This window comes from Boleophthalmus pectinirostris, unplaced genomic scaffold (assembly GCF_026225935.1).
Source record: "Boleophthalmus pectinirostris isolate CB_2022bp ecotype Guang Dong unplaced genomic scaffold, ASM2622593v1 HiC_scaffold_19, whole genome shotgun sequence".
Taxonomy (NCBI): Eukaryota; Metazoa; Chordata; class Actinopteri; order Gobiiformes; family Gobiidae; genus Boleophthalmus; species Boleophthalmus pectinirostris.
The window spans coordinates 32,033,420-32,576,951 of NW_026571140.1; the positions used below are offsets into that span (position 1 = coordinate 32,033,420).

Sequence of the window (543,532 nt, forward strand, 5' to 3'; positions counted from 1 at the left end):
TTGTCGATATTTTCAGACAAAACATGATGCACTCTACATCAAATAATTATTATGATGACGAGTATAGTTTGTGAACGTAAAATGCCATTCTGTTTACTAAGAGATACAAAAGAGATCTGCCCTAAACTTATTGATCGCTCATTTATTTAAGAAAACAAGGTGGCGTGTACCATTTCCAAGTCCAGACAGGCTTTAGGTGTAACAATGTCTAAATGCCTAAATTAAAATGCCACTCAGTGTAAGACAAGAGACAGCTCATTTGTTTGGGCAATCCCAGCGGGAAAAAACAATGGAATACTTTTGGTTAGTCACTGCAACTTCCCATGTTCTAATTATCTTCATTACGTAGATACATAGATAATAGATAAGAAGTGCGTGTGACAGGTTACAGCTGTACTTCCATAACAGTTACCCACCCAGCTACTATAATGTTAAATTACATGATAGTTATGATTAGACTAAAACAAATAAATAACAAAACCTTTATGTTGTTAAAGATCCTATATTACCCAAAACTGACTCTTGTGAGCTTTAAGTCATTTGTGAATGTAGCTACCTCCTCTAAAACAAACCTGGAGTTGTGTTTTGTTTCATTAATCCTGTCTGTTCTATATCTCCAATGCTCAAAATGCTCTGTTCCACTTTGTGATGTCACGTAGTGGTAGTTTTCAAGTTAGCAGCTACTTTTTACCTTTAGGCAAGGCAAGTTTATTTGTATAGCACAATCCGTACACGAAGTAATTCAAAGTGCTTTACAAAATAAGAAAACCATTAAAATCACAAATCAAAACATAAATAATCATCATAAATTTAAAGATTAAAATAAAAAATAAAAAAAAAGAGAGAACAACAGAGACTGGCAGTTTCAGGGAACAGAGTGTTTTCCTTTTGAGAAGAAATCAGCCTAAACATGTAGGGTTTGTGTGTTACAAAAGTGATGAAACAAAATACAACTCCAGGTACTGTATGTTTTTGATGAAGAAACGTTATAACCTAGATCAGAAAATAGCGCAATATGGACCCTTTGCATTAATGTAGTGAGAAAAATTCCTTCCTTGTGTGTAGGTTAAATGTGTAGGTTAAATTGTCCCTTCATTTTGGATGGAATTTTCCATATCAATAACATAGGAGGCTTAGGGTATTAAGTTTTACAACTCAGTGTGATTCCTGTATTTTTGTCCTTTCTTCTCAACTTCCTTTTAACTGATGTAAAACTATGATAAGTGTTTACTACAGGTAGTATCCACACTAAGCCCTAAGAAGAAAACCAGTCATCTGCACTTTAACCTTGAAACTTTTCCAGTCTGGGCATTGCAGTGGGATCTTCCATGAATCATCCCAAAGGCTCGCGAATTCTGAGGAAATCCTATTGCCCCATAAACTCCACACAGGACAACATGTGCAGGGCCTACAGTTTACTTCAGCAATATTAGTGATCAATTCCCCACAACCAAAGGCAATGAACGCTGTTATCTCTAAGCTGTGGAGTTTATGGCCCGGTTAATAGTTAAGCAACGCTATTGTGTCCCAGAGGATGGAGCAAGGACATACGTGAAAACTCTGGTTCAGTTTTCGGAGGGTTGGACCACTGCTTCAACCAATGAGCGGCGTTAAATGTATGCAATGTTCAACCCTGTGATGGAGAGTATAAAGGTGGGCTAAGATGAGAAAACCAGGCCTAAACTTACAAGTATTTGAAATCAATATCTCTTGAAACACTGAATGTCTCAAGACTGAAAGCTGTAGTTTTTTTAAAGTTTTCCCAATGGAGAAATATAAGTCAAACGGAGGAGAGCATGTCAACGCAGCGTATGATCCGACGCTAGATGAGCCTCCAAATTACGAGGAGCCCGCACGCGCAGTTCGACCATCGGTGGTGAGCGCGTTTGGGCACGATACGTTGGACCGGGTGCCCAACATTGATTTCTACAGGAACGCTGGCAGTGTGAGCGGGCACAGGCAGGTCCGACCATCACTACAGGAGCTGCACGATGTGTTTCAGCAGAAGGTAAGAGCATTTTTGGTGATTATTTGTTTTGATGATATCTCTGAATGCAATTGTAACAGCTGTCTGATTTTAGTGATTTGAAACACCTTATTTAATCAAACGAAACCAGGGATTACTCTCACTGCAAAAAAGTTATGTTTAAGTAAGTAAAAATTATTTAAATTAAGAACATTTTACCTTATTTGAGTAAACTGAACTTGACAAGTGAAATTATCTACCAAGCAACTTTAGATTGTTTCTTATTTTAAGCGCAAAGAGGAGCAAGATGTATTTTCATATTTATGTGCAAAAAGTCTTGTTCCACTGGTAGATCATTTTACTTGCCAAATGAAATTTACTCAAATCATGATAAAAGTTTCTTAATTCAAGTCATCTTAACTTGACTAGATCTTAGTTTTTGCAGTGTGTGAACAAATCAGGACAGATTTAAAACCGAAACTGAACCAGAAATAAACAGGACTTCAGTAAAGCAAGGAAGAAACCAGGTCTAGTCAGCGTTTAAACCAAAATTTGGTCAAATCTCGGGCTACAAAAGGACTAATCAGGACTTCTTAAGGACCAAACCAATGAAAATAGGTCTTCCGTGAGGCAAAGAAGAAAACAGGTCTAGATTTGAACTTTTGGACTGAACCAGAACCAGAAATGGACAGAATAAGGACTTCTCCAGGAGCAAACCAGGATTATATTGGAACCAAGGAATAATCTTGGACAATAGGACATCAGTAAAGCGAAGAAGAAACCAGATTTAGATTTTAGATTTTAAATGAACCAGAACCATATGGTGTAATCTTGGACTGGAACCGGTCTATAACAGGACTTCTCAAAGACCTCTCCAAGACCAAATTGTGACCAAGACTAAACCAGTAATAATGTAAGACAATATTAATTAATCAAACAATGGTCTAACTTTGGACTTTGGACCTATCTGTGACTGATGCCGGACTAAAGCTGGACTTGGACTGAACCAGGACTATAATTTAGCTGTAAAAACAAATGCAGGTCTGTGCTTGGTGGTTTATGGTCTGGTAACAGTTATTATTGCTCTGAATGAGTGTCCTAGAGATCACCTTGTGCATAAAGTTTGCCACCGTTTGCTTCTGAATTTGCATAATTGTTTTATTATTCACATGAGCAGAAATGAACATGGGACACTGAAAACATGAATTTCAAATCTGCTCTTTGACTGGAAATAAATGAACAATGAATAATTTCCTTATGCACTCTATACATATACAGCACTTTGTGACCTATGTCTGAGAAAAGCACTCAATAAACTTAACTTTCTCGCAAAACATTGTGAAATGGCCAAATCAGCAGCACTATGGTCTTTATTCAAATAAAATAGTGCGCCTTACAATACAGTGATATGGTATAATACTATAGGAGTTACTGTACGTGCTTTGCAAAGCCACTGTTGTTAGCAGGAAGTCCTTTGTGTTTTTATTACTGTTAATTAAAATCATTTCAAGCCCAATTTCATAGCTTCTTTAAACTGATACTTATAATGTCTGATCTTAACTAAGGTCTACAAATAGATTCAGCACATAAGATAGAAGCACTGAAGACATAACTATTCAAAATTATGTTCAGATTTGAGAATTTATTGTCACAATTAACAACAATTAATTACATTTAGAGCACTAAACAGTAACGTGTGTAGTGCAAACAGAATCAGTGCAGCTCATAAAGTAACTACTACTGAGTTACTATTATTAATGTAACCTAACAGCACTATAATCATATTTAACACATAAAATTAAATAAAAAAGGATGATATCTTATTTAGGAGGTGTTTCGATACCAGAACTTTGACTCTCTTATAAACACAGAACCACATATAGAAAATATTATTACACAAGCTTTGTTTAATAATATGTTTTAATAAAGCACCAATCCCAAAATAGAACCATAAAGATAACATATTTATAGTTTTATTTTCATTGAGCTTTCGATTCCTGTACAATTATGACCCATTTAATCCAGTTTTAAAAGTTCACTATGTTCTTTCTGGTTGGCGGTCCCTCCTGTTGCCATGGTGATGTTATTGCTTTACTTGGAGTGTTTGACAATACGGCATTAAACATACAGTATGATAAAAAACATTGGATTGCATTTTTACGGTGAGTGGGGTCATGTGTCCACAGATCTGACCTGTAACTTGGTCTGCACTTGCTTTTCTCCATGGAGATACAGTAGATAAGTTTAATGCCATACTGTGGAACATTATAGGTAAAGCAATTGCACAGTGCATCCTTAACCTACCTGCGTATTTACTCAGAATCTGTAAAAGTTCTACAAGGTGCCATCAAATTCAACCAATTATCACATGCAACACCTACGCATTTCCAGAAAGTTTCTTGACTTACTTGAGAATTTGAAGACGTTTTATTGGACCCTTATAAAGCTGTTAGTTACAAAACACAAGAGGTCAGAGGTCATGCAGGTTTATAGGCGACGCTAGATGAGTATGTGTCAATTTAACGTGTTGACAACGCTTTAAAAGGCTCGCTAAAGAGTCTATGGAGTTTTATTTTAACCGGCTGACCCAATGATCTTTACACTGTCTACTACACCCAACAGAGCTGTGACTAACATAAACTACAATAAGGAAGGGCAGAGTAGAGGAACGATTGTTTTGATTCACAGTAATTGCAAAAAGTAGATTTATTTATTTATTTATTTTTAGCAATTTTCTTGTAATTTAGGTATGCAAAAAAGTATATATATGAAAAAAAAATGACCAAAATAATGATTTGTTCTGTTTTGTGGGCTTCAGTTTCATGTTAGTAGGCAATATTTTGAGGACTTTTGCCTATTCAAAAAGATAAAATATCGTTAATTTCTATGGCAACGGTGCTAGATTTTCATTACTTGAGTTGAAAACATGGATATATTAACATTTCTGTTTGCTTCTTACTTCCTTTATCAATCAAACATCAAAGTAGCAAACAGAAAAAATATGTATTTATCAAATATACATGATTACACATTACACTGTGGGGAGAGAATTAAAGAATTCCTTGGATGTCATTCCCTGTCCTGCATCCTTTTAATGTCCATTTAAAGGTGCACTGTGTAACTTTTCTGGTGCAGGGTCTGCTCACACTGTAAACCCAAACGTTCAAAATAATTAAATAAATTAAGTTGTGTATACTCAAAGTTTTAGAAACAGACCTACTAACTTAATTATGTGAAGTTGTTGTAACATGTTCTTCTTTTTAAATTATATATATATATATGAACTAGTGAACTATTGTGGGTATAAGTGAGCATAACTCAGAAACATAGATGAGGTACAACTTAGTAGAATTAAGTAATTAAACCCTGGAAATGATAAAATCCTGTTATTTTTATTGTTTCAAATAGGCATAATTTAAAAATAAACTTAATTTATATAGTACATGCTAAAGTATAATACAATTTCAAAGCGCTTTACCAAATAAGTACCAAAATCTATCATTACAAATAAACTGCAATCAATTTGATTTTTTCAATTCATTTTTATTTTTTCCACAGTGTCAAATCATAATCACACAAAGGCACACAACATAATAATTTGATCGAGGAAAACACATGAGATTAGATGTAAATCAAAATAACTGAGTTGCCTTAACAGAAAACTATGAGTCATATTAACTGCAAATATGTGACTTTTAAGTTCCTCATCTTAAAATAATTGAGGGAATCGAATGACTCAATTATTTTAAGTTCTGGTAATTTATTCAGGTTTACAGTGCACAATATGCTATTTAACTTGTCTATTTCCATAAGAACAAACATACCACACCACCAAGCTACAGAGCAGATCTATGGAGAGGTGACCCCACTCATAGTAAGAATGCATATATTTCAATGCAATAAAAACAACAAACAGACAAAGACAAACATATGATGGACCCTCCTCCAGGAAAGTTTAAATAGTATGTTTTCTCTTCATCTTTACAGCAGAATGGGCGTATCTCTGTCCCGGACACAGTGCAGGACGACAGCGAGGGCAGTGACGATGGGACTCCCTGTGAAGACCTGGAGTCCAACCCACCCGTCGACCCCAACGAAGGAGTGGTCAAGTTCGGCTGGATACGAGGAGTCCTGGTGAGGGGGCGTGGCAAAGCTCGTAGCGGGACAATGAACTCTTTGTAATAAATGTCTTGTGTAATTATTGATTAGGATCTTAAAGGGCCGATATTACGCTGCTTTCTGATCTGTTATAATGTTGTTTCCTCATCACAAACAGACCTGGAGTTGTGTTTTGTTTCATTCACACATGTTTAACACACAAATCCTGCATATTTAGACTGAGTTCTTCTCTCAGACTGAGCATTCTGAGCTGTATGAATGAAGCAAAACACAACTACAAGTATGTTTTTGTAACCAGTAACCACATTCTAACATCTCAAGAGTCCATTTTTTGGTGTAAATAGAGTCTGAGAATTAGTGATTGTGGAATTCAGTAGGTTGAATTTTGATTGGACCAAAACAACTTTACAACATTTACTACTGTATATTAAAAGTTCACATTTATTTTTTATGACGTTCTGTTTGAGAGGATGTAATAATATAATTTGATGGGAGAGATACAATTTTGCAGGAAAGACAGTATGTGAAATAAAAAATCCAGATGTTGTTTTCATATAACTGTGCATCTGTACATAATCAGGCCATTTAAATTCGAATATAGTGCGTCTTTTTGGCCACGATAGTGAAAGTCATAACTTTATTTTAGTTTGTGCTGATAAATAAGAGAGTCTTTAAAGGTCCTATATTATGCAAAATTGATTCTAGTGAGCTTAATTACGTTATATCCTCAAAAATATTCATAGAGTTGTGTTTTGTTTCATTCTCACATGTTTGAGTAACCCTTTATCAGTGCTGTGTTCCTACTTGTAATGTCATGAAGTGGTAGTTTTCAGTCTTTAGTTAAGTAGATATTGGCAGCCCCAGAGCTGAAATCATCCAGATAATGTTAGCAAAGGTTTATGGTGTTTAAAACCTCAGTGGAGCACTTCCTGTATTACCACATGACACCAGGAATGAGGAAACAACATTATAACATTGATCAGAAAATAGCGTAATATGGGCCCTTTAAGTTTCCAATCAATACCTAAAACTGCTTTGTTCATTTGCAGTCCATTTTCTAATTAAGTTGGTATTAATTACACAGAAGTAACATGTGTTTTTCTGGGTTTTGTCCAGGTGAGATGCATGCTGAACATCTGGGGTGTGATGCTGTTTATCCGTCTGTCCTGGGTCTTTGGACAGGCTGGATGGGGTGAGTCTGAACTTCACTTTTTGCATTTTCTATGCTGCTGTATGTGTATATCATAATATTCACAATCCAAGGTCGACACACACACTTTTTGGGACCACATCTTAGTTGCAAACTCAGTAATTAGCTTTCTAGTTAGTGTTTAATATCCTTTGTGTGTATTTCAAAAGCACATATGATTATTTTTCTTTATTGAACAATGTATGCTATAATAGGCTATTTGCTGATCTATGTTATAATGTTTCATCATCATAAATATACCTGGAGTTGTGTTTTTCATTCACACATGTTTAACACAGAAATTTTCCATGTTACTGAGTTCTTCTCTCAAAAAGAAAACACTCTGTTCCACATTGTGATGTCACATGATAATACAGAAAGCACTCCACTGTGTTTCTAAACTCCATACAACGTCACTAAAATCAATTGGATTATTTCGGACCTGGAATTACTAATGTCTAGTGAACGAAAGGGAAAAGAAAAGAAGCTGTTAACGTGAAAACTACCTCTTCATGACATCACAAGGTGGAACAGAACATTTTGAGCTGTGGAGATGTGGACAGACTAATAATGCAGGATTACTCAAACATGTGTGAATGAAACAAAACACAACTCCAGGTTTGCTTTAGAGGAGGAAACACCATTATAACATGAATAAAAGTGCACAAGAATAAATTTTACATAATAAATGACCTTTAATAAAATAAAAAAATAAATTGCCAGTTAAACAATTAGATTAGTGGATTACTTTATACCACTGGCTCAAGACTTCTTTGAACTTGGGCCTTATTTAATTTTCTTATTTATAATAGAGCCATTGATAAACAGGATGGCATGATCCAGTATCTAAGATCGATCCATTGATTATCGAAGCCATAACATAGAAGCCATAATTACCTGTTGAGATAAAGGTACGTCAGTCAGTATTAGCAACAATAAAAACAACTAACAATCACCTTTATATAGAAATACTCAGTTTGTCACACAGTTGCAGAAACTGTGTCTGTTTTATAGCTCAAAAATACCTAGAAAAACAGGCATTCTGACTGTGAGTGGGGTCGCCTCTCCATAGATCTGACCTGTAACTTGGTCTGGTTTTGTCTCCATGAAGATAGAAAGGTTTAGTACCATACTGTGAAAAATTTGAGACGAAGCAATAAAACAAAAACTATAACAAAAACACGTTTAACAGATCCTCTACCAGAAAAGTTACACAATGCACTAGGGATGTAACAATAGCCGAAATATCATGATATCGTATCGTCAAAGTCTCACAGTAATATCGGGGGCTGTCACAATATATCGAATTACAAGTTTTTTTGCTTAAATTCATGGTTTTATAGCAGCAACAGCTTAGAAATATCAGGAACTACATATCCCATGATTCATTTGAGCGCAGACAACATGAAGAGGTATGTTTTTTACTTGAATTTTTGGGATTATGACGGAAATAATTCACACCAAAATCTTGTCAGGGTATTTTAAAAGCAAAATAGTGTCCTATCTACAATTCTATTAGATTACTATTCAAAATATCACAATAAATATCGTACCGAGAGATTTGGATATTGTTACATCCCTACAATGCACCTTTAAATGTAAGTTAACTATGTTTTAGTAAAAAGAGTAGTTTTAAACAGTCACATACATTTTTTCGACGGCTCATTGCTATTTTGAGACAGTTTTCCCATTTAGAAACGGAGATTTGAACTGCCATATTTTACTCAGCTATTTACTCGTCTGTTACTTTCCTTTCTATAGCGCTATAGTCTGCTGTATTATCCTCACGAAAGGTCATGGACACAATTAGACTTGTGCTCTGTGCTCGGAGCGGGGCTTTCTCCAGTGAATGACTTTTTCAATTAAAATGCGCTGCTACCGTAGTTTCAGTGACAGTTAAAGAGGTAGAGTCATCGTCCCCCGGTCTCTATACGTGTCTCCATATCTGTGACAATTAAAGAGTTATGTACGCCCCCGGTAATTAGACAAGTTAATTGAACTGAGCTGGGAGTCGGTGGAACGATTTGAAGGAGCCGGGGGTGTTTTCTAGAAAGATTGGAGCAGTTTGTTACTCTGTGTGTGAGAAAGATAACAGTGGTTCATGTGTTGGGGTAGGGTTTAAAAGGCTATTGATCCAAACAGTCTCACAGGCAGCGCGACTAAATGGTGCTTAGCAGATCAGCACAGCACATGAGAGAAGAGAGAAGAAAAAATATGTACTCAATTTCAAAATGCACAAATAAAAGTAAACAATAAAAGTGTTAGTGGGGTTGTAAAGTTAACTAGAGACAAACAATACAATGGGGACAACATACAGACATTACCACCTTTACAATGTCCAATCTTGTCCAAGTCTGAAGTGTCGACCTCTGGGAATACCAGGTGGTGTATTGGGCCGCAGTAGGTTTAGTCTATTGCTGAGTTTCAGACAACCGAAATAACCGAAATATTGTGATATTGTAACGTCAAATGTCTCACAGTAATACCGTGGGGCATCAAAACATATCGAATTACAAGTTCCTTTGCTTAAATGCATTTTTTATAGCAAATGAACATCGAGAACTACATATCCCATGATTCATTTCAGTGCAGACGACATGAAGAAATATGTTTTTCAATTGAATTCTTGGGATTATGACAGAAATAATTCACATCAAAATCTTTTCAAGGTATTTTAAAAGCAGAAAAGTGTCCTATCTGCAATTCTATCTATTCTTTAAAATATTGCAATATATATCGTACCGTGAGATGCATACTGTGATAATATCATACCGAGAGATTTGGATATCGTTACATCCCTACCAATAATATTTAATACAAACCAGGGTAGCTAAAATTCATACTTTTAATATGCTGATTTTTATTGTAATATTGTGAGTTCTACATTGTTTGTTTGTTTGTTTTTACAGTGCTACAAAATTGCAGAATTAACTACTCAACACATGATCAGGTTCAACATTTGTACATTTGACGTTTAGATATTTTATGACAAAGTACAATGTTATCACTAGGGAAAACTGTCTCTTGTTCCCCATTTGGGAGTGTGACATTATCACATGCTGGAATCTAAAAACGACCAATACTGTTGTTGTGTCGTTGTGTTGTTGTGTTCACCCACCTTGCCTAGTATTAATGTGGTGTGTGTTTGTGAACAGCTCTATAAGTCCAATGCAATACAGTGCACACACTAGGGGTGTAACATTATCCAAGTCTCACGATACAATATTGTCACAGTATGAACTTCATGGTACGATATTTATTGCGATATCATGGGGAGGCTCACGATTAGGGATCTAACATTATACAAATCTCTCTGTACAATATTTTCATGATATACATCTCACGGTATGATATTTATTGCAATATTTTGTGGAGGCTGCGAACAAAACTGTGAATATGCTACTTTTTCCTCTTAAAATGCCTTGACTAAAGACTAAATCCAAAGAACTAAGACTTAAAAGTGCTCAAAACTGTTATTTCTTCATGTAGTCTGCACTGAAATGGAGCAAAGGATCATGGTCTATGTAGTTCCCTCTGTCTTTTTTCAACTGTTATTGCACCGTAACTCTTAATTTAAGCAAAGAGACTTGTAATTCGATATATTGTGATGGTCCATGATATTATTGTGAGAACTTTGACGATACAATATCACGATATTTCGGTTATTGTATTGTCCCTAACGCACACATACATTTCCTTCCAATAATTACTATTACATTGTTTTGTTAATGTTTACAGGTTTGATTTCACTGAAGCTATTGTTTGATTTTACAGTACAGTTGCTTCAGACCTACAAATACTTTAGTTCTTTGTTTTATGTATTACGTTCTTTGTATTGTTTCTTATCTGTTAAACATTTATGTTGAATGTTTGTGTTTCAGGATTGGGAATAGTCGTCATTGCTCTGAGTTGTGTCGTCACCACCATCACCGCTCTCTCCATGTCGGCCATTTGTACCAACGGAGTTGTCCGAGGAGGTAAGACGACTGCAGGCTTTAAATCGTAGATCTGATCTCCTCCACATGTTTGACTGAGGCCTTGAAACAGATTTCCTGAAAATAAGCAAGGAAGAAAGAGAGAAGAAGCCGTTTCTGTGGTCATGGTCATTAACCAGTATTCATTTAACACAGTTTTATTGTCAGTCATTTGACTAGAGGTATTTTTGGTTTTATGGTTTCATAAAATATATTTTTGTCTAGTTTCAGTTGTTAAATTGCAATTCTGATTTAGTCCGCCACAGTCGTTGAAAGTTATTTGTCTATTCATTTGTGCTTAATCTTTATCACACTGTTTAGTCATCTATGTTTTATGTTTTCATCTGTGTTATCTTGAATAGTTTTAGTAGTCAACAAAAATATTACATAATATTTATTGATAAATCTATTACTAAATACAGACCCAAACAATATGGCCAATAGCATCAGCCTTATAAAAATAAAATCTAATAAAATAATTTTGGGAGTAGTGAAGTTATCTGACTTGGAATAGCTATTATTACCTTTTCCATATGTGATTTGTTCCAGTTTTATGCAAGAAAGTGTCCCTAGTTTTGACTATTCTGATCCCTGCCAACAGTAAAAGGTGAAATATATTGACATTTATTTCTATTTTAAAATACAGAAAACCATAAGGCAAAAAAGTGCAGTCTGTTACACCGATAAAAGTCCCTCGAAATGATCTACAAGTGAGTCAAGAATGGACAATGTTATACGTGCTCTTTTCTCAGTTTTATTTATTTATACTAACCGTCCCAACTCTGGTGTATCTCAGTTTTTAACTTTGAAAACCTGGTCACCCGTGTGAGAGAGCCTGTGTATTGACCACTGCTTCATAAAGTGTACAAAAACTGGGTTAATCATTTATCGCTGTGTGGTCTTGAGATCAATAACTCAGTGATGGGTTCATTTATCTTCCCTGTGTATAAACATGTATCGAGGTTTGACACTGTGCTGTCGCAGGTGGGGCGTACTACCTCATCTCCAGGAGTTTGGGGCCGGAGTTCGGAGGCTCCATCGGTCTCATTTTCGCCTTTGCCAACGCCGTTGCCGTGGCGATGTACGTGGTGGGCTTCGCTGAAACTGTGGTGGAGCTGCTGCAGGTGAGGAGACAAAACTATTTAGGTTATTTCATTTTCCAAGAGTGTTCCACAGTATGGCATTAGACCAGGGGTGGGCAAACTACGGCCCGGGGTCCATATGCATCACTTTAATCTTTTTAATCCGGCCTGCCTAACTTGAATAATAATAATAATGATAATTTTCAGTGTTTTCAGTAAATAGTAAATACCGTGGGACTTGAAAAACAGATTTTTTTTGTTGTACTGCTTTGTAACGATTTTCAGTGATGGTATATTTTAATAACATGGGGTCTGTTTTCTATATCCCAGGTTATTTTTTTCTCCTATGAGATGGATTACCAAAAAAACTCCATCCATCTACTCCTCGTCTGGCCCTTTTGTCAAATTTTAGGACCCTTTGTGGCCCACGAGTCAAAAAGCTTGCCCACCCCTGCATTAAACCAAACTATCTCGTATTGATCCAATTATAGATGTTTTTATTGCTAAAAAACAAAGAAAAACTTGCATTCTAACCGTGAGCGGGGTCTCCTCTCAATAGATCTGACCTGCTGATGGCCTCACTTGTTTTTCTTTGTAGTGATAAATACTTTCCAGGCCATAATGGGGATATAGCAATAAAAACTCCATGGAGACAAGCAGGAGATGGACCAGAAAAATTACATAATGCGTTTGCAAATAAAGTGGGCAGGTATTACATTATCAGGTTATAGCATTATTTAGAGATGATACATATTACTAGCTCAGTATCTAATGGGAATAAAATCACATCATTGCAAATTTATAAGATTTTAGGCTCTAAATTTTGGAACACATGAAGATATATTTCTTTTAAATCCCCCAAACTTCAATAATATGTTTTTTGTTTTGTTTTTTGTAAATCTGGGTTTTAATACCTAACCATTCAAAAAAAAGTCATCTTCAGAACCACTTTGCCCAGTGTTGTTGTGAATGTTCTGCTACCACAAAGACTTTTCCAATTTTACAATAAAACCGACATTTTTATTAATACATATTTGTTAACATTTTGTCCAGGACAACAATGCGATTATGGTGGACCCCATAAACGACATCAGGATTATCGGTTGTATCACGGTGGTTCTGCTGCTGGGGATCTCTGTGGCCGGGATGGAGTGGGAGGCCAAGGTGAGACTTTGACCTGTTCTAATGGACTGTCAGAGGGGCAAAAGAGGACAGCGCTGCCAGAGGAGGGAGATATATTGAAAAAAAAAATGGGACATGAGTTATAGAAGTATCAGTAATAACAGTTTAATAGTTCATTTTACAACAGCTGGATTACACTCTGGGCAGTGACCAGTTATCCATTATATTTAGACTGAGCAGTTCTTCTCATATATTCATAGCTTTCAATTATATTTTCATTTTTTCATTTTCAAACCTGGAGAAATTACGGTAGAATGTAAACTGTGAAAATGTGAATAAAATAAATGTAATAGAGTAACAGAAAATGACTCCCATTTAAATCATTGCAATTATAAAAGGTTTTAGGCAAAAAATTTTGGAACACACAAAGATTTATTTCTTCTAAATCCCAAAAGAGGACAGTGCTGCCAGAAATACAAATTAGTTCAATCACATTTAGTAGGGATGTAACGATTTCCAAATCTCTCGGTACGATATTTATTGCGATACTTTAGAGAGGCTGATATAATTGTAATTGATAGGACGCTTTTTTTGCTTTTAAAATACCTTGACAAGAGTTTTTAAGTGAATTATTTCTGTCATAATCCCAAGAATTCAAGTAAAAAACATATATCTTCATATTTTCTGTACTGAAATGAATCATGGGATATGTAGTTCTCGATGTTTATTTGCTATTTCTACTATAAAAATGCATTTAAGCAAAGGAACTTGTGATTGGATATATTTTGATGCCCCACGGTATTATTGTGAGACTTTTGACGATACGATATCATGATATTTTGGTTATTGTTACATCCCTAATATTTAGTAATTGACTAAAATTGAGAGGAATCATACATTTACTCTGAGTTTGTTTGATTTTTTTTAAACAGTAAAAGGCAGATGTGAAACCTGTTCAGCCAATCTAATTACAAAATGGTTTTCAAGTTTTTACTATTACTGCTCTAACATTGAAAATTAAATAGTTTCTTTTTGCTTAACAGGCCCAGATCGTCCTCCTTGTTATCTTGTTGGTGGCCATCGTCAACGTGTTTGTGGGAACTTTTATCCCAGCAACTGACTCCAAGAAAGCTCAAGGATTCTTCAACTATAACAGTGAGAATTTACTTCATTAACTGCAAAATAGTACACATTTTACTCGAAACTAAAAAAGTAACCGCCTCTCTATTTGTGGTATTGTTTTACAGTAAAGATATTTATGGAAAACTTCGCACCAGATTTTCGAGGGCCAGAGAATTTCTTCACCGTCTTTTCCATCTTTTTCCCTGCTGCCACTGGGATTCTCGCTGGGGCAAATATTTCTGGAGATTTGAGAGTGAGTTATGTCATTTCACTGAATCATGTGTCATCTGGGGTTTTCTCTCTACTCACAACTTTACAGAGCTGTCGTAACCCTTTGTAACTGAATCCACTGGTCTTCTCAGGCACTACTGGTTGGCAGAAAGCCCAGTGCTTGTATAATGTTTGCATCAGTGGAACTCCAGCAAGCAAGCGTTAAACTTTGACCCTGGAGTAATAAATCTGCTGTTTTATAACTTTAACTTCAGTAATACAAAACAATACAATACAATAATGCAACTTCACTTACAACACAGCAGAACCTATTCAGTGTTTGGTTAGTGCCTGCATGAGATCTAAATTATTTCGCAACAATGTCATGAAGTGTTTTCAATTTAACAGCGACCTTTTGTTATCCTGATTCATCAGCCGGTTTTAATTCATGGAAACTGTCTGACCTCGCAGCATTAGGATTTGTTCGCTCGACAGTAGGCGGGTACTTTTTTTATTTAACCAATCGCTGCTATTTGGTCGTGACGTATGTAATGCGCCAAATCCCGTAGGAAGAAGGGCAATAACATCTTTCCCCTTGATCAAATTCACCAAACATTCTTTTTGTTTCGGCTTTAAATCGTCAATCTCAGGAATTGTTGCCAACACAGAATGTATGGCTTCGTCTACATCCATCTCGGGCCACTTTGTTTACTGTTGTGCTGTACCACAAAAGCGACCAGACAGGCGCTTGAGTTTGATGTCATGGCTTCACAGCTCTTCGCTGATTGGCCGGTGCGCAGTCTACAACTCCCAGGCTTCTTGCAAACCATCTAGTGTATTCTGATTTCTGAACTAGTCGCTGAAGAGAAATTAAATTGAGCAGAGGCACTAGATGGCACCAGCATCTCTAACCTTTTGATTAGTAGGTCTGAAATTATCCAAATGAATCTAGTGAAGGTGTACGGAGTTTAAAAACACTGGTGAAGCACTTTCTGTATGACCACTTTACATCACAAGGTGGAAAAGAGTGTTTTCTGTTTGAGAGAACTCAGCTTAAATATGCAGGGTTTGTGTGTTAAGCATGTGAATAAAACAACTCCCAGTATGTTTTTGATGTGGAAACAACATTATAACAGATCAGAAAATAGCGTAATATGGGCCCTTTAACTAACTCACTATGTCCATAAATCTCCTCTTTGGTCCAACAGCTCTTAATTTAGCATCCTCCTACTCATATATTCGCTATCCCTCCTCTGCACACACTGCCTTTTCAGACTTTATCTCTAAAACATTCAACACAGACGGTCAATGCAGTGTACTCATTTTTAATTCTATCCATTTTGTTACATGTTTTCAGAATAGTGGGAATAATTTGTGTAGTAAACGATTTATTGTATCACTGAGAGATTCACTGAAATTAAATCCAATTTATAATTTGAAAGGTCTCATTGAGTCATATGGGCACAATTAGTTGAGTAACCCATCCTGTTTTTTCTACCTGTCAGTCCCATGGGTTATACTTACACATACATGCTCTGAAATTAATCATATAGTTTACAATAACACTTTAAACAGAATCCTACTTACGAAACATGTATTTAATTACAATTCAGAAACAATTTGTCAGTGCCAATTTGTTTACTTTTCTATATCTGTTTATGTTTTGTCAGTAATTTAAAAATTTTGAACAGTAGAGAGGTTATTCTGAAATAATTATATAAGTAAGATGTCATGTAGCCAACGATGAATTTGCAAAAAATTTAAGCATGTGTTATAGGGATGTAACAATAACCGAAATATCGTGATACCGTATTGTCAAAAGTCTCACAATAATATCGTGGGCTGTCACAATATATCGAATTACAAGTTCCTTTGCTTAAATGCATTGTTTTATAGTAGCACTAACTAATAAACATCGGGAACTACATATCCCATGATTCATTTCAGTGCAGACAACATGAAGAAATATGTTTTTTACTTGAATTCTTGGGATTATGATGGAAATAATTCACACCAAAATCTTGTCAAGGTATTTTAAAAGCAAAAAAGAGTCCCATCTACAATTATATCAGCCTCTTTAAAATATATATCGCAATAAATATTGTACCATGAGATGCATATCGTGATAATTTCGTACTGAGAGATTTGGATATCATTACATCCCTAATGTGTTATAATGTTTTATTTTCTAGGATGCTCAAGCTGCTATCCCTAAAGGTACTTTGTTGGCCATTCTGATCACTGGTATCACCTACTTGGGAGTCGCTCTGGTTGTCTGTAAGTACAATATACTCAGTAACTCTTTATAATAACTACACTTTAATTAGATTTAATAAAGCATGAAGAAATACTTCTCCAAATTGTTTAATAGCAAAGATTCAAATTCATTACTCAAACCTGTGTGAATGAAACAAACCACAGCTCTGGGTATGTTTTTGATGAGGTAACAGCATTATAACATTTCTTAAAGCTAGGGATATAACAGTAATATCATATATCGTATCGTCAAGAGTCTTACAATAATATCGTAAGATGTCACAATATATCGAATTACAAGTTCCTTTGCTTAAGTGCATTTTTTTTATAGTAGCAATAGCTGATAAACATTGGCAACTACATATCCCATGATTCATTTCAGCGCAGAGAACATGAAGTTATGTTTTTTACTTGAATTCTTGGGATTATGACGGTTATAACGCACACCAAAATCTTGTAAGAGTATTTTAAAAGCAAAAAAGCCTCTCCAAAATATTATTGCAATAAATATTTAACTGTGAGATGCATCATGATAATATTGTGTGAATTTTCGATAATATGTGACCTTTAAGGCTAGATACTGCAGTTTTTTGTTTTTTTTAATAAAGTGGTATGATGTACTTTTACTTTTCAAAATATTTGTATATTTCTAAAATTACCCTGTGTTTCCAGCTGCCACAGTGGTGCGAGATGCGACGGGGAACCTGTTTGATAACATCACAGCCGGGTCTATGGATTGCGCCGGCTCCTCTGCTGTCGCCGCCTGTGAGCTCGGATTCAACTTCACCTCCTGCACTGACACTACAAATACGTGCAAATACGGCCTCATGAACAACTTCCAGGTGATTCATTTGTGTGCATTTTTATTTGTTTGTTAATTTGGGTTTCTTTGTATTTTATAACTTTTATATGAATACTATGTTTTTTTACACAATCTGATCAGAAAGAACGGACTTAAAACTGACTTAATTGGAACTAGAACAGGTGAGCATATTTGTGCTGTTAAAGAAGTCCCGCTCAGTTTATTTTACAGTCACAAGGTAGCCAGCACTCTCTCCTTTTTTATTAAACATCCCCTAAATTTGACCATGAACACTCCCATTGATCACAAGTTCCTACAGTTATACTTTATGTTCTCTATGTATTATCGAAATCCTTAATACTGACTGTCTGTGCCCCCGTCTGTGACCAGGTGATGACCATGGTCTCTGGATTCGGTCCCCTGATCATTGCCGGGACTTTCTCTGCTACACTTTCCTCTGCCCTGGCCTCTCTCGTCAGCGCCCCCAAAGTCTTCCAGGTCAATTCACTACACAACTTATTCTTCTTCTACTACTATGTGCATTGTATGTATGAGTATGTGCATTTTTATATTTCAAACTTCATAGTATTTATGACCTAGCTGTGTTCCCAGATAGGAGGTTAACATTTTCAAATCAAATATAGCTTTTACTTAATAAAAGTGAAACGCTGATTTTTTTTTTATTATAAAAACATTTGACATGACGGTCATTTGGTGTTTGGGTTCTCATTTAGATTATCCAGTTATGCCAATTCCTATGATTTGGTTGGTTTAAACCTAAAAACACCTAATACTCTTTTAACTAAATACTACCTAAACCACAGTATTAATCAGTACTAGTGCAGCCTTTGCAGCTCAGTGAGTGACTCTTGGAGGTTTTGAGCTTCACATGACACCTGGTCTGTCCATATACTGAGAAAACAAACGTTTGTATGTGTCCTCTATATGCAGGTTAAGGCACTGGCAGCACAACTACACACAATTTCTTAAACTAAACTATATTATTTATTTATTTAAATCTTATACATGACAGTAGTTACAGTATTAACATCAGGAATCTGAATCATACATACAGTAACTCAAATTTGATTGATTAAATGCCTATTTCCTTTGTAAATGTATAATTCCGATGCCTAATTTGTGCACTGATAACTGGATAACGGGTTATGTTTTATAGACATCTAACTGTACCTCATCTTCGGCTTACCATGGCCCTTATATTTACAAAATTTCTGGTGACCGCAGTTTCATTTTACAAAAAGTAGCTCACAGGAGGAAAAAAGTTGGAGACCCCTGACATTTACATGGTAAAAGATCACACTGTAGGTTTGAGACATATTCACAATACACTGACAAATGTATCTCAAAAGGGAGTAAGAAGAAGGAAAATTATTAACCACTACCATTAACCAATAAATTTAACAATTAACCAATATGTTTCATAGGCTCTGTGCAAAGACAACATCTACAAAATCCTGCACTTTTTCGCCAAAGGACACGGGAAGAACAATGAGCCGATCCGCGGATACATCCTCACCTTCATCATCTCTGTGGCCTTTATTCTCATTGGTCAGTTCAAGTTCGCTGTCATTTTTGGCATTTCCAGTTTTCAGAGCTAATTGTTAAATGTTTTGCATACAGGAAATCTGAACACCATCGCTCCGATCATCTCAAACTTCTTTTTGGCTTCATACGCTCTTATTAACTTCTCCTGCTTTCACGCATCCTGGGCCAAATCTCCAGGTAAGTCAATATTTACTGTACAGTGACAATGTATTTTACAGACACAATAAGTGTTTTTGTACAATATCTAACATTCAGTGACGCCAATGACAGATTATAAGGTTCAGTCTTTGTTCAACAACGTTTAAAAGTACATTGTGTAATTTTTCTGGCAGAGTGTCCGTCAAATGCTTTTCTCTGTGGATTGGTCTTCATGTAGATCAATCCAGACCAAATTACAGGTCAGATCTGTGGAGAGGCAACCCCACTCACACTCAGAATGCCTGTTTTTCTAGGTATTTTTGAGCTATAAATCCTGTATTTGAATAAACGTAAGGTAAAGCTGTTTAATGTCATACTGTGGAACGTTCCAGGCAGAATAATGAGATATCTATAGAAACAAGCAGATGGTGGCAGTTACACAATGCACCTTTAAATGACATTGAGTCTTTGGGAAAATGTGATTATTCATCTTGCTATAAACAAAGGACTATTGTAAAGAATATAAACTCATTTCATTTTATACTCTCCAACTTTTATTGATGCCCAACAGTGACAGAAGTGAATTAAGCGTGACACAGAAGCTTTATGTTACAATAAAAACAATAGTAAAAACTCACGTAAAATGGAAAGGAAAAATAATAAAATTACAATAATATAAGTAAATGAATAACCAGGGGCATCAGGAGCTCAGTTGGTGGAGTTGGCAGAACTGACCCACAGGTTGGCGGTGCGATTCCAGCTCCCACAGATGAATGCTGCTGTTGTGTGTATCAGTTCGCAAAATGTACAGTTTGTGTCCATTGTCTTTTTAAGATTATTCTTTACCAGATAACAGCAATGTTGAATGTGCATACATTTTTCCATGGAATATTGTCGGCTGCTAACAGTACACGAGTAGGGCTCCGTTTGGGAGGTGCACTTGTAGCGATAGTCACGCTTTTTCCGCAGCGACTCATTATAGTAGCAAGTTTAATTGAAGACGAAGCTAAGTAAGTTCCTTTTGAAAACTTTTTCAAAGTTTTGTGCAGCGTCTTCACTCACGCTGCTCAAGTCGTCATCTTCAGGTGCTGGCCCTGTCCTGACGCTTTCCCAGTTTAGGCTCCTGGCTCCACATCACTCTGTTGTAGCCACTGAAATAGCGGCAGGAGTAACCCTGTCGTCATATCACTTAATACAACTCAGAACGTCTAATAACAAAATGTGAACTAAAATGTGTAAAATTATTACAACTGAGTTTGGACAAATATCAGAATAAATTTATATTTTTGTTTATTAAAATAAAATGATAAATATTGTTAGGGACTATTTTGTCTTCCCCAAATATTGGTTGTCCCCACTGTCCCTATGCAAACCTATGCTTTTGCTTGGACAAGACACTTCACCCAAATAACCCCCTAGTGTCTGTGTACAAAGCGTGTGTATGAATGTGTGTGTGAATGGTTGAGTGGTTCCTTGATGTAAAATGCTTTCAGTGCCTTTGTGGTGCAAAAGAGCTATAACCAAAATTTTTTCATTATTAGTATCAAATGAAACCTTCTCTTCTCTTTCTTTTCATTCTCTTCATTTATCATTTATTATTATGTAAATAAAAATGCAGGACAACAACTCAACCTTACGTAACAGATAACCTTATGTCCTGTCAAGCTTTGTTTCATCTTTGCACGGTTTCTCCTCATGACCTCTTGTACATAGATGTATTTGTATTACTATATTTTTATATTTTTACTTATTTGTACATATGCATTTATTTAATTATGCCTTATTTCACACCAATCTTATGATATTTTTGCTACTTATCTTGAATGTATTATTTCCATTTATATTTTTGCTCTTTGTTATTATATTATATTGTGATGTGTGAGCTACTGTGCCCATATAATTTCCCTTGTGGATCAGTAAGGTTTGTCTAAGTTTAAATATTTGTGTTGCAGATCCACAATTGAATGTTTTTGTGCACGTGTTGTTGTTTTTTTCTCATTTTCTTCTTTGTCTTTGCCCCTTCAGGATGGAGACCTGCGTATAAATACTACAACATGTGGCTGTCTCTGCTGGGGGCCATTCTGTGCTGCGTTGTGATGTTTGTCATAAACTGGTGGGCGGCTCTCCTCACCTACGGCATTGAAATCCTGCTCTACATCTATGTCACTGTCAAGAAACCTGGTGAGTTTAAAATGCATTTGTTTGTTTCTGAAGTAACATATAATTTCAACTATTTCTGTTTATTTACCTGTTGCGTCTTGATGTCGTCTGTAGATGTGAACTGGGGCTCTTCGACTCAGGCTGTGACTTTTGTGAGTGCTGTGGGTAACGCCCTCTCTTTGTCTGGAGTGGATGATCATGTCAAGAACTTCAGGTAACATACAATGCTAATATTGTTATTTTTTTTCTCTATACAAACTAGTTTATTTAAAGTACAAACAATTCTTCAAGTGAATATAGAAGACAGCTAATATATCTGAATAGTGCAGCACTTTGGAAACTGTTTTGTATATGAAATGTGCTATATAAATAAAGTGGATTGGATTGGATTGGACAACTGAGGAACAATAACTTTTAGGTGGTTGGCTCAAAAAATACAATTTCAAGCAATAAAAATAAAAATAAAAGATTTACAGTTCTGACTCTTTACCAAATGTCTCTCTTCAGTCACACTGCACTGTTCTGTCCTAAAGTAATAACACTTTAACATAAAAAACAACAAAAAATTAATTTAAATAAGCTGTATAAAGTATCTTTATGGTTCTGTTGTTGTTTTCAGACCTCAGATCTTGGCCCTGACGGCTTCAGTTCGGACCAGACCGGCTCTTCTGGACCTGGCTCACTCATTCACCAAAACCTACGGCCTGTGTGTCACCTGTGAAGTGTTTGTGGTGAGGATTAGACATGAGGATTACACATGAGATATGATAAGATAAATTTCCCTCGGACAATAAAGTTTATTGTCCGAGGGAAATTTGTCTTGGGCTCACGGCCTGCAGCTTAAAACACAGTTACACTCACACAGTACAATCAGACAAACGTCACAAGATACATGTGTCCACTGTTAATGTCCTTTGTCCGTTTGTGCACTGCCCAACCATAAAGTGTCCAAGTTACTGCACTAGCACTATCGCACAAATAATTATTACACCAGCTCTATTGCACAAACAGTTATTTCACCATTGATTAAAGGGACTTAAGTGTGCCTTTGTTGTACAGGTTTGTTCAAGAGAACAACAGAAGTGGACACAAATGAGAGTTTATATCTGTTGCTCTTAAAGTTTTTCACTCAATTGCACAACAGGTGAGAAGGGTTCTCCACAATCCGTCTCGCCTGAGCAAGGACAGTGTTTTTCAAGTTTAGTTTTACATAAACATGCCAGCCATTATAACACAATGACATAGCATAATGATTACACATTAAAGAGTGTAATACAGAGCAGAACAAAAACAAAAACAAAGAAGTGAGGAGTAGCATTTAGAGAGAGAGAGAGAGCGACTTTATTGATCCTGAGGGAAATTCAGGTATTGCAGTTTAACAGATAGGGTCAGCAGATCTTTGTCAGGACAGTTTGAGGAGACGAAGAGCCAGAAGTGTCCCTCCTCTGTGTCCTGCAGCATCACAGCAGCGTCCAGGGAGAACCAGGTCAACACAACAGGAAAGGCCTCACTCTTACTCTGTTTTGGTGTTTCGGTTGGTGGTGAAATGGATAATTCCCCTCTAAGTATTTCCTCTGGAAGGTCTTCTGTCACATTTGTTGCCACATATCCTGTAAAAAGCTCGTACCATCTCAAATGTCCTAACCCATTGCTCAGTAGCTGCTTTTTTAACTTTCCAAATTCCTTCTCTTGTCCCCAAAGTTGATTTATAAGAGTCTAAAATGAGAAGATTCCAGTATAAAAAATCAAGACCTTCTTCAGACCATCTTCAAAACTCTAGCCCCTGTCACCATCTGTCAAAAACTCTCAAAGCTGATTTAACATTTAGTGATCCAATTGTGAATAAATGTCTCATACTGGGCGGTATATTAGATAGTTGGCTGCCTGATCATTTTGAATGCAAATCTATGGATATAATTTTAGTTCAACACAGGCATTTCCTATACTGTTTAAATATCAGATCTTAATTTAAAACTCAATTTGCACATCACACGGATTCAAATGAGTACAGATGTAGAAATGTAAGCGAATATTAAACAGGGGAGACTATGGGGAAAACGCTACCTAACACTGGGGTCAAAGCATGATGTGAATTTAAACCTGTACTGCAATGGGTATGATCTTTTCCTAACACGCAGCATTTCTGTTCAAATCTACTTTATTTATATAGCACATTTTAAAACTGTTCCCAAAGAGACTAGAGATTTATCATGACCAATGCTGATGCTGATGTTTAGATCCACACAAAACGATCCCCATTAACCTCTGCCGATATTTTTGAGACAGTTATTTGCTCCAAATGATCTCATTTAAATTCTGTACAAACTCATCTACAATCTTGTTTTACTACAAACTGGATATAAGAGCAGTGTAGTCATATTTTTGCAGTATCCTCTTTGGACTACAGTGTTCCAACAAAGCTTTATGCATGTTCTTTATGCATATTTAGGCAGCTGGTTGGCCCAAACAAAATATGGGGCTCTTCTGGAGATTTAACTCCAATAGCTGATACACTAAAAAAAAATATCAGCCCAATATATCATTCAATATCTCTAACAGAGACAGATCATAAAGAGCAAAACCATAAAACCATAAAATAGCAATAAATAAGTAAAATAAATTCAAATAAATGAAAGACACAAGGGCCACACAACTCATGCGGCGTTAAAAGTCACAGAATAAAAGTGGGTCTATTTATGTTGAATTTGTGCAGGGCCCGAGATCAGAGGCGCTGGAGGAGATGAACGCTAACATGGCGAAGAACCAGCTGTACCTGAGGAAGGCCAAAAGAAAGGCTTTTTACACCGCTGTGGTCAGTGAGAGCTTCAGAGAGGGAGCGGTCGCACTACTGCAGGTATGTACAATGTAAAGAAGTAAATAGTACTACTTTAGAATACCTCAACACAGGGAAGGGCGTCGAGCAAATAACTGACAGTGAATGAATGAATGAATTTTTTATTTTTTTTTCCATATATATTTTATTTAGTTTTACTCCCATATTGTGGCCTCACGGTCACACAATAATGCACAGGTAATAATGTACAGGTATACAAATGCCACAGTTACCCCCCTTTTCCCCATTCCCAAAGCCCATTCCTTCATCCTCCCTCCAACCCCCACACTTAACAGATGCTGAAAAAAAAAAAAAAACCACACCCAAAAAACAGATAATAATAATAATAATAATAATAATAATAATAATAATAATGGATAAAGTAGTCATAATAATTACATTTGTAACAATACAAAAAACTAAATATATATATATATATACGTACACATGAATGCATACACACGAGCACACACCCATTAGTGTGCAGACCAGACATGCGTACACATGTGTTCATCTCTATGTATGTATATGTGCACGCGTATACACACATGCACATACATAATAAAGATAGACACACGCTCACACTGACACACACAATTACATGACAATTCATTCATTTTAACAATATTAAAGATTCCATGTTATGCTAAATGGAATCTTGTGAGCCATGCTGTTGTGTTTTGTTTCATTCACACATGTTTGAGTAATCCTGCATTCTGTCTGTCTGCATTTCCAAAGCTCAAAATGCACTGTTCCACCATGTGATGTCATGTAGTGGTAGAGTTAACAGCTCCTTTTACCTTTAGATCAGAAATTATCCAAATGATTCTAGTGAAGGTGCATAGATCTTAAAACCACAATGCAGCGCTTCTTAAATATGCAGCATTTGTGTTTTTAACATGTGTGAACGAAACAAAACACAACTCCAGGTATGTTTGTGATGAGGAAACATTATAACATAGATCAGTGAATTATACTATGGGCTCTTTTAAATGAACTTACAACGTGAATAAACCACATTTCCACAAGTATTACATAACAATTACAAAGCTTGACCACTCCTTGCAAAATACTTTATAGATACGGTTATTCTTCACTGTTCCAGAAAAAAAATATGAATTAATTTTCCACAGAAGCTGACCCATTTTTCTTCCTGGTATCTGTTGTCGCTTTATCTCCTGAGCCTCTTAAGGTGTAAAACGCAGAGTTAATGACAAGCAAGAAAACAGTTTTATAACCTGAGCAGATATCACTGTGTGGAGATAAGGCCTCATTGTTAGGGAGAGCTTACTTCAAACAAAACTACAGATTAAGACCTATAATTGATTAACACGGAACTGGAGGAGTCCGTATGGAGAGAGATACGGACATAATTTCTGGTAATGAAGCAGCTTAATGTTCATAGTTCCTAAAACCAGACAGGAATAAAGTGTTATGGTTTTAAATCATTACACCACAGTATATATAACATCATGTACTGTATAACATTCTTAGAAGAGAAAGAGCTTATTGTGAGATTTTCAGAAAAGTTTTCACTAAAAGACAATAACACATATGTTGAAGAATTACAGGTTTCAAGTAGCTGGGATTTGCAAATGCATTTTCCCTGTTTTGCTTTAGTTTCTCTTTATCTTTAGTTTTCATTGCAACTGACTAAACATGCTGTACTTTTTCATACTCCATAAGTATGCACTATTTCTTAATTTATAACACTAAACAGTATAAAAGAAGTGGCACAGACTTTAAAAAAATATGTAACCTGATTTACACTTTCTTAAAAACTTGAAAAATATAACTATTTCAGAGGGGCTTTATTTATTCCACACTTGCCTTGTGCATTCAGAGAATCCTAATTATTCACTGTGGTGAGTTTATAAGCACTTTTCACAACTGTGGCTTGATAGTAAAGCCAACAGCTAGCATGCAAATGTGCACTTCCTGTTATCAAACAATAAAATACTTTTTAATTATATGCAGACAACACACAGCTGACTTATTCTGACCTCAAGCTGCTTATACAATGTACAATAAATGTGTACTGAGCCAAGACATTTTGCTCAAATACGTGTGAAAAATAAGTGCATTGCCTTTAACAGGTTTTTATGTATGAATTTTAGATTTGTTTACAGCATGTCACCCTTTAGGATTCAAATTAGATTTGTGTCATGTCACATCTCAGGCACATGGATCATAGAGTTTGTACAAGAAACATCAACACTAAGACTAGCAGGTTTCCCTTCATCATTACGACTGGATGGAATTGCAAATTATTTCATTTTATTTTGACATTGAATAATTTGAATATGTAGTTAGTAGCTACAAAGTTGTTTCAGGTTCTTTGTGAGCTGTGAGCCTCTTCAATGGGCACGCTCTGTTCATTTCATCAGATCTTTAACACAATTTCACTTGTGGTAGTGTTATTTTTATCACCTGTATGACCTTTAAAATGAATGAACAGCATATTTACTGAAGAACTGGCAGATCATCAGGACACAGATCAACGCACAGACTCAGCACTTGTTACATATTCTTTATATATTTACCCAACAGAAAGTAGTCCTATTACACTCTAGTGCGCAATATTGCCAAACGTAAACAATTTTATTTGGTGATATTGTTTTATTTTAACACAATCTGACCAAAAAGAGCTGACTTAGTTGGAACTAAAACAGGTGAGACGATTTTAAAAAGTCTCTCACATGTAAAATTACAGTAGTTAAATATATTTTCTGTTTTTTACTTGAGTTTTCAGACTATCTTAGAACATTTTTGTCTGTGTTTGCTAATGTGTGCATTATGTCACCATGGTAACTGCTGAACATTCTGCTAATAGAGATGCATGTAGAACAACCCCAGCATGATGCACCTGCAAAGTATGACTATCTTATGCTTATATCAACTCTTGTTCTAAATTTGACTTGCTTTTCACATGGGCTGTCATTACTACAATCCTACATCTGTTTTATTATATATATATTTATTTTGTTTTGTTTTGTTTTATTTTCTTACCAGGCGTCAGGTCTTGGTCGTATGAAGCCGAACACTTTGATGATGGGCTTCAAGACAAACTGGAGGACAGTAGGAGCAGAGGCAGTGCAGAGCTACGTGGGATTACTACAGTGAGTGCACAGAAATATTAGACTTATACTTATCTAAAGAGTGTTTTACTAAATTGTTTATGGAGCAGCTTGTCTTGATTTTAGTCATTTCTTGTGATTGTTTATATTGAGTGTATGTATTTTTTATGTCAATTTCAAGGTGCACAGGGTAATTTTCCATGTTTGTCTCCATGGAGATGTCGATACTTTGGTTTAAATTATCCATAGTATGGCATTAAACAAACTTACATTTATTCAAATATTAATTGTTGGTAAAAAACCTCCATTCTTATTGTGAGTGGGGTCACCTCTCCACAAATCTAACCTGTAATTTGTCTTGCAAGTCTCCATGGAGATTCACAACTTTATGTCCATATTGTGGAACATTCTAAGCACATTTCCATGGAGAAAAGCAGGTGACGGACCCTCCAGGAGACAAGTTACACAGTGCGCCTTTAAATGTAGTCATCTATCAGGAACAAGAAAAAACACAAAGAAAATATTGACCACGCAGAAAAGGAGGAACTATGCACAGTTACTACCTGCTATCTCGACTTGATATAATATAAATTTGCAAGAAAACATGTTAAAGGTGCATTATGTAACTTTTTGGTTACTCTGCCTGGATGAATGTTCCACAGTATGGCATTAAACAGATATATCTTACATTTATTTAATTACAGATGGTTTTATAGCTCAAAAATACCTAGAAAAACTGGCATTCTGACTGTGAGTGGGGTTTCCTCTCCATAGATCTGACCTGTAACTTGGTCTGGTTTGGTCTCCATGATAATCAAAAGGTTTAATGTCATACTGTGACATAGAAATAACACCTCAGTGGAGAAAAGTATTTGACTGGCACCATAAAAGTTACACCATGCTCCTTTAAATGAACTGATATAGACATTTTATTATCTCAGTTAAACACTAGTTGGAGATACAGGAGCATGGGAGGGCATCTGACACTAAGGGAGATAGGAAGATGGGAGGGCATTTGTGAAACTCTTGTAGTTATTTTTGAACATACATTTTTGTAACACGTGGGTTGACTTGTGTGCTTTGCTTTGCAGTGACGCCTTTGATTTTGAATATGGGACTGTGGTGCTGAGGATGGATGAAGGATTAGACGTGGCCCATATTGTGGAAGCAGAAGGTGAGATTTTACGTGCATTTTTATAGATCTTATTATATTAACAATTATAAAAAAATTACATAAAAAGTCTGTCGTCCAAGAATTGTTTTGACAATTTAATAGAAAACAGGAACACTTTAAGATAAGAAAGACTCTGCAGTGTGAATGCCAAAAAAGCATTATACAATTCAAAATATTTTTCTTGGCCAATATGTAATAAAAATGTGTCAACAGAAAGATGTGCGAGAATAATAAATGGCTCTATAAACCAGGACTTAATAAAATGCTGTCTGAGTACTATGGCAAAACAAAACAATCCAGGTAGTCTGAGTTTGTTCACCCAAACTTTATAACTTTGTTTGAATTGTAATATAAGAATCAGACACATTTATCTGGAATAGAAACAAACAGTTTTATATTGAGACACAGCACATAGACTGAAAATATCTTGTGGGTGGGAGCCAAAATGTCTTCACTGTTGCATAAAACAGTGTCCAGGTGACTACCGCTGAAGCATTGTAGAGCCTGCACATGTGTGTCTATGGCAGAATGTTCATCAGTTGCCATGGTGACACAATACACACATAAGCAAATACTGTTAAAACATTTTAAAATAGTCTGAAATTCAAGAAAAAAAATGGAAACTGGATTTAAACAACACATTTTTAGGAGTCAGATCAAGTGACTTTCAAGAAAAAAGTGAACTAATTGAAAAACTGTTGCGACTGTACCGGATAACAGCGATGTAGAAGTTTGTAGCAGATTTCCCTTTGCTTGTTGGAGATGAGATATTTGTGAGGTAATGTACGTACATTTTTCCATGGAATATTGTCAAGTACAATGACTAACAGTGCAAGAGTAGGGCTCCGTTTGGGAGATGCACTTGTGGTGATAGTCGCTCTTTTTCTGCATCGACTCATTATAAGGCAAGTTTAATTGAAGATGAAGCCGAGTAAGTTCCTTTTGAAAAGTTTTTCAAAGTTTGGTGCAGCGTCTTCATTCACACTGCTCAAGCCGACATCTTCAGGCGCGGTCCTGTCCTGCCGCTTCCCCATTTTAGACTCCTGGCTTCACTAATGACATCACTCTGTTGCAGCCAATGAAATAGCGGCAGGAGTAACCCTGTCATCATATCACTGAATACATCTCAGAATGTCTAATAAACAAAATGTGAACTAAAACAAGTTAAATTAATACTATTGAGTTTGGACAAATATCGGAATAAATGTATATTTATGTTTATTAAAATAAAATGGCAAATATTGGTAGGGATTATTTTGTCTTCCCCAAATATTGTTGTGACTTGTCCCCACTGTCTCTACACAAACCTACGCCCTTGACACTTTACGAAAACTTAAGTCTCGGCACCCGTGAATCTCCCTGGGTTCAGACGGGTGTGATTGACAGGTTGATTAGCCAGTCAGAGACAAGCATGGTCAGTCCATATATCAAATATGGCTGAAAGGAGAAAAAAAAAAAAAAAGATCGCAGCAGACTGAAAAACATCACAGACTTCTGCAGAATCATTGAGCAAAGCACTAAACTAACACTTGTTTGTAAATGATAATTATTCAGTGAGCTCCTTTGGTTCACATGTGTCACTGAAAAAACAAATCTTATTACACAATCATATTTAGTTCTGTCTTGAGACATGACGGAGAGTGCGAGGACCAGACTTATATCTCTCTTTATAAAAATACCTAGAGGAATGAGTCTGGATTTGCCAGGCTGGCTGAAACCTTCTCCACAGACTTTACAGAAGTCCTGCACAGGAGGCGTACTGCTGTCTCGACTTAAACCACTCCAATTATAGAAACAATAATAAAGTAGAGATAAGAGGGACACTTTGCTCTGAGCTGTTCACTGTGTTTGCTGCCGATAAGATAAGATGCTCAAATTATTATGTTTTAACTTTGTCTCAGTCCGATAGTAACCCGCTCCTGATATAGACCCCAGATTTATGGTCTATTTAATGGATTAGAATATCATGAGTCATTGCATTTCAGCAGTTCAGTTTATTTATTTGTTTGTTTGTTTAAAATGGTACTACAATTACAACTTCACCTGGACTATTTTAAGATTCCAAGAGTCCTTTAGTCATTTCTTGTGGTCATGTTTAAGTGATTGGATTTTTAGTTCAATTTATTTAGTTCAGTGTATTTAATGCATTTTACCAATCCAATCCAAAATAATGCACTTGATACAGTTTTTTGATTAAAGATGCACTGCGCAACTTTTCTGGTGGAGGGGCTGCTAAAACCAGCTTTTCCCTCATGTACAGTATTTTCATAATTGTGACTAAATATTTTAAATCTTAATAGTTTTCAGTAAATTTGATATGAACATATTTTTTTATACTCAGCTGGGACATAGTCATGCAATTGTTATGAAATACTGAAAACAAAAAATCCCACTTATACTACAGTATAACTGATTAAATAATATAAACTAAAATTATAATACCATGCTAGAGTATTGTAAAACTTAATCTATAACCTATAAATTTCACTTTCTTCTTTTATTAATTGATTTTAAATTACAAAAAAAAACTAAACTAAAACTAATATTTCACTTTCTAATACCAAAATTATGATTTAACTTTTATGAAATAATGTATTGATCAGATGTCCTGGAATTTGAATATCACACGAGTAAATTACAAATGTGTACACTGACACCTGGACACCTCGCTGTTATTATTATTATTTTTATCTTTATTATTCTGCTTGATTTCCTTATCGTATGTTTTATTTCACCATAAATGTTGTTCAGCACTTTGGTAAGCTCTGGCTGTTTCAAATGTGCCTTACAAATAAATCTGATTTGATTAATTTGATAAATTTAATCTCGTAACATTGAAATTCCGATTAAACTTTTATTGAATAATGTATTGATCATGTTTCGACAGATGAGATGTTGAAGGCGGCGAAGGAGCAACAGGCTCTGGAGGACGAGATGACGCCGAACGGAAAAGCCAAAGGATTGTTCAGGAAAAGCAGGAACTCCTCACAGCAGGTGCTCACCACCAGAGGTACAGACACACACACACACACACACAAACACACACACACAAAAGGCTCTGATCAGACGCCGTTTAACTCTAGACACTGTATGCATGTATTTAATCTATCTTTCGTCTAAATATTGTATGTTGATTTAAATCTATACATTTAGATTAACTTGTTTAACGTTTATCTTTTGGGTTTGTAAAAGAGTGTTCAGAAAAATACGTCATAACTAGAGCGGGGTATCATTAAGAAGTTGCTGATACGATACATATCTCGATACAGTGAGCTTTCGATTCAGTACGATTCAATACGATATATTTCAAATCGATTCAATACGGTTCAATAAAAAAATAAAGCCTAACTCAACTAACTGGCTGTGATACTAAAAGTCTTTGTGCAAAATTTATATAAACACACCCATTTTATTCATCAAAACAGCGAAAATGTCATATGTGTTGCATAAAAATGTTTCCTTCCTCTAAACAAGCAACAAAACTGAGCTCTGTAACAAAATAATTTAGTAAAATATACCAAAAAATACTGTTGGTGATATATCTATACAGCAACCGACGATACTGATACTGTATCATCTTATTAAACAATACGATATAGTGATATTTCTATTATTATTTGGATATTTTTGCACACCCCTAATCATAACTGATTCAAAAATAAGGAAGCCCCTAAACAAATTTAAACCACACAAGAATAGTAAATCTGCTTTGTGATCTCTCTGTGTGGGACATATATAAGAAAACAATATAAGAAAAGGAAAAATGAGTCATAAGACAAAAACAAAAGCTTTGGTGTTAATACAGTCTGAAATGTGCAGTAAGTAACTTTCAGGTGAAGGGTCTGCCACCTGCTTGTCTCCATGGAGATGCTTTACTCTATAATATTTGACAATATGGTATTTTATCATTTTAATCATGCGTTTTCACTGTGAGCAAGGTCACCTCTCTACAGATCCGACGTGTAACTTGACAAATGACTCCACGTGTGTGTCTGATGGATAAGTTTAAAGCCGTATTGCGGAACATTACAAGCAAAGCAATGAGTAAACGTTGAAAACACGCAAGTTACATAGTGCAGGTGTAATTTAAACCATTCAAACTCAAATTTACAGAGGGCCAAAATTAAAAACTGGGTCTAAGTCGTGAGACAAACTAAATGTTTATTGAAAAATGTCAACAATATCTGCATGTTTTCTCTTTTCGGGATGTGTAATGTTCTTATTAAAATAAATGTTTAATAAGAATTTAGCTTAAACATTAAATCCAGAACAAGCATAATATAAAATAATAGCAACATTTTAAATAAATAATGTCTCTATAGCCTATCTGTAACCGACGGGCCAGCTTTAGGACATATTTGATTATTCTTGCAGGCCAAATATAATTATATCGTGGGCCAAATTTGACCCTTGTCTGATTTAAACTATTGTCCATTGAGTAAACATTTAGTATGCAATATTCTGACCACAATATTATATTTGAAGTGGCTTTATTTGCCATAAAGATTGTAAAAACCAGTCTAGTCTCCACTATTGATAACAGCCAATTAAATGTGTTTATTTTTCATCCACTTAACACTTTTATCAAACTATAAATAAATTCTCCAGCAGTGAAACTTCTCTCAGCTGCTGTACGCTATAATCGAATCATGCACAAACGCTCAACTTGTCTCCACGGTGTAATCCAATAATATAGGGCTCTGATGCAGTTAGCAGCACATCATTTAAAAAGCAGCCAGTTCACAAGAATACAGATACTTTCTCTTCACCTCACTTGGCGCCACTGCAACTGTATTTAGTATGCAACAAAAATCCTGCGCATTACTATCTTAGAAAGGGCTGATTAGGCTCTTAATGTGGCTAGTTCTCCCATGTAACTGGATAAGCAGTGAAAAAGCAACACCCAGGGAATACTAGTTTTGTTTGAAGTAGCACATTTGCAGATCCAGCTACAAGAACGAAAAACACAAAGAAATTAAGAAAAAACTCCGACATAATTAGGTACGCTGGTCTCTGGAGCACAGCTATCGAATAAAATTTCATTATAGTTGTTAAATGCCCTTTGAGGAGGTTTTGTACAGTTCTTCTAATTAAGTAGTGAGGAAAACATTACAGCCTTCATTTGCAGTCACATGCAGTGAAAATCAAATCTATTATTAGTCAAATATATTTACTGTGTTGCTGGGTTTCAGGTGACAACGTTCTATAGACCAATCATATTTAATGCAGATGGGAGCAGCTGAAATGAATGTTGGTAAAATGCAGATTTCTGTTGTTATATGGTGAGTTCTTGGGTCTAGTCATTAATACAAATGATCAGGTTCACCACAGGATATTTCAGGGGAAGTACAGTGTAATCAATATGGAATCAATAGAATCTGATGATTACACTGCATTGCACTGATGATTTCTATTAAAGGGATAGTCCTGAATTTTGGACATAGGTCCTCATTTCCTAGTGAACCAGAGTGTTGGAGACGTGTGGAGGCACTTTTTAAAATATTCCATCCAGTCCTTGTATTTGCAGAGGTCGCTGGTGCTAGGCTAGTGCATGTCAATGGCCATAGTTATCCTGCCACTAAAAACAGTCTTACTCACTCCACAAAACACCCGAAGCAAATCTATTATTATGCCAGACTGTTGATGTAAATGTCTGTGTCAATAGAATATTTTTTAGAAGTAAAACCAACCTTGCATTTGAAGGATTTATGTCTGAGCAGAAACAGCGAGTTGTACTTCCTGATAGAAAGCTCGGCAGTGGCGGACTGATATCACCTAGCACCTATCTTACCTGCAAAGTTTATATAATGTTTTAATTTTATGTATCTATTTTAGGCAAGTAAAGATTCTTATACAATGGAACATATAACATAAACAAAATCATAATAGAAATGAAAGTAGTGAAAGTAAAATTCTGCTGCTGCTGAGAAAATAGTCCCTCAACATGTGACGATTCATGCAATGCAAGGTTAGTTTTATTTCAAACATTATTCTATCAACACAGACATTTACATCGTAATAATTGTTTTGCTTCGGGTGTTTTGTGGAGTGGGTAAGACTGTTTTAGTGGCAGGATAACTATGGCCATTGACATGCACTAGCAATGTCTACAAATACAAGGACTGGATGGAATATTTAAAAAAGTGTCTCCACACGTCTCCAACACTCTGGCTCACTAGGAAATGAAGTCCTATGTCCAAAACTCTGGACTGTCCCTTTAATGACTAGATCCATTCATTTCTTATATTACAATAAAAATGTGCCTTTTAACAATATTCATTTTAGTTGCCCCCATCTGTATGAAATATTATAGCCTATATAATGTTGTGATATCATCTGAAACCCAGCAATTTCTGACACACACTTGCGTTACCATTAAACATACATTCAAATACTATTTTTATCTCATCTCAAAAAATGGTGAATGCTTGAACAGGTTTCCTCCCGGGTGATTGGAATTCAGCAGCCTGTGACAGAGCAGTGAATATAATATCATATATATATATTTAATCAAATGGGATTACATATGGATATAATGATTGGAAATACACGGGAGGTGGTGAAACTAAATTATTACAACTTTAGGATAACGATGTGGATAGTTAAAGGGACCATATTAGGCTATTTCTGATCTATGTTATAATGTTGTTTCTGAGCTTTGGAGATGTAGACAGACTAATAATAAACCAGGATTGCGTAAACATTTGTGAATGGAACATAACACAACTCCAGGTCTGTTTCCATGAGGTAACAACATTCTACCGTGGCTATAAACTCACAAGAAACTGGGTAATTTATCTTTCCTGACTGTGTTTGTGTAGCCAGACTGAATAAAACTGATGTTAGTGTTTCTCATACGCCTTCTCTCTTCCCTATATACGTGGGTTTTTTTTTTTCCTATTTCCTGATTGTGCCTGTGTTATCTGTCCTCCAGTGTCTGTGTGCGGACCCCCTCCTCCGCAGGTCGCTCAGATGAATGAGAAGCTCGTTCAGGCCAGTAACCTGTTCAAGAAGAAACAGCCCAAAGGAACCATTGACGTGTGGTGGCTGTTTGATGACGGAGGTGAGTTCAATACATAAAGTCATAAATAAAAGCTGTGAGTCTGTGAGCTGTAGCGGTGGTTTCAGCGTGGCACAGAGACATTATGTGATTCAGTGTTTTCCATAGGTTTCTACTATTATTGTATTATTACCTCTATACTGAACAAAAGATACTGATTATAGATTAAAAATGGATACTTCTATACATTTATGATCAGTGGTGGAAGGCAACGAAGCAAAATAGTGAAGTACTGTACTGAAGTAAAATGTGTAGGTATCTGTACTTTACTTAAAGGTTGTATGGAGGATTTTTTTTGTTTCGAATTGTCAATGATAGCATTATAAAGGTGCAGTAGCCTTGTAATTATGATGACCAAAAAAAAGAGAATAAAAATTCATCAACTCTGGACGTGGTGGGGCCAGCTAAACATTTGCCAATAGATAACGACACTGCCTCGTTATCTGTTAGCTGACAGGCTGTCAATCAAACTCCCTACGTTTCTAGTGTAACTGACTTGCCTGCGCGCTGCCGTTACGTGGTTTGCGTACGCCTGTCACGCAGTCCACAGACGCAAGACGCACAGACGCTGTTTACTCCACCAACGCAACAGTTCTTAGCGGCTTTTTTTGACCTATATCTTTCTCGCAGTTAGCACAAAGTTTGTTGCAATGGCAGACAAGAATCCAGGAGCAGTTAGCCGCAAAAGAAAGTCAGTTTTTGAGATTGCTGAAAGAAGAAGACAAGGGGAAAAGCAGCAAAGCCAAACTAAGGTGATTCTTGTAGATTCATTCCAGCGATGGCGCAACTGAAGCAGACGAAGGGTCTAAAGACTGATGTACTGGTCGCCAAATTACTCCTGGACAGGTCACTTCTGCTTATTATGAAAACGTACTTTATTTCCAAGAGCTAGACAAACGTTTTTCAGGACACGAAAGCGATATCCTATGTCTGAAAACATAATTTTCAAGGCAAAGAAAGAGTCCGCTTGCTGCTGCGTGTTGTAGCTAGTTCATTTGCACTGAATCTCCGCGCACCCTTTTCTGCACCCCTTTCCTTCTCCTGCCCCTGCTGCCCGTTCCGCTCTTCCCCCTGCTCCTCACTTCTCCGGGCACGGAATCTCCGCGCACCGCTCCCCTCTCCTCTCTCCTCTCTCCTCTCTCCTCTCTCCCTGCTCCGCTCTTCTCCCTGCTCCTCACTTCTCGTCTGCGCACGAAATGTCCGCGCACCCGCTCTCCCCGCTCCTCACTTCTCCCCCTTGCCTAACCAACACTCTAGTTAGTTGTTTACAAGTCATGTGCAGCGCACCGGCTGTAAACAAACCTGTTTCTGGCGTAGTGAGGAGGCGGGAGGAGGCGTTTCTACGTAGGGAGCTGTAGGGGAGGGGGGGTGGTTTCACACATGCGCAACATTTGAAAAAGGACAAACAGTCGCTGGATTTCTCGTTCCTTGGAAAATCCTCCATACAACCTTTAAGTACATTTTACAGTGGATAATTTTTACTTTTACTTCACTACATTTGAAAGCAGTATTTATACTTTCTACTCTACTATATTTTTGAACTTTACTGAAAATTAAAAGGACTTTTTATATGATTTTAGAAGTTATTTTTACCATGTTTGTGGTAACATCCTAACTAAAGCTTCAGAGTTCAAACTTCGTCTTTCTGCAAACAAAAATAAACACACAAAATTCAAAAAAGTTAAGAAATTGATTTGTATTGTTAACTTGAAAACTACGACTACGTGACTTCACAAGGTTGAACAGAGCATTTTGGTGGAACAGAGCATAAAGGATTACTCAAACATGTAAATGAAACAAAACACAACTCCAGGTATGTTTTTGAGAAGGTAACAACAATGTAACAAGGCTTTATAATATTTAATTGTTTTGTAATATACAGTAGGACCTTTAAAACGAATTATTTTCAATTGTTCTGCAAAAACACAAACACTTAAACACACCATTGTTCAACTCAATTTAGCACTAGCAAAAAAAAAGTTTCTAAAACTAAGATACATAATTGGAATATATTACACCTCCAAATTTATTATTAAAATGAGCTGCGGTGCCTTGGGGGAGATCTGTCAGAGCCCTCATTGATCTTTGGCTGTTTAACATTAGAGCTGTGTTCAATACAGGCCCGTTGCCGCGGGCGACGTCCCTCTGACTGCAGGAGACAAATGCACAGAGACAAATCTTCAGAAGGTTTTCACACAGGTTTAACTCACAGCTCAGATCTCGCCACGAGCCAGAGCACAGCCGCCCCACCGCATGTTTAATTCTGAGGTTTCATTGAATAATTATACGTTAATAATTTATGGACAAAGTATTATTCAAGCATCTTTATAGTTCATAAAGTAAATGATGACTAATGCAAAACAGGGGCATGATTAAAGTCCCACTGTGTAACTTTAGAGCCAAAAGAGTAAAATAAATAGATGTTTTTTTTTTTCTTTTTGGACGTGTTTATTGCACTGAAAAACATAGACATATGACCTCAGCGGGCTTGGGTCTCCATAAAGCCAACTCTTATATATACAGTTTATGTTAATGTAAATGTATTTGGGCTGCTGATGAGTCTTTAGTTTTATTTAAAATGTTGTAAATTAGTTGTTTTATTGTGCGTAATATGCTGATATGCCTTGGCAAGAGCTTCTATGAGGTACTATATTAGAACATTATGAAAATTAGATAATAATGGTGTCTATCTGAACAGGGTAATGTTACTGTATCTCTATTTAAAGGTGCACTGCATAACATTTCTAGTGGAGGGTTCGCCACCTGCTCGTCTCCATGTGGATGTTACTGTTTTATCTAGAATGTCCCACAGTATCTATTAAACGAAGGAGACAAGCATGTTACAGCACTACACTACATTACAATTCAGATCTGTGGAGACTCGCACCTGTTCACAGAAAGAATTACAGTATTTTTGAGCAACAGAAATGTGTAATGAATAAAGATGGATACATGGATATGTTTAATGTCACACCATGGAACATTACAGGCAAAGCAATAACATCTCCATGGAGACGAGCAGGTAGTGGACCCTCCACCAGAAAAATTGCGTGGTGCACCTTTAAGTCAATGTACCAAAGAAGTTAAGATCTGGAGCTCCCATTTGCTCTGCTGTCACCCACTTCCCTGGATGGTTCAAATGCAAATACCTGTTTCTTGGAGTACCTAATCTTCCTAATGCTATACTGTAAATCAGGGGTCACCAAACTTTTTTTTGGGGGGTCACATTATCGCTCCTGACTGTGATGGGGGCTAGGGTCAGGTCAGTCGTATAACAGAATTGTACGACCCTGACGACGCAGATTATATTCTCGAAAACCGCCACACTTTCTTTACATATCAGAGAAACTGCATGGTCTTTACACTGAACAAAAAAAATAATCGGTTGTCCACTGCTCTTTGAAAACTCTCCACTCTCTGTCAACTTTTCGTACTTTAACACGAGACATTTTGCTGTCCGTAACTGCACTACAGAACTCTGCGTGTGCATTGACTGTCACTGTTTGATCTCGAGCTTGTCAGGTGACGAAAATTCTGCAGCAAATGTAAATATGTCATGTAATTATTTAAATATAAATACTTCATATAAATGACATGACCACTTTTGAGGATTGCCTCATAGGGTCAGTTCAAGTGGTGGGGGCAGAGGGGCTTGGGGGTCGGTCAAACTCCTGCTGTAAATCCTTGCACTCTGGTAGACAGTCGAGTTACCGGCGTATATAGTAACAAGTTTTGTGTTTGTTGTGCTGCAGGTTTGACTCTGCTGCTGCCGTACATTTTGACCACCAGAAAGAAGTGGAAGGACAGTAAACTCAGGATCTTCATCGCAGGACAACCTGGACGATGCGAGCAGGACAAAATAGAGTAAGTCACACTTCTACGACCAGTATTTTACATTTAAGTTACTTTCTGAGTACCATGAGATCTTTAATTTCTGGTCTAAACTGGGCTAGAACCTGGTCTAACAGGACTACACCATTGTTACAGTAGTTTTTTTAACAGATCTAAACATAAGGAGGACTAAAGTAGGCTAGAGGTATATAGACTCTAAATAGTCTAAATGAAACATAAACACAGAAGGAGCTTGCATATCACAGAAAGACGCTTTTAGACTACTGAGCATGTGCAAAGCGATTAGATCTGATGTACTATAAAAATGAGCCAACATTGCATTTTAATTGTAACTGTTCTGTGTGTTTTAGGATGAAGTCTTTGTTGCAGAAATTCAGAATAAACTGCAGTGATATTACAGTCATCGACGACCTTCACATCAGCCCCAGATCTGACAGGTGAGGAGAGGATTTACAATTGTTATCGCGCGAATAAATTGCTGTACTATGAAACAATAAAATAACAAACTGTCACTGACAAAATAACACAAGGCAATAAAAGTGTAATCATGATCTCATTCCTGTGACAATATGCAATTTTGGAAAAAAATAAATAAATAAACTTTAGTTACCTCTTTACCATTTATATTATTTACTCTATGTTATGTTATACAGTATTGTGATGTGTCCAAGTATTTTCCCTTGTGGATCAATAACATTAATAAGTCTCAGTCTAAGGAATGATGATACTAAATATTCAGGAATGATGATCAAATACGAAATCATGATCTGGCTCCAAGTAAATTGTTATATTTGTGTGTAAAATCTCTCATTCGTCCAGGTAGAATCCATTGCAAAACGAGAGAATCGATTTGTCAACTGGACCAATGTTTATCTGGTCAAATACGTTTCGCAGCTCATCCAACAAAGCAATGTGGTCTACTTCAGTCAGTGTAGTGAAGACTGCAGTGAGCGCTACACTGGAGAAACACAACAGAAACTTCATAAGAGGATGTACCAACACAGAGGAGAGAGCAATAGTGGACCTCAGTCTGCTGTACATCTTCATCTAAAAGCCACAGGACACTCCTTTGAGGATAGTGAGGTACAAAGAAAAGAACTGGTTGGAGAGGGGAGTTTAAGAGACTATTTTTGTTAAGAAAGAGAATCCTTCCTTGAACAGAAATGGAGGATTCAGGCATCATCAGTCTCCCCTTTATAACTCCATCCTCAAACCTAAATCAAAACAAAGAAAACAACAGGGATAGCAGGTCCAGAGGTGTGAAAGCTTCATTATGGGCCTGAATGATTATGCTGCGATGACCCCACACTTAGTGCAAGATCAATAGGCCTATCTAGCAAACAGAAACTGTAAACAAGTAGGTGTGTTAGTTTCAGAGTAGTTTCATTTATAGTTAGCTCCTCCTTTCATGCAGATATAAGGAAGTGTCCACCAGTGTCTGACCAGAACTGAAGAAGCAGCTCGAACGTATTTGACCAAATTAACTTTTGTCCAGTTGTCAAGATGAATTTCTCTTTTTGCCATAAATTCTAATATAATTTTTCTGACATATTTTCCACCCTTATTTGTTGTGTTAAGTTAATATTTTCTGCTGGTTAGCTAGAGAATAGACAGATACATGTATCCACGCTCATTCTTCTTGTCTAATTCCAGCCTTAAGAAGTTGGATGAGATGATCGCTCCTTTCCGTCTGAAGGAGAACTCTAAAGACTCGGCTCAAGCGGAGGCGCTGCGTAAACAGTTTCCCTGGAAGATCACAGACGAGGAGCTCAGCACATTTGAAGAGAAGGTGAGTACACAGATTATACAGATACTTTGCAGTAACATCAGGCTTGCTGGGGGTGTTCTACATGAATCTCTATTGGGAGAATGCTCATCAGTTACCATGCGGATGCAAAAAACGTTTTAAGATCATATGAAAAACACACAAAATGGAATTAAACAGCACATTCTCAGAAGCCTGTGATCAATACAAACCTTCACCGTTCTGTTTTAGCTTGTGATTGTGATTTTATTTGAGAGGGACTTTTTAACACCACAAATCATCTCACTTGTTGTAGTTCAGGCTAAGTCAGTTCTTTATGGTGAGATTGTGTTAAAACAAAGCTCAGATTAAAGTCTAACTTGAGTCACAGAGCTTCAAACAGAGTAGTGCTTACTGTTAGCATCACACCCCCAGGGAATGTTGATGACATGAGCTGCGAAGTATCAATAATCTGTGGCCTGTTGCTGTGGCCCTGTTGTAATCACATTTATTGATTTAATTTTCATTACAGACCAACCTGCAAGTGCGACTGAATGAACTTCTCCAAGAACACTCCAGATCAGCCAATCTCATCATTGTGTAAGTGAAGCCAACTTGTACTAAAATTAGTTGTAGTAAGAAGCACTACGTGATGTGCCCGGGATCCAGAATACACATTTCTTCAATACTTTATAAAGATGTGAGTCTGGTCCCTGGTGAATCTCTGAGATCAGACTGGTGTGACTGACAGCTGGATTAGTCAGTTTGGGACATGCATGGTCCATCCGTAACTAAACAAAAGGGATATTGTTCTTGATTTGCAAAGTAGTTGTAGTGTTGTGGAACTTTTTTGTAGTACAATTGAGTGAAAATGAAATAAGGCCTTGAGTCAAAAATGTGTTTTTGTTTTGGCAAGAGGGACAACCCAAAAAGAACAATTGAGTGAAGCTCAGAGTGAGATGCTCTCAGACATATTCTTATTTTTTATACTTATACAGAGAAATGCCAAGGCCTTATAACAGATACAAATGAATGCACGGTATGCAGTTACAATTGTTGCTGATTCATAGAACAGTACAGGATCTGATAGTAGTATTAGTATTAGCAGTAGTAGTAGCAGTAGCAGTAGTAGCAGTAGTAGTAGTAGTAGTAGTAGTAGTAGTAGTAGTAGTAGTAGTAGTAGTAGTAGCAGTGGTAGTAGTAGTAGTAGTAGTAGTACTAGTAGCAATAGTAGTAGTACTAGTAGCAATAGTAGCAGTGGAAGTAGTAGTAGTAGTAGTAGTAGTAGTAGTAGTAGTAGTAGTAGTAGTAGTAGTAGTAGTAGTAGTAGTAGTAGTCCAATTAGGTTCATTAGGTCTTTACGTTCACAAATGCAGGTTTGACAAAAGAATCTCTAAATCTGTAGTTGTTCTATTAGCAGTTGTAGTAATAGTAGGCTTAGTAGTAGTAGTAGTAGTAGTAGTAGTAGTAGTAGTGGCATTAGTAGTGTTTGTAAGGAAACCCAATTATTTCTTGTTGAGATATTTCAGTTCTACTAAACTTCTTTCTAAACTTCTTACTTCTATAGTTTTTACAAGGTTTTGTAGTAGTAGTAGTAGTAGTAGTAGTAGTAGTAGTAGTAGTAGTAGTAGTAGTAGTAGTAGTAATAGTAGTAGTAATAGTAGTAAGGAAACCCAGCTTGTTGAGATCTTTCAGTTCTACTAAGTACTTATGTTTTTTACGTAACGTTTTTGGACCCCTTCTGGACTTCTACAGCTTGTACATGGTTTTGTAAAGTAATAATAATGAATGAATAATAATACTTTTTTTTTAAGTAGCGCTTTTCAGGACACTCAAAGATGCTTTTCAAAACACATATTAAAATAGTCAAAACAGCAAAAAGCAAATAGCACAGTAAAGATAAAAACAGTGAATCATATTGACAAAAATTTTGGATGTATTGCAGTTTACTGAGAGTTTTGGAGGATGTGCCCTAGACAATGCTACTGCAGTAATCTAGTCTGTAGGTGATGAAGGTCTGGATCAGGATTTCAGCAGCAGAAGGACAGGGATGAACGGAGCCAGACAGTGTTTTTGAGGTGAAAGAACGCAGACCGGGTTATTTGATTGACGTGTTGTTCGAATGTAAAATTAATGTCAAAGAGAAAACCGAGATTGCAGATGGATGGGGATGGGGAAAGTGTGGTGCGGTCAAAGTTTAATTGGATGGATTTCGAAGTGTTTTTGGGGCCAGTTATAATTATATTGGTAAAGTAATAGTAGTAGCAGTCGTGTATGTAAGAAAACTCGAGAGCATTTCTTGTTGCGATATTTCAAGTCCATTAAAGTAACTATTTTTCATTTTCACCTTTTCATTAGACCCCTTCTGGACTTCTATAGCTTGAAAATGATTCAATCCCTCGCTGCTCTCTCTCTCTTTGCAGGAGCATGCCCATCGCTCGTAAAGGCTCCGTGTCTGATTTCCTGTACATGGCGTGGCTTGACAGTTTGACAAAAGACCTCCCTCCGACTCTGCTGATTAGAGGCAACCACAAGAGCGTGCTCACGTTCTACTCGTGAGCAAACCAAACAAATGGAAGTCCCACTCATACGAAAGGAGACCTGTTTTCAAACTGGACCAGCGGCTTGGGCCAATGTTATTCCATCTTCTGCACACTGCAATGAAACCCACTCACTCGGCTTTTATAAGATATATAGAGCGGTCAGTGTAATATACAAGAACACAGAGCCTGCTGCAAGACCGAAGGAAAATAAGAGTAAGAAAGAAATAAGAACAATATGAAACTATAGATTTGTTGGTGTTTTTTGAGATTCTAAAATGTGATAAGGGGCCTCTCTCAGATGAAGCAGAAGTCCTCATTCTGGTTTCAACTATAGATTATTTTGGTACATAGAGCCTGCTGCAAGATGGAAGGAAAATAAGAAATAAGAAAGAAATAAGAGCAATATTTATCTACAGATTTTTGGGTTGTTTTTTGAGATTTTAAAATGTGATAAAGTGCCTTTCTCAGATGGTTGTTTAAATATTTCACTAGAGAAACCATAAAAGTTGAAACAGATAATTGATTAGTAAAAAGGTCCTTATCTCATTTTTGTCTGACCAAACAAAAAAAAAATTAAAGGTGCACTGTGTCCACAAACTTGATTGCTTTGCCTGAAAGTTTTCACAGTATGGCATTAAATTCATCCATGTTGCATTTATTCAATGACTGGCGCTTTACTGTTCAAAAATACTATAAAAACCATGCATTCCTACAGTGAGTGAGCTCGCCTCTCCACAGATCTGACCTCTAACTTAGCCTGGAAGCATTGTGGGCTCGTCTCCATGGATACAGGTGAGTTTAATGCCAAACTGTGGGACAATTTAGACAAAGCAATAGCATTTCTACTAAGACAAGCAGGTGGCGGACCCTTCACCATAAAGTTGCACAGTGCACTTTTACGAAGGCTGCCTACTGCTTTTTGTGGTCACATGCTGTGAATGTAAAATACATGTAAATAGAAAGAAAGAATTTTTGACAATGATAAATTAAACTATAATCTCTTGGCATTAAAATATATTGTGATTTAACATCTATTTTGTATAAACACATTCAATATTTTAGAAATGTTTACTCATCTCACAGTTTCTCTAGTATACAATTTTCAATAATACAGGTTACTCCCAAGGTCACGTTTGTAAATGATAAATGTATTTTGGCAATTTTTTATGTATATAAATTTGTGATTCAGTGGTTAATTTAAATAAAGTTTGTGATATTCTTAATTGGTGTGGTTAATCTATTAAAGCATGTTATTACACCATTACACAAAACACAAAACAAAACACACAGTTACTTCAAGTCTCATGCCTGCATTTTGGAATTTTCTACTTTTTTTTTCACAAACTGCCACTTAACTGATGTAATACTACTTATATATGGGACATGTACTAGCACCAAACCATGTGATATTAGAAAAACCTGTTCTGTGCACTTTCAAATAAGTACAATAAACAAATAGGGCTTAAAGTGCCTATGACAGGTCAGACTACTCATTTCACTACAACAGTTACGTGAAAAGGGCTCATAGACACGTGAGTCGTTTGGCGTGCTCAGGCTGAACATTTAAATGGATATATGGCTTGATTAATTCAATGTTATCAGGTTAAAAGGAAAGATATAATATCTGAAACACAGAGTGCTTGTCGAGAACAAATTAAGTCCTTGAAACAAGAAGTACGGCACAGAAAAGGGAAGAAGAAAAACTCATTGCCAAACTAAGCATGTCAGAGGAGGAACACCTGTATGCGAAAACTGTCTGCTCAGATAACACGTCTTGATCTTTGTTTCCAGAAAAAACTCCATGATTTTAACACAATATAAAAGATGATATATCGTTAGGATGTTGAGACGGAAGAGAATTTTACCTAGAAATGTAAATCCTTCAGGATTTTTCAGCATTGACATTCAGCAAAAGCACGCTGAGTGGCCTACGTGGATATAAGAGTTGAGTTGCGTGACGCTGAGATAGGCCCTGGACTAATCTATCCAACGACATTTCTGTTAACAGTTGATGGACAGAAACTCATTTATAAATCACCAGATGAAGCAATGAGAGAGCTCTCCAAATGCCTCTCCTCTGTTTTTGGATGAAACACACACTTCTAATACAGAATATCAAGATAAAAGCCTCTTTTCATTTTCCCTTGCATCAAAATGCATTTTTAAACTATTAACTACTACTTTGCTACTTTTTTTCCCTTTTCCCAGTATGAGACTTAAAACAATGGGCCTATTAAGTTAAGAATATAAATGGCCTTGAGACACAGTTGATTTCAAACATGTTCTCATTGGACAAAGGGGATCAGATGCCCTTTCTTGTGGCATTTGTTTTTGTCTCTGCCACTTTTGGCATTGTTTCATTGATTCATTTATTATTTATTTGTGTATTTGTCTCCATACCCTACTCCAAATTCCTGCAGCACTGTAATAGCAGAATGGAATGTAATTTTCAATGGGTATCAAAGTTATTAGTTGGAATGTAAATGAAATTGGTAACAAAATAAAGTGTTACAAAATATTATCAGATCTTAAATCCAACAAATTAAAGAAAATCAATTACACAGTGCCTGGCACCTTTGTACATCTGTTGCAGTTTTGTCCAGAAATTAGGAAGCCTTGGAAGTATGTTCAGGAATTCATCTTTAAATTATTCAATGTGAATGTACTGTTGACACTGTGTCAACTAGGGAACAAAAGAGAATAAGTGAAATCAAAGGAATTACAATATTTGTTTCATTTAGGGTTTCTTTCTGTGAAGCCTATTATTTCAATGAACTGGAAAGTCAGAAAGCCAAACTAGGAGACAGTTGGGTTAAGGAGTACTATATAGACTTAATTTCAATGGAACATGATGTGTCTTTTCTATGTTTGTGTTTATGTGTGTAGAACACAAACACACAGGCTTAATGGACTACATCGGCTCATCATTTACTAAATGAGCCTGAAATACATTTGCTTTAAATATGTGAGTAATGTAGAGCACAGGACTAGTGTTGATATATTTATATACTGTATGTTTCAGTTGTACAGTTAAGAGTGAATTGATTACAATGTACTGTATGTAAATCTCAAATTTTGCTTCTTGGTTGAAAATCATGACATAACACTAGGGAATTCCATAACTGTTACCTAGCAACAATGTAGTACACTGGCCCAAAACCATTCTAATGTGCACAGAAATTATTGTATGATAAATTAAATTATAAGTAAACACATTTATTTTATTATTTATTATCAGAATTCTTTTTCTTGTGTATAAATTGTGTCTTACTTTTGGGTAGAATTCTCTTTAGTGTGGTGTCATTTTTTATTTATTTATTTTTGGGCTATTATCCACAAGTTGTTTCATGATTAGTGTAAAACTAAATTTAGTGGGATAATACCTGTTGTAAATATTAAAGTCAAAATGTGAGAATCATCAGAATTTGTCATACGCACTTATATAACAGATACAAGTGACATAAACAAGTGTCACATTACATTCATTGCAGTGACGCTCGCAGTTAGAGGCTTACATGATGTATTTATGAAACATTTGTTATTAAATACTGCACACGGATCCACGGCACTTGAATGTCCGGTTTTACGTGAATGGAGGAGAGTGTGAGGATACCGAGCGCTCCCCGCTGTCAACTCATGGACTAACATGATTCGTTCATTGCTAAGACTCGGGAATAACCAGCTTTTACCATGCACGTCTCTCTCTGACAGGGCTCCACTTTTCACGGGAAGACTTTTTCACTCGCACATGCAAAATCAAAACAAAGGCAAGAACGAGAAATGTTTATGTAGTTAGCTATGGGATGCGGATGGTGATAAATTAGCCTTTTTCTATGTATTTCAAACGCCATTGCTAGTTTGATGGAGTGACACGTATATTTCTACTTCCTACAATAACGCGGATATAATTTGGGTGATGTTTTATTTTTCAAGTTGCCTATAAGCTCGATAATTTCAATGTTATTGTGTTAGCATGTTAGCACTTTAAAATATCGCGACATCCACGTGTTTGTTATGGTGTAGCTGTAATCTCGCGAGAGTTCATTAATTTATCCGTCTATTTTAAAATTTATTTATTTATTTTTTTTTTTACTCACGTGGCATATTTATATTTATTACAAGAATATGTAACAAACGATCCTTATTTTATTTTTTTTATTGTTTAGCTTTGCTCAAGTTGTCTCGAGTGCGACGTTGATTGCCGTAGTGTTCATAGGAGGAATTTATTCATGCCGCATTTATGGGATCTCGGAAACTTAGAAATCCAACTATTTCGATTCATTAACGATTAATTGTGCAGGCCTAACAAAGAGCTGGACACAGAGGATCATGTGAGAGGATGTATTATTTCTTGTTTGCCAACTACTCGTGAATACTACTTACTTAAGAAGCACTCACAACGTTGCATTGCTAATTATTTTGATAATTATAATATAAAGCTGGATTTGGCTTGAATTTATAATGTATATTTACAAACTAGAACCATCAGTGTAATGAAAAATAAAATCTTTCACTTTGATGTAAAACTCGGAAACTCGGAGTCCAATTATAATGCAATCTTAATATAAACAACGAGTATAATAATATATGTAATAAGTTCTTATAATAGTAGGGTGACCAGACGTCGAATTTGACCTTGGACAGTCCCAGTTTTCAGCCCTGTGTCCCCTGTCCGAGCAGATTTATTCAAAACCAGTGATTTGTCCCAGTTTTATACAAGAAATGTGTCCCAGGTGTCCCTGTTTTTGACCAATTTGATCTAAATCAGGTCTAAACCAGGACTAAATTAAGACTAAACCAGGTCCAGGACTAAAACAAGACGATCACAATTTTTGACTAATCTTACCCTCGCCAACAGTAAAGAGGAGCATACATAAAACAAAACAAAAAATACAGAAATGTTATTTATACCAGTCATTCCAACGCTGATGTGTCCCAGTTTTGAATTTGGATAATCTGGTCATCCTATAGATCCATGTGTTGCGTTCAAGCTCGTTTTTCCGAGTTGGAGAGCGGATGTTTAAGGTTTCCGAGATCACATGAATGCAACATACTTTCACGCGGGAAAGTGTGAAAAAGTGCGGTAGTCGCGCCGAGAAGCTGCAGGAGAAGCTGGGGGTAGAAGCGTGCTTGCATTACGTTTAGTGCTCCTAGTTTCGTAATTTTTAATAGTCCTTTTTTATTTCGTAATTTCCCGGTGTAGTTAACAAACCTGTGCACAATGCCTGCTCTAGACGTGATAGACGCTTCTGCCGTTTCTCCATCAAAGAAAGCGAGGCTGGAGGAGCGGGCTGCAGAAGTGACCCCCGTGCTCAAGTTCGCAAAACTGTCCGAACACGCGACGACACCGACACGAGGATCCGCCAAAGCTGCAGGATACGACCTCTACAGGTTTAATACAGCTTCAAAGTCTTTGTGTTCTTACTGTTTTTGAGATTTCATTGTTTTACCTCATATAATCCACACTAAAGCATTCAAATTATTATTGCTTAATAGTATTGTATTAGGGTATTGTTAAAAAAAAATGCCCTAAAACTTGCATTCTTACTGTAAATAGGTTCACCTTTCCACAGAGCTGACCTAGTTGTGACCTGGTTATGTAGCGCCATCTGGTGGGACCAAAACGTACTTGCATTCATCTTATGTTCTGCAAATGATATGCTTTTTTGTATTTCCAAATACGTGCTAAATGTTCTGTATGTTACATTTGCAAATATGTAAAGTGTTTTGTACAAATATATTTGAATTTGCAGATTTTCATTTTATTTGTGTTCTGTAGATGTTTACCTATTATAATTTGCATGGAGGTATTAATTATTTTTATTTAATGTGGAAATATTTGAGGCTCCGCTTCTTGCATGTGAAATCATACACCTTTTCCCGCAAAATAAAAAAAAAAAAAACTGGCAGTAAGGGTGGGCGATATGCAAAAAAAAAAAAAAAAAATCATATCACAATTTCCATTTTTGTCAATATTCATGTAAACTTCTAAAGCTTTATGCTGTTCCCAAAAGTTCACTCTTCACTGTGATTGGTCTCATAGTCTAAAAATACTCTGAACATAAAGCTGGTAAAAGTAATTATACTTTTTGCCCTGTGGTATTGTCTTAAACATATAGAAGTAACTATTTAATCTGTATTTATTATTTTTTTAATCTCCATATATTGTATTGAATAAATTAACTTATGGGCACTGTTTATATTTGCCAGTCATTCCCTCAGACCAAGATGGAGGCTGAACAGTAGGAGGAGAGAGAAAGGAGAAAATTGTCTATATTGGTCCGTAGATCCAACACAAAAACAAAAAACTGGGAATTACGATATGATGGTTTTACCAAAATAGCATATCCCCACAGGAATGAGATAATGAGCTCAAGATTAGAGTTTATTACTGCATCGCCCAGCCCTATTTGGCAGGTAAATTTAGATTAAAACACAGCCGGGTCCTGCTCGCATGTGTTTTTTTCTTTGTCTTACTGTCGGGCATTTGAATAACCTGTAACTGTGTTTGTTTCCAGCGCGTATGACTACATTGTTGGACCTATGGACAAGGCGATTGTAAAGACAGACATCCAGATAGCAGTTCCACCTGGTCACTACGGTAGAGTGGGTGAGTGATACAGCTTTGCAAATAAGAGTTTAATGACCAACTTACTTCCTGTTAATGTATGACTTTGTTGTGAATGAGATTGCAAGCTTTTCATTGCAATCATAGCACATAAAGCACATAAATATACAAAAGCGTGGTACAAATCCATACACTACAACTTCACAAACCTGATGGAGTAGTTTCTTTAGCAGCTTGCATGGCGATTGTGTTGTGACAGTGCTCTGAAGGGGAGTCACTTAACACAAATATGTTAAATAGACGTTTGCAATTAATATCTCTTAAAATCAATTATTAACATTCTTGTGCACAATTTCTGATTTCACAATATTATTTTTGTCTCTCAGCTCCCAGGTCTGGGCTGGCGGCAAAACACTTCATCGATGTTGGAGGTGAGTTGTTCTCCATTTACCCACATTGTTATTGTTTTTTAAAAGGCTCAAAATGATCAGCTTATTAAATCTGTTTTGTTCTGTAATCATTTGATCAGCTGGTGTTGTAGACGAAGACTACAGAGGAAATGTCGGAGTAGTACTGTTCAACTTCAACAAGGAACCGTTTGAAGGTCAGTGAACACTGCTAATACACACACACACACCTATGGTCTATATCAGGGGTCTCCGAACTTTTGCCCCTGGTGAGCTACTTCTACAAACCAAAAGTGGAAAAGAGCTACTTCTTTTAGGTGTTGCACGAAATTGAACCAATATAAAGCTAACAACTACATTTAGATGCCTACAAACATAAACCTTAAATCAATATCCTCCTGAGACCTGGCCCATTCATTTGTGTCCTTTATAGTGGACATTAAGTTAACCAGTCTTCAATCAATATTTTAAGTATTTTGAGATAGACGTTTAATGGTGGGACAAGGTTCCTCTGCCTAAATAGGGCTGGGGGATTCTAGGATACAATCATGTCCAGGATTTTTTTAAAAAAAACCTCAGTAGGAGCTTGTTTGCGGCTGCACTATGGCAAAAAATAAATACAAAAATAAAAGGGAGTCTAAAAACTTTTTGAGGCGACTGTAGAAGCTTGTCAGAGATGTTGGTCATCAAAAAAGTTGTTTTTGTTATGTTAACTTCACATGGATTTAACACCAAAATGTTCCCGGCGTCCATTACAGAGGACATGTTACAAAATTATAAATAAATAAATCTAAATGTTAAGGTGTTCATTTACTGCCAAACATAGAAAATCACAAAAAATATATATTCCAGGAGGGTATATCAGTGCACAATATTAGACATTTACTATGAAAACAGACATGTGAATAATCAAATTTAAATTATTCAGAGTAATATGTATAAGTCCTACATCCTTTGGCGAGCTACTTGGAATGTGGTAGAAAGCTACAGGTTGGAAATCCGTTGCCTATACAAATACACTTAGTAGTTCTTGGATAAAGCTTGCCCCAAGTTATGCATTTGGACTCCTATTGATGAAAAATGTACTGTAATGTCAGATCAATAACTTCACTATAGGCACTACCGTATTTTTATATTTTCTTAAAAATGTGAAAAACTGATCTAGTTCATTTTAAACCTTTTGCAGCCAGACAAAATGATTCCTCACTTTCCTAACGCAGTTGTATCATCCTAATCATTCACTGTGATTATTTTAAATGCACTTTTCACAATTTTCTGAGGCCAGAGCGGAGTTTTTTGTCGCAATAATGCTACAACAACTTGCATACCAACAAGTTTTTTATAATTTGATGCAGACCTCACACAGCAGTCTCATTTTTGATCCCAAGATTTACTTTTACAATATATTTGTACTGGGGCAAAACAAATTTAACTTTATACATGAAAAATATATCCTTTTTTATACCCCCTTGCCACTTCTGAACCTTCTGCCAAATCTGAACGTATAGTGCATCTGATACTCATTTGTCGTCTATTTTAGTAACTCATATAACTTTGTGTTTATCTTCCACAGTGAAAAAAGGTGACAGAGTGGCCCAGCTGGTCTGTGAGAAAATCTGTTACCCTGATTTAGAGGAGCTAGAGGTAAGAGCTCTGTGTAATATTGATTTATAGTACTTTAGTGTACACTTGTGGCTTTCATTTATGTTCAGTCTTTGTAAAATAACACTGAAAGATGAATAATAATGATTTCTATTGTCTTCTTCCAGACCCTTGATGAAACGGAGCGAGGAGCTGGAGGATTTGGATCCACTGGACGTAATTGAGCTAATCTATTATTAAAATATTAATAAAGGTCAATTTTGTACTTATGGAGTTGATGTCAGTGCTTTTTAATGTCATGAATTAACTTGGTGTTGAATTCCTAGACAATATTACTCAGGAAAAAAAAGATGATTTTAGTCCCCTGATAAAGCCTTTAAATGTGTATAGAAAAATAACAACAATACAGTAAAATTAAGGATAATGATTATTAGACTTTTTATGTTATCTGCATTTTTCAAGTTTGTGGCAGTTCTAGTAATGCTGCTGATTATCCACACGAGGGCAGTGCAAAACCAGATTTGAGTCACGATGAAGCAGCCCCACGCTGGCATAATGTACAGCTTTTGAGTTCTATAAATGCCTACTTTATCTTGTATTAATTTCTGTTAATTGTAGCCTACCTGTGGTCATGTATGGGATGTCAGAGTTTTTATTTTTTTAGACTTATCTCATACTGCAGGATTTTAATCAATCAGCAGTTAAACATGTAAAATCTTAATTTATTTTGAACAATTTAAATTTACTAGTTCACCTACACTTTGAGCCTACATGGCACGGTAAATAAAGCACTAAAATGTTTTGGATTGGACAATTTCGCATTTAGCCAGAGCTGTCCTGGAGCCATCTAAATGTGGTGTGGCTTCCCGTCTAATCACCAACACTGTCACATAAGCATCTTGCCCAAGAGCACAATGGTAGTAGAGCTGAAGGCATTTAGTCATTTACTCGATTAACCAGTTAATGGAGTATTGGTCAAATAATCATTTTATCTAGATTATAAGGGTTTATAGTCACAATAGCAGAAAGGAATGATCTTAATGAGCCTTTTTTTATATATAAATATAGAGTTTGCTAGTACTTTTCTGTATAAATTCTTTTTGCAGTGGTAGACTTATGAGAGCAGTTTGGGTCAAATCATAGATAATGAAAAGTTTTGAGCACTTTTGCCACGCCCCCTTTTTTTTAGTCAACTAACTGATCGATTGTCAGACCAAGCAAGAATTTCTTTGGTCGACTACAACCCTAAATGGCAAAACACACTGATCAGAACTGGGATTAAACTACCAACCATTTAAAAAATAAGACAAATAGACTACTTTACACCATGAACCAGTGTCATATCATATCAAAATTCCATGCTATTATTATTAGTAGTAGTTATGGATGTAGCAATAACCGAAATATCATGATGTTGTATCGTCAAAGTTCTCACAATAATATCGTGGACCATCACAATATATCGACTTACAAGTCTCTTTGCTTAAATTAAGAGTTACGGTGCAGCAGTAACAAAACGAAGACAGGGGGAACTACATAGGCCATGATCCTTTGCTCCATTTCAGTGCAGACTACAAGAAGAAATAACAGTTCTAAGCACTTTTAAGTCTTAGTTCTTTTGATTAAGTCTTGTCTGTACCATTTATTTCTCATATTCACAGTTTTGTTTGCCTCCACAAACTCGCAATAAATATCGTACCATGAGATGTACATCATGAAAATATTGTACCGAGAGATTTGGATATTGTTACATCCCTAATCGTGAGCCTCCCCACCATATCATGAGCTTTCCCAGGAATACCACAATAAATATCGTACCATGAGGTTCATACCATGACAATATCGTATTGTGAGACTTGGATATCGTTACAGCCCAATTAGTATTAGTATTATTTATTATTAAATTCTAAACCACTCATAGATTATAGATAAAAACAACAGTGAATACATTTAGACCAAAAGTATGTTTTATTGTGAATGTACAACTAACCCCACAGACGGGCCGGTGTCAGGCGGGTCTGGGGAAAGGCAGCACTGAATTGTGGGAGATTGTTTGGTCCTTGGTAGACCTCAGTGCATCAATCTCATTCATAAAGATTGTCATCATCCATGTTTGTGTATCTTTGTGTGTGTGCATGTTTACACAGTTTAAAAAGGAAGTAGTTGGTCTTATAAGCACCATTACAAAGCCCTCTATTCAAAAGGACCTCCTTTTAGTTTACAATTCTTCATAGATTAAAAGTGGCATTGAGTATTACAGTATAAACAATTTACATAGAAAGAGCAGATAGGCGATGAAGCTAGCTGTTACGGTTGCTACGACAATGAAAAGTTTTCCTAAATTGGCGAATAATCGGATTGTATTTTGACCACATGTGCATAAAGAACAGTGCATTCATAAGTCTGCATGGCATTGTTGCTAGCACCAGTTAATATGAGCTATTCCTGGTCAGTAGAAGAAGATTGGAAAGCAAGTTTTAAATACGCAGCAGGAGACATTCAAGCTCAATCATGGCTACACCTCAATAGTCCATAGTGCGTTCCTTTCCTCCCCTTTTTTTAAAAACATTTCTACCATTAAATTAATACGCAAAGAAGGCCTACATGTATCCAGGTATGTTCAGTCCATCACGAGAGGAGAGAAAAAAAAATTATTAGACTACTGTGATTCTCAAAACAGGCTGAAAACTCAACCTTGCAGTCCGTATGCCTTTTCAAAAAGTCGCATCGATTCCACATATAACCGCTCAATCGGGCAACCGCTGTTTTTTCGATTTAAAAAAATGCCATAATTTTCAGCTTGATTGCCTCTCGAATCGCTCGTATATGTGGAATCATCTTTGGCGATGTTATGATGCAGTCCTTCTTCACAAAACAAAACAAAAACTATATTATTTAGTCTTTTTTTTTGGTGGAAAGCTCTTCCCTGTCGATGCAAAGCAAAATGTCCCACGAATTTTACGGACATTAACTTTGGCGATTTCGTTTAAAAAAAATGTTTCTTTGGGCTAGCGACTGTTGGCGATTTCTGCATTTCTGTCCCCTTGTAAGGTTAATGCAGGATAATTTGCACTCTCATCTTTAGTCCGTCGCCAAGTTGTCCAGTGAGGTAGTCTTTATCATGGCGATCTTCAAACTCAGCTAGCTCTGTCTTCTTGAACAGAGGAACGCTGCTGATTTGGAGCGTGTAGGCCCCAGGGAAGAGAGACTTTTTCTTGGATAGGTGTAGGAAGCTGATTCCGTCTCGCTGGTTGATCCTGAAAAATCCGTCTTCGTTGCCGTAGTCGATGCTGTAGCGCACGTGGTCGTAAAGGGTGGAGAGCGCGGGGGTGAACTCCAGGATGTGAGCCCTGTTTGTCAAGTCGCTGATATTCAAGTGGAACTGAAGAACGTCGTCCACGTCCACGCTGGCCAAGCTCAACGGCTCGAGCTCTGGTAACTGCAGAGAAGGATATACACAAGTTTAAAGTTTAAAGATGCAAACATATCATATAATAATGTTTATTTTCCAACAGCAACTAAAATTTTTTTGGCTAAATTAATATTCTTCAAATCTCTATACTGTATTTTCCACACTATAGGGCGCTCTGGATTATAAGGTGCACTGTCATTAAATGGTCTATTTTTGAACTTTTTTCACAAATAAACTGCACCGGACTTTAAACGAAACACAATAGTTATATGGGTCAGTCGGACTTTGTTTGGCACGTTCACGGTGACTCTGGGCTTTGTTCAGTTGTGGCGTTAAGTGGTACATTGCACTCGCTTTTTCGGTTCGTTCCTCATCGACGTGGAGTGATGAGTGTGGCTGCGGGTGTTTTTCGCTGTGCGGTCGCTGTCTGCTCCGTGTGTGTTTGCATGCGGCTTTGTAGTTTACTGAAGTCGTGCTGGGACACCCGAGTGGATTCGTGTATAGGGCGCTCTGGATTGTGGGGCACGCAGTCGTTTTTTGATGGGGTTGGAGGCTTATGGTGCGGAAAATACAATATATTATGGTGAATAAATTAGAAATGCACCAATCCAGCTTTTTCAGTTTTGATACTAGTTCTTCTACTCTGTCTTCAAGCATCTGCCAATACCCGACATAAACCAAGACCAGTGCAGAGGTTGAAAACAGCATTTAATTCCTCTAAAGAAAAATAAAATAAAACAAAACAGATCCAACAGTGTCATGTAGATGTTATTTACACGACACAAGGGGCAGATAACATAAGATTTCTCTTCTTTCTGCTTCTTTTCTTTCATTTCTTGTATGTTTGATGTTGTGACACTGTTGATGTCTTTTTATATTTTATGAATGAAATAAATAAACAAATAAACAAATAAATCTCTCCACTAACAACAGAACAGCTTTGTGTAAATAAAAACTCAAACATGCTTTGAGTTTATGTGCCAACTAGGACAACTACGGTAAAATCTTACTACATCAATTTATATGTCCAACAAGGATATCTTCTGAACTGATATTTGGAAGCCGATATCCGATCCAGCACACTTTGACAGTATTGATACCGATATCGGACTGGTGCAACCACAGTTTACGTTTATATCCTGTATAGTTACAGTTAGTTATATAACATGTCGTAAATACAAAGATGAAAAAACTGAGGCACTCAAAAAGTACAAAATAATTAAAAGCCTTTACTACCACATGGAAGATAAATAAGCAAATTTTATCTCAGTTTTTCAGTTTTTTCAACTTTGTATTAGTTTTTCAGTTTTTTCAACTTTGTATTTGAGACTGGTCCCTACACTGAAAAACAGCACCAAAAGGACAATTCTGCACAATCTCTGTATATCTAAGTAGCACTCCTGTCTCCTAAAGTTTTGCATATAACACGTCTTTTTTGCATCACAAAGATCATGTTCATCAGTCATTGCGTCCTTATGCAAGACCCACATAGTATGAATGTGGTGAGAGATTGGTGGTGGTCAGACGTATGTAGTGAATGAATATAAAAATAACAACAGTGGAGCTTTTTGAGTGGCTTTGTCAAGGCTGTAAAGTGGATTCCAAGTGTAGGGCATATTTGTCATTATGGTAAATGGTCACATATTTGTATTGCACTTTTTCATCTTGAAGGTACTCAAAGCTAGCCAGGCTGGAGCCACCTAGAGCCTCCACTCAATTTCATTTCTCTCCAGCGACTAGGTCAGGAATTGGAATACTCTAGACAGTTCACAAAAACCCTGGAAGTGCGAGTTCAGGCACCAGCCAATCAGCAAAGAGCCACATATTCAGTGTTGTCAACCATTCCCGATATTGAGGATTTAAAGCCGGAATAAAGAGAATGTTTAGTGAATTTAATAAAGGGGAAAGACGTTATTGCCCTTCTTCCAACGGGATTTGGGAAAAGCTGCCAGTTAGCCCCATTAGCGGTGCATTATATACGTCACGACCAAATAGCAGCGACTGGTTAAATGAAAAAAAGTACCCGCCTACAGTCAAGCGATCGAATTCTAAGACTGTGAGGTCAGACGGTTTCTATGAAGTGAAACCGGCTGATGAATCAGACTAACTCAACTGTTCACCCTTTCACACAAGCGTTTTGCCCAAGAACACAATGACAGCATTCATCTGTGGGAGCTGGAATTGTATCGGTAACCTGTGAGTCAGTGGATTTGGCAGCTTAATCAATGACTCTACCAACTGAGCTACTGTCGCCCCAAAGCTGTGGGCCTTTACTTAGCCAGACTTTGGACGGGCACAAAGGATAGACTTTTGACTCTGTGGCTTTAATATTTATGTTTATTGTTATTATTGCTTCATTTTTAGGTACAAAACAAAATGTGTATTCGTGTGTATGTGTATATATATCTTGTAGAAGTCATAAGTGGGTGCTGTTTACTAAATGAGCACTAGTTACCTCATTGTCCAGCTGGTCCTCTGTGGAGTTGGTGCTGCGGCGTTGGCGTCCCTTCTTTGGATACCCGTTGATCTTACACTCGTAGCAGGCCTCAGGAGACAGAGAGTTCTCGTCCTCTTCACCCTCCTGTCCCGGAGCGGAGACCCCACCAGAGAGACCCAGCCCAGAGACACAGTGTCTGCAACCAACAGGGGACAGTGTGGTTACTCACTGAAGAATCTACGCGTCATCTCAATGTAAGAAACACTAAGGAACTACTAACTCTAAATAGGCAAATAGGGACCATACTTTCTCTTCAGTGAATTTAGTTTTTTCAACAGTAAGCATTTTTTTCTGAATGTGTTTAACTTTGTATTGGGAATATTTCTTTGGTGGAAAAAGTCTCAAATTGTTGAGCAGGTCTGGTTTCAGTCTGGCTGAATTTTGGTGGAAATACTTCAAAGACATTTTGGGCATAGCAAAGGTAGACTAGTTTATTTAATGTGTGTTACTGAGAAAGCAGGTTTGAACTGAAGTTTGTTTTTGTAGCAGTGTTGTTCAGTAGAATATTGGATACACTTAACCATGTCATCTATACTTTGCTTTTTGTGTGATGTAACCTTTGCATTTACTCATTGAAATACTTGAAAAGTTACTTCTACTTGAGTATTATTTTGTGTTAAAGTTGTGTTCAATCTTTGGATACAATAATAAACATCAATTGCAACTAAATGTGTCACCATTATGGAAAGGACAGATAAATAAACAATTCCTCACAACTACATAAAATAAGAAAGTTAAGGCCCATATTATTCTACTTTCTGATCTGTCTTCTGAAACCTAACTCCGTGTACGCAGTGTAGTGGGGATTTTTAAAGTGGGGGTATGCGATTCATGACATCATCGATGTGATGAACCCCGCCCACTTACCTACCTTTAAAAATAAAAAATAAAAATCAGTGCATAAAGGTGCCAGCCCACTAAAAATCAGTAGTCTTTGATGTTTTTTTTTTAACTCAAAATGATGTGGAATCATGTTATTAACATTAACGCCGTTCATAATCAAATACAGAACATAAATCATAGACTACAACACATGAACCAGGACTAAAACAGGACTGAACCAGGAGGACTAAACTAGGTCTAAACCAGGTCTAAATTAGGACTAAAACCAAAACTGAGCCACGACTGAACCAGGTCTAAACCCTGACTAAACCAGGACTAAATCAGGACTAATCTTGGACTTGACAGAGAGAGAGCCTAGAGGGTGTCCGCAAAGCGAGATCGGGCGATGGCTAAGCTCCGTGGGGCACAGAGCTCTGCGCCGGGCCTTTCGCCTGTGGTCACTTGACAGTCTACATGGGCACACCAGGCCCATCCCGATACTCAGTCCTGGTTCAGTCCTGGTTCCGTCCTGGTTCCCTCATATCTCAGGTCACTATAGGACAGTACTGCAGATATCATGAGCCTATGCAGTTTGTTTTCACCATTGCCAATAGCTCCGGTTTGACATTTAAAGGTTGTATGGAGGATTTTTTTTGTTTCAAATTGTCAATGATAGCATTATAGAGATGCAGTAGCCTTGTAATTATGATGACCAAAAAAAAGAGAATAAAAATTCATCAACTCTGGACGTGGTGGGGCCAGCTAAACATTTGCCAATAGATAACGACACTGCCTCGTTATCTGTTAGCTGACAGGCTGTCAATCAATCTCCCTACGTTTCTAGTGTAACTGACTTGCCTGCGCGCCGCCGGTACGTGGTTTACGTACACCTGTCACGCAGTCCACAGACGCAAGCCGCACAGACGCTGTTTACTCCACCAACGCAACAGTTCTTAGCGGCTTTTTTTGACCTATATCTTCCTCGCAGTTAGCACAAAGTTTGTTGCAATGGCAGACAAGAATCCAGGAGCAGTTAGCCGCAAAAGAAAGTCTGTTTTTGAGATTGCTGAAAGAAGAAGACAAGGGGAAAAGCAGCGAAGCCAAACTAAGGTGATTCTTGAAGATTCATTCCAGCGATGGCGCGACTGAAGCAGACGCAGGGTCTAAAGACTGACGCATTGGTCGCCAAATTACTCCTGGACAGGTCACTTCTGCTTATTATGAAAACGTACTTTATTTCCAAGAGCTAGACAAACGTTTTTCAGGACATGAAAGCGATATCCTATGTCTGAAAACGTAATTTTCAATGCAAAGAAAGAGTCCGCTTGCTGCTGTGTGTTGTAGCTAGTTCATTCGCACTGAATCTCCGCGCAACCTTCTCTGCACCCCTTTCCTGCTCCTCTCCCCGCTGCCCGATCCGCTCTTCCCCCTGCTCCTCACTTCTCCGGGCACGGAATCTCCGGGCACCGCTCCCCTCTCCTCTCCCTGCTCCCTGCTCCGCTCTTCTCCACCTTGCCTAACCAACACTGTAGTTAGTTGTTTACAAGTCATGTGCAGCGCACCGGCTGTAAACAAACCTGTTTCGGGCGTAAGGAGGAGGCGGGAGGAGGCGTTTCTACGTAGGGAGCTGTAGGGGAGGGGGGGTGGTTTCACGCATGCGCAACATTTGAAAAAGGACAAACAGTCGCTGGATTTCTCGTTCCTTGGAAAATCCTCTATACAACCTTTAAGTTGTAGCTATTTTATATTTGTAATTTTTTTAAATCTCGGGAGAAGTGGTTGGACGGTGTACCTCCACGTACCACGCCCACTACACGCCTGTGTGTACGTTTTTGATGAGCTAACAACATTATAACACAGCTAAAAGAGTAAATTTTGCGTAATATAGGACCTTTAAAATGTCAAACAAGTCTTCCACACCCCACTACAACATCTTTACGCTAGGCTTTTATACTGACAGTTTGAATCATCACCATCTCCGCACACTTACCCTTGTCCAGCTCTGAAGAACCCCGTTGGACATCCGCACAGGTAGCCCCCTTCTGTGTTGGAGCAGCCAAACTTGCATGGGTTTGTGGAGGTGGAGCACTCGTTCACGTCGCTGCAGCTTCCAGACATCTGCTCGTAGTTGAAGCCGGTGGGACAGAGGCAACGGAAACTCCCCAAAGTGTTATGGCACGAAGCTCCGCCACAGATTTGCGTATTCAGGCACTCATTCTCATCTGGGACCCAGCGCAGGAAGTAAACAAAGAAGCACGGGTCAATACAGTGAAAGGGCAAAGACAATAGTGGGAAATTCTGTTACTAAAGGAGATTGTTAGAGGAGCTTGGAGTAATGGGTTATTTTAGAGGCAATTAGTCCATAAGTGCATAGAAACAAACAGGAGTGATTATTTTGAATAACCAGCACCTCCCAACAGGTTAATATTATTTTTAAAAGTCATGTATCTGATTTTTCCCATGTATCTGAGCTAAAAATATGTCCGTTGTGTGCTGTCTACATCTAATTAGGATGCTCGAAACGCACAAGTAAGACAGGAATAACTTTGGATCACTGCAAACAATTTAAAATGAGCTAGTTGTTTTTATCATGTTTTTAAAGTCAGTGTACAGCACCTTTAACCTGGGTACAACCTTTAGCTGCTATATGCACATGGTGGATTTTTCTTCACTGCATGTTTTGATCAAATATTCCATTACATTGTTCAGATCATTGTTTCCCAAAGACTCTTAGGTGGGTCGCAAGGGATTTTTTTCGGGTCGCCTTGTCACGATCTGCATGTAGGTCTGCAATATACAGTTCTGACACATGAGAGATACATATATGTGTGAACTGGGATTTTCTGTGCTCACAAAAATGAAGAAACTGAATGCTGTGCTTGAAATGCCTGTTGTGCTCTCCTCCATTTCCTCGGACTGGAACAAGCTACAAAAACGCACCTATCTCCTTAGAAATGTTGAAAAGTTAAGACATGTTTTGTATAATTAATTTCTAATCTTTTTGCAATTATTTTATTGAATATTTTGTTCCAATGCTGGTTCAATTGAATGTTGAAAAGAAAAAGAAATGGGCTACATTTAACGTCCAAATAGGCGACTTATGGATCCTTTTATTGCTGGTTCAAATACTGTTTTTCATTGTTTAAAACTTGAGTAATACTAATTGTTCAGAGAGACACGATCACTCAGTCAAAATAATATAAAATATCCTCATTAATGTTCAATAATGGTCAAATCCACCTTTATTTTGTGATTTAGGAATAATGTCTATTGACTTGGGTCACGAAGGTTTGTAACTTTTAAAATGTGGGTCCCCAGAAAAAAAGTTTGGGAAACACTGGTTTAGATGATTTAAAACAACTAAAGATTACATCAACATCTTGGTCATGGTTAAGGTTCAAGAATATATATGTATTGTCCCTGTAGGAAAGATTGTTGTCTGCATTTGACCTGTTAGGAGCAGAGGGACCCATCTCCAGGTCCTGAGCTAGTCTTAGCCAGGACTACCTTCACTGGATTGTTGTACCTATTGTGCATGTTTTGGGTTGATGGGGGAAACCGGAGTCCCAGGAAGAAACCCACCTTCTTCTTGTGTGGCGAGAGTGACAGCTAGGTTGATGATTTTTTTGAACCAGAACTTGATTGGATGATACAGTTCAGCCAAAAATACTAATTGCACTGTATCTATCATGTCTGTCCATACTTTTACCCTCAGATTAAAATTTTAACTGTATTGACTGCTGATTTTCTTTCGTATTGTGCCTAATGTGACTGGACTCACCCACACACTGGTTCCACTGGTAGTGCTGGAGGTATCCCTGAGGGCAGCTGCAGCGGAAGCCTCCCACCAGATTCTGACATCCGTGCTGACATCTGTGATTCCCGCTGCACTCGTCCATGTCTGAACACACGACACAACACAAGAACTCAATAATGCCTCTGATATTCAGGTGCTTAACATTACAGAAGTCAATCAATCAAATGTAAGTATACTGGAGACAATATATGCCACACAGATGTCTTGAAAAGAGACTTAATTTTGAATTGATAATACATTATTTATATTTTGACTGGACAAATAATGTGGCTAGGGAGAGTTCAATATCAACCAGTAAAAGGGACATTGGGCGGATCGACAAACTGATCCATAAATCTGGTCATGTGATCGATCGGCTGTGAGCTGGAGGCATTTGTCACAGTGACGGACACAAGGACACTGGTCAAACTGCTCTCTATCACGGACACTCCTGCTCACCCACTGGACCAGACTATAGAGGGACAGATAATACTCCCTACAACTGTACAACAACTCACCCTTATGTAACAAATAACCCTATCTTTCTATTTTATTTTTTACAGTACATTTACATTTATATAATTATGCCTTATTTGACACCTGTCTCTTGCTGTCTTTTTTTGCTACTTATTTAGAATTTATCATCACCATTTATATTTTTGCTCTTTGTCATTATATTATATTGTGACGTGTGAGCTACTGTGTCCAAATAATTTCCCTTGTGGATCAATAAAGTTGGTCTAAGTCTAAGTCAATATGGCTGAAGTCAAACCATGAGCAAAAAAAAAAAAAAAACTCTGGTCGTGCAACAGTGGCTCAGTTAAATGACAACAAAAAATCCATCAGATCTGACTTGTGGATAGTGTAGACTGACACGATGTTGTGTGCTTTTTTATCTTATTTTATTTATTTAAAGAGGAGTGAGAGTGAGTTTTGGTGATGGCCAGAAGAGCTAATGGGGAGGGCAGCTGTGTTTGCAAATGTATCAGTGGAAAGTGAATCAGTTATGACTATAAACAAGCTTATAAACCACCAACAACACATTTTAAACTGTATTTGACAGACATTTTAAACTATTTATTCTTATTATTATTATTATTTAAGCTGCTGTTGATCTGGACCTGAGTGCAGTGTTTAATTTTGATGTGTTTTTATACTGAAATGACAAATCAATTCTGATTCTGATTCTGATAAAGTGCAATTTACCGGATCATTAATAGGGATACACTGGTCCAGCCTTTTCAGTTCCAATACCAATTCCGATACTGTGGGTTTAAGTATCTGCTGAGACCTGATACCAACAATTACCAGTGCAGAGACAACATTAATTTCCTTTAAAGTAAACTAAAATAAAACAAAACTCAAATGTGTTATGTAACTAATTTTAATCCCTCAAGTAACTACAGAACATAAATAAATAAAATTTAAAACATCTGGGCCAACTACGACATCTGAACTGATATTTGGAAGCTCATTCAGCAGGTTTCAGTATCGGCTCAGTCCATCCCTAGTCATTATTGTTATTCCTCTTACCTTCACAGCCCTGTCCGTTGGGGTCCAGGGTGAATCCGCGCTGACAGTCACAGTTGAAGCTTCCCGGAGTGTTCTGGCAGACGCCGTTGGATCCGCACAGATTTGGGTCAGAGGCACATTCATTATTATCTATAAAAGAGAAGAGATGGTCGTGAGAGGAGAGAAGGTGCAGAGATCAAACCAATGATGAGATAAAATTATACAGAACGATTACAATTAGTGGAACAGACAGCATCGTCTTCAGTCTATTTTTTGATCTTTTATAAGCTGTTTTAGGAAAAAGGATGGACAATACCTACACAACTCCAAATATTACAAAAATACAAAAATACAATGGTTCAATCAGGAACATTTTCATTTAGCTTTTTGGACAAAAGAAGTTTAGTTCTGGTTTAGTCCTGGTTTAGTCCTGGTCCAGTCCTTGTTCAGTCCTGGTTCAGTCCTGGTTCAGTCCTTGTTTAGTTTTGGTTTAGTCCTGATTTAGTTCTGGTTCAGTCCTGGATCAGTCCGCATTTAGTCCTAGTTTAGTCCTGGTTTAATCCTGGTTTTGTCCTGGTTCAGTCCTGGTTCAGTCCTTGTTTAGTTTTGGTTTAGTCCTGATTTAGTTCTGGTTCAGTCCTGGTTTAGTCCTGGGTCAGTCTTGGTCAGTCCTGGTTTAGTCCTGGTTTGATCCTTGTTCAGTCCACGTTCAGTCTAGGTTCAGTCCTGGTTTAGTAAAGGTTCAGTCCTAGTTAAGTCCTGATTCAGTTCTGGTTCAGTCCTGGTCCAGTCCTGGTCCAGTCCTGGTTCAGTCCGATACAAAATGATCCAATGGGCCAATTAGAAACATTTAGTTGGTTGGCTAGAACAGCTTGTCATCATTGTAATGGCAAACTTTACACTGAGAAAACAACTTTAAAAAAAACTTTTACAAATGACATTCACTCAACTATAAAGTAAAAACAAAAAGAACAAAGCCGGACTGGACTCACCGATGCAGGATGTGTGGTGCTGGGTGAATCCTGGGGGACATTTACAGGTGAAGCCTCCGATCGTGTTCACGCACAGGAACTGACAGTAGTGCTGCTTCGTTGAGCATTCGTCCAGATCTGAAAACAAACAAGTGAAAAATAAGGCGTAAAAAGTCACATCACTTCAAGTCCATTTATTCCAGATTCTCCTGCTGTTGACTTTATGGCAATCAGTGTTCATTTAATGAAATTAGTTATATTTTGTACATTACAGGTGACCAAAATGTTTATTATCTATACTTCCTATTCAGCATTAAAGGTGCACTAGGTAACTTTTTTGGTTGGGGGTCTGTCATCTGCTTGTTTCTATGGATATGTCATTGCTTCGTTTAGAATGTTCCAAACTCACCCTTATATTTATTAAATTGTATACTTTTATAGCTCAGAAATAACAAAAAAAAAAAAAAAGACTGACTGTGAGCGGAGTTGCCTCTCCATAGATCTTACTAGTGACTTGGTCTGGTTTGGTCTCCATGAAATATTCCAGACAAAGCAATAACATCTCCAAGAAGCAAAGTATTAGACAGACCCTCCACCAAAAAAGTTACACAATGCACCTTTAAGAAATCCTTTATTCATAATAGTTTATTAAGAAGGAGTTGGTGTGTGTAGTTAATTCTCCTTACTTAACCCTTAAATAAGTAGCTACTAAATTACTAAGCTGCTTACTAAATAACTAATCATTTTTAATTAGGGATGTAACAATAACCGAAATATCATGATAACGTATCGTCAAAGTTTTCACAATAATATCAAATTACAAGTCTCTTTGCTTAAATTAAGAGTTATGGTGCAGCTATAGCTAAAAAAACAGAGGGAACTACATAGACCATGATCCTTTGCTCCATTTCAGTTCAGACTACATGAAGAAATAACAGTTCTAAGCACTTTCAAGTCTTAGTTCTTTGGATTAAGTCTTGTCATTTTAAGAGGAAAAAGTAGCATATTCACAGTTTTGTTACCCTCTACAAAATATCGTAATAAATATCGTACGATGAGATGTATATTGTGAAAATATTGTACAGAGAGATTTGGATATTATTACATCCCTAATCGTGAGCTTTCCCATGATATCACAATAAATATCGTACCATGAGGTTCATACCGTGACAATATTATTTTGAATGCATTATTTGTCATTTGTGAATTGTTCATTATGAGTTAAGTTTTCATCATACTTTATTGATTTACAAATTACATTCTGATTCATAATAAAACTCTAAATAATATTCGTAGCATAAAATGGCATCAATAAAGGCAAAGATTACAACTCAAATCTACTTCCTGTTTATGTACGACTAAAAATAGCGCTAAAAGACCTATAATTATCACATAGTATGTTTTCACAATCTCGAAGCGTAACTAATCCACGGCATGTTTGTTGAAATGGAACACGTTTTAAATGAAAGATGGTTATACACGCTGAGGTCTTCTCTGTCATTGACTTGTAAACGTCTCTGTGGCAGAACAAAGAGCGAGTGAGGAGAAGCTAAAGTCTTGTGTAAATAAAGATGAAAGCTCGTCTGAAATATGAACAACAGTTGTTTGGACTCACAAACAGGTCGGACACAGAGGGGCTCCAGATGGTCTGTGTCTGTGACCAGTCCAGAGACCAGACCAGACCACAGACCAAACCACAGACAAGACCGCAGACAAGACAAGACCAGAGATCAGACCAGAGACAAGACTAGAAACCAGACAAGAGAAAAGACCTAAGTCCAGACCAGAGACCAGACCAGAGACCAGAACAGAGACCAGTCCAAAGACCAGAACAGAGACCAGTCCAAAGACCAGACAAAGAGACCAGTCCAGAGACCAGACGAGAGACCACACCAGAGACAAGACCAGAGAAAAGACTAGAGACTGGACCAGAGACAAGAGCAGAGTCCAGTCCAGAGTCCAGTCCAGAGACCAGACCAGAGACAAGACCAGAATCCAGTCCAGAACCCAGTCCAGAGACCAGAGCAGAGACAAGACCAGAGATCAGACAAGAGACAAGACTAATGACCAGACCAGAGACCAGTCCAAAGACCAGACCAGAGACCAGTCCAGAGACCAGACGAGAGACCACACCAGAGACAAGACCAGAGAAAAGACTAGAGACTGGACCAGAGACCAGACCAGAGTCCAGTCCAGATTCCAGTCCAGAGACCAGACCAGAGTCCAGTCCAGAACCCAGTCCAGAGACCAGAGCAGAGACAAGACTAGAGACCAGACCAGAGACAAGACCAGTGACCAGACCAGAGAAAAGAAGACCAGAGAAAAGACCAGAGACCAGAGACCAGACTAGAGACCAGTCCAGAGCCCAGACCAAAGACAAGACCAGAGTTCAGTCCAGAGTCCAGTCCAGAGACCAGACCAGAGACCAGACCAGAGACCAGACCAGAGACCAGACTAGAGACCAGTCCAGAGCCCAGACCAGAGACAAGACCAGAGTTCAGTCCAGAGACTAGATTAGAGACCAGGCCTGAGTCTGTCCAAGTATGAATCTTTTGACAAAGATCACAGCCTTTCTGCAAGTTATTATTTATGTGACTATTGAATCAGAATCAGAATCATGAAGCTTTCAAGACTTCATTTCTTGACATTTTGATAATGACTTGCAGATAATGAAAACCCCCAATTCAATGAATGCTTTTAAAATATTTTTAGTATTAAACTAAAACATACATAGATCATTATTTCACATGTTATTAATTATAAACCACAATATTTATGTAAAAGTCTTAATAGAAACAGATCTATTGAGCAGAACTGGGCTATATCATATTCTTGGTGCTAAAGCGTGATCTACATTGGGTGATTGGGGTATTTTTGACAAGTTACACTAGATCTTAACCTTGTGCAACAGAAAGAATAATCGCAATAATTGTAAGCTCACAAACTCACAATCTATCTTAGGCCTTCCTGCTTTTGGGACAGAAATTGGACCAATCACAGAGCAGCTCATAAGCGAACCAAGACAAACATGGCAACATCAACCGTTCCGATAGGTCCTGATCGCTTTCAGGAAGAGCCATGACAGACTGAATGTGAACAGAATGTGCAGAACTCAATTCAGAGAGCTAGATATCAGTCTGGCCTGATGTGGTCAATGAGATCGAGCCCATGCGTCTCCACATGTATAGAGTATTTGTGTGTATTTGTGTGTATGTGTGTCTCGTGTATTTGTATGTTTACCTCTACAGCTCTTGTTGTCCTCCTGCAGGATGTATCCTCGAGGACAGGAGCACTGATATCCTCCCTCTGTGTTCTTACAGATGAAGTTACACGGTTTAGGAGCCTGGATACACTCGTCCACATCTAGAAAGAGGGGGAGGGAAGGAGAGAGAGATAGAGAGAGAGGAAAAAAAAAACAAGTGAGACACAGCTTTGATCTGATGTCCAGACATTCCTCATGAGGACCTGATGATTCAGGCAGAGCTGTGTGGCAGGTCCACCCACAAACTCTGATCTTTGTTTACAAGACACAGGAAAGACACAGGGAGGAACAAACCTTGAAACAGTCCATAAAGTGTAAGTGTCCAGGTCCAACCCTTGCACTGATCCTAGTCCAGTTCGCAGGTGTCTGTGAGGTCCTGGTTTAAGTTAGATGTGTTTGTTTAGTCCTGGTTTATACTTAAAGCAGCCTTGAGTTAATCCAGGTTTAGACTATTATAAATTCAGTCCTGGTGTAGCTCTGGTTTCATTTCATTTCTCTCTGGTGGCTAGGTCAGGAATTGGAATACACTGGACAGTTTGCAAAAACCCTGGATGTGTGAGTTCGGGCACCAGCCAATCAGCGAATACATTCTCTGATGGCAATGATTCCCGAGATTGAGAATTTAAAGCCGGAACAAAGAGAATGTTTGGGGAATTTTATCAACGGGAAAGACGCTATTGTCCTTCTTCCTACGGGATTTGGGAAAAGCTTAATATACCAGTTAGCCTTGTTAGTGGCGCATTACATATGTCATGACCAAATAGCAGTGATTAGTTAAATGAAAAAAAGTACCCGTCTACCGTCAAGCAAATGAATTCTAACACTGCGAGGTCAGATCATTTCTATGAAGTGAAAACGGTTCATGAATCAGGCTAGTTCTGGTTCAGCACTGGTTCACTTCTGGATTGGTCCAGGTTTAGCACTTAAAAAGTGCTTTATAAATAAAGTTTGATTGATTATTAAGTTTGGGCTGAAAAAACTTGAACACCACTGCAGAAAGTGTGACGACTGCTCTGGTACAGGTTTGGAAAGACTCAGGGCTGTGGATATAAAACTTCACTATTGAAATATTTGTTCGTATAATTTTATTCTGTAGAGCAGCTACAGCACTTTAGCTGAGCTTTATAACTGAGCTTTTAGTTATTAGAAATCATATAGTCTAGGGCAGTCATTCCCAAAGTCTGCAGAGCTGTGGTCCCCTATTTATCTGAAAACTGTATGGGCCCCTGTTATAAAAATGTAATGTTTTCCTTTCCAATTTGCATACTAACCGTACATATCATAATGTCTGTGGGCTTTATACTGATACTGACTTATACTTTATACTTTAAAGAGGTAAATGATGCAAATTATGTTAAGTTACTTTAAAACTCTATTTTCTGCTATACTCATGTGGACAAAATTTGGGGACCCCACTGCAATGCCTCTGAGGCCGCGGACCGCACTTTGGGAATCACTGATCTTGGGAAAATCATCAAAAACTATGATCAAAAACTACCTTATATATTTGGCAGAGTTTATCAGCAATCGATTAATCTAGATAAAAATATATACATATATATAGGTACTCGCATTGGCCATGAAAAGAAAAAAAACAAAAAAAAGAAAAACACTGGTCAATTCCTAGTGTTGGTTGAGTCCTGGTTGAGTCCTGGTTGAGTCCTGGTTCAGTCCTGGTTTCTTACCCACACACTGCGTCTCGGTGATGTCTACGGTGTAGCCCGGATTGCAGACGCATCTGTAGGAGCCCCCAGTGTTGAGGCACTGGCCATTCTTGCACAGGTTTCCCATCACTCGACACTCATCAATATCTGAAAAAACAAAACAGCAAACATTACCCCCAAAAGGTTTAGGACTGGAGGAATAAAGCAGTCTACAGTTGGAACAGTTTGTCATAATTTATGGGGCATTTCCGTTGCAGCTTCCAAGTGTCTTAAGGTCGTATTTTTCACCCATTGAAGGATTTATTACTGGTGGTTTGTTTACAGTACACAAACCAAAGATTGGTCAAAAGAATCTGTGTTTTTCCCATCAAGATGACACGATAGAGACCCTATATTATTCATTCTCTTATTTTATTTGTCTGATCTTAATCTTACATTTCCGCGGTATTTCCCAGTGTCAGTGAAAGTCTCTTATTTTGAAATATAGACTTGTAGCGTAATTGTGGATAAACTACTTGATGACTGAAAAAACAGTTACTCAATACTGAATATTAATAGCCGATATTAATATAATTTCTGTCCAAGTTGGAAGTTCGCTGGCAATTTTCTATTTCACAAGATTTATTTTACTAATTCACAAGGTTTTATTCCAAAGGTAGAACTCAGTATTAAATATTGTGGATTTATATTGTAGAATATTATGGTAACAGAGGACACAGAAAGTTAAATCTGAATAATTTTTGTATTATTATTATTTTTTTTTTATGTATTACTATTTTGTTTATTATTTATATACTATTATTTATTTTCCTTTTCTCTGGAAATGGGGGGGAGGGTGATGGGCAGGGGGGTTGGGGGAAGGGAAAATGGTCACATAACATTATTGCATTTTTTTTTTTTTTTACTTCTATGACATCTGCTTTATTTGCACAAAAAAGTAATAAAAAAAAAAAGTTTAAACTGAATTGAAGAAAAATCCTACAAAGTACTATTTTAATCAGCAAAAGAATATATTAAAATTTAAATTAAAAGGATAATATTGTGAATCCACATAATTTTTATCCAGGCAAGATGTGTTGTTTTTTAGCACTGTATTTTCTTTTTTTTAAGTAGTATTTTCTTTTTTAACATAATATTTGTGATATATCTGTACCTCTGCCATCCGTGGTGAACCCAGGACCTTGCGGGCACATCTTCTTGTACTGTGTGGTTCCAGGGAGGGGGCAGAGCTCACAGTTGTTGCCCCAGCCTCTGCCCCCGTCACAGCAGCACTCAGACTTGGTGACCTGGACCCTGTTGCTGGAGGTCATCTGGCACAGTGTGGTCAAAACCTCAGTGAAGCAGAAGCCCTCACGGTTATCTGCGACAGGAGAGAGAAACAACAGGGTTTAGAGGAGGAGGTGTACGCAAGATACTGGGAACAGGTCTGAGTTAACGGTCCTGTATGGATTCTTGAGAGCCATCTTTTCTTTCATTCACACATGTTTGAGTAATCTTAGGCTACGTTCAGACTGCAGCCTGAAGTGACCCAAATCTGATTTTTTTGCCCCTGTGACCTGTATCTGATCTTTTAATGACCGTCTGAATGACACAAATCAGATTTTTTCAAATGGGAACCAGGCCACCTGGATATGTGCTCATAAAACTGATACATATCTGATTTTTTGACATGCGACTTCAGTCTGAACAGCCAGGGCGCATTCATCTCACCTACACGTCAGGCTCGGAGTCTAGTCAATGGAGGTAAAATGAGGTTAGTGAGTTCATTCATATTTGGGGGGGATTGCTGTATTCAGGACAAATTGGAGGGGTCTTATCGGGGCAGTTATTGAAATGATTGCCAAAGACATGGCCGAGCACGGCTACAGGCGGTCCTGGCTCCAATGTCAACAAAAAATAAAGAGGGTGCGAGCCAAATACAAGGAGGCTAAAGACTCAAACAAACGAAGCTGTGGACATGTAAACTATCCATTTTACAAAGAATTGGACCGTATTTTGTGAGACAAGCCCAGCGTTTAGGCAACTTCCTTAAACACTGAGCACTCTCGCTGCGTATGATGTCGCTCTGTCCACCAATGCGCATGCAGGACACTTTTGGGGCATTTAAAGTTCACATTGGCGATCACATACAAGTCGCATTTAATTGGAAATGTGAATGACCTTGCAAAAAAAATGGTATGTCACAAAAAAATCCAAATTGAGCATTAAGCCTTACAATCTGAACGTAGCCTTATTTTATTAGTCTGTCTACATCTCCAAAGCTCAAAATGCTCTGTTCCACCTTGCGATGTCAGGAAGCGGTAGTTTCAAGTAACCATCTAAACTTTTGTTCAGTTGAGATTGGCAATACTAGAGCTGAAATTATCCAAATGATTCTAGTGAAGGTGTGTGGAGTTTTAAAACACAGTGGAGAACTTCCTGCATCACCACATGACATCACAAGGTAGAACAGAGTGTTTTCAGTTTGAGAGAAGAGCTCAGCCTAAATATGCAGGGTTTGTGTGTTAAACATGTGCAAATGAAACAAAAAACAACTCCAGATATGTTTTTGAAGAATTAGGATGCTCAGAATGCATAAAGTAAGTGAAGAATAACTTTGGACCACTGCAAACAAATTAAAATGAACTAGTTCTGTTTTTTAAAAGACTGTGAAAATCCGGTACAGCGCCAGTAAAAAGATTCGTACATCCATAGTATAAACAGGTGACCTATAAATTGTTAAATTACAGTTTTGCCTTAGACTCCACATTGTTCAAGGGTTCGTTATCGTGGATGTGAAGGAGTGAGGGGCCTGCCCTGATACCGAACTAGTCTAAGTCTAAACCAGGTCTAGACGGTCTCAGATAAGTTTAACCACCAAAAGTCTGTGTGGAAAGATAGAGTCTTTAAGTCACAGATTCCACCGACTCAGTGGTGTTTTCACCCAGTTTACCACCTCCTCATATCAGGGCAAAGATAGAGAAGAGTCAGACGGGAAGTGATGTCGGTATGGAAGGTCTCACTGGGTAAAAAGAACTACTTTAACCCCAATAACATAAACCGCTTTTCACACAAAGCCATAAAATCAAATGTCTATTACTATTTTATGTCCATGGAGAACTTATCCACAACTATCAAGGTAAGAAAGACGAAAACATAAAGGCAAACAACGACGAGCATTTGTGAACTACCCCTGAGCAAAACCAATCTTATGGTCATGAATAAAACATAAGTAACTTGTAAACTCAGACTGATTCTACAATTAAAATTTAAAAATCGATTTCATTATGTAGATATTAGCATAGGCAGAGAGATCTGTGCAGTAATCGGTAAACATCTGTAACATTCAAACTGCACAAATCTCTCTGTCTGTGCTGACATCTACATCATGAAATCGATTTTTAATTTTAACTCTAGAAGAACTCAGTCTGAGTTCACAAAATTCTTATTAACGAATTACTTATTACTTATGTTTTATTCATGACCATACGGTTAGTTTTGCTCAGGAGTAGTTCACTAATGCTACTCGTTGTTTGCCTTTATGTTTTCATCTTTCTTACCTTGATAGTTGTGGATAAATTCTTCGTGGACAGAATATGTCTTTTGTCGACAATGTTGGATGAAGATTTGGTGATGTGGCAGATTTATGAAGCTGGTGGAAAATAAGGGACACATTTCCACAGATATTTTGCCATAGAAAAGCATTAGGTCAAGCAAAGAAAAAGGTCTATGCGCCCTCAGAATAACCCCATGCCCACATTTATTTTATTTTTAAAAGTACAGTACGTAACTTTTTGGATGTGGCACATCACCAGCATGATTCCATGAAAATAGAATGCTAAAACCATACTTTATAACAAATTCTCCAGCCAATGCCAATTCATATGTCCTCCACCAGGCCAAATAAGAGCCAGGTTTGTGGAGATGCAAGCCTGCTAAAAAGATACAAAGTGTGGCTTTAAAAGTGGTGAGAAGAATCCTACTCTATCAAATTGTGAATTCTGGTAGTAAATATCAATCAGTGCATTTGTAGCTCTAGATTCCATCAACAGAGAGAGTAGATATGTAAGAAAAACAGTGAAAGAAAAGGGAATTGCATTGAATAAAAATACATGGAAAATCACCTGCATTCATCCAAGTTATCCATGTGGAAATGTAGTTTATAGTATTGTACTCACCGATACACTCTGTCTGTGTGGGGTTGGGGTTGTATCCTTGGTCACATTTACAGCGATAACTTCCCACTGTGTTCTCACAGCGGCCATTTTTACAGATGCCTGGTTTGGCCGTGCACTCGTTCAGGTCTGAAACAACAACAAATATATGATTAAGATTTCCTCGTGGAAACTAATCATTCAGCTGATTCATTTGTTTACAAATGTGGTGTCTGATCAACAGTGTGCTAATATTAAAGGCTCTGTACCTGATTTTTTTTCCCATGTATTTGAGCAAAATATTTATATAACTCTTAGCCCTGGTCTCTGGCAGCTGTGAAAAGTGCTTACAAACTCATTGCGGTGAATTATGAGCATGTTCTAAAAAGGCATAAGGTAAGTGAGGAATAACTTTGGACCACTGGAAGCAGTTTAAAATACACTAGTAAATTTTCATGTTTTTAAGACACTAAAATTTAGGTAAAAATCAGCTTTAAATGATGATAAAATGATGGGCTTGTTCATTATAACTCACCGGTGCAGCCGTCTCCTCCCGGCTGTCTCGTTAATCCTGGAGGACAGATGCACATGTAGGTCCCGATCAGGTTCTTACAGGTCATGCCTCGGCTCCCACAGTCGTCTACACGGTCCTCACACTCGTTCTGATCTAAAACACAAATATACAATGTTATCCAGCGCCACATATTCAACATCAGCTTAGAGATATGATGGCACAGTGGATAAACTCACTTGACATCAGCTCTTAATCCACAAGTGCATAAGTGCGTAGTAATAAAAGTGATTATTGAAGTAAGTTGAAAAGTGGGGAAAAAAATCCAAGAAGAATATGTTTTAGTTTATTACTCTTATGTTAATTAGTCTCGAACTGGGGTTTAAAGAGATTGCATTGCGTTGAGTCGGACGATACAATACATATCATGATATATATGTCACAAATCAATATATCCCGATACTAAAACAATGGATGATGTAAAATGACTATCGATAATTACTTCTAATAATATAGTTATCTACACCTTCTCAGGAACAACACTGTATGAAATTGGTCTTATAATTTTTTTTAAATCATGAGAACAAACACATTTTTGTGACAATTACTATTCTAAAATATTGATTTGGAAGCATTTTGGATCGATTCAAGAATTGTGCAATGAAGTATCACGATATATCACTGAATAGATTTTTTTTCTTACACCCCTACTATCTACTAGCCAGGCTGGCGCCACCTAGTGTCTTCACTCAATTTCATTTCTCTCCGGCGACTAGGTCAGGAATCGGAATACACTGGACGGTTTGCAAGAACCCCGGAGGTTGTAGACCGCGCACCGGCCAATCAGCGAAGAGCTGTGAAGCCATGACGTCAAACTAAGCGGTCGAGATGGATGTAGACGAAGCCATACATTCTGTGTTGGCAATGATTCCCAAGATCGAGGATTTAAAGCCGGAACAAAGTGAATTTTATCAAGGGGAAAGACGTTACTGTCCTTCTTCCCAAGGGATTTGGCACATTACATACATCAAAACCAAATAGCAGCGATTGGTTAAATTAAAAAGTCCCGGCCTACCATCGAGCAAACGAATCATTATGCTGTGAGGTCAAACAGTTTCCACGGAGTGAAACCGGTTGATGAATCAGGCTATCACAATATATCACTGAATTGATTTTTTTCTTACACAACTACTATCTACCCTTGTTAGTGTTTAATCAGTACTGGTATCAGATATTCTGTACCTGGTGTTGCGTTTTAATATATTAAACTTATATTTTGGTGAGTCATCAGGTTGTAATACAGAAGTGCCCCTGTATGTTTTTAAAGTCCATGCAGTTTTAACCAGGCTCTTTCTAAAAGTAGCCTAAAATAATGTACAGTATAGGAAGTTTCTGTGTGTACTGGCATAACGTATTACAACTGGGACCACTTAACATGTAAATAATCCAAGAATAGACCGAGACTAAACCAGGATTAGAACAGGATGAACCAGGACTAGAAGGGAACCAGCCCAAATCTATATCAGGTCTTAAAGCACCCTAAATCCAGTCTAGACATTACAAGCTGGAGCTGGCTGCTAAACCTCAGCGCACGCCATGTTACGTGAATGTAAGTGACGTAACTCGGGCTAATATGAGTCCGTGGTAGAAACGGTGCGATGGCGGTCTGTTTAGAGTGATGTCAAATAAACAATGACTATTCTGACACTGAAGGGTCCCTGCTGCCTGCATACCGCCCCGCAAATACAGCGTTTCCATGGGGACAGTGAGGTCTAAATGAGACACAATCTAAACAGTGGCTGGTCCAAAAAGTGTTTTAAGATAGCAATAGCTCAACGATATCTGTTATGTAACGCTAATGAAGAGCCCTGCTGTATATGTTAGCTACGATTTGTTCCAGGAAGTGCACTGAAGAATCTGTGAGTGGATGTGACAGTATTTCATGGGAATTTGCCCGGAATATTACTCGGTATGGCATTAAAATGAACTATCTCCATGGAGACAAACAGGTGACTCAACCGGGTCAAGTTTCAGTTCAGATTAGTTGAGTAAATGAGCAATAAAAACACCTGTAATCGAATTAATGCAAGATATGTGTAATGACATAGTATAAAACACGCAAAGCAATAACGTCTCCATGGATACAAAGAAATGGCAAAAGTTACATAGTTAACCTTTAATATTGGGCAAGAAATATCGGAAAAGGTAACCAGCAGATTAACCAAATATTAATCATATTGTTGCTAGTAAAACCTATATAACTTCAAAGTAAGGATTATTCAAGTATTTTTATAATTATGTTGTTATATTTATGAATCCTAATTTAAATCATTTATGAGTATTGTTTAATTTACTGACACTATACTGAAACATGTCCAGTGTTTGCAGAACCATGGCAATAACAACATGGAATAGATATAATTTACAGCATCTACTGTCTCCTGTGGTCTGTGACCGCAGTTTTGACCGGTATATTCACTACAGGGTAAATTAATCCGTGTATCATTCGTTCATTCATTTTTTCAATATAAAACCAAAAATAAGAAAATGGAAACATGGAAAAACGATTTTCTTCTTTTTATTTGTCTCCAAAACCAAAATGAAAAAACAGATAATGATTTGTTTTTTTCAGTTTTCGATTTTGTGTTTAAATGAATAATGGAAAAAATGGATAACGGCCATTTCCCATTTCCATGACTTAAACTGCGCTGCATACGGACTGAACCATGACTAAACCAGGACTAAACCAGGACTAAACCGGTCTCAGTCCTGGTCTCAGTCCTGGTCTCAGTCCTGTCTCGTTCTGGTCTCAGTCCCGGTCTGGTTCCGGTCTCAGTCCCAGTCTGGTTCCGGTCTAGTCACAATCTCAGTCCTGGTCTCATTTCTGGTCTCAATTCTGGTCTGGTCCTGGTCTAAGTCCCAGTCTCAGTCCCGGTATGGTCCCGGTCTCAGTCCTGATCACCCGACAGTCTACGTGGGCGCACCTCTGGGCCAGTCCCAACACCCAGTCCTGGTTCAGTCCTGGTTTAGACCTGTTTAGTCCTGGTTACTCCTGGTTTATTTTGAAAAATTAATGAACAAATGATACTCGGATTCAAATTAAACCAACTTCAGACATGTTTTTGAAGTGAAACATTAAAAGATGGGTACAAATTCTCAATACGGACAATTTAGCAGAATATAGGAGCGCCACATAAAGCTGATCACATGGGTATGGTAATGAAAACTGACATTTCCAGATTGGCGAAAAGTCGAATCATATTTTGTCTTACCTCTGCACATCCTCTTGTCCTCCCGCAGGACGTATCCGGTGGGACATTTACACTCATAAGAGCCGATGACGTTGACACAGCGGAAGGCACACAGCAGCGGGTTCTGGGCGCATTCATTGATGTCTACACAGAAATAAAAATTAAAACTTATAATTAATTTTTAGTAAAGATAAAAATAAAGATAACCAAACCAAACTTTCAAGTGTATATGACAGGTTAGACCACTAATTTCTTTCATTAGAATTAAGATTTTACTAAAAATCTTGTCTAAACTCTTTTCAAGTATCATTTTTCTTCCTGGTCAGACATATGAGACGATATGCTTAGAGGCATGTTACCTAGCAACTATAATCTTTGCAAGGGTCAAAAAAAATGCCTAAGTTACTCATTAGTTATTATATGACAAAGAAAAATGAATTGGAACACCTTTATTTTGTTAAATCAGTGTTTAAACTGTCACAAAACACCACTTTTATTCTCTTGCTGTTAACACAGAGTCAGTAGTGGGGACCTCTGTGTCTTTTATTTATTTAATTGATCCTTTTTTTTTTTAATCTATTTTACTTATTTACTGCTATGTTATGATTTTTATGGTTTTTGGTTTTATTTAATTTTACAGTTTTTATTGTTTTGGGACTGGTATGACAAAAGTTTAGCAATTTACCTTTTTGTTGTCTTAATCTATAATCTCTGTGCAGCACTTTGGAAACTGCTTTATTTGTAAAATGTGCTATATAAATAAAGTGGATTTGGATTTGGACAAAAATGCTTCTTTCTGCAAAACAATTCTCTAAGGGTAAAGGATTTTGTTTTAGAACTCACAGCTACTTCCTCTATTTTCCAACTTTTTGTTTTCTACTTTTCTTCCCAAACTGCTACTTAACAGATGTAAAATTAGGATGCATGTTTACCTAGTCATAATTAGAAAAAAAAAAAATGCACTTAAAAACAATGCATTTCTCTTACCTTCACAGGTCATCATGGGGCCAGGCTCGAACCCTTCGTCGCACGCACACTCAAACCCTCCAATCACGTTTGTGCATGTGCCGTTTCCGCAGGGATTACCAACGTCACACTCATTGGTGTCTGTAGAAGAGAGACAAGACAAACTCCTTAACCACAACTATGGGCACCGGTCAATAACAGTAAAGTAATGCATTCCTGTAGTTCCTATGCACTGTGGTTTCCATCAAGGGCTGGGTATCGAAAAACAGTAAAAGAAGCGGTGATTCTCAAAGGTGCATTATGTAGCTTTCCTGGTGGAGGGTCCGTCAAATGCTTTTCTTTGTGGAGATGTTATTGCTTTGTCTGGAATGTTTCACAGTATGATATTAAAGCTTTCTATATTCATGGAGACCAAACCAGACCAAGTTATAGCTAAGATCTGTAAAGAGGCGACCATGCATTGGTCCGAATACCTGTTTTTCTAGGTATTTTTTAGCTACTACCTACATATGAATAAATGGAAGGAAAAACTGTTTAATGCCATACTGTGAAACATTCCAGGTAGAGCAAATGACAAATCCATAGAAACAGGTGACAGGCTCTAAGCAAAAAGTGCACCTTTAACCATAGGGATGGGGCCAAAAGTGAGCACCCACTTAAGGGCAGTAAAATCAGAGGAATACAAAACATTTAACATGAGACTAGGTCCCAAATTACTTTTAAAAAAAAAGGCCCCAAGGTCAAAAAGGTTAAAAGCCCCTGAAGCAGAAGACCAGTAAAGGACCAACAGACTGGTGGTCAATACAGTAATAATTCAAATATGTGTTTATAATAACAGGTTAGACTGAGCCACCAGACCTTTAGTCATTCTTGGACCCTCGATAGGGCACACTAAATGTTTATTACGGCAAGTTACATTCTGCCCCCAAAAATAATTGCAGTAAAAAGTATTGCTTACGGTAAAATAGACCAATTTACTTGGAAACTTGGGAAAAAAAAAAAAAAGGTCTGAGGGCAGCATTGTTTGGACATACCTGATCTATGCACATTTTTTGATGTTGAGTCAGTGCTGAGGGTGTAGAATGCAACACAAACATAATGCAGCTGTGGAAAAGTGCAATGGGTTCTGTGCCAATGTAGTACTTCTAAGTAACAGATGGTCATGACGTAGTAGTTAAATAAAAGAGAAATACTATTACACAACTAAAAAAAACAAATACAAACTCCTTTTACAAAAGCAACATAATAAAAATCTGAGTCATTGTACCAATCCATTTCTGTTAGCTCTGTACAAACAGTATCTGCAGTATTTTGTTTCTCAGAATAAAATATCCCGTTAAGAGTCTTACCCTCACAGATGACCCCGTTGTGGTCCAGGCTGTATCCAATGGGACACTCACAGCGGAACGCTCCGTCTGTGTTTATGCACTGACCGTTCACACACGGGTTATTCAGACACTCATCGATATCTGTGGGAGAAAATGCACACCAGGATAATAAAGTACATATTCAGTACTGCATATTCACTTGTGTACATATACATACCATATACATAACAATATACCGTAAATTCCGGACTATAAGTGACTACTTTTTTCTCACACTTGCGGCTAATAAAACGATGCGGCAAAGATATGGACGGATTCTTTGTTTGGCACATTGTCCATTCATATACACGGTCTATGGTTTATCAATACAGTGGATACACGCAGCCTGAGTGCAGAAAACGCCACTGTCTATGCGGCTCACACATGGATCTAGAGTTCACATGAAGCTGCTACACTAGCTAGCGATACTCTCAGTGCACTCAAATAGTTTATTGCTGTGTGATAAAATACATTATGATGCTAAATGAACATTAGTGAGGGGGATACGTCTTCCTCGTATGAGCAAATGACGAGGACAAACGTTTCAAACTTCAGTAGCCGGACATCCACTCATACTTGATCGCTACAGCTGACCCCACACCCGGGAGAGTCTGAAATCTGCTGAAATCCTCCAAGACACTGACATGATACAGACAGGACAGAGGCTCTTTCTGCAGGAGACATGCGCGGGGAGAGACGGGGGTGATACACCGAGGAAGATGCTCGTTTGATTGTGTTTTGAACAGTTATTTTGTGCTTCATGCACACACCCTCCTCATGGAAAACACACGAAGAAATGCAGATGACGCAGATTTTAAGGTAAAAGCAAGTGATGTGGCTGTGGAAGCAGGAAATCGAGCTGCTGCATGTGAGCTCGACATCAGTGAGTCGATGGTGAGATTCTGGTGACAGCAGCGTGACGAACTGACTCAATGCAAAAAAGACGACAAAAGTTTTCAGAAGCAATAAAAGCAAATGGCCCGAACTTGAAAAACGTTCTTGAAGACGTGGACACCTGTGACTTATATTCAGGTGCAGTCTATATATGTACAAGTTTAAAACTGTGTTAACATTTAGTTGATGCAGCTTATATTCAGGTGCACTCAATAGTTCGGAAAATACGGTACATTTTACTGTTACCAGTCTATAGACCACTGGAAATAAAAACACATTTGAAATAAATTCAGCGTCATGATACATACCTACAGGGTTATCCGGCCCTTGCTGATAGCCCTCATTGGGACACAGCAGAATGTAAGACTCTGAAAAATAACAGAAAACACGTGTTAAAGACAATAAACAGATAAAATGTCATAACAATGTTTCACCTGATTCCTTTGTAAAATAAAAAGAGTACAAATAAAACTAAAATGTGCTGAGGTCAAGCAGTCAGTATTGTATTTCTATATGAAATATCCAGAAGGAAAACACCACACATCTGAAGATCAGTTGAATGTTATAATGTCATGTAATGAAATATATTAAATCCAAAAGCCTAATTCCCATGCTGTACTTTTGTCTGTTTGGTGGGGCAGAGCTCACAAGGGTATCTAAACTATCAGTGTAATTCATCATGATTCAAGTGAGTTATTTAAAGTGACAAGGTGTTATAAAGTGCTGATGCCAAAGTAAAATGTATTAAATTGAAGTTCTTGGCATCAGTTCTGTACCTTTGTCAGCCTTGGTGGGGCAGAGTTCACAGGGGTTGCCCCAGCCCTGTCCGGCCATGGCGGTGCAGCAGCATTCGGCCTTCGACGTGTTCTGGGCCTTTGGAGTCGTACAGCGGCTGTTCTCAAACTTAGTGTAGCAGTAGGCCACGCGCACGTCTAAGGAAATAATATAAGAAAGGAATGAACAAATTATTTTAAAATGGACAAAGAACAGAAACATGACAGGTATAGTGATTATTACAAGTTGAATTTACCACTACATAAAAGAACTTCTGAGGGACACACAAGAAAATAATAAATAAATAAATAAATAAGGAAAATAAATTGTTTTAAAAAGGACAAAGGAGCAATTAATGTTAGCTATACTGACCAATAAAAGTTGAATTTACCAATATATAGACCACGCTACATAAAACAACCTTTAGACAAGAGGAACATTTGCTAGGAGTGGAACTACGAGTGAGCAAAATGTCAACATTTATACTGGGTAATATCATAATTTCTTTTTCTTTTATCAACATCATATACATTGATATTTTTATGCTTATAAAATGTAAATAAAGTCATCTGATTCTTCTAAAACCTCACATTGATTGGTTGAAATCAGAACCTTAGAGAGGCTGACCATCAAAAACAAGCAGCTGTATGCATATTTATTTCGTTATATATTTTACCAAATTTATCAAATATGTTGTATATCATGATTTATCTGACCTTCTATTTTAGTATTTAATAGAAATTTAACTGGTTTTATACTTCAATAAGGCTGAACAATTTGGGAATAAATATCTAATTATGTGTTTTTTTGTTAGTTTGTTTGAGATTGAGATTACATTTGTGTTTTACGTTTTAATAATAATATTCTGTTCAAAGCTCACATTTTAAAGAATTGACAATATTACTGAAATATGAACTGACAAACTATTACAAGAATCACATTTCAGAGCTTCAGAGTTTGTACAGATATAAACTACAGGGTGAGTAGTTTTTATGCAGAATAAGACCGGATATTTGTGATTTGCTAATTACCTCTATTTGATTTTAATTGATTTTAATTCAATTGTGATTAATACTGCAGTCCTGTATCTTCTATCATAATCAAAAACAAGAAGCAAAATGGTACACTCAAAATAGTCCTGCGTTTAAAGGTGCATTGTGTCACTTTTCTGGTCTCCATGGAGATTTTCTTGCTTTGTCTAAGATTTTGTACAATCAATCGATCAAATCAATCAGACTTTATTTATAGAGCATTTTTCATACAAAAATGCAATACAAAGCGCTTTACAGTGATTAAAAAAACCTTTCTATCATCATGGAGACCAAAATAGGCCAAGTTACTGGCCAGATCTGTGGAGAGGCAACCCCGCTCACAATCAGAATGATGGTTTTATAGCCCAGAAATACCTAAAAAAATCTGTAATTAAAAATGTAAGGTAGATTTGTTTAAACATATCCATAGAGACAAGCAGGTGATGGACCACAACTGAAAAGTTACACAGTGCACCTTTAACCTACGCAGTTTCATTTGCTTCCTTTGGTCTGAAATATTAAATATATGAGTCAAAGCAATGTCAGACTTCTTGCTTTCCTGTTATTTTTGCATTGCTGTACAAATAACATACAGTGAAAGCACCATTTCCTGTTTGCGTAAGAACTGACCAAACATCCAGGAAAGCCAAAAAATTACCCTTACCCCAAATTAATCACAGTCACCTTCCAACATTTTCAGAGTAAATAATTATTAAGTATTTTGCACTTCTGGGAGAAAAGTGGTCAACCAGCGTTTCTTTTGCTCTGAAGCCGGTTTTCCCAGCGCGAATTGTCGTAACGAGGACCACATGTTGAGAATAGCCTTCACTAAATACTGTACAAATAATCGGACTTCTTACTGTAGCTTTCCACACCTGGGCCTAGACCCAACACCTGGGCCAAAGCAGGGAAAACCGACCCGTGTTGCGTTTCAGAACTCCATAAAAACTTGATTTCTCAGCTGTTTTTACATCGAGATTTATGGGCAGTGGTCTGGTGAAGGTATATGTACACTCCACCACATGCTTAGTGTGTTTGACTTACTGTCACACAAAAATTAGCTCAAAGCATCTGGTACGAGTCTCGCTGAACTGTGAGGACTTAAAAGAGACACGTGAGGGTGGTTAGCAAGCGAGTAGAGCTGTAGTTGACTAAGGAAGATTTGGCCAACATTTCCTGTGGGTGTGATGCTAACTGGAAGCACTGTTGTGTTAAAAGCTCTGTTACTCAAGTTAGACTTTAATCTGGGCTTTATTTTAACACAATCTGACCACAAAGAACTGACTTGCATGAAACTACAACAGGTGAGATGATTTGTGCGCTTAAAAAACTGTCTGTCACATAGAATTACAGTCACAAACTACAGTTTTTAACTTAATTACTCTAAATTTTTGTTCAAAATCAAACTCCCATGAACACTTGTATTGATCACAGGCTCTTGAAAATGTGTAGTTTCAATCCATTTTGTATTTTTCTCGAGTTTTATCTTAGCACGTTTGTGTAGGGATGTAACAATAACCGAAATATCATGATAGAGTATCGTCAAAAGTCTCACAATAAGTTCCTTTGCTTAAATGTATGGTTTTACAGTTGACTTGAACTCTTGGGATTATGATGGAAATAATTCACACAAAAATCTTGTCAAGGTATTTTAAAAGGAAAAATGTGTCCCATCTACAATTATTTCAGCCTCTCCAAAATAATGCAATAAATATCGAACCGAGAGATGCATATCGTGATCGTGATACTGAGAGATTTGGATATCGTTACATCCCTACTTTTTTGTGTATGTTTGCTAAAGTCTGCACCATGGTAACTGATGAGCATCGCACCGGTAGAGTTACATGTAGAACACCCCCACTTGATCTCACTGCGAAGTATCAATAGATATGCCTGGTGTATAGATTAGTCAACTAAATGAGGATGAGGGGTGATGCTGGCAAAAGCTCTCAAAAGTTTTCAAATATAAGTGACAAGACAGATTTAATTTAAACTCCAGCTATATACTTCATGCATGCTTCCTTCTGCTGTTGTTCCTCTAAATCCGGATAAAATAACTAATCAGCTAATAAAGATTTTACTCAGCTGACACCATTGACTGATTCATTGACTTAACAACTGAAGGTATACAGCCCTATTAGCAAGATAGGCTTTTATCTACATGTGATTGTAGGCCAAGGTTTGTAGGTTTGCAAAGTATTCATTAGATTTATCAGAAATGAATAATGTGAAATAAATCGTCTCTTTAAAGTCTTTGTACCCACCTGAGGAATACAGATAGAAAATATCTTATGGCTAAATCTGGCGCAGAGCATCTTTTCTCATTGACATTAATGTATTCTGTGCCCTGTCTTTGTTTTAAATACATAAATATTGTAAATAAAATAAATAAAACCAGTTCAATATTAAAATCAATACTAAAACTTTAACTTCTTGGGTAAAAAAAAAAACAAGAAGTTAAAGTACATAAGAAGACAAAATTAAATTCTTGGCTCAATACTAAAACTATTATCAAAACTAGATTGTTTTTTTGTGTTGAAAATTTAGTCCAAAAATTGGTATTGGGTATAAAACCTTTTCTTTAATTTTGAAACAGACTTTTGAAATAGGTTTTAGTAGTAGTAACATTGGATATTTTAGTACCAGTTTAGTGCCATCACAACACTTTTTGTTATAAGATTATAATAGAAATAAATAACATACATTTTGAGCCAGAAATCCTTGAGGTCATTCTTATTCCAAAAGGCTTTATTTGTTTATGTTTTATCTTATTAAAATATAATTCATAAACATAAAATTTGACTATAATCCAACTCTGTCTTGACTTGTGTTTTTGTCTTGTGCAAGTGGTATTTGTCAAACGTATTTCTGTGTATCATTAAAGAAAGCTTCCCTCTTAAGATCTCATAGTTAAAATGTTAAATCTAGACACATTTAGACATATATATATATATAGACACATTTCTTTTTAATTCTAAACCCTATAATACCATTTCGATCACGATTCTGCATCACTAAAACTCGTCTTAAACATCTGTCTTATAAAATTTGACTTTACACACATGTTGTCCACTCTCCGCCCAAACCCCTTGTGTTAAACTACTCAATGACCCTTACCTCACGAGAGACAAACCCGTAAATGCTCCAACTCAATGATGTCATGGCATTTCTGAAGAGGCTAACTGGGAAACTCCCTTTGACAACTGTAACACAGACTCGGGACCACCCCCCACCCCTCACCCACTTAAAAGCCGCACACAAACACAACATAAGGATAAGGCAATGGAAAAGCAATCTCCTCTGGGACACTACTGGTCGTATGGAGCCAGCTGGAAGTGTGCGCTGGGCTGCTTAGTCTCCACTCGCACTCACACACAGACTAAACTAATACACTTACACTTACAGTCACACTTCACAACTATACACAGGTTTCAGAATGAAAAGTTAAGACCATTTCCATAGTAAAACGAAATATTGCATCTTTTGAATGGTCAACTGTGCTTTAAATGGCTCCATAAAAGGAAGATGAAACCAAAGAAAAACACTTCATAGTCGCTATTGAGCTAGGGTCATACTTGTACAATTTAGGCAGGATGGACAATTTTGGGAAAATGTCAGATTGCAATTTTTCTAATCAGTATTGCAAATAAAATATTTTTGCAAATCAAGATTAAAGGGGCTATTTTGCACTATTTTATTTATGATCTGTTATAACGTCGTATCCTCATAAAAAACATACGTGGAGTTGTGTTTTGTTTGACACATGTTTAACACATAAACCCTGCATATTTACCCAAAGTTCTCAAATAGAAAACAATCTGTTCCACCTTGTGATGTCATGTGGAAATAGAGGAAGTGCTCCACTGTGTTTTTAAATCTCCTACACCTTCACTAGAATCATTTGGATAATTTCAGCCCTAAAACTGCCAATCTCTAGCCTGATTTATGAGACAATTTCACTTCGCGGAAACCGTCTGACCTCGCAGCGTTAGAATGCATTCGCTCTATAGGCGGTTACTTTTTTCATTTAACCAATAGCTGCCATTTGATCATGACGTATGTAATGCACAGCTAACGGGGCTAACTGGTATATTAAGTTTTTCTCAAATCCTGTAGGAAGAAGGGCAATAACATCTTTCCCCTTTATAAAATTCACTGAATATTCTATTTGTTCTGGCTTTAAATCGTCAATCTTGGGAATCGTTGCCAACACAGAATATGTGGCTCTTCGCTGATTGGCTGGTGCCTGAACTCACACTTCCGGGGTTTTTGCAAACCGTCTAGTGTATTCTGATTACTGACCTAGTCGCTGAAGAGAAATTAAATTGAGCGGAGGCACTAGGTAGCGCCAGCCTGGCCAGCCAATCTCTACTGATCAAAAAGTAAAAGGTAGACTTCAACTTGAAAACTATTCCTTCATGACATCAAAAGGTGGAACAGAGTATTTTAAGTTTTGGAGATGCAGACAGTTTAATAATGCAGGATTACTCAAACATGTGTGAATGAAACAAAACACAACTCCAGTTATGTTTTGAGGAGGTAACAACATTCTATATTATAAGCAATCTGGATATTGCATTGATGGGTAAAAATAGTTTAAATATAAAATAGAATGTAATTTACCAGACCAAACAATAATAATTAATGTAATATTACTATGTAATCTAATATTTAAATAAAAACATTTGTTCATTCAATCTCTGACCATTCAAGACCATTCTTATAGTATTCAGAAAATGTCACATTTTGTCCTATGTCATTGTTTCAGTATTGATACCTGCTCAAATTAATTTTATACTAGTTTTAGTACTGATACAAATTTGGGAACCCTAGAGAGAAAAGGACAGTTAAATTACACCCTAAACCAGAAAACTTAGCAAATTTATACATAATAAGACCTGATGGGGATAAATATTTAGTTTCTGTGACTTGTTTTCATATTAGCTAAATTTGAACTGTGATTGTTCAACTTTCATTCATTCATGTTTACCTAGACACCTTCGGCCGGATGAGGACAGCTTGAATCCATCGGGGCACTCACAGGTGAAGCTGCCCTCAGTGTTGGAGCAGGTCCCAAACAAACACATTTCAGGAGACTGGGAGCACTCGTCAATGTCTGAAACACAACAACAAAAGTAAGTTAAACGTAAAATAAGAAACAATTTGATGATGGAGATGTAGACAGACTCAAAATAAAGTGTTACTGAAATGTGTAAATGAAACAAAACCCTCAAGAAATGTTTTTGAGGAGATATTATTACATTGCTAAAGGCTCCATTTTGCTTTGCATTTTAATAAAAGACCTTTAACAAAAAACTGTGCACAAATACAATTGCAGTCATGCTTGTTTTGACGTGTGGGTGGAAGCATGATAATGATGCTGAGGCAAAATAAACGTTGTAAATCAGAATTTATGAGTCAGGATTTATGATGTATTTTTCCTTGCATACTCTTGTGGTGACATCCAGTTTAGTGCTGTTTGTCCTTGAACATTAACACATTAACATGTTATCACATGCTAACAGTATTAGGTCAAACCCACTGTTAATTGGACCACCTCATGTGATCCGCCCTTCAGTGAATCATTGAAACAAACACGTATCGCCATAGCTACTACAGAGACGTCATCCCATTGTGTCAGAGTTTTGATGAGATAAAGCAGGAGGAGCAGTTCTACAAAACACATGGTTCAGAGGCGCAGCTGGACACTATGAGACAATATGAGATGTTCAATTACATGTTATTTCAGTAAATGTTACAAGCCAATTAGTGAAATAACTAGACCAGGAACTGTAATTATTGAATGTTTCATGTGGTAATCCCAATATATTTTTTATTGTCTAGCTGTATTTTAAATTCTCTCTTTGATATTGGTGGATTTATTATGGAAAGTAAGAGAATTATTAACATAAAACCAGTTTACCATCATACAGGTATCTGATTAAACCACAAGTAAGGCATTGGTTAATTGGAGTAATTTTATTTTAAAGAGGCACTATAAGCAAGCAGGCCCCAGACTGTGCACCGGAAAAGTTACATTCATGTGTTGAAGCTCCATGTGTTTCTGTTTTCTGTTTATAAAGGATATGCTGAGGACTTTTGCCCGTTCAAAATTTATATTAATCACTATCTGCTATGGCTACAGTGCTAGAACTATAACGCCCGTGAATAGACAAGCTGTTGCAATGATATTACATTATGTAGTTGCTTTTGGAATAACTTTTGATTATTTTGTGCAGTCCAAGTTGCAGTCAGTGGCCTCTCTTGTAGCACTGTCCTAGAAAGCGCTGTGAGCTCCTCCCTGATTCTCAGAACAGACTCTGAGGGAGAGGAATGTGTTGAAGTCTGTCGAAAATCTCTCCATCAGTGAATAAACAACCCAAGAGCCCCGGGCTGGTCCCATGTGTGAGCGAGAGAGCCGCTGCCAAAAGGCCAGAGGAGGAATACAAGAATACAGGAGACGAGGAGGAGGCCAAAGGAGGAGAAATGAAACCAAATGTGTGTGAGGTGTTTTGTGATGTTACTGGACAATGGGCCGTAAGTAAGCAGAAATGAGAATTAAAGATATAAAGTACTTTTCAGTGGTTTCAGGGAAGACTGGTAAAGAGAGATCCAAATATATCTATTGTCATATAATCAATACTAGGGATGTAACAATAACCGAAATATTGTGATATCGTATTGTCAAAAGTCTCTCATTAATTTTGTGTGAGTTGTCAAAATATATTGAATCTCAACTGTCTTTGCTTAAATTCTTTGTTATATGCAGAAACAGCTAAAAGAATAACAGGAAACTACATAGACCATGATCCTTTGCTCTGTTTCAGTTCAATTTATACAATGAAATACTTTATTAAGCACTTTTAAATCTTAACTCTTTGGTTTATGACAGAACTTTATGAAGACTTGTCAAGACATTTTTAAAGGAAAAAGTAGTATATTCACAATTTTGTTTGTCTCTACAAAATATTGCAATAACTATTGCATATCGTGAAAATATCGTACAGAGAAATGTGGATATCGTTACATCCCTAATCTTTACAGTTGTAATCCTTTAGTCTTTATTTACTCATTACTTATGAATTGATTATGGTGATTTAGTTGACTACATTTTTTATCATAACTATTTTCTTATTATTAGGATTATATGAACTGCAACAGAGAGGAAAAATCACTCTGAATTTTTCAGGAGTTCAATCTGCCTTTTCACTTACTAATACTAAAATTTTTTTGCATGAGGTCCAAATCATCTTTCTTTTTCCAGTATAATCATAAGAATAGCTTGAATTTAGATTATGATAATCAATACCCTTTACATTGCATTACCCATTTATTCCAAAGGGTGGTAAGCTATATCCATTCACTGCCTTAACAGGGTGGTTTGAGTGTCTTGCCCAAGGATACAACAGTATTCACTTGTCGAAGTTTGAATTAATCAGTGCAATCATCTATTTAATTATTTTTTGTATTTTACTGATATATTAGCAAATGTGAGAATGTGTTTATATTTACTAATTTTACTGATGCAGTTTTGCTCTATCAAAGATTTCATTTTATTTTCTAACAATACAACAATCAGTGTCTGTGGGGATGTCAGTTTTAGTCATTTTATACATCTATAGTATACTGTTTAGTGTACCTTTTGTTTCTTCTAAAATAATTACTTTAAAGTGTTAAAGTAAAATGACTAAGTCTATACCTTCACAGGTCTCCTCGTGGAGGTAGTATCCGATGGGGCAAATGCACCGGTACGATCCGTCCAGGTTCACACATGTGCCAGCTCCACAGGTCCCAGGGTTCACCAGACACTCGTTTATATCTGACACAGGGAAATACACAATTACCTATTTTCATTTTCATAATTTAAAAACAAAAAAACATGCAAAATAAAGTTAAAATGGCAATAAACAACTAAACACTGCCCAAAATCACACTTCAAATAGAGCTGCTAAACTGGGAAGTGCCTGGAGGACTAAAGGGGAGAGTGAAGGGGAAGACGTGGTGTGGTCTGGGTTTATGAGTAAGAATGTGATTGGTCGAACAGGTATCCACACTTCAAACTCCTCCAAGATGCAAAGATACTTAGCTTACTTAGCTGATACTTAAATTACCAAAAAATTACTAGGAACAGTAGACAATGCAATTAAAAAAAAGTTGATTTAGTTGTTTAGTTCCCCTTTAAGAATTTCGTATACCTACCTGTACATGCCCTGCCATCCAGAGAGAGTTCGTATCCATCGTTACAGACACAGAAGTATCCTCCCACTGTGTTCTCACACTGACCGTGTCTGCACAGGCCTCTCTGAGTCGAGCACTCATCCACATCTGAAACAGACACAGGGACATAGGAAAATATATGGTCAATATTTACTATTTTGATGATTATGTCTTCAAACAAAGTAGATACAATGGGCCTCATTCATGAATCTTTCCTTAAAAAATGTTTGTAACTTTCACTTTAAGAAGATGTTAAGAGAACGCCAGAATTCCTTCTTATGTGACAGTTGCGCCTAATTCACTAACACCGAGCTACAAACACCTCCATGCTCATTTACATTTCATTTACACAGAAAATGTATATGTATTTGGTTAGAAACACCCTCTGAACTTCCATATAAGCCCAATATGGGTTTGGCATTATGACGTGTGAAAGCGCGAGGGAGAGAGTGAGGAGAAAGTAATGATGGAGCACATCTACAGACTATGGCTGTTTTACAGATTTCAAATGTCCAAACTCACATGAACACACTCAGTGAGTGTATGTTTAACTCAAAAACTTATTGAAATAAGAGGGAGCTTTTATCGTATTTATCACACTTTCTGTGATCATGATGACCTGAGGTAAAAAGCTAGCCGGGGGGCTGGGGTAGGGGTGCATAGGAGTGCACTCTGGTCATGCAGGGTGAAGGGGGGAGCAGGGATGTTGAGTCCAGTGCGATGACCAGGCGCAGGGCCGTAGTAACAATGTCCCATATGGAGAGCAGTGGGGCTGGGACAGAGTGAGGCTCACTGCAGCCTGTATAAAGTCTGTTAGACCCAATAGACACATGCTCTACAAAACTCCTCATAAATCTTATTGGATCACATAGTCATATTTTTATAGGAAATAATTTAAGAAAATATATAACTTACAAGCATGGAGAAATTAGAATTTTTTGTTGCATTATCAGAGTAATAATATTCTAAAATGGTAGAATTTTTGTTCTTACGCTCCTGATTATTCGTAGGATTTGTTCTTCCAGAAGAACATTTCCAGTTAAGAAAAAGTTTTGTAACTGCCAAAAATGTTCGAAAGAAGGCCTTGAGCACAAATTTGTTTGTAAGAACGTTTCATGAATGTGGCCAAAAATCTGTATCAAATTGAAAGTTATAAAGTTTAAGCTTGCAACTGGCAATTCTTTTGGTGGCCAGACAGTGTGTTTATTGTGTTCTTGTCACTAAACTAAACCTCGTTTTGCCTTGTTTTATTCTTGTCATCAACACAGGTGGAGTTAAAGATATTTGTTTACCCGGGATCATGGCTCTCCAAAATCTGTAATCAACATCTATCATTCAGGACACTTAGTATGGGCCCACAAAGATGGTTTGTCCCAAAGTCTCAAAATATCTGACCCAAACTGCACTCACAATACTACAAGTGTACAGGAGTTCATGCAAAAATAATTATTTATACTAAAAAGTACTGTGCCCCAATGCAAAATGTAACTATTAATGTAAAAGCGGATTAAACACACGATTTACTCCTGAATCTTTAATCAACTAACTCACATATAATTTCCTTTCTGCTGTTGTTTCATGTAAATCCTTAAAGTCTGTTCTTAATGTCTGTTTAAAAAGGACTACAAGCCCTATTCTAGATGATTGCAAGATCACACGAACACATATTGACAAGGCATTAAAGAGTGGTCTTCTATTCATCTTAATAAAAGCACACATACCCACGCAGTCGCTGTTGTGTGAGTTGATGAAGCCGGGGTAACACAGACAGTTGTAGGAGCCCACTGTGTTTTTGCAGGTGCCGTTTCCACACGGCTGTCTCTCACACTCGTCCATGTCTGAGAGGAAAAAAAAAAAAACACATTTACTTTTTAATATTATTTCTCATAAATCTAAAATGTCCAAAGCAAACATATTAATATCAAGGAAGTCAAAATCGGTAAAACTCACCCACACACATGGACTGGTCCCTGGTGGTTTTGAAGCCATTGGGGCAGATGCAGCGGTAACTTCCTAATGTGTCTATGCACTGGCCTGGGTTACATACTCCGGGGTTCTCGTTGCATTCATTACGATCTGGGAAAAGAGAGAGAAAAATATCCAAAAAATGTGAAATCTAAGAATACTTGAAGGAAAATGTGGAGTATATCAATATTCTAGTATTAATATATTCAGTGTTGAGAAGTGACTGAATGTATGTCCTGAAAATACATAATATACTAAATACTAATTTTGAGTAGCTGTATTCCGATACTGTTACTTTTTCATTTGGTAATATATTTTCTAAATCAAAGGAATACATGTCAGTACTTGATCACACAATTTAGGCTTCAAACTCCACAATATTAGTGAGAAAAATAGAAAACATTCCTCTTATAGTGAAATTTGTCCTTCTCTAATGAAATGCTTAAAGGTGCACTGTGGAACTTGTCTGGTAGAGGGTCCTTCACCTGCTTGTCTCCATGGAGATGTTACTGTTTTTGCCTAGAATGTCCCTGTATGGCGTTAAACATATCCATTTTGCATTTACGCAACTATATGTTTAGTTTTTTTTAACCTAAAAACACGCATGCTTGTCCACAGATCTGACATGTAACCTGGCCCTGTGGTGTCACTTGCTGTTAGCCAGGCTGGAGCCACCTAGTACCTCCACTCAATTTCATTTCTCTCCAGCGACTAGGTCAGGAATCAGAATACACTAGACGGTTTGCAAGAACCCCAGAAGTTGTAGACTGAGCACCGGCCAATCAGCAAAGAGCTGTGAAGCCATGACATCAAACTCAAGCGCCTGTCTGTGTCCCTTTTGTGGTACAGCACAACAGTAAACAAAATGGTCGAGATGGACGTAGAGGAAGACATACATTCTGTGTTGTCAACGATTTCCGAGATCGAGTATTTAAAGCCGGAAATAAATTTTATCTAGGGGAAAGATGTTATTACCCTTCTTCCTATGATATTTGGCGCATTACATACATCACGACCAAATAGCAGCGATTGGTGAAATAAAGAAAGTATCCGTCTACTATTGAGCGAACAAATTCTAATGCTGCAAGGTCAGACGGTTTCCACCAAGTGAAACCGGCTCATGAATCAGGCTAACTTGCTGTCTCCATACAGATAAATAAATGTAATGCCATACGGTGGAACATTCCAGGTAATATCACAATGGAGAGAAGAAGGTGATGGACCCTCCACCAGAAAAGTTACACAGAGCACCTTTAACAAACTGTGAAACAAACATAAAGCTGTTTTCAATACTATGTTGTCTCTTTATACTTAATTTATGTGCAGCTCTGAGTAAAAGTATTCTAATACAGTAGTTTGATTGATCCATTTATCAGAATATGTTACAAATACATTGCAGGTATTCAGTATTCTGTAACTAAATACATTTTCAAACTATTCTTCTCATCACTGAATATATCAGTATTGCAATGTACTGACAATTAGCATAAAGAGAATTATCTTTGAATCTCTGAATTATACACGGATTTCAGAATCAGGAATCAGCGATTAACAAAATATTACATGTTCTGAAAGGTCAAATGTCCTCAAAATGGCTCCATATAACAGGCGATGAAACCCATGAGTCATTGCTGTTTTTATCTTCAACATTTTGTATATAAACTAAAGACAAGCTTTTTATTTCATCTTCCTAAAATGTTCATCTTTTGTATACTTCTTAGTTCTGTGAATATATAAACAGAACAATTAATTGATAAAATAATAAAAATGGAGGAACCAATATTGAGGTTACTGAATTATCAGTATGTATTAAATTATTGTAAATGAAATATGAGATCCGAAAAAAGAGAGATTCCACATTACATTCCACGTCGTTCTGACAGCGTGTGAAATATTCTTTGGGATTTTAAGTATCGTGTTCAGCTTTAGTGGTGATAGACATATTTTTTCTGTTTCTTCTCTAATCCTTCTCTTAATCCTGTCATGGACTTCTCTAATTCTCTATAATCTCTCCGTTAAAGGATTTACAGTTTTAAACATGGCATGAACTGAGCAGTGACTCTTGAGTTTTATGTCAAGTACATAGATTTGATCTCTGAAAAGTTCACAAATGAAAGAGTATGCAACTGTGAGCCTGAATTCATACCACTCCAAATATGGTCGTACAGGACGTTGAATTGTTAGGGGCCAATTTATTAAAGATGTTTAAATAAATATAAAAACAAGATAAGATTTTCATTTACTTTTTACACGATTGTTTGTTAAAGGTGCATTGTGTGACTTTTCTGGTGCGGGGTCCATCAGCTGCTTGTTTCTATGGAGATGCTCTGCCTGGAATGTTCCACAGTATGACATTAAACAGCTCTACTTTACACTTACGCAATTACAGGTGATTTTATAGCTCAAAAACATCAAGAAAAACATGTATTCTGACTGTGAGCGAAGTTGTTTCTCCACAGATCTGACCTGTATCTTGGTCTGGTTTGGTCTACATGAAGATAGAATAGATAGGCTTAATACTTGGGATGTAACAATAACACAAATCTCTCTGTACGATACTTTCACGATATACATCTCACAATACGATATTTATTGCAATATTTTTTGTCGAGGGTAACAAAACTATAAAGTAAAAAGTAACAATACGCTACTTTTTCCTCTCAAAATGCCAAAGAACTAAGATTTAAAATTGCTTAGAACTGTTATTTCTTCATGTAGTCTGCCCTGAAACGGAGCAAAGGATCATGGTCTATGTAGTTCCATGTGTTTATTTTAGCTATTGCTGCACCATAACAATGAATTTATGCATAGAAACTTGTAATTCGATATATTGTGATGGTCCACAATATAATTTTGAGACTTTTGACGATACGATATAGCAATATTTTGGTAATTATGACATCCCAATTTAACACCATATTGTGAAACATTCCAGACAAAGTAATAACATCTCTATGCAGAAAAACATTTGATGACCCTTCCACCAATCAAGGTTCACAGTGCACCTATCGTTTTACACCAATCATGAAGCAATTTGCGGAGAAATGTTGAAAATTATGTTGAAAATTACAGCAAGTACAGATTTCTATGTTAGAGATTTCCAAATTGATGCCACTGGGAGAATTTCGTCCAAAAGTTTTTTCACAATTTACACAAAAGAAACTAATTTTTCTGACACTTGACTGACACACTGAACATTATTTCAAAAAAAAAAAAAAAAGTGTTTTCTTGTACTTTTAATTTGTCAAATAAAAATGTCTGTGTACATTAGAGGAGTTTTGGTCGAGAGTACGTCATGGTTGCCAGGTAATGGAAATTCCCTAGTGTGGTGTCATGATTTCCAACCAGTAGTAGTAAAAGTAGAAGTAAAATTTAAAACCTGCAAATTAGCCAAATGGGGGAAAGAACTCGTGAAATTTCATCTTAAATCTTAAATATGATCTTAACTGTGTTTTGGTAAAATGCAGACTTACCCAGACACTGCCCGGTGGGAGTGAAGCGATACCCGGGTTTACACTCGCACCTGAAGCTCCCGGGCATGTTCAGACAGGCGGCGTTTGGCTGGCACACCGGCCCGTTCTGGCACTCATCGATATCTGGGCACCAACAGGAGAGAGAGTCAAAATAGTCAAAATCACAGTTCAAAACAACTTAAAAGTAACACAAAATAAGATTGGAGAGGTTCAATTATAGTGGCGATTTGATTTTTATTGATCCCCTATGGAGATATTATTGCATGTATGGGCTGAATATGAATGGTGATGTCTATATTCGTTAACATGCACTACTGTCACTACTGTCCCAATCAAATAAATAAATAAATGGAAGCACACTTTAACAATATAGCTAACTGAAATGCACTTACATGTATAACAAATGTGTATATCCATAAAACAGTTCAATGCAGATTACAGGAAATAGGTTAAAATTTATATAATAAAATTAACAAAGCAAAAAAATACATAGACCTAGTAATTATGCATAGTGATATTTTTGATAAATGAATCTGCTGTGAGATAAGAGTACTACGACTACTACTGCTTACTACCTACCACTACTACTTACTACTACTTACTACGTACTGCTACTTATACGTTTATATGCTCCTGGTGTAGACGGCTCCTCTGATGGTGCTTTCTCAACTGGTTCACCTGTATTCAGCCTCACATTTTACTATGTGTAGTTTTATGTATTCTATCATGTTAGTATGTGTGTGCGTGTGTGTGCATGTGTGTGTGTCTGGGTTGTTTGGTTGTGTGGTCGGGAAGCTGTGGGGGTTGTTTAGGTGGGTGGGCGGATGGAAATGTGGGATTGTTTTTAATCACTGTAAATCACATTGTGTTACATTTTTGCATGAAAATCGTGTTGTAAATAATTGATTGATCCCTGTTAGATTAATTAGAATGACTAAAATATTATAGTAGTGGCAGGGTGAGTTTTGAGTCTTACCTTCACAGATGAGCAGTTTGTCGTTGTAGATGAAGCCGAGGGGACACTCACACCTGAAGCTGCCGATCATGTTTATGCACACGCCATTTTCACAAACTCCAGGGATCTCTCTGCACTCGTCGATGTCTGAACAAAACACACAGACACAGACACAGAGAGGTTTATCTCGATATACGGCAATACAGTACATTTACAAACACTGACCTTTGACACTGACATACCTTTTGTATCTAAATGATATTTTCTTTATGTTTATTAATTTGAAAACAACATTTGTCTATAGCAGGGTCCTACACACTTTAGGTGCCTCTTTCCTCAATCCATATGAAGTTGTAAATTAAATATTATGTAAGATATATTATAAAAAGTAAAGAATATATACAGTATTTTATATTCAAATCCTCAAAGTAGCCACCCTTATATTATTTAAACTTATATTAAATATTTAGTAACTTTTTTCTTTTCTACATAGTTCCATTTATCCTGCTTTATATATTTGATAAATTCTGTATGTATAAAATGTAGAAAGAAGTAAAAATAAAGAAAAGAAAAAACAATTTATGAGATGGCGTGTCCAAACTTTTCACTGGTAGTGTATTTAAACTTTTACTGCCTATATCTTTATTTGCAGAACTTACATTTACATATGAGTAGTCAAGGCCATTGAAAGAAATTTGGGAGCCCAGGGCAAGAAAAGTTTCCAATTCTGGGCCACTAAGACCCTGGGGCCCGGGACAACAGACCCCTTTGCCCATCCCTGTCGACTCCCCTGATATTAGTAATCTAGTAATTTAAGAAATCTCTCACCAATCACACGTCCAGTTGTGATGTCAATGTAAAACCCAGGTCTTTCACTTCCGCACAGAACAGCAAACTCATCTGAAAGGGTCAAACATTACATTAAATTACAATTAATCTTCTAATGAATCTTTTTTTAATTATTATTATTTTGAATAAATTAAATTAAATTGTTGAATTCTCACTGGTGCTGGGGACAGGACACTCTTCACACGGCTTGTTCCAGGCCCGGCCGATGTTGTAGGAGCAGCAGCACATCTTCTTGGTCATATTGAACGTCAGCTCTCCGTCACATGTGCGGTTGTAAGAATAAAAGTTCCTGTAGCAGTAACTCTTCCTCATGTCTGTGGGTTTCAAAATAAAAGCATAAACACTGTAACAGAGATAATAGTGGTGGTACTCAAACGTTTTATTTATTGCTGGTACTTTTTATTATTTTTGTTTGTGGTTTTGGTTGTGGTAAAGGTTAGGATACTCCTTTAATAGTGTCGGTCTAGGTTTAGGTTCATCCTGGTGCTTGCATTATGAAGCCTGGTGTGGTTAACTCTGGTTAACCACATCAAGCTGCATTACTACAAAGCTGGATCATTATCTAACAGGCTAGATCTGGTAACATGAACTGAACTCACAACCTGCCCTAGACAAGGTTAAGTTCTTGAATAACGTAAGAGGCTATGACCAATCAGAGCAATCAGAGATGAGAATCCATTTGATTTACTGATTTTATATGAGTTACTGTTCACTCTGAAGTGCAGCTCTTCCCTTCTCCATCACTCTAATTGGCTGGCTGGCGCTGACCCCTGAAAACTGATAGATGGAGTGAGGTGTGAAACTGTTTTACAGTTTATTATTTATTACAGTTGTCCCTCACGATAACGTGATTCACCTTTCGTGGCCTCGCTGTTTCGCAGATTTTTTTTGAGCAATTTTTAATTTATGAACGCACATTGTGTTCTTCCCCCTGCATCCTGTTTGGCTAAGCGACTGTAGACACTGACTGTCAATCACTCTCCTTCGTGCCGAGTCTCCTGTACAGTACAGAATGTGTTCAGCTTGCCAAATTTAAATAAATGTTTGATTGCTAGCAGTGTGATGTGACAATGTTGACGAAATGTTCTGCACTGACAAAGGCTCCTGCAGTTGCACCCAAAAGGCAGAGGAAGATGCAACCATTGCACAAAAACTTGGACTTCTGGACATGATGAAGGAAGGTAGAAGTTACGCAACTGTAGGAGCCATTACGGAATAAATTAATCTTCAATTTGTTACATAAAGAAGGAGGAAAATCACAAAAGGACGACAGGAGCAATAAGTTTTAAGAAGGATGCAAAAAGAGTTGTGACTGTCCTGTCTGAGAAAAGTGTATAAAGTGTGTGGTGAGGGGTTTTACAGCTTTAAACCAGATATAATAATTGTAAAAAATAAATCTGACTCCTTCGTGGATTTCGCCTATTGTGGGTTATTTTTAGAACATAACCCCCGTGATAAACAAGGGAGCACTGTACCGCTCATTTCTGGGTCTATCCAGGTAAACGAAATGTATTCAGGAGAAGCTCAGCTAGTTCTGTAGTACAGGCCCCTGGTTTAGTGAAGTTTTAGTCATGGTGTAATCCTATCTTATCATTATTTAGTTAAGTATAATAATTTGTAAATTATAGTAATTATATTGACATGACTGCTAATTTGTGCCAAATGGTCTCTTCAACCAATATAGATCCCTCACGCACCAAGCACATATAATAATAATAATATTATGATATTAATTACAATACATTCCTTTGTTTAAAGTTGGTTCCTTATGCTTGAAGAAGTAGTATTCAGTCTTACCCATGCAATTGTTTCCTCCATTGACCTGCATGTAGTCCACAGGGCAGACGCAGGTGTAGTTCCCAATGGTGTTGTAGCACTGACCTGGGCCACAGATGCCCGAGTTCTCACACTCATCCACATCTGAAAAACAGGGAGGACTTTTTAGAGATGATGCTAAAATATTCAATAATTTATTGAGAACAAAGGTGGAATTTATGTCTGAATCATCTGCATCCAAAACAAGATGTATTTCATATCAAAGAGAGATCTGAGATTGCAACATCGGGGTCGTAAACTATTCAAATATGAGTTGCATCTGTGTTTTTGATTTTGTACATATTATTCATATTTATTTTTATTTTCAGGGAGTCAGACACTGTCATGGGGAAAAACCTATGATTGCAAATGACAACTGAGTATAGTTCAAACTGTGCTGGCCTGAAGTCTGAAGAAAGATTTCCAAATTCACCAGGTATTACTTTGAGATATGGGGCAAATCAGGACGCATGATTTTAGTGTTTCTTCTGAGCTGTTGTGTTTTATTATTCTGTGGGGAGTTTGTCTCTGTTAAAAACACTCTTCTCCTTAAAAGGTACAGTAACTTTTCAGGTTAAGCTCGTATTTGTGGAGATGTTGTTGCTTTGCTTCCAATGCTCCACAGTATGGTTTTGAACTTATCTATGACCATGGGGACAAGCAGGTTAAGTTACAGGTCAGATCTGCAGAGAGGTGTGTTTGCTCACAGTGAGGATGCATGTTTTTCCAGGTATTTTTAGCACTGAAAAAAATTTTAATACTATGAAAACATTGCAGAATAGGCAATAACAAGCAGACACCAAAAAAGCTCCACAGTGCACTTTTAACCAAACACACTAGTGCAGGGGTCACCAAACTTTTTTCTCTGGGGGTCACATTATCGCTCCTGACTGTGATGGGGGCCGGGGTTGGGTCGGCCGTATAACAGAATTGCATGACCATTGACGATGCAGATTATATTCTTTGAAAAATGCCACACTTTCTTTACATATCAGACAAACTGCACTGTCCTTGCACTGAAAAAAAACAAAAACAAAACACTGTTCTTTGAAAACTTGGCACTTTCTGTCAAGTTTTTATACTATAACACTGGTCATATTACTGTCCTTAACTGCACTACAGAACTCTGCACCTGCGTTGACTGTCAATGTTCGATCTTGAGCTTGTCAGGTGACGAGAATTTAGCAGCAAAATACAGTATGCAGATGTGTTATTATTTGCCAAAAAGTCGTTTTTAAAAATAGGCCACGACAACTTTTGAGGATTGCCTCATAAGGCCAGTTCAAGTGGTGGGGGGCAGACGGGCTGGGGGGCTGCTCAAAGGGTTAGTTTGATGACCCCTGCACTAGTGGATGGTCCAATACTTGCTCGTCTCCATGGAAATGAAATTGCTTTGTCCATTTGTAGATTGTTCCACTGTATCGATTAAATCTATCTATCATGAGGGAGACAAGCAGTTTACAGCACGACGCCACATTACAATTCAGATCTGTGGAGAATCGACCCTATACACACAAAGAATTACTGTATTTTTGACAAACAGACACACTCGTAATGAACAAATTCTACCTGCGTATGTTTAATGTCACACCATGTAACATTTTAGACAAAGCAATAACATCTTCATGAAGAGAAGTAGGTGGCAGCAACTTAACTTCCTAAATTTTTTTCATTCTGGCCTCCTGCAGGGCGTCCTTAGCTGTAGTCTAAAACATTCACATTTGGATCACCCCAAGTGCATAGTTTGAATTTGTTAACTGTTTATATGGGACACAGGGGTGTAATATTTTGTTGCATTGTTTTTGTTTGCTGTGCTTCCTTGGTGACTGGATTCAATTTCCTCTTCTCTAAATGCCCCGGGGCAAAAGGAGGAGGGTAATAAGTCATCACAGTGTTCCTGCCTCTGCATTTTCATAATACAAAACATTATCACAAACATATTTTAGGTTTAACATGTGTTTTCGTATGCTCTCTACTAACACACTGACAAGTCCACGTCAAAACAATAGAACAACAATAAACAAGTGGTAGCCATAAACAAAACACAATGAGATAACTCTGATAAATATGTAGACTATGCAAACATAATTAACTACAGCCAAAATAGCAAAGTTATCACAATATCTAACAAAAATCTAGCAAGTTAGGCAAAATTGTGTGTTTTTGTTCATCTTTCTTTTTGTTTTGTGAATGCAGGGAGGTCAACACTTTATTTGCTGATTCTTCATTAGTTATAATAATCAGATTGTAAAAAGGGTAATGGTGATGTCAACTCGGCTTCTTGGTCCAATGTAATTCAGCCTAATTCACAATAATGGCATTTTGGCAAAGTATAACCAAAGCCAGAGTTTTGGACAAGGAGGTTTTAAAATGTCTGATTGCAAAAAAACAAAAAAAAACAAAAAACAACTTGTGTATTGTTCTAGAGGTAACCTTCAGACAGGGAAGGCCATTGGTCAAGTCGTGTTTACCATTTTGGAAAATGGATACCCGCTCTTTATTTAGCATAAACGACAAGCTGTTATGAGCTTTGAACTTTGATGTAGCACCTTAATATTTTATTTACTTAATCTCCGTATCTTGTTTATTTCACAGTGTCACATGTCATCTGTAATGACTGTCTATTGTTTGTTCATGTGGTTGTTTTTATTGTCTCGTGGTGCACTTTGAGCTTTTTGCACATGTTTTTCCAAAGTGTTTTTTTAAACTACAAATGCCAAAAAAGTAACCTGTATTTCCTCCCTCATATCCCTGTATTAAAGACTTGCTCTCTTGTGTGTTTGGCCCCTTACCTTCACAGACCCTGGTATCGGGGTTGAGGGCGTAGCCTCGTGGGCACTCGCACTGGAAGCTCCCAAAGGTGTTGATGCACTGCCCGCCCTGGCACAGCCCGGGCAGCTCCTGGCACTCGTTTATGTCCTCCAGGATCACCGTGATGGGGTTCGGCCGGAAGCCCTCTCCTCCCGGGCATAGAGTCTTGTACTCAGCTGAAACACACATGATGGTTATTTAAAAGAGTGTAGTCGACTAAAGATCGGCCCTGTCAATCAATTAATTGACTAAAAGAAACTGTTCTATGTTATGTCTCTTTGTAAATGCTTTTGTTTTCTGTGTCACCTGTCCAGGGACAACAGATGGAAATTTGGATCTTTGCTATAATCCGTCACAGATGTTCATTAGGGGCGTGCAAAATATGGAAATATCGCTATATCATATCGCTTAATGTGATGATACAGTATCGATATCATGGGCTGCTGTATCGATATATCGCCAAGAGTATTTTTTGGTATATTTTACTAAATTATTTTGTTACAGCGCTACAGTTTTGTTGCTTGTTTAGAGGAAGGAAACTTATTGATGCAACACATTTGACATTTTCACTGTTTTGAGGGCTAAAATTCATTTTCACTTTGCACAAAAAGTAATTTAACAGACTTTTATTATCACAGGCATAATTTTGCCATTATTTTTATAGAACTCGTATTGAATCGATTTGAAATACATCATATCGAGTCGAAAGCTCACTGTATTGAGATATGTATCATACTGGCAACTTCTTATTAATACCCATGCACTTTCCCTATCATATAAATAAATAATTAAGCCTGGTAAAAGCAATCAAAACTATGTATCAGACCCAAAATGCACTTTCAAAACTACAACTGTACGGAAGTTCATGCTGAACCACATTTGAACAGAAATGTAATAGAAAATGGTGTATTTAAATGTAAAAAAGCAGATTCAGCTTATGATTTACTCCCAAATCTTCACCTAACTCACAGCGTATACATTCTCCTATCTGCTGTTGTCCCATATAAATCCTTAAATCTAAATAATAATTAGTCAAATAATACAAGATTTGCTTGATTAAGACTCCATTGATCAAATAATTGACTACAGCCATATTAATATCTAATCTAAAGCTATAACTGTTAGAGGCTGAGGTACCCAATGTTTTTATTCTTGTAAATTTCCTGTTTTCTCTTAGACTATGCGGTAAAATCCTGAACTTTGAAAAGCACCACTCACTGACACAATCGTGCTATCTGAATCTTCTTGTAAAGCTTGTAACTGATCACAAACAAATATCGGAAGAAAGAGCCACATGTGAGCGCTGTGGGGTGAGAAACTGTTGGCCGTGCGTTGGCGGACCACACCTGCTTCACAACTGTGTGGTTCTAGCGACTGCCAAAGGGTTTGTGAGCGCTTGGAAACAGTTTAGGTACACTTAAATGTCTACTTCCTCCTTTCATGGTTTGGAAATCAGAAACCCCAACTTTAAAGGTCCTATAATACAAAAAATTGACTCCTGAATTTTTAGTTATCTTAGAATGTTGTTACCTCCTCAAAAACATACCTGGAGTTGTGTTTTGTTTCATTCACATATTTCATGTTTGAGTAACCATTTATGATTAATCTGTGTGCATCTCCAAAGCTCAAAATGCTCTGTTCCACCTTGTGATGTCATGAAGCAGTAGTTCAGATTGGCATTTCCAGGGCTGAAATTATCCAAATGAATTCTAATGAAGGTGCATGGAGTTTAAAGACATAGTGGAGCACTTCCTGTATTACTACATGACATTAGAAGTTGGAACAGAGTGTTTCCTGTTTGAGAGGAGAACTCCACAGATATAGAGTCTGTGTTAAACAAGTGAATGAAACAAAACACAAGTCCGGGTCTGTTTTTGATGAAGAAACAACATTATCGAAAAGAGAAAAAAGTGTAATTTGGGCCCTTTAAATGCATACAATGACAAATGTATTTTACAACATTCTTCCACTGTGGTGTTTCTGTACAATTGCATCTACCCCCAAATCTGTTATGCATTGCTTCTGGTATGATGAATTGTCTAATTGACTGAAATATAAAAAAAAAGACATAATTTCAACAAAATAAAAGGTATACAGTATTTTCTGATCTATGTTATAATGTTGTTTCTCATCAAAAACATATCTGGAGTTGTGTTTTGTTTCATTCACACAAGTTTAACACACAAACCCTGCATATTTAGGCTGAGTTTTATCTTAGTTATTTTCTCAAAGTGAAAAACAAAAACTTTGTTCCACCTTATGATGTCATGTGGTAATACAGAAAGTGCTCCACTGTGTTTTTAAAGTCCATACATCTTCACAAGATAATAACTGGGATAATTTCAGCCCTGGAATTGCCAATTTCTGCTGAACCAAAATTAAATGATATTTGTTAACTTGAAAACTTCAGCTTCATGACATCACAAGGTGGAACAGAGCATTTTGAGCTTTGGAGATGTAGTCGACTAATAATAAACATGTGTGAATGAAAAAAAAACACAGATATGTTTTTGAGGAGGTAAAACATTATAACATGTTTTAAAGCTCACGAGAGTCAATTGAGTGTAAGATAGGACCTTTTGGGTAAAACAAACAGCCCAAAATTGTTTACATGAAATCAGCTATTATTTGCTATTAGACTAAGGTTTGTAAAACTTTTTTCGCAAATTAAACATTGCTGATTAATGACTTATTTTTGTTTTCCTCATATGGTCAGATGTAATCCAGATTTCTGATGTTTAAAAGCAGCTCTCTAAACCGGATGTTACTGCAGTTTCCAAGAAGTGCCAAGATAAAAAGGTTTGGATCATGTCATAGAGAGAGAGCATCCTGCCCAGACTGGGATGAGTCAGTCTGCACTGTCCTGCTCCATCTGGGGAAAATTACTGAACAGTTTGCAAAAACGTTCTTGTTATTACGAACAATAGAAAAAACTGTTGGTGTAGGATAAAACCAGGCTCTGCATATCCACATAGCGAGGCCATTTTGTTGTATTACTGAACGAAAACATGCAGTTATGGTATGATGTGTAGAAGTAGTTTTGAAGTTAACAGCTACCTTTTACTTTTTGTTCAGTAGAGATTGGTAATTCCACATCTGAAGTAATTCAAATGAGTCTAGTGAAAGTGTATGTAACTTAAAAACAAAGTGATGTACTTGTATATCAACCTAAATATGCAGGAATTGCATGTCAAACATTTGTGAATGAAACAAAGCACAACTATGGGGATGTTTTTGATAAGAAAATAACATTATTAACTGATCTGAATATTATAGCGTGATATGGGCTCTTTAACATTTTGACAAGTATAGATATTTGAGTGTCAACATGTTCTCATTTAAATGTTTCTAAAAAGGTGTAAAATAAGTTTCTAGACAAATACTGAAGCTGTACTGACATGCCATATTTGACGAACTACTGAGGAGGATTCTGAGTTTTAAAGTTGATTTTCTCTGAACTCAGGTCTGGATTGACTTTACCTGTTTTGTCTGTCCGTCCGTTTTGTGTTACACTATTGTGACGTGTCTTTAAGTTACGGCAAAATTATGATAATTATTATTATTGAGTACCGGTAAATATCTTTCATAAGGTTCTGGCTTTTTCCATGTGTTGACTATAGTAAAAAAGTTACAACGGAACGCTATCCCAACCTGAAATTATGCTGATATAACCCATTTAACTATAAAGGTGCACTATGTAATTTTTCTAGTAGAGGGTTTTGCCACCTGCTTGTCTCCATGGAGATGTTAATACTTCGTCTGATCATTAAACGTCTGTATTTCCATGGAAACAAGCAAGGAACGCCACCAGGTCAAGTTGCAATTCATATATGTGGAGAGATGACACTGCTAACAGCTATAATGTATGTGTTTTCTAGGTATGTAATTGAAAAAAGATAGATCTAAGTTTAAACATTTGGACAGACCCCCTTTCCTGAAAAGTTACATAGTGCAGCTTTACTGAATGACTGAAATGTGAAGAGTCCAGTGGTCTTACTGGAGTTGACGGAGGGGCAGGATTCACACGGGTTTCCCCAGCCTCGGCCATGAGAGCAGCAGCAGGAGGCCTTGGCCACGCCCACGCCGATCTCATTGGAGCAGGCGAAGTTATCGGAACCATCACCACGGGAACGGATGTCCAGGAAACAGCTGCCCGACCGAGTATCTGTGAGACAGGTCAGGGAAGGTGGCGTAAAGACAGGATTTTGGATTTAAATCTTTTTAAAAAAATATATTAATTAGTGCTACTTATTATAAACTACCGTATTTTTCGGACTATAAGATGCACTTAAAATCCTTTCATTTTCTCAAAAATCAACAGTGCGCCTTATCATCCGGTGCACCTTATGTATTAATTTTGGTTGTGTTTACTGACCTTGAACCAATTTTATGTGGTACACAGCGCTCAAAAATCTGTTAAAATATTTTAGTACGACTTTGGTAAGATACACTGCTTTATGGATTGTCGGGGCATTGCAGCTACCATAGTCAGGAGCCTCACAGAGTCAGTTAGTCTGACAGAAACTGACCCCATCAGCAGAATGTTGCAGAGTGAGCTGTTTTTTTTCTGTGCTTATAGTTTATGCAAATTAGCCATGTGGTTTTTTTGTTTCATTTCTGTAAAACGTAAACAAATGTGCACAAAACTGCATTAAACATATTATTACTCAATGTATATTTGAGTCCTCCTCGCAGGAAATAAAAGTCCAAACTTAAATTATCCACACACATAATACACATTCATAATACACATTTACAAAGACAGGGAGGAAACGCCAGGCGAGTTACGCCATGATCTGCCAATGGATCGTGGATGGCTGGACTAAGGGATCAATCTCATGTCGTCTGTTTGTTTTGCTTAATGTGCCCTATAATCTGGTGCACCTTATGTATTGTTACGGCCCCAGGCCTTAGTTCTAATATTTCTGCAGAGTTCTCTTGATTCCTGCTGCACGAGCCCTGGTCCGTTATTGGTGGGGCAAGTTGACGCCCACCTCACCTGCAGCCACCTCCCCCTATTTAAGGAGATTGCCAGCACCTGTTCGGGGCTGCTGGCCTTGGTGGCCAGTTTGCCATTTTGGTTTTGTGTTTGTGTGTTAGTCTAGTTCTGTTTTGTGCCTTTTTTGATTTGGTCACTCGATTCTGTTTGTGGGCTTATGTGGTTTAATTTTGGGGAACTTGTGTTTAGTTTAGTGTGTGTCCCTAAGTTTTACCACTCGTTTTTGTGTAAGCCTGCGTGACCCCTTTTCTGGCATAAAACTCTGTTTATTCTGTTGTTCTGTTTCTTAGTTTAGGTTGTTTTCTGTATATTTTTAGTCTTGTGTTAATTTACCTTTACATTCCTGTTAATTAAACATTACTTAATTTATTCCATTTTACATCTTGGTTTTATTTTTGTTACTTCCCTCACCCCAAACGAGCTGGGTCGTAACAGTATGTAAATAGATGAGAGAATTCAACATTATTGATCGATTTTGGACATTTGTGATTCAATGTTTTAAACCTACATTGGATTCGTGCATTTAGAATAAAAGGTAATTATTGATTATTACAATTTTTATCATTAATTACATCAGTAACTATATCACAATTTAACTCTAATAAATCTTAATCTGAATGTGATTTTATAGGAGGTGAATGCTGATACTCACCCACACAGCCGACCCGGGTGGGGTTAAGCTCGAAGTCCGGGGGACAGTTACAGTGGTAGTTTCCAGGGATGTTCACACAGACTCCATTTATACAGATGGTCGGGTCGGCACACTCGTTTATATCTGTGGAAATAGACAAAATACAAACATAATGGCTTATTTTTTGAGCAATTTGGCGGATGGATCTGTAAAATACAAATAATTACAGTAAATCCTTACACTTACACAAAAACAACCAGAAGTGAAATGTAAGCCTATTTGTACATTTTTTAAATTAGAAGTAAATGCTTAATTAACACTAATGTGTGTTTGTATTCATGGGTTTCAGAGCGATCAAAAGTAGTATTCTTTCCATAGCAGTTAACTATTTAGACAAAAATATTATAGTTTTCGAGTGGTCAACAGTAGAAACCTGTACGCTGAAAACGCCGCAAAACAGTGCGTTGCGGGACATATTGTGGGCGCGGGAGGGAGCAGGACTGCACAATGTGGGAGTGGGCAGGTTGGATGATAAACTGCAGTCCCGCAAACTATATATCAGTGTAACATAAAATATACAAATGATTAATGTATACCTATCATACATAATTTGTGCTGGATATTTTATTTGGCATTAATAAAACATTTTAAGCAGCCTAAACTTGCGGACGTGGTCTAGTCTTGCGCACATTTTAGACAATTGCTTTCCGCTTCTCCATGTTTGACAGAGTTTAAGAAAGCGAACATCCTTGTGGGTTTTGCAGGAGGAAGCGGGACAAAATGTCGCAGATGTGGGCTGGAGTGGGAATAAAAATTACAATTCTTGGCGGGCGGGAGCAGGACTGCACAATGCGGACGCGGGTGGAAGTGGGACTCTAGTCATCTCTAGTCAACAGTACTCAAAATGGCACCTATAAACAGGAAGCTGACACCCATATTTAGTTGATTCAATTATATTAACAATCTCTGAGCTAAATAAGATGAGATTTTATCTTTATTAATATGTCCAGAACAGAAAGAGTGTTGCTATGTCACGTATTGCATTATCTAGATGGATGTAAAACAATATATTAATACTGTTTGACTAATTTCACAGATTGTTTTCCGTTCACCTTCTACAGTTTCAAAATAACTCTATGGGAGATTTATTGTTGTTTTGTTTGTTTGTTTGTTTGTTTGTTTTTTGTATCAAAATGTATGATCCAGAAAACTTGAAACTTAACATTTGTTTGGGATTGGCTCCACAAACTCTCCTTATTAATCTTATTGCTTAACGTGCTTTGAACAGTCACATTATTATGACGTTACCTGTGCAGTTTCCTCCACTCCGGTCCAGCTCATATCCAACGTTACATTCACATCTGAAGAGCCCCGGGATGTTTCTACAGCGCCCGTTCACACAGATGTCAGCGAAGGTGCATTCATCGATATCTGAAAAGGAGAAAAATCTAAAATAAGAACAGGAGAGACAGGAGCGGATGTGACAGGGGAGAGGAGGGGTCCAGCTGTGGAGGATTATTGGATCATGGGATCACAGTGGAAATTTGGCTTTGAGCTGCAGAGGTGAAGTCGCTCACCTTTTATAAACTATGACAAGTCTGGGGAAAAATACTGAAACAAAACAAAGAGGGCAAATGAGGTTGTGAAGCAGTCTTATATATCTACTGTAGTAAACTAAACTACTTTAAAATATTACACAAGTAAGAAATAGTGACACCAAATAATTACTTAAAGGGCTGATATTAAACAATATTCTGATCTGTTATAATGTTTCTTCATCAAAAATATACCTGGAGTTATGTTTTGTACAATAAATGCCAAACAATAACAGCGATGTTTTCGTACACTACATCAGTGTTTCCCAATCAGGGCAACTGGGGCCTCATAGGGTAAAAGGGAAACAGTTACTGGACTTATACATACAGACATATATATTATACATAATTTACATCTTTATGAATGTATCTGTTGGAGGGTTTTGGGATAAATATTACTAAATGAGAATTTCTGAATACGGGTGTGTTGGAGAGGAGAGGGAGCAGCCCAAGTACGTAGAGAAAAAGGCCTGATGAAAGCCTAGTGCTGAAACGTTGTAGTAGGTCCTAATAAATCTCACATTTTGCAAGTAAGACGGTGTGCGGGATTTTTCTCTATGTTCCTGTGATAAATTATCCAGAGTGTTTTCTGTTTTTCTTTTTTTTTTTCTGAGAATAAACCTAAATATGCAGGATGTGTGTTAAGCAGTTAAACATGTGGGAATTAGACAAAGCACATCTCCAGGTATCTTTTTGATGAGGAAAAAAACATTATAATGTAAGAAACTGCAGTGCCCAATGGGTCGACATCACTGTAAACATCATCACAACAAAGTCCCAAACGCATTCAGCATCTCCCATGGATAAGGCAGTGGGTGGGGGTTACCAACTCCAGGAGGCACTAAAGGTGCCACTGCAAACGTATTCAAATAAAACATGTGTTCATTAGCAATCAAATTCTTGTATTATTATTATTTTTTATTTATTGTATTTTATAAATAGACAAATACTCCCTAAATAATAATAATAATAATATATAGCATTTTATATCAGTTATTTTGGGGGAATTGGGACTACTACATACAGTACTTTTTTTACATTTGTACTTACATTTACATTTGATAATTATCTGCAAACTGAAGAAATGCAACAGAACAAATACATTATGCTAAACTGACTATTCAGATATACTTTTTTATGGGAAGTGGAATTTCTTCAGAAAGTATTTTTTACAGTTTCTGTCATTTTCATTCATTTATTTCATTCACTTTTTCTCCTTGGCTTTAACTTAGTCTGAGGGTTGATTCTTTACCATTTGTCACTGTTTGTTTTGTGTTCTGTTTTGTTGTTGTTTTAGATATGTTTGGAAACATTTATTTAAGTAGGGCTTTTATAAATATTATGATACATTTTGGTTCTAATACATTTTATAATAATTTAATATAATTTTATGTTCTGTTGTTTTATGATTTCGAGTCTTTGTTTACTGTATTTTCTGGGCTATTAGGGACTCTGGATTATAAGACGCACTGTCATTAAATGGTCTATTTTTGAACTTTCTTCACTAATAAACTGCACTAGACTTTAAATGAAACACAACAACAAACGATGGGTCAGTCGAACTTTGTTTGGCGCCTTCACGGTGACTCTGGGCTTTGTTCAATTGTGACGCGTAGGGAGGGTGCTGTCTGGGACCGCTGGATTGTTGGCGTGTTCGCAGTGACACAGTTGTTCAGTCGTGGCTCAGAGTGGCACATTGGACTCGCTTTTGTGGTTTGTTCCTTCGTTCCGTTCCTCGTCCGTGTGGAGTGATGACTGTGGCTGTGGGTGTGTTTTGATGCGCAGTCGCTGTCTGCTCCGTGTGTGTTTGTGTGTGCTGCGGGTGGTGGGGTTTTGTAGTTTACTGAAGTCATGCTGGGACACCCGAGTGGATTCGTGTATAGGGCGGTCTGGATTGTGGGGCGCGCGGTCGTTTTTTGATGCGGTTAGAGGCTTAAGAGCGTGTCTACCAGCCCGGAAAATACTGTACTCTAACTTAACACGTTGATGTTGCATTTATCTAATTTGTTTAACATCCCTAAAGAAGAGATTGAGCTTTCTAGCATTTTATAACTTTGTGCTCTTATAAGAAACATGTGTCATCCATGCATGTTTACCGTAATTTCTGGACTATAAGCCACTACTTTTTTCTCACACTTTGAACCCTGCGTCTTATACAACAATGAGGATAATATATGGACGGATTATTTGTTTGGCACATTGTCCATTCATATATACGGTCTATGGTTTGGCAGCACAGTGAATACGTGCAGCCTGAGTGCAGAAAGCGCTGCTGTCTGTGCGGTTCATGCTCTTAAAACTCTTACCTTCACAAGCTTTCCCATCCTCAGTGGTGATGAAGCCCATGTCACACTCACACCTGAACCCTCCGGGCATGTTCAGACAGTGCCCGTTCTCACACAGGTTTCCATTCTCCGCACACTCATCGCTGTCTGTTCAACATAAACAACAAAACATCATAAATACACAAAAATACGACGAATAACGGGTTAGACACAAATACAGTAGTGAGTGAGTTCAGACCTGAGCAGAAGAAGCCGTCTCCGGAGAAGCCCTCTTTACAGGCACAGCGGTACGAGCCCAAAGTGTTGATACAGTCTGCGTTGTTGTTGCACATGTGAGTCCCGTTTGAGCACTCGTCCAGATCTAAAGGACAAAATACACAAAGAATATTCAGAAATTGTATACAATGAAAGAGAAACAGAGAGAATATGTTTTTTTCTATGTCGATACTGATCAATTCAAATCCAGAGCAGCCGATGGTTGGTAAGACAAAGTGATGTTTTTGGGTTTGGGGTTATCTGAAGATGGGCCGAGCTCAGTGCCAGAGTTAATGATTATAAAATGTTTTTAAAGACAACTAAAGGATTTTGAGCTGAGAAAAATTTATGATCTAAAAATGTGTAAAAATCGCCACAAAATCCAACGTTTTTGAAAGCTGTAGGCGCCCTGTTAGCTGAACACGAGCAGTTTCTGATTACGTTGTGCTCTTTAAGAAAAATCCTTTCTCGGCTGGTGGGATTTTTTTCGCTGTAGTACCAGTGAGTGGCCACTACGTCAACTGGAGGCAGCTACAAGCAGCAATACCCTATCCAGTTATTTTAATAGATCTATAGTTTGAAATGACAACCAAACCCAATCTATACTTTCCACTGCTCTGCATAATAAAAGTATAATAAGGACAAATATACACCAAAATAAAGCCAGATGCTAAACAGTGGAAATATCAGTTTGATAAAAATGCTCTAATATGGTATGGTATGAGATGATTGTAAATAAAATAAGGATTACACAGGCTAGTCTTGTAAGAAATATAGTAATAAGGGGATTTTACTCTTAATCTTTTTTAATAATTTTATATCATTATTAATCTGTTTTATATATTTTAACACACATGTAAGAATAAATATATATATTATGAAAAGTATTTTGAATCTGTGATGTTTTGATTTTCTTTCACTAGCGGTTTTAAACTAAGACTTAGATACATTTTATTGATCCAGAAATTATTTGGACACAGTATCTCACACATCACAATATCATTTAATAACAAAGAGTAAAAAATATAAAGTGTAATAATCAATTCTACAAAATAGCAAGAGACTGGTGTCAAATAAGGCTTCATTACTTTCTTAATTCTCAATAAATATTTCTTAATTGTACTATTATAAGTTAATGCTCGAGACTGACTGACTGAAATGTAGCATCGAGTCTGTGCCAACTGCTTCTTAGCCCATTTCCAGATTCATGAATGTCTTGCCAAAGGACACAACATTTGAGCTGCAGTGAAGAAGTCATTTCCTTTATAGATCAGCAAAGTTTAAGTTTCAGAAGTCTTTACCTGAGCACTTGAAGCCGTTGCCCACCCATCCCGGGGCACACTGGCACTTGAAGCTGCCCGCTGTGTTGGTGCAGGTGGCGTGTCGATCGCAGTTATGAGCGCCAATCTCACATTCATTTACATCTGTGAAATTAACAGAATTCAACATTATTAGAGGAACAGCAAAAGAACATTTACATCTGCGACTGAAACTTATGTGTCAACTTTTTTGTTATTATAATGGAATATTTTATTGTAAATTATGCCAACTTGGATCCCAGGAAGAAAAATAGGGATCCAGTAAATAAATAAATGAAAATAAATGAAATGAAAATGAAATAACCAGATTCAAAACTATTAGAGGAGCAGCAAAAGATAATGTGATAAATATTATTCTGATTATTCCGGCTATTAGGTTAAGAATCTTGGCTTTTTAATAGATTTTTTGTTATTCTTCTATTGTCTGTTATAGATGGACAATAAAAATATCCTTGCCACTTGCTTAATCGTTTATTTATATTATATGACAACATAAAAATGTATACTTTCAGAGTAGTCAAAGCGGTTAAACTTTTGTCCAACAACAATAAAAAAAAAAAAAGTTGTAAAATGCTAGTGAAAGATAAGTTATGTAAAAACAAACAAAAAAAAAGATACTGAAAAATACTGAATAACTATATTTTCACTGTCTGTGTAATCCCTCAGTTGTCCAGGTAGGAGGATCCATGGCCAAAAAAAAAAAAAGAAGTGTTATAACTCTGAGTATTTAATTAAAATGTCACAAAATATTACAATATCTTGTTTTAAAAGTTGCTGTTTTATACTGTATATATAACACAGGGGTTAGACTGATTTTAAAAGATGTTTTAATAGTTGTGCAGTACTTTCTGTTGCTCAAACACAGAAACATGAACATTCTACTTTCCCCATCCAACTCCGTCTACTGGCCAGACCCCGTTATGTGATTGAGTGACAGGCAGATTAACAAATCACAGTGAAGCGTGAACTCTCAGAAGAAGCAAATATCGCTTCAGTTTCTTCATAGATTCCCTTATAACTTTGTATAATAAAACTGTGACAGAACCTTCAAAGAAAAACAACATACAAGCATTTATTTGCCATATTAACCACCGCCACTCTGTCCTCACGAAAGGATTTGTAAAGCGAGCTATGAGCCAAATAGGATCGTAATATTTTAGGCCTTGATCTGTCTACAGTGTTTCAAGAGTATTTCTGGGCATGTTCTTTACACCCACAGACTAGGCTCCTCTTTTGGCTTTTGTAAACTTCTGCTGCTCAAGTTTAGTCTCCCACCATCACTTATGTTGATGTTGGACATAAAATCTATCTCAAATTTAAAGTCTACAAAGTCTACAAATAAGCATCTCTAAATGGCAAACCCATTAGGAGGATTCTCTGGCATTGGGTAAAATGGAGTGTCTGGAAACAGGAATCTACAGCAGGGGGGTCGAGTATCTGAGTCTGTAATGACTTAGTGAAATCGACAATAATTTCAAATCAAAAATATAGTTTTGTATAGGCCAGAATCAACAGCAGTCATCACGCAGGGCTTCACAGACTCATCGCTTTAAAGATGCACTGTGTAAATTTTCTGGTAGAGGGTCCGCCACCTTCTTGTCTCCATGGAGATGTAATTGCTTTGCCTTGAATGTTATACAGTAAGTAAATAAACTTGGTTAGATCTTTGGAGAAAAAGCCTGCACATAGTAAGAATAAAAACCCTGTAATCATGTGACCGTTTTTGTTTTGGCCACCATATTGACGGTCCTGACGACGGTAGATAGCATTCTAGTAACTTGGCTTGTCTGGGGTCGGGTCATAAATTCCCAGATTTATGGCAGTCAGTGTGCGAAATATGGGTGCCCCCCGGATGAACCCATCACACCCCCTGAACAAGAGCTGCTCCCACTGGGTCAGGACTCTGGTTTGGATCTAGTCTGACTGTAGCGTTTCTCACACTAGGCTAAATGCATTTAATTTTATAAGTTGAATAAACTGATTAGGGCCTTTTCAGTTTAGGCTGTCTGCGGTGTCTTTTTCTTTTTTCACATTTGAGTTTGTATTGCTCAACAATTTGGAGATAGGAACTCCCTAAATATTGACGGGTATTTCGCAAACTGATGGCAGCTCCACTTGTCTCGTCTGTCAGCTTCGACCCGGATCTGACACAACTGAACCTCTGTGTCTTTATCTCTCTGCTAACTACAGCTCTGTGCGCAACACTTTTCCAGCATGTGTCTTAAAGTGAAAATTAATGGAACGACTCGAAAATGTGCTGACTTTACAATGGCGGTCTATTGGCGAAAGTGGATCAGGGCAAGGCCGTGACGTCACATGCAGGGTCTCTATACCTTACTCTTTTTTCCCTTAATAATTTCCTATTCCTAATATGGAAATCCAAATTCGCTCCTATAACTGTGAACCTCGTGAGCTTCATTTCAGTTGAGCAGAAACACTATGAGCGACGTCACACTCGCTTAGTCCACTTCTTTTGTACAGTCTACGAGAGAAACAACATCCCTCTACCTTTAAAGTTACAGAGGGCACCTTGAACCAACAGAAACAGAAACAGTCTTCATTGATCAATAAAAGACCAGCAGGTTAATCATTCAAATGAAATAAGCTGAATGTATAACTGAGCATTTCCTTGTCCTTAGACTCTCTTTCTTGGCAAAGAAAAACTCCAAAAAATCCAGTGGGAGGAAATATCGGCTATTAAAATGAAGGACTATGACAAAAGCAACCTTTTGTGACATTAAAAGGGATTTTCTGGGAAGCATTTGGTATTTTAGTTTAGTCAGAATTACATCAAATAACATCATAAAGGTTTTTAAAGGTTTAGTAGTTCCCTTATTTGACCTCTGCATTTGACTCAACCTTCAATGCTGCGAAGACACATTTTAACCCAATTTATAATACTCAGTTGCAACACAATTTGTATTTATTTTTTTTTATTACATTACAATTTGAATGCTACCGTGACATTTTCTCTTTTTAAATTTATGATGATTAATTATGTTTTGATCTGTTTGTATTGTGATTTTAATGTATTTCTTATTCTGTAAAGTACTTTGAATTACTTTGTGTAAGAATTGTGCTGTACAAATAAACTTGCCTTGCCTCGGAACACCAGCTTCTCAAGAAATATGACTCATCATTTTTGCCCAATCCACATTTAAAGCTTCCATCTGTAATTAGACTGGCAAACCGGCCCCTGTTGTATCTCACATATCACCACTAGATTCTGTCTATGTTACTGCAGTCTGATAATGTGCGCACTTTGGTCTGACAGAAGAAGACCAGGGACCACAGGTGAGTCTGAACAAAAGCCAGGTGGGAAGAGAGGGGTGACAGGTTTCACATCTGCCATCTACTAGTGTGAAACAATGAACAAATGGTAGCTTTAAACCATAGACTCTATAAAGTGAGTGTGACGTCACCCATAGCATTGCCCTACATAACCTACTGTACTGAGATCTGGGGCAATACATATAAGACTAATACAAATCCAATCTTTACTTTGCAAAAAAAAGCAAAAATCGCAATCACATTATCAACTTACAATGAACCAACCAATGGATTATTTATAAACCTTACAACTCCAAATTTTACAATTTAGTCGACCTTTACCACTTGGAAGATCATTACAGAATATGTTCAAAATCCGAAATAGCCAATATGCGCTCAGGGGTACGGCCATGTTTATCAAAAAGAAAATCAAAACAAACATTATGAAATTGTGTATATCTGTTAAAGGGGTGGACCTCTGCAACAACTGTACAGAAAACCTAAAATTGTCCACCACTCTCTTCCATTTTATAAAGAAGTTTAAATGTTTAACTCTGGGCAGATACATTAATTATGATACTTAAGTTTGTGCTGTAGTATTTTGCTGTACTGTTACTGATTTGTTGGTTTCCTCTTGCTGTATTTATGAAGATGAACTGGTGTCAAAGATGATGCTCTGACAAAAGAATAAAGGGCAAAGGCATAACAAGCTCAAGCTTCAGCCTACTCCTTTTTGGTCTGTGTATGATAAACATGATTGTCTGTGAAATAATGTCAGAATATACCTGTGACAGTCAATCAATATAGCATTCAGCATCAGTCAAATGAAGTTCATGAGGCTTGCAGCATATTTGGAGCTGAGTTCCATATTTATTTACAGACAAATTACTGAAATAAAAACACCAGGATCATGTAGAGTGGGTTAATTCGAACATTTACATTTAAAATGATGAGGCTCACAGCAGCTGTTACAGAGAGAAGCGTGAGAATGTAAAGTGAATTGGAGTCAAAATCGATGGAGCTGGAAGCGCCCCCCATGCTCACTTCCGATTTGGAACGCATTGGCAGGTTAGCTATGTCCATCTGTACATTCTATGCTTGAAATTTATGTCTATGCTTGAAAGATTTCCTCATGTGTGTACACTCTTGTTTGCAGTTTTATCTCCTGAGATTTTGTGGAATGTGATCTTGCCCCGTTCCTACTAATTTGAGAAGTATTTTGGCTTTTCATTCCTCGTGTGATGGTGTCTGTGTGACTTGAGGTGCTGAAATGATAGAACATCTTTTTCCACTGTGGTAGTCCAACTGTTGATGTGTTTATCCAGTAATTGTGATTTATTGCAGTAGATACGCCCTCCCCCTGCCCTCCCCCTGCTGTCTGTGAGAAGGTGGTGATTTAAACTGAATTACAGATAAGACGTTGGTTTACGGCTTTCCTTTCGAGACATTTGATCAGGAGGTTAATATGAGACTGTGAGCAAATGAACGCACGTGGATTACAGGCAGACTCTGAGCTCATTTCTTAAGCCCTCTGATTAGGAGACAAACATAAAAAGTCAAGGGGAAATGCAAATAAACTGGTCGCATGCGAGGAGAGTGTCCGTGGTTACAGCTGGTGTCAGGAGACGGACTCAAGATGGGACAGACGAAGGAGGAGAGATGAAACAAAAAAACAAACAAACTGGCAGACGATTTACACTGCCCAGTGTCTCTAATAGTGCTTTTGATTACATTGGCGGGGTTGTAGGTAACTCTGTCTTGTCTGGATATTTTCCAATCCCAAAAGACCCAGTTCATTCCAGAAATTGGGGTCGTGAAACAATTTCAGGAGGTACCCGACTAATATGGGGAACATCTTTTTGCAGAAAGCTTGCAGTAGTAAATGAAGATTCCAATTATTAAGCCCCCAAGGTCATTTATATCTTGCCCTACGTCTCGGTTTTTCATAATAACAATAATAATAATAACATAATTTTGAGATACAATATATCACTGAAGAAGATACAGATGATTAATGATAATAACAAAACTAATTTATGCCACTGACAGAATAACCAAAAAGCAGAATTATGCCCCCCAGAATATTCTAACTGAATAATATAAAAACACAAACTGCAAAAATAAATAGTGAAACGAAACACTTAGTAGTTAGTTTGTGTCTATAATGAGTCATAGACATTTATTTAACCATCAACAGCTCAAATAAAACATAAAAATAACAAAAAGTTTCCCACTGGTAATTAGAAAAAGTAGCCACAATAAATACTGGCCCCCAGAAATGATTGTTCTATCTGAATTGAACGATACGTCGAAGTAGTAATTAACTAAGTAATCAGAAATTTGACATAAGGCTATTTTATCATTTTGCTGGTAGTTTATTTTTTGTGTTTGGGAATTGCAACTGAAAAATGTTGAGAATCACAGCTCTAGTGCAGTTAATAGGAATTTTTGGATGGTTCAGGTTATGGGATGCATAGGGAAATTTGTCCTCTGCATTTGATCCATCCTTCAATATCACTGGGGGCAACATGTCAGAAGTAACCACAGTGCAGAGTCAAAAAGGACCCACCTCCAGATCTTGAGCAGAAGCAGAAGCCTATTATGCAAATTTAAATCCATACTTTTAACAGATGAGGTGTAGATTACTTGTTGTTAATTAACTTGAGTATCTTCTGTCTTATTATTTTTTAATAGTTTGTATTATATTCAGGGTTCCCACTCTTTTCCTTTTTTCTTTTCCAAAACTTTTTAATGACTTAAAGTGAATTTTCCATGACTTTACGGCACCTACATGTGTAGAATTGATCATACTTTTCGGGCTAAATATGAAATGTTAACATTTCCACTCACCTTATGGTTTTGTTTTATAGTTTTTTAACATTCAAAATACTGTTAGTGCATTTATTGTCATCTCTTTCAAACAAAAGGCACATACCTTCAGAAATAATCATAGTAGCCTAATGATAATTTAACAGAATGCTGTAGCTGCGTGAAAGAGATACTAAAATGACTAAAATGACCATGACTTTTCCAAAACTTTCATTCAATTTACAAAACTCCATGACTTTTCCAGGTCTGGCAAATGACATTTTCACTTTCCATGACTGTGGGAACCCTGTATCTTTTAAAAAAAAAAAGCTTTATAAATAAATTTGGTACTTAAATAGCCGGACGAAACTCATTCTGAGAAATGAAAAACATGCAAACTCTACACATAATGGTCCAACTCTGTCCAGGACCTGTTTGAGGTAATACTAAGCTGTTCCATACTTTTTATTGTCTGTTGCTGTTCCATAGGGGCCAGTATGAGAAAGCTTTGGGGGCTACATATGTGAAACATGTAAGCATTTATGCTTTACTTTGCAATTCCACATCTGATTTGACATGGTTTTGGATTGCATCAATATAAAAAATCACTGTACATTTTCTGAACAGCTGGAGTAAATCTGTCTTTAACACACATGGGGAAGTAGCAAATGCGCATACCAACACAATCTCATAAACCCATTTCCTGGTGACAAATAATATCTACATTTTTCACGTGAACGCGCTGAAGGCTTTTCCAAAGAGGGACATGTTTTGTTCTCTCTGGATCGTAAGTGGACATCCTGCCTGTCTGACAAGAATTAGCGTTCTGATTCTTCGGTATTCAGAGTTCAAATACCAGGGCTGTGAATCAGATCTTGAGCAGACTCAGGCTCTCCAAAAACAAGAAATAAACTGTATGCGAGGTTTAATGGGATTTGAATGAGAGTGAGTGAGTGTGCGAGTGACGCTAAGAGGAAATTAACATTACAGGACAGACAAGATCCCAAATGAACTTCCCAAATTACTTCCAATGTCTGGCTACACTAATTGAGATAAATACTTCATGAAATGTGTTGTGGTAACTACGGATTTACCACTAATACTCAGTGGAGGAGTTAGCAATTTGAGGGCCCTATTTGAACTTGAGTTCAGGGCCCTCACTTTAATGCACGGTTTTTGTTTTTTTAATTTATTGTCTGTGTTTCCTAATTTTTCTTGAGACATGCACATCTCTATTTATTTTAATTATGGTTTATTGGAAACTTGTCTAATTAGTTAGGTAGATTACTAGATAACCAGAGCTGAAAGTAGTTTTAGTTTTTTACTAGTACAATTATATTTTTGTTTACATCCATTAGCTATGATTATTATTATTTTTCTTATGATTAGTGTTTAAAAGTAAACTACTCTAATTTAATGTCAAAATCAAATAGCTCCTGAGGCCTTGGCCATTAGTGACACTGAGGGCAGCTGGTTGGGGGCCCCTACAGGTTTGGGGGCCCTAGACAGCTGCCTACTTTTGCCTAATGGTAGCGTCACCTCTGTTACTGTTGCTATGAACACTTAATATTCTACATAATTGTCACCACTCAAAACTACAATGTCACTATATTAAAGGGCCCATTTCACACTCTGATCTGTTATAATGTTGTTTCCTCATCAAAAACATACCTGGAGTTGTGTTGTGTCTCATTCACATGAATCCTGCATATTTAGGCTGACTTCTTCTTGTGACGTCATGTGGTAATACAGGAAGTGCTCCACTGTGTTTTTAAACTCTGTACACCTTGACTAAATTCATTTGGATGTTTTTAGCTTTGGAACTGACAATCTCTACAGAACTAAAGGTAAAAAGTATCTGTTAACTTGAAAAACAGCATTTCATGACATCACAAGGTGAAACAGAGCATTTTGAGCTTTGGAGATGTGGACAGCATTACTCAGACATGTGTGAATGAAACAAAACACAACTCTAGGTATGTTTTTGAGGAGGTTTTTGATAAGGCTTCATCGACTCAATCTCCAATTGACTTTATATTGAAAAATTGTCACTCCTCTCTAAGGGTGTGCAATTAATTGGATTTTGATCGCGATTTCGATTTGTGTCTCAAACAATCTCCAAACTCATACAATCAAGTTGAAATGAGTAAAGCTTAACAAAGCTTATTTTATTTTTTACATATAGAGATTGTAGAACAGCTGGATATATAGTTTGTTTTGAATACATTTATGTTTTTCTATGTCTTATTTAATGTTCAAAGTATATTTAATTTATTTTATGTTTTATACATCGTAAAACAGCTCTAAGGTACATATTTGTGCCCTATATTTATTTTGTATTTGAATATTTGTCATAAATTATCAATAACAAAATGTCCTTTTGTAGTTTTTTGTTGTTGATGCTGAATAAATGCATCGATAACAAAAAAATTATTGTGATTTCAATATTCATAATAATATTTTTTCCCCTCTCTCTGTAACTGCAGCAGTGAGCCTCATCATTTGGTCTTAAAATGTTCGTATTAACCCACATTACATGATCCTGGTGTTTTCATTTCACTATTTTGTCCGTAAGTTTCTAATACGTAACTTGACTCCAAATTATCTCCTATAACTGCTAGCCTCGTGAGCTTCATTTGACTGGAGCTCCCTTTGTCCACTTCTTTATTTATACAGTCTACGCTACAAACATAGTGAATAAATACGACAAATGCAAATGCTCCCATTGCAAGAACTAATGGGTCCCGTCCAGTTGGCCCACAGTTCGCACTCAAAACTATTTCAAACCGTAAAATTTCGGTGTTTACAAGAACAGCTTATCTCAAAATACTATCTGAAACTTTTTTTATTCTTTTCCTGACCAGACACCAATTAATGATGTGTTTTGGCCGCACAGGTAGTGACGTGTTGGGTCCTGTTCCAGCCATCGCGTCATGTTTATCTGACCTCAGTGAACTCAAGACTCCAAACAGACTCCAGCACAGAGATGCATTAGTTTGACAGAGGATACAGTGACATCATGGCCTCCGCTTCTGCTGCTCCCGCTGCTGTTTTCGTCAATTATGTTTAAGTGTGTTTCTGTTCAGCAAAAAGGAAACGGTGACTAATTCCACAAGAGCTTCTGAGGAATCGAAGTTTGTTGCAACATTAGAAGCTTTATATTTTTCATCGTTTCCCAACACTTTCTGCTAATGTTTCAGTTTGCAAAATAGTTTATTGAAAAGTTTAGATTAAAGGTCCCATATTACACTATTTTCTGATCCATGTTATAATGTTGTTTTCTCATCACAAACATACAGGAGTTGTGTTTTGTTTCATTCATGTGTTTCAAGTTCTTCTCTCAAACAAAGTTTCCCACAAGGGTTTTTCACTGATAAAATTTCAAAACTTTTCCATGAGTTTTCCACTTTACGTCATCCTACATGTTTAGAATTGAGCATACTTTTAGGGCTAAATATGAAATGTTAACCCTTTCCACTGACCTTATGGGTTGGTATTATAGTTTTTTACATTCAAAATACTGTCAGTGCATTTATTGTCGTCTCTTTCAACAGGGCACATACGTTCAGAAGAAATCATAAAAGCACAGTGATAACTTAACAGAACGGAAGAAAATTCCATGACTTTTCCAAAACATTCATTAAATTTACAAAATTCCATGACTTTTCCAGGCCTGGCAAATTACATTTTCAATTTCCAGGACTTTTCCAAGATTCCCATGACTGTAGGAACCCTGTCAAATGGAAAACACTTTATTCAACCTTGTGATGTTATGTGGCAATACAGGAAGTGCTCCATTTGGTTTTAAACCTCCATACACCTTCACTGGAATAATTTGGATAATTTCAGCTCTGGAATTGCCAATCTCCACTGAGCTAAAAGGTAAAAAGGAGCTGTTAACTTGAAACTACCACTACATGACATCACAAGTTGGAGCAGAGCATTTTGAGCTTTGGAGATGTAGACACACTAGCAATTAAAAGTTTACTCAAACATGTGTGAATGAAACAAAACAACTCCAGGTCTGTTTTTCATGAGATAACAATGTTCTAACATGACAAAAAGCTCACAAGAGTAAATTTTGTGCAATATTGGACCTTTAAAGCTACATGCTTCTTCTGGGACTTCACACTTCACTGTGATTGATTGATTGGTTATGAGGAATAGCGACAGTTTATCTGTATTTGAACAACTTTCTTACATAAACAGAATGAATTGAGCAAATAAGAGGAATAGAGTCTTAGTTGTGAGACATGAACTTGATTGATCAATTGGCGATCTAGAGTTCAAATCTCTCTCTCTCTCTTTTTCAATAACTTAATTTATTAACGTTTTTCCAAGTATAAGCACCGTTGGGATAATTTAGTTGTAAAAAGACATAGAGCTGAGGAAAGCACACACAAACACACAAAAAGTCAAAAACAACTACCAGATCACCTAGTCACAGTAAACATGACTGGAGAAGAAAGAGGGAAACAGAAATCGATCAGTAAGTAGTGTCAAAATCTTTCTGGAACTGAGGGAAAAATGAACAGATTCAATAAAATAAAATTTTAAAAAGGATTCCAGGTTTTCATAAAGGTTTTCCCAAGTGTACATCTTACTTTTTCCATGTTGACAAAATGTAGAATGTCTCTAATCGAGGCATGGACTGTGAGTGGAGCAGGAGACTTCCATTTGAGAAGAATAAGACGTCAAGCGATAAGAGTACAGGTTCAAGTCTCACCTGTGCACCCAGTGGAGCCTTTGCGGACGGAGTAGCCCATTTCACAGTGGCAGATGAAGGAGCCTTTGGTGTTCTCACAGTTTCCGCTCAGACAGATGTTGGGATTCAGCTCGCACTCATTCACATCTGGACACATCAACAAAACAAGAGAATAATATATGAATGTAGTGCACACAACGTACAGCTGTGGTATGGAGTGATGTTCCCTCGTGTAACCTCATACTTGGTTTTGGTCCATTTAATTTTGTGTTTCATATTTCTTATACAGCCTAATTCTTCAGATTCCCAAGCAGGATCCACGGCCAAATAGTGGTTAAGTCATCTGGACAAATGAAAACATCTTTTACTATTGATTAGGGATGTAACGATATCCAACTCTTATGGTACGATATTTATAGCGATATTTTGTGGAGCTAAATTTCTGAATATGCTACTTTATCCTCTTAAAATGCCTCGACAAGACTTAAATAAAAGAACTAAAATTTAAAGTGCTTAGAACTGCTATTTCTTCATGAAGTTTGCACCAAAACGGAGCAAAGGATCATGGTCGATGTAGTTCCCTCTGTTTTTTTAACTATTGCTGCACCATAACAATGAATTAAAGCAAAGAAACTTGTGATTCAATATATTGTGATGGCCCACGATATTATTGAGAGACTTTTGACGATGCAATATCACGATATTTTGGTTATTGTTACACCCCTACTATTGATACTTTGCAGCTGATGTCGTCAATGTTCCCTGGGGGAGTGACGCTAACTGAAAGCACTGCTCTGTTAAAAGCTCTTTTACACAAGTTAGACTTAACCTGAGCTTTATTTTAACACAATCTGACCAAAAGAGCTGACTTAGTTGAGGTTAAACAAGTCTCTCACACATATAATTCCAGTCACGTGCTGTTTTTCTCAGATTTTTGTTGAAAGTTCAACTCCTCAACAGGAACATGAATGCTCGTTTTGATCACAGGTTCCTGAAAACATGTTGGTTAAATCTATTTTGTATTGTTTCTCAAGTTTTCAGACCATTATTAATCTTTTTTTGTCTGTGTTAGCTAATCTGTGTTTGCCATGGTAACTGCTAAACATCCCACCAACAGAGAAACATTTAGAAAACCCCCATTATTATGTCACTGCAGTGTATCAATAATCAATAGTGATAAGCATTACTTGTCCGTTATCCAAATATCTAACAGTGTAGAAGTTGAAATTGGTTTAATTACAAAAGAAAAGTAACCAGGCCTGAACAAATAATTTGCCAACATAATGTACTTTGTGTAGACCAAACTTTTCCTTGTTTCTGAGTATTGGCTGCTTAAACACGTGAAATAATAGATGCTTTGTGTTTTTATTGGGAAAAATCCATCATAGCAATTAGCTCTGATTTTACAAACAGTCAAATCTGGCTAATAGAATCCACATAAAAACGACCACGGAATAACAGATCCGCTAAAGGCATAAACAGCAGATGTGAGATATTTTATTTGGAAGAACAGTTTTCAGATCTCTTGTTTATTCCACTGATTAGAGCTGGTTAAGTTGTGCCTTACTGCTGGTTTAAACCTTATTATGTCCTGGAATGGTGTATTTATAGTCCTATTTCTGGGTCTGCTCTGCCCGGTAACCAAAAGTAGTCTCTTCTGCCTTATCGCAATCAGATCGAAAATACAATCTGAAGTCATCCAGGTTCCAATCTAGGCTTATTGCAATTGTCTAAGCTTCACGAATACTGCAATTATTTAGTGATAGAATGTCGTTTGTAAACTATAACTAGTTTGTAAAGAAAAAAACATCCTGTCTTTTTACTGAAATGTACCTATAGTTTAGACCTTTACAATATGTACTGTGTTCTGAATACTTACTACTACTACTAATACTTTTACATTGAGTTGCATTATAATAATAATGTAAAAAGGTGACATCGTATTAAAAACTGCTTCATGAGCGTTTCACCGTTTATTAAGCGTTTTCTATCAAATTCTATGAAATTGTGGTAACACTTTAGATAAGGGACCACATATTAACAGCTAGTTAACAGTAAAATGCATAATACATGCTTAATTACATCTTTTTTAGTATTTATAAAGTATTTTCAATGCATTTTTGTCTAAGGCCACATTTTGAGAGTACTGACCAGTTAAGTATTTTCTTTCCATTAAAGTAGTGGGCATTACAATAGATGTTTTTGTGCATACACTGAAATCTTAATAAACATTAATTAAGTATTTGATTAATACCAACTAATAGCTAAGAAACAGCTACTTAGTATATCAATAAGAGTATCATTTGTTAATTCGTTTTTCAATATGAAACCAAAAATAAGAAAGCGACAAAACAACAATTTTCTTCATTATTTGTCTCCTAAACCAAACTGAAAAAATGGATAATGAATCGTTTTTTTATTTTTCAGTTTTGTGTTTAAATGAATAATGGAAAAAATGGATAAAGGCTGTATCCTGTTTCCGTGACTTGCGTGACTGCGATGCCGGACTTTTGCGCCGCATATGGACTGAACCAGGACTGAAACAGGTCTAAAACAGGACTGACAGGTCTAAACTAGAATTGAACCAGGACTAAACCAGGTCTCCCAGTCTGGTCCCAGTCTGGTTCCGGTTTCCTGATCATCCGACAGTCTACAAGGGTGCACGTCTGGGCCAACACTGAGACCGGGACCGGACCAGGACCAGGACCAGGACCAGGACTGAGAGCGGGACTGAGACTGGTTTAGAGCTGGTTTAGACCAGGTTTAGTCCTGTTTTAGTCCTGGTTCAGTCCGGCATTGCAGTTAAAGTCATCGGAACGGGAAAAGTTTTTTCCTTTAAACACAAAATCGAAAAATTAAAAACGAATTGTTATCCCTTTTTTTTTTCATTTTGGTTTTGGAGACAAATAATGAAGAAAACTGTTGTTTTTTCCTGTTCTTATTTTTGTTTTTATATATTTATTTTATATAACGAATTAACGAATGATACACGGATTCATATCAATTACCACTTAGTTAGCGATTAATATGTGGTCCCTAAACTATGCAAATGCAAACAGGCTGTTCATACGCTGCTTTTCTTTCTTGGAATTCTGTCATTGTTTAAAAGAGTTAGGCATTTTAAGTACTTTTTACGTCAGCCTAAACTCTTTCAGTCACGATCCATGGGTTTGTAGTCTATGTTTTGTTTTGCTTTATTTTGTAGTGCTGCAAAATGACCCTATAAAGTACTACTACTACTATCACTAAATAGAGGAAAAATGGAAAAATCGCAAATTTTTCCATCTGAACAAGAGCAGTGTTTCTGTTTTTCTCACTGATTAAGCCTAAATTAGGCCTACATAATCAAATAACATGATGTATTCCTTTGCAACTCAATCTGAAAGTATTCTAAGTATTCAGAATACAATAAAAGTTTAACACTATCTCAAACTGCTTAAAATGTGTATAAATTTCACAATTACTGTATAAACAGTGTGTCTAAGTTACAGAAATAAAGTCTTAAGAGCCCTTTCAGAGCTTGTACTTCACTGTTGACATGTTTTTGTTTTGGAGCAACTTGTAAATGTCACAGATTCCTTTCGGTCTCTCTCAGCGCCTCATATGCTGTAAATCAACAGCAACTTTTAATATTTATTTTTCTCATGAACACTAAGATCTGAGTCACCTCTTTCTCTGAGTCATTTCTTGGGTTACTCACCACCATTATGTTGTTTGGTTTACCAGTGCTCTTGGCTGCTGGTTATAATAAACCATTGTAGTACTTGGGGTGTTGTATTGTGAAATTATCTTTGGAAAACACAGAGGGACCAAAGTTCCACTAACCTCATATCACAGATCTCCTCCTAAACAGTTCATCATTGATTTGCTAAGTGTCAAGAATGGTTTTATGCTTTTCTTTTATACAGAAAATTGCAATAAAAATGTAAAATAAAGTTGAATAGACTGAATGAGGTTTACCCAGGCAGCTCTTCATGTCCTCAGAGGCCATGAAGCCATCGAAGCAGAGACACTGGAAGGTTCCTGGAGTGTTGGAGCACTGGCCTCCGTCACAGATGTCCGGGCTGTCCTCACACTCATCAATGTCTGCACAAGGAGAGCACAATTAAAGTTAGAAAGGTTATAACATGAGAAGAAAAATGAAAGAACAATTTATAGCGTCAAACTTATAGAATAGAGCTGACATCAAGTGTGGTGTAAGGAAAAGTTATCTTACAGTAACCTTTCTAGATCACTTTTTCAGGTGTAATTGCTTTTTACTCAGCATCATTTTATTTGTTGGATTAATAAGAAAATGAAATCATATTCTCATCACACTGGTGCAAATAAAATGAATATACTGTATTTTTCGGACTTTAAGGCACTTAAAATCAACAGTGCGCCTCATAATCCGGTGCTTCTTATGTATTAATTCTGGTTGTGCTTACTGACCTTGAACCGATTTTCTGTGGTACATGGTGCTCAAAAATCTGTCAGAATCGCAGTTTTTTCAGTGCTTATAGTTTATGCAAAATAGCTATGTGGTTTATTCAACCACATTCACATTCATAATACACATTCACCAAGACAGGGACGCAACGCTGGGTGAGTTACATCACAATCTGCCAAAGGATTGTGGATGCCTGGGCTAAAGTATTAGTCTCAAGTGTCACCAGGTGCACCTTGTGTATGAAAATAGACGAGAGATTTCAACATTATTGATATTGCGCTTTATAATCCAGTGCACCTTATAGTCCGAAAAATACGGTACATGCAATCAGTTTAGGAGGTGGAGACACTGACAGGCATATGCTTGTCTTTTTTTTTTACTAAGTTTTTATGAGAATCCATTAAATCCATGTAAAATGGACTATTATCTATTTCTATTATGCAATCAAATAAAATGTCTTTCCCCAGCACATACTGTAAAAGCAGCTTTACGGGTCAAAATTAGACCACTGTGTGCAGTCTGCATCTAATTAAAGAGATGTTTTTAACAGTGCTCTTGCCTCTGAAGTTGTGAAATGCACTTAAAGACTCATAGCGGTGAATAATTACGATGCTAGGAATGCATTAGGAAAGGGAGGAATACTTTTGGAGTGTTACAAACAGTTTAAAATAAACTAGATCTAATTTTCACATTTCACAGCAATAAAAATCAGGTACAGCTCCTGCCCAATTCTGGCAAACTCCGTACATCTTCCTTTAAAAGTGCACAATGTTACTTTGTAGTAGGATCTGCTAGCTGCTTCTCTGATTATATTATGTTGCCTGCAATGTTACACAGTATGGCATTAAATTAATCTATTTAGCTTTTTTTTTTTCATCTCTGGGTTTATAACTGCTCAAAAAAAGAAAAGAAAAGAAAAACGTGCTTTCTTACAGTGAGAGGGGTCACCTCACCATAGATCTAACCTACAGTGGTGTAGTGGGGATTTTTTAAGTGACTGAACCAGGACTAAACCAGGACTAAACCACGACTAAACCAGGACTAAAACAGGGCTAAACCAGGATTGAACCCAAGACTGAACCAAGATTAAACAAAGTCTAAACCAGGACTAAACCAGGACTGAACTAGGATTAAACCAGGAATAAACCAGGACTAAACCAGGACTAAACCAGGCCTAAATCAGAACTAAACCAGGAATAAACCAGGACTAAACCAGGACTAAACCAGGTCTAAATCAGAACTAAACCAGGAATAAACCAGGACTAAACCAGGACTGAACCAGGGTTAAACCAGGAATAAACCAGGACTGAACCAGGACTAAACCAGGATTAAACCAGAACTAAAATAGGATTAAACTAGGACTAAACCAGGATTAAAACAGGACTGAACCAGAGCTTAATCTGGACTGAACCAGGACTAATCTTGAATTTGAGAGAGAGAGAGAGAACCCATGGAGCAGGGGGTCCACAAAGTGCGATTGGGCAACAGCTGCGGGCGTGAAGCTCTGCGCCGGTCCTTTCACCTGCGGGCACCCGATAGTCTATGCCTGTGTACCCCCAGGCTCATCCCAACCCTCATTCCTGGTTTAGACCTGTTTTTAGTCCTGGTTTAGTCCTGTTTTAGTCCTGGTTCAGTCCTGGTCTCTCATGTCTCAGGTCAATATAGGACAGTACTGCAGATATCATGATTCTATGCAGTTTGTTTTCACCATTACCGAAGCTCCGGTTTGACATTTAAGTTGTGGCTATTTTATATTTGTTATTTGTTTTATATCTCACGTCAGGAGAAGTGGGTGGACGGTGTACCCCTGCGTACCACGCCCACTACACCCCTGCTAACCTGTAACTTGGGTTCCCATCTTCTTGTCTCCAGGGCGATAGACAGGTTTAATACCATACTGTGGAATATTCTAACCAAAACAACAGCATCTTCACACAGAAAACTAAATGGCGTACCCTTCACTGAAAAAATATTTCAACTTTAAGACAAAAATGCAAACCACTCAGCCATGTGTGAGTCTGTTAGCTTTACTACACTTTCATCTCATGTAAAACCTGACTGATATTTCAACAATACCATATTTTTGTTACAGAATTGTTTGTTTACTGTTTGTATTGTCTGAAAACATGTCTATCTTGTCCAATAAACCGCTGTGGTAAATCCATTATCCCATTACAAAACAATGTCCTTAAATCTCCCCGTTGACTCAAGACGCAGATGCCTTGGACATGCCGTAAACTCAACACATCACCAAAGCACAAAGGCAAATGTCAAAGTGAACTCATGTAGTGTGTGAATCTACAATCACTTCAGCGCTGAGTCTGTTCATGTGTCTCCACTAATTACAGGAACGAAAACCACATGAAACCAGCTCAAAACATCTCTAAACATAAGCTGTCCAACTTTTCAACACTCTTTCGTCTCATCAGGGGGAGCTATCCGTCTCGAGCGGTGATCTACAGTCTCTAAATGTAATGTAATGTAAATCCAATCTGACTGCATTGTCTCGGAACAGGCTTTGAACGCAGATCATGTGACCAGCGCTCTGTCAACAAGGAATCTTCCCTCAATAATTCTCGGTTGTTCTGCATTACAGGGCTGTCCAGGCTACACTTTATTACAGTGTGGAGCTACATGGCTAACAGTGAAGAAAGCATTTGTATTTCAGTGTTAAAGATGCACTACTTTTCTGGTGTCACTGGGAAAAAAACTATACCTAGGCAAGTTAAAATTACTTAAATTAAGATCATTTTGCTTGATTTGAGTAGATTCAGCTTGACAAGTAAATTCGTATACTATAAATTATTAAAGCTATATTTATAAGATGACGGTCTGAACAGGAGATGCAAAAGTGATGTCGCGTCTTCACTTTTTATTCTGCATTTAGACGAGCACTTTCGGGATGAAATCTGTGTGTATGTTAGGGTGCATCATTTGCCCCAGTGTCAGAAATTCAACTTGTACCCAATTTTAAAATGTGACAATACCAATTAAAAGAAAATCTGTGGAATATTAGCTCAGTTGAATAAGATCTACTGGGTCCACCAAGCCTCTTTAGTTCCATCCTACCAGTGTCCATAAGGCTCTGTTTTTCTCAAATAACTTTAAAAATGTTGCTATTTATATCTCTATCTTCATAATTTCATGAGAGACTTAAAGTTTGTTCTCTTTCTGCAGTGATCATAGACTGTATAAAAAAAGTGGAGTAAGTGAGTGTGACATCACCCATAGCATCCCAATGGCAGGTACGGCTCAGGGTTTGGTAAATCCAAGTTTCCAGAAAGGATAAGGATGTTATTAAAGAAAAACTGATTTTTCAGCTCAGATTTAAGGCTTCCACAGGCACTAAACTTCAGAGGCTTGGTGGACCCAGTACACATCAATAGAATTTCATGAAATTTCTCATGGAAGTTTTCTTTGGCAAGTGTAAAAAAATTATACTAGGTACAGATTGATTTTCAAAAACTTTTCAAAAAGTTGGGCAAATGATGCACCCTAGTGCATACGGTGACACAAAAGTGTGTGGAATTCGATTGGGTATGCATGCCAGGTCTCTGTGTACTGTATGTATGTCATGTAAACATGTACGCGACGTGAGCAGATCTGACCAGGGCATCTTGGGCAGTGTAGACGGAAACGCTACGGTGGAGTGTATTCAACTTTTCCATTCTGGGGGGTGGTTTCAGATTTTTGTGTTTTTAAGCCCCAAAGACGCTGTCACTGTCTAAACAAAATGCACATCTGATAAAATATTTTGTTGTTTTTACCCGCAACCGTTCTCGTGTAAACAGGCCCTTTAGAGACATCCTTAAAATGAAGATTACTCAAATATATGTGAATGAATTAAAACTAACTAAATAATAAGGGCATTATAATATGATTTTGTGGGCTTGGTTCTATAAAGCCCCTTGTGAAAACCAACACAACAGTTATAATATAAATATTTCTTACGTAAAATAAATTCCTAGTTCTTAATACTGTATTTATTTTCTTATTACATTATTTTACCATTTACAACGCCTCTAATATTAATCATCTGAACATAATCGGCCTAATCTGGCTCCCGGTTATTTTGCCAGTGGAGTTTTAGCCAATGACAGCAGCCAACTTACATCCTTCAATAATAAAACAATCCGTACAAGATGGATTCTCATGAGTTAGGAGAAAAAAACAAAAAACTTCACAACAATCTAGTAATTTACATGAGAAATCTTTACTGACCAGTGCAGCTTCGTAGGTCGGGCATCAGGGCATATCCACTGTTACAGCTGCATTCATAGCTCCCCTCCGAGTTTGTGCAGAACGACTCACAGCCTCCGTTTTCAATCGTGCACTCGTCAATATCTGCGAAGAAAACAAAGATTAAAAAAATATTGTTCAGAATGTATTTATATGAAGTAAAAATATATGGATTTGCTGTAGACTTACCCACACACTCGAGTCTGTTTTCCGTGGACTTGTATCCGGTGTCGCAGGTGCACTGGTATCGTCCGATCATGTTCACACACTGTCCGTGTTTACAAAGTCTGTCGCTCAACTCACACTCGTTTATATCTGTGGAAACAAAAGACATTCAAGAGTTTTGTTTTTATTTTAAATAAAACACAAACTACCCCAAATGTTTTGCTTGGACTGGGGAGAAACCAGTCTAATAATCAATTAGTTATAGAAGAATTTGTCTTAAAAATGTTTGTATTATTTATGTATTTATTTATGTATTACATTATTTTTTGAGGTAGTTTTATTTGTTGTTATGTCTTTATTTATTTTATTTATTTTGTTATTAATGTGTTGGGTATACATACACTCAAAATGATCACAAGTATAAATAAAACATTAAAAGATAAAAAAAAAAAAAAGAGGAATTTATCTTGCTCCTATCTATGTCTGCTTGTGTTTGAAATAAAAAGTCAGGAGTAGTTGACTGAATGATTTGCATATACAGTATAAGTGCATATTTTAGGTTCAGTTGTGACATAATATAAAAGATATAGGCAACAAATTTTAAAGTAAAGGGACAATAATCACATAGAAATTGGTTAGTTCAGCTTTAAAGGGCCTGTAACTGATTTGAATGTATTCTTGTCAAAATAAATGCTCTTATTAAAAGTAATTAATTTATTTATTTTACACGTATAACATAACAATAAAAAACATACTAGATGAAAATTAGGTGTCGGAAGAGGCATAAAACTCAAAAGAGCTTATATTAAAGCCTCCCCCTTATGAATACATAAAAAAATTGAACATTATCCCTGTGCATTAATTAAAAAATAAATACATCAAAACACCTTGGATTAATTTAATTAGATTCAAACACGAATTAAAATACAATGAAACATCCACAACTGAAAGATTATCAAACATTACCATGAAATATCAAACATTTCCTTAAATTATTTTTTAAACGGCGCTTCTGATTTGACGTCACTAACCAGATGTGAAAACTGGCTCCACAATTTACAGCCTCTGTATCGTGGGCAAAACTGAGCTCTTGATGTGACACATTTTGGAACATGAAAATTATGATTTAGATGACTTTTGTATGTATGAATCTCTGCATTGGCTTTAAAGTAAAATGTGAAATGTTTGGGGATCGTTGATTTGATCGATCGATTGAATTGTAAAGAAGTTTATACATAAAAATAAAAATTTGATAAATATTAATCTCTTAGATATTAAGAATGTTAAGTTTGATGAATAAATGAATCATGCATTGTATAGTAATTACAACTGATAGCTGCTAAATATGCAAAAAACAAGACTGTAAAATATAGTCTTTTCTTTTTACATAACATTTTTCTCACGTAATAACTACCATTCCGTATCTTTTTCATCCAATCAGACACAGTGTTACTAAAAATCAGGGGAAACCAACTGTCTGACACTATCACAGACACTTGATTCTTTCTCACGGTGCATTTTCCAAGAGCGATAAAAAAAAAACAAATAGCTGTCAGAGATTGGAGAACTGTAAGGGAAAAAAAAAACTACATGACAATATTCCAGTTATTTCTGTGCCACGGCGCAATATCCGAGAAAGGCAGAAAGGACGGCGAGGGCGGGGCTAAAAGTTCAAACTAAAACATATTCCTGACTCATGGTTTAAATCAGGCACTGGCCCTTTAAGAGAGAAAGTGACACACATTTTCCCAGATGTATTTGCTATTAGTAGTCCTTCTCCATAATGACAGTATTAGGACTGAGTAGTGAGCGTGACCATAAACAGTTTAACAGAGCGCCACAGAAACCAGAGGATTACACTATAAACCACTAAATACAGATGGACTACGCTTAAGGGTGATGCTACGGGAGAGGTGTAGCCAAAACTTCACCACAACAAGTATAAACAAAAGATCACCGAGTCAAACTGGGACCAGAGACATTCCTCTTCGTGCTATGAGGAATGCAAGACTTTAAACTTACCCTAGATACACCCATGGGCGCGGTAATATCACCAATAAAACGTATATTAATTGTTTCCCACAGATTATTTATTGAGAAGTAATGTTTCAGTACTTTGGGATTTTTTTTTATTTTTATTATTGTTGAGTTTGTTTTTTAGACTGAGGGAGAAAAGTTAAAATATATGGGAGGGGCAATGAGAAACATTGGTAAAATTCTTACACGATCATAAAAGCAAAGGGTGGATACATTTGGTTGAGATTTGGCAAAATTGTGTTCAGAATTTGTAATATTTGGTATTTTATCTATCTTTTTTTTCTATTTTATCTATCTATCTATCCATCTATCTATCTTTATCTATTTATTATATATATTTTCAATAAATCAATCAATCTATCTATCTATCTATTATAAACATTTTCCATCCAGCCATCTAGATATATATATTTTTTCTTTTCTATTTGATCAATCTATTATATATATATTTTCTATCTATCTATCTATCTATCTATCTATCTATCTATCCACCAATCCATCCATCCATCTATCCATCTATCCATCTATATCTATATATTTTATTTTATTTTCTATCTGATCTATCTATTATATATATGTCCCATCCATCCATCTAGATATACATTTTTTCTTTTATTTTCTATTTGATCTATCTATTATATATATTTTCTATCTATCTACTTCTATCTATCTATTCTTATCTATCCATCTATCTATCCATCTATCTGTCTATCAATCAATCAATCTATCTATCCATCTATCTACCTATCCATCTATTTACTATCTATCTACTTTCTTTCTATCTATCTATCTAGCTATCTTCAATCAATCAATCTATCTATTATATATTTTATCTATCTTTCTTAAGCCCCGTTCACATGTGCAGTCTGACCTGGGAATTTACTTGGATACGAGCATTTTTTAATTGTTGAGTTTGTTTTTTAGACTGAGGGAAAAAAGTTAAAATATATGGGAGGGGCAATGAGAAACATTGGTAAAATTCTTACACGATCATAAAAGCAAAGGGTGGATACATTTGGTTGAGATTTGGCAAAACTCATCATGGGTGTTCAGAATTTGTAATATTTGGTATTTTATCTATCTTTTTTTTTCTATTTTATCTATCTATCTATCTATCTATTATATATATTTCTATCTATTTATTTATCTACCTATCTATCTATCCATCCATCCATTCATTATATATTTTATTTATTTTTATATTTTATTTTCTATCTATCTATCCATCTAGCCATATATTATATATTTTATTTATTTTTCAATTTTATTTTCCATCCATCCATCTATTATATATTTTATTTATTTTTCATTTGATTTTCTATCTATCTATCTATCTATCTAACCTATCCATCCATCTATCTATCTATTATAAATATTCTCTATCAAACTATTATATATATATTTTTTTTTTTCTCGATCCATTAATCCAGCTATCTATTATATATATTTTCTATCTATCTATCCATCCATTATATATTTTATTTATTTTTCTATTTTCTATCTATCTATTATATATTTTATTTATTTTTCTATTTTCTATCTATCCATCTATTATATATTTTATTTATTTTTCTATTTTATTTTCTATCTATCCATCTATCCATCCATTTTTCTATTTTATTTTCTATCTATCTATCTATCTATCTATCCATCTATTATATATTTATTTATTTTTCTATTTTATTTTCTATCTATCTATCTATCTATCTATCTATCTATCTATCCATCTATTATATATTTTATTTATTTTTCTATTTTATTTTCTATCTATCTATCTATTTTCTCTCAATATATCTAGCTACCTTCAATCAATCAATCTATCTCTCCATCTATTTATTATCTATCTATTATATATTTTATCTGTCTTCCTTAAGCTCCTTTCACATGTGCAGTCTGACCTGGGAATTTACTTGGATACGAGCATTTCCTGGATACGCGACACGGTGACGTTCCAGTCTCATTCAGTTTAAATGATTCAGCAGCACTTTGGTGTGTGAGAGAGTGCAGAGACGGACGGATGGAAATTCAAAAAGTGCGAAGAGAGCAGTTTTCAGACACATGTGTGAATTGGGGCTTCAGTTGTAAGATTTGCTATAATATTTTCTTTGCTGTATCCTCCTTACCCAGACATGCAGATCCGTCCGGAGAGATCTCGTGTCCTTCGGGGCACACACACTGGAAACTGCCCTCGGTGTTCACACAGTCTCCACCTCGACACAGCAGGGGGTTCCTCTCACACTCGTCAATGTCTATGAGAAAAGAAAAATATCATTAATTTCCAATAAGCTTTACGAATTAGTACACATTCGAACATTTTAAGTAACACCGTTTAACTCTCTCAAAGTGGCAGATCAACTGGAAATAAAACGTTAAAACCATATTTTGGAACTTTCTCCTTGAGTTTTGTGCCATACTGTGAAATATTATAGCCAAAGAAGCAACATTTCCATGGAGACTAGCAAGCCAAGTATCAGGTTTGTGGATTTGCAAGGTCGCTCACAGTAAGGATGTGTGTTTTTCAAAAATTGTCTCAGTGCAATAAAGACATCCAATATGAAAAACATGCTTTTAGTTTTGATTTGTTTGGGTAAAAAGTCACATGGTGGAGCTTTAGGCAATATCAGTTACCCTAATATCATTATTTGAGTCTATTAGTAGTTCAAATCTTTTTTTTTTTTTTTTTTTTTTTAAGCTTTTCCCTTTAAAGATCAAAACACCAAATTACCTGCAGCTAACTCCATCCTCTGCATCCTTCTCCCAAGTTTTTAGCCCCCATTTATGTCCATCTATAAATGTTTGGTTAGCAGCTCTATCACTAGGGTCTTTCTTCCAATATATTCACTATTTGCACAAGCCCAAAATAGTTCATTCAGACCTCTTAATCTATTTTCCTCAAAATTCTTTAAACTTTTATAGTATAAAACACTGCCTCAAACTTCTCAATTTTTAACACACATTTGCTTTGTAACTGTTAATCTACAATTGGACGCCCAAAAAAGCTAAAATACAGTATATGTCATCTATATTTATAACTCCATTCTCAATAGAAACTGGAAATTCAATCAAGTCCAATTTATCGTATAAGTCAGTCAATCTATCAAACTTATTTGTTATGCCCATTTAAAATCAAGGAAGAAAAACAAAAACAAGACAAATTAAATCATAAGGGACACTGCTTTGTAAGTGGCAAAATCTAATGTGAACAGGAATATTTTTAGCTTAAACTTGTATCTATCTTTGAGAAGTTGTGAAGAGCCATTGCTAACTTACACAAGTGTTCATATTGTTATGCCAGAACACTGTAAACATGAATTATTAGCGGTGTAACGGTGCATGTATTCATGCCAAACTGTTTACAGGACGTTCGGTTCAGTGCAGGGCTGTGCATGAGTGAGTTTGCGCAATTTGTGTGTTCTGCCACTACTTGTGCATCTACATGGAAGGTCTGGCTCTTTAATATTCACGAGGGAACTTGTCCGTGATTGGGGTGGCAGTGTTTCCCGTAGTGCTTTATAGTTTGGGCAGCTGTTTTAACAACATTTGCTCCCCGCCTACGTCTACGTCCCCTCTGAACCACACAAACTACGGTCGTCCCCGAGGTCCTCACTTTTACTTTCGCCAGCACAGAATCTCCCACTGCCCGTCCCCCGCACCCAAAAGTTGTTTTTTCTGGCCAAAAATATGAAGATTGAGTAAAACTTCATGCTGGAACTGTTCGTGCTGCAGTTTACTTTTTGAAAAGTTTTGTTTACTGTTAACAAGGAATTTATTTTTTATAATATTTCATACATTTCTTGCTTATTTAAGAATATTTAATTTAACTTATTACCAAGCAGCACTTTGCATTTATTTTATTTTTCTGTTTCTATAGTGTTAAAACAAATTGTTTTATGGTTTATGGTTTTGTATTTTGTTCCCATACTGTACCCAAAATGAACTGAACTGTGACCTCAAAACCGAGGTATGTACCAAACCATGATTTCTGTGTACCGTTACACCCTTATGAATGACCAAAAGTAAAATGGGGGAGTTTAGAAGCGAAGTCTATGGTGCATTTACACAGCAGTTGCAGTCAGTTAAACCCCCCAGTCGACTACAAGGGCACTTTGTGGTGCATTGTATGTTGCTTGTTTTAAAGGTAAACAGCATAATAAAGCACAATTATCTTATCTGGGGTAAATGGTGCAGTTTTACAGAGTGATTGTGGCGACACTCAGACGGAACATTACCGGTCATTGAACACACCGTGGGGGCTTCAATGACTTCAATAAATCACCGTTAAACTCTGCTTCCTTCTCTGTACAAATGACTGTAAATTTGGGATTACGTCAGCCACTCTAAACAGTGGATTCCTGGCTCGGCGTGTTTGTAGAGGCACCTCATCCACATCTTACGGCCCAAATGGGAGTGGGCTCCGTGGGGTGGGTTTGGGGAGACGAGGGGGGTGGGGTGGTGGTCCGGGTTTCCCCCACGTTTACAAATGTTTATGGACTGGCAAAGCACTGCGCACTTAGATAGATGTGGAGTTTAACAAGCAGCAAAGGGCAGTTTTAAAAGGGACCACTTTCACAGGCATGTAACTAGGAGTTTTAAATAGCAATAGTCCTTCAATACATTTACATCAGTTTAAAGGTGCACTATGGAACTTTGGTGGCTGCCTGTTTCCATGGAGTTATTATTGCTTTGCCTGAAATGTTCCACAGTATGAATTTAACTTTTCTATGTGGCATTTATTTAATCATAGCCAATTTTATTGCTTAAAAACCTATGACCTCTCCACAGATCTGGTGTGTAACTTGGCTCTGGTGGTGCCAACTTTTTGTATTCATGGAGATACAAGTTTAAACAAATTAATACCATCTCCATGGAGACAAGTAGGTGGTGGACCCTCCTTGAGCACCTTTAATAAAGCTTGAGTATTTGGGACTGGGATTTTTCCTAAAGGTGCATTGTGTAACTTTTCTGGTAAAGGGTCCCTCATATGCTTTGTGTTATTGCTTTGTCTGCAATGTTTCATAGTATGGCATTAAACCATTCTGCCTTCATGGAGACCAAACCGAACCAAGTTACAGGTCAGATCTGTGGAGAGGCAACCAGCTCTCAGTCAGAATACCTGTTTTTCTGGCTATAAAACCACCTCTGTTTGACTAAATGTCATGTGTGTCCAGTTGAGTGCGTGGGGTCACCTCTCCTTAGACCTGACCTGTAACTTGTTTACCCTGGTGGCGTCACTTGCATGTCTCCATGGAAATTATATGTTTAATGCCATATTGTGGAACATATAAGCAATAACATCCTCCTGGAGACAAGATGGTAGTGCAAAAGTTACACAGTGCACATTTAAGAAATATCCTACATACCTTAGCTTTATTAAAATCTAAGGTACTGTATCTCCACGGCACCCACAGGACAATTTACAGGTCAGATCTGTGGAGAGGCAACCCCACATACAGAATGTATTCATGTTTTTCCAGGTTTTTGAGCAATAAAAAAAAAAATGAAATAAATGCAAAATAGATCTGTGTGCAAAGACATGTCCAGATCAAATCTGTATTTTTGCCGATAAATGTGATGCAGATTTATTCTTAATTACAAAAACATCCTCTATGATGAATATGCTGTTGATGTTTTCATTTGGTGTTTTTGGTTTCTGAAGTAGGTTATCCAATCAGAACACAGTATGAGCCACATGTTTGGGTAGCCACTTCTACGATTAAAACCAGTTGTAAATAAACCGCCCTAATCTGAACCCTCATCACCAAAACCCACCACTCTGCCCTTTACTACCAAGAAATCTGATTATGTGAGTAAACACGTTATAACTTGATTTGTTGTACACGGTTACATTTGTTGACACGCAAAAATCAAAACCTTAAAGGCGCATTGTTCAATTTTTCCCATGGAGAGTCCCTCAAATGCTTTGTGTTATTGCTTTATCTGGAATGTTTCACAGTATGGCATTCAACCTTTCTATCTTCATGGAGACCAAATGGACAGGTCAGATCTGTGGAGAGGCAACCAGCTCTCAGTCAGGATAATGTATTTTTAGGACTATAGGGTGCACTTAAAATCCTTTAATTTTCTCAAAAATGACAGGGTGCCTTATGTATTAATTCTGGTTGTGTTTACTGACCTCAAACTGATTTTATGTGGTACACGGCGCTCAAAAATCTGTCAAAATGTTTTAGTACGACTTTAGTAAACTATGAAGCAGCACTGCTAGATGGATTGTCGGAGCATTACAGCTACTGTAGTCAGGAGCATCGTGGAGTCTAATAATAATAATCTCTGAGATGTTTCACATGAACCATCTCCAACGCGACATACAATGCACAGAACAGACTCACCATCAGCAGCCCATCCCCTTTAACTACGTGTCCTTTAGTCGGACCGAAGCTGACCGCATCAGAGCACAAGGAGCGAGCAGTTTTTATCAGCGCTTATAGTTTATGCAAATTAGCCATGTGGTTTTAAATTTAAATTCTGTAAAACGTAAAGCTGCATTAAATTACATTATTAACATTACAAATTAACATTATTACTCAATGTATATTTGAGTCCTCCTCGTTGGAAATAAAAAAATCAAACTTAAATTATCCACATTCGCATTCATAATACACGTTCACGAGTTACGCCACGATCTGCCAATGAATCGTAGATGCCTGGGCTAAGGTATCAGTCTCAAGTGTTGTCGTTTGTTTCGCTTAATGCGCCTTAAAACCCGGTGCACCTTATGAATGAAAATAGACGAGAGAATTCAACATTAATGATATTGCGCCTTATAATCCAAAAAATATGGTACCTGTTTTTCTAGCTATAAAACCACCTCTAATTGAATAATGGTAAGGTAGTGCTGTTTAATGTCATACTGTGGAACATTCCAGGAAGAGCGATGTCACATCCATAGAAACAAGCAGGTGATGTACCCCCAACCAAAAAGTTACATAGTGTACCTCTGACTTGTACTTACCCATGCAGTTTTTCATCATCATAAAACCGCTTTCATATCCTTCAAAGCATTCACACTCGAAGTCTCCTGGAGTGTTGACGCATCTGCCCTGACCACAAAGATCCGGAGAAATTCGGCACTCATCAATATCTACAGAGAGAAAAACAACAATGCATTAATATAAAAAATAACTTTGAAATTGCAGTAAAATGTCTGCATCTGGAGAAAGTCTGTTCGAATCATAAAAATCGCTAATGGTTACAAAACACGCCGTAAGCTATTTATTTTCACTGCAATTTTCATTAACAACATTGAAGTCAAGAGTTTGGTATTAAACGCTATAAGAAAAGAAATAAAATATAATTAGACGATGGCAAAGCGAAATTAAAGGCCCTGTATCCGATTTTTTACTATGTATTTGAGAAGAATATGTCTTGTCCCAGTATAATGACATCATCTCTTCACAAACATACCCAAAGTTGCGTTTTATTTCATTCACACATGTTTGACTAACCTTGGTTTATTAGTCTGTCCACATCTCCAAATCTTAAAACGCTCTTTTCCACCTTGTGATGTCATGAAACGGTAGTTTTCAAGTTAGCAGCTACTTTTTAAATTTACTTCAGTAGAAATTGGCAATTCCTGGTCTGAAATCATCCAAATGATTCTAATGAAGGTGTATGGATTTTAAAAACACAATGAGGCACTTCTTGAATTACCACATGACATCACAAGGTGGAACAGAGTGTTTTCAGTTTGAGAGAAGAAACAAAACACAACTCCAGGTATGTTTTTGATGAGGAAACAACAACATCTACAACATACGGGTCCTTTAAGGTCAAAATAACTTAGTTGTGTGCGGTATACATCTAATTAGAAAGTGGATTATTATCTGATAATCAGGAAGTGTGTGTTGGCATGCTAGTTGTTGCTATAGCTTTACTGTCATCGGAAATCTCTGCTCTGGTCTCTGAAAAGTGTTTAAAAACTCATCAGCATGCATACGGCAAGTGAGGATTAACGTTAGACCAATGCACGCGGTTTGAAATGATCTACTTCTATTTTTTTTTTAACGTTTTTTAAGAAATTTTTTTAATTCAAATGGCAAAATAATTACACCCTAAAGAGGTTAAAAGTTCATTGATTTTCTAAATATAACCTACAGCAAAACCATAATTGCCATATTCCAGGTATTTCAGTTACAAGTAAGTCTGCAGATTTCGGTATAGCTTCAATGAGTTTAACCAGACTTAGTGGAGGAGTTCCAATGAGCTCAAAGCCTGGCTCCTATTAGACCCAACCAGCTACGAGGAGGCAATGTCCTTTCCATTTTATTGTAATGGGAGTTGGCCGAAAGAGTCAGAAACCGTGGAGCTGGTTGGGACTGGTTGGACTGAGACAGATGTGGAGTTTGTGCAGCTGACGAGAACTATTACCTGTCTGTAGGTAGCTTTAACTTCAGAATGTGTTGTTTTGAAGTTCAACATTGATATATATATAAAAAGTCGATCTAAAACAGATTTGGGTTGAAGTGCACATGACAGGTTTGCATACTTTTTCACTAAAACAGTTTTACACATAATTATATTTAAAATTATTAGGGATGTAACAATATCCAAATCTCACGATACGATTTACTGTGATATTTTGGAGGGAACTGAATTGTCCATATGCTATTTTTTCCTTTTTAAATACCTTGACCAACATTTAAAAGTGAGTAATAACAGTTATTTTTATTATATAGTAAAGTAAGTAAAGGATCGTGGCCTATACAGTTCCCTTTTTTTTATACTTAAGTGAAAAACCTTGTGATTCGATATATTGTGATGGACCACGATATTATTGTGAGAGTTCTGACGATACGATATCATGATATTTCGGTTATTGTTACATCCCTAAAAATTATATAAAAATATTCCCTTTTTATGTAATATTTTTATTATTTTTATTTTTTATGGTAAAGTTGATAATTTTACTTCTTGGTTGGACACGAGCAGCAGATAAAAAATACACTGAGGTAATTCAAAATAGAAAGAGAGATGTTTGCGTCTAAATGCAAATGCTAATCCTAATTTTGAGGCATACTAAATATTAAAACGACGCCACAAACTGAAGTACTGACACATAAAAATTATTGGGTAGTCTTTATTTTAATTAAACATGCTTTATTGTAACCTTTATCTATTGTTCACTTGTTTTGAAACCACTGACTAAAATGGATGCCTTCAGCTAGTCTTCCTGGGGTATATTAAAAATTGGCACTACATTATAATCATTCAGCCTATTACATTACAAAATAAGATGTCAACATCCTTTGCGGATTTGCACTGTCCTGAACAAATCTACTCCACAGACATTTGGCTGGTGTAAAAAAAAAATTATCATATTTTTTCCCCTTGCATTGATCGATCTGTATCTGATTCACTTCTGTTTTGAGTCAACAAAGAAAAATGGCCTTCAATATTGATTTCATGGAGATAAGACAGAGTTTGAATCACCGCCTTGCATTCCTCTTAAGTACAAGTTCTGCTCAAAACCACATGCGCTCACTACCACAAGATCGGCTCGAGACTTCTGGAGTAAAAAGCCCCGAGATCACTGACGATGCAAAACTATTGGATCCCGATTTGATTAAAAATTGCCTAACTGCAGATCAAATCTTCCATATTTTTCAAAACCCCAAAAGTATCCAGAGTAACTTACTATAATTATTTTTCCATATTTTCCATTATTTTATATATTTATTATATTATGCATACTCTATTTTTTATATATATATACATCAGGTACTGTTGCAGGACAGGAGGAGAGCTTTGTATTGTAAACATGTAAAGTTTTGTATTCTGTCTATTGTACAGTGTTTTACAATCCGTGTATCATTCGTTCATTCGTTTTTCAATATAAACTCAAAAATAAGAAAACGAAAACACAACTGTTTTCTTCATTATCTGTCTCCAAACCCAAAATGAAAAAAAAAACGGATACTGATTCGTTTTTTCATTTTTCAATTATGTGTTTAAATGAATAATGGAAAAAACAGGTAACGGCCATTTCCCATTTCCGTTACTTAAACTGTGATGCCAGACTGAACCAGGTCTAAAACAGCTCTAAACCAGCTCTAAACCAGGTCTAAACTGATCTCAGTCCTAGTCTCAATCTTAGTCTCAGTCCCAGTCTCAGTCCCAGACCTGGTCCTGGACCTAAACCAGGACTAAACCAGGACTAAACCAGAACTGAACCAGGAATAAACCAGGACTGAACCAGGAATGTTGGGACTGGCCTGGACATGCGCCCGCATAGACTGTCGGGTAATCAAGAAATCCAGACCAGACTGGGACCAGACCAGGACTGAGACCAGGACTGAGACCTGGTTTAATCCTCGTTCAGTTCTGGTTTAGAGCTGGTTTAGACCTGTTCAGTCCTGTTTTAGTCCTGGTTTAGTCCGTATGTGGCGCACAAGTCCAGAATCGCAGTTTAAGTCACGGAAACGGGAAACGGCCGTAATCTTTTTTTTCCATTATTCATTTCAACACAAAATCGACAAATGTAAAAACTAACTTCATTAGTACTTCATTTTGGAGACAAATAATGAAGAAAATTGTTGTTTTTTTATTTTCTTATTTTTGGTTTTATATTGAAAAACAAATTAACAAATGATACACAGATTTTTTACTAATGTTTTGTGCTTTTTGGACCCCCTCAAAAAAACGAGTTGGCACATTTCAAGGGGCATTCCAATAAAAAAAATTAATTAAAATAATAAATTAACTAATAATAAAAACTTGGTTGTATTGTATATGTAGAACACTATAGGGTGTAAATGAGCAGTGTAATCTAACTCTAGTCCCTCAGTTCTTACCGGTGCAGTTCCTCTCGTCTGAGTCAAGAGCGTATCCATTGTCACAGCGACATCTGAAGCTGCCGATGGTGTTTCTGCATCTCCCGTTTGAGCAAAGTGTACTGATCATTCTGCACTCATTTATATCTGAAAGAAAGACAGGAGGGAGACAGGGAAGTAAGACAAATTACTAAAGAATTGTGATAATTACATAGAAGACATATAGATATTCTTAATGTAGAACTATTACAACTAATTCATACTCACATTTCATTAAAAACTAAATCAGCCATGTACTTTAACGCAATACTATGTCATATTGATGAGTTTATAATGATAATCATATGTGTTTTTAGTGACTTGCTTGTTTGTAATGTGATTTTAAGGCACCCTTGTTTTGTAAAGCACTTAAACTGAATTATTTTGTGCACAAATATGTGCTACAAAGCCTTTCCTTTCCTTTGCATGGCTCTATGCATGTACTGTGAAGTGTGAACCAGTTTCAGAAGATGCCTAAGAAGCCTGTTGTACAAAATGTGTGTGTTAATTTATATGTCCAGTGTTATGTTATATAATCATGGGCATAAAATTGTATCATAGCACAATACTGAGTAATTACAGCCCTATTATTTCCTCTTGACTCCAGATTTTACCCCTTACCTTTCAAAAATGGCTGCCCGCTGTGAGCAAATCTAAGAAAATGACTACGAAGCCTGTTGTACAAAATAGTTGATGTTAAGTTATATGTTTGTCACATAAAATAACAACATAGCAAAACACTGTGTAATTAGTCACATGTACAGCACTATTATTGCATTGTACCTTTCAAAAATGGCCACCAATTGTGAACAAATATTAGAAAATTACTATTAAGGCTATGTATTGTAAAATAACTTGATGTAAAGTCGTATAATTATCACATAAAATTGTAACACACCAAAACACTAAGTAATTAGTCACATGTACAGCACTATTATTTATTCCTTCTTCTAGATGTGACCCCTTACCTTACAAAAATGGCCGCCCATTGCGAACACATATAACAAATATAAAAAAAGTGACTTTGAAGCCTATTGTACAAAATAAAATGATGTTAGGTTATATAATTGTCAAATAAAACTGTAACATATCAAAACAAAAATAACATATCCAGCACTATTCCTGCCTTGTACCTTTCAAAAATGGCCGTCCGTTGATGAAGTCTCCACGGTGAGAGAAACCGGGGCCTCTAGGGCAGAGCTGGACGTACTGAGGACTGCCTTTCTCCGGACACTCGTCACACTCGGGACCCCAGGCCACGCCCACCGAGCAGCAGCAGGCGTCCACGCGGTGCTTCCCTGGGATGGGGGCCGCGCAGCGCTCGTCGTCGTGGGACAGGTAACAATGCTCGGTCCGCAGGTCTGGAGAAAAAAAGAGAATGGTCTTTATATGATATGACGATGACTAAATTTGAAGCATGATACGTTACTACAGAGAAACATTGCGATAAATGATCATATTGAAACTACTTTATGCCACTGACACAATAACGCAGGATAATCCCAGTGAACCATTTTTAAATAGACAGTAGCACTAAAAGACCTGAGCTGCAATAAAAACATGACAGAATGAAGGTGTAGCAGTCACTTATTCAACCCTCTACAGCTCAGATTTTATTGAATTGCAACTAAAATGACAAAAATCTCCCCATTATTGCAAAGAAACTGTACACATGATAAATACTAAGCCCAAAAATATATTGTTCCAGTTTTCATATGTTTAATCCCACTATGAAAACTAGAAATACATTTGTAGGAAAGATGTTTAGGTAATAATATTCCCCATTGTGGGATAGACAAAGTGTATCTTATGTTATCTTAAGAAGCAACTGATACAATAATACAATGATCGCAGTTGTAGTAATAGGCAGTAACATTGTACGCAGAAGTTTCTTGTACTGAACTGGAAACTGATGTGTTTAGTTTCTATTGAATTTCCCATGGAATAAAGCAGGAAATCAAAAGCCCTTGGTTATTATTCTGGTTAAGAACATGTAAATAAACCAAAACAAAAACACATTACACACACAACAACAGATTACCAATATTAACAAACTAAATAGAGACAGTAAAGAACCATTAGTCACATCGCCTTATTGGCAGCAGCAGCAGTAGTAGAAGTAGTAGTAGTAGTAGTAGTAGTAGTAGTAGTAGTAGTAGTAGTAGTTGTAGTAGTAGTAGGAGTTGCAGTAGCAGTAGTACTAGAAACAGATGTGGTATGAGTGGTACTTGAGAGCACTGAAGTAGCAATGAAAGCAAAGAACAATTAGTCAAAGTAGCCTTAGTGGTAATAATAGTAGTAGTTGTAGCAGTAGTAGTAAAAGTAGCAGGAGCAGTAGTAGTAGTAGTAGTAGTAGTAGTGTAGTAGTAGTAGTCATCATAATTAGCAAAGAAAGTAAAGAACCATCAGTCAAGGTAGCCTTAATGGTAGTAGTAGTAGTAGTAGCAGTAGTAGTAGTAGTAGTAATAATAGAAATAGAAGTAGTAGTAATAGTAGTGGAAGTAGTAGTAGTAGTAGTAGTAGTAGTAGTAGTAGTAGTAGTAGTAGTAGTAGTAGTAGTAGTAGTAGTAGTAGTAGTAGTTGTAGTAATAGTAGTAGTAATAGTAATAGACGCAGTAGAAGTAATAGTAGAAGTAGTTGTAGTAATAGTAGTAGTAGTAGTTGTAGTAGTAGTAGTAGTAGTAGTAGTGGTAGTAATAGTGGTAGCAGTAGTAGAAGTAGTTGTAGTAATAGTAGTAGTAATAGTAGTAGACGCAGTAGAAGTAATAGTAGAAGTAGTTGTAGTAATAGTAGTAGTAGTAGTTGTAGTAATAGTAGTAGTAGCAGCAGTAGTGGTAGTAATAGTGGTAGCAGTAGTAGAAGTAGTTGTAGTAATAGTAGTAGTAATAGTAGTAGACGCAGTAGAAGTAATAGTAGAAGTAGTTGTAGTAATAGTAGTAGTAGTAGTAGTAGTAGTCGTAGTAGTAGTAGTAGTAGTAGTAGTAGTAGCAGTAGTGGTAGTAATACTGGTAGCAGTAGTAGAAGTAGTTATAGTAATAGTAGTAGTAGTAGTAGTAGTAGTAGTAGTAGTAGTAGTAGTAATAGAATTAGAAGTAGTAGTAATAGTAGTGGAAGTAGTTTTAGTAATAGCAGTAGTAGTGTTGTAGTAGTAGTAGTAGTAGTAGTAGTAGTAGTAATAGTAATAATAGAAATAGAAGTAGTAGTAGTAGTAGTAGTAATAGTAGTGGAAGTAGTTTTAGTAATAGTAGTAGTAGTAGAAGTAGTAGTAGTAGTAAAACAGATGGTTCTGGCAGGGTTAAGTACACTAATAATTGAGCGCAGTGGAGTAGCAGTAGTTTGGATTTTCCCATGATAAAAAGTAAAAACAGGAAATCTCACACTTGTTTTGCTAAGATACAACCAAGATTTTCTGGGCACAGAGGGTCACACCCAAAAGTTTGTTGTCGAAAAGTCCAAATTAGAGGGAATTTCTTAGGCATGAAAATTAAATTATAGATGCTTGAATACAGTCTCATGCATCGTTTGAGCAAATAAAACATTGGCCAGAGTTAAGAAAAAGATTAAGACTGGAGCAAATTCAACTCAGATACCCTGTGAAAAGTCATTGTATTATTAAAGGGCCCATTTAACGTTATTTTCTGATTTATGTTATAATGTTGTTTCCTCATCACAAACACACCTGGAGTTGTGTTTTGCTTCATTCACACATGTTTAAAACACAAACCCAGTTCTTCTCTCAAACAGAAAACACTTTTGTTACAGCTCCAGGCCTCCAGTGGGTTGACTTATTTGTGTGTGTTTTAATTTCTTTCTTGCCCCCATGAATTCCTAGCCATCCACTGCTTAGGCTCAATTTAATTTCTCTCCAGCAACTAGGTCAGGAATCGGAATACACTAGATCACAGGTGTCAAACATAAGGCCCGGGGGCCAGATCCGGCCCTCCAAGACCTTTAATGTGACCCTTGGGTGATTTTCTACTAAAATATTTTAATTATATTTTCTATTAAAATATTGGTAATTTTTTGCGGTGCTTAGCATAGCAGCGTCTCCAGCGTCTCTGTGCATGGCCCCTCCCACCAGAGCAGCACAAATTAAGACTTGTCTCTTTCCAAACACTCTTAAAGGACGATCGTTTTGACTGTTGACTGTGACACCCTCATCAGAAAAATGTTCAACATGAGAAAAGTGGAGTCGAGTGCAGGAATTTCCAAGAAAAATTTACTTATTCCTGTTTGCAAACAAGTTCATGTTAAAACATTGTGCTGAAATTGAATTTTTCTTAAAGTTTCAGGTTGTTCATAATATTATAATATTATAATAAGAAAGAGTTCATCAATTAAAGATTAAAGATTTCTGTAATAGATTTGCGTTTCTCTGCACAAATATTTGAACTTATTGTTATTTTTGGGGTTTATATGACATGAGTTTTCTGATCCAGCCCCTTTGGGATCAAAGTAGGGTGGATACGGCCCCCGGACCAAAATGAGTTTGACACCCCTGCACTAGATGGTTCGCAAAAACCCCGGAAGTGCGAGTTCGGGCACCAGCCAATTAGTAAAGAACCATATATTCTGTGTTGGCAATGTGGGTTTATTTTCTCCTTTTGATGCTTCACTGTTATTTGAATCATATCAAAATGTTTCTTGTTATATTTTCTTTTAGTTGCTGGTTGTAGGTGTACATGAACCTGTTAGCCTGATCAATATGTCTGCAAAGTATCCTGCAAAACAAGTTGATCAATATATATGTGAACTTTCTTGCTAAAACGAGCTAATCAATAAGTTAATATTTCAACAAAATGTCATGTATCGAGCTGTCTACTCTGCGGTCATTCAGAGACGCTGGTGACCGGATCCTGTAATCACTCGAATCTAGTTCTGTAAACTGCTTGCGCTAAAATAAAGAGACTTATACGTAGACCTTTCCATCTCCTGGAGTTTTTTTTAAAGTTACTTGTGAGTCACGTCTGGGAAAGCCGACAGCAATGATTCCCGAGATCGAGGATTTAAAGCCGGAACAAAGAGAATGTTTGGTGAACTTTATCAAGGGGAAAGACGTTATTGCCCTTCTTCCTACGGGACTGGGAAAAGTTTAATATACCAGTAAGTCCTGTTAGTGGTGCATTACATATGTCACGACCAAATAGCAGCGATTGGTTAAATGAAAAAAGTACCCGCCCATCGTCAAGCGAACGAATCCTAATGCTGCTAGGTCAGACGGTTTAAACGAAGTAAAACCGGCTGATGAATCAGGCTCATGAATTCCAGCTGTGAGAGCCCTGATCCCAGATTGGTGGGGCACTTCTACACCTGTCCAATCCTGCGTCACCTCCAGCCTCCTCCCCCTCTTTAAGAAGATTGTCTACACCTGTTCGGAGCTGCTGGCCTTTGTAGACAGTAGGGATGGGCATTAGTTGATTAATCGATAATTGATCATTAAGAATTTCATCGATTACGTTCATTTTATTCGACAAACCGAATGTAGGTTGCTGTGCGTTTCGTGACCAAATGGGTCCGTACATGTAGCTCTCTGCACTCAGAAGGAGCGAGCAAACACAAACAGTCGGTCAGCCTGCAACGCGCTGAAGCGCTAATGCACATTTAACGATGACTTCTACAAGAAATTCCACGCTTTCCCTTCCGGTCGGGACAAATGTGAGTCCATGTGCACAGTGTACAAAGCAGCACATATGTTTCAGTGTCCAGTGGGAAAAAGCTTTGCCAGGTGAGAGTAGCTCAATGTCGATGACGAGTCCCCACCTCCCACCCCCCGTACGGTGTCCTGGTTTTGACAAACGCAAATATGGTCACACTAACCTGTATTCCACTGAGTCGTGTCTCATCAGCGCACAAGAGCTGTTTTTTTCCTTTGCTTAATTTATGCAAATTAGCCATGCGGTTTTAAATTTTGTTTTTGTGAGACTTGCGCAAAGCTGCATTAAACACATTATAATTTCAAACGGGCTGATGTGGCTCTAGAGTGGTTACGGTTTATATGTTGTAAAGTTGAATTTATTTATGCAGATTAGTAGTGCAAATAGTAATAATTACAATAATAATAATAATAATAATAATAATGATAAATTTTTATATAAAAAGCATTACTGATTAATTGATAATCGATCGTTAATTCTCCCAACGATCAATTAAGAAAATTTAATCGAATGCCTATCCCTAGTGCCATTTTGTGTTTGTCTGTGTCGCTTTAGTGTCAGTCACTCGTTTGTACTCGTACGTGTTTGACTTTGTTTGTTGTGTTGAGACACTTGTTTAGTTTAGTTCTGGTTTGTGCCTTTTATTTTGTCACTCGATTCTGTTTGTGGGTTTATGTGGTTTTACTTTGGGGCACTTGTGATTTAGTTTTCTCGTGTGTCCCTTATTAATCACTCATTTTTGTGCAGACCTGCATGACCTGTTTTTGTATGTTAATCCTGCTTGTTTTGTTTCTTAGTTTAGGTTTTGTCTGTACATATTTTAGCCTGTTTTGTTAAGTTTACCTTTTACATTCCTGTTAATTAAACATTATTTAATTGAATCCATTTTCCACCTTGGTTTTGTTGCTACTTCCCTGACCACAACGAGCTGGATCGTAATACGTAACAACTCTGTTCCAACTTGTGATGCCATGTGGTAATACAGGAAGTGCTCCACTGTGTTTTTAAACTCAGTAGACCTTCACTAGAATCATTTGGATGATTTCAGACCTGCAATTGCCAAAATCTACCAAACAAAAGTAAAAGCTAGATGTAAACTTGAAAACTACTGATTGGTGACATCACAAGGTGGAACAGACCATAAAGAATGACTCAAACATGTGTGGTTGAAACAAATCACACCTCCAGGTATGTTTCTGAGGAGGTAACAACATTATACCATGGCTAAAAAACTCACGAGAGCCAATTTGGTGTAATATAGGTCAGGTCTAGCCTCAGTAGAGTTAACTATCTCCATTATCACCTTGTTAAGTTAATATCCTCCCATTACTGCACCATTACCAAACTGTAAACTGCATTTTAATAAGAAAACCACCCACCGATGCACATCCTGCCGCTCACGTCCACAGTCATCCCCGGGGGGCACTGGCAGAAGAAGGACCCTTGGGTGTTCACACATTTGCCATTGATGCAAACGCCAGGGAAAATCTGACACTCGTCCACATCTGAAAAAGAAATATTTAATGATTACAGATGAAATTGCACAACATTTTGCCACGGATCTTAGCAAAACATTTAGCATATTTTATTAACATAATTTTAAGATGTACAACGTGTTTTAATAATATATCTGATTTTCTATTTGTTAGCAGATCTGTAACCCAATATGACTTTTATCTTTATTCTGACAGGTACAGCATGTGTTTTATTGTTAATGAGATTTTGTTTTTGAAATGAAATGTATTTTAACATGGGGATGCAAATATATTTGTTGCCAGTGCAAGACATGAGCAAGTTGAGACATTTGCTGGTTTGAATCAGTCTAAAGCAAAACTCTGCTCTGACAGATGAGGTCAGTTTGATGTAAATAAATTCAAGAATAATTGTTAATACTTAAAAGGCGAAAGGGTAGTTTTGCTGTTGGTTTAAATGCTGAACTGTTTTTGTATCATAAGAAAAATGCAAATGGTAAATGGTCACATTTTTATACAGCGCTTCAAGGCACATCAAGGAACCATTCACCCATTCACACACACATTCACACACACATTCACACACACGTTCACATACACGTTCACACACACGTTCACAAACACAGTCACACACCACTGTACACTGCGGGTGAGGTGGGTTAAGTGTCTTGCCTAAGGACACAATGACAGCATTCATCTGTGGGAGCAGGAATTGCACTGCCAACCTGTGGGTCAATGGGTCTAACCGCTCAACCAATGATGTTTATGTCGGATTCGAACCAACAACCTCTGGATCAACTGACTTACTGTACTACTAAATATATAGTGGTAAAATATTAAAGCTTACCTTCACAGTTGTTCCCTCTGACTCTTGCATAGCCTTTTCCACAGATGGGATCTGTAATAAAAATATAAAAACATTACCTTAACACATGTACACATGTATGTATCCAGTGTTGATTTATTTCTTTTCGATGTATGTACCTTTTTCACACTTGGCGCAGGGGCTGCCCCAGGCCTCTCCAAGCGTCGAGCAACAATGGGACTTGAGTGTGGCTCCGTTGATGTTCACCTCACAGCGATTATTGATGATCTTCAGCCAACACGTGCTTTTGGTCGTCTCTGGAAAAAAAACAAAAAACATTGTATTGATGCTTGTCTCCATGGAGATATTACGGCTTTGTCTGAAATGTTCCATGGTATGACATTAAACATATACATCTAGCATTTAGTCATCACAGGTGTTTCTATTGACCCAAAACTCAGCAATTCCTTCTGTGAACAGGGCGACTCTCCACAGATCTGAACTGTAATGTAGTGCTGTAACCTCCTCGTCTCCCTCGTCATAGATTGGTTTAATATATACTGTGGGATTTACTAGACCAAGCAATAGCATTCCCATGGAGACACACAGGTGGCGGACCCTCCAATAGAAATGTTACACAGTGCACTTTTAATTTGAGCTCTGCATAAATGATTTCTTACCTATGCACTCGAGTTTGGTGTTGTCCAGGGTGCTACCCGCAGAACAGAGACAGACGAAGGAGCCCAGACTGTTCATACAGTCTCCATTGATACAGGGGTTGGACGTGCATTCATCCACATCTGAAATAAAAACAAATTATAATTTACACTGTACTTTTTGTTGTTGTGCATATGCATGTGATTTGAGTTGTTTTTATTTGCATATAACAGCTATCTGTGACTTCTAAATACTGTGAGTTTGTTTGGATAATGGAAAAGAACTGGGACTGTGCATGGAAAGTAAATCTAAACTAAATCTGCTGTATTCACAAAAGCGGCTTGTTAACATGTACAGGCCCAAATACATTAAGAAAAAAAGAACTAAAAAAATGACAAAGTCTTGAAATATATTACAAGTAATGAGCCAATTAAAGACATTTACAAAATAAATAGCCAATGATTATCTACAAAAGTAAGGATATGATGTTCAGTATTCTTTTTTCAAGCATGGCAGCCAAAATAATATCCTATAGCACAGGTGTGAAACATACGGCCCGGTGGCCAGATCCGGCCCTCCAAGACCTTTAATCTGGCCCTCGGCAGATTTTCTGCTAAAATATTTTAATTATATTTTTTATTAAAATGTTGGTAATTTTCTGCGATGCTTAGCACAGCAGCATCGCCAGCGCCTCTGTGCGTGGCCCCTCCCACCAGAGCAGCACAAATGAAGACTTGGCTCTTGCCAAACGCTCTTAAAGGACATCAGAAAAATGTCTAAAATGAGAAAAGTGGACGCCGAGTGCAGGATTTTCCAAGAAAAATAGACTTATTCCTATTTGCATACAATTTCATGTTAAAACATTGTGTTGAATTGCATTTTTTTTTTTTTTTTTTTAGTTTCAGGTTGTTCATAATATCATAATATTTTGCAAAAGAAAGATTTCATCAATTAAAAAATATTTCTGTAATAGATTTGAATTTCTCTGCACAAATATTTGAACTTATTGCAATTTTTGTTTTTATATATGCCATGAGTTTTCTGATCCGGCCCCTTTGGGATCAAAGTAGGTTGGATACGGCCCCTGGACCAAAATGAGTTTGACACCCCTGTCCTATAGTATGATTAAAAAATATGTATGGTTGAAATAAATCTGACCTTCACAGACGTCGGTGTTGGGGTCAAAGCGATATCCTTTGGGACACTGACAGGTGAAGCTGCCCGGAGTGTTTCTGCACAGACCGTTCTCACACAGACGCCGGTTCATCAAACACTCGTCAATGTCTGAGGGACAAGGAAAGATTTAAACAGTGTCCTGAAGGATTGTGGGTAAGCATTTGTAATGTCGTTGCAATATAATATACAATGCCATGTACAACAGTGATTATGAAAAACAAAATAACAGTGTATAATAATGGGTGTGTTTTTGAATGCTTCCTGCCCACTCACAATAAAGGCTTTTGAATATTTTGTAAGTAAGTAAGTGCCTGATTTTTTTTTTTTTCTCAATGAACCGCACCCTGCAGCTCCCTGTCTCTACTGTTTACAAAATAACAGTCGTTTATTTCAACAACAACTATATTCTTGAGGCATTTCATAACATAAAACATGACCATGACATATATTCCTTGAAAAAAGCTTCAACTGAAAAGTTATTGTAAGTTTGTTTGTTTTTTATTATGAATTAAAATATGATGTAAATATGACATGAATTTGTTAAAAAGATCATTTTGAGTTGCCGTATTGTACAAAAATAAGCATGATACTCTTTTGAATGATGTCTTCTGTTCATCTCATTACCCATATTGACTCCGTAATAATTCTTACAAACATTGCAGTCATACTCACCTATGCAGTTTTTGCCTGTCAGGTCGACCTCAAAACCTTCATTACAGGTGCATTTATAGGTTCTCATCATGTTCTCACACACTCCATTCTGGCAGAGGTCAGGGTCGAGAGCACACTCATTAATATCTGCAAACAAAAACATGTATTATTATATTGCATTGATTACATTTATTGTATTAACTCAACCAGGATACCCCCACTGAGATCATAAAATGACAGTGTTGTGTAAAAAATGTGGTTGTTTTATTCAAATGACAAACTCTTGTCTTACCTCTCCCATCGCCAGTGATGCCTCCTCCGTTGGGACACAAGGCCAAAAACTCAGCTGCAACAGAAACAGATGGAAAATAATTTATTGAAAAGCATTTGACAAAAAAAAAATCAGCTAAATTATGAAAGTTGTTGTGTATTACTTGCTGTGTCTAAAGTGAAATAAAACTAAGACTTAAGAGAAGTGTGTAAGGTAAATTGGCTTCTTATATGCTGATCTGGTCAAGGAAATGAACCAGAGATCATGTTATTATTATGCAAAACACTAAGACACTAACACATAAATACACTACTTTTTTACATTTCATTTACTATTTAAATTTTTTTATTTGTTACTAATTTCACTAAAATGTAGTTAACATCATTATATTTAAAATTTTACAAAAAAAAAAAAAAATAAAATCTTCCCAGTTTTATTTAATTTTGATGAAGTTTATTATTTTACTTTTACTTTTTGGTTGATTTCAGTGTTACCTAGCAACAATAATGTTGCTAGGTAACAAGCCATAACCTGAGTAAATTACACAAAAGTTATGATTAAATGAATAAAAGGAGATTATAACACCTATATTTAGTTTCATTTATGTTTAAAATGCTATAAAAATGCCTGTCCCTAAATTTTGGATGACATAAAGATGTGTTGATGACATTGGTAGAGGTATTCCTTTTGAAAATCTACCACTACTTCCTGTATTTTTGTACTTTTCTTCTTAAAGTTTTTCCACAAACTACCACTTAACTGTTTAACGGAATAACTATTTACCACAGATACCACCCCACAAAACCCAGTAATAATTAGAAAAACCTCAAACCTGTCATATATACTCTAACCAATATGTTTTAATTTCGACTCGTGTGCAAGAGGGACGTGGGATTGTATTAGTTTGGGTTTTCTCACGAGAGCTCTGTGGCGGGCAGGGCTGGCACGGCTCTCCGTAGGCATACTCTGTGTTGGCACAGCAGCACTCGGACTTGGTCACTGCCCCAAACAGCGGTCTGACACACTGGCCTCGCTTATATCCACCGTAACAGGAGCTGCGCATGTGTGTGTCTGCACCAAAAAGCAAAATCAAAACAGTGTGTGAGAACTGAGGTGAGACATTAAAGAGGAACTAGACCCTAAATCTACTTTTTTTTTGTTACTAAACTGTGAATATGGTGTTTTAAAGAGGATATATAATGCTATTTTCTGTGCTATAATGTTGTTTCCTTATCACAAACATACCTGGAGTTGTGTTTTGTTTCATTCATACATGTTTAACGCACTGTTCCACCTTCTGACATCATGTGGTAATACACGAAATGCTCCACTGTGCTTTTAAACTCCATACACCTTCGCTAGAATCATGGAATTGCAAATCTCTACTGAACTAAAGGTAAAAGTACGCTATTAACTTGAAAACTACCACTACACGATTAGAGGTGTGCAAAAATATTGAAATACTGATATATCGTATCGTTTAATGTGATGTGATACAATATCGATATTGTGGGCTGCTGTATTGATAATATTGTCAAGAATATTTTTTGGTGTATTTTGCTAAATTATTTTGTTACAGTGCTACAGTTTATTATTTTTTCAGAGCACGGAAACTCGTCTAGGTGAAACATTTGACATTTTCACTGTTCTGATGAATAAAATGGGTGTTTTTCATATTAATTATGCACAAGAAGTGGTTTAACAAAGACTTTTAGTATCACAGCCATAATTTAATATTTTTAATTGGACTGTATCGAATCGATTTGAAATATATGTATTGAATCGTAAACTCACTGTATCCAGATATGTATCGTATCGTGGCTTGTGTATCAAAGTATGTATCGTATCGGTAACTTCTGAATGATACCCAGCCCTATACATGACATTACAAGGTGGAACAGAGCATTTTGATCTTTGGAGATGTAGACAGACTAATAATAAAGGGTTTCTCAAATAGGGCTGGGTATCATTCAGAAGTTGCCGATACGATGCATACCTCGATACATAGGCCACGATACGATACATATCTCGATACAGTGCACTTTCGATTCAGTACGATATATTTCAAATCGATTCAATATGGTTTAATGAAAAAATAAAGGCTAAACAATAGCTGTGATACTAAAAGTCTTTGTTAAACCACTTCTTGTGCAAAATTAATATGAAAAACACCCATTTTAATCATTAAAACTGAAAATGTCAAATGTGTTGCGTAAAAGAGTTTCCTTCCATTAAACAAGCGACAAAACTGTAGCGCTGTAACAAAATAATTTAATAAAATATACCAAAAAATACTACAGCAGCTCAAGATATCAATGCAGTATCGTCACATTAAACGATATGATATATCGATATTTCAATATTTTTGCACACCCCTACAATCAAACATGTGCGAATGAAACAAAACACAACTCCAGATATGTTTTTGATGAGGTAACAACATTATAACATGGATTAAAGCTCACAAGAGTCAGTTTTATGTAATATAGGACATTTAATAGCATTATTTACTGCACTTAATCCTTTTTAGCTATTTTAATACAAACTAACTAAGTACATTTTCAGCTTTCTGGTCTGAAACACACCTAAAAACACTTAAATGTAAGTTTGTGCTGCCTTCAGTGGCCATTTTCCAGTAGTTGGTGACATCACAAAAGACTGTCCAGATTATAGCCTGGTATTTCTGAGTACAAACATCTGGCTGCAGGGGCGGAGTTTGAAGCGTGGGTACCTGTTTGACCAATCACACTGCTCCTTATACCCCCAGACCCTGCTCCTCCTCCTCTCCCCTCACTTTTTTACTCTTCCCCTTTAGTTCTCCAGGTACTGCCCATTTAAGCAGCTCTATGTGAAATGTGGTTGTGAGTGGGGTTTAGGTGTTTAGTCCCACGTTAAGCTGAAAAAGGCAAGGCAATTGGGCAGGATAAACAACATGGGCACAAATAAACTGCTGTTGTGTGGAATATGTAAGAATTTGATGCATTTTTCTAGACTGAGATCATCTTGGCAAATGTAATGCAAACAAGTCAATACACAAAGCACAATGATCATTTGCAGGCAATGGGAAAAGTGGGAAAATGTCGTGGCTGCTGGACTGTGCAAAATGCAAGAGTCAAAACACTGAAAACAAGGTTGAAAGAAACGCCTCATATCAATTAATTATAGATTTTATTACACAAAATTGACTCTTATGAGCTTTAAGCCATGTTAAAATGTTGTTACTTCATCAAAAACAGACCTGGAATGTTTTGTTTCATTCACACACGTTTGAGCAATCTTTTATTATTAGTCTGTCAACATCAGGAGTCTCCAACCTGTAGTTCGGGAGCTACCAGTAACTCTCCACTCTGTTATAAGTAGCTCACCAAAGGATTTCTGAATTATGTATTATACTGAATAACTCAAATTAGATTAATTACCATTGTAAATGTGGTATTTTGAACTTTGTACACTAATAAAAGGCTAATGGTTTCAGAGTTCACTTTTTCATGACCTAATGTTAATTTTCCATGACTTTACAGCACCCTACATGTCTAGAATTGAGCATAATTTTAGGGCTAAATATGAAATGTTAACCCTTTTCCACTCACCTTGTGGTTTGGTATTATAGTTTTTCAACATTCAAAACACTGTCAGTGCGTTTATTGTCGTCTCTTTTAAACAAACGGTGCATATGAAAAATCAGCCTAATGAGAACTTAAGAGAACGCTGTAGTTGCGTAAAAGAGATACTAAAACTTCCAAAACTTTCATTGAATTTACACAATTCTATGACTTTTCCAGGCTTGGAAAATTACATTTTCAATTTCCATGACTTTTCCAGGATTTCCATGACCGTGGGAACTCTGTGGTTTTACGTTTTAAAGCATCTAACTGTACAGCATCTAAGGCTCGCCAACTTATATCCACTCAATCTCTTGCGATCGCTAAAATTAGTAGCTTTTCGGTATTTTCGTTTTCTAAATGTAGCTCATTGGATGCAAAAGGTTGGAGATCCCTGGTCTACATTTTCAAAGCTTAAAATGCTCTGTTCCACCTTGTGATCTCGGTTTTCGATGGTAGTTTTCAAGATAACAGCTATCTTTTACCTTTAATTGTTCGGTATATCCAGATCTGAAATGATCCAAATGACTCTAATGAAGCTGTATGGAGTTTAAAAACAAATTGGAGCACTTCCTGTTTTGCCACATGATATCACAAGATGGAAGGGCAGGTTTGTGTGTTAGACATGCATGAACAAAACAAAACACAACTCCTAGTATGTTCTTGATGAGATTATAACGAAGAAAATATCATAATACAGGCCGTTTAATTTCTATGTGCATTCAGCTAATACAACTAACTGTTCTTTTTGCAGTGTTTAATAGAGCTGCAAGACTAATCGTTATCATACGAAATTACAGTTCAAATAGTTGTAATTAGTAAACCACAAACACTGTAAATATTTAGAGAAGATAATTTCCTCTATAAACAATACAAACACATCTTCATTGGGTCTTATTATGTAAACAGGCTGCTAACACTCTCCAAACATGTTCTGTGATTATTCTAATAGTTCAGCTGTTAATATTTTAGTAATTTCTCAATGTGCTCAAATCGTCCTAAATGTGTTTATAAAATCTGAAATCACTGAAACTTCATTTTAAAGGTCCTACATTATGCAGAATTAATGGTTATGCCATGTTATAATGTTATAATGTTGTTTTCTCATCAATAACATACTTGGAGTTGTGTTTTGTTTCATGAACATAGTAATCTTTTATTATTAGTCTGTCTACATCATGGATCTATTAAAATAACTGGATAGAGTATTGCTGCTTGTAGTTGTCTTGAGTTGGCGTAGTGGCTGCTCACTGGAACTTCAGCGGAAAAATCTCTCCTGCCCAGAATTAATTTTTCTCATAGAGGGCAATGTAATCATAAACTGCTCATGTTCGGCTGACGAGGCACCTACGGCTTTCAAAAAGGTCAGATTTTGTGGCAATTTTTACCTATTTTCTCAGCTCAAAATCCATCTTTTGTCTTAAGAAACATGTTTTTTAAGACAACAGACAGCGTGTTCAATGGGCAGGGAGCCACTGAATGCTCCTGGCCTGGGTAGGTTAATCTGGAGACATGCGCCATTGAGCTCAGCCTATTGATTTGAACGGGCAGCCATTTTTAGACCCAGGAGCTTGGTCTACACCTCCAAACCTCTGGTCCAACTTGTGATGACATGAAGCAGTAGTTTTCAATTCAACAGCTCCTTTGACCTTCAGTTCAGAAGAGATTGTAAATCCCAGACCTGAACTTATCCAAATGATTCTAGTGAAAGTGTATGGAGTTTAAAAACACAGTGCAGTACTTCCTGTATTACCACATGACATCACAAGGTGGAAGAAGATTTGCGTGCTAAACATGTGTGAATGAAACAAAACACAACTCCACGTATGTTTTTGATGAGGAAACAACATCATAAAATAGATGAGAAAACAGTATAATATTTCAAAATATGAATCAAATCAATTCTGGTCATAATATTTTGTACACTGAGTAATAAATTAACTGGAAAGTGCAGAAGTATTATTTTAGTAATAGTATTTCCCAGAATGCCCCTGCTCTTCTGTTGAATATAGTGACTCACCGACACAGATGCGCCCGTCCAGGCCCACTGCCATCCCAGCCATACACTCACACCTGAAGGAGCCCTCAGTGTTCACACAGTGTCCGTTCATACACATCCCCGGCGACTCGCACTCGTCAATATCTGAAACACACAGAGAGATTTTTAATACATTTGTTAGTAAGGTAAAGACTAAGGTTAAAGTCCTAGTAGCGCGTGGCAGGTCTCATTAGCGTAACAGCTTAGGTCAGTTTTTTTGAGTTTTCTGTCTCAATTCATGCTTCTAACCCCGTTTCATCTATCGGTATAATTGGCTCAGTCCTTGGTCAGTCAAAAAGAGTTTTACAGCAAAAACAAAAAAAAAATCTAAATCTAAACTTGGAGATGGGCAGTATTGATACACAGGAAGGATGAAAAAAGCCTTTGGCTGCCTGAGAAATCATCCCGAGTTTGCAGTGAACATTTTGTATGTGAAGCACCAACCGAGCAAAACCTCGATCCCTCACTCAACCTTGGTTACAAATTTAAGAAGTCAATGCCAAAGCGAAAGGCGCCAGCTGTTCACCGAGAAACAATTTCCACTGCAAAGCAACCAAGACATGATGTTGCTATAAAGTCAGTCGAACAAGAAAGTGCGAGCTCAGCCTGTTTGTCTGCTGTACCTCTCGCTTAACAAACGGGATTTTGCTTTGTTGGTGCTCCACATACAAAATGTTCGCTGCAAACTCTCGAACGGAGGTTTGCAGTCACACAGATCTGATTCCCTTTTGCAGTTATGGAGTTCACAAACTTCCGAAGCCCATTTCTTGTGCCGTTTTCTGCTGTTAGGACATCCAACAACTGCACAATTACGATGTCTGAATTCCATAACTAGATTGGCTTTGACAAGAGACGCATCTCACTGGGAAATCAAACATGGCGATTTGATGCTCACTTTTTCGAAGGATCCTTCCCAGTATGCATTGTGCAATGACCGGAAGTCCAAAATTCGGGATGCATGTATTGGGAGATACCTAAAGCCATAGTATCGGAATCTGTATCAGAAATGAAAAAGTTGGATCAGTGCATCCTTGTGCATGAATACCCAATCGTTTGGAAATAAAAGACCGGACTTTGATGAGCTCCAGAGTCGAACAAGTTGCCATTTTGGAACATTACCACAGTCACGTGATTTCCTGTTCCTGCCTAAGTTCACTGTTGCATGGCAAGTTTTGTTTTTTTTTTTGGTCTTGGATCTATTGTAAATGGCTTTTGATTGCTGCCAAATTCACGGTGAATACATTGTAACTAACTCAACTCCAGCTCCTCATTTTCTGTCTCACTGAAGATCAACACTAAATTACTCCCAAACCAATTATTCAACGTTGGAACAAATTGAACAGTGAGCCTGAACCTGAACCACCGTGTCGCGCTTTGAGTTAGTTCTTTCATTTCTCTCTGTCTCCTAAATGCACAGCTGGCATGGACCAAACTGTTGAAGTAATGATTTGTTTTGTCTAAGCGTGTTGAAGGATCCAGAGAAACACTCAAACCACAAGTCCCCTAAGAAAACCTATTTCACAAATGACTGTAGACATCAGCACACGCTCCACACCCTCGTCTCCTGTTTGTTTACTTTGGACCACAAAACCGAGCCAGAGACTGAGATCAAGGCTGTGGACCCAGAGCTCAGTTGGCAAAGACGCGTTTTTAAATTTTTTTTAAATATATGAAATAGTCATTAATTTTCCTCAATTAATGATTTCACGGACCAAACGTTAACATGGCATTTCTGCATAGACTTTTATTAGACAGCCAAATGATTTTCCATTTAAAGTGCATAAGACAGGTTAGACAACTTATTTTGCTTAAATGAGCACGATGAAACTTTTCGAAAGAGGAGTTTTTGCTTTTTCTATAATGTTTCACAATATGGCATTATATTTTTTGCATTTCTTCAATTACAGGTATTTTTATTGCTCACAAATACCTTGAACAACATGTACTCTTACAGGGGTCTCCTATCCACAGATCTAATCAATACTTTGGTGGCATCTTTTGCTTGTCTCCATGCAGATTGATATATTTAATGACATACTGTGAAACATTCAAGACAAAGCAATAAGAGCTCCATGAAGAAAAGTTAGAAAATACATCTTTAACTGGTGTAAAACTACTTTCATTAGTCTTTGTGAAGATAAGAACTAAGAAATAAAGTGATTGTGTTTCTGTTAGAGGGGTGAGTATATGGAATAACTGAGTGATGATTTTAGAAAAGTGTAACACTGTAGAAGCATTTAAAAAAGAATATAAAGCATTATGTTTTGAAAGATATAGAGCTCTGGAAAAGAGGTCTGCGCGGAATCGAATTTTCAGTACCGCTCCCACCCACATCTAGCCAGGCTGGTGCCACCTAGTGCCTCTGCTCAATTTCATTTCTCTCTGGCGACTAGGTCAGGAACTCCAGAAGTGCGAGTTCGGACACCAGCCAATCAGCGAAGAGCCATACATTCAGTGTTGGTAACAATTTCCAAGATCGAGGATTTAAAGACGGAACAAAGAGAATGTTTGGTGAATTTTATCAAGGGGAAAGATGTTATTGCCCTTCTTCCTATGGGATTTGGGAAAATGCTTAATATACCAATTAGCCCAGTTAACGGCGCATTACATACATCACGATCAAACAGCAGCGATTGGTTAAATGAAAATTGTACCCGCTTACTGTCGAGGGAACGAATTCTAATGCTGCGAGATAAAACGGTTTCTACAAAATGAAAAGGGCTGATGAATCAGGCTAGCCCACATCTGTGATACTGTGTCCCATTCCCGCCTGCAAGTGCCGCAAGATGGGGACATTCGTTTTCTTAAGCTCTATCAAACACGGAGAAGCGGAAAGGAATTGTCAAAAATGTGCGCGAGATTAGACCACATCCCCAAGTTTAGATTGCCTAAAATGTTTTTATTAATATCAAATAAAACATCCAGCACAAAATGCATGATAGGCACACATTAATCATTTGTATATTTAACTTTACATTCATATTTAGTTTGCGGGATAACAGTTTATCATCGCACCTGCCCGCGCCCGCAGTGAGCTTTCAAAATGTATCCTGCGCAGCACTGTTTTGTGTCAGGTCCCGCGAGTGCAGGGCTCTTCTCTGGAATGAATGAATTATGCCTTAAATTATGTTAGTTTTAATTTATATTTTGCCTCTTATATATACAGCAAGTCATAAGTGATATTGTAATTTGCATTTGCTATTTTTTCTTGGAATTATTTAATAGGGTTTGGCATTATAAGTACTTTTTACTTCAGCCTAAAACCTTTCGGTCATGATCTATGGGATTTTAGTCTATGTTTTGTTTTGTTTTCTTTTCTTTTCTTTTGTAAAATGACCGAATAAACTACAGACTACTACTACTAGTCTGTACCACTCGCCTTACCCCACCAAACTGCAATAATAAGATAAAACATAAAAACCCATCACATGCACTTTAACTTTATGTAGGGCTAGTTTGTGATTTTAATTCTAGGCGGCCCCTCTCCTCACATGCACAGCTGCTCTGCCAGGACGTCCAGGGGTTTTCCAGCAGATTTTCGGGGGGATTTTCGAGCAGAGTGCAAAGGCGTGCTCGCTTACATGCCAGAGAGTATAGCCGTTACAAGCTGAGAATAAGGGTCAGAGGAAGCATTTGGCCCCAGACCAATGTAATGATGCAGTCAGTGAGGATTGTGCACGCTCTATAAAGTGCGGTGATGTGTTCATGGACCCACCGACACACATGCGCCCGCTCGTGTCCAACAGGTATCCGGGTTTACAGATGCACTTGAAGCTCCCATCCTCGTTTATGCAAAGGCCGTTCAAGCACATGTTTCGGATCAGACACTCGTCCTGGTCTGTGGGAGACAGTGAAGAACACTTTCAGAATGTATTTAGTTACAGAATACAAAATACCTGCATTAAAATGTACTTTGTAACATATTCTGATACATGGTCCAATCAGAATACTGTGTTCTGAATACTTAGAATACTTTTACACAGAGTTGCATTTAAAATATAGAGTAAACATACAGCATAAGATCAAAAACTGCTCATATTTGTTTCACAGTTTAAAACGATCCCAAGCACTAACCAGAAAAGTAAAAATCAAAAAAGCACAAGAACAGTGTTTTCTGTTTTTCCTCACTGATAACGTGCAGTTTGAAGTCCAAATTATGTGGTCAAGTATTCCTTTGATTTAAAAAAAAAGTAACCACCAGATATAACTGTAACTATACTTGAATACAGTTACTATACTCAAAATTATTATACAGAATATGTATTCTCGGTACACGTATGTAGTTTCTCCCCAACATCGGTGAGAGAAGAGATGCAATATTCATGTTATTCACATTAATATCTGGACATCTTATCAAATCAAATCAAACTTTATTTATAGAGTGCTTTTCATACAAAAAATGCAACACAAAGCACTTCTTAGTTTCAGGGTGCGTTTACACTTTCACAGTAACCACATTAAAATAATGATTGTGAGACTAAAATGCTAAAAATGGATCTAGACCAGGACTAAAGCAGAAATAAAGGACCAAACAAGGTGAATGAATGCACCCTTAGTATTGCAAGGTTCACAGATAAAAATTATGTTTGATAAATGCATATTTCAGCACCGATTTCTGGACAGATAAAACAGCATTGGTGCAAGTGCTTTTACTATTAGCACCAAATGACGCCACAAGGTGGAACAGAGCTTTTTTTTTTTACTCTGGAGAGGCCTAAATATGTACTAACTTGAACTCATTGAATAAATAAAACAAAATACATATTCAGACAATATTATAAATAATATTAATTTAGCATAACACTAATAAACTAAACTCTGACTTAATGAAAGACACACGCACGTACCTCTATCATTACTCCTATGTTAAGTAATGCAGAAACATGACTAATATGTCAACATGTTCAAGTCTCGTATAAGAATCCTTTGAACTCTTACATCAGTGTCTAATTATTTGTTTTTCCAGGTGACTCTACATTCGAATAGGAAGCACAAAGGACTGTCTCTCCAAGGTCTGGCCTTCACGACTGGACTGTTGACTAAGCTATTAACCTCAAAACCGATCATTTGAAATCAAAATATTACATCTTCTGAATGGGCTAATAAACCAAAACGTTTTTAAAACATCATGTCCTGAAACCACTGAATATGAATCTCAGCTCTGAATGAAACTTAAGGTGCATTGTGTAACTTTTCTGGTGGAGGATCTGTCAAATACTTTTGTCCATGAACAAATGTTTGGTCTGGAATGTTTCACAGTATGGCGTTAAATCTTTCTATCTTCATGGAGACCAAACCAGACCAACTTAGAGGTCAGATCTGTGGAGAGGCAACCCTGCTCACAGTCAGAATGTATGCTGTTCTAGGTATTTTGTAATGTAGAACTATTTAATGTCATACTGTGGAATATTCGAGGCAAAACAGTGACATCAAAACAACTAGTAGATGGATCCTCAACCAAAAAGTTGCATACTGCAGCTTTAAAACATCATATCACTGATTCCAATGAACAGACCAATTGTACAAATATGAATCTTGGCTCTGAGCGAAACTTAAACTTTGACAGACCTTGACAGTTCTTTCCATCTGTGGAGATCTCGAAGCCGGCGTTGCACACACAGTGGAAGCTCCCCTCAGTGTTCACACAGCGCCCGTTGTTACAGATGCGCCCATTCGCCACGCACTCGTCCAAATCTGGCAACGACACAGACATTTCCTGTCAGCACACTGTGAAGCTGAGCCATGGCCTTATCTAATATTACAGTTTCCATCTGACCATGAGTTACTCTGGGAAATTAGGGATCTGTGATTTGGGAAAAACAAGCAATTTGCAAAATAGTTAGTTGAAAATATAGATCTATTTAAAGGGTCTATATTACGTTATTTTCTGATCTACAGTATGTTATAATGTTTCCTCATCAAAAACATACCTGGAGTTGTGTTTTTTTCATTTACACATGTTTAACCCACAAACTCTGTATATTTAGACTGAGTTCTTCTCTCAAACTGAAAACACTCCGTTCCACATTGTGATGTCATGCGGTAATACAGGAAATGCTCCACTGAGTTTTTAGACACTTACACCTTTGCTAGAATCATTTGGATCATTTCAGCTCTGGAATTTCCAATCTCTTCTGAACTAAAGGCAACAAGTTGCTGTAAACTTGAAAACTACTGCTTCATGACATCACAAGGTGGAACAGAGCATTTTGAGCTTTGGAGATGAAGACAGACTAAGGGTTTCTCAAAAATGTGTGAATAAAACAAAACACAACTCCAGGTATGTTTTTGAAGAGGTAACAACATTCTAACATGGCTAAAAGCTCAAAAGAGTCATTTTTTGTAATATAAGACTTTTAATTATATATTGTAGTATTTTCAAGACGAGGATGATTTTGAGTCTTTTCAGCGTTCAGCCTTTAGCAGCAGTGTTAAAGACAAAAATCATTACTTTTAGTGAACGAAAATATCTTAATTTCTGTCTTACTTTAGTTCCATTTTAGTTAATCTAAAAACTATTAATCCAATCCACTTTATTTATATAGCACATTTTATAAACATGACAGTTTCCAAAGTGCTACACAAATAAATGAAGACAATAAAAGAGTGTAAATCATAAATGAAAACAATAAACCAAAAATGTTAAAATTGGTTTGGCAGAGTATTGACAGGAAAATTATAGGAACTTCTTTTTGTTATTTCCAAGATTAACTTACTAGGTTTAAATAATGAAAATACCACTCTAACAGCCTGTCCTTATCTTTCAGTATATGAAAGCTGGAACAATGTATTTTGGGGTCAGTATTTATCAAGTGCATATTTTTGTTACAATAGTGGGATGGTGTCTGGTATTTTTCATGTAATACGGTAAAATTGAGTTGTAGAGGGATGAAAAAATTACTTCCAGGGACTAACTACTGGTATTTGTTTGGTGTAGCTCATGCTTTTTAATGATACTGTATTTTAAAAAAGGGTTCATTGGGATTATCCTGTACCAATATATGGTACTTCAGACTTTGCTGTCGTGACAGGCCTATCTCTTTGTGTGTTTCTTTGGCTTTTACCTCTGCACTCAGTCCTGGTGGCCGTGGTCTGAAATCCGACTGGACACTGACAGATGTATGACCCAGGGGTGTTCACACATTCTCCATGAACACAGGGACTCCTCTCGCACTCGTCTTCATCTACAAAACAAAAAAGCAGACAAAATCACACACAAGGTCCATTTCATATTAATTTTACAACAGCAAGTTTGTCTGTGTACATATAATTTCCTTTTACATCAATACTTTTACCTAGATTTTTGATTCAGTTATATTTTCTCTAACTAAAACATGATAATTTTATGAGGTTTGTGTTTTAACATGTTTTTATTATGTCTGGTTTGAATGGATGAAAGGATGCTGTACACTCTGGTCATTTTTATCAATGTATCAAGAGTCTGTAGAGCTCTCGATTAAAAGGACCCAAGCATAAAATTAATAACTGAATGACTCTTGATCTTGATTCAAATCTGAAATACTGCCCTAAATATTGTTCATTTAAATGTATTTCACTGTTTAGACTCACCGATGCACTCCCCACGCCCGTCCAGCCTGAAGCCCATGTTACACTCGCACCTGTACCCGATGGAGCCGGGGACAGGGATGCACCTGCCGTTCAGACACAGGTTCCTGTAGGCCTGGCACATGTTTGTGATGTTCTGGGTTTGGATAATAACAGGACCTGAAGACAATAAGCACATGCTATCACCAATTCATGGCAGACACTGTATAAAGCAAAAAAAAAAAAAAAGGTTAAAGCAATTGTTTCCTATCCACACAGGTTCACTTTATCCTAAATATAGTTTTATTACTGTAAGACTTTTATATTATTCTTGGTATTGTAAATGTATGACTAATGTCTATTGGTAATGGCCATTTTTAAGAGGACCCCAAAAAGACTAGCGACGATTAAATGGGCAGCTAATGGGGATCCAAAACTATAAAACAAAACTGAAGAATATTTTGGATACTCAAGAGAAATATATTCTTAGACAAAAGGTTTATCTTAAACTATCCATCCCATGTGAGCAACAGAATTGGTATTTTTACTAGAATGTGAAGGTGTACTAATAGACAGATTTTCCAATTATTTACATTGTGCTTTGCCATGAAATATTCAATAGGTATATTCACAAATGTTGAATTTGATAATTTCTATTTTTGAGAGAAGAGCTGTCACTGTCAAGATTAAATATTATTGCCCTGTAGAGTGTGATACCATCTGAAACAGAAAAGAGATTTTTTTTTTAACCTGGCGGGGGCTGCAGAGGTAGTGTTGGGAATTGTGGGTACTGTCCTGGTCCTGGGCCTTGGATTGGGATTTGACCAGGACCCACTGGATACGGTCCTGGACCTACAGGGATCTGTCCAGGTCCCACAGGAATTTGACCAGGTCCCACAGGAGTATGTGGACCCACCGGGTACGGGTAGACCCCAGGACCATCTGGAACCCCCGGCACCCGACCTGGTGCCACCACGTCAGGAAGCTGCAGGCACAGTTTCTGATACTCCTCTGTGAATGAAAAGCAAAACTAAATGTTACAGGGATTTACAGATGACTTATTCATTGTTTAAACCAAAATACAGAATCGATGTAATAAAATCAGTGGGAATTATTTTAAACTTTACAACAAAAAATAACAAATATATAAAGCTGTATACTGTCAAATCTGTGAATATTCAATGTGACTTTTTATGTGGTAGACATTTACAGTATAATGTTAAAGGTGCACTATAAGTTTTTTTAAGGGGATGAAGATATTATTGCTTTGCCCAGAATGTCCCATAAGATGATATTATTTATATATCTCCATGGATACAAAGAGGTAACATCACCAAGCCGGGCAACAGGTCAAATCTGTGAAGATGAGTCTGCTTTCAGCAAAGCCTTTCCAGGTCTTATTTGTTAACATACTGTGGAACATTCTAGTCATACCCTTCAGAAAAGTTGCATAGGTCACCCTTAAAAACAAGACTAGAAAAAATGAAGAGGAAACCATCACATTAGTCTATAATAATTATAGCCTATATATTTAGTCCTAACTATAGATTGTATGACAGAAGTGGACTAAGTGTGATGTTGCCCACAGCGTTCAGCTCCAGTCAAATGAAGTTCAAATGAAGAGTTAAACACAAAAAAGACAAAATAGCGAAATAAAAACACCAGGATCATGAAGAGCGGGTTAATATGAACATTTTAAGACCAAACTGAGGAGGTTCACTCCAGCAGTTACAGAGACAGGGGCGACAATCTAGCAATGTAAAGTCAATTGTAGCCAGTGTGGATGGAGCCAGAAGCAACTCCATGCTCACTTCATGTTTGGAACGCAGCGGCTTGCAGGTTAGCTATGTCTGGTAATGTATACAGTCTATGGTCCTACCTGAAAACCTCAGTCCTTAACCCGGGCACTCACCTGACCCTCGGATGGGGCACATTTCGGGCGTGGACCCGTCGGACCAGCAGCGCCCAGAGTCACAGCAGCACTGCACTCTGGTCAACAGCTGTGAATTCTGGTTGGCACACCGTCCGTTCAAAACACTGCCAAAACAATAGCCTCCACGGGCATCTGTGGGGTAAAGAAAGACTGTTAGCAACACTTAAACTGTAATGTAAACAGCAATGGTCTGTATTGTCGTGATTAAAATTTTGAATGAATGAATTTATTTTTTTAAACATGTATAAACACAAGGCAAGTCATAATAGATGATCTCAAAAAATGTCCAAAAAGGAGTGGGAAAGAGTAGAAATTATTTAATCCCATCCCCTTTCCTAATTAAGTTTCTTGTTACTTATCAATAACTCAAGTGTTCAATAGATTAACAAAATAACAAAATTTTCATAGTTCATCAGTGTACTTCCTTTATATTTCTTCTTAACATTGCTTAAAATCTAGGCTCAGATCATTCCATAATTTGACATCAGAAATGGAGACACAAACTTTTCAAATTTTAACTATAACTGGACTAAAAATATATTTATTTATTTATGTATTCATCTAAGATAGTTAAACTGAGCCTTTGAGCGTCATCCAAAAGGAAATCAAGAGCTCAGGGTACAACCAAGACTGAACTATGATTCACAATCCAGAATGAAATCAGGTCTAAACCATGACTAAAACAGGTCTGAACCGAGGATTACCAACGAAAGCCATGAAAAGCCCAGACCAAAACAGAGGTCTACAGTCTAAACCAAAACTAAACCAAAGACAAAACAAGGACTAGACCTGTTTTAACCCATAACCAAATTATGTTTTTATGATGGCCAAGAGGTCTGGTCATGGCACGCATGCAAGGTTCTGTGCCGGCGTCAGTGTGAGATCAAGGTGACAAAACAAGGTAAGACTTTAACATTACTCCTAAAATAAATTTAGCGATTCAGTTTCCAATTTTGGCCTCACAACTTTTGTTTCCATTCCAGTACTGCTTTTTGGAACTATAAGAGTTGTAGCTCACCATCACATGACGCTTTTTCATCCAACATATAAACACTTGGTAAAAAATCTTGGAAAAAAGATCATTTTTCTCACGTGTGCACAATCTTGGGGCACGAGATCTTGTACCATCCCTAATCATAACCAACCATCTGTATTTGCATTTTATGATATTTTATATCCTTCTGAGACCCGGCCCATTCATTTGTGTCCTTTATAGTGGACATTAGGACTGGGTATCATTAAGAAGTTGCCGATACGATACAGACATCGATACATAGGCCACGATAGCATGCATATCTTGATACAGTGAGCTTTTGGTTCGATACGATACATTTCTAATCATTCAGATACAGTTCGATAAAAGATAAAGGCTAAATCATGGCTGTGATAATAAAAGTCTTTGTTAAACCAATTCTTGAGCAAAGTTAATATGAAAAATGCCCATTTTAATCACCAAAACAGTGAAAATGTCAAAAGTGTTGCATAAACGAGTTTCCTTCCACTACACAAGCAACAAAACTGAAGCGCTGTAACTAAATAATGTAGTAAAATATACCAAAAAATACTCTTAATGACATATCGATACAACAGAGCTCAATATCGATTCTGTATCATCACATTAAATGATATGATATATCTATATTTCAATATTTTTGCACACCCCTATTGGACATTGAGTTAACCAGTCTCTTTTAAGTGTTTTGACACAGACTCTTAATGGGGGGACTAGGTTTCTCTGCTTAAATAGGACTGGGGGATTATAGGGTACTATCATGTCCAGGATAAAAAATTAACTCAACAGGAGCTAGTTTGTGGCTGCACTATGATTTAAAAAATAAATAAATAAAAATTAAGAAATTAAAAGGGAGTCTAAAACCTTTTTGAGGTGACTGTAGAAGCTTGTCAGACATGTTGGTCATGTTTTTGTTAAATTATTAAGGTCACATGGATTTAACACCAAAATGTCCTCAGTGTCCATTACAGAGGACATGTTGCAAAATTATAAATAAAATATATATATTGAAGTACACTTTTTCTTCGGGTCCCAGGAGGATACAATGTGTACTTTTAGTGTGTGTGCACCTGCCCATGGACTGCAGATCGCTAGTAGCAGTAGCTAAATCTGGTACAAATCATGTTTTCTTTTGTAAGATTAATGCATTTGTACATGGTCTCTGACAAATAAAGAATAAGCAGAGCTAAACTACTATAACCACAAATGATTTCCATTTTGTATTAATCATAATGCACAGAGATTGAGCAAAAAGTGCCATTATATTACAACCTTGAAACGCCTGTACATCCAAATAAGCTTGATTTCTCTGCAAAAATTACGTAAATCTCACGTGGGATTAATCAAAAACTTGTACAGTCCCAAAATAAGTAGGACATGGGACAGATGGCCATACTGTCTATTGTCCAATACCTATAAAATATTTTAATGAATCCTTGTGAGACATTTCAAAGCATATGTTCAACATGTGGAACCAAAACCACAGTTTGAGACGCACTGATCCATATTCTGCGAGCGATACAATGAACACAGATGCTTTATGTTTTCATGTAATTACAGGGATGTTTCTTTAATAGCCATAACTTCCTGTTTCCTAGAGTCAAACGTTACATCCTGCAGATTTTTGGCACGGCGCGAGTGTGTCTAACTGTTAACATGATACTATCTTAAATATTTCATGTCTAATTTCACTCCCGGACCATTGAGCAGAGCCATGTGGTGACACTAAAAACATTTGGTTAGATTCATTATTGCGTTGCTTAAGCAGGGGTGACACTTGACAATAATAAATAATGCTGATGAATCGAGAGTGCAAACGGGGGTCAGTACTTCCTGCTTACGCACGTGCAGACAGAGTACTTAGGCTACTTCATGTACTGTTTGTGTCAAAAAGTTTTATTAACAAAACAAGTCCACTTTTAACTAAACCTTATTTTTGGACAAATGTTCTGTTCCTGTGTAAAACCCCTCACGTTTTACAAAATTTAAGGATGATGACGTGATGTTATTGTGCTATACAGCTATAATCTATGACACCTATGGATCATTATGTTATATTTTGCACATTTTAAACTGCAATAATCATCTGAAACGACTTAATAAAAGAAAATAGTTCACTAATTTCTGTGTTAGAAAAATCCAGTGCCAAATACGACCTGGCAAATACACTTTGAGGGTGTAAATGGTGAGAGGAAACAACTATAACATTAGTAAAAGCTCTAAAAAGACGATTTTATAATATGTCTGCTTTAAAACGGCTTTATAATTTCATGCATATCATACTCAAGGTGGTCTATTATTTGATTTATACTCCCAAAAATAGTAATTTATAAACTAGAGTGCATAAACAAAAAACAAAACAAGATTTCAGTAATAATAATAACACTAAAATTTGATATTGTGACATCAAATCATCAACACTTTGGTTTGAGCCTGAGCCACTTTTCAGATTTAGACTCACTTAGTTCCATTGCTGAGCTATTTAAAGCCACACTGTGTAACATTTAGCCAAAGAATAGATTAAAATAAAAGTTTTCTCATTTTAGATTTCATAGTTTTCATTGCACTGAAAAAATGTAGAAAAGCATGTGTCGTTTTTGCGACACACCACCTCTCAAAAGTTGCATGGAGTTACTTTAAAGCTGCACTGTGTAACTTTTCAGGTTGAGCTTGTCTCCACGGTGATGTCCACAGTATGGCATTAACAAATATATTCTGTATTTATTGAATTACGTGTCTTATTATTTCTCAAAACTACCACAAAAACACGCATTATTACAACAACATTACAAGTTGGCCCACTTCTCCACAGTGACTTGTAACTTGGCTTGCTTGTCTCCATGGCAATAGGAAAATTAAATGCCATACTGCAGAACTTTACAGGAAAACTAGTGGTGGACCCTCTACTAGAAAAGTTACACGGTGTTGCTTTAAAAATAACCAAAACAAAATACGCTTTGGGGGGCTGTATGAAATCTTTGGCAACTGAGATTTCTGGCTAAATCCTCAGACATTCCTCTCTCACAAACATCCTCTTCTGGGGGGTAGACAGCGCACGCACATGTGAATATGAGGTTGTATTAATGATCCTCGCTGACCCAAATTCTTCATGAGTCTGTTTTGGGTCAAATGGAGTAAAACGTGCCGGATTTGTAATGGTCCCTGCTGATTTGTCTGGGCGTGGTTGGATATGTAGTTCTTGTTTTTGGGGTATTTTGATGTTGCGATAAATCATGCAATGGGAAAGACTGTGCAATAGCAAAAGAAACATGCGATCACTCACAACAGAAGTTACTATGGGTATGAAAAATTGCTCTAATCACAGCAAAAAGTTATTCTCGTTTATCATTTGCAATATGTGAGGAAACAGTTGGATCTGTACACTGAAAAAAGCAATATCTGGGTAACTTAAAATGACTTAATTACAGTAAGAACATTTGACTTTATCTGAGTAGATTCAACTTGACAAGAAAAAAGATCTACCAATGGAATAAGGGTGTTTTTCTTAATTCCAGGAAAATTAGATTTAGTTTCTTATCTTAAGTGTAGCAAGATGTATTTTCATTTTTTAAGTACAAAAAGTCTTGTTCTGTTGGTAGATCATTTTACTTGTCAAGTGAAATTTTCTTAAATCATGATAAAACTTTCTTAATTCAAATCATCTTAACTTGGCTAGATTTTAGTTTTTTGCGATATACTACTTAGAAATCAATCTTAAAGGTGCACTGTAACTTTTCTGGTGAAGGGTCCGCTACCTTCTTGTCTCCATGGAGATGTCATTGGTTTGCCTGAAATGTTCCATGGTATGACATTAAAGGTGCACTGTGTAACTTTTTGGTAGGGGGTCTGTCACCTGCTTGTTTCTATGGAGATGTCATGGCTCTGCCTGGAATGTTCCACAGTATGACATTAAACAGCTCTACCTTACATTTATTCAATTACAGGTGGTTTTATAGCTCAAAAATACCTACAAAATTCCATGACTTTTCCAGGCTTGGAAAATGACATTTTGAATTTCTATGACTTTTCCAGGATTTTCATGACTGTGGGAACTCTGGGTTTAATATTATACTGTGAAATATTCCAGACAAAGCAATAATATCTGCATGGAGAGAACCATATGACAAACACTCCATCAGAAAAGTTACACAGTACACCTTTAAACATCTAATATTATTTATTAGGAGTGTTTCTATCGCTCCAAAATACATTAATTCCTCCTGTGTATATGGGTGCCTCTCCACAGATCTGAATGGTAATGTAGCATAGTGCTGTAACTGTGCATCTCCCTTGTGACTGATTGGTTTAATCTATACTGTGGAACATTCTAGACAAAGCAATAACATTTCCATGGTGATAAGCAGGTGGCGGACCCTCCTCTAGAAATGTTACGAATTACATCTTTAACAGGTTTTATGGGTCATGCAGTGAAAGCCCAGACAGTTTTCTATCGGAGTTCAGAACTAGGGCCCGATCACTGTATTAGCTATGAGCAATGCCTTTGTCATTGTAACACACCCTCGTCATGTTTTACCCTTTTTGAAAAACTGGACTCTCCATAATTCAAGAGTGTCAACAGTTCATCCATTTGGTGTGGACATAATCATCATTATTTATCAGAGCTGAAGTCCTCACAGCAGAGAGCAATAGTACCTGTCAGAGCCCACATCACTTTGAATACAGTGTGACTCACATCTGTCCAGTGAAAGGGAGCATATGTGCCATGTTTTCACATTTAAAAAATATATTTGTAAATCCACAACTCCACACTCACTCTGGATTTCACCTTAAACATAACCTTAAAACCAGGGCCTAACATTAACCATTTCCACAACCCAACAAATGTGTGAACCACAGACTGTATAAGCACATGGACTAAGGGAGTGTGATGTTCCTGATAGCGGCTCTAGTCAAATGAAGCTCACGAGGCTAGCAGTTGTTAGAATAAACTAGACGGTTCGCAAAAACCCCGGAAGTGCAAGTTCGGGCACCAGCCAATCAGCAAAAACTCATATATTCTGTGCTGGCAACGATTCCCGAGATCGAGGATTTAAAGCCGAAACAAAGAGAACGTTTGGTGAATTTTATCAAGGGGAAAGATGTTATTGCCCTTCTTCCTACAGGATTTGGGAAAAGCTTAATATACCAGTTAGCCCCGTTAGCGGCGCATTACATACATCATGACCAAATAGCAGTGATTGGTTAAATAAAAAAAGTACCCGCTTACTGTTGACCAAACGAATCCTAATGCTGAAAGGTCAGGCAGTGATCAGGCTAAGCAGTTGTGAATTGGGGTGAATTTGTAGCTTCATACTTAGGAATAGGAATTTATTTATGGACAAAATAGTGAAATAAAAACACCAGTATCATGTAAACCTCGGGTGGGCTATTTTTTCCATGGGGCCACACGAGAAACAGAAATTATGGATGGCCGGGCCAAAATGCTTGACTCAATTCTGCATAATATTAATTGTATTTCTTTATAAAACTGAGTAAATAGCATTGTTTTGACGAGCTGGTCAGACTAGTAAGAGTTTATATTATGACTAAGCAATGAAAAAGTGAGGTTGCCCTACAAAATATGTAATTTAAGAAAAACACCACTAAATAAATGCAATGCAGCTTTAGTCCATGCATGAGGTAAAATTATAAAATGTTAGGGATATAACAATATCCAAATCTACGATATTATCACGATATGTATCTCACAGTACAATATCTATTGCGATATTTTGAAGATGCTAATATAATTGTAGATGGGACATTTTTTGCTTTTAAAATACCTTGACAAGATTTTGGTGTGAATTATTTCCATCATAATCCCAAAAACATGTTTCTTCATGTTTCTGCACTGAAATGAAACATGGGATATGTAGTTCCCGATGTTTATTAGCTGTTGCGTCTATAAAACCAAAAACTTCGATTCAATATAGTGTGACAATCCATGATATTATTGTGTGACTTTTGACGATACGATATCACGATTTTTGGGTTATTGTTATATCCCTATAAAATGTATTTTTTTTGTAATTCCAAATTATCTTAAACCAAAGACCGTATGTGGCCCGGGAGCTGTACAACGCCTAGATCAGATGTAAAGTGTAAGGTTAAAATAGATTTTAAAACCAAAATGACAACAGTTACAGAGAGAGTGCCAATTTTTTAAAGTCAATTGGAGCCAGAGTTACGTATACAGTCAATGGTGGGAGCATAAAGCTGAAACCTTCAATAAAAAAACAGGATTTTCACTTACTCCAAAAGTGGTGGTGGTAAACTACTATTATAGCCACAGCTGCCTTGGGGTAGAGTGACAGAAGTGGGGCTGCCAATCTGACCACCGAGCTACAGCTGCGTCTCAAATGAAGGTCCACTCTGTAGCCTCATTAAATCTTAAATATTCTTAGTTAATCTGAAAGCCTCTTCGTTTCTCTCTGTGATTACTTCTTTTTGGTTCAAAGTGCACACATCTGATTGTTGTGGAAAAACAAACGATCGTCCAACGGTTGACCTACATTCCCTGGACTGGAACCTGCTCTTTCTTTTAGTGCCAAGAATGAAACCAAAACCAAAGCGGAATGGAAAATCTAATGCATTTAAACCAGACACTACACCACTGCTTTGATTTTTCTAACTCACTGTGACCAGAAAATAGTATATTGTAAATAGTTATAGTATTCAGAGTTGTTTCTGCAGACTTAATTTGTAAAGAGGTAAAACATCAAAACATTGTTGTAAAGTAGATCTGACTCAACAAGAACAGAGCAACAACAATGGAAGAATTTGCCCATTGGCCAGATGGTTTGAGGTTCAGTTCTTTGGTTTTCATCAATGCTTATTGTTGGAAAAGACAAACTGATTTCATTCAGTCGCAAAACATGACTGAAACCAATGGACGAAATCAATGGCTGTGACTGTTCCTATAGGGCAGGGGTGTCCAAACTTTGTTCATCAAGGGCCATATATCTAAACACAGACAAAGCAGAGGGCTGATCGAAGGTCGTAGATTGGTGCTTAATACAGTATAGTGAATAATTGAAATATGTACAAGTTTAACACATTAGAACGAGCCATCTGTCCTTATTCAAGTTAAGATCCTTAAAACTACACACTAAATATAAACCCTAACCCTATAATATAGCTTTATCAAGGTATCTATAGGGTCTTACATTGTGTTAAACTAACTACATCATGTTATAATCCTCATAAGCCTGGGCTAATATTTTATTTCTCAGAAAATTTGGATGAAATTATGGCAATCTGTAAACTCTAAAACATGCCTGTGAATATTTTGATTACGATTAAAGTAACAAATATTGAATTGAATATTGAATATGTATGAATATAGACAATATACTATATAATATACACATACTATATAACTAGGGATGCACGATCCAGCATTTTACGTTCCAGTACCGATGTAAATACTTCAGCTTTAAGTATCTGCAGAGTTGCGATATGAACCAATACCAGAGCATAGATTGAATATATAATTTATTTCCTTTAAACACAAATGGCAAATGATTAAATATTAACGTATTCATCATATAAAAAAACTACAGAACATCAAGGTGTTTTGGGCCAATATTCGTCAGTAAATCATCTTATTACACCAATTTATAGACCAAAATGAGATACAGAGTGAACCAATATCTTGGGCTGTTTATATGATGACAGTCTGAACAGAAGATGCAAAAGTGGCATTGCATCTTCACTTTTTATTCTGCATTTCAGACAAGCGTTTTTGGGAGGAAATCTGCATGCACACGGTGACGCAAAAGTATCTGGAATTCGATTGGGTATGCAGGCCATGTTTCTGTGTACTGTATGTGACGTAAATGTGTACGCAACATGAGTTTTGCGTCTTGGGCAGTGTAGACGGAAACGCTACGCTGGAGCATATTCAACTTTTCCACTCTGGAGTGTGGTTTCAGATTTTTGCATTTCTAAATATCTTGTCATTTTTACCCACAAGCGTTTTCATGTAAACAGGCCCTTGGACCGATAGCTGAGCCAATATCGGCACCGCTATCCATGATCATATCGGTGCATCCCTACATATAACTATACTAGTGTGTTTTATGTTTCAGTCTTCTAATACATTATTTACACAGTAAGTAACACAATGCTCCATGCCAAGATTAATGTGCCAATATAACGCATCGTATAGGACTTTAAGGGAGCAGCTATAGGTTAAACAAAATACATTTGTGGCTATAAAAGAACTAGAAACATGTGTGTTATGATTAAGTGTCATTTGTCTATTGTGTTCTCCACCTTAGACTACCTCATGTTTCTCGACTACTGGACTTCCTATATAGACTTCCGTGACTAATCCTGGTGAGTCAATAAATCATAGGACTTTCCATAGAAACGTCATCCGCGTCCATTTGAACTGAGAGCCGTGTCATGTGAAGCACCGGCCTGATGGATGGCTCACCTAAGCACCTGGAACCGTCCGCCGACGTGTAGTAGCCCTGGGGACACTTGCAGAAGTAACTGCCCACTGTGTTGGAGCACTCCCCCACACCGCAGATCCCGGGGATGTTCGAGCACTCGTCCAAGTCTGCACAGACAGAGAGGAAGAGAGGAAGACAAAGAGAGAGAGGGGGAAAGAGAAAGGGCGATAGAGGTATAGAAAGAGAGAAAGAGAGGGATGGAGAGGGAAAGAAATGAGGAAAATGAGAGAGGGGTACAGAATGAGAGGGAAAGTGAAGGAGTGAAAGAATGATAGAGAAACAGAAAGAGAGAGGGAAAAGGAGAGGAGAAAGAGTAAGTGAGGGAGAGAGGTTGCAGGGTAGCAGGAGAGGAAGAGAGAGGGGGTAGAGTGAGAGAGAAAGGGGGAGGGAAAGAGACAGAAAGAGAGAAAGAGAGACAGAAAATGAGGGAAAGAGATAGGGAGAGATGTTGCAGGGTAGATGGAGAGAAAGAGAGGGAGAGAGGGAGAGTGGGATAGAAAGAGAGAGAAATAGAGAGAAGGAAAGGGAGGGAGAGGGAAAGAGGGAGAAAGATAGGAAAATGAGAGAGGGTTGTAAAAAGAGAGGGAAAGTGAAGGAGTGAAAGAATGATAGAGAATGAGAAAGAGCGAGGGTGGGGGTAGAGGGAGAGAGAAGGAGGGAGGGAAAGAGACAGAAAGAGAGGGAGAGAGACAGAGAAAGAGGGAAAGAGAGAGGGAGAGGTTGCAGGGTAGAGGGAGAGAAAGAGAGGGAAAGAGGGAGAGAGGGAGGGAGATATATCAAGAGTGATAGGGAAATACAGAAAGAGAGAAAAAGGGAGGGGGAGAGAGAAAGAGGCAGAGAGGAAGAGAGAAGGAGGGAGAGTAAAAGAGGGGGAGAGATGGGGGGAAGAAAGATGGAGGGAGAGTAAAAGAGGGAGAGAGAGGTTGCAGAGTAGAGGGAAAGAAAGAGAAAGATGGAGAGAGGGGGAGTAAGAGAGGGAGAGAGAGGGGGAAATAAGGAGAGAGAGAAAAGTGGGAAGGAAGGGAGAAATAGGAAAAGAGGGAGAGAGAGAGGCGGGAAGGAAGAGAAGGCAGAGATGAGATGGCAGAGGCAGGACGAGAGAGTGATTGAGGAAGAGAGAGCGGGAGAGCGATAGAGAGAATAGGACAGAGAGCGAGGAAGAGAGAGAGAAAGAGGAGAGGCCTCGTTAATCTGAAATTCAAATTCTCTTTCTACAAAACAGAACTGTGATCAATTAGACTAACATGAAGCAGGGATGTCTGTGAAAGCAACTAAAGCCTCTTGTTGGCAGCGTCAGAGGAAACAGGGCATGTCACAGGATATTAAATTGCACTTTAAAGTATATACAAATTACAGTAAGAAAGAAGTGCGCTGTCTCCTGAAGTTTTCCAGTGTTGGAGGAGAGAGAAAGAGTTGCACCTAAATGAATATTAAGCTTACTTTATCTTGGACATTGTCAAAGATTTCTTGTATTCTGCACGTGAACTGTATTTAACACCTAGAAACACTTAAGAGGAAACAAAAGCTGTATGGTTCTACCTCAAAAGTTTACCTGGTTAATTGGGGAGGCAATTCTGAGACTGTACAGGTACATAAAAAGTGGCATTACCCGGTTTTCCATCCACAAAAGGGGGAAGTCTATGTGTCTAAAGTTAACTTCCCCTTGTGCTCACTTGGCACTTGGCGCTTTGGCATATGCATGTATTTCTGGGCACCTGCACAACTTTAAAACAGTTTTTTCGTTTGTTTGTTTGGTTTTCCAAAAGTGCAGTCCAAGTTCTTTCAGGTAAGTAATAGATAGAATATTTTATTATCATTAAATACAGACAGCGTGCATTGGCCTGAATTTGTCTCAAAGTGGTGATTTTACAATGTGGACTTTGAATGAAAAAAAAATACTTAGAAGAAAAGCAAGATAGCAATAGTTTCCAGCTTCATAGCCAATTTGGACACAATATGTACAGTATTCGCCAGCTGAGATGGCTCGGGCATCTGTTCCGGATGCCTCCTGGGCGCCTCCCTCAGGACTTGTTCCGGGCAAGCTCCTTCGGAAGGAGGCCCCGGGGCAGACCCAGGACACGCTGGAGGGACTATGTCTCTCAGCTGGCCTGGGAAAGCCTTGGGGTCCCCCCGGAGGAGTTGAAGGAAGTGTCCGGGGTGAAAGAAGTCTGAGAGTCCCTGCTTAGACTGCTGCCCCCGTGACCCAGCCCCGGATAAGCAGAAGAAAATGGATGGATGGATGTACATTATTACAATACATAAAAATGTGTATTGATACTACTGCTTGTGCTACTGCTTTATTTCAATGAATGAAGTAAAGTAAAAGTATCTACTACTAGTACATTTTTACTTCTGTTCTTAATGCAGTTGATTTAATATTATTATTGAGTGAATTTTATATACATCAACTCATCTTTAATCAATTCATCTTTCATCTGGGAGATATGGGAGAAAAAAAACTGTGATTCTTTCCACATATTAATCAGTTTTGAATTTTGATTCAGCTTTATCTGAAGGTTTATAAGAAGGTTCTCACTCACTGTCTCACTTTTATTTGTACAACATTTTGGCCCTATTAACCTTCCTCAGATAAGTACCTCTCCTCCAACACACCTGTCGCACAGTCAGGTGTACAGAATCTATACAGAAACTACAAAATTTTATTTAAAAACTAAATTAAAAAAAGGTTTTCAGTATTGATTTTACATTTTACTTTTTTATTTTAGCTTTTTTTTTTTTATTTAACATAAGCAAGACCTTAAATCACTGACATTTAAAAAGAAAATAGCTCAGTTTATTCCACCAAAGCCTGAATCCTGCTCCAAACCACAAGACTTTACTGACACATAATTGGCTGTGGACCGAAAATAAAAATACTCAAGCCAATCATTGACAATTACACATGACTGGATCTTAAGTGTTAGCAGTGTTAATTCAGGCTTGTTTTGTACAATACCGTTCACAGTAACAAGGAGAGTCCGTAAGAGCCATACGTGTGGTCTGTCCCTTCAAACCTGCTTCAGACTGAGGTGACGCTAACCTCACCACAACTCTCCGGATGTGGGTTTGTACTCACTCATTAACCTCTCTCTATGTGAAACCAGTTGACTCTGCCTTGTCATTGCTCCCCACACTTAGACTCAGCCGTGTTTGGACGTCACGGTGGTTTTGAGGGCGCTTACCTTCACATTTTTGCGTGATTTCGTTGAACTTGTGACCGGCGGGACATTTGCATTCAAAAGAGCCCACGGTGTTGATGCAGTTCCCCCCCTGACACAGCCCGGGAATGGCCTGGCACTCGTCCACATCTGCAGACACACAAAACTGTTAGTGTACTCAGAGGAGGAAACAGGAGATTAAGTTGATTTGTTAAAAGAATGAATGCATTTTTTGTTTGGGGCTAGTTTTAGTCAATGCAAACTTCAAGCCAACTCATTTTTTTCTTCTTGAATTGGTACCATATTAAACATAACACACTGCCCACATCTACAGGTTCAAGAATTGTTTCACTGAAAAATGGCAGAGGTCTGGTGAGGTCTGATTCTACTGAAATCCACAAAGTTTTTCAGACCCTGCGTTTTTTTTCCTTGTAAGCAGTAACATTTGTTTTAATAAGAATAGACTATGAGTGTACCTGATTGGCTAATCCACCTGTCAATCATACCCACCTGAACTTACATAAATAAAACCAGTGTCCAGAATACATCTCTTTACACACTGTCAATAACATGCAACTGAAAAACTGCAACTTTTTTTACTTTTCAATAACAGTAGATTAAATTTTGACCCAATTATCAGATGCCTCTCATTTAGATTTTGGCAATAAGATTCCCTGAGAGCCACAATCAGATAACAATTTCAATTCATTTAAACTTTTCATTCATTTATTTACTTTTAAAGCACATTTATATTGCCTTGAAGAGACGACTACAGTCATCTGCTTCTTCTGAATATGCACACTTTTGCAATTTGTCATTGACAAGATCAACCAATAGGAGGTTTAAGAAGGAGAAGGTGTCTTTGTCTACATTCAAGAGAAAATTTAGTAGATCAAGATGTGGCGATTTTACCCAAATAGTATTTACAGGAATAGTAACGATTCGATTTTATCACCAAATCACCCAGCCCAACGACATGTCTTTGTAAAGTACTGGAGAAGCATGTACTCTTGACTGGCTATGCAGGTAAACTATCAATACAATCCAAATAATTTTCCATTAAAGGTGTAACATTTCCAGTGGAGGGTCTGCCACCTGCTTGTTACACAGGATAGATTAAACCTCAGTGCAAAATTCAGAGTGAAAAATTTCACAGCAAAGATCCAAGATGCCAAGGCAGAAGTAATCGATCATGTGAGTGAGGAGGACAGAGACTGTTTCCTATTGGTCATTCTCATCTGTGGGTGGAGTTTACACTTAAAGAATTAAAGGTGATGATGATGGATGGATTAATGAGGCTAATTCTGACCAATCAGACTGAGACTGGTTCACTAAACCATTTCCTGCTTGCTACGAAATTAGACTGCATCACTGTGGATCGATTGCTTCTGCCTTGGCATCTTGGATCTTTGTTGCAATTTTACACTCTGAATTTTTACTGTTGAATTTAAGGACTTAAAATATCTGTGCTGAATATTTAAAAGGTGATTTATTTGATTTTTGATAATGAATTTTAAGCACTTTGAAAATGTACATTTTAAATTTCATCAAATGCCATTCAGAATAAAAATAATTCATAGTTTAAAAAAATTCAAAGTGAGAAATTCAATGAGATTTTAAATTGTAAATCTAATGGAAAAAATTATCTTAACAGCAGGTTCAATTTCAGCTCAACATCAGACGCCTCTCCTCCCCTCCTGAGAGTTCACCCAGTTCGCACCAGCTGCCCCACAGAGAGGCTGGTCTGGCGGGTCAGAAGCAGACAGACCTGTGCCCACGTCCAGCACTGACCCCCCTCACACTCCTCCGACAGACCCAGAACCAAGCGCCGTCTCTGGGAATTCCACTCACACTCAGGAGCCACTGCCACCCACCCCCGCTCCACCCAATTAGACCTTAATCCTCTGCACCAGGCCGATACAGGACCAGAGCAGACCTGGTACAGACTGGGACTGGCAGGGGGTCAAAAATTAACAGAGATTGACGTTCAGAATTCAAAAACAACATAACTGTCTATAAATGAATGAATGTGAGGTATGTACTCCTTTAATTGGGTACAAAAATTGTCCCTCTTAACTAAGAGCTTTTATTCTGCACCTAAATATTTCTTTTCCAAATCCAAATCCTTTTTATTTATCTATATAAAACATATTTTTATAAACAAAACAGCTTCCAAATTGCTGCACATATAAAGATAACATTTAAAAAAACAAAAAGTATTAGAAAACAAGAAAGGGTATAAATGCTCAATTTAATGCCAGCCCTAAAACACTAAAACCAGTAAAGCCAAATAAAAGCAAACACATAAAATAGCAATAAATAAATACAAATTAAACCCCATGAGTTGTGCTGTGTTTGATTATAATTATTATTTTATTTGTATGATTATTGTTTATGATTTTATGATATAATAATAATAATAATAATAATAATAATAATAATAATAATAATAATAATAATAATAATAATTATTATTATTATTATTATTATTATTATTATTATTATTATTATTATTATTATCTCTAGGTAAACTGTATTTTATATTTTGAAAAAACTTAAATATATCATACATTAAAAAATGAATCCATAAAATCAATAAAATAATATACAAATTTAAAAAATAATACAAGAAATATAAGTATATAAATTCCATAATTCGTCCAAGTCCATAATGCCAAAAGATGACAACAAACAATCGAGGCTAGTGTTGTCAAAAAAAAAAGAAAAAAGAAAAAAGAAAGAAAAATCCACACTGTGTAATTTTTTGGTTGGGGGTCCTGTTACTTGCTTGTTTCTATGGATATGTCACTGTTCTGCCTGGAATGTTCCACAGTATGACTTTAAACAGCTCTTCCTTACCTTTATTCAATTACAGCTGGTTTTAAAGCTCAAAAATACTTAGAAAAGCAAACAAAGCAATAACATCTCCACGGGAAACAAGCATTTGACGGGCCCTTTACCGGAAAAGTTACACAATGCACCTTTAAAAACAGTATAATTTTCGTTTCTATTTGGCATAACAGATCTGAGTATTTGCCTGGGCATGGATTATGATTTCTCTACCTACTTCGCAGTTGGCGGTAGCAGTAACGAGTAGCGCAGAGGCCAAGTCAAAAGTCAAAAAAGCAGAGCGTAAATTATTACTGGATGAAAAGAGGCCTCGGGGCACAGAGGGGGGGCAGACTTTACCTTGGCATGCTCCGGTGCGGTGATTTGGGATGAACCCTCGGCGACATGGGTGCGGCTGGGCGGGGCACATCTCACACGGGTGCCCCCACGCCCGTCCCACCGTGGCACAACACAGCGTCTTGGTGCACACGATGCCCGTCAGCTGGCCCTGGCACATCTGGTTGTTCACGGAGGCAAAGCACGGCCCGGTACGGTAGTCTGGAAGAGACAAAAGAAGGAGAGTACGTATGTTAGCCTTGGTTTTTCGTATCTGTGTAACCCTTCAGTCTCAGTCGTCCAGGTAGGTTTCATTGTTTATTCTATTGCTGTTCTTCTTTTACAATTATTTATGGTATTTTGTGAACACATTTTAACCAAATAAAGATTAAACTGTTTAGTCACGATTGACATTTTGATCGTGATTGAAGAGCCCAACTTCTTCTTCTCATAAATTAGTAGGTACAGCTCAGTCAGTTCCATCTGAAAAAGTTGTTCTGAAGCTGAGTTAGAGACCAAAAACTAAAGCAGGTGAATACTAGCGATGTGCCAAAGGGTTTGTAAGAGCTATGAGCACAATAGATCAGTTTAAAAACCAACATCCTCCTTTCACTGTTTGAAAATCACGGTCTAATCCCATTGTCTTTGATATAGTCCAGGTAACAATACCGATAAAGTTCAAAATACGTTATGCCCATGTTATACTATTTTCTGATCTGTGTTATAATGTTGTTTCCTCTTCACAATCAAACCTGGAGTTGTGTTTTGTTTCATTCACATATGTTTAACACACAAATCCTGCATATTTATTCTAGAGTTCTTCTGTCAAACAGAAAACACTCACACACACACAAACACACTAGAATCGTTTGGATCATTTCTAGGGATGTAACGATATCAAAATCCCTTCGATACGATATTTTCATGATATGTTCATGGTTTCGATATTTAATGCGATAGTTAGTGGAGGCTTATAAAATTGTGAATATGTTAGTTTTTCCTTTTAAAAACCTTTTGTACTGTTATAATACGAAGATTTTAAAGTGCTTCATAACAGTTATTTCTTCACGTAGTCTGCACAGAAACAGCAAAGGATCATGGTCTACGTAGTTCCCACTGGGCTTTTCTATTGTTGCACCACGGTAAGGCAAGGCAAGTTTATTTCAGTAAGTAATTGTGAGCGCTTTACAGAATAAGAAAGACATTAAAATCATAAATAAAGACATTAGAATCACCATAACTATTCACTTAAGCAAAGAGACTTGTAATGTGATATATTGCGATGGCCTCCGATATTATTGTGAAAGTTTTGACGATACGATATCACGATATTTCAGTTATTGTTACATCCCTAATCATTTCATCCCTAGAATTGGTAAAAGGTAAAAAAAAAAAAAAACTTTTAACTTGAAAACTACCACTTCATGATATCACAAGGTGGGGCAGTGCATTTTGAGCTTTAAAGATGGAGTAGCCTGATAAAGCAGGATTACGGATTAGGATTCATGTGTGAATGAAACAAAACACAACTCCAGGTATGTTTTTGATGAGGTAAAAACACTATAACACAGCTTAAACCTCACAAGAGTCAATTTCATGTAATGTTGCATCTTTAAAATAGTCAGACAGTCACCATTATTCTGATAGTTCCCTGCAGTCCTGGTATCGTGACAACACTTCTGCACAGTGAGATCTTTGCCCCTGCTCTGCTCCTCTGGGTCTCAGGTGTTGTGAGTGTCTGTTTAAACAAAACTACAGACAGGTCCAGTCTGGAAAAGCTTTTAGAGCAGAGACGTGGGCCGCTGCAGTGTCGAGTTAACGCTGGGATTTACATAATGACAATCCAGTCTGCTGTAGGTATTAGCACATGTACCTGAAGTCAATTGCCAGAGTGGACTTTTAAAGAGCCCATATTAGGCCATTTTCTGATCTATGTTATAATGTTGTTTACTCATCCAAAACATGACCAGACATTCATAACATTCATTTACACATGTTTAACACATAAATCCTGCATATTTAGGCTGAGTTCTTCTCTCAAATGGAAAAACACTCTGTTCCATCTTGTGAAGTCATGTGGTAATACAGGAAGACCTCCACTGTGTTTTTATATACCTTTTAACATACATGCATGTTTTACATACCTTCACAAGAACTAGTTGGATGATTTCAGCCATGCAGGATTATGTGCGAATGAAACAAAACATAACTCCGGGTATGTTTTGGATGAGGTAACACCATTTTAATATGTTTTAACCACAATTAATAGCTAAACAACTTGCACCGAAAACACATAAACTACCACAAATTGTAATTACAGCCATTTTAGTTGTATTAGAATCATAGGCTATGTTCAGACTGCAGCCTGAAGTGACCCAAATCAGATTTTTTCGCCCCTATGCTCCTATATCTGATCTTTTAATGACAGTCTGAACGACACAGATCAGATTTTCTCAAATGCGACCCAGGCCACTTGGATATGTGCTCCTAAACCCGATACATATCCAATCTTTTGACATGCGACTTCAGTCTGAACGGCCAGGTCACATTCATCCCACCTACACGTCATGCTCGGAGTCTAGTCAATGGAGGGAAAGCAAGGTTAGCGAGTTAATTAATATTTGGGGGATCGCTGTATTCGGGATAAATCGAAAGGGTCTTGAAGGGAATCGGGCGTTTTTTTTTTTAAGTGACTGCCAAAGAAATGGCCAAACGCGGCTACAGGCGGTCCTGGCTCCAACGTCAACAAAAAATAAAGAGCTTGCGAGTCAAATACAAGGAGGCTAAAGACAAAGAAGCAGACATGGACATGTAACCTGTCCATTTTACAAGAACTGGACCGTATTTTGGAAGACAAGCCCAGCGTTTAGGCGACTTTCGTAAACACTGAGCACTCTCACTGTGTGTGACGTCGTTGTGTCCTCCGATGCACATGCGGGACACTTTTGAGGCGTTTAAAGTTCACACTGGAGATCGCATTCAAGTCGCATTTAACTGGAAATATGAATGACCTCTCAAAAAAAATTGGCTTTCACAGAAAAATCCAAATTGAGCATTAAGCCCTGTAGTCTGAACGCCATAATGAACTATAAATGGTACACGAAAGGTACAAATACATACCATGACATTTTCACCTAACTTTTTTACGCACAGGTTATGCATTACCAATAATAGTTGTGTAGTAAAAATACTTAAAGATACACATTTTGGGGTTAAAGCTTTGTCAATTCCTGTTTTAATAGCTTTCAGTCCATCAAGAAAAACAGTTTATGAATTACTAGGTCAAGCTGTACTGAAGAGGAATTTCTAAAAGGCCAGAGATGTTGAAATTGTTAGTGAGGAGCTCATCATTCATATGTCACACTGGACCTCGTAGAAACTGAAGGGTGTTCCTTTAAAATGCACGTAGTCCAGTATTACGGACAGTACCATTATATTTGTCCGTCACAGTGTGAATAAGACCCCTGGGGGACTTCCCATCTCTCCGCTGCTCCTCTAAACTGATTTAAACGCCCTGACTTTTGAACGCAAGACTCTCTCCACACCGCGCCTTAGCAACAAAGCCCCTATAGATTCAATAACAGAATACAATCTTATCAGGTGGAGTAGTGGACGATGGAGAACTCAATACACTCAATGGAAAAATGCGGAATGAATAACCTTCCCAAAGTATCTGGCTCGATTCCAAAGAAAAATGATTCCCATATTTCAGAGCAGACACTTGGGAGTATGAGCAAAGGTTTGTCAATTTTGAATCAAGGGCAAAAAGGAAAAGTGGCTTCACAATTAAGAAGAACGATTACTGGAAGGCAAAATTGGATGGGATGGCAATTGATATTTTGCAGCAGTTGTCAACATTTTCTGGGGGTGTGAAGCACTGCTCTGTCTGAAGCTCTGTTACTCAAACTGGGCTTAATCTGAGCTTCATTTTAACACAAACTGACCAGAAAAAGATGACCTGGTTGGAGTTACAACAGAAGAGCTGATTTGTGCTATTAAAAATGTCTCACACACATAAAATGACATTAGCCAATAGTTTTTCAGTTAGTCACTCTCACTTTGCGTGTATTATCAAACACCTCAACAGGACCATGAACACTCGTACTGATAATAAGGTCCTGGAAATTGTTAAAACGTTTTTGGCAGTGTTTACTAATGTGTCCTTGAAATGCAGAGTATCATTTATATTAGAGTTTTAGGTGATATCCTACCAAGGTACAGGCCTATGAAGGTGCATCAAGATGAAGGCAGGTGAAATTTACAATGGTTAATGCTCAGTTTTGGTGTAAGTAGTATTATGTGAAGTAGCATGGGCCTAAACAGTTAGCCAGGCTTACTCAACCTAGTGCCTCCGCTTGATTTTATTTCTCTCCATCAACTAGGTCAGGAATCGGAATGCACTAGACAGTTTGCAAGACACCCGGAAGTTGTAGACCGCACACTGCCAATCAGCGAAGAGCTCTGAAGCCATGACGTCAAACTCAAGTGCCTGTCTGGGTCCCTTTTGTGGTACAGCACAACAGTAAACAAAATGGTCGAGATGGATGTAGACGAAGACAGACATTCTGTGTTGGTAACGATTCCCAAGAGAATGTTTGGTGAATTTTATCAAGGGGACATGAAGATGTTATTGCCCTTCTTCCTACCGTATTTGGCGCATTACATACATCGCGACCAAATAGCAGCGATTGGTTCAATAAAAAAGTACCTGCCTACCGTCAAGCGAACAAATCCTAATGCTGCGAGGTCAGACAGTTTCCACGAAGTGAAACCGGCTGATGAATCAGGCTACTAAACAGCAGGATTATGAGATCATTTTACATTCTAATCACGATTTAGTCATTTTCAATTGTCAATGGGCCTTGGGTCTTTTTAATGGAGAAGTTTACAGCCAATCCTCTGTCAGTAAAAATGTGCAGTTTGGAGCACAGTTCAGACTTGGGAGGAAGAATTTATATATATATATTTTTTTATATATCAAATTCCAATCAAAAGTCTGTATTGTTTATATAAAGTCATTTTTTATTAAACTAATTAAATACAATTGAAATTATGATTGATCAGTATCAAGAAAAACTTATTAATTCTATTTATTCGTTTTTCTTTTACTCCTTTGCCCGTCCTTACACAAATTACATACTATCAGTTTCATCATTACTTACAACAAAGCACCAAATACCAGAGAAAAGACCATAGACCAGATCCAGACCTTAGATTAGACCAGATACCTGACCTGAGTCTAGACCGGAGACCAGACACCAGAGACTAGAGACCAGAGAGTTGGACCAAATCTATTTATGTTAAAGTTTTTTAGTCCAGTATTTATTATCACCTCTGTCCCGTCATATGTGCGTAATGTGTTTAGCCCAAAGACACAAAAGCTGAACTGTAAAAGGCTGGATTTGGACCAGCAACCCCGGAGCGACGGTTGGCCCAATTTGAGTGATACAGAATAAAATAATGCAGCGCCCACATAATTCAGTCATCCAGTGGAGGCAGAAATTGTTCCCATATTTGAGCTCAGACAACAGCCCGAGAGGAAGCAGTGGGTCGAACAAATGGGACTTTGTGAGTGAGTTTCCCATGTGGAGTCCAGCCCAGAATCCAGACCAGAGACCAGATCTGAGACCAGACCAGAGAATGGACCAGGGATCAGACCAGACACCAGACAAGAGGCTAGAGACCAGAGACCAGAGACCAGACCTGAGACTAGACCAGAGACCAGAGACGAGAGACCAGACCTAAGACTAGACCAGAGACCAGAGACTAGTATCCAGAGACCAGAGACCTGAGACCAGACCTGAGACCAGAGAATGGATCAGAGACCAGACCAGAGACCAGAGAAAAGAGACCAGACCTGAGACAAGACCAGAGAACAAAGACTAGTGACCAGAGACCAGACCTGAGACCAGACTAGAGACCTGACCAGAGACCAGACCAGAGATCATAGACAAGAGATCAGACCTTAGACTAGACCAGAGACCCAAGACCTGAGACCTGAGACCAGACTTGAGACCAAACCAGAGACCAAACCAGAGAATGGACCAGAGACCAGATCAGAGATCAGATGAGAAACCGGAGACAAGAGACCAGACCTGAGACTAGACCAGAGACCAGAGACAAGAGACAAGAGACAAGAGACCAGAGACCTGAGATCTGAGACCTGAGACCTGAGACCAGACCAGGGAATAGACCAGAGACCAGACCACAGACCAGAGATAAGAGATCAGAGACCAGAGATCAGAGACCTGAGACCTGAGACTAGACCAGAGGACAAACCAGAGACTAGAGGCCTGAGACCAAACCTGAGACTAGACTGAAAAACAGATCAGAGACTAGACCAGACACCAATGACCAGAACAGAGACCAGAGACGAAAACAGAAAGCACAACAGAGACTAAAAACTAATGACTAGACCAGAGACTAGAGACTAGAGAACAGAGACTAGAGACCAAACCTGAGACTGGACTAGAAACTAGGCCAGGGTCTATACCAGAGACCAGACCAGAGACTAGATCATAGACCAAAGACAAGTGACATGAGGCTAGAGATCCAGACCTGAGTCCAGACTAGAGACCAGACCAGCTCATGTGCAGCTTTTCTCTCACTTTTTCTCTCTTTCCCTTACATCCAGCCTCTCTCTTCCTCCCACACGACTCTATCTCTTCTCTTTCTTTCTCTCTCTCCATTCACACTCTCTTTCCTCTCCAAATATAAACTAAAGAAAAAGTTTAAGGTTTGTACTTCCCGACTGAGATGTTTTTTGTTTTTTTTTTCCTTTTCACCTGCAGTGTGTCTATCCAATAAACCAACACAGCTTGTTGTGAACTAAATATAGCCTGGTCATATGGAAAAAGTCACTACCTACAACATTCACACGCAGTTTTAAAAGTTGCTTGTAAATTTTAAACTCTAAAGACCTTCCTCTATTACCGGCCGAGGTGCTCTGACCACTGTCTAATTCCAACTGTGTAATACTTTATAATTACAAGTTCTCATTGGAGTAATTGAAGGATATAACACGGTAAAATCAAAAGCAGCGATGTGAGTGAAGGTTCGCAGTCAGCTGAGGTGAGAGGGGAGCGGCCAGCTGTAGCTCAGGGGAAAATGGTGTCATTGCATTCGTCACCCGAGCGTTCACAGCTGGGGGATCCACCCATGTCCTAAACATCTGGGACCCATCACGCAGTTCACACAGAAACGCGCCGAGAGAGAAATCAAACGCACACACACACACCGCCAGCTCAGCCAAGGAGCCAATACCTAATACAGCTAATATGGAAAGAAAGTGAGGCTAGAAAATGGGCACTTTTCTTACAACTCAGAGGACTGACACTGACAACCTTACACAGCCATTTAGTGCTGGGTCTGAGAAATAAGCGTTCTACCATTTCCACCATTAACTTCAACAGTCAATCAAAGTCTACTGTGAGTTTAAACATGGTAGGGCTGTATCTTATATCACAATTTAATGAAAATAGCTGTTAAACTTGGTATAACTTTGGTATGGTTTAAGTATCAAAAAGACTGCAATTATTTAAAATGCCCTGCAAGGAACAAAATATACTAAATTCTGTTGTTCCTGCAGTTTAGACTTACAAATGTATGACTTAAAATGCATGAGATTCTTGTATTTAGTTCATATCACAGTCTTCTATCAAATGATCCTGGGGTCGTTTACAATGTGCATTCCAAACAGAATAAATATTAGGGGTGTAACACAAAAATCACGGTTCAGTACGTACCTCAGGTTTTGAGGTCACAGTTCAGTTCATTTTAGGTACTCACTGGGAACAAAATGTAAAACCATTTGCTTGTTGTTTATTTGTGTGTTTATGAAACCGATAATTAGTTTTAACATTATACAAACAGGAAAATAAAATAAATGCAAAGTGCTGCTTGGTAATACTAATAAGTTAAATAAAATATTCTCAAATAAGCATCAAATATATGAAATATTATTTAAAAAAATAATTCCTTGCAAACAAAACTTTTCAAAAAGTAAAGCGCAGCACTAACAGTTCCAGCATGATGTTTCACTCAGTCTTCATATTTTTGGCCAGAAAAAACAACTTGTCCACATTGTCTGCAGTAAGTGCAGCTCTGCTGGCAGTTACAATGTCCCCAGCTGTTCAAAACACCCTTTGAGGGGGGTATGGAGGGGGTATGGGGGAGATATCATGCCAATGAAAGGAGAAAGTAAGGAAAAGGGCGCGATGACCGTAGTTTTGCGAGGATTCATGTGGTTCGGAGTGACGTAGTCAAGACAGGGGGCAATTGTTGTAACAGTGGCTGTCTATAAAGCGCTATGGGAAACAATGCCACCCCAATCACGGATGAGTTCCCTCATCATTATTAAAGAGCTGAGCCTTCTGTGTAGCTGCACATGTAGTGTAGTAAACACACACAAATGGTTTTGCACGAATACATGCACCATTACACCACTAATCAATATAGCAACTCTATTCACAATTGCAAAACTGCAGCCCTAAAACAAAGTTCAGTATGAGTTTATTATTGATACTTTGCAGAGACATCATGCTGAGGGTGTTTTACATGTATGTTCCTGCTGTTACCATGGTGAGACAATGCACATATTAGCAACTAGAGACAACAGTTTTTGGATTGTCCAGAAAAATTGATTTAAATAAGACATTTTCAGGAGCTTGTGAGCAATACAATTGTTCATGGTTCCCCCGAAAACTGAAAAAACTATTGGCTTATGTTTGAGTGTAATGCTATTTTTTAGAGGGACTTATTTAACAGCACAAATCATATCTCACCTGTTGTAGTTTCAGCCAAGTCTGTTCTTTGTATTCATACTGTGTTCAAATAAAGCTCAGATTAAGCCTTAGTTGAGCAACAGAGCTTCAGACAGAGCAGTGCTTGAAGTTAGCTTCACACTCCCAGGGAATATTGATGAGATCAACTGCAAAGTATCAATACAGCTTGGTCAGACTTGATTTTTAATTGTTCTCTATTTTCACAAAACTTTTTTATCCGTTCGATATCCTCAAAGTACCTCAGTAACAATAGCTTTGTAACATTAAGCCTAGCCCGTCTCGAGTTTTCCTGTCATGTTAATTCCTATATTCGTTCAATAAATAAAAGATGGAACAATATTATTTGGGGCTCACAATTTATCTTGTGTATATTTTCTTTGAAATAGTTTGGAATTTTTTGTTATTTTTTGAAGTATGTTAGGATAGGAGTTTCAGAAGGTTAAATAAGGAGCTTCCATTGCTGATGATACGATAAATCTTCACTAACTTCTTTCATGTTTCAGTCGGCTTTGTATTAGTTGCGCCATAGAAACGATTACGGCCATCTTGGATTCATCTGCCAGTTCGTATTATCCTCCCATGCCAAAATCATACATCAGTTGTTACATTACTGATATACAAGGCACGTTTCGTTTTGAAGTTTCCATTCTTCAGCCCAGAGCCACAATCTGTCTTAGTGCGAGCTTTTGTTTCGTCAGTGGCTCTTTTTGTCCAAGAGCAATTTGTTATACCTCTGTTAGTACAGCTTGGAAATCCAACCTAAATCAACATCACAGGCGACTAAGATGAACAATTGGAAGAGAAAAATGTCTGGAAAAAAACTACACAAAAAAGAAGACTAAGGCCGCATTCACACACATTACATTAAAACTGGAACTCGACCCGGAACTCAATTGGACTGGACCAGGACCAGAACCAGTGCTGTAGTGGGGATTTTTTAAGTGGGAGTACGCGATTCGTGACGTTATCGATGTGATGAATCCTGCTCACCCTCCCCCTTCACCTTCAGTACAAACATAAAGGCGCCAGCCCAGTCAAAATCAGTAATATTTGATGTTTTTTACTCAATATGATGTTCATAATCACCTGCAGAACATAAATCATAAGCTACAACAGATGAACCAAGACTAAACCAGGAGTAAACCAGGTCTAAACCAGAATTAAACCTGAAGTGAACCAGGACTGAACCAAGACTAAGCCAGGTTTAAACCAGGATTAAACTAGGTCTAAACCAGGAGTAAACAAGAACTGAACCAGGACTAACCCAGGTCTAAACGAGGACTAAACCAGGACTACACCAGGACTAAACCAGTTCTAAACCAGGAGTAAACCAGAACTGAACCAGGACTAAACCAGGACTACAACAGGTCTAAACCAGGACTAAACCAGGACTAAACCAGGACTGAACCAGGATTGAACCAGGACTAATCTTGGACTTGAGAACGAGAGAGAGAAACCAGAGCCCATGGAGCAGGGTGTCCACAAAGCGTGATCAGGCGCCGGCTGCACTTAGCCCCGTGTGGCGTTTAGCTCTGCGCCGGTCCTTTCGCCTGTGGTCACTCGACGGTCTACGCGAGCGCACCTCCGGGCCTGTTCCAACACTCAGTCCAGGTTCAGTCCTGGTTCAGTCCTGTGATCAGTCCTGGTCCCTCATGTGGCAGGTCACTATTGGACAGTAATGCAGATTTCATCATAGAGAATTTATTATTACCATTTATATTTTTGTTCTTTGTTGTTATTTATGTATAGTGATGTGTGAGACAAACTTAAATGTACATGAACACAAGCAGGTGGCGTCACCCGGCGATGTTACAAGTCAGGTCTATGGAGTGGCAAGTACGCTCACAGTAAGATGACATATATTTCATGGTATTTTGTGCAATAAAAACACCAGTGATTACATAATTGCATGATAGATACATTCAAATGTCATACTGTGGAATATTCGGGGACTCTCCATTAGAAAAGTTGCTTAATGCACCTTAAAGCCAAAATATCATCATTGGTATCGGATGATAAAACCTGGATCCCTAAAGAACACGACCAAATCAAGTTTAAATCAGGACTAAACTGGGCTCAAGCAGAACCCAATGACAAGTTCGAACACAGCCTATAATATAAGAAAGAGAATAATGTTCCTGATTTTTAGATTTTATGATTATAGACTTTATCATTGGCCAAGAAAATTCCTTCAGATGAACTAGAAAGTGCTTTTGGACACAAAAACACAAAAAATGTGTTTTATATGACTATTTTAGAGCCACACAATCAGTCTTCACCATCACCTCATAATGTTTTTCCACTTAACACCTCTGAAAAGTGAGAGCCTATATCCACTCTGGCTGCTAAACTGGACACTGTTGCCAAGTGGAGCATGATCTAGACATTATACTATATATGTGCATATGTATGGACTGTAAAAAGGGTTTGAGCCAAATGTCCTTCTTTAGGCAAATTCCTCCATTTTGTCCACAGATGTGCTGCTTTATGTTCAATTCAATGCCACATCAATAAGGCAGAGTATTTCTGTTTTAAAGGTGCATCTTTCATCTCAAGAATAACTAAAGCAAAATAATATCTTGATAATATTCCAGCAGTTACTTAACATCTGTTCAGCTTACGGTGTGGAGCATGATCTAAAGTATAATGCAACCAAGAGTATGGTCATGATCTGTAAGACCAAAGAAGATAAGCACATGAGATTTCCTGACTTTTGCCTGTCAAATGTTGTGCTGTCTGTTACAACAAAAATTAAATATCTCGGGCATATCATCACCGCGGACATGACAGACGATGATGATATGTACAGACAGTGTGGGACGATCTATGCTCAGGCAAATACCCTTATGCGTAAGTTTGGTTCTTGTACAAATGATGTAAAGTTGTTATTGTTTAGATCTTATTGTACACCGTTGTACACACCTCACCTCTGGACTAATTATAAAAAAGCCATTTTGCAAAGACTGCAGGTGCCTACAATGATGCTTTACGGGTGCTTTTGAGGAGGCCACGATGGACGAGTGCGACTGAAATGTTTGTTACTGCTCGAGTGAACACTTTGCAAGCTGCACTAAGAATTTTAATGTACAGTTTTATCTGCAGACTGAACAAATCAGACAATGAAATAATAATGTCACTCACAAATTTGAGATTCAGTGCAATAAGGTATCAGTCCAACATGTGGAGACACTGGTATGGTTGTCTTTTAAAAACATTAATGCTTATTGTTTTGTATTGTCACTGTCCTTGTCTGTTTTTAAAATGGACCATGAGTCCGGAATAAAGATGATGATGATGATGATGATGATTAATTAAATTGGCAGGAAGGTGCACTGTGCAACTTTTACGGTGGAAATTCTGTCACAATTTGTCTCCAAGAAAATATTGCTTTGTCTAAAATATTCCACCGTATAGACATCAAGTTACAGCACTCTGCTCCTTTACAATTCAGATCTGTGGAGAGTCAATGTATTTTTGAGCAATAGAAACACTGAGGCTAGTATAAGCCAAGTTAAAGGTCAAACCTGTGGAGAGGCAAGCCCGTTCACAGTAAGAATGCATGTTTTATTAAATTAAAAATACTGTAATTAAATAAATGCATGATAGATACATTTAATGCATTTGCGAGAAATGTGCTTTTCTGGTGTAGTATGTATGATTATTGTTTCTCTCTTGGCACAAACTCAAAATAAATACAAATCAATCAATCAATGCCATACTGTGGAACATAACATAAGTAAAACAATAACATCTCCATGGAGACAAGCTGGTGACACACCCTCCACCAGAAAAGTTACATGCTCTGTCTTTAAATAATGCACATCATATAACTTATAGTCAAAACTACAATGTATTTTAAAGCTATTAATGATGAATGCATTATTTAATATGATAAAAACTACCACAAAAGCTATTATTTTGATTTCTAGTCTATTTAGGCCTCGTCCACACTAGTATGTATTAGAGTTGTTTTCGTTGTGGATGCAGTGTTCATCCACACTGGAAAACGGCTCCAGAGATGGAACGATCTGGTGCCGCCAGCTCCCACGAATTTATCTAAGTACTGATCTGATCCGGCACTGTGTGGACGCCTGAAAATATTGATACGCTGACAGAGGAGCTCTAGTTGCCGTCCTTATTGGACCACGTCACTGTGACTTACACCTTCCTGATTCACTGGGTTCATGACATCGGTCATGTGACCCAATTGCGGAAAACAGTTTAAACAAACCATAGACAAACGTCTTAAAATCCAGTGCATTCAGTAACAACAGAACCTCGTCATTGGTCCACAAAAAGACTGTTTTCAGGGTTGCCATCTTCCTCGGCTCGAAATCGGATGCTGCAACTTCAGACACAGAGCTCCAATTCCTTGTTTTTATTGCCCATGTGACGACGTGACGCCAGCCTAGTTAAGTGACTAGTGTTTCGGGCGGTTTTGCGTTACTGTGTGGCTAGGGAAGGCTTTGATTGTGGACACAGAAATGACACAAATTGTGATACATTGTTACGGTGATTTGTTTCAGTGTAAACGTAACCTTAACCCATGTATTCCTAAGAGTTTCTCTGAAAAAAATTTAATAACAGACAACATTGTAAAATTACTGTGAGTAGTGAATGAATTGTTATTAATGTCAAAACTTAGAAAGAAACCATAACCCAATACCATAACCCCATAACTCTAACCCTAACCCTCCTGACCTAACTCCTTCAAAAGAAACTATATAAGGAATTGTACAGACAGTTTCACAATATTTCTTTGTGTTTACCCTGTCTTCTCTCCCACTGAAACATATTTTGGTGGCGTATTTTTGTTTTGTTGCCCTGAATATATGGGAAGTACATGACACAACACTATAAAACTACTATGACGGCGAATGCATTGTTATTATTATAAACCCCCCAACTTTAACCCTAACTCCCTGAACCCTGATCTTAATTTCTTAAGAAGAAACTATATAAGGAATTGTACGGACATTTTTACAATATTCCTTTGTGTTTACCCTGCCTTCTCTCCCACTGAAACATATTTTGGTGGCATGTTTTTGTTTTGTTGCCCTGAATGTGAATCATGCTCCATCCGTCTCAGTCATATTAATGTGGGAGCCTGGGCGCCTTGGGTCCACGTGAGCCTGTGTATGTGCAGACAGGGCTCTCACAAACACAATGGAAAAGGCTGCCTTCCTCTGCCCCAGTCCCAGTCTCTGTGAGCAACAACAGCAGGCCCGGTGTGAACAGGAGGGAAGCCCGGCGGGAAGTGGGTCAAAAGACTTTCCTGGATTAACTCCAAAATATGTTTCTTTCTGCGCGCAGGAATCCGAGCGCACACCTCTCCAACAGAGCTCTGTCTGCGGCGCTGCCTGGGTCTTTACTCAAAATACGAATGATTGTTATGTGTGTCAATGGCATTAAAGAAGCACTATGTAACTTTTCTGTTGGAGGCCACCACCTTCTGTTATTGCCTGGAATGTTTCATACTATGGCATTACATTTATCTTGCATTTAGTCAATTAGGTATTTTTATTGCTCCATAGGAGTGGTCCCCAACTTTTTTTGTGCCACGGACCGGTTTTATGTCAGACAATATTTCACGGACCGGAGACGTACGGGAGAACAGAACTGGTTTTAGACCTGGTTTAGACCTGTTTTAGTCCTGGTTTAGACCTGCTTTAGTCCTGTTTTAGACCATGTTTAGACCTGGTACAGACCTGGCTTAGACCTCGTTTAGTCCTGGTTTTAGACCTGGTTTAAACCTGGTTTAGTCCTGATTTAGACCTGGTTTAGACCTGGTTTAGTCCTGGGTTAAGACCTGGTACAGACCTGGCTTAGACCTGGTTTAGTCCTAGGTTTAGACCTGGTATAGACCTGGTTTAGTCCTGGGTTTAGACCTGGTATAGACCTGATTTAGACCTGGTTTTAGTTCTGGTTTAGAGGCACGTCGTACAGGATTAGCCACGGCCCACGCAGCATACACCGTCCTGCTCTACAGGACTCAACCAGGACCAAACCAGTGCTGAATCAGGATTAAACAAGGGTGGGGTCACTGCTCCACAGATCTGATCCATAACTTGGCCTCTTTGGCATAACCCAGTTTGTCCAGTAATGTATACAATATACAGCAGCATATAAAGGTGTAGTTCAATATGCAACCAAAAATGCTGCCCCTTCAGCATCAATAGATAAAGGTATAAGAGAATAGCTTGGAAAGTCATCAAATCCCAGACAAGATATCAACTCATTCAAATTATTTTTTGGACTGAATGAATTAAACCCATTGCAACATCAACAAAAGAGCATAAAAGTGTTCAGTGAATTTCTGCACAGTTTTGACAGATCCAAGAAAACTACTACTGCACACAAAACCATGATTTTGTAACACTATTCAACTCTGCCCCATAACTCTTGGATTTGGCAACTCATTCAACTCAAATTACATACAGTATATTTTAAAGGTGTATTACGCAAAATTGACTCTTGTGAGCTTTAGGCCATGTTTGAATGTTGTCATCTCCTGAAAAACATATCTGGACTTGTGCTTTGTTTCATTCACACGTTTGAGTAATTCTTAGGGATGTAACGATATCCAAATCCCTTGGTACAATATTATCACGATATAAATGTTATGGTACGATATTTACTGCAATATTTTGATGTGAATTATAACTGTCATAATCCTAAGAATTCAAGTAAATACGTATTTCATCATGTTGTCTGCGCTGAAATGAATCATGGGATATGTAGTTCCCGATGTTTATTAGCTATTGCTACTATAAAACAATGCATTTAAGCAAAGGATTTTATAATTCAATATATTGTGACAGCCCATGGTATTATTGTGAGACTTTTGACGATACAATATCACAATATTTCTGTTATTGTTACATCTCTAGTAATTCTGCATTATCACACTGTCTATAGTCATCTCCAGAGCTCACAATGCTTTGTTCCACCTTGTGATGTCATGATGTAGTGGCAATGTTGAGAGTACTTTCTTGTTACAAATATCAGTAACGCGTGTTAGAATGAATTTTTAACCTGGATTGAAGTAGTGGGTTTTTCGTTTTTCTTCATACAAATTCACTGGTTTAGTCCTAGTTTAGACTTGGTTTAGATCTGGTTTAGTCCTGGTTTAGTCCTGGTTTAGACCTGGCTTAGTCCTAGTTTACTCCTGGTTTAGACCTGGTTTAGTCCTGGTTTAGTCCTGGTTCAGTCCATATACGGCACAAAAGTTCGGTATCTTCGCACAGTTATTTTGGTGAGAGTAACTTAAAAGTAATACAATAGTTGTGCATTGTAATGTAACAAAATACTTTGAAATGACACTAACAAGTAATAAATAACACATTAAAGAGGTGAAATCATCTTCCACCATCGTGATTTTAGTGAAGGTTTATGGAAAAACACAGTGGAGCACTTCCTGTATCCATGTGAGAATGAAACAAAACACAACTCCAGGTTATGTTTTTGACAAAGAAACAGCTTTATAAAATAGATCAGAAAATAATGTAACATGATCTACAGTAAAAGTACACACTAATATAAAATAGTCCAGCTGAACACAGTGATGATTGTAGCTTTCCCCTGCTGTTGTAAGTTAGTGGTACCTCATATGTTTCTTTTTAATGCTTATTATGTCTCGTATCAGGGTGGGGCTTTCCCTGTCGGCCTGTCAGCAGATTTCTCCATCCTCTCCGGACCAACCAGCGTTCACCACCGCACTCACACACTATCGCACACACTGAGGTACATTACCATACTTTGCGGGGACCTAGATTCGTTCCCTGGAGGCCGGGAATAACCTTAACCATAACCAGAGCCAGCCAAACCTTAACCTAAATTAAAACCCTAAGTTAAATTAACCCACTGATGAACTTTGAACCGTGTAACTGAGCTCATGTTGAAGGATTTATCTCATGGGAGGTGATTTTTGTGGCGTCACTGCAAAAAGTTCCAAACCAGACTGAACCAGGACAGAACAAGGGCTGAACCAGGGCTGAACCAGAACTAAACCAAGACTACATCAGGACTCAATCAGGGCTGAATGAGGACTGAACCAGAACTAAACCAGGACTAAACCAAGACTGCACCAGGACTAAACTAGGGCTGAGCTGAAACTAAACCAAGACTAAACCAGGCTTAAACCAGGACTAAACCAGGACTCAACCAGAACTAAACAAGGACTAAACCAGGACACAACCAGGACTCAACCAGGGCTGAACCTGGACAGAACTAGGACTGGACCAGGACTCAACTAAGACTCAGTTAGGGCTGAACCAGGACTGAACCAGAACTGAACCAGGACTAAACCAAGACTCAACCAGAACCAAACCAGGACGAAACCAGAACTAGATCAGGATTAAACCAGGATTCAACCAGGGCTGAACCAGAACTAAACCAGTACTGAACCAGGACTGAACCAGGACTCAACCAGGCTCAATCAGGACTCAACCAGGGCTGAACCAGGACTCAACCAGAATTAAACCAGAATTAAAACACGACTGGAGTAGATAGACATGCTGTAGATGTCTCCAGGACTGAACCCAAACTAAACCAGTACTAAACCAGTGAACAGCTACTATCTATCTATCGATCCATTTTCTTCCACATATCCGGGGCCGGGTCGCGGGGGCAGCAGTCTAAGCAGGGACTCCCAGACTTCCTTCAACCCCGACACTTCCTCCAGCTCCTCTTGAGGGACCTCAAGGCATTCCCAGGCCTGAGGTGAGAAGAGCTACTAGTGTTGTCATGATTCTGAAGTTTCATTCTTGATTTGTACATTGGGGAGTACGACTTGGCATCATAATGATAAGAAAGGAAACACTCTATTTTATACAACAAAGAACAAACAAGAAATAAAGGCAGTTTCTGTAGTCGAACAAGACACACATTTACAACCACAATGACACGCACTAAGGTAGATTTCCATGCTTTGTGGGGGACATTATGTTCACTTCACTCATTTCCTGGAGGCTGATCCTAACCTTAACCATAATTACTACTTGCCAAACCAAACCGTAACCTAAATTAACCAATTACTCTTCTTTAAACCATGTAATTGATCTAATATTGAAGGATTTACCTCATGGGGACTGGATTTCTGGTCGTCACGATGAGAACGTCTCCCTCAAAGTGAAACCAGATTTGAATGTAGATTGAACTAGGACTGCAACAGGCCTAAACCAAAACTGAAGCAGGACGGAGAGACCGTAGATGTGTTCACAACTGAACCAGGATTAAACCAGGATTAAACCACTACAGAACCAGGAGTGACTACACCAGAACTCACATACTCTAATACTTTACTCTCTTCTAGTCTAAAATATTCAGAAAATGTCCAACTTTGTACTAATAATGTGAGATTTTCAGTATCAATAACAATCTATAAAGTACTTTGTGTGACTTGTGTGACTACAAATACACATGTGCCTTGCCTAGTATTGATACTTTAGAGCAGACATGTCAAACTCAGGCCCGGGGACCAAATTTGGCCCACGAGATCCTATCAAATATGCATTAGAGCTGGCCCACTGGCTACAGACAGGCTATAGAGACATTATTTAGGTCTCAGTCCCGGTCCTGGTCTGTACACGGTCTCAATCTCGGTCTCAGTCCTGGTTCTGATCTGGTCCTGGTCTGGTCCCGGTCTGGTCCCGGTCTGAGTCCTGATCACCCAACAGTCTACGTGGGCGCACCTCTGGGCCTGTCCCAACACTTAGTACTGGTTCAGCCCTGGTTTAGTCCTGGTTCAATTTTGGTTCAATCCTGGTTTAGACCTGGTTTAGTCCTGGTTCAGTCCTGGTTTAGACCTGGTATAGTCTTGGTTTAGTCCTGTTTTAGTCCTGGTTCAGTTCTGATTTAGTCCTGGTTCGCTCTGTATGCGGCGCAAAAGTCCAGCATCTCAGTTTAAGTCACATAAACGGGAAAGTTATCCGCTATCCGTTTTTTCATTTATTCATTTAAACCCAAAATCGAAAACTGAAAAATTTTCATTTTGGTTTTGGAGACAAATAATGAATAAAATGTTCTAGTTTTTTGGTTTTATTTTGAAAAACGAATGAACAAATGATACACGGATTGAAGATAAATCTTATAAATCCTGCTCCTTTGGGACTGAGATTGTGTTAAAACAAAGCACAGATTAAAGTCTAACAAAGCCTTAGACGCAGCAGAGCCTACAGTTAGCATCACACCCAGAGGGATCATTGATGACATGAGCTGCAAAGAATCAATATCAACAGCTTTAGTCTATTCTATCCCAATGTCAGTCCCCTTAAAGCACAGAATACACATGCACACACTTGCTCTCATTCAGATTGACTCACAGTGCGTTATTATCTGTCCCCGGAGCATAGGCAGCTCTCACTGACAGGAGGCTGTGAGTTAAACATTAGGACCAGACTCAGCTGACTGACCCAAGACCGATGGGCCGTGTGCTCACGTGTGCACGCTGCAGGGCTGTGGCTCTGCTCCCAAGCGTGCCGTCATATTGAAACGTTTTTCTTCTAATGTGGAGGGCCAGAGCGGAGAGAGAGCGGAGTTTAGGAGTTAGACTATGGGGGATTTGGGGCTATCTTAAAGGGTACATACTGCTTTATGCTATTGTCTGATCTATGTTATAATGTTGTTTCCTGACCAAAAACATAGCTGGAGTTGTGTTTTGTTTGTTTCACACATGTTTCACACACAAATGATATCATGCGGTGATACAGGAAGTGCTCCACTGTGTTTGTAAACCTCATGCATCTTCATTAGAATCATTTGGATCATTTCAACCCTGGAATTTTCAATCTCTAAAAGGTAAAAGGTAGCTGTTAACTTGAAAATTAACTCCTGAATAACATCACAAGGTGGAACAGAGCATTTTGAGCTTTGAAGGTGTAAACAGATTAATAATAAAATTCCAAGTAGGTTTTTGAGGAGATAACAACATTGATTAAAGCTCATGAGAGTCACTTTTGTGTAATATATGACATTTCACACTTAGTTTGGTCCTGGAGATGTTATGGCATTATACTTCTATTCACTTCCATTTATTCCCCCAAAACACCTTGAAAAACATGTGAGCAAGGTCACATCTCCAAAGACCTGACCTGTAACTTGGCCTGGTGGTGGCAGCGGCTTAACACTTAGTTTGGTCATGGTTTGATACTGGTTTGGTTCTGTTCAGGTTTAGTTCTGGTTTAGTCCAGGATTTGTCACAATTTAGTCCCACTTTTGATGTGTGCAAATGTGAACAGTAGAGCTGGGTATCATTAAGAAGTTGCCGATACAATACATACCTCGATATGTAGGCCACGATACGATACATATCTCGGTACAGTGCATTTTCGATTCAATATGATATATTTCAAATCGATTTGATACAGTTCAGTAAAAGATAAAAGATAAATCATGGCTGTGATACTAAAAGTCTTTGTTAAACCACTTCTTGTGCAAAGTGAATATGAAATACAAACATTTTAATCATCAAAACAGTGAAAATGTCAAATGTGTCGCATTAACGAGTTTCCTTCCTCTGAACAAACAACAAAACTGTAGAACTGTAACAAAATAATTTAGTAAAATATACCAAAAAATACTCTTGGCGATATATCGATACAGCAGCCTACGATATCGACACTGTATCATCACATTAAGCATTATGTGGATATTTCGATATGTTTGCACACCGCTAGTGAACACAGCCTTAGAGAATACAGTCAAAGCCCACGGACGTAAAGTGTTCACCTGAATTTTGCAATAAAAAATATACTGTTTACTAGTGCCTATGCCAAAAACAATTATAAAGTTGCTGATTCAAAACTATCAGTGTGTTTCAGAGCCATGAAAAATATAGTAATGAACACATCCAATCTTTTAATCTACTTTGGTAAAAACAAAGTGTCTTTAATTGTCAGAAAACATTGAGAAAGTTTTGGGATGTCTCGTAGTCAAAGAGATTATTCTATCTTGCAATGTCCGGATTTCTGTCACGTTCAGCCAGTAAAAACAAACTCCATTCATCCCTCTGCATTTGTCTTTGTGATACGGTGAAGCCCTCCCTGCCTTCCATATCAGTGTTGTAAGTCTTACTCCATGACATTAGGCACGCTTCCTCTGGACTGGTACCACTTGGGTCGGTCATGCGCACTTTGAATATTGGTCAATTGTTATTATGTGTGTGTAAAATGAATAAATAAAAATAAATCTGCTTACTGTCAAGAGATTCCTATGTGCATGAGTTTAACGTAACACCAATAAATAAATAAATGAATATTGGCCAATGAATGCTCACTAAAAGGAGAAAAAAATAACTAAATGTTCAGTGTTCAGTTCAATATTTAAAGGTGTGCTGTGTAACTTTCAGGTGGAGGGTCTGCTACCTGTTTGCCTTGTATATATAATTTTGCTTTAGCTTGTTATGGTATGGCATTAAACATATCCATTTTGCATTTATTCAATTACAGGTGATTTTATTTCTCCAAAATACTTTTGAAAACCACCTCACATTTGACCTGTAGCTTGGCCTGCCTTCATCACATGTTTGTCTGCATGGAGATAGACAATCTTAATGCCATACTATGGAAAATTCAAGCTCAAATAATAACATTGAGGCAAGCAAGTGGCAGGCTCTCCACTTTTAAGGGCAACTAAAATAAATCATGTTAAATTCAGATTTTCTTTGTCTCTTCTCCCACATCTCTAATGACCTCATTATAGAATCTGAAAAACACAAACAGATTATGGTTCAACTCCTTCTGCTGTTGACTCCTTAGGCAAGACACTTCACTCGTCTTCATTGAAGTCTACAAATGTGAGTGATAGGTGATGGTTGAAGGGGCCAATAGAGTAGATGAGCAGCCTTGGTTATTTCAGTCTACCCAAGGGCAGCTGTGACTAATAGCCTACCAGTGAATAAAAATGCATAGAGTATCTTGAAAAGCATTACAGGTAGAAATCTAAGGAATACTTGGTTGGTTTTCAGATTCTTGAATGTGACTATGGCTATGTTCAGACTGCAGGGCTTAATGCTCAATTCAGATCGGTAGTTCACATTTCCAATTAAATGCAACTTGTATGTGATCTCCAGTGTGAACTTTAAATGCCCCAAAAGTGTCCAGCATGTGTACTGGAGGAAACGACAATGTCACACACAGCGAGCATACTCAGTGTTTACAGAAGTAGCCTAAACGCTGGGCTTGTCTCCGAAAATACGGTCCAGTTCTTTGTAAAATGGACAGGTTACACGCTTTGTTTGTTTGAGTCTTTAGCCTCCTTGTATTTGGCTCCCAGGCTCTTTATTTTTGTTGACATTGGAGACAGGACCGCCTGTAGCCGCACTCTGCCATTTCTTTAGCAATCATTTCAAAAACCATCCGGTTCCGATTTGACCTGAATACAGCGATCTCCCCAAATATGAATTAACCCACTAACCTCGCTTTCCCTCCATTGACTAGACTTCGAGCCTTAAGTGTAGGTTGGATGAATGTGACCTGGCTGTTCAGCCTGAAGTCACATGTCAAAAGATCAGATATGTACCGGTTTTAGGAGCACATATCCAAGTGGCCTGAGACGCATTTGAAAAAATCGGATTTGGGTCACTTCAGGCTGCAGTCTGAACGTAGCCTTAGTCATACTCCCAGGTAGATAGATAGATTGATAGACAGACAGATAATACTTTCATTTTTCCCTAAGGAAATTCATTATGTGGGACAAGAGAAAGTTTTTCCTTGAAACCTCGATAACATTGTACTTATCTCTTATCTATTATTTACTAGACCTAAAAAACTCCCTGTACTACAACAAAAATTTGCATACTACGCATCTGCAAACGATCTTCCTTTTTGCTGGTCCCGCATCTGTATTAAATAATATTGGCCTATAGAACGCTGGGATGTCATGTGAAACCTGCAAAGGCCACGGTCCCATATTTTCATCACTTAACTCACGGATATTGCATCCACACTTTAGATGCAGTTATATTTGATTCTCATTTTACTTCACTGGCTGGAGGATTTTGATAATAACAAGACAATTTTCCCATTTTTTCCGTGATTCCCAGCTCAACAGCGAGTCGTACGTGCGATCGTCTGTGCATCTCACATACCAGCCTAAATCACATTTCGATTTGACAAAGACGCAGTTTATTCGGGGCTGTTCTCACTGCTGTCAGCTGCATGGGCTCCAGGTCAGCAGATCCGCTCACACTTCACAAACCAAAAACACCGGAGTTTACACGGGTCTCTACGGAAACGCGACAAATAGACTAACATAACACCACTGACATCACTTCTTTCACACCGGGTTACACTGGACAATTGTATGCTAATGCTAAATGCTAATATTATTTCAACAAATACAAAGCACACACACAGTCCAAAAACAGAGCAACAGCTGGGACAGGGGATACACCAATCCATCTTTTTCATTTCCAATACCAATTTCAATGCTGGGTTTAAGTATTTGGTGATTCCCCAAAACTAAGCAATTGGGGGGGGCGTGGCTGTTTTTAAAGATGACATACAATATTTTAAACTATTAATTGTTTTTTTTATGCTGCTGATTACCTTGTAGCCAGGCTGGTGCCACCTAGTGCCTCCGCTCAATTTCATTTCTCTCCAGTGACTAGGTCAGGAATTGGAATACACTAGACGGTTTGCAAGAACATCAGAAGTTGTAGACCAAGCACCGGCCAATCAGTGAAGAGCTGTGAAGTCATGACGTCAAACTCAAGCGCCTGTCTGGGTCCTTTTTGTGGTACAGCCCAACAGCAAACAAAGCTGTCGAGATGGATGTAGACGAAGCCATACATTCTGTGTTGGCAATGATTCCCGAGACTGAGGATTTAAAGCCGGAATAAAGTAAAATGTTTGGTGAATTTTATCAAGGAGGAAAACGTTATTGTCCTTCTTCCTACAGGATTTGGCGCATTACATACTTCACAACCAAATAGCAGCGACTGGTTAAATTTAAAAAGTACAAGGTCAGACGGTTTCCACAGAGTAAAACCGGCTGATGAATCAGGCTAGATAACCTGGACCCGACTACATTGTTTTGTTTCGGTGTATTTTTTATACCGAAATGATAATTAGACTCTGATTCTGACTTTGACTCTGATTCTAAACTGCTGAACTAAAGAAAAACTTTGTATAAATAAAAATTCAAACATTATGAGATATTCTGGGCCAACTACAACCACGACCAGAATATCAAATGAATCGATGTTTGGAAGGTGATATATGATTCAGGAAACTTTTCAACTTTTCAGTATCGGTGCTGACATTTGATACCAATATTGGATCAACCATCAATTTACAGAGCAAAGGTTCATACCCGCTGATCTACTGCCCCATTTTTACACTGAAACCTTAAACCTGTTGAATTTATGAACAGATGAAATAGTCCTGGGGAATTATCTACTTTAATATTCAATCCTAAAAATTTGAAGTTGGATGTCATAATTTGAGATTGAGCGCAGGAGCTTTTGAAGGAATCCAAACATAAAAATCTTTTCAGCCCTTTCAGCTGACAGTAATCACACTGCTGGGGTTGAACAAGGACACCATTTTCTAAAGCTATTGTGAAAAATGATCTGTTATTTATTTTAAATTGATTATTTATTCTGACAAGAGAAGATATTGAACTTTGTGCCAGTTTTGTTTGATGTGGTGAGGCCCAATTACAGAGATATTAACCAAAAACCACGTCTACAAATCTGACATCTGACAGTGAAACAGAAAATTCCATTATACGAATTTGACGTGTTTGAAACTACAAAGAGTTTAAAAAGTTGCGATGTCAAATGAACGCAACTAATATCCAATTAAAGGTGCATTATGCCACTTTTCTGGTGGAGTGTCCGTCAAAAGCTTTTCTCCATAGAGATGTTATTGCTTTGTTTTGAATATTTCACAGTATGGTCTTCATGGAGCCCAAACTAGACCAAGTTACAGGTCATATCTGTAGAAAGGCAACCCCATGGACAGGCATAATGCCTGTTTTTCAAGGTAGGTATTTTTAAGCAATAAAACCACCTGTAATTGAATAAATGTAAGCAAGAGCCGTTTAATGTCATATTGTGGAACATTCCAGGCAGAGTAATGGCATCCCCATAGAAACAAGCAGGTGACGAATCCACGTATCATTCATTCATTTGTTTTTCAAAATAAAACCAAAAATGAGAAAACAAAACAACAACTATTTTCCTCATTATTTGTCTCCAAAGCCAAAATGAAAAAATGGATAACAATTTTTTTTTTTTTTTTCAGTTTTCAATTTTGTGTTTAAATGAATAATGGAAAAAACGGATAATGGCCGTTTCAGGTTTCCGTGACTTAAACTGTGATGCCGGACTTTTGCGCCGCATACGGACCAAACCAGGACTGAACCAGGACTGAGTGTCGGGACGCCCCCAGAGATGCGCCCGTGGAGACTGTCAAGTCATCAGGCTTGAGACCAGTACCAGATTGGGACTGACACCAGGACCAGACCAGGACTGAGACCGGGACCTGGTTTAGTCCTGGTTCAGTCCTGGTTTAGACCTGGTGTAGTCCTGTTTTAGACCTGGGATCAGTCCTGGTTCAGTCCTGGTTGAGTCCTGGTTCAGTCCCGGTATCAGTCCTGATCACCCGACAGTCTACATGGGCCCACCGCCGGGCCCATCCTGACACTCAGTTCTGGTTCAGTCCTGGTTCAGTCCATATGCGACGCAAAAGTCCGACATCGTAGTTTAAGTCACGGAAACGGGAAACAGCTGTTATTGTTTTTTTCCATTATCCATTTAAACACAAAATCGAAAACTGAAATAACAAATCATTATCCATTTTTGTAATTTTGGTTTTATAGACAAATAATGAAGCAAATAGTTTTGGTTTTTTTTTCTTATTTTTGGTTTTATTTTGAAAAACAAATGACCAAATGATACACGGATTGTGACGGACCACCAAAAAGTTGCATCGTGTCCTTTTAATACTTTTTGTACTTTTCGGTCACAGCTTAAATGTTGAGATGGAGAGTTTACTGACAGTTCAAAAACTTCAAAGACTCAAAGAACAAAGAGTCAAGGAGAGTGAAAGAAAAATGACACTGTTTTCCATAGGAAGCACATGTTTATAATGAACTATGTCTCCACAATCAATCATGCCGCACTAATAGAGACCTCACTATAGTAGGTTACATACCATATGCCAGAGAGGCTTAGTTGTGTGTAACAGATGCAAATTCCTTTTAAAAACAGGACCTTCATGAACCAAATTCAGAATAAGAGGAACAGAGATTAAGCTTAGCATGTACTGACGTAGAAATGTGAATTGGCAGTGGAGATAAAACCCAAAGACTTAATATTGGGCCTTGGGAGTCACACATCTATGATCACATGACTCCACCTTCCACTGAAAAAGGGAGTCACCCACTGCCCTCATCTATTTACTTATTCTAAACCCTGATGAAGATGAGGATGAAACACATAGTCTGGTCCATGTCTGAAAGAGCCCATATTATGCTATTTTCTGATGTTATAATGTTGGGATGTAACAATATCCAAATCTCACAGTACGATATTTTCACGATATGCGTCTCACGGTACAATATTTATTGTGATATTTTGTGGAAGCTAACAAAATTGTGAATATGTTACTTTTTCCTCTTACAACAAGACTTAATCCAAAGAACTAAGATTTAGAAGTGCTTAGAACTACTATTTCTTCATGTAGTTTGCACCAAAACAGAGCAAAGGATCATGGTCGATGTAGATCCCTCTGTTTTTTTTTAGCTATTGCTGCACTATAATATGAATTTAAGCAAAGGAACTTAAATTCTTAAATTGATTCGAAATATTGTGATGGCCCATGATATTAATGAGAGACTTTTGACAATACGATATCACAATATTTCTCTAATTCAAAAAACTAAGACTTAAAAGTGTTTAGAACTGCTATTTCTTCATGTAGTTTGCACCAAAACAGAGCAGAGGATCATGGTCTATGAAGTTCCCTCAGTTTTTTTTTTAGCTATTGCTGCACCATAACTATGAATTTAAGCATGATGGCCCACGATATTATTGAGAGACTATTCACGATACGATATCACAATATTTTGGTTATTCTTACACCCCTATTATAATGTTGTTTCCTCATCAAAAACATACCCCGAGTTGTGTTTCGTTTCATTCACACATGTTTAACATGAAAATCCTGCATATTTAGTCTGAGTTCTTCTCTCAAATGGAAAACACTTGTGATGTCATGGTATTACAGTAGGTGCTCCACTGGGTTTTACACAATGCATCTTTGAGCTCAAGACATTTTAACTTCTCTAAAGGCACTGGTGTGTAAAGCTGGTACAATACCACAAAGAGGGGAAGACCTGAAAATAACACCCAGACGTGTTTATTCCAGGCCCTATTGTTCAGTACTGGCATATTTACTATGGACCACTCCTCCATGAAGATTAAATCGACATTACGAACACTCTATTTTCTTCTTATTTAAAGATGTAGACTGTAACTACCTGCTTCATGGAGATAGTATTTAACTAATTCATATTATATTTTACTTTATTTATTGCATTACAGATTATTTACTGTTCAAAAATCTCTTGATTCTTACTGTAAGCAGGGTTGCCTCTGCACAGATCTGACATGTAACATACTGGCATTATCTGCTTATCTCCATTTATTAATGCACAAAGGGACACTCTACAGGCACAGCAATAGCAGGCGGCAAAAACTCCACCCGAAAAGTTACATAGTGCTGCTTTAAAATTGTACATTCTCTCAACTTTCCTGAAATTGTTGAGGTAAATATCTGTGTCAGTGTCTTGATATTAAAAGACAGATCAGTGCCTTCCTTTTTCTCTCTCCCTGTGCTTCCTACAACAATAAACATGAATGGGAGATATGGAGCGCTGCAGAAAAGTGTCTAGATTCCTCTCTGTCGAATAAACATTTGGCCCGGTCTCTACAGGAAGCAGTGGAACTCACATCAACCCGGAGAGTGTTTGAGCAGATAAGGTCGGTGCTAAAACATCATGCAAAGAAAGAACTACCTGTCAGAGAAATACCACTGGCACTGACTGCTAATAAAAGCAACTAACGCACAGTGACTGCAGTTGTGCAATGACAATAGTGATAAAAAATACCATATTTTTTGGACTATAAGGCACAATAACAATAATGTTGAATTCTCTCATCTATTTTCTTACATAAGGTGCAACGGATTATAAGTTAAACAAATGGACGACACTTGATCCCTTAACCCAGATATCCATGATCCATTGGCAGATCGTGGCGTAATTCGCTCAGCGTTGCCTCCCTGTCTTGGTGAATGTGTATTATGAATGTGAGTGTGGGTGGATAACTTAAGTTTGGATTTTTATTTGCTACGAGGAGGACTCAAATATACATTGAGTAATAATGTCTTTAATGCAGCTTTGTGCACATTTGTTTACATTTTACAGAACTAAAACTTAAAACCACATGGCTAATTTGCATAAACCATAAGCGCTGAAAAAACAGCTCAGTCCTTGTGCGCTGATGTGGTCAGCTTCTGTCAGACTAACTTTGCGAGACTACAGTAGCCATAATGCTCTGACAATCCATCAAGCGGTGCAGTAGCTCACCAAAGTCGTACTAAAACATTTTGACAGATTTTTGAGTGCCATGTACCACATAAAATTAGTTCGAGGTCAGTAAGCACAACCAGACATAATACATAAGGTGCACTGGATTATTGAGGAAATTAAAGGATTTTAAGTGTGCCTTTTAGTCCGAAAAAGACAGTAATAATGTAATGTATTTATATAGCACCTTTAAAGACACCCAAAGATCATTCAGTATTTAATCTGTGGTGTTAAAATACTATATAGTCACAGTTTCCCTGGGGCAGATTGACTGAAGCAAGACTGCCAATCTGCCTCTCTGACCACCAACACTCATGCACAGACCACATTCATACTATGCAATGTGGGTGAAGTGTCTCATAGAACTAGAGTATGGAAGAGTAAAGCAGTTCAATTGAGGCCAAAATATACCCTTAAAACAACCACTAAATGACATCAAAAAACGAAATGGAGCATTTTCAGCTATGGAGACATGTGTGAATGAAACAAAACACAACTCCTGGTATGTTTTTGAGGAGGTAGCAGCATTATAACATGACTAAAAGCTCACTTGAGTCAGTTTGGCATAATACAGGACCTTTAAAGACTCATCTCTCTGACATCTGCCCCACAGCTCAAAGCAGAAACAGCACTAAACAGGCCTGTCCCAAACACAACAGAGCAGTAGTGGTGCTGCGGTGTACTCTGCTTGTATACTTTGGATCTCTCACTCTCTTTAGGCCGAGATGGACCACAGGAGGCTGGGAGGTCTGCACCAGCAAACAGCCCAAGACATGACAATCCCCAGAGCGTACTTCAGCAGCAGATGTGGAAAAGAATACTCACGTTTGAGCTGAGTTTGTCGTGCAAATATACAATAATAAACCTTATTCTTGTACATGGTCATGTGAGTAAACAGGGCAGGAAAGGCTAAGATATGCCATTGCGCAGTTTGCCAAAGTAAACTATAGCTTTAAAGGTCCTGTAGTGTGGAAAACTGACCCTTGTAAGCTTTGTGTAACCATTTATTATTAGTCTGGCTACATCTCTTAAGCTCAAAATGCTCTGTTTCACCTTGTGATGGCGCTGTCATTTTCAAGTTAACAGCTTCCTTTTACATTTCATTCAGTTGAGATTGGTAATTCCAGGGCTCAAATAACCCAAATGATTCTAGTGAAGGTGTATGCAGGGTTTGTGTGTTAAACAACAAAACACAACTCCCGGTGTATTTTTGATGAGGACACAATGATGTAAAATAGATCAGAAAATAGCATAATCTGGACCCTTTCAGTCTATAGAGGTGGGTAGAATACACAAAAACTGTTCAAGTAAGTGTACCGTTGCTTCAAATTAATATTACTCAAAGTATAAACTAGTGGACCAAGAAAAGTAACAGTAAAAAGAATTTAGAGAAGCTACAACTCAAGTAAGATTAACTGTAAGAATAACTCTCTGGATATAGTCTGATTTAACTGATTTTTTTAAAAAAAGACTGCACAAATTAGAAAGAAAATCATATTTTAGGTAACTGGGCGAAATAAAAATATCATCATAAATAATCATATCACATAGTGTCACATAGTGTCAATATATACAGCTTGTGTGACTTTTTAACTCACAGTGGGAAAACCTAAAAGTGTAGAGTAAAAATATAGTCAAACATAGATAACTCTGTACTACCTACCTCTGCACATCTATATACTGAAACATTTGTAAAGCCAACTGATAACAAAACGTGCACAACTTTTCTGTTGGAGGGTTCATCACCTGCTTGTCTCAACAGAGATGTTTTTGCTTTGCCTGGTGTTCTAGCCAGGCTGGCGCCACCTAGTGCCTCTGCTCAATTTCATTTCTCTCCAGCGGCTAGGTCAGGAATCAGAATACACAAGACGGTTCGCAAAAACCCTGGAAGTGCAAGTCCAGGTACCAGCCAATCAGCGAAGAGCCATACATTCTGTGTTGGCAACGATTCCTGAGATCGAGGATTTAAAGTCGGAACAAAGAGAATGTTTGGTGAATTTTATCAAGGTGAAAGACATTATTGCCCTTCTTCCTACGGGATTTGGGAAAAGCTTAATATACCAGTTAGCCCCGTTAGTGGCACAATACATACGTCACGACCAAATAGCAGCGAGTGGTTAAATAAAAAAGTACCCGCCTACCGTTGAGTGAACGAATCCTAATGCTGCGTGGTCAGAAAAGTGAAACCAGCTGATGAATCAGGCTAGGAATGTTCCATGGTATGACATTAAACATATCCATCTAGCGCTTATTCATTATAGGTTTCATTATAGCGTTTATTCATTATAGGTGTTTCCATTCCTTCTGTGAATAGGGGCAACTCTCCACAGATCTGAAATGTAATGTTGTGTAGTGCTGCAACCTGCTTGTCTCCCTTGTGATATATATGTTTAATTTGTACTGTGGAACACTCTAGACAAAGCAATAACATTTCCATGGAGACAAGCAGGTGGCGGACCCTCTACTAGACATGTTACACAATGCACCTTTAAGTCAATCTTCACTTTGCGAACGAAACAAGATAATATCACCTCATGTTCTCAACGTCTTATTTTCAGTGTTATATCAGTATTTTTACAGTCACCTTCCTTAACGCACAAATTCTGCTTTGGGAAATAGTTTTACCGCCTCTATTAGTTTGACGATTTATTTTTACGACTCTGGACCAGCATAAACATGACCGACCGTGGTTGCCATTCACATAATTCTCAAACCATTTTTAAAATAAAATCTGACTTTTGCGGTTTGACCCAAAATCTAGTGTGATACATTTCTTGGTTCGAAGTCACAGTTTGAGAAATACTGACCATGTGGTTTTCAGACAGTATTTTCTGACCACATTGGTCGAGAAAGTATTTTATAGATTAATGCCCAACAACTTAGCCAGCACAGGTCTCGAACAATATAATGAATAGCTTTGAATAATTATTGTCTCATTTATGTTTAAAGATGCACTGCGTAACCTTTTGCTGTTTGTCTCCATAGAGATGCTATTGCTTTGCCTATAATGTTCCACAGTATTGCATAAAACTTGTATAGCTCCATGGTGATAAGCAGGTCAAGGTCACGATACAAGTCAGATCTGTGGAGAGGTGACTCTGCTCATAGTTAGAATGCATGTTTTCCAATAAAAACACCTGCCATGAAATAAATGCTAGATACTTTTAATGCCATACTGTGGAATATTCCTGGCTAATGCTATATCATCTCCATAGAAACAAAGAAGTGATGCCACCAAGCCAATTTACCGGTCAGATCTATGGAGAGATGACCCTGCATGCTCACAGTAAAAATGTTTTTAAGGTATTTTTCAGCCAGGAAAACGGCTGTAAAGTCTTACTGTGGAATATTCCTTTCAAAGCAATATCATCTCCATGGAGACAAGCAGCATTGCACCTTTAAAGATCCAAATGAAGACAATTTCACCAAATCAAATGTAATAATATCGGACAGCATTTCAAATTTAGTTTATATATGTAGGTGTGTGCTTACAATGGATTTATTTTTTATTTGATGTGCTGTGCAAAACTTCTGGCAAATGCTATAAAATATCCTAAATTTGGGGGTCCTAGGCGAACTTGAGCTTGGGGCCCTCATTATAATGCTCTTTTTAAAAATATATTTATTGTCTGTTTTCCCCCATTCTTCTTGAGACATGCACATCTCTTGTTGAATTAGGGTAGATTGGAAACTTATTATTTAGGCAGCCTACTAGAAAACCAAGGGGGGAATGCTTTGACAGTTAAAATAGATTTGACAATCAGATACTATTGGTTGGGGGCCCCTCCAGGTTTGGGGGCCCGAGGCAGCCGCCTACTGTTGCCTAATAGTGGCACCGCCTCTGCATCTCCTTTAAGACAAGCATTTGAGTATTGCCACAAGAAAAGGTACACAGCGCACTTTTAAAAGACCTTTTGCTACTAAAAATACACACAAATAAAGACAATTCAACCAAATCAATGATCAAATCTGTAATACATGATGGCATTTGAACTTGAGCTTGTAAACAAAGTCTTTCTTATTAGATACTGTTCATCTGGTCTGTTTACAGTATGTTTTGTGTTGGTATTATTCATGTAATAAAGGTGCACTGTGTAACTTTTATGGTGGAGGATCCGTCATATGCTGAAGTTTTTCTTGCATTGCTTTGAGTGTTCTACAGTTTGGCATTACACTTATTACACAGGGCCAAGCTACAGGATCAGATCTGTGAAGAGGCAAGCCCACTCACAGTAAGAATGTATGTTTTTAAGTCAATAAAAACACGTGTAATTGAGTAAAGGCAAGATCGACAAAGCAGTAAGATCTCCATGGAGACAAGCATGTGCCGGACCCTCCACCATAAAAGTTCCACAGTGCACCTTTCAGTAAAGTTGAGAGTAAAGTTGGTCAGTGTGAGCTCAAATGTGTGTTAACAGGATCCAGACTGGGTCACGTTTTCTTTGGAGCTGCACGTGTGTGAATAAAAGTCAGTCCAGCTGTTTGAGCGCTGAGCTACAGGGTGACGTGAGACTGAGAGAGAGAGGGAGGAGAAGAGAGGGGGAAGAGGAGGGAGGAAGAAGGAAGAAAGAGGGGCAGGAGAAATTGGGATGAGAAAGAGAGAAGGAGGAGAAGAAAGAGAGAGAAAGAGAGGGGAGGGTGGGTGAGAGAGATAGAGGAGGTGACGAGACAGACTTAGAACAAAGAAAGGGGAAGACATGAAAAGGGTGAGATGAGAGAGGAGAAAGACTGAGAAGAAAGGAGAGGGAGAGAAAAGGGGAGAGAGGGGGAGAAAACCAGGAAAAAGAATTAAGGAGAAATAGAGTGAGGAGGGTGGGTAGATGGGTGAGACAGAGTTGGAGAGGGAGAACAAAGAAAGAGGGAAGACATGTCGGGGGTGAGATGGGAGAGAGGGAGAAAGAGAGAAAAGAATTACAGTGGGGAAGAGAGAGGAGAAAAAGGGGGAGGAGAGCAGAGAGAGGGGGTGAGAAAGAGAGGAGGAAGAGAGAGGGAGAGAGAGACGAGGTCGGGTGGGTGAGAGAGTTAGAGGAGGTGATGAGACAGATGTGGAACAAAGAAAGGGGGAAGACATAAAGAGGGTGAGATTAGAGAAAGGGAGAAAGAGAGAAGAGTGTTACAGAGGGGAAAGAAGAGGGTGAGAGAAAGAGAAGGAAAAGAGGGAGAGGAAACAGGAGGGAGAGACAGAAAGAGAGAGGAGGGTGAGTGAGAGAGTTAGAGGGGGAGTGTGACAGCTGAAGAGGAGAAATGAACAGAAAGATGGAAGACATACAGCGGGTGAGAGAGAGGGGGAGAAGAGGAGAGAGGTGTGAGAAAGACAGGAGGAAGAGAGTGGGAGAGAGAGGAGGCTGGGTGGCTGAGTGAAACAGTTGGGGGGGGCAGAGTTGGAGAGGGAGAAAACAAAGAAAGAGGGAAGACATGAAGAGGGTGAGATAAGAGAGAGGGAGAAAGAGAGAAGAGAATTACAGAAGGGAAATGAGAGCAAGAAAGATGAGGAAGAGAGGCAGAACAGACAAAGAGTAGAGAGGATGAGATGAGATGAGGGAGAAAAAGAGAGAGAGGAAGGAGTTGGCGAGAGAAATGATAGTTTGGGAATTGGGGAGGAGAGAGAAAAAGAAAGATTTGTATTATTTTTAAACAGACCTTTATTATGTCTGTGAACCGGAGTGGGGGCTGAGAGAAGAAAAAGTGAGAAACAGAGTAGAGGGAGAGAGAGAAGGGGGAGGAAAGCTGTGAATAGAGTGGAAAAAGAGAGAAAGAAAGACAGATTTCTGAGCTCTGACCTCTCTCGCACTGAGCGCCGGTGAAGCCGTAGGTGCAGACGCAGCGATTTGGAGCCACACACCGCCCTCCGTTCAGACAGCCGTTCTCACACACAGCTGAAAACACAAGAAGAAGAATCAAGTTATCAAGACTTACGAAACTTGAATTGAAATTATCATACTTTATGTAATCAAAGGTCCTATATTAATCAAAATTAACTCTTGTTTAGCCATGTTATGATGCAGTTACTACCTCAAAAACATACCTGGAATTGTGTTTTGTTTCATTTACACAGAAAATTCCATCACTCAAATAATCCAAATGATTCTAGTGAAAGTGTATGGAGTTTAAAAACACAGCAGAGCACTTCTGGCAGAGGTGGGGAGTCGTTGTTTTGCAAGTCTCAAGTAAGTCTCAAGTCTTTGACCTCAAGTCCAAGTCAAGTCCCAAGTCGAATAAAGGCAAGTCCAAGTCGAGTCTTGCATCACTGGCCCATAAGTCCAAGCCAAGTCCAAGTCGTCTGCTTTGAGCTTCAAGTCATTTCAAGTCTGTAAACCAAAGTACCAAATATAGCTTAGATTTTTCCAATTTATATAAATTTTAAGATAAACTGTATTTAAAAAATCATAGTATATTTAGATATGAGTATTTATAGAGTATGTTAGAGTAGTAGAAATGTTAATTTTTCCTTTTTAAATGTCTTGACAAGATCTTAGTGTGAATCATTACGGTCTGAATAGAAAGAATTAAGATTTAAAAGTGCTTCTCACATCTTCCCAAGTCACTGACCTTCAAGTTCAAGTTGAGTGTCAAGTCTTAGTCCGTTTTATCAAGTCAAGTTCTAAAAATAGTAACTCAAGTCTGACTCGAGTCCAAATCATAACTTGCAAGTCCCCAACTTTGACTTCTTGTATCAGTGTTTTGTTGTTTGAGAGAAGAACTCAGCCTAAATATGTAGGTTTTGTGTGTTAAACATGTGTGAATGAAACAAAACACAACTCCAGAACATAACACAGATTAAATAGCATAATATAAGACCTTTAAACAAGTGTCTCTGTAGTTCTCTAACAATCATTGCTTCGAAAGTATCCTAAAAATGCATCCTCTGTTTTAATCTAATAGTTCTGAATTCCCACAAACAAAGGTCATTGACATTACTATCTAAACTTTGAGGACACAGTGACAGCACAGAAGCCCAAACCATAATATAGCGGTGGTTAATTTGACTTCAGGGACCAAAATTGTGGAGCGGTTTTGGCGTCGTTCCTTGGAGTTGTACTTACGCTGGCCGCAGTGGTTTCCTATGTAGCCCTTCTGACACAAGCAGTGGTCCTCCGCACACGTCCCTCCGTTCATGCAGCGGATGTTACAGTTCTGGACTGCAGGTCAGAGAAGAGAAGAAGAAGAAATCAGATCACAAGAAAAACAAAACTGCTACAAATGTGTTTTAAAAGGGAAAGTTAGATTTAATGTCCTATGAATATGTACTGTATAAAGAGGGAAAGAGACAGAAACAGAGAATGGGAGATTGAAGAGAGAGGAAGAGAGAAAAAGAGAGAGAAATTAAGAAAAAGAGAAAGACGGTAGATGTTACAGTTCTGGGAAGAGAAGAAAAACAGAAATCAGGTGACAAGCAAAACAAACTCATTCCAAATAGTGTATTATAAGTAAAAGTTTGATATACTGTCCTATAAACTGTAGAGAGAGGGGAAGAGAGAAACAGAGAGGGAGATTGAGAGAGAAAGAGAGAAATTAAGAAAAAGAAAGAGAGATGAGATGACAAGCAAAACAAAACGGGTCCAAATAGTGTGTATTATCAGTGAATGTAGATGTAATTTCTTATGTTTGAATGTATGATGTATAGAGAGGGGTTGGGAGAGAAAAAGAGATAGCTAGAGAGATCGAGAGATAGATAAAGATGAAGAGAGAAAGAGAGAGAGAGGAGGATGATGAAACATCAGTTGACAACCAATACAAACAATAGTGTGTATTATATCAAAGTTAGATGTAATGTCATATAAATGTGAACTGTATAAAGAGGGAAAGAGAGAAACAGAGAAAAAGAGAAAGAAATTAAGAAAAGACAGACATCAGATGACAAACAAAACACCCCCCTCCAAATAGTGTGTATCATAAGAGATTGTTAGATATAATTTTCAATGAATATACACTGTGTAAAGAGAGAAAAAAAGACAGAGAGATATAAAGAGAGAGGGAGGGTTGCAGGAGAGGGGAGAGAGAGGATATGAACTTGTGTATTTTGGTTTTTGACATATTATATGTGAAAATTTGCCATGTTTAAGAAGGGGGAGAGAGTGAGAGAAGGTTGAGAAAAAGGAGAGAGAATAGGAGAGGAGGGAAGAGAGAGAGTGAAAGGGAGAGAGAGAGAGAAAGAGAGGAAAAGATATTAGCTAAAGACCTAAACAAAACTTTCCGTATTGAGCCAAAGTCATATATAATTTCCTAAACAAACATTAAATGTCGGTCAGATATATTTTCCTATACGTTTGAGCATGTACTGTACAGAGAGAGAAAAAAGAGGAGTGAGAGAGGAGGGTGCATGAGAGGGGGGGAGAGGATATGAAACTGTGTATTTAGATTTTTGACATATTATATGTGACAAAGAGAGAGAGAAAGCAACCTAAACAAAGTCTGTCCATATTGAGCCAAGGTCATACATAATTTCCTATATGTTTGTACTGTACAGAGAAAGAGAGAAAAGCGGGTGAGAGAGAGCAACCGAAACAATGTCCATGCTAGGGCTGAACGATTTTAAGAAAAAATTGAATTGCGAATTTTCTGGCAGATATTGTGATTTCAATTTCATCATCAATTTCCATCCACTGGACTGTTTGCGCACATTTGTTTAAGTTTTATATAAACGAAACTTAAAACTACATGGCTAATTTGCATAAACTATGAGTGCTGAAAAAAACAGCTCGCTCCTTGTGCGCTGATACAGTCAGCTTCTGTCAGACTAAAGGACACGACCCAGTGGAATATGAGTGTTCTTTCTGTGACCAAGGATGTGCTGATGATGGTGAGTCTGTTATGTGCTTCTGTTGTGTTGTAGATGGTTCATGTTAAACTTTACACAAACGCCAGGTTTAAATCCTAGCCTCCTAGCGTTGTGGTGGTGAATTACTTCGCAGCGCATAGACCTCGATGCAGACTCATAAATCAGAAAACGACGGTGGCAAGGCAATGGCGGCAGTGTGCGCTGAGTCAATGTAGAACTAAATTTCACCTTTAAAACTGGGCTTTAGGAGCACTACAAAAAAATGCAGCTTTGAGGCTCCCAAAATCGTATTGTCCAATATCACGATTTTTGGTGCAAAACAATAGCTCGTTCAGCCCCTGTCCATCCTTACATTAAAACATCAAAGTCAGATATAGGGAAATGGAGGATAGATCAAAACAGATAGAGAGAGAGACAGATAGAGAAAGAGGAGAGAAAAGTGCAACCTAAACAAAGTCCATCCTTATAGAGTCAAAGTCATATATAATTCGCTATATGCTTGAGTATGTCCTATATAGACGGAGAAAGAAACAGAGAGGAAGCGAAAGAAAGAGAGAGAGGAGAGAGAGAAAGAGAGCAAACAAAAGAAAGTCCATCTATATTGAGCCAAAGTCATATATGATTCCCTATATACTTGATTATGTCCTGTATAGAGAGAAAAAGAGAGAGGGAGAGAAAGGGCAAGACACAGAATGAAAGGGGGAAAGAGGAGAGAAGAGTGCAACCTAAACAAAGTCCATCCATATTGAGCCAAAGTCATATATAATTACCTACATATTTATGCCGAACAAACAGATGAGCGCATAGGGGAGATGTTGAGAGTGGAATGGGGCCAAAAGACACACACGCCCAAAGGTCCCACCCACAACCCACGGGACTGACCTCCAAAACGAGATTGCAACATGGATCAACTGCATAATTCAGGGCAGCTTCCAGAGATGTTTTGGGTTTTTTAAGACATTTTCTGGCTCAGAGTGGGATGATTTCTCACAGGGAATGCAAGAAAAGTGTTGGAAAAATAAACAAAAGGTGTGTGCAGAGCTGGGGATTGTGTATTAAGAGGATAGTATGTCAGATCTCTCCATAGGGGGTTCGCTCAAAGCTGTCAAGATTATCTGGTTTATCGAATTAATATAGTTGCAGGAATTAAAAGATAATGTGTACATTTTTGAAGGAATTACAAATCAATCTATGCTGCAAAAAGTTAGCCAAAATGCAAAATGTATTTTTTTTCTTTTGGTTGTTTAAGATGGATTAATCTATGGTGAAGAAAGTTAAGGATTTCCCTGGCACTAAATTACAGGTCATGATTTTGTGTTAAAGGTCCAGTGTTACACAAAATGGACTCTTGTGAGCTTTAAGCCTGGTTAGAATAGTGTTACCTCTAAACACATACATGAGTGAGTAACCTTTTATTCCTTTAGTCTGTCAACATCTCCAAAGCTCAAGATGTCGTGTACAGTCGTCCCTCACTATAACGTGGTTCACCTTTCGCGGCCTCGCTGTTTCGCAGATTTTTTTAGTGCAATTTTGAATGCTTTTTTTTATTTTTATTTTTATTACAGAGTATGAACGTGCATTGTGTTCTTCCCTCCGTGTCCTGATTGGCTAAGGGACTGTAAACCAATCAATCTCCTCCATGCCGTGTCTCCTCTACAGTACAGAATACGTTCAGTTTGTTAAAGTTACATAAATGTTCGATCTCTAGCAGTGTGACTCTGAAGTGCTGTATGTTTGCAAATTTTCTCCCTGATAAAACCCACAATGTCGACAAAATGTTTTGCGCCAACAAAAGCTCCTGCGGTCGCACCCAAAAGGCAGAGGACGATGTTAACCATCGCACAAAAAGTTGGACTTCTGGACACGGTGAAGGCAGGAAGAAGTTACGCGGCTGTAGGGCGCCATTACGGAATAAATTAATCTTCGGTTCATTACATAAAGGAGGAAAATAACATAAGGACGACAGCAGCAATAAGTTTAAGTTTGTGTGTTAAACATGTGTGAATGAAACAAAACACAACTCCAGGTCTGTTTGTGGTGAGGAAACATTATAACATAGACCAGAAAATAGCATAATTTGGACCCTTTAAGGACACAATTATGAGAAATTTTCACTGTTCATAGGATATATTTTGATTTGAATTGTTATTGCTATGAAAACTGTGCAAATTTTTCATTACTCTGAAACACACGAATAAGCCAATTAAGTAGGAATCACTGGAACTCGAGCTTTCTGGCACCAGAGTTGCATATTTTCAATAACTATGTAATTTTCCTAATCTTCTGAGAGAATTTACAGCTTTCTTTGCCTAGAAAGTTTTAATTTGAGGGAATTCCGTTATCTTCAAATAAGCAGTGGCCTTGTATGTACATAGACTTGTAGCATGATTATACATTGGGGTGAATCAGAACATGAAGTTTTATTCCCCACATCTGTTCAGTGTTAACAAGCGTCATGTTGATTGTGGTGGTTTAACGCTGCTTGGTAAATGTTTTCCTTCAGATTACATTTCCTTTAGTTTAGAAATGTTCTGACATGGGAGTGTGCACCACCGGCTCTTCCAGCACTTTCAACACAGGCTATAGCTCCTCTGACTTGAGTTATGATATTTAAGTATTTATCTTTTGGCCGTGTAACAAGTCAACACCCCGGTGAAGTATGCAGGATATAAGATACTGAGATGTGATGGGGCTGAGGGGGAGGAGCTTCTCACCGGATTTGGATCCACAGGACGGGGAGATCTGTCCGTTGGGGCAGGTGCACATGTTGGGTCTGGAGCAGAAGCCATCGCCGCAGGAGCTACGACAGATAGCTGCAAAAAATAACAAAATAAAGCTTTATTATTGGATATAGATTGATTAAACTTAAAAATACAATATGTAACATTTCTTGTGGGTATGCTAACTAATTGTTTTCTCTGTGAAAGAGTTACTGCTTTGCCTGGAATGGTCCACAGTATAGCATTACACTTTTGTAACCCCATGGAGACAACTTCGTGATGTCTCCAGGCAAAGTTACAGGTCAGCTCTGTTGAGAGGCAAGCCACCTCACAGTAAGAATGCATGTTTTTCAATGTATTTTTAGCAATAAAGGCACCTAACTAAGCACAGTAGATAAGTTTAATGCCATACTTTGGACATTTTCATAAAGACAGGCAATTGGTGGACCTCACAAGAAAACTTACAGTGTAGCTGAATAATTGTATTTCTACTAAACTATATAAAACAAGTTGCAATCCTGTCAATCATAATCATAATAAGTTTTATTGGTATTATGATAGAATAAAATTCATAAACTAAAAACTTGCTTTGGCATTAAAGTTTCTATTTTGAGGCAGCTTACAATTTACAACTAATTACAAAACTTCTGAATAAGTCTTGGCAATGTGGTAAAATCTATAATTGTTTTTTGTTTTGTTTTTTTGTGGGGAAAAAGTGCCTAGAGCTACATTAAACAGAAATACACTATAAAATGCTATACCAGGGCCAGATTATTAACTACTTCTAAACTGGCTTTAATTTGATGAGAAAATTTGTATTATTGCTGATTTTCTTGCTCTCAGACACATCTTTGAAAGTCTTTATAATTTGACATGTTCCCCAGGCCCCAGACATCGCCTACACTGAAGTCGACTACAAGTAATAAAATAACTATGCACAAAACACATGCAAAACCTCTCCATAAACTGTGTAGTATGACTGTGGACATGCTACACTGAGTCTCCTGTTTCACTGCTGCTCTGTTGTTTCTACATTACATCTGTCACGCTCACGTCAAACGGCCTGCTCCACTTTAACATTCTTATGGCAGAATCCAAATGGTCCACAAAACATTTACTGTTTTTGTGAGAACAACTCACACTGTAAAACAAGAATTTATGCTTGAGTTGAAAGTGAATTGAAGCTTGTGAAACATTAATACCTACATCTAATTAGCCTTTATAAAGCATGAATAAGACAGATTTCAATATGAGCAAATTATGAGACCTGTTGTGATGGTGTCTGCTGTATATCTATAATCTATGTGGATCATTATGTTACAATTTGGACATTTTTAATTGCAATATTCACCTAAAGTGACTTAAAAAAAAGAAACAAGTCTGCTGACTTCCGAGTCACAAAACTGTGGTGTCCAATGGGAGCTGTCGTCGCCGTAAACGTTATCACAACAATGACATGAAGTTGTTGCCGTCTCCAATGGATAGCTGCACACCATGCTAGTGAATTGTAGATTTTTTCTTTTTAATTTGTTCCAAAATGACTATGCAATGCTGCCTAATCCTACGTGTATCCCCACTTAAGAAAAGAAAAGTACAGAACAGTGGGCGTATGCTGGTATCGGTGATAAAGCAGGTGTTTGGCAATATTGAATCTTGAAAATAAGCAATTATAGATTGCTCAAACATGCACAAATCACTCAAAATAGAACATGGGTGAGTACATGTTGAGGGGAAACAACTATACTATTGTTAAAAGCTCTGAAAACTATGTCCTCTTTAATTAATACCCTAATCTCTTAATTTAGTTACTAAGCCTAAATCATTCTTAAAGGTGCGTTGTGTAACTTTTCTGGTGGAGAGCCTGTCAAATGTTTTATCCATGGAGATGTTATTGCTTTGTCTGAATGTTTCACAGTATGATATTAAACCTTTCTATCTTCATGGAGACCAAACCAGACCAGATTACAGGTCAGATCTATGGAGAGGCATCCCACCTCACAGTCACAATGCCTCTTTTTCTAGACATAGTTGAGCAGTAAAACCACCTGTACTTTAATAAATCTAAAGTAGTTAATGTCATACTGTGGAACATTCCAGGCAGAGCAATGACATATCCATAGAAACAAGCTCAAACATAGTGCACCACCTTGATATTAAATTCAGTTTTTGTTCATGTTTTATTAAGGCAAATTTAAGTGTAGTTGTTAAGTGTAACCAAAACTGTTCCGTCTGAGTTTTGACTGAGTTATAATTATGTAGCCTTTCTGTTTGTTTATTTTGTACTTGATTTGATTTTTTTTTACTCATACATTTAAACCTCCTTTTGTCATTACTCATTCACTCGGTGGTGGTAAGCTACAGGAGCCACAGCTGCCCTGGGGTAGAGTGATGGAAGTGAGGCTGCCAATCGGCCCCTTTGACCTCCACCAATCACTCACTCACCACATTCAGAAATAAGCTGGTGAAATGTGTTGCCCAAAAACACAGCATGTCTCTGCCATTTGTCAGTCTGTACTTTACAAATCCAAAATGTCAGCTTGTAATTTCAAATGGTGCAATTCTGACTTGATCTAAAATTCATCTCGAGCTTTCAACAATAATAACTCTTATAATCCATATATGGTCGTGTCTAGTGCAATAATAACGCTAAGGTTGTCAAAGTCCACTTGGCCAAAGCAAGCACGGACACTTTCTTCTATTTTTGCTGTTAAGGAGTGCCAGTGTTTTGAATATGTTTTGAGTTGAATTTTCCCACAGACAGTTCAAATTAGGTTTAGAGCCAGTACTGACCCAAGACTTTGTAGCTTGACAAGGCAGTCAGACATTAACCACAAAAATCATTGAAATAGCATTGTAATTTCTAACAGAAACAACTGATTTTAACCACATTTTTGGCTTAACGTGCAGCCAAGTCTCAGCATTTTTGGGTAATTTTAGAGAGATTTTCATTTCGTTGAATTTGATCACATTATTCAACTGTGTTCCAATGGTTTTCAGAAAAGCTATGATGAGAGAACAGTCTATGAAAAATCAAACTAGGCGCACCTCGAAAGCATGGACATGTATGGTAGCAACTTGAGTTTAGACATGTTTAAAAATAGTATATAAAAGCTGATTGGGACTATATATCAGAACATACCCAATCCTCCCATGTGAATCTGACCTCTCTGACTTAAAAGGTTCTATATTTCACAAAATTGACTCTTGTGGGCTTTAAGCTATTTTATAATGCTGTTACTTCCTCAAAAACATAAGTTAAGTTGTGTTTTGTTTCATTCACACATGTTTGAGCAATCTTCTATTAGTCTGTCCATATCTCCAAAACTCAGAATGCTCTGTTCTGCTCTGTTCTGCTCTGTTCTTGTGATGTTATGAAGCGTTTTCAAGCTGACTTTTAACTTAAGTTCAGAAGAGTTTGGCAATTTCAGGCCTGAAACGATCCAAATGATTCTAGTGAAGGTGCTGTGTTTCCACATGTCATCACAAGGTGGAACAGCGTGTTTTCCGTTTAAGAGAAGAACTCAGCCCAAACATGCAGGGTTTGTGTTAAACATGTGTGAAAGAAACAAAACATAACTCCAGGTATGTTTTTGATGAGGAAAAAACATTAGAATAGACCAGAAAATAGTGTAATCTGTGCCCTTAAACTCCAAAACAAGAGCAGTCCTTTTAGTTTAATGACCGTTTCCATTGCCCAGAGCCACAGACCGAATACTGGAGTGAAAATAAGACTCTCGCTCACTGCCTGCATCTAATAATAAAATATTTTATTGATCCCAAACTCAGAAGAAAGAAATGTGTCTCTAGGATTGACTGAGTGTTGTCAGTTTTCGCCTGGTTTACAAAGCTGTTCAAAAGCTGTGCACAAGCTTGGAAAATCAAACATGTGAATACTAGTGATGCCAAATTGTGAGAGACAGGAGCTAGTTAGAGTTATGGTGCCACGGTGGAGTAGGAGTTATAAGGTCCTACGTTAAACTTCTGGGTGGTATGTTTTTATTTGTGGAGTTTGTGTTGGTTTCTTCCAGTTGTTCCAGTTTCTCCTACTACTAAAAACATGTACAACAGGGATGGCTCGGAGGTCAAAACTCCCCAGAAAATTAGAGATTTAATGATGGTAGAATAAATAATAAACTTGAAATATCTACACACTGAAACCTTTAAAGGTGCATTGTGTAACTTTTCTGGTTGAGGGCCCATCAAATTAGCCAGGCTGGTGCCACCCAGTGCCTCTGCTCAATTTAATTTCTTTCCAGCAACTAGGTCAGGAATCGGAATACACTAGATGGGTCACAAAAACTCCGGAAGTGCGAGTTCGGGCATCAGCCAGTCAGTGAAGAGCCATATATTCTGTGTTGGCAACGATTCCCAAGACTGAGGATTTAAAGTTGGAACAAGGAGAATGTTTGGTGAATTTTATCAAGGTGAAAGACGTCATTGCCCTTCTTCCTACGGGATTTGGGAAAAGCTTAATATATCAGTTAGTCCCCTTAGCGGCTCATTACATACGTCACAACCAAATAGCAGTAATTGGTTAAATGTAAAAAGTACCCGCCTACCGTCAAGCGAACAAAATCTAACACTGAGAGGTCAGATGGTTTCTACAAAGTGAATCCAGCTGATGAATCAGGCAACTGTCAAATACTTTTCTCCATAAAAATGTTATTGCTTTGTCTGGAATGTTTCACAGTATGGCATTAAACCTTTCTATCTCCATGGAAACCAAATCAGACCAAGTCACAGGTCAGATCTGTGGAGAGTCGACCCCACTCACAGTCAGAATGCCTGTTTTTCTAGGTATTTTTGAGCTATAAACCCACCTATAATTAAATAAATGTAAGGTAGAGTGGTTTAATGTCATACTGTGGAACATTCCAGGCAGGGCAATGACATATCCATAGAAACAAGCAAGTGACGAACCACCAGCCAAAAAGTTACATAGTGTACCTTTAAATTAAGTTTTATGTACGTAGTGGACAGTACTGGACCTTTACTAGTTTATGGTCTTAAAGTCAAGTTTGTTGTAAAGACAGGGCTGATATTTTGACTTTGACTTTTAGTGTAGTAGCTATTGGCCTTTTGTTTTTATCTAAAAACTGGCATTTTTACTGTGAATGGGCTCGCTTCTTCATAGATCAGACATGTAACCTGGCCCTGTGGTGTCATCTGCTGTCTCCGAAGAGATAAATAAATGTAACGCCATACTGTGGAACATTCCAGGCAATATCTCCATGAACAGAAACTAGTGATGGACCCTACACCAGAAAAGTTTCAGAGCCAATATTTAGTTTTGGCCAACCTAATGCAAAATGAATACTCAGAAAGCTTTATTTTAACACTGTAATGGAAAGAGATAACTGCACCAAATGTGTCTACACTGCTCTCTCTATATATAAGTTTGTATAAAAAAGGGAATCCCTGGGTGTGTTTGTACAAAATTAACTTTAAATAAACTGGGGGAAATAATCAAAATCTTTATCTCTATCTCTGTCTAGACTATTGTAAGAACTGGGTTGAAAGGTCAGTCAATTCCAAGCTAATATGGAAGAAAGACATTTTTAGTCTTACAGAAACAATAACATTAATACAAGTTATAATAAACAGTGGTTTGATTTATTGTTTCTGTCTTCACCTTTGACCCTTTTCTGAGCCCCGTTGCCCTGGAAACACAGTATGTAATATGTGCATAAACCATCCATCTTTCTGACAGATGATTTTCCGGTACATTTGGAGCGTGAACTCGAGGAGGAGACGAATATTTTGAGTTACTTCCTGTCTATGTCTCTCTATTGTCTTTACTGCCATTTTAACCTTCACCAGATAAACTCAGAGCGGCCGGAAGGGCTTTGGATAGACAGAAAGAATAGAGGGAAGGCGTGCATCAAAGACCTGGACTCCAACCAAAACCGAGTCAAAAGGACCATAGAAAAATACTGGTACACAAACTGGGGCACGCGTAATACATTTTACAGTGATTTGACCCCCTGCCAATTTTGAGCTTATATAGTCATTCGGTGCTTTTCTATCTACTGTCACTACTTTCTCCCACCTACTTTTCCTATTGGTCAGTTTTCACCATGCTCTGAGTGAGTGACAGGTGGATTTAACCAATCACAGTGAAAAGTGAACTCTCAGAAGAAGTAGATGGTGTGGGCTACCTTATTTGCAAACTACGACGAGAGGAAGTAGGTGTTTAAACTGTTCAGAATTTTTGACATAGGACCTCATTTCCTAGTGAGCCAGAGTGTTGGAGACGTGTGGAGACACTTCTTAAAATATTCCATCCAGTCCTTGTATTTGCAGAGGTCGCTGGTGCTAGGCTAGTGCATGTCAATGGCCATAGTTAGCCTGACACTAAAAACAGTTTTACCCACTCCACAAAGCACCCAACAATAAAATGTTTACACATTATTAGATTATTATGCCAGACTCTTGATGTGAATGTCTGTGTTGATAGAATAATGTTTGAAATAAAACTAACCTTGCATCGCATGAATCATTGCATGTTGAGGGACTATTTTGTCATGTATCAGTCCAACCCTGCCAAGCTTTCTATCAGGAATAACAACTTGCTGCTGCTGCTCAGACATAAATCCTTCAAATGCAAGGTTGGTTTTACTTCTAAAATTATTCTATCGATACATATATTGACATTGATAGTCTGGCATAATAACAGATTTGCTTTGGGTGTTTTGTAGAGGGGGTAAGACTGTTTTTAGTAGCAGGATAACTATGGCCATTGACATGCGCTAGCCTAGCACCAGCGACCTCTGCAAATACAAGGACTGGATGGAATATTTTAAAAAGTGTCTCCACACGTCTCCAACACTCTGGCTCACTAGGAAATCAGGTCCTATGTCCAAAATTCCGAACTGTCCCGTACCACAAGTCTAAAATTGCTAGTATTCACATGCATGATACTCTTTGGTACATGCACAGTTTCAGAACAGCTTTTTCAGATTAAGAAGCTTGTTATAGCAACATCTGTTTGTTTGCAATTGCATATTCACTACTATCAATAATATCCTCTTAAAAACAGTGTGTGAATGTGAATTAGATTAAAACACAAATTGTAACCCATGCTAGGGCTGAGATTGTGGATAATTTCTACTGCTAAATCCAGTTGCAGTGACTAAAAACTCATACTCAAACTAATAATGGAAGAGGTAAAGACATGTAGAACTTATTGCTATCACCTAAAACAAGCAAGTACAGATATTATTAAAAAAAACACCATTAATCAGACTTAGATATTGAAAATACTGACCCTCAAAAATGACTGTTCCATCTGTCATCTATTAAACGATAAGTCGACATACTAATTACCATGACATGTCTAGCCCAAAACCCAAGCTTTAAGAAAATCCCCATGTTTGCAAAATGCTGCAGTGGATAAGATGTCATAGGAGTGGAGCAGATGACACTCACGAACAATGCACTGGTTTCCTCCGGTCAGAGTCTTCCATCCGGGACAGCAGAAGGCGTTGTTCCTCGTCCCACAAACATTTGGACTGTTGAAAGAAACAGGACATTAGAATCCACATGAGTCCACTTTCAGTTCGATTCACTGTAACCAATATAAACTGTTTATGCTTCATGAACGATAATCCTGATGAAATTTGTACTAAATGATTAGGTTAGAAACTAGGGCTGCAAGATTAATCGAACTGAAATCACATTTTGAATGGACGCAATTAGCAAATCGCAAAGACAGCAGTTTTGGAAGTACTTAAATTTCCTCCACAAGTAACAAAATATTCTGTCTTATTCTGCATAAAAACTGCTAACTCTGTAGTTTAGATCTGTACAAACATGTTCTGAAATATGATTCTTGTGTTACTTTATCAGATAATTAGGTTTTGGAATCACAGGGTCGAAACATGGCTCTGACTTCTTTTTTGCCCAAACTTAAAATGAAATTAACCTATTTCAATTCTGAAAACAGTGAATGTGTCCAATCTATTAAATAAACACCAACAAAACTGTAGGATTGTCACAACATAATTTTGTAGAAGATACTAAAAAAATGCTCTTGGCGACATATCGATACAGCAGCCCACAATATCGATACTATATCACCAAATTTAGTATCACAATATACATCTATATTTCAATATTTCAGCACAGCCTTAGTTCAAATTTCAGTCTTTTTGTCAGTTGTTCTTTATGTGTTTAAAATGCACTTTGAAAAACATAAATCGCTAATCTAATCGCAATGCTATTGGATATTTTTCCCAAATAATTCATCCCTATAAAATTTCTTTTCCAATAGGCTACTTTAGCATAGGCAGATGGATTTGTTTGTAATCATAGACCATATATATGAGTGGACATAGCTATCGGGCAAGCCACTGCGTTCCAAATAGGAAGTGCGACAGGAGTCTCTTCCGGCTCCTTCTGACTCTGGCTCCAATTGACTTACATTGGAATCTTGTTACCCCTTTTTCTCTAACTGCTGTTGTGAGCCTCGTCATTTTGGTCTTAATATGTTCGCATTAACCCGGTCTACATGATCCTGATTTATTTTTTTTTTCGCTGTTATGTCTGTCAAAATATACTCCTGTAACCGTTAGTATTGCGAGTCTCATTTGAGCGGCGTTGAACACTACTGGTAACGTCACACTCGCTTAGTTCATTTCTTTATACAGTCTATTGGTTTCATTGCTAAGTAAGCCCTTTTCCTGCTTTCGGGTGAGAAGGGCGGGCACATTTAACAACCTCACTCATGATTGGCGCTTGTGGTTGCTATGATACTCGCGGTCGGATTTCCAAATATGGAGTCTGGCTCCAAATTCGCTCCTGTAACCATGAGCATCGGGAGCTTCATTTGAGTGGAGCTGAACTGAACTGTGCTGTGGGTGACGTCACACTCGCTTAGTCCACTTCTTTATACGGTCTATGTTTGCTCGGCATTAATAGGCTCTGTGCATAATAGCACCTGGCAACCTCACTGTTAGCATCTCTGCTTCCTGTTAAATTTTATATCTACGAGGTTTGTGCCAAGCTGCGCTAAAATTAATAAATATTTAAAGATAAAACAGTGAGCACAGAGCTACAGTACACAATAAAACAAAGTGCGCACATAAAATGAATACTTCGGCGCAGGACACTTTAGAAAGAGAGATGTCTCAATGCTAACGCTAATGCTAACTTTGAGGCGTAAGAAATATTACAACAGTGCAACAAACTGAAGTAATCTACATATAAAAATATAGTTAATTTTAATTCATTTTAGTTTTAATAGGTTTTTATATTATAGTTTACTTTTTTCTCTCTTTTATGTTTTACAAGTTTGATAAAACAGCTGTTAGCTTTGAGACATGGTGAGCTAGTTAGCGTTCCTATTAGCTAAATGCAATTTGTCTACAATTATCAAGATTACAAGAAGAAGTGTGATTGCCTGTTAAATCGAATCAAGATTTAATCTACGCTGCACATTTTAAACACATTCAGGGGCATTATACTTCCATTCAAATTGTAATTTTGATTTGATTAAGATACATGTTTCTGTCCCATTGTTTACCATAACTGTCTGCGCAGCTGTAGTAGTCCCAACACTTGAAACAAATATTTATGGAAAACTTTATGACGTCCCATCACTATAGTTCATTATATTGAAACACATGTTAACGGTTTATGTCCAGAAATATCACAGTATAGCAGTGATACAAGTAGTTCTTTGTTGTAGATATAGTGCAAATCAAAACACAAGACTAATTATAATGGCTAAAAATATTATTTATGCACCAATCATACTTAATCGTGTATTTAACATTTAGATGCTGGTTTACATTGCAGTATTCACCATTCATTCACTCCCAAAAACTTGTGGTGGTTTGTTACTTATATGGTCACAGCTGCCCCTGGGGAGAATGACAAAAACATCAGAGGTAATTGTGGCTGAACGAGTTGGGGCAAAATATCTAATTGAGATTTTCCGGACAAATATTGTGATTATGATGAGATTTATGTTTTAATGATACAATTCTTTTCAAACTTAACATGTCCTGAATAATTGACAAAAACTGAAATATAAAACAATAACAATAATAATGCGTAACACTTGTATAGTTCTTTCAAGATACCCACAAAGACAAATAGAAGAACCAAAAATGTAAATGAAAGGTGGTTTGAAATAGATGGATTTTCAGGGCGTTCTCAAACATCGGGAGTGTGGATGAGTCCCTGATGTGTTGTGTCTGAATGTAAAAATCACATTTCAACACATCTTTCTTCAGATTTAAACTACAGGGTTTGCAGTTTTCATACAGAATACGACAGGATATTTTGTTGTTTGTGGTGAAAATGATGGCACTTTACAATTTGCGATTTGCGTTCAATTAAATTACTTAATTTGATTTTATTTATTTTTAATCTGGCAACTCAAGCCAACAGCATTTTTAACTACAACCAATCATAAAACAACACTCAAGTATAGTCAAAGTGTTTAAAGGGCTTTATGTTATAATGTTGTTTCCTCATTACACAAACAGAAAACACATTGTGATGCCATACAGGAAGTGCTCCACTGTGTTTTTAAACTCCACACACCTTCACTAGAATCATTCAGACAATTTCAGCCCTGGAATTTTCAATCTCTGCTGAAGAAAATCTCAACTGTAGCTGCTAACTTGAAAACTACCACTTCATGATATCACAAGGTCGAAGAGTGCATTTTGATTTTTGGAGATGTAGACATTCTAATAACAAAGTGTTACTAAAGCATGTGTGAATGAAACAAAACACAACTCCCGGTATGGTTTTGATGAGGTAAGGACATTTTAACATGGCTTAAATCTCACAAGAATAAATTGTGTGTAATATAGGACCTTTAAATCGTCTTGCCCTATGACACAACATAAAAGTATGAAATAAAGATCGCTCCAAGTTTCTTTCTGTGCACTCCATCTCCTCAGTTTGGATGTTGGAGTGTGCATGTTTGAGCCGCCTGTCTGGTTCTATGTCTCCCTGTGGGCTGGTCTGATACAGTGCTTAGCCTGTGTAATGCCCCTGGACCAGATGTTTCTCTAAATGAAGTTAAAGTCTGTCCAATAAACCGAGCGAGCAGTGAGCTGTGGATGGGACAGCCTCCATCAGCTGTGCCTCTCTGTCACCACCGGACGCAGATGCTCTCTTTCCTCCACTTCCTCTGCCCCTCACTTTCCTCTGCACTTCCTATGCACTTTTACTATATGTTTACTTTTGCTATAGTTGTATTTATGATTTTGGCAACTGTTTTCTTCACTAGTGTTGTCACGAAACTAAAATTTTAAACTCAAATTCAATACCAAGGAACAGACTCTTTTACTTTCTCTGCCCCTTGCTTTCCTCTGCACTTCTTTTGAATTATTCCAATGCACTTTTACTACATGTTTACTTTCTCTAGAGTTTCGTTTGTGATTTTTGCATATTTTTGTCCTGACTAGTCTTGTCGCAATACTAAAATTTCCGCTTGATTTCAATACTAAGGAATAGACTCTCTACTTTTTTTACCCCTCGCTTTCCTCTTCACTTCCTATGACTTATTCCACTGCAATTTACTACATGTTTACTTTCGCTAGTGTTATTTGTGATTTTTACAACAGTTTTTTCCTGCCTAACCACACTAACACTAATAGTCATCATACAAAAATTTCAATACTAAGGAATTGACACAATAATCAGCACTGATTTCGAAACCACTATGATAATTAAAAACATTCTGTTGTCTTTTTTTAGACAACGGAATGTGATTTTCAGCATTAAATTAGAGTATTTTCTTTTATATACATAATTTTTTTAATCTTGCTGACCTGAGCACAGCCATAGTGATGTACAAGGTCTATAATCATCTGCTTCTCCCTTTACAGGAGTTATTTGAGCAGAAATAGAGTCAGTATAAACCTTGGAGGAACAGGCATCTTTAAAAAAAATGAAGATAAGAACTAAGAAAAAAAGTGATTGTATTTCTGTTAGAGGAGTTAGTATGGAAATTACCAAAGTCATGATTTTAAAAAAAGAGTATAAAGCATTATGTTCTGAAAGATATAGAGCTCTGGAATGAATGAATTATGCATTTGATTTTGTTTGTTTTAATTTATATTTTGACTTATATATACAGTAAGTTGTAAGTGAAATTGTAAATGTAAACTTGCTGTTCATACACAGTTTTTTTTCTTGGAATTCTGTCATTTTTTTAATAGGGTTAGGCATTATAAGTACCTTTTACTTCAGCCTAAACACTTGCAGTCATGATCTATGGGATTGTAGTATGTGTTTTGTTTTGTTTTGGGGTTTTTTTTCTAGTGATGTAAAGTGACTGTATAAACTATAAACTACTAAAACATATTACCAAGTAGTCTTATATCTATTGCTATGTCTATATACTAGTCTATGTGGTCTTACACTTGTTCCAATACAGGTCTTTTCGGCTGTAATTAAGTTAAATGCCATACTATGGAACATTAAACTGGCAAACATCACACTGATATTATAGTGCTAATGAGGTTTACTCTGTGTTGGTCTGGAATAGCTCCTGTTAGTGATATGACCGCAGCCAGATTTCATTTTTAAGAGTAAATAGTGGGAACATGTCAACACAACCTCCTCATTAACCGCTCTGCTATTAGACTGAACAGTTTGTTTATGGTTTATGTAGTTATTATATCTAGATTTTGTTTTGTTGACATGGGGAACTTCTTACAGACTTATTGTGTCAGGACTCAACCAATCTGCCTTAAATTTTTTTATTTTATTTTTTTAGTTTGCATTTTACAGTAATTGACGCTGAATCAACACATAAGCAGAGAAGGCAAGTGATTCTAGTGAAGGTGAATGGAGTTTAAAAACACAGTGGAGCACTTCCTGTTTTACCACATGATATCACAAGGTGGAACAGAGAAGAATTCAACCTAAAAACTCCAGGTACACTTGAAAAAAACAATGTCTAGGTAAGTAAATGACTTAAATTAAGAACGTTTTACTTCATTTGAGCAGATTCAACTTGACAAGTAAAAACTGTGTTTTTCTTAATTCAAGCAAGATTCGATTTTGTTTCTTATTTTAAGTGCAAAAACTTGTTGTTTTTCTTAAGTGTAGCAAGATGTATTTTCATATTCCACTGGCAGATAATTTTACTTGTCAAGTGAAAGCCAGTCTTTAGAACGTCTCTTTTAAATGAACGAGCCCAAAAGATTCGGATCACACAAACGAGCCAAAAGTCCCATCACTAGCTCCTGTCAATACAGTTTGGGAAAAGGAGGGTCTCTCAGCGGAGTTAACCCTCTTTTCGGGTAATAAAGATCATGTCACACATTATAAGTTTTTCACTTAGTTGTACTTCCTGGTTGAAATAAAAAAAAAAGTAAAATAGTCACATTATTTTCCCTGAGTCTGAGCTGCTGCTTTTCTCTGCAATGACCCACATTGAACAGCTGCACATGTGATTTATCCATAACTGGGGTGTGGTGTTTTTGGCCTCTTTCTCCCCCTCCTCCTCTCACGTCCCTCCCTCCCTCTCCCTGTCTCTCTCTTCTTCTCTCCCTCCCTCCTCTGCTGTCTCTCCATCTCCCTTCAGTCCCTCTCCCTCTACCTCTCTATCTCTCTGCTCCCTCTTCTCCATCTCTCTTACTCCTGCTCTCTCTCACCCCCTTCCATCTCCCTTTTGCTTCCCTCCTTTTCTCTCTCCACAGCGATCTTTCTCCCTGTCTGTCCCCTCTCTATCTCCCTCTTCTTCCCTCTTTCTATGCCTACATCCTTCTCTCCCTCTTTCACTCTCTGCTCCTCCTCTCCTCCACTCACCCTCTCTCATTCTCTCTCATCTCCCTTTTGTTTCCTTCCTTTTCTCTTCTTATCCCATGCTCTCTACCCCTTCTCCCAGTCTCTCTCTCTCGCGCCCATCCCCATCACTCTGACTACAATTCCTTTCTCTCTCCGTGTGTCTCTCTCTTCCCCTCTCTCATCCTCTCCTTCACTCTCTTACTCCTTCTCTCCCTCCACCTCTTTCTCTCTCTTATTTCTCCTCTCTCATGATCACGCCCCTTCATGTTCTTCTCTCCTCTTCTCTCTCGATCTGTCTTCTTCCCTCTCTCACTCTACCCCCCTTTCTCTTTCTGTTGCTTTCTCTCTCACTCCATCTCTCTCCCTCGTTCTGTCTCTCTCTCGTCCTTCCTTCTCTCTCACGATCACGCCCCTCGATGTGCTTCCTTCCTTCTCTCTCTCTTTGTTTCTGTCTTCTTCACTCCCTCTCTCTAACCCCCCTTTCTCTCACTGTCGCTCTCTATCTCCCTCCTTCTCTCTCCTCCTCTCTCTCCGCCTCTTTCTTTCTCTCTTTCACCTCTCTCTCCCTCTTATTCTTCCTCTCTCACGTTCACACCCCATCCCTCTATCTGTCTCCTTCTCACCCTCTCTCTAACCACCCTCTCTTTCACCCTCCTTCTCTCTCCCTCTCTCTGTCTCTCTCTATTTGTCTGCCTCTCTCTCTCCCCCTCTTACCCCGCTCTCTCCCTGACTGTCTCTCTCCCACTCTCGCTACCTGTCTCTCTTGTACCTTCTCTCTTCCTCTACTCCTCTCTCTATGTCGCTCCCTCGCTCTGTCTCTCTCTAGCCCTCTGACTCTCTCCCCTCTCTCATTCTCTCCTCCACTCTCTTGCTCCTTCTCTCCATCCACCTCTCTTTTTCTCCCTCTTATTCCTCCTCTCTCATGATCACGCCCCTCCATGTGCTTCCCTTCTTTTCTCTCTCTTCCTGTCTATCCATCTCCTTCATTCCCTCACTCTATCCTCCTTTTTCACTCTTTCGCTCTCTTTCTCCCTCCTTCTCTCGCCCTCTCTCTGTCTACCTCTCTCTCCCCTCTCTCGTTCTCTCCTTCAATCTCTTGCTCCTTCTCTCCCTCCACTTCTCTCTTTCCCTCTTATTCCTCCTCTCTCACAATCACGCCTTCTTCTGTCCTTTTCTCTCTCTCTCTCTATCTGTCTCCTTCCCTTCCTCACTCTACCTCCCTTTCTCTCTGTCACTCTCTCTCTCCCTCCTTCTCTCGCTGTCCTTCTCTATCTGTCTACCTCTCTCTCCCCTCGCTCGTTCTCTCCTTTACTCTCTTGCTCCTTCTCTCTCCATCTCTCTCTCTCTCTCTCCCTCTTATTCCTCCTCTATCACGGTCACGCCCCTCCATGTGCTTCCCTCCTTTTCTCTCTCTCTTCCTCTCTCTCTGTCTCCCTCCTTCTCTCTCCCTCACTCTGTCTCTCTCTTCTCCTCTCTCTGTCTCTCTCCTCCTCTCTCTATGTGTCTCTCCCTCTCTCTCTCTGTCTCTGTTTGCCTCTGTCTCTCTCCCTCTCTTGTTCTCTTCCCCGTCTCTCTCTCTCTCTCTCTCTCACTGTCTCTCTCCTTCTCTCCTCCCCTCTCTCTGTTGCTCTCTCTCTCTCCCTCCTTCTCTCTCCCTCACTCTGTCTCTCTCTATCTGCCTATCTCTCTCTCCCTCTCGCATTCTCTCCTTCACTCTCTTACTCCTTCTCTCCTTCCACCTCTCTCTTTCCCTTATTCTTCCTCTCTCACAGTCACACGCCATTCCATGTGCTTCCCTCCTTTTCTCTCTCTTCCTCTCTCTCTATCTATCTCCTTCTCTCCTTCTCTCTACCCCTCTCTCCTCTCTCTATGTCTTCCTCTCTCTATCTCTATCTGTCTGCCTCTGTCTCTCTCCCTCTCGCTTTCTCTTCCCTGTCTCTCTCTCACTGTCTCTCTCCTTCTCTCCTCCCTCTCTCCCTCCCTCTTTCTCTCCCTCTTTCTCTCCACACACGACCAATGGCCTCCTTTGTTTAGATGTAATTTATTATCACACAGAGCAGGAATGTGATTTTCTTGCCAGTATTTAATTACTAAACTTTGCTCCAAAACTTCCAGACAATGTCACTCTCGGGTCTCGCACAGTTCATTATGAAAATACTCTGGCGTTTTCTGACCCGCGATGGATGGAGGGATCTGTACGGAGGGGTCTGGATGGAGGGATCTGGGCGGAGGGGTCTGGATGGAGGGATCTGGGCGGAGGGGTCTGGGGCAGCTGGTTCACAAACTGTAGCTTTTAATGGAGTGGCCACAAAGTTTTACAGTACCACGAGTGAGACATTGGAAGCAACTGTACATTTTTGCTGCTAATGATAAAATAACATGGGGTGGAAATGACCTCAATATGGTCAACATTTGAGGCTTGCTCTACAGTGAGTTTTTGTTTTTGTTTATACGCGACGTTGACAGGTTGTAAATGGAGGATGGTGAATGTTTTGTCAAATATGCAACATTTTCTGCAAGTTTTGGTCAAAATTTCTGAGAATTTTTTACCTCAGCCTTCTTGTAATTGCCGTCAGCCAGTGTTTTAAGTAATACTCAATACTCAGTACAGATTCTGATGCCATGTTTTTCATTAAAAACACTTTCCTTAAGAAATAGAATGCGATTTTTCAACATTAAACAGTACTTTTGTTTATATTACCATGTGGTCTTATATCTGTGTGATCTCTCAGTGGTCCAGGGAGGTTCCACAGTCCAAATATGTCACCATGTTTAACCAAATAACATTTTTTTACATTAAGGGATTGTTGGTTTAACTCTTGGTCTAACTCTTGCCTTTGAACTTCAAATGAATTGTTTGAAATGAATTTGTATGTATAGTAAGTGTGCTTTTTTTAATGTACTTTTGTGTGATCGTTGCTCTACTTTTCCCTGTCCGGTAGATGATTTCACATCAACCTCCAGGGACTGAGGATGGAAATTAGTCACACTGGCTATAATCTTTACATATTTACATTTTTAAAGTTTGTTAATATGTGCTGTCCCTTTACAAATAAATAAATAAGAAATAAGAACAGTGGTCCATGGGCTCTTATACTTGTTCTGATACAACTCAAGATCATTCTAAAGCTATTCACGAAAGGTTTAGCTCATTTTTGTCTTGTGAATGTGACTTTTTAGTATTGATATTTGCTCAAATGATTATCTAGTTTAAATGTTATTAGTATATGTGATTAGTATCTGAACTAAGAGCCCTTAAACTTTTCAAAATGTGGTACGTGCACAACTGGTCTTCTGCAGTTTTAGCATTTGCTTGAGTCAGTTTTATTCACATATTTGCCCTCCTTTGGTTAAGATCTTGGAACAGTCTCGCTCTCCACATCAGAGCTGGACAATCTCTTGAGCCATTTAAAACCTACTAAAGTCTTATATCTATTCACTGGCGTTTAACACTATTTGAGCAGATACCACGGGCAATATATGAACATTAACGCAGGATTGAAATCTTGGTTATAACCCGTGTAGAAATGGTATGGTCCATTATAAGCCTGGTTTAGCCCTAAATTAGACTTGAAATAGCCCCGTTATAGACCTGGTTTAGATCTGGTGGTACTTGAAAAGAGTATTTTTTGTGTGAAAAGATTGAGAAACTAGTTAGGGAAATAGACCAAACCAATAAACTGTGTGTATCAACATTCTCTGGGAGGCTGATTCTAACTGAAGGTACTACTCAATCTGAAGCTCTGTTACTCAAGTTAGACTTTAATCTGAGCTTTCTTTCAACACAATCTGACCAGAGAGAATTGATTTAGTTGGAACTACAATAGATGAGATGATTTGTGCTCTTAAAGAAGTCTCTCACATATAAATTAATACATTAACAACCTAAATCAAACAACTAAACATAACTATAAACACATGCATTGATCACAGGTTCTTAAAAATGTGCTGTTTTAATCCATTCAGTAATTTTTTTCTTCAGTTTTCAGACTATTTTAAAACTTTTCAGCAGTGTTTACTTTCTAAAGTGTGCATTGTGCCTTCCTGGTGACTACATGTAGAACAGTCTGTCCCGGGGCAGCTGTGGCTATGGTGGCAATAGAAGCAGACCACCAGCTCCGAGTACGAGTAACGAATGAAAAACACGTGCACTTGAGATTCTACTTTAAACATCTGGAAACAAAAGACTACTGATTATTATTTGTTATGACTACCAGTGTTTTCCTTGAATAATTAAGGGATCTTTGCTATGGTTGGAAGCATCTTATTCCACATAACAATGCACTTATCTCGGTGAATGCATTTTTCAAACCCAATAATGAATCGTTTTTGTCTACTTTAAGATTGCAGTCTGAGGCAACCGTGGGCCTAAGGCGGGGTGAGATGACCTAAGGTTGTAGGGTTCACACACAGACCCACACACACTGCTGGGTTTCCTGCCTTCATCTCCACAAGACTGATTCTAACCTTAACCATAACTACATCTTGCCTAACCTCAAAACCCCAGTCTTAATCAATATTTAACCCATATCTAAACTTTAAAACACTGAGACCTTTCTGGTGTAGATTCCACTATCTACTTGACTTCATGGAGATGGTTTTGATTTACATGTAATGTTCCATGGTATGACATTCACCATATAGATCTAGCATTTATTCATTAAGGGTGTTTCTATTGCTCAACAATGCAATAGTTCCTTCTAGGGGTGTAAGAGTACATGTATCCGTGCCAAACTGTTTCAGTACGGTGCAAGGTAGTGCACGAGTGAATTTGCGCAATTTGTGTGTGTTTACATTCTGCCACTACATGTGCAGCTACACAGAAGGCTCGGTTCTTTAATATTCATGAGGGAACTCGTAATGATTGGGGGGCAGTGTTTTCTGCCGCCTTGACAACAATTGCCTCCACCTTGACTATGTCCCTCTGAACCACGTGAACCCTCACAAAACTACGGTCGTCGCACCGCAGCCCTTACTTTCGCCTTTTGCCGGCATAGAATCTCCGCCAAACCCACCACCCTACAAAATATGAAGATTGAAACTTCATGCTGGAACTGTTCGTGCTGCGCTTTACTTTTTGAAAAGTTTTGTTTACTGTTTACAAGGAACTGATTTGTTATAATATTTCATACATTTGTTGCTTATTTGAGAATATTTTATTTAACTTATTAGTATTACCAAGCAGCACTTTTCATGTATTTTATTTTCCCATTTGTATAATGTTAAAACAAATTGTTGGTTTTGTACCGAACCATGATTTTTATGTACCGTTACACCCCTAGTTCCTTCTGTGAATAGGGGCAACCCTCCACAGATCTGAGTAATGTAGCATAGTACTTGTCTGCTTGTCTCCCTCATGATAGGTAGGTTTAATCTACACTATTGCTTTCTAGACAATGCAAAAACATCTCCATGGAGACAAAAAGGTAACGGATCCTCCACCAGAAAAGTTGCGCACTGCACCTTTAACCATAGTTATTAACTGCTTAACCAAAACCCCAGCCTTAACAATACTTAACCCAAACTTTAAACCATGGTGTTGATCTAATACTAAAAAGATTTACACCATGTTGACCAGATTTTTTTGTGAGCCAAGTCTCCATAATGTGTATATACTGTAGGTTTTAGCCCCAACAAAAAAGAGCCCTCGGTAACATGGTGGGAACATGTCAACACAACCTCCTCATTAACTGCTCTGCTATTAGATTGGATCTGCACAGTTTGTTTATTGTTCATGTAGTTATATCTAGAGTTTGTTTTGTTGACTTGGGCAGCCTCTTGTCGCTTGCACATATAGGCCTATTGTATCAGGACAAACTAGCAATTTTCACGTTACCACTAGAGGGAGTCATGAGCTATTATTCAGCTGCAAATAAAACTGGATTCAAAGATAAAAATCAGTAAATTGAGTGTGCACAGAAGTAGAGGAATAGTAAAGTAAATAGTAAAGTCTGTTGAACTTGGAAGGGTAATAGAATATGGCACACTACTCCCCCTATTGGTTATACCTTGTAATTAGTACTTTTTAAAAATGTTCCACCTTAAATCAGTAGAAAAGCACCCATTTCCAGTCAAAATATCGGTTCCCCAAAAAAGGAACCAAAACCAATGAAGCTGACAATGTGCCTAAACCACTAGAGGGAGACATGAGCACTTGTTCAGATGGATGTAACTAAATTTTTAATATGATTTTTAAAAGTAGTAACTTAAGTATGCTTTGTTTTGGAATGCATGACAGAAATAGAGGTAAAAAAAAAAAAAAAAAAAAAAACATCTGTTGAATTTGGGGTGCTAGAACATGGCACACCACTCCCCCTATTGGTGATAACGTGTAAGTGTTGCTTAAAATAAAACTAGTTCCATCATAAATCAGCAGAAAACAGAAATGCTCCAGACAGACAGCACCTGTTTCCAGTCAAAACACCACTACAATAAAAAACGTGACTGGGTGCAGTAAAAGAGGGAGATTATTTTATATTGGAGACACGTTACCCTTTCAGGACATCCGTGCCTCCGCGCCTCTTGGCTCTGCTGGCCCTCGAGTCTGCAATCGGCTGCTTGGTCCCGGGCTCAGGCTCCGGAGTATCGACCCTCAATAGCCCGACCTCCACCACTGGTTCTGCCGCCGCGTCTGCCGCTTCTGCCGCGCGTCCAAACCGCACGGCCACCAAAAGCACCGCGGCCAACTGCAGCAGCCGCGTCCGACACCACATACTCTGCCGCATTATTATCCCACTTCTTCTTTACAACTCCAGCGCAGTGAAAACACTACAGAAAAACTCCTCTCTCCCTTGCACTGAGCGGGCTCTGCAGTCTGGAGTCAAAGCTGGAAATCAAAAAAAAAAAAAAAAAAAAAAAAAAAAAACAGAACGCAAATGAAGCTTCGTCAAAGTGAAAAAAGTCGTAGAGTGTGCGTAAAACCTGTGCCTTACCTTGTCTCCAATGCAGGAGATCAGCTTAAGACCCCTTCAAGTCACTTTGGAGCAAAATAACGGTGAGCAAAAGTTGGACAAATGCGAAGAAAAAGTGGAAAAGTGACTGAAAAAGCCCTTGTATAAGATGCTATAAATTTGTGCGCATGGTAACGTGTCGTAGCGAGCCGTGCCGTGTTGACTTTGCGCAGATAAGTTGAAGGAGTCTGCAGATGAGACGGTGCTGCTGTAGCTCTCTCCCTCCTCTCCACTCTCAGCCCTTTCCTCATCCCAGCTCCGATCAACTTTCCCCGAAAACTTTTTTTTTTTCCGCCCTCTACTCTCGCGATACAATAAGTAAAGTGTGGAAAAAGCACAAGGGGAAATCTGCAGCAGAACATGCCTGATTCAAAGAGAAGGCTTAAACTAGAAACAGCAACAACATCTGAACTTTGAAAGAAGAAAATAATTATAGACCGTTTTGGTCAATGTCAGATTACATTATAGTTCATTATGTAGATGTTTTATTTAGGCCTAATGTAAACTTCTAATATGCAAAGAAAACTGTCCGAGTTTTTTTTTTTTTTTTCTTTGAATAATAGCCTAATGACAAACAAAGATCAGATTTCATATTTGTTGTTTCCAGAATATGGCATTAAATGAATACATTTTGAGAGATATGAGCAGGTGGTGCCAGCATGTAAGTCAAGGTACAAGTCAGATCTGTTGATGGACGCATATTATTAGCACTTTTTTTTTTTTTATTAAGGGCAATACAATATATACATTCCATTAGACATATCAACAACTGTTGGTTCTTCTTATTTTTTGTTAGAAATGGTTAACCTGACTTCCCCTCTCCCTTACCTCCCCTTGCCACCAACCAGCTATATACTGATATGACAAATATATACATATATATATATATATAGGTAAATTACTTTTTCCAGATCTTTTATTAGTTGAGTCCATAGTTCAGTTGTATTAGGTGCTGCATTATTAATCCGTGCTGAAGATAGTTTCATGTCAGCAATGTCCATAAAACAATGAAGCCTATGAGTAAATGACACATCATTACTCTTCCATCTTTGACCTATAATCTTCTTTGCTGCTGTGAGACCTGCCAGCCAGATTTTACAAGTCCTTTTCTGAAGAGATATTTGTGAGTCATTGTCCAAAATGTTTACTGCTGGATCCATTCAAAGATGGACTCCTATTAAGGCATTAAGGTAGTTCACCACATTCCCCCAAAGTTCCTGAACTGCTGGGCATTCCCATACAACATGAATAAAGGAACCTACAGTCCCAAGGAGACAAAATGGATAAATGTTTTGCAAAAGATAAAAAAAAATTAAAGAATAAATTAATGCAAAAGAGACACATTTCCCCAAAAACAAGCAGGTTTCAGACTTTCTACCAGAAAAGTGACATGGTGCATCTTTAATTACTGGACCTAGAAACATGAAACAAAAACACACACAAAGTTTAACATGTTCTCTGGAAGCGCAAATAATTATTTCCCATAACAGCTTTTGAATGAGCCTATCCCAAGCAAGCATGATAAGATTTAACTTTGTAAGGCTAATAACACATTTGAATGAACAAGTGAATTTTTCATAGAAAAACACAGGCCTCCCATTAGAAATTACGACATCCTTAAATTTTGAGTCTGAACACAGCCTTACACATTACAGATTTATTGTTATTACAGATGAATATGGTAAATATTTTTTCTTTCTTCTTAACTGCTGCCATAAAACTATGCTGCGATCCGTCACTGTTCTGAAATAGGACATATTTCTATGGCAACACGTGAATGGATAAAATATGATTCAGTTTGAATTGAGTTGAGTAAATATTGACCCAGTGCACAGAGAGTTTGGAGGAATTTTGTGCGATGCAGCCGTGATAGTTTTCACACAGACTGCTTCATGTCTCGAGGCACACCCAGCAAACAGACCACTCTTTCAGCTCATCTCTCTAACAACTGCAGCCACTGTCTCTCATTCTCACTGTTGTTCTGTTAATTGACTTTATTTTTTTTCTCTTTAACCTTTATTTAACCTGGAGAAAAACTGCACACACCTGTACACAACACAATCACAGAGCATTTTGACAATCAATAAAAACAAAAGGGCCTAATGTGAGAGTGTTAACTAGGGATGCACTGATCCAGCTTATACCTGCGATACCTGTCCAGAGAAGGAAAATGGCACTTATTTGTTTAAAACACAATTAACTTACTACGCAAGAGATAAACTGTTTTATGCAACTGGTATTTATGTTGGAATTATTATCGAATTAAAGGCCCAATCACAATATCAGCGTAAAAGATATTATGGAACCGATACCAGATACAGATAATTTTTCAGTACTGGCACCGATATTCAGTATACTGTATACAGTATCAGTATCGGTGCATCCCAAGTTTGTATTTGATTACCAAAACTTAGGGTTAGGTTGGATTACCCATATTAGAACCAATGAACAGGTGTAAGAGCTTTCAACAATTTATTTATTTAAATACATTATTAGGGCTGGGTATCATTAAGAAGTTGCAGATACGTTACATAGGCCACAATACGATATGCATCTCGATATATTGCACTTTCGGTTAGATACGATATATTTCAAATCGATTCAATACGGTTCAGTAAAAAATAATGTCTAAATCATGGCTTTGATACTAAAAGTCTTTGTTAAACCACTTCTTGAGCAAAGTTAATATGAAACACGCCTATTTTAATCATCAAAACAGTGAAAATGTCAAATATGTTGCATAAATGAGTTTCCTTCCACTGAACAAGCAACAAAACTGTAACGCTGTAATAAAATAATTTTGTAAAATATACCAGAAAAAAAGGCAATATATTGATACAGCAGCACATTAAATTATACAGTATATTAATATTTCAATATTTTTGCACACCCATAAACATTATTATATTTATTTTGGCCCTTTGTTATACTCATTTATTCCAGTTTGCATGTAGTTTAATTCTTTTTATCCAGGAATATATTTGAGATATGTCATTTTAATGTCAATTGGCCAACTGATAAACTGATAATAACTTATAGTAGCTCTGCATAGTACACCTTACTATGTAAATTATCTTTTATATTTTGAAAAATTCTAAATAAACCATACATGGAAAAAATGCCAACAGAAAGAATAGATTTTAAAAGATGAGGATTGAAATTTTAGCATTGTTACAACACCACTACAATCTGTAATACTCATTTACATTTGCATTTACACCTGCTTAAACCTCCACTCAACAGAAAGAAACATGAAACATACGTATTAGAATCTATGCCCATGTCTGTGGCCTTTCAGATGCTGTAGAGCTGATTAATTCTACATACAAGTCCTTCTTGATTATCTGAGTCCAGTACAGGTTCTTACTGTTTCTCAGAAGGTGGAAGGAAATGCATCTGTTTCCATTGTGTGAGGTGATTGTCTTCATGTAAAATGGCAATAGTAAACCAGCGCCTGTAATTACTAATGAGCATAACAGAGGAAAATGGTGACTCTTGGTGTGAATGTTTAATCTGGAACTACATATATACTTGTTTTACTTTATAATCTCTAATATTTTTGTTTAAATGTGCACTACGCAACTTTTCTGATGAAAGATCCATCACCTGCTTGTCTCCAAGGTTATTGACAGTAAATTATTAAATATATCATTGCAGTAAAACCAACCTTGCATTTGAAAGATTTATGTTTGAGCAGCAGCAGCGAGTTGTACTTCCTGATAGAAAGCTTGGCAGCAGCGGACTGATATATGAGAAAATAGTCCCTCAACATGTGACAATTAATGTGATGCAAGGTTAGTTTTATTTCAAACATTATTCTATTGACACAAACATTCATATCAACAGTCTGGTGTAATAATAGATTTGTTTCGGGTGTTTTGTGGAGTGGGTAAGACTATTTTTAGTGGCAGGCTAACTATGGCCATTGACATGCACTAGCCTAGCACCACCGACCTCTGCAAATACATGGACTGGATGGATTATTTCAAAAACTGTCTCCACACATATACAGCACTCGGGCTCACTAGGAAATGAGTGAGCCCTATGTTCAAAATTCCGAACTGTTCCTTTAACATCTCCATGAAAACAAGCAGGTGGCGAATCTTCCACTAGCTTACGCTGTGTAGCTTTAAGTTGTAGACCGCACATCGGCCAATCAGCGAAGAGCTGTGAAGCCATGACGTCAAACTCAAGCATCTGTCTGGGTCCCTTTTGTGGTACAGAACAACAGTAAACAGAGACGTTGAGATGGATGTAGACAATACAAACTTTGCATTTTTTATTGCACCTGTAATTCGCAAGTTCACCTGGCAGAAACGACAATGATCGTTGACAGACATGTTCACTCTCTGCTTTGTTTTGCTGTTGTGCCAGCAATTACTTGGACACCACTGAGCGTTCGGGCGCATACGTCACGACCAAATTGCAGAGATTGGTTAAATTTAAAAAGTACTCGCCTACCATCGAGCGAACGAATCCTAATGCTGCGAGGTCAGACAGTTTCCACAGAATCACAAGTGTTTTCAGTCTGAGAGAAGAACTCAACCTAAAAATGCAGGATTTGAGTGTTGAACATGTGTAAATTAAACAAAACACAACTCCAGGTATGTTTATGTTTGTGATGAGGGCATAATATTATAAATAGCAGTGTAATACGGGCCCTTTAATGCTCAGATTGCAGATGGTTGACCTGTCTGTAATTACTGGGCCTATGAAAAAACTGTCACAAAGTTCAACGTCTTAGTATATCTTCTATCATTGCACAAGGAAAATATTTGGTGCCATTATTCACCACAAAAATGCGATTGTTGTCAGTTGAAAGGACTATTTTGTGGAGCTAATCCCAATAAATAATGAGAAGTTTCAACATATTGTCAAAGATTGCAGAAACATCAGAAAAAAAACAGCTGATTTGGCGAGATTTCCTTTGATTTTTTTTTTATCTGTTAAAGCAAATTCCAGTATTTCGATGAAGCTTTTGTCTAAATTACTTTGTGTTAAGTCTTTTTAACACCAATCTCTCTTTTGAAGTTTGAAAAACAGAAACGTGATCAAACAAACATGTGCACGTGTCTGGTTGCTAGGGACGATATGAGAGAGTTTTGATCAACTATAATTAAAGGCACATGTCCTGGTCTTTTGTTTTCTACATAAATGTCCTCTGCAGCTATTTCCTGTGGACAGAAATCAAATGCCTCCCATGTGTCTGGTTTTGTCTTTGCCTTTCAGATCGCACCTTCATCGTGTTCGCAAAATTATAAAGTAATATTTGCCGAAATGTCCTGTCTGTGAACTGCCTGCTCCATTTGAAGTGCTAAGTGTGTATTAAAGGGCCTATATTACGCAAAATTGAGCTTTAAGACATGTTATAAAGCTGTTAGCTGATTAAAAACATACCTAGAGTTGTGTTTTGTTTCATTCACATGTCTTAAGATCCACAAGATCCACTTTTACTCTCTGGCTTTTAACACCGCGTGAGTTGTGTGGTCCTCTGTGTCTTTTATTGTTTTATCATTTTTAGCTTTATGCATTTTAACAAGGGGTGTAACGATATCCAAGTCTCACGATATGATATTGTCACGGTATGAACTTCAATGTTATGATATTTATTGCGATATCGTGGGAAAGCTCACGATATGGTGGGGAGGCTCATGATCAGAGATATAACAGTATCCAAATCTCTTGCGATATACATCTCACAATACGATATTTATTGTGATATTTTGTGGAGACTAACAAAACTGTTAATATGCGACCTTTTCCTCTTAAAATGCATTGACAAGATTTAATCCAAAGAATTAAGACTAAAAAACTGCTTAGAACTGTTATTTCTTCATGTAGTCTACACTGAAACGGAGCAAAGGATCATGGTCTATGTAGTTCCCTGTTTTTTTGCTATTACTGCAACATAACTCTTAATTTAAGCAAAGAGACTTGTAATTCGATATATTGTGATGGTCCACGATATTATTGTGAGAACTTTGACAAGACGATATCACGATATTTCGGTTATTGTTACACCCCTAATTTTAGCACTTTTTATTTATTGTTATTTCATTTTGATTTACGGTCTTTTATTGTATAAATTTGTTTGTGCAGCACTTTGGAAAATGTCATGTTTATAAAATGTGCTGAATAAAGTGGACTGGATTGGATGTTTGAGTAACCCTGGTTTATTAGTCCGTCTTCATCTCCAAAGGTCAAAATGTTCTGTTCCACCTTGTGATGTCATAAAGAGTTATTCTAAGTGTGGTACTAACGGATTCTGGTGAAGATGTATGGAGTTTAAAAACACAGTGGAGTACTTCCTGTATTACCACATGACATCACAAGATGGCATAGAGTGTTTTTTGTTTGAGAGAAGAACTGTAAACATGTGTTTGTGTGTTAAACATGTGTGAATGAAATAAAACGAAACTCCAAGTACGTTTTAGATGAGGAAACAACATTATAACATAGATCAGAAAAAAATGTAATATGGGCCTTACTAGAACAATTTAGATTTTTTTAGAGCCTTGGAATTGCCGCTCTCTTCTGAACTTCATGACATCACAAAGTGAAAAAGAGCATTTGGAGATTTAGAGATGTAGACAGACTAATAATAAAGGATTACTCAAACATCTGTGAATGAAACAAAACACAAAGCTCACAAGAATCCATTTTGTGTAATATAGGACCTTTAAGACGTCCATTTATCTTCGCACTAGTGGAGAAGCCGTGTCAGATGAAGGGGTCCCGTGAAGGAATGAGACAGGATTTGGGGGAGAGGTGAAGAGTGTAGTAGGTTGATAGGAGGTTGTTTTGACAGTATATGGACTGCCTCTCCCTGGATGTGACTGTAGCCCAGTGATGACCCGGACCTGGGCGTGAGGATGAGGCCTGAAGAGCAGAGGAATCTCAAATACGCAGCCAAAAGTCATGGGAGAGAGGTATGTGGATGAGAGGAGGGTGGGACACTGCTCGGCTACTGTCGGATACGAGTGTGGATGGTGAAAGTGAGTTATAACAACACTAAAGCAGATTTAATTAAACATGAGTCATGGGACTGATAAGAATAAGAGGAAGTGATAAGGCTGAAAACGTCTGAGGACTAACCCAAACTGAGCCAAATCTATCAACTAGTCTGCAGTGCTGGGTTATGCTTTGAAGATTTTTTTTTTAATGTTTCATGTGCACTGCCATATGAGTCTAATGAGCCTTTCATTGGCTTGTGACATTTGTGCCTTTCAGTTTCTATTCGCATCACGATGTTATACTTGCCCATACTTGCTTGTCAATATATCAAAATATCGATATATTGTTTATCATGTGCTGCTGTACTGACATATCACTAAGAGTATTTTTTGGTATATTTTACTCAGTTATTTTGTTACAGGGCTACAGTTTTGTTGCTTGTTTAGGGGAAGGAAACTCGTTTATGCAACACATTTGACATTTTCACTGTTTTGATGATGAAAATGGGTGTGTTTCATATTGACTTTGCACAAGAAGTGGTTTAACAAAGACTTGCCATGATTTAGCCTTTATTTTTTATTGAACTATATCGAATCGACTTGAAGATAAGATTAAGATAAGATCAAGATATGTATCCTATCAGGGCCTACATATAGAGGTGTCAATGCCAAAACATGTTAATGGGTTGTATTTAGATGTTGTTGTATCCTTGGGAAAGACACATTGCTTTGTATGAATGTGGCCTGTGTGTTGGTGGTGACTGATGGCGCAGACTCGTCGCTTCTGTCAGTCTGACGCAGGGAAACTGTGGCTACAAAAGTATCTTACCACCACAGTATGAATGATTAATGCAGTGTGAAGTGCTTTGAGGGTCTTGAAAGGCGTACTAGAAATCCAGTGAATTATTATTATGAGAAAGCCAAAGTCTCTGATCACCAATCACTTACTCACCTCAGTGCCTTGACAGGTGTCTTGCTCAAGGACACAAGACAGCATGCAGTGGTCAGACCATCACTCATGAGTCACTGTTGAAGATAAGTAAACATTACAAAAATGGCAGCACTTAACGGTTATTTTTAGATGTTTCCTTCAGACGTGACCCGGGTGGAGTTTGAAGTGAAAGTGTGAATGGAGGATTTACTCACTTTGCACACATGAAATCATCACCAAATATATCCATCAATAAAACCCTTTGACCAAAGAATTTTAGTATTACAATGAGTGAATATATTGTGATCTTTATGATTAATTATTAATTAACAGTTCGATCTTAACATCCCTATTCTACACAGAAAGACCCACCCAGTGCAGGAGATGTATCTGTTATTGTGAAAATAAACCAAAAAATTAACTGAACTGAATTGTTACCATGCATCGAACAAATGCATTTCTCATCTTCTGAAACTTTTAAAGGTCATATCTTATGCAAAATTGACTCTTGTGAGCTTTAAACCAAGTTATACTGTTGTTACCTCATGAAAAACATACCTGGAGTTGTGTTTTGTTTCATTCTCACATGCTTAAGTAACCCTTTATTGTTAGTTTACTGAATTTAATTTAGTTGTTAATTTGAAATATACAACTACATGACATCCCAAGGTGGAAAAGAGCACTTTGGGAAGATCGTTTGGAGATGCAGACAGACTGGCAATTCCAGGTCTGAAATCATACAAATAAATCTAGTGTATGGAGTTTAAAAGCACAGTGGCGGTCTTCCTGTATCACCACATGACATCACAAGGTGGAACAGAATGTTTTCAGTTTGAGAGAAGAACTCTCTGCAGGGTTTGTGTGTAAAACATGTGTGGATGAAACAAAACACAACCTCACATATGTTTTTGATGAGGAAACAACATTAGAACAGATCAGAAAAGAGCTTTAAAGAGCATTTTAATCTCATACAGGATAGTTGAATAATACTATCTACATTCACTACTACTATTACTGTCATTAGTACAACTACTACTATCACTATTACCATCAGTACTATACCAACAGAGCTACTACTTCCATCACATGTACTACTACTCCTACTACTCCTACTGCCATTTTTTGAAGGTAACGTGATGACAAGAGCACCCACCATGACACCATTACAGACAGTGAGTTTATTTCACTCAGCGACGTCATGAGTGAAATAGTTTTTTGCTTAGTAACTGCATGAATCTATATTATTTCACTCTAAACTATTACATAATTTGGTTAGAAACAGGCTGCAGACAGATCACATACCAGCGCAGAGATGAATGGGGTGATTACATTTGGCTCATCTGTGTCCCACTAAAAGCCCTGACTCCAGCCTTTCTCTGTGTTTTATGGGGATGTTTTCAGGAGATACAATCTGAAAAGAGACTTAACGCCAAGGGAGGAGGACATGTTTCCCTTTGGTATGTTATAGGATGTTTAGTTCTCATGTAGGCTGTTGTTTTCACTTAAACTCCTGTTAACTCCTGATCTAATAGCAAATGTACAAGTTTAAGTGGAATTCCTTTAATTAAATGCTACTGCAGTGTGATTGATGAAGACTGCAGAGTAAATTCAATGGTAGAAAGAGCTCTGGGAATGTGTACAGTAAGTAAAAATTTAATTACATGGTTAATAATGTACACAATTACAATTGTAAATACTAATATTTTAACCAAAATGTTAGTAAAAGTAAAAAGTATGCATGAAAACTACTACTGAAAGTATGTTACTGGTTAAATTTTTGTCTTTTAGATCAGTCTTTTATGTAAAACTCATTCATCAATTAAATTGTTTAAGATTGAATCAGGTTGTTTTAAACCACAATCTGCCTATTCTCTGTGATCTGGCCAATTAGAGCAGGAGATGGAGCGCTATACATGTGTTTGTCTGTACAGAGCACAGGTTGAACTAAGTCGTTGTTTTGCAAGTCTCAAGTAAGTCTCAAGTTTTGACCTCAAGTCCGAGTCAAATTCCTAGTCAAAGACAGGCAAGTCGAGTCTCGAGTCACTGGCCCATAAGTCCAAGTCAAGTCCAAGTCGTCTGCTTTGAGCTTCAAGTTATTTCAAGTCTTTAAACCAAAGTACCAAATATAGCTTAGATTTATGCAATTTATGTGAATTTTAAGATAAATTGTACTTTAAAAAGTCATAGTATATTTAGATATGAGTATTTATATAGTATATACGAGTTGTAGAAAATAATGGAGTTAATTTTTCCTTTTTAAATGTCTTGACAAGATCTTAGAGTGAATCATTACAGTCAGAATAGAAAGAATTCATATTTAAAAGAGCTTCTCAAGTCTTCTCAAGTCACAGGCCTCAAGTCCGAGTCAAGTCCCAAGTCTTAGTCGATTTTATCAAGTCAAGTCTTAAGTCCTAAAAATAGTGACTCAAGCCTAACTCGAGTCCAAGTCACGACTTGCAAGTCCCCACCTCTGGAGCAGAGCATGGATATAGTAAGACCATGTTACAGAGAGGGACAGAGACAGCAGAAAGGGAAAGTCATGGATTGGGACTTTTTTTACACAGTTATTAGATCACATATAAATGAGAAGAATGAGAAGAAGATATTCCCCATAACTTTGTCCTCTGCATTTGACCCACATTCCAATGCTGCTGAGGCAGGAGCAGTAACAATATTAACACTGCATTTGTCTTAGAGAGTTTTCCAAATGCTTCAGATTCATGCATTATTTATTCACTCCATAATCGGTAATGGAAAGTCGACCAACACTCACACACTTAAATACAAGGCAATATGGGGAGGTGTCTAGCCTAAAGACATAAGGGCAGTTTTACCATTGGCGCCCTGCTGTGGCACCTGTATTTCCCAGCAAAATCCAGTGAAATCCAGGTGTCAGAGATCAGGCTTTCACATGGAGATTTGGCTACGAGTCTGGATCTGCAGCACCACGCCCAGGGGCCCATCTCCAGATCTCGAGTTAGTCTTGGTCAGAACTCAGAACGACCTGAACTGAAGGATTTTATATGGTGCATGTTTTAGGTTGATGAGGAAAACTGAAGTGTCCGGAAGAAACCCACCCAGACACAGGAAGAAATGTGCAAACTCCACACAGAAAGCCTGGACTGCCTGGGAGTTGAACCTGGAACCTTCTTGTTGTGAGGTGCTCTCCACTCAGCCAGTTTGGATGGTATTTTGTGCATTGATGACAGGATTCCTTCTTAGAATTCAACACTACTTCCTGTAATTTTTTACTTTTCACCCCAACTATTCTTCACAAACGGCCTAAGTCCCTGTCTCCCCTGTGCAGTTACTGATACTGGGAAGTCCTTGTGTTTCCTATGGCCCGTGTTGTCCAGCCCCTCGGTGCACGTGAGCAGTAACTGTAGCTCTCTCTCTCTCTCCTACAGTGTGTTGTTTTTGGCCCAGCTCGGCTCTGTTCATTTCCTTTTGTCTTCTGGAGCTCCACTGCTGCCAATACTCAGTGAAATATGCACTGAAAACTGCTCTGTCTCCCACACACTCTCACACGCTGCACTGGGCACTTCACAGGACCAAAGATTTACTGTGATCCATCAGACTGGACTTTTCACTCCGAGATAGCACGCAGACACATGTTTTAAACAGACTTAACAACAATTTCAAGTGTTTAACAGTTTGGGTGATATGGTTAAGGGGTAATTGGTTTGTTATGGCTGGTATTTTGTATAAATGGCACAACAACAATGGCTCAAGATTCACAGATACTTTGTTGTTTCCTCATCAAAAACATACCTGGAGTTACATTCACATATGTTTAACACACAAACCCTGCATATTTAGGCTGGAAACACTCCGTTCCACCTTGTGTTGTCATGTGGTAATACAGGAAGTGCTCCACTGTGTTTTGAAACTCCATACACCAGAATCATTTGGTTAATTTCAGGAACTGCCAATCTCTACTGAACAAAAGGTAGTTGTTAACTTGAAAACTACCACTTCACAAGACTGAACAGAGCATTTCAAGCTTTGGAGATGTAGACAGACTAACAATAAAGAGTTACTCAAACATGTGTGAATGCAACAAAACAACTTAAATCTACCTGGTGCCCTAGTGCTAATATAGACTGGTCGTAACTTTCATATTTAAGGAGGAAGAAGTGGGTTAAGACTAGTTTTACAACCAGCTCGTGCACTCGGCTCCCGGACCTTGCATCATCGACCTCACTGGACTGGGATTTGGACCTGTTTCATCTCTTCATATTGGACAATACACTTTTGGAGACAGAACCAATGGGACAGCGGATAAGAGTATAGACTCTGCTTCTGTCCTCTGGAGAAGGTAAGAGGCTTGTTTTTGTTACTTTAGGGCAAATCTGAAGACAGAGTCTAATGGGTAAATAGTGCACAAATGAGCTCATGGGTGCGATGGAGCTGCTCCGGTGTTCTGCCATGTGCTGTAGGAGCAGCGCTGATGCCATGTGTTCATGTTTTGACCATAGCCTCTTATCTTAATGTAGTTTTGCTGACGTTGTTGGGGCTGGGTGAGAGTGGATTTAAATGACTTTGCAATTGGTGGTCAAACACCTTAATACTCACTGGTTGACAAAATAAAATAAATGCAAAGTAAAAGTAAATACAAAGTAAAAGCAAAGACTATCTGTATAAATGGACACAGCTAACCCGCAAGCCACCATGTTCCAAATAGAAAATGAGCATGGAGGAGCTTCTAGCTCCTTCCAATTGACTTTACACTGAGATATTGTCATCTCTCTCTTAGGTCTGGGTGATATGGATAAAAAAATATATCTCGATATATTTTGCTATATCTCAATATATGATATATATCTCGATATATGATATATATCTCGATATCTGTACAGGAAAAAATAACCCCCTAAAACTGAAAACTGCAAAAACAAATATGCCAAATTCCACAAGGTCCTTTTTTTAAAATTAAAGTGTAAGAGGTCGGCAGTTCATATAGGAACATTTAAGATTATAAAAAACCCTAATTACATAAATAATAATTTAACTGTAAAATAAAAGAAATAATACATATTTCCTTCTTTTCATTCATAAATAAAACAACTCAACACAAGCTTATCTTTGCATTAACTCTGTTATCCAAACCATAACCATAACCATGATCTCCTTTAACAGAAGAAGCTCAGGATGTTCCTTATGTATTTTAACAGATCCATGTTCCTATCCAGCAGTAAGGAGCTATGAGGTTTCCCACAATCCACTGCAGATCAAACCCAACGTTTCCAAACACCATTGTACAAGTGACACTGCAACAGATTATTCATTAAAATCTTCTGCATAAATAGAATTTACATTACTAAACTTTACAAGATATATAGCATAACGACTCAAGAGCCACATCACCTCGTTTGAGATTATAATGTGTTTTTTTTTTTGTTTTTTTTTTTGCAGTTTTGCGCAGACTTGTTTACGTTTTACAGAAACGAAACTTAATAAGTGCATGGCTAATTTGCATAAACAGCGCACTCCACATTCAGCTCATGCAGTTTAGCTTCTTTTGGACTAAAAGACATGACTCGGTGGAATATGAGGATGTGCTGCTGATGGCCTTATCTGTAAATGGTGGAAAAGTTTTGTTTGTGGCGCTAGAAGTTTTTTCACTGGCACCAACTTTCGGCATTCACTGCGATAGTGAGGAGTGAAGGAGACAAAATCAGGGAGGCGGGGACACGCGGGCGACGACAGAGATGACAAACAAGTGAAGCGGCGAAATCAGAATTAAATATAAGCATTATATCAATATATACGATATGTCAGTATTCATATCGAGTTAAAAAAATATCTCGACATATTTAAAATATCGAGATATCGCCCACCCCTGCTCTCTCTCTGTAACTGTTGCAGTGAGCAGCAGTCTTGAAATGTTCGTATTAACCTGCTCCACATGATCCTGGTCTTTTTATTTCACCAATTTATCCATTAATAAATTATTGGAGCTGAACATTGTAGGCGACGTCACACTCCCTTAGTCCGCTTCTTCATCCATTCCCTGGACAGGTAAGTCGAAAATACTTTCATGCTCCCTATCTCTGTAAATAGGCAATAGTCAAATGTCAAATGTGTTGCTCTGTGTTTAGATTAGTGGTTTAACGGTCGGAGAGTATCACTTCCTACACTAATTATGCTCTAGTCTGTGAACACTTTGAATACTTTTACTTCAAAAGACTAACATCCAGTCGATAAGATATAGAGGAAAGTATGATAATGAGTATTTGACTATTTCATCAGTCCATGGAAGTACAGTAAAACTAGTAAGCTAGTATTGCACTAGTTTGCTGTCTGTCTGTCTGCATCCGTGTGTTTTTGTAGCCTTTAGGAAGAGTGCACAGTATTTTTGGCTGCTCACTTATCTCTGTCCACGTGTGATTTACGCCGAGTGACTCCGATCTGACCATCTTGGGCTTGGAAAACATTTCCACTGGGTTTTCCCAACAGGAGCCACTGAACCAAGTCAACGGGAGCTTGGATACAGGGATAAATACCACCACCAAGGAATAGACAGGGGAGTGGTCAGAGATAGAGCTGTAACAACCGCATAAAGGTACATTGTGTGACTTTTCTGGAGGAAGGTTCATCAGATGCTTTTCTCTGCCAGACCAACCCAAGTTACGGGTCAGATCTGTGAAGAGGCAACCCCACCCTCAGTCAGAATTTCAGTTTTTTTGGGGTGTTTTTGAGCTATAAAACCACATGCAATTGAATAAATGTAAGATAGAGCTGTTTAATGCCATACTGTGGAACATTCCAGGCAGACAATGACATCCATAGAAACAAGCAGGCGATGAACTTCCAAGAAACATCTAAAACTTGGAGGAAACTACATAGACTGTGATCTTTTTTTCCATTTCAGTGTAGAAAACATGAAGAATGAACTGCTGTAAAGAGGTTTTCTATCTTAATTCTTTTTCACTGTGACACTAATATAGTCCCAAAGGCTTGTCAAGGCTTTTTAAAAAGAAAAAGGAGCATTTCTTCAATTCTGTAAGCATCCCCACACACTATCTCAATGAAGTTTGTATTGTGAAATGATAAATATTGTAATTTCATCATACTTTGTGATTTACATATAGTCACATCACTAGTTGGAGAATAGTTTTCCAGTTTGAATAGTAAATGTTAAATGTTTCTCTAGAGCCAATTTGAAAATATTTCTGCAGTGGGACGATGTTGAAATGATCCATGGTTATTGCAAAAAAAAACCAAAAACAAAACAACAACAACTCCACCACTGACAGTTGACAGTTTGTTATTGCTAAAATCTACCTTATTCTGACCCACCCATTTTTACTTCTGACTCTTATACTAACCCACACTGTCAATGTGGTTTTAATTTCTGTTTAAAGATGCACTGTGTAACATTTCTATTAGGGATTCCACCTGACCTAGTTGACTTACTTGGAATGTTTCACAATAGGCAAAATTATGGCATTAAATGTATGTATCTTGCATTTATTCACATTATCTTGAAAAAAAAAAAAAAAAAAAAAATATATATATATATATATATATATATATATATATATATATATATATATATATATATATATATATATATATTTGTGAGTGGTGTTGCCTCTCCACAGATCTGACCTGTAACATGGTCTCATGGAATCGCCTGCTTGTCTCCACAGAGATTGAGAAGTTTAATGGTAGACTATGGAACATTCTAAAGCAATAACATCTTCATGGATCCTTACATATTGCACCCTCAAGAATATAAGTGATTCTTCTCATCTATTATAGTCTAGGCCAATGTTTTCCAAAGACTGGGTCACGACGCTCAGGTGGGTCGCAAGAGATTTTTTTTTGTCACGATCTGCATGTAAGTCTGCAATATAAAGTTCTGACACATGAGAGTGCGAATGTATGCTTATTCCTTTCTACTACTACATATATGTGTCAATTGGGATTTTCTGTGCCCACAAAAATGAAGAAAAAGCACAGAAACAGACTCAATGCTGCGCCTGATCTGAGCCAATCACTCAGGCAACAATAAAATATCCTCATTAATGTTCAATAATGATCAAATCCACCTTTATGTTGTGATTTACAAATAATGTCTATTGACTTGGGTCACGAAGGTTTGTGGCTTTTAAATTATGGGTCCCCAGAAAAAAAGTTGGTCTAGGCGGTCAGCTGAACTTGAGATATTTGCCCACTAAATGGTAGGAGGTTTGATTAACTTTTACCAACAATAGCAAAGGAGAAATAAAATTTGTCAATTGGACAAACATTTATTATCCGGCGCTTCAGAACTGAAGAAGCAGCTTGCAAGAGCTGTGAAGTTTTCAACCTACCTGGACAACTGAGGGATTTTACACACATCTTGAAAACAATTACCAACAATAAATACTGTTGAGAAAGACACAACACTTTACCCACCTTATGTTTACAAATGTGTTACAGTGAATGCTGAGGTTTTGCTTATAGTGGTGTATAATTGTAGCCACGCTGGGGCCACCTAGTGCCTCCGCTCAATTTCATTTCTCTCCAGCAAATAGGTCAGGAATCGAAATACACTAGACGGTTTGCAAGAACCCCAGAAGTGGGAGTCTGGGCACCAGCCAGTCAAAGAAGAGTCATACATTCTGTGCTGGTAACGATTACCGAGATTGAGGATTTAAAGCCGGAACAAAGGGAATGTTTGGTGAATTTTATGAAGAGGAAAGACATTATTGCCCTTCTTCCTATGGGATTTGGGAAAAGCTTAATATCCTAGTTAGTCCCGTTAGCGGCACATCACATATGTCATGATCAAATAGCCTACTGTCAAGCGAACAAATTCTAATGCTGCGAGGTCAGACGGTTTCCACGAAGATGAATCAGGCTAGTATAACGGTACACTGTGTGAGATAAACTTGACCAAAACTACCATGGCCATTGCTAACCCTTGCTATATATTTTCTCATCTTTGTCCTCCTCGCCTGATCCTGATACAATGCAACTTCACATGCCTGACTTTCGGACGTCATTGTTTATTAGTTTAGCATTCGTACCACGCAGCTCACGATCATAATCAAATATATGAGAAGCAAAAGTATTTATTATTCTCCGAGCAGACTGAGTAAGCCCTGGTTTTCTGCAACATTTCAGAGTTATGACTAATTCCAATAAAACTGGGAAGACCCAAACAATGTAATGTGTTCCTGATCCACTTAATAGGGCCAGTCGTGCCGCTCCCAAACCTGCTACTATCCAAGTTCTGATCTCAGCCTACATCCAAGGGAGATGTGTGAAGGGCTGGCCAAAAAAGTGAGGGAACAGCCCAGGAATGAGAAAGAGAGAAAAAAATGAACTAACGCTGGAGGAGAGTGGCCTTTTGAAGTTTTCCAAGACAAAAGTTTTGATTCAAGACACCCACATCTGCAGACAGCACCCCTCGCCATCAGCCCATACATGTCCCAAATGTAGGCCAGTAACGCAAGCTATACATTTAAAGGGCCCACATTACACTATTTTTTATTTAGTTTTAGTTTTTATTTATGAAACAGGGGCAGTGGACAATATACATTAACCGTAAGAAGAGAGATGCATTGTGCCACTAGAGTCCCTCACTGCAAAAAACAAAATCTAGTCAAGTTAAGATGACTTGAATTAAGAAAACTTTATCATGATTTGAGTAAACTTCACTTGACAAGTAAAATTATCTGCCAATGGAACAAGACTTTTTGTACTTAAAATATGAAAATACATCTTACTACACTTAAAATAAGAAAAACAACAACGTTTTGCAGTTAAAATAAGAAACAAAATCTAATGTTGCTTGAATTAAGAAAAACTAACTTATTCCGTTGGCAGATAGTTTTACTTGTCAAGCTGAATCAACTCAAATAAAGTAAAATGTTGTTAATTTAAGGCATTTTAATTTAGCTAAATGTTGTTTTTTTCCAGGGCTGGTGCATGTTTTTTTTTTTAGGTTTTATGTCATGTAGTTATACAGGACGTGCTCCACTGTGTTTTTACACGCCATGCAATTTCACTAGAATAATTTGGATGACTTCAGCCCTGGAACTGGCAATCTCTACTGGACTAGAGGTAAAAGCTTTCACTCTCCATCCCTCCCTTCTTGTATGTTTCACTCTCACCCACTCTTCCTCTTGCAATACTTTTCCCTCTCTATCTCCCTCACTCTTCCTTTCAATCAGTCTCTCTTTCTCCTTTTTTCAATGTTTCTCTCTCTCATGCGCACACACACACACACGCAATCCTCCTTCCTTCAATCTCTCTCTCTTACCCACTGTCCCTCTTTCTACATCTTTAAGTGCTTTTTCCGCCTTCTCCCTCTCTCTCCCTGCTTGGCTCTCTCTTTCCCAATCTCTCTCTTTCTCTCTCTCCCTCTCTTGCTCTCTCTCTCTCCCTCCACCTTTCATTCCCGCTTTCTGTCCTTTCCTCTCTCCCTCCCTTGCTCTCTCTCTCTCACTCCCCCCTTTCTCTCTCCCTTTCTGTCCCTATCTCCCTTGCTCTCTCTCTCTCCCTCCCTTTCTCTTTCTCCCTCCTTTTCTCTCTCTATCCCTCTTTCTTTCTCCCTCCTTCCCTCTCCCCCTCTCTCTCCCGTGCTCTCTCTCCCTTTCTTTTTCTTCCTCCTTCTCTTGCCCTCATTCCCCCCCTCTCTTTCTCTTGCTTTCTCGCTCCCTCCGTCTCTCTCTCCTTTCCTCACTCCCTTTCTTTCTCCCCCTCACTCCCTCTCTCTCTCCTTCTCTCACTCCCTCTCTCCCTCCCTTGCGCTCTCTGTCTCCCCTTCTCACTCCCTCTATTCCTCTTTCCCTCTCACTCTCCTTCTCTCTCTTCCTTTCTCTTTCTCCTGCACAGTCTCTCCTTCCCTCTGTCTCTCTCCCTTCCTCTCCCCTCTCTCACTCTCTGTCTCACTTTCCATTTTTCTCTCTTCCCTTCCCTCTTCTTCTTGGTCTTCCTCTCTCCCAGTCTCAGTCCTGATCCAGTCCATCCAGAGTCTTCACACTCACACAGACAGGTCGAGGGGCAGTGTGTTTGGGCCGAGTGGCAGATAAGGCTAAGATCTGCTAACAGCACTAACATGGCTAACACGCTCCAAAAACAGGAGGTAATGACTTGGACCGACCAGAAGTGAAGCTAAGTTAAACAGAGATAAAGGAACGTTGGAAAGACACAGAGACCGAAGTGTGTGGCCAAAATGTATCATAATTACAGTCAGACAAAACACAGACAGCACATAATAAATCCACAGGAGCTTTTAATGATTTATGGCTCTGGAGAAGTTTGAAGATCTGTTTTTTCGGAGTGAAATGGCAGAGGTTATGAGATCTAAAATTTGTCAAGGCCTTGACATGGCATCCACTACTGAGAACTGGCCTATTACAGTCTTGGGGGAGTGTGTTTTGTCTCTTAAAGACAAGAGACACAGAACGCAAATGTGACTTTTGTGAAATTGAATCATGTTATAATGGTTTTCCCTCATTATTATCACTGTTGTGCCTCAAATCGAACGTGATAGTACAGTCAGATTTGTTCAGCCGATTTCAGTGGGGCATCCAAACTGAAGGAGCTCTTTGGTCACACATAATTTACAAGGAATTAAAATGTGTCTCAACTCATAGTTTATACCATTGTTTCCCAAAGACTGGGTCGAGACCTTCAGGTGGGTCACAAGAGATCTTTTTTGGGTCGCCTTGTCACGATCTGGATGTAGGTCTGCAATATACAGTTCTGACATATGTTGAAATGTTGAAAGACACATTTTGTATTATTTCTAATCTTTTTGTAATTATTTTATTGACTATTTTTTTCCAATATTGCTGGTTAAATTGAAGAAATAAAGAAAAAGAAATAGGCTACATGCCTACAGGCTACATACAGGCTAATGTCCAAATCGGCGACTTCTGGTTACCTTTTTTTGCTGGTTCAATTACTGTTTGTCATTGTTTAAAACTTGAGTAATACTAATTGTTGAGAGAGACACGATCACTCACTCAACAATAAAATATCCTCATTAATGTTCAATAATGGTCAAATCCACCTTTATTTTGTGATTTATGAATAATGTCTATTGACTTGGATCGCAAAGGTTTGTGACTCTTAAAATATGGGTCCCCAGAAAAAAAAGTTTGGGAAACACTGGTTTATACCATGATCAGTGAGAATTCTACTGCATTATTGTTGTATATCCGCACAATTAGTTCCAGTACTGTTTTACTGTTCGCCAGGGGTCTCCAACCTGTAGCTCAGGAGCTACCAGTAGTTCTCCACCCCCTTCCAAGTAGCTCACCAAGGGATTTCGAAATTATACCATTGTGCTGAATAACAAAAATGTTGTTAATTCCATGCCTATTAACCATTGTAAATGTGTAATTATGAGGCCCAACTTTGTGCTCTAATAAATAGACAGTGGTTTATGTTTTATTGGTACCTAACTGTACCCAAAGGCTTGCCCTCTTTCTTATAATCATCTCAGTTTCTTGCAGCCTTTAAAATGAGTAGCTCCCTGGTGTTTTTGTTTTGTAAAGGTAGCTCACCAGAGAAAAAAGGTTGGAGACCCCTGCACTAAGCTGTGTGCATCACCATAACCACGGGTAAACAAATTAACTACTGTTAGGAGAAACTAAAACAGAAATAACGAATGACTTGAACATCCATGGATGGCCAAATGCTCTCTGATGTTTAATCCTTACTTTGTACTTCACTTATTGATTCTGCAGAATGTGATGTTTTTCATTTACTTGTGATATATTTTCCTTTCTTTTTCCCTGGCAAACGTGTAATTCAAATTTGTCAACTGGACAAAAGTTTATTTTGGTTGAATATGTTTCACAGCTCATCAGAACCTCAGAACTGAAGAAGCAACTTGGATGAGCTGTGAAACGCATTTGACCAAAATAAACTTTTGTCCTGTTGACAAATCTGAATTTCTCCTTTGCCATAGATTCTACCTGGACGACTGAGAGGTTTTACACACTTTCTTTTTCCCCATAAGCAGCCACATTTGTTTTGATACGGACAGACCGATGCTTGTCCCTGATTGGCTAATGCACCTGCCAATCATGCCATCTGAACCCAGGAAGATTCAACTTTAAAGAGTATTGGAGAATTATGTATTATGGATCACAGGCAAAAAAAAAACGCCTAGAGAAATGGGTATTCTGATTATGAGCGGGGTTGCATTTCCAGAGATCTGACTTGGAAACAAGTATGTAGCGAACCCTCCAGCTTAGAAGTTGCATAGTGCGTGTTTAACAGTCCTCTATCATAATATTGTTCTGTGGTGGTGGTCTGGGTCGGGGTCCGGGGCTGGGTTCACTCTGAGGGGGTAAGAGGCGACCGCTGGGGGGTTACAGACACACACCCATCTCAGAGCAGGACGTAGCAGCCAAGACTAACTCAGTACAAGACTTTACATACAGACGTTTGGCTCTACGCAGCACGATTTCCCCACACCACCATTCTGTCTGCTCTCTTAAGTGTTTTATTTTCACAAAACATTATTGGAGCAGCACAGAAAGAGGATGAAGACAGAAGTTGACATATAGACATCCGGAGTTTGTCCAAAATAAACACAGAAGGATTATAAAGGACAATTTTGCAGAACAGTTACTTTTAAAGCAAAAATGGGCTAAAATTATAGTAACTTTTAAGAAAATAAAAGTTAATCTTGTTTTCTTCCTTTTCTGGTACCAGATCACAGGGACGGCAGTAGTTTAAAAAAGGTTACCTAGACCGTTTTATTTTATTTATATTATTATAAGTATTATGAAAATCTGTCCTCTCCCTTTGAGCCAGTATCATGGTCAAGAGTAAGAAGAATAAGAGGAAGAGGAAGAAGAGGAACAAGAAGAATCAGAAGAAGGAGAACAATCAGAAGAAGAAGAAGAAGAACAACAACAACAATCAGAAGAAGAAAGAATCAGAAGAAGAAGAGAGCAACAACAACAACAACAACAATCAGAAGAAAAAAGAATCAGAAGAAGAATCAGAAGATGAATCAGAAGAACAACAAGAACAATAAGAAGAAGAATAAGAACACCAACAATTAGAAGAAGAAGAACCAGAACAACAACAACAACAATCAGAAGAAAAAAGAATCAGAAGAAGAATCAGAAGATGAATCAGAAGAACAATCAGAAGAAGAATCAGAAGAACACCAACAATCAGAAGAAGAAGAATCAGAAGATGAATCAGAAGAACAATCAGAAGAAGAATCAGAAGAACACCAACAATCAGAAGAAGAAGAATCAGAACAACACCAACAATCAGAAGACTCAGAAGAAGAAGAATCAAAAGAAGAAGAACAATCAGAAGAAGAACAACAACAACAAACAGAAGAAGAAGAATCGGAGGAAGAAAAAGAACAATCAGAAGAAGAAGAACAACAATCAGAAGATAAAGAAGAATCACAAGAAGAAGAAGAACAACAACAACAATCAGAAGAAGAATCAGAAGAAGAAAAAGAATCAGAAGAAGAAAAAGAATCAGAAAAAAAGATGAAGATTTAGGCAAAAAGGCAACATCTCCACACAGACAAGTAGGTGGTGGAACCTCCTTCAGAACTGTACCTTTAAGTTTCAATATACTATAAATTCAGTTATCTTAAAATCTAAATGAGGTGCTTCAGATCAGCATAAAATTAATTCAATGGAAAAATGTGACCATATATTTAAATGGGGTCAGCAAGTAACTTTGTATTTTTTATCTTAAAGTCAAAAACATCCTTGCCTATTACAATCTGATTGTGCATTCGCCTCCCTCCTCCTCCTCCTCCTCCTCCGTCTCTGTCTCTGGAGTATCGTATGTGACAGAGGTATGCACTGAATAGCTTTGGTTCCTCAGATCTGAACTCTGCTTGACTCTGATAACATTCAAACAGCAGTCATTTCACGCTCCGCTGCGCCTCGCTCTCTCTCTTTAATTGTTCCATTAAGTCTTCGAGGTCTAGGGCGAGAGTGAGTGAGGCTGTACAGTAAATACCCACAAGATTATAGCGTAGATATGATGAGAGATCTTTTATAATCCGTCTGTATTCATTGGTTTAATCAAGACTGTCATGGTTACACTGTGCTACACTTGGCTAGTTTAAAACCAGATGCCCTTCCCGTTACAGACTACACATTTAGTAACTATTCAGTGACTGTAACTTATGTAAAAAATAATTGGTAACATAGTAATTCCTTCTGTGAATATAAAAGGCATAGATATTAGGGCTGGGTATCATTAAGAAATTGCCAATACAATACATTCTTCGATACACAGGCCACGATACATTACATATCTCGATACAGTGCACTTTCAATTCGATTCGATATATTTCAAAACGATTCAAGACAGTTCAATAAAAAATAAAGGCTAAATCATGGCTGTGATACTAAAAGTCTTCTTGTACGAAGTTCATATGATTAAAGTTAATTTTAATCATCAAAACAGTGAAAATATCAAATGTGTTGCATAAATGAGTTTCCTTCCTCCAAACAAGCAGCAAAACTGTAGCACTATAACAAAATAATTTAGTAAAAATACCAAAAAATACTCTTGGAGATATATTGATACAGTAGCCCACCAAATCAATACTGTATCATCTCATTAAATGATACGATATATCAATATTTTGATATTTTGCACACCCATAATAGATATGGTGGTAGACTAAACAAAATAAGTGAAACTTCCAGTAAAGATAAATAATATTTTTTTGTAAATCTGACCAGTAACTTGGCTTTGCTTGTCTCCATGGATATACATACATTTAATGCTGTACAGAACATTTTAGGCAAAGCAATAACATTTCTACTGAGAAAAGGAAGTGCAGGAATCCTCACCAGAAAAGTTACACAGTGAATCTACACTCTTCTGAGCTTTAAGACAAGTTATAATGCTCTTACCACCTCCAAAACATTGGATTTGTATGTTATTCGTTTTTTTTTCAGACCAAGATTTTGGTTTCATACCTGACAGTTTCGACCGCTCACTAGTGGTCTTCCTCAGAGTGGTCACGTGATGTTGTTGTGACGTGTCCAGTCAGCTGATTTATACAGGTTTTGGTGCTGTCTCCCTACCAGTGGAGGCAGGACGACAGCGCCATCTGCAGTCCAACAATCCTCAGGACAGTATCCCAGGTGTATGAGAGTAAAAAAGCCCCCTTGTCCCAGTTTATAGTCCAGTTTTGGGGGGCTTCAAAGAATTGCAGTGTAGATCTCTTTCCTTTTTTATCTTTGTACCCAGCATGCAGTTGCATTTTTTGTTGGCTGTGCATGTTTCTATCTACCTGAAAAAAGATAATAATGTAAATTATCGGAAGACCAAATGAACCTCATTGGACTAGACCTAGAGTTGTGTTTTGTTTCATTCACACACGTTTGAGTAATCCTGGTTTATTCATCTGTCTACATCTCCAAACCTCAAAACCTGTGTTCCACCTTGTAATGTCATGAAGTGGTAGTTTTCAAGTTAACAGCTCCTTTTACCTTTACCTCAGTAGAGACAGGCAATTTCAGGGCTGAAATCATCCAAATGATCTAGTGAAGGATGCGTAAATGGCCTCGCTAGATGCTGCAGTAGCCATCCAAACAGCTAAACACGGACCCAGTAGAAACTTCACAGACTGCGAATGACTTTGGGGAAAATTATTGGTTCCAACTTTTTGTGAAACTGCAACAATAAACATAAACAGAAATGGCTATTAATATCAATGCCAGATGTTTACAAATTATAAATAGAACCAACAGTTAAAGTTACAGTCAGTGAATCTAAATAGTTAGCAAGCATAGCAATTAGCATCACAAATTTAGCATATGAATATCTGGTTAATTTACATAACAACTGTGCACCAAAAACGTGCAAATTATTACATTTCAAACACAAAAGGAAATATTACCGGTGTATAATTCTGTTTTACCATGTAATTCTTACAGATGATGCTTAAACAAACACTAAAAGGAAACACCAGAACAGAAGAACGGCCATTTTTCTGTAGTTAGGCCTGAACTACAACTTCCTGTCTAACGTTCTTCTTCTACTATTATTACATAAAGAGTAAATTAAACTGACCGCTAGATGGCGTAATTTTGCAAGCAAAAACATAAGACTAAATCAGTCAAATACAGTAAAAATAACAGGATGTATGGCGTTTAAAAACATAGTGGAGCACTTCCTGTAAAACCATATGACATCAAAAGGTCCAACAGTGTTTTCTGTTTGAGAGAAGAACTCAGCCTAAATATGCAGAGTTTGTGTGTAAAACAGGAAACAAACATTGTTGGGGAGTAACGGATTACATGTACCGGCATTAAGTAATCAGAGTACAAATTATGAGTAACAGTTACAGTTACTGTTTCAATTAGTGGTAATTGGATTACAGTTACTTTCTTGAAATAAATGGATTACAGGGCAGCATTTTCCTGTTTTCACATTTTGGGCTAAACCAGGACTAAAACAAGGACTAAACCAGGACTAAACCGGGACTAAAACCAGGAGTAAACCAGGACTAAACTGGGACTAAAACCAGGACTAAACCAGGAATAAACCAGGACTAAACCAGAACTAAAACCAGGACTAAACCAGGACTAAAACCAGGATTAAACAATATGACACCTAACAGTAGGGTGGACATAATTTAAGGCAGCAGTGATCTCATTTAAAAAATCATTTCTCTGTCAATAATATTAATAAGGTTAAGGAAAGACTGGAGTTTTATTGTCTTTAAGCAGACAAAACATCTTATGTTAAGATATCTTAGTCTTTGCTTCTCTACAACAGACAAATGTCTGTTCACGGAGACTTGGGCTCAACAGCCAGTTTGAAGAGATCAAACATGAATTTTCAGGATGTGGTTGCTACATTCATGTAGATTTAAAAAGCATGATAATATCAAGTAATCCAAAGTATTCAGATTACGTTACTCACTTTAAGTAACTTAATGGATTATGTTACAAACTACATTTTGGGATATGTAATGTGTAATCTGTAGGGGAATACGTTTTAAAAGTAACCTTCACATCACTGGAAACAAAACACAATTCCAGGTATGTTTGTGATGAGAAAACAACATTATAACGTAGATCAGAACATAGCGTAATACGGGTCCCTTAACTGGTTGAAGTGTGAGCTAAACCTGGTGCATGTGAGTCTGAGGAGGCCGGGAGAGATTGGCACCAAACACTGTGTCATTGTTATTGAGTTGTTTTGGGCGCGACGCCTGTGACTCACTGAATAAATCCACAGAGACGTAATCGAAGAACCAGAGAAAATGAGATGGAAAATGACGTTTGGGACATTTTGTGGTCGATTATAAACTAATTAAAGTCAGATGTGTTCGTTTTAATGAGGTAAAAAGATAATGTATTACCTACCGCAGAGTTTAGAGAGGCCAAGGGCTGGCTTTAGTTCCATTCATAACACCTGCACAAATTGGGTTAGACAGTTAAATTGGGCTTTTTTTTTTTTTTTTGCAATAAATATTTTTCATAATAAAATACAGTATACATTTGGATACATGGCTGTACCAAAACCAGGTCAGAATGAAGCCAGCACCAAGCAACTACTGATGTATTGCAGTAACATCACACTGGGGGTGTTTTGCATGTGTCTGTACGGTGGAATATTCAGCAGTTACCATGGTGACACAATGCACACATTAGCGAACACTGCCAAAAAAGTGTTATGAGTCTGAAAACGTAAGAAATCCCACAAAAATGATTTAAACAACACATTTTCAGGAGTCTGTGATCAATCAGTGTGGTCGAGTGTTTGTCCACTGATCCGAAGGTTGGTGGTTCAAATCCCACTGTCAACATAAATATCATTGGTTGAGCGGTCGGATCCACTGACCCACAAGTTGGTGGTGTGTTTCCAGCTCCTATAGATGGATGCTGTTGTTGTGTCCTTGGGCAAGACACTTAACCCACCTTGCCCCCGGTATCTGCATACACTGGAGTGTTTATGTGTATGTGGATGGGTGAATGGTTCTTTGTAAAGTGCTTTGAGTACATTGAAGGAGGAAAAGCGCTGTATAAAAATGTGACCAATAAGATCATTCATGGTCCAGTTTAGGTGCTTCATTTTCAACACAAAAGGTGAAAAACAGTTTTGGTTGATGTTAACCCTCTCAGGCTCAAATTAATTTTTAATATCAGGAAAAATCTGATATTTGGGGAAAATTATCATATGGGGTAGTAATATACAATCCTGACTTTTTTATCCTTTGTAAACAAAAAAAGTATTTTGCACTTCTGGCAGGCCGTTTGCGTGAAGTCATTCTTGCACAGTGTGCATCGTCCACGTTTAACAGCATGGATGGGAGAAAAGGCTCCTGAGTAAAAAAAGCTAATAAACTACGGATGTGGAGTAAGTAGGTAATTGGAATTTAGCTGTTGCAAATCTGCAATGCCTGCCTGGAGAGGTTTTTTTAAAAAGTCCCTATTTGAGAGGGACTTTTTTAACAACACAAATCAACCTGTTGTAGTTTCAACAATGTCAGTTCTCTGTGGTCAGATTAAAGTCTAATCTGAGTAACAGAGCTTCAGACAAAGCAGTGCCTACATCTTCACACCTCCAGGGCACAAACCAGTACCAAACCTGAGACAAAACTTGGGCCAAACATTTCATTTCTATAATATACAAAGCCTATATACTAGTGTTGTAGTACTCGAAACTCGAGTACTTGGTCTCGAGACCGGCCTTGAGACTGCTTTTTTTATAGTCTTGGTCTCGCCTCGGACTCAAGCACATTTGGACTCCATCTTGGTTCGGTCTTGATGGCGCTTGTTCTTGTCTCGGACTTGAGGTCTGACAATGGACAAGTGCGATCATATTTCATTCTGGCCGGTAAATGTGCAGAGGCTGTTAAATATCACAGCAAAACCAGTAAGATAATGTAACTGTAAATGTTATGAACGTGAAAAAAACAACAACACTTGATTCTCTTTGAAGTTGTTTTCTGTAAATTGCCAGTGGAAGTGAAATTAAAGAAGGGGTTCTCAAACTGTGGGTGAGGGTCCAAAAAGGGGGCGCAGAGTGTTTCAGCACATGGCAGTTTGCTTGGCTTATTTTAAGCCTAAATGAACATTAACAAGATCAAATGATTGATTGACTGATTGATTTTATATAGGACCTTTCAAAATACCCAAAGTGCTTCACAGTTCATTATTCAGTCACTCCACACTCAGTGGTGGTAAGATACTATTGTAGCCACAGCTGCCCTGGGGCAGACTGAAGGAAGCGGAAATGGAGATAGATTTATAAAAACATTGATATAAATGAGCCAAAATAACTGTAAAATACAAATAAATGTAGAAAATGACAAAGATGGTCTTGATTTGGGCTCGATGGGCCATGATCTCAGTCTTATCTTGGTCTCGACTTTTAAAAGTCTTGGTCTGGTCTTGGTCTTGGGACCCTGTGGTTTCGGACTGAGCTTGGTCTCGTTTAGTACGTGTAATAAAGGACTTAAAGGTGCACTCAGTCACCATGGATGATATTGCATGGAATGTTCCACAATTGAAACTTTTAAAATGTTTTGGTAGTTATTGCTCCTATGAACATTTCGCCATAGATATACATGTAGAACACCTCCAGCCTGATGTCACTGCACAGTATCAATGAACACCAGAGCTTACAGCATTTTAATAAAACACTTTTAAAACAGCTTTACACAAGGTCACACTGTTGTATCTATTACCTCCTGGTCCGTGTGGGCGGGTCCCTCTTCTCCTGCAGTTCTCCACAGTCCTGAGACACATACCAGCCGAGCTCAGTCATGGTTTGACTGGTGTCGGACTGTTGAAATCTGTAAAAAGTGTTGCAGAAATCATAATCGTCTGTTTTTATTACCAGCTATTCTCACCCCAGCTCCAGTCCACATCTGTTAAAGTTTGTGAGAAGAAATGTAGCGTGACATTTTACACTTTACAGCAATCGCAAAGTTGAATCTACAGTGTTTTATGGTTTGAATGGCACGTGCTACCAGGAAAAATACATAAACACGAATAAAAATGTGTAGTTTTTATACAAAGTTTGGACTGTGACATGATGTTGATCTAGCGCAGTCCAATAGCGCCATCTGGTGGAGCAATTAAATTTCATTTACAATACAAAGAATGACACATTTTTTAATATACACTACCAAAAGTTTTAGAACACCACATTTTTGCAGTTATTTATTGCAATTCAAGTCGTGCAAGTCCAATGAACTGGTACAAAGATAAGTACTGAACAGACAGAGGTTAAAAAAAAAAGATAAAAGATAACAAAACAGAAGTCAAAGCTCTTCCAAAACTACCTCAGGAAAAAAGAACAAGATGGTAAACTTGAAAACATGGAGTGTCCAGCACAGTCTCCAGACTTAAACCCCATCGAGCTGGTTTGGGATGAACTGGACAGAAAAGTAAAAGCCAAACAACTTACAAGTACCACACATTTATGGGAACTTCTGCAACAGACTTGGGAAGAACTTTCTGAAGAACATTTGATTTCTATTGTAAAAAGAACAAGCCACAAGTGTATTCAGCTGTTATATCTGCCAAAGGTGGACACTTTCATGAACCAAAAGTTTAGAATAAATTTTGGTCTATAAACTGATTCCATGATTTCTTTTTCAACTCAAATTTCTTATTTGTTCTATGCTTTCATTTCAGAGTGAGGTGCCACAAACAGTAAAAAAAATGGAAAAAGTGTGGCGTTCTAAAACTATAATTTAAGTGCAAGTCTTACTGAATACAAAAGGCTAGAAGTGTATGCGTAAATGTGAGGATTGTATATATGTTACATGCAACATTTTGAGGATTTCCCCCATTCAGCAGAAAAGTTTGTCTCTATGGCGAGTGGCAACAATCCTAAATTTTCATTACGGAAACCTATGAATAGGTATCTGTACACTTTCAGTCTTTAGTTGCATTTTTTAAAACATTAATCTTCCAATTTTGCATTTTATTAATACAATTCATATTACATTTGCACTATGTAACTTTTCATCAATGCCCTCCACCTGTCCGTTTCCATAGAGAAGTTATTGTTTAGTAGTTTTAGTTCAGCTTTTCTGTGTCACATTTATTCAATTACAAATGGTTTTATTGCTTACAAATACATTGAAAAAAACATGTATTCTTATGTGAGTAGACTGGGGTCTCCTCTCCACAAATATGACCTGTAACTTTTCCTGGTGGGCTCATCTCCATGGAGACAGGGAAGTTAAATGCCAGACTATGAAAACTTTCAGGCAAAAAGGCGAAAACGTCCAACAAAAAAGTTACATAGTGGATCTTTAAGTATTCAGTCACTCCCCAAATTTCTGCCATCTTAATTCCTGAATTACTGATCTCAAAGTTTATGCACATGAAAAGTTCAAATATACAGTATATTTATTTTAAAAATGTGTTTGGGGAGTCTGACACTTTTATGGACAAATAATAATTTTTAAAAAGGCATGTTTCAGCTGCATTTTTAATCACACTGAGGGCAAATATTCAATGCAAAATAACTAATAAACTTATGATAAGGGAAATACATACACATTTCACATGCAGCACGTTTTGGTTTGTAAAAATACCTATGGCTGAAAAGTGATAAATGTCCTATAAAATCTTAACTAAATAATATGTCCGTTTCTTTACAGTGAGCATTCCAGTGCATGCCTGTAAACAGAGGGGCTGTAGGGGGCGCTAGTGCTTCAGGAGGATGGGTTGTTTCAGACACAGTTCGCTTGTGCCGGACTGGATGGGCATCTGGCTCTCCATGTAGAACTGGATCAGGTGGCCGATGCTGAGAAAGACTTTGTCCCGAGTGCGAACCTAAAATACACAAATAAAAGAAAAGATAGTAGGTACTTCAGGGTTCTGTATGACGCTAAAGTGAATCTTATGAGCTGTAATTGTTGTCAAAATGTTAAAATGTGTTTTGTTTTCATTCATTCACACCTTTATTATTAGTCTATCTACATCTGCAAAGCTCAAAACGTTCTGTTCCACCTTGTGATGTCATGAAGCATAAAAGTAGTTTTCAAGATAACAGTTACTTTTAGTTCAGTAGAGATTGACATTCCAGGCCTTAACTCATCCAAATAATTCTAGTGAAGGTGTCTGGAGTTTAAAATCACAGTGGAGCACTTCCTGTACTACCACATGACATCACAAGGTGGAACAGAGTGTTTTCAGTTTGAAAATACTTGCCTAAACATGGAGGATTTGTGTAGTAAATATGCATGAATGGAACAAAACACAACTCTAGATTTGTTTTGTGGAGGAAAACATGATGAAACCAGAGATCAGAGAAGAGCGTAATATGGACTCTTTAAAGCTACACGGTGGAACTTTTCTGGTGGAGGGTCTTCATCTACTCGCTTGTTATTGCTCTTCCTGGAATGTTCAGCAGTATGGCATTAAATGTATCTATTGTGCATTTATTCAATTAACTGGTGTTTTTATAGCAAAAAAAAAAACAACAACACCTTGAATTAATATTTTCACTGGAAAAAAACAATATCTAGGTAAGTTAAAAACACTTAAATTAAGAACATTTGACTTTATTTGAGTAGATTCATCTTGACAAGTAAAATGATCTACCAATGGAATAAGAGTGTTTTTCTTAATTCAAGCATTCAAGCAAACATTCGATTTTGTTTCTTATTTGAAGTGCAAAAAGTTGTTGTTTTTCTTATTTTAATTGTAGCATGATGTATTTTCATATTTTAACTACAAAAAGTCTTATTCCACTGGTAGATCATTTTACTTGTCAAGTGAAATTTACTCAAATCATGATAAAAATTTCTTAATTCAAGTCATCTTAACTTGACTAGATTTTGTTTTTTGCAGTGTTCTTTCTGTGAGCAGGGTCACCTCTTCATAGATCTGACCAGTAACTTGACCTGATGGTGTAATTCACTTGTCGCTACAGTGATAGATACATTTAATTCAAAAATTTTTAACATTCTAGCACTTTTGTGATATTCAAGGCGGACCAAAAAAGTTACATAGTGCACCTTTACTTTACAACACCATTACCACTGTCATTAAAGAAAGACCTATTCTGCTTGTGCCTGTTACGGTATATAGTTATAATTTATGACACCCATGCACATTTTAAAGGCATTTTAAAATGGGGATTGAAAATAAAAGTGATTAAATAAGTGATTAAACATTGCTAATGAATGCCTGAATCATTCCTAAAACAAATTTGAGAGGGTTAATTTAGAAGAGGAAACAACTAGCACATGGTTAGAAATGTCCATTTGTATAATAGGTCTGCTTTAATACATTCATACACTACACCACTAGAAGGTGCTGTTTCTGATTTCTTTCTGGCCTCACCTGTCCGTTGGGGTCGACCAGCAGCAGGTGTCGCACAGTGGCGCCCTCTCTCCCAGCTGAGGACGTACTGCCCCGACGCCGAGCTGCTCTCTCTCACCAGGAAGTCCCCGCTGGAGCTGAGGAGGGACTCGGCCTGCTCCCGGTCCAGTCTGAAACCAACAGCACCTGTCAAACACACCTGTCAACGGGGAGCGCTGTGCAGTAGGGAGTGGAGTAAGTACCTGCCGTGGAACCAGTCCTCATCCTGGATCCTGGAGTCTTTTATTTGGCAAACTGCGCCGGCCTCTGAACTCTCTGAAAGAACAAACAAACAGTTAAACATTAATCTCTTCTGGATGGTATTTGCTCATATTCCAGACAAAGATGGAACTAAACCTATCTGTTATATGTTAGATCTGCGGAGAGGCAAGCCTGCTCCCTGTAAAATGCATGTTTTGACCATTAAAAACACCTAAAACATTCCAAACAAAGCAATAGTGACATCTCAATAGAGTAGATAGAAAATAAAGCAAAAGTCTATCCAATAACCAAAAAATAAAGAATGTTAATGTTGTCTTCATTGGAATTATCGCTTAGACTTAGGGAACTGAACATAAAGTTTTCATTTTTTTAAGCTGTCAATTGCAAATTGTTTTCAAGATTCAAGGATTTAATGTCATTGTCACAAGTAACAACCAAATTGCATTAAGAGCGGGTAAACAGTATTGCGAACAGTATAAGTCCAATTCATAAGTGCAAATACTGCAATATTAACATATATACTACTGAGGTACTCAATGATGTTTCTGTCAATCTTGCATTGATTTAATTAAGTGTGTTTCACTGCATTGAAAATCATGCACAGATCTGTAACTTGGCTTGTTCATAAATAGTGTCACTGTTACTGATACTACTGTAATATTCAAACTTGTTCAACGTCATATAGTGTAAAGACCAGGGTTGGGCAATTATTTTTCGCATGATATTGTGGAGGACCAGACCAAAATGCTTAACTCAGTTCTGCACAATATTAATTATATTTCTATATAAAAAACAGTAAATAGCATTGTTTTGACAAGCTGGTCAGACTGGTAAGAGTTTATGTTATGACTAAGCAATGAAAAAGTGAGGTTAACTTAATGACTGTAATTAAAAAACACCTCTAAAATAAAAGCAATGCAGCTTTAGTCCATGCATGTGGTTAAATTATAAAATATGTTTATTTTGTAATTCCAAATGATCGTAAACAGACTGGTCAAAATCTAACAAAGAGCTGTATCTGGCGCGGGAGTTGTACAATGCCCAGGTCTGGTGAAGAGGGAACATTCACCTTCAGGGGGCGCTGTTTGTTCAGAGGTGGAGCAGTTTTCGTACAAGGTCCCAGGTGGAGATGGACAAACCTATGGCAAAAGTTAAGAAACACATGTTTGCTTAATGTAACATAAAATCACATTCTTCTGATTTTAGATAACAGATCTGTTGTTTCCATGTTCATTGGTGTTTCAAAATTGTCAATCAGTTAAAGAGCTCAGAAACTAAGCAAGGCCGGGCCTGGTTAGTACTTGGGTGGGAGATCACTGGGAAAATCAGGTGACACAGTGGGGTGCCAGTCGCAAAAACTTGTGTCATTAGGCAAGACACTTCACCCACATTGCCTAGTATGAAAGTGGTGAGTTGGTGATGGTCGGACTAATGGCGCAGATTGGCAGCCTCACCCCAGGGCAGCTGTGGCTACAATAGTAGTTTGCCACCACCGGGTATGGAATGAATGAATATGTGTCTTTGAGTGTCCAGAAAAGCGCTATTTAAAATGTATGTGTTAATTCATTTGGGACACACGTTTGTTTTTTAAGACTGCTCTTTCTTCAGGTAGGGGAGTTTAGAGAGTTATTATTTCTGAATATTATAATCTAAAATCTTAAATAATACATTTTAATGGTCCACCTTATAATGTCATGAAGTGGTAGTTTTCATGTTAACAGCTACCTTTTATCTTTAATTCAATAGAGATTGACAATTCCTGTACAGTACAAGGTGTATGGAGTTTAAAAACACAGTGGAGCACTTTCTCTATTGCCAAATGACATCACAAAGTGGAACAGAGTGGAAAAACCACAGCCGTAATTTGCAGGATTTGTGTGTTAAACAGATATGAATGAAACAAAACACAACTCCAGGTGTGTTTTAGATGAAGAAACAACATTATAACATAGATTAGTAAACATCTTAATTGAGATATTGAGGACATCTGTTTTTAAATATGACATAAAAAATACAAAAGAATAATAAACATTAAAATAAAACACTTAAAAGCTGACCTCCCGTCCTCATTAGAATACACTTCATTGTTGAGTCACACAGTTAAATGATCACACTGCCGATGATACAGCCTGATAATACGAAATAAGAGGAAATGATTCAGACTTTAGCTCAAGGCCAATCTGATCAAACCAACAAATGACTTCCCCTGTGACTGTCTGCAGTGCCAAAAATCAACAATATTATTAAAGATGCACTGTGCAATATTTTCCATTGGATCTGCCACTTGCATATGTTATCACTTTACCAGAAATGTTACACAGTATGACATTAAACTGATCGGTCTTGCATTTATTTAATTAAAGTTGTTAAAATGTATTGAAAAACACATACAGATCAGTCCTGTCACTTGGTCTCTTTCCGTCTCCTGCTTGTCTTGTTATAGGTAAGGGATAGATACGTTTAATGGCGTACTGTGGAACATTTCAAGCAAAGCAATAACGTTTCCATGGTGACAAGCAGGTGCCAGAAGAGCCTAAACCTTTAACTAACATTCAGAGACAATCATAATAAAGTTAGGTCTTACTCTTTGCACAATCTGGTCCGGCGTCTTGTCCCGCTCCGAGATGTGTAGTTCCTCGGTCCCAACAGCAGGGGGCGTCTCCTTTGGGACCATGTTGTAGTAGTCCATCCCAGGTTCAAGTCTTTGGTCAGTGTGTGAGTGTGATCTGGGAATGTCCACTGACCTGGGCACACACAATACAGAGACACATTATAGTACAACGAAGGTAAGGTTCTATGCCAGATGCCCCGCCTCACAGTATAATCCTCTTTTCTATGTCTCTCATGGGGTCCCCCCTGAAGGAGCTGGAGGAAGTGTCCAGGGTGAAGGAAGTCTGGGAGTCCCTGCTTTGACTGCTTCCCCTGCGACCCAGCCCCGGATTAGAGGAAGAAAATGGATGGATGGGTTTCACCTTTGTGTTTTGATGGCTTTTTTTTTCCATTCAGACTACATAACATTACGTTTTTAATTGTTAACTGCTATGGTGATATATTTTTTCATCTTTCTAAAAAATTTATTTCAGCTTCCCGTTATAATGCAACTTTTTATCATGCAACGTTTTCCCATTCAGAACGATTTCCATTTTCTTCTTCTTTTTTTTCAAATTGTTAATCATTATGTCAACAGACCAACAGATTTTTCATCATTCTAAAACCCATGTGGATTTGAGCTTCCACTTATATGTAACATTTTGAAGACGTTTTCCCAATGTCAAAGATACAACATTATGTTTTTAATTGATAATCACTCTCGATCACTAATCACGATTTTTCATGCTTCTGAAACCCATGAATATGGATTTCAGTTTCCTGTTGAATGCAACTTTTGGAGGAGTTTTTTCCTATTCAGAAGACAATATTTTAGTTTAAATTGTTAATCGCTATGGTAAAGGTCTAAATTTTTCATTATTCTGGCAACTGTGGACAAAGTTGGAGTTGGAACTGGTAAAAGACTCATACTGATCTGAAACGGGTCTGGTCTGTAGTCCAGGGGAATTCATTTTGTCCCTCTAATCATAAAAACAATACAATTTGGTGTATTAATAGACGATAAAAGAAAGGAATTTGGCATCAACAATTTATTGATTTTAGATAAACATTTTATTCACAAATGTTGTTTTTTCTAAGATTAAACCAAACATAACACACTTGAAGAATGACTTGAAACTCTTTGCTCGCTCACTGAGAGAAAATAGGCTGGTTTTCTTAAGTCCTTTTTGAATTATTTAAATTTATTCCTTTAAATTAGAGCTTTGAAATTGCCCCTTTTATATGTGAATATGTTTTTATTCACTGTTGTTTTTTATGCATTTATTTTATTTTAAGGTGCTGTTTTTGTTTGTATCTGGAAATTTGCAATTAAAAAAGAGTCTGGTCTGTTTTTAGATAGTGCTCACATTAATCTTATGTATTTACTATATATATGCTTCCATAATTTATAATATTATTACTATTTAGTATTTAATAAATAAGATGAGTTGAACCTGCGACTGTGGCTGAGCAGAGGAGAGGACTGGCTGAGCATCTGGTGGAATCGTGCTTCAAAAGCCTGTCCGATGCTGTTTATGACTTCTACAGCGCGCCCCTGTGGACACTCCAGGATATGACAGGCTGTGGACAGAGACAGATCACTTATATTAACAGGACTGTGCTTTAAATATTGTAAATGGTCACGTCACATTTATATTAGTCTAGAGGGTTTTTCTAATATTTATGTATGTGTATCGCTTGTATTGCTTATTTTAACTAACCATTAAATAAGAGAAGTACTATTAATAGACCTTTTTTTACACTGTCCGGAAGTGCCGTGGTGTAGGGTAAACGTTACTTATATTTAAACCTTTTCTATGGCAAAATATCTGTGGAAATGTCTCATGTATTTTCCACCAGCTTCATAAATCTGTCCCATCGCCAAATCTTCAACCAACAAGGTCGACAAAGATGAAATAAAGAATTTATCCACAACTATCAAGGTAAGAAGGACAAAAACCTAAAGGCGAACAACGACTAGCATGAGTGAAATACTCCTGAGCAAAACTAATGTTATGGTCATGAAAAACATAAGTAATAAGTAATTCATTAATAAGTAACTTGTGAACTCTGACTGATTCTATTAATTAAATGAATTAAAATTAAAAATCAATTTTATGATGTAGATATGAGCACAGACAGAGAGATTTGTGCTTTTGTCTAGCATTTAAACTGCACAAATCTATCTGTCTATGCTCATATCTACATCATGAAATCGATTTTTAATTTTAATCCTAGAATCAGTCTGAGTTAACAAGTTACTTATGTTTTATTCATGACCATAATGCTAGTTTTGCTCAGGAGTAGTTCACTAATACTAGTCGTTGTTCGCCTTTATATTTTCGTCTTTCTTACCTTGATAGTTGTGGATAAATTCTTCATGGACAGAATATGTTCTTTGTCGACCTTGTTGGATGAAGATTTGGTGATGGGGTAGACAGATTTATGAAGATGGTGGAAAATATGAGACAAAATGAGAAAAATGAGACATTTCCACAGATATTTTGCCATAGAAAAGCATTAACCGAACCCTACATCACAGCAATTCTGGCTGTTATGAAAAAAGTCTATTCTGCCTACTCCTTTTTATGGCTTTATCAGTTTCGTTTGGAATTGTGTAACTGTCAAAAAACATAAAGCAGCTTAAATAAACACAGGAAACAGTGGGATAAAAATACACTCTCTTATGGTTCTTTATTTGACCTAATGTGCATGTAACATAATAACATATTTCACAACAGAAATTACAGCGCTCTCTCCTACCTCTGCGATTGTCCTGGTCCTTAGCCACATAAGCAATGTAGTCTGCCATATCCTGTGGACAAAAAACAAACAACAACACATGAGTCACAGATGAATTACTGATTTAAGATAGTATATAGAAATGAGTGTGTACAAAACTAGATTGTATATAAGAGAATATGAGATTTTAAACTAAATTAAAATCTCATAAATTGTGAGAAAAACAAATGTAACATAGTTGAACATGCAAGAATAACATAGATTAAGGTAACCAGATTTTCAAACTAAAAACTGAGACATCCCTGGTTTGGATTGGATGGTAATAATAAAATTGTGAAACGAGTGTGTAATTAATAGGGATGTAACAATAACCAAAATATCGTGATATAAGTTTCTTTGCTTAAATACATCTTATAAACATGGGGAACTACATATCCCATGATTCATTTCAGTGAAGACAACATGTAGAAATATGTTTTTGACCTGAATTCTTGGTATTTATGATGGAAAGAATTCACACCAAAATCTTGTCAAAGTATTTTAAAAGCAAACACTGTCCCATCTACAATTATATTAGCCTCTCCAAAATATTGCAATAAATACATCCTTAGTAATTAAAATTAATTGTTCTGCACTCGGCACTAATGTGAGTCACTATAGTCACATTTTCTTTGTGTTTTGGTCATTTTTAAGCAGCTTTTCGGTATTTTATCTCCGCAAATGAGAATGTATGCCTCTCTTTACTGTTGGCAGTGATCAGATTGGTCAAAAATAGGGACACCTGGGACATTTCTTATTGTATAAAACTGGTACAAATCACTGGTTTTGGATAAATCTGCTGGGACAAGGGACACAGGGCTCAAAACTGTGACTGTCCCGGGTAAATAGCAGAGGTGGGACCAAGTCGTTGTTTTGCAAGTCTCAAGTAAGTCTCAAGTCTTTGACCTCAAGTCCGAGTCAAGTCCCAAGTTGAATACAGGCAAGTCCAAGTCGAGTCTTCAGTCACTGGCCCATAAGTCCAAGTCAAGTCCAAGTCAAGTCCAAGTTGTCTGCTTTGAGCTTCAAGTTATTTGAAGTATTTAAATCAAAGTACCAAATATAGCTTAGATTTTCTGCTATTTATATAACTTTTACGATAAATTGTACTTAAAAAATCATAGTATATTTATATATGAGTATTTATAGAGTATGTAAGAGTTGCAGAAATGTAATTTTTTCCTTTTTAAATGTCTTGACAAGATCTTAGTGTGAATTTTTATGGTTAGAACAGAAAGAATTCAGATTTATAAGTGCTTCTCAAGTCTTCTCAAGTCACAGGCCTCAAGTCCAAGTCAAGTCCCATGTCTTAGTCCATTTTATCAAGTCAAGTCTCAATTCCTAAAAATAGAGACTCAAGTCCCCACCTCTGGTAAATAGGGACATCTGCTCACTCTAACATAGGCTCGTCCTTGTGAAATAGACAGTCACATCAATTAAAATCACACATGACATGAGAAAAATTAGTTTAAAGTGCACACTTCTGGAGAATGCATTGTACAGAAAATCTCATAAGTGGAGATAAGGTCCTTTACAGAGTCTTTAAGTGGATCCTGACCTCGGTACTGTGAACTGTAGACTTAAATTACCACCGTGAATGAACAGCAGAATGACTCTCTGCAGGAGATAACCAAAAGGCCAGAGATTATAATAATACCTCCTTATCGCCAGGAAGAAAGTATAATCAGGTTTAATCCGAAAGTTACTCTGTCTAATTCACTCTAATCCTATTTAGTTTCTCCATTAATTTTGTCGTTTATGAGTGTTATATAGGCTCTTTTTCAGGATGTGAACAGTCATCAGTGTTGCTCTATTGGACATGTCCCGCAGCGTGGCATTAACTGGAACTCATTGATTTTGATCCAATGACTGAGCTCATTACAGGCTCTGAGGGCAAGAGGAAGTTTACTATTGGGAGAGGTAACCCACATTCTGTCAAAAGGGATAAAAAAGGGTCACACATAGACACGCAGAACTGGGTTACGAGACAATGTTTTGACTGGATTTCACAACACAAGGTTCATTTTGTTTGTGTGTTTTTAAAAGGAGGTAGAAAATGCTGTTATAATATTACGCAAAATTGACTCTTGTGAGCTTTAAGCCGTGTTATCAAACTGTTACCTCATTAAATAGAGAGAATACATCTAAATGTCCATCTAAAATGTCCAAAAGCAACATTTGAGAACATAATCACTGCTATTTCAGGTCAATCTGTGTATCGTTCGTTCATTTCGTTTGTTCGTTTTTCAAGATAAAACCAAGAATAAGAAAATGAAAAAACAACTATTTTCTTCATTATTTGTCTCCGAAACCAAAATGAAAAAACAGATAACGATTAGTTTTTCAGTTTTTGATTTTGTGTTTAAATGAATAATAGAAAAAATGTATATCAGCCGTTTCCTGTTTCCGTGACTTAAACTGTGGTGCCGGACTTTTGCTCTGCATACGGACTGAACCAGGACTGAATCAGGACTGAACCAGAACTGAACCAGGACTGATCCAGAACTGATCCAGGACTTAAACAGGACTACACCAGGACTGTGTGTCGGGATGGGCCCGGAGGTGCGTGTGCATAGACTGTCAGATGATCAGGATTGAGTCCAGGACCAGACCTGAACCAGACCTGAACCAGACCAGGACTGAGACCAAGACTGAGACCATGACTGACAGGACTGGGATCAGACCGAAACCAGACCGGGACTGAGACCAGGAGTTGTTTTAGTCCTAGCTTAGTCCTAGTTTAGTCCTGGTTTAGACCTGGTTTAGTCCTGGTTTAGACCTGGTTAGTCCTGGTTCAGTTCTGGTTTATACCTGGTTTAGACCTAGTCTAGTCCTGGTGTAGTCCTGGTTTAGTCCTGTTTTAGTCGTGTTTAGACCTGGTTTAGTCCTGGTGTAGTTCTGTTTTAGTCCTAGTTCAGTCCGTATGCGACGCATATACGTTTTTTCTATTATTCATTTAAAACACAAAATCTAAAATTGAAAAAAACGAATCATTATCAGTTTTTTCATTTTGGTTTTAGAGACAAATAATGAAGAAAATAGTTGTTTTTTCATTTTCAAATTTTTTGTTTTATTTTGAAAAATTAATGAACGAATGATACACGGATTCAGGTCTAAACTCAACGTAAATAATGAGGTATTCTTTTTTGTCGGTAGAAGATGGTCGATCACTTAAATTGTTCGCAAACTGTGATAATTACGACTGCAATTAGATTTTATTTCAATTACTCACTCAACTCTAATTTGTGAAAAGTCGCACTCTCTTGTAAGATCATGTTAGTTGGGAGTAAACACTTGCAAACAGAGACTCAGTGTAAAACAGGCTAATCTTGGTTCTATGGAAATGTAATGAAGTCGGAAGTGAGGCCTAATCCAATAGAGGGATGGCAGGGGTCCAGCGGTAAACAGGCTAAAACAATTTCCCCTGAACACGTGAGCGGGTCCTACCGGGTCGGCCCCAGAGGCAAAGGAGATGGACTGCATCGAGTGGTGAGCGATTTTCTGCACAACACAAACAAACAGGGATTCATATGTTTATTTACATCAGTTAAGGAATATTTTGTAGAAGTAGAAAACAGAAGATTTATAAGGTGCACTGTGTAACTTTATGGATACGTCATAGCTCTGCCTGAAATGTTCCACAGGTGGTTTTATAGCTCAAAAATAACAAAAACAAGGATTCTGACTGTGAGCGGGGTCGTTTCTCCACAGATCTGAGCTGTAACTTGGTCTGGTTTGGTCTCCAATGAAGATAGGAAGGTTGAATACTATACTGTGAAACATTCCAGACAAAGCAATATTTTACAAAATTTCCACAAGAAAAGAAAATTTGATGGAACTGCTACCAGAAAAGTTACACAATCCACCTTTATATGCACAAAATAGATGGATATGTGAAAGTCCATTGTTTTTTTAGGGTTAGTTTTATTTTTTTTTTTATGGCAACTCATAAATATTGTGTAAATCAGATGAGTTTTGGTCCTGGTTATCATTATGGTTGCTGGGTAAGTCATAGAATTATTGCAATATATGTCACGTCTTTTGTCCAGATGAAACAGAAAACACACACCGAAGTTCTTGAGGAAGTGCAAATGCAAGAAAAAATGCATAGCACACTCAGATGGAAGATGTAAAAAAGCTTTTTTTTTTATTTTTAAATTATGTTTGCCATAAAGTCTTTTATATTAAAGTCAGTTATTTCATTATTCTGTTTTAATGTCAAAACAAACCAAAAAAATGATTTTGGCCTCTTTTTCCAATATTTAATTTAAAGTTTATTTCAAATAACATCAAAAAAAGAGTCTCAGTGCCTATTTTAATTTTGATATTTTATTCTCTCTGCTTTATATGCCCCGAAAGTTCTGCTACAGTGTCAACCATGGATCTATAATAAAAATGATTAATTATTAAAGTTCTATGGAGTCAACTGAACAAAGGAGGGTTTATCACTGCTACTTTTTTGTCATGGAGTTCAACAATGACTTTCTAAGACACAAAAGCAAATATGTCGCTGTAAAAGAAGAGAACATATTTGTCCACAAAATTGCAACGATTTTTCAGGTCCAAGTCTTTCTGGTGCAAATAAACCAGAGAGAATAAAATATCAAAATTAAAATAGGCATTGAGACTGATTTTTGATTGGTGTTATTTGAAATAAACTTTAAAATAAATACCGGAAATAGAGGTTGAAATCTGTTTTTTTGTTTGACACTATAACGGAAAATTAAATAATTGAAATTCAAAAGAAAAATGGTACATGGACCTCTTCGTCAGATAATTTTTCTTGCTTTGAACCACAGTATTTTCTGTTCAACCAGGAAGTCAAATGATCATCAAAAAGTTCATAAAAAGTTCATCAAAATTGTGAAAGGACAATCTTGTAAAAACTGAGATAAACCAGGGCAAAATATCTGCAATCCCACCACAGAATTCTGACCAGTCCTTCAGCTTAAACTGTAGGAAGTTGATAATACTTTTATTCATTTTAGAATTGATGTCACCTGAACCCAAACAATCCTCACCCTCACTGTCCATTTAAAATAATACAATAAAGATTTGAAGTTATCTTCCTCAGTAGTTAAAAGTGGTAGATGTGTTGAACAGTACTCGATGTTGTTACCTGCAGAGAGGAGACACAGAGCAGACTCAGACTCTCTGTGGACACACTGAGGATGACTCTGCTCCTGCTGAAGCTCAGGTCACTCTGGCCCAGAACCACACACAGGCCTTTGTGACCCGTCTGCACCTGAACAACAACAACACAATCACTCTGCTGTCTGCTACAAGAGCTTCCACAAGGCTCTACACTATGCACAGAATCTCTCTTGTATTATAAAAGAGTCCATATTGTGATATTTTCTGGTCTATGTTATAAAGTTTCCTTATCACAAACATACTCTACCATGATTTTAAACTCCATGAACTTTCACTAGAATCATTTGGATAATTTCAGCCCTGGAATTGTCAACCTCTAATGATTTAAAGATAAAACGTAGCTGTTAACTTGAAAATTACCTCTTACAAATATATATATTACAAAGTGGAACAGTGGAGTATTTTGAGATATGGAGATGTAGACAAATTAATTATAAATGAAACAAAACACAACTCCTTGTATGTTTTTGACGAGGAGGTAACAACATTATAACATGTCTTAAAGCTCACAGGAGTCAGTTTTGTGTAATATATAGAATCTGTAATGTCTTTTATGTCAACCTTTTTAACTTTTATTTTAAAAATGATTACAATTTTTAATCTGAATTGTAGCCTCCTAGGACCTGGTGTCATTTTGTGTTGTTCAGGCACTTAATGAATTTTTTTTTGCAAATCATTATTCATTTGTGACTTTATTGTGTTCCATCAAAATGATTAAAACACAAGATGAATGTTTTATATATCATATGTGGACATAATTTTTCTCAGAAACTACATCGTGTAAAAATATAACTCTTTGTTTTTGCTCTTATCATGTCCCAATCAGAAATCAATAAAGCCATGCAATGTTCAAGTCTTAGGAGGTGAATGCATTTCAATGTATTTTTTTTTCAATAGTTTTAGAATAAAAATATAAAATAGATGTATAACTAACTTTCTTTATTATCACCTAATGACATCACAATGTAGCATCTGGTGTTTTCAGCTCTGGAGAGGGAAATGGCCTAAATATGTGAGATTACGTCATAGAAACATATATAGGCTAGGAACCAATTTTTATTGAGTAAAGTAGCTAAAAACATCAGAAAAAGCAAATTGTGGTTTAATATATAGTTTTAGGGGTGTGCAAAAATATTAAAATATCTATATATATCATATTGTTTAATGTGATGATACAGTATCTATATTGTGAGCTGCTGTATCGATGTATCGCCAAGAGTATTTTTTGATATACTTTACTCAATTATTTTGTTACAGCTACAGTTTTGTTGCTTGTTTAGAGAGAGGAAACTCGTTTATTTCGACATTTTTACTATTTTGATGAGTAAAATGTTTGTGTGTTCATACTAACTTTGCACAGGAAGTGGTTTAACAAAGACTTTTAGCATCACAGCCATGATTTTATGATTTTAAATATATCGTATGGCATTGAAAGTTCACTGTATCGAGGTATGTATCGTATCGGCAACTTCTTAATGACACCCAGCCCTAGTTTTAACATTTTAACCCTAAGTATAAGTCTTTCTTTAGCGCAGGGGTGGGCAATTATTGTTTCCATGGGGCCACATGAGAAACAGAAAATATCGTAGAGGGCCAGGCCAAAATGCTTAACTCAATTCTGCATAATATTAATTGTATTTCCTTATGAAAAGTAGTAAATAGCATTGTTTTGACGAGCTGGTCAGACTGGTGAGAGTTTATATTATGACTAAGCAATGAAAAAGTGAGGATGCAGCATTAGTTCTATGCATCAGGTAAAATTATGAATGTTTATTTTGTAATTCCAAATGAGCTTAAACGGTCAGAGTCAACCAAAGAGCTTTATGTGGCCCAGGAGCCGCACAATGCTCAGGTTTGCTTTAGTGTGTGCTCTGTTTTACCTTTTTGGACTTGACTGACGTCTTGGTGGAGCTCTTTTCACACAGTCTGCTTATCGCCTCTCTGTGGAAAACACCAACAAATACACTCATTAGTAACAGAATACAACAAAAATACTCGTACAATACACAAAACTGAATAATCAAAGCAAATCTTCTGTTATTTTTTGCCCATAACAACACAACTTCAACATAATTAAGACGCAATTAAGACATAATGTGTAATTGAAATATGGGACAGACTAAAATGAAGTTCTGAATGAAGGAAATTATAGTTAGGGATATTAGAAGTATTAGAAGTACATAAGTTTGACATGTACAAAGGAGGATTCATGAATATATTATAGAGAATATTTTGGATACTAGTAGTACAGAATTTTTTGAGATTTTGTATTTGTGTTTAAGGAACTGGGGACTCTAAGGACATTTTCCATATTTAGTATTTAATTGTTAATTAGTATGGCAACGTCCATATTTTCTATTTTTAGTTTTTAATCAATCGGAAACCCACTATTAAGCATTGTATAACGCAGAATTACAGTCAAGGGCTTTGCTTTAGATCATCTTGTGACATAACTGACCTCTCCACCGGGCTACGTAACGGTCAGGAGGGTCAAGTCGAAACAAAATAAGAGAAAATCTGCGAAACCATCTGTTGATTCTGAGAAACACTCCCTCGCTGTGTAACTGCAGACCCCAATCACAGCAGCCTGGATCGTTAGGAGGAAATTCAGCTAATTGGATTTTGTGGAGCATCGGTCTGCCGCAGAGCTACAACAGAGCCCGCACTGTCCGCCCACTTAAAGCATCCTCCTCTCACCGTCAATATGAAATGATACGACTAAAATCCTGTTACTGATTAATCTGATTTCCCCTTTAAATGTGTTAAATAAACGTCGCATGTCTAACTTGGCAAGTGTCGTCGTACTTATAGAGATTGGTCATCACTTTGTTTCACTTTGTGTAATTTGAGGAAAAACACACAAGCAATTTACAACAAACCTACAGCAAAAAATATATAATGATGAGTGATTTTGCTTAAATAACTAAATAACCAGACTTTATTCTCTTCATTAAATGTACACAAAGGAGACAACAATTATTAATATGCTAAATAAAAATGACATGAACTGAGATCAAATGAATGAATGAAAAATGATGTTTGATTACGCTTTAAAGCAGACATGTCAAACTCAGGCCCAGGAACCAAATTTGGCCCGCGAGATCATTTCAAATATATATTAGAGTTGCCTGCTGGATACAGATAGGCTATGGAGACATTATTTATTTACAATTTTTGTTCTGGATTCAGTGTATAAGCAAAACTATTATTAAATATTTATTTTAACAAGAAAAGGTTTAGCATTACATATCTCGAAAGAGGAGAAAACATGCAGATGTTGTTGAAATTAATATATCAACCAATATATCAATCAATAAATATTTAGTTTGGTCCATGACTTAGTCCCAGTTTTTAATTTTGGCCCTCTGTGAATTTGAGTTTGACACCCCTGCTTCAAAGGAACTGCATGTAAGATTTACAGTAGATTTTTATTTCATAAGAATAACAATTCATAAATGAATAACCTAATCTGGGGTGTAGCTCCAAATTCTGGGTCCAGAATTAAACATAGCAACATTGGACATGATGGTCAAGTTGTTCATGTTATAATTTGGTGGTTTGTTTGATTCTCAAGATGATTACACAATCGGAAACCAAAATGAGCCTCACATGATTCTCCTATTTGGGATTCCAGTTTCAGCGCTGAAAACTAAGCTCAGTTGTGATTGTAATTCTGTGAGAGCAAAGGAATCATGTCAGTATATTTGATTTTATGGTAATAAGTCTGAAAATTATTAGTTTATTTGTTCAAATATTAAGATGCGTCAGAGCACTACAGTTACTAATTTTATATTTTATTTGTAGAAATATTTACTTTGAGTTATGTGATCTTTTTATTTTGCCCGGAAGTAAACAAAGGGAGAAATAGTAGCTGCGAAAGAGAAAAAAAGACGATGGAGAGAAACACAGAAAAGGGTGTAAAGACAAGATGTCAAACTTAAAGAAACACTACTTAACTACCACTGGTGATGTACAGGCAAACACGGTAAAGATATTGTTTTGAATTCTGCATTTATTTAATGGTATTTATGTAAAGCTAAGATATTATCTCTGTCTCTCCTCATTTTCGTTTTCATGGTGTTCAGTGTGTTGATGGAGTTGAAGATTACTGAGGATAAATACTGGCACACATGATCATCAGTACGGAGCGTGAAGTCCTTTTTTGCGAAGAAAACATATAGTTCATATAATGTAATCTTGCACTACCCCAACAAGTGTAATATCGGGTATAACAGCGATCTGGCTTTGCAAATCGCTGACTCTTTAGTCTTAGAAAAAGGAACACTAAGGTTTAAAATTTCAGCATATCTCATCATTAAAAACATCAGTGCTTCAGTTCAGTTCAGTAAGTTTGAAACGACAAGAGCCAAAACCCGCTACTGATGTATTTAATCCAATTTCCCTTTAAATGTCCTAAATAAGCGCTGCATGTCAGACTCGGCGAATGGTGTCGTACTTATAAGGACTCAGGTTACAGCTGCGTTTTAACTCATTCAATGGGTTTATTTGAAGAGTGTGAAAGGTTGTTAGTCAAAGCAGTACCGTGTGACTTGCATCCGAGTTCTGAAGTCCAAGGTCCTCATCGACTGGGTGACCTCCACACTGCCCATGTACTGAAACAAAGGGATAATTATATGTTAAAGGTCCTAAATTACAAAAAAAAAAAAAAAAAAAAACTCTTGTGAGCTTTAAGCCATATTATAATGCTGTTAACTCCTCAAAAACAGACCTGGAATTGTGTTTTGTTTTATTCACACGTTTGAGTAACCCTTTATTATTTATTTTAACACTTTTTATTTATAGTTTTTAGTTATGATTTATTGTCTTTTATTGTATTAATTTGTCTGTGCAGCACTTTGGAAACTATCATGTTTATAAAATGTGCTATATAAATAAAGTGGACTGGTTTGGATTTATTATTAGTTTGTCTACATCTCCAAAGCTCAAAATGCTCTGTCCTAATTTATGATGTCAATTAGTGGTAGTTTTCCTTTTTTTTTTTTTTGTGGAGATTGGCAATTCCAGGTCTGAAATTATCCACATGATTCTAATGAAGATGTATGGAGTTTGAAAACCCAGTGGAGTTGTTTTACCACATGACATCAATGTTTTCTGTTTGAGAGATTTCCAGGATTTGTGTGTTAAACATGTGTGAATGAAACAAAAAACACAACTCCAGGTCTGTTTGTGATGAGGAAACAACATTAAAACATTGATCAGAAAATAGCATGATATGGGCCCTTTAACCCTCTCCAGGCAGGCGTTGTAGATTTGCAACAACTAAATGCCAATTACCTACTTACTCCACATCCATATTTTATTGAACTTTTTTTACTCAGGAGCCTTTTCTCCCATCCATGCTGATAAACGCGGGCTCCACGCAAACGGCCTGCCAGAAGTGCAAAATACTTTTTTTGTTCACAAAGGATAAAAAAGTCAGGATTGTATATTACTACCCCATATTATAATTTTTCCTGATACTAAAAATTTATTTGAGCCTGAGAGGGTTAACGTGATCCTAAATATATTTGCTAATGAATTTTTGAAGTGAAGATTCAGTAAGCAGTAGTGTTGTAGTACTCGAGACCGGCCCATTTTTTTCTGTCTTGGGCTCATCTCAGACTTGTGTTTGGACTCTGTCTTGTCTCGGTCTTGAGGTCTGACACTCGACGGGTGAGAAAATGGAGATAGATGTATAAAACCTTTGATACATATGTGCCAAAGTAACTCTAAAATACAAATAAATGTTGAAAATTCCAAAGATGGTCTTGATTTGGTCTCAATGGGCCGTGGTCTTGGGCTTGTCTCAGCCTTTAAAAGCCTCGGCCTTGTCTCGGTCTCGACCCTCAGAGGTCTTGGTCTTGTCCTGGTCTCGGGACCCTGTGGTCTTGGACTGATCTTGGTCTCGAAGTGTGGTCTTGACTACAACTCTAATAAACAGCGAAGAACACATTTTAAAATACACCAAGAACAATTTACTTTTAAGCTCAAATATGAACTGCAAATCTCAGTTGTGAAACATATTGATGATACCCAGATATACACTGCAGTGAGATTTACTTGTGTTCTACATGCATCTCTATTGGCAGAATGTTCAGCCATTACCATGAACGCACACATTAGCACACAGTCAAAACCAAATTTCACATTTTCAGGAGCCTGTGGTCAATACAAGCGTTCATGGTTCTGTTTAGGGGTTTGATTTTCAACAAAAAGGTGAGAAACTAACTTAACAGCGTGTCAGACAGAGTAGTGCTTTCAGTTAGCATCACACGCCGACGAAATGTTGATGACACCAGATGCAATGTATTATTATTATTATGTAACAGTGTATTACAGTGTTCACTGTTCAGTCTCACAAAAAGGGAACACAGAGGTTTAAAACTGCACCATAATCTCTCCTCTTTTTTACATCACCATCTCTCTCTTTCTCCTTCACTCTCCCTCTATTACCCTTTCACCATCCCTCTCTCACATCATTCCTCTCCTCCATTCCCTAACCCTCCTTTCTCTCTCCTCTCTTTCTGAGCACCTCTTTCAAGTCCCCTCTCCATCTCTCTCAGTCCTTCCTCTTTCTCTCATCCTCTTTCCCTTTTCATTTCTCTCTCTCTCTCGTTTCTCTCTCCCTCTCTCGTCTTTTCTCCCAATCTCCCTTTATTTTACCTCTTTCTCTTTCCATCTCTCTCCTCTCTCCCTGCGCCTCTCTCATCTATCTTCCCATTCTCTCCTCCTCTCCATCCCTCTCTCGTCTGCTTTCACTCTCCCCCTTTCTCTTTTTCTTCACACCTCACCCTTCCTCCTCCTCTCTTTCCCTCCATCTCTCTCTCCTCTCCTCTCCCCCTCTCTCCATAACTTCCTGTGTGGGCGGCGGTGACTCATCCTGGCTGTGCTCGTGTGAATATATTCTATGTTTATATCCGGTCCGAGCCGGGTCCAAGCTGACAGATCTGACACAAGAGCTGCACACACACACACACACACACACACACACACACACACACACACACACACACACACCCACACACCCACACCCACACCCCACACACACACACACACACACACACACACACACACACACACACACACACACACACACACACACACATAGACACACACACATGCACACAGACATACAAACACACACAGACACACAATTGCGCGCACACACACACACGGACAAATACATACACCCATGGACACATACACACACACATGCACATGCACGTACACACGGACACACACACACGCAGACACACAATTGAGCAGACACACAGACATACAAACACACAGACACGCACACATACATACAGAAACACACACATACACATACAAACACATACACACATAGACACACGCACATGCACACATACACATACACACAGACACACACTATACCCCAACAGACAGACACAGACACACACACGCTCACACACACTAGACCCTGACACACACATAGACATACAAACACACAGAGACACACGATTGCTCACGCACACACACACAAATACACTAGACCCTGACACACACGCACACATACACACACTAGACCTTGACATACACACAGACAGACACACACAGGCATACAAACACACACACATACAAACACACACACACACACACAATTGCTCACACACACACAGACATACAAACACACACACGCACACATAAACACACTAGACCCTGACACACACACACACAAACACACTAGACCCTGACACACACAAAGACAGACACACACACAGCCATACAAACACACACACATACACATAAACACACTAGACCCTGACATATACACAGGCATACGAACACACACACACACACACACACACTAGACCCAGACACACACACAAACACACACAAACACATACCCAGACACACACACACACTAGACCCCGACAGATATGAGTATTTTCATGACTAATGCCGGCTTAGATTATTTTAACCAGATGAAATCATTGTAACTCACCCACAACCCTTTTTTGTCTTTTTTTTTTTTTACAAACCCATAAGTGAACTGTTTAATCACATGTTGTGCAGATTTATCTTCTTCTTAAACTGTTCAAATAAAGCCTTGTGTGTTTTATTTAGGCAGCAGACTGTGCAAAACTAAATATTGTTCTATGCTGGAGATTTACAGCCTGTAGTCAATACGGTAAAAAAGTCCAAATATCAGCCCCCACACACACTCACACGCACACACACAGTCGCCCACGCTTCTACAACGCTATTGATTCAACCTTGGATTTATCAATGGACTTACTCATCCTCCCTGCAGCCAATGAGAAGCGAGCGGACAGAGCGGCAGCCAATAAAAACCTCATAGTAGAGTGCGAGCAAAGACCACGCACGAAATGAATCAGAGAAGAGACAGTCACAACCACATCGTTACCCCGGCACTCCTGTCAATACTTTTACATTTACACATTATAATCAATAGCAGCGCTTCTGAAATACTGGACTAAATACAAATGCTACACTTACGATAGGACTGTAAGAGCAACTGAAATTATAAAGAAACTGTAATTTAATATTTGTAAGTAAAACGAGAAACACTGCAAATGTTTAGAAGTATAATATAGCGGCCCTGTAAACCTGCTGACGTGTAGTTCAGACCTCTGCAGGTACTTTATGTTCTAAACTGCATGAAATACTACGTACAGAACAGAACATCAGCGTTATCTAAGTACTGATGTATTGAAAATGTGCACTGCAAAACTCAATTCAGATTTTTTTGCACAGATTTGGCCATAATGCTTGAGGAGAAGGTTCGCCGTCTGCTTCAAATCAAATCAATTTCAATAAAATTTTATGTTTTTCTGAACTTTTAAATTATAATCCCACAAGGCACAAGAAGGCAAGTTTGTGTATATGTGCTCCATCACCACAGCGTGATTAATTTAGCAGCTTGACAGGTTCAGTTTTAGTAAAATTACAACCAGAGACAAGACAGTAAATTAATAATAATAATGGTAACAATAGACAAAAAAAACAAAAATAGGCAAAAAGCAAAAAAACAAACAATACAAATTAAAATAAGTGAAAGAGAAGAAAATTTTTATAAAAGAAATTAAGTAAAGGGTTTGGTACCTTTCTCTTTTTCTTTTAGATTAATTAAATTTGATTATATTTAGGTTATTTTATTTTATATTTATTATACTTATTCATTTAATTGTTTCTATTTATTTCTATACTGGTTTGAAACATAAATATGGCACTGCCTTCCTATACTGCATGTCTCCCTGGAGAAGTAATTGCTTTCCCTGAAATCATCTATCTATTTGCATAGGTCAGGTCAGATCAGTGGAGAAGCGACCCTAACCTTGCTCATACCAGATTCATATGTGTGTCATTCTGGATTGAGTTCTACACATTATCAGTATGGGATGCCTCTCACTGAAAACGATCGGAAAATGCAGAGAGTCATGACGACTATTTTAATCTGACTGGTCGAAGCGTCACAACAATGGAGCAGAAAAATCTAACTTTTGTTACATCTGTTTGATAGAAAAGCACACACATCTTCCCTGTCCACAAATCCACAAAGTGCTTACCTTCTGCACGTTTTTTCACAAACGAAGTAGTCGGTCGGTGTTTGTTTTGGTTTGCTTCTGCCCAATTAACTGCACAGTAAGCACGCTCCAAGGTGGAATATTGTGAGAATACATCTTATTATGCAAGGTTAAGGCGACCCCACTCACAGTAAGAATGCATGTTTTAACTGAATTAATGCAAAATAGACAAATTTAATGACCCACATCTGTTGTTATGCTCTTAGGCAAGGCATTTCCCTGCCTGGTCTATGAATGTGGTGTGGCTAAACTGTGGGGACAGGTCTATTGCATCCACACTTCTGTCTTCTTACCTTAATATCATGGTGGATGGCAGTCTTCACTCCGGCCTTCTCGGAGTAGGCTCTGTCCCAGCAGCACTTCAGTCTGTGGTGGTCACAGGGGACACAGCCGGGGGTCCAGGGCAGACTGGCCATACGGTGCAGGGTGATGGGGCGTTTGGTGCACCTCTGGGATAAACTCTCAGCTCTGTCCAGAGAAGTCTGATTAAACAGTCTCTGCTCAGTCCTGTCCCCGTGTCCTGGGACTGTAACTGGTTTTGGGGGTCCAGTCCGGTCTCGTAGGGGGCTCTGGATCCGAATATTGGCCATGAAGTCCCTGAGAGTGGAGGGGACCGAGGGGAGGGGGGAGAGGTCCTGGTCCAGACACAGGTTTCTCTTCAAGGGCAGGACTCGGATTGGACGGTCCTCCAAAGACGGGAGCGTATCGTTTCGGAGACGGCTGTATTTGGTTCGCTTCAGCATGCCTGGATTTGACACAGAGAACAAGATAGACAACATATAAAAGCAAATACACTCTTTAACACTGTATTTTTTTATGTAAATGATGCACTGTGTAACTTTTGTGGAGGGTCTTCTGTAGTATGGCATTAAATGTGTGTCTTTCTCTAAAGGTGTTTATTATTACTACTCAAAACACCTCGACAAACAAAGCATTCTTCCACAGATCTGACCTGTACTTTGACTTGAATGCTGCTGCTGCGTCAGTACGCTTTCACAAGACCTAAGAAATAATTTAATTTGCAGCACCAGCTACAGTAAAAGCAATAGTCATAATATTAAAATAAAATGTACCTGGTAAAAGTCCTGTTGGAGATTTAAATAGTGTGTCCTTTCTCATGCTCTGAAAAACCAGAGATGAATCAAACGCAACTGTACCTATTGAGGGCAAATCATCATGTTGTTTAGGCGTTTTTAGAACAATAATTTAGAAATTTATAGACAGATATAAAAGTAGAACTCACCAGTATGGGTCACCTTAAACTGTATTCATTCCCATTTTCATAATTGTTCTTCTAAATCCAACTTTTGCTCCATGTGTCTCTCTTGCCGTCTTGTATGCGCTGGTGAGATCCCGGTTTTATGAATGAGCTCTGACTGCCTCCCCCCTCCCCTTGTCCCCCTCCGTCCCCTCCCCCTGTGATGACGGAGCATGCAGATCGATGCGTGAATGGATTGGCAGAGACCCCCCCCGGCCTCCCCCTCCCTCACCCCAACAGCCCCGCCTCCTCCCGTGAAGCGCCGGCCAATCAGCGGCGAGCAGGGTGAGTCATGCTGTGAGTGGTGTACACTAGAGCAGAGCTGAGGCAGAGCATGAAATATTATCACAAAAAGTACAAATTGTCTTTTAAAAGGGCCCATATTACACACTGTTTTCTGATCTATGTTATAATGCTGTTTCCTCATCAAAAACAGGCCTGGAGTTGTGTTTTGTTTCATTCACACACGTTTTAACACAAAAACCCTTCATATTTAGACCGAATTCTTTCAGACAGAACAGAAAACTCTCCACTTTGTGATGTCATGTGGTGATACAGAAGTGCTCCACTGTGTTTTTAAACTCCATACACCTTCACTAGAATCATTTGGATAATTTCATCCCAGGAATTGCCCATTTCTACTAAACAAAATGTAAAATGTAGCTATTAACATAAAAACTCCTACTTCTTGACATCACGAGGTGGAACAGAGCATTTGAACTTTGGTGATGTAGACATATTGGCTGGGTATCATTCAGAAGTTGCCGATACGATACATATCTCGATACATAAGCCACGATATGATACATATCCCGATACAGTGATCTTACGATTCGATATGATATAGTACGATCTATTTCAAATCGATTCGATGCAATGCAATAAAAAATAAAGGCTTGATCATACCTGTGATTCTAAAAGTTCTGCAAAGTGAACATGAAACACAAACATTTTAATTATCAAAACAGTGAAAATGTCAAATGTGTCACATAAATGAGTTTCATTCCTCTAAACAAGCAATAAAACTGTTGCGCTATAACAAAATATTCTAGTAAAATATACTAAAAATACTCTTGGCGATATATCAACACAACAGCCCACAATATCAATACTGTATCATCACATTAAACAATACGATATATCGATATTTGAATATTTTTGCACACCCCTAATATAGACTGATAATGCAGGATTACTCAAACATGTGTGAATGAAACAAAACACAACTCCAGGTCTTTTTTTGAGATAACAACATTAACATAAAGAGCACAAGAGTCAGTTTCAGTCTTCACAGTATTGCATGGGATTTATATAGCATTTTTTTTTTATTTGTATTTATTTACTAAAGGGACAATGCATATTAAAAAACAAGACAATGCAAAAGACAAACATGTACTTGTAAATAAGCAGGATTGTAGCCAAAGCTAATTTCCATCTTTTGTGCCTTTCTGGACCAAGGGTTTTCTGCCACAAAACCCACATGATCCATAAACCATGACAAAAGACACAAAAACAGCTGCCTTTTAGACATTAAGACGAGCTACACTGTATTATTCATTGCTTTCCCAAACTTCATGATTTTATGTAGCTATCTAAGGGTTTCAAAAAATGTACTGTTAATATAGAAATTGACATTTTTAAACCAAATACATCTTGTGAATGGTAAAAAATCCTCTAAATTTCACCTATAACAAAAATCTGGGTATCTTCTCTGTGACTGACAGAAGCGTGACTGCCAGTCTATGTAAATTGTCACTCTAATCATTAAACCACGATCATTTAAAAGGCAAGATGGTAAAGTGTTTTGCCTAATGACACAAAGATTATCATTCATTGACCAGCGCTCGGTTCAAATGACCAATCAGTCGGTGATATACGGTCACAGGATCAGATTCAACTACATATGGACGTTTTTTAGTAAAGAGGAGGAAGTAGATTTGACATTTGCATCAGACTCAAATCACCCTGTCAATCACTCTGTGTTTTACATACAGTTTAAGCCCCATTGAAATATATGGCAGACTCTGTGACAATATATGCTGAATTTGCCTCAAAATCTTGAATATGAGAGTCAATTGATGTCTGTACTCTTCTTGCTTACATAGTCTGCAACAAAGTGAAAGAATAATACAATAAAAAAGGAAATAAAAGCCATAGAATGTAATAATTTACATATTTCCAAGATGGCCATGTATTTGTACCTGTAAAATGAATTACCAAGTTTCAGGTTTGTGAGTGGTAATAATTTGGGCTACAACTAATGATTATTTTGCTAATTGATTAATGTAGCAATTATTCCTCTGATTAATTGATTAGTAGTTTAGATCGCAGAAAGACGAAGGTGAAGTGAAGCTGCTGTAGGACATCCTGGTGGAACATATTTACAGACGAAAGATTGTTCTCCTCACAAACAACAGTTACATGTTTTTGTTTTTGTTTTTATTGACTGTGGGAGCCTAATAGCCTGATTCATGAGCCAATTTCACTTCATAGAAACTATCTGATGTCTGTCGCAGCATTAGGATTTGTTCATTCGACGGTAGGCAGGTACTTTTTTAATTTAACCAATCGCTGCTATTTGGTCGTCATGTATGTAATGCGACGCTAACTTAACCCTGCACTGCTATTACAATATATTAAGCTTTTCCCAAATTCTGTGTCATTACTGAGATAATTATTCTTATTTTGATTGATTTAATTTTTACTTAAAATGCATGATTTTTGGTATTTTGGTAATTCCTTATGGTTAACATGATTATTTGCTGATTATTTATAAAAATACTTAAAAACATTTTTCTTTCAGTTAACTTTAACATTAGCAATAATTAACTTAAGTAATGTTTTTTTATTTTTTTATTATTTTGTGGTCTATGACTCCTTATATAAGGCGAAAGCAGGTGCACCTTGGGAGTGGAGCCAAACTGTTTTTTGACCTCCTGTCACCTACCTGTTAAAGTTCCCCGTTTTGTATGTATATGTATGTCCTTAATTATGTGAATAGTCAAGTAAAGAGTTTTGAACTGCACTTGGATCACTCTCCGTGGATTCTTTCAAGGTCTGCAAAGCTTCAGTTATGTCTTGACAAATGTCTGAACCTTACATTGATGAAGTCTTAGTTTGTTTTCCATACCTGACAGTTTCACATGACCACTCTGAGGAAGACTGCCAGTGAGCAGTCAAAACAGTCAGATTAATTGGAAGAACCTTATTGGACCACTACATTTATACAATACAATTCACTTCCTGTGTCATTTGCATTTCCTGACCTGTGAGTCATAAGATCTCTTCTGGAGCCTATGTATAAACCAGTTAATGATTATTTAGTTACTGAAATATTCAACCACTACTTCAATAATCGATTAGTTGTGATTCATCAATTAACTTGTTGCAGCTCTACTTGTGAATCTGCAGTAGCTCTATGTCTCCCACTGCTGGTCTGTGAATGGAACTGCAGCCTGATCTAAAAAATAACAAAAAGAGTCCAAAGAAGTTACTTAAACAACATTTTAATGACGTTAATCATCAGTCATAGAGTGAATACAAGATTATGAAGAAACAGCCTTTAACAATGTAGCTAGTGACGAACAGTTTGTAAGACAGTTTTAGATATTTATAGAAAGACAAACACGCTGGAAAATTACTTCAATGAACCGTTTTTTCGTTTTGTTTTTTCACATTAGTTACACAAGACCTAAACCAGGACTGTATTCACATAGTGCAAAAACATACGTCAACACTTTGATGGAGGTGACAGAGTCGGGACGCGGCGTACCAAATCTTTAAATACAAATACTGCGATAGGTCTCCCACTGTAGGTGTAACACAGCAGCCCGATACTGCATGTACTCCTATAGCCATAAGTCACTAGCAAATGCCTTTATTACATTGGATTCCAACTGATATATGTTAAAAACTATCAAATGGCTTCTTTAAAAACAGTGATTGTTTTTTTTTTAATACAACAAACTCTTTTTTTACACTCATATTTACAATGTTTTAATGTTAGTTTGGGTCTGACTTTACAGACAGCTGTTCGTTTTCTGTGCGTTTACGGTGTTATTTTTTATTTTATTTTGACAGCCAGTCAGGAACTATGAAATTTTACGCTTTCTTAAGTAAAAGTGTTTTGAAAATATCTGATAATCTTATTAAAGGTGCACTGTGTAACTTTTCTGGTGGAGAGTCCGTTAAATGCTTTTCTCCGTGAAGATGCTATGACGTGTGGAATGTGTTTTTCTAGGTATTTTTGAGCTATAAAACCACCTGTATTTGTAAATTAGAGCTGTTTAATGCCATACTGTGGAACATTCCAGACATATCCATAGAAACAAGCAGGTGACGGATCTCCAAACAAAAAGTTCCACAGTGCAACTTTTAGTAAACAGATAAAGTGCGCACTCTTAAAGTCAAATGTTTTGTAAAACTGTCTTATTAGTTTGGGTCAAATAATTTTGCTTTCAGCCACATGAGGTTAGTAAAAGTACACAATAGAACTTTAATCTTAACTATAATTCACCAAAAAGAGATTATTATTAAATTATCATCCAAATTAGGAGCGTCACATCTCTACAAAAGTGTAAAAATGACGCCGTTAAATTCTGAATAAGTGGATGCCTCCTGGACGTCTGGGAATGCCTCGGGGTTCCGCCAGAGGAGCTGGAGGAAGTTTGTGTGTGTGTGTAAAGGTAAATTTGGGCATCCCTACCTTAGGACTAACAAACAAACTGTAAAACAAATAGGTGTGTTAGTTTCAGAGTAGTTTCAGAGTAGTTAGCTCCTCCCTTCAGACTGATATAAGGCAGTGTCCACCGGCAATCGGACCAGAACTGAAGAAGCTGCTTGGACGAGTAACGAAAAGTCTTCACTCTCTTTTGTTCACTTGACAGAACTGGATTTTTCTTTTGCTATGGGAACTACCTGGACAACTGAGATATTACACAAACACGTTAACTGTTACTGCAACTATGCCTGTGACGTCAGTGCCTCTGTCTGTATATTTTTTTTAGCATTTATTTGTTAACCAAAACATCCAAATGTATTATCTCCAATAAAAAAATGCTGCTAACATAATACAATATAGTAATTTATCAGTTGTTTAAAGGTGCTCTGTTAATTTTGTGTTGGTTTAACAGCTTGGAGATGTTACTTCTTTTATGGGAATGTTCCAGAGTATGGCATTAACCATCAAACAGGCCTTTTAATGCCCCAAAATTTACACTGAAGAAAAAACAAAACAAAAACACGTATTCTTACTGTAACTGGGAACACAAGTCTCCACAGATCTTAGCCTGCTTGTCTTATTGGAAACTTTATAATCATATACTGTGGAACATTCCCGCCAAAGCAACAACATCTGCATGGAAACAAGCAGTGTGTATCAGAAAAGTTACACAGTGCACCTTTACATTAGGTAGTAAGTAAAAAAAACTACACTGGCAGCGTTGTGTTAGGAATGACTTGGAGTAGTAGTGACCGAACAGGGCTGTTTTGTTTAAAGTGCGCATGATGGTTTTGACAATTCTTTAATTTCTACTTAATTGGGTGGACTAATTGTTGTTGTAAATATTAATTATAGTTTAACACCAATGAAGAAGCAATTTGTGAAGAAACGTAAAAACATATGTAGGAATTGGAGAGTTCTAAAACACAATGACTTCTGTCTGAAAGTTCGTCACAATTTACACAAGAAACACATTTTTCTGATACTTTAAACATTATTTCAACAAAATAAAGGTGTTTTCTTATATTTTTGTTTGTCAAATATTCATTTCAGAGAGTTTTAGCCCAGCACATGGTAAGTTATGGAATTTTCTGGTGAGATGTTAAGATTTCCAACCAGCAAATACAAATTGAAACCTAAAAACTGAAAAAAAAAAGAACATTTTTTAGCTAAATCTCAAATATAATGGTCTTAATGAGTAGTCCGTCCTATCATAGGCTCTTTAAAACAAGTACAAATATCAATATAAAGTTTAACTATGAGTCTATGGCGGGTCTGATCGAATCCTGACACGCAGATCAATATGAACAGGTAGTTTTACATGATAGAGCCTCTATAATGGGCTACTTACACTGTGTTCTGTTCTGCTCTTTTCAGCAGACTCTTAAAGATTACACTAAAACACCCATGGGAGACAGATAGTGGTTAAGTGACAGATACAACTCTGACAAGTCAATAATGGGGCAAAGACTGTATAAGAACTGGACAGTGACAAGAATATTTGAACAGTTGTAATTGGCAAAAACGGCTAAATGATTAAAGTAACAATTTTGTCAGCAAACAACAAAAAAATATTCTGTAAAAAGTGTTTACCCTGTAGTTTAGAGCTCTGCAAACAAGTCCTAAATCAGTGTTATTTTATTAGTTTAGCAGTTAGTCTTCACTTCTTCTCTCAAATGTTCACGCTCTGAATTTGCTAATCCACGAGTAATCACAATACCGATCAAAAAAACAAAAAGCAAATATATGAATAATGTAGAAAATTGGCTTAAAATAAATGGCAGGTTGTTTCTTCATTATAAGCAACCAATTAGAAATGTCTTTTTATCAAAAAATGACAAAGAATTGTTGAGATACATCTTACATCTTTAATGTCTCACTCTCTTTTTAAATTTTATGATGATTATTTATGTTTTGATTTGTTTGTATTGTCATTTTAATGCATTTTTTATTCTGTAAATCACTTTGAATTACTTTGTGTACAAATTGTGCTATAAAAATAAACTTGCCTTGCCGTGCCTGATTGTACGTTAATTTATATAATATGTATTTTTTGTTTAACTCGCTAGGTGGTTGTTGTTGTTGGAGATCTTAAATAATCAGGATAAATCTGGTGAAGATATGTTCAGGAGACCTCTGTATTTTTGTCTTTGATGCAACAATCCAGGAAAAATTCAAACCTAGAGATTTCTGAGGCTCAGAGCAAAAGGACCTCAACATATTAAAGGATTTGTGAAGCAAGATAAATCCAACTCCAGATGTGTTTTTGATGAGAGAACAAAGCAATTTAATAAAATACATGAAAAGAACTTTGCTAAACTAGTTGAGAATAAGTGCAGGGTTTAAATACAGCTGTTATATTGATGATACACTGCCATCATGTTGTATGTTTTTAATAAGATCTTTAGTGTCAGGGCTCACTTGTCACTCTGTCCATTTTTATACAGTCTTTGTTTGTAATTTCTCAGTAAAACTTCAAACAATCCAATGCGGATTTGGTTAAACTTAAGCGCTTTTCCTTCATGAAGCCATAAGTCAGAAAGCAACACGCACAAACACATAATATGTACAGTATAAAGCTAATAATCACAGCAAATAAAATGCAAGAAACTATGTATGCGCCTGCGATGTTAGCTTAATTTAGCACGAATATCGCAGAGCTGTAAACGGTCTCAACGAGTCCAGTTCTCCTCAGATTCTCCTCTAAGTCTGGATTAAAACACAGGTTATACCATAGAAGCCAATATCTTGTCCTAACATAATGTCTGCCTCACAAAGAGTTCATTTTCAGAGTAGAAAAGCTCTGATTTCAAGTGTCTCAGGCTCATTTGGGAGACTACACGAGCGTTCAGTGCAGCTAAGAATTCGGACAGGTGGTCTACTTTTACTGGTGTTGGTAAGAGGCTGTTGATACCTGAGTTTAGGTTAGAGATGAGAGGAGGAAAAACTGCTGGTTCCGATGAGAAAGGTGAGAGAGACAGACAGAGCAGGTCCGGTCCACATGAACACACGACTAAGATTCACTGTTAAAATCTACGTTAATAATGATCTACAGGATTGTACGCAATAAAAAAGTGCAAGAACGATGCAAATATGTTTTTTCTTAACACTTAATAATAACTACAACGTAATTAATAAAGCATGAAGATAGATTTCAAGGTGCTGTACTGGATTTTTACTGTCTTAAAAACGTGAAAAACGGTTAAATTCCAACTTTATACGCACTTTTCACAACTCTCGAGACCAGTTCGGAGTTTTGTAGTAACGGTAAAGCAACTAGCAGGCTAACGTGCACTTCCTTTAATTAGATAAGGACAGCACACGGACGACTTATTTTGAAGAATTTTGTTCTAATACATGAGAAAAAAGTGGGTACAGGTTTCAGGTAGTAATTAATTAAGGAGTTAATGATGTGGTATTAAGTAGATACTAAGCCTGAATAATTCTTAATAAACCATTTCTATGTTTTTTTTTTCATGCTTTATTAAGTGTAATTAAATGTAGTTATTAAAAAATGTTTCTTTCTTTTTCTGAAATTGAGCAAGTGCTTGTTATTCATAGTAAGACTTGAGTAAAACATAAATAACGTTGTTGGTTTGACTCCCATTACCAACAAATTCCTCTGTTGCTGTGCCTTTGGGCAAGACACTTAAAGACCACCATTATAATATATTTTATTTTTTTTTATGTTTTTAATGTGATACCTCAAAGTCGACACGGTCATTCCATATATTTTCAAATACGGTCTGTGAGACTTGGTGAATGGTGGTTATTAGAAGAGGTTGTTGCTGCAGAATGGCAGCCACGTCTCTCTCAGTCCGCCCCAGGGCAGCTGAAGCTCTTCGGTCACAAAGGACTTGATATAAAGCACTTCAAGTTGTCAAGCTTGGTAAAGATACACGCTGCAACTTTTCTGGTGAAGGGTTTGCCAACAGCTGGTCTCCATGGAGAGTTTCAACGATACAGCATTAAATTTGGCTGTTTCCACAAGCAGGTAACAGCATCTGGGTTAGTTTCAGGTCAGATCTGTGGAGTGACGACCCTCACCTTAACAGTAAGAATGCATATTTTTCAAAGTACTGTTTTTTTTGCAAGTAAAAACACTTCTACCTGAAAAAAATGCAAGTTTAATAAGTTTAATAACATCACCATGGAGACCAGCAGACCCTCCATCAGAAAAGTTACACAGTGCACCTTTAAGCATATTACAAATCTATGAAGCCGAGTATAAATAAGGTAACCAATGTGTTTAATCTTTAATATTTTTTACACTGTTATCAGAGTTAAAAATAGTTTAAGTTAGTATAAACTGATCTACATTAGCCGTGTGTGTTCATGTGGACAGTTACAGAAGCATCAGCCTGTGACCTTCTTCGCCTCCTGCTCGGGTGCATCCTTCTCAGAGACTTCGGCCGAGTCCAAATCTTCTTCATCGCTGTGTCCTTGCTCCTCCTCATCTTCCTCCTCCTTGTCCTCCTCCTCGGTACTGTCCTCGCTCTTTCCCAGCTGCAGGTTTTCTTGGAGCCAGATCTCAATGCGGCTGGAGATGGTGGGCACCTCCACGGAGATGGGTTCTGGGGTGTAGTCTTCCTCTTCCTCATCCTCTTCCTCGGCTTCTTCGAGCATCCCGGGCACCAGTGTGGAGGTGGTGGAGGTGATGGAGGAGTTCAGGGGGCCCCTGCAGCTGCCGTCCAGAGACCCCGTTTCAGTGCTCTGCTGAGAGGCCAGCTCCAGGCGGTCGTCCACGCGAACCTGAACAGACACAGTGCAAGAGTCAGACTTTTATTTACAACTACAATTTTTCAACATGAAATATGGTTGTCGAAAATCAGATATCAATACTAAAACCAACCACTAAACTACCATAGTATCAAAACTCAGCTGATACAAAAAAAGCCACATTCACAGGACAGAAATTAACCTTTCCTCAATAGCTTTAGAATGATCTTGATCCGTTTACACAGATATAAACGCACATGGTAATATCAAAGAAAGTTCTACGATATAATGTTGAAAATCTCATCGTATTGTCTAAAGAGTAAGTTTTTTATTATCATGATGGTATCAGAATCGGTTTGAAATTTTAGTATTGTGACAACAAAGAACATCTCAATATGGATGGAAATGTTTCATTTAAAGAGTTGCTATGATTAATCCGAAAAATTCTGATTACAGTAATCGAATACTAAAATAATATATGACAATTTTAATCATCTTTAGTCATTAAGTGAGCATTGGGACAGTTTTTGTCTGTATAGGGCAACAACTCACAAAAATGTAAGTGATTTTTATGTTCATTTTATTTATTTAAGCCTTATTTGTTTTGTTTTTTAATTTTGTCCTGATACCATATTATATATATACCAGTGATAAATATTGTCTCTGATTAAGATTGTAGAAGAGTAAGTGTTTATAGTAATTGCCATGAGAGGCTTTTATGATGAAAGGTGATTAATGTGATGTGTAAACTGTAGACGACATACCTCCTCCTTGTCTGCAGGGGTCAGTGCTGAGTGTGAGGCAGTAGACAGAGTGGGGGCTGGGGGGTTGTTGGTGGGCGTCTGTGTTTCCTGTGGCTCTTTCTGAGCGGAGACGAGGGGCGTTGGGCGTGGGGGCTCGGGCTCGGCCGGCTCCAGGTTATCTGAAGACTCCACCATGTTCCTCCAGTTGGTCTCTGAAGACAAAGAGAAAACAGATGGATTAAACATACAAAAAATACAGAAAGTAGCAGTAATAGAGTGATAAAAAATATTGATAATAAAGTAAGAGGGAATTTCATCTAACTTTAAGCCCAAAATAACCCAAATGTGTGAATGAAACAAAACTCTGAGTGTGCATTTGAGGAGATAGTAGCATTATAACATGGCTTAAAGATAACAAAAGTCAGTTGTGTGTAATAAAGGTAATATTAAATAACAAAATTACAATTACCTCTGTGGCCCATTACCAATCAGAAAGTAAAAACGTATACTACAAAAATGAGTGAAAACAAGATCAATATATTTAACATGTTAACCATGTTTTAGTGGAAATACACACTTCATGAGGTTTATGCAATATTTTGAGGGTGTTTTTCCATTCAAAAGATACATTTGTTTTAAATTGTTAATAAGTATGGCAACATCCTAGTCTTACATCATTCTGAAACCCATGGATTTGTCTAGTCTTAAATAGAGTTCACATCGTGTTAGATTTAACATGACGCACTTTGACAAATTTGCTTTACTTTATTACTACTATAAATAAACACTAAATAAATAGATTGCAGTTGCGAATTTACTCCTGTGTTTAGTGACTCAGGGAGCAGTGCTTACTCAAAAGGGCAAAAGGGACATGACCTATTTTTAGGACAGACGAATGACTCAGCTCCACCTAATCATCTAATTCATTTTACAGCTGCCTATTATGTAACTTAAAACATCCGATGTGAATAAAACCTGACAATACATTTCCCTAGTCTAATGAAATATGCCCTTTTTAACCTATCTGCCTTACATTTCCAGCACAGTCTAATATTTTGTTTGTGTTGACTAACTGATTAAAAGGAAAGGCATAAAGCTTTATTTTGTGTTGCAGATGTCTAAAAATAATTTCCATCTATGTTATTTTGCTTTTTATACTTTTATTATGCAGAGCAGAGCACGATATAGGCTGTAATTTGCTGCTCTACATTCTAAAATATCAGTGTTAAAAAGGAAAAGGTCCTGATTTTCCCGTGTATTTAAACAAGATGAGTCTTGCCCCAGTACAGATATACAGAGACATATTGTATAAGCAGCTCTTGAGGTCAAAAGAAGTCTGCTTCGTGCTCTCTGCATCTAATTATAAAGTGGTTTATTCTCCATTTGATAATCAGGAAGTGTGTGTTAGCATGTTAGTTGATAGTTTTATCATTACAGCAAAACTCCTGCATGAGGTAAATGAGGAATAACTGTTTAGTGTAGGGAAAATGTTGGACCAACTTTAAAACAAACTAGTTCTGATTTTCACGTTTTTTAAGACAGTAAAAATCAGATACAGCGCCTTAAATCTTGAGTCTAGACCTGCTCGAAGGACCTACCATACTCCTTCTCGTTGACCTCGGAGATGGGCTCGGAGAAGGTGGAGCAGAAGGAGATGGCGGAGGCGGCAGACGGGTTTCGGGAGTGTCCCATGAAGTGTGGTCCTCTCTTCTCCCCTCGCTCCTGCTTCAGCGCCTCCTCGGCCTTCTCCTGCTCCAGAGCTGACACCATGTCTTTGTACGCCTTCCTCGCCTCCTCTGTCAGCGCCACCAGTTGATTGAACAAGGCCTGGACAGAGATGGAGTGACATGTTAAATCTAAGCCAATAGCGAATTCAAACAGATAGAAGGATTGTCTACAAACTCATTGGATATACCAGACATTAGGGACGTAACAATATCCGAATCTCTCGATACGATATTTTCACGATATGCATCTAAAAGTACGATATTTATTCCAATATTTGTAGAGGCTACTTGTCCTTTTAAAAGCCTTGATACTGTTATAATGCTAATGTTGTAATGTGGAGAATTAAGATTTAAAAGTAAGTCTGCACTGACAACACCAAAGGATCATGGTCTATGTAGTTCCCTCTGTTTTTTCTACCTACTGCTGAACTAGAACAGTGAATTTAACAGGCAGACTTGTAATTTGATATATATAAAATTTTGGTGAAACAATATCACGATATTTCGACTATTGTTACATTGCTACCAGACACAGAAGCTGGTGGAAGCATAGAGGATGGTGGAAGTGTGAGTTGAATATTTACCCACTAACCCTGAAGAAACTGGTTGAAGCCTTGACAAGTTTTGAAACACTTGGGTAACCAACCAGTACACTCAAAAGCATTAAATACTAAATTTCCATTGTTTACGGCAGAAAGACTAAAGTCATGGCAAGAGAAGATGTTCAATAAAACTTAAAACTTGTTTTTTGTTAATACAGTGACAGTAGGTTTCAAGACGGTGTTTACTCTGGCAGATCTGTTTGGTCAGCAGCAAATTCAGTCACAAGTTTGAAATTTCACCCAAACTATATCAATGTTACTTCTAAGCATGGTACAAGATCTTGCAAGATAAAATTACAAGATTGTGTACACATGTGACAAAGCACTTCAGAGATTTTTTACGTGTTTACATTGGGCCTGCACCAAAAAAACACTAAAGAAAAACACTTTTAAAATGAACTTATAGTATTTTATATCTGATTTATATCTGTTCTGATCTCAAGATTATTCTAAAGCTAATCAGGAAAGGTTCATTTCTGTCCTGTGAATATGACTTTAGTATCAACATCAGCTCAAATAAATATCCAGTTTCAATATTAGTTTTGGTATCGATTAGTATCTGATTTTCAATACTTCTGACAAAACTAGTCTCATCCCATTCCTACTCATTTCCCTGTCCAAGTCTCACCTCTGCTCCAGAATAGTTGAAGATGCCGACGACACTGACCGCCACCAGTTTGTTGACACAGCGCCCCAAAGCCTTCCTGCCCAGAGCGAAGACAAAGGGGATCTCCTGCTCTCGGGCCATAGCGATCACATTGCACAGAGCCTCGTCCAGACCTCCTTTGGCCTGGATTTTTTCACAGTTTGGAGAAATTATCACACATTTGATCTTCTGGAGCTTCATGTGCTTGGTGACCTCGCGCAGCCCCATCACCACGCGGCGTTTGGACTTGGCCTTGGTCGGGTCCTTTTGATAAACCCGCTCCTGGAAGTGAACCAGCTCCTGTAGCAGTAACGTCACGCTCTCATCGATCTCTTTGCTCAGCACCTGATTACAGTACCTGGAAAACACAAAGAATATACAGTTTAAATTTAAGATGCACTATGTACCAAAACAAGCACCCAAGCTGACCCCATATTCACAAATCATTCATAAATTAAAAGGTGCACCATGAAACTTTCCTGGAAGAGGGTCCACTACCCGATTTTCAAAACGAAGATGTCCTTGGCATGGCATTTATTACCTCCACCAAGGAGGTTATGTTTTTGCCGGCGTTTGTCTGTTTGTTTGTTTGTCTGTTAGCAACATAACTCAAAAAGTTATGGACTGATTTTGATGAAATTTTCAGGATTTGTTGGAAATGTGAAAAGGAAGAACTGATTTCATTTTGGGGGTGATCCGGAAGAAATCCTGGATTCTGGATCACTTTGAAATTTTAGTTAACATTGTGGTAAATGGGACCAAAAATTTAGTTTCTCAATATCTCGGTTAATTATTGACCAAACCCCATGAAATTTGTCTCAGGGATGGACAATGGGATCCTCTTTCATATTCCAAAGGCTGATCCGGATCTGATCCAGAAGACTGATTTTATCGCAATTTATATAAAAAATGGGGGTAGTCCTTGGCGGAGGTCTGCGCTCTCTGAGTGCTTTTCTAGTTGTTTCTATTCTATGGCCTTTCCTCTCCACAGATCTGATCTGTAACCTGGCCTGATGTGGTGTCACCTGCTTGTCTTCATGAAAATAGACACGTTCTGTGCCATACTGTGGAACAATCCATGCACAATAATAACATCTCTGTGGAGACGAGCACACGGCAGATGCTCAACAATAAAAGTTGCATAATTATTAACTTCTTTAGCCTTGAATTATTTATGATTAGGGCTGGGTATCATTCAGAAGTTGCGGATATGATACATACGTCAACACTTATGCCACAATACAAGACTTATCTCGATACTTCTGCCACGATACAAGACATAGCTTGATACTTGTGCCACGATACGATACATATCTCAATTCTTATCTCAATACTTATGCCATGATATGATACATCTCAATACAGTGAGCTTACAATTCGATACAATTCAATAATATATTTCAATTCGATTTGATATAGTTCAATAAAAAATAATGCCTAAATCATGACTGTGATACTAAAAGTCTTTGTTAAACCACTTCTTGTGCAAAGTTAATACGAAACACAAACATTTTAATCATCAAAACAGTGAAAATGTCAAATGTGTTGCATTAATGAGTTTCCTTCCTCTAAACAAACAACAAAACTGTAGCTCTGTAACAAAATAATTTAGTAAAATATACCCAAGAATGCTCTTGGCGATTTATCGATACAGCAGCCCATGATACCGATACTGTATCGTCACTTTAAACGATATATTGATATTTCTATATTTTTGCATGCCCCTATTTATGATCATTTTAAACAAGTAACGTAAGTAAAGTATTTTTCTAATGTGAACTCTTAATAATAATTAACATGCTATATATTATAATTAATATTTTATACTAATATTCTTCACACAGTATGGCTGAAGCTAATTTTTTTCATTTATTCTGATTCAGATAGTAGCTGAAAACACTACAGTAAGCCCATGAGAGCTTCGGGGCTGGTCTGGGCAATCATGAGGTGGTCGACGTGGCGTGGTGTGAGACAGACTTGGAGTGGTCAGACGGGGGGCGGGGCTTAGACGGCGGCTTTGGGAGAACAATAGACCCACAGCCCGACCCACGCGGACAAAGAGCTGAGTGTGCCCAATGGAAAACACTTCAGCTCGGAGGAGAATATGACCTATGACCCCCAAGTCTGCATTGTACGAAACTCCTAAAACATCCCACGCAACATCTGAAGTGTAGGTGGACAAAACTATTTATAGACCCTTTAAAAGTTTGGAAATAAATAAGATGCATTCATGTATCTATTGATGTTACTTCAGGGCCTTTTCATGAGTCCTAATTCAGAATACTGAAAAAGTAGGAGTGTTACCATAGTGATTAAAAATTTAAAAGTCTGGAAATAGATAAGTCCATATTCTATGATTTGTTGTCATAATTTCAGAGAGAAGAAGCCTATCCAACAGTTCAGAATGATGAAAAATTAGGACTGATGCCACAGAGAATTATAATTTGATGTAATGATATTAAAGTAGGGCGTATCCATGGGTCCATAGTAATGAAACAAATCATACCATCTTTTTGTAGATCAGAAGTTTGGACATTGCTTCTAAATGTTGACTCTTATAATTATTTGTTTGGGATTGCCTCCAAATTGCCACCAAATTGCCATATTAATCTGTCAGTCAAAGCTCTTTCAGCTGACAACTATCAAGAAGATATTGAACTTTGTGCCAGTTTTTTGCTTCATGTGGATTGGCCTAGTAATTACAGAGATATTAACCATAAAACAGATTAAACAGAAGTTTTAGAACGGATCCTGTGTATTATTTTGAGTGCAGTTTTGATCAGATACAAGGTCAGATCATAGATACAGAAAAGCTTTTGTCTCGTCCCCTTTTTAGTGGCCTAATTGATTGCTAGGGCATGTTTTTAGTCGACCAAAGCCCTAATGTCATGTGAACTCAGCCTTTTAGTTCAGTTTTTAACCCTTCTCCATCTGAATTCTCCCTCTGTGTGTGTGGCTGCACTCACTCTCTGAATCTGCGGCTGTGGATCTTGGTGATGGCGTTGGAGGCCATGGGGCTGCCGATGCCTGAGCTGGCAGGGCTGCCCTGGGAGACGGGTGTGATGCTGTACGGAGAGTTCTGACTGGCTGGAGACAGAGAGGTGTCGCTGGGCACGCTCAGACCGCTCTCTAGAACAACAAAGACAGCATAAATAAATAAAAATACACAGACATAAGTAACTACATAAAGGAACGTTAATTTATAGCGACAGAAGGAGACACAATTCCCATAAGATGAGAAGAGACATGACTGGATCCATAAGAACGAGACAAGATAAGATTTTGGCACAATATGTAAAAAAATGTATTGATTGTAATAGTGTATTTGCAAAAATACCAGGTTTATAAATGTCATCCTTTACCTTCTTGTGAGGCAGGCTCCTGTGTGAGGTCATCAGTGAAGTTCAGACACTCGTCACTGTGTTCCTCTAAACTCAAAGACTCGGGTTCAGACGGTTTCTTTCCTTTCTTCCCCTCACGCTCCTTCAAAATGATCTAAGAGGACGACATTTGTGTGGAAAATAATAAATCAATAAAAGTACGAGTACAATACAAACATGAGTTAGAGCAAAACTGGTGACAATTTTAACAACAAATAAAAATAGTAATTCTCTTCGGGTTTAAAAAATGTTTTAATTCCCTGAATCAAAAGTCTTTAGTCAAGATGTAGTTATTTCCTTCAGTTTTAATGAAGTTTATAGTAATAAAATTGCACACTAAATATATAATACATTCAGTCATCCAAAAATATACTTGATCTGATTTATGAACCTGGAAATATCTTTACATTACACATAAACATATGTTCTGTGCCCATAAATATATTTTTTTACTTTTTAGTTTAATTGCTCTCCTTGAATATATTCTATGACAAAATCTTTATAAAAATCAATATTATTCACCATATTTCACTGTAAAAAGTAGATTCACACAATTAATGAGCAATCCCAAATACTGCATAATGTCTGATACCTTTTTCAGAGCAGTGGGCCTCTTGACTTTGGGGATCTCTCTCTCTTTCCCTCTCTTGACTCTCGGTGCGGTGGAGTCCAGAGGATTGTGGGGAGTGCAGTTCTGTTGGGTTTTCAACATGGCCGAACCAAAGCTCAGACTCATGCCGTGATAGGGGAGGGTGGCGCCAACTACAGATGAAATACACACAAACAACAGTATTGGCTTATTTGAAAACCCTATACAGCTGCATTTTGCGACTATTGTGTTATTAACCTACAATTGCTCTCAAAAACATTTAGACATTTAGACATTATTATTCATTTTCGGCTGTGTGAATGGCTTTAGAAATGCTACAAAGTGCTGCAAAGTGAAACTAGTGTGGACCAAGCACAACCAGTCAGGGTGCTGCTAACTTCTGGGTTGACACAAAGCACAATATTTACAAATTCTGAAAAAAAAAAGTGGGCTACCCAAGCTTTAAAAGGCCCATATGATGCTATTTTCTGATCTATGTTGTTTCCTCATCAGAAACATACCTGGAGTTGTGTTTTGTGTCATTCACACAGGTTTAACACACAAGTCCTGCATATTTAGGTTTTATCCATTAGAATATGAATCATAAATCATCATTATAATCATACATTTTCATTTTGTGATTGTAATTCTTGATGTCATAACTTTTCAATTTATATTCTGATGGATAAAATATGCACAATCCATTTTATGTACGACTGGAATATTTATTTTTTGCTCAACTACAGCCAAATATGCATGGATTTCCCAAATATGAACAGATGTCTATCCTATGAACACAAATATTTCTGAAAGCTTTCTTACTCCATACATTTTGAGCTTTGGAGATGTAGACACTTTTGATGAGGTAACAAATTAGAATATTCTAACTTATCCTAAAACTCAAGAGTCAATTCTGTGTAATGTAGGACCTTTAAATAGCACATATAGTACCTGTAAAAGACAGTGGTTTTGTGTTGGTGATTTGCCGAGCTTTCATGGCCTGTTGATGTTTGGCCAGAGCGGTCAGGATGTCGTCCATGTCCAACTGGACCTGTGTTTTACTCCTTTTTCCTGTGGCTTTGGTCACAGCCTCCTGACAACACAAGAGGAAATGAACAAGATAAGAGGACAAACAATCAGAACAGAAACAGAAATGCACAATATTATGAAGCTGACTGAATATAATACAGAGCAAACTCTTTTGGGAAAATTGTGAAAGGTTTAAAGGGACAGTGCGAAATTTTGGACATAGGCTTCATTTCCTAGTGAGCCGGAGTGTTGGAGACGTGTGGAGACACTTTTTAAAATATTACATCCAGTCCTTGTATTTGCAGAGGTCGCTGGTGCTAGGCTAGTGCACGTCAATGGCCATAGTTATCCTGCCGCTAAAAACAGTCTTACCCACTCCACAAAACACCCGAAGCAAATTTATTATTACACCAGACTGACTATGTGAATGTCTGTGTTGATATATAATAAAAAAAAACTAATTCATTCATTTAATAACAATCACATATTTGGGGAATCCATCAAAAGTCTATTCAAATGTACCTTTAAATGTCTTGATTAGTATCGCACAAAAATAAAATGAACTGTCAAATGAATGACTATGTGGAGAAATGTAATCATACCCTTGTTTGAAATCTAAAATTGCAGGTTGATTTTGGAGCTTTTTGACAAATTTCTTATTCTTATAACCAGTTTAAATTGTTGCTAGATTGGATATCAACTTCCAAATGTTGTTTCAGCTGATATCCTGGTTGGACATACTATCAATCAATGTAATAAGAGAATTTACTGGTCGTAGTCTGCCAAGAAAGTCTCATAATATTTGAACTTATTAACACAAAGCTGTTCTGCAATTACTCAAGAGAAAAATAACAGCTACATTACACATTTTGATCAGTTTTTGAATTTTATTTTAGTTTAAAGAAATAAATGGTGCTCAGTCTTCAGTATCAGGTATCGGCAAATACTCAAAGCTAATGGAATCAGTGTCGGATCTGAAAAGGCTGGACAGGTCAAAGTTTTTTGCATTGTTCATTGTCCCTGATAAATAAGCAAATAAACTAAACATTACATTAGCATTAGTTATTTTTAGAATACCAAAATATTATTTATTGTTACTTATTAGAAGCAGGTTTGTGTGACATGTTCCCAGACTCCATCACCCTGCTCCATGTGTGAACAAACCCCAAAATGGAAACTGTTGGCAGAGATAATTTGCACCGGGCCAAAGTGTGATTCATCTCCACAGAGGAAGAACAGTGTGTTTTGTGAAGTGTTAATGACGTCTCAAACAGCTCCAGTGTTCTACCTGCAGTTTCTTCTGCTCCATGCTGATCTCGGAGTACTCCTGAGCCGTGGCCAGGGCAGCAGCCAGGGCCTTCTTCCTCTGGCTCTTGGCGCGTTTGGGGACAGAGGTGGTGATGGGGATTGGCGTCTGTACTATGCTGATGGGGGAGTTTTCTGGCAAATTATCCAGCTGTGAAGAATGAAGATTATTTTAGCCTACATTGAAATTATAGTGGTCATTTTCAGATTATAGAGTGATGCAGAAAACTACATCAATATTAAGCTCTGTGTGCACAACAGCATGCTAGACAGTTCACTGTGTTTTAAAGCTAAAGCATTTTTTAATTAAAATGTTATAACAACCTATTGTTATATAAACAATATAAATGACCTATTATTATTACTATGTTATTTTAATATGTATTATGACTCAAAATAAACATTAAGACTTAGCATTAAGGTACAATCCTCTACCTTTCTAAAAACATGGTGAAGTATACATTTTATTTGTGTAGTTTTTAAAGGTGCATTGCGTAACTTTTCAGATGAACGGCCCACTACTCTTTTATCTCCATAAAGATATTATTTCTTTGCCCAGAATTCTCCACGGTATGGCATTAAACCATAACGTTTCCATGGTTGGTGCCATCAGTGAAGATGTTTTCAAGGTATTTTTGACTGATAGAAACATCCATAATGGAAAAAAAAGTTCTAGAAACAGATGTAATGCCTTACTGTTGAACATTACAGGCAAAGCGATAACATCACCATGGAGAAAAACAGATGGCTTCATAAAAATGAAATTAGACAGGAAGTAGTGAATGAAATTGCTTGGTGCTATTGTGCAGAGAATGTTTATGCATTATTTGTTTGTTTTTCTCAATTGATTCTCAATCACTCACGAAATACAATAATCTGTAATTACAGAATTTGATAACATCAACCATGCTGTGTTTTGATTCTGCATAATACAGTAGTAGTCTGGCAACAGTTAAATCACATTCTGTATCACTGCTCTGTGGTCAACACCATAGCAATGGGTAAAAACAAAACAAAAACAAGATAAATAAATAGATACTTTATTGATCCTGAAGGAACTTCAAAGTTCGGCAGCAGTAACTGTTTTCACTCTAAAATGTAAGGACTAGCTTCACTAGCTCCTGTCGGCGTTTACAGGTCACTTGAGACATTTAAATTTGTAGCCCTGGTATAAGTGTATTAAACAACTAGAGCGGTGCAGTCTGCAGTTTTAAAACTTAAGCATAGTCATGAATTAAAGATGAGTATGAAGTAGACACATCTGTCCTAAAACACGTGTGCAGGACCCAAAAGAAGAAACATTTCTGTAATCATATATTAGCTTAAATTTTAAGTATAATACTGTAGTTAAACAACTTGGAGACATGTATTCTATAGTTTAATAAATGTTTAAATACCCAACACAATAAAATATTAAAATCACAAGTCAGTCAGTAATAACGTGTGGTCTCACCAGGGCTTTGGGGAGGACTTTGGGCGGGGTCTGCGCCTGCACTGAAGGAGGATCTGGTTTAGAGTTGAGAGGAGCTCCTGCCGATGCCAGATCTGGAAACTCATCTTCATCCTGAAAAAGTGGAAGAACATTTGGGATGTCATAGATTTATTAGAGATGTACTTTATTCCAATATCACATATAACAGCATCATCACAATAACCAAGTCCACCTTCACATATTGCTCTATTACTTCAAAATAAGTTTCAATTGAAAATAGTTAATTCTGTGTTGGAAATAATTCATCACACAGATAAAAATGAAAAAAGATGTCAACATTACCATACTGAATATCCTTTTAGACTCCTAAATAGGATTTTTTTGTGTGTGCGTAGGTGTGTGAGCATATGTGCTAAAATTATAATAAAATAATGTTTCCACCATTAACATTACCATTAGTGATCTAACACAAGCATTATGAAATGAAACACCCACGCAAACCATTTAAATGTTTCATATCAGCTAATACACTTAGTTATAAAAATACAGTTGCATCGGCTAGTTACATAATTGTTGTATTTTTCTCACCTGAAAGTACAGGGGCTCTGGAGTGAGCTCAGACCCAGCGGCCACAGCAGACTGCAGCCTCTGCTCTGTCTGGAGGGGCTGAGGTCTCTGCTGAAAACCACTGTGGAAATCCTGAAACAAACAAAAACACACACGCTATAAAAACAACCTCAAGTTTTTACACTTTGTGTCGCTTAGTTTATGCAGTCGTCAATCCACAATGGTAATTACGTAGACTTTAATTATGTTGATTGATATGTGGAACAGTTTACATAAGAGCCTTTTATATTTTGTTATCACACATACAAACAGCTTCTACACAGAGGCAATCACAGACTTTTAAAGCGCCTATATTACACAATTTTCTGAACTATGTCAATGTAGTGTCTTCATCAAAAACATAACCAAAGTTGTGTTTTGCTTCATTCACAAATCTAACACACAAGCTGCATATAAAACATAAAAATTGGTCTTGTACCTGTGAGAAGTTCCTCTGTTCAGGCTTCTTCTGGTCCACTCGTAGAAAAGGCCCATTTCTGTCGCTCCAAGACTTCTGTGTCCCCTGAGAGGCCAAACCGGGGCCCCATGTCCCACCTGAGGATTCAATAAAATGAAAATGGGTTTGTTGATGAGGTTTGCAATTCATATTTTTTGTGTATTGTATTTTGTATTTGACGAGATAACGATTTTTGTTTCTTTGTTCTATTAAAAAAAGACAATGTACCTGTTTTTAAAGTACGGTAATTAATTAAAATGTGCCTCACCCAAGTGCAGATATATTGTATAAGCAGCTCTAAGAGGCAAAATGAAATTATTGTGGTGTGTCTGTATCTAATTATAACACATTTGTATCTTCCATGCACTGTTTGCATGATAGTTGTTCTTCTAATACCGCGACAGCCTATGAAAGTTGTGTACACAGTAAGATCAAACTTCCTGAATAAAATAAGTCCTAACTTTTCTTCACCTGTCATCACACCTGCCTCCACCCCCTGTCCTGTAGTTCCGGTGGTGGTCTCTGGGGTGCGCTGTGTGGCCCCCTGCTGGTTGTGTTTGGGACTGCAGTATCCGCTGTCGCTGTCGATGTCGGCCTCGCTTGTGCCTGGTTCGCTGTAGCTCTCTGCGGTTTGGGGCTGTCGTCTTCGCTTCGTTCGGTTCTTCCACGACAAAGGACTCACGCGATCGGCTGAACATCGGCCAGACAAGTCACCAGGGAAGTCTAAACATGGGACAGGAAAGAAATATGGTGTAAATGACATGCATATTAAGTAGGGCTGGTTTATATTAAGATACTAAATTCAGTGAAACCGTATCAATATTGTGGGCTGCAGCATCGATATATAGCCATAAGTATTTTTTGTTTTAGAGAAAGGAAACTTGTTTATGTAATACTTTTGATACATTCACTGTTTTGGCGATTAAAATTGTAAAATGTAATTGGTTCTTAAAAGTACACTGCATAAAATTTCTAGTTGATGGTCCGCCGGGTGCTTGTCTCCATGGAAGTGTTATTGCTTTGTCTAGAATGTTCCACAGTATAGATTAAACCTCACAATTTGCATGTGGAGAGTAGCTCCTATTTACAGTAATTATTGTATTGTAAATCATGAATAAATGCTAAATGGATCCTGTACCAGAAAATCTGCACAGTGCATTTTACTGCAAGAAATAGTGATTATGCAAAATATAATTTGCAATATACTGATTCAGAATTGTGCATTGTATCAAATCATGAGGGACCTTGTGATTCCCCGCTCTATAATATCTACAATATGCGCTATTCGGATGAAATTGCCATTATGGATGTCAAGATTATTCAGTTAATCAGTAACTGTAATAAGTCAGGTGGTTGAGGAGATCTTAGAAGCAAAATAATCCATTTCAAATCAATCTATAAACAAAAACAGCCAAAATGTACAAAGCTTTTATTTTTATTGTATGAGGTTTTACTTTCAAGACTCCTACAATACCTTACATTAATTATGTTAATGTCTCATTTGTTGTACTGCTTTTTTCCACGTTGCATAACACATTACACAGCAGTTATGTTAAAGGAGACTGCTACATTCTTTTAAATAATAAGGTAAGTAATGCGTCTTTGAATAAGGCAGACAGGAGTGACTGATGTGTCTGGCAAATATTCCTAAATTAATTCTAGGTAAATATTGAACAGGCCTTACTTGTAATTTTAATTTACTCTGTCCATATAAGACCTGGGCATTGTACAGCTCCAGGGCCACATACGGCCTTTTGGTTGACTCTGACCGGCCCATTTAAGCTCATTTGGAATTACAAAATAAACATATTTTATAATTTTACCTCATGCGTGGACTAAAGCTGCTTTTATTTTAGAAGTGTTTCTTTAAATTTATTTTTTTGTAAGACAACCTCACTTTTTCATTGCTTAGTCATAACATAAACTCTTACCAGTCTGACCAGCTTGTCAAAACACTGTTATTTACTGCTTTTTATAAAAGGAATACAATTATTACTACCCAGAATTGAGTGAAGCATTTTGGCCCGGCCCTCCACAGTATTTTCTATTTCTCATGTGGCCCCATAGAAAAAAATAATTGCCCGGCCCTGGTCCATATGGTACTAGCGTTAAAGGGAAAATATTACATAATTTTCTGAACTATGTAATAATGTTGTTTCCTCATCAGAAACATCTCAACAGAATGTTGCGCTCTCTGGAAAATGTAAAAATGGGCATGGTACAAACCCAAGGCACACAGACTAAATATATTAAAATATACTAAAATACAATATAATTTTTTAAATAGTTCTAGTATAGTAATTGTAGCTCCACATTTAAATATCTATTAGTTAAAAAATGTTAACCATAATTTTAAAAGGGACCTGAGAAAGACATCAGGAATACATTTAAAATTCACCTGTTACCTACATTACCACTACAGAACCCTTTGTACCAGTAACTGTATTAACTCCAGCTCTGAGTACATGCTGAAGGTCATATGTTACACTTGTTTACTCTTATTTACATGCCTCTCTTCTGCACAGAGACCTCATGGTGTTCAGAGACTGGAAACTCAACATTCTTCCTTGTGAAGTCAACCCGCTGGACCAGAGTGAACTTACCGTCATTGTCTCCTGCTTCCTCTCATAGTAAAAAGTCATGCGCACAAGCTAATTTTAAAACACATGAGAATTTTTAGTACTGGTTATCTTTTAAGGCTGCAAAGAATTATTATTTTGATAGCTGACTAGTCAGTAAGTACTATTTTGATTAGTGGACTAGACAAAATATTGTTTCTATTGTACAATGACATTTTCTTTAGATACATTTTTAACCAAATAAAGGGTAAAATATGGCAACAAGGTGTATGAATACAGAATACTTAGAAAAACTAACTGGATTATCAGAAATTGTATTCTTTTTGAACATTTTAAATTAATAATGGTAATGTCTTTGGTATAAAGAGTCTGTATAATCCAAATAATGATTACGATGATCAAAATACTATTAGGATTATTTTGTGTAGTCAACTAGTCATGATTAGTTGATTTATTGTTGCAGCCTTATAATCTTTAGATCACAAGAAGGAATAACGTGAAGAATAATAAATCACAGCTAAGGAGCGTGAGGTGAATGCACCTGGGTTGAGCCTAATCTTGTGCATCAATCTTAGTCATTTTCCAAACACTGTTCACATTTTATCATAACAGGAGGCAGTGCATTATGGGTATTTCCGCGTCTCTGGAAGTTTACCGTCAGAAAGTAAGATATTGAGGTCAATGACCGAGAGAAGCTAGTATGATCTTTTATGACACTGTTACATAAGACGGTGTAATATTTTAAGTTTCCCCTTTGTCAAACGCATGAATAAAAATAATTTGGCTAAGTTGGACATGGACGAAGCTCTAAAATCCACAGGTAGCACATGTTTCACAGTCTCTATGACAACTGTAGTATGGAACATTATCAGTCTAAGGGTTGCACCTGTTTGCTGTGCTGCATCCACAAGCATAACTGTCTTGGTCCGTCCATCAGGCCCCACAGTGCAGACCTCCTTCTGCACGGCCACACTGCGAGTGGGGGGTCTGCGGCCCCTCTGAGCACAGGGCCCCAGCTGCTGCTGTAGTACAAACATCTTGGTTACAAACTCTGGGATACTGAACACTATATACACTTCACAATATACAGTACTATACAGTACTATGAAAACTAGAGATCCTTCATTACCTTTGTGAGCACAGCGGGGCGCACCAGGCCCCGCCCTCTCTGATTGGTCAGTCCGTAGGCTGGCAGAGGCAGCGCTCGGTCACTGACGTCTGTGGACACTGGGTTGACCACACCAGCTTGGACAGGACCAGGGTAGGGCCCAGGAAAGGGCTGGTAGAAGCCCATCATGGGGGTGCAGGGAGCGGGCATGATCTGGTAATATGTGTAGTCATTGGACACTGGAGGCTGAGGGGACGACAGGATGGGATAGGCCAGGTACGGCCCACCAGGACTGGGGTTTGGCTGCTGCCAGCGCAGCTCCCCTCCATTGTACATGGGATGTTGCCTGTCAAGAAAAACAATACAATATTTAGAATGAACAAAGTTCTGTCGTGGTCACTTAAACAAAGGGTTTATGTGGCAGTATTTGCAGCTGGCTGTCAAAGTCTAAATTATAGATAGAATACTTTATAGCATTACACTCACATTATTAAAATAACTTGCACTTTTGTCAAATCAGTTTTGAAGTTTAATTTTATTTATTTTTTATAATAAGCTCTTCTAAATGAGCTCAGATAATAAACTGCATGTACGAATATTTTTCAGACTCTCAATAATCAGATAATGCAATGATTGTCCATAGGCCTCCATGTGTGGTAGGGGGAGTGTGGGGGCTGAGCGGTATGTGGTAGATTTGATAAGGATGCAGATTGTCAGTGCATTCTGGAGCATTTCCTCACATTGAGAAAAAAGGAAGGAAACCGGGTGGATGTGTTCGGAGCAGAAAATGACCAATGGAAACAATGACTGTGGTCTTGTGGTAAGTCTAATTGGAGGGAGGCTTTCATTCATAATTAAACAGCTTTTTACACACAGCACTAAAGGCTCTCGACTTGTACTGACTCTGCTTGTAAACTACATGGTTTTTTAACTGTTTATTGCAATTAGATTTTATTTAAATGTTTTCCTATGGAGGGCACAATACTGAAAAAATGTATTACCAAACTAACCCAAGGAGTCACAACATTCTTTTATTTAGATTTGAAAATATCCATAAAATGAAATTATGTCTAAACCATAGACTGTTTATATAAATGGACATAGCGAAGGCGATAGTTGCCGCGTTCAAAATAGGTAGTTTGCATGCGGGCGCTTTCTGACGGAGCAGAGTGAATTGTTCCACAAATAGAAAGGCCGGAAAAGAGCACAGTTCTCCTGGTGAGTAAAATTAGGTTTCCTAAAAGAGATGCTCTGCTGTAGAAAGTGGAGCAGCAAATGGATTTAAAAAAATGGCGTTCAGAGAAGATATAACCAAGTATAAAATGTAGAAATGTCAAGCGTTCATCAATATCTAATCCAACAGCCTGCTACCATTAATCCAAGAATGAAAGCAAAATAATGACAAATGAAGTTAATAGGCAAATTTTAACCACCATCATTTCTTATTGCCAGTTATAAGCTCATTTGTTTGTTTCTTCTAAATTTAGAGTCATGCTTATTTCTTTAAAACACAAATTAAAATAAAAAGGAAAATAGTGATAGATGAGTTATATTACATTATTATTAACTGTCATATTGCCCAGCACAATATATGACAGAATTTTAAATCACAACATAAAATCATCAATCAACATAAAAAAATAAATATTGTGGCAACGTCTGAAGTCTGCTCAAAACCACATGTTGTATTATTAATTAGAATTGGTATTATTAATTAGAATTTCAAAGATTAAGAAGCACAATTGACAATTTTAAACAATTACATCTTAATTTTATTCAAATTTGCCACCTTCTCGTTGGTCAAGTCACTCTAAGTGCTTTGTTGAGTGTCCTGGTGCAGTCTGTGTGTGATTTCTGCCCCACTGTTACCTGTTGGGTTGGTTCTCCTGGACAAAGGGGTAACAGGTGATGAGGTAGCTCGGGATGGGCGCGGTCTCCACCCCGCTGCCCCCACTGCCCCCCGCCTCTCCGGACAGACTCATGCCCACCAGCGGCCCCTCGAGTCCCTTCTTCTGTGGGATAAACGGTTCCACTTCTGCAGAAAGCTTCACATCCTGCAACACAAATGAAGAATGATGTGTGAGAGGTTCACTGGGTACTGTTAATACTGAATGAGTGATATTTATCCATAAACTGTATAAAGAAGAGCACTAAGGAAAAGCGACGTTCCATAGAGTTCAGCTCAGTCTAACGAATCGCATGCAGGCTAGCTGTTATAGGGGTGAATTTGGACCAGAGTTTCATGTTAGGAATTTATTTAGGACACAATAGTGAAATAAAAACACCAGGATCATGAAGAGAGACCAAATGATGAGCCTCATGGTAACAGTTACAGAGGAAGGGGTCCCAGTTTTTCATTATGAAGTCAATTGGAGCCAGAGTCGATGGAGCCAGAACCGCCCCCATGCACACTTCCTATTTGTTGACTTTTTTCCTCTTAGCACACCAAACTGGTTCACAGAAGGACCATGTGTGTCCCTGATTGGCTAACCCACCCGTCAATCACACCCCTCTGAACTCTGGGATTCATCTGATGCTGCCCTGATGTTAATTCCTTGCCTTAAATGTCCCACAGTATGGCATTAAACTTATCAATGTTTATGAAGGTAAGGAGTTGATGGCACTGAGCTAAGTTACAAGTCAGATCTGTGGAGAGGCAAGCCTGCTCACATTAAGACAAGGTTATTCAAGGTATTTTTGAGCAATAAAAATAGTAATTCCAATTGAGTCAATCCAACACGAAACCTAAATGGTAATTCCAGGCAAAGCAATAACATCTCCATGGAAACAAGTAAGTAGCGGGCTCTCCACAAGAAAGTTTCGCAGTGCACCTTTAATGATCACTAAATGACGTCAGTAGTCTTCATGACGTTTATCAAAATCCCAGCCATATTTGTTTAATCTATCAGCAGCCAATAAAAGTTTACTCAAGGAAATAAAGGCAGGTTGGCGACTAAAGGTGAACTTGTCCTTATAGACCTGATAAACGCCACAGCTGAGTGACGCAGGACGCTGTGGTGAGGGACGGGTCATGGGACCAAAGAGGATGGAGCAAAGAAATCACTATAAAAGAGAAGAGGGTCATTTCAGATTGACACTTCATATTTGAGACAGCTCAGAGGGCAGAGAGAATAAAGTGTCAGTCAAAACCCGCTCCAATACTCATAGTCATAGAGTTTTCTATCTCCAAAAATCTGCATTACAATCGCAACTGAACTTGGGATTTCAGTGCTTGTAGTGTTTGTAAGAAACGCAAAGCTCAGGATGCTCAGTTCCACCTTATGATGTCATGTAGAGAGAGTTTTCAAGTGAATAGCTACAGTACCTTTTACCTTTTGTTCAATACACATGGAAATTCCAGGGCTGAAATTATCTAAATGATTATAGTGAAGGTGTATGGTGTTTAAAGTGCACAGTGGAGCACTCCCTGTATTACCATATGACATCACAAGGTGGAACGGAGAGAGAAGTCAGCCTAAAGGTTTTGTGTCATGGTTTGTGTTAAACATTCGTAAACAAACCCAGTTCCAGGTATTTTTGTAATGAGGAAACAAAATGATAACATAGATCAGAAAATAGCATAGTATGAGCCCTTTAAGAATGAAAGAATATAGTAATATAGATGAAAACACAGTTGAGGGTGACGATAGGAACAGGTGACCTTAGCTGTGAGTCATGCATTTGGCTTATTCACAATGTTAATCTCTAAGTAAATACTGGCACAGTTGAATGGTTGTACATTTTATTTATAAAAATGTATGGACCGATGCCAAAAGTGCTCAGCAGAACAAGTGTAAACCAATGACATTGCAGAAAACTTTCAAGATGTGTCATTATGAGCAGCTAAGAGTTCCTACCACAGTTTAAAGTGCATGACAGGTTCTCACGGGGTTTTCTTGTACTTATTATTAGGTTTGGTTTGGTCATGTAGTACTTGTGGTAAGCAGTGTGTGGGGGGAAAAAAAAGATAAGAAAACATAGAAAGTATAAAGAAGTGAACTAAGAGTGTGACGTCACCCATAGCTTCAGTCAAATGAAGCTCACGAGGTTAGCAGTCACAGGAGAGAATTTGAAGCAAGGTTCATATTAAGAGCAAACTAAAAACACCAGGGTCATGTAAACATAGATGGGGCTCACTGCAGCAGTTAGAGAGAGAGGGATGACAATTTTTCAATGTAAATTCAACTGGAGCCAGAGTCGATGAAGCCAGAAATGCCTCCATTCTCATTTCCTACAGTCTATGTAAGAAAAGTACAAAACAACAAAAAGTAGCAGTGAATTCTAAAACAAAATACCTCTACCTATGGCATAAATGCAGAATATTCCAACCAAAATGCAGGGACAAATTATGCACAAGAAAGTAATTTTTCTGGCAGTTTAAACCTTAACAAAATAAAGCTGGTGTCATTTTGTTTTTATGAGTTTAATCATAACTATTGTGCAATTTAGACACATTTTGGCCCTTGTTGCAACAGGAAACAGTTAGGGAATTACATCTAAGTATGTCATATATGCTGTAAAATTTGAACATTTCAACAAAATTAAAAAACTAGGGGAAAAAAAAACAGGGGAAAATCTTAAAATATAATGATGTAACTATGTTTTAGGGAAACACGTAGTCTAAACCTAATAAAGCTATTCTTTTCTATTTTACAGCTTTACTTAATATCCAATAGAAAATCTTTCCCAGGCGTATTTTGGTTGGGTCTATTTATAGGCCCCATATTTTTTATCAGAGACTGGATGTGGAAGTTCCTGCTGGATTTTATTAAGTTATGACGACAGAATCCACAGTAAAACGCCACAATTACACAACGCAACATGTGACCATTATGTCCATTAGCAACTAAAACTAAGATTACACTGTTCATGGAGAAATAGAAATTGTGTTAGTCCCACTGACCATTGCAAACTCACTTATATCTGCTTGACTATTTTTCCACGAGGGCTCACATCTCAGAGCTTTACTTTTTTTTTTCAGTCTATCTATGACCTGATCATATGTGACCCACTGCACTCAAAAGACTCCAAAAAAAGACTGAATGTATTTATTTGATTCTGAAAATGATGAATTCTTTCAGCAAGCGCACTCCCTACCCTCACCTTGTTGTCCCTTACAAATCCTTATCATCTAAATAAAGTAATTAGTCGACTAAAACACCACTGTAGAGTTTATCTTCTAAATGTCTAAAGGCCAAATATTTTCCACATTACCTAAGAGTATAAAACTGGGTTAGGTAAGATATCAATATAGGTGAGTGAACTGAGCAGTGAATGATTGAGCTCAGGTAAAAGGCTGAGGCCGTCAAACAGCTGAAGTCTGACTTTTGTGAGACTCCACTGATCTGAATTTATGACCCGTAGAGCAGCAGTGCACTCAAAACAATGTACTACAAAGCACAGGTCAAACACAGGACACAGGACGTAAGGAAGAGACGGAAAGGGGGGAGGGAGGGACAGAGAGAGAGAGAGAGACAGACAGACAGATAAAGAGAGCGGGAGAGAGAGACAAAGAGGCACAAAGAGGCACAAAGAGGCACAGAGAGACACAGAGAGACACAGAGAGTCAGACAGTGAGAGAGACACAGAGGGACACACAGAGGGGGAGAGAGAGAGACAAAGAAAGAGAGAGAGAGAAGGGGGAGAGAGAGACAGTGGGGGAGACAGAGAGAAACAGAGAGAGACAGAGAGAGAGAGAAACAGAGGGGGAGAGAGAGAGAGAGAGACAGAGGGGAAGACAGAGAGAGAGATAGAGGATGAGACAGAGAGAGAGAGAACCAGAGAGAGAGAGAGAGAGAGAGAGGAGACAGAGAGAAAGAGGGGGAGACAGAGAGAGAGAGACACAGAGAGAGAGAGAGAGAGAGAGAGAGAGAGAGAGAGACAGAAAGACAGTGAGAGGGAGAGACAGAGAGAGAGCGAGAAGGAAGAGAGAGAGAGACAGAGAGAGAGAAACAGAGGGTGAGAGAGAGAGGGAGAGACAGAGAGAGAGACAGAAAGACAGTGAGAGGGAGAGACAGAGAGAGAGAGCGAGAAGGAAGAGAGAGAGAGACAGAGGGGGAGACAGAGAGAGAGACAGAGGGGGAGACAGAGAGAGAGACAGAGGGGGAGAGAGAAGGAAGAGAGACAGAGGGGGAGAAAGAGGGGTAGAGAGACAGAGGGGGAGAGACAGAGACAGAGAGAGAGACGTAGAGAGAGAGAAACAGGGGGAGAGAGAGACAGAGAAAAACAAAGAGGGAGCAAGAGAGAAAGAGAGAGAGACAGAGAGAGACAAAGAGAGAGAGAGACAAGGCGAGAGAGAGACAAAGAGAGAGCGAGACAGAAAGCCAGAGAAAAAGGGAGGCAAAGAGGGGGAGACAGAGACAGAACAGCCAGAAAGAGAGACAGAGACAGGACAGAGAGAGAGAGAGAGACAAAGACAGAAAGAGAAAGAAAGAGGTGGAGGGAGAGAGAGAGTGAGTTAGACATTGAGGACTAATGGAGCCGTCCAGATGCATCAGACAGCAGTTTAAGCTGTTTAAATGTTTACAGTCATAAAATTTACATGGAAGAGTAGTTGCAAACAAACAGATTAGTCAACGGCATACTCCACTTAAAGAAGCACTATGTAACCTCTCTGAAGGAGGGTTCATGACTTCCAGGACAGGTCATTTCTTTCCCTAGAATGTTCCACTCTATGTCATTAAAGTTATATTTCCTCACAGCAAGAATGCACATTTTAACAATATAATGAACAATAAAAAGCAATAAAGAATACTTGTAATTGTATAATGCAAGACAGACGTACTTAATAGCATACTGTGAAACATTGCAAAGCACAGCGCCATGGAGACAAGCGCAATCATCAAACTAAAATGTACATAATGCATCTTTAAAATCTAAAAATTTTATTCAGGAGTTGCCAGTATAATTAGGTGCATCCTTTAGTGGAAAACTTCCATATTATACCTGAAATGCAAGTGTGAAATATCATTAAAAACTAATTTCTGTAATCATCTATTTCATGAGGAACAACATTTTAACATGCATCAAATCTAAAGTCAGTGGATCATAACAAGTGCCCGCAGACAAAAGCATGGGCACTGCTGAAGTCTTTGTAATAAAACAGTTGGTCTGGTTTGGGTTTGGGTCGGGCAGAGTTGAGTGGGTTCACTGCACAAAGCCTCTTCTTGGATGTGGACATGAATGGACCGTCAGTGGGTCTCATACAGATGACTATTGTTTCCTGCTGTCAGAGGCCATTTCCACTGTTTCCCCTCAGAACTCAGAAAAACACATTTTTGCCAAAAATTATACAGAAAATATGTTTGAAAGACCGAAAATACAGTTAGAATAATCAATATGCGTTCGCTCTATATCAAGTGTAGCTGTTTTCTCAAAACTGCTGATTACAAACAGACCGATGTGCGTTTTTTCATGGCCAATGCCGATAGCGACTGTTCTGAATCCAAAGGAACCGATGGCCGATGAATCCAGTATTTTTCGGCTGATATGTATGACTGACTTTGGTAATCTTCCCAAAATTATCTAATAAGAATTCAGTACAAACTTATCCACAACCTTGTTTTACTGCAAACTGTGCAGGGAGCAGTGTATACACGTTTTGGCAGCTCCCTCTTTGCACTTAAGTGTTCAAACAAAGCTTTATGCATATGTTCTTAATGCAAATTTATGCTGCTGGTTGGGCCAAACAAAATATCAGCCTCTGTTGGAGATTTAAGGCCGACAGCTGCTAAAAAAGTGCAAATATCGGTCTATCTCTACTACTGTTTACCCTGATATCAATTGCTTTTTGTGTGTTTTTTTTGTTTATATCGAGTAGGCCTGAACGATTTGAAAAACATTTGTAATTGCTGAATGAAATATAAACGAGTAAACTAATACAAGAATCAAATTGCAGAACATTTTATTTTCATACACATTTAGCCATTTGTGGAGGAACTTAAAAAATGACATCCGTGTGATTTGTCCATTATGTCCATTCAAATTGCGATTTATATTTAACTGCGTTCAGTTTTGCATGCTAATACTGACCACAGGTTGTCCTCCCCACAGCCCCAGATAATCACAGCATTTAAAACTAACGTAATTGGACTCAAAGTCATTTAAGACCTACAAATATTTATGACTCCTGACTCTTGAGACTCAAATGACAAGCAACAAAACGGCCGTCGGTCAGGACAATGCTTCACGGTGCACCTACAAAAAGTGGTTTAACATGGTAAATCTGTGGAGCTATTCATTCCCCATAGTATAATTTGTATAGAAAGCACAATAAAAAGTTTTAATTGTATAAAATGTGTTGATGATGATCTTGTTTGTTTGATGAACTGGACATAAGGCTGTATAACACTTCACTATAATTGAATTGATGTTATTGTTATTATGTTATTATTATGTCTACGCATTGTGTTGGCTGAATTGAATTTCCTTGGCAATAATAAAGTATTTCTAACAAAATTTAATCTAATTCATGGTTAACGTTACACTAGAGAGAGATAAAAAGACTAATGGAGCTGTCCAGATGCTTCAGACAGCAGTTTATGGGTTATGAGTCGTAAAATTAACATGGAGGAGGAGTAACAAACAAAGAAACAGTGATGGCCGTTAAAGGTGCACTCTGGTCGAGGGTCCATCACTCGCGTTTCTCCATGCAGGATGGATCAGTTCTTTCCCTAGAATGTCCCACAATATGGCATTAAAGCTAAATTTCCTCACAGCCATGACGCACGCAAGCATTTCATTTTCATTGCAAGGTAGATGTGAATAGATGGTTTTCAGATTTGATACTCCCACAGCAGGGCGAGAGACAGATTTCCCCATTGATTAGATTGTACTTTGTCATGAAATAACTAAGAGGTAAAAGCACAAATGTTGAACCAGATCATTTCTATTATTGACTAAAGCGAAGAAATCACTACGTTTATTTTAGCTGCTACCCATTGGATTAAAAATATGGGCCTATAGAATGTGCAATGTGGAGATGTCATCTGAAACTCAGCAGTATACTAGTATGTGTGCATAGATTATAACAAAAAAGAATTTACAATAGTTTTCCTCAAAAATCTCAGTCAGGATTTATGATATATATTTATATTGTCAAACTGAATCCCCACAACTCTGATTCAAACCATTTTTGTACTGACAAAGCATTAGCTGTGGACATCTCAATTAAAAATACCCAAGTTAATCTCAAAAAAAAAAAAAAAAAGTGGTGAATGTTGATGCCTCCTCAGATAGATGGCTCCTGTATTCATTGTGTTGTCAGTACAGTAATGTGGTGTTATCCTATCAGGTTTTCCCACTACTCTGCATTGATCTGTTTAGTGTTGGATTGTGAAACCGCAGGAGTCCGTGGAGTTCGTGGAGTCAGTGGCAGGTTTAAAGTTGCACAGTGAGAGCAGTAGCATTGCTGTCTGATACAGGGCCGTCCCAGGATTAGAGGAGAGAGGATAAAGCAGGACAACAGGGCAGGGTTTAAACCAATTAGACACACACTGCTGCATCATGGCAACTGTGGAAGATGACTTCATTGCAACAATTACAGTTACAGTGGTTACTGGCTGTGGCTTGTGATTTTCTAATAATTTGTAATAATTAACCTAGACATAGACACGCTGACAAGCTCTCGCAAATCACTTAATCGTCTGTTTATTTCTGCAAGATTAATCACAATCAAATCAAAAACGCAATTTGCAAATCGGAAAAACTGCAATTATTCAAAAGGTGCTCTGTGTAACTGTTCCGGTGGAGGGTCCACCATGTCTTTGTCGACATGTTCCACAATATGGCTTTAAACTGTCTCCTTAAATACAAAACGTGGTGCCACTAGGCTAAGTTACTGTCCAGAGCTGTGGAGAGGCAAGCCCCCTCAAAGTTCAAATGCATGCTTTTCAGTGTATTTCTGAGCAATAAAACAAACATGTTGAAATGCACATGATTCTTATATTAGTTTATCTGTTCAGAGTTCAGTCCTCTTTAAGTCTTTAAATTTTTAATTTGAACAAGTGCAGATCAGTGCTTGTCGGAACAACCTTTTCCACGCCGCTGTACTCCTATTGGCCAGCCTCTGCCATGCTCTGAATAAGTGACAGATAGATACAACCAATCACAGTGAGGCACGAACTCTCATTAGCAGAAGAACATGTATAGTAGGGCTGGGACAAGATCTCGTGCCACCAGATCTCACGAGACATAAGGAAAATTATCTCTAAATTATCTATTATTTTGTTCGCGTTACTCGTATAATCAAATAATTACAGCTCTGGGAAGGAAATGGAAGCAACAAATAAATCAAGGGTTTTGTAAACTTTCAGTGTGTAAACCATCAACAAAAAAATCTATTTGGATGAAAGGAAAAAAAGAAACCAAATAAATTCATATCCTCATTAACAATACATTTAGAAAGTGGGAGGACTCTCCTTTACCATGGGAGTGGATTTTTTAATTAATTTACAATACCAATATTGATGTACAAAATAGATTTTTTCAAATCAAAATAATATACAATTTTCTGCCTACAAGGAAAATGTTAAAAATTTGGAATATGATAGATACTGATGAATGCCGTTTTTGCTGTTTGGAAGTAGAGTCGACTGAACATCTGTTTTGGTACTGCCACATCGTATCTTCTTTTTGGAGTGAGGTAGAGAAGATGTGTTTAGAGTTGGGTTTGGTTTTCAAGTTGGACTTAGCCTCTGCTTTACTAGGAGATTTTGAAAATAGAAGTGATCCTGTCAATTTAATTATAACCCTAGGAAAACGTTTTATTTTTAAAGCAAAAAAACAATTCTCACTTAATATTAATTATTTAAAAAAATATATTTATCAGTACTTAACCTGGGAAGGTTACACAATTGAAACAGACAAAGAGAAAAAAAAGTATAAAAAGAGATGGGAAGTTCTTAAATACCTGGGAGAAAATTAGTATGTAATATATATGCTAATATATCTTATAAAACTGATGTCGGTCATAAAGATTTAAAGTAGGGATCTATATAATATTCATATATCTACTATTGGGGACTACTGACACTACTACTACTACTACTACTACTACTACTACTACTACTACTACTACTACTACTACTACTACTACTACTACCAATGATAATGATAATAATAATAATGAAATATTATTGTTGTAATTATTGTAATTAATAGTAGATTTTTTTTCCTTATATTTTTACATTTGCCTTGGATAAAACATTTGCCTTGAGAAGCTGTTATACCAAGAACTAGTGCTACAATGACAGCAAAACTGCAACTTTAAATAAAACCAAAATTGTGAAGCAAAAATTGTGACCGGAATGGCACAATTTAACAAAACATATATCAAAATCTCATCTCAATTTCAACACGTCTCGTGTTATAGAAATTGCCGTGTTAAAATTCAAATATCAAGCCTCAAAGATTGGTTTTGCTCGTATAAGGAAATGTGTCTTACTACAGAGGCTCAGAACATGACACAGAAACATACCATTCCGACCTTATGTACGATAATTGCTTCCTGGTTGTAAGTGTTACAGTAATTCCAATTATCTAGGACACTTACTGCTAACTAGACCTGTCACACTGACAAATTTTGAAGTGTGCTGTTTTGCTGAAGCAAACATAGACGAAAACACAAAAACCCAAGAGCAAATTTAAACTATTAAAACTACTCTAAATGTACAATAATGTTAAAAAAAATCATGAGCTACAATAAATAAAAAGCAGAATTAAACACTTCAGTATTTAGTTTGCATCGCTAATGAGCCATAGTTATTTTTTCAACCTTTTACAAATTAAATCTTATAGTACAGGCAAAAAACAAAAAAGTCCCAGTAGTGCAAAGAAAATGTACACACAATAAATACTGATCCCAAAAAATATTGTTCCAACTTTTGATATAGAAATTATCGTGACCTACTGCTAGGGGTGGGCGATATATCGATATTTTAAATATATCGAGATAGTTTTTAAACTCGATATGAATTCTGACATATCGTATATATCGATATAATGCTTATATTCAATTCTGATTTCCCCGCTTCGCTTGTTTACCTTCTCTCTCATCGCCCGCGCGCCTCCGCCTCCCTGATTTTGTTCGCTCGTGTCTCCTTCACTCGTCACTATCGTCGTGAACGCCGAAAGTTGGTGCCAGTGAAAAGCTTCAAACACCACGAACCTTTTCCACCATTTACAGACAAGAATATCAGCAGCACATCCTCATTCCACCGAGTCGCGTCCTTTAGCCCGAAAGAAGCTAAACGAGCTGAGCTGCGTGAGAAGTGCGCTGTTTATGCAAATGAGTCATGCGCTTAAGTTTCGTTTCTGTAAAATGTAAACACACGTGCGCAAAACTGCATTAAACACATTATTATCGCAAACGAGCTGATGTGGCTCTAGAGTCGTTATGCTTTATATATTGTAAAGTTTAGTCATGTAAAGTTTATTTATGCAGAATATTTTTATTAATAATCTGCTTCAGTGTAACTTGTACAATAGTGTTTGGAAACGTTGGTTTTGATCTGCAGTGAATTGTGGGAAACCTCAGAGCTCCTTACTGCTGGATAATAACATGGATCTATTGAAATAAGGAACATCCTGAGCTTCTTCTGGTAAATGAGCTCATGGTTATGGGATGGTTAACAGAGTTAATGCAAAGATGAGCTTGTGTTGAGTTGTTTTATTTATGAATGAAAAGAAGGAAATATGTATTATTTCTTTTATTTTACAGTTAAATTATTATTTATGTAATTAGGGTTTTTGTAATCTTAAGTGTTCCTATATGAACTGCCGACCTCTTACACTTCAATTTAAAAAAAAGACCTTGTGGAATTGGCAGATTTGTTTTTGCAGTTTTCAGTTTTAGGGGGTTATTTTTTCTTGAACATATATCGAAATATATATCGTATATCGAGATATAGCAAAATATATCGAGATATATTTTTTGATCCATATCGCCCAGCCCTACCTACTGCCACTTCAGTCCTTGTTATCTTGGCCTACATCATCAGAGGTATAATACTCCCTACAACAGAAACCAGACTGAACTGTACTAGAAATGTAACAATATCCAAATCCCTTGATACAATATTTTCACGACATGCATCTCACGGTACAATATTTATTGCGATATTTTGTGGAGACTAACTGAATCGCGACTATACTACTACTTTTTTTTTTTTTTTTTAATGCCTTGATAGTCCATTGTTTCTGTCGTCATCCAAAGAACTAAGATTTAAAAGTGCTTAATAACTTCTTGCATGCTGTCTGTGTTGAAATGGAGCAAAGGATCATGGTCTATGTAGTTTTTGCGGCTTTTTTTAAGCTGTTGCTGCACCATAAAAATCAATTTAAGCAAAGAGACATGATATTGTGAGACTTTTGATAATACTATCATATAATTACATCCCTAGACTGTACTAGACTATAATGAGCACATGTAGTTATAAAACAACAATATAAGCATGAGTTTCCTTTTGCTGTTTATTTATTACATGGCCATTCAGATGAGAAAAAGGTTTGCAGACATTATCTTGCTTTAGGGAAACTGCGATCATGATATAGTAGTTTACATATTATTGTTTAAAGTGATATTAAAAACGGCACTTTGTTATGGTGACAGGCTTATCTCTTCCCTTTTATTCATGACAAAAGACTGTAGAGAAGAGGTAGAAAAATATCTGAGCATGTGCAGTGTTCACGCTCAGAACTGTCCAGAGCTAAACTTTGCTTAACAACGGGATGTTTGTTATCTTTATCCTTTGAAAACTACAAGGCAAGATACTTTTGAGTAACGGCCAACTGGGGGTGTTTCTATGTATTTCTATGGTTGAATGTTTATCTGTTACCATGGTGATATGCAAACATTAGCGACTCAAAACATCTAAATGGGTTTAAACAACATATTTCCAGCAATCTGTGATTAATATAAGTGTTCATGGTTGTTTTAGGTGTTTGATTTTGAACAAAAAGGTGAGAGTGACTGACTGAAAAACTGTGCTAGTTAGCTTGGGACTACACTTTCATGTGAGAGCGACTTTTATAAGCCTGTTGTAGTTGTAAAGCAGTCTTTTATGGTCAGATTGTGTTCAAATAAAGATCAGATTAAAGTCTAATTTGAGTAACAGAGCTTCAGACAGAGCAGAGCCTACAGTCAAACAAACCCAGGGGATGTTGATGACGTGAGCTGCAAAGTTTCAATACACTAATGATATACTAGCTGGTATGTTAAAGGAAATGGACTTAAAGAAAATCTCGAATTCTCGCTAAAAAACTTCTACAAAGATCGTACCAACGAGTCTTTGGGAATTCAAGCTGCTCAGGTTGGCTCAGGTTAAAATAAAATAAGTAATCTGTGTGCAGTCTGTATGTAATTAGAAAAAAGTGTATTGTGCGGTAATCAGGAAGTGTGTGTTAGCATACTAGTAGCTGTTGTTAGTAGAGATGTAACAATAACTGAAATATTGTGATATCGTATCATCAAAGTTCTCACAATAATATCGTGGACCATCACAATATATTGAATTACTATTGAAGTCTCTTTGCTTAAATTAAGAGTTATGGTGCAGACAAAGGGAACTATATAGACCATGATCCTTAGCTCCAATTCAGTGTAGACTACATGAAGAAATAACAGTTCTAAGCACTTTTGAGTCTTAGTTCTTTGGATTAAATCTTGTGAAGGCATTTTTAGAGAAAAAAGTATCATATTAACAGTTTAGCCTCCAAAAATATTGCAATAAATATCGTACTGTGAGATGTATATGGGAAAATATAATACCAAGAGATTTGGATATTGTTACATCTCTAATTATGAGCCTTCCCACGATATCGTACCGTGAGGTTCATACTGTGACGATATCGTATCGTGAGACTTCGATATCATTACACCACTAGTTGTTAGAATTTCTGTGATTCCACTCTGGTATCTCAAAGCTGTGAAAAGCATTTATAGACTCATTGCGGTGAATAATTAGGATGCTTGAAATGCATAAGGTAAGTGAGTAATAACTTTTGGACCACTGCAAATCGTTTGAAATGAACTCATTCTGATTTTTATGTTTTTAAGACAGTAAAAATCAGTTACACTGCCCTTAATGAATGAATGAATGAATTACTGTAATGACAAAATCCATGGTATGGACTATTCAGGTCTAATTCTCCCCATGTCGTGGTTGAATAGCAGTGATTGTGGGAGGGCAGTGAGGTCAGATGCAGATGTGTGAAAGAAGCGACTGTGGTCCACTTATCTCACAGTCTGTTTGTGCAGCCTCGACCATCACCTAAAACTAGCGCCTCTCATCAAAACAACACAAATGAATCAAAGCACTGGGTTTTCACTGTACAGTTTTTACTTCCTAATGCTACTCTGAAAGTCTGCATGCATTCGAATAAGGAAGTAATTGAACAAGATATTATAAGCAAATTTACCACTACATTCGCAACTACCTTATTACCAACTGTACACTTTACAATATTTGATGTAAAAATGGTTTTGAAGCTCTACATTTACCAAACCTAGCGATAATCTAGCAATTATTCTTTTGATGAATTATTTAGTAATTTAGATTGCGAAAGGCCTGTAAATATTTTTAGTAAACTGGACCCAGATGAAGCCTTAAAGGTGCACTGTGTAACTTTTTGGTTGGGGGTCTGGCACCTGCTTGTTTCTATAGAGGGATTATCAGACTATGTCACTTTGTGTTCTATTGCACATGTCTCCTGCAGAAAGAGCCGCTGCCCGGTCAAGTTTCAACGTCAGTGTCTTGTAGGATTTCAGCAGATTTCAGGCTCTCTCGGGGGCAGGGCTAGTTGAATCGATCAGGTATGAGTGGATGTCCAGCTACTGAAGTTTGAGCCATTTGTTTTCATCATTAACACGCTCTGCATTTAACGCCTATGAGTCATTAAGACATATCCCACTCACTAATGTTCATTTAGCATAATAATTTATTTTATCGCACGGTGATAAACTGTTTTAGTGCGCTGACTAGTATTGTAACTTCATGTTGACCGCACAGACAAGGGCACTTCCTGCACTCAGGCTGCGCGTGCATCTGCTGTGTTGATAAACAAATAATCTGTCTACAGATATATATAGATTGATCTTTCTGGAATGTTCCACAACAGGACATTAAAACAGCTCTACCGACATACATTAGAGGTGATTTCATAGTAGGGTTGCCTCTCCACAAATCTGACCTGTAATTTGGCCAGGTTTGGTCTTCATGAAGGTTTAATACTAGACCACAGACTGTATTAAGAAGTGGATTAAGTGAGTGTCCCGTCAACGATAGTGCTCAGCTGCACTCAAATGAAGCTTGTGATGCAGCAGTTACAGGGACGAATTTAGAGCCAGGTTCTATATTATACAAAGGATTTTTTTAATGGAGAAAACATTTTAAGACCAAAATGTCAAGTCTCACTGCAGCAGTTACTTTTGGACCTTCCTATGAGGAAAACGGCAGCTAGTGCATTAGCTATGTCCATCATATATACAGTCTACGTACCATACTGTGAAACATTCCAGACAAAGCATTAACATCTCTATGGAGAAAAGTATCTGATGGACCTTCCACCAGAAAAGTTACACAATGCACCTTTACGTGATCCCACTCGAGGACATCCTGATGGAATATAATTAAAGACAAAATTGTTTTTCATCAAAAACACTAATCTTAATTTCAGTAATTCCAACTTTGAATCCTAAAACCTGTTCTTGATACATGGCATGATTCATAAATTGCTTTTAATCAGTTCACTTCTTTCAGATCTAATTAGTAAACATACAAACTTAAATTAGACATATAAACTATTTACTCACCAACTGTGTGTAGTGATAACAACACTTGACACACTAATTCATTCTTGTTGCTACAAGAAGGTTAAAAATAGGCTAAGGCAACAAACTGCTTCTAGGCTTCTTGCTTTGACGCACTCATAATAATGTTTTTCTCGGTATTAGTCACTTTTCTCAGGAAACCTCATTCACATCTGGAAAGGCCAAGGGTCCAGCCAAGATAACCACAAGACCATGCATGTTGAATGGGTTGAATGAGAGCACGGGGCACCAAACTCCACTTTGTGCGTAACACCGTGAGGAATGCCATACATGCAGCAGAACCAGCTTGTCCAGCGCCGAGTCTTTGCGAAACATGCCTATCTTTTCTCTGTTGACAGCCACCCTGACGTGCACTCACCGTCGCATTGATAAGCCCTTTCACGCAAACACAAAGCAGTAAAAACATCTTAAAATCACTCAAATCTGTTCGTTCACACCTGATTCAAGTGTCAAGCAGAAGGGTCCATTAGTGACAGCTAGCTTCAGTTAGCACCGCAAGCTAACGCAAAACATGCATGTTTAATTAACACATGTCAAACTAAAGGCTGAAACCAGACACTACAACAAAAGAAAAACAACCGTGGGCTCAAAATGAAGGTACTGCGACACAAAATGGTCAATAATTAAAACCACCTTTCAATTTTAAGCTGCGTTTGCAATTAGCGGATAACGCTAGCTTCAAAACACAAAACCAATCGTGTGTTTGCATGGCTTGTTTTGCAAATGACATTTAAATCGCGTTGAATTAAAGTATCAAAAAAGCAGTTTAACGCAGGATTAACACAACGTAACAACAATTTTCTTACGCTGTTATCACGTCAAGCACAAACCCAACAAAAACAACAAAATGTGAGATTACCTTATTGTCACCTGCGTCCATGTCATTTAGCGACGCCGCGACGAGTAAGCATTTGACTGCGATGTCAGGAGGTTTTTCGGGGTAATTCTGTCATTTTTAGATGTCGGTATTGTCTAAAGGCGCTGAGGGATCGACGCCCTGGTGCCCCGGTGCCGTGTACCTAGCCCGGACCGCTGCTGTGTCCGCTTCGGTAGAGCTCCTCCAGCCCGAGCTGCTCTCTGCACGATCCGCTGTCACTGTGGAGAAATGGGAGTCACCTGGAACCGAGGCCGCCGAGGACCAAACCACCCCAGCGGCAAGACGTCATTACGCGAATAATTAAAGATCCACTATGTAACATTTATACGGTGACACACTGGGGCACACCTGGGTTGGGATGTTTGGTATAAATAAAAAAAAAAAAAAAAAAGTGAAAAGAGTGTCAGACTGTGCTTTCTCGTATCAGTCATAGGGATGTAAACAATAACCGAAATATCGTGATATCGTATCGTCAAAGTTCTCACAATATTATCATGGACCATCACAATATATCGAATTACAACTCTCTTTGCTTAAATTAAGAGTTATGGTGCAGCAATAGCAAAACAAAACAAAACAAAACAAAACAAAAAAGACAGAGGGAACTACATAGACCATGATCCTTTGCTCCATTTCAGTGTAAACTACATGAAGAAATAACAGTTCTAAGCACTTTTAAGTCTTAGTTCTTTGGATTAAGTCTTGTGAAGGCATTTTAAAAGGAAAAAGTAGCATATTAAAAGTTTTCTTAGCCTTAACAAAATAATACAATAAATATCATACCATGAGATGTATATCATGAAAATATCATGGAGAGATTTGGATATTGTTACTTTCCTAATCGTGAGCCTCCCCACCATATCATGAGCTTTCCCACAATATTGCAATAAATATCGTACCATGAGGTTCATACAGTGATGATATTATATCCTTACACCCCTAGTCAGTCATAATCTGGGGAATTTCTAAAGCTGCATCTATTTGCTTAATGGTCATTTGCAAACAAGATTATCAGTATTTTGGCAAAACAAACGACAATTTATGCTCCTCTTTAATGTTAGCAGGGATCAGATTAGTCAAAAATTGTGATAGTCCTGGTTTAGACCTGATGTAGTCCTGGTTTAATCTTAGTTTATCCTGATGTAGTTTAGTTAGTGTTTTAGATAAAACTGGTCAAATATAGGAACACCTGGGATATTTCTTGTATAAAACTGGGGAAAATCACTGGTTTTGGATAAACCTGCTGGGATGGGGACACAGGGCTCAAAACTGAGACTGTCCCGGGTAAATAGAGACGTCTGGTCACCCTAAACATTTACGATGGAGGGTCTGCCACCTGACGTGCTGTCTACATTTCTGGGTTTCAGATGACATTAGGACATTCTATAGACCAACATTCTTAAAAATAGAGATGGGGGGACAACTAAAATGAGTAGTTTTAAAGTGTTGTAATACAGTGAGGTTCAACATTTGTGAATTCACCTTTTAGATATTTCATGAATAGGAAAAATCTGTCTCTTGCCCCCCATCTGGGAGTGTGCCATCATCACATTCAAGAATCTGAAAACCACCAATTAAGATGTTATTGCTGTAGGAATGCTATGCCAAGAATGGTACACAGTATGGCATTAAACATCTGTCTTGACTTCTGTTGTCTGACTAACCAGTCCCTTTTGCATCCTGTAGTTGTCTTTGTAATTTTTTTTTTTCAAAGCAGGCCAGGTAATTACTTCTGTATTAATTTAACAACTAGTGTATATTTGATCAAAAACAAAATACTTTGAAAAAACATACATTCTTATTGTGAGTGGACTCGAATCTCCGCAGATCTGACCTGTAACTTTGCCGAGTGGAGTCACCTGCTTGTCATCATGGGGATAGATGAACTGAACCTCAGAAAAAGTTATATAGTGCATCTTTAATGTGTCTTGTTTTAGACTGGTGCCTTCAAAAATATCTATAATAAGAGTTTAACAAATAATAAAGAAAACTGGGGATGATTAGCAAGTTACTGGAATGCACAGTGTCCAAAATCTACTTTCACATCCACATCTTCTATGACTGAATGAACAAAAATATTCTTACTTCCTTAATGTAATATCTAGAGCAAGAGTGGGCAATTATTTTTTTTCATGGGGCAGTAAATAGCATTGTTTTGACAAGCTGGTCAGACTGGTAAGAGTATATGTTATGATTAAGCAATGAAAAAGTGAGGTTGCCTTACAAAAAAATGCCATTTTAAAAAAACTTCTAAAATAAAAGCAATTTCAGCTTAAGTCCAAGCATGAGGTAAAACTATATATGTTTATTCCAAATTCGATTGAACGGGGCAGTCAGAGTCAACCAAAGCGCCGTATGTGGACCGAGAGCTGTACAGGTCTGATCTAGAGCATATTAAAATGTACTTTATTTGAAGATAAATGCTATTCAGTGCATTCATTTCATAAATGTATTTCCCTGTCTAGAAATTATCAAATGTTTAACAAGAAACTGCCTCTCCATCATATGAACCCAACTACATTAAATAATTTTGTTAACATTTTATAGCAAGTATCATGTTGCTCTGTACTGAAACTAGATGAAACAATTAGATTGTTGAATGGCATGATGCAAATCCTTTAATTACCATTTTGCTTTGTGGCATGATCTTTGGGTTTGTGACATTCAACAAACTGGTTAACCATTCAAGCCTGACTTGTCTGGCTGTTAGGATAACTTTTGTAAACCAAGCAGTACTCTTTTCTAAACTCTAAAGCTGCACTGTGTGACTTTTGGGGTGGAGGGTTTGCCGCTTGCTCGTCTCCATAGAGATGACATTGCTTTGCCTTGAATGTTCCACAGCATGACATTAAACTTAAATCTAATTACAGGTGTTTTTACTGCTCCTAAGTTAAACGAAAAACATGTATTCATACTGTGAGCAGCGTAACATCTCCACAGACCTGACCTGTAACTTGGCCTAGTGGAGTTACTTACCTGTTACCATGGAAACAGACATGCTTAATGTCATACTGTGCAACATACCAGGCAAAGACATGGAGACAAGTTGGTGGCAAAAGTTATTCACGTTATTTAGAAGCTCAAACTGTAGACATGTTACAAAACGTGACTTGTTTGTTGTTGAATGTAAAATGTTTTGGTGGATATAACGTTACTTCAAAACTATTAATTAAACATATATTTGAGCATTTTCATTTTTATTCAATTAAAAATGGACAAAAACAAATAAAAACTGAACTTTAATGACCTTTCGACCCTGTGACTAGTCAGAGGCAGTTGGTTCTTTGAGTGCTTTGAGAGAGGATCTGTTTATTACCAACAGGCAACAGTATACATGAAAATACTGTGTACAAGTTATACACATATCTTAAACATTTGAAGCATTCGTGTGCTGCACATAACTGATCGGCCAATCGGAAAAATAACATGAAAACGAAAATAAGTGCCGGTGACTTCCTCTCAAAACATACTCAGAACGTGTTTTTGAGGTTCGTAGTCTTCTTCACGTCGCATTCTCAAACCTGTGTACCACTTCTCTGAGAGGGGATAACTTGAAGAAGCGCTTTAAATCGATGTATTCGAACACGGTGTCCTGGGCTCCTGGTTGTGTTTTGCATTATTTCGTGTGTGCATGCCGTCGATCATGTGAGCTTGCTGACAATGGCTTGGTTGAGAGAGTTCAGCTGATTTGTCCATTTGTCTAAAGCTGTGTAGCGCGCGCCTCCTCTCTTCTGGTAGTCCAGCTCCAGGAGTTGGTTGACCTGATCGATTCTGCCATGGATGGTGCTGCAGAGTAAGAACAGAGGGGTCTGAGCAAACTTTTAAATCCAGTGGAAAAAGCCAAAAACAAACCAAACAGACAACACACCGACAAGAAAATTGAAAACGCTAAAATCTGGTTTTGGTTGATCAAACTCAAGAGGCTCTTTAGTTTACTTTTTAATATTGTTTTTTCTATAGTATCTCTATAGACGTTTGGCCCATGGAATAAAAACATACAAAAACAATCCTAATTCTCTCTTTATTCTTTAGGAAAATGTTCCTGCCAAGATGATTTACCAATTTGAGCTCCTCTTTAATACATCAACCAGAAAACTAAACACTAAATAGTCCTTGAGTGAGATATTTGTAGGAGAACATAACTAAGCAATTCACAGTTACACTTGAACAATTTAAGGAAACTGTGAAATGTGGTATTTTGCATTTAATTGTTTGGATATTTGTTTTTTCCCCCCCTCAAAATAACATATACGAGATAAGTCTGTGTAGCTAAAACAATAAAAATATTAACAGTAACGTGCTTTGCGACAACATTCCTGCTACTTTCAAATAAGGAGTAATGATAAAGTCTGGCATGCTACTGTCAGGTTTAGTTCATGACTGAACACAGTAAACTATGAGGAACTTTAGCTTGTTCCCGTAACAGCCTGCAACTTATTATCACGAAACACAAGTATGACTTACTTATCCAAGATACACTGCACCAGCAAACTCTCCACATCACAAACGTCAATATTCAGCTCCTGCACAAGCAAACCAACAAACAATTTTATTAGTGATTTTACAAATTAGACTGTCATGCAATTAATTAAAAATCATTTATTTCCTTAAAGGTGCATTTCTGGTGGAGGCTCTGTCGAATGCTTTTCTCCATGGAGATGTTATTGCTTTGTCTGGAATGTTTCACAGTATGGATTAAACCTTTCTGTCTTCATGGGAACTAGACCAGACCAAGCTACAGGTCAGATCTGTGGAGAGGCAACCCTGCTCACAGTCAGAATGCTTTTTATTTATTTATTTTTTTTAGGTATTTTTGAGCTATAAAACCACTGGTAATTTAATAAATGACAGGTAGAGCTGTTCAATGCCGTGCTGTGGAACATTCCAGGCAGAGTAATAACAAGCACGTGATGGACGCTCCACTAGAAAAGTTACACAGTGCATCTTTAAAAGCATCAAGTTGTCAAGTTCATAATCTGACAGACGAGCAAAGATACCTGGGTGAATATGGTTTTGGTACTAATACTTTTAAATATGGGTGTGTAAAAATATCAAAATATCGATATTGTTATACTAAATTTGGTGATACAGTATCATTTTCATGTGCTAAGAGTATTTTTGGACCACAGTACAAGTTTGTTTATGCAATACACTTGACATTTTCACCGTTTTGATGATTAAAATGTGTGTATTTCATCTTAACTTTGGACAAGAAGTGGTTTAACAAAGAAATACTGTTGCAGACATTATTTGATTCTTAAAAAACAGCAACGTATCACAGAGTATCATGTGCAATATATCTTTAATCGTACTGAACCATGAGGGACCTTGTGATTCCCAGCCCTAGTTTCAAACAATTATAGTGCAGGTTAAGTGAGTATGATAGTGTGTGCATGTGTCGCTCTCATGTCTTCTGCATGATCAGGCCCTGTGCAGTCAGAGGGTGTGTCTTAAACATGCTATCAAACAAAAACAGGAAATAAAGATTGATATGAAATGGTGCTGCAAAGGTTTGTGTTATAAATATATTTTCTGCGGGTGATCCTTGTCAGACTGTGATGAGAAATGATTACTTCAGAACTACATAGTTACTACATTTCAGTTTTGTGCTTTCTTCCTGAAGCTGTGAGACTGGCCTCTACTTTGACCATGTTCAAATCCTGGCTCAAACCTGACTGGAAGATTTTTATTCTGCACTCTTCTCTTTTAAAGTTATTTTATATGATTATTTACATTTTGATTTTGTCTGCATTGTGGCTTTAATGTCTCTCTTATTCTGTAAAGCACTTTGAATTACTACGCAAATAAGGCAAACTTATTTGTATAGCAAAATTTTTACACAAATGAACAGAAAAGAGCACTACTGGGATTGTGAATCTTACGTCAGTGTAAAGCAGGCATGTCCAAACTATGGCCCGTGGGCCAAATGCGGCCCTCAGACAAAATTTTCTTGGCCCTCAGGCTTCCAGGAGAATTGGTCCAAATGACCTTGCATCAATGAAAAATAAACTTTTTATTGGAAGTTTTTTTTGAAAATCTACCTTGATAAAGCCAATATTTTATATTTAGTGTGTGGTTTTGAGGATCTTAGCATGAATAAAGACGGATGACTCATTCTAACATGTTAAACACGCACATATTTCATTTCACCTGTTCAAGTTGTTGCCTTCTGACAGGCCCTTCAGGTCAATTCCAATAGACTCAGGGACAGCTTCTTCCCCAAAGCTGTCCCCATGATGAATGAGAACTGTTAATTTGTTTTATTTATTTTGTTTAATTCTTGCACTTTGACGGAGCAGTTCTGAATTTCATTATACTATTGTATAATGACAATAAAGGCTTTCTATTCTATTACCACTATTCTATTACTACTATATTGAGCACCAGTTTACGGCCCTTGATGGGCCCTCAGCTTCATCTGTGTTTAGAGATGTGGCCTTTGATGGAAAAAAGTTTGGACACCCCTGGTGTAAAATGATTCTGTGATACCTAATTTTATACAGAATACATTTTGATACTAAATGTTGTTTTGTATAAAGTGGCATGTGATATTTGAGAAACAAAATAACAGAAAAAATTGTTAGTATTAATTTGTAAGCGACTACAACTTGTTAAAAACCTTGCAGCCTCGTTTTTTACAGGAGCTAACAGGTGAACTCACATGACATGAATTTTATCTTCACTGCACTGGCTTTTCCATTTTAATTTAAAATCTTGGTTTTAATTTACAGAGATTTAAGTGGACAGGCACCCCTGTGCATCAGTGACGTACTGCGCTCCTACACCTCAGGCCGCACCCTCTAGTCCTCAAGTCAGGGCCTCCTGATGGTTCCACGTGTGCTTTCAGGCTGTCACTCCCAAATTATAGACTACTTCTAGCCCTCCGTGACGCTGACTCTATAGACTAAAAAACAGCTCAAGACACTGCTTTTTAGACAAGCTTTTAGTTGACTGTGTAATTCCTCTGTTCTTGTATATGTTGTTTATTGCTCTGTAAAGTACTTTGTGATTTTTTTTATCTGTGAAAGGTGCTATATAAATAAAGGCTTAATTACTTACTTACTTGTACAATCTGATACTATACATATAAAAGCCGTGAGTAGACAAGGCTGAATTGATAGTTGAGTCTTTATTCGAAGAGACAACACAGAGACATTAAACTTTGTATATTGTCCAATGTATCAGTTGATCTAATTTTCTATTTCGATTCAAGCTAAATATAGATTTTTTCCCCCATCAAAACCCTAAGCTTTTACCTTTCCTTGTGTACTAATCAGCGAACTGTGCACATTTTGAAGCTCTTGAAACTTGAAGCTCTGCGGTGCCCAAGACGAGACTTAAAAACTTATCTTATCTGATTATAGTTTTTATTGTTTTAAGATTTGATTCAATCTGAGTTCTTATGTTATTATTATTATATTATTATTGTTGTTATTTGTGCAGCACTTCGGAAACTGTTTATGAAATGCGCTGTATAAATAAAGGACTGGATTGGATCATAATAACTGGGACCTTTAATCTGCTCTTACCTTTGAAATGAAAGGGATGTGTATTCTCGTGTAAGGCTTGATGAGTTTGATAAGTACTTGAGTCCTAATGTTTCGCAGCAGCTCTGTTTCAAAAAACAAACAAACAGATTATTATCAGTTAAGTCCTTGATGTGTTTTTTTCCATAGATAGCTCCAATCACACGTGTTTCATTTACCCTCTATGTGCTCTCGGATGAAAGGATCGTCCATTATGTTGCTGTGATTTGTTTTCAAGATTTTCTCAAATTCGGTGATGTCATTGTTCTGGTAAGCACTGAAAGAGAAAGAAAAAAACAGCTCGAGGTCAATTTAAACTGGATATTGTCTCTTAATTAGTCACAGAAAAAGCCTTATCCTGGGCAGTGGCTGAAAATCTAAAAATACTCGAGTTTAACGTAAATACCATTGTTTAAATCACTTTGGGTGTGTGGGTTTAGCTTCTTGTTTAATTAGGAAATGTTTGAATCCGTTAAGCAAATTGTACAATCATGAAGTGAGCAATTATAACTGAACGATCTAAAAGCAGAAATAATGGCCACATAGAAATATTGTCTTGTAGTGGTTTTATAACTTATCAATTCATAACGGCTGACAAACACATAAGTGCTTCAAAGACAGTCCAAGTCAGTTTTTGCTTACCTTACTAGATTTGTCATAGCTAGAATCTCGGGGTCGTTTTTATATGGTTTGGCCTGTAAAAAACAGACACAATTCACAAAATAATAAAATCAGAGAATCAAAGTTTTTATGCAACAAAATCGGCTCTGTGGGTAGTGTGAAATTAAATTATAAATATAAAACATGACAAAGAAATATCTTGATAGAGAATTTGAGTTCAACAAAGAGAAACCATGACGTGGCCCATTGTTTGCGTGTGTGTCTGTGTGTTAGAATGTGTGTATGTGAGCGTGACAACTCAAGTGTAACAGTTATTAAAGTTGCATTATTTTGGAACAAATCTAGTACAGATTTTTCTGACAAGTATTATAATTAGATCTGCAATTTATGTGGAAAAAAACAGGATTTAGTTAAGAGTGCAAAATGTAAACAACTCCAGGAGCATTAACATATTAGAGAGCCATGAACTGCAAACCAATACAAGAATCCCATGAAATTCAAGGGCTGAACTACAGATATGAGACTTTTCTGTAAAAAAGCTTGATATTTTGTTGATTGCAGAGGACATTCTATCATTTATAGTAGCCTTTGTTGTTTAAAAATTGTCAGATGAAATTGCTATTTTGATTAAAATGCGTATCATGAATACAGCTGTCTGATCTGGACAGAAGTAATTGGTCTGCTATTGGTTAAACTGTATGTCTTGACATCTTGTTCAATTATTCTTTATAAATCAAACATAAATAACTTTATTGGAGTATATACAAGAATAAATACCATTTCCAAATAGGCCTAGTAGGCAGTTTTAGAGCTGCTGAATCTCTAAACTCTTGTATTGTTGCATGTTTTCAACCTCACCTCTTGAGAGTCGAAAGGGTTGATGCCAGACTTCATGAGCATGTTTGCGAGCACCAGGTACTTCAAACATGTGGTCCTGCGCGGGCTCCCGGACTCATCGTAGTTTTTAAAGGCCTCAAAGAAATCCGTGTGCGCCTTCTCAAACTCTCCCTCTCGCAGATGCATCTTGCCTCCACACTCTGCACAGAAACATTAGAGGAAAGTTGCAATAATTCATAAATAATAATAATTAGGCTCGTCACACAAACAAGTACAATAAATTGCTGAAGAAAATATAGACAATAAATGATACGCAAGATTGTACCAAACACTTTTTCTAAATATACAATATTGTTTAAAATTGCTTTTAAACTCATCAGGGCAAAGAATTAGGATGCTTGAAATGCATAAGATAAGTAGGGATCAGTTTTTTACATTTTAAGACAGTCACAACCAGGTGCATTGCCTTTAAGGGGTCCATATTATGCGGTTTTCTGATCTATGTTGTTGTTTCCTCAACAAAAACATAGCTGGAGTTGTGTTTTGTTTCATTTACACATGTTTGAACACACAAACCCTGCGTATTTAACCTTCTGTCAAACAGAAAACACCCTGTTCTACCTTGTGATGTCATGTGGCAATACAGGAATTTCTCCACACACCTTCACTAGAATCATTTGGATAATTTCAGTCTTGGAATTTCTAATCTCTACAGAACTAAAGGTAAAACGTGCTGTTAACTTAAAACTTCCACTTCATGACATCATAAGGTAGAAATGAGCATTTTGAGCCTTGGGCATGCAGATAGCCTAATAATCCAGCATTACTCAAAACTTTTGTGAATCAAACAAAACACAATTGCAGGTATGTTTTTGATGCATTATAACCTGACCTAAGTCAATTGTACATAATATAGGACCTTCAAGTATATTTAGTGTTTTTACCTCTAATAACTCCCATAATAAGCGGATGAGGAATGGCTGACTTGATGTGAAGCGACTGCTCGTACAAAGCTTTAAGTTTCTTGTTGTTCTTCTGTGCCGTGTACATCTGGATCTCCAGAGCGTAGATCTCCAGCAGCTGTGTGCCTTTCTTCAAGTCGTCCTCCCCATCGTCTGTCTGAAGAAACATAACATTAACACAACATAACAATATTAGCACAGTGAAAGAATACATTTTTCCCATTTTTAACAAGACCAAAACTGGTTTATCATTAACCAGGTATATATTGGGAATAATCTTGAACTACTGTTGTCTCATTTTGATACAAAGAATAGAGCTGACACACAGTCTGACATAACTAAGATAAAGAAAAACACTATTTATTTAGACATTAATCTGCCATTTTCAACATTTAACATAATATAATATCTGTGTACTCCCTGAGTCGTCTAGGGAGGTTCCATAGTGATGGGTGTATACTAGTCTTATACTCAGTCTGATGCAGCTCAAGATCACTCTAAAGCTATTCGGGAAGGTTTATTTACTTCGATACATATCCCACCCTACGATACATATCAATATTCAATCATATTCAAATTGATTCGATACAACTCAACAAAAAATAAAGGTTAAATCATGGCTGTGATGCTAAAAGTCTTTGTTAAACCACTTCTTGGGCAAAGTTAATATGAAACACAAACATATTAGCCATTAAAACAGTGAAAATGTCAAATATGCTGCAAGACAGAGTTTCCTTCCTTCAAACAAGCAACAAAACTGTAGCTCTGTAACAAAATAATTTAGTAAAATATAACAAAAAAATACTCTTGGTGATATACTGATACAGCAGCCCATGATATCGATACTGTATCATTAATTTAAATGATACGATTTGTTTAGTTTGCAGTACATTTTTAGTCAGTTAAATAAAAAAATGAATAACTATGCAAATGTAATTAAATTAAATTACCTGCAATAATATAAATCAGTGGCTGCGGTTACATACACACTCAACTATAAAATTTGATTATTATCAAATGATTTTTGGAAACGAATAAAACGACAACAGCAAAATCATCTGTTTTCCTTCTTTCTTTCTGATCATGGTCCCAATGATTATTCACATCTGATATTGCCATTAGAAGGTCCAGAAAAAGGTCCAGAAATCAGATTAGAATCAGGTTTTGTGTGCATGCGAACAAATGCAGACTCTTACTTGACATGACTGATGAAGCTGTCTAAGAATCTTTTGTAGTTTCCCATACTCTTCCCTCTCCAGATACAATTTTCCCAACTGTGAAGACAAAAATGGGAAATTAAAATCCACAACCAGTTGAAGCCAAAATCTAATATATTCACCATAATAATAATGTACCTTTGTATTAGTTTTAAACCATAGTCTGTCGTTCTTTGCATCTTTCAAAGCCTCCAATGTTGTTTCATAAAACTCCTGTAGCAGGTCCATCTGAAAGAAAAATTTATTATTTATTATTTATATTTTGTGCATAATGAATATTCGCTGTAGATCAAACCTTAAGCCCCAAAACGTACACAATAAGTGAACGGGAATACTATTTGCCACAATTTCAAGGGTGCAACTAACACATTTTAGTAGTCAACCAGTGAGCAATATTTTTTTTTTAATAAGTCGATCAGTCAAACTGTTATTTCTATTGTAAATTGATACTTTTTAAATACCTGATCAAACAAATGGTTAAATTATGGCGATCAAAGGCTTCTAAATAGAGAATATTTACAGTTTCTTTTTGAGCATTTTAATAAAGCCACTCTGCCATAAATTGACTTATTTGGCATGTGTTTCAGAGCCTGTACAGTACAAATAATGACTACATTGACCAAAAATACAAGTAGTTTCTATAGTTGACGAGTCACGATTAGTCGACTGTTACATGCCTACACTATTTAACTGTTTACTTTCAGAAAATAAACCTGATAACTAATGGCTGCAGCTCGTCTATCTCTTAATACAATCTACATTTACCCATAAGCCTCATGGGTAAGGCAGCCTGTCTCTAATAAATAAATAAACACTACTTTGTGCTTGTAGAGCTCCACAATAAGATAAGGTGCAATAATAAGATTTACATTTAATTGTGGTCTCATTCTTGACATTGAGGACATCGAGAACATTTTGTTATAAATCACCATATCTTGATTCACCAATTTCCTCTTGAATGCAGCTCTGTCCTCAAATAGTCTGTGACTCCTATGCACGCCTCCTATTGGTCAGCCTGAGCAATACTTTCAGTGATTGACAGGTGAATTTAACCAATAGCAATGAAGCGTACGACTTTAGTTCCTCCTCAAGGCAATATGCACATACAACGTTTGCATGAATTGTGGAAATTTCAATTGTTATTTGGCTCCAAGAAAATAATTAATTAATAATTTTTTTTAGCATATCACCCTTCCCTAAACGTATGTCAAGAAAGCACTGAGACCAGGAAATAATACAGACATTACACATTCTTAAAATCTTACCTGTTTGGAGGTAGAGATGTAGTCCAGTATGGAGTTGATAGACTTCTCTGAATAGTTCCTTGTGACCGCACTCCTGATGTACGTGAGCAGCTGCTTGTACCTGTTCATCATCTCAGGAAAATTGGTCTGGAGAAAGAAGACACATTTTTACCTCACTATAGAGCTCCGGACTGCATGTCTAAAAGCAAGAAAATCTGGAATTTTTTGGTGGTGCAAATAGTCCACAGGGATTAATTCACCAAAACAAAGTTAAAAGTAATAAAAAGTCTGTGGAGCAACATGTGGAGCTACTGGGACACTACTAGTAAATACATTTATTACATGTCAGAGTACTTTTGAATAAATGCTTCAGTATTTAGTGTCTTAAAACCTCCACTGGTTTAACCTTAGGCTTAGTGAAAATTCCATTTTGTGTGACGACACAGTCATGAGCGAGCAAGTAATGAATGTACTGAAAACAAATATACAGAATTTCTGTACAGGCACTATTTCATTTATTGGCATTCAGAATATACCCTTCTAAAACTGCAGTATTTGTTCAAACAACAAGAAATAAAGAAACCTGTTCTCTTGTGGTGAGTGATTTTTCCTTCTATAATTAGAGGTAAATGCCTCAGAAAACTGTGCAACAAATAAAGCCGATTATAATCCTATGATGAGCTTCTACACTATAATATAATGCAACTCAACATGAAAGTATTCCACGTTATCAGGACACAGTGTTTTAATTTGGCCATGTAGAATATGTTACAAAATAAATTTTAATGTAGATTTTCAAAATTATGTATTAAGTACATTATTCCAACTATTAGTATTCTAATGGTACATATTCTTCCCAAAACTGCAAGTAATGCAACTAACTATAAAACAAATAATGTTTGGTGACACATACCAGCTTGAAGTTAATTTTAATCATCTGTTTCAGTGCTTTGAATCCCCACTCTCCTTTTTCTCCTTCTAACTCCAGCACCTAAAATAGCAGATATCATAAGGTTAGGTATAAATCTCGATTACGTCTGTGTCAGACATAATTTAAGGAGCACCACCTTCTGGAAGCTGCTGAGAGCTGCTTTGGGGTCGTCTTCCTTCAGGGCTTTGGAGTTGTAGTACTGGTTCTCCAGGTCCACATTTGGCTCTGAGTTACTGTCCTCTGAATATTCCTTCAACAAAACATAAACGTATGAGACACTGTACACGTGCATGTGCTGCAACAGACTCTGCAAGTGCTGGCACCACATTATCCAAAAGGTTTACAAATACAGTTTACAGAAAAATGCTTTCAAATGACCATGCTCATGCAAGATTTTAGCCTGCTAACGTTAGCATCAGCATGACTAGCTACCCGGCTGTTTGCACTTACGAACTGGAATTTTAAGTAATTTCTCTTCAACTGTAAACAAATCTCCATGCCAGTGTTGTTGTGTTTGATCATTTTAGGATAACTATGTTGATCTGTGCTCGTGGGGCACCGTTAGCCGGCTCAAACGCTAATGTTGACTTCCATTTGCCAGGTTTAACATTAGCCAACATGCTAACCCCACAGCGGCTAGCTCGTTAGCTCCTGTCAGTGAAACGATTCAGTTTTAAAGCGAAAACTGCAATTTTAAGTCATAATACCAGGTCATAATCTTCTTCATCGTCGCACATGAAATCGTCTTCCATGTCCGACATTTTGGCGGCTGTTATGTCCCGGTTCAGAGGCAGTGAGTAGCCGGCCTGTGCTGTGTTGTTGCCCGATGGAGAGGCGGTGTGTCACTGTGGAGCTTTACCGCGGGCCGGAGCTCTGACCGGCCGACAGATGGCGCTGCTAGACCGCCACAAACACGGGGCCAAAGTCTGCACTCATTCATTCAATCAATCATCTATTAATGGCCTATTTGTTTATTTCCTACCATGTTAAGTCAGCCTATCCTTTATTAAGTCCCACTCAGCACTGGAAATTGGTGGAAATGGCCATTGTGTCCTTAGGCAAGACACTTCACCCACTTGCCTACTATAGGGTGACTTATAGGGTGAATTTCACAATAAAAAACTAGAACATCCGCCGTTTTAATAGTGTTTGGTAATAATAAAATTGTGAAATGAAGGAAATTGGTTATCCAGAGATCATTCATGACTAACATGAGTCAATATAGTCACATTTTCTTTATATTTTGGTTGTTTTTTAAGCAGATCTTTTGTATTCTACCAAAACAAAATGACAATTTATGCCATTCTTTACTGTTGGCAGGGATCAAACTGGTGAAAAACTGGGATACCTGGGGCATTTTTTTGTATAAAACTGGAATAATTTTGTGGTTTTGGATAAATCTGCTGGGACAGGGGACACAGATGTTGGGAACTGTGCAATGAATGGAGTGTGCAATAATTAAATTATTTTAACAGATCCATGCTTCACACACCTTGCCTAGTATAGGGTGATTTAAAGGGTGAATTTCAAAATAATAATAATAAAAAACAAAAAACTGTGACATCTCTGTTTTGTTTTTGTTTGTTTTTTTGTCATTGGTAATAATACAATTGTGAAACAAGTGTATAATTAAGGAAAATTGTTACGCAGAGACCATTCATGACTAACATGTGAGTCAGTACAGTCACATTTTATTTTATTTGTGTTTTGGTAGTTTTTAAGATGATTTTTTTTGTATTTTACCTAAACAAGTGACAGTTTATGACACCCTTTACCATTAGCAGGTATCAAACTGGTCAAAAATAGGGACACCTGGGACGTTTCTTGTATAAAACTGGGACAATTAAATGGTGGATAAAACAATTTTGGATAAATCTAATGGGACGGGGGACACAGATGATGGGAACTGTGCAATGAATGGAGTGTGCAATAATTACATTATTTTAATAGATCCATGCTTCACAAACCTTGCCTATACATGGTGATATATAGGGTGAATTTCAAAATAAAAAAAATGGTACATCCATGTTTTTTGGGGGTTTGGTAATAATAAAATTGTGAAACGAGTGTGTAATAAAAAAAAAAGTGAAAATTGTTACTCAGTGACCAGTTCTGACTAACAAGAGCCAATTTAGTCACATTTTCTTTGTGTTTTAGATTTAGACATAGACTTAGCCAAACTTTAATGACCCACAAGGGAAATTATTTGGACACAGTAGCTCACACATCACAATAAAATATAATAAAAAAAAAGAGGAAAAATATAAATGTTACCATTTATATTTTCACTCTATAATAAATTCTAAATAAGAAAAAGATAGCAAGAGACAGGTGTCAAATAAGACAAAATTATATAAATGTAAAAATGTAATAAAATATAAAATCACAGTTTTATACAAGAGATCATAGGAAGGCAGTGCAACAATGATATGATGACTGACAGGTCATATGACTATCTGTTACATAAGGGCAAGTTGTTGTACAGTTGTAGGGAGTATTATCTGTTACATAAGGGCAAGTTGTTGTACAGTTGTAGGGAGTATTATCTGTTACATAAGGGCGAGTTGTTGTACAGTTGTAGGGAGTATTATCTGTTACATAAGGGTGAGTTGTTGTACAGTTGTAGGGAGTATTATCTGTTACATAAGGGCGAGTTGTTGTACAGTTGTAGGGAGTATTATCTGTTACATAAAGGTGAGCTGTTGTACAGTTGTATGGAGTATGGTATGAATGTAGTCCTGTATCTTTCACTGTTTGAGCAGAGCTGTAGGAGCCTGTTGGAGAATGAGCTCCTCTGTCCCTCCTCTGTTTTGATCATTTTTAAGCAATTTTTTTTGTATTTTACCAAAACAAGTGACACTTTATGCCTCTTTACCATTGTCCATACCATACCAGCTTGTCAAAGCCTGATCCTGTCAGATCTCAGAAGCTAAGCAGGCTGGGCCTGGGTAGTACTTGGATGGGAGACTGCTAGGAATTCCAGGTGCCACAGTGGGGTGCCAGTGGCAAAAACTGTTGTTGTGTCCTTAGGCAAGACACTTCACCCACATTGCCTAGTATGAAAGTGGTGTGTCCGTGAGTGATGGTGGTGGTCGGAGGGGCTGATGGTGCAGATGCGTGCATGCATGCATGTTTGTGTGGTTGGAGTGGCTGATAGCACAGATTTGCAGCCTCAAGTCCGTCAGTCTACCCCAGGGCAGCTGTGGCTATGTGGAAAGGTACTACTATACCACCACCGATTTTGGATTAAATGAATTGTGCTATGTAAACGCTTTGGGTGATATAAATCCAATGCATGTTTAGACTCTGACTCAGACTTAGACAAACTTTGTCTTTTATTGATCCACTTAAGGGAAATTGTTTGGACACAGTAGCTCACACATCACAATATATGATAATAACAAAGAGTAAAAATATAAATGGTAATAATAATTCAAAATAAGTAGCAAACATAGCAAGAGACTGGTGTAAATAAGACACCATGGTATAAACATATATGTACAAGTAAAAATGAAATATAACACAATATGCACATATATCAGTTATATACAAAAGCTCATAAGGAGAAACAGGCAAAGATTAAATATTGATTGACAGGACATAGGTTTATCTATTATTATCTATTAGCCTACTGTTATTATTGCTTGATTCTCTATAGATAATTTCAATGAAAAGATGTTCCATGATTAATAAGCTACTGGTTAATTACTGCATTATTGAACTGAACCAAATGCGTCAGACAATTTTTGTTGGCAGCATTATAATATTGAGTTCAGGCCTCCTGCTGAATTGGCCCAAATTATTATAAGCAGTATCTTTTACTGGAAATTGTCTGGAATTCTACCACTAAAACCTCAACCAACAAATATTACTACATCTCTACTTTAAATATTTTGAATTTTACTACCGCATGTTTATTTTTTTAAAGCTTTGATAATATTTTGTAATGTGTGAGCTAATGTGTGCAAGTAATTTCTCTTGTGGATCACGTTTAAGTCTAGAACATGTGATACAGACCTGTTGGTAATGTTCCAAGTCTTAAAAAAAGGATGGAGGTGCTGTCAAAGCTTGTATGTGCTAAATGCGCAGATATGAATATGACTCACTGGTTATGTGGCTCCCCTTTGCAAATAGCCTGTTTTGATATGTGGACCTCAATGAAAAAAGTTTGCAAACCCTGAACAAGGTGATATGGAACAATCATGGCCTTTGTGAAATACATCTTAAAAAACAGAGGTGAGACCAAGTTGTTGTTTTGAAAGTTTTAAGTAAGTCTCAAGTCTTTGACCTCAAGTCCAAATCAAGTTCCAAGTCAAATACATACAAGTCCAAGTCGAGTCTTAAGTCACTGGCCCATAAATCCAAGTCAAGTCCAAGTCGTCTGCTTTGAGCTTCAAGTCATTTCAAGTCTTTAAACCAAAACACCAAATATAGCTTAGATTTTTGCAATTTATATGAATTTTAAACAAAATTTTACTGAAAAAGTCAAGGTATATTTATATATGAGTATGTATCTAATTGTGGAGATGCTAATTTTTTTCTTTTTAAATGTCTTGACAAGATCATAGTGTGAATCATTACAGTCAGAACAGATTTATGATTTAAAAGTGCTTAATAACAATTATGTTGTCATGTAGTCTGCACTTAAATGGAAGGATCATGTTCTTTGTAGTTCCCTCTGGTTTACTTATTTCTGTATTGCACTGTATATTTCTGTATTGTACTGTATACTACTGTAGTACACTTGAGTAGCATAGTACTTCACTTCCATCCAAAGTACCAAACAGAAGTGGGAGACATGTACCAGTTTGTTCCTGTAAAATTCAGCGTCGCATTTATCAGCGGTAGAGAGAAATTTTTTTTTTGTAAAAACATAATTTTTAGAGAAGTATCAAGTCTTCTCAAGTCACAGGGCTCAAGTCCGGGTCAAGTCCCGAGTCACTGACCTTCAAGTCCAAGTTGAGTCCCAAGTCTTAGTCCATTTTATCAAGTCAAGTCTCAAGTCCTAAAAATAGTGACTCAAGTCTGACTTGAGTCTAAGTCACGATTCGCAAGTCCCCACCTCTATTAAAAAATCATCAGTACATAATTTGATGAGAAAAAAGGCAAAGACCTGTGCTACGTTCATGTAGACAGGTGACGCTTTGTAAATTACATCAAGACCCACTCACTGGCTTTGACCTGGTTTATAAGTTTATAAGGAAATCTGTGAAATGAAATCAATAGTTGTTTTCAAATTCTAATTGCTGTCTAAAAACTTGGGTTGAAGAGAAATTTCTGATTTATTTTCAGATAAAAGTGCCTGAATTTAACTTTTCACTTGTAAATGTATTTAATTGGGATGTAACAATATCCAAATCTCTAGGTACAATATTATCACGATATGCATCACATGGTACGATATTTATTGCGATATTTTGGAGAGGCTGATATAATTGTAGATGGGACACTTTCTTGCTTTTATAATGCCTTTACAAGATTTTAGTGTGAATTATTTCCGTTATAATCCCAAGAATTCAAGTAAAAAACATATTTCTTCATGTTGTCTGCACTGAAATGAATCATGGGATATGAAGTTCCCTATCTTTATAAGCTGTTGCTACTGTAAAATAAAGCATTTAAGCAATGAAACTTGTAATTCAATATACTGTAACAGCCCACGATATTACTGTCAGACTAACGATACAATATCACGATATTTCGGTTATTGTTACGTCCCTAGAATATAACCTTTTTAGATATCCTCATACAGACCACAAACGAGAAAAAGGGTTATATGAGGCATGATTTACCGAAAATCTACTTAAATCCTTTTCAAACCTTCTTAGTGGTTATTGCTTCATTCTGACGCACTTTGCTAAATCAAGTCCCTTTTGCGCTTTTCTAGTTTCAGTCACCCAATGAATCAAGATCGCGTCAAGTGGGTTTTGGCTTCTATCCTCTCGCTATCCTCTCTCGTCTCCTCTCCAAATCTCTGGGGTCCTCTGGCATTAGATTGTGAATTTTATTGCTTTAAGTATTCCCAAAATTACACAACCACTTTACGTGTCATCAGCTAATGTGTCATAGGTTTATTTCAAAAAGTCCATCAGTGCGGCGAAAGAACTGATCCATCATCTTGAGCTGTCACTGTGGCCATAATATTTACAGAATCCAGACGTGAATCACCAGCGGCAAAAAGGACACAAGAATGTTTTCCCTGGTGGATATGAAACTTTAAAATGCTTTAAAAGTGTCCAAGCCCGAATTTGGTCTTAAACGGCGCTGTTCTTTGGCTCAAACTCTATGTGAGATCTGATTCCGTGTTGGAAATAGCGATTTTCTCAAGAACTTCTGAACAATTTAAATCATCATCTTAGTGTTAGTCTTTTGTTCTTTTTGATTGTATTTTGGGAATTGAAATGATTTTTTTGGTGACATCTGTTTCGGGTAACTGCCAAGTACAACTTCATGGTTCAGATGAATTAGTAAAGTAGCAAAAATGTCAAGAAAGTAACACAGGCCAGAGCAACTGTCAAAAAATGTGTTGAAAATTGAATATTATGTGTGGTTTCAGTTGGTGCCCTGTTTCAACAAACAAACAGTTAACAGTAATCAAGACCCACACAATTGGCAATGAAAATGACATTGTTAGTTGATTTGTTGCAAACCCAGCATCCCCCACAGAGTTCATGTCAACATCCTTGGGAAGAATGTTCACTAATTTCTTTAAAGATGCACTATGTAACTTCTCTAATGTGGGGGTCCATCACCTACTGGTTATTTATCTACCCTGTTGCCACAGTATGCTCTTAAACTTGCATTTTTCAGTTAGAGATATTTGTTTCCTCAAAAATACCTTAAAATCATGCAATCTTACTGTGAACGAAGGTTGTCAAAATAAGTATTGAAAATCAGATATTAATCGATACTAAAACTAAGTAAGATGAAGAAAACTTACTTAGTTTTCATATAGTTTCCACTCCTTTTTGGTCAAATTTGTCGTGGTTATTTTTATTTCTATTATGAGTCCTCTTATGTTACATGTTCTATTGTATAAGAAAGTAAATCTCTGCTAGCCCAAAATAAATATATAATATATATATATATATATATATATATATATATATATATATAAAGTATATGTATATATATATATATATATATATATATATATATATATATATATATATATATATATATACATATATATATACAGTATCAAAACTAGATGCTTATTTGAACAAGTATCGATACTAAAAGAAAGTAAGTTTCACAGGACAGAAACAAACCTTTTCTGAAATTTTTTACAATAATCTTGAGCTGTATCAGAACAAGTATAAGACCACATACACTACTGGTCAAAAGTAGAGAACACCCTAATTTTTCCAGTTATTTATTGCAATTCAAGTCCAATGAAGAGCTTGAAATGGTACAAAGGTAAGTACTGAACAGCCAGAGGTAAAAAAAAAAAAAAAAAGATAAAATATACAAAACACAAGTCCAAGCTCTGCCAAAACTACCTCAGGAAAAAAGAACAAAATGGTAAGTTTGAAAACATTAAGTGTCCAGCACAGTCTCCAGACTTAAACCCCATCGAGCTGGTTTGGGATGAACTGGATAGAAGAGTGAAAGTCAAGAAACCTACAAGTGCCACACATTTATGGAACTTCTGCAACAGACTTGGGAAGAACTTTCTGAAGAATATTTGATTTGTATTGTAAAAAGAACGAGCCACGAGTGTGTTCAGCTGTTATATCTGCCAAAGGTGGACACTTTCATGAATCAAAAGTTTAGAATACATTTTGGTCAACAGTAAACAGTAAAAACTGGAGAAAGTGTGGTGTTCTAAAACTTTTGACCAGTAGTGTAGATTAGTATACACTTATCACTAACTTGGATGACTAAGGGGCAGGTCCGGGTTCAGACCAAACTGAGTGAGGGTACATCCAGGTTTCAAAGCAGTGCAAGTATAGTCCTCTTCCATTAAATGCCATTATTTTACTTGCCTAAAATAAGGGTGCAAACATTTTTAAATGGGTATGCAATGCACCCTTTTGCACCCCTGTAGACCTGGGCCTGCAGAGGGATTACACAGATATAAGACCACAAGGTAATATAAAACAAAGTGCTATTATTTAAAGGTGCACTGTGTAACTTTACTGGTGGAAAGTTCATCACCTGCTTCTCTCCATGGAGATATCGCTTGGAATATTGCACAGTAACTTATTTATCTATACAGAGACAGCAGATGACACTACAGGGCCAAGTTACAAGTCAGATATGTGGAGAGGCGAGCCCATTCATAGTAAGAATGCAAGTTTTTAAGTCAGTAAAACCCATGTTATCGAGTAAATATCTAATGCCATATCGGTACATTCCAGACAAAACAATAACATCTCCAAGGAGAAAAGTTAAACGGCGCACCTTTAATGTAGAAAACTGTCTAAATAGTGTTTATATTCAGTCTATTCATTAGTATCGAAATCAAGTTTGAAATGTTAGTACCATGACAACACTACAGTGAGCAGGATCCACCTTTAATTTACACTGAATACTAACCTCAAATTTCAGTATTTATTGTTTTTGCTGCACACACCAGTGACATATTTCTCACCTCATTCCCTCTGTGAGCTGGTTTCAAACAAACCCAAATATTCAGATGACTTCACAGGCAGCTTTAATTGTTTTGTGTATCGCTCTGAGTCCCTGCTCCGTGCGTGAGACAGAGGCCTGTGGCTCTGGTCTGGTTTGCACTGTATCTGTCAGCATCTGATTAAATGGATTGGATTTGCGTAAACAAGGGGACTGAACAATCGTGCGGCGTGTCCCCAGCTGGAAATCAACAAGAGGAAATTTGTGGGTCTTGGACAAAAAGAATATGGAGCTCCAATGATACGCCTTGATACCTGTCATCACTTACACAGCCTAGTAATTAGAATGCATTAGGCTTATTCAAATACTAATAGCCCACTCACCACAACCATTCATTTTTTACATTCTCTGTTCATGCAATTAATCCAGTGCTAATAACGGGACAAGAGCAGCAGTGGGTGGGTTGATGTCATGTTTTAAACAGAGGGAGGACCCAGAATACAGGACTGCACTTGAAATGTTCTTTAGAGGTGCACTATGTAACTTCTAAGGTGAAGGGTTGACTATTTGCTCGACTCCATGGAGGTGTTATTTATTTGCATGGCATATTCTGCAGTATGGGATTACACTTATTCATCTGCCTTGCATGCATTCAATTACAGGTGTTTAATGGCTCTAAAATACCATGACAAAACATGAAGTCTTACAACGTGCAGGCTTGCATCTTCATAGATCTGCCCACTAACTTGTCGCCATTGTGATAACCAAGTTTATTTCCATACTGTACAGAGGTACTAAATTTTTTCATAGCGATCCAGATCCACGTGATATTTCATTGGCATGTGCTTTTTGGATGTGTTCCCGTATTAAAAAAAGAAGAAAAAAAAAAAAAGAAGCATAATAAGAAAGAACATGCTTTTCATCTTAAAAGGCAAGTTATAGCAATAACAGTAGAATAGAGAACAACAGATTGTTAATGTAACATATGAACAGTTATTTAGATAACTATAGTATAAACAACAGAACCGAACAAGTTTACCTAAATCCACTGAATTCTTCATCCTCAGTGTCACTTCTGAGCAACTCCGTGACGTCCGGGGTAAAAGGACAGTCGCTTCCTCTTCTGCGTTGCTGTCCTCAGACTTAGTATCAGTTCCAGTTAGAATTATTCCAGCCTTTCTGAATCCTGACAGGATGGTTGTCACTGAAGTCGGTCCATCCAGTGACTTCCAGGAAAGTTGGTGTATCCTCCAGGTTGCCGTGAAGCTGTATTCTCCTTTCGTCAGTCCCTCACAAGTTTCTCGATCACTCCAAACTTTCTTTCTGCTGCTCAATTACTGTTTAAAATTTTCAGTGGTACAGAAGTATTCGTGCGATTGACTTTCATGATACCAGACAGGACTGTGGCTCTTTCTGCAGGAGACATGCGCAGTGACAGTGATACAGGAGTAACTGGAGAAGCAGATACTGACACACAAGCCTAAGCTTTGTTAAAGTAGCCATCTAGCTAGTGTATTTAGTATTTATCTATCTAGTAGTAGTATCTAGTAGTGTATTTAGTACTTAGTGCATAGTTCAAATGTTCCATGTGTACTTAATACATTTTTTGTTAGAAGTTCTAAGTTTGGAAATACACTGTGACTTTTTCGGACCCTGGAAACACTGTAAATTTGTTAAGTGGACCTGTTGAGTTTGTACTTGAGTACCCTGCTATAGAACATTGAAGGCAAAGCAATTACATTCTCATGGAAACAAGCAGGTGGCAGACCCTAAACCAGAAAAGCAACACAGTGCACCTTTAATGAAAACTTAAAACTCATTAAAAACATACCTTCTGAGTTCTTCTCTCATTCTGTAAATACTCTGTTCCACCTTGTGATGTGATAATAATGGGAGTGCTCCACTGGGTTTTCAAACTCCATAAACTGTAGAATAATTTGGATAATTTCATAACTCAACTCCAGGTATGCTTTTGATGAGGTAACAACATTATAACATGGCTTGTGTAATATAGGACCTTTAATTATGGAAACTTACAGGACACGACACTGACAATGGACCAACCAAGGCAAGAGGAGAGCACAGAATATACAGTATATGCACGCAGAAAAATGACAGATATTAGGGCGGGGCAGTATGACAGGAGAAATTACAAACTAAAACCGAGTTGAGGATAATAAAGAAAGAAAAATGAACACTATGACAACTGAGTAATGCATGGGTCATTTTTGGGAGTAAAATGCAGACATTAAAATCATCATAATATCTGATAATAGTCATGGTCACTGAAACTGTCCAAACAGACCCTAGATGGATTGACAGACTCAAAAACCTGCTGCAGTGAGAGATCTATTGGATCAGTGCTCTGAGATCCACCCAATATCCTGGTCTAAATGAAGAGATAGTCCCTTCCTCTGAACAGGTTCTGTGTGCTTGCCTCCAATTACCTTTCAGTGTTTCATAGGCTCTAGGAGACGTTTAGAAAGATGCAATGACAACTTCCTGTGTAGTTCCTGACACTGGGCTTGCCAGCCTGTGACAAAACCCATTGTAGTAAATGTGATCGGAAGGTGAAATTAAGCCTGTATACGTATGTGCTGTTTGGAATCATCTTGAATTTGGTGCCCTCAACTCTTCTAATCACATGTACCCAGTGCACTTGGAGTTGTGTGTCAGTGGGGAAATTATGAAAATTGAGGTATCGTTTTAATTGTTGATTAGCCGAACATAACGTAGCACTACATTGATATTTAGATGAAGAAAACTGGGCCATTTTCTAATTTTTCCAAGAACAAAGCCCACCGGAAGTTGTAATCGCATTTTTCCTAACATCTTCCTGGTTTGTAATGTTTGTAATTCACTGTGTTTTTATGTCTAAACACTGTAATACAGAGGGTATTACTGTCCACATACATAGATTAAGCTTATTTACAAATACTTGTAAATTTTAATGTGTTTTTCTCTCTGTCATGTAATTTGTAAGTTGTACATCTGGTCATGTGCTTTAGGTCACATGACCTCCTGCCCCCCATAAAAGGGCTCAGTAGGTGGTGTGTCAATATATGCCCTGAAGAAGACACCACATGTGTTGAAACACGTTGGTTTGTCCAATGCCTTGAACTTTTCTGACCACTTTTTACTTTAACAAGTTTTTACATTGCAAGCTTGTTAGTGCTTGAGCCTCGTCCTTACGAAGCACCTGTTGTGGCCACTAAACTAAGATACCCTGAAGCTCGCACTTCCTCTGTGTTTTTTAGTATTAGCAGTGTTCTGAAAAAAGAACCAGATTAAAAAATGACAACTACAGATTTGAAATGGTTGACTGCCTGTTTATGGTTAACTACTAAAGCACATTTTAAATAATTAAAATAGAATATAGTTGTAAACTGCAGTGAGTACAGAAGAGAGGTATTGCACATGCTCATTACACATCAGTTTTCAATCTTTCTAATGCTCCATAAGTCATAAGTCCATAGTCGCTGTGTCCCAAATAGGGAGTGAGCATGGGCCCGCTTCTGGTTCCATTGACTCTGGCTCTAATTGGCTTTGTGTACTGGTACTTATTTTGCTATTTTGTCCATAAATAAATTCCTATATATTTCTAAAACTGAGCTCTGCTAGCCTCTGTGAGCTTCATTTGGTTGCTGTAGGTGACTTCACATTCCCTTAATCCACCAAGATAATGATGATTAATTTTTCTATGATTTACCATAGTGCCAATGCTCATTCCTTGTAGTTGACTAAGGAAATTCTTAGTTTAAAAACATGCCTGGACTGCTGATCAATTAGTAGACCAAAATGAGGGCGTGGCAAAACCTCACTACATTTCATATCTCTACATATCTGACCCAAAATGCACACACAAGACTGCAACAACATGGGAATAACTATTTATGTAGACAAAGTATATGAAGGAAATAAGGTATTTATAAAGACATCATGAGTTTAATCTGCCTTTTGCTGTTGTCCCATACTTATACTAATACTATTAATTTAAATGAAATAATTAGTATTAGTATTAATATTAAAATTAGTGTCTATCTAACAGGGTCATGCTGACGTGAAACACTTACGCATCTTAAGTCCAAATAGTAACTGAAAATACCCCACCAGGGCAGATTAGGGCTCCTAAACACCTCCGTTTATCTGCTGATTCATTCATGCAGCCTAATTATTGAGCTCATTTTATTTCTCCAGCCAGTGCCGTGCGTACACTAAATTTTATTACACACATTTAATACAAGCAGCCAAACCATTTTTCACACTGGAGCAAATAGTTTTAATGATGTGAACAGGCTTTGATTTTTGACTTCATAAACATTTCTTTTATAAGAGCTGTGTGTGTGTGCCAGTGCGCGCCTAATGTACCCACCTGAGTCTGCACTTACACAATCCGCCCTCAGGTCATGGGCTCTCGTCTGCACCGCTGCGTGACTACACCATTTGTTTTCCTCATTTATTTACTGATTTCTCTGTTGCTCTCTGCGTTTTTACAAGGTATGTCGAAGCGTGTCTCAATTTTATGCAACAACTTCCATCAGAGGAGCTGTTATTACAGATGAAATCCGACCTCCATGAGCTGAAACCACAAGTCCACACGCAAGCTCCGCTCTCACACGCGACTGCTGCTGCTCTGCGCTACACAGGCTGAGACGTTTAATGCATTTAACTGATTATTACACTGCAGCATTAGATCTAGTCATTTAGTTAAAGAGGCATTATGTAACTTTTCTGGTGGAGGGTTCGTCAAATGCTTTTCTCTCTGTTACTGCTTTGCCATTCACGGTCAGAATTCCATTTTTTTTTTTGTATTTTTGAACAATAAAACCACCTGTAATTGAATAAATTAATTATGTCATGCTGTGGAACATTCCAGGTTTATCTATAGAAACAAGCAGGAGACAACCCCCCCAATCAAAAAGTTATACAGTGCACCTTTAAAGATGCCTAAAGATAAGGAGTGTTAGTCATTATACTGACTGTTGTGATCTGGGAAGAGGCTGTTTGAAGGATCTATAGTTCTAGTAGTAGTGTTTCTATCTCTTAATTAGAATAAGAAAATGTATCATTAGGAAAGGCATTAAAGCTTCCATCTGTAATTAGATTGGCTAACCCCGTCATGTCGCATTCTCACACTAGATGCTATCTACGTTACTCGTGTCTCATAGTGTGCCAGTTTTGAGCTGAGAGAAAAACAAGAGGGAGCACAGGTGAGTCTGAACAAATGCCAGGAGAGGTAAGGGGATAACAGGTTTCACATCTGTCATCTACAGGTGAGAAAAAATCTAATAAACTTAAGGATGGTAGCTTTAAGAGCAGGACAGTTATAGGGCAGAGCTCATCTAAGGAACTGTATCAAAACTAACAGCCAAAATCTTTTAAATAAAATTCAAGATTTTGATTGGAGAGAGAGAAAATTTCATATTATATCACAGACTGTATATATAAATGGACAAAGCTAACCTGCTGGCTGCATGGAGGCGCTTCCAGCTCCAGTTGTCTTACACTGAAAATTGTTTCCCCTCTCTCTGTAATTAGCCTCTTAATTTTGGTGTTAAAATGTTTGTATTAACCTGCGCTACATGATCCTGTTATTTTTATTTAGTTATTTTGTCCGTAAAGAAATTCATATTCCTCTGGAGCCAAATTTGCCCCATAACCAGGAGCATTGTGAGCTTTATTTGACAGAGCCGAGCGCTGTGGGTGACACAATCACACTCCCTTGGTCAGCTTCTTTATACAATCTGTGGATTATATATTTTACTGTATATTCTTTTCAAAATTAATTGTTTTGACTTACTGTTGGCTAACCGAACCATTTTAATTTATAAATTTAAACACAAAGCTAAAAGTTGAAGTTCAAAATGCAAACATGTCTTGAAGTATGAGTCCGGAGAGCCCACCCACACTCGTGATGTGACTCCCCCTGACAATGGGATGGCATGCTAACCGCTTAAAGATGTCCAGCTTTTATTATGGTCTTTCACAGATGAGACAGAAAACAGATGTGGTCCACAGGTCTGGGATTCACCGCTGACTTCATCCTCTTCTCCTCATCCTCCTTTCTTCATCCTCTTCATCTTCCTCTCTCCACTTTCACCCAACTTTCACAAACTGTAGAATATGAAAAAAAAGGAACCTTAAAAGACAGTGATGTGCTTACAAAATATATTTTTCTTCACACAAACATAGACTTAGACTTAAACAAACTTTATTGACCCACAAGGGAAATTATTTGTACATAAGTATTCACAGGTAAATGTCAGTAAGTGAATCTGGTACACCCATGACAACTTCTGAAAAAAGATTGTGTGGTGTATTGATTAATAAATAAAATAATGTTAAAAGCAATCTGTAAGAATTTTGTAAGTATAAATAATATATTCGGTCCTATATCCTATCCTATATCCGATTATACACCCATATTTTCACATTGACATACAGAGAGTGCACGGCTAAACAGAGCAGCAGTGAAGCAGTGGAGCTGTGCGTGATGTTTTCATTAGTCGGCAGACGGTGAGGGGCAGGTTGAAGTCTGAGGATGGACTTTCCTTGTGTGGACAGACTCAGACGGGGCTGATTGATGCAGGAGCTGACAGCTGAGCTCAGAGGTACAAACCAGGGGCAGTAAAAAGCCTCACTCTCCCATAACTCTGAACAGAAGAGCATATCTGTCCGGTGCCTCCACTCTGCAAATACAGTCAATGCTAAATACAAACCTCATCATCTATTGATGCTCTGCAGCTTATGCCTTCAACATTCCACTGGGGTTTGACACTAACTGCACGCACTGCTCTATCTGAGGCTTGTTAGACTGTAATCTGACCTTTAGTTGACCACAACCTGGCCATAAAGAATTGGTTTAGTCTTAACTACAATGGGTGAGCTGTAGGGATGTAACAGTACATGTATTTGTGCTGAACCGTTACAGTACGGGACGTGTAGTTCGGTGCAGGGCTGTGCATGAGTGAATTTGCGCAATTTGTGTGTGTTTACATTCTGCCACTACATGTGCAGCTACACGGAGGCTCAGCTCTTTAATATTCACAAAGGAACTCATCTGTGATTGGGGTAGCAGTATTTCCTGCAGCGCTTTATAGTTAGGGCAACTCTGCCTTGACTATGTCCTTCTGAACCACGTGAATCTTTGTAAAACTACAGTTTTCAGCGGCACGGAATCTTCCCCCCATACCCGTCACCTCTGCCTCTAGCAAAGGGTATTTTAAACAGCTGGGGACATTGTAAGTGCCAGCAGATCTGCGCTTACCACAGACAATGTGGACAAGTTGTTTTTTCTGGCCAAAAATATGAAGATTGAGTAAAACTTCATGCTGGAACTGTTAGTGCTGCGGTTTACTTTTTGAAAAGTTTTGTTTACTGTTTAAAAGGATTTTTTATTTTTTTTTAAATAATATTTCATACATTTGGTGCTTATTTGAGAATATCTAATTTAACTTATTTGTATTACCAAGCAGCAGTTTGCATTTATTTTATTTTCCCGCTTGTATACTTTTAAAACTAATTGTTGGTTTAACAAAAACACAAATAAACAACAAGCAAATGGTTTTGTACTGAAAATAAACCGAACCGTGACCTCAAAACCAAGGTACGTACCTAACAGAAGTTTTTGTGTACCATTACACCCCTAGTGAGCTGATTTGTACTGTTAAACAAATCTCTCACACGTACAATTATAGTAACAAGAGAAATACAGTAGTGTGGTAACTGCTGAACATTCTACCATAGAGATACATATAGAACACCTCCAGCGTGGTGTCATTCCATGTATTAAGTGGTGTTTTTTAGATTCTAGAGCGTGATGCTATCATACTCTGAGATGGGGGCAAGAGTCAGTTTTCCCAATTGACAGCACTGTGCTTTGAGATGAAATATCCAATGTTAAATCAATATTAAAATATCAAATGCTAAACCTGATCATTTCTATAAGTGACTAGACTCAAGAACTCGCTATATTACAACAAAACTCTGAATTTGAACAATATTAATTTTAGCTGAACCCCATCTGTATTAAATAATATTGGCCTCCAGTATGTTGTGAAGTGAAATCCAGCAATGGGGCTATTTCTGTGCCTAGATCATAGTTCTCCTGAAGGTCACTTCTGGTAACTATTTCAGCACAAAAGTAACGTTAAGCTTTATTTGTCTGGTCCGCAGATGTCATGGCTTTAGGGGGCATCTGGTCTCAAAGTGATAATTTGAACTGACGATTTCCTTTTTATGGTTTGTATCAGAAAGTTGTAGTTAAAATGTCAAATTTGTGATATTTTCAGTGAAGGTTTCTAGTGTGTATTAATGCAGTGGATGTCTGAATTTTTTGTCTTGGGTTCTCCCCTATGAGTGTTTTCACATTGGGTACCCCTCATATTGTGTACAGATGTTTCTTTAGTCATCAGAAACATGTTTAGTAGGCCCAGAAATATTTATTATTTTTCATTTTTTAACAATAGTCATGCCAAAAATATCAGTAACAATATTAAAAATGTAAAATGTACTTCAAAGGTTGGGAAGCACTGTATTGATACTTGGCAGTGACATAACATTGGGGGTCTGGATGGATGTCTATGGAGGGATTCTCAGTAATTACCCTGGTGACACAATGCACACATTAGCAAAGCCTGAAAAGAAAAAAAAGAAAAACAAAACAAAATGGACAACACATTTTCAGAAATCTGTGATCAACATGGTGAGAGTGACTAACTCAAAAAACTGTTAACTAATGCAAGCTTGTGATTTGAGTGGGATTTATTTAACACCACAAAATCAGCTCAGGATTGTAACATAATCTGAATAAAAATAAAGCTCAGATTAGAGTCTAACTTGAGAAAAATGCCTTCAGACAGAGCAATGTCTATAGTCAGCATCGCCCAGGGAATTAGGTTACTGCAAAATGAATGAATTCAGCGCATTTTGTTTTAACTCAAATAGATTCTAACTGGATTCTACTTCAACACAACCACACAGAGGAAGGCCAGGTGTCCAAACCATCACTGGGAACAAGGTATAGAAACATTTGACATTTTTAGATTGTCTGAAAACTTAAAAACATGAAAACATCCAAAATGGGCAACACATTTTCAGGAATCTGTGATCAGTATGAGTGTTCATGGTCTTGTTTAGATGTTTGACACGAAAAAGGCGAGAATGACTAACTCAGAAACTGTTGGCTAATGCAAGCTTGTGATTTAAGTGGGATTTATTTAACAGCACAAAATCAGCTCAGGATTGTAACACAATCTGAATAAAAATAAAGATCAGATTAGAGTCTAACTTGAGTAACGGAGCTTCAGACAGAACAGTGCCTCTAGTCAGCATCGCCCAGGAAATTAGGTTCCCACAAAAAATATGAATTCAGAGTATTTTGTTTTAACTTTAATAAAATTTTAACTAGATTCTACTTCAACACAACCACATAAAGGAAGGTGAGGTGTCCAAACCATCATTGGGAACCAGATATCGAACCATGAAATAAGCAGAGGGCATTTGACATTTTTAGATGGTCTGAAAACTTACAAAAAAAAATGTCTTAAAAATACAAAATGGACAAAACATTTTCAGGAATCTGTGATCAGTATGAGTATTCATGGTCTTGTTTAGATGTTTGACACGAAAAAGGCGAGAATGACTAACTCAGAAACTGTTGGCTAATGCAAGCTTGTGATTTGAGTGGGATTTATTTAACAGTGCAAAATCAGCTCAGGAACAAGAAGAGAGAACTTCATACAATTACTTGAGATTAGTGCATTGGAGGAGAAGGAGCAGCCCAAGAACATAGAGAAATATCTTTCTCTAACGCAATCTGAATTAAAAACAAAGCTCAGATTAGAGTCTAAATTGAGCAACAGAGCTTCAGACAGAGCAGTGCCCCCCAGGAAATTTGGATGACAGAAGCTGCAAAGTATCAAGTTATGAAAAAACATTAGGTTACCACAAAAAAACAAAAACAAAAAAAAAACAACATTTTGTTATAGCTAAAATTAGATTCTAACTAGATTCTACTTCAGCACAACCAAATGGAGGAGGGCGAGGTGTCCAAACCGTCATCGAGAACCATATATCGAAACACAAAACAAACAGAGGGCATTTGACAAACCACTGCGCACAAGGATGCAGAGAACCAAATATTTCCAAAAAAAAAAAAAAGCCTTGAAACCAGGCAAAACAGCATGAAACATAATTTACAACTCCTCCTTTCTTTGCATGGTCCAAACCGCCAAGTTTTAGATTCCAAGGCTTTGAAGGTTTTCGATAAAACACAACATTTTAGTGAAATAAAAAACGTCTCACTGTGAACCCCTAAGCTGGTGCTGTCTTCACTCTCGACTGATGAGTACACTGTGTAAAAAGGATCCAAGTGACTTAATAATATGTTCCAAACTGAGCCTCGGGGAGATCTAAATGTCTTTTTTGGACAAACTCTGGATATAAATTTTGGTTGAAAGTGCTTATTTGAAAATAAAGCTATAACTGTTTATTGATAAGTCAACAAATCAACATACAAATCAAGAGACTAGTGTGTTGTTCCTGCATGGTTGTCGTAAATGTGCTATACAAAAATATCGGACCTTTGACCTTAACTGTATTTTTTATATGAAAAATAGTAATATTAAAGCTGTAATGTGTACCTTTTCTGGTGGACCTTATTTCCATGCAGATGTTGCCCATAATGTTGTACAGTATGGCATTTAAGTTATCTGTCTCAATGTAGACAAGCAGGTGACACCAACATGCCAAGTAACAGGTCAGATCTGTGGAGAATTGACTCCACTTATAGTAAGAAAGCATGTTTTTCAAGGTATTTTTGAGCAATAAAACACCTGCAATTAATCTGATGCAAGATAAATGAAAAATGAAAAAATGGTGTTCCAGTATCTTCATACACTTGTGTGTGAATATGTGTGTGGATGGGTGAGTGGTTACTAAAGTTGTTAAGTTCTTGGAGTGGTCAGCTGAGATAGAAATGCGCTATATAAATGTTACCATTTGCCAGCAGAAAAATGAGACTAGACTTAAAGTGACAAGTGAGCACTGGGAGTGAAGTCCCTCCGGTGTTAAATGGAGGCCACATGTTTTGCCTGATTGGTGCAGTTTTTCTGAGCGACCATAAACGTCACTTGGCCCTGTGTAGTTAGGAGCTGAATTTCACTAAATTGTTTCCAATTGTTGGTAATTCCTAAATAAGGTCTAAGCAGCTCTCAACAAGAATCCTGCTCTAAGAGGAGGAACAAACCCACATGACCAATCTGACGACTGGGGATGATTAGGGTCAGGGGTCAATAGTCAGTTAAAGTAGTTCTTAAACACAAGTTTACTCCTTCCTGAGTAATAATATATTAGCTCCTTTACTCGAGTTACAGTTAAACACATTTACTTTTACACAATTCTACTTCAAAAGTATATAAAACTTAAGCATCATTATTATACAATAACCTATTGTGCATAGAGATGGTTATGCCCTTCACCCACTAACACAAAGGAATTAAAGTTAAGATTAAGATACAATTTGTCCTCTGCATTTGACCCATTCTTCAATCCTACTGGGGCATCTAATCAGAAGCAGTGGGAGCCTGGGGACCTTCCCTGATCTTCTTGCCAGGTTTGGTTAGAACTACCTAAAGGATTGAACCTATGGTGTATGTTTTGGTCTGAGTCAATCCCATGTGCATACTATAGCTGTGTCCTTAGGCAAGGCTTTTCCACCTATAGCCTCCACTATCTACCCTCTCAAACAAAACATCAGACCAGATTGTTTCAGGTCACAATATATGAGTAATTTCAATTCATTTTACATTCCAAATTAACATCCCAGTAGTTTTCTTATTTCTTATTTTATTTATTTGTAAAGGGACAGCACATACTAATGAGCATTAAAAATGTAAATATGTAAAGATTATAGCCAACGTGGCTAATTTCCATCTTCAGTCCCTCGGCAGGTAAAATCATCTACAAGACAAGGAAAAGTACAGCAACAATCACACCAAAGTACATAACATCAGCACACTCTCTATATATACACTATATAAACACATTCACTATACATACAATTTTTTTTTTTTTACAGTTGTTTTATCTGGCTGGTTATGTCACATTAACTATACTTTATCATTCAGAACATTTGATTTGACAAACCAGGTTTAAATAAATTTTAAATAATCATCCAATTATAATCAATAAAATAAACACGAGAGCACAGCTACAATAACAATAGCTTATGTAGTATCTCAGACTCTGCTGCCTCCCCTGTGTCTGTTAACACTGTTTGCATATTTAAGCCGCTCCTCCTCCTCAGAGCTGCAGATAAAAGCCCACTCTCCTCCATTAGGACCTCTGTTTATGCACTCCCACTTGTGTGAACCCAGACTTTCCATAGACAATCACAAATAGTAACTTTCCGTTTGGGGCTGTACTTTGATGTTTCACTGTCCACATGCCCCTAGTGAGGACAGAGCCTCACTGCAGGATTAGTCCATGTTTATGTTACATGTAATTATCAGCTGTACAGGACATGCAACTGCCTTCAAAACACATGGCCACAGACTGTACATACGACTATTGTGCTGATCTGAGTGGCATTAAAGTGACAGGTGAAGAGAAACACATAACACATACTAGATTATCTCTAGCACAGCACCTGTTACATTTCAGTACATCCTCCCCGTGTTGATGTGGGATTGTTATAAAGTACTCTGCATCATTGTTTGGTTTATCTGCTCATGAGTCAGCAGGGGGTGGTGGAATGTTTCACAGTATGACATTGTGAGCAAGCTTGTCTTTCCAGTGATCTGACCTGCAACTTGACCTGGTGTTGTCACTATGGAAATACATAAGTTAATTGTCATATTGTGGAACATTCCAAGCCAAGCAATAGTATCTGCATATGGGAACAACAAGGTAGTGGACTCTGGGTAGGCTTTATTTCTTTAACTAGAATGTTCCATAGCATATCTATAGAGAAAAACACAGGCAAGTTACCAGTCAGATCTGTGGAGAGGTAACCCTGCTAACTGTAAGAGAGCATGTATTTCAAATGCATGTATTTCATTTATTTTTACCTTGTGCTGTCATGTGCTGTGAAAAGTTGGAGTAAGTTATCAAAAGTTCACAGCTGGCGGCTTTTGTGGCTACTTGGCTCACATTCTGAGCAGTTTTTCAAATTTTTTGGTTTTTGAGCTCAGTTTTTATCATCATATCATGAGATTTTAACCAACTAAGAAGTGCAGCATGTGCAGTTCAAAGGACACAAGTAAGGGACTGTTGGACTCTGTGAAATGAACTGTTTGTTTTTTCTGTATCCATGGAGCCTGTGCGAGAGGCTAAGGAGATAGCTATGGACATTTAAGATACTAAATGTTTTTCATATATCCATATGTCACAGCAAATTTGGCAGAAGACCTTCCCGAGGAAATACCTGAAATACTTTGAGGAAATGAACCATTTCATCACTAAATTACAAAACAGTGTGGAGAGGGAGGCCTTTCCTGTTGTGCTCACCCGCTCCATCTGGACCCTGCTGTGATGCTGCAGGACACAGAGGAGGGACACTTGTGGCTCTTCCTGTCTTCAAACTGCCCTGACACAGATCTGCTGATCCTGACAATTACTACTGTTAAACTGCACTGAGATCTTTGACTGAGACATAAAGGTGACTGAGAAGCTCAGTATAAATGTTGCTGCAACAAAACTTTTCCCCTCAGGATCAATAAAGTATCTGTGTCTTTGCACAAAATAGACTAATTCCAAAGCTAGCCTCTCCTGATCAATAAAGCATAACGGTATTTCAATTAGTATATTAATAGAATTATATAATAAGTACTGAAGGATGGGTTCAAAATTAATTACATTAAAGTCCACCATAACTTCTATGTATTATTACTACAGATTCAAACACAGACTTTGAGTACTTCTATTCTTGTACAAGATTCCGTTGGCCCCTGCCCAAACCATGCTAAGTTTTATGCTTTGTAAAGGAACATAAATTGGCTGAGCATTTTCCCCTCAAAGATGCAATCTGCACCACGCTGTCGACACCTCGGCCACTGCTCTGACTTAAACAAACTCAAACTCACTGAAATAAGCCTGGCTCTGCGGATTACCATAAAAAGAAACATTTAAAAAGACGCTTGAATGAGCCCACATGAAAACCACATTTGGTTCTCCTGTGCAGATCTTCACTGCAGCTAACAGCTTTTTCATGATCCAAATCTACCAGAAATGAGTGGGACAGATCACAGCAAGGACCAAGGAAAAGTATAGGCCAATAAGAAACCAATGTTGTTCAATGCTTTCATGTCAAGTTCTTCTATCCATGGGTTTCAGAATGATGACGAATTAGTACAGTTACCATAGCAATTAACAATTCAAAACAAAATATTATATCTTTTGCATGAGAAACAGTCATCAAAATGTTGCATATAACAGGAACCTGAAACCGAAGAATACCCTGAGCTTTTTGCTTTGGCAGTCACCACTTTTACCACAATTATCAGGTTACTGGTTAAGGTTGCCAAATTGGATGAGAAAAATATCATTTATTTGGCCAAGTCGTGCTAATATTAAGTGATGTTCTTTTCACTGTTTCCAGAATAAAAAAATTGATTTATAATTACGCTTAAAAGGTGTCCAATGTGACTTCTGACGGCAGCGTGGTGAGTGATCTCGCCTCACAGCAAGAAGGTCCTGGGTTCATTTCTAGGGCAGTGTAGAGCTTTTCTAGGTGGAGTTTGCATGTTCTCTCTTGTGCGTGTGTGTGTGTGGTCTGGTTTCCCCAGCCAAATTAGAGCATGATAGGTTTGTGTTGCAAGTTCAATTGTCACAAAATCTATCTTATCTTCTCCATCTTCGTTTGTCGAATGCGGAGGACACATTTTCCCGGGAGGTGTGAAACTAAAAGAAAGCACTGCTCTGTTAAGGTCGCCACGCACTACAGGAGAATTTGCCTGATTAAGGCTGCGAATTGTTTCTCCCCATGTTCGAAGCAGCGTGACCTGACTTTGTGTCTTCTTATGCGATTTTGTAGCCGCTGTACTCCTCGTGTGTGTGGTGTCAGTGTGGCTCTGAGCTGCTCTGTCAGATCGTAACCACAAAACATCAGCAATGCGATGACAACAACCAATAAAACAGAGTGTCAAGTGCAGATGGAGTGACGGACACAGAGACGCAAGACACAAACTCAGGAAATAGAGAAAATAATTATTACTCACCTCTCAAAAAGTTGTGAATTTAAACTGCAGCATCTCATCCACATTATCCATAGAATTTGTCCTCCGCAAATAATGACCCCAGTCCACAAAACAGCGCTGTTAATCCAGTTTGAAGTTTTCTTTAAAAGTTAACAAGCGAGAGTAGTTCCTCATGTGTGTCTGTTTACATCGAGGCAGCACACAGATTGAGGTGAAGCTGAAGATTAGCAATAGTGACTCTACTTAATGTGTACTTTATCGCCAGCCTTCTGTGCATTTAAAATCATGTATCTGATGTATTGCACCAATTTTCACAAACATTTCACAAAATTTTGTTTTGTATCTAAACTAGAAGTGCAGTGCTCTGATCTTTTGAACACTTGAGAGAAAGCAAGTGGTTTTATTGTAGACAGGAAACAGCTGACGAGATTGCACTCACGACTTTGTAGCCTATGGTCCGCAGCCATATTTGCAGTCTTTGCAATCGGAGATTTTAAATCTCATAAGATTTTCCTCATGTCTGTGGTGTCCGCTTTTTGATGCATGTTTAAAAATCTTTTAAGACTGAAAAATCTTGTAGTGTGTGGCAGCCTTTACTCAAGTTAGGGTTTAATCTGATCTTTATTTTAACACAGTCTGACCAGGAAGAGCTGATTTGGTTAGAATTACAACCAAACAGGTGATCTGATTTGTGCATTTAAACAAGTCTCACACACATTAGACTAACTAAAAACTGTAAGCTATTTCACCTTTTTGTTAAAAATTACCTAAAACACCTAAACAGGATCATGACAACTCGTACTGATCAGACTCCAGAAAATGTGTTGTTTAAATCCATTTCTTATTTTTTCTTGAGCTTTCAGACAATCTAAAAACTTTTTGCTAGTTATTGCTAATGTGTCATGCATTGTATCACCATGGCAACTACTGAACATTCTGCCATAGAAATACACAGAAATAGGCCTACACCCCCAGCGTGATGTCAGTGCAAAGTAGGATAGGATACCTCAAATTAAAACCAAGTACCTGCCTGCATTACATTTTAATAACAATTTTCATGTATCTACTTGGCCCCATTTCCCCTCAGCGTGAATGTGAATAATGGGCTGGAATCTGTTTAAGATACAAAATCCATCTCTGCGTTGGTTGACACTTGTGCGTGCGGGCGTTTTTATGAACCCAAACTTGAATGCCAACAGATATTTACGAGTGGAAGATTCGTGCTAACTCTAATAAAATAAATATTATCAGATACATCACCATCTATCACCCATTTTGTTGCGACATGTGGCTCAAGTTTGGTCATGACCACATAAAAGATGGGTCCACTGCCAAAGAAGTGTGATTGAAAACGCCAAACAATTCCCTTTCGCAGTAAACTATATGACAATACAGCAGGCCATACAACACAATACAGAGGCCTATAGCTAATTCAGTGTGTTATCTACATGTAAACTGTCTATGCGGAGAGGAAGTCTGCTGACCGCATATTTACACAGGAGCTAGCGGACGCGTACACAATGGAAATGAGGCACAACAGAGATTAATGTAGCTTACTGTTTGGTTATTGGGAGGAAGCTGAAAAATATGGAAAATTCAATACGATTTTGCTAGATTTGAGGTTTAGAAAAGGTTAAAAAATGATTCGATTTTACTCTACTCGAGCTGAAAAATACTCAGTTCTGACGCAGTTCTGACGTAGATCTGGTTAAATCCTGGTTTACTCTCAGTTCACTCTTTGTTTAGACTTTGCGTAGTCCTGATCTGTTATTTGTTTAGCTCAAATTAAGTCCTGGTTTACTTTTGGCTTAATTTAAACAGGGTACTGGTAGTTAGAGTATTGATTCAGTTCCAGTTATGTTCTGGCTTAGTCTTGGCTTAGTTTAGACATGGTTTGGTCCTGGTTTAGACCTGGTTAAGTCCTGGTTTAGTCTTAGTTCACTCCTCTGACAGAAATGCTTCAGTCCTGATTCCCTCAATTAATTTACAACTCTATTACAGTATATTATGGAGCTGTAAAAAAGAAATGAAATGTATTAACACTTAGTGATCGTATGTAACTTTCTGGAAGTGAAAAGTTATGCATGATTCCATGGAAATAGAAAGTTAAAATCATACTTTAGTACATTCTCCAGGGAGCTAGACAAGTTGTATACCATACTGTGAAAGGTTATAGCCAAAGGAACAATATTTTTATAGAAACAAGCATGAGGCAGCTCTCCTCCAGGCCAAAAAAAAAAAGTCAGGTTTATGGAAATGCAAGCCTGTTCACATATGCTTTTCAGAGCAATGAAAAAAAAAGGGGGGGAAAATATGCTTTTATTTTAGTGTAATTTTTGGCCAAAAAAATGTTACAAAGGATGATTTTAACTAATTATAGCAATTATAGAATATTGCTGCAAAATATTTTAAATTCTAAAAGTAAAGTAAAAGCTGTTCTAAAAAAAAACAACTGTGCATTTATTTGACCATATTTAGCCATGAAACTAAACCATGATCTAAGGTTTGTGCCTGTAATTGTGTAATAAATACTTTTCACAGTGCCTGCTTTGGTGTTATTTTTCTTTTTTTTTTGACATGACCCACTGAAAAGGGTCAAGAACCTCCACAGAGTAACCCAATACAGAAATGAGGACTTTTACAATCTGTAACCAGTTAAGAGGCAGAGGAGAAGCACAAATGTTCCAGGGCACAAGTCCCAAATCTGAGTGGTCTGCACATGTTTTACTGTTTATTTGTGGACACAACAAACACGCAACAGTGAGTATCCTGGGACTGGGATCCAGAGGTGGTTAAGATGGATCTGGAAAGGTATATTTAGCATGAATTTTACTATACTTCAGTAATTAATAGTACTTTAAAGGTTCTATATAACGCAAAATTGAATTTTGTGAACTTAAAGCCATGTTATAATGTTGTTACCTCATCAAAAACACACCTGGAGTTGTGTTTTGTTTTATTCGCACACGTTTAAGTAATCCTTTATTATTAGTCTGTCTACATCTCAAAAGCTCAAATTACTCTCTTCCACCTTGTGATGTCATGTAGTGGCAGTTTTCAAGTTAGCAGCTACATTTTACCTTTAGTTCAGTAGAGACTGGCAATTCCAAAGCTGAAATGATTAAAATTAAGGTAAGTATAAATAAAGTATAAAGTAAGGAAACAACATTATGACAAAAAATTACTGTAAGCTATAGACATCGCTTTCAGAATTTATTTTATTGCTGTTTGTTTATTTGTTTTATTTGAGAGTTGTAACAATGATTATTTAGTTTTATTGCTATAAATATAAAAAAGTGCACACATATTGAATACAGACCCTTTATATATTGACTATATTTCTTTTTATTAAACTTTATTAATTTCTTCTCTGCACATTCCTGACAATTTGCAAGTAGGCAACCACTAAAATAAAAAAAGTAAAATGTTTCATCTAAATAAATAAGCAATAAAAAAGGAAATTTAAAATAATAAAATGTGATATATCTTCAGATGTTATGTGTTATGTTCTACTTTTTTTGCATATACTTGAACAGCCCAACATTATTTTGTAGTATGATTACAAAGTACAAAGGAGTGGTGCACGAAATTATGGGAAACTATGCAAAGTATTTTTTTTAATTAGTTTTATTGACCTTTATTCAACCAGTATAGTAATTATCTGTCACATACACCTGATTTATAATTTGAAGTTAATGCAATGAACTGACAAAACCTTAAAAAATGCACAAAATCTGGATAGACCACAAAAATTTGATTATAACATCGGGAGTGGTGTAAGAAACAAATGTTCAAACCCCAATGGGAAGAGTTACCACAATTTTTACTCATCTAAAAGTACTGTGACTTCAGACTAAATATTACTCAAGTAGGAGGGAAGTTGTAGTGTCTAAAAACTATTAAAGAGCGCATATTACGCTATTTTCTGATCAATGTTATAATGTTTCCTTTTCCCAAACAGACCTGGAGTTGTGTTTTGTTTCATTCACACATGTTTAACTCAACAACAAATCATGCATATTTTGTAGAGATGTAACAATAACTGAAATATCATGATATCGTATCGTCAAACATCTCAAAATAATACTGTGGTCTGTCACAATATATTGAATTACAAGTTCCTTTACAAGTTAAATCAATTTTTTATAGTAGCAATATCTAATAAATATTGGAAACTACATATCCCATGATTCATTTCAGCACAGACAACATGAAGAAATATGTTTTTGCTTGAATTCTTGGGATTATGACAGTAATAATTCATGTCAAATTCTTGTCAGGGTATTTTAAAAGCAAAAAAGTGTTCTATCTATTATTATCTCAGCCTCTCTAAAATATCACAATAAATATCGTACCGTGAGATGCATATTGTGATAATATCGTACCTAAAGATTTGGATATTGTTACACCTCTAAGATTTAGGCTCTCAGACAGAATTGTGATGTCAAATGGAAATACAGGAAGAGCTCCACTGTGTTAAATCTCCACACACCTTCACTACAAACTCTGGAATTCTCCACCTCTACACAAAAAGAAAAAGGTAGACGTTAACTTGAGAACTACCACCGCAGACACCGCAAAGTGGAAAAGAACATTTTGAGTTTTGGAGATGTAGCCAAACATGTGTGAATGAAACAAAGCACATCTCCAGGTATGTTTCTGATGAGGAAACAACATGATAACATGGCAAAAAGCTCACAAGAGTCAATTTTGTGTAATATAGGACCCATTAAGAAAAATATACTGGAATAAATATACTTAAGTAAAGCTATTTAAGTGTGAGTAGTACCTTTTTACACAAAGATTTCCTCTGAGGTGGTGCTTGCGTGTGGCCGAAGTGCGGGGAGCTTGTGCATCTCGTGACTGGCTCTGAGGGGAGGAGAGAGGGGCTCAGGGAAAGATCCTATCAGGCTGCGGTTATGATGACATCGAGATAATAGCCCTCTCCACAATACAAGACCCTCCTTTACAAGCGGCCCGCCACCACGGACTCCCCCAAAACGCACACACACACGCACACACACGCCGCGCAGACTCCAAATTACATCTTAGCATGCAAGCGGCGAGCAGATGGGATGGTTAATGACTATTGTGTACAGTGTTGAGAGGAGTGTGTAACCTTCCTATTACGAGTCTCCCCCTCCGCCCTCCCTCTCTCTCTTTACTAGGAACGCTACGCAGAGCCCAGAGCGAGCGGCTGGCTTTGATTTGCTTTGCGTCTACAACTGGCACCAGGTGGTCAGAAGATGGAGAGAAACATATTGAGTCTGCACTTGTCTCACTGTCGGTGTATTAAGATTGTTCATGGAGCTTTGTTAAATAATAAGAGATTTACAAAGGCAAATATTTGGAGAAGGAATTTGAAAACAGACGAGATTATGTCACTATGGTCTGGGATGTTTCACAGTAGGGCATTAAACAAATATATATTGCATTTATTCAGTTATAGTTCAGTTACAAAAACATGCATTATTACTCTGACTCTTCTCAACTGGCCTGTAATGGTCTTGTAATGTGGCTGCTTGTCTCCATGAAGACATTAAATACCATACTGTCATACAGGGGGTCTCCAACCTGTAGCTCGGGGGCTACAGGTTTCTGAATTCTATGTTTTGTGAATAATAATAAAAATTTGATTAATCACCAAAGTAAATCATTTTGATGCCTAACTTGGTGCACCGATAAATGGATAATGGTTTATGTTTTAAAAGCATCTAAGGTTACATCCAGACTGCAGCCTGAAGTCTGAAAGATATAGGTCTGATTTTTTTCAAATGTGATCCAGGCCACTTATATATTTGGTCCTAAAACTGATACATATTTGATTTCTTGACATGCGACTACAGTCTGAACAGCCAGGTCACATTCATCCCACCTACACGTCAGGCTCGGAGTCTAGTCAATGAAGGGAAAACGAAGCTAGCGAGTTATTTAATATTTGGGGGGATCAGTGTATTGGATGTAATTGTAGGGTTCTTATCAGAACCAGGTGGTTTTTGAAATGATTGCCAAAGAAATCGCTGAGTGTGGCTACAGGTAGTCCTGGCTCCAATGTCAACAAAAAATAAAGAGCCTGCGAGCCAAATACAAGGAGGCTAAAGACTCAAACAAACAAAGCAGCCGTGGACGTATATCCTGTTCATTTTACGAAGAACTGGACCGTATTTTGGGAGACAAGCCCAGCATTTAGGCGACCTCCGTAAACACTGAGCACGCTCGCTGCATGTGATGTCGTCGTGTCCTTTAATGTGCATGTGGGACACTTTTAGGGCATTTAAAGTTCACACTAGAGATCACATACAAGTCGCATTTAATTGGAAATGTGAATGACCTTGCAAAAAAATCGGATTTCAGAAAAAAATCTGAATTGAGCATTAAGCCCTGCAATCCGAACATAGCCTAAATATTCCCCGTTTAAGTCTTGCCTTGGCTCTTATATTTACTTTCTTTGTGACTGCTGAAATTAGTAGCTCTTTGGCATTTTGGTTTAGTAAAAGTAGCTCACTGGAGAAAAATGTTTGGAGACTCCTGCTGTAGAACATTCCTAAAAACAATAACATGTACATGGAGTCAAGCAGGTGTTGCACAGTGCACTGTCAATGATTGGATAGAAGTATTTTGGGGAACTTTCTTCACAGTTATTGTTCTAACCTCATAAGGGTGATGTTATTAAGATTTTACTGTTTAAATTCATCCCAAATTTTAATGCTGCAGATTCTTGTGAGCTTTAAGTCATGTTATAAGGTTGTTACCTCCTCAAAAACATACCAGAAATTGTGTTTGTGTTTATTTTTCACGTGTTTGAGTAATCTTGCATTATTTGGCTGTCTACAACTCAGCTCAAAATGCTCAGTTCCCCCTTGTGATGTCATGAAGCGGTAGTTTTCAAGTTAACAGCTACCTTTTACTCTTTGCTCAGTAGATATTGCCAATTCCAGGCCTGAAAGTATCCAAATGATTCTAGTGAAGGTGTATGGAGTTTAAAAACACAGTGCAGCACTTCCTGTATTACCACATGACATGAGAGGGCGGTAAAGGAGTGTTTTCAGTTTGAGAGAAGAACTATGCAGCGTTTGGGTGTCAAACATGGGTGAATGAAACAAATTACAACTCCAGGTATGTTTTTGATGAGCAAACAACATTATATAATCATAAAATAGTTTAATATGAGCCCTTTAATTCCCACACACAAAGCCAAAATCCTGCGCCACCAATTATGAGCTGAACCTAATCCCAAATAACTCCATAAATGATCATTAATTGCTCTCGAAATGGCCGATTAAATTAATACACAGAAATAGAGTGAGTAGCAGTAGTCTGGGGATAATCCGTGTTGTAGCTGAATGTGAATGCTGCAAAACACCTGAGGCCAAAACAGAGCGTCCTATGAATGAAAGTCAAAGGGGCTCCGCAGAACAACAGGAGGAGTTACCGTGACGGCAGAGGGCTAGCGTGAGAGCTAAAGGTAGGCTGCTAAACGTCTGTCCAGAGCGCTGCACGAGTGTGATTAGCATGCGCTGACCTCATTCATGAGCTAATATTAAAAGATATCACCCAGTCCTATTATTAAAGAGGATTATTTGTACCTAACATCAACTCATCCTCCCTGTATTGTTCAAACACTGACGAGCTGTTAAAGTCACAATGGAAAAGCCTTGAAGTATCATCATGTGAAGAGTGTGGAGGCTGTCGATGTTAAGACTTTTATCCACACATTTTAAATATCTGCGTCTGGTATCAATAAACTGCACGTGATGGTTCCTTGTTGCTGTTAGCACAACTTAACATTTGTAAAACAGCTTTAGTCTGTGCCACGTGATGTGCTCGTACTGAATTTAAAGGTGCGCAATGTCAATTTTCCTGTGAGTTTATTGAGATTTTACTGAGATTTTATTACTTTGCTTGGAATTTTCTAGCCTGATTCATCAGCCGGTTTCACTTCGTGGAAACCGTCTGACCTCGCAGCATTAGGATTCGACGATAGGCAGGTACTTTTTTTTTCATTTAACCAATCACTGCTATTTGGTCGTGATGTATGTAATGTGCCACTAACGGGGCTAACTGGTATATTATGCTTTTCCAAAATCCTGTAGAAAGAAGGGCAATAAAGTCTTTCTTGATAAAATTCACCAAACATTCTCTTTGTTCTGGCTTTAAATCCTCGATCTCGGGAATTGTTGCCAACACAGAATGTATGGCTTCGTCTACGTCCATCTTGACTGCTTTGTTTACTGTTGTGCTGTACCACAAAATGGACCCAGTCATGGCTTCACAGGTTCACAGCACAGTCTACAACTTCCGGTTTTCTTGCAAACCGTCTAGTGTATTCTGATTCCTGACCTAGTCGCTGGAGTGAAATGAAATTGGGCGGAGGCACTAGGAGGCGCCAACCTGGTTAGGAATTTTCCTTCGTATTGTATTAAACCTGTATATCTTGTATTTCTTTTTCAAACTTTTTCTTTCTGAGCTCAGTTTTCAGCATCATATCATTTTAACCAACTGCAGGTGCAAGTGCAGCATGTGCAGTCCAAAAGACACAGATAAGTGGCTGTTGGATTGTGTGAAATGAGCTGTTTGCTTTTCCTGTATCCATGGAGGCCGTGCAAGAGCTAAGGAGCAACTATGGACATTTGAGCTGCTACAGGCTTTTACCAACATATATGACAGCAAATGTGGCAGAAGAGGAAATACTTTGAGGGAATGAACCATTCCACAACCAACAGAAACACGAGAGCAGAGTAAGAACAAACCTTTCCTGCTATGTTCACCTGGTTCCCCCTGGACACTGCTGTGATGCTCGGGCTGCACGTTTCCTCAAACTGCCCTGGCACAAATCTGCTGACCCTCCCTGACCAGTCCTCCTGTTAAACTGCACTGAGACCTTTGACTAAGACACACAGACGACTGAGAAGTGCAGTGTAAATGTTGCTGCAGCAAGACTTGAATTTTCCTTGGGATCAATAAAGTACCTCTCTCTCAAATAACAAGCATTTTTACCTTGAATGGAGTCATCTCTCTGCAGAGATTGCCAGTATGTATTTGCAGATTGTAACTTGGCCAGGCGCTGTCATCTCTTTGTCTCCATTTAGCTAGATAACTTAAATGCAACAATGTGGAATTTCCAGGTAAAAAAAAAACAATAACATATCCATGTAGAGACCCACCACCAAAAGATAAATGCATACCTACCTTTATGTGCATGCAACTTGTGAAAGTATGTGAAAGCACAACAGGGGCAGATCGCCAGTTGAATTACAGATGGGACCTTTAATAGAATGATTCACAATTTAAACAGAGGAGGATTAACATTTGAAAGGAGACTGAAATTTGAACCGCTAAACTAATACAAGAACATTTCAGAACATGTCTAAACCGCAGAGTTAGGAGGATTTGCACTTTACAAGAACGCAATGCATTTGTTTACAAAAATATTAAAATAATAAAAAGATTTACTAATTGAGATCCCTGGATTGGTCTTAATCTTGCAGCCTTAATGCACGCTTTTGTTCATATACTCTGCGTGCAATTCCGAGGTTTCTTCGCGCAAAACTCTGACAATGCAACATCCATTGACACCTTGAGTTATTGTTTTCAAACAGAATGACATCATGAGCAGAACAGCTGACCAACTCCCTCCCTCTCTCCATCTCTCGCCTTCCCTTCCTCTCCCTTTCTCCCTCCCTCACTCCCTCTCTCTCTCACCGAAGCCTAAACACTGACACGCACAATCCCTTATCCATCACCAGCTTTAGCTAGGAGCCATTGATGTAGTGCACTTGTGCGTGTGGACCAGACAATAGCGTCAAAACCTCTCCGTATGCTGGCTGTCTCTGCCTGATCTGCCGTTGCATGCCAAAGGTTGGGAGTTGAATCGTGGTGGAGGTAACTTCAGATGGACAGGCATGACATCAGTGAGTTTGAGGCTTTTGTTACAGTGAAACCGAACACAGACTCCTGAATGACGGGGCGATTTGGCTGTAACCGAGACCAAGACCAAGGAAGCGACGGGGAACTTCTGCCAGCCTGAGCTTCCCGGCGTTCGCACGGAATCACATCCCCATTGATACTTTTGCAGTGACATCGCGCTGAGGGTGTTCTGCATGTGTCTCTATTGGTGGAATATTCAACAGTTACCATGGTGACACAATGAAATCATAAAAAAAAAATGAATTTAAACAACACATTTTCAGGAGTTTTTGATCATGGTCCTCTTTAGGTGTTAGATTTTTAGCTTGTGACAGTAATTTTACGTGTCAGACTTGTTTAAATGCACAAATCTTCTCACCGATTGTAGTTCCAACCAAGTCACTTCTTTCTGGTCAGATTATGTTAAAATAAAGCTCAGATTAAGTTAACTTGACAGATCAGTGCATTTGGTTAGCTTCTCACTCCCAGGGAATGTTGATGACACCAGCTGCAAAGTATCAGTACCATCCAAAATACTCTCATCACTGTCTTTGTAATAGTTTAAAGGTGTGTAACTGTGTAACTTTTCAGGTGGAGGGTCCATCACCTGTCATAATGTAGATGTTATTGGTTTGCTGGTAATATTCTGCAGGTAATTCCACAATGCCATGTTTACTGAGATACAACAGAGGTGGCAGACCTTCCGCAGAAAGTTCCACAGTGCACCTTTAAACCTGTGCCAGATTTAGGCTGAAGCATGTAGTAGTGAACCACCAACTGTTGGGAAACTGAGTCAAATTCAACACTCAGGGCCTGTTTACACGAGAACGCTTGCAGATAAAAACGACAAAATATTTTATTGGAAGTGCCTTTTGTTTAGACAGTGAGGGTGTTTTTGGGGCTTAAAAATGCAAAAATCTGAAACCACCCTCCAGAGTGGAAAAGTTGAATACTCTCCGCCATAAGGTTTCCGTCTACACTGCCCAAGATGCAAAACTCTGGTCAGATTTGCTCACATCGCGTACACGTTTATGTCACATACATACAGTACACAGAAACCTGGCATTCATAGCCAATCGAATTCCACACACTTTTGCGTCACAGTATGCAAGCAGATTTCCTCCTGAAAACACTTGTCTAAACACAGAATAAAAAGTGAAGACGTGACACCACTTTTGCGTCTTCTGTTCAGGCCATCAACATATAAACGTAGCCAAAGCTTCACTTTTCTGTTATGGATGCCATTTTGAAGACTATTAGTTGAGAAATGTTAATCGTTAGCTGTGTTTCTGTTTTTTTAATACCTACTGACAGCAAGACCTCCAGTCTAGGCCCCATAGGGCGATGCTATTAATCAAGCTGTAATCAAATCAAGATTCTGTAGTTTCAGATGGTCAATGATCAGCTTGGGTCTTTTTAATTAAGCCGTTTACAGCCAGTTCAGTGGCAGTAAAAACATGTGGTTTGGAGCAGAGTTCAGACTAACATCCACAGACTAAACTAAATGTCTCTTTCGCTAAATCACTATTGATAGCCATTTGTTTTGATTATACTATACTAATGATCATACTATATAATGTTTTATCAGTTATTTTTGCTTTATCAAACAGCCCTATTCCTGGTTTAGTGCTGATTTGGTCCTGGTATCACTGCTGTTTAGTCCTGGTTCCGTCCTTTCACTGAATAATCGGATGTAACGATCCAAATCTCGCAGTACGATATTATCATGATATGCATCTCACGGTATTTATTTATGATATTGATTGTGATATTTTGGAGGGGCTGATATAATTGTAGATAAGACGCTTCTTTGTTTTTAAAATACCCTGACAAGACTTTGGTGTGAATTATTACTGTCATAACCCCAAGAATTCAAGTAAAAAACATATAACTTCATGTTGTCTGCGCTGAAATGAATCATGGGATATGTATGGTATGTTCATAAGCTGTCACTACTATAAAACAATGCATTTAAACAAAGGAACTTGTAATTCAATATACTGTGACAGACCACACTATTATTGTGAGACTTTTGATGATATGATATCACGATATTTCAGTTATTGTTACATCCCTATTAAATAAGGAACAAAAGTGTAGTGCAGTTACCCAAAAAATTGCTAAAAGATACTCTTGGCAATATATCGATACAACAGCCCACGATAACAATGCTGTATCACCAAATTTAATTTCATATTATGTCAGTATTTTGGAAACCCCTATCGCTGCTGATAAAGGTGCATTGTTCTAACTTTACAGATTGGGAGCCCGCCACCAGGAAGATGCTACTGCTTTGCCTGTAATATTCCATAGTAAATATGGTATTGAACTTACACTACCGGTCAAAAGTTTTAAAACACCACAGTTTTTCCAATTTTTTACTGTTTACTGTTTACCAAAATGTATTCTAAACATTTGATTCACAAATGTCCACCTCTGGCAGATATAACAGCTGAACACACTCGTGGCTCGTTCTTTTTACAATAGAAACCAAATATTCTTCAGAAAGTTCTTCCTAAGTCTGTTGCAGAAGTTCCCATAAATGTGTGGCACTTGTACGTTGCTTGGCTTTCACTCTTCTGTCCAGTTCATCCAAAACCAGCTCGATGGGGTTTAAGTCTGGAGACTGTGCTGGACACTCCATGTTTTCAAGCTTAACATCTTGTTCTTTTTTCCTGAGGTAGTTTTGGCAGAGCCTGGACTTGTGTTTTGTTATCTATTTTTATTTTTATTTTTTACCTCTGGCTGTTCCTACCTTTGTACTATTTCAAGCTATTCTTTAGACTTGCACGACTTGAACTGCAATAAATAACTGGAAAAATTATGGTGTTCTAAAACTTTGACTGTATATAAGATGCAAATATTCAATTATGGATGGATTTTATTGCTCAAAAATACCTTTAGAAACATGCATTCTGACTATGAGTGGGGTTGCCTTTTCACAGATCTCACTGGTGGCATCTTCTGCTTGGGTCTGTGGAGATTGATAAGTTCACTTACTTTGAAACACTGCATGCAAAGCAATGACATCTCCATGGAAACAAACAACTGGCAGGCCCTCTACCAGAAAAGCTACATAGTGCACCTTTAAGTCCTGCTTCAGACCTTATATCACTTCTGTTTAGTCTTGTTTAGCCCCATTCCCCCGTATTCGCACGAGATCCCCTCCTTCCCCTCCCTCGTCCTGCTCTCCCCCTCCTCCCCTCTCCCTCTCCGCTCCGTCTGCCTCATCACGACACTCTGATATCTTATACATGGTGCACTTTTGACCATGGCCAGCGCGTAATAGTTTTCAGACGCTCTGAGGTGGCCCCCGCTCTGTGCCAAAGCAGAAAATGGAAAGCAAACATGCGTCCGTCAGCCCCTGTTCCTCCTTTGGTCCAATGTAAGCTGATTATTGGTGTTCTTAGAAATCTGCGTCCAGCTTCTTTTCCAGGGGAGTGGTGCGTGGAGCGTGAGTTTGTTTTATTATAGGCGGTCTTTATGTAATGCCCAGAACAATTGAACCATCAGACATTAGTTTTAGACATGGGAGATCCATAGATGAGTTCACACCGCACACGACTACAGGATTTGATGAGTGGGAGTGAATTTGTGTGATTTTATGTGATTTTTGTGGTGAATGACATCAAAAATACAATGTACAAATGGTGTAATTATGAACAATTTGCGCTGGCTGACTAGAAATTGAAAATCAAATCCATAACGTTCAAAGGCCTTTTAAATGTCAAAATCAATTTATTATGAAATGTATTTAGACAAAGTGTTGGTGCAGTAAATGTTTGCTCTTTGTACAGTCCTCATAAAATCATAGGGTTGCACTGTGAAGTTTGGGAGGCAGTCAATAATGTGAAGAAAAAAAAAGAAAATCATGAACATATGTAAGACTGAATTTGTATTAGCATCTGTAATCGCTGTCAATTTTTTTGCACACACGGCACGATTAAAATTTTTATTGATTTTAATTGAAGCTTTTTACATTTTCATTCTTCTTCTTACCATATGCTCTTATTGAAGAAATTGTAACTGCCAATTACATTTGTATAAATATCTAACTGTAATTGAGTATAATGATCCTGCTTTGCAAATCAGAAAAGTCAGGAGTAAACTTGCTTTATAATAATCCTCCATTTCACAATTTTACAATTTTTCTAAATGTTGATTATTAAAAAAACAAGAGTTTGTTTTCATACCTGACTGTTTTGACTGCTCACTTGTGGTCTTCCTCAGAGTGGTCACGTGATGTTGCTGTGACGTGATGTGAGGTTCTCCTCCACCCGTAGGAAGACAACGCCAAAACCTGTTTAAATCAACTGACTGGACACGTCACAGCAAAATCACGTGACTCTGAGGAAGCAGTCGAAACTGTCAGGTATGAAAATAAACTCTTGGTTTGAAAAAAGAACCTAATAACAAAAATTACCTTCATTAATCATTGCCCTAAATCATTAACAATTTGAAACAATTGGATTTCAAATATTAAAATGACTAACAGCACAGACCTACAGAAAAAAAGAAAAAAAAAACTACTGTTGAATTATTAACCAAAACCACCACAAAATAAAATGTTTGCATGCTAATATTGTACTGACCAATCTCACTGGGACCCATAAACACTGTGTGGTAAAACAGACTGTTCAAAGAGGCCGCTTTGGACATGGGAACCTGATTAGAGATTGTTTTTAATCAATATAAGATTTTGCAATGATTAATATTTTTTATGAAAGTGCAATAAATCTCTTCACATCCATTCCCACATGGACTCGGTGTGTGGCTCATTCCATTTCTCGCCACAAAACCCTGTTTAAACTAAACACCGCTGGATTTCAATTGGCTGACTTTTGGCTGATTTTGATTTCACGGCATTGCGTTTTAAGAATAAAATGTTTTAAAAGTGTTGTAATTTCGTTTGGTAAAATAATACTTTAGCGTTCTGGACAAGATCTCACAAAACAGTCCAAAATAACTATTTAGATTTGATGACAGTGAAATTAGGTCCAGTTGACAGCATCCAAAACAGTTGGTTCAAACCGTGTTGTATGTAAGCCTTTGTCAATGTAACCGCTGTTTACATGCTCCAACCGAATGCAAACTGGAAATGAGTTATTGCATTACAATGTTGTTTATGTTGTTTATGTGATTACAACAAACATTTATCCACAGAATTACACACTGAACATGAAGAAAATTGAGCAAAGATGGCCCACTGTCTCTCTGATGGAGGTTCAAAGTGCAGTAACCAGAATGAACCGAACCAAAGAGAGATTTTAGATAGTATTTTCATTTGATTTTGGTTTTAAAGTTTACAAAGTCACAATTCAGACAAAATGGCTTGATGAATGATTGCAAAAGTAAGCAACTATTTAGGTAAAATACTGTATTGTCCTCTGCAAAGAACAAAATGTCCTTGTCTTTTGAATCTGTATAAACTTGCTGACCTCGACCTGAAAACGTGTTATGAAAGGCATTTGCCTGGGATCCAGAACACACACTTCTTCAGTACTTCAGGATTATGTGAGTCACCGGTGAATCTCCCAGAGTTCAGAGGGGCGTGATTGACAGGTAAATTAGCCAATCGGGGACACACATGGTCTGTATTCATACAAATATTATGAGGAAAATTTAAAGGACAAAACACAGAGGATTGAAAGATTTCTGCTGAATAGAAGAGCAAAACCATAATCTAAAGGTGAGGGAAATGTGATTTTGTTCAAAATAATAAGTCACCAATCCATGACACAAACAAATGTGTACCATCTGCATCTAATTATAAAGATTTGTTTTGCATGTATCACTAACGTAAACTAATCTGATTTCATGGTACCATGTGAGTCTGGCTTGACCAAGTCTCTCAAATACAATGTATTCAATATTTCACTTCATTCCCATTATTACGGCCACAGCTGCCCTGGGGCAGACCCCTCCAATGACCACCAATAACTCATACACAACATTCATACTGTGTCATTACTTGCCTAAGGACACAAGAACAAAGTTGTAGGTACCAGCTAATACAGGAATTATTGGCCCCTGGCCTCATCTCAGTTTATGACAAAAGCCAAAATAATATCAGAAACATCAACACTTGCTGAGCAGATTGACTTTGGCCTTTTTTGTCTGAGAACATCTTAAGTCCAGAATGTACAACCTTGAAATTACTCAGTATAATATTTTTCTCTTCAGTGTCAATCACATTTGGTCACAGTATTGAACTCACACAGTAAATGTCCACATATTATGTTCCAGTTTATAGGAATCCATGATGTACTTTGTTTTGTAACTCCTCATCGGTGAGCTCATCACGCAGCTGCTTTAACAACAAAACCAATGAAACATTCACATTTGCAGTATTTTAATTGTATAATTAACAGTTAATTATCCTACTTCCTAATAATTTCATTAGAACACTTTTTGGAACTGAGGCGATCAATCAGTGGTTTCATGGCACCATAGGGTTTACCTTAAAGGTCCAATATTACACAAAACTGACTCTTGTGAGCTTTTAGTCATGTTACACACATGTCTGAGTCACACATGTCTGAGTAATCCTTTTAATCAATCTGTCTACATCTCCAAAGCTCAAAATGCTCCACCTTGTGATGTTATGAAGTGCAAAATTTCAGTTAACAGCTACTTTTGACCTTTGGTATACCAGAGACTGAAAATTCCAGTGCTGAAACTATCCAAATGATTCTAGTGAAGTTGTATGGAGTTTAGAAACACAGTGGATCACCACATGTCATCACAAGGTGGAACAGAGTGTTTTCTGTTTGAAAGAAGAACTAAATATGCTGGGTTTGTGTTTTAAACTTGTTTTAATGAGACAAAACACAACTCCACGTATGTCTGTGATGAGGAAACAACATTATAACATAGATCTGAAAAATTTCCCAGAGATTTTGTTTAGATTACAGAGCTACAAATCCTTTCTGGATTAATAATTTTCTTTCATACAATTTGTGGAGTTTATAGTTCACTTACTGGCTGTATTTAATTCATATTTAAGCAGCCTTTTTGAACAGTGCAGTTACTTTTTATGTGAATGACAATACAACAAAGTGAGATTTTGTTTTGCTCTTTTTAGACTATGGGGGATCGCTTGTCTCTTCTATTAACAGGAAATTTACAGCAGAATGGATGGAAAAATGGATGGAAGATGTCAAATTTTTTTAATCCTTTTTTCCTGACAATTATCTTAAAACATATAAATGCAATAATTAACCAACTACTATGAAATTTACTCCTAATTTTAAATCTAAAGTCCCCAACACAGCCTGCGGTAATTCATTCATTTTCATTTGCAACAGACTTCCTAATCTCATTTCTTGTACAAAACTTAAACAGTGCACTTCAGTTACCCTGTCCTCTTTGCCCTCTTTGACTCTGGGGCAGTCCTGTTTCCCCTCCCCTCCCTTTCTCTTGCCCTGGAGGTGTGGGTCCCAGTCTGCAGAGGTGACAAGGCCAGGGGTAAAACTGCTGTGAGGGGTGGTCCATGTGCGCCTGCCTGCTGCCCCAGCTTTGGCAGGACCCCCGCGCCCCAAATTGAAAGCAGACGTGTTTGGAGTTGATTCTCTGAGTTACTACTGTTCAATTGTGATTTACAAGAGTGTGTGAGATATGGAAATCTCTCACGCAAGTCAAGATATGGACTGAGTAGAAGCACATTGAGTACGCTGTGGGAAGGGCGAACGCTAACTCATGCTATCGCTCCATTTGGCTGTCCCGTCCCCTGGCTGGACTGCAAAAACGGAAAAAAAACGACATGATCAATGGCTTGGACTCAGAATATTTATTTATATTTTTCAGTAGTTTAGTTGTGGTGGGATTCAGTGGTTAGAGGTGGTATATACATGTTGTGTCCTTAAAGGCGCACTGCTAGGGTGACAAGATTTTCACTCGGGTTGGGATGGTTGGTATAAATAAAACTGTGAAAGGAGCGTGCAACATTTTGGATTCTCGCGTCAGTCATAAGGGACTTCTGTTGCTGCCTTTTTTTTGCTTTATTGTCATTTGTTTTGTGTATTTTGGCTAAACAAATGACAATTTTTGGTCCTCTTTCCTGTTGGCAGTGATCAGATTAGTTAGATTAGATTAGTCCTGGTTTAGGGCCTGTTTACATGAGAACGCTTGCGGGTAAAAATGACAAAATATTTTAATAGAAGTGCCTTTCCTTTAGACGGTAACAGCGTTTTTGGGGCTTAAAAATGCACAAACCTGAAACCACCCTCCAGAGTGAAAAAGTTGAATACGCTCTGCCATAACATTTCCATCTAAACTGCCCAAGACGCAAAACTCTGGTCAGATTTGCTCACGTCGCATACGCGTTTACATCACATACATACAGTACACAGAAACAAATGTGTTGGATCATTTCCATGCATCGGACCCTCAAGCTGCTCTGACAGCTCTAATAAACTTACAGAAGGCATCCCAACAAATGTACAGATTATGCAGAGATGCTATTAGTGAACAGAGAAGGATCTGCAATTACCTCAAATTCTTTTTCTTCTTTTTTGTCAAATTCTGAATGTACTAGTTCATCGCAGGCGAGCCAGACAGCATGCATACCACCAGTATTGGGGAGTAACGGATTACATGTACCGCCGTTACGTAATCAGAGTACAAATTATGAGTAACTATTCCGTTACAGTTACTGTTTCAATGAGTGGTAATTGGATTACAGTTACTTTGCTGAAATAAGTGGATTACAAGGCGGTATTTTCCTGTTTTCACATTTTGTGTTACATCCCATTTATTTATTTTTTTATTTCGGTAATTCCACTCATTGCCGGAAACCCAAACAGAACGCGCCAGTAAGAGCGATGGAAACGTCACATTAAAGTTGGCGGTGTCAGTCACACAGTGGAAGCAGCAGTGCATTGGTAAAAACGCATTTGTGTCTTGGAAATTCTTCTCCCGATGTGAGATATACATATAAAAAAACAAATATAAAATCACCTACAACTTAAATGTGAAACTGGAGCTACTGGCACCGGTGAAAACAACCTGCATAGACTCATAATATCTGCACTACTGTCCTATAGTGACCTGCGACATGAGTGGACGTGCACACAAACACACACAAACACACACAAACACACACAAACACACACCTTCATCATCGTCATCAACCTGAGAACCCGCGGACCACGTCTCCTTCTGTAGTTACAGCGCGGACACCGACGTCTCGTGCGCCGCGTGTGGACCGTGTTTTCTTGCGTAAACCGCACTTCCTCCTGTGCGCCTCTAAACCAGAACTAACACCAGGACTAAACCAGGACTAACACCAGGACTAAACCAGGACCAAAGTAGGACTGAACCAGGTTTAAACTAGGACTAAACCACGAGTAAACCAGAACTAAAGACCTGAGGCCTCATTTATAAAGTGTCTGCGTACACTGGTGTGTGAATGTGTGTGTGAATGGGTGAGTGGTTCCTTGTTGTAAAGCGCTTTGAGTGCCTTGAAGGTGGAAAAGCGCTATAGAAAAATGTGACCATTTACCATTTACCATAAAAATTGCGCAGGAGTTGTCGTAAGTTAGTGCGTACGCCTAGTAGCTACGACAAGGCGTGCGCCATGCAAACTCCATATTTAGAAAACCCACCGCACGCACCAAACCACGCAATCTTTGCTTTATAAATCCCACCTGCAACTACAATTTGCGCACGTAAACCTACGTCACGTCACGCCCTCTCCACACCTCCACCTCACCATAAAAGGAGCATGTAAAGTGACTCGTGAATGAGATTTCCCTAAACATGAGCCGATAATCAGTGGGTTTGATCGAGACACGCGGGACAGAGGGAGGAGGACGCTCCACGCAGCACCACGTGATCACGACAAAGACTTTATTAAAGACTTTATTAAACCTTGTTTAATAAATAAATACAAAACTAAACGTGACAACAATGACTCATCTGTTCATTTAATCATATTTCATAATATTTAGGCAGCACATCTTTGCAGTAAAGCCCATGTGTTTTTTCGCTGTTTCAAGAGTTTTATCGCTATATTTTTAAGTCTGTCTATGATGTGTGTGAGGACTGGCCCTGTATTTATGCATATACACGTAGATACGTGCACGCGCTGATCTGAATGGTCAAATTATGAGCGCGTGCGAGAGATTCAGATGCCCTCCCCTGGAGAGCGAAAGGAGCGAGGGAGGGACACGAGGACACAGATTTAACATGAAACACATCAGATACAGATGTTATTCTGCCAATAAAAGTCCACACGAAACATCCAAACTGCTCACCTGTGAGTGTGGGTCTGGGTCGGGACGGGCACGGGCATTATTCTGTTCTTCATACAGTCAGAGAGCAGCTCTCATGTGCAAGAGTTCCCCATTACACAAAAATGTAGGGAAGATTTTGGTTGGGGTCAGGTTCGGGCAGTAGGCTTCGTGTTGTCCGCAGACTCAGGTCACTCTGGCGCTCGGTGCGTAAAGACTAAAGTAAAAGTGTTAAAGTTGCGTTCATTAAATCAAAGCCTGGCTCCTGCTGCGTCCAAGGGAAGAGTTTTTCTCTCAGGTTGGGTCATTATTTCGTCCTCTGTGTTGGTCACAGTCTGTGTTCTATAGAAGTCTATGGTCGCGGTGTGGACTGTGGGACTCTGCGCTACACCGAGTCCGGGAACGTGGCCGCGCTCGTGCACGAGTGTCAAATGTATAATATTGTGGAGAATAATGAGAGGAATAAACAGCCCTTCTCCGTATTTGAGCGAACCAAACACTTAAATGCGCAAATCAGAAGGTAATTCTTCTGTATACGTGGATTTTCTGATCAAACACTTCCTCAAACTCTGTCGCTTTTTCCCCGTGTCTCCAGACTTTGCGTAGAACATACAGGAGGTCCCGAGTTGGCGTAGAGTTAAAGGTTGTATAGAGGATTTTCCAAGGAACGAGAAATCCAGCGACTGTTTGTCCTTTTTCAAATGTTGCGCATGCGTGAAACCACCCCCCCTCCCCTACAGCTCCCTACGTAGAAACGCCTTCTCCCGCCTCCTCACTACGCCAGAAACAGGTTTGTTTACAGCCGGTGAGCTGCACATGACTTGTAAACAACTAACTACAGTGTTGGTTAGGCAAGGCGGAGAAGTGAGGAGCGGGGGAGCGGGTGTGCGGACATTTCGTTCGCGGACGAGAAGTGAGGAGCAGGGAGAAGAGCGGAGCAGGGAGAGAGGAGAGAGGAGAGAGGAGAGGGAGCGGTGCGCGGAGATTCCGTGCCCGTAGAAGTGAGGAGAAGGGGGAAGAGCGGAACGGGCAGCGGGGACAGGAGTAGGAAAGGGGAGCAGAGAAGGTTGCGCGGAGATTCAGTGCGAATGAACTAGCTACAACACGCAGCAGCAAGCGGACTCTTTCTTTGCCTTGAAAATTACGTTTTCAGACATAGGATATCGCTTTCGTGTCCTGAAAAACGTTTGACTAGCTCTTGGAAATAAAGTACGTTTTCATAATAAGCAGAAGTTACCTGTCCAGGAGTAATTTGGCGACCAATGCGTCAGTCTTTAGACCCTGCGTCTGCTTCAGTCGCGCCATCGCTGGAATGAATCTACAAGAATCACCTTAGTTTGGCTTCGCTGCTTTTCCCCTTGTCTTCTTCTTTCAGCGACCTCAAAAACGGACTTTCTTTTGCGGCTAACTGCTCCTGGATTCTTGTCTGCCATTGCAACAAACTTTGTGCTAACTGCGAGGAAGATATAGGTCAAAAAAAGCCGCTAAGAACTGTTGCATTGGTGGAGTAAACAGCGTCTGTGCGTCTTGCGTCTGTGGACTGCGTGACAGGCGTACGTAAACCACGTACCGGCGGCGCGCAGGCAGGTCAGTTACGCTAGAAACGTAGGGAGTTTGATTGATAGCCTGTCAGCTAACAGATAACGAGGCCGTGTCGTTATCTATTGGCAAATGTTTAGCTGGCCCCACCACGTCCAGAGTTGATGAATTTTTATTCTCTTTTTTTTGGTCATCATAATTACAAGGCTACTGCACCTCTATAATGCTATCATTGACAACTTGAAACAAAAAAAACAAAAAAAAAATCCTCCATACAACCTTTAAGCAAAGAGCCACGCCTTAGGCGAGTTTTATAAATACCGCGGTTGGCGTCGGATGCGCGCACGCACGGATTTTTGCGTAAGCAAGCTTTATAAATGAGGCCCCTGGTCTAGACTAGGTCTAAAATCAGGAGTAAACCAGGTCTAAAAATCAGGACTAAACCACGACTAAACCAGGACTAAACCAGGTCTAAACAACATGACACCTAACAGTAGGTTGACATAATTAAAGGTGATGTCATATAAAAAATTATTTCTCTATCAATAATATTTTTTAATCTGGTTAAGGAAAGGCTTATCTTGTTAATGTCTTTTAACAGACAAAACCTCTTATATTAAGATATCATGGTCTTTGTTTCTCTACAGCAAACAGTTGCTTATTCATGGAGACTTGGGCTCAGACAATTTGAAGACAACAAACAAGAATTTTCAGGATGTGGTTGCTACATTCATGTCGTTTAAAAAAACATGACAATATCAAGTAATCCAAAGTAATCAGATTACGTTACTCACTTTAAGTAATTTAATGGATTACGTTACAAACTACATTTTGGGGTGTGTAATCTGTAATCTGTAGGGGATTACATTTTAAAAGTAACCTTCCCAACACTGCATTCCACATACCGAATTCCACACACTTTTGCGTCACCGTATGCACGCAGATTTCCTTCTAAAAACGCTTGACTAAATGCGGAATAAAAATGTAGAGTAAACATAGCCTTAGACCTGATGTAGTCCTGGTTTAGTCTTTGTTTAGACCTGGTTTAGATCAAACTGGTCAAAAAATAGGGACACCTGGAAAATGTCTTGTATAAAACTGGGACAAATCATTAGTTTTGGATAAACCTGCTGAGGCAGGGGACACAGGGCTCAAAACCAGGACTGTCCCGAGTAAAGAGGGACGTCTGATCATGCTGTGCACTGTGCAACATTTTTGGTGGTGGATCTGCTACCTGCTTGTCTTCATGAAGATGATATTGTCAGGAATGTTTCACAGTGTGATATTAAACATTTTCATCATCATGGAGACCAAACCAGACAGTTACAGGTCAGAGCTGTGGAGAAGCAACCCAACTCAAAGTCAGAATGCCTGTTTTTCTAGGTATTTAGAGTTATAAAACCACCTGTAATTGAATAAATGTAAGTTAGAGCTGCTTAATGTCAAACTGTGGAACATTCCAGGTAGAGCAATGACATCTCCATAGAAACAAACAGGTGACGGACGCTCCACCAGAAAAATTAAAGACAATGCATTTTTAGAGATGCACTGCACAACTTTTCTGGTGGAGGTTTTGCCACCTTCTTGTCTCCATGGAGATGTTATTGCTTTGTCTGTAATGTTCCACAGTATGACGTTAAATATTTCCATCTTGCATTTAATCATTACGGGCTATTGCTCAAAAATACAATAATTCCTTCTGTGAATAGGGGCGACTCTCCACAGATCTGAACTGTAATGTAGCGTAGTGCTGTAACCTGCTTGACTCCTTCATCATAGATACAGTAGGTTTAATCTATACTGTGGAACATTCTAGACAAAGCAATAACATTTCCATGGAGAAAAGCACTTGACGAGTAATGTTACGCAATGCACCTTTAAGCAAGACGTTTACTCATTATGCCAAGAAACAGACAGATTCAGCTTCACTTCCATCAGTCTACCCCAAGCAGCTGTGGCTACTTACATCATTTTTCTTTGCTTATTTGTAGTAAATGAAATATTGACTGTGCTTTGACAGGCCACTTCCGAAAAACAATATGAATGTAATATAATTTTTCATTGCTTTGTTGCTTTAGATCTTTTGATTTTTTTGATCAGTACAATGAAGTAAGATTTCTAAAGTTTATTTTGTTGTTCCAGTCTGATATCCGTCTGTATTTTTTTTTTATACAGCGATATTGGTCTCGTCCCCACGCCCTCTGTCACGTCTGAGCCAGAGCCAAACATGTCCGCACAATCAGATTTGTTTATTTCAGGGACATGTGTGAAATGAAGGAGCTCACTGATCACTCATCATTTACAAACAAGATCAAGTTTTTCTCACGTCAGATTAGCAGAATTTAGTGCTTCATCCATTAATTGTACAGAAATCCAGAATGTTTTTCTGTCCCCTGTGATACTTGCTCCTCCTTTCTCTTTTCCTCATAAGCAGCCATATTTGTTTACATACACATGGGCCAAGCATGTCTCTGATTGGCACCTGTCAATCACGCCCATGTGTACTTTAGGATATTGACAGGTCACCAGACTCACACTCACTCTTTGTAAAGAAGTGTGTATTTTTGAGACAGACAGTATTTCAGGCTGATATTTGCACTTTGTAGTATATTGGATATCTGTCTAAAGAATAAACAAAACGTTTTAATTGAACACTTATGTGAGCAAAACGTGACTACATAACTGTCACCACTACAATGGAATTATGATTTAAAAAAAGGGGGCTGTGGGTGAGTTTGTAATAGTGTTGTAGTCAAGACTGCACTAATCGAGACCAAGACATGTCCAAGACCACAGGGTCCCGAGACCAGGACAAGACCAAGACCTCTGAGGGTCGAGACCAAGACAAGACTGAGACCTCTGAGGCTTGAGATGAGACAAGACCGAGACTTTTAAAGGCCGAAACCGAGACATCTTTGTAATTTTCAACTTTTTTTTTTATTTTACAGTTATTTTGGCTCATATATATCAATGTCTATCTCCATTTTATCACTCATCAAGTGTCAGAGCCTGAGACCGAGACAAGACCAAGTCCAAGCACCTTCAAGACCGAGACAAGACCAAGTCCAAATGCGGCTGAGTCCAAGACAAAAACCAAGACCTCAAAAAAACAGTCTTGAGGCTGAGCTCAAGACCAAAAGTGGTCTGGAGTACTACAACTCTAGTTTGTAGTAAAGTTAAATTACAGAATTTGAGGAAAATAATCAAATTTGAAGCAACAAATCAACCCAAAAAATATCACCAGAGCTTAGCAGTTATCAGTTGATTTGATATTGGTATTGGCCATGAAAAAACAAACAAACAAAAAACAACATATAGGTGCATCAAATTTTGTTGACCATTCTGACTCCACTGACGTTTTTCTTTTCAAATTGAAATAGTGAAACAACTGTAAAAATCTAGCTAAATATTAAAATTCATATTCCAAATTGAAGCCATTTTAATTCCTTTACATTCTCAGTCTCCAGTTCATTTTTGAAAGTGTGTTGCTCGTTTGTTGACTGGTCCACTATGGATCAGAGCTTCAGCTGACAAAGCACGAACAGCAGCTACAACTAATCAGAGGGACACGGCGCAGTCTGTTATGGTTTCAGACAGTCCGAGTCAATCATCAAATACAAATAATTACATTCATTAGAACTAATGTGTGTGAGCAAATACAACAGCTGTGATTTATGGATCTCCGAGCAAATGCAGTACACAAGGAACAAATGAGTAAAAGCTGACGAAACAGGACTGCAAGAATAATGCGGCACAATGGAAATTAGAATAGTTGCTATGGGCACATTTCAAAGGTTATCCCTGCAGTTTTAACTTCTTGAAACAAGATCGGAAATTAAGGATGGCTAATTTTTTTCCTTCTTATAATGATAGATTGGAGCTTTATTTTATTTCGTCTTTTCAGAAACAAAACAAAGTATGAAATGGCTTTAAGCATTAAGTATTTGATGAACATAAACAAGATAAAAATCAGTGCCATTCTTCAACACAGAAAATTATCTTTACTAGTAATTTCTTCCCACAAAATCTGCTTTTACTGATGTAGGATTGGTTGTTAAAAAGACAGTTTAGCACTGACAATTAGGCTATGTTCGGACTACAGGGCTTAATGCTCAATTTGGATTTCTTAATGAAATCCAAATTTTTTGCAAGGTCGTTCACATTTCCAATTAAATGTGACTTTTATGTGATCTCCAGTGTGAACTTTAAAAGCCTCAAAAGTATCTCGCATGTGCATTAGAGGACACGATGACGCCACAACCACAGAAGTTGCCTAAACATGGATGCGAGCATTGAGCACCTCGAGATTTTAAAGTTGCTGTTGTACCGAAACCAGAACATGTACATCTTATTTGTTTTAAGGACAAGATTGAGAAGAAGAAGGACAATGTTTTTGGCCACGGCGTTTTGTGGGGCAGTGGCAGCAACGTCTATAGAAAGGAACGTGTGGGTGTGGAGTCGCATCCAAGAGTGGTGGGATCGGTATGTGCTTCACTGCTTCCCTGACACAGAATTCATAAACAACTTTTGTATGATGAGAAGAGCATTTGCGTACATTTGTGACGTGTAGGTCAGATGAATGTGACCTGGCTATTCAGAAGTCACATGTCAAAAGATCAGATATGTATCTATTTTAGGACCACATATCCAAGTGGCCTGGGTCACATTTGAAAAAATCGGATCTGTGTTGTTCAGACTGTCATGAAAAGATCAGATACGGATCACATAGGGGCTAAAAAAATTTAATTTGTGTCACTTCAGGCTGCAGTCGGAATGCAGCCTTAGACTTGACTGAATCCTGATATCAATTCTAATTCAAAGCAATGGGAACACCTGCAAATTCTGGGTCTCTGGAGTAATATGATTAATTCTGACTTTGCAGCTGATGGCATCAACATTCTCAGGAGTATGATGCTAACTGAAGGCACTGTCTGGGGCTTTGTTAGACTTTAATCTGGATGTTATTTTACCGGGAGCGTGCCTATGTTCCCTCATTCCTACGTTTTTTTTGTTTTGTTTTTTTTTTCCAAAATTAGGCCCTATATCATCAATTTGCATCAGAATTTATCCCCATTTCACCCAGTTTGTTGATCAATTACACCCAACCTATTATCCAGCAGCAGTTGACTACAGATGTAATGTAGAGGTCATGGTGCAAAGGATCCTAGGTTAAAATCACTCTGAATCGATGGCTCAAACCAGATCCACCCTCTTATAACATATGGATTGAGAACGTATGGGATATATACCAAATGGAGCAGATAACATATTCTTTCTTTCTTTCTAAGGATTCAAAATCACTGTATTATTGCTGAAAAAGAAAATAAAAATTAAGTTTAAAAAAAAATATTCTGAATCATCCCTTTAAATGCAGTATAAAAATAAAAATGACTTGACTTAGAGTTTAATTTTGAGAAAAATAAGGGAACATACAGCTGAGGGAACATAGAGCTGAACCTATTTTACCATAATTTACCATAAAGAACTGCCTTAAGAGGAGATTTGTGCTGTTTACAAGTCTCTCTCACACAAACTTACAGTCACAAGCGAGTGAGCGAGCGAGCATTAGACAAGTTTTTCAGTTTGTCACTCTCATCTTTTTGTTGAAAATCAAACACTTGAACAGGATCATGAAAGCTCGTATTGGTCACAGGCTCCTGAAAATGTGCTGTTTAAATCCATTCGTGTATTTTCTTTTTCATACAATCTTAAAACTTTTTTTTTTTTTTTTTGACAGTGTTTGCTAATGTGTACATTGCGTCACCACGGTAACTGGTGAGCATTCCACCGTAGAGATAGATGTAGAACAGCCCCCAGCGTGATGTCACTGTGTTTATTATGATGCTATTCAAATGTGGAGCATAACGTGAGTTTAAAACAATGGCTTCTTTGTCATTACTTAAGGCTGAGATTCCCTTAATTACTCAACTATTACGCAGAAGTACTTATTTCCCAGGCCTTTTCATGGTACATTAATTTGATCATTGAAAGATTGAAGATTATAATTAAGTAAAGTGCACTCTTTTCCAGACAATTACCACTTCTTTAAAAGCTGCAAACAGACTTTTAGAGCTGTAAAGAGCATGCAAAATAAAAACAACCAAACTGTAACTATGACTTCACTACAAATAAGATACACTTAATCCTATATGATCATAAAGACCTCCATAAAGCCCGTCTACCTCACTCCTAAGCATCAGTGAATGGTTTGAATATTTCTCTGGGCGAGTGTTTCCCTGCATGTGCGTGCTTTGTTACTGCACTGAAAGGCTGTTAAGTAAATGTTTTAAGTGTTTTTATGGCTAATTCTTTACAGCAGATGTCACCGGTAAGCAGAACCACATGTGGCCTGTGTGTTTGGCGCATTTGTTTGGCTGGAGCAGTGGCCCACAGCAGCAGCAGAACACCTCGGGGTAGTAAAGTAGTTTGCGTCTGGTCTGGGGCGGGCCTGGTCTCTGCACACAGCACCACACGCACAGGGGCGCTATCTAAGGCACAACACCTGCTCTGCTCACGAACAAACCCTAACTTCACCAAGATGTACAATGTAAGGAAGGACACTGTCGATGTGTAAGAGGAGAGTGGAAGAAGGATTTAAAGTGCATTATGTAACTTTTCTGCTGAAGCATCTGCCACCCGCTTGTATCCATGACAATTGCTTTTACAATATTTGTATTCCCTTTTTTACAATATTGTCTTGTCAGTAAATATATGATAGATGAATTAATGAATCACATGTTAATAAAGTAGTAGTTGTTGTAATCACTTTCTGGATTGCACTTCAAAATGTGTTATACAATCAAACCTACATGGCATTAAACCTATTTCATATATTCTATTGATACTCTGCAGTAACATCATGCTGAGAGTGTTCTACATGTATGTGTATAGCAGAATGTTTAGAAGTTACCATGGCAAACACATTGCCTGGAAATTCAGAAGGATATCTCTTTGTATTTGTTGTACAGATTCATATCCATATCAGCCGCTAGTGCAGCAACAAGTCTGAATTTTTCCAGGCAAACAAACACAGCCACAAAGGTTTTAGATTTTCTGATAACGCAATACAAAATGTACTGGAACAGCACATTTTCACGAGTCTATGATCAATATTGTTACTTCAAATAAAAACTAAACTAACTATGTTCATGGTCCGTTTAGGTGATAAATTTTCAACAAAAAGGTGAGAGTGACACACTAAAAACTGTTGGTGAATAGTCACTAACCTGTGACTGTAATGTCTGACAGATTTTTGTAACAGCACAAATCAGTTCACTTCTCTCAGTCACTGCTTTCTGGTCAGATTGCGTTAAATTAAAGATCAGCTTAATTACATAGATCCAATTTCAGTAACAGAGCTTCAGACAGAGTAGTGCTTACAGTTAGCCTCACACCCCCAATGAATGTTGATACTGCAAAGTATCAACTGCTTATAGTAAAGACATGTGGGGGTATGTGGAGGTGAGGAGTAGTTCACAGTATGAGTGCATGTTTTCAGGCATATAAACAAAGGATTGCTGAGTTACTTCCATAAATTTCAAGTTATCTCATCACCATAAAGACAAGCAGGTGATGGACTCTCCTCTAGAAAAGTTATGTAGAGAAACAGTCCCAGTCTTTGGACAGTGGGAATAATGAAGCAGCAGCATTTCTACAGCTCAGCTCTGCTTCTCACACTCTGCTATTAAAAGCTCATCAGGACAATCTGTGCGGCTCTGCTCAGACTACACACTGTGGTTATCTGAAAAGTCAACAACTACTGCGGCTTCTTGTATGTTTGCATCAATTCATCTTCTCTTCTGATGGTTATTATAGCGATGCAAGTAGCTGCGACTATGAGCTGAGCTGGGAACATCCTGGTCAACTGTCAGGCACACACAAGACAAAAACAGACAGCAGTTCATTCTCTCATTTGGTGGTTCAGCACTTGTCTGATTGCATGCTGCTGTTGTTTCCTTTGGCAATACACACCACTCACTATGCCCACTCCAATTAGAGAGCAACTTAAAGTCCCTGTACCCAATTTTTTTTTCCATGTATTGAGAAAAGTTTGTCTTGGCCCATTTTCTTCTAAACTGGAAGTGCACTTCAGCATGCTAGTTGTTGTTTGCTTTAACGTCACGCAAAAAACTCGGCTCTGGTCACTGAGAGTTAAGAAAAGCATTTATAAACTCATCATAGTGAAGAATTAGGACGCTCAGATTGCATAAGGTAAATGAGGTATGTCCATGGATCACAGCAAACTGTTTAAAATTCATTAGTTCTGGTTTTCACGCTTTTAAGACAGTGCTTTAATGCAGATGTGCTTGTAAATTGTTACGAAACTTGGTCAGATTTCATTATTGCTAAACTAATTTAATATTGCATTCAATGAAATCTGATTTAACTAAGGCTATAAACAGTGTGTTACTATCATCATCATCATTCCCACATATTTGCTGTTTCAGTCTCCATCGAATAAACAACAAATAAATAAATAAATAAACTACTTTGCAATATATGAAGAGACTATTCTATAATAAAATAACTTAAATTGCATAACTGGTAATACTGATGCTGAAGTTTGTACAATGGCTTGGTATGGCAGAGATCAACATTTTTAAGTCAACAAAAATGCGTGCAATCTCCCAAAAAATGAACTGATTTATATTTAAACTGTGATGTTCCTCCTGGTTTCTTGCATGTTTTCTTGTCAGAGACTCCACCCCTGACTGATGAGTTACAAATGAGCTTGTAAAGATGCCACACGCGTTAAGCTGAGTGTTGAAAACATTACGAATAAACCAAATAGGAAAATCTCAAATCCTTTCGTAAACGTTAGGAACTGGTTGCCCAACTGGCTCCAGCTGCCTAAGACATGACACAGACATTCCCATCTGAAGAATTAGTGACTCACGATGGGTTTGTTAAGGGCCTTTGCGTCAGTAGCATTGGATTAAGAAAAGTTCAAACTCAATGAGAGCTCTGGCAAAATGACGAAATGACGGTGAAGCATGGCTGGTGAAAACATGCAGGCAAAGAAAATAGCCACAAGAGGGCGCAAGTGGTTGAAGAGCGAATGTTTTGTGCCATGCTAAAGCATGGATTAAGAAAAATTCTAACGCAATGAGAGCTTTGGCAATGTTTATGACGAAATCTAGATACATTTTGACCAGTGAGGCATGACCGATGTAAACATGTAGGTGAAAAACAAACAGCCACAAAAGTAAAAAAAGTGGTCGAAGTGCTAGTGTTTTGTGCCACACCCAAGCCTGGATTAAATAAAATTCAAACGCAATGTTCTGTGCCACCCCAAAGCCTGGATAAATTGTATAATAACGCCAACTTTATTGTCCCATATTTCTTGAATTTGCCACATAAAATTGAAGACTGGTGAAACATGGCCGGTGTAAACATGTACAGTAGGAGAAGAAACCAGCCATAAGAGGGCGCAAGTGGTTGATAAGCGAATGTTCTGTGCCTCACCAAAGCATGGATTAAAAAAATTTCAAAAACAATGAGAGCTCTGGCAAAGTTTATGACAAAATCTAGATAAATGTTGACCAGTGAGGCATGACCGATGTAAACATGTAGATGAAAAAAACAGCCACAAGAGGGTAAAAGTGGTCAGAGTGCTAGTGTTTTATGCTATGTCAAAGCCTGGATTAAGAAAAGTTCAAATGCAATGAGAGCTCAAGCAAAGTTTATGACGAAATCTAGATAAATGTTGACCAGTGAAGATAAACGTTGACCTAGAGTCAACTTTATTGTCCCACCAAGGAAATATTTCTTGAATTTGAAACATAAAATTGAAGACTGGTGAAGCATGGCCAGTGTAAACATGTACAGTAGAAGAAACCAGCCGCAAGAGGGCACAAGTGGTTGAAGTGCAAATGTTATGTGCCACGCCAAAGCCTGGATTAAGAAAAGTTCAAAAACAATGAGATCTCTGACAAAATGTATGATGAAATCTAGATAAATGTTGACCAGAAAAGCATGGCCGATGTAAACATGTAGGCGAAGAAACCAGCCACAAGAGGGCGAAAGTGGTTGAAGAGTAGTGTTTTGTGCCACACCCAAGCCTGGATTAAGAAAAATTCAAACGCAATGTTCTATGCCACTCCAAAGCCTGGATAAATTGTGTGTAATAGAATAAAGCCAACTTTATTGTCCCATATTTCTTGAATTTGCCACATGAAATTGAAAATTGGTGAAACATGGCCAGTGTAAAAAATTTACAGTAGGAGAAGAAACCAGCCATAAGAGGGTGAAAGTGGTCGAAGTGCTAGAGTTTTGTGCCATATCAAAGCCTGAATTAAGAAAAGTTCAAACGCAATGAGATCTCTGGTAAAGTTTATGACGAAATCTAGGTAAATATTGACCAGAGAAGCATGGCCGATATAAACATGTAGGCCAAGAAACCAGCCACAAGAGGGTGAAAGTGGCCAGCGTGCTATTGTTTTGTGCCACTCTAAAGCCTGGATTAAGAAAGTGAAGCATGGCTGATGTAAACATGTACAGTAGAAGAAACCAGCCGCAAGAGGGCACAAGTGGTTGAAATGCGAATGTTTTGTGCCATGCCAAAACCTGGATTAAGAAAAGTTCAAAGGCAAAGAGATCTCTGACAAAATGTATGATGAAAACTAGATAAATGTGGACCAGAGAAGCATGGCTAAGGTAAAAATGTAGAAGAAGAAATCAGTCACAAGAGGGTGAATGTGGCGAAAGTGCTAGTGTTTTGTGCCACGCCAAAGCCTGGACTAAGAAAAGTTCAAGCGCAATGACAGGTCTGACAAAATGTATGATGAAATCCAGATAAAAATTGACCGGTGAACCATGGCTGGTGTAAACATGCAGAAGAAACCAGACACAACAGAGCGAAAATGGTCAATATAATAGTGTTTTGTGCCACTCCAAAGCCTGGATAAATTGTACCTAATAGTCAGAGTAAACTTTATTGTCCCACCAAGAAAACTTATCCTGAACTCAACATTTGCACATTAAATTGAAAACAGCAGCAGACATTCCGTGAGAGCAAAGATTCAATCATAAAAGTGGACTACACAACTTTTTCCACACCTGTTCCAAAGTATGACATTAAACTTGCCTATCCTGTGTGTTTTCAATTACAGGTATTTTTTATTGCTAAAAACAAATCAAAAAACATTCTTCTTTTGCCAGGTTGTGTCATCTACTTGTCTTTACTGAAAAAGATAAATATATATTGATGTCTTTATTGAAATAATATAATACACAGAGATAAATATAACGACAGACTGTGGAACAATCCTCATCATAGTAATATCTCCACAGAGAAAAGCAGGTGGCTGAACTACCACCAAAAACATCACATGGGGCACATTAAAACTAATTGAAGAGACAAAAATATAAAAATTATGGTGCCTGAAGGTGAAATAAAGGTGCTCAACATGGTAAAATGTGTCCTTGTTCTTAGAATTACAACGAGTTCAGTAACTGATACTGGAATGAAAAACCATTTGAGATGGTTCGATTTACGGTTTGGGAGGAAAGCCTTATTCCAGACTGTAACATTTTGTTCTCTGAAAAATTGGATGTTTAGGGTCTGCCAAGATCGTGTTATCTTCTTATAAAACTGACCTTTGAAGTTTATTTTGAGCTGTGCAACCAGAACAAGCCCCTCACTTTAGGCCACACTCTGCTTCTCCTGTAGCCACAGCTACCCCAGGGCTGACTGACAGAAGTGAGACTACAAATGTGCGCCTCAAACCTTTCTGACCACCAGCAATCACTCACTGGATCACACACAGCACATTAATACACAGGTAAGGAGGGCGAAGTGTCTTGCTTTTGGACACCACAAAAGTCGACTGCTCTATTACCTGAGCCACTGCCGAGCAATTTCTTTTTTTCTTTCTTTCTTTCTTTGTTCCCACAGTCACACGTTAATTTCCTGGCAAAGTATGACAAGAACATAACCATTATATAAGACAGTTTATATTTAATGGTCCTATATTATACAAAACTGACTCTTGTGAGCTTTTGCGAATGTTATAATGCGGTTACCTCACCAAAAACATACGTGGAGTTGTGTTTTGTTTCATTCACACATGTTTGACAAATCCTGCATTATTAGTATGTCGGCATTTCCAAAGATGAAGAAGGCTGAAATTATCCAAGTAATTCTAGTGAAGGTGTATGGAGTTTAAAAACACAGTGGAGTGTTTTCTGTTTGAGAGAAGAACCTAAATATGTAGGATGTGTGTGTTAAACATGTGTGGATAAAATAAATGACAACTCAAGGTATGTCTGTGATGAGGAAACAACATATTTTAACAGATTTACATTTAAGAGATCAGAAAATAGTGCAATATGGGCGATTTAATCGATTATTTTCTTCATAGACGACAATTCTGGAGGGATTATACAGTAAAACGCACATTTGTGTTTAATTGTTTACTCAAGACAAGTTACGAATGGTACTGGTTTCATTTTATTTCAATGTCAGATCATTTAGAAGATAACACTGACAAAAGAGCTTGAGTCTGTACTTAAACACATTGTTTTCACTAAAGGACAATGTTTGGTTTCATGTTTACAATATGACATTCCTGGATCCAAACTATTCAAAGTTTCCTTGATGATTCATAGGATGTTTAGTTTTTCATGTTGTGTTTTGTGCGTACTTTTTATATATCCTAATTTAATTCTCCACTCCACATACATGCAATTTGTTCTCAGGAGTTACTTAAGAGGGCATAAAATAAATGTGTTTTCCATTCTCTGGAGTTGATAGTAAAATTGTGTTATTTCCAACAGAGATAATTGGCATCAAAGTGGTTCAGACAATCTCTTCCTAAAATCTAATCTAACTGGGTCACCTTATTAAGATAAAATAATGTATGGATATAAAACAGAGAAAGTGTAATAATGGAGTCATAAACATATTGGGGAAGACCATATTGCTTCTTTTAACAAAACAATTTTTGCTGTAGAAACATACATTTGTAATAACTTCTGCATAAAATTGTATGGAAATCGTAATGCATGTGAGTCTTTTATATTTCTTTATAGGCCATAATCTCCCTCATGTGTTTTCTTTGAAACATGCTGTCAGTCTATAAAAGACAAGCGTCTCATGAAATGTGTTATTTTTAAAAGAAGCGTTCAAAGCGTTTTGTATTTTGCCAAAATGTGTGTGATTTCACGAGGCACGCACCCGGCACGAAGGACTGGAGCGTATCTAAATATCAAACTTCTAAGGCTGACCCACTGATAATTTTCTTACTCAACTATTTATCTTACAATGCTGTAGCAACCTGCAGCAATGTAAATGTTAAAAAGTCACCTTGTGAAATGTTACTGTTATTATACCTGCTATTATTAATGCATTGTTAGTTATGCAATTCATGGCACTATGTTACTGGATTGGGCTTGTGCACACTGTAGTGATTGTGTTGTGATGACTGGTCTGGAAGCTAAGTGCCGTCTTTTGAAGGGGTACTACTTTCCTTTTAACTTGACTGTATCGGTGTGGTTATGGCCAACAGTAACCAAGTCAGTTCTCGAATTAAAGCGACATCTTGTGAACTACTCTCTTCCATTTATTACCTTGGGTGAGCCACTATAATCAACCAATCAACCAAACAAAGTTATAATTAATAGGCATGTGTCAATACCAATATTGGTATCAGTTATCACCTGTAATCCAGAAAAAGGTTTGGCTATTGGCTCCAGAATATCGGTTCAGCTGTTATCCTGGTTGGGCATATGATGTTTTAATTATTTTAACAAAGCTGAAATGTACAGGGTATCCCCAGGTTTGACTACCCCAAATTTAAGACTTTTTAAAGACCTTTTTAAGACCATTTAAATGAAAATTAAGACCAACATTGTCGCGGGCGAAAAAAACACCAGATCCAATTCTAATAATGACCAACCAAGTATCGGTACTGTATCTAGAATCTAAGAGCCACTGTGAACTAAACCTACACTTCCCCATGATCCATCCAACGTCTTCCTCCACTGTACTGATTGTTTACTCGTTACTACTGGCGCCAGAAATCAAAGTACTGTTTATGCATTCCCTAAATTAGACGTTCATTCACGTTACATTATTCCCATAACATTGCACTGCAGCTCGGTTGAGTAAACAAAAAAATAGGCTAATTAAAATGTAAGACTTTCGTGAAAAAAATAAGACTTGGACAACAGAATTTAAGACTTTTTAAGGCCTCAAATTAGGGACATAAAATCTAGAACCTTTGAAAGACTTTTAAGACCCCACGGCTGCCCTGTATGTAGGTATTTGAAGGATGGATAAACATAGCAAAAGATATTTGCTCCAGTTTTGTCATTTGTTATCCTAGGTAAATTCTATTTTTATAGTCTCTGCAGTGGTATTGGCTTTTACTGGCAGATACTTAAAGCGAAAGTATCAAAATCAGTATTGGAAAATCTGGATAGATGTCTTAATAATTAGAAAAACATGTAAACCTGTCATATACTTTAACTAACATGTCTGGCCTATTTAGTGCCTCATTTAAACACCACTCCACTTGCTCTCCTCCACAAAGTGAGGCGAGTTGGTATATTATGGCATTAACACTGCGGCTGGCTGCTCAAGTCGTCTGTTTTATGATGAGGCCAGAAACAAGTCGTGTGGTTTTATTAGACTGTAGTTTGTTACAGTGTTTTTAAAAGCAGGTCGAGGAGGAGGCTGTAAAACCAGTGACACGCCAGCTCTGGGGAAGAAAAAGAGATGGGGGAGGGAAGGGGATTAAGATAATGGACAGATCTTCAAAAAGATGACAATAAAAGTAATTTAGCCTGACAAATTCCAAAACATCTTTGATTTGAATGGCCCAAGGTGAACAAAAAAGGTAAACAAATGTGGTGATAAAGCACATCCTTGTCTAGTTGATCCAGAAATATAAAAAAATGCAGAGAACACTTTTGACAGCAACTTTGGCACTGAATATAAGGGTCTAATCTACTTACAAATGGCCAGAATGAATAAAAAATGTGTGAAAAAAAAAACATAACAAGGATTCCCTGAAGAGGGTGCAAAGAGTGGATTAGTTTAAATGAGGCTAAAATAAGATTAGATACTGATGATCTGCTTTTAAAAATTAGATTGGTCTTTCTTAGGGATGTAACAATAACCAAAATATTGTGATATCAAATCGTCAAAAGTCTGACAATAATATTGTGGGCTGTCACAATATATCGAATTAAGTTTCTTTGCTTAAATGCATGGTTTTATAGACATCGGGGAGTACATATCCCATGATTCATTTCAGTGCAGACAACATATAGAAATATGTTTACTTGAATTCATGGGATTATGACGTAAATAATTCACACCAAAGTCTTCTCAAAGTATTTTAAAAGCAAAAAAAAAAAAAAAAAATCGCATCTACAATTACATTAGCCTCTTCAAAATATCGCAATAAATATTGTACCGAGAAATTTGGATATTGTTACTAGCATAAGACTACATGGTATTATTAAAGAATTAGTTTTGTTGGTTGTATTTATTATGAAACTGTAAACTACACAGATGATGAATTTGCATAATTTGCATTTGCGTGTTAACTGTAAACAACAATATTGATGGGGCTTAGTAATAGACATGGACCTATGTGCCATTACTATTTAAAACTGCAGAACTGATTTTATTGTAACAAGCAACAGATTTTCTTTTTCTTGTTGAAAAATGTCTACGTGACAATTTTAAACCCTACATTTATTAATAATTACAAGTAAGTACAGAAAAGAAGCAGGGATAGGGTAAACTACTTTTATATCATGTTGAAAAGTAGATTTGATTGTCTGAAATAAGATGTTTTTGTTATTAACATTGTAGTATCAAAATTACTATTTACATTTTTAGAATTATGACACCACTATAGTTTTACTCTTGTCATTTCAAAACCAGCCTGTAATGCTCAATAATTTACAATTGCCCAGACACACAACAGGCAATATATAGTAGTTATTGAAAGTCCAGACAAGCCCATTGTGTATTTTTAGTATGACAAAGAGGTTAGATTTCCTTACATCTATAAATAGCCTCTAAATCAGGTGTTTCTATGTAACTGGTCTTATTTTAGCTGCTCTCCCCCACAGGGCAGACAGTGTTGTTGTACTGGGCTGCTTTTCTCTGATACTCGCTCAGATATGGAGCTAAGACAGTGATCTACAACAGCTGTTCAGGACTTAAACCGGATCAGAGTATTCCCTAGACAGCAACACACATTCTGCAGGCCTATTACTGCACTACCACTACTACTACTACTACTACTACTACTACTACTACTACTACTACTACTACTACTACTACAACAACAACAATGACTACAACTACTACGACGACTAGGCCTACTACTGAGAAACAAAAGGATTTTTTCAGGTGGAGTGCAACAGTTGCTTTTACTGTCCTCTACATTTCACCCATCCTATTCAGCCCTGTCAAACTTGAGTAAGAAAAAACTGGATTAGAGATGCACACATCCTTCTTTTTCAGATCCAATACAGATTTTAATATATGCTTTAAGTATCTGCCAATTCCTGATATCAACCAAGAGACAAAAAATTGAATATCTTAAAATAGAAATAAAATATTCATCCTAAAACTGAGGACAATTAAAATGAGGTCAGCTATGCATAAATAATAGTTTTATTACATAAATTTATAAGGCCAAAGATATTGGCTGAACTAATATTTGGAGTCGATACACATTCCAGTCTTTTTTTTCTGGACTGGCAACAAAATTCAATACCACTACTGGTGCATTTGGTAGAATTAGCCCATTGAAGATGCTTTGAGATGATGATGGGTGAACTGCAATTACCTACAAGAGAACTACCATAAACTGCACATATAAATGGACATGGCTAACCCGCTAGTCACTGCATTTCAAATAAGAAGTAACCATGGATGTACTTCCAGCTCCACTGACTCTGTTTCTAGTTCACTTTGTATTGAAAAAACGTCGCCCGTCTCTCCATAACTGTTGCTGTCAGGCTGTTCATTTTAGTATTAAAATGTTTGTATTAACCCATTCTACAAAATCCTGTTATTATTTCTCTCTTTTGTCCATTAATCAATTTCTATTTCTAATATGGAACCTGGTTCCAAATTCACTCATGTAACTGCTCACCACTGTGACTGGAACAGGTGACGCCACACTCCATTAGTCTGCTTTTTTATACAGTCTATAAGAACTACACACACACTTCATTCATCCTGGTTTAGTCCTGGGGTAGTTCCAGGTAGATTTTGATGTGCCTTTGGACTTTTTTTTTATAGGATTATAAACTCATTTCCTGACAAGGTGCATACATGTCAGTTGGACCCTGATGCCCAAGTGTCCCAAATGCGGATGGATCTGAGAATGGAGCAATATGAAATGAGGGCAGATCTGTCACAGTCCCACTGTCTCCAGGACACCGCCGTAAATGGACAGTACCACTTCTTTATTTAAACAAGACGATGCAACAAAAACATTGTATTATATCAACAGAGCAGATCTAAAGCATTAAGAGGACTGCGTCAAGGACGGACTGGGACGAAAAAACAGCCCCCCACCAATCGGGCTACGGTGGAAATTGGGTACCAGGGGGTGAGGGTGGGTGGAATTCAACAAATATGTGAATTCAACATAACTCTACTCCTAGTTTTTGACGTGGGAGCAACATTACAAAATATGGTGTAAGTACCCAGGAATTAAAAATTCTTATTGTGCAGAAAGTGTGTAAGGTCTGTGATCAGCATCTGTCATTGGACCAGGAAGGATCCATAGCAGAAGAAAATTCCAATCTGTCAACTGGATAAAAGTGACAGAATGGAATTCACAGCACAGTGGCTGAGTGGCTAGCACTCATGCCTCACAGCAAGAAGGTTCCATGTTCGATCCCCAGGCTCGGACCGTTCTGTGTGGAGTTTGCATGTTTCTCCCCATGTATGGATGGGTTTCCTCCGGGTGCTCTGGTTTCTCCCATCAATCCAAAACATACTACAGAGGCAAAGAATACAAAGAATACAAAGGACACCTGATAGCTGAAAGCTAAGGTCAATTAAATACAATTAATCAATGAACTTGCCCAGGGACTATAAATGGAAATTAACACTGGTGCTACAACCTGGCACAATGCATCTCTCCTGTTAAGGTTAATGTATATTGTGCACTGTCCCTGTCTCATTAAATAAATAAACAATCTTTATTGTGCTCTATATTCTAATAAATTCTATGAAAAATATAATGGGACTTTTGTGATCTTATAGATCAATTATTCAACAATTATATGAAATTAAAGAAAAATAACTGCCAAATTAATTCATCAGCTCAGCTAAATAAAAGTGCCTCCCAGGATGTAAATGTTCACTTCCAAATACTGTGCCTGAAACAAAAGGCTGTATGTTTAATGAACTCCAATAATGAACATTGTAAACACAGCCACAGTGTGATTGTACTTGTCACAGGGTTATTTATAAACAGACTTGATGTGGTGAGGCTCGATCCTGAGAGATCCCCAATTATTGAGGAATTTAGAAAGCAGAAGCTAAACCCAAACAGTCTCCACCGGTGCTAACAATAACCTGACCTTAGCCATGATCCTGTGAGCCACAGAAAGGAGCGCGATCAGAGGAAGACAGCCTCTCGTCAGCAGGAATGCTTTTAGACACTCAGTGCAGATGGGACTGCATTAATAGTGGAAACTACATAAATTACAGCAAGAGCTTTGGGCTTTACTCAACCATCCATAAGGAATTTCCTAGAACTAGTGGAGCAGTTATATGAGGCAGCAGTGGCTCAGTGGTCAGACAGTTTGTCAACAAACAAAAGGTAGTGGCTCAATCTCAGCTCTGATAAATGCATATTGTCTCTGTGTCTTTGAAAGGCCTGTGAATGAATCACTCCACCCACTGCCCTAGTATAAGAGTTGCGTGTTGGTGATGGTTGGAAGGGCCAACAGCATAGATTGTCAGCCTCACTTCGGTTAGTGTACCTCAGGGCAGCTGTGGCTACAGCACTCTGAAAGAGCTTTGGCAAACCTGTAGTGCCACTTTAAGGTATTAGGTGTAAGTAATGGAAGGTGATTTGACAGGCTATACATAACGATAGGTAGCCACATTTCATTTGTGCAAACAAAGACAGAAATAAAACTAACTATGCAACTATAGTAGTAAATAATGCAGTGACATTAAAAAGCTACAAAACTAATGTATGACTGAAAAAACAAATGTCATGGTGGTAGTCCACCTCTATGTGAAGCCTTGAGGTACACATTATTGAACAGCATTCAATCACTTTATTTCTATTACTTTTCTCTTTTTATAAGGCAATAGTCTCCCACTTAAATTGTGTCCACTAACAAAGTAACACTGGAATCCAGCTCTCTGTGTTTGGATCTATTTTGAATCATCTCGACTGAAGTTACACAAAGTGGAAGTTTGCGTGTACCGCTCCAATCTTATAAACCCTTGCAGGCTTTTTCGCATCCAACACAACATCAAACTAAACATGCAACAATGGGAATAAATTAGAGGAATTTTGGGATCTAAAAACGCCTGATCCTGTTCATCAAAAACATCCAATAACTTTGACATGAAAACAGAGGAAGAGGGAGGGGCTGAGCGGAGATCAGATTGGACTTTTTAAAGACAGTTCCTCACGCAGCCTGCCTCACGGACATTTCACTTCCTCCGCTACTGTAAACTGTAATGGCTTTGATCACTGAGAGGCCATAAAAACAAAGTACCTGCTCCTACACAAGACTGCTATTAAATATAACGTGCAGAGGAGGCCTGTCCGGTTCTGTGCAGTGGAGATTAAACCAGCCGAAACCAAGGCAGTTTCAACATGACCTCAATTTACGTGTATTTAAATCATAGACTGTATAAAGAAGTGGACGAAGAGAGTGTGACGTCACCCAGAGCGTTCAGCTCCAGTCAAATGAAGCTTATCGAGGCTGCCTGAGTTCCATATTTGGAATAAGAATTAACATATAGACAAAACAGTGAAATAAAAACCCCAGGATCATGTAGAGAAGGTTAACACAAACATTTTAAGGCCAAAATAAAGAGCCTGACAGCAGCATTTACAGAGAGAGGGGCGACAGTTTCTCTATGCAAATTCATAAATAATTCATAATAGAGCTCTGGAAAAATATGTAAATGTGATTTGCCTGACAAGCTTTATGGTTGTGATTAAATTTGTGGTGTTGGACAGAATAGGATTCTGTCCAGAGTTCATATTTTAAACACATCAAGAGAAGTTTTGACCAAAAGACAGAAGATATATGAACTGACAAACTAATATGAGACTCACATTGCAGGACATGTTTAAGCTTAAAACTGCAGGATTAGCTGTATTAATGCAGAGAGCACAGGATATTTTGTTGTATGTGGAGGAAATTATGGTACTTCAAACTTTTAAACAAGGCCAAGAAAGTGTCTTGTAAAGGTTTTAGTGTCAGAGATTAATTTCTATTCTGGGTGCAATGGGTTTTTCAATATGTGGCAACAAAGCACACATCGAGTATCGTCACCGGACAAAATGTTAACAAAAATCATATGACAATTTTCTAGAGCCTCCATCATAGAGTACCCACTAAACTTTGTCTCACACGAGTAAAGCTGCAAATGACAACAATTGCAAGTTTTTAAATAACATAATTTCTTTAGCAAACAAAAAAATTATCCTCTTTTATAATGTAACAAAACCACAAACCCTGTACTTCAGAATTCCAGGAACATGTTTTGAAATGAACATGATTCTTGTATTAATCTTTTAACAGTTCATATTTCAGTCTTATCTCTCCTGGAAGTCTTTAAAATGTTAACTTTGAACAAAATCCTGCTGTTTAAACATAAATCGCAGAACAAATCAAATTGCAATGCTTGTCGGAAAAAAATCACATTAGTTTTCCAAAATTGTGCAGCCCTACACACTGTGGTTCATACTTCACTGTGATCAGCTGAAAACTCCTGTCACGCATTCAGAGGACGATGGATGCTGGCCAGCAGGAGGGTTGGGGAGGGTATCATGTTATAATATCACAAAAAACAAAAAAAACTTTCACTTTTTCACCATATCGACCAGTGTAATAACATTAAATCATTAAGATATTGTGGTAGTTAATTACATGTATATCTGTATAACATGCATTTTTGTACGTGCTTTTTGAACATTTAAAATTTTCATGTTGAGAGCCAAAAAGTAGACTAATGAGCATCCAACCTCCCTTAAAAAGCTCTCCTATCCATTTAGACTTTTACACAATTTTATAAGAAAATACATGAAAATTGCTTGAAAACATTAAAGGTCCCATTACAAGAAATTGACTCTTGTGAGCTTTAAGCCCTGTTATAATGTTGTTACCTCATCAAAAACACATCTGGAGTTGTGTTTTGTTTCATTCACACATGTTTGAGTAATCTTCGTTTATTAGTCTGTCTACATCCCCGAAGCTCTAAACGGTCTATTCCACCTTGTGATGTCATATAGTGGTAGTTTTCTAGTTAACAACTCTTTTTTACCTTCTGTTCAGTAGAGAAAAGCACATCCAAACGATTCTGTTAAAGTTGTATGGAGTGTAAAAACACAATAGAGCACTTCCTGTATCACACTGTACCATATGGCATCACAAGGTGTAACTTAATATGTAGGATTTGTGTGTTAAACATGTAAATAAATAAATAAAACACAACTCCAGGTATGTTTGTGATGAGGAAACATACCTGAAAAATGCGTGAGTTGTGTGGTCCTCTGTGTCTTTTTAAAATTTATTTATTTATTTATAGTTTTTATCTATTTAATTTTTTAGTACTGCTTTTATGTATTGATTTTATTATTATTATTTTATTTATTGATTCTATTAGTTTCCTCTTGGTTAGAAGATAATGGATTTTTTTTTTTTTTTTGTAAGTAAAATGGGTCACATTGCTATGTAAAGCACTTTGGAAACGGTCTTGTTTATAAAATGTGCTATACAAATAAAGTTGGATTTTATTGGATTAGATAGCATAGAACAGAAACTAGTGTAATATACGTCCTTTACCTATACAAAACGTTATGAACTTCTTTTAAACAATTGTGAACATCAAAGCGTGTCTAAACCCCATCTCCTCTCATAATGTGCCTGTATTGTGTTTCTATTATGTGGGAGGTCAATGATGCCGTCTTTAACATTTGACCGGATGACTGCAGTAAAATGCTCCTGGGTACATTTAGTGCTTAGTGGTAAACACTAAGAGACCAATGACATTGTAAAACAAAATAAGTTCATTAAAATCTAATTACTAAAGTGTGTTATCAAAATGACACTGAAAAAAGTGCCAAGCGATTCTGTTGATAGGAAGATAAAGATATTTTAATTCTTAGAGTATTTCCATTGCCATTGGCTGCAGTACATTTTGATACACACGTTGCTGTATTGTTTATTGTCAGTTAATCAGGAAGTGTACGTCAGCATGCTAGTTGTTGTTGGCTTTACCATCACCACAAAACTACAAACTGGTCTCAGAGTTGTGAAATGTGCGTATAAGCTCAAAACTGTTTAAAATACACTGTAAAACCCGCCAAGTTAGGACTACTCAAACAAATTGGTGAAACTGATTATATCGAAAATTTTGAGTACAAAATCTGCCGATTTTGAGTTAACAAACTGTCTATCTTTAAGTAGTCCATACCCCAAAAGTTTAAGTACTATAAAGGTTAATTTTGTATTTTAACAAACTGTCTATTTTAAGCTAGTTCTGATTTTCACATTTCGAAGACAAAGTAAAATCAGGCAGTGTCCCTTTTCTTGTTCACACTTCAAATGTTTTGAGTTTTAAGCCATGAACATAAAGCTCCATGGATCCATTTTGACAAAGGTTTATTGGAGTCTTGGACCAGTTCCAAGCACCATCTTCTTGTGTCAACAAACGACTCATGAAACATTTTTATCAGCTTGTAACAGTGACAACAGCCTCCTGCACAAAGATCTAATGTCACTCAAATGGGATTGTTCTCCATTAAATGATTGTTGTAATAATAACAGTGCCATAGTGTTTATAGTTGAGAATTGAAAAAATTGTTATACAAGGTGTGTTCATACTTGAAATAACTGAAGCAAACTTTTGTGCTTCTGGATAATTACATTTTGTGGTTTGTGAAGAACAAGGAATCATCTTGCTTTTAATAGTTTAAACTATTAAACTATTATTTCTAATTATAGTCTAGTTGGTAGTGGTCTAGTTGAATTTTTTTGTTATAATTACTACAGTCAAATTTTGATTTTAGTCCCTGGGATGAATGTAGTAAGAACTGAACAGAAATAGTGATTGATTGATAATAATGTTGTCACACTTTTTGGGGGAATTATATTTTATAAAATGAGAGACCAGGAACCGACATTTCATCAAAGGCAAATTATAGTAATAAGAATAGAGCAGAGAACAACAGGCTGAATAGGTGTAGTATGTTAATGTTACATATTAAGAGTTATTCAGAAAACTATAGCATAAACAACATAACATAACAAGTTTACCAAACTCTCGATTTCACTCCAAATCACTAAATACATTGAATTCTTCCTCCTCAGTGTCACTTCTGAGCAACTCCCATAGAACTATAATAAATTATTATAGATTCATGGTAATTCCGTGACCTTCGGAGGTAAACGGAGCGTCGCTTCCTCTTCTGTGTAGCTGTCATCAGACTCAGCATCAGTTCCAGTTAGAATTATTCTGGCCTTTTTGAATCCCGACAGGATGGTCTCGGTTGTCACTGAAGTCCAGGCTTTGTCGATCCATCCAATGGCTTCCAGGAAAGTTGCATGGCGCACCCGTTCGGTTACTGTGAAGCTGTGTTCTCCACCCCCCACTTTCTGCCAGTCCATCACAAGTTTCTCACTCACTATAAACTTTCTTTCTGCTGCTCGATTACTGTTTTTGACTGCATATTTCACTACTTGCAACTGGACAACAGCTTTTTCTGCAAGAGACATGCGCAGTAAAGGGCGAAGTGCGGTAGTACAGAAGTAATAGGAGCCTAGAACACCCTCTTGCGGCTGTCAGTGTGAAAATTTTCATATATAAGTCGCAGGACCACCCAAACCATGAAAAAAGTCAGAAAAATACGGTAATGTAATTTACTAGTGCTACAACTGATTCTATTTATGTTGTCCAATAACTTTATTTGGCCCCAAAACAGACCCTTGATGTACACCAAAAGACAGGAAACCGATGCAGAAAAACAAGGGCCAGATGCAAATGGGAAAAGTTCTCTCCGAAAAGCAGAAAGAACCATTCCAGTGTGACGCCTTATATTCCAACACTGTTTAGGCTCTTGAGCAGGATCCCATGTTCCACAGTTTCAAAGGACACACTCAGATCTAGAAACATCAGTGCCACGCCGCTGTCAGGGGCCATCAAATTGCTGTTTTGCACCCTAAGCAAGACTGGACTGAAACAACTGAAAATTATCAAAAACATTATGAGCATTCAAGACGTGTGTTATCGGATAGCCACAAACTTCTCTAATATTTCTGTGATTAATGGCAGTTTTGAAATAGACCAGGTATTGAATCGATATTTGGCCTTTTAAGCAGCGTATGTATGACAGCATGCTTTAAATCACTTGGGAAACGACCAGAGACTAATGACCAGTTAATAATATGAAGTAAGGCTGGGCAAATATAAAACAGAGCTTTTTCAACCAACCACTAGGAATGACATCATGAGACCAAGGTGAGATCTAGTGTGACTAACTAACTCTGATAATCTCCAGATGGAAATGAGTTAAAACTGATCAATTATTGGTGGATGTCTAGGTGAACTGTGTAAGGAGGCAGCAGACAGAACAAGCCCTCACACCTTTAACTTTAATAACAAAGAATGCAAAGCTGTTGCAGAAGAACGGAAAGGCACTGGCATCCTCGGTGAAACAAGGCCATTTATGGGCTTAAAAACAAATTCTGGGTTCAACTCTTTACTAAAAAGTACAAGTTAGTTACATTTACTCAAGTATATTTTAATAAGATTGCTCTGTTGGTAGTTGAAGTGACAAAATCTTTACGTTGACAATATTAAGTACTTGGACTGGACATTTGTTTCTTGCACTACTCTTTAGGTATGATTTAGTTTTTCTCATTTGTATGGTCTGTCATTGAAAATTGAATAAAACAAACTGTATGCATTATTTAACATTTTCCAGTTGGATTCATTTCAAATTACAAATCAGATGTTATGTCCAGACAGTTATTCTTACTGGAGCAGCAGTTTCCCCAAATACATTTTACTCAACGTGAGTCATTTCTTGGACCATTATTTTCAACTTCTATCTGAGAATATTATTTCTGACTTCACTACATTTTTGGCTGTTCTTCCCACCTGAGATTGTAATGATTTCCATGTAACGTAGTAATTGGAGAATAAGTGTCACAATACTAAAATTTCAAACTTGATTTTGATACTTAAGAATAGATTTGAAACTCAATATTTCGATACCACAATGATAATAAAAAACACTGTTTATTTAGACATTAGAATGTGATTTTGAACACTAAATCATGATACTTTCTTTTATAGTACCATGAGGAGATGCTATATCTAGGTTCAGTCATCCAGGTTTGGGTTAGGGTTAGATGATCCCTAGTGGTCCATGGGCATATACTAGCCTATGTGGTCTTACCACAGAACTATAATAAAATCTGGAACGTGAACCCAAGATGACATAGTATTGTTTTCAATGGCCTGTGCTCAATGGCGCATGGGCCCAAAGATTATTTTCTCTTCCGCATTACTTCCTTAATATGCGCTAGCTTGGCCCACCTGTGTGATCTGTTTTGACCAACCAGGGTAATAGCTGCTAGAGCGGAGCTAGGCTAAGTCTTACAAAGCAAATTTTTAGGCACTTTGAGGATTTAAACATTTTTAAAAGTTTATGTTGTGAAAATAGACAAGCATACATACAAAATCCAACCTTTGTGAAAGTTGTCAATGCCCTGTCAGATGAACGTGGGCAGTTTGATTTCACACAAAAAAAGTATTGTGCTCTAAGGAACAACATGGAATCTTTCTGGGCACACGCTCCCGAGAGCTGCAGTATCAATGGAGCGACCCCTAGTTGGTCTTGAGCTGGGACAAAGGGGAATGCCTTTTCTAGGTCTTATTATAGATCCATGGGTCTCATACTTTTTTTTTGATACAGCTCAAGATCATTCTAAAGCTATTCAGGAAAGGTTCACTTCTGTCCTGTGAATGTGACTTTTTTAGTATCAATTCTTGTTTAGAGGGAGGTGTTTCATTATGAGAACCCCAAGCACCAGGCCCACACCAAGCAAAACAAACATGGTTTTGCTGCCGGACGGTGATCGTGGCTTTTAACGCCCTTAATGTGCAAATATGAATTGCAAAAATGGTTAAATTCATTTTTTTTACATGTTAACACTTGTTTTGGTTTTATTTTGACAGGTTTGCAGATACTGGCTAAAAAGAAACAATGGTGGGTGGCCACTTCAAGGTGGTTCGCTCAATCAGCTTGAGGCATTCTGCTGCAAGTCCCTGCTTTTTCTAAACGCTTTCATCGAGAGCTGTTCCCACCTTTGCCAACTTTTCCACCTCAGATTGTAATGATTTGCATAGTAATTAGTGGATAATACTGTTGTCACAATACTATAATTTTAAACTTGATTTCGATGCTGCGGAATAGACTAGATACTCAATACAGATTACTAAACCACGATGCTAATAAATACACTCTTTATTTAGACAATAGAATGTGACTTGTAACTTTTCTGGTGGGGGCTCAAATGGAGATTGGATTTTCTCACTGTAAGAATTGTTTTTCTAGGTGTTTTTGAGATATAAAACCATTGATAATTGAATAAATCTAAGATAGAGCTGCCATACTGTGGAACAGTTCAGTCAGAGGAATGGAATATCCAGAGAAACAAGCAGGTGACGGACCCCCAACCAAAAAGTTAGTTAGTGCACCTTTAAATCATAGCAGTTTCTTAGCTATGTAATCCCTCTGTCCTGTGAATGTGACTAGTGCTGAGACTTCTTCAGTATTCCTCAGTATGTAGTTTCGATCGACTAGTTTTAGTATCTGACTCGATACTTTTGACAACCCTAGTGTATAATGAACATTGCGCAGCTGTCAGTAATATTTCAACATAGAGGCTTGGATCTGAGAGTGTGAACGGGGTATCTGAGGTGATGGGGGTGACACATCGTAGATCAATCCTTTACGACCAGACTCAGACCCTGACCTCCCCACAGGAGCGCTGCACCGGGACCCATATAAACTTTTGAAGTGGGAGAACAAGCAGAGGCCAGGTATGTTAGGCAATAAACCGTGTCTTTAAATACAAGCGCAGAAAGTGAAAGAATTGACTTAAGAGCGATTTGGGTACTTTGTTTTTCACATCTCATTTAGAAACTTGGCCTACATTTGAAAGTATGAGTACTAAGAAAAAATTCCTGTTACTATTACTACAGGCTAGGGGTGGTGAAAAATTGTTACCCAGATAGTAAGCCTCAAATAAACATGAAACAGGACATTTGACAACATTTGACAACATTCGATAACATTTTGAATTGTTTTTGAATAGTCTAGATCAGGAGTGTCAAACTCAAATTCACAGAGGGACAAAATTAAAAACTGGGACTAAGTCGTGGGCCAAACTAAATATTTACTGAAAAATTTCAACAACATCTGCATGTTTTCTCTTCTTTCGGAATATGTAATGTTAAACCTTTTCTTATTAAAGTACATGTTTAATAATAGTTTTGCTTGAACAATGAATCCAGAACAAGCATAATATAAAATAATAACAACATTTTAAATAAATAATGTCTCTGTAGCGTAACTGTAGCCGGAGGGCCAGCTTTAATACATATTTGATATGATCTTGCGGGGAAAATATAATCATACTGCAGGCCAAATTTGGCCCCCGGGCCTGAGTTTGGCATGTTTAGTCTAGATCTATATCAGAGGTACATGGAAATATGATACTATAATTTAGTTCTATGATGTGTTTTTTATCATCATTGTGGTAGCAAAATCAGTATTTTCCTAGTATTGAAATAGAAATAGCAGAAATAGAAACAACACAGACTACTAAGTCCAAGTCCTAGTTTTTGGTTAAAAATGCTTTTGTGTACAGATGCTTTAAATCAAACAAGTTCAGACCTGATCAAAAAAATATTAAGTTACAGGTCAAATCTGTGGAGAGGCAACTCAGCTCACATTAAGAATGCATATAGTTCAAGGTATTTACTCAGATTGTAATGACATTTCTGTGCAATAAAAACGAAATATTTCTGTGCAATAAAAACATCCATAACAGAGTACGCCAGAACACTAGATAGACAAATTTAACATCTTACTGGAACATTCTGGTCCAAGCAACAACATCTCCACGATGATGTAAGTAGTGAACCCCACACCAGAAAAGTTAAGTAAAACTCCTTAAAACAGAAACACACAAGCACTGAATAATGAATGTTTAATAGTTATGGCATTGTAGTGATTGTACAAGCATCGTACAGATTTTACTGTGTTAGGAAGACAGTAGCCTCTGGTCTGTCTGAGTGAATATGCAAATCTTAAGGTATTTAGGAGCACATACCAAGGACGTGCCTCTATTTCTAGGCGTTTATAGCTCCCTCTCATGTCTGTGGGCTGAGTGACAGGAGGAGGCAGGAGGAGGAGGTGTTTCTCTGCCCCATCCCAGCACGGGACAGCTGACTGGTCCCTCTGTAATTGCCCCAAAGTGAGGTCAGCGGGAGGCATTTATCAGAGCAGAGAGGGGCAGAGCGAGGTAGAAGATGCACAAGCAGTCAGGATCACAACGTCTATGGGATTTCACTCTGCAGCAGGGGACTGGCATTTTGCAGCTTCAAATTGTAATTAAAAAGGAACATATTTTGGACAACATCTGGATTTATTCAAATATCAGGTAAGTAAATAAGACTTTTAAAATTCTTAATATTGTCCACATGGGTTGAAACAAAGACCTGAAGCAAACTTTTACTTGCTTTAACATGATTAATATTTTTGAGGAGTCAAAACAATTGATCAATTTCATACATTAAAATACATTTAAATAGTGGAATATTTGAATTATTGAAGCTGTAGGAGTCTTCTTCTGGATGAGAGCAACAAAAATTGATGTAAAAGTATAACAACATATTTGGAATACCTGATTTGTTTAAGTTGAGATAAAGATGTAAAATATGAAATCTATTGTGATATTTCAGTGACATTGTATAATAGAAACATTTTTATATTTAGTTATGAAACTTTTCTTTGCACGTGGCAGACTATAGTGTAAAAACAGAGAGAGGAGCTACAGAGTGGAAAGCTCACTGTGACTCAGTGCTTTCAAAACATTTCAAAGTTCAAGAGTTTTGAAGTACTGCCACAAGACTGAGTGATACGCATCTTTATTTTATTTGGTTTTTCGGTGGTTTTGCTTTTGGGGCTCCTGTTTAAGCATGGACATAACCAGATGAGGAAAAGTACTTTGAAAATAAAACTATGAAATCAGGTGCAACTGAAGGCAAAATATATCTTGCTAAGTGGAAAATTTTGACTAATTTTGACAACTTCCCATCCCAATCCCATTTGAAATATTGCCACAAATGAGTCTTCAGGGTCTATTTTCTACCACAAATTCTATTAAAATAACATTAATTGCATATTATTGATTATAGCAACAAAAGAACATTATATAAAGTTTTCTGGTGAGGGGTCCACTACTTGCTTGTCTCTGTGGATTTGCTTGCCACATTACATAGAATGGCATTAAACTTATCTAGCTTTCAATCGCAGGTGTAAAAATACCTTGAAAAACATGCATTCTCACTGTGAGCGGGGTCACCCCTCCACAGATCTGACCAGTTATTTACCCTGGCAGTGTTGCGGACCTTCCACCAGAATAGCTGTACATTGCACCACAGTTTCATAGATATTTCTATTACCTAAATCTATATATCATCTTCAAAAGTGTTGATTTGACAGCTGAAGATGATGTATTAAAGTTTTGTAAGTTGTTGCATGTCTGAAGCCTCAGTTCCAGAGTGTTGCGTGTGAATCCATGTGTGAATGTTGGGACATGTTTTCTCTATGGCAGTAACACGATCAGAGCTTTTGTTTACCACAGAATAACACATGTCTCCTGCATTCCTTCTAGTGACGTATTGGGTTACCGAATCGGATCATTATGACGTCCCAAATTGGAATATGACCTTGGGATAACCTGCCGGAATACCACGGTGGAGTAGCAGAGAAAATTATCCAGTTGGAGCCAGTTTTGGACATTCTGACAGTTCAAGTTTTTTTTTTTTTTTTTTTTTTTATTTCAAAGTATCTAAACTGGACTAAAAGATGCCAAGATTTTGCATAACCAAAGTCTTCAGAATAAAGTAATGATTGGCTATTGCAAAACCAAACTAGGACTACAAAAGGTGTAAATCAAAGCTACATCAGACTAAATCGAGGACTAAATCAGATCTAAACCAGGACTGAATAGTAGGACTTCTACCTGTCTTTGAAGAACTATAATGGAACCAGTTATAAATCAGATCTAAATCAGGACTAAACTAGGTCTTTACACAGACTAAACCAGGAACAGGTCTTTGAAGTGAGCAGAAGAAATCTACTTCCAAAAACTGATACGTGAACCACTGCTCTACAGCTTTGGTCAATTAGGAAACCACAAACAGAAGCAGGCACCAACCACTCCAGCGTTATTTAGATCCTGGGGGGGTCAAGGGTCAAACCAACGCAGAGGACATAGGCTGATTTCCATTATGTTTCTCAATGACCTCCACTGCACTGTATGATAATGCGCAAATGGATGCAGACATGTCAGCTCCAGCGCGTGTTTTCGGGCCTGTACCTCCATGCTCTGTTCTTACTGGGCAGCGTGCATCTGTGCACCAGCGACTGTAGCCCCGAGCAACTGGCGGCCATCATGAACTGCTCCAAACACGAACGGCACACTCGTAACTATGACTACATGGAGGGCGGGGACGTGCGGATCAGACAACTCTTCAGCCGCACACAGTGGTTCCTCAGCATCGACGACAGCGGGAACATCACCGGGACCCAGGACCCCACCAACTGCTACAGTAAGAGACAGTTACGGGTTTACAGACTTATTATGTAGGGGTTTTATCAAGTGTTTGGTGATTTAAAGGGGCTGTAGGTAGCCTGTGCTCTTACTGTTTTAAATAAGGTACTATAATTACAGATGAATCTCAGTTGTCCGCACTTCAGGCAACTATTTGTTTGGGGGACCATCAGTTGCTTTTTTCTATGGATATGTCATTGTATGGCATAAAACAGCTCTACTTTACATTTATTAAATTACAGGTGGTTTTATAACTCAAAAATACATAGAAAATTATGACAGTGAGCGGGGTTGTTCCTCCACAGATCTGACCTGTAACTTGGTCTGGTTTGGTCTCTATGAAGACAGAAAAGTTAACACCATACTGTGAAACTTTCCAGGCAAAGAAATAACATCTCCATGCAGAAAAACATTTGACGGACCCTCCACCAAAAAAAATTACACAATCACACCTGTAAACTCCATAAAGGACACTCATTCTCAGTCCAGGCCTCATGTGAAAGCTCAGAACCTTCAGAATTCCCTCACTGAGCTGTAGAGGCTGCACTTGCACTGACTCATGATTGGCTGCAGGTTCTGGGTTTTTGGTAGTGACCATCAAGATAAGAGGGAGTCCTTTAGGTTTAAATTAACTGGATTTCATTGAAATCAAACTCCTGTGAGGCTAATTTTGCTTTCTGATTGGATGATCTTGAGGAGCTAAACAAAGGCTAGGGGTTCAATTCTCATTTCAATTTGTGTAAAACATTGGCCAGGACGCTTCAGTCAGTCTGCCCCAGGACTGCTACGGCAACAACAGTACAGTACAGTGGCTGAGGAATGAATGATTTGTGAATTGACTTTGAGTGAGAAGAAAAGTGATAAGATTATTGGAATAGTTATAAATTCTTATCTTCTTACACCTCGGTTAATAGCAGTCACTTAAATAAAAAGGACAAACAAATCAGGACTAAGCAAACTTATACATGACATTCAGAAGTTACCGATACATACCTCGATACAAAGGCCACAATACGATACATATCTCGATACAGAGAGCTTTCGATTCGATACTATTCAGAACGATATATTTCAAATCGATTCGATGCGGTTCAATAAAAAAATAATGGTTAAATCATGGCTTTGGTAATAAAAGTCTTTGTTAAACCACTTCTTGTGCAAAGTTCATATGAAACACAAACATTTTATTATCAAGACAGTGAAAATGTCAAATGTGTTGCATAAATGACTTTCCTTCCTCTGGACAAGCAACAAACTGTAGCTTTTTAATAAAATAATTTAGTAAAATACACCAAAAAATATTCTTGGTGAGAAATTGATACAGAAGCCCACGATATTGATACTGTATCGTCACATTAAACGATACGGTATATCGATATTTCAATATTTTTTCACACCTCTAATGACTAATTTATGCCCAAACCAGATATAAGGGAAACACCGGTCATATCATTCGCTTGGCCTTTGGAAAATATTGCATCCAAAACGTTATGTAATTATGTAAACATCAGATAAAACCATAAGGACAATTTTAGCATTTAACACTGAATTAGCCTAAAACTCTACTTCTGCTGTTCAATATGATTTAAACATTTAAATATCATGTTTCTGGTCTGACTGAAACTCACTTAAGTGACTCAGTGACTTCATTCTGGGCACAGGCTTCCCCCCATAAGCGACTATAAATAATTTCACATCTTAATTTCCATCTAATCACTCTCATTAATCTCTCAGTATTTAAATGGTAAGTCCTGTGCCAGTAATAGGGCTCATGAGAGAGGGAGAGAGGGAGGGGGAGAGAGAGAGAGAGAGAAGAGAAGGGGGGAGAGAGAGAGAGAGAGAGAGAGAGAAAGAGAGCGAAAGAGTAGAAGAGAAGGGGAGAGAGAAAGAGAAAGAGAGAGCGGAATGAGGGAGAGAGAGAGAGACATAGAGAGAAAAAGAGAGAGAGAGGGGTGAGGGAGAGGAGAAAGAGACGGAAGGCAGAGAAAGATAGAGAGAAGAAAGGGAGCGGGGGAGAAAGGAAGAAAGGGGCAAGGAGAAGAGGGGGAGAAAGAGATATAGAGTGGAAAGGAGAAATAGAGAGAGGGAGAGAGCGAGGGAAAGAGAGAGTAGAAGAGAAGGGGAGAGAGCGAGGGAAAGAGAGAGTAGAAGAGAAGGGGAGAGAGTTGAAGAGAAGAGGAGAGAAAGAGAGAGAGAGACAGGAATGAGGAGAGAGAAAGACAGAGAGAGAGGAGAGAGGGAGAAAGAGACGGGAGGCAGAGAAAGATAGAGAGAAGAAAGGGAGGGGGAGAGAGGAAGAGAGAGGGAGGAGAAAAGGGGAAGAAAGAGATATAGAGTGAAAAGGAGAGAGCGAGAAATAGAGAGAGGGGGGATGGAGAGAGAGACAGAGAGAGGGAGAGAGAGAAGAAGAGAAGGGGCAACAGACAGAGAAAGAGAGTAGAAGAGAAGGAAAGAGAGAAAGAGAGAGAGAGGAATGAGGGAGAGAGAAACAGACAGAGAGTGAGACAAGGAGAAAGAGACGGGAGGCAGAGAAAGATAGAGAGAAGAAAGGGAGAGAGGAAGAGAGGGGGAGAAGAGGGGAAGAAGAAGGGGTAAGAAAGAGATAAAGAGTGGAAAGGAGAGAGAGAGAGACAGAGAGAGTGACAGAGAAGGCGTGAGAGAGTGAGAGAGGGAGGGGGGTGAGCGAGAAAGAGAATAAGAGAGGTGTGACTGGACAAAGTGGTGGCAGCCGAGCGGGAACATACAGCAGGTGGTGACTGTGGCCTTTTCAACTTTAATACCATCCAAACTGACCCTGTAATAAATTCAAGTCACCAAAGGTCAAGGGTCAAGGGTCAGACTGAGTTACACTAACTGTTTCACTACACTGCACATGCACCAGTAAATCCGAGTACACTCTTCATACAATTTTTGTCCACTCTTGTAAGGATGGGACTAAAGATATTTGAGATATAAAGCTATTTCAGGGTAAACATAAAGTTTTATTTGACCACTTTAATGCACAAAATGTGACTTCGTAGCCCTCTTGAAGGTTTGTGGTAAAAAGGACTGTAGGTGAGTTTATTGTGAATTAAAATGACGCAATTTGGTGAAAAATAATCAAAATCTGCCCTACATATCGGCTCAAAAATATTGTTAAACCTTGGCTGTTCTGGATTCCAAATGACCCATATTGGTTGATCTCTTTGGACAATACGAAAGCAAAACAATAATTATTTAAGATACATTTTGTTTAGGCTAACTGTGACAATCCCCATTATAGCACCAGAATGTGGAGAAAAAAGCTCCATAACCTATGTACCTGAAATCTCTCTCTGTATAAGAAATGCAGAGACATATCATATCCATCTCAAATAGCCATATTTTTTTCTGCAAATAAGGCTTAAGACAATATTTTGTACATAGTATGCAGTTATAAAACATTTGATTTCTCTCTAATTCTGTAATAGCTGTTTTTATTGATAAAACAAACCAGAGTAAAACGTAAACCGAAACCCACCACACACCCATATAACATTTTATGCTTCAATGATTTGTGGGCACATTACAATGAGTTATATGGTCACATTTTTTAAAATTAATTTCCTGCCCTGAAAACTGATCCTAAACTTAATTACTATTGGTCTAACCGTAGCCATAATCAACCCATATCTGAACTTTGAACCATGTTGTTGTAATGAAAGATTTACCTCAAGGGGACCTGCATGTTACCGCCAAAAGAAAGACATTTCCACAGAGAAAAGAATAGTGTATGTACACAGACTTCAGTCACCACAATTCATATGAACCTCTGCACAGAAAAGTCCTCTGTGGTATGGGAATTGAACCCAGAACCTTCTTGCTGTGAGGAGAAAGTCTGACCCCTACAAAGACCATTTATGAGTGAACTAATCAGTATACTAGTACATGTCCCATAAGGCCCCTAGTTGTCATGTTAAGCTCCTGTCATACCTGGGATCCAAAATATACACTTCTTCAATATTTTACAAAGTCTGGTAACAGTTGAAGCTCCTTGAGTTCAGATAGGCATGATTGACAGGTCAGGGAAATACATGGTCCATCCGTATAAAAACAATAACAATAGTGATATCCTGTAGGTTCAGAAGGTGAGGAAGCACCCATCAGCGGCCTGAATGATTACACTCATATGACTCATACACAGTCCTCACTTAGAGCACTTCAACAGACAAACTGTAAACAAATAGGTGTGTTAGTTCCAGAGTAGTTTCAGTGTAGTTAGCTCGTCTTTTAAGGCATATATAAGGAAGTGTCCACCAGCGTCTGACTAGAACTGAAGAAACAGTTTGTATGTATTCTGAAAAAAAAAAAATCTGTCCAGTTGATAGAACTGAATTTCTCCTTTGCTATATATAAGGATTTAAGTCCAAAGAGGGCAGTGAAAAAAAAAAATCTGACTACACTGCTCCTTCACACAGTACATAGTAAAACAAGGTCATGAGTTTGTTTGTACTAAATTCAAATTAGATTATATATCAGCCCCAAAAACATTGGTATCGGCACTGGCCATGGAAAAACATATATCAGTTAATCTCTGATGGCAATCCATCAGAAATGTGCTAAAATGTGTCAGGAAGTCTTGTGTTTGCTGGTTCAAGTATCACTCAAAGGGAAATGGGCCGTAAAACTGAACACAAAACTGCAAAAATAACATCCTTTTTTGGAAGATTACTCTGCGAGTTTTGGTTCAGCACATTTTTTTAGTCTTATTTTTATTATAGGTTTAGGTCAGTTTATTTACCATTTGTAGTTAAAAACACTGTAAAAAACATGTGTGACATAGACAATATACTTGATATTCTAAAGTACCCCAGAAACAACAATATTATGGAAATTTCCCCACTTCTAGTTGTAAATATAATGAAGTTTTATCCGTATCCGTGCAGTAGCAATGTACACTGTGTGAAATAACAATCAGCATGACTTTGCAGTTAGCAGTAGCAGGGTATAGTAATATGTAACCCCATCTTATCAGATCTGGGCTATTTTCCGCACAGAGTAAACAGAACATATTTCTAGTTCCCCCTTTTATTTTGATGCCACAGTGAGGATGTTTTTAGACACTTATCGTTTCCGACAATCAGAGCGTGCAGCCGGGGCAGGAATTGCTGGCACGAACAAGAAATATGCCTTAAATTTGATGGAAAAGAAAGTTGTGCAACAATTGGCAGCGAGAGACAGCCAAATTGATATACCCACGTGTCTGACAATAGCATGCAAGAAGTGCACAGGGATCTGACCAAGGCCCTTTGAAGACAGTGCTGTGGGTTAGATAGATATGCCATAAATCTTCATGGTTTAGGCTGCAGGAATGAGCAGAGAAGGAAAACTATAGGGACTATTTGTTTTTTTCTGAGTACTGTCTGTTTCCAAAGTCTTCATTTCCATATTCCACTTTTTCCATATTTTTTTCTTCTATAGACTTAGACCTAGACAAATTTTATTGATCCACACGGGACACAGTGGCTCACACATCACTATAGTATAATAAGTAAGAGCAAAAATATAAATGTTGATAATAAAAAATCCAAAAGTAGCAAAAATAGCAAGAGACTGGTGACATAATTATAAAAGCACAAGTAAAAATAAAAATATAGAAAATATAGTAATATATTTAAATATATCTAGTCTAAAATTTCTGTCACGCTTAACGATGCATGATGTAACTTTTTAGAGGAGGGTCTGCCACTGGCTTGTCTTCATAAAGATGTTTCTGGTTAGCTCGGAATATTCCACAGTATGGCATTAGCTTCTTTATCCCATGGAGACAAGCAGGTGACACCCCCATAGGCCAAGTTACACATCAGATCTGTGCATAGAGTAAAATTTATGTTTGCGCAATGAAAACACCTGTAACTTAATAAATGCAAGACAGATAACTTTAATGCCATACTGAGGAACATTGTTGGCAAAGCATTATCATATCCATAGACACAGGTAGGTGGAAGGTAAGGTAAAAAAAAACAATACAATGTAAAATGCTGTCACATTTTCAAACTCAATTTCCAATAGTAAATAGACTCGATAGTCAATACCAACGCCAAAATGATCCTCTTTGTTTAGACAATAGAATGTCAACATTAAATCATAATATTTTCTTTTACTTATATGGTCTTATATCTCTGTAATCCCTCAGTCGTACAGGTAGGTTCCATAGTGGTCCATGGGCATTTACTAGTCTATGAGGTCTTGAATTTATTCTGATCTAGCTCAGAATTATTATAAAGCTATTCAGGAAAGGTTCATTTCTGTCCTAAGAATGCGACTCCTTTAGTATTGATACCTGCTCAAACAAGGATCAAGTTATGACACTAGTTTTAGCATCGATTAGTATCTGATTTTCTATGCTTTTGACAACCCAAATACACTGTTGTTTATTATAGACACATTGAACAGAACTCCTCTCTATAATTCCTCTAAAGACATGCCGTTGACAGCAGAATAGGATGACCCAATGGGACGAACGCTGTCATCACTATAATTTGAACATAATTTGACTTCACTGTTACATAATCAAATGTTAGATAATCTTCAGATCTGCTTTTTAGCAACCAACAAACAGGAAAACAAGGGAGATCCATCAGATGGAAATTTACAGTCAAGTCAAAGGAACATTTTTTGTTTGAATTTAAAATGTCATTCAAAATTACAGGACATGGAAGAAAAATTCCACAATTTATTCCAGAAATATTTTTTTGTCTGGAAAAAAAATAAAAAATCTGCAAGAGAACAAGGATGAGTGTGATTCAAATAGTTTGGGTTATTTGGTGTTAATTTGAATTAGCTTTCCTTTAGCTGACAAATACGCAAACTACATTTTTCTTGACAGTACTACAATAGACTGACTACAAGAATTTGCAAGTTTAAGTTAAAAAAAAGTTGGTAGTACTCAAATAGTGACAAAAGCTTCTGTTTTCCTGTTGGCAATATTAAATGATTTGTGTTTCTTTCACTGCTCCTCCAGCTGTGGTTTAGTTTTTCTCATTATTGTCTCTATTCTTTGAAAATACCAGATTTTGTGCATCATGTTTCATCCTTCCATTTACATCAGCTTAAAATTATAAATCAATAAAATTTACATTGAAAAATTGTTACCCCTCTCTCTGTAACTGCTGCAGTGAACCTCTTCATTTTGGTCTTAAAATGTTCATATTAACCCGCTCTACATGATCCTGGTGTTTTATTTCAATATTATGTCCTAATAATTGTTCCGAATATTGAACTCGGCTACAAATTCCTATAACTGCCAGCCTCATGAGCTTCATTTGACTGGAGCCGAAGGTCAAAAGTTAATCTAGTGGCTCCCGTCAAGCCTGAACCACCGTTTTTCAGTCACATTTAAGTATTTTAATACACTGAAGTCCCATAGTTTTATGTTAGTTTAGTTTAATGTTTACAAGGCAGTACATATCAGACTTTAATTTGAAAGATTGTAATTTCTTTTTAGATCTGAGGCACAATTGCTTCTGCAAAATATGTGTACTCAAATCAAAATCATTAGAATGATCGCAAACAGGAAATCACAAGTATTATTTAATTTTCTCTGCAAACAGCAAAATATCCTGTCTGCATCAAGTAAGAAATGGAGATATGGTTCCTTAATGTGAACGACTGGAATTTGATAACTTTTTTTATCCATTTCTTTCTAGTTTTTATGCATTTTAACAGTTCTACCCCTAACCAACAAGAACCAGCACAGAAACAAAGTAGGCAGTTTGAGTAAGAGCTTTGTCCACAAAAAACAACAACATTTGACATATTAATGACAGTTTATAAATTATTATTGTTGTAGTGCATGCTTTATTTAGATTATGCATAATTTCAATGGGTAAACACTGTCCCACTCTCAGTTTGGACCATTTCTTAGCCTTGGCCATTTCTCTCAGTGATTAGTTTGTAGATAAAATGACTTCTCACACTGGCTTCTGTCATAAAACGGAAATGAACAGATACAAAAGATTTGGATCCCATAAAAGAGCCAAGGGAGTTAAGATGTAATTTATACATAAACATGTTCTGAAAACCATGAGATCCTTTTATTGGTTTAGCAGTTCATATTACAGTCACAAATATTAGTGAAAAACACAATTACATATTTTTGCAAAAATGTCCTTGGCCCAATACAAATTGTCTGGGCTGCAATTGCTGGTTGATAGATAACCATTCAACGAAACTGGAAATGGAATATATTTCCTGGCATTTGAGTCCATTGTAGTCAGATCACCTTCCACCTTCCTTGGCATGAGTGTCTAGTGGAATTGATTCGCCAAGGGCCATGTCTGGAAACATATTTGAAGTGGAGGGCTTTAGATCAGTGGTCATTACAGTGGATCATTCATATGGTGCACTTTAAATAGAGCTGCCATAACTTGAGTAAGGCTTCATTTAAGTCTGTATCACAATGCAGTGTGGTGTTGTGGGGTTATAGAGATATAATTACCTTTATTTGGTGTAAGACCAGTTTAGCAGAAAGCTTGAGAGCAAATAGAAATTGGTCTGAGGGCATTTTGTCCCTGTGCCATAGTTTAGACTAGCCTGATTCATCTGCCAGTTAGAATTTGTTCGCTCGATGGTAGGCTCTTCGCTGATTGGCTGGTGCCCAGACTCGCACTTCCGGGGTTTTTGCAACCATCTAGTATAGTCTGTTGCTTGACCTAGTCACTGGAGAGAAATGAAATTGAGTGAAGGCATTAGGTAGTGCCAGCCTGACTAAGTTTAGATACCCTTGGTGTAAAATAGGTACTACAAAGAACAGCCTCAGTTACATTTGCTTTATGTGTGATTTTGAAGTATACATTTCAATTTTTGGATACAAAGAAATACTGTATACTCTTACTTGAGTAAAAGTTCTGGTTACTCTTCCCTCTTTATTTTTGTTAATGAATTGAACAACTGCTGCTTATTCAGATGATGTAATGGGGCATCAATAGCCCAGTTAGTAGTTTTTGCCGAAGGTTGGTGGTTTAAATCCCTCGACATAAACATCATTGAGAGAGTGGTCAGGTCCATTGACCCACAGGTTGATGGTGTGATTTCAGTTCCCACAGATGAATGCTGTTACTGTGTCCTTGAGCAATACACATGGTGTATGAATGTGTGTGTGAATGGGTGAGTGGTTCCTTGATGTAAGGTGAAGGCAGAAAAGTGCTGTATAATAAATGTGACCATTTAATTCTTCTCATTTTTGTGGTCCATCGTTTGAAAACACCATATTTTGTACTCTTTTCTACTCTTTTACTCTTACTTGAGGAGCCTACGGTCTTGCATCACTATCACTACTTGAGTAATATCATTCTGAATTAATGGTACACTTACGTAAGTAAGTTTTTTGGCTACATAACCCACCCTCGTTTATTTTTTACCAACTACAACAACAGATCTTCATGCAGCTTGTGCAGAGACCTAACCAGAGTTTCCTCGAAAGCTCTTAAAATTGTAACTATAACTCGAAAGCTCTTAAACTTGTAAACGTTACACAAGCAGCGGTACTTTCAGGTATCAGTGATCCGTAGTGAAGTGCCTTAAAGGGCAGAATTATCAGCGCGCACAAACAACATTCCTGCATCAGACGACATCTGTTTGTGATCTGGCCCTGACCGAAGATCTGCTCAGTGTCAGAGAGAAGGGCCCTAATGGAGCGCTTCCTCTGCTGTCCCACCAAAGGGCTGCCAGACAAGAACACTATTAACACACAAATGCCACATGAACTACACAAATGCTGCAAGAACTACACAATCGCCACAGGAACTACCACTACAAAAAGCCCTTCAGAAGTGTGTAAACAAAACATTCAACTGAAGTGGAACACCGATATTTTCATTTTTAGCATATTGGCTATCGGCCTTAAATCTCCAGCACAGGCCAATATTTTGTTTTGGCTGACTAGCTGCCTAAATATACCCATAAAGCTTTATTTGAACACTTGAATGCCAAGAGAAACCTGCATGAAATGTGACTACATAATTCACTTTTAGGTTTGAGGTAAAATAAAATGAGCTGTGGGTCAGTTTTTAGTAGTTAGTAGTAGAAAAATAATTCAAGACTGGCCTACACATTGGCCCAAAATTATCAGCAGAGGTCATCGGCCATTGGTTTCTCTGAATTCTAAACAACAGTATTGGCAATGACCATGAAAAAAAAAACAATTTGATTGATCTCTAGTTTCAATTGGGAATTTGGATTAAAGTTGCACTGTGTAACTTTTCTGGTGAAAGGTCCACTACCTGCTTGTCTCCGTGAAAATGTTATTGTTTTGTCTGGAATGTCCTGGTATGGGATTAAACATACCCCTCTCTTATTATTATTGAATAATGTGGGTTGTTATTGACCTAAAAAGTTACATTCTTACTATGAGAGAGCTCGCATGTCCACAGATCTGACATGTAACTTCACGTCAGAAGCAGATGAAAGACCCTCCACCAGAAAAGTTTCACAGTGCACCTTTAATCACAGAATATCACAAAATATGAAAAATCCAGGTTTGGTGAATGACCACCACTTAGATACATGTAAGTGCTATCAGATCAGAGAAGGTTATAAAAACATTAACAAATGCATGTTGCTTCTTTATTCAAAATCCAGATTTTTTGGCTTTACTGGATAAATACTTTTTAAAATATAAAGATTTTTAAAAATATATATATTCTACATGTTTCTCTATGGTGAAATGTTGAGTAGTTGCAGTAGCAAGAAACACTATCAAAAAGGTGATGATCAATACGTTCATGGTCATTTTTATGTGATTGATTTTCAAGAAAAAAAATGCTGACTGATTCTGAGACTTTAACAGCACAAATCAATTGCAGGTTCAGTTAAGTCAGTTCTTTATGGTCAGATTGACTGATGACGTCAGCTGCAAAGTATCAATAAAAGAAGTTCAATACGAAAATATACAGCACTGAATTAGGGCATTGGCTGAACTAGGGCCAGCATTAAGAGGTCATAGGATATACCATGATAAAGCACAATACGAACTAGAATAGTCACGCATTATACCATTTATAGTTCCATAGAATATTATTATAAGGATAAAAATATGGACTAGAACTACCAAACTCACAGTAAGATACCATAGGATGAAAAAGATGAAACTTACAATATTGAAGCTGACCAAATTATGTGCTATGCTATATGTATCTAACCACAAAGTGATATTTTCAACCCTCATTTTAAGATACAAAAAGGCTGAAAACTGTGATGTCATGTGAAACCCAGTAATAAAGGCCTGTCATAAGAAATCACTGTAACAGCACAAACCTCCTGGTCAGTCTGTACCAAAAGAAATATGGCTACTTAGGAGTAAAATCAATATCACTAAAACACAGAATCAGTGAACAAAGCACCAGACTCTGTTAATCTGCAGTGAGAGGAACAGCATTTTATTCAAAATGATAGGTGACCAATGAGCTACTTGGTTTCACCCTGAAAAAACTAAACTGATTGGACGATCATGTTTGGTTCTGGCTTAAGACACAAGCATAGACTGTATAAAGAAGTTTACTAAGTGAGTCTAAAAACGTTTGGCTCCAGTCAAATGAAGCTCACAGAGGCTATTGGTTGCAGGAGCAAATTTTGAGACAAAGTTCCATTAGGAATAGGAATTGATTCATGGACAAAATAGCAAAATAAAAACACCAGGATCGCATAGAGGGGGTTAATATGGAGGGTGGGAGTGGGGTCAATACTGATATCTCTGTATATAAACCAGTTTAAGATATAATAGTTCACATAAAGGCTTTTTGATAGAGAATATTTACTAATTATTAACTGTAATTTTTCAATGGGCATCACAAAATTTTCTGTTATTTCATTTTGATTCATTAACAATGCTGTCTTTGTGACAAATCTTGTTTATCACACGGTTTGTATTGTATATAACCAAATATTGTAATCTGTTTAAGAACCAGTTTCAGCAGGTGACTGGTCACACATTTTGATTTATTGTTACAACCAGACTGAGGTTTATGTAGAATAAATTTGAAATTTCACGAGACTGAATAGTTACTCTTTTTTTACTACTTTAATTTACCGTGCATCAGTCCTAGCCCTCAGAGCCCAGACTGTGAGTCGGTCTGAACTTGGCGTGCAAAGTTTGAGGAGGTCGTTCCCTTTGTCTCCGGGGAGAGCTCTGATCTGCCTTACAGATGTGGCACTGCTGCTTTTGTACAGGCCACCCAGACCTAGACTAAAACTAAGACCTACAATTCAACCAGATACAGACCTGGACCAAATCAGGATCCAGAAAAAAGATTGCAAGATTTCTTTTCAGATATCTGTATCGATATTTTGCAGCTGATCATCAACATTCCCTGGAGGGGTGGAGGCACTGGTCTGTCTGAAACTCTGTTACTCAAGTTAGACTTTAATCTGATCATAAAGAACTGACTCAGTTAAAACAAAAACAGATTATCTAATTTGTGCTGTTAATCAAGTCCCTCCTATTGTGCCATAGACATGCATGCAGAACATTCCCCAGCATGATGTCACTGCAAAATATCAGTATGTCCTGTAAAGATTAACTCCCTGCCAATTTGCTATCATCAGTTTGTTCTTGCACCCGGTGTTCATGGCTAAGTGCGGTAAGATACACACAGCGGGTTACTTGCAGATTGCCTATTATACCAATGAGACATCTGCTGAGCGTATTTGACCAAAGCAACACAGTTTTACACGGTTTGACGCTGTTTGACTTTGTTTTACACAATAATTCATGTGTAATGACCTGAAACCTGCACTAGACCGTTGAGGTGTTCGGCAAAAATAGATTTCTTCACCCGCAGTCACACTCCTCGCAGGTCAGTGTGGCAGGCTCAGAGGCCAGAGGTCAGTGTGGCAGGGCGCACTGGTCTTAATTAAGTTCTAAGTAAATCTTGTGGGACCAGTGTTAATCCCAAATTGCACAGCACTTGCAGTCAGTGCACATCAGGCGTCAGTGCATCAGATGTGTCTTTTTGACTACTCATTTAAGTACTTTTATTGTACCTTTCCATTTGAAAACAATTATTTTACCCAGAAAAGTTTGAAATGTGGTGTCTGAAGGCTTCTACAGTGTTCCCTGTAGCGTTTTATGGTTAAGGTGGCCGCTTGACAATGAATGGCCCCTGAATTGACTATGTCCCTTCGAACCATGTGAATCCTTGTTACGGCCCCAGGCCTTGGTTCCAAATTGTTTGTGTGATTTTTGCCAAGTTCTCCTAATTCCTGCTGTAGGAGCCCTGGTCCGTGATTGCTGGGCAGGTCGACGCCCACCTCACCTGCAGCCACCTCCCCCTATTTAAGGAGATTGCCAGCACCTGTTCGGGGCTGCTGGCTTTGGTGGCCAGTATGCCATTTTGTTTCATGTGTGTGTTTGTGTGTTTAGTTTAGTTCTGTTTTGTGCCTTTTTTGATTTGGTCACTCGATTCTGTTTGTGGCTTATGTGGTTTAATTTAGAGAACTTGTGTTTTAGTTTAGTGTGTGTCACTAAGTTTTACCACTCGTTTTTGTAAGCCTGCATGACCCCTTTTGTGGCACAAAACTCTTTATTCTGTTGTTCTGTTTCTTAGTTTAGGTTATTTTCTGTATATTTTTAGTCTTTTGTTAATTTACCTTTACATTCCTGTTAATTAAACATTATTTAATTTATTCCATTTTACATCTTGGTTTTAATTTTGTTACTTCCCTTACCCAAACGAGCTGGGTCGTAACAATCCTCGAAACTACTGTCGTCGCACGAAATCTCTGTGTGCACCCACCACCCCCCACTCCTCACTTTTTCTCAGTGCACAGAAGTTTTGTCGCCTACAGATAATTGAACTTCAAATACAAAAATATGTTGCATAACGTCAGTGAATTAAGTAGTGGTGCTGTGAGATCCATATTTAATATCTTGTATGACTTCCATGAGCTTGAAGGACGGCATCCATGCGGTTCCACAATGATTCATACAATTTGTTGATTGAAGTCATCAGGAATAGCAAAGAAAGCAGTCTTACATGCCTCCCAGAGTTCATCAAGATTCTTTGGTTTTGCCTTCCATGCTTCCTCTTTCATTCTACCCCAGACCTGCTCAATGATGTTCATGTCTGGTGACTGGGCTGGCCAGTCCTGAAGCACCTTGATCTTCTTCGCCTTGAGAAACTTTGATGTCGAGATAGAATTATGCGATGGAGCACCATCCTGCTGCAAAATTTGACCCCTTTTATGGTTGGGAATGTAAGAGGAGCTAATACTTCTTGATATTTTAGGTTATTGATATTGCCTTACACCCTGCAAATGTCTCGCACACCCCCATAATGGATGTAACCCCAGGCCATGATTTTTCCGCCACCAAACTTAACTGTTTTCTGGGTGAATCTTGGATCCATGTGGGCTCCAGTAGGTCTCCTGCAATATGTGTGGCAGCTGTGATGTAATTCAACCGAGGATTCATCTGAGAAATCCACCTTCTGCCACTTTCCCAGTGTCCATCCTTTTAGCAGGCTGTGGGCCTTGGCAAATGCCACACGTTTTTTTTTTATTGCCTTTTGTTTAGTGCTGGTTTCTGTGCACTGATTTGACCATGGAGGCCATTTCGAGACAGAATTCTACAAACTGTTCAGGTTGACACAGGGACTTGAGGTGACCAGGCCTGGTGGAGTCTGCTGCAGTGGAAAAGGGGCCTTGGATTTTCGAATCAACAAACGGTCCTCCCGAGCAGTTGTCTTGCGGGGTCTGCTGGACCTGGGCTTGTCAAAAACATCTCCAGTCATTGCAGATCTTTTTCTTATTCTTTGTACTTGACGCTGAGACACATTGAGGGTGTCAGCCACCTCAGCAGTGGATCTGGTCTTCAGCCTCTTGATAATTAATGCTTTGGTCTCAGGGTGGATCTTAGGCATGTTGTCAGAGGTCAAGTTGCAGTTGATGTGAAGGTCTGGTGTGCTGGGGGTCTTTTTATACACACCCACTAATTGACTGATCAGTAACTGACCACAGGTGAGGCTGTAATCTAGGATTGGGTGCATCATATGACAAGGCGACAAGACTTTTGTCTTGCCAAAATCTGACCTTTCTGTGTTCATTAAATGATCAATCTTTTTTCAGTGAAGCAAATTTTTTTTAGTATATTGAGCATAATTTGGGAGGGTTTTAGCTTTCATATGAGACATTTCTAAAACCAATGGATTAATTTAAAGTCAAGTTATAAGCTTTTGTTTCTACAAAATGGATAAGCGACAAGACTTTTGTCAGGGACTGTAGAGGTCTTAACAACAGGGTTAGCAGATTTTACGCTAAAACAGGGCTTTTCTTTGTTTGCACAGGAAATTGTTACCTAAATACTTACAGTCTTCGTGATTTGTCATTTGCGGCCTTTCAAATTGCAATTTTGGTTTAATTGCTGTTATCTTGCAGCACTCGACAAAAACAAGATCAAGATGTAGATGCAAACCAGATCAAGACCAGAGATAGACCAGAACCAGACCATGGAGAGTCTACTGAAAGATCCTCTCCAGCCCCTCGCAAAAGGAGATTAATGAACCACAGTCTTATCAGTCCATTGTCCCATCTGTGTGTCTGCAGGTATTCTGGAGATCAGGACCGTCTCAGAGGGGGGCATATTGGCCATCAAAGGAGTCAAGAGTCAATATTATATCTGCATGAACAAGGCTGGACAACTGCACACCAAGGTAAAGCCTCTACAACTCTCAAACTACTGAAAAATCTGTTGTTAGGGGGGGAAAAATTAATGTATTGTGTTTGTATTTAAAAAGTACACTATGTAACTTTTTGGTTTGGGGTCCATCACCTGCTTGTTTCTATGGACATGGTCATTGCTCTGCCTAGAAAGTTCCACAGTATGACAAACAGTTCTACCGTACGTTTATTCAATTACAGGTGATTTTATAGTTCAAAAGTACCTAGAAAAACACGCATTTTTACCATAAGCAGGGTCACCTCGCCACAGATATGACCTGTAACTTGGTCTGGTTTGGTACCATATTCTGAAACATTCCTGATAAAGCAATAATGTCTCCATAGAGCAGAGGATTTGAGGGGCGTCCCCACCAGAAAGGTTGCACAATGTACCTTTAAGGCTGGAAGATATAGAGGAAAAATGCACATCTCAGTTTTGGATTTAGTCTTTTCCAAACAAATTAAAATGGCTCTTAATATTGATTTCATGAACATATACAATATAGACTTTTAACCTGTGCCATTTAACCAAAAACAAACAAAAATAAGTCCAATTTCTTCCTCCAATGTCTGAACTCTGCTCCAAACCACATGCTTTTCTGACAGAGAATTGGCTGTAGACTTCTGGATTCAAAAACCCCGACCATATCATTGAGGATTAGAGATGTCCGAATCGTGATCTCTCAATTGATTAATCCTCCACCCCTAATTGTACTGTATTTTTCCAATTTAAAATGGACCACATGTTTGGAATAAGGATGATTTGAAAATTCTGTATACACTACTTTGATTCAGAACGAAAATGAATGCTATTAGTTACTGGTTTGTTGTCAAGAGCTAAAAAAGCCACACAAATTGGCAAGTGTGATAGATAAAATATGCCGCACTGTGTAGGAAAACAGACTCTGAAATAAGTCTAATATTACTTAAAGGTGCACTGTGTAACTGTCATCTTGAGAATCTGTCACCTGTCACCTGCCTAAAATGTTCCACAGTATGGCCATAAACTTATGACTTTCCATGGAGACTTGTACCCAAATAACAGGTTAGAGTTGTGGAGAGGTGACCCCACTCACTGTTAGAATGGATGTTGTTTTAAGGTATTTTTGAGCAATTACTCAAAAAAAAAAAAAAAAAAAAAAAAAAAAAAAAAAAAAAATGCTCAAAAATATATTGCTCATTAAACTAATCTGCCTTGCATTTATAACAATAATAATAATGCATCAGTTTTTTTTCTGGACACTCAAAGACGCTTTACCAAACATTATTCATTCACTCCGCACCCGGTGGTGGTAAACTACTTTTGTAGGCACAGCTGCCCTGGGTCTGACTGATGGAAGCGAGGTTGCCAATCTGCGCCATCAGCCCCTCTGGCCATCACCACCATTCACGCACACACCACTTTCATACTAGGCAATGTGGGTGAAGTGCCTTGCTTAAGAACACAATGAAAGTTTTTGCGACTGGCGTCCTACTGTGGCACCTGATTTTCCCAGAAGTGTCCCATCCAAGCACTAACCAGGTCCAGCTCTGGTTAGCTTCTGAGATCTGACAGGATCAGGCTTTGACAAACTGGTATGGCCACAAACTTTTAATCTGTGCCAGACTAACGCAACATACAGATAAACGCAAGGCAGATTAATTTAATGCCACACGGATGACAGTTTAAACCAAAGCATTAACATGACAAACAGGTTCCCCTCCAGAAAAGTTACACAGTGCACTTTTAACACTAAATAAAATATCTTGAAACATATTTTCTGCACTTTCCCACACACTAATTTCCATTTAAATGTGTGTGCATTTCTCTGACACATAACTAAACAAAAGGCCAAAACCTGTCCAAGTTTACCCACTGGGAATTTTCCAGTTTGACTTTTGATCCCTGCAGGCTTCTGTAGTTTGTCATTGGAGCAGATGGCATTTGTCAAACTAATTCGAGGTGGCATCAACACTTAAACCATCCTGACAAAAAAACAACATACAACTAGACAGATATAGACTCGTCAAGAAAATGTTTTTGTAGAAATCGTCAGGCAGCATTTATAAAGTCAATGCCCTGAAATTAAATTTTTAAAATCCGTCATTATTAGTATTATTGATATTACATAAAATTAACTTGGATTAAATTAAACTTTTAATATTGCATATTTTCTAGGTCTGGAGTTGACGTGTATTCATGTGTAGCCCTCTAGTGGTAGGACTGTTTCTCTGCATTTGAATCTCTTGGTAGTGAACTCATGATTACGGTGTCTTCCAGTGTCTTGCTGAGTCTAATGAGTTTATAAAGCAGGCACAGAACTGGATTACAGGGAGAGGCTGTACACACGACTAATAAACCAGATCTAAACCAGGTCTACTTAGGGGTGGGCAATACTGACAATGGCAATGGTAATATTCATGTGCAATGAGGCAATATATAAAAATGTAAATCAGCTCTTTTTTCAGCCTTTAAAGGGCCCATATTTATTGTTTTTATGTTGTTTCCTAATCAAAAACATACCTGGAGTTGTGTTTTGTTTCATTCACACATGTTTAACACACAAATGGCCATACCAGCTTGTCAAAGCCTGATCCCATCAGATCTAAGAAGCTAAGCAGAGCTGGACCTGGTTAGTACTTGGATGGGAGACCACTGGGAAAATCAGGTGCCACAGGGGGGTGCCAGTCGTAAAAACTGTTGTTGTGTTCTTAGGCAAGGCACTTCACCCTCATTGCCTAGTATGAAAGTGGTGTGTGTGAGTGATGGTGGTCAGAGGGGCCAATGGCACAGATTGGCAGACTTGCTTCAGTCTGCCCCAGGGCAGCTGTGGCTACAGTAGTAGCTTACCACCACCGGGTATGGAGTGAATGAATAATGCTCTGTAAAGCATCTTTGAGTGTTCAAAAAAGGGCTATATAAAACTGATGCATTATTATTACAAATGCTGCATATTTAAGCTGTGTTCTCCCCTCAAACCACTCTGATCAACCTTGAGAAGTCATGTGGCAATACAGGACGTGCTTTTTAACTCCACTAGAATCATTTGGGTAATTTCAGCCCTGGAATTGCCAATCTCCATCGAACTAAAGGTAAAAGGAGCTGTTAACTTGGAAGTTACCACATGACGTCACAGGGTGGAACAGCAGTTTGAACTTTGGAGATGTAGACAGACTAAATAATGCAGGATTACTCAAACATGTGAATGAAACAAAACAAAACTCCACATAGGTTTTTGAGGAGGTAACATCATTATAAAGTATATATATAATATACATATATACATATACATACACATACATATATATATATATATTAAATATAGGCTTAAATAAAGGCTTCATAATGATCAGTTCTGTGTAATATAGGAGCGTTAAAAATATTTCACTATCAACGATTTCTTTCAAAATTTTGTGCATATTTCCAAAATTACTGACATTTACATTTTCTAATATAACCCCACCAACGAACTGCTCATTATGTTCATTATACTGATCCTGTATTGTCTTGCTTCACAGAGAGTCTACACTGATAACTGCAACTTTAAGGAGGTGTTCCTAGAAAACTACTTCAACGCGTACTCCTCCGTGAAGTGGACTAAAAACGGAAAGCAGATGTTCATAGCGCTGTCTCAGAAGGGCCGACCCGTGAGAGGAAAGAAAACCAGGAGGGAGCACGTTGCGTCTCATTTCATCCCCATGCAGTGTCGAGAGGAGGAGCGGCGGATAGACTGAAAACTATGGATCTAACCATATAATATTATCACCACTACGTTTGTACAGCCATATTGTAAAGTTAAAAAGAGACATTGTAAAGAATTGTATTTTATTTGAACTGGTTTACAAAAAGGAAAGTCTAATTGTTGTTGTTATAGTTAAAGGGGAACTGTGTAACTTTTCTGGTGGAGAGTAGGGCATTTTCCTTTGTCGTCATGGAAATGTTATTGCTTTGCCTAAAATGGTGCAAAGTATGGCATTAATAAACTATGTGGAGGGGACACCACTTGTTTGATGTCATGGGAAACAAACGCTATATAAATCAAAAGCATTATTATTATTATCACCTAGGAAACAAGCGAAGGACACCACCAGAAACAGGGCAAATCTGGAGAGGCAATCCCACGAATGCATGTTTTTCAAGTTATATTCATAACAACAATGGCATAAATTTATAAATGCAAGATAGATATAAAAATATGTTGTATGAAAGGGGTCTCCAACCCCTGGGCCATGGGCCAAGGGGCTAAGGGTCATTTGGTACCAGACCGTGAATGCGCAAACCCTCCCATACACCATGTGGGCCGCGCCTCTAAACCAGAACTAAAACCAGGACAAAACCAGGACTAAACCAGAACTAAAACCAAGACTAAACCAGGACTAAATCAGGACTAAACCAGGACCAAAACCAGGACTAAACCAAAATTAAAACCAGGACTAAACCAGGACTAAATCAGAACTAAACCAGAACTAAAACCAAGACAAAACCAGGACAAAACCAGGACTAAACCAGCTCTAAACCAGGTGTAAAACAGGTCTAAAACCAGCGTGGACTACACACTGTGCCTCCTCCCGGTCCATGAAATATTGTCGGATATGAAACTGGTCGTGGCGCGGTTGGGGACCACTGCCGTATGCCATACAGAGGCTTTCCAGGCAAAACCGGAGACAGACCATCCTCCAGAAAAGTTAAACTGTGCATCTTTAATGTATTTTCATGTAAAGCTGTTGTTTTTCTATATAACAGACAGTGAACTTGTATTAGTGGACTGTTTTGGAGTGACACACCGGCCACGGACATGTCTGAAATGAAGCTAAAGCAAGCTGGACTTGACTTTCACAAAGCGCTTAGAGCCACAGATGCACAGAGGAGGATGCAGTGAAACGAGTGAAGACAATCGCACATAAATGAACTTTATTATAACAGACCAGACTCTAAGGCCAAGGTCAGACTGCAAATCTACGTGATTTTACTGTAATTTACACATGAAGAAGATGCCGCAAGGGGATACTGCTACTGTAATGAAATTGGCTACATGCACATCTAAAATCTGATTGATTTCTGGAGTAATCGGATTATTGAAATGTGAACATTACATCTGATTTTATTTGAAATGTTTGCATCTGTGTAGGTTTTAACAAAGAAATTATAGAAAAATGGACAAACCAAAGTGGGAGAGACAAATACTGAAAGAGTTATTTTAAAATTAATTGTCATTTGACCTCAAAATACAAGGGTTAATTTAAAAATCTTAATCTTGTTATTAACATGAGCCCAGGTGTTCTTGAGGATCAGATTTATCTTATGTTTGTAAACACACCGCAAAATCAGACCTAATTATTGGGTTTCTACTTATAAGATTTTTAATGGCCATGTAAATGCACCCACAGTTGAAGGTTCTAGGTTCAAATTTGGGTCGGTGGGGTTTTGCATGTTCTCTCTGTCAAAAAAGTCAAAATAATAGGGCAAATAGTGGAAAATCTTACATAATGTGCTAGACTTTTGACACTAAAACAGCCTCATGCATATTATTGATACATTAAAGTGTGGGAGTTTTATTTGTATTCATCTGTTAAAGTGACAGTGTGCATTAAAAACAAATAAATGCCAAGACTAATTCCAATATGTTCTATGCTACCCAAAGTGGTATATCAAAGGCTCATAAAGTTCATATTATTGGTTTGAAGTGAAAATTGAGGTTTGTGGTCTGACTTGGCCTTGTGCTGCTCCTGGTGAGATGTTGAAAAGCTGAAATATTCTGCTGCTGCTAAATACTATTGTTCACTTATGTGTCTTTACGCAGCATCTATTCAGTTTTTTTTGTAAAAAATCAGTTTTTATAAATATATTTGAGACACATTTCATCCATGTATATTTCATTAAGCTCTGCATGTGATGCTAAATACAATACTGTCATATTGCATTATCTGAATTTACTGTAAATTATTGGTTTTATTTATATAAATATGTTATATCTATTGTGTGTGTCTCTTCACTTCCAGGATCTGTGTTTACAGGTTTCACTCACAATGTTCAAAAGGAGTAGGATGAAGTTAAAAAAAAAACAAAAAAAACTTATAATGTCCTACCCCAATTTACCAACCTTCTACTGCTAACTCATATTGCAGAAAAAATAACCAAAGATTCCAACCGGTACATGTACAAGGAAAAAAGTATTAAAGATAAATGTTGACCTCCAAAAGTTACTGTTGACACGTATTGAACGATGAGTCGATATAGTAATTATAGTAATGTGACAGGCCTACAAAAACATTTCGTCTTCGTTTGTACATTGATTTCTTGTTAATTTCTGACATGTTTTGGTTGCTTTAAAATAACCCAAGAAGTTAATCAGCACTTTATGAATGAATGAATGAATGACTTTTGTCCATTTAATATATCGACTTGAATTCTTTACTTTAAATGGTAACAATCCACATGTGAAATGTAGTGTTTGTTTTTTATGAACTAGGAAAACACACATAACTCGGTGTAATAACTCTATGGGCAATTTATGCTTTTTAAAAGAAATTACCAACTAAAATTTCTAATTATTATTATTGTATTAAAACTTCGTTATTTTTGGCCCATAAATTTGAAAGTTAATCTCATGACTAGTCCTAAATCCTTTCAACTACAAACAGTCACATCTGTGTTTGAATAATGTTTTACTAATACTGTAAATTATAAATGATTTAACTTTAGTGTGTATTCTGACAGAGATAACACTGAACTTTAAATCAGTTGTTTCATGTGGATGGGCCCTGAAATACCAACAGCCAAATAGTAATAACCATATATTTACATTTTGACAGTTAACTGAGGGGGCTATTCCAGGCAAATGAAGTGAAATAAATCATAAACCTGTTTTGCATTAGGATCTGACATTATCTGGGATTAGCTTAGGTCTTATCTTCAGACAAAATAACATCCTTCATCTTTTGTCTGCAATCAAGAAACGGGCTTACAGCTCTTATGAGTCCAAACCATAACACAGGCTCCTCTGGGATATTAGGAGAACACGGAAAGATGTTGTTTTAATGATGAGATAATCAGATCGACTGAGACTAAGTACGAGGAAATCTGTTGAACCCACAGCTGAAATTTATAAGGTTAATTTAAAGGTCCCGCACTTAATTCTTTCCCATGTATTTGAGGAAAATTTTACTTGATCAAGATATACTGTATAAGCAGCTTTGTAGGTCAAAAAAACACCTACCGTGCACTGTCTGAATTTAACTAGAAAGTAGTTATTTTCCAATAATCAGGAAGTGCGGGTTAGCATGCCAGTTGTTAGTTTCTGAAAGTTGTGAAAAGCGATAAACAAACTCATCGTGGTGAATAATTAAAATGCTCAAAATGGTAAATGAGTAATAACTTTGGACCACTGCAAACTGTTTACAATGAACATAGATGTATTCAGTCTTTTATGATTAGAGCAAACCATACATCATGACGGGGAAATACAGCATAATCTTCAAGTGTAAGAAAGCATGCAGACAATGGCTTTGCTTAAAACGGACATACGGTATTTTGTAAAATCTACTTTTATGCCATGTTATAATGAAGCCAGATTCATCAGCCGGTTTCACTTCGTAGAAACCGTCTGACCTCGCAGCGTTAGAATTCGTTTGCTCAATGGTAGGACGGTACTTTTTATCATTTAACCAATCGCTGCTGTTTGGTAGTCACGTATGTAATGCGAGGCTAACGGGGCTAACTGGTATATTAAGCTTTTCCAAAATATCGTAAGAAGAAGGGCAATAACGTCTTTCCCATTGATGAAATTCACCAAACATTCTCTTTATTCCGGCTTTAAATCCTTGATCTCGGGAATCGTTGACAACACTAAATATATGGCTCTTTGCTGATTGGCTGGTGCCTGAACTTGCACTTCCAGAGTTTTTGCAAACCGTCTAGTGTATTTTGATTTCTGACCTAGTTGCTGGAGAGAAATGAAATTGAGTGGAGGCACTAGGTGGCGCCAGCCTGGTTAGTTATAATGATGTTCCATCTGCATTAGCTTACTCAGAGTATAATAAAAAAAAAAGTTTCACCTACCCCTGCTCTTTTAGTTTACTTAATATATTCAAATGGGCATGGTGGCAGAGATGCTTATGCTTCACAGCAAGAAGGTTCTGGGTTCGATTCGTGGGGTGCCCCTTTCTGTGTGGAGTTTGCATGTTCTCTCTGTGTCTGGGTGGGTTTCCTCTGGGCACTCTGGTTTCCCCCCATCAACCCAAAACTTGCACCATAGATCCAATCTTCCAGCTAAGATAGTCCTGGCTCCTGATCAGGCCAGGCTCAAGACCCAGGGCAACATTCAAAGATGTGTCAAATGCACAATGAAATGGGACAGTAAAGTTACAAAATATTAAATTTAATAGCATAATATGAATAAAGGTTTTACTGCACTTTCTCTGCACTCTACTTCAGTTTCCTACGACTATTACTATTACTGCGATACAGTAGTAAGTAATGATACTCATATTTAATACTGAGCTGTTGGTAGAAAAATTCCCAGAACATAAATAAAAATATAAACTGCAGAAATTACATAAAAAATAGTCCCATTACAATGAGAGGGAGTTATGTGTCCACTCCAGACACAGCACTGGTTTGGATTCAGACAGTTATTTATGGCTGGAGCTCTCCATACATCACCATGGTGAAGTGTAGCCGGATTTCCCGCTGAGCTTAAACCGTGTTGAACATGCGAGACGCCCTGTCAGCACGCCACACCACATTTATTATAGACATATTGTCCAAATGCCTGAGAATTATAAATGTACAAGTGAACATATGTGTGTGTGTATAGCTATGAAAACCACGGCGCGCACATCTGGATCGGAGCACCATGTCAGACCAAGACAGTCAAATTGAGAGCGCAAACCCCCGAAATACTTTTGACCCAAACAACATGCGAGCAAGGTGAAGGCTCCTGCCAAGTCACGCAAAGTTAGTCTTCTCAGATAATTTGTAACATGCTGAAAATGTAAACAGGTTTCAAGCTCAAGGCCGTGTATTCCCAGTAGGACGAGCAGCAGCTAGAGCCAGAGAGAATGAGAGAGAACTGTCATAGTAAAAAAAATATGCTTTTAAAATGGAAAAAGACACTAGACAGACACGCCAGGCACAATAAACTACATGCACGCAGGGCTCCCAGAACAGACAGTTTTGTTTAATAAACTGCTTCTGAAATCAATATTCAGTTTTCAATACTTTTGGAATTATTGTTATATTTCAAAATGTGGGATTCCCGAGCATCTGTGCTATGTTAAAGATCACATGGTGCTTTCTCAGTAATGACTCCCTGTAATGTTGTGGTTCTAATTGTTTGCTAATGTTTTCACTGTCACGTTTATACAATGCAAAAGTATAAAAGAGTTTGTTAGACTTCGACAAACTTCATTGATCCACAAGGAAAAATATTTATTATTTGTTAGGATTCGAGAATTGTCAACAAGTTTATACAATGCAAAAGTACAGAACAGTTTGTTAGGATTTTGCTAGAAGTATTTAAGAAAAAATGTAAAGTAATTCTTAATTAATACTAACTGTTCTAGTATTCTAATGTTCGTCATGATGTAACCCTGAATTTTTATGAGGTAAATGAGGGCTTGTCATGATGCTTAAATGTTTTCACTGTCATATTTATACAAAGCAAAAATATAAAAGAAGTTTGTTAGACTTGGGCTTAGACTTAGACAAACTTCATTGAACCACAAGAATAGTTTACAAATGAAAGAACAAATTAAAAGTTTCTTCTTAAAAAATACTAACTCTTACAAGTATTCAGTTTTGAATTTTTAGGCTTGATGTTAACAGATATCATAGTCATAGTTCTTGTTTTGTAGGGCATTGAACCCCCAATCTAACTTCTAACCATTTCACTAGTAGGGCTAAATTGAATAGTCTGGTTTAGGATTGTCAACACTGTCAACTGCCCTGGTTTGGCATGTAAAATAATGTAATAAGACAATCAAGAAATAATGTTTGAACTTTGGTTTGTGCAAAGCTGTTGTATAGTTACATGAGGGATAAATAAGAGCTACATTTGGCTCAGTTTTGTCTTCTTTTCTTTTTGTTTAAAGGAAATAAATGCTGTTTTCAGTCTCTGCTCTGGTATAAAAAAACAAAACAAAACAAAGGATTGTCAACAAGTTTATACAATGCAAAAGTACAGAACAGTTAGTTAAGATTTTGCTATAAGTATTTAAGAAAAACTGAAAAGTATTTCTTACTAACTGTTCTAGTATTCTAATGTTTGTCATGATGAAACCCTGAATTTTTATGAGGTAAAAGTACACTATCAACGGCACCGATAGTGAAAATTTTGCTGGCTTCCAAATATTGGTTCGATATCCTGGTTTGGCATTAACTTAATGAGACGGTCAGGAAATAATGTTTGAACTTTGGTTTGTACAATGTTTTTGTTACATGAGAAATAAATAACAGCTACATTTGGATCAGTTTTATCTTGTTTTCTTTTTGTTTAAAGGAAATAAATGCTGTTTTCAGTCCCTGCTCTGGTATAAAAAATAAAATAAAATAAACAAGTTTATACAATGCAAAAGTACAGAACAGTTTGCAAGGATTATTAGAGTATTTGAGAAAAAAATCAGAAGTATTTCTTAATTAGTAATAACTGTTCTGGTATTCTAATGTTCATCATGATGTAACCCTGAATTTTTTATGAGGTAAAAGTACTGTCGTCATGATACTTACCGTAAAAGTCCAACTTTGATAGGAAGAGATTTGTTACTTATACATACATTCACTTCAGTACCACAAAAAGTAGATTCTATGATATTGCCACGTAGTCTTATACTAGTTATATAATGTAATAGGCTGTATAAAGAAGTGGACTTAGTGAACTCCAAACAAATGGAGCTCACAAGGGGAGAATTTGGAGCCGAGTTCCATATTAGGAATAGGAATTTATTTACAAACAAAACAGCTGAATAAAAACACAAGCATCATGGTGTTTTTATTTGGGGTTAATGTTTTATTTGAGGTTAATACGACCTTTAAAGACCAAAATGACGTGGCTCTCAGCAGCAGTTATGGAGAGAGGGACGATATTTTTCTGCAAAAATATTGAAATATCGACATATATCATATTGTTTAATGTGATGATTCAGTATCGATATCGTGGCCTGCTGCATCGATATATCGCCAAGAGCATTTTTTTGGCATATTTTACTAAATTATTTTGTTACAGGGCTACAGTTTTGCTGCTTGTTTAGTGAAAGGAAGCTTGTTTATGCAACACATTTGACATTTTCACTGTTTTGATGATTAAAATGTGTGTGTTTTTTTATATTCACTTCGCACAAGACTTTTAGTATCAGAGCCAAGATTTAGCCTTTATTTTTTTACTGAACCGTATCGAATTGATTTAAAATATATCGTATCAAATCGAAAGTTCACTGTATCTGTAAATGTATGAGACATGTGTTGTATCGTGGCCTATGTATCGCGGTATGTATCGTATCGGCAACTTCTTAATGATACCCAGCCCTAATGTTCACTATCTATGTATTAGCAGTGTCGATTTATATATACAGATAATGTGGGGCCCCCGTAGTCTCTTATATTAATTGGAAACACTTAGTCTAGAATAATATATAGCATAATATATAGGACCACTAACGCTGCAGGATAAGGTCATCGCTCTCATTGTTGATTTCACTACTCTACAACTACGTATTTATTACTTTGCAGTAATTCTTCTAGCTTAGCATATGTCTGGTTATGAAAACATACCAGTAATATTTCACCCTTGAATGTTTTAGCTTTAGCCCCCAAAAGTGATCAATTCTCCCAATATTTCTTTTTGGACAGCTACAAATTGTACTGAGCAACAACCCAGGCCCCCTGAGTGAATAATGTGTCCATAACAAGGATTTAGTGTTCGCTGCATTGTTTTAAAACAGCAGCCGTGAATTAGCGTTAGCGTAGACAGAGATCCACATGTGTCCCATATTATGAGCTAACAAAGGAGGGAGGGACGGGGGGGTTCAGTCGACAGTGAGGGGGGCTTGGGGGGGTCTGGCACAAAGCAGGACTTTCGCAGGGACCTGAAGTTGAACAGGAGGGCGGCTGGGGAGTCTCGTGTGATGGAGGGGGTGGTCCCAGGGCAGAAGGAGGAGGAGGAGGAGGAGGAGGAGGAGGGGAGGGGGAAGAGGAGGGAGAGGACAAGAGGAAGAAGAGAATGAGGCAAGAGGGGAAGTGGAGGAAGAAGAGAGAGAAACAAGAGAGGGAGAGGAAGAAAGAGAAGAGAAGAGAAGAGAAGAGAAGAGAAGAGAAGAGAGGAGGGTGTAAGCGGCTGGAGTTGATACATTTCAGGGCCATAAAAGTTCATTTCCCCAGAGGAAATGTGCGGTTATGCAAGAGGGGAGTTCTGTGTTTGTGTTCGACTTGAGCACGGAAACCCCAGGTCTCACGACACCAGGTCAGGACCTCTCTCACACCTCCACCGATACGAGACGCACAAGGAAAACCAGGCAGGAAAGACAAAGAAAATCCAATAATAAAAGTTGGAAAGATTAGATCAAACTGGCCTCTGCAGATGAGCAGCTTTTAAGTCTCGAATAAGACACAGTTCAACAGGTTCAAAGCAGAACAGCGGCGTAAAACAGAATTTTGTCATTTCTGCATGTCTGTACAGCTTTAAGATTTAACAATAAGCAATCTGTAAACTCATTAATTATGCATTAAAGCTGAGGCAATGTATTTTCACACCACAGAAGAAGGAGAAAGGTGGTCTGACTGGTCTTAGGACTCACAAACTGCATGCATAAAAACAGCTTTAGAACAGCTTTTTTCAGATGATGAAACTGTCGAAATGAAGTGAAACTGAGCTGGACCACCCAAGCACAGCACATCAGAACGCTGCTTTTGGCTCTTACTTTACTAGGTTGATAAGGAACAAAAAAATTCTACTATAATATAATTATCTAGAGACAGATTTACTAAATAATCTTTGGGGGAAAACACAAAATTTACTTGTATTGTTGATATGAGTGCCACTCTGAATTGAGTTCTACACATTATCAATCTGGAATGGCTCCCACTGAAAGAGATCAGAAAACATGAATGTCAGGATAACTATTTGAATCTGATTGGTTGAAGCTTAATAACAGCAGAACAAGCCAAAAAATCTAACCTTTGTTACATCCAGTTGAGAGAAAAACACAGGTATCTTTCCTGTCCACAAATGCACAAAGCGTTTTTTACAAACTAAATAGTAGAGTTGTAACAATAACCGAAATATCGTGATTTCGTATCGTCAAAGTTCTCACAATAATATCGTGGGCCATCACAATATCGAATTACAAGTCTCTTTGCTTAAATCAAGAGTTATGGTGCGGCAATAGCTAAAAAAAATACAGAGAGAACTACATAGACTATGATCCTTTGCTCCATTTCTGTGTAGACTATAAACGGTTTATATATATATATATATTTTTTATAAACACTTTTGAGTCTTAGTTATTTGGATTAAGTCTTGTCAAGGCATTTCAAGAGGAAAAAGTTGCATATTAACAGTTTTGTTAACCTCCACAAATATCACAATAAATATCGTACCGTGAGATGTATATTGTGAAAATATCGCACAGAGAAATGTGGATATTGCTACATCCCTAATCGTGAGTCTCACCACCAAATCGTGAGCTTTCCCAGGATATCGCAAAAAGTATTGTACCGTGAGGTTTATGCCATGACGATATTGTAAGACTTGTTTGTTTTGGCTCGTTTCAGTGCTTCACCTTTGGCTTCAGCACCAATGTCAATGCTGCTCTCTGATTAGTCGCCAACTAACATCTTGACATGCACCACCTGGAGCGCTCCTCAGTGGTGCTTTCTGGGACAAACTGACAGAGACATGGCAGCCATCGTGCACCCTAAGCTTCCACTACAGCAACCACTTGTCACACAAACATACTCAGAGGATGAGTGAAGTGTCTAGCCCAAGGACACAATAATACTTCTCTACTTAAAAAGGTTTACTCATCAATAAAGCTGTAAAATTTAGAAAGGTTTTTGGCTGAGAAATAGTTCAAGTAGGGATGGGCATGATTAATCGATAATTGATCATTAAGAATTTCATCGATTACGTTAATTTTAATCGACAAACCGAATGTAGGTTGCTGTGCGTAGCGTGACCAAACAGGGGTCCGTACATGTAGCTCTCTGCACTCAGAAGGAGCGAGCAAACACAAACAGTCGGTCAGTCTGCAGCGTACCGAAGCACAAATGCGTATTTAACGATGATTTGTACAAGAAATTCCACGCTTTCCGTTGCGTTCGGGAGTGTGAGTCCATGTGCACAGTGTACAAAGCAAGAACATATGTTTCAGTGTCCAGTATGAAACAGCTTTACCAGGTGAGAGTCGCGCAATGTCGATGACGAGTCCCCACCTCCCTCCTCCTGTACGGTGTCCTGGTTTTGACAAACGCAAATATGGCCACACTAACCTGTATTCCACTGAGTCATGTCTTTTAATCCGACAGAAATTGACCGCATCAGCGACACAAGAGCTGTAGTTTTATCTTCGCTGAGTTTATGCAAATTAGCGATGCGGTTTTAAGTTTCGTTTCTGTGAGAGTTGCGCAAAACTGAATTAAACACATTATAACCTCAAACGGATTGATGTGGCTCTAGAGTCGTTACGGTTTATATGTCGTAAAGTTGAATTTATTTATGCAGATTAGTAGTGCAGATAGTAATAATAATGATGATAATTTTAATATAAAAACGTTAATGATTAATCGATAATCGATCGTTAATTCTTCCAACGATCGATTAAGAAAATTTCATCGAATGCCCATCCCTAAGTTCAAGTATGTATATTTTTGCCTGTCTTGCTAAAACAAATCACAAAAAATCTCTCATTTTCCTGAGAGAAACTTTCTGCCAATTAGTCACATGACTTGTTTGGCGCTGCATGGACACTTCAGCAGACACTGATTTGTTTTCCAGGAGGTCTCGTCTCTGTGTGCGGTCATTATCTGAACAGACAATAACAATGTCAAACCTTAGTGCAAAGTGACAGTGAGATCTGATCCATGTGTTTTCATACAGGTGACTGGGAACCATTATCACAATTAAACATAATGACTGCGGTATGGCCTGATAATTGCAGTAAGGTGTGAATGTTTGATATTGACAAGATACAAGTCACAGCATCACACGCAACATCACCCAGCACACGATCAACACCTAATCATTTTGTTTATGACCAGGGCTTATTCTGTGATATCTTTCTAAAACCACAAGTCCAAAAATAAATAAATAAAAATAAAGCTGTGTTGGGTTGCCTAACCTTCTACAGTGCAGTCTCAGGACTCACCGTGTATAATTACTCATTACACCTGATGAATGACTCTGAAAGTACCAGCTCAGGTGGTTGACTGCTTGTCCTCTGATCTGAAGGTTGGTGGTTCGAATCTCGCTCTTGACATAAAGATCATTAGTAGAACGGTCAGATTCACAGACTTACAGGTGATTCAAGATAAATACTGCCGTTGTGTCCTTATGTACACTTGTGTATGAACATGTGAGTGGTTCTTGATGTAAATGTATAAAAATGTGACCGTTATTTTAGTTAAAGAGTTAAAGAAGCTATTTTTGTAAGGAAAAACAATCCATCTTTGAACAGAATTGGGGGACTCAGACACCATCTATCTCCTATTTACAACTACGTCCTCAAACCTAAATCAAAACAAGCAAAGAAAACAATAGGGATAGCCAGGTCAGGCCCAGCGGTGTGAAAGCTTCATTATGGCCCTGAATGATTACACTAATAAAACCCTAGTCTCAGTGCCAGATCAATAGCCCAAGTTAACTAAAAGAAACTGTAAACAAGTAGATGTGTTAGCTTCAGAGTAGTTTCAGTGTAGTTAGCTCCTCCCTTCAGACAGATATAAGGAAGTGTACACAGCGTCTGACAAACCAAATGTCTCCTTTTGCCATTAATAAAGTGTATGTTAAACTTAATGATACTCAGTCCTATTAATTATAGTATTCCTTAAAGTCCCATCCCAATCCAGAACTCTTACCTCGAGCTGATCCCTGATGGAAGATGCTGTGATGTTGAATTCACTGTGTAGTTTGATTTCTCTTTCTCTTTGTCTGGATGGATTTGGATTTGGATTGGGTTGTTCTAGTCCAGTGGCTCTGAGGAATGGAATGTGTTAATGAATTTAGAACAAATTTCCCAAATAAAAATGTACCAAACTAAATCCCAAAAACAGATGAGGAAAACATTGCCTAACCCTTCTACCAATCTAGTAATGAGCTACTGCCACGATAATTACTACATCAACTTATAGCTCAGTAAATGAATGGATATATGGAATAATTATTGTCTGGGGTCAATATTTATCATAGGTACTTTTCCTCGCACTAGTGAGGAACTTTTTGTTGTTTTTCTGTATGATAATGAGAGTTGAATTTTAGAAGATTGAATAAATAACTGAAAACTCATTAAGTGTTTCGTTTACACTACATACAGTACATATAGAATAGTTTTTTCATGGATAATCATGCTTTAGGTTTCTTGAAACCATGTATCATTTGTTTATTCGTTTTTCAATATAAAACCAAAAATAAGAAAATGAAAAAACAACAATTTTCTTCATTATTTGTCTCCAAAATCAAACTGAAACAAAGGATAATGATTCGTTTTTGGTTTTTTTTCAGTTTTCAATTTTGTCTTTAAATGAAAAATGGAAAAAACGGATAATGGCCGTTTCCCATTTTCATGACTTAAACTATGATTCCGAACTGAGAGAGGACTGAACCAGGAGTAAACCAGGTCTAAACCAGGACTGAGATTGGAACTAGACCAGGACCAGGACTGAGACCAGGACTGAACTGGGAATAGGACCAGGACTGCGACGGTGACTGAGACCGGGACCAGACCGGGACTGAGACTGGGATCAGACTGGGACCGAGATCAGAACTGAGACCAGGATTGAGACCGAGAACAGGATCAGAACTGACACCAAGATTGAGACCGGGACCAGACCGGGACTGAGATCAGTTTAGTCCTGGTTCAATCTTGATTTAGACCTGTTTCAGTCCTGGTTCAGTCCTGGCTCAGTCTGGCATCACATTAAGCCACGGAAACGGGAAACGGACGTTATCTGTTTTTTCAATTTTTTTCCTTTTTTCATTTAAATGCAAAATTGAAAACTGAAAAAATATCCGTTATCCATTATCCATTTTTTCATTTTGGTTTTGGAGACAAATAATGAAGAAAATACTTGTTTTTTCATTTTATTATTTTTGGTTTTATATTGAAAACGAGTGAACGAATGATACACAGATTTTCTCATGCCTTTCGGTATTATCATTTATCATCTATATTTACTTCAGCACTATATCGTATTTTAAACTGTGTTATTTTGATAGGTGCATTTGTAACTTAGATTTAGTTTTCAGGTAACATCCTTTCAAACGTGAGCTGAAATTCCCCAGTCCATTGTTTGAAAAGCAGTGCCTAACCACCATGGCATGCTTTATTTTGAGTATCGCCTGGGAAACGTCAGATTGATGTTACTAATATGAATTGTCTACATTTCGATCACTGGACCCCACTTTGGCAGTTTTTTGATTGTTTTGGGTCAGATATCACGGACGGACGCTGGTCTGATTTGATACACATCTGTTTGCAGTGTGAGTCTGCATGCGATCTCCAGCTCCATAAAAAGTGTGACAGCTCAGGTATCTTTCCCTGTGTTTCATCAGAACAGCCCGCGGCCATGAAACTGACAAATGCAAATTAATGTTGGACAGTTTACCTTGAACTACCCTGGGGTTTGGATCTAAAGTTGATATAGATAAATTGATTTTGGTTATACAAGAAGGAATATTACAGTATCTCAGTGTCCCCCATAGTCTAGAGGAGGTAGACAGTGTTTATGTTATATTTTAATATATAGGTAGAGCTGTACAATTCATCAAATTATTTTTCTATTTGATACATTAGTACAATATTAAGCATAAGTTTTAAGTATATTAGGCCTCCACTTTCTTCAGTGTACAGCTTGGTTTTGACAGTACAGAAATATATAGTATTAATATAGTATTAATCCCTCTACATCTCCAAAGCAAAGTTTTGAAATTAAGAGCTACCTTTTACCTTTTATTTAGAAGTGTAAATGAATCAAAACACATCTCCTGGTATGTCTTCAATGAGGAAACAACATTATATCATTGATCATAAAAATAGCAGACGTCCCTATTTACCTGGAACAGTCCCAGTTTTGAGCCGTGTCACCTGTCCCACATTTATCCAAAACCAGTGATTTGTCCCATTTTTATACCAGAAATGCACCAGGTGTCCCTATTTTTGACCAATGTGATACCTACCAACAGTGAAGTGAGGCATAAATTGTCATTTGCTTAGGTAAAATACAGAAAAGCTGCTTAAAAATAACAAAAACACAAAGAAAATGCGACTATACTGACTCACATTACTGCCATGTGCGTAACAATTTTCCTTAATTACACACTGGTTTCACAATTTTATTATTAACAACCAACCTAAACCTGGGATGTCACAGTTTTTTGTTTTTTTTAACATCTAGTCACCCTAAATACTGGCCCTTTAATAAATAAATACATCGATAAATAAATCAAAACAATGTCCAAATGTACTATTTTATGGATTCGGGTTAGTGTGAAGTGCAGTTTAGTATAAATAGCTTTAATTTTGTGTTGATTTATTTTCTATCTTCTCTTTAGCTTACAATTAGCTAAATTAAAAATGTTAATATCCACGTGGCCAAAGCAAAGCAGCTACCTGGTTTAATTCCGAATTTGTTTGTTTACATTAATTTTAACCCTAGAAATAAAAAAATAAAAAAGATAAATAAAAACATATTTTGTGGTAAGAAAGGTTATAATTTTGCACATTTAATTATAGTTTTATCACAAATCTTACCCTTAATCTTGCACAAACGACGGTACGGTCAGAGGTGGCGCTGTTTCTTCCGCAGACTGCAGCGTTTCCGCATTTGTAGAAGAAGCCTTTTGCACACATGTGGAGGAAGCCGTGCTGTGTTTACCTTTCATTCAGGTATTTTAAAGCATTTTCTAAACCTTTTACGCGCGTAGATCTATTTTTATTACTGCAAACAAAACGAACTCGCACAAATCCTGTCTGAATTTTGGACAAACGTGAGATTGCGTCGTTGTTTTTGTTGTAAAGCTAAGTTGCAGATGCTAGCTAATAATTCTTTAATTTATGTTTGGTATTTTAGCTCAGTATTTGCTAATATAAGTCTAAATTAACTAATCTTAAGTGTATAATAGACACATTGTTGTTTCCTTGTTGTGGTACGTGTGTTTTGTAGAATTTAAAGAAGGTTGTGGACAGAAATGAAGAGATATTTTATTAATACTAGATTAAATTAGCTAAGTAATGTTATTTATTTTTTATCTTCCCTGCTGCTGATTTTCTATAAAACACGTGGCATGTATGAACAGTGTATTAAAGGTCTTCTATTACACAAAATGGATACTTGTGAGCTTTTAGTCGTGTTATAATGCCCAGAGTAAAACAAAGAGTTGCTGATGTTTTGTTTCATTCATACAGTAATCCTGCTTTGTTTGGCTGTGTTTCCAAAGGTCAAAATGCTTTATTCCACCTTGTGATGTAATATAGTGGTAGATTAGTTTAGTTCATAAGAGACTGGCAATTCCAGGGCTGGAATCATTCAAGTGATTCTCGTGAAAGTGTATGTATATTTTTTGTTTGTTTGAGGAAAGAACTTGGCGTAAATATGCAGGGTTTGTGTGTTTAAACATTTATGAATGAAACAAAACAAAACTCGAGGTATGTGTTTGATGAGGATACAACATTATAACATAGATTAGAAAAGGCAAAAAAAAGATGCAGAAAAAGGCGTATTATAGACTAAGGCTGTGCAATAAATCGAATTTTGATTGTGATTTTGATTTGTGTGTCAAATGATCTCCAAACTCAAATAATCGAATGATAAGCTTAACGTTATCTTGTGATTTTTTTTTTATACAAATAAGTGTATTTATTAATTTTTTTTTTAAAATATAGAGATTGTACAATAACTGGATATGTAGTTTATTTTGGATACATTTATGTTTTTCTATGCCTTATTTCATGTTCAAAGTATATTTTTTTAATTTCATGTTTTATACATCACAAAACTTCTCTAAGGTTCATATTTGTAGCCTATATTTATTTTCCATTTTAAGGTTTTGTGCAAATTATCAATAACAAAGTGGGGGGTTTTTTTTTGAGAGAGAGAAACTCTGAATAAATGCTTCGTGTAACAAAAAAAATTTAAAATAAAAAAAAATCGTTTCAATAATTGTGATTTCAATATTGACCAAAATAATCGTGATAATGATTTTTTGCATAATCGAGCAGCCCTATTATATAGCCATTTCAAAGTTGAAACACCACATGCAAGTTTGTTTGTACTTTTGGTCCATAAACTTATATTGATACATTTCAGACTATTATTATTATTTTTTACAATACATATCAGGGTTACCGCTTCCAGATCTTTATTATAATCACATGGTTGAAAAAAGGGACACAGAAATAAATGTTCAAATTATAGGGTTAATTACAGTTGATTCACATATTATTCTTGGTCTTTTCTGTCCACCTTCTAATGTTAATATTAATGTTTCACCAACGCTATGTAATCTAATTTTGTAATATTTATAACATTGCTGAAATCTCCATTATCAAACAATGTCTTGCTTTTATCAAGCGCAGTCCATTTGTGTACTTTCCACACTACCACTCCAGGCTAGGTCCATGTCACAATCATTAATTTTATCTTCTAATAACTTGCCTCTTTTGTTTTGTCATTCTTTTCCAGCAATGAGCGTCTGGTTTTCTTAACTCCAACTTTTGGCTTGTCAAAGTTTTTTAAAAAGCTACACACAAAGAAGCGAAGGAGGAGAAGTATGAGTGTATTGGATCAGGACCAGAGTTTCCATCCCAGTTGCCTTGACAAAACAACATTGTCTTCTAATTCGACAGACGTGGTTGAATCCGCCAAACAGCCTCTCCAAAGTTTAAAATTGGCATCACACGAAGTTTTGGAGCGAGCGCAAGAGAAAGGCAGGTTGAAATGTGCGAAATGTGGGGGATCACGGATGTTCTTTTGCTACACGTGCTGTTCCCCGGTGGGAGTCAGTCCACAAGATGTTCCCCGGGTGAAGGTGAGTGAGAGGTCAGGGCTTTTCTGTGTATTTCTTTTTATTTTTTTATTTATTACTGACAAACCCAGGCAAGTCAGGCTTCAACAAACTCAACCTACACATCACTTAACACAGATCCATAAGGAGAGATTGTATTAATAATAAATCAAAAACAATAAAAACCACAGAGGTTAGGACTTACCCGATGACGTAAAAGAGATCTTCAGATGTAATAGCAAAATGGCAACACTGTGATGTATGCCCGTCACGATAACAAAGTGTGATGTATTGCTGAAGTAAAAATAGAATAAAACAAATGATAATATTTTAACTAGAAATGCCACTGACACAAAAACCCAAGAGTAGATTTAAACCACAAAAACTATTCTAAATGCACAATATTGTTAAAAGAAATATGAGTTGCAATAAATAGCAAAATGAAACACTTAAATACTTAGTTTGCAGGTGAAGGTGAGTGAAAGGTTAGGGCTTGCTTATTTATAATTTTTTTATTATTATTATTTATTTATTTTTATTATTTATTTATGTTTTTTTTATGTATTTATTTTTATTTGATTTATTATTGACAAACCCAGGGAAGTCAGGCTTCAACAAACACCAACCACACATTGCACTCATACCCACTCATACTTAGCACAGATCCATAAGCAAAAATAAAATAAAAACAAAGAGGTTAGGACTTATCCGATGACGTAAAAGATATCTTCAGATGAAAGAGCAAAATGGCATTGCTGTGAAGTAGGCCTGTCATGATAATAAAGTATTGCTGAAGTAAAAATTGAATAAAATAAATTATAATATTTTAACTAGAAATGCTACTGACACAAAAACCCAGGAGCAGATTTAAATTTAACCACATAAACTGGTCAAAATGTTGTTAAAAGAAACATGAGCTGCAATAAACATCAGAATGAAACAATTAAATACTTAGTTTGCATCTGTAAAGAGTCACAGAAGTTATAAATTCAACCTTTCACATCTCAAATCCTATCATATAACCAAAAAAACCCAATAAAACTCCCAGTAATGCCAAGAAAATGTACACACGAAAAATTGTTATTCCAGCTTTCATATATTGAATGATATGTCAGTTTAGTAATTATCGTGACAGGCCAAGGTTAGGGCTTACACGATGATGTAAAAGAGGCCTTCAGATGTAATAGCAAAATGTCAGTGCTGTGGTTTGAATTTTTATATAGAGATTTATGAAACAAGTGTAGTTACGGACGCACCAATACTATTCTGGTATCAGATATTGGTGCTGAATCCAATACTGGATTGGATATCGGCTTCCAAATATCGGTTCAGACAATATTCTGGTTGGACATATGAACTGATGTAATAAGACTATTTACTGGTCGTAGTCTGCCCAGAAAGTCTCACAATATTTAAACTTTTATTTGATTTCATATGTAACTTTTATTGTCGTTCTGTAGTTACTTGAGGGATAAATAACAGTCACAACTTATTTGGATCAGTTTTGTTTTATTTTAGTTAGATTTGTTTGAATAAAATAAATACTGTTTTCACTCTTTGAACTGGTTTTGGTTGATATTTGGCATCAGCAAATGGTAAATAATAATAAATAATAATAATAAAAAATAATAAACCCACTGAACTGAAAAAGCTGGAGCGGTGCATCATGATACGAATTGTGTTTATTATTCAATGTGATCAAAACCCATAAAACAAGAACAAAAGTATGTTCACAGCTAAACTAGTTAGACAGTTTTTGTTATCTAAAATCTCATGTCATCAGCTAACGGTTATTTCACTAGTTGATTAGTCAGCGCTTTTTGTAAACTTGTCAAAAGATTGTTTTGCCTCATAAATCATAGAAATATTATTCCTTTGTATCTTGTGTTCAGCTTCCAGTGAAAATCGACATCATTAAACATCCAAATGAGACGGACGGGAAGAGCACAGCGATCCACGCAAAGATCTTGGCTCCAGACGATGTGAACATTTACACCTACCCCTGTATCCCAGAGTACGACAAGGACAAGGTCAGTTTAAATAAATCTGTTTGTCTCCGTAGAGATGAATGCTTTGCCTGGAAAGTTCCACAGAATGACATGAAACTTGCTACCTTTGAAAAACTTGTACAGTATTTTTACTGTTGGCTGCCTCTCTCAATGAAGATAGATAGAATTTAATTTCATCCTGTGGAAATTCCAGGCAAAACAGTAACATCCCCGTCATCATATCGTGATTCATGGGTCTGAGTGAGTGTACATTTTTCAGAAGAAGTATTTTTTTTTAAAACTTATTCATCACTTAAAAACAAATGGGAAAATACAAAGTGTACATGAATCTGAATTGTGATCTGGCTCCAAAAAATGTGATATACTTTTTTTACTTTATTGCCCACCACAAAGTGACGAACCCACCACTTGAAAAGTTACATAGTGTGCCTTTAGTTAGGCTACGTTCAGACTGCAGCCTGATCGGATTTTTTCAAATGTGACCCAGGCCACTTGGATATGTGGTCCTAAAACCGATACATATCCGATCTTTTGACCTGCGACTTAAGTCTGAACGGCCAGGTCACATTCATCCCAGCTACACGTCAGACTTGGAGTCTAGTCAATGGAAGGAAAGTGAGGTTAGCAAGTTAATTAATATTTGAGGGGGGGATCTCTGTATTCCAAATTGGAGGGGTCTTATCAGAACTGGTCGGTTTTTGAAGTGATTGCCAAAGAAATGTCCAAGTGCGGCTACAGGCAGTCCTGCCTCCAATGTCAACAAAAAATAAAGAGCCAAATACAAGGAGGCTAAAGACTCAAACAAACAAAGCAGCCGTGGACGTGTAACCTGTTCATTTTACGAAAAACTGGACCATATTTTGGGAGACAAGCCCAGCTTTTAGGCTACTTCCGTTAACACTGAGCACACTCGCTGTGTGTGACATCGTCGTGTTCTCCAATGGGCATGTGGGACACTTTTGGGGTGTTTAAAGTTCGCATTGGAGATGACATACAAGTGGCATTTAATTGGAAATGTGAACGACCCCGGGGAAAAAATCGTATTTCACAAAAAAATTCCGAATTGAGCATTAAGCCCTGCAGTCTGAACGTATCTTTAGATAACACAATTCAGGACACCCCAAGAGCTGTCACCCTAGTTTATTCTATATAAAGAAGTGGACTATGGGAGTGTGACATCACCCACTGTGTTCAGCTCCAGTCAAATGAAGCTCACTGAGGCTATGGGGACAAATATGGAGCCTAGTTCCATAATAGAGAGAGGAAATGACTTACAGACAATATGACAAATTAAAACTACTAGGATCATGTACAACGGGTTAATACGAACATTTTAAGACCAAAGTGAGACGAATGACAGCAGCAGTTAGGGAGAGAAGGACTTCGATGGAGCCGGAAGCGCCCCCCATGTTCACTTCCTGCAGCAAGCGGGTTAGCTATGTCTGTTTATGTGTACAGTCTATGATTTACGCACTTTGACGCTGTTTCACTGCAAACTTGCTGCTGAGTGGTCGAGTGCATTAGACAGAAGAACTAAAAATCTGTCTATGAATTATAAATCAGCATTTAACAATTTGTAGCTTTTCACATCATTTTCCATTTTTTGATGTCAAGTAAGTTCAGTCTAAACTTATTAAAATTGATGGATTTGATGGATTATTTTTTTTCTTTATCAAGTTCAGATAACCTTTTGTAGACGTTCAAACTCAAACCGTGTATCTTTTTTCACATTTTCAAATTTGTTTCGAATCATCTCAAATTTTGTGCGTGATATGTCTCAGTAAGGTTTCTCCAACACCACTTTCATCTTTTCTGTGTATAGACCAGACGCATCCCTCTTTGTCAGTTCATGTCTAAAGTCACGCCAAATAACATTACATAATCTGTCTCTCTCCAGGTGGTACTCGTATTCCCCGGACCTAAGGCTGTCACAGTGCAAAACATGATCCAGAGTTTGACCGAACGCGCCCAAGACCCCTGTGAACCCAAAAGGAAGAGGTTTAGGGGTGCAACTTTGTCTGATTGTCCCACACACGAAGAGGGAGAGGGGGCAGAGCAGAGGGGAAAGGAGGGGGGAGAGGGCGTGGAGTGCAAGGCCCTGCCCCTCCAAAAGGTGGTCTTCATTGACAGCACATGGAACCAGACAAACAAGATCAGCACGGATGAAAGACTGCAAGGTACACGTCAATTATGAGTCATTAAGTTGATTATGAACAACTGAAGGGAGTGTGGAGAACAGGTTAAAGGGTCAATATTACTCTATTTTCTGATCTATATGTTATGATGTTGTTTTCTCATCAACCTGGAGTTCTGTTTTGTTTCATTCACACATGTTTAACACACAAATCCTGCATATTTACGCTGAGTTGTTCTCTCAAATAGTAAACAACCCTCTCCTGTGCTCCTCTGTGTTTTTAAGCTCTACACCTTCACTAGAATCATTTGGATGATTTCAGTCGTGAAATTGTCGATCTCTACTGAACTTTTATTACTGCTGCTAATACTTGATCTGACTTGAACTGCATTGTACTGTACACTATTGTTTTTAGCTTAATTTATTTATCTATGGTTACTTTAGTGGTTAGAGATGATGCTGTTTGTTGTGTCGCATGGGATAGAGAGAAACGTAATTTCAGTTTCTTTGTAAGTCTAGAACATGTGAATAAATTGACAATAACGCTAACTTTGAACTTTGAACTAAAAGTAAAAGGTAGGTGCTAACTTGAAAACTAGGTAGAACAGAGCATTTTGAGCTTTGGAGACGTGTACAGGCTAATAAAGGATTACTCAAACATGTGAAAATGAAACAAAACACAACTCAGAGTATGTTTTTGTTGAAGTAACAGCATTCTAACCTGGTTTAAAGCTCACAAGACTCAGTTTTGGATAGGACCTAGCCACAAATTGTAATCATTCATTCATTAATTTTATTTGTTTGAGCAAGGTAAAACAAAATCAACAACTATAACAAAAAAAAAAACAAGGATATGTACATGTACATATTTGGTATCTGGTGCTCAAAATCAAAATCAAATTGTACTTATTAACCAAAATATGTTGGTACCTGCTCGTCACCGTGGAGATTTTACCTGGAATGTTCCACAGCATGGCATTAAACTTATCCATCTCCATGGTGGCAAGAAGGTGACATTACCAGATTTGTCAGCTTTGTCAGCTATACGTAAAGGAAAGCCAGTATATTAAGTTTTTTTTTTCCCTAGGAATTAAACACTTGTATTGGAATAGATACGTTTAATTCCGTATGGTTGAGCATCTCCATGGAGACGAGCAAAATAGATTACATCGTACACTCATCTTTTAAACTAAAGTAAATTGTAATGATTAAAATATTAAACATTTAAGCTCTGTGAATTAAACGTACACTTTTACTATAATGAAAATCTAAAAAGCATTAGTTCCTTCTGACATTTTGGATCTCGTTTTGAGCGAAAACCACATAATGAACTGCATAATGAGTACTTTCTGTTCTTTGACGCAATTTCAAAACTCAATTAGTTCTGTTTTTAGTTCCCTTTAATTGTATTTATCATCTCTGTCCAACATCCAACATTATCTAAACCTTTTTTCCTCTCTTCAGATTTGCTGCAAGTGGAGCTGAAAACAAGAAAAACGTGTTTTTGGCGCCACCAAAAGGGCAAACCGGACACTTACCTCGCCACCATCGAAGCTATCTACTATTTCCTCAAAGACTTCCATGAACTTTGCCTGGACCGGGTTTACAGCGGAGAATATGACAACATATTGTTCTTCTATTCGTATCTCCACACAGTCATAAACAAAGCCAAGACTGCAGCAGGAAAAAAATAAAGTTCAGTATTTATTTGAGCTAGAGAACTGAGCAGCCATTTCATTTTTGTTTTAATTATATGCATGATAGTTGTTCATTTACAGCTGACTGGGTGATCTACATGGATTTCTCAAATTTGGTCACAGGGACTTACAATGTTTAATGGGCAAAATGTGACTTAGTTTTGCTTTAATGTTGCACGTAAATCAAAATTAAAAACTGGGACACTCTTGGTTTGTGGTGGTTGGTAATAATAAAATTGTGAAACGAGCACGTAATTAAGGAAAATTGTTTTGCACTCGACCCATTTATGACTAAAATGTGAGTCAGTATAGTCACATTCTCTGTGTTTTGATGATTTAAACATATTTTTCTGTATTTTACCTAAAACAAATGAGAAGTTATGCCCCTTTACTGTTGGCAGGTAACAAAGTGGTCAAAAATAGGGAAATTTCTTGTAAAAAACTGAGACAAATTTGTGGTTTTGGATGAATCTGCTGGGACACAGGGCTTAAAACCAGGACTGTGCCAGGTAAAAAGGGACATCTGGTCACCCTATGCCATGGTGACACTATGCACAGATTCACAAACACTGCCAAAAAAGTTTAAAAATAGTGTGAAATACAGAATGGATTTAAACAACAAATTTTAATGACCCTGTGATCAATACGAGCCTTCATGGTCTTGTTCGTGGTCCCTCTGCTTTTGAGAGAAACTTGTTTTTACTGCACAAATCAGCTCACCTGTTGTAGTTCCAAATAAGTCAGCTCCTTCTGGTCAGATTGTGTTAAAATAAAGATCATATTAAAGCTCTAACAAGCCTCAGACAGAGCAGAGCCTACAGTTAGCATCACAGCCCCAGGGAATGTTGATGTGTGCTGCAAACTATCATACAGTACAGTACGATGCACTTGGGTTAGGCCTGTCATGATTTAATTTAGTACTGTGATATATTGCCATCATTACAATTATCTTTAAGTTTCATAATCATTTGTAATAGCGCTGCATGATATGAGAATAAGATGTAAGAATAAGAGTAAGATAGATTAATTTTTTCGCAGTTCAGTTAAATTAAAGCAAAAAAAATTAAAATAAAGCACAAATGCACCTTAATTTATTAGTCAAAATAGGTCCAAAAAATAATTGAGAGACTAAACAAAGACCAGCTCAAGTCTTAATGAAAATCTTGAATAAAATCTTTGTCCATTTTACTTTGCAAAAACACTTTTGTAAAATGAAGAACTTTTGTTAGAATTTTTTTTCTTGCGATATTGATTATTGCATAAACCAATGTTGTGGTATTGATATTTTCATTTTTATTATACATTGTGCAGACCTAGTTTTAATTATATGTATGATAGTTGTTCAGTTATTTACAATAAATTAAAATGCACTGGGGTCAGGTCTTTAATGATTATATTTAGTTTTGCAATGTACTAGTACTATTATGATTACAATGATAATTTTTAAGTAGAGCTGTTACTATTTTACATTTTTGCAATTAGGTTTGTTATTGGCACCATACGTCAACAGTGAAATCTGTCACTTTCTGAATGAAGTACAAGTATTGTGACATAAACTGCAACATACAAAGCACTTTACAAGATGGTGTACTTGTAGGAGTATTGATATGACTTGAAATAAAAAAAAATTAGCTCTAAATTGCACCATGTGAGCTTTAAGCCATGTTAGAATGTTTCCTCCACTAAAACACGTTTTGTTTCATTCACGTTTGAGTAACGCTATATTATCGATCTGCCTACATTTACAAGGCTCAAAATGCTCGTTAAGAAATCAAATGCTGAGCCCAAAATGGTTTTCATCTCATTTTTTATTGATTAGTCATTAGTATTTATCGTGGTAGGCCTAATTGAGGTATTAAAATAAATGGAAATCAACATTTAAATTTTGTTTAACTTGTACAAGATTGTGCTGCACTTTGCCAAATTGGAAATATTTTCAACATAAACTTGCTGCTAATGGACTGAACAATGATAAATGGTGGAAAACGTAAGTGTATGGTTGCCAATAATGGGACTGGGACAAATAATCAACTCAAAACTAGACGATTATACTTTTTTTTTTAATATATATGTATTTGGATAATCCTAAATGTTTATTCTTTGACATTTTGATTTAATAATGCTGTGAATAATTAAAAGGTCTTTTTGTATGTTTGAGGCTGAATAGTCCAGATAATGATTTTAAGTTCCATAATCTAACACAATTTTATGTAGTCCATTTAAAACTCTCTAGTCACCACCATATTTTAAGCTTTATATGGTTAAAAAATGTTTTGAAAATCTAAACGAACAATAGAAATAATGGTTTGACTAATCAGAAAAAAAATACTGCTGCCTTGACTACTAAAATAAGCCCTAGACAAAAATACAGTTGGTAGCCAAGTTGGTACAGCAAATTGCGAAACTTAAAAAAAAAAAAAAAAAAAGATTGAGACACAGGACACTCAGTGAAAGAACAATCTTAGTGATTGTACATTTAAATATATTTTATTTACAAATTCTTACACATTATGCAGTCATTTTAAAAATAACCTTACTAGGTGAACTTCATATTTATATCAAACCAAAGTCCTTCGTTCACTAATCAAATTTCCTTTAATATTGATCACAAGTGGGGATTGCGTTCTGTTTTTAATAGTAGACTTCTCTGATCTTGGCCTGGAGGTTGTCACATGTTTTCTTGGCATCTCCGAGGAGCATGGAGGTGTTGGGTTTGTAGAAGATGGGGTTGTCCACGGCAGCGTAGCCCACACCCAGAGTACGCTTCATCACAATCACCTGGAATAAAGTTTAAAAGAGGTTAAGATAATAGAAATACAGTGCGATTGCTGTTCAGACAGTGTTGGGGAGTAACAGGTTACATGTACCGGGATAACATAATCAGAGTACAAATTATGAGTAACTGTATTCAGTTACAGTTACTGTTTCAGTGAGTGGTAATTGGATTACAGTTACTTTGATAAAATAATGGATTACACGGCAGGATTTTCCTGTTTTGAGCTGGGCTATATCCCATTTTTTAAAATTATTACTTTGGTAATTCCACTCATTGCCGGAAACCCAAACAGAACAAGCACAAAAAGAGCTGTGTAAACGTTTTGTTAACGTTTGTGGCGTCGGTCACTCAATGGACGAGGTTGAGGAGCCAGTAGAATGGAGCCACCAGTGCACAGGAAAAAATGTATTCATGTCTTCGAAATTCAAACATCACTTCGTAACCACGCTTCCTCCTGTGCACCTCTAAACCAGAACTAACACCAGGACTAAAACCAAGACTAAACTAGGACTAAAAGGCAGCAGTGATCTCATATAAAAAGCATTTCTCTATCAATAATATTTTTAATCTGTTCAAGGAAAGACTGGACTTTTTATTATCTTTTAACAGACAAAACTTCTTATGTTCAGATTTCCTAGTCTTTGCTTTTCTACAACAAACCTGTTCATGGAGACTTTGGCTCAACAGACAATTTGAAAAGAACAAACAAGAATTTTCAGGATGTGGTTGTTACATTCATGTAGTTTTAAAAAGCATGACAATATCAAGTAATCCAAAATAATCAGATTACGTTACTCACTTTAAGTAATTTAATGGATTACGTTACAAACTACATTTTGGGGTATGTAATCTGTAATCTGTAGGGGAATACATTTTAAAAGTAACCTTCCCAACACTGTGTTCAGACAACACATTTTGGCCCTTGCACTCTGTAAGAATTAATGTTTTTAAAAGGTATTTTTGAGCTATAAAACACCTGCAATTGAACAATACTTTGGATGTTCGGTCTTATTTGAGGATTACGTTAAAGTTTACTCCACAAATCCAACATTTTCAACGAGCAACAGGTCTGAGTAAGAAACAGGCCAAGATGGAAATAATATTGTACTAAATAAATCTTTTACAAACCTGCTTAGACTTCCACACCTCCAGGACGGGCATACCAGCGATTATGGAGTTGGGGTCTTCCTGGGCAGCGGAGTTCACTGTGTCATTCGCTCCGATCACAAGCGTCAAGTCAGTCTCTGTGGGGAAAAAAACAAAACAAAAAACATTAAACAAAATGGCTCGACCAATATTTTATTACCTCACAGCTGTGGTAATAATATTCACATTAAATTCCAACACCACATTTATCTGAAGCTGTGTAAACTAAACCATGTGTGGACAAAAGGGCTGCCAGGTGTCTCCAGTACAAAAGGGAAAAAGTTGAATATTTGATTGTATTATTTTCAGTTTACCAGAACAGATTTTGGCCAAATAATCAAAAGCTTTTTATACAACAGAACAACTGGAGGGTAAAATATTCTTAAAAATATAAATAAAATGATATAAAATGTTCAGCAACTTCATGTCACTATACTTAACTAATACATCTGAAAAAGAGGTTTAGAATATATAAAATATAAATAATCAAATGTTTAAATGCCATGAAATACACTGTGATAAACTGGCAGACCCCTAAAAATGCATTTCTACATAACCATATCATTATGAATGTTCTATAAGACAGTTTGTCAAGTTATTAGAGGTAATTAGACCCACCTAGTCTGAATCTCGGTTTTAGAAAGCCCCAGGGATACAGAGAATCTTTGGAAAGCCACATTTAGACCCTGACACCTACAGTATATTGGGGATTACTGCTCTATTTACCTTATTCCACCCCGTCTATTTTGTCTCTAAATACTCCTAAACCACACTTTCTTGTGGTGGCGCTTGTGGTTAAAACGGGAATCTCATTCATGTAAATGGAGAATTTGAGAAAGGTTTTGCCAATTAAATATGACAAAGTATGTTCATTTGTGTAAAATGTTAAATTTTCACGTCCATCAATAAGTCAGCACGGCTCTGATTCTCCGGGGGTCTTTAAAACTGCTTTATAATCTGTATGAACCTTATTCGCCGTTAGGATCAACAGCCCCATGCAAAACAATACAACCCTGAATGAGGATGGCGGGGTCCATGGTTACTTCGAGATTAAGGTGAATACGAAAATTCATACAATTATCACTTATGTTGAACAGCCCAGGATACAACTAAATTAAACTTGTCAGTATGAAAATTGAAAATTGCCACAATAGATTCTTGTTGTTGGCATTAAGACAGAATTTAAAATTGCAAAGTTTCTTCTCACAAATTAAACTTCAGGAGTTCAAACTCGAATGTCAACAGTTTTCAATAGGGGTGTGCAAAAATATCGAAATATCAATATATTGTATCGTTTAATGATATAATAAGTGATGATACAGTATCGATATCGCCAAAAGCATTTTTTTGGTATATTTTACTAAATTACTTTGTTACAGTACTACAGTTTTGTTGCTTGTTCGAAGGAAGGAAACTTTTTATGCAACAAATTTGACATTTTCACAGTTAAAATTGATTAAAATGTTTGCATTTCATATGAACTTTACACATGAAGTGGTTTAACAAAGACTTAGTATCACAGCCATGAGTTAGGCTTTATTTTTTACGGAATTGTATCGACTAGATTTGAACTATATCGTATTTATTTATTGAGCTCTGTATCGTATCGCGACCTATGTATCGAGTTGGGTATCATATCGGCAACTTATTAATGATACCCAGCCTTAGTTTTCACCTGGGAAATCTTCATTGATCTCGTCCATCTCCAGCACCACGTCGTACGGGACTCCAGCCTCGGCCAGGAGCACATTGAGCTGCCCGGGCATACGGCCTGCCACAGGGTGGATACCAAACCTGAGGAGAGAGGAGGGAAAGGTTCCCAAGTATGGTTTTAACTTTCCGTTTCCATGAAATCATACATCCGATGTGCAACCTCCAGAAAGTTACAGTGCTGCTGTTGCTTTAAATAGGTCCAATATTACACAAAACTGACTCTCGTGAGCTTTAAGAAATGTTATAAGTGTTGTTACCACATCAAAAAACAGACCTGGAGTTGTGGTTTATTCACACATGTTTGAGTAATCCTTTATTATTAGTCCGTCTATATCTCCAAAGCATTCAAATTCAAGTTGACCGCTAGCTTTTATCATTTGTTCAGTAGATACTGGATGATTTCAAGCCCTGAAATTGCCAAATGATTCTAGTGAAATTCTAGTGTTTCTCAATAACTCCGGATGGCGTAATATGAACCCTTTAAGTATTTTTTTCACCAAAAATTAATCAAACGAGCTCTCACCTGACAGTCTTGCCCTGCTCTCTCAGCATCTTCACCATGTCAGCGATGGGATACTGGGCCTTGGCTGCACACAGACCCCAACCTGAATAACACAGAGGGACCAGAACACAGGGTTAACTCTAATCCACATATACAGTACTTACAACAACAGTCAAAAGTAGATCTTTGCAACATCAAAAAAAAAAGCACTATAAACCCAATAAATTTAAATTACATTGGATTAATACATTACGCAAATGAAATAGTCATCAGGTCAAGGTAACTTTATTCACTCATGCTATGGTGACTGTAAACTTATGTAAAAAAGAAAAATTATACTAAAACTTGTATGAAAACTACATATAATGAATATAGATACTGTGTGTGTGTCTCTGTTTCTCTACCCTCTCTTTTCCTCTCAGAAGAAGAGAGGTAGAGAGAGAGGTAGGAGGTACAGAACGGTAGAGAGCGAGAGAGGGGTAGAGAGCGAGAGAGGGGTAGAGAGCGAGAGAGGGGTAGAGAGCGAGAGAGGGGTAGAGAGCGAGAGAGGGGTAGAGAGCAAGAGAGAGCGAGGTAGAGGGGTAGAGAGAGAGAGAGAGCGAGAGCAAGAGAGAGGGCACAACAGAGCAAGCAAGCATGAGGTAGAGAAGAGAGCGTCTCTACACCTCTATATACTTCTCTCTCTACCCCTCTCTCTACACCTCCCTCTACCTCTCAGAAGATAGAGGGGTAGAGTGTATCTACACCCCTTTCTCTATACCTCTGTATCCTTCTCTCTCTCTCTTTCTCTCTCTACCTTCCGAGAGGTAGAGAGAGAAGTGTAGATCCCCCCCTCTCTACCCGTGACAACATACATTTAACAGACATCCTAGTATATAATAATATCAGTAGTCATACTGAGACAGAGTTTGAAGTATGAGTCTGCAGTTCCTCCTTTTGTTAATTGTTCTTCTTTTGCATTACAATAGATGCTGAAAAGCAGAGCAGAGCAGCAATGTGAAAATTACTCACTGGCGTCCCATAAACCATACACGATTTGTTTGTCGAGTTGGTACATACATTTAAATATTTGTTTTGAATTTGCATCTCTTTAGTCATACGAGTCCATTGTTCTTGAATTAAAGCTAAAAAGGGCCCTGGAGGATTTAACACAATAAACCAGTTATTTTAAACCTCATTCTTTGGCTCCGCTTTTAGCCCCTTTCACCACAATTTCTGTTAAAAATCTTTTCTACCCAAAACATTGTCCCATTGCGTGTATGGGGGTGAACTTGGGTCCCCTGCGTGCAAAGAACTGCTTTTCCTTCTTCTGCCTCACCTCCCAGTAACCCCCTTATAAAGTTCAGTGAAAAAAAATTGAACATGAGTATTTTTTTTTTTTTTGGTCAAAGCACAAAACATTTTTTTTCAAATTCTCCAGACAAATTTGAGCCTCCTGTTTCCGCGCCGTAATGCTTTTGTTGTTGACAGACTCAGGACTGTCTGGTCTGAATCGTGTGTATGACATTTCACTGTTTGTCTAATCAAAGCAGCATGTTGGACCACACAGATGCCCCCCGGGACTTCACTTTTTTGTGTGAGTTTTAGTGTTGTCCTGATACCAGTGGTGGAAGAAGTCCTCGATTTTGATATTTAATAAGGTGCACTATGTAACCTCTAAGGTGGAGGGTTAGGGTTACTACTTGCTCGTCTCCATGGAGAGGTTAACGCATTCAAAATATAACCCTTACATTTGTTCAATTATAGTTGTTTTAGAGATCAAAATACCTTAGAAATATTAATTCTTGCTTGCTTCTCCATAGATCTAAGCATTAACATGTCTTCATTGTAATTACCAAGTTTATTATTTGCATTCTGTTATATTAAAAAGGCAAAACAGTAATATCTCCATGGAGACAAGCAAGTGGCGGACACTCCACTAGAAACTAAGTAAGTTTCACATGAAAACACTCTAGTTAAAGTATTAAAATAGCCATTTAAAATGTACTTAAAGAGTAAAAGTATTTCATGCAGATTGAAATCTAATAAAACTTAATATATAGTGATAAAGATTTGTGCTTAACTTTGTTCAGTAGAAACAACTGAATCATTTTTATAGCCGTTTTTATTTGTGTATTTTGTTTGCTCAAAATATGAACGAGTTAAAAATAACCCTGCAGCCTTTTCAGCAGGTCTCAGAGAAAAAAAAAAAACTTTTTCTTTTCCTCAACATTTTGAACAGGACTGAAAGTAAGAGATACATGCTCACAAATGTAAGTAGATTTTTACTTTTACTTCATTACAGGTACAGTACTTCATTACTTTAACCTATATTACATTATACCACTGCCTGACACCAAGAACTTAAACATCACTTTGATACTGCAAAAAAAGTCTATACTTGACAATAACAATTTCTTTGATACCTTTAGACAATTGGTGGGGAATATTGCCAAAAAATTATATTGCAATTTTGAGAGGGACAATCTTGTTAACTTTGGCAGTCCAACAGAAATGTGCCTGATTGAGGATATTAACTGAGGATCAAGTATCAGACTAGAGGGATATTTCTGCATTCGTGAGTAATTTTATAGTCCTTTTTATACATTTATGACATTATAACATAAGTTTATTCCATTTTTATTTTAAATTCTGTTTTTACAGCCATTCGATTTGAGTTTATTTTCAGTTATTCACAATATTCAAAATTTGCATCTCTTCAAAACAGCATTCACAATATTGTTTCTTCAATATATGCTGCCCTGTACCTTTTTATACATAACTGTGGTCTTATGGTCTTAAACTAGTTCTGATATAGACTTTACTAAAGCGATTAAGGAAAGGTTCAAGGTTTGTCATGTTTTCTTCAAGTACTGATAGTTCAATTGAGCATTTTAAAACCAGTTTTAATATTGAATCTATGATGAGTATCTGGACATCTATATACTATATGTTGTGAGAGAAAAAAGCATAATTTGACAGATTGCTCCCTCTAGTGGCTACATCTGTTACGTCTCAGGTCCCAATTGACAGCCACTTGTTTTGATAGTTTATGCAGTGTCTGATTCAGTTTTTGGCAGCGTCGGGGTAGTGATAATCTGAAGTCTGAGCGTGATTGTTTCGGACATTTTGACATTAATCGTCCGCAGCTGGGGAGCAAAAGCAACAAATCAGTTTTATTTCAGATGGACAGTTTTGTTTGAAATCAGAAACTGAGATTTTTAAAAGGAACGTTTAATATTAGCCAATTCTCTCACCATAGCTGCTCTTAAACTGCCGTTACAGTAAATGTTGGGTGTTGACACTTTGTTAAAAGACAACATGTTAATGGTTGTTTTCAGGTGTTGCATGTCAAACTATAATAAAAAAGTGCACTATTTTTGGTTGAGGGCCCTTCTCTGTTTGTTTCTATGGATGTGTAACAGTTCTGCCTGGAATGTTCCACAGTATGACATTAAACAGCTCTACCTTACATTTATTCAATTACAGGTGGTTTTATAAAAAAAACAAAAAAAAAAACAAAACAAAAAACCATGCATTCTGACTATGAGTGGTGTCGCCTCTCCACAGATCTGACCTGTAACTTGGTCTGATTTGGTCTCAATGAAGAAAGAAAGGTTTAATGCCATACTGTGAAACATTCCAGACAAAGCAATAATGTCTCTATGGAGAAAAGCATTTGATAGACCCTCCACCAGAAAAGTTACACAGTGTACCTTTAAACAAAATGTAAAAATGATGATCTATGTTTTGTTGTAGTCAAGACCGCACTAATCAAGACCAAGACCTGTCCAAGACCACAGGGTCCCGAGACCGAGACAAGACCAAGACGACTTTTAAAGGCCGAGGCAAGACCGAGACCACAGCCCATCAAGACCAAATCCAGACCATCTTTGTCATTTTCAACATTTGTATATTACAGTTATTGTAGCACATAGATAAATGTTTTTATAAATCTATCCCCATTTTATCACTTGTCGAGTTTCAAACCTTGAGACAGAGACAAGATCGAGTCCAAATGCAGTCGAGTTTGTTTGAGACGAGACCAAGTCCACAAAAAAAAAAAAAAAAACGGTCGAGGACTACGACACTAGATCTATGAATGTTAGACTTCAATATTGATCTAAAACTGCTTAAAAAAAAAAAAAAAGGTGCATAGACTTTCTGTTCAACACTATAGAATTACTATACTGACTAATTGTTCAATATATTTGAGCTGGAACAATTACTTTGGTGGTAGATATAGAGAAGGTACTTTTTTGTATTGGTGGAGGATGAGAGTTCAGCTGTAGAGGGTTGAATAAAAAACCTATGAGTCACTACAGACAGAAACTAAATACTCAAGTGTTTGAATCTGCTATTTATCTATTGCAGTTCATGTTTTTTTCATATAATACATTTTGAGATGTTCTTGAGGATAATCCTGCTTTACATTCATTGTGTCAGACAGTGGCATAAATTAGTTTCAATATTATAGTTTTCTTCAGCAATATATCACACTGCAGTCTACGTTTAATCCCTTATAAGTACTTTCTAAAATCAACAGGTACATTTTAGCAAAACAGTGCAAGTTAATATTTTTTAGAAGATAATCCAAACAAATATCCAGGTATCAATTCTTATTTTGTCAGTTTGATCCGCCCAGAGTATCTGTCTCATTACCTGGAGTGATGATGATGTTGTTGGCCTCTTTGATGATATCAATTGTCTGGTCCACGTTCACTTCTGTGTGAGTTCCTACAATCTCCATGGGCTTCCCTCCAGCCGTGGAGGTCGTGCCGTAACCACCCAGGATCACATTCGGCAGGGAGCGGTTCATGGCCTAAACGGGAAGGAAGACACAGGATTTATGTCAGTAGCACAGTTCTCCATATTTTCCTATTATATATAATGTATATAAATCAGTTCAATCTTATTTACTAGAATACAGTTGTTTCATTACAGTCCCACTAATAAACCAACTAACCACTTCATTTGCCAAATATGGTGTCAAATAAAGACCTTAACAGTTGTTATCTAGGGCAGAGCAATGTCACTCTGGTGGTAACTTACTGCAGTCCATTTATTCAGAGACAACATTTTTGTCCTCCTTGGATTAATTATAACCAACTTAATCCATGGTTTAATCTCATTTTAGCTCCAATATAAACCATATATATTATTTTAGGCAGTACTTTGTGCGATTTGTTTGAGAACCACTCTAATGAACCGTACACATTAGAAATTCCACTCACCACACACATGATGTAGGACAGGATGGCTCCAGACGAGCCGATGAGAGCGCCCACGATGGTCATGAGGTTGTTGTCGAGGAGGAAACCTTCGGCACAGAGCGCCCATCCGGAATAACTGTTCAAGACCGTGATCACCACGGGCATGTCAGCGCCTCCTATGGCCATGGTCAGAGTCACACCCTGGAAGGAGGGATCGAGATGAGTATAACAGTCACTGGATCCAAATTTGGGGTCTCCAAAGATTCTCAGGAGGTTCCCAATGGTTTAACATTTAACATCAACCTGCAGAGGGACTGAAGATGGATCTAGCCATTTTGGCAATAATCTTCACATATTTACATGTAAAATGTGCAGTCCCTTTAAAGAAATAAGTATTTACAATTCCCCCTCACCATGATGGTGGAGAGGCCGGACACTCCGACCAGACAGCCCATCCCAGTGGTGTAGCTGTTCGTGAGCATGAACGGGATCATGCCTCCCATCGACGCCGCCATCAGACCTGCGTTCATGGCATGTCGCCCGGGCAACATCAGAGGGGCAGAGTCCAGGAGGCCTACAAATAAAAACACATTTTAGATAATGGGCTGCTGCTACAATTTTGAAAAGAGAAAACAAAAAAAAACAAAAAAAAAAAACACAAAAACCCTTAGAAATGATTCCTTCCCAATTTGAAGGACCTTTCCATTAATAAAATATAACCCGCATGGATATCCTTATTTATTTGCACTTCTGAAGTTATTCCGTCCATATAGTACATGCATTTATTAAAATATAGACATATTTATCATTACTACAATCAAACCACTGACTTTTGAGTTAGTTAGTCAGATAAACTCACATCTTAAGGCTCTTTGGTTTCATAAAACAGCTCTTCATGCCGCAGATAAAAACCAATAGGAAAACACAAACTTACTATTTATATGTTTCCATGGGACAAAGTATGTTCCCCAAGCCTCACTAAAGGTTGGTTATACTGTGATGTTTAAGTGTTTAGTGATTGAACTGTCAGGCTGATTTGAGGCCTCCATAGAAAAGATCAGACCCTGTAATAAATCAAGTCTCATGCTGCATTCATGTGGAGCATGGAGAATATGGCAAATGAAATGTTCAGACTTGAAAAACGCACATGAATCTCAGGAAAAATAGGTCAAAACAAGCAGCCAGAGTTGTTTTTCTTCTATACCTGGAATCTATTGTGTGGAGATGGCCCAAAAATAATCTAAAAAAAAAAAAACAACTCCAGGTGTGTTTTTGAGGTGGTAGCATCATAACACATCTTAAAGCTCTCAGGCATTTTAATGTAATATAGGACCTTTGACTAGTGCTGGTTAAAATGAACAACATTAACGTTTAGCTTTTGAGAACGGTAACAAGAAAACTTACAGGGTTAGCTCCATTAAAAGGCTATTATTATTATTATTTTGCTTGAGTGGACTTGATGATTCTTGAAAGACTTGGGTTCCTGCCCTGCATGCCAGGGGCGGAACTGGCAGTAAATAAGTTAATGATTGTTACCGGGGACTTCAAAATCCTGACTCTGAGATAAAAGCAGATGAATGCAAACAACCAGCCACTGCCCTTTGTAATGTTAAATCTGAGCCTAAAAATTAAACAGTCTATTACAAGTGATCAGACAAGAGAACAATTCACAAATTGGTGAAATAAGCCCAAATCACGTCCTGTCCCAAGCATGGATTTACTGAAGGATCAGGATCAAAGCAGCAATCAGACTTAAAAGAGCTGGGACTTATTTGGGATGACTCTGTGTTTGAGTAATAAGACAAACATTGATTTTGGATTTAAGGGATTTCTTGTGCAGTGGACCTTAAGTTGCTTTTGTCAAATGTCTAGACTCCTCATGATGGTAATTGTAATTGAATTATAGTAAGAGATGCAACTTTATGGCTTGAGGGTCCTTCACATGTTTCTCTTCATTGGAATATTCCAGGCAAAACAAAAACTCCACACACCTGCATTAAACTAATTTCTTTGGAAACAAGCACGTCCAAGATTTTGCTTTAGTGTCCATCAATTTTATAAAAAAAAAAAAATCTTGTTCTGATACTAGTTCTAGCTAGGAGTGGGTGATATTGACAAAAATGTATCTACCGGTATATTTTTTTTGGCATCATCATGATCACAATATTCATATTTCAATAATGCATCAGGAATGTGCTTGAAAATATCTTACACAAAAAGTTAATTAAACAAAAAATGAACCAAAAAGTGCCCAAAATATCAATACATCTCTGAACTCAAGTCTTGGCATCAATTATGTCAACTGAAGGTACTGCTCTGCTCAAAAGATCAAATAAAGTCTAATTTGAGTAACAATTTGGCTGTAAAAAGACTTAATTCGGATTTAAGTTTAATTCCGAATAATCATTAGGGAATTAAGTCGGGTAGTTTATTCCGATTTTAAAGACAAATTAATTTATTCCGTGATCATGTCAATGTCTATTCCTCCGGTTGTTCAGCGCAGGCACGTTGGGTTGCCCTTTTGAAGCGATGACGCACTGCAAGATAGTGAAAAAAGTTTGTATTGTGTTTGTGTCTGTGGTGTAACAAAAAACTGATATGACACACAACAAAAAAAAAAAAAAAGCCAATAGCAGCTGAAATGTGCATTTTTTTCCAGTAGACGTAAATACAGTTATGTCCCTGTCCAATCAGAACCCTTCCCGGCCCCCAGACGTTGAGCAGAATTAAATAAAACAGATTTAACGTGTTTTCCATGTAAATTTTAATTCGGAATCATTACCGTATATCCATGTAAACTCTGAGAATAATTTAAATTCCTAACTATTTAATTCGGAAAAATTCATTTGCAATTGAAAATCATCATGTGAATGTGGCCAATCTGTAGTTCGTTAGTCACTCTCATCCCCATCCCCAAGCTCCATAAAGAACTGACTGATCTGAACTAAGTATCAACCCAGAAAATCCAAAACTGTCAGGACTCACCTTGGAGTTTCCCATAGGCGACCAGGGACCCGCTGAAGGTGACTCCTCCGATGTAAGTGCCCAGGTACGCCACAGTCTTGAGCACGCCGGCGGCTGGGTGCGCCTCCAGGTGAGGGAACTCGATCATGTACTCTGCGATACAGGTGAGCACCGCAGCCATGCCCACCAGACTGTGGAACGCCGCCACCAGCTGAGGCAGGTCTGTGATCTCAATGCGCTTTGCAATCGTCAGACCTGGAGATGACGGAAAATGACATTGAGTTATAAACAGTGTTGAAAGTACAGATACTGGAGCAAAAGATATACTCATGTAGGTTTTCCTCATGTGATTAAAGTACCCCTTTAAAATGTACGTTAACAGTAAAAAGTATAAGTATTTCACACAGATTGAGATCTAATAAACCTTCAAATGTACTGACTGAACAAAATTTTGCATATAACTGTATCAAAATCAAAACAATTTTAACCTCAACCTTATTTTCTAGCAGTTTTTCTTTCTCAGACAAAAACAAAAACCAAAAAAAAAACAACAACTTTTGTTTCAGTACATTTGAGAGCAGGCATCTATATTTTCTACTCTAATACATTTTTGAACAGAACTGAAAAGTAAAAGTAAAAAGTATCTGCTTTAAAGTGTAATAATGGATGAGTTTCATATATAGCGATTTTTTTGTACACTCAGACACTTTACATAGCATTACTTTAGCATTATTCATTCACTCCACACTCTGTTGTGGCAAATTACTATTGTAGCCACAGCTGCCCTGGGACAGACGGATGGAAGTGAGGCTGCCAATCTGCGCCATCGGCCCCTCCAACCACCACCATCACACACGCATACACCATGAAGTGCCTTGTACATGAGGGACACAACAACAGTTTTCACCACTGGCATATCACTGTGGCATCCTGAATTCCCAGTGGTCTCCCATCCAAGTACTAACCAGACCCAGCCCTGCTCAGCTTCTGAGATATGATGAGATCTGACAAGCTGGTATGGCCACAAATGTACTTAAAGTGCTGATGCCTACATTTTTTAATTACTTAAGTACAGTGCTTTACTACATTTACATTTAGATTCCACCACTGGTTCTAAGTACATACATGTTACTGATTGGAAAACATTTGAACAAATCCTCTAGTTTAAATTTAGACTATAGGTTAGACTAGGATTGAGAAATATGCAAAAAAAAAAGATTGCAGTTTTGTCCCCCTCATAACTTGGATTTTGTCTTTTGTATATTCACGGAAGTAACATTGAAAGATAATATAAACTTTGAATAATTGCCATTTAAAAAACCTCAAGTGGAGGAGTTCAAGTATCTCGGGGTCTTGTTCACGAGTGAGGGAAGGACGGAACGTGAGATTGACAGGCGGATCGGTGCAGCTTCGGCAGTGATGCGGTCGCTGTATCGGACCGTGTGGTGAAGAGGGAGCTGAGTCGAAAGGCGAAGCTCTCGATTTACCGGTCAGTCTTCGTTCCTACTCTCACCTATGGTCATGAGCTCTGGGTAGTGACCGAAAGGACGAGATCGCGGATACAAGCGCTCGAAAATGAGTTTCCTCCGCAGGGTGGCTGGGCGCTCCCTTAGAGATAGGGTGAGGAGCTCAGTCACACGGGAGGAGCTCGGAGTAGAGCCGCTGCTCCTCCACGTCGAGAGGAGCCAGTTGAGGTGGCTCGGGCATCTGTTCCGGATGCCTCCTGGGCGCCTCCCTCGGGAGGTGTTTCCGGGCATGTCCCGCCGGGAGGAGGCCCCGGGGAAGACCCAGGACACGCTGGAGGGACTATGTCTCTCGGCTGGCCTGGGAACGCCTCGGGGTCCCCCTGGAGGAGCTGGGAGGACGTGTCTGGGGTGAAGGAAGTCTGGGAGTCCCTGCTTAGGCTGCTCCCCCGCGACCGGCCCCGGATAAGCGGACGAAAATGGATGGATGGATGGATAATTGCCATTTAAAAAACACATAACAAAACAAATTCCAGTTTCCTTTTCCAAACCACATGCTTTTACTGACAGGATTGGCTATAGACCTCACGGAGACCCATCCCTGACAATTGAACTTCCAGATTCACTCATTTCTAATTAAATGCAAGGCCCAGCCTAGAAGATTATGTAACTTTTTGGTGGGGCTTGACTGGTTAAGGTTAAATGTTTAAGAACATTTAACTTGAAACTGACTTGTTTCCATATTAACATTCTGTTTTCAAACAGCTTGAAACCATTTTATTTATTTATTTTTTCTGAACTCTTTTACCCTATGGCCCATTTTTTTTCCAATACAAAGTCTCTGGGTTCATTTACAGATTAACTAATATTTGTGTTGCCTCTGCCTGGAATAAAAGTCAGTGATCTAGGTCGATCTAATAAAATCTAATATTTATCTCCCTTGACTTATGACATAACATTTATATAAAAGACATAATGCAAAACGATACACCAAAATATAACTTTTTTTCCCCATCGTAAAAGTCCAAGTAAATGTTAAAATTTCTGCTGTAACAAACTACTGCCCCAGGAATGCACCGATACAACACTGGTATCTAATATCGGCACCAATATTAAAAATTCTTGATGTATTGGATCAGTTCCAAGGTATCGGTTCAGCTGATATTCCATTTTGGTTTATACATTGGTGTAATTAAGACAATTACCTTGCCAATATTGACTCATTAGTCTGTAATGTTGAACTTGTATTTTTTAAAGTGGCTTTGTAATTACACATGGAGTATTGGAGACAATGATCTCAATGTGTTGCATTTATCATTTAAAAAGGAAATTATTTCAGCCTCTGCACTGGTATCATACTTAAAAGCCAAAATGTCAACAACAGTACTGGAAGATAAAAAGCTGGATCAGTGCATCTCCAACTGTCCCTACACCTACTCCACACACACTTGAAGAAAAGCCATAACCATAAAATACTAAAATATGTGCAGTTATATGTAATACTTCAACTGCACATCGTACATAAGGATGTAAGAATAACTGATGTATTGTGACTTTTCTAACTTTTCTATATTAACTCTTAGGAATATGACAGTATAATGGATCACCAAATACTTGCGTTTTTAAAAAAAATTGAAAAAGCAGTGTTCTCACTCTTTCACTGGCAAAATTTAAAAACATAACTTTTTCATGACCTAATGTGAATTTTCCATGACTTTATGGCACCCTACATGTGTTGAATTAATCAGATAGGGCTAAATATGAAATGTTAACCCTTTACACTCAACTTATGGTTTATTATTATAGTTTTTTTAACATTCAAAATACTGTCAGTGCATTTAATGTCGTCCATTTTAAACAAAAAGGCGCATACGTTCAGAAATAATCAATAATAGCCTAATGAAAACTTAACAGAACGCTGTAGTTGCGTGAAAGAAAATTAAATGACTTTTCCAGGCCTGGAAAATGACATTTTCAATTTCCATGACTTTCAGGAGTTACATGACTGTGGGAACCCTGAAAAAGTAGCTTTTTAAAAATTCTGTTAGCATCTCCAGAATACTGCAATAAGTATGGCAAAATTAATATCGTGACAATGCCGTACCGTGACATTTTCATATTGTTACATCTCTAATCCTCCAGTAAAAACATTGATCAGAAAAGTGCATAATATGGGTGCTTTAAATGCTCTGCCTAGTTGTTTTATGTAATTTCCTCATCAAAAACATACCTGGAGTTTTTTTGTTTCATTTCAGACAAATGCACTCCACAAATCTTGAAAAATCGTATCATCACAAGGTGGAACAGCATTTTTGAGCTTTGGAGATGCAGACAGACTATAATAAAGTGTTACTCAAACATGTGTGAATGAAACAAAACAACTGCTGGTATGTTTTTGATGCGGTAACAGTACTCAAACATGGCTTAAAGCTCACAAGAGTCAATTTTGTGTAATATTACCAAGTTATTAATTATAGCTACTGTTATTCTACTTACTTATCCCGAAAATTAAAAATTGCTTCGTGGTCTGATGGTTTATTTGGCCATTTATATTATTTTTGTGAAGTTGACGGAGGTAAGGAGTTGACATTGGCGCTACAAAGGAAAGCAAATCAAATTGATCTCGACACATGTTTTCATCTCATTCTGAACACATGGTCTTCAGAAATCTTCAAACAGTTTCTGATTTAAGCTTTTCCTGAACTGTGCGTGTTACTAGTTTACCCCACAGTAAACCCGAGTAGCCAGCTGCCTGTCTCGTGTTAATGAGGATTTAAATAAAAGGGGAAATAACCACAGACACGGCACTGCTGACAGCAAGATAGATGCTCTGTTTTCAATTAGAAATACAATTTATACTCTACAAAGAACAGGGCAGTTGCATGTGAGCACAATTGTATATACAAATTATACAAATTCCTCAGGTCTTTTTCTAATCATTTACAATACAAGACGTGCCTTGGGTCCATTATGGTGGTGCCAGTGGTTGTATCGTCGGTTGACACGTTCTCCTTCGGGTTTTTCAAGTTTTGACCATTTTCACTAAACCGGGTCTAAAACAACAGTATACTAGGCCTGTCATGATAATTGCTATGTTGAATTATGGTTCAATATACGATAAATGGATCAATTATTTTGGGGGTCAATATTTATCAAGCGTGTTTTGCTTTGTACTAGTGGGAGAAGCTTTGTTTTTTTCTGGATTACAATTAGATTTCAGATGAAGAGGACTGAATAAATAACTTCTATATGTATCCTAACCAGGCCCGTCGACAGAAATTTGGGGGCCTGGGGGAAGAAACTTCACATGGGCCCCCTCAAATATAAATTACTATTATACAATGGGACATGTAACATTAGTGAAATAATAGAAATAACCACAAAAAAGCACAAAAAGGAGTGGGAAGAAGATTTATTTAATCCCACCACCCTCTTCTAATTTAACATGAGCTGTTTTTTTGCATTTATCAGGCGTTATACACTAAACTATATGAATTACTTACAAACTAATAGGAAGAGGTTCCAATTCTTGACTCCCCTTATCGTAACTACAGAAGTATTTAATTCTGCTATTTATTTTTTGCAAGTAAAATAGTTTTTTTGAATAATCCTGCTTTTTGGTTTTTGTGTCAGTGGCATATATTTGTTTCAGTATCATAATTTATTGTTTGTTTTTACATCAAAATTAGTTATTGTGACAGGCCTATGATTTACATTTTACAAATAAAAAAGGGCTTTATTATGAAAATGACTTTAGTTTTAAGCAAGAGATGATGGATCCTTTGCTGTAGCGGCCTCTAGACTGTAGGGAGTGTGACGTCACCTATAGCGTTCAGCTCCAGTCAAATGAAGCTCACTGAGGCTGGCAGTTTTTGAGAGTGTATTTTGAGTTATGTTCCATATTACGAGTAGGAATTTATTTACGGACAAAATAGCAAAATAAAAATGTCTGTGTTAACTCGCTCTGCATGATCCTGGTGTTTTTAAGATTAAAATAAGGGGCTTGATCGCAGCTAGAGAGAGGGGACGACTTTTTGAGATATAAAGTTAATTTAAATCAACTGAGTCAGAAGTGTGCCCATACTAACTTCATATTTGGGATGTGGTTTCTAGCTGGTTAGACATTTCCAAACAGACTATGAACTGGCCCTAAATTGGCACACCCTCCATTTGCTGCTGAAAACACATGTTTTACACTGGCTTTTAACTCAAATTGATTTTCTATAGTTGTATCTGTGTTTTTAACCTTGGGGGCCGCACTGTATGTTTTTAAATGTGCTACATAAATAAACCTCGACTAGTGTTTGTTCAGCATTACTGAACTGAGAGTAGATCTGGTTTAAAGTCTTGCTTTAGGTGATTTTTGTCTCTTTCTTAGAAGTGGTATGGTCTGGTTTCAGTCTTTGTAAGTCTTGTGGTATTCAGAAACCCAAATATTTCATGGAGATGGCGTCTGGGATTAGAAGTTTTACAATCATTGAAATAGAAAGTTTTCAGGATTGGGAAAAAAACAAACAAAAATAAAACACTAGCAGCACTTTCACACACGCACATATACAAATACTGGGTTTTTATCAGCTTTAGGGACATTACATTACTTTTTCATTTCCTGGAGACCAATCCTAAACCAAGCCAAGTAAAAACTATTTTTAACGTTAACCCATTGTAACCTATATCTTAAATTTAAAATGATGTCTGCGTAATATTTTAGGATTTACGTAGTGAGCCCAAAAATGAGGCAAGTCCCCATGAATTCAGTGTAAACCATAGACTGTATAAAGAAGTAGACTAAGGGAGATGGCATTCATCTTCAGGCAAATGAAGCTCATGATGAGAGACATTACTGGGGCAAATTTGTAGCCACACTCTAAAGGAATAGGAATTTATAAATGGACAAAATAGAGAAATAAAAAGAATCATGTAGATCAGGTTAATACGACCAAAATGATGTGGCTCACTGCAGCAGTTACAGAGATGAGTGACAATATTTCACTGCAAGTCAATTGAAGCCGGAGTCAGAAGGAATAGGAAGCACGTCCATGCCCCAACTTCCTATTTGGAACGCGGTTAGCTATGCCCATTCAAATATACAGTCTATGGTGTAAATTTCCTGGCCATCAAAACTGGGACTAAACCTGTTTGATCCAGGACTGAACCAAGACTTACCCAGAGTTCCTCCGGTTGCCATGGCGAGAGACATCTGGGACAGCAGCTCCGGGGATGGTTTGAGGGCCCCCAGCGTCGCAGCAATGCCCCCAGCGACGCCCATCATGCCGAGGGCGTTACCGAGGCGACTGGTGCCCTGAGCGGACAGACCGGCCAACGCCCCGACACAGCACAGGCCAGACCCCAGGTACATCATCTGGAATTACAACAGGGAAATCAGATTTTTTTTTTTTTACAAATTTCAAGAAATATATGTATATCTATAGTTTAACAGTGTTTAAATTCTAGACAGACTATGGCAGTACAAATAATTTAGATCATAATTTCATCATATCATTTAATTTTTATTCAATTTAATTCAATTTGTGGAGCATAAATGCAGTTTATTGCCTACATTTAATACTAAAATAATCCTTTTTGCCCAGTATTTGTTCCTTTTAAAATTTTTATGATAAGACAGTGCAACAAATAGTCTAAAAACAACCTGGACTGGTACATTGGCATCACAAAGTAACTAAGGGGGAGAATTTTAGATTATGGAGGTCCACCATAGTCTCTTCCATTAATAGGAAACACTATCACATATGTCTCCCTTTCCATGTGCAGTTATGCCAAACTATCATCAAAAATCTCAACAAAATTGTGAAAAAAAACTATCCAAAAACTAAGCATTCATACAAAAAAAAAAAATCACAAGAAATTACAATATTTCACAACCATAAAGAGATATAAAAGGTTGCATCTCCATTATTCACAAGAGCTTATCCATGATCACATGACCCAGGCCTTATACCTGCTCAATGCTGTATCCAGAAGCCAGAGAAGCTCCGTATCCTCCCACAAACGCAGCCCCGGGGAGAGCGTACAGATAGTTATACTCCGGAGGGTCAGTGGGACGCTTGAACATGTCCAACATCCTCTGTGTGATCAAGAAACCACCTGGACAAAGAGAAACAAAGAGACTTAATGTAATCATAGTTACAAATGTCATTTTTAATGTTATCACAAGCATTACATCTATTAGCAGAATACACACATGTGCCCCAATCCACTAAGGGGCCCATAAACCTGATTTTTGTTTACCTCTGCTGCAGAAAATGTATAATTGTTTTTTTTTATTTTCTAAACATCACTGCCATTTTAAGAGCCAATAAATAATGTTTGATGGAATTAAGGCATTAAATCAAAAGCAATAATAAAATACTTCCATCAGACCTGCAATGTTGATGGAGGAGATGAACGCTGCGCCCAAAGCCAGAGCCTGTGGTAACGAGGAGGGAGTGAGACCTCCTCCCATCAGCACCAGACCACCCACAGCAGTCAAACCTGGGGAGAAAAACACACACCCTTAAAACAAAATGGTACTTCCTTCATCATTTCTAAGTTAAGACAACATTTATTATATTGTATTATATATATTGTGCTGAAATATTTACTTGACTGCCATTGTAAATGTATAATTTTGATGCCTGACTCTGCACTAATAAATGGATAATGGTTTATTTTTTATCTTTACAGGCTATAACTGTTCCCTGTCTAAGACCGTGGTACTTACATTTAACTCAATTTCTTGTGATCTCTAAAATTAGTAGTTCTCTAGTATTTTAGTTTTGTAAAAGTCACCAGAAGAAAAAAGCTGGAGACTCCTGGATTAGATCGAAACTTTTACAGACAATTTTGGCTTTCTTGTTTGCATAGCCACCATGCCACCATGAATTATGAATTTTACGAAGGTACTTGTCTAAATGAAGGATATGCAGAATTTATAGCATCAGAACACAACAATATTTTTCATTTATACAAGCACCTAAAGCAAAGCAGTTTTATCAAGGTTGTGTTAGTTTTTGTCTTACCAGAGATGGCGTTGGTGACAGACATGAGGGGCGAGTGCAGAGCTGGAGTGACACCCCAGACGGTGTGATACCCGACGATCCCCGCCAAACCGAAGGTTGTCACCATCTGAGTGAAGGCAGCGTTCGGAGAGACGATGCCCAGAGCCAGACAGGTGGACACGCCTGTGGAAAGAGGAGAGCAGAGCAGCACAAATGTTAAGAGGAAAGGGAAGAGTTGGGCATTTTAATATTCAATCTCTGATCACTACAGCAAACGATGTCATCAGTGCCATCAGTGTATTCTGCTTAATACTGACCTGCTCTACTGTAATCGGACTACAAGTTTGAGCCAGCTCTATACTAAGACATTTGCAGTCTACTTTCCCCCACCAACTCTCCCCATTGGTCAGCCTCAGTCTTGCTGGATAGTTATTTTACAGTTTGGGTATTTAAATGAACTTTTCCTCAAAAAACTGCATACATGTAATTGTTTATATTACAAAATAATGCAAGTGTATTTTTTTTGTGTAGACAGTTGTTGGAGCCTGACCTGCCGTGTAGACGCCGGCAGAGGTCAGAGTTTTGTTGAAGGGAGAAACTGAAGCAGCTTTTTCAGCCTCGATCTCAGCCACACTTTTCTGTTTGACCGGAGCCGGAGGAGCCGTCTTAGGCAGAGGAGCAGGGAACATTTTGGCCCTCCTGTGGACAAAAAACAAAATGCGAGATAGTGAGAAAAGTACCAGGATTTATTTGGAACATTGCTAGTGACCACCAGAGGGCAGTGCTGAAAGCAATGATTTTCCTCACACGTGCAGGGAACATTCAGCGTCTCAGCATCACCTTCTGGCGGTCAGTAGAGATTCATAGAAAGATACTTTAACTGCAAGCAACTGCTCTGATTGGTGGATCAATAATAGAAGAGTTAATTTACAAAAAATAAATGCAGGTTTACAATTTACATTTAGCTTTAAAAAAAGCTGCTTGACAATTTGTGAAATAAAAACATTGCATCCTTTGAGCAAATCCCCTAAACTACACTGTTTGTTTCTTGTGGGTAGAAGATTGTTAAATCTGTTTTTTTCTTTTCAATACAAATGGAGGTTATTTTTGCAAAAAAAAAAAAAACAAAAAAAAAAAACTCAATTCCTTTAAACCATAAAAGGTACATATTAGTGCACACAAGCCTAAAGCAATCGACCTGATCGATAAATAACATCTGAATTAAAGACACCATGTTATTATACTTTAGTACTTAAACAAATGAAACAAAAATGAAAAGGAAATGTTAGACCTTTTTTGCATAATTTGTCTTGTGAGTAATGAGATTTCTTTGATTGCGATACATCAGATGTAAGTGTTTGCATGGCATTTCAATAATCTGATAACTTTAGAAGTCAGATAATGATCAGATGTTTGGTGTACCTGTAAACACTGACTTATAACCATCTCTCACCTTCATGACGAGCGTGCCCCTGATGACGTGGTCGATGGTGCCGTAGTCAAACTCCTCCTGGGGCACATAGTGGAACACTTCTTTGTCGGGGCTGATGGCTTTGAGCAGCTTCAGGACGTTGTTGGAATACAAAGTGCTGGCCTGAGTTGCCATCCGACTGGGCAGGTCTGTGTAGCCAATGTGGGTCACTCCCTGAAAGTTAAAACAGGATAAAATTTGAGAAGAGTATACATATTTTATATTGTTTACTTCAGCTTTTCAATTAAACTCATCATGTCACGGTCACCAGTGTGGAAGTTTTTTGCTTTCTTTGCTTTTAAAAAGGTGTACTCTGTAACTGTTCTGGTGGAGGGTCTGTCATTTGCTTGTCTCCATGGGGATAATATTACATTAAACTTCTCTCTTACCATGGAACCAAACAGATGTAATTTTCTGTCAGATCTGTCAGGTCAGATCTGTGGAGAGCTGACCCCCCCACTCACAGTAAGAATGGCATTTTCCAGGGTGTTTTTATAAAGTAGAAACACCTTTAATTAATTAAAGCAAGATAAATTTCATGAAATACTGTGGAACATGGAGGCAGGTGGACCCCTAACCAGAAAAATTACAGTTCGTCGTTTGGGAGTTGCAAAAAAAAAACAAAAAACAAACAAACAAACAAAAACATCCACCCAAGTAGCAAGTGCTTTCTACCCCCAGTCCTCTTCAAAATAAAATAAACTTTGTAACTTTTGTGGGACCCAACTACTACTCATTTCCCCATACTTTTTTTTTGGCAATAATGTTACTTGTGTAACTGTTAAAACTTTCCAAGAACTTGTTTTTACTGAGTCAAGATCAAGGTCCAAAAGTGCATAACAGTTAATTTGATTACTAAAATAAAATGAACATCAAGTGACCAAACTACAACTACTACTGAATTTAAAAAGGTGTATTGTATAACTTTTCTGGTAGAGGGTCCATAAAATGCTTTTCTCCATGGAGAACCTTTCCATCTTGAAGGAGACCAAACCAGACCAAGTTAAAAGTCAGCTCTGTGGAGAGGCAACCCTGCTCGGTGTTAGAATGCCTGTTTTTCTAGGTATTTTTGAGCTATAAAACCACCTAATTGAATAAATGTAAGGTAGAGCTGTTTAATGTCATACTGTGGAACATTCCAGACAGAGCAATGACACAGAAAGCATAACTTGTTACAATTAAGGTAGCACAATATTTCACGAATAAATCAAAGACGCAATTTGAAATGAAGATTCAAATCACAAAAGCTACAATTATTTAGATAAGAGAAAACAATATATTTTGTCTTGCATCTGTAGTTTAGACCTCTACAAACATGTTCTGAAATTCATGTCATTCTTGTTCATTGTCATATTTCAGACCTGGAACCATTTAAAGGGCCCATGTTACGCCATTTTCTGATCCATGTTATAATGTTTCCTAATCACAAACATGCCCAGAGTTCAGCACTGGAATTTCCAATCTCTACTCAACAAAAAGGCAGCTGCTAACTTGAAAAATACTGCTTCATGACATCACAAGGTGGAATAGAGCATTTTAAACTCTGGAGATGTACCAATACTGTACTTTGGAGATGACGAATAATAAATTTGTATGTTTTATGACACAACAGCATTGTAACATGGATTAAAGCTCACAAGAGTAAATTTTATCTTATTTCTATTATGTTTAAAAGTAGCATTTTTTCCAAACTCAAGCAGCCCAAGTTATAAGTAAAAAATTAAGTGTGAAATTGTCATAGTTTTTACCTTATGAACGTGAAGCTCTCCTGGTTTAGTTGTCTCGATGTTTCCTCCAGCTTCAGCGGCCAGATCCACCACCACAGACCCGTCCTTCATCGACTCCACAAACTCCTTCTTGATCAGGATCGGAGCACGTTTACCTGAACAAAAACACACAAGCAACACTGGTACCAACTTCTGCTAGTAATACACTTTCGACAACACTTTTTCCATTGTTGAAATAATAGATCAGTGCACTTCAGTCTATGCAGTGAAAAATAGAATACAATATCTATGGAAGTAGAAAATCAATGACTTTTAAAATTAAATCATCATTTATTAAAGTGAATTGGTTGGTAATACCTGCTGTAAATACGAATTATAGTTTTACACCAGTCAAGAAGAAATTGGTGAAGAAAAGTTAAAAATTACAGGTATTGATAACTTGAGAATTCTGTCCAAAAGTTTGACACAACTTGCACATGAAACCAACCAAGAAGTACATTTTACCCTAAAAAAATGTCCAAATCTTTAATTTTACTAAAACGTTGGAGATTATATTAGTCATCTAACCTGTCAAGAGCGGCTTAATCTTTAACCTTTACTGATGCCACAAATGTTAAAATATGGCACGTGTGATCCAAAGAATTACCCCTGGACTATAAAAGTACGTTCTAGTTCTAGCTCTCATAAACCTTTGACACTTAGCTAGTAATTATATAAGGGTGGTGCATTATAGTGCTTTTCTAGATAATCAAATTTGCTTTACAATTCAAACCACAATATATTTCATTCTCACTCATAGCCATAGCTGCCTGGGGAAGACTAACAAGCGTGAAATGCTTATAGTGCCAGATCTGCTACCTCTGTCCCTCACTAAATCATTAACCATATTACTATATCGACTTATTGTTCAATAAATGAAAGCTGGATCAATATATCTTGGGGTCAGTATTGAGTGTACGTTTTCTTTGCACTACCAGGAGATGTTTAGTTATTTTTGAGTTGTGTGGTAAGATTTGAGCTTAAAATGTTGAATTAACTCATTACAGACGCAAACTAAGTATTACAGTGTTTCATTGTGATGTTTATTTACTGCAGCTCATGTTTTTTTTTAACAACATTGTAGATTTAGAATAGTTTGTGGTATAAATCGGCTCTTGGGTTATTGCACTGACATAAAATTAGTTTCAATATTATCGTTTATCGTCTATATTTACTTTGCAATATCAAACTAAAATGTGTTATTGCAGCCTAGACACTCACGCACCACATTCATACCAAGAAAAGGAGGGTGGGCAGAACTACAATACACATTAGAGCCACTCCGGCCCCCCTTAAATGTTTCCTTTACAAGAATGAAGTTGCATACCCACATTTTAAATTCAGAGATTGACTTAATTACAAAATTTTATCAAATGTAGTCTTCAAACAGAGAGGAAACAGACCTGGGATGAGAGCAGTGCTGATGAGGATGTCGACCTCTTTACACTGTTTGGCGAAAAGGGCCATCTCTGCCTCGATGAACTCCTTGGACATCTCTTTGGCGTAACCTCCGACCCCTTCACCAGACTCCTTGATGTCCACCTCCAGAGGCTCCGCCCCAAACGACTTAAACTGCTCCAGTGCTGCAGGTCTGAACAAGGACAATACAGCTATGATTTCAAAATTATCTTCAAATGTCAGGTAGATAACGGTTTTAAAAAATATGAAAAGAGGAAAAATATCCAGAGGGTGAAACTGATTTTTGTATATTGTTGAGGAGAACTTCCCACTAAATCTCTAAACATATATATATATATATACACACACACACACAAAAAAACAGACTCTTCACCAGAAAAGTTATCTTAGTGCATATTTAATTACAAAAGGCCTAAAGTATGTTTTGATGTGATTTTCTGTTCAATTAAAAAGTACCTTGTGTCAAATCCTCTGACGATGGCTCCCATGGATTTAGCTGCTCCTGCTGCTGCCAAACCTGCGACTCCACCGCCAATGACCAACACCTGGGTTCAAGAAATAAACGCATTTTAGTCTGAGTCAAATCATTATAAAGTAATCTGAAAAAAGTGGGTCTTAGGCTATGTTCAGACTGCAGGGCTTAATGCTCAATTCAGATTTTTTTTGTGAAATCCAAGTTTCTTTGCGAGGTTGTTTACATTTTCAGTTAAATGCAACTTGTATGTGATCTCCAGTGTAAACTTTAAATGCCCCAAAAGTGTCTCTCATGTGCATTGGAGGACACGGCAACATCACACATAGAGAGTACTCAATGTTTATGGAAGTTACCCAAACATGGAAGCAAGCTGATGAGTACGTGGCGATTTTAAAGTTCCTGTCCTACTGGAGCCAGAACATGTACAGCGTATTTGTTCTAAGGAGATTGAGAAGGATGAGGTTTTTGGCCATGCCGTTTTGTGGGCCAGTGACAGTAACGTCCGTAGAAAGAAACGTGTTGGTGCAGAGTCGCAGCAGAGAGCGCTAGGATTGCGATGTGCTTCACTGCTTCACTGATAGGGAGTTCAGAGACAATTTTCATATGACGAGAACAACATTTGTGTACATTTGTGACGTGTAGATCGGATGAATGTGACCTGGCTGTTCAGACTGAAGTCATATGTCAAAAAGATCAGATGTGTATTGGTTTTAGGAGCACATATCCAAGTGGACCTGGGTTGCATTTAAAAAAAAAAAAAAAAAAATCAGTTCAGACTGTCATTAAAAGATCAGATACAGGTCGCATAGGGGTGAAAAAAAAAAAAGGACTCGGTTCACTTCAGGCTGCAGTCTGAACATAGCTTTAGACCATTAACATTCTCTGTCCCAATCAAATAAATGAATGACATGATACAACATGACTCAAGATTGTAGATTTTCTTGCCTTTGCTGGAGGGACTTTTCCAGCTGCAGTGATTTGTCCAGTGAAAAACCTCCCAAAATGGTTAGCGGCCAACACCACAGCCTTGTACCTGTGTAAAGACAGAGGGTTAGAATTGGTACAAAATGAGCCTGAAGAGATGGGCTATATTCTGATTGAGTAACTCTGGCTAATAAAGCTTCATGCTCAGACACAGACACATGCAGGCTACTTTTCCCAACAAACTCCTCCAATTGGAGTCTTGTTTTAAGATAATCTGAAGCTTTGCCATTATAGACCATAAAAGACCATTTGAAATATACAAAAATAATACACTGATACTAAAACTAATATTGAAACTAGATACTGCTTTGCAAATATAAAAGATAAGAACTTTTCTGAATACTTTTAGAATGGTCTTTGTTGTACTTTATGAAACAGAAGTATAATATCACATGATAATATTTAATAAACTATTATGTGTTTCATTGTATTGTGAAAAAAATGTGTTAAATTAAAAATCAAAGTGTTCAACGTTATGTAAAAATAATCAATCCATAAAACTAAAATAAAGTGATACAAAACTGATCCAAATGTGTAATGTAGCCGCTTTTGATCTTAACTGATTACAGAATAACTTTGTGCAAATAAAAGTTCAAACATTAGGAGAGTTTCTGTGTGAGTTTGACCAGTAAATAGTTTTATGTTATCAGTTTATACCCAACCAGAATATCGACTGAACCAGTATTTGCAACCAGATATCCAATCCAGCAAATGTTTTAGTATCAGTGCGATAGAAAACATCAGTATCTGATCGTTGTGTCAGTAGAAGTTTTAGAGAATCGTGACACTACACTACAAATTTAGTGTGGAACCTCTATTTTTTATGTTTAAGGTCTCTGTTAATTTTTCTGTCAGGTAAAAACTAAACTTAAACTAACATGACACACATATTTACCTTATACTACATTTTATTATACCGACTTTCCTTCAATAAAATATCCATCATATATACTTGGCCTCTACATAAACCTTACCCGGCGATGTTTGCCATGGAGCTGAGTGCGTCGTATCCCTGAGCGATGGTTACGCGGGGAACCTGGTCCATGGCCAACACTGTGCTCTGACGCTCCGACAGTTTGGACATGAGCTCCGGGTTCTGGGCCGGATAAATGAAACTGACCAGAGTCGATTTGGGCTTCAGCAGGTCCACCTCCGTCAGAGTGGGAGCGCGCACCTACAGAGAGGAAAGGAGACGAATCAACACTAAAATCACCAGTAGCACCACCTGATCAGTGTCTTAAGTCATTCTGAAATATTACTACAATTGCAGGGTCTAATGATTATTTTAATAGTTTGTCTATTTTTCTTCCATTGTATATTTTTACTGTATTATACTTGCACAGCATTGTTCAAAATTTACTTTTGTGAGCTTTAAGGCATGTTATGTTGTTGTTACCTTCTCAAAAACATACTCAAGAGTGCTGTTTTGTTTCATTCACACATGTTTGATTAACCCTTTAGTATTAGTCTGTCTACAGCTCTACAAGATGAAACAGAGCATTTTGAGCTTCGATGTTATATACTTTAAATTAACAGCTGCCTTTTACCTTTTGTTCTGTACAACTAAAAGGCTGAAATAATCCAGACGATTCCAGTGAAGATGAATAAAGTTTAAAAACAGAGGTATTTTCAGCCTTAATACGCAGGGTTTATGTCTTAACCATCTCAAATACCCAGAATTGTGTTTTGTTTCATTCACACATGTTTAAGACTATAATGATGTACTGGGACTCTTCATCCAAAACAGTAGTTACTCTGGTCAGAGAGCGAAGACGGATCCTTGAATAGATCTGAGGAGCTTTATCTTGCATCTGTCTGGTTGGTAATCTATTCTTTAATCTGGTAATCTCTATCCATCCTTTCCTTTCATCTGGTAATCTCTATCATAGGATTTATAGGTTAAAAGGAAATTAAATAAAGTTACAACATTTAGGCCAGAAGTAACAGAGTGACCACGGTGCTCCCACGGATCCCTGAGCTGCCCAGGAATGCCACAACTAAAATAGTTACTGAAAAATTTATATTTAGTGAATTTACAACACTGCGTATGTTTGTGATAACGAAACATCATTATAACAGAGCAGAAAATGGTGTAAAATGGGCCTTAATTTTATTTTCGAATAGCCATTTATCTTGATTTGAATCCTATTTCTATTCTCTTACTGTTCTTTGTGTTGCAATGTTGAACTTTCCCCATTGTGTGCAAACTAACCTCATCTTATTAGCGGATTAGTTGAGTTAAAACAATATGCTGACTTAAGATGTATTACCCAATTTTCAAACCAAAAGGAGGAAGTAGACAGACTCATTCACAAGATAAGACTGGGAACTCTCTCTTTAACCTTGACCTACATGACAGAATAAAAGTAAATAAAAGTAATAAAATTTAATAATTACTCCTGAATGCCTGATTTGTTGTAATTGTTCATATCTTGATTTATGGACAAAAAATGAAATAAAAAACACCAGGATCATGTAGAGTGTGTTAATACGAACATTGTAAGACCAAAATGACACGTCTCACTTCAGGAGTTACAGAGAGAGGGTTTGACAATTTATGAAAATGTAAAGTCTAACAGGTTAACTATGTCCATTTATATACAGTCTATGGATTTGTTTCCCCATTTTACTAAAAAATTTAATTGCACTTCACCTAAAACCACGCTCTCCTTTGATTCTGATTTGACACCAGTCTCTTCCCATGTTTGCTACTTATTTTGAATGTATTATTACCATTTATACATTTTTCTCTTTGCTATATTATATTGTATATTAATTATGTATATTATATTTCCCTTGTGGATCAATAAAGTTTGTCCAAGTCTAAGATTCGCTGCTCAGACCCACCTTGAGGACCAAGTCAGACCCCAGAGCCCCAGTGACGTCAGTGATGGTTGCCCCGGCGTCTTTGTATTGTTGATCTGAAAACTGGGAGGCCTCTCCAGCTCCAGACTCCACCTGGACCTGGAACCCCTGTTTGACCAAAGCCTGGACCCCGGCGGGGGAGAGAGCCACTCGCCGCTCATTCTGCAGGGTCTCCTTCGGCACGCCCACCACCAGGTCTTTGTATGGGACACCTGCAGGAAACACAGAATTAGATTGCATTGTATCGAATTTCTCAATTTTCTTTCATTTATTTATTTTTTTTTCATGCCATCCACAACTACAAGTCCCCCCCTCTTAAATATGATCATTCTTTATACAACTGATGTCCTGAAAAGTGGGGTAGATCATGTTATTTGTTGCTTAAATCAAGAAATTGTAACCACTCAACGTCATTGTACATTACATTTTTATATTTAAGACCATCTATTTTACATAAAAAAGTCACAGTACAGGCTCAGTAATTTGTTGATAATAGTTTAATATATTTGAATCAGTACTTCAGCTAATTATAGAGTCCTTTGACACATTTCAGATTTCAGTATTACCTTTGCAATTTTATTAGAAATGTGCCATCAGTGCCAACAGCTTCTTCTGTTTTGTGTCAAAGGGTAGAGCCTGGCAGACTTCATAGTTGTGTACAAATGTGGGTCAGTATTGATCTGTTGGTATCAGGCCAATGGCTCTGCTCCCAACGGTTGTTCAGTCACTTCTTTATTTGGACCAGTGTTGGACCAGTAGAAAATGACTCTTGTATGTTTACACATGGGCCAGTTTGTTTGCATTACTGAGCAAAGCAGTTTTGTTGTGGCCTGTTTTTTCCTTTGAAGTGGCTATTTCGGCCCCACAAATGTAAACAGTTTGCTTATTAGTATCAGTGTCCACATTTAAAGCAGGTAAAACTAAATCAAGAGAAAGCATCAGATGTTTTAATTATTTGAATCACATTATTTGGCAAAGCTTAGTCTATGCCATAATTTAGGGGTGGGAAATAATTACAAAAAATCCATCTACCTACCTTTACAAAACAAAAATGCCAGAAAGTTATTAATTTTAACAGCAGCAAGAAATTCAGACGATCATAAGAAAGAGGGTAAGACTTTGGGTACAGTTAGGTGCCTATAAGAACTAAATATTGTCCATTAATGTGCACAAAGCTGGACTTCAAAACGATACATTTACAATGGTAATAGGCATGTAATTAACCACATTTTTGTTATTCAGCACAATGGTTTAATTCTGAAATCCATTGGTGAGGTACTTGGAAGGAAGTGGAGCTACAGGTTGGAGACCCCTGATTTAGAGTAATAGAAACTTGCAGTTTTAATGGTCAGTTTGAAATATGAAGCTAAACTAAGACTAGAATCACACAGTGATTTTGACTGATGTCTAAACTGTGCAATATTACTTAAATATGGATTTCAGAATAAATTCCAATTTTTATTACAAACAAAAATTTTAAATAAAATGAATTATTCAGCCCCAAGACCAAGACCATGTAAAAGAATATAATGTATAAAAAAATAATTGTCATTCAGTCAGATGATCCCACGAGTACTTGACAGTGTCTCTGGGCTGTGCATGTGCAGACTGGGCTGTGAAACATGGGACTGGATCAGGTTTCACATTTCTGTCCAAACGCGGCGCGGTGACCTCGCTGTCATGGAGACGGCTTTAGCAGGTGATTGGACCAGAGCCAAGCTCACAAAGGGGGCTCTCTCACACAGAGACACACAGAGGAAACTTTGAATGACTGAAAGTTATAAAAAACTTCTTTGGAGTTGGCTGCAATCAGTTTTCCATTTCATAATACTGTGTGTACAAGTGTGCTGTCATGCTTTAAAAGGTTCATTACGTCACTTTTCGGGTGAAGGGTCTGCCATGTGCTTGTCTCCATGGAGATGACATGATTTAGAATGTTCCACAGTATGGCATTACATCAAAACATATCTGTCCCTATGGACACGAGCAGGAGACGTCACCAGGTCAAGTTACAGGTCAGGTCTGTGGAGATGCGACCCTGCTCACAGTGAGAATTTTGTTTTTCCATGATGTTTTTGTATTAAAAAAGTCATTAAATAAATGCAAGAGAAGTTAAATGTCATATTTTGAACAATTCCAAGCAATAAACATCACACCAGAAAAGTTATAGTGCACCTTTAAGTCAATACTGGACTTTAGACTGTAGATGGCATTTTTACTGTTTTGACAAGGCCACAGCTTGCTCAAAAATGTAAAAAAAAGATACAAAAGTCTTGACAAACTTTGTAAATGAAGCACCATCTCTGGATATATTGGGCTATAAAACAGTATTAAAACATGAATTAAGTTTTAACCCCAAAACCAGGTCTAAGCTCAGTTAAAATATGATTTTAAACCAAGCTTATGGGAAAAAGGGTCATATTTTAATGTACTGTACAAGTTCCTTAAAACAGGGTCACCCACGTGCAGCTCATTCACTCGAGAGATTTGTAAATGACATATAAAAGATCAGAATAAGGATGCATGTTTTAATTATACTTTTCATTTTGCTTGGATAAAACATGCCTTTATTTTTTGTCTATTTTGGAACTAAAAAGTTACACACTGTGGCTTTAAAGTAAACTAGACATAAACTGGGTCAAAAGCAAAGACTTGGCATTAGCTTGAAAAGTAGTCAAACAACCAAAACTAAACTAAACTAAACTCTCAAAACAAAATCTGGACTTTTAACTGCAAAAATCTCCCATGCTCTAAATGTACGCACACCACATGTTGAGACTCACTAGAAATTTCAAGGAGCGGTGTACGAGCCTTTCCATGACAGTCACCTCTATCTGACCTCCCTCATGTTAACTACTCAGTGGGTCAAACACTTTCTATTTCGGTAACCATTTTAACCAACCCAAGACAAACTGTTTAAAATGTCAACATGACCTGGTAATTCATGTCCTTGAATGAAAACAAAATGACCTTAAGATTATCTAGTTCAAATCTCACATATGGCAAGGTGTCCTCTATGGGAAAAAGCGAGCAATGCAAGCTATGACATGAATCTTACCTTTGGAGGCGCTTTGGTCCCATAAAACCGGAAAGGTCCTGAACTGTCTCCTGGTGGGAAGTTTCACTCTGGCCCCACGTTGGATAAGCACGGCCGAAGAGGAGACACAGCGCAGAAGGGTGGACATGGCGGCTCCTCCCAAAGCCTCTGGATTAAAAGCAAAATAAAAAACTTAGCAGGAGGTTATGTGGACTCCACTACTTCTGCATTACATCCTAAACTACGAGAGGCCCACTAACACGGTGACATTTCAGATCTACAGGACACTCTCACTCTCAGGAGCACAAGGCCGGGGCTCAGGCTGGGGTTGGTTACAGCCGGGTGATTTGTTCGCGAGACTTGGGAGAGTTATGAGGGAGCAGGGAGCAGTGCCAACTCAGTGTGTGGAGGGACTAAAGAGCTCTGATAATCTGAATGAATGAGGGCACAGCAGATAAAGATGAATTGCCCTGTGTCTTAAAAGTGAATATATGTAGCTCTAAAAGATTAATGAGTTTACTGACAATATAGTCTACATAATTTTACTGAGTAAAGGATAACATTATTGCAATATTGTAAAATGCTCTCGTCTGAAAGGGCATAATGACCTTAACAATGGAAATGAAAGCAAAGCAAAATATCAGTTCCACAATAAGGCAACTGGAAATTTAAGCTATTTTCTAAAATATATGCATATTGCTGATCATATTAAAGCTTCATGCATTATTCATTCACTCACAAAATCTTGGAACAGGTAACGGTTGAACCTGGTAGCTACTTTTGTAGTCACAGCTGCCCTGGAGGCAGTTCCCAACATTCACTCACACAGTATTCAGTACAAAGTGGGTGAATTGTCTAACTCAAGGACACAACAAACTGTGTGCACAGATTAGACTGAACAAAACCTCTACCACTGAGAAATTTCGGTTTCTGTTTCGCTTTTGTATTGAATTCATTTCTCTTTATATGTGTAGCTATGACAGAAATCACCATTCACGGGCACTAAATTACATTCATTTGGTTAATAGAGGACCAGAAGTGTGTACCACTGTACACACGTAAAACACAATCAGGTCACAGGGAGAAGCCGCTACAACACAAACGACTGTAGTTAGCAAAAATGTCTCACATGACTCATGATCACAAATGTTGAGTGCAAATGCTTCTGGAGCCATTGGAGCTGCACAAAGCAGAAGCTACCCTTGACGTGGCGTCTAGATTCTCCCATATATAGTGCTGTATTCATATGTTTCAGTACATGGGTACATTTTGTGCTTTCATGTAAACGCGCGCATTTCTGAATATTGCATAAACAAACCCGGTTCGTGTGGCGCAATGACCCGGGATGCAACAACAAGGAGCGTTTGTCATTCATTTGTTCATTGGAAGGCGCCATGTGCCCTTGACTTCACGTTGCACGGTGGTAATGCACTTAACCGAGAGCTATGGCTGCAGCTCGCTGTCTTATCTACAGACTTGCCTTTGTGCGTCGAGACAGCGCAGATTAACGGAGCACTATCCCCGTCTGCAGCAGTAGGTCACCGGAGACACCGCCTGCTCAGCCCGGTGTAGTCAGTGCGCAGAACCCGCTGGAAAGAAAAGCGCAAACAGGGCCTTCCGCAGTTTGATATCTCAGCCGCTGCGCTATTTGTGGAGATTTGGGAACCACGTGACGGACCGGCTGACCACCTGGATGTAGAATCCTTTGGGAAGAGGACAGTCCAGACGTTTGTGACAGTTCGCACACAGTAAACCAATTATGACAAGTCGGTCTAGACTCCGGCAGTGGAAAATATGCCACCGCAAATATGCATTGCTCCAGTCAATAATCAATAGATCATGTAATGCAAACGTCAGAATATGTCCATATTTGACGTCCAAACGGATACAATTTTAATATTACTTGACTCTGGCTGGTAATATTTTTAATAATACGGCTCAATATATTAATAATTTCAATGTATCACAGGAAAATACTAATGCTAATATCCTTTTGTTTAGTTCTGAAGTCCAGTGAATCATGAAATACTGTGCATAATCAGTATAATGCTTTCTTACATCTTTCACTTTCACTATTTTCAGAAAACATCAGGATTTTTAATGTTCAACTTTGACCACAAGATGGCAGCAATGAACCAGTAAAACGACCAAAATTTTACCCGGAGTTACTAGATTTTACATTACCCATTTCCCTAATAAATGCTATATTATAACACATTTTCATAGAAACGTGTATCCTTTTGTTGATTAAAAAAATATATATATTTTTTGTTCTTAATATTTAATCACATTTTATTTTATGAGCGGATATTGCGGTTTACGTGCTCCCGGAAATAATAGTGTTTGGCCAACCTCCTCAACACAAGCCGCATGGATTTTTGTAAACATTCGCCTTGGCGCGTTCAGTCTCGAAATTTAATCATGCCATTGCACGAATAAGTCTTTAAACTCTGCTGCTTGAAGTTAGCAAGTCATCGATTCACTTTTAAGGTTAGAAGTGCCATCAATTTGGGGGAGACCACAGTTTTATAACCATTAGCTATACAAGTTATGCTATTCTCATTCTCATGCATGTGGTGTAACTAACTTTGCATAAATAAGGTTGAACTGCCTTAGTTGTTAGTTTTTCTTGCAATAATCAAAATGTGAAGTTGTTAAACCCAGCAAAGTGCTTTGTGGAAAGCATAAAGCCTACATAAAATAAAAATCAAATGCATAATAAGTCAATATTGAAAGTAGTTACGTTGAAAAATACTGTTCTAAATCATGAGGAATTATTACTGAAGTTATTTTAGGTATGGGTCCTGTTTTTAAAAAAAAATACTGACAGCGGGACGTACTGTGTCATGCCATTCAATTTTTATCAGAAAAAAAAGATATCAGTTGTTCAGTAGTGATTTTTTGTTATTGCATTGTCATAGCATGTCATTTTGCAGCACTTTCAATTCAGGTGGTCTATAAATATTGTATGCTTATTTTATAGGGCTGCACCTAATAACTATCTTGGTAGCCAACCAGTCTACTCTTTTGAAAGTTATTTTTGCTTTTTTTTTTCTGTACAGTACAGTTTAAAAATCTGATTACTATTAGTCAGCTGGTCATGGTTACTGGTAAAATGATAAATGGTCACATTTTATATCTTTATATCTCTTCCATCTTTAAGGCACTGAGAGCACTTTATTCCAGTTAACTCTTGCAGCTGTACTATTTTGAAAGTGCATTTAACTTGTGTCTTTTATATTCTAGTGTAACATCATGACTATGGACTCATTGCACCTATTGCCTGTGGAGCCATGTGACAGGGGGTCTCAGCGCTGCAGATTGGGCCCAGGACTGATGTCGACTCTGGGTATAAATTTGGGCTCCCCTTTGCTGGTCTCTGTATCTGGATCTAGCTTTCTCTGCACAGCATGGCCCCGCCCTGATTGTGCAGAAGGCTTTATTCAAATGGACCCAAAATCCTGCTCACGAAATCTAGTGTTTCATCCTTCTACCTCTTCACACATAAATGTGAACCAGATTTCGCCAGTGCAATGTTCTAAGCTTAAAGGCATCAAAATCACAGTAGTGGTCCAAAGTTCTGATTTTAAACGCAATACTCCTCCACGTGTTATTCATGAACTAGTAAAAGACATGCTTAAAGGAGTATATGTACATAAGGACCATGTGATTAATCTGGGAGATTATGGGACAGACATTAAATACACCGTTATTGAAGAAGTCAATCCAGATTCAGAAAACTGTGGACTTGTAACATCTAAAACTGGAGTGGAGATTTTAAGCATCAAGACGCTCAGATTTTTCAAGGGAGGAGTCCAGCAGCAAAACAACATTGTTACTTTGGGTGGTCTGGATGAGGTCAGTATTTTGTTATGTAAATATGAAACTTGTTATTATCTATATTTGATGGTTCATTTGAGTTGTTCAAATTCATAATAATTAGCAAAACTGTAAAAATGTGGACTCAATTATACTGCCTGCACTAATAAAGATAAACTTACTGTTACATTTGAAAACAGTATTGACTTTTTTATTTTTCAGGTGCGGTTGTCTCTAAAGGAGATGCTTCAGTTGCCGTTGGTTTATCCACAGACCCTGGACACTTTGGGCCTATCCTGTCCCAGAGGGGTGCTGCTGGTGGGGCCTCCTGGAGTGGGAAAGACTCAGCTTATCCGCAGTGTGGTCCGGGAGGTGGGAGCCAGCCTCGTGGTGGTACATGGGCCAGAGGTAGAAACTTAAACATGATTGACAATAAAAGAATTATATATGAGAAGAATACCAATACAGTACCAATTTTCAGTTCCTATGCTGACACATATACTAAAGTTCTGAGTTTTTGGCAATGCTTGATGCCGACCAGTACCAGAGCAGAAACTTTACTCAGAGTATCTAAATTTATCTAAATATGCTACAGTTAACCTACCCATTCTTGAATTTCCCTCTGGATTAATAAAGTATCTGTCTGTCTGTCTGTCGACCATGGACCAAATATTCACAGTAATTGAAAATGGTTCATCTGGACATCCCTAATCACAAAGGAAGAAGCCAGTAAATCACAATAGTCTTTAATTAAACACTTTTTCTATTATGTTGTAACTGTCTTTAAAAAAATAAATCAAAATATTGTCTATGATTTTATTTCCTGTCTCTTCCAGATTGTGGGTACGAGGCCGGGTGAGAGCGAGGAGAAGCTTCGTGCTGTTTTTGACAGTGCTCGGTCTGCGTCTGAAGAGGGTCCTTGTATTTTGTTTCTGGATGAACTGGACTCGCTGTGTCCCAAAAGAGCCGGAGCCACAGCAGCAGAGAATCGGCTCGTGGCACAGCTCCTCACTCTCATGGATGGGATGAACCAATCAGATCGCTTTCTGATCGCTGCGGCAACCAACCGACCGGACAGTCTGGACCCAGCCCTGAGGCGACCGGGGAGATTCGACAGAGAGGTACAAGGATGAGTCAGGAAATACTGTTTTTAAAAGGTAGTTGTCTATATTACGTACTATCCAGGTTTTGCTTGTGTAGTGTACGCAGAAAAAGTCTAAGGCCCTGAACACACTGCACATGTCAGTGTTTACAAACGGGCAAAACGGGGAGTTTTTATGCTTTCGTATTACAAAATACGCACGCAGTGTGTCCCTGTCCTAATGCCTCTGTCAAAAAAAGTCATTATATTAAATATATTTAATTACTTGAGGATTAAGCAGTATTTAAGATTTGTAAAATGGCCCAGAAAGTACAAAAAATAGACTAAAATAAAAGTGTTAGTTATGTTTATTGCACTGAAAAACTTTGAAACATGTGTCCTAACTGCGATTGGACTTGCATCTCTACATATCTTGAGATTTGGCCTGGAGGAGGACCGCATCCTGCTTGTTTCCATGAAAATGTTGTTCTTTTGGCTATAATATTCCACAGTGTGACATAAAAATCATCTGTCTGGAGAATGGAGAATGTTTCAAAAGTATGGTTTCTTTATTTCTTAGTTACACAGTGTAACTCTTTGGAGGTATAATTTCTTTATATAATGAACGTGAATGCAACAAAGTAGCAGATAGTAGATAGTAAATAATAATAGATTTTTAACATGTTTTTCTCAGGTGATTATTGGAGCTCCAACGCTGAAGCAGAGGAGGCAGATTCTGAGCGTTCTGTTTGAGAAGATTCCAGTTTGTTCCTCTGTGGATTCTGAGGAACTCGCTCAGAGGACCACGGGTTATGTGGGGGCGGACCTGAGCGCACTGTGCAGAGAGGCAGCCATGAACAGCATAAGGGAAATGGCAAAGGTAAACAACACTGTGTATTGGCAAGGTAGATTGGAATATATCAGTTAAATTTTTTTCTGTTGGGGTGGTGGAGAGTAATCCAATCAACAGCATGCAAAAAGCCTTAGCTAAGCAGCACAGTGCTTATTGAAAACCACAATTTTGATCTAAAATGACTTATAGAAATGGGTTTAGGCTTCCTGTTCAAACCTTCATACAGATTTTTATGTATTTTTTTCATATATAATACCAAATAAATATTTGGTGATTGTGTTTGGTGAAAACAGAAAGTACAACAGATGACAATAAGATTATTCAAACATGCATTAATTAATCGAAATACAACTTTGACAAAGCTAATGATGATGGAACACCACATGAAAGAACATGTTTTAACATGGATGTTTCAATATATGCCCTCTTTAATTAATTTTCAATTAATTTTCAATTAATTAAAGCAGATGTGGAAAAAAAAGCCCAAGAAACAATGTTTTTTTTATTTGGGACTTTGGACATTTAGCTTGTCTGTAAGTGTCCCTACAAGTAAACAGTGTTGTCTTTTCACACTGACTTTGCAGGGTTCAGGAGAACAGGCTGTGAGTATGAAGCATTTCACCGAGGCCTTAAAAACAGTGGGTCCTTCATGTCTCAGGAGTAGTTTGGGACGGACAGATTTCGCCCCGGTGTCCTGGGACCAGATCGGAGGACTGAACGACGTCAAACTCAAACTCAGACAGGTATTACAAAGATGAGCATGTTATGAAATGTAGATGGTTCTAAGGAACTATTAAGCATTTTAACCCAGTATCACACAATCAGTGGCTTTTTCATCATAATCACACCAAAATTTAAACACACAGATTTGTCTTCAAAACGGAGATTTAAAATGTACAGGATTATAAAACTTTTTGCAAGTGCTTATTAGCATAAAAAACACAACACAACACACAAAATCACACAACATATTCGTAGAGACAAGCAGGTGATGGAAAAGTTACATAGTGAATCTTTAGTTGATCTTAATCTATTATTTAATATCTAGAATTGGTGTTAATTTTTTGAAGAAATTACCTGCTAATATGTTTTTTTATTATTTGAATTTTTAGATATTTTGACATTGTTCATTATCATCCATGTTCATATTTAACTTGTCTTACTTGGCTATTGTCTTCCTATTCTTTCCCCTGTGTAGAGTATAGAGTGGCCGCTGCGGTACCCTGATGCTTTCCTCCGCCTGGGTTTGTCCCGCCCCCGGGGGTGCTGCTATACGGACCTCCAGGATGTGCCAAAACCACCCTGGTCCGAGCTGCAGCTGCATCCAGCCATGTGGCCTTTCTGTCGGTCAGCGGGGCTGACCTCTACTCCCCCTATGTGGGGGACTCGGAGAAGGCACTGGCTCAGGTACAAGTAAAACAAGACAAAATAATAATCATCATAAATAGTAGTAATAGTAAATCTTTCTTACTTACCATAATTTCTGGACTACAAGACGCTACGTTTTTCACACACTTTGAACCCTGCATCAGGGGGTGCAAGAGCGAGACAGACAGGTGAAAGAGATGATGCACCAAGGAAGATGTTTGATATGTTTTGAACATTTAGTTTGCGCTTCATGCACACACCCTGCTCATGGAAAACACACAGAGAAATGCATATGATGCAGCTTTTAACTTAAAGGCAATTGATTTGGCTGTCGAAGAAGGAAACAAAGCTTCTGCACATGAGCTTGGCATCAGTGAATTGATGGTCAGATGTTGGCGACGGCAGCGTGACGAAATGACTTAAAGCAAAAAGACAACAAAAGCTTTCAGAGGCAATAAAAGCAGATGGCCTGAACTTGAAAACGTTCTTGAAGACTGGGTGAACACTCAAAGATGTGGACATGTGCATCTTATAGGCAAGTGTGGCCTATGTATGTACAATTTTCTTTTCAAATTTAACTGATGTGGCTTATATTCAATTGCGCTCAATAGTCCAGAAATTACGGTACTTATAGAGTCATCTTTTCACAGATCTGACCTGTAACATGACTTTTTGGCATTACCTGCTTGTCTCCATGGAGATAGACATGTTTAATTCCAAACTGCATGTGATTTCAGCTAAAGTAGTAACATCTTCATCGAAACAGATAAAATCAGATGGCGAACCCTTAACAATAAAAGTTACATAGGGCACATTTGCTTATCACAAGAAATAAAGCTTAAAATGTAAACAAAATTCAGTGTGTTAGTTTGTTCAGAGCCTAATGCTGCTTGTTGTTTTTTACCTTGTGTTTTTTGTTATAGTTGTTTCGTCAGGCCCGCTCCTGCGCCCCCTGTGTTCTCTTCCTGGATGAGATTGACTCTCTGATTGGCTGTCGGTCGAGTGGGGAGGTCTCTAGTGGGGTCCAGACTCGGCTCCTGTCTGTGCTCCTAAATGAGATGGACGGAGTTGGACTAAAGACGGAGGAGAGGAGAGGTGAACGAGTACTACAGGCCGAGGGAGAGGACCACGGACATCAACATGAACAGGTATGGACTTACACAGACCTGTGGTTAGGGCTGGGTAACATTTAAATATACTAGTACAATAGTGTGGAATAGTTGGTGATCAATACGAGCGTTCATGGTCCTATTTAGGTGTTAGATTTTTAACAAAATGCGTCACACCCAACAATGTTGATGATATCAGTTGCGAAGTATCAATAGAAAGTTATGGGGCAGTTTTACAACTAATGGATGATAACAGTTTTTCTCAGATAAAATGTGTTTATTAGTACTAAGATAAGATAAATTTTATTGCCGCACCAACATCAGATAGACAGATGCATTACAGAAAAGAATGCACTGCAGTCACTTGCACAATTAGTGCAGTTCATGAAATTCATAAATTCATATTGAGCACAGAATAATAATCAGTAAAATGTAATAGTGTTGATGTTAGGTCTACGTGTGAGGGCAGAGCCAGCAGAAGGTGTGTGTTACTGGGAGAGTGTTGGTCTAAAAAGGCTTGATAGTGAATGGGTGAGTTGGCACTGGGCATCCACGTCTGCAGGACCATATTTGTTTGTTTTTAATGGTTTTCATGGTTTAGTTCATAAAATGTGCTATATAAATCAAGTGAAAGAACTAGAGATCGAACAATATTCCCTTCTTTCATGAGCGATGCCAATTGTTTAGAATATAGAGGAACCGATGGCTCTGATAAGCTGATAAGCTCTGCCGATATGTAAAGCTATGATGTAGGTATTTTTTCTCAAATTATCAAATAAAAATTTTGTACAAACTTTTCCACAACCTTCTTTTAGTACAAACCTTGGTGAGTCCAGTGTAGTCACAGTTGCAGACTCTCTTTAGACTTAAGTGTTCAAACAAAGCTTTATGCAAATATTTATCATGCATATTTAAGCAGCTTGTTGGCCAAAACAAAATTGTCCTCTGTTGGTGATTTATGCCCGCTGATACTCTAAAAAGTACAAATATCAGACTATCTCTTGAATTAACATCTCCACGGAGACAGAACAGGTTCCATAGTGCACCTTTACAACATATGCTCTGGCTTTACTGTGTTGCAGGCAGACTTTGTGGAGGTGTGTAACTCGGAGGTGATGGTTGTTGCTGCCACAAATCGCCCGGATGCCCTGGACTCTGCTCTGCTGCGCCCAGGACGACTCGACCACATCATCTACGTCCCACCACCAGATCAGGAAGTAGGTTTTAAATATTCTCTCACTTGGACACTTGGGCTGTAGAACCTGAGTAGGGCTGCAATCAAAATAACAAAAAAAAATTTTATTGGACAAAAGACTTGACCTATGCATCGCTCAATCAACTAAAATGGAACATGGAATTCGGAAGCACTCTCAAAACTATCTTCATGAGCCAAGTATGAATTTAACCCAAAGTGCACTGACAAGACACTACTAATAAATTGAGTTTATGTAAAAATGCAGAATAAATTCCATATTCATTCTCAAATTTTCACCTAACTCCTTTCTGCTTTGGTTCACGTATATCCTTTATAATCCAAACTATTACTATTTTTCGCTTGGATAATAGTTACAACAAATGGTGATGGATTTAATAAAAAAAAAAAAAAATATATATATATATATATATATATATATATATATATATATATATATGTCAACTAAACTAAAGACATTCATTGCTATAGCCTGCTGAGTTATAAGTTTTTCCCCTTGTGTTTCTAGAGCCGTCTGTCCATCCTGAAGCTGTGCACTAAGTTGATGCCTGTTGCTGACGATGTTTGTTTGGAGGAAATGGCTCAAAAGACAAACTTCTTTTCTGGAGCAGATCTGGAAAATCTCTGCAAAGAGGTGAGATTTCTGCATCTGCTTTTCAAACCATTCTGTTAGGTTCTTCTCTTTTTTAAAGTTTCTAATTTTGCTTTTTTAATTACTGGTCAAATTATTGTAGTATATCTGTTGTATTTATATATTTGCTTGCTCTAATTAAATTCAAACTACAGGTATTTGCAACTCGTCTTCGTACATGTCTTTGTGTTTCCTCTAGGCGGCGCTGTTGGCTCTGCAGGAAGAAAACATGGAGGCTTCTCACGTTAGACACAAATACTTTCTCCAGTCCCTGAGTAAAATGACCCCATCTCTTACTGCACAACAGATCCACATGTACCAAAATCCACCTGCGTAATTTTACCAGTGTCACGTTCAATAAACTTTTACTATTACTTTGAAATACAAACTTTTGATCATTGACTTTTTTTTTCTTGTAGATAATCTCAGAAAGACTTTTCCTTACAATTTAACAGCATTATACATTATGATTTAATGCCATAGTGTATTACACCAACACTTTGCAAACCTTGAAGTCTGTCATGTGGCTGTAGTGCTATGAATGATGTCACTGCATTTTATCAGTCTTTTTTTAAATATTGGCTGCAAATTAATAAATACATACATAAATACAAAATAAATACAAACCCTGTAGTATGATTTAGTTCTTTTATTTGGTACACTTTTCTGGAAGAGGGTCAACCACCTGCTTGTTCTCATGGCCATGTTATTGCTTTGTCTGTATAGCACAGTATAGCATAAAACATTATCTTCATGGAGATAAAAAAGTGAAGTTACAGATCAGATCTATGGAGCAGCAACTACTGTCACAGAAGGTATGTTTTTCAAAATTTTAAGCAAATAAGCTTAAAATTAAGCATTATAAACACCTGTAAATGAATGAATGAATGCTAGATAGATAACCCGTACCCCTGGTTGGGAAACACAGGTAAAGGATTGGATAACTCCTGCGTTTTAATGAGCTCATGCCTTAATAGTTCAGTCTAGAGTCTGGACTAGGGGTGATCAATTATATTTTCCATGGGGCCATGAGAAACTGAAAATATTATGGAGGGTCAGGCCTCAATTCAACTCAACTCAATTCTGCATAAATTTAATTATATTTCTTTATATATATATTTTTTAAAAAGCAGTAAATAGCATTGTTTTGATAAGCTGGTAAGACTGGTAAGAGTTTATGATATGACTAAGCAATAGGTATGTAACAATAACCAAAATATCGTGATATTGTATCATCAAAAGTCTCACAATAAAATCATGGGCTTTCACAATAAATCAAATCACAAGTTCCTTTGCTTAAATGCATGGTTTTAAAGAAGCAACATCTTATAAATATCAGGAACTACATATCCCATGATTCATTTCAACGCAGACAACATGAATAAATATATTTTTTACTTGAATTCTTGGGATTGTGACAGAAATAATTCACACCAAAATCGTGTCATGGTATATTAAAAGCAAAAAAGTGTCCTATCTACAATTATTTATCGTGATAATATCGTACCGAGAGATTTGGATATCGCTGCATCCCTATTAAGCAATGAAAAAAATAGGTTGTCATACAAAAAAATTAATTAATTAATAAAAGCATTGCAGTTTTACTCCATGCATGAGGTAAAACAATAAAAATGAGCTGTATGTGGCCTGGGAGCTGTAAAACTCCCATGTCTGGTCTAGAGTGAAACAAGGACATGCAGGGATGGTGTCTAGACTCCCAAGACACCAACCCTGCATGTCCTTGTTTACACCTTCAATAGCCCACGGTGTCCAGCAGGGGGCGTGATTTGCTATAAAAATGTATTGATCCTCCTTTGAATAGTTTGTGTGAATGTGATGGGTGCGATTGAGAGGAGGAAGCAGAGTACGTGCGTCTCACCTCGTCCTCCCTTTGACTTTCTGAACAAACCCGAGAGAGAGAGAGGGATGCTCATTTAAAACAACACCACAACTTCACACAGGACACAGGTGAGAGCAGCCAGGGACACGCACCTGCACTGAAAACCACTAAAAACTTCAATACTGGATGATAATTCTGGATATCTTTTGATTCTAAGGCGCTGCTGTTAATCAATAAGGAAAAAAATGAGAGGATTTGTGCAGATTTTGAAGAAGAAGAAGGAGGTATGGGCTGTTCATCTGCTGACTCATTGTAGTTTTATAGTACATTTATTTACTTATTCTCAAATGAGTATGTTATATTACCATTGATTTATTAATACTTACTTAATTTAAGCTTTAATTAACAGTTTTATTCACATTACATTTTATTTTTTAACCTAACGTTACTTGAATGAACGCAAATTATCATTAACTCTAATTAACTATAATTAAGCTAGCTATTTCAACTTTTTTTTTTTTTTTTTTTTTTATCTTAATCTACCTTGTTTTCATTTATTTCCTTTCTTATTATTAATTATATTGCTTTTATTAGGATTTCTTTGACATTTCACTACATGGACCTGCGTTTTTTAACTTTGCGTGCAAACAGGTGTAACGTAAACGTCCGCTAACGTTTTTATATTTTTAGTTAGCTGTCTGTGTCATATTTGATTTATTTATGGTTTATTTTCCATCACTTTTGCTATTTATACAAGTTTTAATAGTTATGCAACATTTATTTTGGCTGCTCATGAGTTTAGCTTCCTATTTTGCTGTTATGATTGACGTTTTGGCTTGGTTTGGCACGTTCAAGCGATAAAGTTTTGTTTTGAATTGGTCATTGCCATGGCAACAGTGCTATGTTTTCGATACCCGTATATATTCTCATGAGTATTTAATTAATTAGTGCATTTATTTTTCACTTGAATTGGATATAAGGTGGCCAGATGTCCTTATTTACCCTGGACAGTCCCAATTTTGAGCCCTGTTTCCCCCTGTCCCAGCAGATTTATCCAAAACCAGTGATTTGTCCCAGTTTTATACAAGAAATGTTCCAGCTGTCCCTATTAATGACCAATCTGATACCTGGCGACAGTAAAGAGAGACATAAATTGTAATATTGTTTATATAAAATACAGAAAAGCTGCTTAAAAATGACCAAAACACGAAGAAAATGTGACTATACTGATTCACATGTTTGTTGTGAATGGGATTGAAGAACAATTCTTAATCACGCACTCATTTCACTGTTTTATTATTACCAACCACCAAAAAACAAGAGTGTCCCAGTTTCTGAGTTTGAAATTCTGTTCACCCGAATTCGATTTATGGCTCTTTATTGCAGACTCATCATCCAGAGTAAAAAAAACAAACAGACAAACAAAAGAAATGCGTAATATTTTTATTGCAGTCACAATAAAATGTGTTTGTTTCCTGTGTTTTAGCTGATTCCTTTGATTGGCTTCATGGCTTTTGCTGCAACAGGAGCCACCACTGCGTCCTTGTACTTCCTCTTCACCAAAACCGATGTCGTGTGAGTCATCAAAAATTCAACCAGACTTAATCTCGCCATTAGATTTGTCACTGTTTTCTGTGTTAAAGGTGCTCTCTGTAACTTTTCTGGTCCAACAACTTCTTGTCTCCATGGTGATGTTATTACTTTACCTAAAATGTTCCACAATTGCTCAAAAAGATGCATTTGTATTGTGATTTGATAGTTGTATTTATGCCGTGCTGTGACACATTTCAGGCAAAGCAATAACATCTCCATGGAGACAAAGAGATGGCCGATGCTCCTTCAGAAAGGTTACATAATGCACCTTTTATGTGCAACGTGTGGCGGTAATATTGGATCAAAAATGCATTTCCTGTTTGTGCGTGCGACAGGCAAATCATTTCACATCATCATATATTTCTGTCTAAACTACATTTGTTGATGGACCGTGTGTTGTGGTGTTATTTTTAGCATCAATAAGACCGGTAATCCCGAGCCCTGGGAAAGAGTGGACCCAAGCAAGCCACAAAAGGTAAATACAGACTTACATTTTCATTTAAATCACCTGTATGGCATTTCTCTGTTTTAGCATTATTTTATTGTCACACAGCTGACAGAATTAATTGAGTTTTTGGTAAAGAGGCTTCCTACAAACAGGTGGCAGTTTTTCTGTTGCTCCTTCAGTGAGACAGGTGCGTGTTTCTGCATCATAACAGAGTGTTTAGAGTTAATGAGCAACGAGCTGCATCAGGAAGTCGACGCTGCAGGGGTTGGAGTGCTGCTTAAATAGACTTAAAATTAGGAATGCATGAAAGAAAAAAGAAAAAAACGTGATCTACAATTTATCTTTTGTAGCTGATGTCATCGATATTTCCTGCGGGGTGAAACAAACTGGAGGCACTGCTCTGTTCGTCAAATTAAGACTTAAATCTGAGCTGTTTTAACACAATAAGAACAGAAAAGAGCTGACGGCACGTGAGATGACTTGTGCTGTTAAACGAGTCTCTCACACATAAAAATACAGTCACATAGTAACTTGCATTAGGAAACGTTTTTTCAGTTTTGTCACGCTCAACTTTTTTTAAAACAGGACCATGAACTGGAAATGAGTTTTTAGATCATTTTAAATACTTATTTTGCAGTGCTTGGTAATGCGCGAATTGTCCCTCCATGGTAACCGCTGAACATTCCGCCATAGGCATACATGCAGAACACTCCCAACGTGATGTCACTGCAAAGTATCAATAATTATGTTTAACATGTGATAGAGCTACAGTGGCAGTGTGCATAAGCAGTTCTGTCTCTCAAAGTGAAGGCTTCATGCTCAGGTTAGGATGTGTTTGTGGAGTTTGCATGTTCTGCTTGTGTCTGAATGGTTTTATTTACAAACCTAATCTCTGCTGTCCTACAAGAAAAATAAAGTGCACATTACTGTAACCATGGGATACTAGTTTTTACAAATATATACCTGTGCAACCATTATCTAAAATTCTTCAAAATAATAATCTCTAAATCTGTAAGACAGTATGGATTTAGTTTCTTCTTATACAAAAAGTAAAAAAAAAAAAAGCACTTGCAGAGATTGTAATAACACGCTTTCCATTTGCTACTCTAATGGAAACATAAATCGCACAAGAATAAATGTGCGTTGAAAAACCACATCACCAGTTTTATTTCCTGGACTGTAAACCCTTTTGTGATGGAGGCAGCCAAACCTGCAGAGTCACTGTGGAGAAGCACTTATCCCAATTACTCTGTCTGTTAGTGACATCAGGCAAATGAATGGGCCGCTCCACCGGCTCGGGTTACTGTCACCTTAAAGCGACAGATTTTACATTACTCAACATCACTTTCATGTGTTTTTTAGTTGTTATTTTCCTGTTATTAGAGGAACAGTCACAAGATAGAAATGCAGATTATTTTTCAGTTACTAAGGCAACTCGAGAGCTATACAGTATAACTTAATGCTTCCTGTGATTAATCCTTATGTTGTTACTGTTTTAATTAGATGTTGACTTTAGACTGTCTTCTTGATGTCAACCACTACAAATTTACACCACTGGTACCACAGTTAATTAAAATTTATTTAATTAACCCAGCTCAAAACAATCCTAGATTGTGATAAACACTGCACAGGTATGTAGAGTATGTCCCAGTTTGACCCCACTCTGCTTCTCTTGCCCACGTGGCAACAATAAGAAGAGTAACAACAAGAGCAAAGCAATGGAAAAACTTACCTCATGAGCGTTAATTGTGAATGCCTGTGACTTTATTACATAGCAGTGGACAGATGATAGTTGTTAAATTGACAATGCACTCGACAAATAATTTAAAATGTCTTAAATTCTATAACATATTTAACTTAATATGAGTAAAGTGTTGTATTTCACTTTACCTGAAGTCACTTTACCTTCTATTAGTTTAGTTTAGTCTTTATTTAAAGGGACAATGTGCAGATACTTAAAGATCATTGTTGGAGCCTTATTATTATGTCTGTACCTCCCGCCACTGTGAGGCGCTATTTGTAATTTATGCAAGTACCTGCCCTATAAAAGGGGAGGAAAATGTGCACACAGGTGTTGCACCGTGAAGGTATACAGTCTTTTGACCGTCGTCATTGTGAGCGAGAGCTGATTCTGTGTATGTTTGGATGGCTAAGGTAGGCCAATAAATATTGAGGAACACAGTATTTGGACTCTTTTTATGGAAGACATGCGTCTGAGACACCACACACACTGCAGCCATAGCAGACCTTGCGTAGGACAATTTTTGGCTGCTACAATCATAAAAACAGAGATGTTCCACATTAGAGCTAAATAGCAAGTTTCCGTCTGCAGTTATTCATTCTGTTTTATTCTGCTGTCCATAATAACAGTTGTATAAAAATGCTATTGCCCCATATCTTATTGTATTTCATTATATTTGCACCACATTGTGTTAAATTTAAGTCTATTTTTTAATATATTTATCTTGATTTTTCTCTTATCTTCTCTTAATTTCAGGTGCAAAAAGACACATTTCAACGACATTGACTTGAAGTTACTAAAAATAAGTTAACTAAATTTAGTTCAAGTTTTTGGAGTGTGAAATTAACACGGTGTGCTACTTTCCCCTCATACCTGACCCAAAATGATCTTCCTTAAAACATGTTAAATGTGGCTTACTATTTTTAACTGATCCAATTTCAGACCGAGAGCCCTATTTTTATTTTAAAATATACAAGTTAAAGATGCACTTGCTATTTGCTTGTTTCCACTGCTCTAAATTACATTTACAAATATTAACTGCAATAATCTGTTTGTTGCAGTTTTGGAAACACATCTACTGTTATCTAGGCATGTAACAATAACAGAAATATCATCACACACATCTCACAATAATATCGTGGACAAGTCTCTTTGCTTAAATGAATAATTATGGTGCAGCGATAGCTTAAAAAACAGAGGGAACTACATAGACCATGATCCTTTGCTCCGTTTCAGTGCAGACTACATGAAGTAATAACAGTTCTAAGCACTTTTAAATCTTAGTTCTTTGGATTAAGTCTTGTCAAGGCATTTTAAGAGGAAAAAGTAACATATTCACAGTTCTGATAGCCTCTACAAAATATCGTAATAAATACTGTACCATGAGATTTGGATATCGTTATCCCGACTGTAGTCCTTCCTAGTGTATTTTGCTGTTGGTATCCTTTTATTTACACTGTATAAAGTACTAAGTTTTACATATCACAGCTTCCATCTGATAAGACACATTAAAGTCCAGGTGAGGCGTGTGTTGCTTCGTTTCAACAGGATGAGCCGCAGGGATTAGTTTGACAGGATTATTATATATTTGTTTACAGTATACATACAGTACACTAATAAAACCAGGCCGTGGTTCAGTGTCACCACCTGCACCTTATAACAGATTAAAGTTCAGCAAATGCCTTCAAGATGAATAAATATGTGTTTCTTTATTGGCTAAGTGAAATGGAAATGTCTTCTATATTCACATTTGATTATCTCTGTTGAAGAAATACGACAAGAAGGAACATTTATATCATCATTGCCCGATTATATTTTTGAGTTTGGACATATGGTGCAGCCTTTAAAAGTAGGTCACATATTGTTTTGTTTTTGTTGTTGGATATTTGGTTTCGTTAGTTGTATTGGACAGAAAAAGTTTGCAGCAGTAAGAGTGGAAAGTGGGTTAAGACTGGCAAGAGACGTCTTGCAATCTTTGATCTCACAAAGAGAAAGGGAGAATTATGATTGGACCATCTTGTTCACTGGATATGGGCAGTAAAAATCAGATAACTGGAGTAATCTGATAAACCAGATGATTACGGTGTGTTTACAGCACAAGAGAAATCATCTGAGGACATGTGTCAGTTAATGAATGGATTTTAGAGTAACTGTTTTAGTTGGAAGATAAAGTACAAATAATTTAAAATAATTTGTGCCATTACCACATCAGGTTGCCTTTTTGCAAAATTTTCTTGCACAGGTTTGAACAATGAGAAATAAATCAGACATAATCAGACATTTGTATAGTTCGATAACACCATAAATCAGATAATAATCAGATTTTTGTGTGTAAAATATAAACATAGACACTTTTAACTGCACCTTTTCTTGTTTTCTAGTTTATATTTGTCACGTTCTTACATCTGTGTCATGTTTCTCTTGTAGCTGATCACCATAAACCAACAGTGGAAGCCCATAGAGGAGCTGCAGGCCGTCAAGAACATGCAGAAGTAAAACCTCCACCCGGTGCTACAGCGCCCCCTTCAGTCTCCACTGTGCCCCCATCAGTCTAACAGAATCCTTTCTGCACAAACTCGACTTCAGATGCTCAGTGTGCGGAAACGCTTCTGCTGCACTGGTGGGGTTAGTCACTGTCTGTGTCCAGCTCCTCCATCAAAGACATTCACATGAGTTCAAATGTGTTTAAATATGTTTTTTTTTATTTTCTGTTGTTTGCTTTGACGGGTTTGAATCAAATGCACTGCTCTACGAGGACCAGTTACTGTAGCTTAAACTTTATCTGAATGTTCTGAAATACAACATAAAACTGGTAACAATTCATTATAACTACACCTTAATAATCTTATGACAACAGACTTAAAGCTGCCATCTGTTATTAGACTGGCCGACCGACATCTACTGGTGAAAATAAATCAAACTCATGGATGGTAGCTTTAATTCATGATGAACAAATAGATTCAGACTTAGTAACTACTTCATGAACACCTAAACTCCTAACCTCTTAGTTAAGTAGTTATTAAGCATGAATAATTAAACTTGTTAACTTTGTTCATAGTGAATTAAATGTGTAGTCATTACAAAGTGTTTCAAATATTGTCAAAATCTTTAGGGATGGTAAAATATGGATTATTTCAGACGATAATATCTGTCTTCACAATTTCACAATCTTTTCAAATCTATAGCAAGGCCCACAACTGATGTTAGGTTGTTATAAAGTAGACAAATGAACCTTTTTGTTTAAAATAAGCAAAAGCAACATTGGGTGATTTCAATATCTGGATTGTCGATACCAATAATAACTCGTATATATGGACCATCCCTAAAAAAAGTATTGAATATTAAAGTGTAGGCTTTACATGTAACTCCTGTTTAACCACTGAGTCTCACAGCAAAAAACTCCCATTGTTTTGAGTGACGTGTAAAATGGTGCAGCTTTTAAAAACAGATGTGAATATTAAAAGTGCTTCAGTGTGTCATATTTGTAATGTAAAAATAATTAATACAAGAAATGCACTGTATATTTCAAATAAATTATTGTGAACTTGAAAAACTCTGGTTTGTGTTTTGAAGTTGCGAGGAGGAAATGTGTAAAGATATTTTTAAACGTTGATGAGTAATGTGGTAGAAATCACGGGTGTGGCCACAATTAAGCTCTTTTGTTACATACACCACACCAAACTACCGGTATGTATTTGACCTGTTTGGATTGACCAACTCAATCCAATTTTACATGCGCTCAGCCCTGTCTCTGTGGAAACGAGCAGGTGCCAGACTCTCAACCTGAAACTTTACATGGTGCAGCTTTAATAGTGGCTCCAACTGATATACGGTTTATTCTTATGAGGTCCTGCTTCATTTCTAATCAAACATTGTGAGAAGTTTACATAAGAGGGAGGGTTGGGTGTGCCTATTACATGTGGTTGAACTCTGAGTCAGGATAGAAAGTCTGTCTGTGTAACATAAAAGCATTTTAATTGGACGCAATGCTATAAAAAGTGCTATAAAAGTATAATATTAAAGTAAAGTAAAATTTTAAGGTGCATTGTGTAACTTTGTAACTCTGGTGGAGGGCTTTTTGAATACTTTTCTCTATAGATATGTTACTGGAATTTGTCTGGAATGTTTCACAGTATGGCATTAAACCTTTCTATTGTCATGGAGACCAAATCAGCTCTGTGGAGGCGCGACTCCGCTCAGTCAGAATGGCTGTTTTTCTAGGTATTTTTGAGCTATAAAACCACCTGTACTTGAATAAATGTAAGCTAGAGCACTTTAATGCCATACTGTGGAACATTCCAGGCAGAGCAATGACATCTCCATAGAAACAAGCAAGTGACGGACCCCCAGTCAAAAAGTTACATAGTGCACCTTTGATGCAAATTCAGAAAATAATCAAAATTCTGAAAATAAAAACATAAAAAAGTATAGCTATGAGGGTGGATTGGTGTGAGTTTGGTGGTAAAAAATTGAAATCTCTGCAATAAAATAATAAATATAGGAAGGTATCTGATAATTTAGCCTAAATTTGCCCATAGTAGTGAGAGTAAGAGTTATGCTACTTCAAAATACTACTCAAGTACAAGTAAAAATGTTTGATAAAGCTACTCTTAAGTGGATATTACATTCAAATACACCCCATATAACGCTTTTATCACAAATTTGAAACTACTTTAGTATCTTGCATTTGTAAGTTAGCCTAAACTTACCAATAGTAATAAGAGTAAGAGTACTGCTACCTCAAAATACTACTTGAATACAAGTAAAAAAGGTCTGATAAAGCTACTCTTAAGTGGATATTACGTTCATTTACACCCTGTATGTTACTTTAATCACAAATTTAAATCCACTTTAGTATCTTGCATTTGTAATTTAATCTGAACTTACTGATAGTAGTAAGAGTAAGAGTACTGCTACTTCAAAATACTACACGAGTAGTACAAAATACTACATTCTTAAGAGGATATTCAATTCAAATGGATCCCATATGTTGCTTTCACAATCACAAATCTGAATCCACTTTAGTATCTTGCATTTGTAATTTAGTCTGGTCTCAAAATTCTGACTATTGGTGCAAACTTGCAGTAATTTAATGATGTTTTGATCCATTTTTATTTCTGTTAATATAAAAACTCCTGCCCAGCCCATTTCCTGATAATGATGACTAGTTTTAACCATTAACAGAAAACAATGAGAGGTCAGGACCAGAGCAGTGTTTCCGTATACGATTTGAAGCAGGAAGTAGACCTCCTTATTTGTCAGGAGAGCTGTTAGTCATAGTGAAACCCTTACTTCCTGTTTGAGCGAAGGATAGACAGATTTATTTTATTTCTTCATCACGGGAACATTCAAGGTTTGGATAATCCAGAATAACCAGGTCCCAACTGAAGATCTTGTCTTGAAAAATAAAAAAACATTCACACCCCACAAAAGTGGGGCTATATTTGAAACTAAAACTGGACTAGACCAGAACTAAAGAAGGACTAAAACATGACTAAAACAGGACTAGAACAAGACTAAAACAGGACTAAAACAAGGCTAAAACAGGACTAAAACAGGATTAAAACAGGACTGAAACAGACTAGAACAGAACAGGAATGAAACAGGACTAGAACAGGACTAAAACAGGATTAAAACAGGACTGAAACAGACAAGAACAGGGCTAGAACAGGACAGAAATGAAACAGAACTAGAACAGGACTAAAACAGGACTAGAATAGGACTAAAACTGGACTAAAACAAGACTAAAACAGGACTAGAATAGGACTAAAACAGGACTAGAACAAGACTAAAATAGGACTAGAATAGGACTAAAACAGGACTAAAACGGCACTAAAAACAGGACTAAAACAGGACTAGAACAAGACTAAAACGGGACTAGAATAGAACTAAAACAGGACTAGAATAGGATTAGAACAGGACTAAAACAGGACTAGGATAGGACTAGAATAGGACTAGAACAGGACTAGAACAAGACTAAAACAGGACTAGAATAGGACTAAAACGGGATTAAAAACAGGACTAAAACGGGACTAGAACAGGACTAGAATAGGACTAAAACAGGACTAAAACAGGATTAAAACAGGATTAGAACAGGACAAAACCAGGTCTAGAACAGGACTACAGTGAGTCTAAACACAACAAAGAATTTACTTCCTGTCTGAGACATTGATACAGGCCACAATTGTGAGTGAGTGACAAACAGATTTCTATTATTATTTCTTCATCACGGCACCATTGAGGTTTGGATAATCCAGATTAACCAGGCAGCAATTGAGGATGTCGGTTTGAAAGTAGAAAAATAAAAATATCTTAACTTGTAAAACCAGAACTAATACAGGACTAGAACAGGATTAAACCAGCTATTCTACAGAACTAAATTAGGACTAAACCACGACACAATAAGTACCTTATTTCCTGTTTGAGACAATGGTATAGGCTTATTTTAATTCGGAAATACAGAGGAATCAGACCTACAATTATAAGTGAGTGATAGACAGATTTCTACTATTTCTTCATGGCACAATTTGAAGTTAAAATAATCCAGATTAGCCAAGTGATTGAAGACGTTAGTAAAAAATAACATTTGTATTTCTCATTAGAAGGAGACAATGGTCCATAGACTAAGATATCGCTTCATATAAAAAAACAACAACTGGGCTCTAACATAACAAAATTACACTGTGTATTATTATATTAGTATTATTATATCATATAGTAACAGTAAATTCAAAGTTACCTTTATTGTCAATTTCTTCACATGTACTAGACACACAATGGAATCAAAATTACGTTTCTCTCTATTCTATCCTATACGTAGACAAGACAAGACAAACATTAAAGTGCAAGACAGGACAAATAACATCATCTCTAACTAAACAAATTAAGCTAAAAATCAATGTACAGACAGAAAACAATGACATGCAGATGCTAATGGGGATCAAAATAATCAATAAACAACTTAAGAGAGAAAAGGGGCACATTTTTTTTCTGGTTAATGGTCCAGAAGTGGTGGTACTTTGCTTGAATGTTCCACAATAAGACAAAAAACAAAGCTAACTCCATGGAAACAAGTAGATGACACCAGTAGGACGGTTTACAGGTTAGATCTGTGGAGAGATGGTCCTGCTCACAGTAAGAAAAAAAAAAAGATCTAAATGGAGACAACCAGGTGTGGACCCTCCCACCAGAAAAGTTACATAATGCACCTTTAAATAAATGCAAAACCGTACACTGCACACATTGTTTTTGAATTTTGTGACTGGTTACGCTCGAACCAAGTGCATTCTACCGAGGTCGTTTCACAAATATGTACAATTGTGAATGTAATAAACAATATTTAAATAGAGTTTCCCACCGACATAATTATAAACCATCTAAAAATAATGGAGCCACATCCTTCTGGGGCTTCACTTCCCTCATGGCTCTGTGCGATGGCCTTTTAGAGTATAGGCCTCGTCTGCTGCTATGCCCAAGGTAATTAGGACATATTATCTAACTGAAGTCACCAGTGGACTACTTTATATCATTTGGCATACTTTATAAATTACTACAAACCTTCTTAGCAAAAGTGTATGTGCGCTAAAGGTCCCATATTACACAAAATTGACTCTTGTGAGCGTTAAAACATGTTATAATGTAGTAGAAATAGTTTTTTTTTTTGTCATTTTGCAGCACTACAAAACAAAACAAAACATAGACTACAACCCCATGGAAGTAAAAAGTAATTATAATGCCAAACCCTTTTAAACTGAGAATTCCAAAAAAGAAAAGCAGAGTATGAACAACAAGTTTGCATTTACAATTTTATTTTTGACTTACTGTATATATAAGAGCAGAGGTGGGGACTTGCAAATCGTGACATGGACTTGAGTCACTATTTCTAGGACTTGAGACTTGACTTGATAATATGGACTAAGACTTGGGACTCGACTTGGACTTGAAGGTCAGTGACTTGGGACTTGACTTGAACTTGAGCCCTGTGACTTGAGAAGACTTGATGCTTCTCCTAAAAAAATGTTTTTAGAAAATACTTTTCTGTTTACAGTTAATACAAGCGGCGCTGAATTCAGTGCAGACAACACAACAAAATAACTGTTATTATGCACTTTTAAATCTTAATTCTTTCTGTTCTGACCTTAATGATTTGCTCTAAGATCTTGTCAAGACATTTAAAAAGGAAAAAATAATATATAAATACTCATATATTAATATACCATGACTTTTTAAGCACAATTTAGTTTAAAATTCATATAAATTTCAAAAAACAAAGCTGCTTCGGTTTAAAGACTTGAAATGACTTGAAGTTCAAAGCAGACAACTTGGACTTGACTTGGACTTATGGGCCAGTGACTCGAGACTTGACTTGGACTTGCCTGTATTTGACTTGGGACTTGACTCGGACTTGAGGTCAAAGACTTGAGACTTACTTGAGACTTGCAAAACGACAACTTGGTCCCACCTCTGTATAAGAGACAAAATATAAATTAAAACAAACAAAATTTAATGCAGCTCTATATCTTTCAAAACATAATGCTTTATATTCTTTTTTAAAAGGCCTCTGCAGTGACTTTTTTTTTTAAATCATCACTCAAATTGTTCCATATACTAACCCCTCAAACAGAAGTACAATCACTTATTTTTTTAGTTCTTATCTTCCTTTTTTAAAGATGCCAATTTTGTTTTCGTTTATGGTCGTACAAACTAATAATAATGATAAAGATAGCACAAAATGTATCGTTTATAATCGTATCAAAATAAAAGTTAGTTAATAGTCGTGATTTGCAAAGACACTGTATCTAGTCTTCTGAGTATTTCTGTAAGATTTGATTTTTATTTTATTTTTTAAACTGCACCAAATTAGTACAAGGCTTTGATACTGTGGTCCTCTCATGTTGTGAGTTGTGTTTTGTTTCATTCACACACTTTATTATTAGTCTGTCTACATCTCCAAAAATCAAAATGCTCTGTTCCACCTTGTGATGTCATGTAGTGGTAGTTTTAAAGTTAACAGCTATTTTTTACCTTTAGTTCAGTAGAGATTGATTGTGACGGCATATGGAGATTAAAAACACAGTAGGGCTAAGTATTTCTCTAGCAATGAATAAAAATGCCAATAAATGTGCATATGCAAGGTTGATAAGTATAATTCCATACTGTGGAACTTCCCAGGTTTCATAGAGCGTCAAATCAGATCGAGGCATGTATAAATACCACAAGAGATACTTCGATACTTGAAATGACTGTGGTTGTGAGCTGTCCTTGTTGTAATGTAAGTGTGTATGGCTTTATTATTTACAACATGAGTATAATGAAACTCATTTGGCAGGTTTGGATACCGAGCAACAACAATATGCTTTTGTTTTGAGATAAAATCAGACAAAATGTGTAGAAATACGATCTGCTCATTCATAATGACGCTGCAGTTTGTTTGTTTGTGTCATGTGATTCTTAGCGTGGTTTTCGTGACGAGCGGAGTTGGCACGTTTCTCAAATATAAAATTCTTGACGTTGTACATAGTGAAGATGGTGCCTGTATCTACTTGTCTAAATAAACAAACTTCATTTCAAGTGTATTACTGCTCTCAAAATAAGACACAACACTACACCACAATGACTGCATGGTAAACTTAAATATCTCCTCCAGTAGGTTAGGTTAGGTCACTTTATTCATATCTGTAGGTAAATTTGTTTTGCAGATTGGAGAGGCAGGTCCCACATTTCACATTTCATTCATCCACATTATGTACAATAAACACGCAGAAAAACACAATTACAAAAGAAAGTGTTACAGTGCTCCAGTGCAGAATGGTTCGATCCATAAACAATTAGTTCTATTCATCCATCACGCTTGACTAAAATCACAATAAATATTAAATATATATAAAAAGACACAATTTTTCCAAGACAAACATACTAAAATTGATAGATAACTAGATTACAATTTATTCATATGTATAATAAATGCACAATTATATCTTAAAATGTAAAAAATAAAATGACAAAATAAAAATAGACCATATAAATGCAGTGTCTGTGCTATAGACTGTATATAGAAATGGACAAATAGGAAGTGATCATGGCAGCACTTCTGGCTCCATCAACTCTAGCACCAGTTGAATTTTTATTGAAAAATCATCACCCCTCTCTCTGTAACTGCTGCTGTGAGCTTCGTCATTTTGGTCTTAAAATGTTCGGATTAACCTGCTCTACGTGATTCTAGTGTTTTTATTTGACAAATTTGTCCATAAATAAATTCCTCTTCCTACTATACACTCCTGCCAGCCTCAGTGAGCTTCATTTGGCTGGAGCTGAACGCTATGGGTGACGTCACACTCGCTCAGTCCGCTTCTTTACACAGTCTATAGTCTGTACTGAAAAATAAAAAGAGTTCTGTTTGTAACTTTTCCTTTGGTTGTGGGTTTAGGTCAGATCACATGCCCCCAAAAATCTGCAAAAAGCAAACAATCTAGGCTATCTTCTAAAGGGCTGGTGATACTGGGCCCACATTACTGTTCTGTTCTGAGGAATAGAAGTCTGATTTTTATATAGACAGTTTACATTCGTGGGTTTCAGTATAAACATTTCTGATTTGAGGGATTTGAGGACCTGGCACAGTCCCCGTTGCTATAGCGATAACACAGTGTAAATCAAAATATAATCTTTCTAAAGGTGAAAGGTCTTCACAAAGTCCTTCAGATCAGAAAAGAATCATTTTTCTGAAACCCATGAATAGGCAGTTATATAATTTTATAAGATATTTTAAAAAATGTCCTATCTTACATCAAAATTATTTTACTCTCTGGCTTTTAACACCAAGTGAGTTGTGTGGTACTCTGTGTCATTTATTTATTTTACTATTTTCTGCTATTTTATGATTTTTATGTTTTTTGCTTTTATTTGCCTTTATTGGTTTTATTGTTTTGGGATCAAATTTTAGCAAATAACTTTTTTGTTGTCTGTTTGTTATGATCTCTGTGCAGCGCTTTGTTTGTAAAATGAGCTATAGAAATAAAGTGGATTTGGATTTGGATAAAATGGATTCCTGTGAGCTTTAAGTCATGTTAGAATGGTGCTACCTCATCAAAAACACACCTGGAGTTGTGTTTTGTTTCATTCACACGTTTAAGTAATCCTGCATTATTAGTCACAAAGTGGAAGTTTTCAACAGCTAAATTTTATCTTTAGTTCAGTAGAGAGTAGTGATTCCAGGGCTGAAATTATTCAAATAATTCTAGTGAATGGATTGTGTATGGAGTTTAAAAACACAGTGGAGCACCTCCTGTATTACCACATGACATCACAAGGTGTAACAGAGTGTTTCCTGTTTGAGAGAAGAACTCTAAATATCTAAATATGCAGAGTTTGTATAAATGAAACAAAACACAACTCCAGGTCTGTTAATGATGAGGAAACAACTCTATAATATAGATCAGAAAATAGTTTCATATGGGCCCTTTTTCACCACCAACTTGTCTCTATGGAGTTACTGATTTGCCTAGAATGTCCCACAGCATGGCATTAAACTTTAAACATTTAATTATCTCCATGGAGACAGCAGGTGACAATACTGGGCCAAGTTACAGGGCATCTGAGGAGACACAAGTAAGAATGCACTTTTCCAACAATAAAAACACCTGCAACTGAACACATGCAGGTTAACTAAAATAATTGTATACTACCATACAATTCACTGAGGTAAAACCAGGTTAAATAGTGCACTAATGAAGGCTCTAAAGCTCTCCATTTGGTCTAAACCTACTTATTGATGACTTGATGACATAAGCTCAGCTTGTATTGATTTTGGTGATTACTCTTTGACACACAGTTAAAGTAAACGCAGGCGCACAGCCAACTGTGTCATTAAAGAAGGTCCAATTACTATTCAAAGCAGAGTGTATTGAGTGATTGGTGAAGTGTAATACTAATATACTGTAGGTGTATTAGTTTAAGAGTCGTTTTAGGCAGGCCCATCAGCAACATGACTGAAGGATGAGCAGCGAAATGTATTTGATTAAAAAAAAAAAAAAAAAAAAACGTTTGTCAAGTTGACACAATTGAATTTCTCATTTGCAATATTATCTAGTGTTTCATGGTTTCAAGTATTTGGGATGATTTCAGATTTTTAAAAGAGATTAAATAGAATAAGATTAAATTTAAATGCTCTTTTATTTTATAACCTTCAGAATGTATTAAGATTCTGGACATCAGTATCATTAATACAAGAAAATATAAAGACGTAATTGACAATAACAGCTATTTAAACCATATTATAATGTTGTTATCTCCTCAAAAACACACCTGGAGTTGTGTTTTGTTTCATTCGCACCTTTGAGTAACCCTTTATTATTAGTCTGTCTTCATCGCCAAAGCTCAAAATGCTCTGTTCCACCTTGTGATGTCATGAAGCGATTGTTTTTACATATCAACCTTTTACCTTTAGTTCAGTAGAGAGTAGTGATTCCAGGGCTGAAATTATCTAAATTATTCTAGTGAATGTATTGTGTGTGGAGTTTAAAAACACAAGGGAGCACTTCCTGTATCATCACATGACATCACAAGGTGGAACAGACAACCCTAAAGTCTAAATACAGGGTTTGTGTTAAACATGTGCGAACGAAACCAAACAAAAAACAGACAGTAGATGAGAAACTAGAGTGATACATGCGATTTAAAAAGGAAATGTTGTATTTTTGTATAATCTATAATTCTATTTTAGTATTTAAGTGAGTCTATATAAAGTTTGTGTGCATTCAGAAATTTAGGCCAAAGCACACTTTTTATATCTGACAGTGTGATTGAGCTGAGGCGGTTCACACTTATCACTTCAGTGTGTCATTTTGTTTATTTAAAGTCACAATACATGAGAGGAAGGAGACTATGGTAAAGAGTGCAGGCATCTGTGTACGTGACTGAAGCTGTCAATGGGACCACGTGACCAGCAGCAGGTAGTGCAAAGCTTCAATGACAGGCACGTAACACAACAGCGCCACCACGAGGACAAACTGGGCACTGCAGGTGGATTTGTAGTTTGTAATGCAAAGCAGTTTTGATCCAGTGCATACAAAATCAGATGCAATCTTTCTGTTTGTTGTTGTGTCATTTGGCAAGACACTTCAACCAGCTTGAATATAAATGTGGTGTGTGAGTAAGTGTTGAAGTTGTCGATTAGCCTCGCCCAAGTTTGAATAATGATGTTGTAAAGCAACTTTAATCATCTAAGTCAATAAAATACTGTGTAATTTCCCCATCATGAAAGTAAACTAGATGGAATAGGCCTACAATTCAGGGACAATATGCCAGTACAGAGGCTTTTTCACATCAAGTAGCCCTATCAACAAAGAATAATAATAGATACCACCATATCGAGTACCATCAGGTCTAAACCGGGACTATAACAGGACTATTCCAGGTCTAATCTAGGGCTAAACCAGGTCTAAATGTTGAGTACATCATTTTTGCTGTAATTCTAAACAAAACAAAAAATGACCCGAAGAAGAAGAGGTGAGACCAAATCATCCTTTTTGCAAGTCTCACCTAAGTCTCAAGTCTCTGACCTCAAGTCCAAGTCAAGTCCCAAGTCAAATACAGGCACGTCTAAGTCGAGTCTCGAGTCACTGGCCCACGAGTCCAAGTAAAGTCCAAGTCGTCTGCTTTGAGCTTCAAATCATTTGAAATCTTTAAACTAAAGTACCAAATATAGCTTAGATTTTTGCAATTTATATGAAAAACTAAACTGTACTTAAAAAATCATGGTATTTAGTCTATTTATTTTAAGTCATGGTTCTTTTCAAGTCTTCTCAAGTCACAGGCCACAAGTCCGAGTAAGTCCCAAGTCACTGACCTTCAAGTCCAAGTCGATTCCCACGTCTTAGTCCATTTTATCAAGTCAAGTCTCAACTCCTAAAAATAGTGACTCAAGTCTGACTCGAGTCCAAATCACGACTCGCAAGTCCCCACCTCTGTGAAGAAGGACAAAGTGGATAAAGTTAACTCAAAACAGCTAAACCCACAGAATGAAGAGTTGTCCAAGTACCACGCTACAAATCTCTAAAATGACTTGAATTAAAGATGTAATATTGATCTGAGTAAATTTCACATGACAAATAAAATCTACCCATGGA

General features: G+C 37.5%; 11 protein-coding genes and 1 long non-coding RNA gene across 16 annotated transcripts; 6 read left to right on the forward strand and 6 right to left on the reverse strand.

Moving 5' to 3' along the window:
• Positions 1-1,765: 1,765 nt before the first annotated feature.
• slc12a1 (solute carrier family 12 member 1) lies at positions 1,766-44,005 on the forward strand. Of its 2 annotated transcripts, none has more exons than XM_020939025.2 (26): positions 1,766-2,008; positions 5,954-6,100; positions 7,202-7,277; positions 11,156-11,251; positions 12,233-12,372; positions 13,384-13,494; positions 14,496-14,607; positions 14,700-14,827; positions 16,977-17,061; positions 17,713-17,882; positions 18,233-18,340; positions 19,288-19,411; positions 19,484-19,585; positions 21,572-21,727; positions 21,821-21,920; positions 22,326-22,437; positions 24,420-24,560; positions 27,552-27,658; positions 28,708-28,790; positions 31,678-31,800; positions 35,725-35,853; positions 39,603-39,714; positions 40,053-40,139; positions 41,356-41,491; positions 41,979-42,046; positions 43,870-44,005. In XM_020939025.2, the coding sequence occupies exons 1-26, from the start codon at positions 1,766-1,768 to the stop codon at positions 44,003-44,005; spliced, it is 3,132 nt and encodes a 1,043-aa protein (XP_020794684.1). The 2 variants fall into 2 exon arrangements, with proteins under 2 accessions (XP_020794684.1, XP_055010456.1); XM_055154481.1 differs by having other exon boundaries at positions 5,957-6,100.
• Positions 44,006-47,558: 3,553 nt separating this feature from the next.
• dut (deoxyuridine triphosphatase) lies at positions 47,559-52,835 on the forward strand. 2 transcript variants are annotated; one of them, XM_020939033.2, is made up of 7 exons: positions 47,559-47,756; positions 49,224-49,380; positions 50,508-50,599; positions 50,944-50,988; positions 51,087-51,161; positions 52,538-52,608; positions 52,734-52,835. In XM_020939033.2, exons 1-7 carry the CDS (start codon positions 47,636-47,638, stop codon positions 52,788-52,790), a joined length of 618 nt encoding a protein of 205 aa, XP_020794692.2. In that variant the 5' UTR covers positions 47,559-47,635; the 3' UTR covers positions 52,791-52,835. The 2 variants fall into 2 exon arrangements, with proteins under 2 accessions (XP_020794692.2, XP_020794693.1); XM_020939034.2 differs by lacking the exon at positions 47,559-47,756 and having other exon boundaries at positions 49,025-49,380.
• Positions 52,836-54,515: 1,680 nt separating this feature from the next.
• fbn1 (fibrillin 1) lies at positions 54,516-249,487 on the reverse strand. The gene is made up of 65 exons (XM_020938886.2): positions 249,244-249,487; positions 248,804-249,137; positions 235,982-236,064; positions 228,548-228,646; positions 224,098-224,193; positions 222,835-222,930; positions 188,700-188,897; positions 185,535-185,660; positions 182,334-182,459; positions 172,861-173,013; positions 171,699-171,959; positions 170,973-171,128; positions 170,468-170,587; positions 168,972-169,097; positions 167,119-167,241; positions 163,386-163,508; positions 158,682-158,834; positions 157,785-157,838; positions 157,514-157,639; positions 156,824-156,949; positions 155,689-155,808; positions 155,188-155,325; positions 155,051-155,101; positions 154,111-154,236; positions 148,211-148,438; positions 147,060-147,185; positions 143,222-143,350; positions 138,375-138,500; positions 134,239-134,364; positions 134,032-134,154; positions 129,342-129,467; positions 125,403-125,528; positions 114,581-114,703; positions 113,263-113,385; positions 113,046-113,171; positions 110,453-110,575; positions 109,166-109,288; positions 107,512-107,679; positions 103,496-103,690; positions 100,686-100,808; positions 99,044-99,202; positions 98,868-98,939; positions 98,061-98,186; positions 97,085-97,207; positions 93,597-93,722; positions 93,368-93,484; positions 91,629-91,754; positions 91,129-91,248; positions 88,420-88,545; positions 82,401-82,556; positions 81,933-81,992; positions 80,713-80,832; positions 79,385-79,504; positions 78,419-78,541; positions 75,171-75,302; positions 74,660-74,785; positions 71,656-71,862; positions 70,524-70,649; positions 68,817-68,939; positions 65,598-65,714; positions 64,627-64,755; positions 63,079-63,198; positions 61,288-61,519; positions 58,434-58,611; positions 54,516-56,005 (listed from the first exon to the last, which is right to left on the reverse strand). Exons 2-65 carry the CDS (start codon positions 249,034-249,036, stop codon positions 55,619-55,621), a joined length of 8,778 nt encoding a protein of 2,925 aa, XP_020794545.2. The 5' UTR covers positions 249,037-249,137; positions 249,244-249,487; the 3' UTR covers positions 54,516-55,618.
• Positions 249,488-279,679: 30,192 nt separating this feature from the next.
• Positions 279,680-303,126, reverse strand: LOC110173049 (SHC-transforming protein 3). The gene is given in 15 exon segments (XM_055154734.1): positions 279,680-279,911; positions 281,427-281,480; positions 281,482-281,575; positions 281,648-281,720; positions 282,736-282,805; positions 284,251-284,410; positions 285,710-285,836; positions 287,019-287,070; positions 290,481-290,534; positions 292,153-292,278; positions 294,068-294,128; positions 296,730-296,800; positions 302,050-302,501; positions 302,830-302,913; positions 303,000-303,126. Coding segments are annotated over 14 exon segments (1,569 nt in total). The 5' UTR covers positions 302,876-302,913; positions 303,000-303,126; the 3' UTR covers positions 279,680-279,782.
• A 3,378-nt stretch (positions 303,127-306,504) lies between these two features.
• secisbp2l (SECIS binding protein 2-like) lies at positions 306,505-346,594 on the reverse strand. 2 transcript variants are annotated; one of them, XM_055154487.1, is made up of 17 exons: positions 346,344-346,594; positions 330,526-330,710; positions 328,678-329,002; positions 328,435-328,567; positions 325,441-325,692; positions 324,952-325,067; positions 324,495-324,605; positions 323,928-324,038; positions 322,458-322,625; positions 321,092-321,233; positions 320,144-320,313; positions 319,534-319,666; positions 319,138-319,300; positions 316,154-316,529; positions 314,795-315,023; positions 313,218-313,408; positions 306,505-312,486 (listed from the first exon to the last, which is right to left on the reverse strand). In XM_055154487.1, exons 1-17 carry the CDS (start codon positions 346,362-346,364, stop codon positions 312,091-312,093), a joined length of 3,222 nt encoding a protein of 1,073 aa, XP_055010462.1. In that variant the 5' UTR covers positions 346,365-346,594; the 3' UTR covers positions 306,505-312,090. The 2 variants fall into 2 exon arrangements, with proteins under 2 accessions (XP_055010462.1, XP_020794534.2); XM_020938875.2 differs by having other exon boundaries at positions 328,435-328,570.
• A 2,947-nt stretch (positions 346,595-349,541) lies between these two features.
• On the reverse strand, positions 349,542-360,678 carry cops2 (COP9 signalosome subunit 2). Its single transcript, XM_020938851.2, has 13 exons — positions 360,407-360,678; positions 359,836-359,949; positions 359,682-359,759; positions 358,790-358,915; positions 357,663-357,752; positions 357,504-357,581; positions 356,290-356,464; positions 355,367-355,545; positions 354,530-354,582; positions 354,067-354,164; positions 353,891-353,973; positions 350,826-350,884; positions 349,542-350,147 (listed from the first exon to the last, which is right to left on the reverse strand). Exons 1-13 carry the CDS (start codon positions 360,458-360,460, stop codon positions 350,003-350,005), a joined length of 1,332 nt encoding a protein of 443 aa, XP_020794510.1. The 5' UTR covers positions 360,461-360,678; the 3' UTR covers positions 349,542-350,002.
• Positions 360,679-435,716: 75,038 nt separating this feature from the next.
• fgf7 (fibroblast growth factor 7) lies at positions 435,717-456,886 on the forward strand. The gene is made up of 3 exons (XM_020939054.2): positions 435,717-436,240; positions 451,801-451,907; positions 455,413-456,886. The coding sequence occupies exons 1-3, from the start codon at positions 435,949-435,951 to the stop codon at positions 455,626-455,628; spliced, it is 615 nt and encodes a 204-aa protein (XP_020794713.1). The 5' UTR covers positions 435,717-435,948; the 3' UTR covers positions 455,629-456,886.
• Positions 444,455-470,887, reverse strand: LOC129409242 (uncharacterized). Its single transcript, XR_008632317.1, has 3 exons — positions 470,851-470,887; positions 467,960-468,077; positions 444,455-444,539 (listed from the first exon to the last, which is right to left on the reverse strand). It is a non-coding gene; the product is annotated as an uncharacterized LOC129409242 (long non-coding RNA).
• On the forward strand, positions 470,852-479,926 carry dtwd1 (DTW domain containing 1). Of its 2 annotated transcripts, XM_055154809.1 has the most exons (6): positions 470,852-470,985; positions 472,781-472,866; positions 472,945-473,126; positions 474,995-475,132; positions 477,009-477,288; positions 478,710-479,926. In XM_055154809.1, exons 1-6 carry the CDS (start codon positions 470,948-470,950, stop codon positions 478,937-478,939), a joined length of 954 nt encoding a protein of 317 aa, XP_055010784.1. In that variant the 5' UTR covers positions 470,852-470,947; the 3' UTR covers positions 478,940-479,926. The 2 variants fall into 2 exon arrangements, with proteins under 2 accessions (XP_055010784.1, XP_020794695.1); XM_020939036.2 differs by having other exon boundaries at positions 472,781-473,126.
• A 1,464-nt stretch (positions 479,927-481,390) lies between these two features.
• On the reverse strand, positions 481,391-515,688 carry LOC110172857 (NAD(P) transhydrogenase, mitochondrial-like). The gene is made up of 22 exons (XM_055154829.1): positions 515,194-515,688; positions 513,735-513,881; positions 510,659-510,888; positions 508,786-508,985; positions 507,773-507,860; positions 506,809-506,897; positions 506,337-506,524; positions 504,916-505,049; positions 503,133-503,341; positions 502,247-502,392; positions 501,718-501,879; positions 501,080-501,190; positions 500,658-500,803; positions 499,865-500,060; positions 493,257-493,490; positions 490,685-490,845; positions 490,293-490,472; positions 489,721-489,880; positions 485,101-485,182; positions 484,540-484,658; positions 482,847-482,962; positions 481,391-481,720 (listed from the first exon to the last, which is right to left on the reverse strand). The coding sequence occupies exons 2-22, from the start codon at positions 513,859-513,861 to the stop codon at positions 481,574-481,576; spliced, it is 3,225 nt and encodes a 1,074-aa protein (XP_055010804.1). The 5' UTR covers positions 513,862-513,881; positions 515,194-515,688; the 3' UTR covers positions 481,391-481,573.
• A 378-nt stretch (positions 515,689-516,066) lies between these two features.
• Positions 516,067-524,175, forward strand: spata5l1 (spermatogenesis associated 5-like 1). Its single transcript, XM_020938951.2, is given in 12 exon segments — positions 516,067-516,203; positions 516,960-517,571; positions 517,755-517,940; positions 518,369-518,653; positions 519,308-519,493; positions 520,051-520,209; positions 520,665-520,728; positions 520,731-520,873; positions 521,758-521,982; positions 523,026-523,160; positions 523,665-523,790; positions 523,987-524,175. Coding segments are annotated over 11 exon segments (2,250 nt in total). The 5' UTR covers positions 516,067-516,203; positions 516,960-516,968; the 3' UTR covers positions 524,125-524,175.
• A 1,444-nt stretch (positions 524,176-525,619) lies between these two features.
• Positions 525,620-532,962, forward strand: cunh15orf48 (chromosome unknown C15orf48 homolog). The gene is made up of 5 exons (XM_055154754.1): positions 525,620-525,755; positions 525,845-525,911; positions 527,114-527,202; positions 527,635-527,695; positions 531,837-532,962. The coding sequence occupies exons 2-5, from the start codon at positions 525,873-525,875 to the stop codon at positions 531,903-531,905; spliced, it is 258 nt and encodes an 85-aa protein (XP_055010729.1). The 5' UTR covers positions 525,620-525,755; positions 525,845-525,872; the 3' UTR covers positions 531,906-532,962.
• The last annotated feature ends 10,570 nt before the right edge of the window (positions 532,963-543,532 follow it).

Excerpts from the sequence above, each read along its gene's own strand:
- fbn1 (XM_020938886.2), bottom strand. The coding sequence starts at position 249,036 with ATGCGGCAGAGTATGTGGTGTCGGACGCGGCTGCTGCAGTTGGCCGCG. Across the intron at positions 182,460-185,534 it reads AATCACGCAAAAATGTGAAG|ACTTGGACGAGTGCTCGAAC; the intron begins GTAAGCGCCCTC and ends CTGTCTGTGCAG. Across the intron at positions 155,809-156,823 it reads CAACACCGACGTCTGTGAAG|ATGTGGATGAATGCACGTCC; the intron begins GTCAGATTTATT and ends TTTTTATTTCAG.
- cops2 (XM_020938851.2), bottom strand. The coding sequence starts at position 360,460 with ATGTCGGACATGGAAGACGATTTCATGTGCGACGATGAAGAAGATTAT. Across the intron at positions 359,760-359,835 it reads CTCTCAGCAGCTTCCAGAAG|GTGCTGGAGTTAGAAGGAGA; the intron begins GTGGTGCTCCTT and ends CTGCTATTTTAG. Across the intron at positions 355,546-356,289 it reads TATTATGGGAGTTATTAGAG|AGTGTGGAGGCAAGATGCAT; the intron begins GTAAAAACACTA and ends GTTTCTGTGCAG.
- dtwd1 (XM_020939036.2), top strand. The coding sequence starts at position 470,948 with ATGTGGAGGAAGCCGTGCTGTGTTTACCTTTCATTCAG. Across the intron at positions 473,127-474,994 it reads AAGATGTTCCCCGGGTGAAG|CTTCCAGTGAAAATCGACAT; the intron begins GTGAGTGAGAGG and ends TCTTGTGTTCAG. Across the intron at positions 475,133-477,008 it reads CAGAGTACGACAAGGACAAG|GTGGTACTCGTATTCCCCGG; the intron begins GTCAGTTTAAAT and ends GTCTCTCTCCAG.
- slc12a1 (XM_020939025.2), top strand. The coding sequence starts at position 1,766 with ATGGAGAAATATAAGTCAAACGGAGGAGAGCATGTCAACGCAGCGTAT. Across the intron at positions 17,062-17,712 it reads GGGAGTCGCTCTGGTTGTCT|CTGCCACAGTGGTGCGAGAT; the intron begins GTAAGTACAATA and ends CTGTGTTTCCAG. Across the intron at positions 22,438-24,419 it reads TCACCTGTGAAGTGTTTGTG|GGCCCGAGATCAGAGGCGCT; the intron begins GTGAGGATTAGA and ends GAATTTGTGCAG.
- secisbp2l (XM_020938875.2), bottom strand. The coding sequence starts at position 346,364 with ATGGACGCAGGTGACAATAAG. Across the intron at positions 322,626-323,927 it reads AAGTCCTCCCCAAAGCCCTG|CTGGATAATTTGCCAGAAAA; the intron begins GTGAGACCACAC and ends CATTCTTCACAG. Across the intron at positions 315,024-316,153 it reads TCAACTATTCTGGAGCAGAG|GCCTTGTTCAATCAACTGGT; the intron begins GTGAGACTTGGA and ends ATCTCTGTCCAG.
- dut (XM_020939033.2), top strand. The coding sequence starts at position 47,636 with ATGATTCGTTCATTGCTAAGACTCGGGAATAACCAGCTTTTACCATGC. Across the intron at positions 47,757-49,223 it reads CATGCAAAATCAAAACAAAG|ACGTGATAGACGCTTCTGCC; the intron begins GCAAGAACGAGA and ends TGCCTGCTCTAG. Across the intron at positions 50,989-51,086 it reads ACACTTCATCGATGTTGGAG|CTGGTGTTGTAGACGAAGAC; the intron begins GTGAGTTGTTCT and ends TCATTTGATCAG.
- LOC110172857 (XM_055154829.1), bottom strand. The coding sequence starts at position 513,861 with ATGTCCACCCTTCTGCGCTGTGTCTCCTCTTCGGCCGTGCTTATCCAA. Across the intron at positions 505,050-506,336 it reads CAGCACTGCTCTCATCCCAG|GTAAACGTGCTCCGATCCTG; the intron begins GTCTGTTTCCTC and ends GTTTTTGTTCAG. Across the intron at positions 482,963-484,539 it reads GATCAATGAAGATTTCCCAG|AGACTGACTTGACGCTTGTG; the intron begins GTGAAAACTAAG and ends TTTTCCCCACAG.
- cunh15orf48 (XM_055154754.1), top strand. The coding sequence starts at position 525,873 with ATGAGAGGATTTGTGCAGATTTTGAAGAAGAAGAAGGAG. Across the intron at positions 525,912-527,113 it reads TTTTGAAGAAGAAGAAGGAG|CTGATTCCTTTGATTGGCTT; the intron begins GTATGGGCTGTT and ends CCTGTGTTTTAG. Across the intron at positions 527,696-531,836 it reads ACCCAAGCAAGCCACAAAAG|CTGATCACCATAAACCAACA; the intron begins GTAAATACAGAC and ends TTTCTCTTGTAG.
- fgf7 (XM_020939054.2), top strand. The coding sequence starts at position 435,949 with ATGATAATGCGCAAATGGATGCAGACATGTCAGCTCCAGCGCGTGTTT. Across the intron at positions 436,241-451,800 it reads GGACCCCACCAACTGCTACA|GTATTCTGGAGATCAGGACC; the intron begins GTAAGAGACAGT and ends GTGTGTCTGCAG. Across the intron at positions 451,908-455,412 it reads CTGGACAACTGCACACCAAG|AGAGTCTACACTGATAACTG; the intron begins GTAAAGCCTCTA and ends CTTGCTTCACAG.